Genomic DNA, 525,599 nt, shown 5'->3' with positions numbered 1-525,599 from the left:
ATTTTTCCAAAGAAGACATACAGATGGCCAACAGGCACATGAAAAGATGCTCAACATCATTAATCATCAGGGAAATGCAAATCTAAACCACAATGAGACATCACCTCACACCTGTCAGAACGGCTATTGTCTTTTAGTGCTGTTGAGTGTGTGGAGAGAAGGGAAGCCTTGTTCACTGTTGGTGGGAATAATTGGTGCAGCCACTACGGAAAATAGTAAGGGAATTCCTCAAAAAAACTAAAAATGGAACTACATATGAACCAGCAGTTCCACTTCTGGGTACATATCCAAAGAAAACAAAAACAGTAATTCAAAAAGATACATGCACATCAATGTTCACTGCAGCATTATTTACAATTGCCAAGATATGGAGACACCCTAAGTGTTCATCAATAGATAAATGGATAAAGAAAATGTGGTATATATATACATATACACCCACACACACAAGATGGAATATTACACTCAGCCATAAAAAAAGAATGAAATTTTGCCATCTGCAACAACATGGACGAACCTGGGGTTCACTTACGCCTAGTGAAATAAGTCAGACAAAGACAAATACTGAATGTTATCACTTATACATGGAATCTAAAATATAAAACAGACAATATAACAAAACAGAAACAGTCTCATAGCTATACAGAACAACCTAATGGTTACCAGAGGGGACAGGGAAAGGGGGGGGGGGAAGTCAGGGGTAGGGAATAAACAGGTACAAACTACCATGTATGAAATAAATAAGCTACAAGGATATATTGTACAGCACAGGGAATATAGCCAATATTTTATAATAACCTTAAATGGAGTATAATCTATAAAAATATTGTATCACTATCTTGTACACTTGAAAATGATATAATACTGTAAACCAAATACACTTCACTAAAGAACAAAGTCCAAAAAGCTATTGGAAATACTAACTTTGTAGCATAAACTCCATTACTCTACCTATGTCTTAAACATTTTTGGGGGATTTGGGGATACTAAGAGAGTGAAGAAATGGAAAGAAGAGTAAATAAAACTAAATAGAAGGAGGATAACTAGAATGGTGGAAGTGACACTGTGGGAAAACTGCACCTCTAAAATCCATTATGGAAGGCTCTTTAGACTTTGCCTCTTTACCTAAAGAGGGAAGAACTACAAAAAGAGTATACAGCCAGGACATGTCAGAAAAAAATGTTTGTTAGCCAAAGAACACATGGAAGCAATTATGGGTTCTTAATATGTAAGTCTAGTTTTTAAAACTCTGTCAGAACACTGAAAAGTAGGCAAAAAACCTCACTACTGAGTTGTGTAAGTTTGAGGAGAATCTTAGCCCTTCTTTTCCTGGACCTTTCTTTTCTCCAACATGAATACACACATGATACCTTACATTTATATATAGTACCTGTCATCAAGGCATTTCCATGAACACTACTTCATTTGATAAGAGTAACCCATGCCTGTGCCCCTTCTAGGAAGATACTGAGTATCAACTGTGAGGCAACAGGAGATGGAGCAGTGGAGACACTAAATGTACACAGACACAGTCTCACTGAAAGCAAGGTTAACACCAATGCTGAGTGCTACTACTGTGAACTGGTATAGCACTTTATATTTTTCAAAGCCTTTTCATGATGTCATTTGATTAAGAGAATGGCCTTAAAAAGGCAACTATAACTCTGGGGGATACAGTTCATTAAAGGTGAAGATTTCTAATTAATATTTCTAATTAATAATTCTAATTAATATTTCTGATTAATATTCTTAATATTTATAACTATATTATTTATTTCAAATTAATCACATGTGATTTGCTAGACCTATATATGGGGGATAACTAATTACATGTAGGAAAAGTCATAATGCAAGAAATATATTAAGTAGGTGGGAGAACAGAACTGTTATACAGAAACATTATGCTGTGATTAGTTTTCAAAATAACCAAATCAACAGCTTTCTATAAATTGCTGGCCTAAAGGATATTCTGTTGTGGAAACTTCTGAGTCTGGGCAGATGAAATGAACTGATAAGATAATTAAAACTCTGTTTATATATGAATCACAGTCATTTGTAGGCATAGAATTTTCCTCTGTTCCTTGTTCCTTAATGGAAAGTGGGTCAGCCAGAGACACTACTTAATATGAGGAAAAAACTAGACATGTAAAGACAGTGAACATTAAAGTAACAATTAGAATTGTGCAGAAAGAACAAGAAATGCTGGCTCTTCCAAGCAAGGGGACTGAGCAATTACACGTGTATACTGAAACAAGCGAAATCCAGAGGCAATTATTTCTTTGACAGATAAAGAACGAGTTTTTTATATTAAAGAAAGTTGAGCAAGAAACATGCCAATCTAATTCTGAATAAATATGAGAATGTTCTGTATGTAGTATATAAGACAGATGTAACTAAAAAATAGAAGAGCATGGCCACTATAAGAAAAATGTCTCAAGTTTAATAAATCTTCTCTCTGGTTGGTTGATACGTCATTATTTTTCATATCTTGATTTTTTTAAAAACTGAAGTATAGTTGATTTACAATGTTTTAGTTTCTGGTGTATAGCAAAGTGATTCAGTTATACATATATATATATTCTTTTTCATATTCTTTTGCATTATAGTTTATTACAGGATACTGAATATAGTTCCCTGTGCTATACAGTAGGACCTTGTTATTTTTCTATTTTATATATAGTAGTTTGTATTGAGGGTTTTTTTTTTTTTACACATTTCAAATAGTCAAATAAGCCACAATTCTGGAATAAATTCTAAAGCGTAAATGAGTATGTCAACTTAAATGAAAATGCAATTCAGGGCTGTATGCAGGATATACATTTATTAACAGTGAAAAAGCATTTACCCAAAGTGAATGTTACAAAATACAAAGAGTACCTGCTGCACAGTCTGGCGAGCTCACTCTTTTAGGCATTATTTCAACCTGCGAGGTTTCTCTCTCACTCATTTTGACCTTTTCTTCCTCTTTTATCTCTAACCAAATTTTTAACTTAAAAATGAAGACAAACAGTAATATTCAATGCCTAACCCTTTAGCAACAGTTACCAGGGAAAAACATATTAAACAAGTTATCTGCTCTCAAGTCCTAGGTATTTTAAAACTAAATTATCTACTATAATAGAAAAAAACAGACCATATTACAACAGCTATAACATAAGTCAAATAAGCAAGTTTGATAAGGTTCACAGATACTACAGTAATAACTAAGGTATAAGTACAACGCTTCCACTGTATCGATCTTTAAAATGCATGCAGAGAGAGAGACAGACAGTCTTAATATGTAAGGCTTGGCTTGAGTATCAAAATGAAGTTTCTGTACAGAGTCTAGAAAACAAATACAGAACTTAAGTATACATATAATGTAACTTATGTTTCAATTTCCCTGAAGTCAAGCCAATTGAATAAGAATTCCTGTTTCTGGGATGATAGTTTTCTGAATAACTTTTACTAATTCAGAAAGTTGGAGATATATGTCTCACATAATTTAAGTTATGGAGCAATACAGTCAATGCCCTCATAGGGAAATCCTCATTTAATACTCCCTGACTGGACATTATACTTTTACACTGAGGTATCAGGCAAGAATTTCAAAGGAATACCAACCAAATTCTTTTCTTATGGGATACTTCAGTTAATTGTTGACAAATTTAAAAGACTATTTGGAACAATTCTTCATATTTTATTCAAGAAAGAATCTGTAAAGATGACTTAATTGTTAACTGGCTATGTGAAGCCTTACTGGGTATGTGGCAAGTCTGGGATCTAAAGCTACACCACCTTTAAAAGCTGATTTACTTCATGACAAAGAGGTCATGTAGATTTCCGTTACTCAAAACTTCCTCTGCGAACCTGCTTCTCTCTCACTGCATACAGAAGCAACTGCTATGCTTTGGCTAAACTATCATCTCAAAAGGCAAGGTTGTCCGAAGGCATATAGAACTTTAATGTGCTGGTACATAAATTTAGTTCTATTAATCTCTACTTTAAAGATCTTGGTTTTCCTTTTAAAATTAATCACAACGTTACTTTACTTGGCTGTGCAGAAATACTAATTATAGAAAACTTTTTTTTTTTTACTTTTAGACTGAGGCAACACAGATATGAATTGAAATTCTAGAAAATATTTATCTAATAGATAATTATGTAAGTTCTACGTACTAAGGACAAGTGTTCTAAACTTATTATCCAATTTGAATAGAATATTAATATATATTCTACAATAACCTGGAAACCTTTATAACCTGCCCTATTCTTGCACAGGAATAAGACATGCAAGTATCTAAAAGAACATTAGACCCAATAGCAGCAACACTGGCATTATTTGGAAGCCTGGCCTAAAGGCTGGGCTTTACAATAAATAGTATATTTCTCTAACTCTTGACCATTGCTCTTTGAATAGCCTAATTATACAGAACAGTGACTTGCTGTATAGAATTCAACATAATTTCCAAAAAAGATAGTTTACAGGTTAAGTCCAAACTTTATTTAAAACTACATTTTAAATTTAACGTTCCCAAACATCACAATGGGGAAAAAAAATCAAGACCAAAAAAAATGACAGAAAGAAAAAGAAAAAAAACCCACAGTGTATCAAGGCTTGAATCTGTCCAGAATTCAGTTTTTGATGTTTTAAACTGCCATGGGCAGAAATTAGCACACCTACCAAAAATGCAGTGTCAAACTAATTTACATTTTTTACAGATCAAAACAGATGTTTATTTAGTGCCATTTCCATATATGCATTGACTATGTAAAGAGAGAGTTAGATGAGCCTCTGAAGACATCTCATGTACTTTGGGCTCCCACTGTTTCTGAAAAACAGAATCATAGTTAATGCCTTATAAATTACTTACTAAGTTAAGATCTTACAGAATTTAGTTTAATACTGCTCTCTTCCATTAAAACTTTCACTTCTAATATGAAGTTATTACAAAAGAAACTTAGTTTGCTACAATAATTCCCTGATAACACACAGCAAGAGTTTAAAAGGCACAGGTAAGGGTTTCCATTTTAAGACGGCAGACTAAGCAGATACTTCCTCTCTCTCCAAAAGAAAGCCCCACTAGAAAAAAAAAGATATAAAAATGAATAAACCCAGACCAACAGAAGAAGACTGGCTGTGAGAGAACAGAGGATGGCGAACCACAAGTTCCCAGGATGCTCAAAGGAGACGGAGGCACAGAGAAGAGGGGAGGAAGCTGCAGCCTAGACACACTAGGACAGGCGGCAGTGCAGAGGGTACCAACTGAGTCCTAACAGGCAGAAATGGGCTGAAGAGTGAGGAATTAACTGAAGGTTTGACATTTGGTTTGCACTTCTCTTCACCCTATTTCTTAAAAAAAAAAACAAAAAATCTTATATGAGTTTAATCAACTGATGAATTGATGAACAAAAAGAAATCTTTGAACTTGATGCAAGAAATGTGCTCCTCTGAGTGGCCCTTGGGTTGTGCTATTAGACCCATAAAGAAGGAAATCTGGGACTATCACTTGGCTCTGCAACAAACCATATTTATATAGAATCATCTTCAGGAAATTATAGAAGATTCAATTATTATAGTTACAAAAACAGAATGTAAGTGTGTTTACTTTAATAATGTTAATAACGTAAGAATATGAGTAAAACTGAACAGAGAAGGCAGAAGGAAAAGGGGAGGAGCAAGTAGTTGGGTAATGACCAAAGTTGATGGAACTAGAAAATGTATATATTTATAAGAACAAAGGTAACAGGAAAACCAAAAATATAAACACTGAAAGAAGAAGAGGTAGGTCTAAATACTTTCCGTTTGGGAGACAGGAAAATTATCTAGTTTTTAAAATTAAGAAAAATTATAAGAATAGTATTCAGAGATCTAGAGGGTCTCCTCCAAAAGAACTGAAAACCAATAATTAAAAGAAACGGGCTCTTGCCAATCATCACTAACTGCTTTATACCTTTCTTTCTTAAGCCATGTGCATATATTACTTTGTTAAAACTAAAAACAGGGGCTTCCCTGGTGGCGCAGTGGTTGGGAGTCCGCCTGCCGATGCAGGGGACACGGGTTCGTGCCCCGATCCGGGAGGATCCCACATGCCGCGAAGCGGCTGGGCCCGTGAGCCATGGCCGCTGAGCCTGCGTGTCCAGAGCCTGTGCTCCGCGGCAGGAGAGGCCACAACAGTGAGAGGCCCGCATACTGCAAAAAGAACCCAAAAAAACCCTAAAAACAGAAAAAAATTATCTGATAATACTATTTTATAAATTGGGCAGCTGAACGAATTTTTATAGAACTACGCTTCCTTTCTAATATTTATCTTAGATATTCCAGGTACTAGTAGCACATTTAAAAAACAAAACAAAATGACAGTATCAAGATTCAGTAGCTTTTCAATATGATATGGTTAAAAATGATAACTCTTACCAGGTTCTTTTAGTGTCTGAGAATTCCCAGCTAGTTCTTCAGTCTGCATTTCACGTAATATTTCACCAGATAAATGGTTTTTCTGTTCTTCTTCTACCATTTTCTTCCTTAGATCTGCCTTTAGAATGAAAATTAAAAATACAAAATCATTTTTCACCTTAACAATATTTGTTATATAAAGACAACTTTAATTAAAGAGAGCAAAATACCTCTGAATATATTGTCAGTTTAAGTGGTAAATCTTCAACTTTCACAAAGTCTTCTTCATCAGATTTTTGACTTATGTTACCAGATTCTGCTTCCTATAAGATTAACAAATTATATTTAATGACGGCAATCCACTCTATCTCTGGATCTAAACCAAAGTAATCCATGCCAGGAGATAAAGCGGATTCTTACATGTGTATATATGTCAGTAATTCTATCATATTTGCTTTTCTTCTATATTCAGCTCAGTGAATAGAACAGAAATCTAGAGTTCACGAGAAGAGCTACACACTTGCAACTATGGGCACACAGTCAAGCTTTTCTGTCCCCATTTTATAAAATGAAGAGCCAGTTCACACAGGTTAGAGGAAAAAATAGTAATAGTAATACTGAGGGCTAAAATAATTAGAACTACTCTTATTACTTGATATGTTTATAGAATGCATCAGAACTGTATCCAGCAGAATGTAAGTAAACATTTATAGTCTGTCTTCCTTCCTTCCTTCCTTTTTTCTTTCTCTCCCTCTTCCTGTCCCTCTCCCTCTCCCTCTCTCTCTTTCTGGCTGTCTTGGGTCTTCATTGCTGCGCGCAGGCTTTCTCTAGTTGCGGTGAGTGGGGGCTTCGTTGCGGTGTGCAGGCTTCTCATTGTGGTGGCTTCTCTTGTTGCAGAGCATGGGCTCTAGGTGCATGGGCTCAGTAGTTGTGGCTCGTGGGTACTAGAGCACAGGCTCAGTAGTTGTGGCACATGGGCTTAGTTGCTCCGCAGCCCGTGGGATCTTCCCAGACCAGGGCTCGAACCCGTGTACCCTGCATGGGCAGGCGGATTCTTAACCACTGTGCCACCAGCGAAGCCCCTACAGACTTTCAGTATCAACTCCAGAGGTTCAAACAGAAAGATGAGGTATGAACTTAGTAACTCACAAAAGTTACTAAAAAACACCTCACACTGTTTTCCTGAAAACTGAAGTCTTTTATTCTCCTAGTTCTTTGATTTTTAATAGTATCATCATTCTACCAATTACCCAGTAGAAACCTTAGGTTTTTCTTTTTCTTGAAACATTTCTCACCCATGTCTCTCTATTCAGCTCATTTTGTATTTATATGATAATGGAGGCTCCTAACACAGCTTCCTTGACAACACTTCTTACATAGTCATCGGATTCATCTTCAAAAACAGTGACTTTGACCATTTCACTTTCTTGCACAAAGACCTTCAGTAGTGTTCCCTGCCTAAAATTCAAATTCAAGACCCTCTAAGATCTAATTTCAAGTTAATTTTGATTGAATGCCTCCTACAGTAATTCTATGCACTCATCAAATGATAACAAGAACAAATCTAGTAACTTTCAGTTTTAAATGCAAAATTTTACAGGTAGTGAAGCAAATAAAACAATTAAGAGAGTACTCTTTCTACGAATGTTTTGAAGTATTATAAGCCCCCTTGCTGAGAAGCTGTGAAATCATAAGTATATCTTTGGGCAGAAAACTGATGTTAATTAAAAAATATGTGAAACACATTCTTTAGACCTAAAGGTACATTATTACAAATCCCTTCATTTTTACTGACAAGAAAAAGTAAAGTATATATAACATATACAGCCCAAGGATCCACCAAAAAAAACCTATTTGCTATAAAATTAAATTGAAACAAATGTCCAGAGTAAAACTAAACTCAGCTACTTACATCATAAATGCAGATTTGCTAGCTTACTTTTCTGTCATTCCCTATACAGAGCTAGGGACTCTAGTGCTGTCAAACTGCTTTATTTCCCATCCCAAATGTAAACTTTCAGGGTTATCAAAGATTATGAAGTGTACCAAACTGTTGAGAAGTCAAGCGTGGATGGCGTAAGAGATGATTCACATATCACTACCCCTTTAGATCTGAACTTGAACTCCCTCAAGGTTTCCATATAAAACTCATCTCTTTGCTTCTCAAAACTATGAAAAGTGGAATTTTAGGTTTTGAGATGGTCATCTTAATTCACTATCACTCTTCTGTTCAAGTTTAAAATAAATCTGAGTAAGAAATAAAAATGTTCCGACAGTTTCTAAACCTAAACACAAAGCAGGGTTGTGTTTATATACTAGAAATGTTAACCTGAAAATGAAAAAATATGCACAGAAATGAAATGCAAATGATACATACATAGTCATTCACTAACACTGGAGATTCAGTATCAGGACTTCCAGCCAAAGAGCTTTCAGGAGTTTCCTGGGCAGATTTAACTTCTTTGACTCTAGGCACCAAGGTTTCAATTTCAGTTAAAGGTAAGGGCAAAGCGTTAGGCTGATTAGATGAATCGATGGTAGTAAGAGCGTCCTTTTGGACAGTGCTGTTTAAAGGTTGCTCATTTTCCAAGATATTGAGGTAACAGGGCTTCACAGGAGTGCTATCTTGGTCATCTGTCATCAAAAGAAAGTCTTAACATTAGTGTAATACAACTGTCATTAAATTTACTATTATACCAAATAAAGACTAAACAGTATAAATGAGAGTAATCAAGACATTTAAGACCCAAAAGAAAAGGCAACTAGAAATTATCCTTATCAATGGTTCCCAAATTTATTTGACCAGATTCATCTGGGGATGCTTTAAATATTAGATACCTGAAATGCACCTGATTTCTAATGAAATAGGATTTTCAGGAGTCAGGCCCAGGAATGGGTATTTTTTAATTTAATTTAATTTTTTAAATTTAATTTTTAAAATTTAACTTAATTTTTAAAAATCCCCCACATTGGTATCTAAAGATACATTCCTTACAAAATTTTTTTCTGTGTTTAAATATTTGTCAACTATTCTTTAACAGCTGTTGGCAGAAACAAAGCCCTCGTGTTTTCTACAAAGGATTTATGGAGAAAAAAAAAGACATACATCAGGTCCAAAACACCTTTGAACTTCTAATGGAAGTTCAAAGAATTTAGACTTTTTTGTTTTTAAGCACATAAAGGGCACTTCAGATAATCTTAACATTGAAACTTATTTAGATTTCTTACCTTTACTAGTAGTGGGTTCTTGTTCCGATGGGACATTTTTGCTTTCCGCTGATTTTTCAAAATCATGCTGTGGAACCTGGAAGGAAGAAGCGATGTCTTAATAGTAGGGCCTAAATATATGGTCACTATACAAGAGATGCTTGGTAAGTGTGGTATGTCCACCCTGAGACCTCAGACAGGGGAATTTTAAAACACCTCCTAAAAGTGTTTCAGGGAGGAGGCGGTGGCTGCAGTTCCAAGGCAGCTCAGTACAAGGGCTCCTCTTCTTAGCCTCACAGTAACACAAGGAACTGAATGTTATGGACTCCACTAGTTTTCATTGTTTTTTTTCAGACCAGACTCTATCTTAAACTAAAAGACACCTATTTATATGCAGATGTTAAGTGAAAGGAAGAGGAAATGACGAGGAGGAGAGAAAGATGAACAGAGCTAAGTGCCTTCTGCAGGAGGACAGAAAACTGAAGACTCACCTCATAACTGGGTGTACCAGATTCTAGGAAGGAAGGAGTACAGTAGTGGGGTGGGAGCTGGTGACAAGGGGACGGTGCTGGTGGTTGTTTGAAGCTGTTTAAGAAATATGTGGACGTTTAGATTCCCTCTCCCAGGCTCAACAGAAAATGCGAGATTATGTTTTGGAGAAAATGAACTACTGAGCCTCAGACCAGGGGCCACCAGGAAAGGGGTAGGCTGCAGAAAGCACAAGTGAAGACAGGATAAAGTGTCACACTGAAACAGAAAGATCTAGTGCAAGTCTGTATAGAGGTGGGACCCTCAGCCCTAATCCTACACCTAACTGCAGAACACCAACAGCCAAGGAGGCAGAAGGATACCGGAGGACCCTCCCTACTTTGGAGAAACTAAACCACCCCAGAGAAAAGACCAATAGGAATTAACATTTGAGATTTTCTGTCAAAAAGCTATACACTCAGCTACCCTATGGTGAAGCCCAAAAGAACCCCAACTGGCTTTTTGATGTATTATTCTTTAATATAAGCACCAAAGGTACAGTGGATATTTAAAGAAAGCCTCTAGGTGGGTAAGAGAAAATATTGCTTCGATGAGGTAATAGGGTGCTATAAAAAAGTAACAATCAGGAAAAAAGTACTTAGAAATTAAAAATGTAACAGTTGAAATAAAAATAATTTCACATAGGTATTAAGGTCAAAGAAATCTCCCAAAAAGTAAAAGAGAAAGAGCAATGAGACAATAAAAGAGAGGAAAAAATTAGATCAACCCATGAGAGCTAATAACGTTTGATAACATTTATTCCAGAAGAAAAGAAGAGAAAATGGTAAGGAAGAAATAAAGGAAATAAAAGAAAATTGACCAAACCTGAAGAACATGCTATATTGAAAAGACAACTGAGTACCTAGTGTAGTGAATGAAAAAAGACCTGCAACGATGTATATCACTGTAAAGTTTCAGAACTCTGGTGGGGGGATGGAGGGAAAGCTTCTAGAGCTAGAAAGAAAAAAAGATATATACAAAGAATCAGAATAAAGAAAGGCAATGGCAACACTGAAAACTAGAAGACAAGGACAGTGCCTTCAAAGACCTGAGGGAAAATGATTTTCAACACTGAAGCATTAAGTTTTCTTAGACAATATAAAGTCTCAAAATATTCTTTGCACTCTTTCTTAGAGAGCTACTGGAGGATGTGCTCCACCAAAATGAGGTAATAAACCAAGGAAGAGAAAGGCAAGATTTGATTCCAGAAACTGAGATCTAATAGAGAACAACAAAGGGCATTCCCAGGCTGGTAGCTATTTAAAGGTCTAAAGAAGAGCCAAACCCAGAATGGAGCAGGAAAGGAGAATGCTCCAGGAAGGACAAAACTGACTAACTGGTTCATGTTGAAAATTCTACTGAGAGGTTTATAAAACTATTGATGGGCATAGCAAAGACTTGGGTTTGTGATGAAAGAAAAGAGAGTAAATAAAAATATTGAGACAATTATTAAATTCAGGTGAAAAAATGTATAAGACTTAGCAATAAATAATATTTGCTTAGCTCAACAGTCAGTAATATTTACATATTTTGGTTAAATCTAAATATTTGGTTAAATACAGATTTAACCAAAAGGTATAATTAAATGAGGTGGACAGGATTAATATAATTAAATGAGGAGCCGTAAGTGACCTAAAAATCTTCACCTGCTATAATAGAAGTCAGTAGGTAATGCCTAATACATAAATGAATAAATGCACACACATATTATTCAGATGTAAGGAGGTAAACAGCAGAAGAAATCATAAAAAATTTTGCCTCTGGGGCAGGATGAGGTGAAGGCAGGAAAGGAAATGATTTTATTTTGTTACATACCACTTCCACGTATAACTAGAAAAAATAAAACTTAAAAATCCAGATCTTCTGAAGTAATCACATAGTTTTTTAGGACTTGTTATCAAAAAAACATTTTTTTTGAAGTGCTTTAAATGTAAACATTGCTAAATACAAAAATAATAATAGTGTTTAGGATTTCAATAAGAATATTAAAGTAGTTTGTATTCATGAAAATGAGACTGGTGAAGTTGTAAATTTTAACATCTGTAAAAAGAATCAGCTTTTTAGTAGTTACAGTAAGACTGGTGGAGGGTGTGTTAGTCTGCACTGGAATACCTGATCGTCGTGTTCATTTTCTTCTGTAGTTTCAGTGTTAGCCTGCAGTGAAGTCTGGACATCTACAGGTCCCTCTTCAAATTCTTCTATTTCTTCATCTTCATTCTCATCTTCTCCACTTCCATAATTAGTCAAAGCCTGAGTTTCAGCTTTGGACAAATCTAAGTTGATTAATAACACAATTTTTAGTAAAATTTCAGCTCTTAATAATAGCTACCATTTATTGCATTCCTGCATTGCTCAAGTGCTTTACATACAGTATCTGAAATCTTCAAAACAGTAAGTACTAGAAAACTGTGGTGTAGAAAGGACAGGTAATTTAGTCAGGGTCACACGGAAATTCAAATTCAGAGTTGTTTGACACCTAATTCTATAATCATTCCACTCCACCAAACTGTTTCAATAAGTGATCTATAAAGAACTAATGTATAAACCTAGTCTAGAGCCTTCAGACTTACTAATAGACACTGGACATTCTTCACTTTCTTCATCTTCCTCTTGATCAGAGACATCAGAGCTCACATTTTTGGGACCGTCACCATCATAAACCTCAGATGTTTGAGTCTGTGTAACTGTTTCAGTCTCATCCTTGTCCTAGCCACAAATAAATTTGAGTAATTAATTCCTTAAAGTACATTTTTCAAAGGTATATAGTACGTCTATCATAAAAATTAATAATAGTTATTATCTAATAAAAATATAAAGAATCATTTTAAATTTAGTTGTTTTTAGAAGAAAAGTTTGTCAGAAGAAAGGATATTTTATGATATACTCTGCTCTCAAACATTAAGGTAAAAGCTACTTAAGTTATTTAATCTTTTGTTTCAAAAGAATTATTAGCACATACTTTGTCTTCATCATCAATTTCTCCAGCAGGTGAGCCATGATCTCCTTCAAGAATCCTTTTGGCCTAAAAGCAAATCAATTAAGCAGAACTTAGGGGTAACCATTCATCATTACACTTAAGTACTCAGTAAACCTTAACAAATGCTGCACTTTTTAACCATCATCCAAAGAGTTGAGTGTTTTCTTAGAAATGTAAATTCAACTCTTTCATTTAAATCTTTTAAACGAACAAAACAAAAAGCAACACTGTCTACCGGACATCTCCTTGGATGTGTAAGAAATATCAAGAACTTACTAAATCCAAAACAAAAATTTTGATTCCTTTCCTTCCAAAACCCCATCTTCCTTCAGTCTTCCCAATCTCAGTAAATGGCCCTTCATCCACCCAAATGCACAAGCCAGAAAACTAGGAACCAGCCTGTACTTTACTTTTATTATCCACACTGAAACTATCAGAATGCGTTATTGACTCAATCATCCAAAGGTACCTGTTGTTACACACTCAAAGATAAGACACATAATTTCTTACCTGGACTATTGCAACAGCCTTACAACTGGTCTCTCTGCTTCCATCTCTACTCTTCTACAATTCCTAATCAGTATCATATCCAGACAAATCTTAAACTGAGATTATGTCACTCCTCTATTCCAAACTTTCCCATGAGTTTCCATCATGCTTACAACAAAATAAAATATAAGGTCCCTACCACCATTTCTAAGGTTCCATAACTTGGTCCTACCTACCTCTGTGTACCTCATCTCCTACATGCTCGTCTCTTTTCAAGTGTTCCTGCCTCCCTGGCCTTCTCTCTGTTCTCCAAAACACTCAATCCTGCCTTAAGAGTCTTTCTTTACACTTAACAGTTCTCTCTGCCTGGAATGCTCTTCCCTTTCATCTTCATTATAAACTCCTCTTGTCCCTCCATGGCTTACCTCCCTTTTCATCCCCTGAAGGAGCCTCGTGATTCCGCCATCTAAAGCAACCCTTCCTATCACTTTTTTATAGTATCATCCTCTTTTATTTTTTTCAAGCTCTAAGCAATGACTGAAATGATGTGAAACTTATTTATGTCTACAATAAAAACATTATGAAAAGTGTGAAAAAGATGGCTTGACTTTATCCACTTTAGGTTTCAGAAAGAAGGGTTATCTGTTTCTGTTTTGGGTCTTGACCTGCTTTCCCTCTCATGATTAGAGTCAAGACAAGGGTGCTTGTCTAGGGAAAAAGCCTCCTGGTATGCCTTAAGTTGAGGGGAAAAAAACATCCAGTTACATATGTGATCAAGACTAATTTAACAGGGTATAAGCAGCTACAGGGATATACAACCAAAGTCCTAACTAATAACAAGCGTAAGTATTGGCTGCGGTGATAAATACTCCTGGGGCATCTACTGGGATTGGCAATAACCACTGCAGGCAGCTGGCCAAGGGCCGGATCCCAGCCCTCCTCTTTCTTCTGGAAACCTGCATAAGTGGCAATAACGTGAAGTGGCTATCTGATAATTCCGGCCACCTGTTCCTGCCTGCATTCCTGATTAACTCATATTACTAAAAAACCTACTTTTGCTGAGGTCAAGTATGATTTTAATTACTCATAATGATCAAGAGCTATATTTATATGCTAATTATAACTACTCCTAAAATCAAAATGCATGTAATTTACCTCTTTTGCATAAGACTGTATCACTCCAGCTGCTTCGATTTTCCTTTTGCATCTCTGTTTAACAGTTATACTATTATTATCCAAATCTTGCATGAGTTTAAAGAAAGCCAATTCATTAAATAACACTTCAGATATCTCTACAAGAAGATCTTCTCCACAATCTTTCAGTTTTCTACCAGCAAATTTTGCCAGTGAATCCTGTTCAAAGATAAACCAAATAGCTTTAAAGATTACAGTAAACTTCAACTGTGGGTAAAGCAATACAAACAACAAGTTTAAATTATAATACTCACCAATGAAAAAACAATATTATTACTTTTTAGTATTGAAAAACTTAAAACTAATGACTAAGACAGGCTAAGAAAAGATATATTAATATTACTAAAAACATGACTAAGTGGGAATCTTGCTAGTTCTGCTTACAGAGTATACAAAAGAACATATGGTCATCCTAGCTTTAGTCCCTATGTAATATAACTGCCAGCCACAAATATATAAGATAAGGGATTCCTAATCTCAGAAGAGGTCCCACACGGTGCCAGAGGATATACATATAAACCACAGTGAAAAGCTGAAGTGCCATGAGAGAAGAAAATACCATTAGAATACTTTTCAAGTTTTCCCCTTTATGTAAGGCAGCCAATCATTCTAATTTAAATGTTCTCTTCAAAATCAGTCTAAAAGTAAACTTTAGTTCTATTTAAGTTGAAATATAGCATCATCAAATGAACAAGTCTGCTATATTCTACACAGTTTTTACAAAACCACTTTTATTTTTCTTTCTTCCTAAAAATATGGACTATGCTATTTAGAAAACAGGCAAACAACTATAATGCTCAGTGCCCCCTCCCTCCCAAAAAACTACCTTATCTAGCACAGTGATGGAGAGAAGTACAAACCCTGGGTCCTTCATGAAAAAAAATTCATTGAATAGGTTTTGTAAGAGAAAAAGTAGAAGACAGTAATTTAATCTCTACCTCAAGAAGAATTTTCAACTCTGGGCAAGACTTAATGTAAACTAACTTTTATTCTTCATGTAGGTCTCCTTGTGAAAAAGATTAGGAATATGAAGAAAAGCAGTCGGATTTTCTTAGACTTAGGGAAAAAAAACCTTACGTGCAAATTAATATATGGAATCTTCCCACAATTATAACAGTAGACAGAACTGAGGAAGGGCTACATGGATCCTGATTAACAAAAACGTTTAAAGTATCAACAGTTTCTCTTTCAACCTGACTCTAAAATGGAGTTTTTTCTTTCTGTAGCAATAAGTTACCTAGTTAAATTTATAAAAATACATTTACCTAAAAATTATCCTAAACATTTTTAAACAATGCGTAACACCACAGATGTCTTACATTCCTTATGTGTTAGTACAACTAGATTAAATAGAGCCAGGACACTTTAGGATCTATTACTATAGATTTATATAGATTATATAGATTTATATAGATTATTATAGATTTCCTGAAATTTATACTTCAGTCTTATTAAAAACAAAATGAAAAATTATAGTGATGGAAAAGCACATCAACCTAGGGTTTTTAAAAATTTGATGGACAAAGTGAAAATACTATCTCTAAAACAAATTTAAATTAAACACAGAATAGGAAGCAAGGAAAAATTTTACAGGAAAATTCTGTAATACAGATGAAAAGAAAAACATATTTTCTAGTTTGGAGCAATAATACACATCACTGAACTATTTCAATGGGAAAACATACTGGTGAATTTAACTGTCAAGATGTTTATTATATGGAGTAATTATGGTATCCCTACTCATTAACACAGGGGTTCTCATCCTTGGCACTGTTAACATTCCACAAGGTGCTACTACCAGCCCCTCCCTGCCTGTTGGTCTGAGGAAACTGCTAAATGTCTCCCGGGAGGCAAAATTGCCCCCAGTTACAAACCACTAACCGTCGCATAATTTAAAGTTACTGTTACAGCCTAAGAAGTCTCTACAATCAAAAGCTAGCTTCCGGCTTCTACAATTTCCCAGATTGGTAAAAAAAATTATTTTAGAAAATATCATGGAATACTTTTTAAACAATTCAAACTTGAAATGCTCTTACTGGGTAGAAGAAAAATCAAAACAAAATTTTATTAGAGTTGGGACAGGCCTTAGAGATGATAAAGTTAAATGAAGACACAGGCCCTAATCCAACTTTTTTTAACTAAGTAAGCAATAACCTAAGAAGTATTAAAATGTCATCCCAAATGGATGCTAGAATGAATATCTACTTGAATAAACTGTGTAATGCCAGAAAATGGCAGAAAAAAAAAATCCTAACCGCATGGTACTTATTGAAGTCATACAAGTACAAACTCTTACCTGTAATATACTTCCAAGTTGTTTATGAAAGAACTTTACAAACTCTTTGCTCTCATCGTTTTGCTGGGTAAGAGTCAAAACCATGCGTCTTACTGAGGTTAGAAGTTGAGAAGAGCATACTTCATCCATGTGCTCCTGAGAAAAGTCCTAGTTGGTTAGGATATAACTTATCTTGCTTAAAAAATATTAATCCACATAATGACATTGTATTTTTTTTGCATAAGCTCTTCAGCTTTTAGATGCACACTTGGAAACTTCGTTCATAAGAATAGCCAAGCTCCCGCGTACAAACATTAAAAGGTTTGCAAATTTTCATTCACTATAGCAGATAATAGCCAGTAAAAGAAACTGGCTGATTCAACATTTTCCATCACTTCCTTTCTGTACTTTAAGGAACTACTCATGCCATGGTTTCCATATTGCCTGTATTCCTGTATTTGCAGTTCAGTTCATTTCAACTACTCTCACCACCACACTTCACCTTCCACCCAACTTCCTCTGTGTTATCTTCTAACTTCTCTAAGCCTTGGCACTGCTGACATCCTGTGCATTGTAGGATATTTAGCAGCCCTCTGGCCTCTACCCACTAGAAGCTAATGGCACCCTCCACTCTCCCAAGTTCTGACAACTAAAAAACATACCCAGACATCACAAAATGTTATTAGGGTCAAAATCACAGCCAGTTGAGAACTACTGTCCTTTCTTAACAAGCCCCTTTGGGCAACTCTCTTCATCACCTTAATCTTCCTTTAGAAGCATGTGCAATCTACATAATAATCCAAACCAGAGTTAACTTTCTGAGGTGAGTCCATAAAACATCCTTATCAAGTAACCTCAAGGTTCTGATCCTCTTTCTGCCACTAAACTCATTTGGGCAGGTCCTCTAACCTTGACTCAGGTTAAGTTTGTGGGGTTTTTTTCCCCTCCATTAAATGTGTGGCCAAAGGTGGCCAAACTAGATGATATCTAAGATCCCTTAAATCTAAGGATTGAAGCTCATTTTTAAAAAATTCATGTGTCAAGGCAGGCAATTAAAAAAAAAAGACAACAGTCCCTGTCTTCAAGGAATCAAATACCACTGGAGGAGTCAGATCATGAGCACATCAATCACTACAAGCTATGCACCGTCCAGTAGGTGATACTTTTAAACTGCAGGGACTGTTTCTTACTCATCACCTAGCACAGTTGCTAGCTCACAGGAGATACTCATTACTTGCTGAATAAATAAGGATCATAAAAGAAGCACACACTAGGTGCCCTAAGGAGCTGTGGTAGCACATCAGAGCTCCGAAGAAAGGTCAGTCAGGCAGAAAAGAGTGACAGCATTTTATATTTTCAATGATGACTAGTTGCACAAAGGGCTGATATATGAAAAAGAAATGGCAGGTATAGGAAATGTTGAGTAGTTTGAAATGAGTATTTATCTAGATGGAAAGCAGTGAGAGAGAAAGCTGGGAAACTAAACCATATGCAGTGGTGAAATCTCTCGACTTCAAAGATATGAATTAAGGTTATGCTATTGGAGAGAAGGAAGTAAAACTAACTGCTCTCAGGGGCAAAATCAATTTTTTCAAACATCAATTTTTGACTCACAGGTGATAGAGGGTAAGAGAAAGTTAGGAAGTCTAGCTTAGGTGACTGGGTGTAAGGCTGACACTAACAAAGAAGTTCTATAATCTTACCCAAAAAGTCAAGATTTGAAGTGAAATGAGACATCATAAAGTAGTTAAAATCAGACCATTAGTCCTACTCATTTTGTTGGCCTCAGAAATTGTCTGAAATGCTAAATTTACTAGGGGATCCTTATGAAAGGATGTAACTTAATCAGACACAAAATTGTAAATGCAATAAAATTTCCTGAGATGGTCGCATTCCCTACACATAAAGCTAAATCATTTATATTTTTTAACACTTAGAAAATAACTGTACATATCAAATAAATATCACTACCAATATACCTAATTTAACCAAAAAGCCATGTTTAAAAGTATTTATTGAATTACAATAAAACAAAAACCTAAAAGAAAAAAGGCAATGCTTTGTTGTCTATGCCTAAGATAGAAGCAAGCAATACCTGAACAGTTTGTCAATTTACTTTAGGGAATGGTTTCAAACTCTTAAATGAATATCTACCTATCTATCTATAAGAATATATACATATTCTTATAATTTATAGGAATATAAATATGTGAGGGGGTGAATACATATTTTAATAAAGGCACAGGAATAACGGATGAAACTGATGTATTTGTCTTATCTCCTCAGATTCCCTTCATCTAGTCTCTGAAGTCCTTCTTGAGTGAAAATACTAAGAAATCGAGAAAGACATTATTCTAGTGGGGAGATACAGGCAAAAAAATTGTGATACTTTGTCATATGTACCAAGTATCCCAGAAGCAGTTACAAGAAGGAGAAATCCTGCCTGCAAGTACATGCTAACATACTTCAGCTGGGTCCTCAAGGGTGTGACTGCCAGAGGAAGGGTGAAGGGCATTCGAGGCAAAGGAAGTAACATGGGCAAGGTGCCTTTTTGACAATGTCAAGTAGGATACAAGGTATGTGGGAAGGAACAGTTATGAGGCTGGGACCAGGCTATAGAAGTTTTATAAGCAATGCTGAATCTGATCTGGATTCTATAGGCCAACTGTTTTCAAACTATATTTCAAACTACACTTGATCAGTTTGAAAACCAAAGTCAAGGTTTGGTGGATCCATTCACTTACTAATTAATTATTTACTGAGTACCTACTACCTGCATGTACTATACTTGGCACTGGTAAGACAGTAACCAAAACAGTTTAACATCTCTGATGTAAATCTTCCATTACTTCATGGAGCTTACATGTAACAAGAGAGACAGACAAAATAAATAAGCAAATATTAAATAGGTTATAAGGTGACAAGCACTATGAAGATAAAGAAAAGCAATAAGGAGTAGGGGAGATCTGCTCACCCAGTAAGTAACATTTGATTAAAGCCTTGAGGGTTCAAAGGAAAAAGCCATGCAGGTATGTGAAGGAAGAGCATTCCAGGTAGAAGTATCAGCAAGTGCCAAAGCCTTAAAAGTGTTAGCAACGCTAGCTGGAGAGTTGAAAGATTAGAAGAGGAAGCAGAGACAGAAAGAACCATTTGGAGCTGCTGTGGGTGCCCAGGAAAAGGCTAAGTTTTTAACTTTTCACATGGAATAATTTGGGCATAGACAGATGGATCCTCTCTCTCCTCTTGGCTATCACATCTCCTCAGAGAAAGCAGTTTCTATAATTGCCTTTACAAGGATCTCTCTTCTCTTAAAATATTCCAAAGGAAAAAAAAAAATATTCCAAAGAAAGCAATTACTTCCACCAAGGGAAGAAATGTAACTATATGGAAACAACTTTCTGTTGTCAACATCCTACACATTGGCAAGTACAAGTAGCTTGTAAGAAATGAGCCCAATGACAACATATTTTGGAGTTTCCCACATCTGAATGAAAAGACCGTCTTTTCATTTTTAATTTTTTAAATTTCCACTTTAAATGAGAATGTAAAAGGGGCCATCTCAGAAAGAAGGCCTGGCTTGCACGCTTCTTTCTCTCCTCTTTTGTCATTAAACAAAATTAATGGTACAGCTTACTATTCTCACTGTTAGTAGGAATATAAATTGTTAACCTTTCTGAGGGACAATGCACATAAGGCCCCAAAGCCTTAAAAATATTCATACCCTTAAAGCTCGAAATTCTATGTCTAAGAATTATTTCTGAGGAAATAAAAATGGGATGTGTATTTAAATTTAGCTAAATCATTTAAGTATTGTTCATAATAGTGAAAAAGAAATCAGAATAAACATAAATGTTTAACAACAGGAACTGACAAAATAACAGGCAATTCTGTTCTATGACTACTCAGCACTCACAGTAGCAATCAACATAGCTCACTGCTGGCAGTCCTACTAGTCAACTCTGGCTCTTCCTCTTTTGCACAACTTTTATCCTGGGCCCCAGTTCTAGGCCACCTTCTCTTATCTAGTGCTGGGCTTTAGGTGACCCTACCTACTGTTAGTAGGACCGGATTTCCAAAATATATCCGAACTGTCTACTTCTCCCCATCTTTAGTGCCACACCCTTGTCTAAGCCATTATCATTTCTCACCTGTCTCATTGTTCTTCTGAGCCCTGTATTTAATTCTCCACAAACAAACCAGACTTTGTTTCTCTCTTACTTAAAATCTTCTAGGAGTTTCCCTTCGAACTTCGAACAAAATCCAAACTCCTAACCATACCTATGATGTTCTATGTAACTGGCCCTTCCCCCTTCTCCAACATCATCTCACACAAATTTCCTACAGCCACATGATCCTTCATCCAGTTCCTTAACATGCCAAGCTAGCTTCTAATTTAAGGCCTTCCTCTCTCTGGCAGGATCTTGCCTTAAGCTGGCTCCTTATGCACACCCCTGTTTAAACGTTCCCTCTTTAAAATTTAGCCTTCCCTGATCATCCAGTCAAAAATAGACACCATCACATCACCATATTTTAATTCTCTGCATGGCATGTATGACTACCTGATATATATATCTACTTATATGTTTTATGTTTACTTGTTTTTTTAATCCATATTCTCATCTTAGCATGTAAGCTCCATGTTAGCAAAGGTCTTGACTTGTTCACTACTATATGCCAGGTTTTGTGGACAAAGTAGGCATCTTACAAATATTTTTGAATGAATAATGAATCAACAGTGTGTAACCATTAAAAAATACGCTGTAGAAAACAGCAATTCAGAAAGATGTTTGTATTATTAATATCTGAAAAAAGAAGAATGCACAAATATATGGACAAAATATTACAGAAAGGTTGACAAAATATTGACAGGAGCTATCTCTGGGTGACAAAATTATGAGTGATTTTTAGTTTTCTCTTTTGTTTACCTATTTTCTTAATTTATTACAATGGAGTCTTTGGTATGAATTTTAAAAATAAATACAGAACAGTTTATTTATTTTTAAAAATTAATTGCTTACCTTCAAAAAGGGAATGACTTCTTTCATAATTGCTTTAATTTGCCGGTCCAGTTGCTGCGTATCAATTCTAGGACATGGGACGGTAGAAACTTCACTTACAGATTGCTGTGAACTATGATTTTCAATAACAGGAGTTTCCACTTTAAAAAAGAAAATGCTGTATTAGCAAAATAAAGTCTATGATGTTATATGTATACACTTATGCAAAATTCTAAAGAATATTAAACTCTGATGATTTTATGCTAAAATAACATAATGGAACAGCCATGTAGTTCTAGTACCCCTGATAATTGAAAGAAAAGTGGTCCAAAAAATCCCCATTAGGGCTTGCCTGGTGGCGCAGTGGTTGAGAGTCCGCCTGCCGATGCAGGGGACGCGGGTTCTTGCCCCGGTCTGGGAAGATCCCACATGCCGCGGAGCGGCTGGGCCCGTGAGCCATGGCCGCTGAGCCTGCGCGTCCGGAGCCTGTGCTCCGCAACGGGAGAGGCCACAACAGTGAGAGGCCCCCGTACCGCAAAAAAAAAAAAAAATCCCCATTACACATCACATGGGGCTCTTATTTTTTTATATATGGAGCAATGAGTCTTACTTTTAATCAATTCAAGAACACACCTTCTAAACTATCAACCGTAGTCGGGGCAGCAGCACCATCCTCATCCTCAATAATCCTGCAGGTGCATCTGACATTTGTGTTACTTTCAGTCTCAGTCTTCATACGCTCATATTCTCTCATTCTGGCTAATGCTTGATCTAAGTGAATCACAGTGTTACCTGCATATGGAACAGAAATATTTCTAGAGGATATAAAAGCAAACTTTTTCATGTATTCCATAAAATTTATTAATAAAAAAATAATGTCTGAACATAGGTAAGAAAAACTACCTTTAACAAGTTCCAGATACTGTACTATTTGGGTACTTGGCATACACTATCACATTTACTTAATCCTTAAAATAACCCTATAAAGTAGATGATGGTACCCTCATTTTCACAGAACTTAAGTGACTGCCCAAGGTTTCACAGCCAGTTAAATACAGAATCAAGAATTGGAACCCAGGTCTCTCAGACTCTCAAGTCCATGAATACTTGGGTATAGTTTGATGTGCTACAGTCTGGAAAATGAATCAGGCACCTGGGCATCTTTCTTTTCTCTAATTTCCTTTCCAAATTTAGGACTTGGGTTTTTTTCTCTCTGACCTATGCAACCCTCTAAGCTTTTGTTTTACTACTGATGTAAAAAAATGCCATGTGCCATGCCTCAGAGTTACCTGGGTTTCCCACTATAAATTATATATGCTAAGAAATTTCAGTTCTTACCCAAATTATGAAGTTAACATTTTTATTGAAGACGTGATTGGATGAGGCATTGCTACCTCTGAATTTTTCCTACTAATTAACTGGAGATCTTAAAGGATGACCTTTAAGGGAAAGGAAATTAACATTCTCTGAACTTCTATTAGGCATGCTAGAGAGTTCTGTGTATTTTTCACAAGAACATAGCAAGGTAAATAGGACCTCATTTCCTTAGTATATGCAGAGAGTCAGAAAGGTTAGATGATTTGCCCAAAGTCAAAGAGTTAACAATTCTTGAATTTAGACTGATGGATGGATAGACTTTTAAGTCCACATTCTTTCCACCACATCTTGCCTTTCTAGACTTTTGTTTCCTTATCAATGCCATTCAAAGACTATATTAAAGTCGTGTTCTAAGATTATAAAAATTTTGCTTACCCAGATCATCTGTTGCAAAAGGCTCAAAATTTGAAGATACAGACATGACACTACCATTATCAGCATCATTTTGCTCACTTATTTTATGTGTTTCTCTCTCAAAGTTCTTCTCAAAAGTTTCCTAAGTTATAGTTTAAAAAAACAAATAAAAGTCACTAATATTTCTTTTAAAATTTTATGATTAATATTAAAAATTTAACATAGAAACTAAGTATTTGCATAAAACACTTAAAACTGTGATATAATGAAAGTTATAAAAAGTTGAATACAGAGTCACAGAGAATATTAAAATATTAAGTAACCTTGCAGAACACTTTGTCATTATGAAGATGAAAATACACAGGCCCAGCTACTAATTAAATTCTATCTTGGAAAAGGTAACATTATTTCTACACCATCAGAGAAACTCTATCTTCAAACTCTAACAATGCCTAGTACCTTACTATGATATCTGGTTGTCTCAGAAGAAAAACATGACAGCATATTCATATTTTTTAAAATTAACTTTATTGAAATATAATTTACATACAATGCACCCATTAAGTGTACAGTTTGATGAGTTTTGAAAAATATATGCACCAACGCAACCATCTTTCCTAAATATAAAGACCATTTCCACCAGCCCAGAGAGTTCCTTTGTATCCTCTACACCCCACTCATATGATTTCTATTACCACACATTAGTTCTGCTGGTTCTAGAGCTTTATATAAAATGGAACCACTCATTATGTAATCTTCGGTGTCTGGTTTCTTTCACTCAGTATGTTTCTGAAATTAATCCATGTTGTTGTGTGTTTCAGAAGTTCATTATTTTTTAATGGCTGAAATAGTATTCCATTGTATGGATATACCACCGTTTGTTTATCCATTTATCTGCTGATGTTCCAGTTTGAGGCTATCATGACTAAAGATCCTATGAACATTAGTGTACAAGTATTTGTGGACATGTTTTCATTTCTCTTGGATGAGTACCTAGAAGAGAAATTGCTGGGTCACATGCCAAGTTTATGTTTAACTTTTTAAGAAACTGCCAAACTGCTTTCCAAAGTGGCTGTACAATTTTTACAATCCTACAAGCCGTGTGAGAGTTCCAACTGCTCCAAATTCACACCAATACTTCTTATTGTCAATCTTTTAAATTTCAGCCTTTCTAGTGGATGTGAGATAGTACCTCACGTAGTTCTGATTTGCACACTGGTCATTTACATATCTTCTTTTGTGAAGCGTATGTTCAAATCTCTTGCCCATTTTTTTTGAGTTGATTTCTTACAATTGAGTTGTAGAAGTTCCTCATATAGTCAGGATTTGTCTTTTACACAGTCATTTGCCAGATATATGTACTGAGGTTGTTTTCTCCTAATGGTATCTTTTGAAAAGCAGAAAGATTTTATTTTTATGAAGGCTGATTTATCAATTTTTTTCTTATGTCAAAATCATGATTTTCTTTTCTTTTAGAAGTTTTATAGTTTTAACTTTTCCAGGACTGTAAGTAGTTTCAAATTAATTTTTGTGTATAGCGTGATTAGGAGACAGCCTCAATTATATTTTGACTGTAACTCATTTCACAATTGTGTTCTTTCCTAGCTACTCATCTTTTAAGGTTTTCTCTTAAATTATGAAATGACAGGTTTGTCCCTGATTAAAGGAAATGCAGGCATTAGGGAACATGTTTTAAGAAATGGAATCATTTTGCTACTCCTTTAAGTAAGACTTGAAGGTAGATGTACCTTTGCCATTTTATAGCACCCTGGAGTAGAAGATGCAAATTGTTTCTTCCTCTTCCTAAGTCTCAATTCCTCAACCTCCTTGACTATAATCCCCAGACGTCTACTTTAATTCTCTCTTTCACGGCATGAAGACTTTTACACGCTCTGAAAGGTATGTGTAAAAGCTCCATAAATGGAACTCAAAGGACCTTGGCCTAGAAACGTGGAGAATGAGACTCTATATCCATCCAGTATGGTAACCACTAGCCCTGCAGCTATTTAAATAAAATTTAAAGTTTAGTTCCTCAATTCCAATAGTCACATTTCAAGTGCTCAATAGTGCCAATAGTGCCAATAGTCACATTTCAAGTGCTAATGGGTACTGTATTAGACAATGAAGATATAAGACATTTCCATCACTGTAGAAAGTTCTACTGGATAGCACTGCTCTAGATCTGCTAAGACACCTACTTATAACGTATTACTGTATCTTTAAATTTTAACTTTAAAACCTTGTCAGGTTAACTTTATCATAAATTGCAGCTTAATTTTCAAAATTTACTGTTGATGATGCAAACCAATGGGTTCAAATCCTTTAAAATAATTGGAAGTAATGCCACCTATCTGAAATTTGGATAAAAAGAAAGGCACTGGAGTTAAGGCTATAAAATTACTAAAAAAGATTTCTAAGAACAGACACTCTTCATGCTCCCTCAGTAAGTTATTTCAGTGCCTAATCAACTTAAATGTAACCTAGTAGCTCCTATTTTTTATGTATACAGCTGGACCACTTTTCATTTCCCACGAAAAAAGAGAACACAATTTTCAATTAGTTAAAGTAACAATTAATCCCAAGTAGCAATTAGTTACATTAATTTGTATTTGCCATTATAAAGTCAACCAAAACCATGTAGTTCTTGCACACAGGTTTATGTTCATAGTAGTACAGGAGTTGGAGCCTAGTGAAGAAAAGTTTTAAGCAGGAAAGATGACTTGGGGAAGTATTGTTTTAAACATGAGTAAAATAAAAGCAAAAATTGAGAAAAAGTCCTCAATAATTGTAAGGAAATTACTATACATGAAGAAGAGAAGATGATCTTTTTGAGAAAACACTGTCTTTTCAGAAAAAAACGTGTATGTTATATTAACAATGGGCAGAAACACAGTAATATGCTTCCAACTCTATACCTATAGCAGGTATTTGCTAATCAATTATGACACTCTTATCCATGAATATCCAGGTGCTGAAGTTGGTATAAAAAAGAATGTACTGGGCTTCCCTGGTGGCGCAGTGGTTGAGAGTCTACCTGCCGATGCAGGGGACACAGGTTCGTGCCCCGGTCTGGGAAGATCCCACATGCCGCGGAGCGGCTGGGCCCGTGAGCCATGGCCGTTGAGCCTGCGCGTCCGGAGCCTGTGCTCCGCAACGGGAGAGGCCACAACAGTGAGGCCCGCGTACCGCAAAAAAATAAATAAATAAAAATAAAATAAAAAAGAATGTACTTGTTATCCCAGGACCACATATAATCTTTTACAACAGAATCAGGGTCTGAACCTTTAAATAGGTGATTTCAAATGCCTAGTTCATTATCTCCTCAGTATCCTCGTAGTTTGCCATACAGTTATCCAATCCAGTATGTGTGAGGTAGGTGTTATTTGGAGGACATAGTTTATTGAAAATATACATTTTCCTCACCACTCTTTTCCATTTCCAGGCCCTTTTTATTTTACTCAAAATTTTCATCAATTTTAATATATTAAATTACATTTTCTTCCAGGCTTTCTTTTGTCTAGGCTTCTCTTCTAACTCAAAGACTAACTCAATTTATCTTGTATTTACTCAAGGGTTCTTTGATCTAACTGCTGTCTGGTTTACTCAATGTCTTGAATGAAGACAACAATTTTTACTGAGTGTCTATTATGACTCAACTCCTATGTTGGACAAAGGAGATATAAATATGGCTATTTCAGACCTTATAACTTATTAATTTTTGGTGTTTGACTGCTGTCATATTGTGACTGAATTTTATACCTCACCTCAAAATAAAGCAATACACTACACTCAGCTTTTTAAAAAAGCTAAAAAACAAATATATTAGGTATACTCACAATTTATTAACAACCTACTTAACTTTTGTTAGCTGCATACTGAAATTATGTCTACAATTTCATTAATCATTATCAGCTTACATCATCAGTAGTAGCAAGGCTTTCACTGGGAGTAAGTTCTGAGTTTGATGCTATCCAAGTACCAGAATTCACTGACTTTACGTTTTCCCCTTCTTTTTCATGGTTCTCAGAAATATGTCTGGATACTATGTCCTAAATAAGGAAATAAGATAGATATGAAAAACATTAGTGTTTAATCACAAAATTAAAAGTAGAAGTAGATACCAGAACAAATGCAATACTCCTGACCTCAAAGGTTAACTATGAGGAAGACATAACATTTAGGATAAAACACTCAAAAACTGCTCAGAAAAAGACTTTATCTAAAGCTACATAAGCTATATAAGATTATTAAAATGGCATGGAAATACATAAAAAAACAGATCAAAATACTTATGGAACAAGGACATACTTCAGTCTAAGAAAGTAACCAGACAGAATGGTGAAAAATGGCAGTACCAGAAAGCGTAGGGGAAAAAATGTTAGATACCTGCAATGCATATAAAGCCCTCTGTCTCAAATAGTCTGTATTCAGTAGCTGAAGTTCATGGAAGAGTTCAATAAGAAAATGTGGACGAGATTCATTTTGAGAAATCAACGTAGCTACTTCAGAATAAATGGTATCCCGCAAAGCTTCAAACATGGAAAAATCACTCCCGGTTTCTGGAAGATATAAAGAGATCAGGAAGTTAATATTGATGAAATACATTCCTATTTCTTTTAACTTGCAACATTACTCTCACCTTTAAACTACTTAAAACACAATTCTATTTCAGAGCTTTTAAAGCAGAATAAAAATCTTAAAATTACCAAGAAAAAAATAATCTTAAAAATATCAAGATATACACTAAATATTTACTAGAGAAATAACATTACTTAGCATTACTTAGAGCAAAGTTATTTCTCAATGGAAAATTTTACACATTTCATAGGAATAATCAGTGGAAATCTTTCAGCACTTGAATGAAATAAGCAAATTGCAAACAATTTTCTTTTTTTGCTAATATGAATTTTTTTACAGAAAAGGAAATTCGTTTATTTTGTTAATGTTGAGAACTAAATGCTGCCAAGGAAACATACTATTTTAAGGCTTATCTAGTTAGGTCTACTGATTCTCAAATCTCCGCAATCATGCTGTATTGATGAAAAACTGAATTTGTAACTATAACAAAATAGGTCAATTTTACTACAGTGTCTTACTGACATACTCATTATAAGTTGGAGCAAGCAGTGAGGATAATGAAGTTTTCAGTTTCACAGAATCTAGGCATCACTCTATTATTTAGCAACAATTCTGCTACATATATTTGTTTATAGCAAAGAATTATCACCCTTAAAGGTATACACTCATACCTTTACTTTTAAGAGCACAAATTAGGAACTGTTTCCATTTTGAGTTCTCTACCGAAAAAAAAAAAATTTCCCAGTGTTCTTCTAGCTATCAAATTCTGTAAACTTTCTAGAGTAATAGTAGAACCACAAGCAGCTAAATATTCAAGTTCTACAAAAATCAGTGATAAGTTTTCAAGAAAGAGAATTTGAAATGTTGAGTGTTTTAATATATTGTGTTTTCACATAAACATGCAAAGATCATTAAGATTTTAAAAATTCACTTTTTGCAAGAGAGAAATTTTAAAAATACAAAGCAAATGTGGTTTAATGAAAAAACTTTCCATTAATTTACTAGGCAAATTAACATCCTCAGGTCTCAATTTCCACAAGTATAAAATAATAAGGGTAATAAATATGCAACTTCCCTATCTTGCCTCAGACATTTATGAGTATAAAATGAAATAATATACTAAAATTCTCTTAGTAGTTTTAAAATGTTCAAATGTGCTATGTTACTATAAAAATATTTACTATGAGCAGGAACCAGAACTATCTCTGTAGTAAATCTCTATTTATAGGAAAAATCCAGGTAAGAAGATGGGATGTCACACAAACTTTCCCAATTTATACACTATATTGTAGTTTGATCAGTTGTTTTAGAAAAAGTTTTTTATTTTAAAGATATAAGAACAAAGCATATTTAATTACCTCTGTATGTGATAAAATTATCACTCTAAATTGTATATCAGTAAAGATTAAATTATTCCCGAATAATGAATTATGCCAAACATATGCTTCATCCCTCCCACCTACAATAGAAAAGTGTAAAGTTTTTGCCAGTTTCTCCTCCTGGACTAAAATGCATTAGTTTAGGCTAGAAAAATCCTTGATCTCAGCCAGATTTGTCTGACTCCATCTTGTTTTTATCCTACTTTCAGAGTTCTTTTCTTCTTTAGGAAGTACCACTGATACATTTAGCTTCCTCCATGCTAGGTCCTTGTTTTTTTTGTTTTCTTTAAATTCCCCTAGAGGTTCATACAGGCTTTTCTTTTTTACTCATGTATAGCACAGGAGGCATTAAAGAATATTTACAATTCTAAATCATACAGAACCATGTCTAAAGAAAATTCATAGTTTAAGGACAAAAATAGCATTCTGCAATTTTCCATGACCTTTATGTATCATGGTCTTTGCATGTCATAGTTGTTTTTGTTCAATGGTTTATTTTTTTATACATGTTGACTGGTAAGGAAAAATAAGAACTACAACAGAAGTCATACACAATACTTAACACTGTAAATCAGAGCTAAGAATAAAAGTAACTATATTTTTGTTTCCAAAAAATATGAATGCTCATAAGCATTTAAAGAATACAAGATAAATAACTTCAAATAAAACACTAAATTATAAAAATGTTTTCTATTACCTACATGAATGTGTTGGTTATGTTACATACACTAACAGAAAATGAAAATAAGAAAAGCAGCCAATTTTACCAACCAAGTAAAGAATTATAAATGAAAACCTTCAGAATTTAGTAAGTATGAATTCTTTCTCTTTTATCAGCCAAATAACACATACACACTAAACTAAATCTAAAAAATTAATTAGAACAATAAAACTAAGGATTTTTAGGACCAATGGAAGAACTAACAAAAAGTGGACACCAAAACTAAGCAGATTGTTACCTGGCGCTTCATTGCATGCATTTCTGTTAGACTGCTGTAGTATTCTCCTAGCATGTGCTGTAGGAAAGGGCAGACATAAGGATGAACATAAAATGTGTATGAATAGTAAAGACAGGGTCTGTAACATGAATAAATGAATGAAAAAAAGAAGTAAGCAAATTTCTTTAAAATCGTTTGCCTGAACTGAAATGTTATCACAAGGTATGGTTTATGCTCTGTTTAAAAATAATCTCTCTTCAGGGAAAATATCAAAAGATCTGCTATAAACTTGTGTTGATGTGACTGATGATGACTATCATAATAAACTTCTACCATTCACTCTTAGAAGCATACACATCAAAGGGAACCCCCCACAACCCCCGAGGGAGAAGAGGACTGTATACAGTTCAATACTAGCAGCCGTATATGCTACAATCTAATGATCATATAACAAAAACTACTCTTACGTGCTATAAAGAATTTTAGGGTAATGCTTAAAACTATAACTGTCTTTTTAGAAAAGAGGAGTATTTATATTATTCAAACATTTTTTTAGTTCACCAAAATTTGATGGTTATATGTTTCTAAGTGACAGTAGTAAGATCTGAAGTACTATGACCAACTATCAATTATTTAGGTAACTGACATCTAAGTTATTAAGCCTATCAATTTAGTGCCTTTCTCCAACCTCCACCCAACTGTTTATTGTTTGAAGACATCAGTATTTGATAAAGATAGTGAAAGGAGATGGAAACTACAAAACTTTGGTAAAATGCTAGGGTCGGAACAACAGAATTGATATGTTTGACAAAAGGATCTTGGACTTAACAGGAGACCAGGATTGAAACTTCGGTTCTACCATCTGCTAGCAATACAACCTTGAGGAGGTCATTTCAAAATATGAATAAATGTGATGTTTCTTTTCTGATTACAAAAGTAATAAATACTCATTATAAGTTTTATAAAATATAGAGGAGTTTAAAGATAATAAAACCACTATTAACATTTTGATGCATTCTCTTCCAGCTTTTTTATCCAGATTTTTGTTTAAAATAGTTGGAATCATAATGTTCAGTCAACACCTAAATCTCAATTTCTTCTTTTCACTTTTGTTTCCTTAGGATGGATGCCTACAAGTACTGGGTTAAGGGCATGACATTTTTCCCAAAAAACTGTACCAGTTTATACTACTGGTCCTTTATGAGCACTGGGAAAAAACAGGCACCCCCTCTGATCATGTTTCCTCATCTGCAAAATGAAAACAAAATGAATTCAAAGGATTATGAGGCTCAAATGAGATGAGTAATTTGTTTAGTTTGCAAACAGTAAAGCATACTACAAATGGTAGCTACTATTATCATTTTCACCAAGGGTCTTACTGACAACTGAAAATTTAGAGTCTATATTTACTGCCTCCCTCTCCATATTTCTTTGAGACGTACTTATTCTTTATAAATCAGGGACGTGCCAGTATTTACTTAAACTAAAATGGCGGCAAATACTTATGACTCCATTCATTCAGTAAACACTCACTGAGTGCCTACCATGAGTCAGGTTCCATGCTAACATTTAAGATACAAATATGAAAAAATATTATCTACTGCCAAAGGAACCAAAAAGGTGATAGACACTTAAACAAGTAAATACTACATAATGTGATACAGGCAACAAAAGAGGTTTACACAGGCTATGACAGAAAAACAAAAAGGAGAAAGGGTAACCTCTCCCAGCTTGGATTTGGATACAGTTCCAGAGTTGCAGAATTAAGATTTTACTTAAGAGCCAGCAGAGACAAAGGCCAACAAAGAGCAAAAAGGACTTGAGGCAGGAAGGACAACTGCTGAGGTAAGACAACTGCTGAGTTGGCTATGGGAAAACTTCAGTTTAGTGCCACTGAAAGAGTCAAGTTCAAGGCACAGGGTGTGAGAAATGAGTCTGGAGAGGCAGGAAGGAATCAAATCTCTGCTGGTCAGATATGTTACATTGAGGCATCTGGACTTTCTCCTGCAGGCACGGTGAAGGCCAAAGATTTTAAGCAGGGGAACGATGTGATTTTATATCCAACTCTTATTCAGATAATATTTTCAGAATTTCAAATTAGGAGTACCAAATTAATGTCAACTACACTTGTTCATTCAGAATTTTATCAAAATGCATCAAAAGATAGTATCACAATAACAATAAAATATATTTCCAGTCTACACTTCTTGACATCAAGAACTGTGTACTGTAAACTCTACTATAAAACCTTTCACATGATAGAAAAGTGTGATAGATGAATTTTAAGCTTGTTTTAATACAGCTTTTCAAATCTAAGGTGAAGAAGTCTTTAAATTAAAACAAACCAAAAAAAGAACATACCTGAAGATATTTCTGTAGACCTACTATATCTTATTACTTTTTCCAGCTGCTCATGATTCTTTCTGCTGAATACTTTTGCTTGAACAGGCTCTTCAGTCTGGGCTGAATGTCTGTTCCTACTTTTGCAAGGTTCACATGTGCTAGACATACTGGCACTTTCATACCCTTGAGTAAAAAAAGTGACAACTGTTATCAGTTGCAACTAACTCAAACTGAAAGGGAAATTGATTTCCATAGTGAAACAGTATAGGTCACTCAATTTAGAATGCTGTGAAGGCCTGGTATAACTAGAAATCAAACTAGTAAATAGTATGTTTCAGAAAAATCTTTGCGATAACCTTTGTAGGCACAGGATAACAGTAATAAATTCTAACACTTCATTGTCCTTCAATATTCATCTCAATGAATACATCCCAACTCAAACTACATGGCAGACCTTATATAGCCCAAATTCTCTACTAGACTCCAAGCTAACAATTTTTCAGTATTAGGAAATACAAGAAAGAATCACATCTAATCTATATATGTCCATGATAGACAGAAGAATAAGGGGCATTAAATAATCAGATGTCTGCTTTTGTATACCTTTTGTTTAATATGACTTGGTATAAATGGTATAAAGCCTTCCCCACCCATAGGTTATACATATATTCTATTAACTCTTCCAAGTTTTGGAATTAATCTTTTTTCAGTTACTTTTCGGCATCTAGCACAAGGTAGGAATTCAACTTTATTTTGTTCCACATGGATAGTTGGTTACACCTACCCTTTTCCCACTGAATTAAAATGCAACCTTGGTCGATATATTAAATCTCCACATTTATTGGGTTTTATTTCTGGGCATTCCATCTGTTTAACTTATCTAATCCAATGCCACAGAAGTTCTACACTATGTTTAAACACCTGGTAAGACAAGTCCTATCTAGCGTCTTTTCTTAGCTATTTTTGGACACTGGTCCTTCCACAGAAGTTTCGAGATCTTTTTCCCCCAATTTCAAAAACAATCCATGAGGATTCAAAATAGAAACACATTAAAAGTATTTATTAATTTGAGGAGAATTTACTTATTTTTAAATATTTATTTATATATTTATTTGGCTATGCCAGGTCTTAGCTGCAGCACGGGGGATCGTTGTTGCAGCGTGCAGAATCTTTAGTTGCAATTTTATAAATTCTAACTTAAGAACATAGTTATGCTTTTATATTTGCTTAATCTTGTTTCGTGTTCTTCAAAAAAATTTTTATAGATCTCGTACATTTCTTGTTAAATTTATTCCTAAGGATTTTTGGTCCCAGTAGCTTTGGATACTACTATGAAAAGAATACTCCCTGCCACTTCCATTTCCACTGGGTATTACTATGATAGAGAAAAATATTTACACACTTATTTCATAATCTTATTTCATAATTACTTTACTAACTTAGCTAACTTAGGCAGCTGTTTTCCAGTGTCTCTCGGGCTAGCTTAGAAAATATATAAAATTTGTTTCCCTCCTTTTCAAATATTTATTCCAATCATTTAATCTTGTCATAATACTTTCCAACCAATGCTAAATAATGATGGTGGTAGAGAGGGAATCCCTGTTAATTCCTGATTTTGATAGAGATATCTCTGGAGTATTTTCATTTACAATAGTGCCTGTAAGTGGCATCAGCTAACAGCCTTTATTATATTTAAATAACTGCCTCCCTTTCTAGGTGCATTTTCATTAGGAATGACTTAAAATTTTATCTAACCTACCACTATGATTACATGACTTCTGTCCTGTAATGTGGTTGACAGAATCAATTATGTTGACAGATTTCCTGATAATAAATCACGATTACATTTCTGTAATAAACCCTGCTGACAACAGTCTAATACTCTTTTCATATACTGGCAGGTTCAATTTGCTAGTATTTTACTTTTGAATTTACATTAATAGCTGAGATTAAACTACTGCTTTCTTTACTGAACTGTTACCTCTCCTTTTCACCTTCCCTTATATAAAGGTCTCTATCTGATTCATATGTTGTCTCCATAGTTTTCTTCAGATAGGATACACCAGTATGTTTTTTCAGCTTGACAGGTGAAGAGTCTCTTGTCAGAGAGTAGGATTCTTGAGTTGTAGTCCCTTTTTGTCCACGAATGGATGTCATTTCACTTCTACTTTTTTAGGTTTTAAGTAAGACTGTCTGATGTCAGTTTGTTTTTTTTTCTTTATATGTAACTTGTTCTTCCAACCTGGAAGCTTAGAGGATTTTTACTTTTTCCTCGGAATCCAGGAACTGTATCAGTCTATACACAGGCGAGAAGGGGTGTGTACTTTGTCTCCGTGCCTCCTGGCTGGGCAACAGTCAGCTATTTTGATCTGCGGTCTTGAGTCTTTCTTCATTAAAGATTCCCCTTTATTATTTGTTGAATTACTGCCTCTCCACTTTTTTTTTTCTCCTTTAGAACTCCTTGTATATCAGATCTCCAAGATTTGTCCTTAAGCCTCTAATCATTTCCCTCTTTATTTTATCTCTTAGTACTTTTTGCTCTGTGTAATGACATAGTTCTTCCCTTTAATTTTCTAGGCCAGTAATTTGGAACTTAATAGCATTTGTCCTCTTTTTCAAATAATCTAAACATTAAATGTGAAAATCATTTTTTCTAGTTCTCAAGAATTTACATTATAATTCAATCTGCTTTTTAAAAATAATTCAATCTGCTTAAGTATTCTTATCATTTTGCTCAAGTGAGTATTTCCTTCAGTAATTCTGTTTTTACTAGGTTTTACCTGTTCTAGTGGTCTGCTTCCATGACTTCTCTCTGGCTGCTGGTCCCTTTTATGTGCACTGTTATGTTTACTGGGTTAGCCCCGACTCTTATCTACCCTTCAGGCTGGACCTGACTGCTGGGCAGCTTTAATGGCAGCACGCTGGCAGTGCTTGGGAGCCTCATGCCCATGGTGAAGCAGTGGTCTGGCTGGCAAGCTGTCAGCCTCCCATCAAGACGATGAAGAAGGAAGCCTCTCGACCCCTCAGGCTCCTCAGCTGCAAAGGTAAATGCTTTACCGTGTTCAGAGTAGGTAGGATGCCGCCTCTTTTTTCAGTGACACCCTTTCCCGTTAGTACTTTGAAGTGGCAAAAGACTGCTCCTCTTGGAAGGGAGAGAAGCGCCCTCCCCGTGGAAGGAGGGGTTGCATGGATCTCCTCCAACCAAGTTTTCTCTAAGAACCACAGGGCTCTGATTTTTGCTCACTCTCTGAAAGAGCCAGCAGAACCTAAAGCCTTGCTGCTTATCTCTCTAGATCACAACGGCTGCTCTGTTAATAACAAATTAGTTCCCAATATATTGTCAAATTATTCTCTGTGATATCCTATCTGGATTCAACTTCCCTTTCTTTCTCTAAGGCCATCATTCAAGTTAGGACTTCATCATCTCATGTATAGGTTCCTGATTTCTTTGTTGGTCTCTCAGACTCTCAAGCCACTCTCATTCAATCTGCATGAAACTTACCGGAAAAAGAGCCCTGTTGGTTACTTTGGACTACTACATAAAAAGCAATAAAAGGTATGATTGCCAAGAGTAATATGTAAGATGATATAAATGGTAGTACTATTGCTTATTTAATTAACAGCAAACATAGCTCTGAAGAAAATAAAGAATGTTATTCTAACAAGAACATTTATATAAATGAAATTAAGCTTCTAACTGCTGTTACTGAATCATGTGAAAAGTGCTGAATGGATTCTAATCAAAATTAAAATATGTATTATGCAGCATACACAAAATTCTCTTTAGGGAGCCCCAGTAGTGAGGGGAAAAAAAAAAAAACTCAGTCATCTTCCAAAAGAGCTAAGACTGTGAAGAGAAGCATGCTATAATTTTTAAGATGCTATAAAAAGAGGGAAAAAAAAAACCCCATGGTTTTACATGAGTCCCAATTTAAAAGTATCAAGGGCTAGATTTCCAAAGTTAAGGTACTACTGTTGATTTGTTTCTCTTTGGGACACTTTAATAGTAATCCTCCAGGGAAAGTAGAAGATTTAATGAAAGTCAGTAATACTTCAGAGTAACACTGGCCAGGCCAGCTGATATAACAACAGCAACAACGACATATGATGGTCATTATTATAAGGGGGTTATCTCCTGTCTTTCTCAGCACAAGTGGCTGACAGAGCTGGAAGAAACAGTATTTCTAGTTGTGTCTCCAATACAGGGAAACAGCTCAGCCACAGCACCCTGGAGACCTTCCATGTACCTACACAGGCCACACTGGGAAGGACTGAACCGTCGCTGAATCTAAGTCTTGGCGGAAGGCCTTATGATCTTCCTCTCTTTCCCCTGAAAGGTTGTCATGAGAGAACTTCTCATCTCCTCCTGGGCTCTGATGAAAACATGAGACCAGTTCGCCTCACCCCCTGAGGGTACATCTCCATTCTCGACTGTGGCTTAGCTACAGCACAGCATTGGCTCCTAGGCTACAGGGTGCCCCACCACTCATGATGCAACTATCATCTGGCCCCTTCTGTTTCAGCGTCGCCCTTGTGGTGAGTGGAATAAGGGACACAGGGAGCTGGCACCTTTGGCTACCCTTCCTTTCTCTGACTTCATTAAATAATAAACTCTGAATCTAAAATGGGCCACATCTGTCAGGGCTTATCTTGCCTAATGCGAGACATCCATTTTATCTCAATATTCATTAGTGAGCAAGAAGAGTGGGGGAAGAAAGAAACAAAAAGGTTCAGGACTGGGTGGAACCCAGAAGTCAGTATACTAATAGTCTCATCCAATTTCCCAAGACAAGAATGAGGACCATCTAGACTATATGCTTCTACTCCTCTCTAATACCATCAAAAGAGGAAATGGGTCTGGTAGAGTGTAGCCAAATTATGGGTCTGTAAACCAAGTCATATGTCTGATAACTCAAGTACCCAGCAAGGCAAGAAGTCATGCTCAACTCATAAAGTCTGAATTTGAACTGAAGCTTAAAAGATAATTAGCACATAATTTGTAAAATCTTACTCTGCATGCAATAATATGTATCTTTATATATAAAGACCTTCTAAAGATTACCATCATCCGTACATTACCATCATGTGAAACAAAGTTAAATGAAGATTTAGCATGCTACTTCTGGAAGACTGTCAACATGTGCAAAAAACATAGAAACAGCTCAAATCTGGAACAGTATAACTGGCTGTACTATATCTTTTAAGACAGCAACTTAAGTCCCACTGTGCTGGCCTATTTGTCATATCCTATATCCTTCCCCAGTTCTCTCATCTTCTCTTCTTGCTTCACCCTGACTCTATATTACTTTTCCTATTGTTACTACAATTTGGAATGCTTTCCAATCTTCCCCCCATCGACCTCCATTCCTACTTCCTTTAAGACAGAGTAAACATTCTTTCTTCTAAGAAATCATGGCTATTCCTATCCCACAAAGAGAACAAACGCAACATAAATTAGTGGTCTAGCTCAGCACTTCTCAGACTTTAATGTGCATATATTCGTATTAAAACATCGGGAATCTTGCTAATATGCAAACTGAGAAACAATGCGTACTGATTCAGTTGGTATAAGGTGGGGCCCAAGAGTCTGCATTTCTAATAAGCTCCCAGATGATGCGGATGCTGCCTGTCCATGGTTCACATTCTGCATAGCAAGGACTTAGCTCATTTGATTTTGCTACATATTATTTTGACTCTGCATATATTAGTTCGGTTCTGCTATCAGGTCTTTTACCTTTGTGTGTGCACCTTAAAGTGGAGCTCCCACTAACAGATGGTCTTAAAGCCCTCTTGAACAAATGTGAATGTGCATTCTTGGCAAGTATTTTTATACTGAAGCATGAGAAAAGAGAGCAAATAGATCAGAATGTCAATCTTTGCCTTGAAGTAAAAGAAAAGCTGAATTGTATATCTGGAACCATAATTCTTCAGAATAAAGGGGTTTCAAAAATACAAATACACCAGGATTTCTAGGCTCAGGCAGACATGGCCATATGCTGGCTGAGTGCCCTCTAAGACCCTGCTACTCAAACTGTAGTCCACAGACTACACTGTCAATGCTGGTCAACAACGCATGGGAGAACTCGTTAGAAATGCAGGCTATCAGGTCCCTCCTCAGACTGACGGAATCAGACTCTGACTTTAAGCAAGATTCCCAAGGAGATTTGTATGAAACATTATCAAGTTCAAGACGCACTGCCCTAGCACACTCAAAATAACCAGCTGAATGAGAGAATGCTGGGATAACAAAGGTTAGTTTCTTTCCATTTACTCATATGACAAAAAGCATTTTGTTGGAGCAACTACGTTAATAAGAAGTTCAGAGTTACCCCGAGGGCCTCTCTCAAAATGGTCACTATCTCCTTAAATCCTCTCTAGTGGCACCAAGAGTGACCATGGAGAAGGCATCGTAGTTGTATTTTCATTCATTTGAATGGTTTCAGATCACTAATCTACTAAGTAATCAGCTCCTCCCAAACCTAAATAACTGAAAAATTATTTCAAGGATGATAATGTGTATGCTGAGAAAAATGTTACCCCTGTTCACGATTGCTTGTTTAACGATGAAATCAGATTCTTTACATGGGAGTAGGAGTAGCAGCCCAGGACCTTAGGAAACATGAGGTACTGAAATGAAAAAAACCGTACATGTATTCTTTTTCACATCCATAGTTTTCATCAGATTTTTCAAGGGTTCCATTATCCAAAGATGGCTGAGATGAATGCTGCCAAAGCTTACAAGTGGATTTTAACTGCAGAGTGTCCCAGGACCTTTACTACACTTATAATGTACTGTGAGCTTCCAAGAGAGGAAGTTAGTAGGTGCAGTGAGTTTTCACAATTTTCTGATTATAAGCCTAGAATATTTTGCTCTTAAGCACCAAATACTATCTCCTTGAACGCAGAACGACCTTTCAAGGCCACAGCCAAAAAGTATCCCTTGCAAACTGGAAGGAGCATCCTTTAACTATAATATTCCAGATTTTAGCTAGTAAATCAATTTTTAACCAGTGTTAGACTTCACTAAGTTCTTCAAAAATCATAAAAAAAATCTACTTTTTTAAAGAAGTGGCATGCAGTGAACACTATAAAGAGAACTTTGGTATTATACTCAACGACGAGATTCAATAAAATATGGATTAATGTTTTCTCCTATTAACTAAGGTTCAGTTCCTGAAGGACTAAGAGCAAACTTGTTCTAAAAGTGACTTCACCTACATGATATCCAAAGACTGCAGTGTAGTCACAGGCCTGCATTTCTTTAAATGAATCCATCGCGGATCTAGCCAGAAGTCACCAACGAGGTCTTGCACGTAATATTAAACAAGAGAACAGTAAAAGTTCCGAGCTCATAGGAACCACATACGTAGTAAGAAGTTTTAAGAAGCACAAAAAAGAATAAATGCCATGTTTTAAAATAGCTACACCATTAAACCCTATTTGATAAATTTTATTTAAAAAGTTCTCAAAGGTAACTAAAAATGACTGTGCTCAGGTGGGTCTACAACAGTGCCTCCTCAACAGCCACACCGAAATGATACACGCCAACATGTGAGAGTAAGCGTACCAACATTTATGCTGATCAAGTCAACAAATTTCAGTACTTACCAATATTTTTAACTCTGCTTTTCAGCTGAGTAGAATGCCTCTTCTTACTCTTTGATTTGGGAGTTTTATCTTTAGATGCCAGGCTGGCCTGTGCAGATGCTTTTCTTGACTTGAATGTTTTAGTTACTGTTGTTGGATCTACTGGGTCAGGCATACTGCTAAAGCTTTCTAATGACTCTTCATCAAATTGGCGTCTTCTCCTACTGGTATCTAATTGATTTTTGCGATTACTATTTGTTGTTTTCTTTACAGACACTGCACATCCAGTCTTGAGAAATGGTTTTTCTACTTCACCTTCTTGGTCATATAACCATGGTGTCCTACTGTTCGCCACCTCCTCTTCGGGCTGTTTTTGATTCCTTACCAATGAAAATAAGTTTTTATATATTACAATGATATATTTCTATATCTACTGAAAACTCCAGATATACTTATAGTCTACTAGTAGATTCAGGTAAATAAAAATTGTCAACAGGCTATAAAAATATTCCCACAAAATACACATTAAAAATGAAAATGTTACACAGGCTAAGGTACTAAATTACTTTAAACTTTAATCTTAGACCTTTCTCACTAAACCATTTTCACTAGTGAGACTTCCAAACCAAAGGTCCAGCATTCATGATGGAAAGAGTGGGAAGGTAAGATCAAGGGAGGATGGGACATACAAGGAAAAAACAAAAAACTTAAAGAAACAACTGAAAGAGAACCACAGTAAAAAGTTTGGAAACGTACATGGATCTGTGTCACCTAAAGCAGTTCAAATATAACCAGAATCTGGTGAAAACAATTGGCCATGTAACTAGTAATTTATTTCTCTGCACATTAAGTCTTATTTAGCTCTGTTAGCTTAGTGTCATTTTCCAAATTTTATCTGCTAAACTTTGGCATCCCTTAATATGTTAATAGGTATTCACTGGTTATCTAAATCTGGGAAAAAATAGGCAAAACAAAGTTAAACAGGTCTGCGGTACTTCTCAGAACTTTCAATATGCCAATGTGTTTTATAAATGTCTTCGAAGGGAACATAGTGAACATGCTGTCTGAAACTTTTTATTACAGAACCTGACATGGACAAAAGAGTTCCTAAGAATATAATTTGGGAGACATTGATCTATAGGGATTAATTCAAGACAAAGATTAACAAACCTACAGTTTACATGCCAAATTCAGCTTGCTGCCTGTTTTTTTGTATGGCCTGAGAGCTATGAATGATCTTTATATTCTTAAATCGTTGAACAAAAATTAAAAGGAGAAATATAGTTTATGAGACATGAAAATTACATAAAATTCAAATTTCACTGTCCATAAATCAAGTGTTCTTGGAACACAGCAACTTATCTGTTTACATATTGTTTATAAATGCTTCTGTGCAAAAATGGCAGAGATAAATGGTTATGACAGACACTATGGCCTGCAATATTTACTACGTAGTCCTTTATAGGAAAAGTTTTCTGACCCGAGCTAATAACTACAATGTTTTATCTGACCTCTTTGTTATCTCCAGCCATTTAATTCAGGGAACCTATAATAGCTGAAATTTTGGAAAGAGATGAGGTCCAATCTGAAGTAGGTCTAATATCTAAAATAATAATACTCAGATGCATCTTTTTTTTTTACTACCAATTACATATAAACTATAGATAATAATGAAGTAGGGACCTTCCAATAGGAAGACCATTCACTAAAGCTTTGAATAAATTTTTATTGCTTGTGATAGAGATTCATTCAACCACCATTTCTCAATGTCAATTGAGCACTAAACACTGTTTTAGGCTCTGACAATAGAATACTTTCACAGAGTAACACAAGATTTAGTAGGAAAAAAAGGTTAGTGCAGATAAGAAAAGGAGTCAGGCAAGGTCAGGGAGGTCTACCACAGGATTCCTGGAGGTGAACACCAAGTTGAATTCTAAGAATTTTTGGTTAATTAAGTAAAGAACAAAACCAAAATGTTCATGATTTAACAATTAAACTGTCAAAATGCTAATTTAAGAGGCTGAGACATGCCCACACACCTAACTAAAGGGAGAAGTAATGTGACCTATATATTTATAAAGGGATAGGAAAAACAAAATCATAGAGATACTTCTGACAGAACAAGTATTAGGCTCAACTGACCTCTGATTTTTCCTCCTTTTAAAAAGTTTTTCTGAAGTAAATAACAACAATAAAAAGGCTATAATCTTTTTACCAGCAGGCTATCAAAATCATTTTCTGGATTAAAACAATCATTAAAAACATTATTTATCAAGCCATAAAAATGCTTTAAAGAATGATTAACCTGAGCCAATCCAATGAGTCTTTCACACACTATTTGGGTCAAAATTATAATTGGGAAGATTATCATATTAAAAAATAATAAATGTGGGCTTCCCTGGTGGCGCAGTGGTTAAGAGTCCGCCTGCCGATGCAGGGGACGTGGGTTCGTGCCCCGGTCCGGGAGGATCCCACGTGCTGCAGAGCGGCTGGGCCCGTGGGCCATGGCCGCTAAGCCTGTGCGTCCGGAGCCTGTGCTCCGCAGCGGGAGAGGCCACAACAGTGAGAGGCCCGCGTACCGCAAAAAATAATAATAATAATAATAATAATAAATGTTAGAAACAAAGAGAAAAAGGAATCCTGACTATGTATTGCTAAAACTTCCTTGACAAAAGTTGTTTTTATAACCTAATAGTACTCAATATTACATTTGGATGGGCCTTAGGAACTTACTCTAATCAGGGGCCATGAATCAAACAAAGGAGCCATCACTTTGTAACAACTATCCTCCAGCAGTTAATATTAGTTTCTATTTCTACATCAATGAACAGTGAACTGGTATAACCTTAAAGACAGATATCAAATCAAGGCCAAAGAGACTCTATGGGTTAGGTCATATCCTTCCAAAATGAACCTCACGGGACACCCTGATCAAAACTCTGAACTGCTCTTGTACAAGGGTTAGCAGCAGGTATACACCTGAGTGACACCTGGCAAGATGTCAAAACTTCATATTCCCAACACTATCAAGTCAGACAATCACAAACATCCTCCCTAATTACATTCTCAAATTACAGATAATTAGATGTAATCACAAAGTGATATTTAAGCAAATAATGGATTATGTTTACAATCAAATACCTTTGTTTTTCTGCTCCAACAGAAGAACTACTTTCAAAAGGTTTTGGAAAAGCCATGTATTCTGTTCTCCCTGAAAGATTCTGGGCTAATGGTTGCTGCTGTTCAGTGGGTGCAGAAATATTTTGAGAAAAATCTCCAAAATTAGAAGGAAATAAAGGGCTGAAATTCATACCTAATAAATAAAAACAATGGGTAAGACAACAATAAAGAAGCACCTTTAGCCTTAAAATGAAATTAAAAAATAGTTTTAATTAAATATGCCATTCAAATCCACCAAAAGAAAAATTTGTGATTAAAATAAAGTAACACTCATTTACTCAATCACTGTTTTACAACTCAGTCTGCTATGTTTTCAGCATTGGTGATTCGAAGATAAATACTGATCCCCAACCCCTTAAGACCTAAAAGTTAGCAAAAATAATGCTTGATATTTATCAGAGTATTACTGGGTACAAGACTCCACTGTAGGCACGTTACATGTTACTTCATTTAATGCTCAAAACAACACTGTGAAATAGGTATTATATTCATTTTACTAGTGAGAAAATAGGTTTAGAGATCAAATGCCTAGTAACTGAAAGAGCAGGTTAGATCTCGGGTCTGCATGGCTCCAAAGCTTAGGTTCTTTACACTCTACATGGGAAGTAAAATATAATCACATACTTAATATATATTGCTGTATCAGAGGTATTTACAAATGGCTACTTACAACTTGTGGGAGAAGGGGATCAGGGAGGGTTTCACAAAACTGAACTAGATTGACTGTGAAGAATGAACAGTCTTCGTACAGGGTTGGCATGGGTATAAGGCATATTATGACAAAAAGGAACTGCATGTGCAATTTCTTACATTATTTGTTTCTTAAATGCCTACTCAAACAACGCCTGCTGGGACTTCCCTGGTGGCACAGTGGTTAAGAATCCGCCTGCCAATGCAGGGGACACAGGTTCGAGCCCCGGTCTGAGAAGATCCCACATGCCGCGGAGCAACTAAGCCCGTGTGCTGCAACTACTGAGTCTGCGCTCTAGAGCCCATGAGCCACAACTACTGAGCCCGTGTGCCAAAAGTACTGAAGCCTGCATGCCTAGAGCCTGTGCTGCACCACAAGAGAAGCCACCACAATGAGAAGCCTGCGCACTGCAACAAAGAGTAGCCCCCGCTCGCCGCAACTAGAGAAAGCCTGCAAGCTGTAACGAAGACCCAATACAGGCAATAAATTAATTAATTAATTAATTTTTTTTAAAGTCTGCTGCCAATATTAATCCACACCTAAGAACTAAAAGCTTGTTAAATTGTTTAACAGCCATTGCTTTTATAATCCTGTTAAGAAAATACGCTGTATCTGTGGATATTTATATTCACAAAGCCCTCCCAACCCTTTTCCTCTTCCTATATTCTCTGGCAAACACCTTCAACTCCTCTCCCTTCATGACTCACCTCACCTAACTGATCATTCTACCTCCAGAATGTCTTTAAAATTACTCCTTTTTCTTTACCGCTACTGCCGATGCCTTAGGTCAAGCTGTCATTCCTTCCCTGCTATTACTGCAATTGCCTTCCAGTCACCATCTATACCCTTAGCACCTTCCCTCCAATCTCAATCAACACTATCACTAGTGTAATCTTTTTAAAATATAAACCTCATGCTATTCCTCTGCTCAACATCCTCCAATGGCCCCTCTAGTAAGCAGCAGAAAGTCTAAGCTTCTTTGCACAGCACAAAGGCCTCCACTGCTCACCAGCCACATCAACTACTACTTCCCCTGTCATGGCCCTAAACACTAGCCATACTTCATGACCTCTAAATTCCCTAAGTAATATACTGTTCCACTGCTTTGTAACTCTAAGTGGTTCCATTAATCAGAAAGTCCTTTCCCTTCTAATCTCCCTGGAAAAAAATTATATTCATTCTTTAGCTTTAATATCACTTTCTCTAGGAAAAAAGGGATTTGCTGATAATCTCTTGCCCCAAGGAAAAGCAGGTCATTCACCTCATCTGCACCACTGCTACAGCACCCATGGCAAAGCACTAAGCATTTATTAACATTCTTGGCTTCTTCGCTAGACTCTAAATTCCTTAAAGCATCAGGCTTAACATCTTTGAATCGCAGTCATTTATATAGTGCCTGGCACATGACAGGTACAGAAAAGTCTGAATAAAAGCCTAAACTAAGTAAAAGTAAATATAAGCCTAAGCCAAACACCTTTACTCTAGTGGTATATATCTCCCTACCAAGACACAAAGCTCCTCTACAAGAGCGTTGCCTTATTCACCTCTTCTCTCCTAATATTTTACACAGTGCCTGATGTATAGCAGCCAATAGACAGGTTAATTCCCTTTCTCCTTGATAAATACTTGTTGAATAATTCAAAGGTAAAAGACTAAGCAATCATTCATAATTTACTTAATTTCATTAGCAACCACATTCAGTTTAAGAGTTCACTATAAAGAATCAATGTAGAAAAGAGTTTATAACTTTCTTTGCCAACATTTCCTACCACTCCAAAAGGGACTGATAAAAATCCATGCAACAGACAAATGTTATTCTCAAACACTCTGCATTTATTTATTTTCATTTAAGTTTTTTCATTTAAGTTTTCAGCCACCTACCTGGTGCAAATGATGAAAAATTAGTAAACCCCGGTAGGTTGAACAGATTTACAGGCTGTGCTGGAAAGCTGAAAGGACAAAATAAACTGGGAGAAGGAGGGTGTGATGCACTACTGACTCTTTCCTTGCTTCCAGGTTTTTCTGGATGATTTTGTTGGCGCATAAGTTCATTTAGCATTTGCTTCAACCTGTAAAAATTTAAGGAGTCAGTAATTTAAAGATCAGTTGTATTACCATCTATGTAAAGTACATCCAGAAAGAATATATGTAAGACATGATTCAACAGTATGTGGAACAAACTGACTGCTCTGATGTTTACAACAAATATCTGCTTGTCCTGCATGCTTAGTTCAGTAACTTCGCCTTTGCAAGAAGAACTGCGCTTATTAGCACTTCTAACAGATAGTAGGCATAATTACAACACTCATTGTTTATATTGTTTACAGCTTTACTGAGGTATGATTTACATACCATACAACCTACCTAAGGTAAGTGTAAAGTTGAGTACTATAAAATTTTTTTTTAAAGTCAGGTCTACGGTATTAAAAAGGAACATTGAGCAATATCTCTGCTTATAAAATTCCCAAATGTCAGAATATTCAAAAATGATATTTGGTTCAGGCCCTTTTCTCCCAGAAGGTAACTGTAAAACTCTTGCTCAGTTTTAGCACTTACTATACACTCTCACTACTTCTAAGAAACAGATTACCTTTGTACATTATTCTGTTGCCATGTTAGCTGGGTATAGCACTGGTTCAACTGGTGCATTATAAGGTGTACTTGAGGAGATGCAACATTGCTGGGCATAACACTGTAAGGGCCCGTGAGAAGAGTTTGTAGCAGACAAGACAGAGTCTGTGGAAAGAAAATTTTCAGAATAGTTGCCGATGACATGAGAAAAACGTGTACTGCTTCAAAAACAAGATAAAAAAATTCTACTTTACCTGCTGGTCTTGCATCAAAGTCTGACAAATATTGACACTGAAATCAAGTTGTTTCTTTAGCTGATTGATTTGTTCTTGCCACTGTTCTTTCTCTTCTACATAAGAGAGTTCTGACACCCAGCGAAGGTTTTCCTGACGCTGCATGCTGATATTCTGTTGTCTTGTCCTGGCTAAAGGACGATAATTTCCATCTGCTGAAAAAGGGCGATTGTTCTTCCACCTAACACAAGATTTAAAGCATTAGGTCATCTTATGTAAGTATTTGGTTTTTAAAATCTGGCAATAAACCTTGATACCCTGGGTCCATACGTCTGTATTCTCTTCACAGGACTTAAAATGTATGGAAAATAGAAAGAGAAAAATTCTGGATTTCTAGTCTTGTACACTATCATTTTTCATTCCTTTCGAATCTTTTTTCATTTATGTTTTACCGAGAAGTGTCTATATAATTCTGTATTCTTCAAAATGAAAACAGTTATGGGACTTCCCTGGTGGCACAGTGGTTAAGACTCCACACTCCCAATGCAGGGGGCCTGGTTCGATCACTGGTCAGGGAACTAGGTCCCACATGCATGCAGCAACTAAGAGTTCACATGCCACAACTAAGGGGCCCACGTACCACAACTAAGGAGCTGGCGAGCTGCAACTAAGGAGCCCACCTGCCGCAATTAAGACCCAGTGCAACCAAATAAATAAATATTAAAAATAGGGAGGGCTTCCCTGGTGGCGCAGTGGTTGAGAGTCCGCCTGCCGATGCAGGGGACACGGGTTCGTGCCCCGATCCGGGGAGATCCCACATGCCACGGAGCGGCTGGGCCCGTGAGCCATGGCCGCTGAGCCTGCGCGTCCAGAGCCTGTGCTCCACAACGGGAGAGGCCACAACAGTGAGAGGCCCGCGTACCGCAAAAAAATAAAAAATAAAGTGAGGCACTCTTGTGGGACTGAGCCTCTTAACCTGTGGGCTCTGCTCTGACTCCAAGTAGTTAGTGGTGGAATTAAATTACATTGTAGGACACACAGTTGGTTCAGAGAACTGAAGAACTGCTTGGAGTCAGAAAGACCTGAGACTCTTAAAATCAAGCAAAAAATTAAAACAGCAAAACTAACCTATTTTTAGTTTCCTTTACATTATAGGAGTTATGATTTGCATGGCTAGGAGGACACACGGAAAAGCTAACCTATTTTTAGTTTCCTTTACATTATAGGAGTTATGATTTGCGCTGCTAGGAGGACACACGGAAAAGCTAACCTATTTTTAGTTTCCTTTACATGATAGGAGTTATGATTTGCGCTGCTAGGAGGACACACGGAAAAGCTAACCTATTTTTAGTTTCCTTTACATTATAGGAGTTATGATTTGCGCTGCTAGGAGGACACACGGAAAAGCTATCATGGGAGCCGGCGTCTTGCTCCTCCTCCTCCTCGTCTTCATCTGTCCGAACTGCTTCAGAAAGGTAACCATCTTCATCTCCTTCTTCATCTAGTGCACACTGGGTAGAACCTCCCCAAGTTGCCATTGTTCTAGAGATTAAGAGACAAAACACATGAGATCATTCTGGAGATGAGCTAAATACTTTACCGCCTATTATGTACCAGACACTGTACCAAAAAAAAAAAAAATATATATATATATATATATCACTGCACCAAAAAAAGTGTATGTATATATGTGTATATATATATGTATATGCATATGTGTGTATATAAAATTTCATTTAGTCATAGTAACTATGAGATGGGTGGTACTCTCCAACTGCTGTTATAATCTGTTTACGCTACCTTCCAGAAAACAATTCTTCATATAAATTAAACTAGTAATCATATCCCCTGGAACTTATTCCTAAACTAAACCCCTCTCAACTTTCAACTTTTCCTTGAGTCACAGTTTTCTAGATTGGAGTTATCCAGTAGAACTTTCTGCAATAGTAGTAATAATCCATATCTGTGCTGTCCAATAGAGTAGCCATTAAATACACATGACCAGTGAGCACCTAAAATGTGGCTGGTGTGACAGAGAAAATGAATTTTTAATTTTATTTAACTTTAAATAGCCACCTATATTTAGTGGCTGCCGTACTGGAAAGCACAATTCTAGACCCATGGTTCTCAAACCTAGATGTTTAACAAAACAATATAAAGAACTTTTTTAAAGTATAGATGTGTGGTACACAGAACACAATAAAATATTGAAGATATAGTTTGATCAGTAAAATTCATATTGGCACTCCAAGAACAGGAATAGTTCTTTTATGAGTACGAAAGAGAGTAAGGTTTAGTGCAATGTTGCAGAAATGCCATCTGATACCAAAAAATTAGGTCATAACAAATTTGGATTTCAAAATTTTAGATCTGAATACTACTATAAAGATAAGTAATTAACTGATCTTATAGATAACCAATTCTTTTAGAAATATTCTAAATATGGAAATTTCAAACATAAATCCTAAAAACTGAATGTTTTATACAATAAAATGTTTTCAAATTCTTAGGAAATTTACAAATAGCAGACACTCAATTTAAGTTAAAAAAAACCCACTTATTTCTGGCCTGATAGAAAAGCACTACAAAGTATCAAGCATTTTCTTTTTATAAACTTTAAACTTAACTAAGAAAACAAGGCTTATATACTCAAGAAAATCTGTATCACCATTTGAGCAAGCATCTTGGTAATTTTTGTAAATTTTTTAAAAAGAGAGAAAGGTGATGCTGTGAGAAGTTAGAACAGAAAGTAGCTGGATTTAGTCAAACTGAGTCACAAAGGTGATGCTTAAAACACAAGTCTCACTGCAACAGCAGATTTGTGCTATGATGCAGAGGGGAAATGAGGCTGCCCATCCTATAGGCCGTAAATAGGTGATATTTTAAAAAATGATTTAAACAGCTCTCTTACTTTTCTGTTCTACTCTGTTGAGGCGTACACAGGTTCTCAGACCCATCACTTCTCAGTGAAACAGCCACTGGCGATGTAGTTTCAGCCAGACCTTGCCTCCTCTGATGTTCAGCCATCAAAGCTTCAAGCTGCTTTCTTCTCTGTCGCAGCTCTTCCCTTAACATTTCGTGTCTTCGCATTTCTGACCACAACTGTTATTTTAAAAATTAAGGCAAGTTGGTGTAAATATCGGGACTTGTTTTAGCCTTAAAGAAAAACAGCCTAATACTATTGTCAATACCAACAAATATTTCTATTCTCACTCTATCCTTTTTACACTGAGACACCCAAGAAGGCCAAAATGATATTTTAGTAATAAGAAAAAATTAGGCAATCATTAATTCTTTATGAAAACAGGTAGCACCCAAGTATACTTTATCAACTATCAGAAGAAAGTTACAATGTTTTCTATAAATCCCATATAAATAAAATGCCAAAGGACCGGTTTTTCTAATTGAAATGATTACTATTTACTATTTACTTACATATAATTCTGCCAAATATTTGCTAATAAAGGGCAAGGCTATTTTGAAAATATACAAACTTAATTACTTTTTGGAAAAAATTATTTCTTCCCACAACTAAAAGACACATAATAGGCTACATTTAAAAACATGTTTCACAGATATTCAGTTTTCTTCCTTAAGACTCAGGAACAAGGTACAACATACCTCATTATCTACCACTGAAGGATCATCAGGTTCAAAAGCAGATCTGCTTGTACTGGCTTCATTTTCATTAACAGTTGGGGTTGAAGTAACAGCTGGCGTATATTTTTTTGTGGGACAATTACCCGCACTAGTGGCTGACAGCTAAAAAAGAATTAAAACTATTATGAGGAATTAAAGCAATTATATGTTAATTTCGTAAAAACAATTATTTCACTGCTTCTCTAGGGCTCTAGTATCATATTTAATTTATTACCACCAGATTTCAATTGCCATCATGATCTAAAGAAAATCTGACATAAGCAAACAAAGATGAAAACACACACTAAAGTTGAACAGTAGTAACCAACCCTCCGAAACAAAAGAGACATGAGGGATAAAATGTTACTGTGGAAAATTTCACATACTCAACCCAACTCCGACATATATTCCTCTGCACATTAGTTAGATTGGGAATGAGAAAAAAAGGATTAGATAAAGTAGAAAAGGTAAGTGTCTAGAAAATAAAGTTATATTAGAAATATCACTTGATATGTTTCCCTTTCTTTGAAAACAAAACCTGACTGAAGAATAGAGCTAACCAATAAAGTGTAGGAAAAATCTCAAAAAAGAATTGATATTCCCCTCCCATATTAACCCTCCTCCTGATTACCTGACATGGTCAAAGACTGCATTTTCTCTGTTCAACTCAAAAACCCATGCATAGGGTACTATTTAATAAGCATATATACATTTAATATTCAAACTACAAAAACAATATTTTAATTTCCCTAAAAAACTCATGATGGCTTAACAGCTTTATCATGTAATTTTAGGCCAGTAAAAAATGGAAATGTTAGTCCCTTAACTGCCAAGTTCAAACCAGAATATTTTAATATAATACATACTTATAAATACTCACGTTCTGAATCCACAGCCAGCCGGCCCAACAAGTGAAAGAATGGGAATAATTAGAGTCAATTCCTATGTGCTACCTTTCACAGTATAAATGTACATCCTTAACACATTTCATTTGTCCATCCATTACATTAATCATAAAATTAAGATACAAATCTATCAAATTAGCACTAAAAAAAGACAAAGAGTACTTTCAGTTGACATTAAGATTTTAAATATCTTTCTTCAGACAAACAGAAAGAAAGAAATTTCCTAATTACCTGTAGGTCAGGACATGCCTTTTGCAATGCTTGAATTTTCTCTTGAATCTCAATCAGTTTCTTTCTTTCTTCCTGCAGTTGTTTGAGCTCTCTCTGTTGCTGCTGTAGTTTAGCCTCATAAAATTTCTCTCTATAATTAAATTGACATTATATTTGTGGACTCCAGTAAATCTGATAATAGCATTAAGCACGATGTAATACAGTACCTAGCGGAGTACCTTCTCTCTAATAGGCACTAAACTTTTATGACCTGAAAGCCAGAAGCTTAACATACCTTGCCTTTTCATTTACTCCAGCATCTTTCTGTGTTTTATTGGTATTTCCTCTAGTGTTATTTGCATTTTGTTTGGTGTCTTCTTCTGCTGGGTAGAAATCATCCAAATTTGAGGTATTGGCAGAGATAACTCCTTGATCTGCTGTATCATCATCCTAAAACAGCATCATTATATTAAAACAATCTTGATATCTAAAGACATTATCCAATTCATACCTCAGTAAATAGAACTAGGTTGTAAAATTAACAGAAAATTTAAAGCAGTAGGGAAAGCATATGATTTTGAGCAATGAAATTCATCCTCTACCAATGGCAGGAAATAAAGTACTAAAACTAAAAACAGTACATTAATAATTTGAGTTGCCAATTACCCAGCAATGGTAAGTACTAGTTTGCCTTTTCTTTCTTTGACCAGATTCTAAAATCAAAGAAGAGCTTTCTAGAGAATATGAAAAAGATACAAAATATATCATTGGAGCTTGGAACTCTTGATATTAGATACTTTTTCTTCAGATATGACTTTTACATTAACAATTTAACAACCAATGTCTATTACCACTTGTTCACTTAAAAAGCTTTCCATTTCCTCATTTTGGTCTTTAGTTTGCCAAACAAGTACCAATGGCTCACAATACAAAAACGAATGAGAATGTACCACCTCAAATCTGTAACCACTGGAAAAACAACGAAAGTTCATATCTTCCTAACAGTAGATACGTATCTTCTGTTGAAATCAATGTGCTTATTAAAATGGAGGACTGGGCTGGCAGCGCACTGGTTAAGAATCCGTCTGCCAATGCAGGGGACACGGGTTCAATCCCTGGTCCGGGAAGATCCCACATGCCACGGAGCAACTAAGCCCATGCACGACAACTACTGAGCCTGTGCTCTAGAGCCCATGAGCCACAATTACTGAGCCCGCATGCCACAACTACAGAAGCCCGCGCACCTAAAGCCCGTGCTCTGCAACAAGAGAAGCCACCACGATGAGAAGCCAGCGCACTGCAATGAAGAGTAGCCCCCGCTCACCACAACTAGAAAAATCCTGCATGAAGCAACGAAGACCCGACGCAGCCAAAAATATATAAATTTATTTTTTAAAAATCTTATTAAAAAAAAATGGAGGATTGGAGGTAACCTATGACATTTTCTTAAAAACATTTAATATTGGGCTTCCCTGGTGGCGCAGCGGTTGAGAGTCCACCTGCCGATGCAGGGGACACGGGTTCGTGCCCCGGTCTGGGAGATCCCACATGTCGCGGAGCGGCTAGGCCCGTGAGCCATGGCCGCTGAGCCTGCGCGTCCGGAGCCTGTGCTCCGCAACGGGAGAAGCCACAACAGTGACAGGCCCATGTACCGCCAAAAAAAAAAAAAAAAAAAAAAATTAATATTGTATACTTTATATTTACTCATGCTTTCTCTGCAGAAATCAACTGAAACTTTAACCTTTGGAAATAGAGAGTTAAAGCTAACTTTGATTGTAAAACTGTCTAATCGATTTTAAGCTTATAGACATGGTGTTATTCTGGTCTTCTCATCAATCTAAAAGCTAACCTGATTTATTACTAAAATGGTAAGATTAAAAAGAAACTGAGTTGGGACTCAAAAACAGAGAAGCTGGATCATGAGGCATTTTCCCACAATAAAAAAGTGGAAAAACCAAAGTATGAAAAAAAAAAACTACATAAAGTTTCAGATTGTCACATGAGAGTGTCTGAACTGAAATGATATAAACTCCGAAGCTAAAAGTAACTGACTAAAGAATTATTGTTTCAACACATGCTGCATCACAGACTAAGGACCCATATAAGGGCCATATAAATTGTCTAAGCTAATCTAATCAAGAAGAGTAATAATAGTTTTATACAATCATGATAACTATATAACTGTTTAAACCTTCTCCTGAGTCTCTTGGGAAAAGATACAAGTAAGGGCACAAGCAAAAGAAGACTACCCTTAATAAAATAAGTAAAATGTATCAATCTTAAACATATAAAAACTTGGGGAGTTTGGATCATTTGTTTTTAAATAGCTCTCAGAATGAGGACCCTTAATCCCTCTGTATTGCAGTTTTCTCATTTTTCATACATGTTATTTCAGGTCTTAGAACACTCACTAAAGCAAAAGAGCTGCATTCAACATAAGCCTGAAATTAAGCTGATTCATCTATAAGCCACCAAGTTATTCATCATTTCTGATCTATTATTCCCACTCGGGCAATCTGAGGAGAGGAGTCATAAAGAAAAAATGAGAAAATAATTAGCAAGTACAATGATGTTCAAGATAGCACAACCTATATTATTATTTGCTTTAGAAGCTGTCTTAATTTTTTCAAATGGTACTACTGTCATACGATCAAAGTTCAAATAGTAAAAAAGATGTTTAGAAAAATCTCCTTTCTATCCCTTTTCCCAATTCCATTCTCCATAGGTAACCAGTGTTACCAGTTTATGTATCTGTCTACAGATATACTTTGAATATATAAGCAAAAATATACACATGTGTACATAAACCTGTATGTGTTTGTTTGTATACATGTGTTTATGCTCCTTCTTCCCTTCAACACCCCTTCTTACAATAGGAAAACCTTCAAAAAAGCCAAAAGCCAATTCCAGTAATGGTTAAACAAGCTATATGGTATCTCAATAAAATAAAATGTAATCAAGGGTATAAGGAAATGGATTCATCCACCACTGCTTAGATATCAATTAATATAGTCATTCTGGAGAGCAATTAAGCAGTGTCCATTAAATTTAAAATGTGCAGGGCTTCCCTGGTGGCGCAGTGATTGAGAGTCTGCCTGCCGATGCAGGGGACACGGGTTTGTGGCCCCGTCCGGGAAGATCCCACATGCCATGGAGCGGCTGGGCCAATGAGCCATGGTCGCTGAGCCTGCGCGTCCAGAGCCTGTGCTCCGCAGCGGGAGTGGCCACAGCAGTGAGAGGCCCACGTACCGCCAAAAAAAAAAAAAAAAAAAAAAATGTGCATAAACTCTGACAAAGCAATTCCACTTCTTCATATCTGCTCTTGAAAAACACAAATGCATCACAAAGCTTGTGAAAGAATGTTCATTGGATTGTTGTTTCTAAATAGTGAAAAACTGGAAACAACAAAAGTAAACATCAATAGGATGTTAGATTAACTAAACTAAGGTCCACTGATAGTACAGAAAACTATATTGCAGCTAAAAAAGAACTGTATTTACTGTATATATATATATAAAAAACATATGCACAGTAGCATCTGTGAAGGAGAATGGGATTATGAATGAAGGCTCAAAGGGAATTTACTAGTAGTGTTTCCTTTATTTAAAAATGGGAGCACATTCATCTTTCACTTGAGTTACTCAAAATAAGTAGCATTCCAAAAGAAGTTGTGAATAACAATTTAATTTTTTTCATTCACAAAAAAATTGTTTTTCTATACATTAGTGTGGTTAATTTTAATGTTCTATACTTCATTTTTTTCAACCTAACACAAGCTAAGCAAACCTAAATGAAGACAAATCACTCATTAATTTTACCAGAAGTTTTTTGGCTTCCAAAAATCATATAAATTTCAATACTTTAGGAAGTCTCTCTTAAAGATATTTTTATAGTGATTATGTTACTAAGAATATATATATATATATATATATATATATAAACAGATGAAAAGGAATGATTTTAAAAAGTTCAATCATTCTTAGAAAGTTTTATACCTAGTCTAATAAACTGCAAAAAGCCTCTGGACCACATCAGTCAATATACAAGTGTGAATTGTTACATAATTTCACGTTCATACATTCAAATGGCTTTTTAAAATTTACAACTAATAGTTCCAACTTTACTTGTTTGGCCTTACTGAATAAGACAATACGGTTTTTCTTCTACATCAAGTGAGTTAAGATCTCAGCCAGAATGTCAGTCTCAACTCTGGCTCTGACAATGGTATAACTCTGGTCAACTAACACCTTTAATCTGTGTATCTGCCTCACTGAGATGTTACCAAGTTCTATGTGATATAGAACTGGGGTCTCCAGCAAAAAAACAAACAAACCTGTTTTTATAATAGTTATACTGGTACACAGCCATGCTCATCTGTTTGCATACTGTCTATCACTGCTTTTGCACTGAGTAGTTGTGACAGAAACTGTATAGCCCACAAAGCCTAAAATATTTACTAAGTCACCCTTAGAAAAAGTTTGCTTATCTCTGATAATATGGCATGTAAAGTGCTAAGCATTTAAACCTGGTATATAGTTAGAACTCATTAAATGTGTACTAGTATACTTATACCAACATAATTATCAAACAAATAAATTTTACAAGACTGTCCATTTGACACTTTTTTTTTTTAAATACAAGCAGCATTTACCTGCACCAATGCAACAAGATCTTGTAATTGTCTAAGTTTCTGTTTTGCAGCCATAAGTCTGCTGATCTTCTGTTCAAATTCAGCATCTTCAGGCGTCTCATCAACCAGACTGCTCCGATGACTAGATAATGACGCTCCACTGACTGCCTCATCTTCTGCTTCTTCCTCCTCCTCCTCCTCACCTTCACCTTGTGCAACGTGAATCCCCTGTTCTCGTTCTCTATTGTATCGACAATCTGCTGAAAACATGTACCAGTGAAATCAATACCTTAATAAACTTAAGAGTACTAAAGAAAGGAATTCCGGGCTTCCCTGGTGGCGCAGTGGTTGAGAGTCTGCCTGCCGATGCAGGGGACACAGTTTCGTGCCCCGGTCCGGGAAGATCCCACATGCCGCAGAGCGGCTGGGCCCGTGGGCCATGGCTGCTGAGCCTGCGCGTCCCGAGCCTGTGCTCCACAATGGGAGAGGCCACAACAGTGAGAGGCCCGCGTACCGCAAAAAAAAAAAAAAAAAGAAAGGAATTCCACTGCCCAAGAATAATATGGTAAAATTATCTGTGAATAGAGTCAATCATACCTAAAGAAGGAGGCATGTTTAGAGCCCTTATGTTGGCAGCAGATCTGTTGTTAATTTCACAATTAGAATTAACTGATCTCCCATCTCTATTATTAGAAACACACTGTGCATTAGAATTACTATTTACTTCATTCCAGGTGGCAGCTACTTGTGGATTTCTAAAAGAAAGAAAACAACCTGAAGTTATTTAAGGTAAAAAATATATGCAATAATAAAAAAATCAAAGTTTTACAACTGCTGATAAAATAATTCCAGACTATGAACATCATTGGCTATTTCCCCATTTAAATTCATCCTCTAAATAAACGGCTCTTGCTTTTCACTAACTTCTCCTATTCACACATTTAAGAAGAAAAACATCTAAAAAAATCAAAATTACAACCAAAAAAAAATCAAAACTACACCTAAAAATAAAGAGGTAGGAAAATGAAGTTACGTACTTCTTATGATTAACTTTTAGTTGATCTAACAAACAGCAAATTTACTAAACTACTGTGTTCAATACTTCCCAATTTGTTTTTCTTTATAGAACAAGTAAGAGTACACTAACCAAAACAGCAGACTTACAGGAGAAAAGCTTAAATAAAAGGCAAACGGTAGGCACTCTACTGAGGTTTCTTTTGTTTCATATTAAATGTATTGTTAGGATGAATATGTTAGAAAAACAACTTAAAAAGAAGTTCTTACCGAATGTTAGTAACAGGTTCAGAATTTTCATGCTCGGAATCATATTCTGACTCTTCAGTTTCTTCTTCTTTTGTGTTTTCATTTACAGCATCTGTCATCATATCTGATGTTTGCTCATAATAATGAACTAATTCTCTTAGCTCATTCAACCTCTTTCGAACTTCATTTAACTTCCTGATAAACAACAAAAACATTTATATTAACACCCATTTTAGCAAAATAAAGCATACACTATTTTCATACAGTAGCAGCCAGCACAAACAAAATTTAAACCCAAATATCCAGGGGATGTGACTATAATGAATGTAATTTCAAGTATAGGTTATTCAAAATCTCATCACCTTATTTACTTATGTTGTGTTACGGACAAAAGCATAAGAAACCCTCTTCCAAGTGTTCACTTTAAGCAGGTATAGATGTTAACATCTTAAGTCTCAATGTCAAAAATATTCCTATGTTTCTTAATAAGTATCAAAAATGTAAAGTACTAAATATTCCATTAAAATAGGACCTCTTAGGCAAATCAGGTATGCAGGCATTCCTGAGCATTCACAGAAGGTTCCCAATTTGTCTACAACATATAGAGATCTACCAGTTACCATACTATATAACATGTTTACCAAAAAGAATAATTAGGTTGTTGAATTTTTACTGAGTCCCAGGAATTATGCCCATGTTTTCTAATCCTTAAAACACCTTTATGAACAAATATATTATGCCAGGTGAAGAAAAAGAGGCTTAGTGAGGGTGCTGTTTGTCCACAGTCACACAACCTTGTGAGATACAATTCCAGGGCTGTCTGACTCTAGAGCCTGGGCTCTAAACCATTTGAATACAGAAATCTTTTAACTGTAGTCCCTTTATTTGGAAAACAGGAATACATTAGCTATAGAAATTACATGTTACTACAATGTCACATTTCTCTAGGACAACTCAAAGATGCACATATAACACACACACTTATTCTACCACCATACCACTTAAGAATGTTTATCATATCAAATTAACTCAGTTTTTCCAGAATTTTCAACAAAGAAAAAACCCCCAAGATTTATCCCCATTATTCAATTCTAATCTATGTAAACAATGTTTGTAGAAATGTTTTACTGGAGTTTTTCAGTTGGATTTAGGTGGCCTTCATTTTCACTCTGATTCTGAGAAACCAGAGAAGCAGCAGGATAAGGAACAGATGATGTGAGGCTATTGGATTCTCCATTGACAACTGGTGTTAAGCCTACAGGAGCAGAGGGAGCTGCTGTTGTACTTCTCTGATCCACACTCCTTTGTGGGGAGGCTGAAGAAGGCACAACTACTAAAAAAAAAAAAAAAAAAGACCAGTTACCATAAATAAACAAATACAGCATCAAACAACACATTCATAGTTGGCTCAGACATAGAAAAATAAAAAGTAAAAGTCATTAACATCTTAAATCCTGCAGCTTTAAAATGTGAAACTTAAGGATATAACCAGGCCACTTGTTTATTAACATGTCTTTCAACCAAACACAGTTAAAACAGAAAGGAAAGAATAAGGAAAGACAAGGTGGAAACCAACAAGAACTACGATATTCTACCTTGAGAAAGTAACGAGAGTACTCCTCTGATAAACTTGGTTCCAGGTTAAGTTAAATAGAGCCACTGCATATGATGTGCAAGCACACCATCTACAAATCTTTACAGGGCAACCCTAGCTGATTAGGTCCTTGAGAATGTTCCAGTCCAGAGGGATTCTATCTGGTCTCCAAGATGGAACTTTTCTTGTTCCAAAAGATAAAGCAAAATTGTTTAAGTGACTGTGGTACATAATACCATGAATACTACTCAGCAATAAAATTTTCTTATTAGATGATGATTAATCTTCTAAGACAGCTCTTGAACTACATTTTAATTACTTTTCTGTCCACACAGATCAGACAAAGATATCTTATGCTTTCATGGGTAATAAATGAAGACTAAGAATCTTTGTGCTTCTCTCTCTCCTACCAGTTTATTTATTTTTTTCTTTTTATTTATTTATTTCTGGCTACGTTGGGTCTTCGTTGCTGCGTGTGGGCTTTCTCTAGTTGCAGTGAGCGGGGGGTTACTCTTCGTTGAGGTGCACGGGCTTCTCATTGTGGTGGCTTCTCTTGCTGCGGAGCACAAGCTCTAGGCACGCGGGCTTCAGTAGTTGTGGCTCACAGGCTCTAGAGTGCAGGCTCAGTAGTTATGGTGCATGGGCTTAGTTGCTCCACGGCATGTGGGATCTTCCTAGACCAGGGCTCAAACCCCTGTCCCCTGTACTGGCAGGCAGATTCTTAACCACTGCACCACCAGGCAAGTCCACTACCACTTTAAAACTATCATCATTTATCTCTTCCTCAGTGACAATCGTCATTTGTTGCTCACGTTATCCACTGTTACAGCTGGTTTCCAGTAGTCTTTTCTCTCTATTCCTTGACTGTTCTACCTTTTGCTCTGCTTTCACTCTGTTTCCCAGAGAAATATATGATTTTTTAGTCATCAGTAGACAGAGTGCTACTTTAATTATGTGTATAAAACTGACCACAAGCGTTTGAGTACAACTTTGGAAAAACTAAGTTTTTCTTGGCTGTGTTCATCTGTTTAGGGAGGATGGGCACTGGGATTAGCTTCTACTCTAGAGGAGGCCGAGGAGCAGCACAAGTCAGGGAAAAGAAAGGAGCACGTCTCAGGGCAGAAACAGTACAGTTCTTTGAAGGTGGCAGACAACTAGGGTGAAGTACAGGGATCCAGAGATGATGTTTCTATCCCTGTCTGTTCTTTATTAAGACAGCATCTGGAATGCTAAAGAATAATGACCAGTTAGGGTTGACCCTACTGATTCCAATACCCAATGCTACAGCTCCTACTACCAACTGTCTGAGTAAGAGGCAGAGACCAGGCTTGGGAAGGTAGGTGGCCAAGTGAGGACTAGTAACTGAATCTGAATTAGACAAAGGCAAGTAATCTGTAGAGCAGAAAAGACAGTTCCTACAGTATAACCAAGATGACTATTGGCTTTCCTATGTAACTAGTACAATCAGCCCTCCATATCCAAGAGTTCTGCATCTGCGGATTTAACCAAAAGCAGATAGAAAATATTCAGGAAAAAAGAAATTCCATAAAGTTCCAAAAAGCAAAACATGAATCTGCAGCATGCTGGTAACTATTTATATAGCATTCACATGTATTAAGTATTGTAAGTAACCCAGAGATGATTTAAAGTGTACTGGAGGATATGCTTATGTTACATGCAAATACTATGCCATTTTAGATAACGGACTTAAGCAGCCTCAGATTTTGGTATCCGTAGGGGTGTGGGTGTGGGTGTGGGTGTGGGTGTGGGTGTGGGTGTGGGTGTGGGTGTGGGTGAGGGTGCTGGAACCAATCCCCCATGGATACTGAGGGATAGTTGTATAACTCTTTAACTAGTATACCTAGGATGACTATACGCCTTTCCTAGTCCCACCTAACTATTTATGTATTTAAAAAAATGGGGAGTGTTTGGGACTTTCTGTACTAAATAAGTTTTTCATATCTCAGGTTTTTATTGTATAAATACTTTCTAAATCTGTTTCATAGTTTTAAAATCAAAGTACTAATTTGGTTTAGCTTTTCCTTAAGGAAAAATTTTGGATATGCGAAAAAGTGCAGTATTATTATGTCAAAGTGTCTAACAGTTACCTTCTCTTATACTTTTCCCTTATTTAAAATCCTACCGGGCTTCCCTGGTGGCACAGTGGTTGGGAGTCTGCCTGCCAATGCAGGGGACACGGGTTCGAGCCCTGGTCCGGGAAGATCCCACATGCCGTGGAGCAACTGGGTCCATGCACCACAACTGCTGAGCCTGTGCTCTAGAGCCCACACACCACAACTGCTGAAGCCCGCGTGCCTGAAGCCCATGCTCCGCAACAGGAGAGGCCACGCGGTGAGAGGTCCGAGCACTGCAACGGAGGGTGGCCCCTGCTCAACGCAACTGGGGAGAGCCCGCGTGCAGCGGCGAAGACCCAACACAGCCAAAAATAATAACAAATAAATAAATTTATAAAAAATAAAATAAAATCCTACCAATTTTTCAAGCCCAAATTCATTCTTTTCCTTTTCTGAATTTTAAAGAACAGATCTACCATCTATTTGGCTTTACCATACATTGCCTTGTTACTTAAAAACTTGTATGTTACTTTCACATACAAGTCCTATTTCCCCACAAAAATTATAATTTTCTTGAGTAACTATGTGTTTATTCATTCACCAAATATTTACTAAGGAATTATTACATGTTGGCATATATACTTACATGTCCTCTACCTAACACTGCTTAGATTTACTTACAGGATGAATTGTTCAAATGCTCATCTCGAAGTGTATGAAGTTCTCCAAGCAGCTTGTCCATTTTTTGTTTCTTTTCTTGTAACACTCTCATTTTGCTAAAAAGCTGGACTTTCTCATCAGGTAAATGCTCTGAAACTGATGGATTTCTGCTCTGAGAAACCTCCCTAGTTAATGAAAGACTTTCTGCTTGTCTTCTATTGTCTGGAACAGGTGGAGGCTTTAAAAAAAAAAAAAAGAAAGAAAAGAAAGATTAGGCGACTAAAGCTTGCAATCTCATTTTAAAAATGCATAAATTGGGCTTCCCTGGTGGCACAGTGGTTGAGAGTCCGCCTGCCAATGCAGGGGATACGGGTTTGTGCCCCGGTCCGGGAAGAACCCACATCCCGCGGAGCGGCTGGGCCCGTGAGCCATGGCCACTGAGTCTGCGCGTCCGGAGCCTGTGCTCCACAACGAGAGGCCACAGCAGTGAGAGGCCCGCGTACCGCAAAAAAAAAAAAAAAAAAAAAAAAGCATAAATAGGGCTTCCCCGGTGGCACAGTGGTTGAAATCTGCCTGCCAATGCAGGGGCCACAGGTTCGAGCCCTGGTCTGGGAAGATCTCACATGCCGCGGTGAGCCACAACTACTGAGCCTGCGTGTCTGGAGCTTGTGCTCCGCAACAAGAGAGGCCGCAACAGTGAGAGGCCTGCGCACCGCGATGAAGAGTGGCCCCCACTCGCCGCAACTAGAGAAAGCCCACGCACAGAAACGAAGACCCAACACAGCCAAAAATAAATAAAATAAATAAATAAAATTTTTTTAAAAATGGATCATATATTAAAACAGCATAAATATTCTCTCTCATTTTTTCTTTTGACTGCACTGGGTCTTCGTTGCCGCATGCAGGCTTTCTCTAGTTGTGGCGAGCGGGGGCTACTCTTAGCTGTGGTGCGCAGGCTTCTCACTGCAGTGGCTTCTCTTTCTGTGGAGCACAGGCTCCAGGGCAGGCGGGCTTCAACAGCTGTGGCATGTGGGCTCAGTAGTTGTGGCTCGTGGGCTCTAGAGTGCAGGCTCAGTAGTAGTGGCCCACAGGCTTAGTTGCTCCGCAGCATGTGGAATCTTCCTGGACCACGGATCGAACTCGTGTCCCTTGCATTGGCAGGTGGATTCTTAACCACAGCGCCACCAGGGAAGTCCCAAAAATACATAAATATTCTTTATAAAAAGAGATAAACATTAGTGTAGGTTGTGCTGGTCAGTAAGTATATATGCCTTTCCTATTCCCAAATTATATACATACTATTCCCTGATGTGCCACCGTATCTATATAACAGTATATATATACTGTTTTATAGACACACGTAACTACACAGTGGGGATTCACTGGATGTTATTAACTGGATCTAAATTAAGTGCTAGAAATGCCATATTTTATATAGAATAAACCTTCAAAAATCTCATTCTCTTGCCATCTTTTTAGAACCACAATCATAAACTTTAACTTCTTAACCTATCAGTTTCTCCTATCACTTCTTTGCTACTAAAAAAAAAAATTTATGAAACATTTAAAAAATCCACTAAGGATTAGGGAATCATATAATGAGTAACCAGCACTGAGCTTAGTCAAATTTTAGTATTTTGCCACATTTGCATCAATTCTTTCTTTAAGAGAAATATATTACAGATAATGGCTAAAGCTTTATACATAGAAATCCTGACCCCATTACTCTCTTGAGATAACCACAATCTGGAATTAGACACCTACCATTCTCAAACGTATTTTTATTTTGTAATACCTATGAAGGTATCCATAAAAAAAAAAAATACTTGGGGCTTCCCTGGTGGCGCGGTGGTTTAGAGTCCGCCTGCTGATGCAGGGGACATTGGTTCGTGCCCCGGCCTGGGAAGATCCCACGTACCACGGAGCGGCTGGGCCCGTGAGCCATGGCCGCTGAGCCTGCACGTCCGGAGCCTGTGCTTCGCAACGGGAGAGACCACAACAGTGAGAGGCCCGCATACCGCAAAAAAAAAAAAACACACTCTACACATTTTAAAACATAAGCTAAGTGGTATCCTTCTTAAACTTGCATTTTCATTCATTACCTCTGGTTCATTTCCTGTAATCGGTTACAGGATTTCACTCTATGTATATATCATAACTTACTAATCCATTTTCCTATTCATGGACATTTAGATTGTTTGTGCTTTGCTATTAATACAATGCTGCCATGAACATTCTTGTATGCATCTCCTTTTGAACAGGGTCACTAGAAAAAATGTACTAGATATTGCTAAATAACTCTCCAAAGTAGTTAGATCATCTTCTTTCATTTAAACTTGGGTCAGCAGACAGAAGATAATGCATTGTCAATTATACCCATTTCCAGTGGAAGGTACTAATTCACCCTTTCTCACTCAACAGACTGAAATTTTGCATTTATATCATTATTTACAAAGGTCATCAAATTATAACACTTATTAACTCTGAAATTAAACTTAAGAACTTCCTTAAAATTGTTAGTAAAACATTGCAAAAGCATAGATTCACACTAACTTAAGTTTAACAGTTGTGACTATTAACAATCTTAAAGGTGAAATAAGAATGCGTCATCTAGGAGCATACAAAGGGGAAATTTCGCTAATCACTTCATTCAAAGTAGATATTTCCTCTAAATTAGTGTTTCCCAAAGCATAGTCCCGAGACTTCCAGCACTGGAATCACATGGTGGGAAGCCCACCCCAAATGTATGAATCATAATTTTGGAGGTGGGGGGATCCCACTGACCAGAAATCTACATTTTTTAACAATCATGCCAGGTGATATGTATGCTCAGTAAAGTTTGAGAAGCACTGCTTTAGTTAATGTGATTTTAAATCCAGTATACAAAAAAAATGAAGTTACCTGAGAATCACGAAGCTGATTATGAAAACGCTGAATTAAATCATTCAATTCTTCATTTAGTTCAGATGTGATACTGACTCCAGATAGGCTACCTGTAGTTTCTGTTACAGCTGGAAAGGAAGTTAACAACTTTCATTCAAGCAAATAATTTAATAATTCATTAAAGCAAATAAATAAAAAACAACACTTTAACTTCTGAGATGCTAAAAAGAAATTTGGGGGGAAAAAAGAAATTTAAAAAATCTCAACGTTATTTGAAACTAGTTAACCCTCAGATTTATCTGTCAACCAATCATTTTATAAGTTTCCACCTAACCTGAAAATAAAGGGACACTCACAAAACTCTAGTATAGTGGTTCATCTTTTTCTGTCCCAACATTCAAGGAGGGATACTGTTACATCCCAATTAAGAATAGTGACTCAACAGAGTCTGGGTGTGGGAAGGTCCACCAGGTTGGGTTGGAGGCGTGGCGGGCAAAGTGGTTCGTCTGAAAAAGCACAGCTAATTCTGACCAGTCTCAATCCCCACCTCCCCAACAGAATCAGTGTTGTAGTACAGGGGCTGGCAAACTTTTTTTAAAGATTCAGATAGTAAACATATTAGGCTTTGTGGAGATATAGTTCTTGTCTCAACTACCCAACTCTGCCACTGTGGGGCAAAAGCAACTATATACAATACATAAACAAATGGGCATAGCTGTGTTCCATAAAATCTTATTTCAGGCAGTGGGCCAAATCCAGCTGGCTATATATAGTTTGCCGACCCCTACTGTAGAACAGATAATTTATTGAAGGAGTTGCTTGTGATACAAGTCATACTAAAAAACCACAGTTTTTATCTTCCTAAGGCAGTATTCTGATGACAATTTTCATAATAGTTACTCTCTATTACTCAAACACCCCATGCTTATCTTTCCAGCTCTAAAAGAGACAATGACTATAAACTGTTTCTGTTTTGAAGGAAAATATTAGCTTTTTCAATGAGAAATTAGAATTACAGGGCAGGGTAGATTCCCATGTATCCAATCCAAAGTACTTGGGGACAAAAAAAAGCAATTACAGTCTAGATAACACACAACTTGCTAGTTAAATGGTTAAAGGAACACTCTTTCCCATGACAATTATGTTGCCTCTCTTATATACCTAAAGATTACTGTAAGTTTGTTTCTCATCAGTATTCTTCTGCAAAATCTCATAAATGCAAGAGAAAATCTGTTTTCAATCATTAACCTAAAATTCTTTTTGAAACAGTACATAAAATAAATTCAAATTTTAACTCCTGTTTATTCTTCTCCTGGTACTTGTCTCATAATAGTACATTAAAAAAAAAAAAAAGAAAGAAAGAAAGATTATCTGCTTACTTAAAAATAAAGGTTTATATTCAGAAATAGAAGACCCCTGACCTGGAACTCAAGAAATCTGATTCTACTAAAATTCCATATAAGCCTAGGCAAGTCACGAGTTCTGTGTTAGAGTTCCTTCTCTCTAAAGTGAGAATTATAAAAAAAGCCCTGGCGACTAACCTACAGTTTTGTGGTGATCAAATGAGATGACGTAAATATAACTATTTGAAATAACATAACTATCACAAGAAAGTCTCTGAAATCTGATACTCCAATCTTGAAAAATATTTTAAAAGTTGGTCATTAACCGAACTGTATTTGTCATTGTTAAAATATTTTGTTTTTTCCTAAATCTAACAGCTAATGATACTTTGAATTTTGCAAGGGAAAAATGGGGATGAAAATTTGCATATTATATACTATTATATACTATACCATATATATTCTATACGACTATATAATTATTACAAAAGAGTAAGTTACTTGCAAGTCATAAAGTTCCTTATGAAAATGCAAAATTAAATTACATATAACAGTGATCAGAAGGCTGAGCCAGTGGGCTAGGTGTGGACAACACGATAAATTGAGTAACAACAGGGTAACCACAGTAAGGACCTAAAATGGAGAGCTCACAGGAGATAAATTATTATTAGACTGTAATGACAGACTACTAGAAAATATAATTTGGCTTTAAGTTTTAATAAGTAACAATATGTTTTCAACTTAATGAGAAATTAAACACGTAGGTTTGCCAATAACAAGACAAACTATAAAGTTAGACTCAATACTAAAGAATTCAATACAAAGGATGGGGAAAGGTTTCTTAAACAAGATCCAAAAATACAAAACTTAAATCACTAAGATGTATACTTTAAATATCTTATAATTTTATATGTCAATTATACTGCAATAAAGCTGAAATTTTTTTAAAAATGAAAAAAAAAGAATTCAATACAATTTCCATCTAAGTGATACAAGGGTATGAGGGAAAGAAGGAGAAAGAAAAGAACATTTCTGAGTCTCAGGGAGACTGGATAGGATATAAATTTAGTTCAAAGGAACTAGTGCATACAATTTGATACCTCACTACTCATGTCAGAAGCCAAAGAAGCTTACATTTATTCACTGTCTCACTTAAGGTTTTAACCCTTCCTTGGCAGGCAAGCAAAGTACAGCAATCCTAGTTAAATAAAGTACAAAAGGCAGAAATATAAGCAACAAGAGCCCTATAAATTTGAGGTACAAAAACAGAACTACATCCTGTCCCTTTTACCTCTTAAGGGTACTCTCTGATGAAAAGGAGAGCGAGCTGGCTGTCTGCACGGTACAGTATGATGGCCAGGAGTTGTCCCTGCAACCTTTTCTGCATAACCAGAGAAAAGCACAGGACAGGGTAAGCCTCACATGTAGGTTTCTAAACTAGACAACAATCAAGATCTAATTATATAATAACCAGCATCCACCTTGCAATCATATCATTATTTATTGAGCCTTACTTATAACAACATTCTAAGATGGTGGCATACCAGAATCATCCATCACAGCAATAGCTTGCTCTGCCTTATGCTGCAGAGCAAGAAGAGCAGCTTGTCGTCCCTGCAGAGCTCTCAGCTGCTCCTGCTGCTGTAACATCCTTTTTAATAAATCATGTTGTTTCTTCAAATTTTCTATCTCTTCCATAGGCTCCTGCTGAGGATCTCTGGCCTGAAAAATAAGACCAACAACGCTTATATCTTTTAAAATCCATGTTCCTATTTCAACTACCAACGGCAAGGTACATACATAGATAATAAATTAGTATTAAATATACAACCCTAGATACAGACTTGAAAGAAAAAGAGAAAGGAAAATGATGACACAGAGACAGCCTGTCATGTTAAGAATTAGTTAGGTAATTTCAAGGTAAAAGACCATATGCATATGCTTAGCATGAAGAATTAACAAAAAGAAAATAAAAGAAAAGGCATACAAAAAGGAAGACAGGAAGGCCGACACACACACACACACACACACACACACACACACACACACACACACACACACACACACACACACACACACACACACACACACACACACACACACACACACACACACACACACACACACACAAATGAGGGATCCAGACCAGGCCTTACAGAAAAGGAAGAGCAGATCATACCAGGCTAATGCCCTACAAGTAGCCCTGGAGAAAGAACAGACTAAAAAACTCTTCTGCCCCATTCCTAGAAGTGATGTTTAAAAACCAACAAAACAAAAACAAACCAACTATTTTCTAACTACGGATGGAAATTTTTAAAATATACTTTTTATTTGATTATTTGATGTGAAAGGCTTTAATTTACTTGCATCACTTTATATTATCATACAGTAAAAATATTATCTTTTGCATCAAAGATATCATTACTATTTTTTCTTTCAAAAGATGCTCATTTAATGCTGAGTCTGAGGACATAAATTACTTTGAAATTCCCCCCAAAAGATAACATTTTGCCTAAAAGAGGAACAGATTAAATAGGTGCCACTTATAAGGAATTATAAAATTTTAAATGTTAATCTTAAAACTATTCAAGTGTAACCCAACCAGAAAAAATAAAGTCGATTAATCAAAGAGAGAAAGTTAAATACAACCTGGAAACAATAAATAAGACAAATTATGCATGAACTGTATACCATAATGGTATTTTTCATCACTGATTTGCCTTTTAAAAAATTCTGTATCTTAAAAGTTTAATGATTTTAGCTAATATTTACATAAAATATTTCTATTAACTTAGAAATAGTCAATTTTAAATTTGCATTGCTACCAAATTGGAGACTTTAAATGAATGATCTCCCCTGGCTCTGACCAAAGTTAACAAGGAAAATAAACCTCAGTGATTTCTTTTCAAAGTAAAAATGAACTGATCTGTTCTCCCTATGTACATTTGATTCCAAGAAAAATTATGGAGAACACAGACGGCTCCAGAGAAATTCTCTTCTGGGTAACATTCCTTAACAATACTTTGCAAAAACCTCTTCTCTTTACCTCCCCAAGTAGGACTCATTAGTATTGTAAATAAGAATGAGTAACTGTGATAACTTGGCAAGCAATAAAAATAATTACATGGCTCAGAATTAAGAACTCGAAGAAAGGAAGCTCAAATAGGAAGTAGAAGACTACAGTTAGAATGTTTGATGTAGGTATCAGAGAAGCCAGGTCAGTGCTCTATCCAGGACTGGCCAACTAGACTTTATGAATATGGAAGAGAAATAATGTACCTTGGTTAAGCTAGTATTTACTGGAGACTTTCCAATAAACTAAAGCCATTTTCAAATCAAGTACAATTTACCCAGTTCTCTCCCATCTTATACAAGTGGAGTTACCTAGTTAACATTACATTCATTCCTATGAAAATTCACCTTCTTAGTTCTTGCTCATTTCAAGACTATTTACATCTTGAAAAAATAATTTGAAGGGTGAGAGATAACTATCAATCTGAGATAGGTAGCCATCTCAGATCTGATCCAAATTAATTTCATCAAAGTCACTGGTAAAATATAAAACCAAACCCAATCAGGTACAGATTTCAGTGGAACAACTTGGAGAAATCTCTCCAGGTTGACATCAATCAAATACTCCAACAAAGGATCAGTGATAAATGACTAAGAAGAGAAACATTACACAAATAAGGCAAAAAGTCATCTAGGAAAAAAGAAAACCATCAAGAATGCATTATCTCCATCTAATTCATAATCCTCCCATCTCAAAAATAGTTTAGACCTCAAGCTAACCTTAAAGCTATCTAATTTTGAAGAACTTACTAAACAATTTAATATTATGGTTTCTTGCCCTTTAAAATGCAAACTTTTAAAAAGAACTTTAATCTTTGTTAGTCACATTTATTTGCAAAACTTTGATACTCTAATTATAAAGAATTCTGAACTTCAGATTTTTCACTAATCCAAAGATGAATTCCCAACAATTTTTGAAATTAGTGGAGTTTTATTACTGCTTAATAACTTTTCCATCCACATAAATAACATTTCAGACTAATAATTTGAAAAGATGAACTGAGGGAGGTGGGTGGAACTACAATCAAATATAAAGAAAGGGAAGATGAGAAAATGGTAATAAAAATACCTGGGGATAAAAACATGGCAAGAAGATGGTACATGGAATAGAAATCCAAAAAAGGAGGCCAGGACTATACGCATCCTTCAAACACATATTTTCATTTAAACGTTTTGAGTCACTTTCAGTAAGTACATTCTTAGTTTACAAATTAAAAAAAATAATAACTTAAGCATGAAATCTCGAGTTGCATACAGGTAACACATTTCAGAAAACCCTAAGTCTTCCTTTCCTCTACTCAACTGATGTTCTTCCAATAATTCTTCATGGATCCAAATATATTTTTATGGCTGAAAAGTACTTCAGTTAATATGTATTCTAAGTTTTGTCATCTGAAAGGTGAGAAACTATAAGCCCAGAGAAGATAAAGCTGTGATTTATCCAATATCACAGTGAGGGGAAATCAGATTCCTAAGTTCTAGGTTAGTGTTTTTTCACATCATACTATCTGCCCCAAAATTACATCCATAGACTATGTCTTCTGTATTTAAAACTATCTCTGAAGAAGCATAGTCTAGTTTGGGAGACAAATCTAGCCCACATGAAGTAACTAGAAATGATAATAACAATAGCAAAAAATGAGTAGATGGTATTTTTGAAAGCTTATGAATGCTCTAAGAGCTGAGATTAAGCGTGGGGGAAAGATGAGTATGGGAAAACAATGAGGGCATGGGTATTCAGGGAAAGCTCTTTTTAAAAATTATGCAACGTCATCGTGTCTATAAAATATTTCATAAAATGGACTCTGCCCTTGTAGGCAACTCAAGAATATCAATTATCTCCTATCAAGCTGCAACTCACAAGGTTGCTTTAAGCTCTGAACCTCAGTTAAGACACCAACTTTTTTCCCTAGTCTTCTAACAGAATACTACATTTTGAAAGGATGTTAAGGAGGGAATGAAGGTAGGTGGGGAGAACAACAGATTCTGCATAACAGAGAAAGAATAAAGTCAGTCAGTGGGAATTAGGGTTTTTTCTAAGAAAATGAAATCATTTTATGAACACAGTACTGATAGAATTACCCTAGGATGGCCCAAAGAATCAAAAGATTAAAAAGAATCAAATTAAAATAAACTCCAGAAAGAAGTTCAAGAGAAAATAATATTTATAAGGACATTATTCAAAGAAACTTAAAACAGAAAAGTGGTTTTTAAAAGCAAACCTAATGCCTTAGGGGAAAAAAGTAAAACTGGAAGATGCTGTGCTGTAGTAACTGTCAACTCAAGTTCTGTTTGTCACTATTCAGAAGACTTAAGAAAGGAACATTAAGTTCCAAAGGATCTATTTCCCCCCATTCACTTTCTCTTCTCCAATGCTAGTAGTTTTAAAAATAATCAGCTACTTTACTATTCTGTTGAACTGGGACACCTTTTGCTTAACACTTTATAGTAAGATCACTATAGCTGACTTCAAACTATATCTTCAAACTCTTGTGGGAGAGCGGGGAGACACCATAATATCTAGAGGTTAAACTTTGTCATTTTTAAACGCCACAAAAATATAAAATATGTACATAACAGAAAGGAAAGCCTAATCCTAGGTAATAAGCTAGTAATAAAACATAGGAAATTGGTCTTATCTATACTCAATTATTAAAATAGTACTTTACTCCTGTCAAATATGAGCACTTTTACAAATGCCATTTTTTTTCAAACTGTTTTAAGTGGAACTACACAAATAGTTGTCTTTAAACCTTTCCTGAGTGTCTTTATGCAAATCATGGAAAATTAAAAGAAAGAACATTTACAGCAAACTTTGGAGAAAAAAGTAGCAAAAACATCAGGAAACAAGTCAACTGAATAATTTTTTTAAAAACAGAATGGAAGAAGGGATTTCCAATGGGAAGAAAAATATAAACAAAAAAACACTAAAAATATTGGGTTGGTCAAAAAGTTCGTTTGGGTTTTTCCATAGGATGTTAGGGAAAAACCCAAACAAATTTTTGGCCAACCCAATATTTCATTATTAAAAAAACAGGAAAGCTAATTGCTTGCTCTATTTTTTCTTTCTTTAATGAATGACTACAGGAAATAAGACAAAACTTAAAAATACCATCTTAATCCATGAACACAAATATCAGAAACAAAAGGCAACTAATGGTCAAGGTTTAAGAATGTGTTATATTTTGAGTTCTCAACAGCAAAAAAAGGAAAATGGATTAAGTTTCAAGTCCTTTGTTAATACAAATTAAAAACAGCTGCCACACATAATCCATGGAGCGGAGAATAAGAAAGCAGAAAAGGAAAAAACACTAAGGGACAGCATTTTACTAATGCAAATTACAGTACAATTAACCATGTTAACGTACATATTTAAAAGTTAATAGCAACAACAAAAAAGAAAATAAAGGAGAGGAAATATGAACAAAAGAGGTGCTCATTTAGAGACTTCCCAAGTTAATATTGTGAAGTATACCTTTGAGGGAAATCCACGTTTTCGGCTATATTTCCTATTAGGCCTCAGTTCCCTGTCATTCTGAGGAGGTCTGTCACCTTTCCCTTTTGGACTTGTTGTAACATCAATGTCTGAAACCTGTTCTTGTGAAGCTGAATTCCCTAGTTTGTCCTCAATGCACGGCCGAATTCTCAGACTAAAAGATGCCTCCTTTATTAAATAGTGTAACATATTAATTTCTTAACACAAACTCCTGTTTAACATATAAGCCAGTCTTGTAAATAAATATAAAAAATTACAAGTCCATCTTTCAGAAAATCAATCCACCCTCCCCCAAGTGGCAATAAAACTTTAAGTTAGACTTTTAAATTCCTATAGACTAGACTCTGGGCTTGTTATAATTAAGTGAATATCATATCCTAGGCAATAAGCTATACAACAATTGCTGAAGCATATTTCAACATTTATTCTGCTGTTATTAACTTTCAAAATTTCCTGATTTAATGATATGAAAGAAATTCTCATCATGGGGAATACGATACACACTAGCATATAAGTTATAATAATCATCTATATCATTTCCCACTCCTCTCCAACAGAATTCCTTTACCGACATGCCCCAACCCTTCCACTTCTGCTGGAATGAAATGTGAGAAAGAAATTAGTCCCAGCACCACTGTAAATAGAAAAACAATTTCCCCGCAGTAGAATCCATTCTTCAACAACCATTTGGATCAAGCCCTCTGAGCATCTCCTGGTGGAGATAATGGAGAGAAAAAAAATTCAAATTTCCTCTTCAAATCAGGAAGGGCAAGGAAGAGAAAGGAGGCAGACAGGAAACTATGCAGGTCAATATTAAAAGGAAACAAACCCTCAAATTCCTAATGCTGAATGGTACTTTGGAACATACCTCGGACACAAAAGATACACGTGGCTATCCTTTCACAAGAAAGGCATTACTGATAACAGACTTTCAAGTTTACTAATGCATGGTTGTAGGTTCATCTGCTAAAATTAAAATGCTTAAAAGTATACTAGTTTCATACTAACTTCTACGAACTAAGTTTATTTTATAAATCTTTCCTCAAAGTTCTGTAAATTTCTGATTATTTTTCCAAAAGACAGTATTTTGATACATTCCATTTTGCAGAGTTAGAATTTATAGTATTTTTCTCACTGGAATAAATCCCAAAGTAAATGCTACCCTGTCCCATTTTCATCTCAATTTATCAGTCGCCTGGTTTTGCTTCCGTTCTAAGCTAGCCTGAGAAATGAGAATCCTAACAGCCTTAAAATGGTTCCTCAATGGGAAATTAACTTGGAGACTTTTCCAACAGACGACGTGCTAAGCAATGACACTGTACTTATAGCTCTTACATCCACAATGAATTTTAACTTTCCCAATGCTTCTTAAAATGAGTAAAGCTGTGCTTAATGAAACAAACTAGAAAAACCAGGTTTCTGCAAATTGAAGATCAGATATTATTAGATTTAATCAACCATTAAAACTATTTTTAATGCTAATAAATAAAACTTTTAAACTTCCATGTTCAAAAAGAATATATACAGCATTAACAATCTGAGGGTTTCTTCCCTGAGATAAACTTTTCATTAAGGAATGCCTACAAAAATATCATCGTGAAAAACGGGGGAAAACTTTATATCTTCATTTCCAGCACTTTAATTACTAAAAAGCCGCTTACCGTGGTATCTGAAGCCTCAGACTGCACATCTATGTTTAGCGATGTGCTCTCAGCTACAGAACCAGATCCCACAGCTGAATCTATAGTCCGAACATCCTCCTCCTCATTTTCTCTAGCCTGAAATATTTTAGCGGTATAAATCATACAACTATTAAAAAGGGCAATAAAATGTTATAATGGATGGCACGATTTTTTGAAAATATATTAACTCCTCTGGGGTGGCATCAGAGTGTCATCAGTACAGGTACACTGATATACTACAAAAATAACTCAATACGTTATTTAAAGGGTCCAAAACTTACAAGAATTTTTTGGAGAAATTTCATATATGACTTTTCTTGTTCTTTAAGGTGATCTATTAGATGAGTAAGGCGCTCAACATTAGCAGATCTTTCATTTTTCTCTACAAGATCTTCCCGCATGGAACTAGCTTTAGTAATATAGTCACGAATCTGAACAAGCCTGCTTACAATCTGCAAGGGAAATATTTGGGGTGGGGGGGAATTATAATTATAGATTTTAATTTCAAATAACTAAAGATACTTCTAGGTTTATTGTGTGAATTCATACATGCAAAAGATCTGAATCAAATTTAGAATTTAATCAAAACATAACAGGCAATACTAACAATTCCAATTACTGTTAACTTAAAAATTTCAAAATGTGTTTTAGTTTCATTACTTGGGAACTTCATTTTATAAAACTGCGTATCAAACATTTATATAAATTTCTCTACTGTTTATATATTTTATAAATAAATTTTAAAAATTAAGATACTTTGAAAAATAATTTTTTCAAAAAATTATACAACCATTTAAAAAAATTTCTACAGCAATCTATTAATCACATTGCTCCCAATTGCTCTTCACTAAAAATTAGCAATACAGCATTTGGCAAATGAACAGAAGTCTTAATTTACCTTACTATGCCATTTCTACAATCATTTTGGTAAAAAGAAATTTACACCATTTTGAGTAAATCTGAGATATTAATGAGAAAGGTCAGAGAAGTACTTTAATTCTACCTAAAATTCCTATGTGCATAACCCAATATTTTTTTTAAATCTTAATGAATCTACTTTGAGGTTTATGAAAGCAAAGAGCAAAAGAAAGAAGTTTTATCACCTGGCTGCTCTCCATTGCAGGCTCTCCTCTCCCATCTTCTTCAGAGACTTGACAGTTTTGCAAAAGGTCATTACTTAAAGCAGAAGCAAACAACTCTTTACATTGTGCTGATCCAATCATTTCTCTCTTTTGAGGATTTACAGCAGCATCTTTGCTCTTGTTAGTATTAATCTGCATAGGCAAAAAGTTGAAGGGCTTTCGGTTTTCACTAAGCTGACGTTTGTTGTTAGCAGCTGTTGCTCTACCTTGAGAATCACTTCCAATGCTTCTCTATATATGAAAAAGAAACCAAATCCCACAAACATTAATCTTTCAAAATTAAAAAAATCCAATGTTCTTAGTTTTACCATCAGATATTGATTCACAAGGTGCATATAAACAGATTTGCTGTAAGGTTCAAAACAGCTTCAGACCTACAAAATTCTTTTAGTAAAATATCAAAATTCAATTATCACATCCTAGGCCTCATTCTGTCAGACAATTCAAATGATGAATATGAGCAAGACTAGTCTAAATGAAGTAGCAGGATTATGAATCATATTTATAACTCATATTGCTAGTCATACTTGATCACAGAATATAACATAGGCTTTGGACCCAATGAATCAATGTTAATTAATATGAACATCAACATAAAGATGTGTCAGTGTAGGACTTCCCTGGTGGCACAGTGGTTAAGAATCCACCTGCCAATGCAGGGGACACGGGTTTGATCCCTGGGCCAGGAAGATCCCACATGCCACGGAGCAACTAAGTCCATGTGCCACAACTTCTGAGCCTGCGCTCTAGAGCCCGCGAGCCACAACTACTGAGCCCGCGTGCCTAGAGCCCGCGCTCCTCAACAAGAGAAGCCACCGCAATGAGAAGCCTGCGCACCATAAGGAAGAGTAGCTCCCGCGTGCCACAACCAGAGAAAGACCACATGCAGCAAGGAAGACCCAACGCAGCCAAAAATAAATAAATAAATTTTAAAAACAAGATGTGTCAATGTGAAGCATTGTCTGATAAAGTACTCAACTCAGTGCCTGGCATACAGTAAATGCTCAATAATTAACACATAGGTGACTAAATGATATATGATCATCACCGTCATACCAGACTTGAATCTACCTTTATGCATATTTGGAAAACTTATCTCTATGAAGTACAGATGTGACAGTAAAATGTTAAGAGTTCATTATCATTTCTACTTGCTTTTAGTTCTAAACTTGATTTCAGTGATTATAAATACAAACAACTGTTTTATTCTAAACTTGAGATAAGCCAGCACATCCCACACTTAACAAATGACAAATATTCTAAACTGGATATTCCCTTTTGCTTAACAGCAATCTTACTCAGTTACTAGCATGCATAATTTAGTTTCAAAATGAAATCATTTAAGTTAGTCATACAGTATAATAATAAAGTCCCAAGAGACTTGTCCTCAGCAAGTTTAGAAATAAGGACTTTATTGCCCTCCAAAGAACACAGTACCATCACAACGGATTAACATTCTCTCCATATGCACAGAAACTAAGAAAAAGGAAATAAACAGCTCAAATTTATTAAGACAAACTATTTAGTCTTTTGCCAATATTTTCCATAGTCATAACTTGATTTTTAAAATAATTTACAAACCTGATCTAAATCACTGAAGTTTATCCGCTGTTTAAGTTTCTCCAATTCTGCCTGCTCGGGAACAGACATCTGCGTCATGTATCTACTATGTGGAAACGTATGTGGAGTCTTCGTTCTTCGCCTTCCAACTCCTGGCGATGACTCCGGAGAAATATCATTAGTTACCCTTTTATCACTTTCTACACCAAACTTTTTCTTATTCTTTTCTGATGATCTATTTGCCTTCTTCTGTTGGCCACCCCAATCCTTCAAAAAAAAGTACAGGCAAAGGTTAATCTGGCCTCTATCAAATCAGGAAAATATTTTGGTACACTTAAAAATTTTTGGTCTTAAAATTTTAAATGACAAACATTTTTCACATAAATATATAGTCTTAGAGACAATTATTTACTTGTACTAACCCATTTTCCCTCCACTACACCTAGCCTAAATTTCAAACTGTGCTGAAATTATAATTATTCAGAAAATAATTACTTTCCTATCATAGGTCATTAACAAATACAAATACCCAAACTCCAAACCTAGCGTCAGTCTGAATATTTTCAAAAGCGTTTTTAAAAATGGTTCGTTACTATTTATAAACTGAATAGTGAAATAAATTATATATATCTTTACTGGCCTCCTTTAAAGTCAGTATATATAGGTAGACAGATCTGGAATCAACCTGTGTTCTAAAGCAATTATTGTTATAGGAAGAAACGCCCCACTGTGTGACTCCAGGCAATTTATTAAACTTCCCAAGATCTCAGTTTCCTAATCTCTAAAATAGTGTCACTTTTAAAACACGATTAATAATAACATACATAAGGGAGGGTGGGACAAACTGGGAGATTAGGTTTGACATAAATACACTACTGTGTGTAAAGTAGATAGCTAGTGGGAACCTGCTGTATAGCACAGGGAGCTCAACTCGGTGCTCTGTGACAACCTAGATGGGTGGGATGGGGGCGGAGGAGGGAGGTCCAAGAGGGAGGGGATATAGGTATACATATAGCTGATTCACTTCATTGTACAGCAGAAACTAATACAACATTGTAAAGCAATTATACTTCAATAAAAAAAATTTTTTTAAGAAAAAACGTACATAAAACAGCTAGCACAGTGCCTAGCATATAGTAAGCAATAAATATAACTATTATTTTCTATAGGCAACAATGTACTACATGATAAGCTCTAATATGAAATGACAAAAAATGCTTAATTATTTTTTTTCTTTCTTTTTTTTTTTTTTGGTACGCGGGCCTCTCACTGTTGTGGCCTCTCCCGTTGCAGAGCACAGGCTCCAGACGCGTAGGCTCAGCGGCCATGGCTCACGGGCCCAGCCACTCCGTGGCATGTGGGATCTTCCCGGACCGGGGCACAAACCCGTGTCCCCTGCATCGGCAGGCGGACTCTCAACCACTGCGCCACGAGGGAAGCCCAAAAATATGCTTAATATTTTAACTAGAAAACATTTTTATTTACTTAGCTATACTCACATAACGCATTCAACAAAAAAGATATAAATTCCCACTTTATCCATATTGGAAGAGTCTTTTAGTTTTACTTTAGTAAAATCTTTTGGGATAGTTTTCTCTTTTATAATAAAACTCCTTTCTCTACAAACTGTCCCTCCACCCCAATCCATGTGTAGGTGTTCCTGCCAACCTCTTGTTCTACTTACCCCACCCAATCCTGGCCATATATGACTTGGAAAAGAGATGCATATCTAATCCAAATTGGGATAATCATATGTTAAAATTTCAAATTGGAACTAAGAGATAACTAGTCAGTATATAATTGCAGCCATAGCTGAAAACTTTAGAATGAAGGGGCAGCCATAGTATACCACATGGACCAGAGAGGAGAGAAAACTGGTCTGTGAAAAGAAGTTGTGTTAAGCAGAGGCACACAGAAGCAAAGAGTCAGCGTAATGAAAAAGTAATTCTTGACAACTTTCTGGTTGCATTTTCTAGTCCCTTCCTAAAACCCAGCTATATTCTTTTAAGTTGTTTTCCATAAAACATCTTTATATCCTTGTAATAAATCTCCTTTTTGGCTTAAGCTAACTCAAGTTGATATGTTACCTACAAACAAAAATGTCTTAAAGTAATATAACAAATAGCCCAGGGTCATTTAATATCTTGTACAGCAAGAAAAAATGTGTTTTCAAAGAGTTTCAGTGAGTATGACTCGGCTAAGTCAGGGGAAAGTTGCATTCTAACATTAGCAGCCAACGACACACCATCAATAGTAAGATATCCTACCATGTTGTTGAGTCGGTCATCAACACCCTCATTGCTCCAGTTTGGTAAATCCTGATCATTCATGCCTTCTTCAAAAGGACCTCCTCCTGTGGCCATACTGGCTTTTATAATTAATGTTCTGCAAAACAAGTAAAAACTAACTTTCCTAACACATAAAAACAAATTGTAATTTAAATAATTCCATGAAGCTTAGCAATATGAAAGAATATCAGAAAAGCTGATTTTATGAAATAAAAGAGGCACTGTCAACTACACATCACAGATGAAATGATTTAGCTGCCATAGGCATAGTACGATTAGCATGCATTAAGTAGCCAAAGTGATGGGGAGGGGAAGGAAAAATATCAGAATATCCACTGTGTCAGCTGGCTTGCATACTTTAAGGTTATTCAATTTAATTTATTCAACACAACCCTAAAAGGTAGAGTAATCAGGTAGGAAAAAGTTATTAATAGCTAGAACCAAAACTGCTCTTCGAAAAGAAACTAATACCCCCAAAGACCTGGGCATTTGTTTTGTGTCAAAGATTCAAAGAAGGTAGAATGGCTCTGCATGGAACATGAAGAAAGGTTTGGTCTTAATGGGAAGGTAATGGTAAGCAAGATGAAAAGAAAGCAGCAAGAGAGAAACAGGACCAGGTAGGTGAAATGGCCGATAAAAACCAAGAATACAGTGGCTAAAAACATTTAAACATAGCGATGTCTCCTGCCCTATTTTAAATTTATTTATTTATTTATTTTATTTTTGGCTGCATTGGGTCTTCGTTGCTGCCTGTGGGCTTTCTCTAGTTGCGGCGAGCGGGGGGCTACTCTTCGTTGAGGCGCACGGGTTTCTCACTGTGGTGGCATCTCTTGTTGCGGAGCACGGGCTCTATGAGCACAGGCTTCAGTAGTTGTGGCATGCAGGCTTCAGCAGTTGTGGCTCGCAGACTCTAGAGCGCAGGCTCAACAGTTGTGGCGCATGGGCTTAGCTACCCCACAGCATGTAGCATCTCCCCAGATAGGGATCAAACCCGTGTACCCTGCACTGGTAGGCAGATTCTTAACCACTGTGCCACCATGGAAGTCCCCCTACTGCCCTATTTTAAATTATATTACTGCTACCTCATAGTTTTCCCTAGATCTTGATATAGTCTACTAAAGTCACAAATTCTCCCCACTAAAAAAAAGTGGGGATTTTGTGAAAATCAAGGAAGGTACTAAATTTCACACCTGGGTCAAAGAGCTGAGAAATGGAAGAAGCAATAGTACAAGCAATGGTTCAGAAGCATAGATGATCATGAGAAAATAAGATTTCTACATGATCTCGTGGAGGACTTTGTATTTCCACTGGGTGTGGAACTGCTCGGGTTGGAGGGGGACTAAGTGAAAGGGGAGACAGTGAGATAAACTTTATCTGTAACTCAAGGGGCAGGGTAAGCCATTAGACATCAGGATTATAATAGGTTTTTCAGTTTACTGATACTAACATTAACATGCAAAGAAGTCAGTTAATTTTGTCAAGGTCATTCAGCTAAAAATGTCATAAAAGAATACAAATCCAAGTTGCTTTGATTCTAAGATCCTAACTTCTCCCACTTACTAGAGTATAATATTAAAAGGATTTTAACCATCCATGACAAAGCAGGATTTATCCCATGGGGATTTGAATGCTAGGATATATATTAGAATAATACATTACATTAAACAGGTTAAATATTATCATCTCAAAATAAAAAGTGATAAAATTCAACACTTAATTTGAAAAAAATCTTAAAAGTACAAATACATTGGTACTTCCTTACAGGTATGTGTATTTTTAATGCTGTTTATTTCAATAGCATTTATTACTTTTTAAAAAAAATTTTATTGAGGTATAGTTGACGTACAACATCATATAATTTTCAGGTGTAAAACTTCAAATTTTTTAAAGGTTATACTCAATGAGCATATGTTACTTTATTTTATTTTATTTTTATTTATTTATTTATTTTTGCAGTACGCGGGCCTCTCACTGCTGTGGCCTCTCCCGTTGCGGAGCACAGGCTCTGGACGCGCAGGCTCAGCGGCCATGGCTCACGGGCCCAGCCGCTCCGCGGCATGTGGGATCTTCCTGGACCGGGGCACGAACCCGTGTCCCCTGCATCGGCAGGCGGACTCCCAACCACTGAGCCACCAGGGAAGCCCCATATGTTACTTTAAAAATTTTCTAAAGAGTTGAAAAGTATATTTTAAACCAATAGCCAATGATCTTAAAATAAGATATGAAGAATATTCCTATTAAAAGACCAAAACGGGGCTTTCCTGGAGGTCCAGTGGCTAGGACTTCACCTTCCAAGGCAGGGTGGTGGGGTGGGGTGCAGGCTGGATCCCTGGTCGGGGAGCTATGGTCCCACATGCCTCTTGGCCAGAGGACCAAAACATAAAACAGAAGCAACACTGTAACAAATTCAATAAAGACTTTAAAAATGGTCCACATCAAAAAAAAAACTTTAAAAACAATTTTTAAATAAAAGACCAAAATACATATTAGTTATTTAGCATTGTTTTGAAATTGTTTGTACAAAATAGAAAAATATGAAACAAATATTAATACTGAAAAGAGAAAAGGTGGTATTCTTAAAGAATATTCATTTTAAAAACGTAGAGAACTTCAAAATATCACAAATAACCAGTTAGAAATATACTGGGTGGAAATGATATCACTTATAACAGTGGCAAAAAAATAAAATTATCTAGGAATAATATAGTTTTGCCCTATGTAAAGAAGAATTATTTTTTTAATTGAAGTACAGCTGATTTACAATGTTGTGCTAATTTCTGCTGTACAGCAGAGTGATTCAGTTAAACATATATAAGAAGCACTATTAAACTCTATAAAACAACATAACAGAAATGTGAATAAGCAGAAAAACAAACTATGTCCCTTAATGAAAAGGCTAAATATTATAAACATAATACCATTTTTTCTAAATGTATAAACTTAATTAAATACTAAGAAAAATCCCACTGGAATTCTTCTTGGAATTTGACAGAATGATTCTAAAAGCCATCTGGAAGAATAAACAAGTAGTTGGAAATAAAATTATCTGAAAAATAAAAGCAAGAGTTGCAAGAGAGGTCAAGAGAGTAGAAAACTAGTCCCAAGATACTCAACCACGTTAAGTATCTATATGGTTATATTAGTACCGCCCAAAAAGAAAATCCTCAAATACACCCAATTCAAAAAATTAATGACAAAAAGTAATTATAGCTAACATCTATTTTGTTCACTATATGCCAAGCACCATGCTAAATATTTTATATGCGTTTATCATTTAATCTTCACAACAATTGTGTGGTATTGGATTATTCAGTGGTTGGGACAATTTGCTAACAATGTTGAAAAAAGTTTATTTAGAGCTTTAACAGGCTTCCTAATCTAGGATGCTTCATCTTAAACACAAACACAGAAAAATGATTTGAGTAACTATTTTCTCAGTTCTCCCAAGGATGGTACATACCCAGCACCATTCCAGACACACAGAAGGGGAATTAATTCACAGTAAAAAACAGATGCCTTAGAGCATTAGAGCTTAATTCCCTCCCAATTGAAAAAGACTGCCTTATATCATAACACCAATATACTATCTAGTAGATTAAAAATAGAAAAATAAGATGAAAGAATCAAATAACAGACAAGAAAAAAGAACAGACTTGAAAAATAGAGATTTTACTTATTTGGAATGCAGAAATAAAAGGACTATGTTCAACCGATTTGATTCATATACAAGTGAATCCCAAGTATACTGAGAATAAATAGTAAATGACAAATTGAGAAAAAAATCTGAAAGAAACAGGAAGTATATAGTTAGTATCTTTACTATATTAAAAAATGCCTGCATGAAAGCAATTTTTGGTTGCAGGTGTAGAATGTGATTTTTGCTCTTTTCTGTCTTACATATTTTCAGCAATATTTTACATTTTTTATACTAGAAATATATTTAAGAACTTTGCAAAATAACTGATACTCATAAAGAGGTATGCCCAGTGAACTGAAATGACTCATTTAAATGAAACATTTTACAAGTACCTTTTTCTCGATGTACTAATATAATCTGTAATATTAAAGAACAGGAGCTCAAAAAAATACATAAGCAGTAGAGGTGATAATGATACTTAACATTACTAAAAGCAATTTATCTTAAAATGGAAATTAGAACAGAAAATTATTAAAATATTTAGGAAAAACTCTTACCAATTTTTTTGGTAAAAGAGTATGTTACATTTTCTTTTTTAATATTTATTTATTTTATTATTTATTTTGGCTGTGCCGGGTCTTAGTTGCAGCATGTGGGCTCTTAGCTGTGGCATGTGGGATCTAGTTCCCTGACCAGGGATCAAACCCAGGCCCCCTGCATTGAGAATGCAGAGTCTTACACACTGTACCACCAGGGAAATCCCTTTTTCTTCTTTTTTTAATAGAGTATGTTACATTTTCTATCAGTTGAGTAATAAGGTAAGTTTACTTTAAGATAAATTATTAAGACTATATTCAGAGATGTTTTATACTCATTTTTTATTATGATGAATTCCCCCTAAAATGAAGAGCTTTTTCTAGGGGTCTATTTACAGGCTAATGACTTTGAACACTATTAACATAAGTTTCTAAAACATGGTTTAAAAGGCACACTCCTAAAGAAGTAAAATTATCAGTATGAAGCTAAAGAAATAATTGCATGTGAGTCAATTCTCAGTGTATTAACATTCAGCTGATTTCTCTACGGGAGTAGCTATCTCGCCCTACAAAAGGGAGAAAACAAAGGCAAGTCATTTCTTTTTTATGTCAACCTCTCTAACCACCTCAAAGTCACCATTAAAATTACAGGTCTCTCTCTACCTTCTAAATTTTATTCTGTAAACAGATTAATATAATTATTTATATAGTTTTTGATTATTTTATGATGATTATAAACTATTACTTGTATAGAAAGACTTCCAATAATCAAAAAACTAGGTATGTAGAGAAGAGGACCAATGCAAGAAAAATTTTTATGGCAGAATCAAAGAACTTGGTGACTGTAATGATGTGGGAGACGAGGCAGGGAGGAAGGAGTTAAAGGATGACTCCCAGATTTCTAGCTTGAACAACCGGGTATAGGATGATACATTCAAAGTAATGTGAAAAGAAACAAGTTTCTGTTGAGAGAAGATGAGTTCAGTTTTAGAAATATTTGAGATGCCTACTGTCCACCAAATTAAATGTCTAGTGGGCAAATACTGATCTTTCAGAAGTGAAATCTAGGCTAGAGAGATTTGCAAATCATCAACTCATAAAAGAACTTAAAGTGGAAAAGAAGGCTCAGGGAGAAGATGAAGAGTAAGAGAAGAAGACTGAACCTTGAAAGACACTGATATTTAAGAGAGAAAGGAAAAGAACACTAAGAAGGTACAGAAAGACAGGAGGAAAACCAGAAGAATGTGCTAGAAAGGAGGAGAAGTATATAAAGAAGGAGGATATGATAAGAATGCCAGATGTTACTCTGTCATATAAGGAAAGCAGTGAGAAGTGTACACTTGGATTTAGCAACAAGGGGGTTACTGACAAGCTTGGTAAGAATCACTTCCATAGCAAATGCATTTATTGATGGGAAAGGGAAAAAATAAAGGAAGTAATGAGGTGATTTTTTCAAGGAATCAGTCTGTGAAGGAAAGCAGGTGGCGATGGTCAAGAGGAAGTTTCCTTAAAAGGAAGGTATCTTGAGCACGTTTAAAATTTGTCGGGATAGAGCTCACAGAGGGAGATAATGAAGATGCAAATGACAAAGGAGATAAATTGTGTGGTCTCCGAAAAACCAGGAGCAGCTGGGATCCAGGGTGTAAGAAAAATGATTAACTTCAGAGAGGCAAAGGAACACCTCTTTTACTGAAACAAAAGAAAAGAAAGGATACAATTGGATACAGGCTGGTTAGCAGATTTGGTGGTAGGAAGCTGAGTTTGTTAAGTGAGGTGAAGTAAAAAGGATTGCTCGTTAAATGTGCAAGGGTAACATGACAGTGTCTGAGAGACTGGGGAAGAGTGACGTGGGCAGCACTAAGGACTCAGATGAGAGCAGTAACATTCCCTGACATCACTAATGTATCACTAATCTGCAGTGTGAATTTTTTTCCCCCAGAAGTGCTCATCAGCCTTGGTATAAACACTCCATTGAATCCATCCAAGGTTGGGATTTTGCCAGGCAGGCTTAATAGAAAGACAATGAGATGGAAAAGTTGAAGCCATTGGAAGATAACTAGTACAAGTGATGGATGATGGTATGTGAAGCTGAATGGGGATAAGAGTAAAATTCTACTTCAAACAAGCAATTCTGTGCATCCTATGACCTACTAAACTAAGTTGAAACTATTATTTATAGGTTTCATTTTGCTATTTTGACAGCCTTATTTGGTTCCCCTATCTTATAAGGATATGAAATGCAAAAATACCACGGCAATTTATAAGCTACTTTCAGTGACTGATCCTTCTGAAGAAAATCCTGTTGTAGGATTCTTACTATAGAGAAGTATTATATATATCTAAGTAGAATATCACAGTATTAATTACCATGAAAATACCAATGGTTGACTAAAGTTACCTTTGAAATAAAAATACAAAGTAAAGAAGAAATTAATCAAGAAAAGAAAAAATTATTTTTCCTAAAATCTTTAAAATTCAGATATTATTTCTCAAATAGTATTAAATTACTCATAACTGTCTTTGGAAATACCTTACTTCTCACCTGACAGCTGTAAATCAAGGTTTTAGAAATACTCATCCAAATAAAATAATGTAGAAACTATAGGTTTTTTTCTAAATATTTACTTAGAGTCACAAAATAACCAAAGCTGGTACTTTATGTTATCTGCACAAGTTTTCTAAAGGCTGCATTATTTGGAATATTTCTTTTACTAATTATATAAAGGAAATACAAGCATACTAAGCACTTTTAATGGAAACTGAGAAGAAAATGCATAAGTTTCTGGCATTATGTGATTGTTTAGTTTCATTTGAGGAATTTCTCAATTTCTTCTCTGTACCTAAAAACCATACAGATCTTTCCCTTGGTTCTTTCAATTTGACACTTCCTAAAAATTTCAATAATTTTCTAGAACTTAAGATATCTTTCTATAATTACCCTCTTTAAATTAAAAAAAAATTAAAACTCTTAAGGTATTGGGGGGAGGAGAATGAATAGACTGCAACAATAGACTACAATATATAACACTCAATTCGAATTATCAACAAGTTAATTAGACCTATGTACCAAGTATTGCACTGGGTCTCTCTTATGGTACAGTTGCTCTGTAGAGCATTTCCACACCAAGAAAATTTAATATATCCTTGCTCTCTACAAAAGCAAATGAGAGCCCTGAGGTCAATTAAATTCTGCTTGCTAAAACCTCTCCCTCTCTGCAATTTATATTCAAATCTGTCACTTCCTTATCACTGATTACATATAACTCCCTGGGTACATCTATATGCCCTGCTATAATCAATCCCAATCTTCACTGCCACTCCATCCCATACTCATTACTGATAACAGCTCTTCCTATGATCCCTTTCCACTGGACCATTACATACAAACTCCCTATACATCCTCCATCTGTTCCCAAATATTCCTCCTACTTCTTTGGGTTCAATAAAATCCCAAGTCACTCTAAAAGCACTATTTCCTTAGAAATCCTTTCTAAAAGAAGATGCTACTCTTCCTAGTCTTTCAGATTCATGGGGGGAAGGATACCAATTGCAGACCATTCTTATTTAACAATGCTTAACCTTCCTCTTTCGAACAAATTAACCACCAAAAATACCACTCTCCCTATCTTGGGTACCATTTCCTACTGTCCATCCCAAGACAGTCTTACACTTTTCTTGGTAACAACAGGTTCATGGTTTCACTCTGCACCTCATTCTCTGCTTTCATGACCTGAACATCTGTAACCATTTTTCTAAACTCTGACCTCAGTTCCAACATCCATCTCATCTTCTCTATTCCAATACTATTTCTACTCTGAAGAGATAATTTGTTCAAGATCCTGAACTTCTGAAATCCCTCTTTCTGAACCTAAGACCTTGCATTCTACTTCTCTCACTTGCTCATGGCCCTGCTGAACACTTCCAGCCCCTTGATCATTTCTCTTTCCAGGAATCCATTAAACCCTCACTTTCTTACTCAACCCCAAATACAAACCCAAGTAAGCCATTCCAAAAATGACTTGCTAGCATCCTTGGCCTACTCAACTATTTGCCCATTTTATGAATTCAATTCTGGATAAACCTCATTACCTAATCTCTTTGCTTCTACTCTCAAACTCAAAGGTAAGGTCAAATAGTTATAAAATGGCAATGACTGTGTCCACTATTAAGGTGTATTATACCATACTACACACTCACACTTGCAAAATGTAGGTTTACTCACTGAGGTAAGGAACTTTATCTGTTTTGCTCACTGCCACATCTCTAGTACTTTATAGCCATTAAGTCGCACATTGTAGGCACTGAATTAAATTTGTAAGATGACTGTACTGCTATGTACCCCCTTCTGGCTTCTTAATAAACTCCCTAGTGTGATTATTCCAAACTTTCTATTTTTTCCAAATCTCACATACATTTGCCTCCTTTACAAATGGCCAAACCTCCTACTGAGAAAACGAAGGTCTTTTAAAATGAGTTTAACTCAAGAGCCCTATATTTTTATTCTATTTTATCCATCTTCTCTAATGTGTTAAAAGGAAAATTATTTTATGACTGATATTATAACTGTTTTTATTTTACCAAATGCCTATTACACACTCCAGTGTTAAGAACTCTAATCCACAAACTCACATTTGACTTTTCCCGAGTTCCACTTTTCTTGTTTTATTGTTATACTCTTTCAATTAAAAGAAAAAAATACCAAGAATTATAATTAAGATATAAATCAATGACCAATCTATATTTTCTCATGATAGCCTATTTCATAAGGGAGCTGAAGATTTGTCTGCTTTCCTGGAAAGCAAGGATATAGTAAACATATTTTAAAAATGGTCTGCCTTAAAATTTTAACAATAGAATTAAATTTTCTGAGATTTTTTTTAAAAGACCAATTATTGCTGAAATGCTTCTAACAAAAATTTCTTCTAACCCTCATCCTTTGGTCATTTAATTTCTGAATGGTCCTTGGCAAACAATTACTTAACTTTCCCTCAATGAACTTACATTGACTTTTTTCTGCTGGTCAGAGAATATCTTTACATAACCAGCATTTGACAATGCACTGTGCATACAAACTAATGTTTAAAGTAATTTTAGACAGCTAAAAAAAAAAACAAAAAAAACACAACTTCAATCAATAGTATATATAATAAGCTCAAAAAGTAGAGGTTTGTGAATAAAAAATAAAAACAGCCAACTTATAGAAAAGTTGTACAAGATGACTTAAGAGTAAATGAATTCAGAAGAAGAGGCTATCCAAATAGTTGTTACAGGACACATTCAAACTGAAATGGGCTGAAGAAGAAATTCTGCGAAGACAAAGACATTTAAAAAGGTATTGCATAAGCTATTTTAGTATTTAATAATTAGGAATGACATGACTCTTTTCAAACAAAAGTATGAAGGCAGACCAAAGTGGCATGCCAAAAGCACAGCAAACAGGGCAACAAACCTAGATCGTTTGTTTACTACACGCACTGGTATTTTATAACAGTCTGCATCATAAGGTCTTCTTCAACTATAATACAAAGGCCAATAACATACATAATGATGTCAAGTTACCTGTTTAGAAACTAGTTTTTGCAGCTCAGAAACGGCTCCTTTCCTGTTTCACACTTCAAAACTGTTGTCTGTTTATGATTTAAAAAAAAAAAATCACTTCAGTAAATTACACTATGAAGTACAGAATAACAAATACTGACTATATTTATAACCTGAAGTATGTTCAGGAAATCAACAGAAAAGGAAAAATCCAATTTATCACTATTTTAAAATCACCTTACTTTCATCTTTTAGGAAAACAATGTGGTACATAGGTTTAAACCCTCCAACCTTGTAAGATCCTACCAAACAACAGTGTGATACCTTAATACCTACTTTGGAATATAATGTAATCATCATGTAAAAAATCCATGCCCAAGTTTATTCTTCAGATTGATCAAGTCATTAACTTCCTGTCACTCAAAACTTCCAGAACTTTGCAGACCCGTTGATGAGGAAAATGTTTCTTTATTTAAAAGCTGGCTACTTCATTAAAAAATAACCCTGTAACTACATAAGCACAAGGTTTACTTTCAGTCCAAAAACTCAGAATTATAATGGTTCCCAGTGGCTCTAACTGGGAAGGTGATAGGGAAAGAAAGGAGCAGGTGCACCGAAGCTTGACAACACCCACTCCAGTAACCAGAGAATACCAGAAGGCGGAGTCTGGAAAGCAGCGATGGGGCGGGGGTGAAAGGGGCGCCCAGAAAGCCCGCTTCTTCCAGCGCCAAGACACGATCCGTCACCCGTAGAGCAAACGACACAGATCTCCAATCGGTCAAAAAAACTTTTTTCTTTTTTCAGATAGGGCGAGCTCTTGAGGAGTGAGCCGCGGGATGAAAAGTTTGGGCGACCCGCCTCCCTAGCGGGGCCTACTACCTAACCCCCAAACCCCCGTTTCTGCAAAGCAAGCGATGTTCCCCGAATTCCATTTGGCATTTAGTTTATCCCCACCCTGGGCCCATCCAAACTGGACCAGCAGTAAGGGATGGCGAAGGGGCGCAACGGCAGAGGCGAGAGAAGAGCTCTGAAATGAACATTCCCCTCGCAAGTAGAAACCCCAAAGCCAGGAACGCCTCCCGCGGCCCTTCCGCTCTAAAATCACCCGAGACAGCTTAAGTCCCGCTGCCCACAGCCCAACCCCGAAGTCGCGTCGCTCCTCACCGGCCCTTCTCCACCCCAAATTCTGGACCTCGAGAGCCCCACCAGAAGAGAATTTGGGGGGTAGGGTGAGAGAGGCGCAGTGACGAAGTCTACGGCCACTAAGGCCCCTTACTATGGAAAACTAGACCCCCTGCCCCTGGCAACCAAACCGTAACCCGCCCCCCCCCCCCGCTTCCTCCACTAGCAAGGGACATTCCTGGAGCTCCAGAGTCGCAGGGCGGCCTCCTCCCCAGGGCCAAAAAGAGAGAGGGGCGGGAGGCAAGAAGGAGGGTTCTGTGGTCGCCAAGATGCGTCCCTTGAGGCTCACCCCGATATCGCGTCGGTCGGTCCGGGGTAGGGGGCAGAATGCCTGGCCAGGGGACGGGAAGCAAGCAGCAAAAAAACCCCAGGAGCCCAGACAGAGGCGTGGGCCCGAGACCAGGCCCTACGGAGTCAAGTGTCCCAGGGCCGTTGCTCTCCCGCCCCTACGCCGCGCTGCCCTCGGTTGCCAAGGGCTGGGGACGCTCAGGCATTACCTGTAAACGAAGCAGCCGCTCCCGCCAAGGGCGGAGTAGCGGCCAGCCCCCACGAACCGCCACCGGCGGCGGGCCTCCCTTAGAGACCACAGCAGGGAGAGTCCCCAAGTTTCCTGGCTGCTTAGGGCCCAATGGCCGCCTTTTCTACCTCAGCTACTCGGCTCCAACCGTCGCAGCCACCGCCATCTTAGGCTCTCATTGTGGTGGGAGAAGAGGGGCGGGGGGACTGCAGAGGGGGCAACGCGCCGGGAGACATGCGCCGTCTCCTCGGCAACGGCCGCGCGGGGGCGAAATTCGCCTGGGCGGGAGCCGCAGTGCGATCAGCGCTCTAGACTGGAGTCATGTGACCGGCGGGAGTCTGCGGTGTCACCTCTGGCTCCGGAGACGGCTGCCGATTACACAAACGAACCACCAGGAACTACATATCCCAGAATGCCAACTCGCTCTCGGGTTATACGCGCCCGCACGTTCGCCACGAGGGAAATGACTATAAATCCCAGCATGCTGAGCGCTTCCGGCTCTTCCGGCGAGGAGGTCGAGGCCTGTGCGGAAGCGGATGGAGCCCTCTTGGGCAGCTGGAAAAAGAGTGGAGGCGCGTTCTGGTTTTCTGTGGGTGGGCGGGTGGTGCCAGCTCCGGAGAGTGCCGGAAGGAGGAGAAAAGGCCGCGGACTGCGGTCGCCCACTACCCACATCCCGGTCACGAAGGGGTGGAAGCAAAAGGACCTTTACAATCTGGGCTTAATTTTACACCTGAGGAGATAAACCCACGCGAGTTAATTGGCCAAACGTCGTACAGCTGGTCAGTGGGAGAATCATCAGTGTTAGTAATTAACTCCACCTTGGATTAACGCCCTAGTTTCCTTAGAAGAACCAGATGATTTTAATCAAAATTTAATATCGAAAAATGTTCTCTAAAACTATAGTCTCTGAAGTCCCTTTTTATTTACTCTCTTTCCTCAGCAGCAGCCCTGTTAAGGTTAGTATATAAACAGGTTCTCTCTTAAAACAAACCCCCAGAACACGGTGACAATTAAGGTCTTCAGTGTGGCTACCTGAAAGTTTTAAACACTGGTCAGTTTTTCTTTATTTTTCGACAGTTTGTAATTGTGGGATAACTGTTTTAAGCAAAATAAGGGTAGGAGGAATGAAGAATGGGTATCTAAGTTCCAACAGCAAATTGTTCTCAGTTACCAATGGAATTTGTTCACAAAACCAATTAATAGAACTGCATCTCAATAGATGATTCAGGTAAATCAAGCCCTTCGTGCTACTGTAATTTGCAACTGAATCCAGGTTCAGCTTCAGTGCAACGATCTTTGACCCTTTGTCCTGCATTTTTTAAGTACTTTTCTGTGCGTCTAACAGTGCTGATTACTTAGGTAACAAAAACATAGTCCCTGCCCATTAAGAGCTCATATTTTAATGAATGATGAAGAAATAGGGTGTGATGTAAATAAACTCTGTTTTATAAGAAAACAAAGTGCTGTGGGAACTCCCAGCACCGAGCAGCTAATGGATTAGGTGTTTACTGTAGTCCAGTGTGCCCTAGGCCTCATTGTAATTCCACCGCACACTAGCTCTAAGATCTTGGGCAAGTTACTTGACCTTTCTGAGCCTCAGTTGCCCCACCTATGAAATGAGGGGGAGGAGCTAATAATATTGCCTACCTTAGATCTTTTTTTTTAAAGTAGTGTTTATTCTGTACTAGGCACAGGATTAAGCATTTCATCTCTTGTGGTTTTCTGAATTCTCACAACTATCCTGAAGATACTGGTTCTACATCAGTTCCATTTTACTAATGAGAGGTTAAATAAATTGCCAAAGTTCTGACAGCTCCAAGTAGGAGAGCCCAGGTGTAAACTGAGGTCTACTGACTCCTCGAAGGAATTTTTTGATTAAGAAAATGCATGGGAGGGCTTCCCTGGTGGCACAGTGGTTGAGAGTCCGCCTGCCAATGCAGGGGACACGGGTTCGTGCCCCGGTCCGGGAGGATCCCACATGCAGCGGAGCGGCTGGGCCCGTGAGCCATGGTCGCTGAGCCTGCGTGTCCAGAGCAGTGAGAGGCCCGCGTACCAAAAAAAAAAAAGAAAATGCATGGGAAAAAATACTGGCACATGGTAAGCCATAATCATCACCATCATCACCGTTTTGTTTTATAGATATATATTATTATTTTTAAATATGTAGAAGCTATTGTCATTGAAACAATGCAGATGGATTCAAAAGCACTACTGAAATCATATGGTCATTATGTTCTTTTAATTTGTGAACCCTAAAAGATGCCAGTGCTATTATTGGTCTGTTAGGTGGTGGGAGAAGTCTGAGAAATTTTTACATTAAAATGGGGTCCTCAAACTAAATATGGGCATTATTGATCTTAGCAGGGGACAGAGGACCCCCCAAATGATGAAATTATCCTGGGTTTCTAAAACCTTCACATCTAATTTAGAAAAACAAACTATGCAAATGAACCAGTTTAGCATCAGTAGTGTATGAATATGGCAAATAAACAATACAGTAAGTGCTTTAGGAATGCAGAGAAAGAGTACATTATATTAAGTATATTGTATTATATTGTCTCAAAGATGATGATAGCTCCAGGATTTCTATGTAGGATGAAATTAGGGGCAACAGTCTGGTGGAAATGTAAATGGGGAACATAAGTAGCCTTTAAGAGATATAGGTTGAAACTACATCTCAGTTTTCCACATTTAAGTAAAACTTAAACACATGTATTAAAGGTGGGTGAGGAGGCCGAAATGGAAGAATGATGTTCAAAGGAAAGGAGCACACCTGTAACACAGATAATACATCCAGAATAAGCAATGAATAATACAGAAAACAGACTGGGTCAAGTAGGGGATTCATGTGGAGATGGGGAAGCAGGAGAAGAAAGCGAGAGCCATGAACAGGTTGGGGCCAAACTGTAAAAAATCTTAAATGTTGATCTGAAATGTTTCGGCTTTGTTCAACAGATAATGTGAAACTAGTTGAGGGTTTGGAAGAGGCAATGATATAAGGAAGTAGTTGTTTTAAGACTTAATCTAGTGGCAATGTTTAGAACAGACTAGGGAGAGCAGAGGAGAAGGGAAAGACAAAGAACAGGTGGTAACTGGCATGAAGTGATTAAGGCCTGGCCTAAGGTGATAGCCGAATGAATCAAGTGGAGGAGTTGGAATCTGATGGTAAATTAAATAAGCTGTCATTGCTGTGTAAAATATTTGTTTCTGTTATTTGATATTTAGTATGACATTGACCAGAGGGCTCTTAAAATTTAACATTTTGTGATATATTATTTATCTCTTTAATGAGTTCTGTACATTATTTATCCACAGATAGATTTTAACCATGGCTAGAGCAGAAACCCTGCCTTTTATGCTTCTTTATATCCCAGATGCCTTGTAGAGTTCATTTATTTTGATGTTCATTAATTTGGTCTTTGAAGACGGTTTTCTGCAGTACCTAGTTTTAACCTGTAGGTGGCGAGAGAACTTAAAGGTAAAACCTTCAGTGACCACTATACTATTATAACTGAATTTAAGATTGTTCTTATTATGTGATTTTTGATACACTCAAGAAAATGTATGACATTTATGTAAATTATAAAGTACAATAAGAAAAGAAACACTCAAGAATCCACTTCCTAACCTAAAACATAGAAAATAATCAGTATATTTAAGGACCCCTCTGCTTTCCACCAAACTCATTCCCCTTCTTTGCAGTCATAAGTACTATCTTGAATGATATCAGTGTTATAATTCCTTCATTTTCCTTGTGTAACTATATGTATATATCCCTAAGTAGTATTTTTTTAGTCTTGCTTGTTTTCGTACTTCATATAAATGGTATCATACTGATTATATTCGTGCTTGATGTGCTTTTTGATTCCTCATTATGTTTCTGCAATTCATCCATGTTGATGGGTAGAAACACAGTCTGTTAAGAGCAGAATGTAAAATTAATTTTTGAATAATCCTACAACTGAATATAACTGATTTTATCTTTATGCTTTATCTTAGCTTGTGGGTAACTTGATGAACAAAGAGATTGATCATGTCACCCAGGGAACTAGTTAGAGACCTCTGGCCTAGTTCTTATACCTTTCGGTTAAATTTGAGCACTTCACTGCTCTGCCTTAATTTGGCCCAGAGTTTGTCAATCTTGACATGGTTGACCTGTAGGGCTGGATGATTCTCTGTGATGGGGGCTGTGCTGTGTGCTGCAGGAGCCCTGGCCTCTTGCAGCCTGTAGCCCGCTGCCTCCCTGGTGATGACAAGCAAAACTTTCCCTTGACATTGCCCAATAACCCCAGAGTCAGGGTACGGTGGGCCGTGTGGCTTAAGGGCAGAATCACTCCCAGTTGAGAAACACTGTCTAGTCTTTGCATTGAGAAAACCGTGTTAATTATGATTTCTCTTATGTACCTCTTTTGCTCAAAAACCTGAACATATAAATAATTAAATCAATTAATTACTAGGTAATTATATCAACTAGTTATATCAAATCCTCATGCATAAGTAATGTTTCAAGGCTCTTCTTACCTTCTTCCGTTTCCCCCATATCTAATTACTACGACAGCTCTCATTACTGCCTAGTTCAGACTCTTTATTACTAGATTCCAAAATACCTAATTGCTGCTCTCAGCATACAATATTAATGTTTACACCAGTCTGAACTGCTCTTTCCTTCATAACCAATTTATGGTCCTTTTCATTCAAAAATCACTCTTTCAATAAATGTAACCCTTGTGATTCTGACAATTCCATACATATTTGCAGGTCATCAATTATTTTTTTTAATTTTTTAATTTAATTTTATTTATTTTTTTATACAGCAGGTTCCTATTAGTTATCCATTTTATACATATTAGTGTGTACATGTCAATCCCAGTTCATCCCAGCACCACCCCTCCACCGCCACCACTTTCCCCCCTTGGTGTCCATAGGTTTATTCTCTATATCTGTGTCTCTATTTCTGTCTGCAGGTCATCAGTCTTTACATGGCTTTCCAACTCTAGAGTTGTAATTACTATACACTTCTTCCTATATTTTCCTTGTCTATATTCTTGGGGGTCTGTGTGTTTTTACCCCACCTTCTCTATTCATTGTAAACCTGATCAGAGCTGCAGTAGTGCAGTCCTATGTGCAATGCTTGCTTCCCAGGAAAAAATCAAGTTGAAGGGTTTTTAAAAAGGTGTCCTGAGTAACAATAAAAAACTGGAAAGAAAATAATCTATATCTTTTCTCCTAGCTTCCCACCACCCCTACAATAGAAAGTCTTAAATATAACTAGATGTAGGTTGTTAATAATTAGAGAAATCAGGTAACTGGGTGGGAAGGTTCCAAAATTACAGAAATATAGACTGATAGGAATTTTGTTCTGTAATTCATATGAAAAATATTAAAAAGGTATCAAAAGTAATTTTCAGCTTTTACTTTCAAAACCCTGTTATTGAAACTAAAATTATATGAAATAAGAACAATTGCCATGGTTCTAAAGGAGTAATCTGGAGTAACTACAAAAGATGAACTCTGGGTCAGAAAAGGGTCTTTTCTCACATAAATAAGGAGATCTGCAGGTCTAGATTTGGTATATGCATGAAAATAAGGGTGGGCTAATGAAGGAATATCCAACATGATTGGCGTTACATTGAGCCATATTAAATTCACTGCATTATATAGTGAGGTACAGCTGTATATGCTATGATTTTTGCCCTTTTACCATAAAAAGGCTTCCCACACTGCATTTCTCCTTCCATAAAAAAGATTCTAAGGTCAGGGAGAACTGGCAAAACATGTGTGAACTCAAATTAACCAGGTAAAAGAGGTTAGAATGTTCTTTCTTTACCAAAAGAGGACTAAATGTCCAGAGTTAAAAACTGGGAGATATTGAATGGACAGACAATCTAATCTAGAGAAGGAAAAAAATAAAACCCTGACAATAGGTGCAGCAGAATGGTGTAGAGCAGGGGTTGATAAACTTTTCCTGTAAAAGGCCAGATATTAAATATTTTAGGTACTGTGGACCATATGGTCCCACTACTCAATGATTGTAGAGTGCAAGCAGCCAGGTAATGAATGAGCATGGCTGTGTTCCAATATAACATTGTTTTTGGACGCTGAAATTTAAATTTTATATAATTTTCACGTCACAAAATATTAATCCGCTTCTAATTTTTTTCAACCACTTAAAAATATTAAAATAGACAGTGGGCCCAGTTTAACCCAGGGGCCATAGTGTGCTGACCCCTAAGAGAGCACTGAACATTTAAAGTTTTTAGATAATTAATGATAGATCAAGGGAGAAATTAACAATGAAAAAAATGCAGTTTTACTACTTTGCAGGATGGTCATTATACAAGGAATCTTTTGAACTAATTAAGAGAGGGAGAATATCAAGCAAATGCAACTGAACAATATTTGTAGGTATTAGCTTGTTCCATTTTCTGATATATTTTCTTTTCCCCCATTCAGACTAGTTATAGGCATGCATTGCCTCCATGAAGGATGATCCCAGGCAGTCACACCAGCAACAAAAGATAAAAATTTCAGACATGAGAAAAAAAGATTAAAATCAGAGCAGTTTCCACGCCTTACAATTTGTGAAAAGAGGAAGACTTGATGGGAAATCAAAAGAATTTGATGCTTTCCCTTGCATCTCTGAAAAGGAAGAGGAGGAAGGTTTAGCAGCAGCCTGTGTGGACTGCTGACTGAGGAGAACTAAGAGGGGCCAGTATCTGTGGCAGGAATAGAGGGTTCTCGTGGCACAGCGCAGACCTCGCCTACCACAAGCCCCGAAGTCAGTGCAAGAGAGATTAGGTTTCTTCAAGCCCAGAGAATATAGTCTTGAAATCCAATTAGGAAAACAAGAGTCACATTTATCTTTCACGTGTAAGTTTGTGGCATAAGAAATATACCCACTTTACTTACATAGTTCAAATGTCAGCTACCTGAATATTCCCAAGCCCCCGAAGTTGTTGGGATAATCACATCTCCGTCGCGAGGACAGCAGGAAATCTGATCTCATTTGCCGACATCTTCTAGGATCCTTGGAGCTAATGTTTTTCTGTTATTTTTTGCTTTTGCTGATTTCTTGATTTCTCTCAAGTCTAGCCTCTTTGGGCTGTTCTTTTTCTTCATCCCACATCATTCCCAAGGCAGAACATGGCCTCTTACCCTTTATTTTCTCAAAATACCATGGACACAAGGCACCTCTCTGTGGTAGCTTTTCACTGAGGATTTGGTGTTAACAGTGCAAGGGGGTGAGGAGAAAGAGGACTTCGTGCTGCAGCAAACATCTTAAAAGTGAATATTCGACACCCCTGTTGTTTAAAGATCTTTGGCCATAGCCTGGAATTTCTCACTGGCTGCCTCCTGCCAACTTTCTGTCGTCTTGATGGATTCTTCACATTCTGCTGCCCATTCCTATCTCACTCACTCCTGCCTTTTCACCTTCTTCCTCTTGGGTTATCCATGGAAACTCCAAATTCCTCATTAATTATTTGTTATCAGAACAGTGTTTTTCCCTTGGTCTTGCTTCTAGCCTGTCCCAGCTAGACCTACTATTAAGATAAACAATGTTCTTCCTCTGCTACATGAGTTAGTGTGACCCATTTCCTCAGCATGAAGTTCTAAGAAAGTTATGTCTTCTCTGAATGCTAAAATTAATTGCATATGACTCTTAACTATCCTGATTAGCAGATATTGTAACAAGAAACATTTCCCTCCATTTCCCTGACATCCCCTCCCTTAATCTTCAAGAATGGAATGGGGGATGCTTAACTCAGTTCTTAGGAGCCAGTCTTTTTTTTTTTTTTTTTTTTTCCGGTACGCGAGCCTCTCACTGTTGTGGCCTCTCCCGTTGCGGAGCACAGACTCCGGACACGCAGGCTCAGCGGCCATGGCTCACGGGCCCAGCCGCTCCGCGGCATGTGGGATCTTCCCGGACCGGGGCACGAACTCACGTCCCCTGCATCGGCAGGCGGACTCCCAACCACTGCACCACCAGGGAAGCCCAGGAGCCAGTCTTTAGTCCAAACACATAGTGGAGAGAGAAGGGTAGACTGCCTAATTTTCAAGATGGGTCCCACTTTTTGTCCTTTGTCCCACTGCCCTCATCTTATCACTTTTGAAAACATTCCCGTATGATCTGAGGCCATCATTATCCTCTGCAGCAGTGATTCCACTTCTGGTCTCTTAGAAGCTTTTCATGGAGTGTGGGGCATTGGGAAGATGTGGAAACAAGGATTCTCCTTATAATGTTTTGCTCCAGATTTAGGTTGCCCTGAGCTGTCACTGACTCAGGCTTTTTGCCTCTGATTCGCACAGATGCCCGCACAGGCTGTAATGATGTTCTAAGGCTGGGCGACCCCACTACCTTCGTGTAAAGCTAGTAAAGCACTACAGCAAGTGGATGAGAACATGCTTCTGAGACCAGACTATTTCAAGTCAAACCCTGGCATATGTGACCTTCAGTAAGTTACTTGCTCTTTTTATGTCTCTCTTGTCTCACTGACAAAATGGGAGTAAAAATAAGAATGCATATCTCAAAGGGCTGTTATGAGGATTAAATGAATTAATACACAGAAAATGTTCAGAGAGTACTGGCTCACAGTAAGTGATATATAAATGTTTACATTTATTATACTTACAAAGGAGGCTCTGTGCTGATGCTGACTTAGGCCTCCAAGTTTTCAGGATCCATTCCTGCATCACATTTTAGCAGAGGTTTCAAAGCACTCACAGTACACCACTTTGGCTGAGTCACAGTGGCTTTAACCGTGGGGACTACTTGACTACCAGTGGATACTGACACCAAGGTTAGATCACCACAGGAAAGAAATTGGATTTTATCTTGTTGATTATGGAGGGCCACTTGAGCCTTATTAAACAGAGGAGTGATGTGATCACATTTGTTTTTATACAGATAACTTTTTTTTTAACTGTGTAAAAAAAAGATGGTCACCATGGGAAGGAAACTGGAAGTAGATTGATCAAAGAGGAGGTACCAATAGATTATGCTAAGCTGTTGAGGACACAAATTAAGATTGCAGTGGCAATGAGGTTGTGACAATGGGGCTGATGAAGAAAGTTTGGTATTTAGGAAGTAGATTCAATAGGACTTATTGACTAATGAAATGAAGGATGAGGGAGAGGAATGATGTCTGATAATGCCAGGATTTTGAACTGAATGAGTGAATAAATAGGGGTTTTTCCAACTCATTGTGTTCTCCCAAAGGCAAGCCTTTTCCTCCAGGGAAAAGGAAGAGGAAGAGACTGTAATGAGTTGACTGTTGGCCAAACACAGAGTTACAGAGAGAAGTGAAAGCTGGCATTAGATATTTGGGAGTTGGTACACACTAACATTCAGTGGACTAGAGAGGAAGAATACTCTATTAAGAAAAGATGAAACACTTGGAGGACACCCAGAGAACTAAGAGGGAGGTGTTTTAGGAAAGCCCACTGAAGAATAAGTTTTGAAGAAGAAGGAGCATTCTGAGAAATCAGTAAGAAACTGCTCTGAGGAGACTTGTGACCTAATTGTGAGCAGCTGCAGCGAAGTGAACGGATCAGAAGTCACTGGCTCTGGTTGAGGGGTTAATAGGAAGGGAGACCATGGAGTCAGTGAGTGTAGATCGCCCTTTTTACAAAGCATGGCTGGAAGAGAGAGAGAACAATGAGAGGGTAGCCAGAGGCAGGAACAAGGGAGATTTTAATTTTCTAGAGTTTAAAAGAATTGAGCTTGTCTCTAGGATGAAAGGGGGACAAGACTATGGGTAGAGCGGGTGATGTTAAAAGTAAGAAGGGGAAAGATAATTAAAAGAGTACAGTTCTAGACAAGAAAGAAGAGGCTGGGATTCAGAGCATAGGTAGAAGGAATAGACTAAAACAAGAGGAGCCAGTACCTACAGAGGCAACCCTCAAGCAATGAGGGGCTGGAGTTACTAGATATATACCCCAGGTTTCTTGCCACATGAAGGGAAATTCTGATGTGGGTCTCTCCGAGGGTCCATCAGGTTTGTGTGTTTTTTTAATAAATGTATTTATTTTACTTATCTGTTTTTGGCTGCATTGGTTCTTTGTTGCTGTGCGCAGGCTTTCTCTAGTTGCGGTGAGCGGAGGCTATTCTTCGTTGTGGTGCGCAGGCTTCTCATTGTGGTGGCTTCTCTTGTTGCGGAGCACGGGCTCTAGGCGCGTGGGCTTCATTAGTTGTGGCACGTGGGCTCAGTAATTGTGGCTCGTGGGCTCTGGGGCGCAGGCTCAGTAGTTGTGCAGGGCTTAGTTGCTCTGTGGCACGTGGGATCTTCCCAGACCAGGGCTTGAACCCGTGTCCCTGCATTGGCAGGTGGATTCTTAACTACTGCACCACCAGGGAAGCCCTGGTCCAGCATGTTTGTGCCCCATTTGCCTAGGGCTGTAACCCACTCACTAGGCACCCTTTATTGGCTTTCCTCCCTGATCCATCTCACTACTCCCTCACTTATGATTCCTGGAATCACCCCCCAAGTAAACTACTTGCATCCAAATCTTTGTCTCAGGCTTTGCTTTGGGGGACCCCAATTTAAATAGATTTTGAGTTAGAACATTATCCCAGGCTTTCTAATTCCAAGTCTTGGGTTTTTCCAGCCAAATCATACTTTGTCACTTTTATTAACCTTTTTGCAAACTGGGTACATGGCATTGCCCAAATACAAGTTGTGCTTTTTGCTTCTTTTTCTTTGTCCATGCCGGTAGTACTGTATCTTCCGATGAGTAGCCTAGGATAAGGATCTTCTAAAGAAAGATGTGTAAAAGCAGTAAAAGCTAACTGCCAACTTGTGTTATTATCCTTCACTTCCATTGTTTCTGAATCCGATCCTTCATTTTCTTGAGATGATAGGTAGATAGATAGATAGGTACTGTTCATCTGTGTCTAAAGTTACATCTACATTTTCATCTACAAAGTCATCATATATATGTATTATTTATATATATATGCATTTAAAAAATAGATACAGGCCAGAGCAGGACAGGAATTTGAGAGATGAGTAGGGGCAAGAGGATAGTAATGTATCAGAGTTCCTGGTTGGTTTCTGACACTAATTTGGGCAGAAGTGAATTTATTGAAATTTACTGGAGAATGCGGGATTCACAGAATCAGAAGTCGTCTGGGACCATCAGGCTTCAGGATGAACAAGCATTAAGAGAGCTCTGGAAAGCCAAGAAACAGAAAGCAAGGGGCAGAGCACCTGTGTCATAGCCTGTGCCATCTGGCCAGCGTGCTGCTGCCTCTGCTCTTCTAGGTTGCGTGACCTCCTTGTGTCTCTCCTTAAATGTGCAGTTGCTGGAGAAATTGTCTAATTCCTGCAGCCCACTGTCCTTTGGCTCCTGTGGTGGAAGTGCAGAATTATTTTCCCCAAAAGTTACGGAGAAGCCCCAGACAGAAATAGAGATGCTGTTAGGAGGAATAGAAGCTGGGAGGCAAAAGAATAACATGTCAACTGCAAATCTCATCAGTTAACCAGACAGGGCTGTTGTCTAGGGCTGCCTGTTGACTATGGATGACACAGACCTGGTCATTGATAAATGAATAACCATAAAGATCTTATGATCTAGGATGCATAATGTTCTTTGGCTATAATATGTATAATGTAATGTTTAAAGGACAAACTGAAAAAAATGGGAATAAATCTAAATAGGTGTTAGCAGTGGAATGAAAACATGCTAAATGAAATTGCCTCAGAATAGGAAAATAATTATTGGCATTTTCTCTGTTCTGAACTACAGGTCAGAGTTGGCTATCACAGATCCTCTGAGAAAGATTTCTACAGATTTAATGAACAGCATGGGCAAAGGCACAGAAACAGAAAGTACAACTTGTATTTGGGAAATGGCATATATCCAATTTGGCTGGGGCGGAGAGAACATGAGATTGTTCAGATTTTGTGTGTGTGTGTGTGGCCTTTTATACTGTTGAAAGCTGAACAATCCTTTTAAAGACACTTACCTGTTTTGCAAACCTGCTTTTAATCCTCATGTAGTTTGCATGATCAAATACTCAAAATCTGACTCTGAATCTCACCAATTGAAATTCATAGCTCATATTTTGGCCTCTTGTTTTCTTTTATCCTTTAGTAGTCATGGAGAGCGATTAAAAGGAATGTGACATATTGTATACCAGTGTTCATAATAGCATTATTCACAATAGCCAAGAGGTGGAAACAAGCCAAATATCCATCAACAGATGAATAAACAAAATGCATTATATACATACAATGCAATATTATTCATTCTTAAAAAGGAAGGAAATTCTGACACATGCTACAGCACGGATGAATCTTGAAGACATTGTGCCAAGTAAAATAAGCCAGACAGAAAAGGACATATAGTGAATGATTCTTTATACTTGAGATACCTAGTGTAGTCAAATTCATAGAGACAGAGATTAGAGTGTGGTTGCCATTGTTTGGGGGAAGAAAATAACAGGAGTGATTGTTTAACGTGTGTAGCATTTCAGTTTGGGAAGATGAAAAATTCTGGAGATGGTTGGTGGTGATGGTTGCACCACAATGTGAATGTACTTAATGCCACTGAATTATACACTTAAAACGGTTAATATTATGCTATGTGTATTTTATCACAATTTTTTTTAAAGGCATCTAACAGTCTTTCTGTGTCACAAAAAAGACACAACAATAGACACTGTCTTGGGTATCTAGACTCTGCTCTCCTCCACCAAGTGAATGAATAATGCCTGTGATTGTATCCACAGATGTAAGGAAATGGTGACACACCACCTCCAGATCAGCCCTTCAAGGGAGAATTTGTTGCCCTGTTGCCATCAGGGCAACAGGTGTTCCATCAGCCCCTTTAGGAGCTCCCTCAGTTATAGAGAGCCACCTCTGGCCAAGGTCTCTCCCCTCCCTGGGCAGCCCACGTGTAACGTCCCATCAAGCTGGGAGTAAGGTCCAGCCATTTTGGCCAAAGCAGGATACCTCTGATGGGCTATATTAGCTCAAAACTCTGCATAGGTTCTCCCTTTGCCCAAACCTGCTCCCTTCCACGGGGTGGATCACAGGCCACTCCCTCATAAACATCCCGAGAACAAAACTTTTTAGCTTCCTGGAGAATATAATCTGAATGGACAGACTTAGTTCCTTTAAAATCAGCAAGAGGAAAAAAGTGTTACCTACAGAGGAACAAGGATGCTAGCAGATTTCTTGCTGGAAATGATGCACGTGAGAAAACAGTGGAGTAACCAGAATGCTATATGCAGAAACTAAGGCAAAAATACCTTCAGGTATACAAAAACAGAAAAAAATCAATCACCAGAATGTCCACACTACAGAAAAAGTAGTTTGAGAAAATTTATTGAACTATATGCTAATGATTTGTGTATTTTTCCTGTGTGTACCTGTGTGTATTTTTTGCTTTGATCAATAGTTTATGCTTTAAAAAAAAAAGAAGCAATAATAGTTTACATTTATCATATTATGACTGTGGGCAGCTTTCTTCTCTACAATCTGGCCCCTCCAGTCCTGGCTGCCTTAGTAACTCCCTGATGCTTTCATACAAGTCGTCTTTTTCATTTTGCCTAACTTTTCAAGTTTTTCTTGGTAGCAGTTTTGTTCTGCTACAAGCACTTACATTATTAAAGCAGAAGTTTCTGTTACTTTTCTTTATTGCAATGTAAAATTCTCATTCTGCTACAAGAGTGAGTGAGTTTGGCAATGTTAGAAAATGATTTTAGGAGCAAGGTATTGTCTCCAGATTCACCTCTTCCCCATCTCACAAATAATTCTAGATTATTAAAAATCACTTTTTTCCTTTCCTAAATTAGCAATGTATATGAAACCATTAATTATTTGTGTGTGTATTATTGCTGCCTCACTCTCTATAGATCAAACTCAACAGTCCTAATCTTGTTTCAAGACAATAGGAAACTAGAATTTATTGCATGACTTCTGTGTATTAGGCCTGATAGTAAGTAATACTTCATGTAAGATGCCAACTTGATGTAAGTTACCAAGTTTGAATCTTTTATTATATGCTATCACAGATAAGGAATTTTATTGTTCCATGAACAATAAATATTTTTGAGCCTCTATTGTATGGTACGTATATGCTAGGTGCTATGGATATAGAAGCAAGAAAAGAGTCCCTGATCTCTGTTTAATGACGAGAGAAACTCCAGTACACAATATAGTGATGTGTGATATAAGAGAGTAAACACATAGGAAAACATCTAGCCTAGGTGGATGGGCTTAGGGGAAGGGCAAGTGGCCAGGGAAGGCCTATTTCATTCATAGAGGGTACAGAGGGATTATTGGAATATTGGAATAGACAAATAAAGGAAAAGAGGACTGGAATACACACACACACATACATATGTATACATATGTATACACACACATATATCAACCATGTATATATATGTGTGTATATATATATATATATATATATGGCAGCAATAACAAAAGAGCACATGTAATGTGGTTGAGTCATTGGTGAAAATAGTCGTCACAGGAGATGAGGTATTAGGCTTGCCAGGCATCTTTATTGAACCAGAAGATATTCTAGTAAACTGGATGGATCCCCCTTTCTTCATTCTTTAAGTTTCCTGATTGGCTAATAGGAAAATGGTACATACTGGGAGCCTTCTTTATTTACAGAAGTTCCCCAAGTAGTCATGTTTGGTAAGAATCTCTACCCCTGAATCTATCATCTGTGGGCAAGAGAGCAGGCATATAGCCCCGATGTGTGGGTGCTGTATGTCTAGGTGTACGCTGATATATAAGTGACTAGGCTAATTGGATTCTCTCTCCCGGGGCTGTGGAATTTGTATGGAAAGACACAGGGGCTAAACTTCCACTGAAATTAAATCATTTTAAGGGTGCACACTACAGAACAGATCCAAGAACTCTTGCTGAGCATTTTGGGGCAGTGCATGTTCTGTCTTCCTCAGCTTTTTTGTGGCAGTCTGTTATTGATTCTGTTACTTACCTTAGTATCCCTGTAATAAATTCATTTGTTTATTTTATTTATTTATTTTTGCTCAAGATGACTGGATAAATTTATTTCTTTAGCTTATAAGCAAAAACAAAAAGTGGATTACTCTGAGATTAGGCTTTAATATTTCATAATCTTTGATTGCTAGAGGTAGGGACAAAAAGTCTAAAAGTTCTAGAATTTTCCCTCAATATTTCTAAGGAGGAAACGGGAAAACACTTCAATCTTAGAGAATCAGTTTGGTGTGTATTCTTGGTCATGCACATGTATGGACATCTATTCTTTGTTTTCGAGGTAATCCTAGTTATTGGTAAAGTCATCCACATGCAAATGTAAAATTTTTAAATGTAAATTTTAGAAGTTTAATAAGCCAGCTTCTGGTCTCAAATGCACATGCAGAAAAATAAATTCATTGTAATGAAACTTATGCAGGCTAACCAAACAATGAATCAGAATGTGAGTGTAATTGTGCACAAGAAAACTTTTTTTTCTCAGCATTATGTAGTTATTTTGAAGCGAAAGTAAGAAACTATATCTCAAAATTTCCTGGGGGTCCAGTGGTTAGGACTTGCTTCGACTGCCAGTGGCACGGGTTCGATCCCCGGTCCAGGAAATAAGGTCTCGCAAGCTGTGCGGCCAAAAAAATTAAATGAACTGTCTTAGAGCATTATATTTAGGATGTCTTATTTTTTTCTAAGAAATAAAAAATATTAAAAGCTGAATGAAAAATAAGGACAAATTTTATTTTTTAAATTTTATTTATTGATTGATTGATTTTTGGCTGCATTGGGTCTTTGTTGCTGTGTGCAGGCTTTCTCTAGTTGCAGCCAGCCGGGGCTACACTTCGTTGTGGTGCGTGGGCTTCTTATTGCTGTGGCTTCTCTTGTTGCAGAGCATGGGCTCTAAGTGCGTGGGCTTCAGTAGTTGCAGCACGTGGGCTCAGTAGTTGTGGCTCGCGGGCTCTAGAGCGCAGGCTCGGTAGTTGTGGCACAGGGGTTAGTTGCTCCGCGGCATGTGGGATCTTCCCGGACCAGGGATCGAACCCATGTCCCCTGCATCGGCAGGCGGACTCTCAACCACTGCGCCACCAGGGAAGCCCCCAAGGACAAATTTTAAATTCAAATGTACAAATACACTTCTGTCAATAACATGTTTTTAAATTTTCTGCTAGTGTCCAGAAATTTTGTCAGGATAGCTAACAACTCTCGGAATTCTACTTTTAGTTGTGGTCATAAAAGTATGAATCATCGTGTGTTTTCCAATTAGTTGGATGATATTTTAAGAGGAGATAATATTTTAAGAATCTAAAAACTGGAGGAAAAAAGCTCACGTAGAAACAGGATTTAGGTACCTGAATGAAAAAGATGTATAGCAAATTTATCAAAGAAAGCAGAGAAGTCATACTGGGGAGTAGAGAGAAAGCAGACACTTGTGTTACCGCCCATCTTCCTTGGGTCTAAAGGCATATTTTAAAATGTGGTTTTACTTAACATGAGCTCTTGTTTTCTTTTTTCTCCACATATTTTTACACAATATAGCTGAATTTCTTCTTCATGTATTTAGTGTAAAAAAATCTGTTTTCTATTAGAATTTAACATTTATTTGGTTGCAATTGTTTTTTTTTAATGATATGATCTTATGGGGAGATTCTTCTTTAATAAGAAAGATGTTATTCTTCAGAAGCATAAAATATATGCAATTCTGAAGTCCTTGCATACACATCGAAAGAAAAACAAACATTCCTTGCCCAGAGCTCTTTTTATTCTTTACAGGGAAAATATATTGAATAAGAAAACATCTTTTGCACTTTGCCCTGTTAGGCAACTAATTCAGAGTTGGTTAGATACCAGAGGGAAAAAATTTCAGATAAGCAAGAAACCTCTGAAAAGAAGAGTACTAAATAAGCATTTCATTTTATCTTAACTGGTAAGCAGGGGAGGATACAGGTTTTGTGAGACCTGAAGCTATACATTTTGGGCGATCTGTCCAATGTCTATTAAGATTACTTTTTACGTGCTTTATGTAGCCGGCCAAGAGGGCCAGTGAGTCCTCCAGGAAACAACAGTGCATTTGAAAAATTCCTTCTCTGGCATTCGGTTTTCCTGTTTGGGATCCTGTATATAACAGAGTTCAATCAGAGAAGCAGAGCCTCTAGGATATATAAGGAATGACCTTAGGCTATTGTGTGTCTCTCAAAGGCCCTTTTCTTAAGATAAGATGCCGGAGGAGTTCGAAGGATGGAGGGTAGGTGAGTGAAAAAGGTAGATGGCTGTAAGTAAGGGAAGCAGGAGCTGGAGCCCATGAGGACGGACTGCAAGCTCTGTCAGTTCTTGTTGCCTCTGACCTGGCTGTTGTGGCTTTCCTGTAGAAGCTGAAGCCATTGTCATGTGCTGAAGGAAGATCCAGGGGAGGCGGGGCAGCTGCAGGCCTGGCAGAGATCTTATGCCAGCGAGATGAGCCAACAGATAGGCAACAGCATGTGAGAGCTAAAAAGCCTGCCGCTTCATTTCTGCCCTCCAAATCGCCCACAAGAATCCCAACTCTGGCAAGGGAAAGGGCTTTCCGGGAAATGAACCCTTTTTCTTGGTTCCTTTTCCTTGTCTTCTGATGTATCGATCTTCATTCGCCCTTATTTTTCTAGATCGTATTGTCAGACTCTTTCTCAGAAAGGCTATGTTAAGGTAGTTTTTTGTTTGCTGTTTTCGTTTTTGTTTTTTTAGTTCTTGCACGTCTGAAATGGCTTTATTCACACTTCACACTTGATTGCTAGCTTGGCAGTGTAGAGTCCTGATTTGGAAAATATAAATTCCCTCAGAACTTTTAAGGCATTCTTTCTGTGGAGAAGCATGATGCCATTCTGAGTCTCAGTACTTTTTATGTGATTTCACTTCTGAAAGCTTTGTGCAGCTTTTCACTAACACTGCTATTCAAAATTTTATCATGATTTGCCCAAGGGGTGGGTGTTTTTTGTCTTGTTTTTAAAGGTCATTGTGCTGGACACTAAATAAACTCAACTTCAACTCTTTCAGTTCTGGGAATTATTTTTCTATTGTTTCTTTGTTAATTCACTCTCCATTTTGTTCTATCTCCTCTTTGAAAGTTCTGTTAGGTACATGCTTGACTTCCTAAAATTATACCTCTAATTTTCTTATCTTTTCTCTCCTATTTTATTCTACTTTCTGGGAGGTTTCCTTGAATATATATTCTAATCCACTCAGTGAAGTTTGTTTAATTTTGACGATTTCATTTAATTTCTTTGAGCTTTTTGTGTTAATTGTTCCTTTTTAAATAAAAATAACAGCATTCCATTATTGTTTCTTACTTTTCTGATAATACTAAACATAGTTTGGAAGTTTTCTTCTGCAGACATCTCCCATCTTAAAAAATAAAACAAAACCTTTTCTTTACTTCCCATTATAGCAGTTGCACTTCTTTTTAGCTATGTCCAATTTATCCCCTCCCATTCTCTCTTAAACTCACTCTGACCAGGCTTTCACACCACCATTCCACTGAAACTGACCTTGTCACAGTCTCCAAGGACCTTCATGTTTCTTCATCCAAGGATCAGTTCTCAGTCCTCCTGTTACTTTATCTGCTAGACACATGAATGACTCCCTTTTCCTTGAAGCATCTTCTCACCTGGTTCCTAGGATGTCGCTCATTCCTGGTTTTCCTCCTACCCCACTGACAACTCCTTTCTACTATTCTTGCTCTTTGTGCCTCATCTCCCCAGCTTCTTAACATTGGTTTACCCCAGGGCTTGGTATTTTTACCTCTTCCCTTCTGAATCTGTACTACATCCTTGCTGTCCTCATTCTTATAACTTTAAATACCATTCTTTATGGTACTGACTTTAAAATATATATTTTCCCCTAACTGTAGACTCTGTAATCCAACTGCCTTCTTCACATTTTCCTTGCATGTTTAACAGTCATCTCAAACTTACCGTTTCCAAAATAGAGTTCTTCATCTCTCCTCCTTGCTCCAAATTGTTATTCTTTCATTCTTCCCCACCTCAGCTTATTGACATGTCCATCTTTCAGGTTGCTAAGACCAAAAACCTTGAAGTCATCTTTGACTTCTTTTTTTTCTCTCACAACTCGCATTCAATCTGTCAGGAAATCATTCTTCTACTTTGAAATTATATCCATTCCTCTTCACCTCCACTATTAGCATCCTGTTCTGACCTGCCATCATTTCTTGCCTGGAGTATTCCTCTAGTCTCTTACCGGTCTCTCTACCTCCACTCTTGTGCCCCCCAATGTAGGTCACATTGTATTATTTCTTGGTTCAAAAATACCTCAGTGGCTTGCCCATCACTCAGAGTAAAAGTCCCATTCCTTTCAACAGACTAGTAGTCTGTCTGTAATCTGATCTCTGTTATCTCTCTGAACACATCGACTGCTTGCTTCCTAGCTATTCCTCAGACATTCAGACACACTTCAGCCTCATAGCCTTTGCACTAGCTAGTCTCTCTGCCTGGACTTCTTCCTTCCTCCCTCTGTCCCCAGATATCCCCATGATTTACTTTCTTCTCTCCTTCAAGTCTTTGCTCAAATGTCATCTCAATAAAGCCTTCCCTGGCCCAGTCTATCTAAATTTGCCTCTCTTTCCCCCACCCACTCACTAAGCCTCTCCACTGACTTATTTTTCTTCACAGTATATGGCAGACATCACTTTCTAACAAATCTATTTATTTATTTCATTTAATGTTTACTTCCACCTTTCTGCTAGAATGTAAGCTCTATGAGGGCAGAGACTTTTGTCTGTTTTGTTCATTACAGTTTCCCCAGCATCTAGAACACTGCCTGGCCCCCAGTATTCTGTATTCCCTGGGTTCCATTTTTATTTTTTTCTCCCCTTGTTTTTATCTCTGTTTTTCATACTGGAGACATTCTTCAAATGTCTGGTGACCCTTGGTTATCTCTATGTGAGGCACCGACAAAGCTAACAGAAAGCTAGCTTAATGTTCATGGGTAGAGTTTGTGGACTGGTGAGATTCAATATATGGTTAGGTGGTGAACTGGCATATCTGTGGAGGTTGCATTATATTTTAGTATCCTTAATTTTTTTCCTGTGGGGCCCTTCCATTTCTCCCAAGAAGAACCCTGTCTCCTGCTAGGAAATACAAACCTGCCTGACAGCAATCTTGTTTGAAAGACGTGCCTGGTTGTACTTTTTCTATACATGCTTTATTTTAACTTCTCTGTTTGTGGCTCCTACCTTTCAACATTCCTGCTATCCTCAAATGAAAATAAGGTCCAGATCAAATTCTTTTAGGAATAAAAAATGGGCAAGTGGTAGGTAGTATATGAATAAAGAGGGTAGGAGTTACATGGGCTGGGGAGGAGGCTATAGGGTCCAGCTACACTTTTTATATTATTTTACCAATCCCCTTATTTTCAGCCTTGACAGTCACTCTTGAATTTTGTGGTTCCTCTAAAATCTCTTCCAATAAGTTGTTGTAATCTCTTATCTCTTCACATATCATTCCTGTTTGCTTTGACATTGTAGGTTTATGCCTTTCTATTTCTTTGCTGTCATCTTAAAGGGATTTGAGGAGGAAGCACATTTTTAAATGTGTGGTCAATCCACCATATTTAACAAGAAGATTTTGGTGACAATTTTTTTGTTTAGCTAGGAGCAGGGCCATTATTTATCTTTGGAGAAAACTTTTCTTTTTCTTGGTGGGTGATACTTTAATGCGCTTTTATTATGCAAAATATAGCACAGATTATATTCTGAAATGGAAACTTTATGGGAAAAAAAGCAAAATTTTTCTGCATAATCTATAAATTGTATCTTAATTGTAGGTATAGAATCAGTAGTGGTTAGTACTTTATTGGCTGGGGATGTAGAAATTTTTTCCCTTCTTATAAAGCAAGAGAGGAATTAAGGGTAGGATATGACCAAGGACATTCTCTACATGGAGGATTATGTAATTCCTTCAACATGTCAATAGTTTGGGTCCATTGATAAGGGGAGGGATGGCCCATGGGGCACCTCTATGGAGAAGAGAATACTCATAGCTAAAATTCCTGTTTACATTTTCCTTCTCTGCATTGTAATTTCTTTCTATTATCCCCAAAGTTTCAGAAGCTTTGCAAACTTCACAGCTTATCAAATGCTTTTGTTGGGGTTTCAGGGAAGGGGCTTGTGTCCAAGTCTAGATTAGGTTAGGGAAGGAGAAAGTGGCCTTTTCCTACAACCACCACTTACATTTTGAAATCTGCCTGGTAGTAACAGCAGCGTTTCAAGACCACCATGGTCCCAGAACTCTAGGAGTTGGCCAGGAACAGAGCAAAGCAACTAGATTTTTTAGGTAATAATATAGATTTTCCAACTGGATAATTACAGCAGCTTTGTGATTATCTGTTTTGAGCCCCAGAGGAACTATGAAAGGGATCCCTAATTCCACAGGACTCTTTACCGAAGTCTCAGTTCCAACCTAGTTTACTCATCCGTTACACATACTCACCAGCGTTGCCTAGTTATCCATGAACTTTCCTAACTTTGATATAAAATTTTAATCCTCTTTCATAATATGTTCTAGGAAGGTTTCTTGTAGATAATAATAAATAATCAAAAAAGAAGAATTTAAAAGTGGGAGTGGATCGTAGGGACCATTAGATCCAATAGCTTTTTTCACAGATGAGAAGACTGAGCTTCAGAGAGGAGCAATGACTTGCTCAGGAGCATATAATGAGCCATGACAGAGCTTGGAAATTAATGCAGTTCTCTCAGTCTTCAGTAAAACGCTTTTATTCCCTTGACCATACCATTCATATTGACATGACGTGGAGTAATTAATTCAGGACCCGTTTATTGAGCATCTATTAATTTAAACTTTTACTAGTTACATAGACAATAGGAATAGGTAGGGTGACTCACTAGTGAAATTGGTTTAGTCTCACTAATTTTAAAGTGCTTTTCCATAGTAATTTCTCAGACTTATGCTACATGAGAATGTTTTATATCCTTTCAGGACTCCCTATGAGATGATATCTAAACCAACATTATAGGAAGTTTATATATTTAGGAGTTTCATAACCTCCACCTGAGGAAGCTCTGTTAGTTGCCTGAAACGAAGACTACTCTTGTTAACCTCTTTCCTTGGTATTTAAAATATGTTCCATCCTAAATATTTTGATAAAAGTCACATTTTTAAGTTTAAAATGTGATCACAGTATTCAGAGCACAGGATTTTATAAGTCCCATAAAAGGTATCTCCCCCTTCATTGGGAGTCAAGGTTGGAAAATATAACTGTCAGAAATGTTTGCTGGTAGAATACACTAAAGGATATACGATCTGTTGTCTAGTTCATGATGGGGCTGAGAACAGACAGGTTCACTGCTGCAGGCAGGAGCGGACTGGAGTTGGGGAGACCTGGAATTCAACCTTCCTCTTGGGACTGGGTCAGGTATCAGGTAAGGGGCAGACACAATATATAGTCCAGAGGGTTTGGATGACAACTGTGTTATAACTGATGTATTAATTGAGAAGCTTCTCTGAATATGGTCTTCCAAAAGGAGAAGGAAAAAATTCGTCGGTGCTCATTCTTGGGTCAGAGAAGAAAAGTTTATCTAATTACTTTACTTTGAAAAAAAAAAAAGCCTCTAAGTCCAATGCTCTTTATTCATGTTCTTTGTTCATCAAAATTCCTTTTGCTTGATTTGCTCTGGGGCAATTTTGTCCACCATGAGGAAGTCCTCTATGCAAATTCCTAAACAGGTTAGCTTACCAAGCAATTCTCTTTTCCTGAATTAATAAGTTCACTTTTCTGTTTTATATATCCCTTGAGAAACTGTTAAGTATGAGTCTGTTCTCCAGAAAATAATCACTTAGGGTAAATGTGTAAAATCCAACTTCTAGACAAGCTAATTTAAGATGTAAGCCTAATGAGCTCACTGTTCTGCTCAGTGAAGCCCCTTTGAGAAGCTGAGCCCTGTATGCTAAGTGTAATAAATCAGACTGAGAAAGACAAATACTGTATGATATCACTTATACATAGAATCTAAAAAATACAACAAACTAGTGATATAACAAAAAAGAAGCAGACTCACAGATGTAGAGAACAAACAAGCGGTTACCAGTGGGGAGAGGGAAGAGGGTGGGGCAATATTGGGTAGGGGGGTAAGAGGTACAAACTATTAGGTATAAAATAAGCTATAAGGATATACTGTACAACATGGGGACTATGGCACATATTTTATAATTGTAACTGGTGTATAACCTTTAAAAATTGTGAATCACTATATTGTACACCTGTAACATATAATATTGTACAGCAACTATACTTCAATTTTTTAAAAAGAAAGAAAGAAAGAAAAAAAAAGCAGCCATGCCTTACAGTATGCATCCCAACCATTCTGTTTCTGGTCCATCTCCTCAAACACTGGATCTCACCTGCCCTTCTTGTCTCGTTGTTTTCTCATACTTCTGTCAGCCACTGAGCTGAGGTCTCATTCTCATTTCATAGCTTTGGTACAATTGTGCAAGGTCACAAGTCTGACATTTCCTGATGCTCTGACAATGCATCCATGGTCTACAGTACTAACATTCCTCCCAAAAAGTTCAGGTTCTGACACGCCTTCACAGAACATTGACCCTAGATTCTGTCCTTATCGTCTGATTAGCTTTTCCCAGGTTTCTCCTGAGGCCATGGTGCTGCTCGCATCCTTGACAGATAGCATTGATCATCTTTAACGGTAAAGAGCACAGATTCTGAGCCAGTCTGCCTTTGAATCCTAGCTCTACCTCTTGCTCATTGTAACTTGACCTTGGGCAAGTTACTTAAACCTCTGTGCCTTGGTTTCCTCATTTGTGAAATGGGGATAGTAACAGTACCCACTGATGGGGCTGTTGGCGCTGAATGAGTTAGTATATTTACCACGTCTGGTACATAAGGGTGCCACGTGTGATAGCTGCTGTTACTGGGACATACAGTTATAGGTCCCTCCTCTGAGGAAGTGAGCTCAGGGTTTACTAAATGCTTGAATGGGAAGGAGGCAAAAAGGATACAAGGAGCAAAAAAATAGGTCTGTATTTCAAAATACTGCATTTTACCAGAGGCAATTATCAAATCAGCCAAATAATCCCATACCTTTGCTTTTGAAGTTTAACAGCAGCAGCTTGAATTCATTATTGTGAATGTGTAATCTCCACTTATCCCATGTGTGTAAACCACTTCAACCTAGTTGACTTTTTCTTTCCAGTAAATCATCAGGATTACCTTTTCCTTAGTAAATTTGAAAATTTCTGAGTGAATGATGAGAAAATGCTTAATGGGAAGGCCAAACACCAGCAATACTTTAGTCCAGAAAACAACAAAGAACAGAGAGAAAAACAACTTTTTACTGGAATCTGAGTTAATAAATAGGGATCACAGAACAAACAGCAAACAACAGCGTGAGTTACATCAGAATGAAAAAAGAAATGATGAACCTGGGTTTCCAGTCTGAAACTATTGTGCAATGTGATTAATGGCGCTAACATCTTACACATTAGAAAATCCTCTACAGTTTAAAACAAAAGGAACAGCTCGATCAGAGGATAATTGATGCTTACAGATAAATTTCACAATTTTGCACCTCAGGGAATATTTTTGCTTTTCTTAAAGATCAAAGAAATTGACTGTTTCATCTTGACAATTATTAACTTAACACATTTTTAGAACTAAGAAAAATTTGGCTTCTCTCCATATTGTAGTTGAAATGAAATTTTAATCCGTATCTTTTTTTTTTTTTTTGCGGTACACGGGCCTCTCACTGTTGTGGCCTCTCCTGTTGCGGAGCACAGGCTCCGGACGCGCAGGCTCAGCGGCCATGGCTCACAGGCCCAGCCGCTCCGCGGCATGTGGGATCTTCCCGGACCGGGGCACGAACCCGTGTACCCTACATCGGCAGGCAGACTCTCAACCACTGCACCACCAGGGAAGCCCTAATCCGTATCTTTATAGGTAAAATTTTATTATCGTTAGTACCAGAAAGCAAAGCTTCAACCAAACTTTGGTTTTACTTAATCTTCAAGTGAACATTATTGAAGTTAGTCAAAATTCAAAAATTCTGTGGATGAGCACAATAGTAAGAGGTTAACAAATCAGAGATATGTTTTTATAAAGATATATTATTGGATTTTTAGTAAAAATTCATGCAAATAGGAGAAAAAAAAGAAAAATATCAGAGTACTGGGATTTGTCCTTGAATTCCCTCTTTTAGTTTTCCTTCCAGTTAAACTGATTTCCTCATCTATTTGTTTCTGGACTAAAGCCAGAATCAACACAGTCCCTATTTCTAATCAAATAACAGAGAAGCAATTACAAAGTCTGAATGCAGTTGGAGGAGCCTGGGAGACAGAGTGGCTGGACCTCGCCTAAGCTGTGTCTCTGACTCATTTGTGACTTCAGGCAAGGTATTTAACCTCTCTGCACATTTGACATAATTGTAGTAATGCTAGTTGATTTCCTACGTATGATATTAAGCATAACTCAAAAAACAACTGTTGGCCCTTGAGAAAGGTCAAGTTGATTAGAGAGACGGCTGCTTCTGCCACTTGGAAAAGAGATTTAGAATTACATCTCCTTTTCATTCCTGGTACATTTTGAATGAATTGGATGAGAATTTGATGTAAATAAAAAGATTTGCAGTTTTAATATACAAAATGGAAAATAAAATGGATGATGTTATAATTTCCTCTTCAGAAGTAAAAACTTCAGAAATGTTCTTTACTTCTTTCTTTTGGGAATCAAACTTATTTGGCTTTTTGAAGCTTTCATTGAGTATAAATTCTTGAGATAAGTAACAAAGATACTGTTATATTCCAATACCAGAAAAAGGGAAAAAATTAGAAGAAAATAACCCAAAAGGAGTCTCTAAGTCTATTTATGGGTAATTTTAACTGTCTTCCATTAATATGAGACACATTAATATGTCTTACACGTTACCATTTGTGAATGCTAACTTATTAAATATGCTTCCTTCAGTAACTTTTTCTTCTTTTTATTTCTTTTATCTGTATCCTTTCATAATAGCTCACTTAAAACAACCATTTTTGAATTACCATTACATGCTAGTAATGAACTTGTGTTTGGTAATTGTGTTTTTAAAAGTTAACATGTCAGCTGTAGAACATTTTAGTCCCAAACTTAAAATTTTTGTGTTTAAATTTAATTTACTATAATCAATTAAAACTCAAAGATTTTATTGGGAAAAAAATGGACTTCCACTTAGAACAATTTATATCAAATGATACAGTACATCAAAGAATAGCCATTTGAAAACTGTTTTAATTTTATAATAATTAAAATTTTGAGATAGACCAAAGCAAAAACATTGTAAAATAAATACAACTAGTTGTATAGTGAGGAACGAAGTAATCTGATATAACTTCACCACAATCCAGGTTTGCAGTCTAATGATGGTTTACTATGATGAATGATGGAGATCAGAATTTCAAAGCAAGTTTCTTATACCTAAACATTTCTTTAATATTATAGAAGATAGCTGGAATTACTAATGGAGGCACTGGGGAATTTTAAAAGACTTAAGATAGTCTCAGGAATTATTTTAAAGATGATCGAGTTAATATAATGACTTTTAAATATATATAATAACATTTTGAAATGCCTTATTGTTTAAGGATCTGCCAGACTAGGGGCTGCCTCCTTTCTCTGGGAAAGATCAGATTTGATTATTTTAATGGCAATGAATTGGGAATTCAATGGCAAGAGAAACCTGCCAAAGCTTTTTCACTGCCCCTTTCTTTTCTTTCTTTTCTTTTTTTAAAATATATTTATTTATCTATTTATTTTTGGCTGCGTTGGGTCTTCGTTGCTGCGCGCGGGCTTTTCTCTAGTTGTGGTGAATGGGGGCTATTCTTCGTTGTGGTGTACAGGCTTCTCATTGCAGTGGCTTCTCTCGTTGCAGAGCATGGGCTGTAGGCACACGGCCTTCAGTAGTTGTGGCATGCGGGCTCAGTAGTTGTGGCATACGGGCTTAGTTGCTCCGCGGCATGTGGGATCTTCCAGGACCGGGGCTCGAACCCGTGTCTGCTGCATTGACAGGCAGATTCTTAACCATTGCACCAATAGGGAAGTTCCTGCCCCTTTATTTTCTACCAAATATAATGCATTACAATCTGTATATAATATAATTTCCCAGCATCTCCCAGAGCACTTTTTTTGTTTTTGTTTTTGTTTTTTGGCTGCGTTGGGTCTTCATTGCTGCGCGGGCTTTCTCTAGTTGCGGGGAGGAGGGGCTACTCTTCATTGTGGTGCACGGACTTCTCATTGCAGTGGCTTCTCTTGTTGCGGAGCACGGGCTCTAGGCGTGCGGGCTTCAGTAGTTGTGGCAGGTGGGCTCAGTAGTTGTGGCTCGCGGTCTCTAGATCACAGGCTCAGTAGTTGTGGCACATGGGCTTTGTTGCTCCACGGCATGTGGGATCTTCCCAGATCAGTGCTCAAACCCGTGTCCCCTACATTGGCAGGCAGATTCTTAATCACTGCTCCACCAGGGAAGCCCTCCCAGAGCACTTTTAACACACACTTTCACTTATGCAAGAGCCAGATTCAGATATAGATATAAGAACATAATTTTTTATTGAAGTGTAATTTGCAATGTTGTGTTAGTTGCAAGTGTATAGCAAAGTGATTCAGTTATATATATAGATATATATAAAACAAGGACCTACCTATACAGTAGGTCCTTTTTGTTTATCTATTTTATATATAATAGTGTGTATATTTTAATCCCAAGCTCCTAATTTGTCCCCACCCCTCTCCCCTTTGGTAACCATAAGTTTGTTTTCTATGTCTGTGGGTCTGTTTCTGTTTTGTAAATAAGTTCATTTTATCATTTTTTTAAAATTCCACAAATAAGTGTCAGTTGCTTCATTTGTAAATATTTTCTCCCATTCTGAGGGTTGTCTTTTCGTCTTGTTTATGGTTGCCTTTGCTTAAAAGCAAAAGCTTTTAAGTTTAATTAGGTCCCATTTGTTTAATTTTGTTTTTATTTTCATTACTCTAGGAGGGTCTATTTTATTTCTTTAGGCAGATGATATGCCCTCTCTGAGCCTTGCTTCCTCAGATGTTGGCAGGGTTCAACTGGATGATCTCACTTCCTTTAATTATATTTTGATTGTGTGTTCTAACCTCATGGGATAATACTTTGTACTTCAAAAATCTCTTTTGTGTTTTAAAAAAAACAACTATTTTCCATCTTTTTCTTTTGCTTGCTTATAATAAAACAATTATCTTGCTTCTTATTTTCTGTAACATTAAAAAACTTTATATGTTTATGACTGTGTAGTTGATTACATGTTAAGAAACCTCCGTTATGTGGAGGGTTTTTTCGTTTTGTTTTGTTTTACTTTTTGCTACTTGAACTTCATGGTAAATTTTAAAATTAAATAATAAATGACCTTAAGGATACAAATGAGATTTTGTTTTAAATAGGAGCATACCTGTTGTAATTTTGCTCAAGAAATATATTTATTACCAACTGAAAAATGAGTCAAACTAATAATTTATTATGAAATAGCTATGATAATGTCTTTAGCCCATTAAGAGCCAAATTTTAAATATTTTAGGTATTAAGTTTTCAGTTATTTTTTTTTCCTTTGGGGATTTTATAAATCCAAATATCTCTTTTAAAAGTAACTCTTTTTAAGCTATCACACACTGCAATGTCATATTTGCAAATCAATAAAAACCTTATGAAAGGCATAGTTTGTTAAGTGTTTCTAGTTGTCACTGGGAGTGGGGAGATGATGGAGGGAATCTGACAGGGACATCTAATAAATTCAGCAGACCAACTGAATTCAGTCTCTAGTAAACAACTATAAAATTGCAATAACAGATACTGGGAAGTTCTAAAATTGTAACTTAGGTTCACAATTTTTCTTCTCATCCATTCAAGAAATATTTTGTTGGGTACCTGTACTGGGTTAAATTGTGTCTTCTAAAGTGATATGTTCAATTCTAAATCCCGTTACTTGTGAGTGTAACCTTATTTGGAAATAGGGTCTTTGGAGATGTAATCAAATTACAATAAGTCATATTGGAACCTTAATCCAATGACTGGGGTCCTTGTATTAAGAGAGAAATTTGGACGCAGAGACATACAAAGGAAGACAGCCATGTGAAGATGGAGGCAGAGAGTAGAGTTATGTTGACACAGGCCAAGGAATGCCAAAGATTGCTGTCAACCACCAGAAGCTAGAAGAGGCAGGGAAGGATTGATTCTTCCTTAGAGCTTCTTGAAGGGTGCATAGGCATGCTGACTTGACTTCATATTTCTATCCTCCAGAATGTGAGACAATAAACTTCTGTTATTTTAAGCCACCCAGTATGTGGTAATATGTTGTTATTTTAAAATAATTTTAGATAATGACAGTTAAAAACACTTAAAATCATGTCAGGGAATCACTGTCTGAAAATCCTCTACATATGTAAATTAAATCATGAAGTTTTAAAATTTGATATTTAAAAATGTGTATCAAAATGTACATAGTTAAAGTCAAATAATACAGAGAGGTTTATGATGAAAATCAGCTGTCCCTGGGCTCATTCCTTCTACTCCATCCCCCTTCACTGGAATCTAACACTTTTTTTGTTGTTGGGGTTTTTTTCTGTATTTCTGAAGTGTAGTTGATTTACAATATTGTGTTAGTTTCAAGTTAATATTTCATTGTGCGTATATATGTCATTCTGTTCATCTAGTCATCTGTCAATACACATTTGGGTTGTTCCTACCTTTTGGCTATTGCGAATAATGCTGCTGTAAACATTGGTGTACAACTATCTGTTCAAGTCCCTGCTTTCTGTTATATCTGCGTTTTCACAGTATTGAGATTTGTTCATTTTTGTTTTTAAAAGTAGCCTTTTTAAATCACAATTTTACATAGTATTGAAAAACATGTTAACTGAGAGAATTAGCGATAGTATTAAAGTCAAAGGGTACTTGCCTTTTCTCGTTTGAAAAAGGATAGATAATTCAGAAGCTGGTCAGTATAGCAGAAAACATTGAAGATATTTATGATTCAAGTAGAAAAGTACTACATATAATTCATAAACCAGACAAATAGCTTTTTGTTCTTTATCTTTAGAGAGCACTAGTTACTATCTCAGCTCTTCTTAGGAAAAAGATCAGTGATAAGTTTACAGTGAAATACTACTCAAAATCACAGACAACAGTAGATACATTGACAACATATACATATTTTTTCCAATGGGATTTATGGAATACAGACATTGAAACTAATTGGATTCTTTCTTTTTTGTTTCTCCTCATATTTTTTTTCTATCTTTCATTCTGATGGAGGAAAGGAGGCACATTTTTCAGAGATTTGTTGTATTTTATTAGGCCTTAATTGCATATAATTATGTCTAAATGAACAAGATTAGACCACTGGTATAGCTAAATCTAAAGAAAATAAGTCTTACTATAGCAGTGTTTGACTGCTATGCCTAACAGGAAAGGTGGAAATGTCTTCATTCCATATATACCTAAATTGTCATAATTGTAGTGAGAATTTATTCTTCTGCAAGCTCTTTCTTTACAAATAGAGTCTTGACAGATGGACCGATGATAATGGCAGATCCTTCCAAGAGCTCCCAGACAAAAGAAACATGAAACTACCCCCAGGATCAGGATGAAAATGTATTTGTTTATAACATCAGATGTCTTGGATCAGGGTTTTTATTTCAACCTGAAATTTTGCGAATTTTGTAGGTATGAACTCAACATAAGCAAATGCAAAGTTTAGGAGACTACTGCATTGCAAATGGGCTCTGACTTTATCTTTCATATAAAAAAGAGCTACCTAGATGAGTTTTTAATAGAATTCCAAGATTATTTTATCAATTAGAAGATACTAACTGATTCACTTTGTTATAAAGCAGAAACTAACACACCATTGTAAAGTAATTATACCCCAATAAAGATGTTAAAAAAAAAAAAAAAAAAAAAGAAGATACTGATAGCAAGCCTATTCATCTTCCTTCTCAATTTGTTCATACTTCTGTTTGCTTGCATTTTTCTTGTCATGCCACTTCTATCCCCTCTAAAAGCCCACAGAGCAGGGGTGGGGAGGGTCTCTGTTTTACATTGGAAAACATTTTAAATGCCATAATTAACTTAATTTTCTCTACATGTTAATATAAGCTAATACTTTTAATATAATTAAATATATTTAAAATAAGCTATATGTATAAGCATCTAGTATACATAGCACCTGGCATAAAGCAGGTACACAATACGTGCTTGAATTTAAAGAAAACTAGCTACTAGGATAACAGAGTAAAATATCCGTTTTCCTAAACTGTTGCTACAAACTTTATCATATGCATGTATAAAAGGATGACTTACTGAAAAAAATGGGTCTATAAATGCTCTTTGGAACTTTTCTGTAATGAACAATTGTATGTCTTCTTGTGTTTTATCTAATTTCTTTGTCCATTTAGCTGTGTAATCTACTCAGCACTTCGCTTCCTTCTGTGTATTTTGGTTATTTTATTTACAATGTTGGATATTTTTAACTTTATTTTTTTATTAGTTATCTATCATATACATATTAGTGTATACATGTCAATCCCAATCTCCCAATTCATCACACCATCACCACCCCCCGCCCCCCGCCCCACTTTCCCGCCCTTGGTGTCCATACGTTTGTTCTCTACATCTGTGTTCTCTACATCTGTGTCTTTATTTCAGCCCTACAAACCAGTTTATGTATACCATTTTTCTAGATTCCACATACATGCGTTAATATACGACATTTGTTTTTCTCTTTCTGACTTACTTCACTCTGTAAGACAGTCTCTAGGTCCATCCACGTCTCTACAAATGACCCAATTTCGTTCATTTTTATGGCTGAGTAATATTCCATTATATATATACATACCACATCTTCTTTATCCATTCGTCTGTCGATGGGCATTTAGGTTTCTTCCATGACCTGGCTATTGTAAATAGTGCTGCAATGAACATTGGGGTGCATGTGTCTTTTTGAATTATGGTTTTTTTCTGGTATATGCTACAATGTTGGATAAAAGGGTTAAATGATAACAAGTAAATTATATACTTTCATGGTAAATTAATTGCTATCATATGGATTTCTGCCCAGTGTTGTCATATAGAAAGTTTGGTCTTTAAATGCTTCTCTTTAAACTGTTAAGTAAATATGGACACAGAATGTAATTTAAAATAAGCCTCCCTTCAGACAGAAAAGAAATAAGCAAAATATTGTGCCTATACCTTTCCTGTGTGCATAAAAGAAGCTTGCCAACTGATGGGCTTCTTTGGAGAATGATCAGGTAAGAACATAGCTCTTTTGTTGGGGAATCTCCCAATGTCAACTTTTGAAGATCTTTTCTGTGACACTATTCATTCCTCCAGAGAGGAATCACACAATCTCTGGCCTGGAAAATAATAGGAGGAGTTTAGAGCTGCCTGCGTGGCTATCTAGCTGCCAGGATGGAAGTAACCTGGGGAGGGCTCAAACTTATAGAACAGTGTCTCTCTTTTGACCTCCATTGTACCTGTGGTCATGATACCTGGAGTCTCTTTGGTTCGACCTTAATAGAAATAAGCCTTTCAGGGCTTCCCTGGTGGCACAGTGGTTAAGAATCCACCTGCCAATGCAGGGGGCATGGGTTCGAGCCCTGGTCTGGGAAGATTCCACATGCCACGGAGCAACTAAGCCCCTGTGCCACAACTACTGAGCCTGCGCTCTAGAGCCCGCGAGCCACAACTACTGAGCCCATGCTCCACAACTACTGAAGCCTGCGCGCCTAGAGCCCCTGCTCCGCAACAAGAGAAGCCACTTCAATGAGAAGCCCGCACACTGCAACAAAGAGTAGCCCCTGCTCGCTGCAACTAGAGAAAGCCCGTGTGCAACAATGAAGACCCAATGCAGCCAAAACTTAATTAATTAATTAATTAATTTTAAAAATATATTTAAAAAAAGAAGAAGCCTTTCATTTTTTGATGGGGTGGGAAAAACCTTATTCACCTGGCTGTTCACGATTTAGGTGAGAAGCTGGGTATCAGCCCATCACCTCCACCCTGCCTTCCAAGCTAGTGGTCACCTCCAAGCTAGCACCATCTGGGATACTGCAATGCAACCTAGCTTGCTTCTTGTGGTACTCCCTGCTGCTACTGCTTGCTATTCAGTTTTAGCAGCTCTGCCAGTTCCCCTGTGTGCTTTTTGTCATCTGGTTGACATTGTATGCCAGGTGTTTTCTCCTCTCCCTTTCTCTTCCACCTTGTCAATCCATGTCTTTTCCATTTTTCTTTACTCCTTTCTAGTGGGGTTTTGTGAGAAAGAAAAATCGTATGTGTTCAATCCAACCCAAAGTCCCTAACTCCTTTTTTTTTTTTAATAAGATGTTGGGGGTAGGAGTTTATTAATTAAATAATTAATTTTTCCTGTGTTGGGTCTTTGTTTCTGTGCGAGGGCTTTCTCTAGTTGTGGCAAGCGGGGGCCACTCTTCATCGCGGTGCGCAGGCCTCTCACTATCGCGGCCTCTCTTGTTGCGGAGCACAGACTCCAGACGCGCAGGCTCAGTAGTTGTGGCTCACAGGCCTAGTTGCTCTGCGGCATGTGGGATCCTCCCAGACCAGGGCTCGAACCTGTGTCCCCTGCATTAGCAGGCAGGTTCTCAACCACTGCACCACCAGGGAAGCCCCCCTAACACCTTCTTAACACTTACTTTCAAAAATATACTTAGCCCATTGTTTTCCCCTTGACAAGGATAAGCATAGGAGGGGAAGTATGTCACTGCAAACAGACTAGCTTTATGGCAAGGAACTCATATTTTTCCCTCTGAGAAAGATTTTCCCTCTAGGGGAAATTCTTCTTCAGAGGCAATAACTAAACTTTTATTAGGGTCGCCATAATAAGTTAGATGCTAGGGATACAACAGTTATAGCAAGGTGTGGCCTTTGCCTTCAAGAATCCTATTCTAAACAAAATAGCATGGACAAAAGGAAGCAGTTGGAGAGAGACATGTAAAAACAAGTCAAGTGATAATTCCATCTCACCTGGCACAGTGCCTGGAGCATAGCAGGCATGCAAACAGTGTTTACTGAGTGAATGAATGCTATATTTGTTTGTAAACATAGTATGGGATCACAGTGGAGGAAATAATTAATTTTGTCTTGAGAGGTCACCTGGAAAAATTTAGTTTTTATATTTAATTACATATGGTTTAATGTAGATTAAATTGAAATATAATACATGAAACAATATGTAATTAAATTTATGTTGTCTTTAATTTCCCTTTTAATATTTATTTTCATTTCTTCCCCAAAACATTGCCTTGATGTGGCAGCTGTATTTTATTTTCCCACAGCATGTGGCACAGTGCTGAGCAGATAGCCAATAATCAATAAATGCTTGTTGATGCCACGATTCTGTAGGACTGCTTCTGTTTAGTGCAGCTGTCTCCTCTTCTGTCAACCTGGCAGGAGACCTGTCCTCTCCTGCCAGGTTGACCTAATGTTCCTTTGCAGAAGCACACGACTTAGGAACAAATAAGTCACAGCCATGTTTAGGAGTGAGAGTGGTGTTCACTGGAGAAAGCCAAGTAGCAGGGCCTCTATACCTCTGTGCAGCCTGTGTCCCTATATATATGTATATATATATATATATATATATATATATATATATATATATATAACAGGTGTATATGTATATAGAAAGGAAGGCCATGCAGAATACAGGTTGGGGGTCACGGGCTTTCAAGGTGGAAAGCCCTCAGCCCAATTGCTGGGTCTTCAGTGACTTAAGCTCTCTGATCTATCCATTTGTATGATGAGGATAATAGTAGTTGCCTTATAGAGTTATTTGAGGATTAAATAAGATGCTTATAAAATGCATAGCCTAGGACAGTGCTAGTGTATGTAATAAAAAAATACATCAGCCAGAAGTAAAGTTGTGTGAAGTAAAATTATATGGTTTTATCTAGGAGACTCTTTATTACTCTCTGTACTGCACAAATTTCACATATTTAAGAAATTCACATTATATCTTGCAGTGCTTCCCAAGATGCCCATGCATGCTATTTGTCCCTGAATTGAAGTAGTGCCCCTCTCATTCTGTAACTTTTTTTTTTTTTGGCCCCAGAAGGACTGAGAACTACCTATTTTGTTAGCATAGACTGGAAAAAAAAATTTTCTATTAAGTCCCTAAATCCTTGCTTTTCAAACTTTGCTGTACATTGGAATCAGCTGGGAGTCTTTTAAAAATTCTAAGCCCTGACTGCCACCTTTAGACATTTGATTCAATTTCTGGGTGTGGAAATATTTTTAAAGCTCCCCAAGTGATCCCAATGGACAGCAAAGTTTAGGAACCACTTTTTAAATTATGTAAAAATTGAGAAAGAGATACATGAAAAGGACCTAGTGGTCATAGATTTTATAAGAATAAAAATAGGCTGACAAATAATTCAGTTGATTCTGGTTCTTTTTTTAGCAAAAACCATAGGTATCAATTTGTTTGAAGATTATGCAGGTATTTCTGCCCTTCTAGGCTCCCTAGCTTCTAAAATTTATGAAAATTCACCACTGGCAGCATACAGAAGTTATTTTGAGGATGAACAAAATTTTTCATCAAGATTCATGAATTCAAGACTGATTTAAAAAATAATCTCATGAAGTGGTAAAGTTAATTTTCCTCTAAAACTTTAAAGAGAGATTAAAGTTTTATATTATCTTGGTAGCTGCCTATACATTAAGACACTGAGAAAAATAATACATATCACCTTCTATTTGTTGTAACTTTTTCTTTCTTCCTTTTTGTCAAAATAAAAAGCCTTCCATATACAAAATGAATGACTGTTCATTTAGCACTTATCATATGCTAGGGTGTTTGAAAATATTACATCAAAATGACCACGGTCCTATAAGGTGAGAATTATGATGTCTATTTTATAGATCAGGAGCATTTTATAGTAAGTTGCCTAGGGTCACACAACTAGGAACTGGCTGAGCCAAACTATGAAACCACGTCTTTGTGCTTAAAGAGCCTGTGCCTTTTTCATACTCCCAAGAGCCAGAGTTCCTCTGTTTTTGCTGTGGAACTGGTTCAATTCTATACAAGGTAACAGTGAGCATCCTTCTGTGGGGAGAAGCCTGGGAAAGTCCAGGAGAATTTCCATGGCGACTGTCAGATTAGACACGGCCTGGAGCTGTGTCTGACCTCCTGGATCACATTGAGTCAAGCCAGCATTGGCCTCATGAAAAATTCACAATAAATTAATCTTATGAAATTCTTTTTGTTCTTGCAGTTCTTTCAGTGGGAAAAATGGTGAAGATGATCAGTTTCATCCTTCTCACCACTGTTCTGGTGATGGGCAGGGAAAGCTGGGTAAGCTCATTACAAAAGCTATTGTTTTAAATACCCACTTAGATCTGAATTTTCTTTTATTTTGCAGAAAGTCTATAGTAACTTGTCACTAAAAAAACTTAACTAGGGGGAAAATGAAAAAGCACCTGCCACGTAATAGGCACTTACTAAGTGCTTAAAAAAAAACCTTTAAAGTAAAAATCAGTATTCACACTAAGTAAAATCTTTTTTATTTACTGGGGTTATTTGGGTGGTTGCATAATATTAAGAATTTAAAACTGTCTTTTGAAATTGACCTTGAGCTTTCCAGTATCGGACACTGTCAGTGTAAACTAGACAGATTATTTGAAAGTAATTGCAATGAACTTGTGCCTCTCTCCATTCATGAGTAAAAAGGGAAAAACAATCATTTACTCAAAGTTCTGGGAGAAAGAAAATGCCTAAGTTTTAAATAAGCTTACTAACACTGTATATGTAGTCACATAAAAATTGAACATCCTTGCCCTGTAATCCTTCAGTTATTTTTAAATTGTATAGTCCACTATATTTAACAACATCACAACCAATTTCCCACTATTAGAAAGCAACACAGGATTCCAGATGCCATAAAATGTCTTTGCTGTTCATTTTTTAGAAAGGTATAACTCAGGGGGCTAAGCAAATAACTCGTTCAGAGAGGTTAAATCAAAGAGAGTTGAAGAGAGAGTCTGAAAATAAGAAATAGTCCTAGAGAAACAGCTGGGAGAGCTTCAGTGACTTGGGCCTGGAGACAGGAGGGAGGAGTCCTCTACTATCATTTCTCCATTCTCTTGCTATATGACCTTCAGTTTAGAGGCTGAATTTCTATGTTTACGTTATAGTCCTTCACAGGAAGACAATGTATTTTCCTCTTTCTTTTGCCCCAAACAGAATATCTGAGCATGCTGTTCAGACAGCCTAGCAAAGTGCCCAGAACACAGTATGCCCTCATATTTATGGAATGAATACAAGGTAGCACATAAAGATAGAAACAGGAAGTTATGCAATTATAAATTGGGAAATATGTCTGACTGTATTCAAATGCCTATTTTAGGAAATAATGTATATAAAAGTAGTGTAAGACACTTACATGTTAAAATTCATAATTTCTCAGCAAACATTTATGCTTATCACAGGAGATCATGACATGAGCTGCAAATAGAGTTGTCAAAGTAAAAACAGGAAAAAGGCAAAACTTTGTCTTTTGTCCTTTCTCTTCACTATCCCCTAGTAACTCTCCCAGCGTTGAGTACTTAAGGGTCTTTACTGCAGCTTCTTGGTCTCAGTAGCTCTTCCCAGGAGGCACACCTCTGCAACTCCCCTTCCCAACTCACCACATTTGCTTTAGCTCTGGAGAAATCCACTCAGTCAGATGCCACTGTAGAAGGAAGCTGATAAACTCTTTCACATGCAATATTCTTGGATTATTTGCCTTTTTTAGAGAAAGTAAACAATTTAACTGAAAGACTCAGGCTTCTGCATCCTGTTTTGAAGTAATTAAGGGAAAAACAATAAGTAAGCCAAAAGGTAAAGTGACTCCAGTAGAATTTCCAGAGCAGGTAAATGGGTAAGATACTCAGGGATCTGAGGGTCTAAAGTAGCATCCCTTAGAAAGGTGACCATGTGTCATCAGGTTATGAACATTCAATATATTTTTAAAATGTATCAATACAAAAAGGTCATTCAAAAGCCTTGTTTATTTTAGAGACTGACACACTAGTCACATGTAATGATGCTGTAAAGCACTTTCCTGTTAAGAAAGCACTCAGGCGGTGATATGTAGAGTTTGAGAGTAGGATCCTTGAACTGGATATGAATGCTGACTCCTCTAGCCCCCTGAGAATTTCCTGTTTCCTTGAGAAATTGCAAGTTTCCTCAAGGATGAGTCCCTTCCTACCTCGTGGAATCGTTACGAGGATCAAATGAGACAACCACTCTACAGCTCTTGGTGTAGTCATTCAGATTATTTTATATCATTTTTTAGTTCAAGCACTTTACCGTAAGCCATAATTTCTTATTCTCCAAATAACAAACAGTGTTAGAACTTGCAAACCACTTTCTGGGTAGAATATTATTCTGAAACGGGAGCTGGGGACAAATTTGAATCGTTAATTTATCCAGCTTGTTCGGAGCATTTATTCTTCCTAAGAACGAGATGCACGTTACTCTGCAGGCTCTCGAGAACTGCCTGCATGAGCAGGCGCGGCTCAGAGCCCAGGTGCACCTGCTTGAGACCCGGGTCAAGCAGCAGCGAGTCAAGATCGAGCAGCTTTTGCATGAGAAGGAAGTCCAGTTCCTTGATAAAGGAGAGGAGAATAGCGTCATTGACCTTGGAGGCAAGAGGCAATACGCAGGTCAGAATCTATGTTTCTTATGTGTTTCCATAACTTATATCATACACCCGTGTGCAATGGTGGTGCTAGTAACTTGATCACTTCAGGTTTTGCTAAAGAGCTTTTCCTATGCCAGTAACAAGCAACATGAAGCATTATACCAAATTTAAACGTCTTCTACTCTATTTTACCCCTTTCTCTCTATTATCTCTGCAAGGGACATTTAATAGCATATGCCAATTATCTGAGGATCCCAATAGTTTAATTAGAGATCATGACAATGGATTGTTTAAATGTCAGTGTGCAAATGGCAGATTATATTTGTGAAATTTTACAGTTTTTTATTTGTGTACTGTACCTTGCTTCATTTCATTTATACAATTTTCCCTTCTGAAACTCTGACATGCCTTAGGATAGTAAGTAAGGTAATAGAATAAAAGGGCAGGTCAGGAAAAAGAATCGGAGTTATTTAGGAAAATAAATCATTTTCCTATTATTTATGTTTTATGTGTATATTTTACAGTTTGGTCATTTTCCCTTTGATTAGGCCAGGTTTCCCCCCAGAAACTAAATGATCTTAAACTGCTAACGTATTGCACTTATCCCTACACATGTCCTGTTCCCTACAGAAAAGTATTCACCTGATTTCCTCCAGCCAACTTTAAAATAAACAAATAATAGTTGTCACAAATGAGAATGACATCTGGAATGCTTTGTTCTTATATACTATAGTATGTCTACTGTACTGCCATGATATATTGTAATTTCTCTGTTTATGAGCCTATCTTTGTCAATTATTAACTGGATACTTTATAAGGTCTGGGATGATGTTTCATGCACTCTTTCCTCCTTATTTCCCATCAGAGTCCTTGGAACATGCTAGAGCCTCATATTTATGAATGAAAGCACGGTAGTACATAGAAATAGGAATAGCAAGATAAGCAATTATAAATTGGGAAATATATCTGACTATAATTGAGAACCTGTAGAGGCTAATGAGATGCCAAGCTGATGAGAATAAAAACATCTTTATTTTATGTTTCTAAATATACTCATCAGTGTTAGATATGAGTTGTGAGAATCTTAGAACGTATGCTTCAATAAAATGCTCCCTTTTTCTCTTTTTACTGCGATCCTAATCTCTCTTTGCTCAGTCTCTGCCCTGAGTTCCTGACTCTGTTGTTCAGCAACTTGATCCTTTGCCCTTGATCCTTGGAGTCCAACTGCCTTCCCCACTTTAGGGGACAGAAGGAGACCAGAGCCACTGTCCTGCAGAGTGGGGCTGGATATGGAGCGAGGATGGCGTGTGGCTCTGAAGCATGGAACAAAGAGGAACCAAGGACCGCTTGGGTAAAAACAGGCTTGAGAAACAAGGGACGGTCTGAAGCCACCACAGGGGCAGAGAACCAGGAACTGGAACCTAAGTGGAGAATTACTGGGAAGATTAAGCAAGACAGTGAAAGAAGACTCAGGAAAGCAATTGAACAGGAAGCAGAATCAGTAGTGATTTCTTGAAGACAGTGATTCTCATGAGAATCACCTGGTGACCTTTTAAAATGCTGATGGCTTGTCACAGTTTCAGGGACACTGGCAGAAGACAAGAGACTCCAGGGTCAGAGACATGAGCTTCATGTTTGCACCAATGTGTCCAGCCTGCAAATACCAAGGAAGCGGTGTGGAATAATCCAGGTGGAAGATGTGCAGGCAGTGGGCTAGGTCACAGCTGAGGAACCCTGAGCTTAGGAAACCTCAATCTTTTATAATAGGTTACAAGCAAATCTGCCCAGCCTTTGTACCTCAGAGGAAGCAAACAAACCCGCCATCTGCTCTGGTGCAGCCACTATCTCTATCTGCCCAAAGCTGTTCACTATAGAAACATCCTTGAAAAAAACAGTCCAGAACACAAGCTCTGTGTGCAAAATGTGCAGAAATGCAAGTGACCCATGGGAAATTATAAACAGTGCCTGAGCTCCAATCCAGGCCAATTAAATGATAATCCCTACAGGGTTGAAAAGGAGTGCTTTCCCTGTTGGGTGTGGATGACCAGATCAGGCTTCTTACCAAATTTCTTCCTACAGGCTGAAAAAGTCCAAGATTCCCTGAGGTCACAAAGCAAAGGCTTTATTTCTTTTCAGGTAGGAGGTGGGGTCCTGTACCAGTTTGGTACTCTTTTTTTTTTTTTCCTGCCGCACTGTGCAGCATGTGGGATCTCAGTTCCCAGACCAGGGATCTCAGTTCCCCAACCAGTGATTGAACCTGTGCCCCCTGCAGTGGAAGCCCATAGTCGTAACCACTGGACCGCCAGGGAAGTTCCCAGTTTGGTACTCTTTTTATTGGGTGTTTGGGACCTGGTTGTAATATGTTTAGGTATCCAACAAGGAGGCTTCAGGTACCTATCCTGAGACTGCAGTAAATGTCAATAAGACACAGATTAGAGGGTAAGATCTCACTGGGTTAATTTGGTCAATCATTGTGGATGACAGGATTGATTCACAGAGAAGTGGGTAATCAGAATAGTCAAAAAGCCATTTGATTGATTACTCTGTCTTATGGGCTGAATCATGTTCCCCCAAAATATGTATGTTGAAGCCCTAACCCTCAGTACCTATGAATGTGACTGTACTTGGCGGTAGGGCCCTTAAAGAGGTGCTTAAGTCAAAAGGAGGCCATTAGGATGGGCCTTAATTCAATCTGACTGGTATCCTTATAAGAAGAGGAAGTTTGGACACACAGAGAAACACCAGGGATGTGTGTGCACAGAGGGAAGACCATGTGAGGACACAGCAAGAAGTCAGCCAAGAACAGAGGGTTCAGAGAAAACCAAACCTGCTGACACCTTAATCTTGGACTTCCGAGCCCAATAACTGTGAGAAAATAAATTTCTATTATTTAAGCTACACAATTTGTGGTATTTTGTTCCGGCAGACCTAGCAAGCTAATATACCTTACATTGCCTTAGATATCAGCTTCTGGCTTGGGAAGGTAGTACTTTTATAAAGAAAAATTACTAGAGGTGTCCTTTCATCAGGGCTTGTCAGGGCTCTGGGCCAACCGGTGACCACTCTGTCATTGATTCACTAGAGGATATCTTAGCTGAGAGATCTGTAGTTTGTTCAGAACCTGATTGACCTGTGGAATGTCAGTGAGGTCAGAGATGTAAGGGGCTGAGAGCCATGATTGCTCTGGAACGGAGTGTTCCTGGTGGAGGAGTGAAGCATGTTTGGGGTAAATTCCTCAGTGGTGAGGCAGGTAGATGAGTTGGCAGGGGTTATTGTGAGGTAGCTTCCTAGGCTATCTATTCCATTTGATCAAGGAGGGAGTGGACAGTCAGATTTTCACATCGCTTCCTAAATCCAGGAGACATGTTCCGTGTCAGTCAAGATCATGTGTCTTTAAATGCCTGATGGGGGATGATCTTTTTGATGAACAGATGGTCAGTGACTGGTACAAATGAGGAAGCCCTTTCAAGGAATAAAATGTGCCGTCTTCAAAAGATTGTCTACCATCATCAAGATAATGTACTTTCCAGGAGATGTTGCTCAATGAAAGATGTAATCCAGTGTGTTCCTCCCACAGGGGCACTTGAGGATCAACAGAGGATGCTGGAAGAACACTGCAACCAATAGGGCAGTGGAGGGTGCCTTCCTGGACAGGGCCTGGGGTGTGCATGGCTTAGGCACCTGCTCTCTGCCGGAAAGTAGTGAATCAGACCTGCCATCCTCACAGTTTCTCATCTCCTTCTACCAAGCACGGGATGGGGAGAAATGAGGTTGCCATTCTGAGATATGCTCATAGATTTAAAGAGACATTACAGTTACTAATTCTAAACATTGAAAAGACATGGGTACTGGACCTCTTCCAAGTCTAACACAACAGATCTGCCTGAGACCTAAAATCATTCCATTATAGCGCCTGGTCAAAAGCTGCATCCACCAGAAGTAGCAGCCAACTGGCCCCATTCACTGCCCAAGTCTGTGGTCAGCTAGTGGCCATATTATGACGGGGCTATCAAGCATTGGCTTAATTCTTCTAAGAAGCCCAGTTCAATCTGGAGCCACGGGCGCCTAGACAGCGGCGAAGTAGGAATAGCATGTGTGCTTCCCCTGCCAAGTGTAAAAGCAGACAGGCAACCCATGAAACTGGCATGTTCTGACATAACCAACTCTAAAGAAGAAACACTGGAAGGATCGCTGTTGCCAGTGAATTTTCCTAGAGGAATAGCAGAGGCTGTTATAGAAACAAAGTAGATTACACAACGACTCTGGGCTCCATCATAATGGCCTGGATCTGCCCTCTGTGGATGTCCCTGCCCTTAGTCACCCAAACACATATAACAGTCTATTTTAAAGCAAGGTTAAGTCTTGCCTATTGTTTGGAGAATGGATTGTAGCACTACTAACAATGGTCTTCAGGCAATTTGTTTAACTTCTCTATGCCTCAATTTTCTCAGTTGTAAAATGGGGATAATCACGGTATCTAATTTAGAGAATTTTGAGAATTAAATGAATAAATACATGTAAAACAATGAGAACAGTGCCTGGCACACAGTAAGTACTCATAAATATAGCTATCATTATATTTTTTATGTTTCAAAGATAAATTGTTACACAATAAACAAGATACAAAACTACCAGGGATCCTGACAAAAATGAAAAGATTTATCTATATCTACCGTATCTATTTCTTGCCTACCCCAATTTCCTTGGGGAGAATGGATATAAAGTCTTTGCCATTTAAATTTGACATAACTTCCAGCATGACCTTGAATTTGCTGCTGTCACCCTCAGCCCCTGTTGTTCTCTCTCCTGTAGCCCCCCAGGTCAGAAGAGGGGTCAGGGCTGGGGCAGGGAGGTCAGAGAAAGCAGCCATCAAAACCCCCAAGTGCATAATCAAAGCTAGGGAAAAGAGAAGAGTGGGAGTGGTACAAGAATAGGAGAGAGAAGAGGTTGTAAGCGCCAAGGAGAGTCTTTGATTCCAGGGATGACGCCGCCTCTAGACCACAGGGGCTCAAAGTAGAATGATAAGGAGTTAAAAGTATCTTTGGGGGCTTCCTTGGTGGCGCAGTGGTTGGGAGTCCGCCTGCCGATGCAGGGGACGCGGGTTCGTGCCCCGGTCTGGGAAGATCCCACATGCTGCGGAGCGGCTGGGCCCGTGAGCCATGGCCGCTGAGCCTGCGCGTCCGGAGCCTGTGCTCCGCAACGGGAGGGGCCGCAACAGTGAGAGGCCCGCGAACCGCAAAAAAAGAAAAAAAAAAAAAGTATCTCTGGTGTTGGAGAGGATTGCCTGGCAGAGAGATCACTGGTATTATGAGTGTACTGGCTTTGTGGAGGCTGCACAGGTATGGGATCAGAAGTGTATACGGTGGAGCTAGAATTCTGACCTTAACTGTTTTCATGCTTCTCTTTTGCATGTTACAGTCCAGGTACAGTAACTGACTTCAGTTTCTCAACAGCACCCTGCTCTCCTGAGCCCTTGGAACTTTACATTAGCCATTATCTCTGTCTGGAGCATCTTCCCTACTCAATCCTGTCCCCTGGGCTGACTCCTATTATTCATCCTTCGGACCCCAGTTTAGCCCTTCAGGAAACTTCCTGACCCTCAAGACTGAATTAGGCATCACTTCCATGTACTCCAAAAGCACCTTTTACTTTTCTTTCTTTTTTTTTTTTTAAAGATTTATTTATTATTTATTTATTTTTGGCTGCATCGGGTCTCAGTTGTGGCATGCGGAATCTTCGTTGAGGCATGCAGGATCTTTTGTTGTGGCGTGCGGGCTCTTCACTGTGGTGTGCAGGCTTCTCTGTAGTTGTGGCACGCGGGCTCCAGGGCTCATGAGCTCTGTAGTTTGCGGCACGCGGGCTCTCTAGTTAGGCGTGCGAGCTCAATAGTTGTGGCGCGCGGGCTTAGTGGCCCCGCGGCATGTGGGATCTTAGTTCCCTGACCAGGGATAAAACCTGCGTCCCCTGCGTTGGAAGGTGGATTCTTTACCACTGGACCACCAGGGAAGTCCCTACTTTTCCGTCTCAGCACTTATCATGGAGTATTGTCACTGCATGCTTAGTTGTCTATCTCCTGCTAAACTGTCTAGGTACTGGTATCTTTAGCATCTAATGTGATGATTGGCATATTGTGAATGTTCAATATATATTTTAAAAATTTAATTGGTGGAACAAATCAGATGGAAAAAAAAAGAGAGGGCAGATTCTTCAAATGTACTCATGGAGTAAAACAAGATATTTATTTGAATAACAACTCAGAGGAAAGTAACAGGTTGGTCTGCAAAGGATATGTGATTCCAAAAGTAGAAACAAAACTTATCTCAAGGGCAAGAAACTGATCAGTGTAAGAGAAGAAGTACCAGGGAATTCCCTGGCGGTCCAGTAGTTAGGACTCGGCACTTTCACTGCCATGGCCTGACCCGATCCCTGGTCAGGGAGCTATGATCCCACAAGCTGCATGGTGCGGCTGTAAAAAAAAAAAAAAAAAAAAAAGTACCATTATTCCAAATACCAAACCAAGCTCCAGCGTGTCTATTTAAACAATCTAAGTGGGTTGTCAACACAGATTCAAGTGTCAGATAATGGCAGGAGGCAGGCAGTTGGGTGTTTGTTACAGGGACTGTGCAACCAGTCCTGGGAAGAGTGAGGTTTAAGCACTAAAACTCTCACCCCTGTGTTGAGAGTGCTGGGAGCAGAACTTAAGAACTTAGGAAACTTAGGAAACAAGGAGTAAGGCAAGAAATCAGTTACTAGGAAATTGAAATACCAAGGACAGCGCAGAACTGACTGTATAAGTAGGAGTTGGGTAGAAGAGTCATAGGGACAGGGTCTAGACAAACTATTATAGTGTGTGTGTGTGTGTGTGTGTGTGTGTGTGTTATAAAATTATAGCATGTATAATATGATAGATAATAGACATTCTAGATGACTGTTTCTGGGTATAACAGCTAAAAAAATTACAGAAGTCAGTAGATCTGTTTTTATTATGATGTGTTTATGATGGTGTGTTTATGATGATGCAAGCATGAAGGAGAAGGAGGAATAAACTATGAAATATAAATCCAGTTCAATTGTATTTTATTTTTCAGCATATAGGAAAATAGTACTAGAGAGCCTACCAAGGACAAACACTCAATAAATGAAATATATAATAAGACATAAATTCTAAGAAAATATATAATATATTTACATAATATATATTATATAAAATATATAAAAATTTGCTCACACCAAAGTGTATGTTTTTGGTCTCCTTAAATTAAAAAATTAAATATACATGTATATGCTCTGTAGAAATAAATTTCTTTGTTCTTATTTACAAGTTACTGTATTATTACTAAATCATTTTCTGAATTCTAATTCATCTCATAGTAGAAAATGCCTAATTACATACAACCTAGCAATTTTTGAAAACAATGCACAAAGCACATGATTTTTTATTTTTTGCAAAGACAGGTACAAAGTTTATTATTAGAGACACAGCATACATGTGGGAGAGCACACAGAGAAACAGTTTATTTATTTAAGACAGAAGCGAGGCAGAAATACCCAGAGAGAAAGGGTGTGGGTGTCCTCCCTAATGAGGAGCGCAGTAAAGAGGGGGTCAAATCATGTATATAGGGCAGTTCTTCCAGGTCTTTGTTTACCTTTGGCCAGTTATCTTGTTTCTTTTTTCACACCTGACCTGCCCTAGAAATCTCTCCAACCTGCATGCACATCTTTTTGCCAAGATGGATTTCAGTGCAGAGGCCTGTGGGAGATTTGACAACGTTTGTTATGGGGTTGTGCCCCTCCCTTTTTGACCCCTGAGGAGCTTTTCTGCACATATGCAGTTGGGGAGGTAGTAGATGTGGTCATCTTATCTCTTTACTCTAGCAGAGCTCAGCTCCTGCCCTAACTTTGTCTTTGGAGTGTCAGGGAAAACAAAGCTCCAATTTACTCCGCTGGACAAACTCCAGCTGTCCAGCCCAGGGCCCCATCTACCTCCTATCTCAGTATCTTTTGTTTTTTTTGAATTTTATTTTATTTTTTATACAGCAGGTTCTTATTAGTCATCCATTTTATACACATCAGTGTATACACGTCAATCCCAGTCCCCCAATTCATCACACCACCACCATTTTTATACAACATATAATTAAATGTATTTTTTTAATCTTTTGGGTGTGATTGAATTATGTGCCTACATTAAAAGATGGTAGTACCAAATTCACACTAATTGGTGACAATCATAGCAGCCTTTGGTATCACATCTGTTCAGCCAAGACCGCTAGTTTAACCACGCCCACTTCTGCAGGAGCCCCCAGTCTTTATGAGACAGTCTCTCAAGGCAGTATGTGCAGTGGTTATTGTAGAGTCCAAATCCTGCTTTCAAAGTCCAGTTGCCCTTGCTAGCCATGGCCTTTGCGCAAGTTACTTGACCTCTATGTGCCTCATATTCCTCATCTGTAACATGGAAGTGATAAGAATACCTATCTCTTTGTTGTAAAGATCAAATGAGTTGGACTTTCCTGGTGGTGCAGTGGTTGAGAGTCCGCCTGCCGATGCAGGGGACACGGGTTTGTGCCCCGGTCCGGGATGATCCCACATGCCGTGGAGCGGCTGGGCCCGTGAGCCATGGCCGCTGAGCCTGCGCGTCCGGAGCCTGTGCTCCGCAACGGGAGAGGCCACAACAGTGAGAGGCCCGCGTCCCGCAAAAAAAAAAAAAAAGAATCCGCCTGCCAACGCAGGGGACACGGGTTCGATCCCTGGTCTGGGAAGATCCCACATGCCATGGAGCAACTAAGCCCGTGCGCCACAACTACTGATCCTGTGCTCTAGAGCCCATGAGCCACAGCTACTGAGCCTGCGCACCTCTTGTTGCTCTGCAAACAAGAGAAGCCACCGCAAGAAGAAGCCCGCACACCAGAACAAAGTAGCCCCCGCTTGCTGCAACTAGAGAAAGCTCATGTGCAGCAACGAAGACCCAACGCAGCCAAAAATAAAAATTTTTTAAAAAGAGCAAATGAGTTAATACATGTAACATGATTACAAAAGCATTTAGCATTTAGCTCAATGAATGTCAGCTATCTATCTACATTATTATATCTTCTCTCCCTTGTTTTCAGAGGAAAGAGCCCACCAACCCTCCCCTACAAGAATATTGCAACTTCCTCTCTCTCCTCTTAAGTTTTATCTTATGTTGCGTGGGGGTAAGGATGGCAGTGGTAGGGCCAGTTCTGGCATTCCCCAGCATGCTCTGTGGCGTGGTGGCTGAGTTCACGCTGGCCTTTCTTTGAGTTTAGAATGTGGGGTACTTAGTGCCTTTGGTTCTCAGCTTTGGGCTCAGCCACCATTCTGGGACAAGAGGAAAAAGCTCATTTGGCAGGCTGTCATGTCACTTTTTGAAGCTTCAACATTCAGCCTTCCAAAATGGCTTGCTTTCTGCATGATCAGAGAAAGTGTTCACCTCACCCAGTTTAACACAGTGTTTATCAAACAGAGGGCAGGTATCCTTGGCCTCACTCTAGCATTATGTAAGTATCCAAAAATTCTTTTTTTTTTTTTAAACTCCCATGAACACAGAGCTCTTTAGCCCTTCTCCTGCCCTTCTCCTGCCTATTCTTGGGGGCATTGAGTGTGTCGAAACATTTTGAAAATCATAGTTTTAAATATTTAGCTAATACTTTAAACACTACCTTGCTTGAACTTTCTATCACAGTGTAAGTCACATTTCCCCCAGGCAGGCTCCTTAACTTATTTGCATAAGCAATTGAGCTACTGGCACTTTTTTGATGTTTATTTATTTGTTGCAGTTTTGTTTTTGTTTTTTCAGTTGAAATCCTTCCTCTGGATCTTAAGTTGTGTTTGGCATTTTCCTCTGGGAAGAAAAAAAAATTTTTAAAAACTTAAACTCAGAGTTGGCATAAAATAAAAACAAATAGAAAATGTTGGCTGAAAACTCCATATTCACAGAGTTTTCCAGAGGCAACTGTTATAGCTAATCATTTTCATATTTGCTTGGAAAATAGTCTGGAACTTGTGAGTCTTTACTATTCAGCTCTTTGGTAGGTAATTAAATGTAAGCAAAGAGCTCCTTTCCTAACAACGTTAAAATCTGCTTACTTTAATGAAAAATATTGTGTGATATACTTGATCACGGATGTAAGCTTTTGAATAACATTGAACTAATTTTAGATAATCATTTTCCCATTGTTTTTCTGCTTGTTTAATTGCCAAAACAGGATTTTTTAAAAATAATCCAGCATGTATAAAGAACACTTGGGCTTCTGAATCTCAAAAATAAATATATGAATAAAGCCTAAATTGTTAGAAAAATGAACATTACACCAAAGCAGTAGTATATGATTGGTCTCAACCTGATAAGGGTTTTTAGAAAGTGATGAAGGTTCTTTATTTTCATTTCTCTTTTGGTTCCTATTGGCTATTCAATCTATTTAATGTGGAGTATATTTTATTTGTAACAAAATTGTTGTAGACAATTTGGCATCAAAACAATGAAAGTGAAGAAAGAACTTAAAATATGCTAAAAGAATGGAATTATCCAATCAGGAAGAGAAATTTTTTATTGGGTACAATTTAACATAAAACATTATATTAGTTTCTGGTGTACGACATAAGGATTTGATATTTGTATGTATTGTGAAATAATCACCACGGTAAGTCTAGTTAACATCCATTGCCATACGTAGTTACAGAATTGTAGAAAATGTTTTTTTCCTTAAAAAGGAAGGAAATAAAATGATAAGGGTAAAATTTGAAAGTTTGTGATGTTAAATTATGATATTTTTATTCAAAAGTCTGTGACTGGGTGTCCTTGAAACTATCTCTTTACAGTGGCCACGAATTCAACTACCCTAAAACATAGCTTCCTGGGCGTCTAAACAACAGTGAGTCCATACTTGCCATATTCTCGAAGTCAGTACAGATCTGCCTAGATACGACCCAATAGATATTAATTTATCCCACGCTCAAGTGGTTTAAGAAACAGATATTACTTTTTGGTGACAAACTGGTAGCTATGTTTGCTTCAGGGGTCAAAGAAATACCATAGCAAAGGAGACTGTGGGGACAAAAGTAGAATCTTGCAGTTTTCAGCAAAAACATCTAAGAATGCATGGACTGTTATAAATTTCAGTGTGTTAGTAAAAAATCTGATGAGACTGGGAGGTTATAAGAATCTAACCAGAAGATTACTATTTTGAGTTCACTTCCAGATGTTCAGAATGATTTATAATGCTCTAAGTCAGGATAATCTATATTAAATTATTTGTTTGGTGTTATATTTCTACTTTCATTTTAGTGTCACAGGAGAGAAAATTTCCTCTGTTCTGTCTGATAAAGCTATAAGTTTCACTTAAATATACTGTGCTTAACTGAAACATATACTTTTAATTGTTTTCTACAAGAATCAGAAATGAAAAACCAGATACATATTTCACTGTTTTATTTTTTCCATGATCATATCAAGAAGGCAGATGCTAGTGAAATACTAGGAAAAGAAATAAATAAGAATTTCCTAATAGCCACTGGAAGATTCAGATTCAGTTTTAAACAGCTGCTTATCTACATCATGTATTTATCTGTCTCCATTAGTATTGAGTAATCTCATTCAGAGGCTCCCTTTAAAAAAAAGAGACAGATAACAAATACTACATTACCTTGTTTTCCAAACAGATTGTTCAGAGATTTTCAATGATGGGTATAAGCAGAGTGGATTTTACCAAATCAAACCTCTCCAGAGCCCAGCAGAATTCTCTGTTTATTGTGACATGTCCGATGGAGGAGGGTGGACTGTAATTCAGAGACGATCTGATGGCAGTGAGAACTTTAACAGGTGTGTTAATTATGACATAAGGATTTATCTGGAGTAGGAAATGTGAGGTTTACAATAGGTTAAGCCTTTTTATTATATCCTGAAGTGTATTAATTAGACAGAATTTCATTCTCTCTTAATAATAATAAAATACATTAGCTAATCAAGAAAATATTGGGGGTAGGGATGGAGGTGCACACCTTGGGTACTGCAAAGGTCCATTTGGATTTTGCTAAAGTCAGCTTTCACTTTAATTTTTTAGAGACTGGAATGACTATGAAAATGGCTTTGGAAATTTTGTCCAAAAAAATGGTGAATATTGGCTGGGTAATAGAAATCTTCACTTATTGACTACACAAGGTAAAGTTTGCCTAATAACAACTTCATCTGAAATACAATAAAAAGAACACAAATATTTTTCACTAAATCATAGACAATAGAACTAATTCAGTAACTACTATGGTTTGCAGATGGCAATGATTGCTTTTGGGCAATAATTCCCTTTGTAAAACGTGGCTGCTTGCACCTGGGTTGTGGGAGGGAGATTTCTCATATATTTTTGTTCTGTTCCTTGGAAGGAAAGCTAATGTTATAATCATTCTTTTTAAATGCCTTGAATGCCTCAAAATATATATATTGTATCAGTTATCTGTTGGCACAATAAAACTGTGTAACAAGACATAAATTTAGTGGCTTAAAACAACAACTGTTTCTTATTTCTCACAGATCTACAGGTTGGCTGGGTGGCTTTGCTGATCAGGGCTGGGCTCTGCTAATATTGGCTCAGCTTGCTCATGGGTTGGTGATCAACTTCCTGGTCACCTGGAGGCTGGCTGTTCTAGACTAGCCTTGGATAGAATGCTTCAGCTCACTCCATTTGCTCTCTCATCTTCCAGCTGGCTAGTCTGGACCTGCTCTTGAAGCAGAGGCAGAGTTCCAAGAGAGACAGTGGAAGCACATAACGTTCTTGAGACCCAGACTCAGAAATGGCACACAGTCATTTTCAGTGCCTTCTGTTGGTGAAAGCAAGTCACAGGACCAACTCAGCTGTAAGGGGAAAGGAAATAGACTTAATGGGAGGAGTTACGAAGTCTCATTGCAAAGGGAAGGGTGAAGAATTGAGGAATTATGGCAGTTTTTTGGAATCAAATACCACAATATACTAAATATTTTTGTTCCCATTCGATTTCCAAATTTTATTTTGAAAAATTTCCAAGACACAGCAAAACTGGAAAAAGTTTCAACCTACCACCGAGATTTTACATTAACATTTTAATCCCGTATCTATCCATCTATCCATCTATCAATCTATTTTTTTGGACATATTTCAAAGTAAATTGTGTACATCTGTAAAAGTTCCCCTATATGCTTTTGCATGGATATCTTTAACTAGAGTTCAATATTTGTCTGAAATATCACGAGTTTAATAATACGTTTTCCAAGCTTCTCTTTCCCATGTTCTTTTGCTCCAATCCTTTACCTTCCTTACCTTAGTTGCTATCTCAGATTATAGTCAGTTCCACTCAAATCTGATTCTTAATGTTTCATAAAAGACAACTGTATTGCTCAGGAAAACATGCTAAATCACACTGGCAATACACTAAATGTAAGAGCAAGGGTTTATTTTTTCCAAATAAGTTAAGGAAAGTGATTGGTGCTTCTATATTCATAATAGTATGATCATAATTATAGAGATCTTTGAGACACCAGAATAGTAACTCAGAGAGGATGGATAATCCTAGACGTCTAATGCTTTCTTTGTATATTCTTCTTGTGATCAGTGCTCTCTAAATTTCAATGTATTTATTATCCCACTTTTAAGTGTTTTATGATAGATATATAACATTTATCATACCAGCTTCTGTTTCTTTCACACATTAATATGCATCTGATTTCTTGTTGAAACTATGAAAACCCCAAGAAGTAACCTTTGGCTCCTTCTAAACATACAAAATTCAAAGTTATTATTTTTCAAATTATTATTAAGTGTTTATTTGCCCAGATGCGCTTTGCCAAAACACCTGCTTCCCCTTCAGGTTTTGATTGGTGTTTCAGGCTGGCTACTCTCATGGTAGCAAAAATGTATTGATCAGTTCCAGGCGTCACAACTGCATATCACATCATCCCAAGGAAAAACAGTGCCTTTGACCTTGCATTTCTTAATTATGAGAGCCTTTAAGGCTAAGGAGTTGCCTCTGAAAATAGCTTTATCCCCATTATACAAATTTTGGCTGAAGTGTTTGCAATAAAGTTAATTTAGAAATGGTCTGTAATGCAATTAAGTTAATTTAGAAATGGTCTGTAATTGAACTTTTATTTACTCATTGACCAAAGAGATATTTAGATGGTTACCTAAAAGTCTGAATCTCTTCTATAATACAAAGCACTTTTTTTAGGAGTCTTGATTTAGCCTGTGTTACTGCTCTTGTCCCCTTTGCAGTCTTAGCTCACATAACATTTAGTATGTTTTGATCAGATGAAAGTGGCCTCTTCCTTGAAACCCCACTTTAGAGAGCTCCATGGGACAAGGAATTTGTGGGGCCAGAGTGCCTCCTAGACTAGGTCCAGTGGTGGGGAATCCAGCGTTCCCTGCCCAAGAAGCCTTGAACTTGTCTCCAGGACCTGCTCATGCCTCTTCTTCATCTGTCCCCACTGTGGGACAATTATACAGCTGGTGTGTGCACCCCTAAGTCTGAGGGGAGGTAAAGAAAGAGCTTTTATTTGGGTGTAAAAAGAGCGTGGGTGTGCAGCCTGGAACGCCCATGCATGTGGGCAAAGCCCCTTGCTGTGTGTGGTGGAGACAGAGGTGGAAGAGAAGGGAAGTAGACCACAGACCAGGCCTGCATACCATGTCTCCCATGTTCCGGCCCAGAACTGGGAGGCAGCCAAGACTAAATTCAAACCTGATCTTACAGGTCACTGTGAAAGTTTATTTATCAAAGTAGGAGGATTGAATATAGTTATTATCTAACAGTTTGATTTATAAGTTTTTATGTTTCTGACAATAGTTCTATTTCTGAAAAAGAATAGTCTTTGTTATTTGCAAATGATGGGACAATGAAGAAAAGATGATTACTTGATGATATCAACTATTTCAGTCATTATTTATATTTAAGATCAACATTCTTACCAAAAGTAAGAAAAAGAGGATAAACGTTTAAACGTCTTAAAACTTCTTTTATTGTTAGATTTCTTAATCTACTTACTAAAAAATGACTTGCTTTCTGTTGTTCTTTGCCAAGTGAATTACACTAGTTTTTACCTGTGATAGATGTAGTAGAAATGTTCTACCTTTAATATTGCGTCCCTAATTTTTTTCGAGTAAAGTACACAACAAAACATTCACGTTGTAAATACAATGGAGTCACTGCTTATTCTTTGAAAACTGACTCATGGCAGAAGGAAATGGTCTAAGTAAAATAGAGCCGCAAATTGTTTTTAGGCCTCAGTAAGTCAGTGTCATCTTACAAATTAAAAAAAAAAAAACTACGATTTTTTTTTTCAGGAGACTACACATTAAAAATCAACCTTGCAGATTTTGAAAAAAATAGCCGTTATGCACAATATAGAAATTTCAAAGTTGGAGATGAAAAGGTACTAACATTTTCAAATAACTAACATCATGAATTAACATGTAAAACATACAATATAAACCTGAAGTCAGGGGAAACAAAAATATGCAATAGAACCTAATCTTTTATTTATTAAATAAGCCTGTTAAAATAGTAACAACTGATAATGGAAGTCACCTCTTTTCCTTTAGAATTCCTATGATTTGCATATTGGGGAATATTCTGGAACAGCTGGAGACTCCCTGGCAGGGAATTTTCATCCTGAAGTGCAATGGTGGGCCAGTCACCAAAGAATGAAATTCAGCACATGGGACAGAGATAACGACAACTATGAAGGGAACTGTGCAAAAGAAGATCAGTCTGGCTGGTGGTTTAACAGGTTTGACATTTTATAAACGTAATTGTAGTGGTGTTGATGATTGCTCACTGGTGGGCATTAATTATAATATAAGAGGTAATGTTGGTCTTCTTTATGATACTGGTATTATTAAATAAACATCTTTATAAGAATTCTTAAGTGATGAAGTACCTTTAAGGATTTGTTCATTGTGTACATTAGTAAAGCTTGAAAGATATATCATAGAAATAAATCAAATTACTGCTTTTACAAAGATTCTTTGCAAACAGAATCATGGGCGAGTTACTATAAGTAGTGGGTCACAAATTGACACAAAGAAATAGAGAACATTTTCGATGTTCTAATAACCAAGTAGCTCTCCACCTTCTTGTATCATACCAAATGGCCATGTTATTGTAATTTTTTCTGTGTAATACTACTTTTCATTTACTGTGACTTTTATTAAATCGTTGAATCCAAGCTCCTTCCAATGCATAAGTTTCCTCTACAACATTCCTGAAACCTAATTCCACCTTCTCATTGAATACTTCAATGTTACTTTATCAGCAAACTTATTGCATTTTTGATTGTACTAAATCAGTTTTTCTTCATTTTCCTTTTATTTGCCTGAAATCTTCCTTCTTATTACTTTGCCAGTTTTTTTTTCTCAGTAGCTACAGAGTAATTGTATTCTTTTTCAACTTAAGATCTTCGGGTGCTGGATAAGAAGATATTTATTGTATTCCTCAATGTTTTCTCTTCTCTAAGCTAGATATGCCTCATTCCTGTAACTGTTCTCCACCCACGATGATATCCAGACAGTACCCTTTGTTGTAATCACAAAGTTAAGGCAGGAATGGAAAAATTCAAACAGTCTTCCTTAGAAATAACCTGATAAGCCTGCTATGTCTGCAAAGCAGACGTGCTCAGATTGTTAGGCAGTACATGAGCTTTGAACATCTTTTCTATTTAGAAGACAGGGGCCCCCTCAAAATAACTTTGCATTACAGAATCTTTAGTATTTCTGGCATGCGTGTTTTCCATGTAATTGAGGACTAATCATTTAAATTCCATAATCCAAATGTTAACATTTTTTTGATTATGTAAATACTTTAAAAACATTAAGCATCATCTATTTTATTAAGTGGAGGTATGCCAGACATATGTCTATTTTCCCTAAAATCATAAGAATCGCCATTATGAACATCATGTGTTATTGTGATGTGCTGATTTTAGAGTTGTAGATTCTATGAAGGTACAGCTTGTTGTATATAGTGTGGAGTGTCAAGTTGAATCTAAATAGTTGTAAAAACACTATTTTATCTGGATTTTGCTTTTTTCAAAGTTTGAGTCCATTTAATTTTTGGTCATTTTGTAAGGGAAGTGGAACACACACAGCAGTGAGAGAAGACAGAGAAACAAAGTTATCTTTCCTGTTTAACAAGTTGAAGGTGGTGTTAATCTTTTTCCCTAGTGGTTTTCTTGTTCTCTTAAAACCATCTTTATCAGCTTCTCTTCATCCTCCTTTTTCTTCCCGTTATTCTAAGTTAACCTTATGTAAGAATTATCAGCATTATGTAAAACATCTATAATTCACAAAGTTGCAAGCATCCCTTAATGTTTGTTTTGGAACAGAATTCCATACACGGAAATAACAACCACAATGTTACTGTTAGCAGGAGATCAAAACTAAGTACCTACCCAGTTGAACAACAGCTGGCACACAGATTAACAGGGGCTAATAAACGATTTACTTGACTTTAAAGATAGGGGTTCAGGAAGGACAAAGAAAGGCAATTCAGTTGCTGGAGCCACCCAAGGAGCCTGCATTATCCTTGGAGGCAAAGGAGATGATAAGGCTGTGCAGGTGGAAAAACAGAAAAGCTGGAGAGAAAGTCAATTGTTCCAGGAGCTCAGTGCTACTTCTACCATACCTGCTACTTCTGTGGTTTAACTCCATCATCCTCTTCCTCCTTACTCTTTGTTTTTCTGTCCCATAGTTCTTCCAATTTACATGAAATCTTGGCACTTCATAAGTATATTCCACTTACAAGGCATTCCTTCTCTGCATAGCAAACTAATCACTGAGTGTTGACGTCTTCTCTGATTTTCTGGTGTAGCATCTCGTGTGTGCTCACAGCTACTTCTTCACCAAGGAAGCCCCAATCTAGCTTCAAGTCCAGGCTGTTCTAGAACCTGGAAGATGCTGGAAAATTGGTCTTAGAATTCCTAAGGTTTCCTGGGTTGACCAGAGTCAGTTTCCTAATAGCATTCAAATCACAGACCAAATAAAAAAGTACATGTAGTAAATGTCTCTAGGAAGACAGAAATATGTCAAAATATATGTTCTGGAGGCTCAATTTAGAGTATTTTGTCTTTTTTTTTTTTTTTTTTCGGTACGCAGGCCTCTCACTGCTGTGGCCTCTCCCATTGCGGAGCACAGGCTCCGGACGCAGAGGCTCAGAGGCCATGGCTCACGGGCCCAGCCGCTCCGCGGCATGTGGGATCTTCCCGGACCAGGGCACAAACCCGTGTCCCCTGAATCGACAGGCAGACTCTCAACCACTGCGCCACCAGAGAAGCCCAGTATTTTGTCTTTTGACGTTACTTTCCATTGCAGCTTTTCAAACACAGTAGGCTCTTAACACTTGCAGATTTAGCATAAATGGTTTGGATTAGTTACATCAGTTTAAGTTAGGAGGACAGGACGGTCAGCAGGAGAGAATTACAAGGCGGGTAAGGGATTCAAGCCAGCCACTCAGCGTTTATGCGTAAATTATATGCTTTCTTTGATTCAGTAATTTAGGTGCTTTCCAAAGATTTTAAGAACTATTCCTTGTGAATGTTCTCCTTATGTCCTAATGTCTGATATCTTTTCATTGGTTATATCAATAAATATACAGTAACTAATTTCATAACAGTACACAGAGAATTATCACCTATCCTCAGTTTATCCATATCAGGAACAAAATTTACAGATTCCAAAGGAGGAAGGGGGACATTTAAAAATTTGTGATAACCTAACCAACTTATCTAGGTTGGAGCAATAAATGTAAAAAGTTAACTCAGCAACTAAGACAAATGATTATTGTCTGATGGCTGGGGAAATTTTAAATGGTGGTTTAGGTTTTGTTTTCTTATCCTTGAGCTTAAAATAATTGATGTACTATTGACTTTTAAGAGGGAGGAAGGGAATTTTAATTACGAAAGCTAAGTCTTGGCAGCAGATAGCTGAACACTGTAAGTGTAAAGTATACAGGGGAGCTGGCAAATAGAGCAGCGCGCCACGCCTTGCTTTGTTAACCCATACTGCTCTGCTAAGGCTCAGGCTTACAAGGTCATGTTTTTGCTTGCTTGTTTTCTCCCTCCCTCCCTCCCTCCCTCCCTCCCTTCCTCCCTTCCTCCCTCCCTCTTTCCTTCCTTCCTTCCTTCCTTCCTCCCTCCCTCCCTTCCTCCCTCCCTCCTCCCTCCCTCTTTCCTTCCTTCCTTCCTTCCTTCCTTCCTCCCTCCCTCCCTTCCTTCCTCCCTCCCTTCCTTCCTCCCTTCCTTTTCTATTAAGAACAGAACTCCTTCTTTATCAGTACTCTGTAAGTGGCCTAGGTTTTACCCTGAGAGTTGTTATGGTACTAAAACCCACCAGTTTAAAAAACTCATGTTGTAGAATCACTTGGCTTTTGGAAACTGATAAATATTCCCTTATCTAAAAATGGCAGAGGGAGTTCCCTGGTGGTCCAGTGGTTAGGACTCCACACTCTCACTGCCAAGGGTGTGGGTTCAATCCCTGTATGGGGAACTAAGATCCCACAAGCCGCTCGGCATGGCCAAAAAAAAAAAAAAAAAAAAAAAAAAGGCAGAATTCATAATTAAAATGTTTTTAATCATTTGCTAGCAAACTAAAATGGTTTCTTTCAAAGAGTATTTTTCTAGTCTGATTGTTTTGTGTTTATTTTTCCTCCCACTAGGTGTCACTCTGCAAACCTGAATGGTTTATATCACACTGGCCCCTACACGGCTAAAACAGACAATGGGATAGTCTGGTACACCTGGCATGGATGGTGGTATTCCTTGAAATCTGTGGTTATGAAAATTAGGCCAAGTGATTTTATTCCAAATATTGTTTAATTGTCCCTGCTGGGCTTTCATTTCTGTAGTTCATCTTGGTTTAAGTGATTTGAAAAATAGCAAATCTGAACCTTCACATGTATAATGATGGCAGTTGTTATGTGCACTACTTTTCTTACTTGCCTTTATGACTTAATGTACTTTCAGTACAGCAAATATGTGATATTCACCAAATAAATGTAGATTATGTTACTATTTAACTGAATTCCTACGTGCAAAGGACTATAATAAGAGATTATTGCTGAACAAAAAGTAAAAAGCATAGAGTATATACATGACTTGGGAGATAACACAGCATAAATTTATAATAAATTACATATGAATGCAGTTTTAAAAATACATGAAAAAAATCCAGCAAATAATGGATTGCCAAATCAACTGCGTGGATAATAAATATTATGAATCGAGAATGAACTCAGGTCTCTGACTGCAAAGCTAGAACTTTAAATACAGCCCAGGATCTTAATCGCTATAAAACACTTTCTCATATTTTTAGGATGTTTATGTAGATTACACACTTCTTTCAGAAGCCTCAATTTTAATTCTTATACCAGTCCTGTGAGGTATTATTATCCCCATTTAAAAGAGCTGAGAATTTGAGGATCTGACAGGCTGTTATTGCTCCAAGTTACAAAGCTAATAAGTAGGGGAACAAGGACTCAAATCCAAGTCTTCGCATGCGGAATCAAACGTATTGCACCCACGCTGCAACTTCTGGGATGTGTCAGACACAGAGGACGCACTTCAAACCCACGTGAAGTTTTTTGGATAAAAACATACACAAACCATACAATCACAAAAATATAAATAATTCTAAAAGCTGATAAGTATGAAGAAAAAATGTGTGCCTGGGGGATGTATAGCAGGGAACCTGACCTGACTTGGGGAAGGGGGGTCAGAGAAGTTTCCCAGAAGAACTAACTTTTTGAGCTGAGATCTTTTAACTAGGTGTTATGTGGGAAATCATTGCAGGCAGAGAGAAATCCTTGTGTAAAGTACACAAAGCAAAAAGTGCATGGAAACAAAAAAAGGCTAGAGAGGCAATATGATTTAGTGATCCTTACATCCTTAAACCAAGGATTCTGCCAGCTAATAGCTGTGTGACCTTGGGTAGGCTACTTAACTTCTCTGAACTTCAGTAATCTCATCTGTAAGATGAAGATTATAATAGTACCTGCCTCATAGGGTTGAGTTGAGGATTACACAAGTAAAGTACTTAGAATAATGCCTTGCACAAAGTAAGCAGTCAATAAGAACTAGCCGTAATTATTAGTGAAGTTGGCATTAAGGGGCAATAATACCAGATGTCTTGAAATAATGGGTCACATAAAGATGTTAAGGTTGGGACTTCCCTAGTGGTCCAGTGGCTAAGACTCCGCACTTCCACTGCAGGGGCCGTGGGTTCGAGCCCTGGTCGACAAACTAAGATCCCACATGCCTCCCGGGCTGCCAAAACAAAACAAAACAAACAAAAAAGATGTTAGGGTTAGTTGTACTGATACTTTATCCTCTAAACAGTGCTTCCCAAAGCAGGCTTCTCAAACTTTAATGTCATACCAATCACCTGGGCATCTAGTTAAAGTGATTCTGGGGTGGGGCCTCAGCTTCTAGTTGTTTAACGAGTTTTCAGGTGATGCAGATTTAGGAATCTGGTCTAGGGATCCCACTTGGAAAAATGCAGGCAACGGTAGTTCTGTGGAATAGTAATAGTTAATACAGGAAGAAAAGGGCTCCTTGATCAAATGAGTCTAGGAGAAGACACAAAATTCAACAGATTTCTTCTCTTGAGTCTTGCTCAGGTCCTTTAATATGCTTAGGCGCATTGTGAAGTTCCAAAAGGAACATACAGTAGTCCCCCCGCTTACCTGCAGTTTCCCTTTCCAAGGTTTCCGTTACCCACCGTCAACCATGGTCTGAAAATTTTGAATAGAGAATTTCAGAAATAAACAATTTACATTTTAAATTATGCAACTTCTGAGTAGCGTGATGAAATCTTGCGTGCATCTGCTGCATCCCGCGCGGACGTAAATCTTCCCTTTGTCTGGAGTTTCCCACCTGTTACTTAGTAGCCGCTTCAGTATCCGATCAACTGTCTGGGTAACGCAATGCTTATGTTCAAGAGACCCTTGCTTTACTTCATAATGGCCCCCAAGCGCAAAAGCAGTGATGCTATTGGTTCGGATGTGCCAGAGAGGAGCTGTAAAGTGCTTCATTTAAGTGAAAAAGTGAAAATTCTCAGTGAGGAAAGAAAAAAAATCATCTTCTGGGATTGCTAAGATCTACGGTAAGACCGAATCTCCTTTCTGTGAAATTGTGAAAAAAAAAGAAATTTGTGCTGGTTTTGCTGTCGCACCTCAAACTGCAAAAATTACAGCCACAGAGCATGGAAAGTGCTTACTTAAGATGGAAAAGGCATTAAATTTGTACAATAAAATGTGGGAGAAAGAGAGAGAAAGAGACCATGGTCATATAACTTTTATTACAGTGTATTATTACTTTATTATTGTTATTAATCTCTTACTATGCCTGATTTATAAATTAAACTTTATCATTGGTATGTATGTATAGGAAAAAAAACGTATATATAGGGTTCAGTACAGTCCACGGTTTTAGGCCTCCGCTGAGGATCTTTGAATGCATTCTCCGCAGATAAAGGGTGAACCATTTTTGCACTTTTAGATCTAGTTAGGAGTGTGTTCAACTGCAAGATGTACATCACTTATTATGGAAGTCCAGACAAATGGGGATTTGTTCATCTTATATAACAAGAACTCAGGAGGTAGGAGGTTGCTGACCTTGGTTCAGTGCTCTGCAGTGTGGAAGCTGATATCTCTGTAACTCACTTTGCCCTCCCTTCAAAATCACAAGTTTTCTACTTCAGTTTCTACTTTGAGTCCATTTGAAAGCAGGAAGAAGGGCGAAGGGTCAATAGACTTCAATTTATGCCTTATTGGCCAGAATTTTGTCATGTAGTTATTCTATCTGGAAGTAAGATCGTGAAAGAGAATATTTAATTTTATAGTTACTAGAATGTACAGGGAAGAAAAGTGTTTGTCATGGTTCCTGAATTTTTTTTTAATTTATTTTATTGAAGTATAGTTGATTTACAATGTTGTGTTAATTTCTGCTGCACAGCAAAGTGATTCAGTCATGCATATATATTCTTTTTCATATTCTTTTCCATTATGGTTTTTTCCAGGATATTGAATATAGTTCCCTGTGCTACACAGTATGACCTTGTTGTTTATCCATTCTATGTGTAATAGTTTGCCTCTGCTAATCCCAAACTCCCAGTCCTTCCCTCCCCTATCCCACCCTCCCCCTTGGCAACCACAAGTCTGTTCTCTATGTCTGTGAGTCTGTTTCATAGATAACTGAACTTTTTTTTTTTTAATGCAGTCTTCTGGGAACAGTGTTCCACAGACCATACTTTGGGAAGGTATAAATAATGGGGGACCAGTGGCAATTTTAAATATGGGTATTATTTGCTCAAGTAGTAGCATGAAGACCTCATGCGATTAGGAGATCAAAAGAAGAAAAGCTTTTAAAGGACTAAAAAATGATTTTATAGAGAAGTGGGAGGAGAGCTAAACAAGTATAGTGTTACATAAATCTCAGTGTAATAGTTTTTCAATGCAGAAGGAATGAAAAAGAATTTTAATGCCATAAAAAGATGGAAGAGAAAGAGTTCTAATGAAAAACCTTTGGATTTAGCGATGATGTTATTTGTGTCCTTACGCCTATTTCAGTGGACCTAGTGGGGAGAATAGCCAGAGAGCAGGAAATAAAAGCAGTTAGAGAGCATAGATAGGTCATTTGACTTTAGACGTGAGAGAGGGAAGTTGGACTGGTTTACCTGAAGTCAAAACATGAGGAAGACCCCGGTATAAACAAATTCCTCTAAAATTTTACCATTAGAGAGTGGTTTGTTAGATTTTACCCCTTTTTAAAATGCAAATGGGCTTTTGATTTATATCAGGTGATTACATTATGGCAAAGAAACTTGAGCCCCTCCCCCCTTTTTTTTAATAAAACGAAAGTATAAAGGAAATGCAAGAATGCTAAATACCTGACATCATTGCAGAAGAGGTTTCCGCCAAAAGACAAATGATATTTTTCACAAAAAGCGGGTGGGGAGGTGTCCCTGAAAGTACCAACTTCACAAATTTGCCCAAGATCTACAATTTCAGAAAGGATGCAAATCATAAAATCAAGATTCTTCCTTAGAGCCTATAATCTATTGTTTGGTCAACACGAAATTCGTTGGGGAGAAAGACAAGTCAACATATAGGCAGTTAGTCTTCTCCAAACGATAAACGAGATGGTTTAATGTTTAGCTATTGCCCAAGAAGGTTGCAGTCTAACTGAGGTTTAAATTTTATCTTTGCCTTTTTTTCCTCTGACAAATTACTTTACATCTCTGTGCTGAGTGTTCTCATCTCTAAAATATGAATAATAATATAGTTACCCTATAGTAGTGCTGTGAGGATTAAATGAGATATATTGTGCTTGGCATGTACTAAGTGCTCCATAAATATGTACTACGATGACAGTGGTGGTGCTATTGAAGATGAGGAAGATAAAAAAGGAATGTAGTAATGGTGAATTGGAGTGCTGTGTGACCTTTACCAAGAGTTGAAGGTGTGAGAAGAGAGATGGTCAGAGAAGGTTTTCCAGACAAGGTAGCAGATAAAATGAATTATGACTCTGGATAAGCTGTATTTTCTCTGGACAAGCTGTAAGAGCCCCGCAATCCAGGTTCTTCGTATTACTGGAATTTAAAATACTAAAAAATTAGGGACTTTCGTGGCAGTCCAGTGGTTAAGACTCCGTGCTTCCACTGCAGGGGGCGTGGGTTCAATCCCTGGTCAGGGAACCAAGATCCTGCATGCCACGCAGTGCGGCCAAAAAATAAAATAAAAACTAAAAAGTTAGAGAATGAAACCTGGTTTACAGACCATCTGGTCCAGTGGTCTCTAAAATGGGCTCGGGGGAGCCTTTAATTTTGATAACGTGCCTCAGGGTCACTGTAGGGAACAGGAAGTTTTCCTTTTTTTTTCATTCGACACAGCTCTTTTTATCTATTTTATGTATTTGGTTTCCACATAACACTGCTATATGTTATGGGGTTTTATTTGTTTGGAAAAAAAGAATGCTTATCATCTCTAAAAGAAGGTTTAGACCTCTTCATTTTTTCAGATGGAGAAATTTTCTGCATTTTTGCAGAGGACAGGTATTTCTGGGGAAGGACTTTGTTACTTCCTCGACTCACATGAATTAACAAGCATTGTAATCCCAAGACTGTACCCTGTGTTCCAATGAATATCAGCACTTCATTTAGAACAGTGCCTTCAAAAGCCTATATACCCAGTAAAAACCACACTCTATGGTGGGCAAGTTCATGACAAGCTGCAACCTTTGCAAGAGGATAAAAGAGCGAATTAGGCGTTCTCTCATAACAAGCCGACTTGACACAGGGTATTGTGTCAAGTCCCGGGGCATTGGCACCATTTGCAGTTTCTAGGCCTTTCTAATTATAGATGTGCTATGTAACATTGCCTCCACCTGCACCTCTAACAATAACAATATTCAGCACTTAACATTATCAAAGACCTTTCCAGATTGAATTAATTAATTCATACAATTCCAACCATCTGGGACAGATAGTACTATTATCCAGGTTTTACAGACACAGAAAACTTCAAGAGGTTTCTCCAAGGTCATATAGCAATTGGAACGAGGCCAGGAGTATATTTTAGAAGTACTAGGTTTTTTAGTTCATTGGAAGACGACCTTACTTACGCAGTTTAGATTTAGGAGTAATTTGATTTTTTTTTTCTTCAGGGTGCTAAACAGATACCCATGTGTTGGATACTAGCTCACTCTCTGTTTTCTACTGTGGCTTCTCTCCCAGAAGAATGATTAAACCCTTAGGAATTATTGTGCACGTCATAATTCTTTGGAATAACAGGTAGTTTGGGAGCTCTTAAAGGTGGCTAAGACATGCCAGCTGTTTCATCTCTTTCACTTTTGTCCTTTAATTATACCTACTCTATCTCTTTTCAGTTGAGTGATATTGGAACACAGAGCTCTTGAAATGTAAAATGAAACCTCAGAAAAATCAGCTAGTTATAAAGCCTTCTCTGTCCTTTTCTGGTGACCAACTAACTAATTGAGATTCTTAGAAATCCCATACTCTTCAAAGAAGGTCTTCTAGAGATACCAGCTTTTTCATCACCAGTTTTTTTTTTAAGATTAAAAATAACTTAACGTTTCCCTAGTTATGAGAAAGTTAAATCTGAAACAACACTAAGTAGCTCATGGGTGGAAAATCATCATTCCCTTGCAACTTTTGTCCTATTCTAATAGTTGTGGTTTGAAAGAGTATTATATCCTCATGTATTCACTCATGTTGAAGAGGCAGGAAATTACATACTTAAAAAAAAATGATTATGCAAAGTAATGTCAAATTAAAATGAAATCCTAAATGGAGTTCCATGTTGCCTCAGAGACCAGTAGCACCAGAAAAAGAATGTTTCTGAAAACTCTCAGAATATGTAAGTAATTTGGTGAATATGATTAAGAAATTTTTCTAAATAGGGATCTTGGAAGCCTAGGTTCAAAGAACATCTGCATCTTGTTTGTGTATGAGTCAGCATGTAGTAGGATGTGTAACTCAGAGGAACTAGGAGTTTGGAAGGACCATGTGTTGTACTTTCAAGGCTATTTTTAATATCAAGCTGTCAGCCTGGGCCACTTACTTTTTAACAAGGTGCATAAACAAATCTGATTCACCCCAAAGTTTAAAGATCCTTGGTGTCACTCCTCAACACTCTTCTCATTCAGAGAAGCTGAGCCATTTGACATCTTAGTTTTAGTTCAAGGACAGTCTTCCAGGTTGAACCCCAATGTGATAAAACTTGATGTGAAAAGTTCAGATCTATAGTCTCATACAGTTTTCTGAAACAGTGCAAGAAAGCAGCACCTCAGTGATGATTACAGCATGCAGATGGCGATCAGGTGTGCTCCCCAAATCCTTCAGGGACCCCTGGAGGATCGGATGCCCCCAGCCAGGATGATTAGACAGCTGGTGAGCGCTCCACACTCATTCCTTCAGTCAGCAAGCCCGGACCAGACTACCGGCCAAGGGGCATGAGTGACAGCTGTCTCTCTCCTCGTTTCATAATTTAATGAAAGACTGATCCCTGGAGGCCAATGGTCACTGTAGTTTTTGCATAAGAAAATATTCATCAAGGACAAAGTTAGGGTGTCAGACTTCTCTTTATATCATCCTTCACCATCATCCAAAACTTCCTGAAAGAGTCTATTTAGAGACTAAAACTTTTTCATTCTGGACATAAGCCCAGAACCAAAAAAAAAAATTTTTTTTTAAAGTGTGGGGCAGTCTATTTGACCAGTTTCAGTTACCCTTTTTTTTTTCTTTCCTATATCCATAAATAAAACCCACCAAAACAGAGCCTTCCATTCTAAGATGTGACAAGTCCTCAGGACAGAATGCTTTCTGGGCCAGAGAATGCTTTAAAGTATAAAAATTTAAATATTTTGCAATAAATACTTGTATACTTTACCTGAAAAATATTTTGCTCAAATTTCCTAAAGTAACAGAAAGAAAACATAGGAGGGAATTTTGTGAAGTGGTTAATTGAAACAGTGGTGGGGTATGGAGACACTCTTGTTAGCTTTTTCTAACTCTGGTGTTTATGAACTTGGCGGGAAGGGTGTACCAGACCTGAGGCCCTTCACGGGGTGGCTGTGCTCTGGGTTCTGTCGTCTTGGTAAGACACCGTGAGCACTGAATGCGGAATCGCCCGCAGTGTAGGCCTCGCCTCCCTGCCTACACAGAGTGGAAACAGAGTGACTGCCTGCCTAAGTGCTCACAGGCAGTGTTGCAGGTCTGCTCCTGCGGCTTCCCAGGCGGGCTTCCCAGGTGTGGCTTGCTTACCCTGCAAAGTGACAGTGGCAAAGGATGCCACCCAGAGACAATTTTCTTTGCAGACCAAATCCTAGGTGAATCCAGGCTTTCTCCTCTCCTGTCTTTAGTCCTTCCTCCCTAAGGAAGCAGCCCAGTGAACTCCCTAGACGTCGGCTGGCAGAGGCCTTCACACCTCACCACTGCTGCACCGCGTTCTCTGCCTTAGGCTGCTCAGGGTCTTCAGAGAGGCTCTGTGCGTGGGCCTGGGGACGAACTCAGTCCCTGGGAACTGATTGTCCCTCACATATGTTATCACTTGTATCTTCTCAGGTGTTGCTTCACCGATGCCTCCTAAGATGCTAATAAAGAAGGGCTAGAATATCTTCCCTTCTTCTCAGGTAATGGAAAGGCCCTTCAGTAATCAAACAACAGCTTTATTTATTTGGGGTGTAACTTTTATGATGGGAATTTCTGGACAGAAAGGAGGGGAGCTGTGACTAGATGCACCCTGAATCACCTCAAAGACATGGACACCTACTTTTTTAGCGTTTCACATCGCCTCAGTGCACACAGGGCCTCACTGTCGGGAGAACTTGTTTCATCATTTTCTATTAATTATCGCTTGGAAGCATTGCTATCAATGCTAATCTGGAAATTGTATATCAAGTTTGCAAAATCCAATAGAATTTACAGTCTTGGGGTAGCTGTTCCTCTGTGTTCAGTATAGCAGCTGTTACCAAAGAATGTGTATTAACCAAAGACCAAATAAGAAAGGATATGAAGGACATATTAAAAACCCAAACAGCAGAAATAGAACCCTAACCTTCCAGGCTCCTATGTTTAGTTTAAGGTCAGAGTCATTGCGATCTCCTGAAAGGCATGCTGTTCTCTAAATAAGTTCTCTTGGTCCAGGCCGTTGGATGTCATGTAACTGCCAAGGGAGCAGAATTCACGGGAACTTCCCAGCATCAGGTTTCCTTGGAACAGGTTTGCTCATGGCTTCAGTCTTCTAAAGCTGATTACTTTGTCACGGTGGGTGCTGACGCTGCATGGTAACCCGTTCATATCTTACATGATGTTTCCAATGGTCGTACAGTTGGAGGCATACATAGGGCATACACTTGGCTAAGCTATTAGGTTTAATAATCCCTTTTCCTGATGTTCATTAGATTTAGGTTATATAACTCTTCATCTAGATGGTTTGGTCTGCAGGCCTCTAGGAAAGGAGATGGGTTTATTAATCTCTGTGGACCTCTTCTATCAAAATTTTCATGTGACTTTATGGTACAGTGATCTTTGTTAACTACAGTTACCTTCAAAAAGCACTATAAAGGGATTATGCAACATTTATTCAGTAAACGTGTTTTAAGTAACAGATAAGTTATTAGTCACTACAACAAAATGTTGAAAAATTCACGTATGTGGAGTTCATAGTCAAATGCAAGAACACAATAAAATAATTAGAATACCTTTGCACTGTGTCTTATAATAGAAGTCTATAGAAAATGCTATGGAACCTCCAAAGAATGAGTTGCTAATTAGATCTGTATTGGGACAGTCAGTTGGACAGAATTAATACAATATTATTCACATGAGTGATGTAGCTACCAAAATTAAGCTAATATGATCTTGGGATCCATTTGTAGAAGTATAACATCTAGAATGTAGAATAGTAAATATAGGTAATAACTACTTTGGACTTACCCAGCTATATATGGAATATTGGGTTCAATTTGGGACCAAAGTTAAAAGGATATTAAGAAACTATAAGTTCATGCAGAAAAGACTGTCTACAATGAACAAAATTAGTAATATTTAGCTCAACAGGGAATACCCAGAGAGAACCCCAGGAGAAACATGTGAACAGTCGGCAAATATCTGAAATATTTTTATGGAAATATGTATTATATTTATTCCCTAAGAACTCAAGAGTAAACTAAATAAATGCAAGTATGCTAATTTTGACTAAAGTTAGGAAAAATCTCCCAAGATTCAAAGCTACCTAAAAGATAATATAAGCTGCCTCTTGAGTTGATAAGATTATCATCACAGGATTTAACTGAAGCTGGAATTTTTGTGGAGAATATTGCGAATGCACACAAGCATCAGCTGGGTAGTAAACTGAGTGATCCTTTTGGTCTCTCCCAAATCTTAGCTTTTATGATTTGGAGTTGTGGTTGTAATGTTACACATTATTTCCAAAACATAACAAAGTAGATGAGCGTTCTTTTAATCTGTGCCTTTCGATTGTCTTATGACCAGTGCACGACAGTAGTGGGTAATAAATGAATCACTTAGCAAGTGACAGTCTTTACACTTATACCAAGCTCTTGGTAGTTAATAATAAAGGTCATTCTCTACCACCCGGGGAATCTTATGATTCAAAACCAGTGGGGGAAATCTACACCAAGAAATAAACAAACAAATGAAGTCACCTGTTAATGTAGAATGAAGGCTAGAGTTAAGCCTAGGAGAGAAGCAGCATCAGGAAGAAGCAAATCATCGGGCAAAAGGTACAAGAAAATCCCTCAGCAAGAACAGGAGTAAAGCTGACACTTAACGTGGTGTTTAAGCAAGTGTCAGATGCTGTTCTTGGTGCTTCATCTCTGCTTATCAGTCCTCTCAACAGCCCTCTGAGCTAGGCTTTATAAAAATTATTCCCTTTCGATGAATGAAGAAACATAGACACAGAGAGGTTGAGTAATAATGCCTAAGATCACACAGCTAGCCGGCATTGAGCTGGGATTTGAACCCGAGTGCCCTAGCTCTAGAATTCACACTCTTAACACCTAACACCTATGTGTCTAAGCTCAGGAGAAAGAAATGAGTCATAGAGGAAGAAAGTACGTGTGTAAAGAAAACAACTAACGAAAAATGGACTAACAATTTCAATTCTCTAAATTCTACTTTTTAAAAAAATGTTAAGTAACCATTATCCATGAATTTTTAATTTAAAATTAGGAAAACTGGCGACTTCCCTGGTGGTGCAGTGGTTGGGAATCCGCCTGTCAATGCAGGGAACACGGGTTTGAGCCGTGGTCTGGGATGATGCCACATGCCGCGGAGCAAATAAGCCCATGCACCACAACTACTGAGCCTGAGCTCTAGAGCCCGTGAGGCACAACTACTGAGCCTGCGTGCCACAACTACTGAAGCCCATATGCCTAGAGCCCATGCTCCGCAGGAAAAGAAGCCACCACAATAAGAAGCCGGCACACTGCAACGAAGAGTAGCCCCTGCTCACCACAACTAGAGAAAGCCCGCGCACAGCAACGAAGACCCAACACAGCCAAAAATAAATAGATAGATAGATAGATAGATAGATAAATAAATAAAATTAGGAAAAACGGAAATATTTTCTTAATACATTTCTAATTCTCCTCGTTAGAAATCATTTTAACAAACTGGCTTTTTAATGTATTTTAGCTACATGGCATTTGTGCCTGTGGATCTGACCTAACCCCCAATGATAAAAGCTGGAAAGGATCCCCTTTGCAACCATCTACAGGGACAAGGGGAAAAAATCATGTCTTTTCAATCGTTGTTTCTGTATCAAAGCCCAAACGAGGGCAGGATGAAGGAGGATTCAGACAACCTCAGGCTCAGAGCAATTAGAAAATACTATGTATTTCACCTGGTTGATGGAGGTGAGCAGTGGAAGAATATTTACAATTTCAAAATGATGTTCCACCATGGAAGCATTCATCTGCACCCGATGCTATAGGCCAAGATTACCTAATGCTCAGTCCTTCCTCTGGATCCTAGAAATCTCTCTCCCCCTAATTTGATAGAGTTGAGTGGGGGAAGAGCTTACAAATATTCTTTATTATGCCTTAATCCACGCTGCTATGCAGAAACTTCAGCTTCAGCTTCTGCCTACCTGGCAGGATGTATCCTTGAACCTGAGGGTAGGAGCTCACTGAGTCTTATCTTAACCAGTTGCCTTTGATATGTTACAGGTTAACTTCACAGAATGAAACACATGATACACCAATGTATTGTCAGTATTCATAGAGACATCACAAAATTTTGACATTGGTAGATGGGACCTTTCAAGCAATTTTTAAGAGTTTGTTAATTGAAATCCTGTGGGCTGTATACTAATCAAACCCCACCCAGAGCCACTGCAGCAATGGGTAAATGAAAGTCCAGAGTAAAGATCCAGTTGTTGCCTGCTAATTCAAGTCCAAACGCCCAATCTGGGTTACATTATGAAGGAAGGTGGAGAACTAGCCCACAGGGAATCTCAAAAACATCTAAAGGCATCTGTGGGCCTGAAGCATGTGTCATTTATTTATACAACTTGTATTTTAGAATGTGGAAAACCATAAAATCTGACAGAAAACCCCTAATAAGAGTCAAAGCCAAGAATTTGTGGTCAGTAAGGGGCGCCGTGTGGGAGAAAAGGGAGAGAATGATTCCACTCCCTCCTCCTCTGGATTCTGACTCACAAATTCAAAGCAATCTGAGGCAACCATTACTCAACAGAAGGCATATTCATTGCATGTTAGTTATTCAATATTCTCCCCAAAATGTTCCACTGAGGCATTGCATACAATGCCATGGGTAAAGTGTAATATTACCATGTCAATTCCATATTTAGCAAAGGTATTCCGATGCATGCTAAAGTTTGGGGAAGATATGCTGCAGAAGGGTTACTGTCTTACCTGTCTGACTATATGATGTAAGTTGATTTATTTATTAATATGTTGAACATCAAATCTCCAAAAACCATGTCAAAGATAACCATTTTATTTGCAGTCATTCAATTTGTTTGTTTGTCTATCTGCTTATTGGACTACATAATGAATATGAATCAAATTTTTGAAACACAGAGACTTCCCTGGTGGGGCTGTGGCTGGGAATCCACTTGCCAATGCAGGGGACACGGGTTCGATCCCTGATCCGGGAGGATCCCACATGCCTAGGAGCAACTAAGCCTGTGTGCTACAACTACTGAGCCTGCGTTCTAGGGCCCGCGTGCCGCAGCTGCTGAATCCATGTGCTGCAACTGCTAAAGCCCACGTGCCTTGAGCCCGGGCTCAGCAACGAGAGAAGCCACCGCAATGAGAAGCCTGCGCACCACAACAAAGAGCAGCCCCCCCGCTCGCCGCAACTAGAGAAGGCCTGCGCACAGCAACAAAGACCCAACGCAGCCAAAAAGAAATTTAAAAAAAAAATTAGACAACAAAAAAATTTTTTAAAACACAAAACGGCATACAAAGAAATTTCTCCCCTTTACTCCTGTGTCCTGGAGGCAAAGCAAGAATAAGTTTGTTTCGTATCCTTCCAGGGTTATTTTATACATATACCAGCAAATAGGTGTATTCTTTTTTCACTTTTTTTCTATACAAAATGTGGCACACCCTACTCACTGTTCAAATGTACTCAATGGATATGACTCCACCATTAAGTTTTGTGGCCTTTTCCAAGTTTTGCAAAAGAAGGTATGCTTTCTAGAAACTTCTTAAAGTAGGGATTTGTTTTGCATTTAAATGCTTCCATTTAAAAAATTCTAATGCTGTGTACTAACAAAGTTTTTACTTGATTTTCAAATACCCCATTTAATTGACCAAATAGAGTTATCATCATCACCAGGTACTGTTTGGTTTACATCATGCCCCCAAAGCTCAGCCTTCTACAAATGTCAAGGTTTCATCACCTGTAGCTGATTGGGTTTTCAGATTAAGATTTGAACCATGTGTTATTCATTCAATAATACTGAAATGTATTCCAAATTATCCTGGAGGCCACTTGCTTTTAGCCTCCCATCAGGAGTTATATTGAAACTCCTTTTTGAATTTACTTCTATTCTGTTCTCCCACACTTGGCATGATGTCAGCTCACTTTCGGCTGAAAGGCACAGCCATATTCTCCTTCTTTATTCTTTTAGCAATATTGCAATCCTGACACTTGATCTCTGCAAACAATTATCTGGTTTCTTCAATTCTCCTTTTAATATTCTTTAAAGGAGTTGAAATATTTAAAATAGCCCTTTGGTCTGTGCCAAAACGTTCCCAGCTGTCTCAAAATATGAACCAAATTATACCAAGGGGCTTATCTTTTTAAAATAAAGTTTTACAGGAGTGATTCTAAATTCCCTAACTTAGAATTCATGGCCTGCAATATTCTTTTTTTCAGAGATATCTCCCTTAATTGCGCTTTCAGCTCAATAGATTATGTTGTTTTTAGTTTCCTGTATCTTTGTGGTGTATTTCTCCTTCCATGACCTCATGAAGGCCATTACCCATGCTAGCCTTTTGACTTTTTTGCAACTCATATATCAAGGTTTCACCATGCCACTGAGATGCCCTGAACTCTTTTTTTTAAAATAAATTTATTTATCTTCTTTTTGGCTGCGTTGGGTCTTCGTTGCTGCATGCGGGCTTTCTCTAGTTGCGGCGAGCAGGGGCCTACTCTTTGTTGCGGTGTGCAGGCTTCTCATTGCAGTGGCTTCTCTTGTTGAGCACGGGCTCTAGGCATGTGGGCTTCAGTAGCTGTGGCGTGCAGCCTCAGTAGTTGTGGCTCGCGGGCTCTAGCGCGCAGGCTCAGCAGTTGTGACGCACGGGCTTCGTTGCTCCGTGGCATGGGGGATCTTCCTGTACCAGGGCTCAAACCCATGTTCCCTGCATTGGCAGGCGGATTCTTAACCACTGTGCCACTAGGCAAGTCCCCTGCCCTGATATCTTAATGATGCTATTTCTTATTTGTAAGTGGGCATATTTTATCTTCTTGAACTTTACAACCGCCCTCTGAGATAAAAGGTGTGAGCATCGTTACCCCGTGTTACAAATGAGGAAATTGAGGCTTAGAGGGCTTAATCCTTCTTCTGAACTATTCTGCACTAACAAGGTTCTCCACTCACTTGGCACTCACTCTTTATTACCTCCTAATGTTATCTTTTTACATGTGTATGACTTGTTATGACAGCCTAACCTCCTTAAAAGCAGATGGTTTATCTGTTTCTTGTATTCTCCCCCTGTGACTTGAACAGGAAAGGAACTCAGTAAATATTAGTTGTTTGATGAGTTACAATTAGAGAATCATAAAACTTTGAGCAAAAAGGGAGCCTTATAGATCACTTAATGAGTGCTTGTGTCTCTTGGAACTTCCCTGGTGGCACAGTGGTTAAGATTCTGCACTCGCAATGCCAAGGGTACAGGTTTTTTTTTTCCGGTACGCGGGCCTCTCACTGTTGTGGAGCACAGGCTCCGGACGCGCAGGCTCAGCGGCCATGGCTCACGGGCCCAGCCGCTCCGCGGCATGTGGGATCTTCCCGGACCGGGGCACGAACCCGTGTCCCCTGCATCGGCAGGTGGACTCTCAACCACTGCGCCACCAGGGAAGCCCAGGGCCCAGGTTTGACCCTTGGTCAAGGAACTAGAGCCCACGTGCATGCCTCAACTAAGGAGCCTGCCTGCCACAACTAAGGAGCCCCTGAACCACAACTAAGGAGTCCACCTGCTGCCTGCCACCACTAAAAGAGCCCACATGCTGCAACTAAGGAGCCCGGCTTCCACAACTAACACCCGACGCAACTAGATAAAAATAAATAGATAGGGGGACTTCCTAGTTCCCCAACCAGGGATCAAACCTGTGCCCCCTGCAGTGGAAGTGTGGAATCTCAACCACTGGACTGCCAGAGAAGTCCTGGCAATGGCTTTTATGGGAGGGCTTTTACAAGGCAACATTTGGAGTGAGGGTTGCAGCTCATGGACTTTCTTCTGATTGGTTTCTGGTGAGGCAACAAGGTGGTGTTTCAGGAATCTTAACCATCAGCCTTTTGGTTCTAACCAGTCTGGGGTCTCCGTGCTTGTTGTCAGCATGTAGTCACCATTTGCCACCTGGAGTGGGGGTGGTCTTAGTTTCTGCAGAATAACTCAAACACAGTGTCATATTGTTATGTATTATCCCTTGAGGAGGGACTAGAACTCTGTTTTACCTGCTGACTATTGTTTAAGGTAACATTACTTTTCTTGCTTAACTACTTTTCCTTCGCTTCTGCATTTCGTCACTTCCATAATTAGTAACTGTTTGAGTCTGTGTTTTGGAACTCAGGGAAGGCCCAGGAAACTAAAGCCTCTTTCTACAAACAAGAAGTGGGGGACATGGAAGGGCTTTTGTACCTGGAAGGGCCCCTCAGGGTCCTGATTGGTTTCAAAACTTCAAAGAATCTTCAGAGATGTTTCAGAACTATAATTGGATGCTTCAGGCTACCCCAAACTTCTAGGTGTAATTTTTTTTTTTTTTCTCTTCTGCAGTTGGTGCTATCTATTGAAAAAGTTGAGAAGCATAAATTGCAATGCTAGTTAAGGCCTGGAGAGGCTAAGCAAATTGCCTCAAATCACACATTAATTCAATCAATATTGATTCAGCATTTGCTACTAATTGTGCAAACACCAGGGCTAAAACAATGAGCACAACAGAGAAGGCAACTGACCTTATAAAGTTTGTATGCAAGTGGGGGTAAGGAGAGGAGAGAGTTGTTAAGTTAATCTTCAATATGTGTAACCCATATAAACCAGCCACCATCTTGGTGAGTCTAGAAGAACATATTAAATAAAAGCAACTCAAAACTTTATTGCAGACTCTGCAGAAAATACCCAAGGGTGGGTCCATCCTTATTGCACAATAAAATATCTTTTATTTCCTTTATCTTAAATTCTCAATATGGCACCCAGCCACTAGTACCTGACCAAAATAGATTTTCCCAAAGTTCTTCCTGACCCTCAGCTTGAAGAGCTCCTAGCTTCTTGGCCTCCCACCCTCTCTCTTTTTCTATCTAGTCTATCCTCAGTACAAAAGAAGTTAGCTTCTGGCAAGAGATTTCAGTGATAACGGTAGAAAAAAACCTCATGAATAGAGTTTTGTACTTTTTTTTCCTTTCCACAGTCATGCAAATGTAAAAGTGCAGAGTACTTGACCTAGGCTGAGGGATTAAGGCAGAACTCTCCGAGAAAGGTCCTATTAAGCTGAGACCAGACTGTTAAATAAGTATTAACCGAGAAAAGGAGGTGCTGACTAGAAACAAAAAAAAGCACAACCTAAAAGTTGAGAATTATATTTTATTCAAGGACATTACTGAGGACTATAGCCTGTGAAGGCAGCCTCTCATATAGCTCTGAGGAACTGTTCCAAAGAAGTAAGGGAAGAGCCAGGATATATTGGAGCTTTTGCTAAAAGCAAACAAAAAAAACCCCAAAAACAACCCCCAAAACCCATAACACATGTAGTTGAACATCAAAAGACTAATGCTAATCACAAAAAACAGACATCTCAAGTCAATGATTTTAGTGCTTTTCTTTTTAACTTTTTATTTTATATTGGAGTATAGTTGATTAACAATGGTGTGTTAGTTCCAGATATACAGCAAAGTGATTCAGTTATACATATACATGTGTCTATTGTTTTTCAAATTCTTTTCCCAATTAGGTTGTTATATAATATTGAGCAGAGTTCCCTGTGCTATACAGTAGGTCCTTGTTGGTTATCCATTTTAAATATAGCAGTGTGTACATGTCAATCCCAAACTCCCTAACTATCCCTCCTCCCATCCTTCCCCCCCTGGTAACTACAAGTTTGTTCTCTAAGTCTGTGAGTCTGTTTCTGTTTTGTAAATAAGTTCAAAACATTATTTTTTTTCAGATCATGCATATAAGCAATATCATAGGATTCTTCTTTTTCTCTGTCTGACTGATCACTCAGGATGACAGTCTCTAGGTCCATCCATGTGGCTGCAAATGACATTATTTCATAGGAAGATGCAAGAGTCTGGGCTCATTGAAATTATTCCTTTGATATGTGTCTTAACTATCTAGGGCCAATATCCTATTTTTCTTCATCCTGAATCCCCCTCAGGGCACACTGTGCAAAGATTTGGTGGGGACTAGAGATTTGGGAGATTTGGGGAGAACTTCTAAGTAGACTTCTGTTGAATTGAGATAGGGTCAGAGGAGATGGAAAGAAGAGTGAAAATTCAGAAGCTATTTGGTAAGAAATGGTCAGGACTTAGTGCTTGACTGGATATGGGTGCTGAAGGAGAGGTCAAGGATAATGCCCAAGCTTCTGGCTTAAGCAACTGAGTGGATAAGAATGATAGACATGGAGACAGGAAATTCTAGAAGAAGACCAGATTGTGGAGGAATTTTGAAGGTTAAAATGCCCTAAAAACGAGACAAAAAAAAAAAAAAAAAAAAGAATAATGATTTTGGTCCAGCAGGTCATGATGCTTCAGAATTTTTAATCTCTTCTTGCTTTAATTATTTCTTTTTATTCTTTTTTCTCATCAGTGAGAAGCACATACAAAGTATTTTGAGTTTACTTGGCTATTTTTTTCATTGATTTTAAAGAATGACACACACAGTATCATTTAGCTTGGTAAAATTGATAAGAAGCAGATTTCATTCTAATTTTCATATATTGTATAGTGAAATGTAAGTATAAATATTATCTATGTTCATAAAATGAGTTGATAAAAGATGTTCATGTTATGTCTCTGTATAACAAGTCACTCTAAAACTCAGTGGCTTAAAACAACTCTATTATTTTGTTTCTATTCCTCATGATTCTGGGGGTTGCTTGGAAGAATGGAATTATTCTTTAAAGCTTCCTTAGTCTTCTGCCTGCCCGTATCATTAGGCTTTTGCCTGGAATACCAGCATGATGGAACACATGATCCTCTCCATGTGCCTGAGCTCCCTCATATTATGGGAGTTGGGTTCCAAGAGTGATCTTCCCAAGAGAATGGGGCAGATTCTGTTTTGACTTTTATGACCTAATCTCAGAGGTCACATAGCAAAACTACTACACTCACAGGCCTGCCTAGATTCAGAACAAGGGAATATAATGGGAAGAGTGACAACTTTACACTGTAAGATGAGCAGGTAGGGTTGGAGACTTTGTTGTAACTATCTTGGGAAACACAATCTGCAACAGAAGATAAACGCAGATGGAAAAAGACTCTTCTCCTCTGGCCAATGTCTACAACAGTACTGTACATGGCACTCAATAAGTATTTGTTCAATAAATCAATAGGTAATTAGAATAAGATATGCTATCTTCTAAAATGGGTTCATGTTTATTATTTTTCATGATAAACTACTCTTTATAATCTCAAGTGTAGAGAGAACTGAATTAATGGAAAAAATAAGATTAATATTATAAAAGTGATCATTATAAATTTAGCTTTGACAATTTTCTTAAAGATTCTAATTTATAAGAAATAAATTAATTCACATTAAGAGTAAAAGCATAGGCCTAAATTATTATAATTCCAAATTATTCCTAAATTATATAAATATTCCCAAATTAAGTTCCTAAATTATTAAAATTCTAAGTATTTCATTTAGTTTTGTGGTGGACAGAGATGGAATAGTTAATCAATGTTTTAGGTTTAATAATGCCCTCCCAAGATGTCCATGTTGTAATCCTCAGAACATAAGAATTTACCTTATATAGGAAGAAACTTTGCAGATGTGATTGAGGTAAGGATTTGAGGATGAGGCAATTACCTTGAATTATCTCAATAGACCCTAAATGCAACTGCAAGAGTCCTTACAAGAAGGAGGCAGAGGAACATTTTGAACTTCAGTAGAGGAGAAGTCCATGCCACTGCGATTAGAGTGATGGGGCAAGGACATGAGGAATGCAGGTATGGAAAGGAATCTCTCCTGGAGCCTCCAGATGGAACCAGCCCTGATGACGCATTGACTTTAGCTCCTTAAGACTTATTTTACACTTCTGCCCTTCAGACTGTTAGAGAATAAATTTGTGTTGTTTTAAGCCTTTCAGTTTGTGATGATTTGTTACAGCAGCACCAGAAAACTAATACAATCAATAGAATGATGAAATCAAAGAAAAAAGTTTGCATTTCACATAATTCAAAGCTGTATGTTCTGCTGACATAAAGAGGAGATTGATATGGTGAATAAAAATGCTGAATAAAGATTATAGGTATTAAAGTGAGTATATACGTTTATAAAACCCTATGTAATCTATGTTACAAAAATTTCCCTTTTGAGGCCTGCAGTACAGTAATTAGTCTTCATCTCTTTCAAGTTACAAGTCCCTGCCTTTTAAATCTTAGTTATAGCTTTTGTGAAGTCTCGCCTATGTTCCAGCTCTAAGACCAAGATACATGGGCCCAAGGGTTATTACATAAATTTAGATGACCACTTTTTGCATAATGTTTTATTTTGATCTAATTCCGAACTTATAGAATAGTGACAAGAATAATACAAGAAACTTCTGTAATCCTTTACCCACGTTCACCATTGCACTTTGCATCATTTACACACATGCTCTCCCTCTCTCTACACACACACACACACACACACACACACACACACTAGATTTCTGAAAAATTTGAGAGAGTTGGAGACATTTTTTTCTCTTTACCCCGAATAGTCATGTATATTTCCTAAGAATATGGATATTCTCTTGCATAACTACAGTATTAATTTCAAAAAACAATTAAACTTTGATAAAATTATCTAACCCCAAAATCCATATTCAAATGTTGACAATTGTCCCCCGAATATCTTATTATCGCTATTTTTTTCTCCCAGTCAAGGATCCAATCCAGTAACACTCATGGCATTTAGGTGTCATATCTTTTTAGACTTCTTTCCTGTGCAGTTCCTGGGCCTTTCTTTGTCTTCCCAGTCTTTGACACTTCTGAAGAGTGCAGATTAATTATTGTGTAAAATATTCCTCAGACTGGGTTTGTCTGAGGTTTCTTTCTAGTTCAGTTTTGCATGCTTGCAAGACACATGGCAAAAAGTACATCAAAAAGTGCATCTCAGGGCATCAAATCAGGAGTACTTTGATGTCAGTTTATCTGTGTTGGTGATGATCATTTTGAACACCTACTTAGGGTTATGTATAGGAGGTTTCTCCACAGTCAAGTTATTATTATTATTTTTTATTTTTTATTTTTTTGCGGTACGTGGGCATCTCACTGTTGTGGCCTCTCCCATCGCAGAGCACAGGCTCCGGACACGCAGGCTCAGAGGCCATGGCTCACGGGCCCAGCCGCTCCGTGGCATGTGGGATCTTCCCAGACTGGGGCATGAACCCCTGTCCCCTGCATCAGCAGGCGGACTCTCAACCACTGAGCCACCAGGGAAGCCCCAAGTTATTATTTTTTTCGCCTCTTAAATGAATAAGAAAGTTGTGGGGAGAAACTTGGAGACTCTGTAAGTATCCTTTTCTCACCCCACTTTCATTCTCAGCATGATGATTTTCTAATTCCACCATTCCCTCAATATTTATTAGTTGGCACAGTAGAAAGCATTTCCTTTTTCTCTTTCTTCCTTTGTTTCTTTCATATATATCAGTGTGGACTCATAGTTTGTGTCTACCTTCTTTCTTTCACTCAGCATAATGTCTGAGATTCATCCCTGGTATGGGAAGTATCAGTAGTTCTTTCCTTCTGGAGAATTTCCCACTGTTTGAATATACCACAATTTGCTTTTCCATTCACCTGTTAATGAGCATTTGGGTTGTTTTCAATTTTTGATGCCTGTGAATGTTCTCATGCCTTTTTGTGGATGTATATTTTCTTTCCTCTTTGGTAAATATTTAGGAGTAGAATTTCTGAGTCCTAAGGTAGATGTATGTTTAACTTTATAAGAAATTGCCGCAATGTATGGGAGTTTCATTTCTTCCACGTCTTGGCCAATATTGGGTATTTTCAGTATTTTTCATTTTAGCCATTCTAGTTGGGTATGGAGTAGTATCTCATCATAGTTTTGGTTTTTTTGCTGCACGGCTTGCGGGATCTTAGTTCCCTGACCAGGGATCAAACCAGGCCCACAGCAGTGAGAACACTGAGTCCTAATCACTGGACTGCCAGGGAATTCCCTCATTGCAGTTTTAATTTGTGTTTCCCTGTTGACTAATAATACTGAGTTCTTTATTGTGTGCTTACTGGGCGTTCATAAAGCTTCTTTTGCCATGTGTCTCAAAGTTTTTTATCACCTTTTCTTCTTGGATTGGTATCTTTTATTATTGAGTTATAGCAGTTATTTTTTCATTTTGGGTACAAGTCCATTTTCCAGTCTGTGGTTTCCTATTCACTTTCTTAAGTGATTTTTTTTTTTTTTTTTTTTTGCGATACGTGGGCATCTCACTGTTGTGGCCTCTCCCCTTGCGGAGCACAGGCTCCGGACGCGCAGGCTCAGCGGCCATGGCTCACGGGCCCAGCCGCTCCGCGGCATGTGGGATCTTCCCGGACTGGGGCACGAACCCGTGTCCCCTGCATCGGCAGGCGGACTCCCAACCACTGTGCCACCAGGGAAGCCCCTCTTAAGTGATTTTTGATGAGAAGTTTTTTAATTTTGAGGAAGTTTAATTTATCAATTTTTTTCTTCTATGGTTGTTTCTCTCTCTGTTCTAAGAAATCTTTGCCTTTTCCCAGGTTTTGACAATATACTGATATTTTTCCTTTAGACTCTCTAGAGTTTTAGCCTTTACATTTAGGTCTATGATTTATCTTGAATTAATGAGGTAGAAGTCACAGTTCTTTTGTTTCCACATGAATATCCAGTTTTCCAGCATAATTTATTAAAGACTTTTGTTTCCTCATTGAATTGCTTTGGTACCTTTGTTACCTTTGTTTGAAATCTAGAAGTGTGATAACTCCAGCTTTGCTGTTTTATCTTAGGATTGCTTTTGTTTTTCCAGGTCTTTTGTGGTTCCATAGAAATATTAGGATTGTTTCTTCTATTTCTGTGAGTTGGCATCTTTGCCCAAAATGAAATAAACATATAGGTGTTGGCCTATTTCTGCTCTTTATTCTGTTCCATTGATCTATGTGTATATTCTGTTGCCAGTATTATGCATCTTGATTACTATAATGTTATATTTTAGGTCAGAAACTACATTTTATACTTTGATTTATACTTTGTACAGTGGATATTTTAGAGTATCTGCACATGCTAAAACACAGAGAACATAACATCCATTTAGTAAATATCTTTGGATTAGCTATAATAAAAAGCAAATGACACACCTTAAAGTTACAAACATTATATCAATTATATCTCAATAAAGCTGGGGAAAAAAAAGAAAATAACTATTATATGTATCCATGTATATTTTCCATTATAATTGACTCTTCTTAAGTATCATGTCAAATATATAATGAACATAAAATAAAACTATTTTATTTAAATCCACTTTATGGAAGATAAGACATCGCACACTCAAACCAAAGAGGGGTCTCATAAGAACCTGGATAAATATGTGATACGTATCCTGTAAAAAGGCACTGAGGCTGCTTGGAAGGATTCTATAAAGCACAAGCTCAGGTTTAAACCAGTTTTAAGTAAATCTTGATAAAGGGCCTTCTCAGTTAAATAAAACTATTTAGTTCTTCCCCAAAGAAGTAAAAAATATACCTGAAGCCTTTAACTTCAGGGCTCTCTGAAGGCTCCATTCTTCACTGTTTGTATAACTTCCTTTTAAAACAATTGAAATCATGTCTGGAAGCATGCAAAGTGGTCCTGTTTCCTATTTTAATATTTTTGTAAGTAGATACAGTTCATTTACAGTTCAGTATCATTTAAGGTCTTCATTAATAATGAGAGTATAGACAAGATGAAAAAATAAAGATCTAAGTTCTCAGATTCCATTTTTGAAGTAAGAAGAAAGAAATATATTTGCCAATCACGGAGTAAACCTAAATATCTTTCAAAACTATTGAACCTACTGAAAGCTTTTCCTAAGGACAACCCAGGCAGGAATCAATACAAAGCAGTAAAGTGACTGCTTTGCTTGCCTTCCAAAAAGTGCTGTAGAAAATGAATATTTAATGATAGACAAACCAATATGCTGAATGGAAGGAATAATGGCTTGGATAGAAGGATATTGTTACACTGGAGGATCAAGTGAATTACAATTAGTCTAATGATGAAACTTTTAAGTCTTTGCTTTATGGCTGTTGCCCTGAAATACTAGTCATGGGTCTGTTATAAATCCTACTTTCATGGTCCACAGAGCTTTACCACATGCATACAGATAATTCCTCCTTATAATTATCTACAAGGGGTCCATGAGCTTAAATTTACCTATTTCTCTTCCTTGGCTTAGCATTTTTACCTGATAAAACAGAAGACATATCAACAGTCTACAATGTTTTTAAAAAGCCATTTCAAAGATCTCTTAGTTTCCGGTTCACCTTGGTCTCTCAAAGATAAGGAATAATTCCATCCAGCAGCAACAAAGATGTCTGACAGGTCAGGCTTACCTGGGAAGAATCAACCTACAAGAAGGTTTGAAATCAAACTAATTGGGAAAATTTCCCCCTTTTAAAGCAATGGATTTGTTAGTCCATTTCCAGAGAGATGAAATGGCCAGTCCTTTTATTCCATGAGGATTTTTTTTCTGGAGGTACTAAACTTTTTCTCAGAGGGAGCCACTTGATTTTCTCAAAGCCTTAGAATTGTTGGGGTCCATTGGGTGTGTCTGTGCAAGTTATTGAGTCAGAGAATGAAGAGGGAGATGACGGTGGGGGTGGGGAGGTGGTTATAGAAAAGTCTCTCTTTTGAATCCCAGAATATGTTTACTATATCATTTTTATTTTTACCTCCCTAAATAAACTCTTTTGGGATATGGTTCTATTTTCTCCTTTCCAGTTCTATATTCAAAAATTCATTGTTTCGACTTACTGGAATAGTCTTGAGATTTTCAGTTCTTAATGAATGGGGTTATTGACAAGAGATGGAAGGCCCAAAATTTGGGGGCAAGTTAAAGCGATCAGCTAATAGCAGTCATCTAAACTCTTCTTAAGACACTGTCATTTTGGAATGACTAAGCAAAGCTGTATAACCTAGAGTAAATTATTTGACTACTCTGTGCCTCAAATTCTTCATCCATAAAATGGAACTTAAAAATAGTACTAAGCACATAGGGTTGTTGCAAACATCAAATAAAATTATTGCATGGGAAAATACTTAGAACAATGCCTAGCACATAGCAAGTATTCTACAAATGTTACACATCATTATTATAATTGCATTTTCTTTTTAAAAAAAAGAAATCTAATGAACCATCTTGTGCCATTTATATCAGTCAAAGTCCTTTTCTGATCTAGATCAATTATATTCATACATTTCTATATAATTTTGTAATATAATCATGGGTTCAAGTTGTTTTACTTTATTTCATGTAAATGTATTCACTATTACATCCTCCACTTGTCATTTTAATTTGTATATGACAATATATTGCGGTTTACTTACTTATTTAAATATTTTGGGGCATTTGAACTGCTGCTAATTTTCCCTATTGTAGGTAATGCTGCTCTGACAATTTCAATGTAAATTAGTTTTCCTCCCTCGAAGAGAAAGAATGCGTAATGGGTCAAATAGCATGTTACAGATTATCCTCCAGAAAGATCTAACCATTTTACCATGCATTTCTACCATTAATGTATAAAGTATACCTTCTGCCTCTCCCCAGAGACTAGTCAGGATAGGGTTTTACAATTTTTAAATTTCTTCCAGTTTAATATGTCTGTAAGGGAGACATGAAGTTGGCTGGATTTGCCTTTTCTTTTTCACTTTTAATACAACTGTGATTTTTTTTAAAAAACGTGATGATTTAGTCTACATTTTCTTGACTGTATACTTTTTGACCATTTATCAAGTGGAAAGTAGTTATTGACTTACATAATCATTTATTTCCTCATATATTTTTGGGAGAACTCTATAATCAGGTTATGTTTATAACATATCTATTCTATATTAGAAATTTTCTCTTATAATACTTTAATCTTATATTTTGTTACATGAAAATTAAAAGTTTTAAAAGCATATTCAATTAATCTATTTTATTCCTGGTAACAACCTTCATTTTTCCAGTGGTTAGAAGTACATGTTCTCTCCACATCTGGGATAAATAAGCTACTCTTCAGTTTTTAAAAAATTCTTTTACTCTTTGATACAGCTGGAATTTATTGTAGTGTTTGGGTCTCATGCATTTATCTGAGTTGATTCTTTCCAACTTGTTAGCCAACTATTTGAAAGACAATGTATTAAGAGGTTATCCCTTGTCCAATATTTGTTTTGTCTCTGTTATAGGTCATATTTCAAACTACATTAACTCAATACCATGATTTTGGTCACTGAGGCAGTGAGTTCAGTTTTCCAAATCTGCTAGGCTGAATCCATCCTTATTACCTGTGAAAATGTTGATATTGTCATTCATTTATTTTTCACTACTAGTTCTCTCAGGAATTTCACTTTTACTGCAATAAATCTATATATTAAAATAAAAAATATTGATGTCTTTATTTAGTCTCTCTGAAAAAACACATGGCCCAATTCTTTAGTTATGTTTTTAATTTTTTTCCCATTAGGATTTAAGCATAAAAAAACATGTTTCAATTAAATTACTTCCAGGTATCTAATGCATTTGTTGATATGATGAACTCCGTTTTCCAGTTGTGTATAATAACTAATTTTTATTTGCCTCCATTGAAATTTTAAGCATGCAGCCATGCAATATGCAAATGTATATTTGTTTATCTATTTAGTGATGTGGTAGCAGAATTACCTCCTTATGTTTCTGTTTTTTAAGTAAATTGACTAAGGTGTGACCTGACTCTAGTGTTTCCTCACTAAGAGATCTTTAACAACAGATTATACAATTATTCCTGATCCTTTCATTTAAAACTTACAGTTAGTTTTAAGTTGTGTATTATTTTTGAGCTATAGATCTGGGGTTGGAGCACAAAAGTAAATCTAATGGAGAATTATGAAGAGTTATAAAGTACAGTTGTTTGGTGCTTGGAGGTCAGATTGACCTGGGTTTCCATCCTAATCCTGTTATTTATTAGCTGTGTGACACTGGGCATATTTCTAACCAAACCGGGTTTCAATTTTTCATTTATAAAATGGGTAAAATAATACCTACTTAATAGGGTTGCAGTGAGTAATTAAATAACATATATAAACTATAAAATGCCTATAACAGTGCATGGCACACAATCAAGGTTTGGTATTATTATTTTTATAATCATAATTAACCTTAATGACTCAGAATTTTAACCAAGAAATTCTTCAATCCATGCTACCTATCAAGCTACCATTTTACTGCTGTTTAATCAGTAACTTCTCAAGTGTATGTTTCTATATTTTCTTTTTAAATTTTTTATTGAAGTATAGTTGGTTTACAGTGCTGTGCCAACTTTCCTATATTTTCTGAATTGCCTGCATTGATAGGAGCATCTCTGTTATTAAATCCACTCTTTTTACATCTTAGTAAACATATTTTTCCTATGCTTTTTAATTTCAGTTATGTCATCCTTTGCATTTAAAAGATTTTCATAATCTTACTTCAAGATTCCAACCAAACAACATAGTTTTGACTAAAACAAAAGGATCCTCCAAGGTTCTCTCATGCTGAAGCAGCTATCTCTACTGTTGCATTTTAATCAATTCTTATTCCTTCACAGAGATTACATTTCTCATAATTACAAGTGAAATGAACATAGGGCTTATGAAGACCTGGGTTTAAATTCTATTTCAGAAGATCGTGGTGATGATTAGATTAAAGCAAATGGAAATAACAGATGTGGAAAGTACTAGCAAAATGCCTGGCACATAGTAGACTTCAAGTAAAAGCCCGTTGCCTTCTACTCTTTCCCTTTGATTTCTCTATGGATCCCTTTTAGCATCCACAGGGGCTTCTGCCAACCTGTCTGAACATTTCATTCTCTGTGCTGTCAAGAAGTGTCCACCATACAGGGTTTGTGGTGACCAAGAGCTTCTATTTGATAGTCACTGTATCTGCAAGATAGAGGGTCATCAATCTCCTCATAAAAACAGCAGACCACGGGTAGCAAAATCAAAACCCGTGGATAGCACCTATAACAGGTTTGTTATAGGTGATAAGGTATTTGCATGAACCCCAAGATATGAGTAATTGAGGAAAAGTACAGCCACAGGAACTGGGTGCTAGCTGCAGCTGTACAGTAAAAGCAGAGGGAAACAGTGAGGCATTCATAGATCTGAGAGTCTCAAAACAGCCAAAAAATGCTTACTAGAAAGCTTGCTGGTTCATTTTGAGAATCGTAGCTAAAACTGGAAGAAATTTTGCCCACACTGATGGCAGGGGTGTGCAAAGTGTCTGGAGGGGCTCAATGAATGTTCAAAAATAATCAGACAAATTTCAACTCCAGGACAAGCACAGCACAGAAGAGAAACTTCTGGGAAAATAATGCTGAGTATAACAGGGACAATAGAGACAAAGAAAAGAGAGAGTCCAATAAGTGAGGAAGGAGAACAGCTAAAAGATCTCAGAAAGTAAGCTGCTGTATTTTTAAACATTACACAAAACAACAAAAAAGAGAGTAATAGAGCTGTGAAATTGGAAAAGCTATCTCAAATCCTGGCCTCCTTCTAAAAGTTCAGGAAAACATAAAATGAGAAAAAAAATTATCAAGGTTAAATTCCGTATAAAATCACTGTAAGAAAAAAGAAAATATGAAACTGAATAACATCCATACAGACAATAACAAAAATGCCTGCCTACCAAAAAGATAAAACCATTACCTACTTTTTCAATATGAGCTAAAAACATTAAAGAAATCATACAAGATACTTCAAAAACAAACAAACACATAAACTCACAGAAGAAAAAGATCAGATTTGCGGTTACCAGAGGTGGGGGTTAGTGAGAGTGGGAATTAGATGAAGGGGATCAAAAGTTATAAAATTATGCTTACAAGAAAAATACATTTATCTTATTTAATAAATACATGTATGTGCAACGTGATAAATATAATTAACACTGCTGTATGTTATATAAGACAGTTGTTAAGAGAGTAACACCTAAGAGTTCTCATCACAAGGAAAAAATAGATTTTTTTCAATTTCTTTAGTTTTGTATCTATATAAGATTATGGATGTTCACTGAACGTATTGTGGTAATCATTTCATGATGTATGTAACTTAAATCTTTATGCTGTCCACCTTAAGCTTATACAGTGCTGTATGTCAATTATAGCCCAATAAAACTGGAAGAATATAAAAAATAAAAAATTCTAAATAGTTTTGAAATTAAAGAATAATGAAAAGACATTGTACAAGATATGGGACAATAACAAAAATGAGAACTAGAAAACCTCAGAAATGAGGTGATAAAACTCAGGAAAAAGTTAGAAACAGAAACAAAATCAATTCAGAAATGAAGACTAAACTAAAAGTAACTGAAGAATTAGTAAACACAAATGGGACTTCCCTGGTGGTCCAGTGGTTAAGAATCTGCCTTCCAATGTAGGGGATGTGAGTTCGATCCTTGGTTGGGGAGCATAATCAGAAAATCTACAAACAACAAATGCTGGAGAGGGTGTGGAGAAAAGGGAACCCTCTTGCACTATTGGTGGGAATGTAAATTGATACAGCCACTATGGAGAACAGTATGGAGGTTCCTTAAGAAACTAAAAATAGGGCTTCCCTCGTGGCACAGTGGTTGAGAGTCCACCTGCTGATGCAGGGGACACGGGTTCGTGCCCCGGTCTGGGAGGATCCCACATGCCACGGAGCGGCTGGGCCCGTGAGCCATGGCCGCTGGGCCTGCGCGTCCAGAGCCTGTGCTCTGCAACGGGAAAGGCCACAACAGTGAGAGGCCTGCGCACCGCACACACACACACACACACAAAAACAAACTAAAAATAGAATTACCATATGATCCAACAATCTCACTACTGGGCATATACCCAGAGAAAACCATAATTCAAAAAGATACATGCACCCCAATGTTCATTGCAGCACTATTTACAATAGCCAGGTCATGGAAGCAACCTAAATGCCCATTGACAGATGAATGGATAAAGAAGTTGTGGTACATATATACAATGGGATATTACTGAGCCATAAAAGTGAATGAATTTGGGTTATTTGTTGAGATGTGAATGGATCTAGAGACTGTCATACAGAGTGGAGTACGTCAGAAAGAGAAAAACAAATGTAGTATATTAACGCATGTATGTGGAACCTAGAAAAATTGTACAGATGAACCAGTTTGCAGGGCAGAAGTTGAGACACAGATGTAGAGAACAAGCGTATGGACACCAAGGAGGGAAAGTCACGGGGAGGTGGGGATGGTGGTGTGATGAATTGGGCGATTGGGATTGACATATAGACACTGATGTGTATAAAATTGATGACTAATAAGAACCTACTGTATAAAAAAGTAAACCTACTGTATAAAAAAGTAAATAAAAGTAAATAAAATAAAATAAAATTCAGAATTTGAAAAAATTTTTAGTTGTTTGCAGTAATCTCGTTGGAGTTGGTGTTAATGATATTGTGTTCTGGGGCCATTGTGTGGTGTGTGTATACTGTGTGATTAAGTAAATAAATAATTATGTAACTTTCTAGTTCTATCATCTCCTTTGTCCTTGTAAATCAAGATTCTCAGTGTGGAAAATTTATATTTGGTCTAGGTATAGATAGAGACAATAGATAACAGCTATATGTATAGAATATTGCCTAGCTCTGTCCTAGAAATAGTGACTAACCCAGCATCAATGATCTTCCTCAGCACTCAGATTATGATCTAGGAATACCCCTTACCACTAAGAGAAACCAGCTTCTTAGAGAAATGACTAATTCCAAGTCTGGGCTCGGAAATATACAAGATAATCCTGGAAATTATTGTCTTATCACATAGCAAGGAAGTTCTCAAAGGTTTCTAATATCATGTGACAAGGCCTCCGCTAACTTTAAGATGCTCCCAAAGGCCAAAGATGAGAAAATTTTATAATAACTGTAATGGACTGAAACATAAGAGTTTATAATGAAAACAAAACCAGAGACCTATATGGTTACCTTTGTAGGATTCCAGGGAAATAGCTCATTGTTTTATTAAAGGTGGTAAATATAGGGAAAGAACTGAGTATTTTCTCCAATTTTTCCTATATTACCTATTTCACTGGGTAATGAAATATTAGTGGAGAATTATGTTTCTTTTTGTAGAAATATTCCAGCCCATATGTGAGGATGGAACCGTTGAATTAGAATATCATTTGTTTTTGCAACCTCTAATGAATTAATGGATGAAGGCTTTGAACATCCATGGCTGCTAACATCACAAAAAGTGAGTCAACCAGTCATTTTATGCCTCCTGGTGAAAGAACACAATACCATCGATGAGGTATTCTTCCCTCAATCATGATCAAACCTGAATCTGATCAAGCCTGTAGGCCCAACCACCTGGAGATAGAACAAAGGAACAGGGGTGCATCAGCAAAATCCACACAGTGGGGAATTGTACAAGTCAAAGGATCCCATTTCTTCAGCAAATATATTGCAAAGAGAATGGGGGAGCGGGAGGGAGAGAGAGAGAAAGAGAACATGCAGATTAAAATAAATATTTAAAAGAACAGGCAAAACTAAACTTTATTCTTTCAGAATAGAAAAATAGATGATAAAATTACAAAGAAAAGCAAGGAAGTGATTATCATAAAAATCAAGATGTGTTTACCATTAGGGCTGAAGGAGGGGTCATGATTAGGATGGGTGCTTGGCAACATTCTATTTCTTTCCTATTTTTTTTTTTTTTTCTGGCAACAATCTAAAACCTAATATTTTTTTCCTTCCAGTTTTATTGAGATATAATTACATACAGCACTGTGTAAGTTGAAGATGTAGTTATACATAATGATTTGACTTACATATATTATGAAATGATTATCACAATAAGTTAGTGAACATCCATCTTCTCATTTAGATACAAAATAAAAGAAAAAAATTATTTTTCCTTGTGATGAGAACTCAGGATTCACTCTCTTAACATTCATATATAACGTACAGCAGTGTTAATTATATTTATCATGTTGGACATTACATCCCTAGTATTTATTTATCTTATAACTGGAAATTTGTACCTTTTAATTACCTTCATCCAATTCCCCCTCCCCGTCCCCCTCCATTTATTTCTTGACCGAGGTAGTGGTTTAAGTGATGTGTATTTTATAAAATGTATTGTTATGAATTTGTTTCATGCGGTTTTCTGTGTCTGTTATATTTTACAATTAGACTGTGGTGTAATAAGAATTGTACTAGGTCTTTGATCTGGATCCTGGCACAAAGCTCCTTAAAACTCTTGGAATTTCTCAGATAGGAATACCTTCTGTCATTCATAAGGTTGGTGAATGCGTCCAGGTCCTGGGAGGGTGGTGCATCCCGCTTGCACGGGGGCAGGAATTCCTGTGCTCTGGATCCTTCTGGACCGCACTCTATGTACCTCTTCATCTGGCTCTTCTTACTGTTCTTTACAATATCCTTTATAATAAACTGATAAATGTAAGTCAGTGTTCTTCTGAGTTCTGTGAACCTCTCTAGCAAATTAATCAAACCCAAGGAGGGAGTCATGGGAACCTCCAGTTTAGAAGCACAGGTAACAACCTCGACTTGAGTCTGGCATCTGAAGTGGGGAAGTCTTGTGAGACTGAAGGCTTAAACTGTGGGATCTGATGCTATCAAAGAACTGAGTTAAATTTGTAAGACACCCAGTCAGTGTTCGCAGAGAATTAAATTCCTTCTGTTGGAAAAAATACAATGGAGAAGGTTAAACAAATTCACCCGTATCTTTCTGGATACAAGCTTTGAACTAGTTAAATTCATATTTAAAGGGTTTCTTCCAGGTATATTCAATTTAATGGAAACCGGTTGGAGTTTACCTAGAATGCCAAACTGTTAAAAGAGGCAACTCTGGGTATTTACACTGAAAGTGGCGCTTAGTTTTGCCTTTTAACTTGTCAGCAATGGAAAATTCTCCACACTAAAGACCATTAAGAGGAATGGGATTGTTTCTTGGCACCAGAGGGTACTTGGTGGGGTATGGAAAGAAAACATGAGAACTTTTATCTAGCTATCTGCCTATTTTTTTTTTTTGAAAGAAAATATTTTGATTTCTTTATTGTATATGTAAGGACACCTTTTCAGACTGGGATCTATCTTGTCTATTTTTAAATCTTATCCTTTTCTATTTTTGTGTGTAGCTTATTGTGTATATATCGGTACTCTAATGCCATATATAATTTATAAATAAATAAATGTTAGGCATGCATACTTAGTATAAAATAAACATCATTTAAACAACGAATGGTGTTGGGGAAGGTAAGTCTTTCCTTAGCCTCAAGTTCACAGGCCAGTGGGAAGGGAAATGAGTGATATCCAATTCCAAACATGAGCTCACACGAAAATCGTAAGTACACGAATAATAATATCCTATATTTTGTCCTCACAACAACCCCATGAGATCTAAGGAACTAATTTTATAGAAGAGACACAGATCTCAACAGGTCAAATCAATTAAAACATATCTAGGTGTCAAAACTAAGTCCAGTTTTGTCCTCGGTTTTGGAGGGATAATGGTATTTTTATTTTTTGTCCATGCCGCATGGCATGTGGGAGCTCAGTTCCCTGACCAGGGATTGAACCAGTGTTCCCTGCAGTGGAAGCACAGAGTCTTAATCACTGAACAGCCACGGAAGTCCCAGTGGTATTTTTTGTTGTTTGTAGTAGATTTATTCTCCTATTTAAGATTTGCAGACAATAAATTTTTTTTCCCTGGGTTAAATAACAAACACATATATATATATACGTGTGTATACATATATATATATATGTATATATACATATATATATATGATATTTGGATTGTAAATTAGGGAAAATTAACCATAATTTTGTAGGTACTCAAAAAGAGATCAGAAATGTACTTATCCAAAATAGATAAATCTTTGGTGGTGTTACCTTACCACCCTGGATTATCAACCTGACTTCTCAATGTTCTAGAAACCCAAAGTTAAGATTGTCTTACTTTCTGGTAACTAACCAGGTGCTGACTTGACAATGTTGGCACAGGGCAATGAGACATAGGCCCACATGATGCTAGTGAGTACACTGTATGGATAAAATAATGATGATGATATTTCCAGTGGCTGTTTCCTGAATTGCCAGCCATGTTTAGAAAGGTGATTATATTTTGAGGAACGCTTATGTAACAGCATGAGGGCTGATGTCTGTTGTTCATTGAGTATAGGGCTGTTCCGACATCATTATGATTTTCAAACATTTGTTAGAACTTAGAGCACTAGGCCCACTTGACTGCATGTCATTTGCAAGGAGGGAGATCTCAGTGTCAAGTATGGATCAGGAGCTCTGAATCAAGACCAAAAGGTGCAAAAGAATTGAAGCAAAAATCAATCAGTAGATGAGGCCTGGACACAGGGTATCGGTCACAATGAAGCAACACTGAACCCATTAAGCTCCATGGTTTGCACGCTTTGCACTCTTTTTAGGTGATCACTGATCAATTAGAAAGGCCCAAGGGAAACAGAGGTGAGTTGGAAGGCTGCCCCCAGCTCTCTAAGGGTTTGCATTTGGCCAAGAGCATAAGGCCAGAGGCATAAATTAAAAGCAAATTCAAAAAGTCCAAGTAGACTGTGATAGTCTCAAAGATATGAGACTTCAGAGCTACAAACTTACTATATTTGTCATGAAGCAGTAAATACTTTGAAATTGAAAATACATCCACTTTTTATGGGAAGACTCTGTCAGATCAGAGCAAAGGCTAAGCAGGTCCAAGTGTGACACAGTTATGTTTGTCAAGAGCAGATTATGAAGAACAGTAGTTTCTTTAGTCATGACATTTTAAGCAGTCAAAGTAAACATTTTCAAAGTGGTGTCATAACAAACTGATGGTGCTATATATTTTTTAATTTCTTCCTAACATGAAGTAGTCAAAAGCAGAATTACAGAACCACTTGTTTGTGTGTGAGCTAAAATAATTTTAGCATCATGCTATAAGAATGATTCCTTCTACAGAGTCTATAAATGGAATAAAAGGACCATTGAAGATGCCTTCCATGTTGTGGGAGGATGGAAAATTTCTCGGATGTTCTCATGTCATTTTGATAAGAGAAAGCTATATTTCCTTATTATTGCTACTGTTCTGGACTTAACAAGAAACTTTTTTCTTTCTTGAGATACTTATTAATCTGCAGACTTCTACCCAAGAACAACCCTACTCTGAGAGTCACCCTTCTGGAACATTGAGAGAAGCGTCCACTTGAATCTCCAAGTCCATTAAGAAGAAAAATGGGTACTTAGGAACCCAAGAATTATTTGTAAATAAATGAAGACCATTCGCTGCTCTGATGCTGTTTTCTTGTTGTGCAATCACTGCTACAGCTGGTCAGTGTACACATTTGACCATGCATGTGTCATCATCTTGGGATACAAGTAACAAAAGTCATGTGGCAATTTGTAATGTACATTTTTCTCTTAACAAAAATAGGAAAAAAGTCATCCACAGTACCACAGAATTCCAACATTCTGGGTCTCTATCACTTCCAATAATTCTTTATCAAGTGGCCAACTAGAAAATTTCTGGAATGTTGTATAAAGCAACTATGTCTATCTGTGAGGTGAGGGATGTGTGGAGATGTTAGAATTTGACTGTGAGCATATTTGATTTTCTGAAGCATATATGAAGGAACTGCTATCCATGCACATCTATTTACAGTCAATCCTTGATCGCAGTAGGCTGTTAAAAGGTTTGATTGACATTGGCCTGGTCCCTGATTGGGTAAATACCTTTAAGTTGAGTTTTATTATACTTTGGGTTTTATTCAAAGTCACTATAAAAAAATAACCATATAAAGTTCCTTACAGTATTATCAACAATATATTGTTGTTTTCCATTCAGTAGCCTTGATTGGAAACATGAGTGAGAAAAATTTTTCTTTGAATTCAGTGCTAGGAAACGCTTTGCTTCCACTGAGGAACTATCAGTTCCTTTTGAAAAATGGTGATTATGTAACCGGCTGGGGCACTTGGCTACCAAGAAGCTCACTGGTTTACTCACTTGTTACTCAGTGGCATGTTTACCCTTACCTGTGTGCTTTTCCTTGGATTCTATTTTATACTTATAAATATTTATTTAAAAATTTTACTGCACCTGTCTTTGTGAGTTGTTCAGATCCCTCGTTCAGTGAAGTGGTGGTATAAGTAAATATAAATTAATACCAAATTTTTAAAAAGAGATCAAGTTTGGGAATAAAATAAATGACTCCATGGAATTCCCATGGAATTACTTCCTCCCTACTCAAATCAATGGTACTAGAGTTTCCCTCTTGGGAATTAAGGCTGGAATCCTTTTTCCATTTCTGATTGAATGTGACTTTGGGAAAATTAGCTGGAAGCTCTACCCCAGGGAGACGTCAATGTTAATAAAATTCTAAGGTATTTGCTAACTCATCATTTTCACCATAATCACAGCATGTTAGAATTTTATGTACTAAAGTTTTCCTTTTTAGATAAACTAGAGAACAAATAGTTTGAAAGCATCTATTGAGCATTTTGCTTTTTCCCCCATTAATGCATGAGAAATTTGATTATTTATTTTATCTCTAAGTGAAATTAGTAGGGAGGGAATATGAGCCATTCCTGATGGCAAAACTTGAGGTGGTGAAAAATTTTAAGTTTTAGAATGGGTACTATTATTTACATGGTTCAAAATTCAAAAAATACAAAATTATATCTAGTTCAGTTTATCTTCAAACTCTGCCTTCCAGTTGTCTAGCTCCCTTCCCAAGAAGCAACCAATCTTATCAGTTTCTGGTCTATCTTTTCAGAGACATATTATGCTTCCACAAACAAACAACTGTATACAATTTCCCCTTTTTAATAGAAAATAACATACTATTACATAATTGTTTTGCATTTAAAAATTTGTGCACATAATGTATCTTGGAGATCATTTCATGAAAGTTCAAAGAGCCTTCTCATTCTTTTTTTTTAAGCCTTCATAGGATGTCATTTTCTGGCTATATCATAATTTACCAGTCTTTTATTAATGAATGTACTTAAAAAAATCTTTTGTTATTAAAAATGCTGAAATGGACAAGCTTATATACACCTGCCATTTCTCATGTGTGTTGTAAGATAAATTTTTATAGGTAGACTTACTGGCTCAAAGGATATGTGCCTTTAATTTTGTAAGGTACTGTGAATTGCCCTTGACGGAGATCTTTCTAATTTACATTCATAATCTGCATTGTGACTACTTGTTTCTCCACACTTCTGTCAACACACAGTGGTTATTAAACTTTCTAATCTTTGTTAATCTGAGCAGTGAAAAAATGGTTTCTCAGTATAGTTTTAATTTGCAGTTTTCTAATGGAGAAAAAAAATGCTAACTTTTTTTTTTTTTTTTAGGACAAAGGCCCACAAAGTTATGTGGGGTTATTATCACCCTTAGTATTGTTCCTGGAGTCTGTAGCAGGTCAACATTAGAGTTCAGAGATCAAGAACATGGCAACATGCCCAGAACTGAGATGGAAAAAAGTCAGCAGGCCCCATTTCAAGCATATTTGCCTTGACAGCGTCCCAGATGATGTCCCTAGAAGGTAACTTCTGTTTTTATGTGGATACAATTAGAAGCTAAGTTTCAGATTCCCCAATGGCCCCAAAAGCTGATTCTAAGTACTTAGGAGAAGGTTTTGTTTTGTTTTTTCCCTTTAATCTATACCATGGAAAAATGAAGTAAAACAGGTTCTATATTTATAGATATAACTAAGCCACACAATAGAGCTGTGGGGGGTTGAACCAAGTCACCTGGGTCACATGAGGGTTATAAAGATTAAATGGTATGTTTAACACCGCAGTTATTCTGCTTAGGGAGGAGGCATGTTGCTAATTAGCATATTTGCCTGGTGACTTGCAGAAACAATGTCAGTGCTTTGTTTTATTTTGGTTTGTTTTTTGGTGCTTTTGCATAAGAGAGAACCATTCAAAGGTGTTTAATGCTGTACCTCTTTAAAAATAATCACAAAGGACTGTCATCATGTAATGGAATTAAAAGATTAGGAGTTAGGTTAGCTGGGTTTGTGCTTGCCCCTCACTAGCTGTGTGACCTTGAGCAAATCGCTTCACCTTTCTGAGCTTCCATTTCCTCACTTGAAAACTGGAGGTAATAATCTGACCTATATGCCACTAGATCTTGCTGAAGAACTAATGGAACACTGTGCACATGAAAAGGCTTTAGAACAGTAAATGGCACTACATCTGTTAGTTGATCTGATATTGATAGTATAGAAAACTTTGTCAATTACAGTATCCTCAGCTTAACTCTCAGAAAAAAACTTCTCTTAAAAATCTTTTGGCAAATCCAAACCAGGTAATTAAACATTTAAAAAAAATTTCGACTCAAGTTGCCCGACGTTTAATGGTTCAATAATGTTACATCCCTCGTAGGTGGACTAGCCCCTTTGGAAAAGCTTGGTATTAAAAATATGGCGATAGATGAAAATATTTTATGGGCCTAATAGACAGCTATGGTTGAAATTTGTTCAGTTTAGCAAAAAGGACGTAATCTGTGTTTAGAGAAAAGTGGGTCGGGCTTCGTTTCTGCCCCTGGTGTTCTAGTCTCCTTTCCACTTTTTTTTTTTTTTTCGCGGTGCGCGGGCCTCTCACTGTTGTGGCCTCTCCCGTTGCGGAGCACAGGCTCCAGACGCGCAGGCTCAGCGGCCATGGCTCACGGGCCCAGCCGCTCCGGGGCATGTGAGATCTTCCCGGACCAGGGCACGAACCCGGTGTCCCCTGCATCGGCAGGAGGACTCTCAACCACTGCGCCACCAGGGAAGCCCTCCTTTCCACTTTTTATTCTAAGGTCTAACAGCTGGAGCTCATGGCTTTAACCTTTAATAGGTGTTTGCTGGTAAACCTCTTAGAAGCACGAAGATAGTACAGAGCGGGAGTCAGACACTCTGAAGAGACAATCACTGCTGGTTCCTTGCAAACCTCCACCCAGATAATTCTGCCACCTTCCCACTCCCTATCCCCACCCTGTCCTCCCCTCGCGGCCCTGCCCCATGGCGAGCGGGAAGCCAGGGAGCTGGCATGGAAAACACAGGTGGCAAGAGGGGGAGTAGGAGGCAAGATCCACTCGGCAGCAGGCCAGGTTTGGGGCCCCAGCTCCGGGCACGGCTGAGCCCCGGTCGCCCGCGGGGACCTGCGTGGTTTCGGACCTGTGAGGTCTCGGGCCTCTGTGGTCTCCGACCTGCGCTTCTACCAGGTGCGCAGGCAGCAGCCCGGGGCGCCGCGTCGCGAGTGGCAACAGGTGCATCGCGTCCAGGAACAGACGCCGCAGGCGTGGGGCGGGTCGGCACTTAGCCCGGGAGCGCGCGCGGCTCCGGGATTGGGACCCGGGAGCGCGAGAGGAGGGAGGGAGCTGGCGGGCGGGCCAGGCCCGCCTACCTGCGGAGCGGAGCCCAGCCGAGCGGAGCGGAGCGCGGCGGGAGCCTCCAGGGCCGGTGTCTCGAGGTACAGCCCCACGCGTCTTTCAAGTTTCTTGGGGCGCAGCGCCCTTGGCTGCCGCCTGGCCTTTGTCTCCAGCTGCGAGGCGCAGGCCGGGGCCGCCTGGAAGGGGCGGCGGCGGGCGAGGGGGGCAGAGGGGGCCGAGTTTTGCCATTTACAAGTTTCCCGAGCTCCCAGCCCTGGCTCCACCCCCGGCGGCCGGAGAGGCGGGGAGGCTGGGGCGCCCCGGACTCCGGGTTCCCGCCTGGCAGTTGCAGCGGCTGGTGGGGGCGGGAGTTGGCGACAAGTCGTGGGTCCCCAGGTGCAGGCGCTGCCCGCTGGGCACTGGTGGCACCCAGGCCTCCCGGGTGGGCCTGGCGCGACTCCGCCGAGGGTCCAAAGGGCGCCCGGGCTCGGAGTGCTGGTCTCCCGGCTCCCCGGGGGCTCGGGGTTGGCTCGAGGTTGGCTCGAGGCGCTGCGGGTAAGTGCGGAGTTGCGTCGATTGCCCAGCCGGTGCGCAGTGGGGAATCTCGGGAGAGTGTGGAGAGCGGACGCCCTGAACGCGACCGTCACAGGGTGCCGGACTGGCTCCGAGGGAGGGGGCGGGTATTCTGGGACCTTGGGTGCCAAAGTTGGGGGAAAGATGGGGAGGCTGGTCTCATGGGGGGGGGGTGGGGAGCAGCGCAGCTCGTGCGGAAGGGACGGATGCGGATTACGTAGCTGTCACCTTGAAAGTGACCGAAGGCGTTTACTTTAGAGTTAGTTACGCAGACTGACAAGCCCGCAGCCGGAAGCCGCCCACCAGACACTTGACCCGCCTGGGCCCGTCCGGACCCCCCTGGGCCTGGCACTCAGTCTTCCTGCTGGGCGGTTCGCTTGGGCCCATTCTCAGCATAAGCAATCAGGGCTGAAAAGATGGCATTAATGAGGTTGCTGCAATTCCCAAGGTCCTCTCGCCTGTGTCTTATTACTTCCTGCGGTTCACATGTGCTTTTGTAGCTCTTTAGAAAAATGCACTCTTAACTAAGGTCACCTGATTGACTACAGTAATTAGTGGAATTAGGTGTTTACCTACCTTAAATAAATCTCTGTCCTTTTTTTTTTTTTTTTGTCAGACATAAACTCTTTTCTACTAAGTTATTTATTGATTCTGACTTGGACTAATTTATTTTGGAGTAAGAATGGAGAGATTAATTCTTCATTTAGCCTGCAAAAGTTTCACATGCCCCATTAACTACTATTTGTTTCAAGTAGTCAGTGTACTAAGAAATCCAGTGTGTTTTGTTTTCTTTGTTTGAATAAAGTCTTAGGCGAAACGGGAGATGAAAGCAATTGTGTTTTGCCAGGTGATAGGAATTCAATCATCTTCACATTAAACCTTGAGCCCTTGCGCTGGAGGGTGAGCCTGGAGGGAAAGAGGCAGACCATCTAGGAGGCAGGGGAATTTTAAAAAATGAGAGTAGCTCCTTCCTGGGAACCTATGACCTCCTTAGGGAGTTTAGATACACTTAGAAAACAGTGTGTGGTTAACCCTGAAAGGAATTGCATAGTTGGAATGCAGTTCTGTAGGCAAACCTATTTTTCAGGGATAATTAGGGAAGGAAATGATGGGCAATTTAAATTGAACCAATGATGTCCTGTTTGTATAATGCTTTACGATGTATAAAGTGCTTTTATTGATTTTTTTTTCTCCCCTCAAGTACAAAATTCCCTAAGGAAAGTTAGGCTCTAGAGCACAGGCTCAGTAGTTGTGGCGCACAGGCTTAGTTGCTCCGCGGCCTGTGGGATCATCCTGGACCAGGGCTCGAACCCGTGTCCCCTACATTGGCAGGTGGATTCTTAACCACTACACCACCAGGGAAGTCCCACAGTATTTTCTTTATACTTGCTAACCTATAGCAGATTTACTTATTACAGTATATAGTTTATATAAAACTGTAACTGTAGTTAATAGTGTTGCATGATGTTTTCTTTTCTGCTTAACATATAATGAGAAACTTCCCATGTCATTATAGTTCTACATAATATTAGTGGCTACATAATACTACACTGTATAGATGTAACAATTTAACCATTTCCTTATAGCTGAACTTTTCATTTATTTCCAATTACTATTATTAAATATATACTGATGTAACAAATATCCTTTATAAAACTTTATATATCTCCTGTATTTCCTTAGGATGGAGTCCTGTGGAATACAGTTGATGGCTCAAAGGTCTATTGATACAGAGTGACCACTGCTTCCAAAAAAAAATGTTTTACCAAAGTTTGTTCCCACCAGTTCCCATTCTATGAGAGTACTTGTGTTACTGTAGTTTTGTTAATATGGAGACTCATCCTGCAAAGGAAAAATAATTATTGCCAGCCTTATAGGTGAACAGTGCTATCTCAATATTTAAATTTCATTGTTTTGATTCCAAATGATGTTGAATATAAAAAAATCTCTAGTTATTTTCCATTTTTATTCCCTTTTAATTGAATATAGTGCCCAATTTTTCTCCTGGAGATACTAGTATTTGTCTAGTAATTCATAAGAGCCTTTGATAGTAAACTTTTGCCTTTCGTCGTGCAGATATTCGCCCCCCTCCAATTTTGTCTTTGTCTTATAAAGACAAACACTTAGCACATGTTTATAGTAGTTTTGACTTACAGAAGTTCTGTACTTTAATGTAGCCAAATCTGTTGACTTTCTCGAAAACAAAAATTTTAACTCTTCTGAATCATAGCCCAAGAATGATGTATGACAGTGGCACAAGATAACTTTTACAAGAATTCTCCAGAATTCTGAATTGGATTTTTTTCAAATCCATTAGGACACTCTCCATGTCTTGGAGTAGAGACTGTTGCAAAACAGATTGCTCTGTTGATGAGAGATAGTTGTGCATGGTATGTAACATTAGGAACAACATTCTTTGAAATCTGAGAAGAAAGTTTTAAATCCCAGGGAATGAGCCTTCAGATCTGTTCTGTGATTATGTAAACCGGACTCACAATGCATTTATCTTCAGTAGTTCATTTATAGTATTGTCACAATTCTTCTTTTTCTATTCATTATTGTGGTTTCATACTGAATTGTTTTTTTAAAAATGTTAACACTTCTTAAAATTTTTATTTTATTTTTTGGCTGTGTTGGGTCTTCGTTGCTGTGTGCGGGCTTTCTCTAGTTGCGGCTAGCCAGGGCTGCTCTTGGTTGATGTGTGTGGGCTTCTCATTGTGGGGGCTTTTCTTGGGGCAGCATGGGTTCTAGGCGCGCCAGCTTCAGTAGTTGCAGCATGCGGGCTCAGTAGTTGTGGCTCACAGGCTCTAGAGCGCAGGCTCAGTAGTTGTGGCACACAGGCTTAGTTGCTCTGCAGCATGTGGGATCTTCCCGGACGAGGGCTCAAACCCGTGTCCCCTGCATTGGCAGGCGGATTCTTTTTTTTCTTTTTTTCCACACACACACACACTGTATTTTATTTTTACAAGAGATAAATAAACTGACACCAAGCATTGCAAATGGATGACCACAATAAAAGCAACAATGATTGCAATTACCAAGCACGAAACACACTCATACTATGTCATAATATTGACATTCAGTCCAGTAATCCTCCACTGTAACAGCTCCTTTACTTTGCAGTGATAATTGATTTGTATATTTTTTGCCTCTGAGTCCTTGTGGGATTTTTTTTTTTATTCAAACAGAAAGTCACAAAAATTATAGTCATCCTCATCAGTTCACTCAGTCCCATGTAATTTTTTTTTTCATCTTGATATTTTGTTAGCACTTTTATGAATTCATCAGTTTTCCATTAGAGTTCTGAAAATGTTTATTCATTCAGCAGTATAGTCAGTTATCAGAAACCTGTACTTGTCAGAGTCTTTTCCATGAATTCCTTGAAGCTGAAACCCTTTTATAGGAACATTTTTGCAAAAGCATCAGAGTACACCCAGAACTGTCTGTAAATGACAAAAGACTTAAAAATGACCAGGGTTAAAGTTTTGATGAAAGTTCATAATAATGCAATTGACAAGGAAATTTAGTTATTTCTGAGATATACATTTTAAAGTAATAACTAGAATTATGACTTATAACATTATACCAGAATATATGATTTTTAGAAATTTCATGTTATGTCTGAAGCATTTATATTAACATATTTCCATACAAATAACCCAAAGAAAGTTTTGTATTAGTTGTTTTTTTGTTTGTTTTTTTATATTGCAGGTTCTTATTAGTCATCAGTTTTATACACATCAGTGTATACATATCAATCCCAATTGCCCAATTCAGTACACCACCATCCCCACCCCACCACGGTTTTCCCCCCTTAGTGTGCATACGTTTGTTCTCTACATCTGTGGCTCAACTTCTGCCCTGCAAACCAGTTCATCTGTACCATTTTTCTAGCAGTAACCACTGCTCCAGCAGGGAAGCCCCATACTGAATTGTTGATATGAGTCTTTTTTTTCCTGTGAATTATGACTATTTATTTCACATGCCCCCCCCTTTGAACAACCACAACATAGACATTCAAGAAAAAGAAGAAAAAGAAGAAAACAAACCAGTGATACCAAAAGACTCACTATCTATTTATACACAGGATAACTAAGTAACCAGAGTTACTCCTACACCTTTCGTTTTCTTTTCCTTACCCATCCTCATCTCTATTTTTTTTGAACATCTTTATTGCAGTATAATTGCTTTACAATGGTGTGTTAGTTTCTGCTGTATAACAAAGTGAATCAGCTATATGTATACAAACATCCCCATATTTCCTCCCTCTTGCGTCTCCCTCCCACCCTCCCTATCCCACCCCTCTAAGTGGTCACAAAGCACCGAGCTGCTGCTTCCCACTAGCTATTTTACATTTGGTAGTGTATATATGTCCATGCCACTCTCTTCGTCCCAGCTTACCCTTCCCCCTCCCCGTGTCCTCAAGTCCATTCTCTAAGTCTGCGTCTTTATTCCTGTCCTGCCCCTAGGGTTTTCAGAACCTTTTTTTTTTTTTAGATTCCATATATTTGTGTTAGCATACGGTATTTGCTTTTCTCTTTCTGACTTACTTCACTCTGTATGACAGACTCTAGGTCCATCCACCTCACTACAAATAACTCAATTTAATTTCTTTTTATGGCTGAGTAATATTACATTGTATATATGTGCCACATCTTCTTTATCCATTCATCTGTTGATGGACACTTAGGTTGCTTCCATGTCCTGGCTATTGTAAATAGAGCTGCAATGAGCATTGTGGTACATGACTCTTTTTGAATGATGGTTTTCTCAGGGTATATGCCCAGTAGTGGGATTGCTGGGTCGTACGGTGGTTCTTTTTTTTTTAATAAATTTGTTTGTTTTATTTATTTATTTTTGGCTGTGTTGGGTCTTTGTTGCTGTGAACAGGCTTTCTCTAGTTGTGGCGAGCGGGGGCCGCTCTTGTTCTCAGTGCGCAGGCTTCTTGTTGTGGTGGCTTCTCTTGTCGCAGAGCACGGGCTCCAGGCGCATGGGCCTCAGTAGTTGTGGCTTGCAGGCTCTAGAGCGCAGGCTCAGTAGTTGTGGCTCACGGGCTTAGTTGCTTCGCAGCATGTGGAATCCTCCCGGACCAGGGCTCGAACCCGTGTCCCCTGTGTTGGCAGGCAGGTTCTTAACCACTGCGCCACCAGGGAAGCCCCGTATGGTAGTTCTTTTTTTTTTAAGTTTTATTTTATTTATTTTTTTATACAGCAGGTTCTTATTAGTTACCCATTTTATACATATTACTGTATACATGTCAATCCCAATCTCTCAATTCATCCCACCCCCCAACTTTCCCCTCTTGGTGTCCATACATTTGTTCTCTACATCTGTGTCTCTATTTCTGCCCTGCAAACTGGTTCATCTGTACCGTTTTTCTAGGTTCCACATGTATGTGTTAATATACGTTATTTGTTTTTCTCTTTCTGACTTACTTCATTCTGTATGATAGTCTCTAGATCCATCCATGTCTCTACAAATGACCCAATTTCGTTCCTTTTTATGGTTGAGTAGTATTCCATTGTATATATGTGCCACATCTTCTTTATCCATTCATGTGTTGATGGGCATTTAGGTTGCTTCCATGACCTGGCTATTGTAAATAGTGCTGCAATGAACATTGAGGTGCATGTGTCTTTTTTTTTTTTTTTTTTTTTTTTTTGCGGTACGCGGGCCTCTCACTGCTGGGACCTCTCCCGCTGCGGAGCACAGGCTCCGAATGCGCAGGCCATGGCTCACGGGCCCAGCCGCTCCGCAGCATGTGGGATCTTCCTGGACCGGGGCACGAACCCGTGTCCCCTGCATCGGCAGGCGAACTCTCAACCCCTGCGCCACCAGGGAAGCCCTGCATGTGTCTTTTTGAATGATGGTTTTCTCTGGGTATATGCCCAGCAGTGGGATTGCTGGGTCATATGGTAATTCTATTTTTAGTTTTTTAAGGAACCAGTATGAGTCTTTTCTTGATGTCTGATAAGATGTATATGTAATTTAAAATGTTTTACAAATTAATTTTTAACACTACTCATAAACTATTGATTTGAAGGGGGAAAAAAAAAGCGTTCCAGATTTCTCAAACTTGGGTTATCTTTCCATACATGGAAGCTTAAATATACCCTGAGGATGTCTAAAGACCTCACTAAGAGTGCTCTCTCCGTAGGAGCCCGAGTTCCTGCCTTTCCCTCCCCATCTTTTTGAGCCTAACGATAAGCCATAGGCCCATATATGAGCTGTGAGGATGAGGTTGGTATGTGGTGTGTGTTTGGAGGTACTTAGAAATGGGCCCAGACTCTCTGGAGGTAGGTGAACCTAGGAGGAAGTGACCATCAGCACTTAGCTGGCAGCAGTGGCTTGTGGCCGCCGCAGGAGATAAAGAGTGACCAAGAATGAGTGATCCTGACCTGCAGGAAAAGAAGGATTAAATGGTTTGGTATGACATTAGCCAGCCTGAAATGTGGTACAGAAAAGCATGCTTTGATCAGGATTCTCCACACTTGGCTTGGGACAGTCCAATGTAGCTAGGAACTGAGTTTGCCAACTTCTAACAATTTACTTCTAAACAACAAGTTTTATAAAAGATTGCCCTAATGGTAGTTTCCTTTTTTTTTTTTTTTTTTTTTGGCCGCATCAGGCAGCATTCGAGATCTTAGTTCCTCGACCAGGGATCAAATCCGTGCCCCCTGCAGTGGAAGCGGGAGACCTAACCACTGGACTGCTAGGGAAGTCCCTGGTAGTTTCCTTTTTAAAATGACTTCAGTATTCTTTGAAATCAGCAGTTATTACTCTTCTGTGTGGATGGTTATTCATGATATTAATGCATGACTTTTTCTTGTTCACTTGGCTCCAGATGAAAAAGATGTTTCCATTTTGGGGATGACAGATTTGGGGACTAATCTTTACTGTGTAGATAGATAAAACTTCATTTTCATATACCATAAGTAACTTTGCAATTTGTGATTGCCCTGATGTCTAACTTTTACACAATCAAGGAAGAAATGGTTTGCTCCACAAATTTAGAGTGTAAACAAGGTTGAACCTAGTGATATTTTACTTAGGTAAATAGCTTTCGAGCATTTTAGAAGTACATATTTGCATACAAGTCTGATTCCCAAACAGCTTTGTTTGTTCATTAAAGCTAGTAGGTTTTCCTTAGCCTTGTGTTTAAGTCCCATACTGAAGAGAAGTAAAAATGTATTTACCTAAAGATAAACTGTATTTAGGTCTTGCGAGTAGGCCCAGATCTAAATTAATAAATGTTTTTGTGTACACATTACTTACATGAGTAAAAGAAAAACCACATATCCTACCTGTAGCCTAACCTAAAACTTTTATTTCATTTTGAAGTTGTAAAACTACAGATAGTTTTAAAGGCAGTTAAAGTTTCTTTTAAGGAAACGTTTACCTCTTTAGTAGGGTTGAATAGATTCTTCTTGAGCAGTGAAGGAAGATGAAGAGTGGGCCATAAGTTCCTCAAGCTAGCTGGAACGGGCAGAGTGGTCGCGAGGAAATTTCTTCCAGGTATTGTCATTTCGTTTGAAATTGTGCTGATTTCACGTTTCAGTAAGAGCTGTGCTGAGCTGAAGGGCAGGCCTGGCCAGCCCCTTACTGTGTGCACACAGCAAAAGGAAGAGCCGAGACTAGGAAGAAAACAGCCAGGAATGAATCGGTCTTCTAGGTAAGGTGCCATGGAGAGAGGGTTTTAAAGCCATTAAATTACCTTATCATTCTTTTAATTCGTGCCTTGTCAATTTATATTTAAGTTCAATGCAAAGAAAAGAAAATTTAGTTTGAGGGCGAATCATTCATAATCACCCTGATCTTCTGCAGTTAACCAAAACATTTCAGGACATTTTGTGTCCTCAGTTGGCACTGAGGAAGGAGCCCCTCTGGGAGAGAGTCACACTTATCAAAAGAGTAGGAAGGAGAGGTGAAAAAATATATTCTTGTGTGAATAAACATATAGCATGACTAATGTTTATGGCAGTGTTCACGTCTGACTGTTGGCTGTTAACTCATCTTCTATGCTTTTTCTGCATTAGAAACTTGGTAATATTTAACTCGGGCATTATTTACATACACCACAATTCTGAAGGAAAAGTCAATATTTCTTCTTCCTATTTCAGATAAGCAGGTCATATAATGTGTTCAGTGTTCAGTGACAAATGAGAAATTCCCTTTTATATTTATCTTGTGGATGGTCTTGATGGCTGGTAACAATTAATGATATCCAGTTGAAACTGCATCTTTTAAAAACATAGTTCCCTTGTCTAGCTTCACGGAACAAAAATAGAAGGCAGTATAGATATAAGCAGTCTAAGATATGACATCCACACATGGACTCACCCCCTTTCCCCAAACTGTGTCAAGTTGATTGAGTTGTATTTACCAGAAGAGCTACCAGTTAAACCTCCCTGTGCTATAAAAAGTCTTCTTTCTTGTACAGTAAACTGCTACACTATAGTCATCTTATTCCTGGGCAGATTATAGAGTTGAACCATGTTTGCACACTTCTACTAACCTAATAGTCTATAATTCAAATGAGGATTTCAGATGTCTTGGTGGTGAGAGAGTAAGAAAGATGGGAGAAATGGGTTACAGAGGGTAAATTTTTTTATTAACCAAGAAAAATGCGCTTATTTTGTTGGTCTTCAATCTAAGCCCCATTTTTTTTTTTTTTTTTTTGCTGTACGCGGGCATCTCACTGTTGTGGCCTCTCCCGTCGCGGAGCACAGGCTCCGGACGCGCAGGCTCAGCGGCCATGGCTCACGGGCCCAGCCGCTCCGCGGCATGTGGGATCTTCCCGGACCGGGCACGAACCCGTGTCCCCTGCATCGGCAGGCGGACTCTCAACCACTGCGCCACCAGGGAAGCCCGAGGATTATGCTTTTATGTTAAGTGATGAATAAAAGGCATGAGTAACAGTCCTTGCTGTTGGAATCTTAAGTTTGATTTACATCCGCCTCAAACCATGATTTGAGCACTTTCTACGGGCCAAAGACTGTACAGGGTAGATATGGGGGGGAAAAAGGAAAACTGCTCCAGTTCTCAGAGGAGTCAGCCAGAAGAGCCTCCGCCATTGGGAAAAGGGCAGTTTGGGACAGTTAGTGTGTCCAGGTTACTAGACATATCCTCTTGAGTCGTTACCATTGTGTCATACATTGGAAATTCTGCTTACTACATTGACCAAATTTTGGTAGACATAAAGTTTTTTTTGACATTTTTGGTTATCTAAAGACTTCTGATCCTTAATCACTCTTATTCTTTTCCTTCTCACCAAACGATACTTAGCACTACAGTCTGTGGTTTCACTTACTTTCTCTGGATAAGCTTTTTAGTGACTTTTTCCCATGTCTTTTTATTACTTCTTATGAGCTTCTTGAGGATAGGGTTTAGACCTTACGATGCTGGGTAAGATTGTACTTTGAATAATTATTTGTACCAGATGTAGCCTGGAATAAATCATCTAGAGCTCTGAGCTCTGATGGCATGGAAGTTTGAAATTCTTTCTTCAGTTAGTCACAGCTACTAGAGGTCTTTTAAGCCTGAGATATTAATTTCCTCACTGCTTTTCTCGACTTTTCTCCTTGTCCTCTCTTGGTGCCTCTCCCCTCCATCCACCGTGATACACTCAGCAAGCAGCTCAGCCTGTCACTTCATGTCCCTCTGGAAGACTGTACTGTTAGGAGTTAGGGTCCCATAGAGCTGGAGAGCATGAGGCTCCCATTCCTTTGCAGTTATAATTCTGTTTTATTATGAGGTGCCATTCTCAGAACATCTGGCAAACCCACGTGCAAATGTACAGAATTAACTCCACTTGTGATCATTTAATTCCGCTCTCCATTTAGGCAGACAGTCACATGTTGACAGTTTCTCGTGAATAGAGACTTGGGCTGTTTCTTGTCTGGGGAAATATGTATTTACATTTTAAAGAGGGATTTAGATGAATTTTCAGTCTGGGATTGTTTCTCTTAATACCTTTAATAAGATTTGTTTCAGAGTAGTTTTGCGTTTCTGTAGAACTTTTTGGTGATTCACTAGAATTGCTGGTTATTGAATTTGATGTAGTTCTCAAGTATTGAATTTTGTGTTTAACGCTTAAAAAGTTCTGATGTGGCTTTATGGAAATATTAAATGACAACTATGCAGAGTGATTTACTAATTCATTTTAATGCCAGTATAAGAAGAATGGGTCCAGTCAATGAAAAGGGAATGGAGATAGGAAAAATCCTGCATTTCTCTTTTTATGAAAAATACTTTAAGTGATTTTATATTGCAGATGTGACCATTTTTTCTCTTAGTTGTGACTGTTATGTTAGAAAATGTTGGTTACATCTTGTTACGCTGAACATTTAAAATTTATAACTGTATAGGTACATAATCAAATAAAAATTGTTTTCTACTTATATGGTATATGTGGAAGCCTCCAGGGCTGGTTATTGTTTTTTTGTCTCTGCTTGCTCTTGTTTTTAATAAAATTGGAATAATAAAACAAATAGAGGTATTTCAACCTTGAGCTAGATTTTGCTCACCCTGATGTCCATTATGAAACCTTGGGGGCATACTGTGTTATAGAACTGGAAAAAATGTTAGTGGTATCCAGAACATTTGGCACAAGGATGTACTAGAGAGCGCACAGACTTTGAAGTTAGACCAAATAGGGTTCGTGTCTGAGCTCTTCAATGTTAGCTTCGAGGCTTTGGATAAGTTAATTCAATGCCTTTATGCCCAGCTGCCTCTTCAGGACAGTGGGGATAATACCTGTCTCCTGGAGTTATTCTACCACAGTGCCCAATATATGAAAGGTATAAATGCTAATAATTTTCCTTTGTTTCTTGTTTTAAACTTCTTCTTATTCATGGATAGGAAGTTTCATTAATTTTCTCCACTCAGTTTTGGGGGTGTTGCTTGGATCCTCTGGTGCTCTCTGTAGGGAATTAAATTCCAGGAACAGGAGCCTGATAACTTTCCTCTTCCTTAAAAAGAATTGGTTTATACCAGTATCAGTTGAGATTATTCATTATTTATTCTTCAACTCCACCTTTGTTACCTCTTGGTTTTCTTGGAAGTTTGTGTTTAGTGGAGTTGCTGATTTTTGTTTTTATATTTGAGCTGTATTTTTTTTTAATTAAAGCAGATACTTTCATCTTTGCTAAAATCTGTAAATTATGTTGCCAGTTTGCTGTCAGCACATTCTAAAAGCTCTCAGAATTGAATCATCACTTTGAACCAGTAAAGCGCTTGTGGATTTTAAAGTACTGCCATCCTCTGTTCTAATTTTTAACCTGTAACTTAGTCCAACAACATTCATATTTAAGAGTTTTGGTTTTAAAATGTTACCATTAATATATATAATTATTGAGGTAATGCTGAATTTTCATCTTTTGGACAAAGTGAAATAAAACAACACCATATGTTTTTGGAAAGTAACTTGTAAGTACGACATTAAGGATGTTTTCATTCAATTATCACATCAACCCTATGAGGTAAACAGGGCAGGTTGTGAGAGCTCTGTTTTATACATGAGGAAATTGAGAAGCAGAACTCTTTGGATAAGTGTTTTGTATTATGATGAGTAAGTTATGGAACCAGAACTAGGACCGAGATCTTCCCTCCTGGTCCATTCCCCACTCCAAATATGATACTGTTACTTGACTACTTCTAATGCCATAAGAAGTAATAAATCACTGTTGCTAGGATTTTCTTCACATTGCTGCTGCAGTGGGATCAAAGGCACATGCTAGTTTGGAAATGTAAAATTTCAGATGACATAGCTTAGAATTATGGTTTGTTGTTTTTCCATTTTCTAGCCCCAGAACGTAAAACAGAATGTTAAATCTTGTAAGCCATTATGATTAGTAGCAGAAATGGAAAATTGACAGTTACAGATCATTACAACAGTATATTACATTTCTATAAGAATTTATAGTTTTCAGACTGCTTTTTCAAAAAGAACCTAATTAGATTCCTTTGAACGATCATCTGAATCATTTGATTATACAACAATACATTGTAAAGTATACCCATTTTACAGATAGTAATGCAGGGTCATGCATGTTGAATAGCGACTAATATTTTTCTGAAACATTTTTTTTTTTTCCTATGGAAGCTTTGAATCCTATTTCCTTATTTTAAGCTACAGAGACGCAGGTAATTCTTGGGCAGATGGAGTTAATCCCAGGTAGAAATTTAACTAGGAGGTGAGGCCTGTTGTTAACCAGAACTGGGAAGAGAATGTCGCATAAAACCACCGTTACGCCTTGGGTATCAACCATGGTTTCTAGCCCTAAAGGTCAACAGTTCTTATTACCAAAGTGACTTCTAAGGAATGTCTGCTGTTAGGACTTGGAAAGGAGGCCCCTTCAGGGAGGTTGGCTCTTCCTTGGGCTGCCCCTGTGAGTTACATATGTACATACATTGACCTTCTGTTTAGGCACTCATATTGGCCAGTGGAAAGCCCAACACAGATAATCATTCTCAAGTAAAGGCTACAGGAAGTCGATGTTTAATGAAGGTTGCGAGATAAAATGTGAGGTGTTGACTTGTGTAACTGCACCCACACATAATGACACACACACGCACACACAGTGACATTTTTCAATTGGTCTTGGAGTGATTCAAATGGAAAATTATTTCCTTTTCGCCAAGTGGATTTTGAAGGGATATGGCAAGTGTCTGAAAGAGTCTAAACATGTCCCTGTTCATGATCATTTAACACTTTCAGGAAAAGATTTTATTTTAGCCTTGAACTCTACCCTGTGCCCCTGGTCTGTCCTTATTTCCCTCAAACAGCCTGGGCTATTTTTTGGGTAATTTCTTTAAGTAGCTGTACATAATTCAGAAATGAAAAGGATGCACAGTTTTTACATCAAATCATTTCTTTAGCCCAGTTGTACAAAGCTTGACAGCGGCCTTTGATAGGCACTGTGTGTAAATGGTGGTTAGGTTTTAGTGATTTTACTTTCATAGAGACAGTCCCTTCTGTGTTGGCTCAGTACTATCCTGAGACTTTGGCTTATTGTTTTAACTCATTCTTTTTACTGATTTTCATGAAAAGGCTTACTTTTTGATGGGATTCTGAAAATTATCTACACCATGATGTAATATCCCCAAAAGTAAGAATTTAATTTTGTTTGCCTCCCTTATCAGGAATACTTAGAAGAGAGCTTTATATTTAGTTGACCCAAAAAATGTTGAAGAAATGCTGACTTAGACCGAGAGAGAATATTTTAGATTCTTGGGAGTCTGTTGGTTTGGTTATAGGCACCTGGTACCTGGTCCTGCTGACCTGCTTTTCAAGGCGACTGTTTAGGTCTGAAGCTGTAGTGCCCTATAGGGTCATGGCCAGAGACTTACTCCTCTAGGAGGGTCAAGGTGAATATGTTACAGTAAAATGTAAAAATCTCCATAAGTAGAGCAGGTTTGATGTCCATAAGATCAAAGGTGGTAGTGGGCGTAGTCAGCCTTCAAGGTTTCAGTTGAGTAGGAAGGGTGAGTTGGAATGTAGATTATAGAAAAAGAACCAGGAAAAACATCTCTCCCTGCACCCTCACAGAAAGGCATTTTATTTTAAATATAGCAGTGAGTACATGTCAATCCCAAACTCCCAATCTATCCCTCCCTCCACCCTTCCCCCCCCCCCGTAACCATAAGTTCATTCTCTAAGTCTGAATCTGTTTCTGTTTTGTAAAGTCATTTGTATCACTTTTTTTTTTTTTAGATTCCACATATGAGTGATATCATATATTTGTCTTTGTCTGTCCGACTGACTTTACTTAGTATGATGATCTCCAGGTCCATCCATGTTGCTGCAAATGACATCATTTCATGGCTGAATAGTATTCCATTGTATACCATATCTTCTTTATCTGTTCATCTGTCAATGGACGTTTAGGTTGCTATTGTAAACAGTGCTGCAATGAACATTGGGGTGCATGTATCCTTTGAAACCATGTTTTTCTCTTTTTCTGGATATATGCCAAGAGTAGGATTGCTGGATCATATGGTAGCTCTATTTTTAGATTTTTAAGGAACCTCCATACTGTTCTCCATAGTGACTGTATCAGTTTACATTCCCACCAACAGTGTAGGAGGGTTCCCTTTTCTCCACACCCTCTCCAGCATTCGTAGATTTTTTGATGATGGCCATTCTGACTGGTGTGAGGTAATATCTCATTATAGTTTTGATTTGCATTTCTCTAATGATTAGTGATGTTGAGCATCTTTTCACGTGCCTCTTGGCCATCTGTATGTCTTCTTTGGAGAAATGTCTCTTTAGGTCTTCTGCCCATTTTTTGATTGGGTTGTTTGCTTTTTTGATATTGAGCTGCATGAGATGTTTGTAAATTTTGGAGACTAATCCCTTGTCGGTCTCATTGTTTGCTAATATTTTCTTCCAATCTGTGGGTTGTCTTTTCATTTTGTTTATGGTTTCCTTTGCTCTGCAAAAGCTTTTGAGTTTAATTAGGCCCCATTTGCTTATTTTTGTTTTTATTTCCATTACTCTAGGAAGTGGATCAAAAAAGGTCTTGCTGCAGTTTGTATCAGAGAGTGTTCTGCCTATGTTTTCCTTTAAGAGTTTTATAGTATCCGGTCTTACATTTAGGTCTTTAATCCATTTTGAGTTTATTTTTGTGTATGGTGTTAAAGAATGTTCTAATTTCTTTTTTTTTTTTTTTTTTTTTTTTACATGTAGCTGCATAAGTAGAGTAGGTTTGATGTCCATGAGATCAGGCAAAAATGGTAGTGGGCATAGTCGGCATTCAGGTTTTCAGTTGAGTAGGAAGGATTAGTTGGAAAGTGGATAGTAGAACAAGAACCAGGAAAAATATCTTTATGTTCCAACCTGAATTAATGGATTTGTTCTGGAATACACAGTGCTGTTTATTAGCCATGTGATCTGTGAAAAAAAATTTTTTTAATTGAAGTAAAATTAAGTAACCTGAAATATGCTTAGCTTAAGCACACAATTATGAGTTTGGACAAATATGCACCTGTGTAGCCAACACAGTAATCGAGGTATAGAACGTGTCCATCACTCCCAGAAAGTTCTTTCAACCATGCGAGCAAGTTGCTGGGCTTTGGTCATCAGTAAAGTGAGGATTATGATAACGCTTGCTTTACAAGGTTGTTGCCATTATAACAGTAGCAGCTAACAATTGTGTGTGAGTCAGAACGTTTCCAAAAATTTCATGTAACTCTTAATCCTATGGGATGGAATGTTACTGTTATTTCAGTTTTTACAGATGAGGAAAATGAGGCCAAGATTATTTTTGGCTTGATCAAGGTGGGTAACCCAGTTACCGAGTAAATGTGGGAACTCTCCATGAGTAATGCCTGCCCTCCGTGTCTAGGCAGCTGTGGGTCTGTAGCTGTATAGAGCTACCAAATGTTAGTTGATTTTATTTCTGTGAAAAGGCGAGTTCGGAAAGAGATCAAGAGTACACATTTGAACTGAGTTTAATATCCATTGCTATTTATTAACTGTTTCTTGGGCAAGGTACTAAATGTCTGGAAACATCAGGTTTAATGTCCAGAAGGGGTGGAGGGATGGGAAGGAGGTGACTGTCATGGGACCTGTGTGTCCCACTGGGCTGTCAGCTGAGAGGGTGACTGTGAGAACACTCGGAGGACTTTCAAGTGCTACACGCTCCTGCCGTTGTCCTTATCCGTGGAAGAGGTAGCTGCCTGCTCCCCCATACTGGCCCCACACACTGGCTGACTGTGGGCGGACAAGTAGGACTTGACAATGTGTCAGGGAGAGGCAGTTCCCACTTGTCAGTTTCTCGGTGCCATGAATACTGTGTTTACACAGCATTTTCTGTCTCAGGCCTTTCTGACATTCAAAAGCCTCAGACAGTTTTTTCAGCTATTAGGTCAGCCTCACTCCACAATACTTGTCACTTTATTTGGAAAGCGTCTTTAAAGAGAATTCTATTTTGATTTTCTTTCTGAAAAGTATACCCTTGGTACAAAACAGTATGCGTTGGTTTGACGTGGGTGAATCCCTAAGTAATCCGAAGGACTGCAGGATGTGTTCTGGCCTGAACAGATTCTCTGGTGCGTGCTTCCATATTCCTGAAGATGAGCCTTTCCCATCATGTGTTTAAATGCCGGTGATTAAACATAGCCCTTAACTTCAGGATTTAAATTTGGTCAGTTCAAACATCCTCTTCAAGGCTGTTCTCTTAAGGATTGTTTTCCTCCCTCCCCAGTACACCCACTCCTGGGGTGGGTCTTAATCCTGGAGGAGCGTTATAGCATCATAACATCACAGCAACGGGTGAGGGTTGTCTGGCCCAGGTGCTTCCTTTCAAGCTCTTGGCCTCTGCAGAGGCAGCTCATCATGGTTGGTCTTTAGGTGCCTCTGTCCGTGTGTATCCCATGGGGCTTTTTTGTGTGCTGGCTTCTTGGTCTCTGTTTTGGCTTCCAGTGGAGGGGTAGAGCATACACTCACCCTTCCGTGAGCTGTCCAAGGCCTTTCTGATCCATTGGCCGTCTCAGCACTTCCTTTTGTGTGGGTCTTTCTGGTCCTCCCCTTCGATCTTCCTGGAGAGGGGGAAATAGCTCCCTGTAGCCCAGCCGGCATCCTCCCTACTCTGCCCACCCTCCTCTTCGTCACTGCCCTTTTCACCTGACTCAGAGGTTCCTCGTGAGATGTCATGAACCAGGTGTGCTTGGTGGCAGAATGTCTACCATGATGTACTGAAGTGGAAAAGAACTGCAATGTACTAAGATTTTCATCAAGCTAATTTATATAATCTAAACTGAAAGAATGTTCTTTACTCTGCAATTATGTACTCCTTTCATTTCTGTGTTAAAATGTCCTTTTATAATGTGTTGGTAGTAGTAAAAAGTTATTTTGTCTGAAGTATCTTTAGTGACAGAATTAAAAGCTGGCTTCCCCAGGTTGTCTCTCTAGATTTTTGGAGGGGAAATTTTACTTGTCCATAAAGTCGGAAAGGCTGAGACACACTCATTGGCCTGTTGCTCATCTTCAGCCCAAGCTTCATCTCCTCCAGGGAGCTATGCTTAATCATGCCCTCCAGATCCGCAGCAGTGGGGTCCATCCTCTGGGTTCCCTTAGGCTGTGTCACTTCTACTTTTTTTTTTTAATATTTATTTAATTAATTTATTTTTTTGGTTGCGCCGGGTTTTAATTGTGGCTTGAGGGCTCCTTAGTTGCGGCACGCAACTCTTAGTTGCAGCATGCATGTGGGATCTAGTTCTCTGACCAGGGATCGAACCTGAGCCCCCTGCATTGGGAGCGCGAGTCTTAACCATTGCGCCACTAGGGAAGTCCCTGTCACTTCTACTTTTGCAGTTTTTGTAATTATTTATTTGTACTTTCTTGCCTTAACTGAACTACAGGCTCTTTGAAAACAGGGACTGTCTTCACCATTGTGTCCCTAGCAGAGCTGCTGGCACATGGTAGGTGAATAATGAATTTTGTTGAATGAATGACAGCTCTTTTAGTAAAAGGGCACTTTATAGCAGGGATGAGGAAACAGGCAGGGTGGTGTGTGAAGTAACTGACCCTCACTTAGCTTCTTGGGACTGTTCTAGTGCTCTTGTATGGGTTTTTTTTTTTTTTTAGCTAATTGGAAGCTTTGAATATAATAAAAATCACATAAGGATTATTTCATGCCTTGAAAGTCTCTAGAATTAGGAGAATAGTTCTAAGGAAATTGGTACGGTTTAGATGGCTAACTAAAACATCTTACATTTATACGTTGGTGGGGAACAGAGTTATTCTCAGCTGTAAATATGGATTAAGTGAAACCACACTGCCCTCTTGCTTGTAACAGCTAAGCTAGGAAGTTAGTATCCCAAAAGAATGATGTTATGTTATATATTCTGATTAAAATATTTTGTACAGGGGTTACAGCCATGCAGAGAAAGGCATGAATGGATACTGGAATTCTTCACTTAAAAAAATAAAACTGGGCTATTGAATTTCACAAATTATTTTGTGAAGCAGTCCTTTCCTGTTTTTAAGTACAGATCTTCATTGCATCCATCTCTGCTTTTAAACTCCAAGCCGGCCTGTCTTTGCCATCAGGGCCACAGGTCTGTGTAAAGGGAAGCAGTGGTCCTGGCCTCAGTCAGTTTGGAATTTGTTGACCACAACTGGGCTGCAGGTTGACGTTGAGGCTGGAGTCTTATTATTGAATTATTTCTGCTGAGAATTTATTGCTGAAGGTAATTATTTAGAGGTTTCTGTCTCAATTGACTTTCGTGTACCAATGATTTTAAAGGCTGTCACAGGCTGTCATTCGATTGGGAGCCAGATTTGGACCATTTTCACGGAGCCAAAAAGTTGGCATTAAACACGTTCACTTTAGAAATATAAAGCTAAACAGAGCCCAGCTTGTGAATTTCCAAGTTCTTCTATAGCACAACAATCTGCATATTAAAAGTCTTTTTTTTTTTTTAATTTCACTGTCCCTTCTTCCAAGTCTCTGGAGGACAGAGTCTAAGATCCCATAGGCTCATTCTTCCTACACCCCTATTTGAGCAATGTAAAAAGTAGCCAGTTTTGGAGCAATGACCTTTTGTCCTGCTTATGAGGGTAAAGGAGGAGACGTGGCTGGGTTTCTCACTTCCTGAGGTCCATGTTGTATTCCTTTGTTCTCCTGGCACATTTCCGTATTTAGCTGTCCTGGAACTCCGGAGTACATGGGGGGGAGGATACCTGACAGAGGGATACTCACCTTCAGGGCTGGAGACCCCAATAAGATGCTAAACGCCACAGCCAGGACCAGTGAGTGAAACTTCTTTATTCCTTGGATCTGCAGCTCTGGGTCAAGCCTACCTGTCTTTTTCTCAAATACTAGAGCCTATGTGTTGTTCTTAACGTTTTCATGAGGTCTCCATTTAATGTTGTCAGTAGAAGTCTGGAGAGCAAATATTTGACACTGTAAACTTGTGGGTTCAGAAAACATGTACAATTCTTTATAACATCCAAGTTGGGGATGAATGAAAGAGATAAATTTTGATATGGCATGATGTTGTTGAAGGAGAGGTACAAGGTAAAATACATAAACGTATTTTCCCTATTTTTTTTGTATGTTCTCCCTTGAAATTTCAGTTGTTAAAACATTCAAACCTAATTTGAGGTTCTTATGCTTCATTTTAGCAGTGAGAATGGAAAAACCAAACATTTAACTTGACATTCATGTTACCATAGCTGTATTTTATAGAGGTGTAGCAATAGATGGTGCAGACTTTTTTTTTTAACATCTTTATTGGGGTATAATTGCTTTACAATGGTGTGTTAGTTTCTGCTTTGTAACAAAGTGAATCAGTTATACATTTGTTCCCATATCTCTTCCCGCTTGCATCTCCCTCCCTCCCACCTCCCCTATCCCACCCCTCCAGGCGGTCACAAAGCACCGAGCTGATCTCCCTGTGCTATGCGGCTGCTTCCCACTAGTTACCTACCTTACATTTGGTAGTATATATATGTCCATGCCTCTCTCTCGCTTTGTCACATGGTGCAGACTTTTAACACCAGATATATTTAGTATTTCTGGTAGGCCTGTTCCAATTACAGAGTTATAGTATATGGTTATTTTTATAAATAGCGCAAGGGGATATTTAACTTACTATGCCGTCTTGGTATGCTATTCTGTTTTTGAAAGGTGACTAAAATTTTCTTTGAATATTTTTATCAATACCTACCTCTTCCCAAGGCTGTTATACAAATCTGAAATCTCAAGGTTGCTGCTGGACATGATACTTCAGGGAAAAAACCCTCATCACTGAGTTGTTTAAAATTTCCTGGTACATGGGTTAACATTCTCACAAGAGCAGGAAATCTTTCAGCCTTTTTTTTTTTTTTTTTTTTTTTTAACCCCGATGAAATCATGGGCACTACTGGTTGCATGTTTGGAATGGGAGCACAGCCTTGGTCAGGCCAACTGAGGGTAGTGTGTGTGTGGTGGTGGGGGGTTGCGCTATAAAGGTCATGACCCTGCTATCCTTGGAGGACATTCGCCTTTGCAGCCCTTAAGAGATTCTTGCTGTGTTAGCAGAGGAGTGTAGCTAATCCTACTGAGACTTGCCTGGCTTCTGAAGAGTTTATCTCTAAGGACATGATGATCTAGGGCCAAGTTCAGAATCAGAGAGGGGCTGCTGGCCTAAAAATAGTCACAGTTTAGGAGGAGGGCCTGATGGCACAGAGCCACTGCTGCCTTCCTGCTGCCAGAAGATGACCCGGAAAGGAGGCAGTCAAGTGGGGAGGCTGTGTGTCTGAAGACAAGTGTGAGAAATGTAGGGGAGAGGAGTGTTCTCTTCCTGGCTGGTGTCCGGGGAGGTAACAGTTTCAGTGATTGACTTTTTAAAAACCCCAGAAAAAATAAAAGTAAACATTGGAGGTTATTCTTTTTATGAGGCTGGGCTTGGTGAGATGTATTTCTAGATGTTTCTAATTTGCAAGAAAATATTTTGTATTTAATGTTAGTCATAGTATGTTTGAGGAATGGAAACAGTAACGTGCCTTGTTGCCTATACTGCCTGGGAACACAAAGTGAAGCATTGTTTGGAAACTTGCAGACAACAGGTCATTTAAACAAAGACCTAAACATTTTAAATTGAATTTTCTGGGAGGATTATTTAGCACACTTACTCATAACTCTTTTCAATACATATGGTGCACGTTTTATGTTGAAGTCACGTGGGCTTGAAGAAAGTTCAGTCTCCAAGTGAGACACAAAAGAATCTTTTCAGAAAGGTAGCTGTTTTTGTTTGGGTATAACATATTCAAAACTTCATATTTATTTTAGAGACTTTTTTTTTGTTATTTAAGGTGAAACCAGATCACTTTAGAACTTAATCCGTGGTCAGAAGGCCAAGAACACCCTTTTCCCTCCCAGCCTTCAGGTAATTGTGGAGGTCTGAGTGGTGAAGAGGTGGAAAGTATTTTGTTTGAACACATACCTATTGATTTAGGAATGGATGGTCGTTTATTTTCAAGGATTCTTCCATTGTATCTTAGAGTTGACTATTAAGTATAAGCAATATCATCGGATTTGGGGGCCACAGCGAGGACTCCCTTGCCTTTGAAGATATTCCTTGTCACCTTTAGCACCAAGACTAATCTGTTGCTAATTGGTGTTCTAGATCTGTGGGTCTGTTTTTTCTCATAAGTGTGATGAGAGACCATAGAGGGCTTTGGGAGGGGATTTGCATGAGCTCGCAAATTCAGAAGGATCATTCTGGTCGCTGTGTGGAAAATATTATTGTAAGGAGACAAGAGGCTAATGATTTGCTCAATTAGTTCTTCAGGAGAGGGACAGTAGTGGCTTGGACCTGGGGTAATGGTGAAGGTGAGAAATGGCCGCGTTTGGGATGTATTTTGAACGTAGCCCCTATTTAGGAGTGGCTATTGGGGTAAGAGGGAAAGAGAAGCATGAAGACTGACAACTGGGTTTTCGGCATGATCAACTTGGGTACCTAGTGGTATAGGTATTCTCTTTCAGGGAGAATAAGGAACACTGAGGCAAAAAGGAAGCTGGGGGTGTCCAGAAGCCCAGAGTTCTCTTTTAGATGCAGGACGTGTGAGATACCTATTAGACAAGCAAATGTAGGTGTCGACTGGACAGTTAGGCATTAAAATCTGGAGCTTTAGGGGAAGATCGGGGCTAGAGACATGCTCCTGGGAGTTGTTATTCCAACAGAATGTATTTGTAATAAAACCATGCGTTAGGAAGAGAAGAGGTTAAGCGGCTGAGCCCCGCCTTACTCCCAACATTGGAAGGTTGGTCAGAGAAAAATCCAGCAGAGGCGTTTGCCAAGAAGCAGACTGCGCGTTTCAGAGGATAAAGATAGAGTAGTGCCTTTGAAGCCATGTGAAGAAGGTGTCTTGGACTGGAACCCTGTAGGGTGGGTGAAGAATTTTGTTCACCAGAGAACACTTCTGTTCACTCTTTGGTAAGTGTGTGTGTTCACTTTTTGTTAAGTGTGTGTGTGTGTGTGTGTAAGTGTGTGTAACTGTCATTTAGAATCTTTGATAAGCTTGAGGAAACCATGGTAGAATTCAGCCAAAGGTAAAAACAAGCACAACCGATTTCTTTAAAACACCAGAATGCGAGATTTAGTTACCCTTAGGCAACCTCATTTCAGAGAAGTGTATACATTCTGTTAATCATTTTTGAAATATTGACTGTGGATGGAGGAACCATAATGCTCTTTGAGGGCCCCTAAGGTCCAAAAACACTTCTTTATATCTGGCCACTGCCCCTGGTGCTGTTTTAAGACCTTGGTTTGTCTGGGCTCTTACTTCAGAGGCCCCATTCCACATCACATTAAAATATAACCACACTTGATATATTTAAACAGTTGAGTTGCTGTTGACTGCTGATAAAACACTACATTTAAAACCTTTCTGTTCCTCGCCTCCTTGCCTGGTACTTACAGTACTTTTCAGGTCTCAGCTGCACATGTGACTTGCACAGAGACGCCCCCCTTCTACTCCTGTAATAGCAGCCAGAATGCCCCTGCCTTTCTTCATTGACTACAATTTCTGTTTGAACAGTTGTGTTATTTATTTTTTTGTCTATTTTGTTCACCCTGTAGTAACACGTAGCAGTATGTTTGGTGTACAGCGGGCACCCAACAAATTGGACGAGTGAATGTCGTCTAGAAAACAGATCTCTTAGAGGTGCCTCCGTAGCTTTGGTTTCCAAGCTCAGTGTCTTCTTTATTTTAAAATTAGACTTACTGAGGTATAATTTATATACAGCATACGTTGCCGTTTTTAGTGGGTAGTTCATTGAATTGGGATAAACATAGAGTTGTATAACCACCAACCACAATTTAAAAAAAATAGAAATTTCCATTAGCCCCCAAAGTTTCCTTATACCCCTTTCAGTGCTTTCCCCTTACTCTCAGGCAAACACTGACCTCAGTCCTGTCCTTATGGTTTTGCCTTCCAGATAGTATATAAATGGATTTATATACCTTTGGGGTCTGGCATCTTTCCATTTAGCGTATGTGTTTGAGATACCTTTCTATTATTTGTTATTTTTTAAATTAATTAATTTATTTTTGTCTGCATTGGGTCTTCGTTGCTGCACTCAGGCTTTCTCTAGTTGTGACGGGCCGGGGCTGCTCTTCGTTGCAGTGCACGGGCTTCTCATTGCAGTGGCTTCTCTTGTTGCTTCAGTAGTTGTGGCTCGCAGGCTCTAGAGCGCATGCTCAGTAGTTGTGGCGCATGGGCTTAGTTGTTCCATGGCATGTGGGATCTTCCCGGACCAGGGTTCGAACCCATGTCCCCTGCATTGGCAGGCGGATTCTTAACCACTGTGCCACCAGGGAAGTCCTCTTTCTATTGTTTGAATCAGTGGTTTACCTTTTTATTGCTGAGTGCTATTTCATTACATTGAATATACTGCAAATTTTTTATTCATCCACTAGTGATGGACATTTGTGTTTACTTCTAGTTTTGAGAAATTATTAGATTTTTCTTCCTGGTTTTAATTAGTAACACAGACAGGGTATTAAACCAGCATCAACAGCCCATAGCCCTGTATCCCCTTTCACATCTAATGTATTCATTTTCTCATGTTCTTCTACTATATATTTTTCATGATTGTAATCATAAAACACAAACATTTTTCCTAGTTGTTTTGTACGCATAGTTTTATATGGTTGTATTTCATTGTTACTCTACTGTAATCTTCTCATCAGCCCCTTGTTGGTCACATTTAGATAGTTTTCTAAGACAGTTGTAGAAAATATGCCAAAAAGCCTCAAGTCTCTCCTGTGACAAATTCTTGGCCACAGTTTACTTAAGACTCTTAATTTAGAAGTGATAGAAATCAGTCCAAGTGAACTGAGGCCAAAACCAGATAGGCGTTATAAGCATATGGAAAATTGCTCAGAACCCAAGTGTCAAGGAAGTTGTTAGGAACCAAGTCAGGTCAGTCATTTCGCCTCATTGTTTTCACTTCTGCTTCTCTTGGGACATTGGTAGCTGCCTCTTTCTGGAGACACTTGCTGCCTCCACTTCTGGGCACGTGGAAGAAGGGGGTTACCTCTACAGGGCTTGGACTGATAGGATTTTCAGTCCTAGGGAATTCCGTGGATACACTCTGCCTGACTGTCTCTTTCAAATCCAAGCGCTTGTTCGGAAGAGAGGATCTGACCTCGTTTGATGCAGGTGTCTACCCCAGGGCCAGTTCATCTAGTGGACACACCTCGGGAGTAAAGGGGCTGTTGGCAGAGAAAGGAGGCTGTTGTGACCTGAGCCCACCCTCCAAGTTTTCCATCTCACGTAAGATTACATACAAGTCATTTTTATGACTGTTGAAGTTGCTTTCCAAAAGAGCAATAACAATTAGGTCTTAAAAGAGGAGGGATAGTCGGGGTTATTGTCTGTATCTATTGTTTTGTATTTGTGTTTAGATATTAAAAATAGTTGTTTACCACTTCTTAGTTTTGATGCATTACCTGTGAGAGATGTGTAATGGATAGCTAACAAAATCTGATTTACAGTCAACCTTTACTGAATGCTTACTTTATGTAAGTATTGTGCCCGAGACATCTGTAAAATACGGGTAATTTATTGGAAGCGCTTATTCTCTGAACCGTGAAATCAAGTTGAGATTTGTTTAACCCTGGAGAAGGAGTTTCTTATTAAGTGGGCCTTGAATGGGAGTGTTCCACGTAACGGTAGTTGTGTCAGCCTCGGTCTGGAAATGATATCACCAGTGGTGCTGGGAATTCCCTGGTGGTCCAGTGGGTAAGAATCCACGCTTTCACTGCCGTGGGCCCGGGTTCCATCCCTGGTCGGGGAACTAAGATCCCGCAAGCTTCGTGGGGCTGGCAAAACAAAGCCGAAACAGAAACACCCACAAAAACCAGTGATGCTGAATGGTTTGGAGGCTCAGTAAGAAGCTAAGCACCTGATTGAACTCTGAAATGTCTGCCTAGAAGCCTGTTTCTAAGCTGTGTGATCAGTGTTGGGTTGTGTGTCTTGTGCTCACTTTTTTTTTTTTTTTGCAAACAGAGCTCTTTTTTTTTTTGAAGATGTTGGGGGTAGGAGTTTATTAATTAATTAATTTATTTTTGCTGTGTTGGGTCTTCGTTTCTGTGTGAGGGCTTTCTCTAGTTGTGGCAAGCGGGGGCCACTCTTCATCGCGGTGCGCAGGCCTCTCACTATCGCGGCGTCTCTTGTTGCGGAGCACAGGCTCCAGACGCGCAGGCTCAGTAGTTGTGGCTCACGGGCCCAGCCGCTCTGTGGTATGTGGGATCTTCCCGGACCAGGGCACGAACCCGTGTCCCCTGCATCGGCAGGCGGACTCCCAACCACTGCGCCACCAGGGAAGCCCCCTGTTGTGCTCACTTTGAGCTTGAGGCCCTGGCTGGGTCCCCTAGGCTGGCCGTGCCACTTCTCCTGGGGTCCCCACCCAAGCTCTCCAGCGACCAGCCCCGTGTATTGGCCGCGGGTCCAGATGCTCATCCTCCTGGCTCCTCATCTCAAGTAACCTCGTCTAAAGACCTTTGTCAGCAAACGTGCCCTGGTTGCTCTCATAATTTTACTCTTCTCTGAAATCATGTATCCCTTTTATGACTCTTATGTTGATAGAGTGAGCATTTAAATGAGGATTTTAACAACAAAACTTGCACACTTACGGGTGTCTGTTCATATGTACAAACAGATTCTTTCTATGTGACTGTCTAGCTCAGAAGAGCTACCTGGTAGCTGTGTGGTACCACAGTGGTCCGTATGGTGCTGTAGTGTAGACCCTTTCCATCGTGGATTGAACATTTGAGATCTCAGATGTTCATGAGACAGCCCAACGTTCTAAGATACGTGGTATAGTATTTTTCTCCTGTTTTGTAGATTGGGAAAGTTGAGATAGCAGTGAAATTAAGCCATCAGTTCTAGTTCTTCTAGTTTGTGGTCTTGTCTTTTTTTTAATTATTGTGGTAAAATATACGTAACAATTTACCATTTTAACTGTTCTTAAGTATACGATTCGGTGGCACAAAGTACATTCACAATATTGTGTAACCATCACCACTCTCTAGTTCCAGAATTCATTATCCCAAACAGAAACTTTGAAGTCATTAAGGAATAATTTCCCATTCAATTTTTTCACCAGCCCCTGGTAACCGCTATTCTACCTTCTGTCTCTATGAATTTGCCTATTCTACGTGCCTCGTGTAAGAGGAGTCATACATATTTGTCCTTTTCTGTCTGTTTTTTTCATATAGCATGTTTTCAAGGTCCATCTATTTGTAGCACTATTAAAATTTCATTTTTTTTACAGCCTGATAATATTCCGTTGTATTTATCTACCACATTTAGTTTATCCATTTAACTATTGATGGATCCTTGGGTTGCTTCCACCTTTTGGTTACTATGAATAATACTGATGTGAACAAGGGTATACAAATCTCTGTTCAAGTCCCTGCTTTTGGTCCTTCTGAGTATATGCCTAGGAGTGGAACGCAAGATAATTCTGTGTTTAACTTTTTGAAGAACCACCAAACTGTTTTCCACAACCGCTGGAGCATTTTACATACCCCCAAGCAGTGCAAGGGGGTTCTAATTTCTTCACATCCTTGCCAACATTTTGATAATGGCCATGCTAGTGGGTATGATGTGATATCTCATGGTTTTGATTTGTGTTTCCCCAAAGACTAATAATGTTAAGCATCTTTTCATTGGTTATTTGCATATCTTCTTTGGAGATATGCCTCTTCCAAGTCCTTTGCTCACATGGCATTACACTTTGAATTAAATTTTCTGCTCCTTAATTAATTAATTTTTGGCTGTGTTGGGTCCTCGTTGCTGTGTGTGGGCTTTCTCTAGTTGCGGTGAGCGGGGGCTACTCTTCGTTGCGGTGCATGGGCTTCTCATTGAGGTGGCTTTTCTTGTTGCTGAGCACAGGCTCTAGGCATGTGGGCTTCAGTAGGTGCAGCACGCGGGCTCAGTAGTTGCTACTCGTGGGCTGTAGAGCGCAGGCTCAGTAGTTGTGACGCGCGGGCTTAGTTGCTGTGCAGCATGTGGGATATTCCTGGACCAGGGCTCGAACCCGTGTCCCCTGTGTTGGCAGGTGGATTCTTAACCACTGCACCACCAGGGAAGTCCCACCTGCTGGGCTTTGATACTACATCAAAGTGCAGCATGTTATCCTAAGTCTCCTTTGTGCACAGAGGCCACCCTGGACTTTCTGCATGGCTTGCAGCAACTCCAGAGCATCTCTGTCTCTACTGACCGTGTGCTGGCATGGCTCTTGCAGACTCTTCCCCACTGCCACACTTGAGTTTAGTGGTCTGAGGCATCACAAAATGTTTTAAAAGTTTGACTCAGAGACATTAATTTCCAGTGATGTTTAATTCCTTATTTTTTCCCTTGGGATCTGATTTCTAGTCTTTCTGTATAATTTTCAAGGAGGAATAAATTTTCTTCTACCCTTCTACATTCTTCTGGCTGTTGTAAGAATTAAATTGACATGAGACAGACTAACAGGAGAAAGTCACACAGAAGCTTAATAGCATATATATACAGGAGAGGCCCAGGAAAACTGAGTAACTCACCGAAATAGCGGAAATCCTCACCTTAGACACCATCAGTTGAAGACAAAAAAGGATGCTGGGAGTAATGGTTTGGGACCTCAAAGGGGAGGAAGGCAATTGACATGAAGACGGAAAAGTGAATGTTTGGTAAATAAATGTGTGCTGGGCCCTGCAGAGACAGTGGGACACAGAGGAATTTTACAAGCCGACTTTCCTAGGTTCCTTCCTCTCTACACACCTGGTTCATACGAGGTTATCTAAGGTGATGCTCCCTTCCTGGAACAGGTCCTCTATCTACATTCTTTAGACAATCGGTGGTGGTGGGGGGGGAGGTCAAAGTTTCTTCCTGAGTCTTTTGGGCTTTGATTGTTTTCAACTTGAAATAACCTGCATGTCGAAGAGATACTTTGGGGTGGCAGATTTTGTTCCCCTATAACTGTACACCTTTATTCCTCTTGGAGCCTGACTGCTGTCTCAGAAAATGAAAAGAACCAGTTCTCAGCCTAAGTAAATTTTTCAAGTCAAGTAGGGGAAGGGAGGGAGAATTATGCGTGCATGTTTGTCTCACATGCTTGGAAACTGACAGGATGATTTAGTTTCTAGTAGGTAGTTTTCTCTTTCTTAGGAACATATCTTGGGAGGTTTAATCTCTTTTTGATTGATTCTCTTATATGGATTAAATCATCTTTTATATAATCTTCACGAAGTTCCTAAGCCACTACTTTTTCACAGACTTGTGTCCATTTCATTTCTCCCTGCCTCTTATCCCTCTGTTTCTTTGTGATGCATCACGGGTAGTTGTCTAGTTTCAGAAATTGGAAGAACTACTCTGGTCATTCAGTAAATAATGATCTGAAATGTTTCTACTTAGGGCCTAGATCTTCTTTATCATTGAGTGATACTGGATGACAAAACAGGTTGAATGTACGGTGTTTAGTTTTTGGCCTAGTTTCTCTTTGTAGAAAAATTTAATCTGTTTTGAGAACAGTACTAAATGTACTGGTTTTCTTATCTTAATTGGCATCAGTGGTTGTAGCCGAAAGTACTTCCTTGTTATGACATCAGTACAGATGAAGCTGGCCTCTTGTACTAGGAAGCAGGACCAGATAATTTTGTTGTAGCAGATGTGCATGACAGTCATAATTAAGACTCTCTATTCATCTCCTCTTTGTAGTCAGTGGGAGACTGAGAATGATAGGGATTCAGGTTTGGAGAATACAAGTGAAATATTTACTCTTGCTTTCACCTGTAGCTTTAGGACACAGACTGTTTATTTAATATGTTACACTGGTGTAGACCATCTTTAATATTTTTTAAAAATTGTTTTATTCTTTAGGCTGGTGTCTAGTTTCTGCAGGCTTTTTTTTTCTTTGAAGTGTGTTTGATGTTCTTAATGCAGGATTAGTTTGTGGTACTCATGCTATTTCCCCTAAGGTGGTTAAATGCATAGTGTTAAAGAGGATAAAAATTTAGGGTAGGGTTTTATCCTAAATACACCATTAAATTTTCCTCCTGCCTCGCCACCCCCCTGCCCATACTTTTATGAGGCAGGATGGTGGTGGGCCAAAGGGTCTAGAGATAAGAGTATCTAATCTTTTTTTTTTTTAATATTTACTTATTTATTTGGTTGCACCAGGTCTTAGTTGCAGCAGGAGGGCTCCTTAGTTGTGGCATGCGAACTCTTAGTTGCAGCAGGCATGTGGGATCTAGCTCCCTGACCAGGGATCGAACCCAGCCCCCTGCATTGGGAGCGCAGAGTCTTCACCATTGCGCCACCAGGGAAGTCCCAAGAGTATCTAATCTTGATTTTGTCTCTAAATAGTTGTATGAACTTGGAAGTCATCAGCGCTGCCTCCTTGCATGATTCTTGAGGCTCCATTACCATCATCTTTAATGTAACTAGTACCCCTAGGGTTTCTTTTTCACAGAATATGGTGTGAATGGTGACTCCTAAAGTCATGCAATAGAGACACCGCTAGAAGCCATAACTTATTCTCTCTAGACCACAGTCTTCTTGCGTATAGAATAAGTAGATTGGATTCAGTGAACTCGGATACTTGAGCCAATCATTAGTGTTAGTCAGCCCCTCTTCCGTGAATGGGCCCTGCTTATAGAAGAATAGTAAAATTATCTTTGTTAATAAGAGTAGTGTTTTATTTCAAGAGAAGTTCATCCGTTGTAGTGTTTGACTTCATGTGTAGACTGCCTGCTACAGACTTCTTGGAAAGTGTTTCTGTTGTCTGAATTGGACGGTCTGTTGTTGGAATTTGAAAGACATTTATTTAGGGACTGCATTGACTGTTTTGTATAGTACAGATGTTCCTTGACTTACAGTGGTTCTACTTGATGGTGCTATAAAGTGTTATGCTTTCAGTAGAAACCGTATTTTGAATTTTGAACTTTTCCCTGGGATGCGCTCCTCTCTCATGATGCTGGGCAGTGGCAGCCACAGCTCCCATCAGCTACGTGATCACGAGGGTAAACAACCGGTACACTCATAGCCTTTCTGTACCCAGACAACCATTCTGTTTTTCACTTTCAGTACAGTATTCGATCATTTACATGAGATATCACTTTATTATAAGCTAGGTTTTATGTTAGATGATTTTGCTCAACTGTAGGCTAACGGAAGTGTTCTGAGCAGTTTAAGGTACGCTAGGTAAACTATGATGTTTGGTAGGTTGGGTGTATTAAGTGCATTTTCAACTTATGCTGCTTTCAACTTATGATGGGTCTATTAGGATGTAACTCCATCATAAGTCAAGGAAGATCTATAACAGCTTTAATGACACTAGTTATTCATGTTGCAAAGAGCAGATATGCTCTCCCAAGATTCTGAATAAGTGACCTCCAAATCTTTTAATTTAAGTTTCTATGAAAAAAATGTTAATCAAAGAAGTAGTCTGGGACTTCCCTGGTGACGCAGAGGTTAAGAATCCACCTGCCGATGCAGGGGACACGGGTTTAATCCCTGGTCTGGGAAGATCCCACATGCCATGGAACAGCTAAGCCCATGTGCCACAACTACTGAGTCTGTGCTCTAGAGCCCGCAGGCCACACTAGTGAGCCCACGTGCCACAATTACTGAAGCCCATGGGCCTAGAGCCCATGGTCTGCAACAAGAGAAGCGACCGCAATGGAGAAGCCCGCTCGCTGCAACTAGAGAAAGACCACGCACAGCAACGAAGACCCAACGCAGCTAAAAATAAATTAATTAATTAAAAAAAAATACAGTCTGTAAAGAATTTGTTTTATTCCATTGGAGCATAAATATGTCTTTAATATTGAATATTTTGGTATTTAAATAAGATTCCCAAAGTAATTATAAATATTTAAATAATAAAAGAAATGTATAACGCAAATGTATAATGTGCAGATCTCTCCTACACCCCCTGCCCCAACCTAAGGGGATGGTGATGAACTATTGTAATGGTATGGTACTTATCTTTCTAGAACTTTCTCTTACACAAATGTTACTAAGTTGAGAATTTCTGAATATTCACTTTAAGTTTAAAGGATATGAAATGCCTAAGAATTTATTAGTATAGGAAATGAGAAGTAAAATTGCAGATAGGTTAATAAGGATTATACCTTAAATCTTAGTTTTCCTATTGTGGTATAGATGCTTACTTACCATCTTTCCTTCAAAATTTTTTTTATCCAAGTCACTGGAATATTCTGGTTTCTTTAATCCAGAAGCAGTCACCCAGCAACGGTGAATGCTGATTTAATCTGACAAGTGAAAGTAACTCCTGTTTTCAGAGATGGTCTGGATAGACCAGGAAGTTTCTTACTTTACAGAACATTTCGTTTTTGTTTTGTTTTTAGTCTTACTGTTAGTGATGTACAGTATAACTAAGAAACACACAAGTTTTCCATCTGTAAGACTTAGAAAGATCCTTGATGTTTTGTTGGCAGAGAGTCTAAGGGAAATTCTTTACTTTGGAAAAAAATAAAGTCATTACACTTAGCCGTATTATTGCTGCAAGGCCGAGCTGGTCTTTGAATAACCACGGTCTCTTGAGAGGATTCATTGTACGGTCTGGTGTTTGGATTTCTTTTCGTCTGGTTGTAGTTTCTGCATTGCTGTATGAAGAAGACAATCCCTAAGGCACAACCAAGTATGTTTTTGTTTGTTTGTTTTTGACAAATAACTTGAATAAGACATCACTTGCTTATATTGATAGCTGTTGATTTCTGAGAAATGTAGGTAAGTTACCTTGACATAGTTGATTTGGGGCATTAAGTTAAGCAAAAATGCTAGAGTTAATTATGTTTTAGAAGTGGTACTTTTTAGAAAAAAGCTGCTTTTTAAGTCATATACACGTTTTCATCTTATATTTGTGATATTTATTGTATTAAAATATTCCTACTTCAGGATAAATTCTAGAATGTGTGAAAATGGAAAGGTTATTATGAACAAATGTGAATATACTCTGACCACTTTTTAGGGAGGAAAAGAGATCAATGTGGTACTGTGTTTTGCTTTTAAGTTGTTAAGTAAAAATTTCACGTGTTGCCTAGTCAGTTTTTTTATATAATGTATATAATTTTATATATTGTAAATTTTCTATATTATCACACATGGTCATTTTATGGTTTTTCTACACCTACAATAGCATAGAATATGGTAGGAAATGATTCCATATATAAACATTATCATCTGAAGTGCCTAGCTCCTTGGTTATTTAGTCAACTTTGCTTTGTGATTCTGGTTATAGCTCTGAGCCCGTGTGTGTGTGTGTGTGTGTGTGTGTGTGTGTGTGTGTGTGTGTGTGTGTGAGTGAGAGTCTGTGTGTAAACAAAGAAGGGAGGGAGGGAGGAAGGAAGGGGTGGAAGAAAGCTAGAACTACTGGAATATTTATGATTTAAAATGCTCTGAGCATGTTTAACCTGGCAATTTGACTTTCACACTATCTTAGCGAAAAGATAGGAGAATTGTGGGAACACAACTTTGTTATTTATGCTGTTTTATGATATGTTTAAAGAATATATATATATATATATATATATATATAGGATGTCCTGAAACATAGTTATTTGTAAAAGGAAAACATTAAAACATTTTACTTAGTGGAATTACTGACTAAGCTTTCAGGAATGAGGTTTTAAGAGTTGGTGAGCATGTGGGGTCTTCCACATGCTGGTTTTGAGGTTTTAGGAAATTCTTAAGCCAGAAGGTCTTGGAATAAAAGTATATTTTTGGAATAAAGTCCAGGGATTGGAATTCTTGAAGTTCAGGAGGTTGTTAACGGGCTTTGTGTCGCATCTTCTAGCAGCTTCTTCCTCAGTGGTGGTGACCTTATTCTAATCAGCCAGGGCTTCACTCTCTCTGCCCCCTTGAAAGGCTTTTAACTGCAAGTGTGATTTTTCTAAAGAAGACTATGCCGTGGTCCCTCCATATCCATGGGGATTGGTTTCAGGACCCTGCAGATATCAAAATCCATGGATGCTCAAGTCCCTTGTATAAAATGGTGTAGTATTTGCATATAACATGCACATGCTCCCATATACTTCACATCATCTCTAGATTACGTATAATACCTAATACAATGTAAATGCTATGTAAATAGTTGTAAATAGAATATTAATGCTATGTAAAAAGTTGCTGGTATGCAGCACATTCAAGTTTTGCTTTTTTGGAACTTTCTGGAATTTTTTCCAATATTTTTTATCTGCTGTTGATTGACTCCATGGATTTAGAACCCACAGATATGGAGGGCTGACTGTACTGTTATAATAATAAGTATAAAATAAGTCAGTTTTCAAATGTCAATTCTCATTAAGATGTGACCATAGGTTTAAAATTATTTAACCGTGAGGCTCAAACAGAATATCAGCTAATTGTTTAGTCTTTATTTATTAGTGTAAAAATGGTTTTTTCCTTACGATGTGTCTTTTATTTTTCTGGTGTGTTTTACGTCAGTTTTGTGTACTTTGGGATGCCATCTGTTCACTGCTGTTACCTACTGATAGTCTGGTAACGGGTTATTTGAGGGGTCTTCTTTTAGGACACTTGGGAATACTAGATTTTTTCTATAAACATATTCTAATCAGTGAAATACAGGGTCTTAAATACAAACCTCATGTGATTTTAGGCATGGGTGGGGAATAGAGGTGATATATTTTTGTTGAGATCGTTTTAATTGTTTTGTCATGGCATGAACAAAGTTTCTCTGATAGCATTTATTGTTGAGTGGTATTTTCACTTAAAAACTCTAAAGTTGGGGTGTTTTTTTTTTTTTTTTTTTTTGCGGTACGTGGGCCTCTCACTGTTGTGGCCTCTCTCGTTGCGGAGCACAGGCTCCAGACACGCAGGCTCAGCGGCCATGGCTCACGGGCCCAGCCGCTCCGCAGCATGTGGGATCCTCCTGGACCGGGGCACGAACCTGCGTCCCCTGCATCGGCAGGCGGACTCTCAACCACTGCGCCACCAGGGAAGCCCTGGGGTGTTTTTAAAGAAAGAAGTGAATTACTTTTCCTTGGGTGATTAAACAGTATGGCTCTATGCTTAATATTATTCATTTTAACTTAGATCTTTTATTCATTCTTTGAATCTCTCCTTTATTTGTTGCTTGGAATGGTTAAAAAGCCTTTTAGCACTTATTGCACCCAGAATAAGCATCCTAAACTCATATATTAGTTTATTTAAAGAAAAAAGAGAATATTATAAAACTCTTATACTTTATACTAGAAGCTTAGTTCGTTTTTAATAGCTACACAGTATGTGATTATTTGTGCAGCTTTTCTATACTATTTGCTGTAGCTTCCATCTTAAAATGTTAATATAAATGAAGTAGCCTTTTAAAATAACGTTTATTTCTAGAGTCACGTGTTGGGCACTTATTGTGCACCAAACTCTCTGTTGCTCGGTGCAGAAAACAGAGAGATGAACTTTTTAAAGCTTCATCTGGCTTTTCATTTCCTTTCCATCTTGACACCGCTGTGTTAGTTCAGATCCATCCTGATAATTTCCTGCTGTCTGTCTTTCCTCACTGGGACATCTTCCACACTCCAGCCAAACCAGTATGTTAGTATCCTCGTAACAGCTTTGGCAGACTTACACTGTTCCCAGAATAGAATACAAACTCAGCGTACCCGGAGGCTGCCCTTTACCCCGTCCGTGGCCACTTTGAGCTTCTTACTCTTTCTAGTCATTCCAATCCCTTCACACTTTAGAGCCAGTGGGATTCCTTCTGGCTGCATTGCCTGTCTTTCCATTTCTACTTGATATTTTCTCCCGACTTTGCTAGGCAAACGAATCTCTCAACTGTGGTCTGTTCATTACTTCTGTTGTATATTGATCTTTTCTCTAGGAAGGCACTTATCTCATTGTTATGTCTCATATCCTACACAGGCTCCCTTAATCCAGTCTATAGAGCCCTGGAATTTAACTGTGCCCAGCACATGGTAGACAGGAAATGCATATTTCAAATAGTATCCCTAATTTTATTCATTTTGTGATTTTAGTAGTCTACAACTTTTTTTTTTTTTTTTGCGGTACGCGGGCCTCTCACTGTTGTGGCCTCTCCTGTTGCGGAGCACAGGCTCTGGACGCGCAGGCTCAGCGGCCATGGCTCACGGGCCCAGCCGCTCCGCGGCATGTGGGATCTTCCCGGGCCGGGGCACGAACCCGCGTCCCCTGCATCAGCAGGCGGACTCTCAACCACTGCGCCACCAGGGAAGCCCAGTAGACTACAACTTTTGCTTGAATACAGATTTTAGTCCAAGATCCAAAAGCACAACTGCCATGAATCACAATTAAGAAGTGGACCGTTCAAGGGGTTCGATTCATTGAAAAGCAAAACCAGACCGAAAGTTAACTTGATAGACCATCTTTATGAAAAGAAACTAAAATTTTCAGTTATATCAGAGTACTTCAAAGTGATCCACAAACTTAAGGTCTACAGGCCCACCTCCGTAGTTGTCAAAACTATCACATCTGTGTCATAACGGTGAAGGGACCATCTCTCTCCAAGATCTTCTCCCCTGAGTCCTGCAAGGTACTTTCAGAAAGGACCTGAGTTTAAGGCCTCCTGGCTTCTAGAAAACATGGAGGTCTACGTACAAACCTATTCTCTTGTTAGTGAAGGGCAGTGCTGTGTGGAGTCTGTGGTTAAGTGTGGTCGAGATGGCTCTTTGTCCCTGACTCTCTACTTCTCCCCTCTTCTATGTTTATAGGATTTTTAGTCAGGTGTGGGTAGCCTGTATTGGTGTCTATGTCCCAGCCTGCCTTGTAGGCAGGTGTGGCCATGTGATCAGGCATCAGTGTGGTGCGTTATATTATATGGAGGTAGCTTCCATCTTTGTTGCCTCTTGACCCTTCTACCCTGTTCAAGGAAACACAGATAATGCCATTTGGGGCCATAGGTTGAGGTCATGCACAGCAAAGGAACGAGAAAGGTGGAGCCCAGGTCCCTGACAGCTGGGTCCCTTAATCCTGAACAACCCAGACCTTTGCACGAGACAGAAATAAACTTGTCTTTTGCCACTTATCTGAGGTTTTCTGTCTCCTGTGGCTAGAGTTTGAATCCCAAATACTGTCATATACTTTATGGCTCTGGACAGGGAGTATTTAGACAGGGGAGGTGGGAACTGCCAAGAACCATTGTACTTTCTCTGGAGGGGCGGGGATTTGGTCAATTACAGTCTGCGATGATTTAAATGTCAGATTAGTGTTAAGATTCCATAGATCTCTTTTGAGGTCTCTTCTAACCCTGAGAGTCAGTGACTTTGAAATGTTGAGCTTTGCTTTAATAAATTATGGTATTTCATCATTTGTAAGACACACGTTTTCACATTTTAATGTTTCTGATACAAGCATGTATTTTACAAGACAGCCTCTTAGCTTTGACATGTAATTAGAGCAGAATTTGACATTTGACCTTGATGGTCCATAGGGATCCTTCACAGTGGCTGGTGTTAGCAGGAAAATGTTGAAGCATGAATACTGGCTTAAAGTGAGCAGGGTCGCTACCAGGATAGAGCAGCAGCTGAATAAGTCACTAGTTTTAGGTTCAGGAAAAGGCCCCTTGCAGCTCAAGTTTGTGTTTCTTCATGAAGCCTGTCTGTAGTCTTACTGGCTTCTCCCAAGGCTCAGCCTCAGAAGAGCTAAGCTGTTGAGGGTTTTAAAAGGAACTAAGACAACAGCCTCATTTGATAAGAGGCTTCTTAATGGAAGCAGAAAACAATAAATAGAAAAGGTTCAAAGTAATCCTTTTACATAATTCCCTAATTTTTATCATGTTCAGAGTTTAAGAAGATAAGTAGCGCTAAAAGGATTACATGAAAGAACAGCCCACTCTGTTCTCAGAGGCAATCACGTTTCTTCCCTCTTCTCTATTTCTTTTATTTACTTCCGTCTTTTAAATCAAAATATGACTATGAATAATATCTCTGTGATCCAAGTGGTATGTTATGATGTTTCTTTCTTGTACAACTATTTTTTCTGTTTACTTTTTTAAAATATCTGGCAGAAACAACTCACATCCTTCAAAAGCACTCTCAGATTTCTCTCAGTTCAGTTTTTCAATTGGTTAAAACTTCCCAATATTGATTAGCTCTGTGTGTTTTCCTGGAGACATCCTCGTTGGACTTCTGACTTCCTGCTGCCATCCAGGTGTAGGATGCAGCCGTCACCCAGGCATTTCTGGGGATTCCTTTCTCTTTTCTCCTGTTTCTCTGTTTCCTAGATAATAATCCTCCTTGGTTTCTTTCCTCACCTTGGCAGTGTTCATAGATTCCCAAGAAAGCACGTAGGAGAGGTAAGTGTGACGCTTTCCGTGCCTAAGAACCCCTTTACCCCCACTCATGTTTGATTCATGGTTTGGCAGGATTGGAATTCCAGTTTGAAAATTTCTCTCAGAAGTTTGAAGATACCGCTTCACTTGTCTTCTGGCTCTCAGTATTAATATAATGAAGTCTGTCATTCTGATACTTGATCTTTTGTAAGTCCTTTTTTTAGCATAGGAGTGAAAAGGTGGGCACGACACCAGACTGCTTAGCGCTGCTACCTTCTAACTGCATGACCACAGCAAGTTTTTTAACTCTCTGTGCCTCAGTTTCTTCGTGTGTGAAATGAGGATAATAGTACTTTATGCCTCCGAATGCTCGTGTGGTGGATTGTACGAGAAGTCATGTAAATCGAGACCTCTAGTGTCAGTTTCTGTAGGTCTTGTCTCTGGACTTTGTTTCTGCAAAGAAAGATCCTTTCATCGTTTGCATGGGGCCTCTAAGCCTGGTGATTATAAGCTTCTGTGGAGCTGAGCACAGGGAGTGGGCTGGTAGTCCCACCACTCAACTGGAAGAATTTCACTGTTTGCACCCGCATGCCTCACCCGCAGCCGATTCTGGGTCTGCTAGCGCTAGATTTGGAGTGTGTCATCGGTTTCTTCTAAGATTATATGGCTGTTTCCAGCGTCGGGATAGTTGTCTGAATGGATAGGGTACAGGTAGGTACCTGGGGGAAGGAGGTGTTTAGTGGATCCTTATAGAGAATTCCGAGCCCCCCCCTTTCTGTTGTTTGTCTAATTCCTGGGTCACTCTGGGCTTCTACAGCCTGGCCTGCACCCTGCGGTATGTTCTCTGAAACCTTGTTTGACCTCTCGGTGCTCTAGTAAGTCGTTTCTGCCTTCAGATACTGAGGTTTGTGATTAAAGTGTCACATAATAGTGAATTTTTGTTGTTGTTCTCATTTTCTTCTGTGACTATGTTAGTTCCTGTTACACAGCATAGTGATTCAGTTTTCCTGTACATTTCAAAATGATCACCACGGTAAGTCTAGTTACCGTGCAAACACAATAAATCCTAAGGACCCAGGTCACCTATTGATGTTCTTAGATTCCGTGGAAAATCAGGGCCTCTATGACTGCCTTAAACCTGTCAGAATTTGCCCCTGAGCTGGGATGGCATCTTTTCCTAAGTTATATGGGACAAGGTGAACATCAGTACAAACTGAGGGTTCTGCTGGCAGGGAAGAAGGGCAGGATGAATAGTGGGTAAGCACCTACTATAACTAGTAGTTACAGACACAGGAGCCCAGGAAAGGCAGGAGCAGCAGGAAGAGACCCAGTGAAGGGATGGGACTAGTATGTGGCCTTTGGGGTGGGTGGGATTGAAACATTTTCCCATTTCTTCAGAGTCTAATCAAGGATGGTGGTGGTACTCTGTGGACATTTAATTACCAGATTTCTGATCTTGTCCTGAAAATTGCCTTGATACTGATAGGATTCGTTTTGGCCAATAGAATGTGCTTTCAGACTTATTGTCTTTGACAGCTATGTCAAACTGGAACTTGTGGACAAAAATTCACTACATGGGCACCCAGTGTCAACTAGTCTTAAAATGTCCCTAAAGTCACAATTAATTAGATTTTTAATTTTTTTCACAAAGGTAAACTAATGCTAGCATGACGATCTCTTAATTTATGCTATAGGATAACTTTATCGTGATAATTTATGTGAAAATTGATAAGATTTGTGAAAACCAGGAGGCACTTTTTGGTGATATTTTCTTACGTCTGTCATTAGGTAATTTAGGAGCCCTGTGGTGCCTGCTTTTGTGAATGTTTTTATCAAGATAAATATTAACTGGTTGTACCCAGAGAGTTAAGACTATACTGTCCTTGTGATTGGTAACCTTGCTGAGTCAAGAAATAAAAATGAAATCAAAAGCAATAGATTTTTAAATGACGGTATATGGCAAATGACAGCTAGTGCCGAGTATTTGAGAATGGACTAGTTCAGGGTCAGCACAGTGCAGCCTGAAGGCCAAATCTGACCTCTCCCTGTTTCTGTGAGTTTTTTTATTGGGATGTGGCCACGCTTATTCACTTATATAATGTCTGTGGCTTCTTTTGTTCTACAGCAACTGAGTTGAATAAATGCACCAGAGACTGTATGGACTGTAATGCCCAACACACTGTTTGGCCCTTGACAAAAGTAGTTTGCCAACCCTTTTACTAGATTAACGTCTGAAGACTTCTTGGAAGAAGCAAACGCAGTAGGATTTAAGGAAGAAAACAGAACAGGGACGTGCATTATTGTAAACTATTTTTTGATGGGTATAATTTTCTTCCATCAAATGCAAGTACACAGAAATTACCTTTTTTCCTGGCCATCGTTAGATGCTATTAGCTTGGATGTCTGAATATTATCAGTGGGTGAGAAGACAGGGCAAATGGAATCAGCTACCCTATTTGTGTCCCCAACAATTTGTAGATCATATGGTTTTTTCATATTCAGCAAGTGCTGATTATAATATTTTTTTGTTTTGACAAAAGATGACTAAAATGATACAGTTCTTCATGATTACTCCCTTCTTTCCAAGTAGTTACAGTATTATTTAAGAATGTAATTTGCTGCCCACACCCCCCTCCCCCAAATAAAACCTGAAAAACAGTCAGGTTCAAATATAATTCTAATTTAATTCTTGCTGTCTTGAAGTCCAGAATGAGTATTTGGGTGGGCAGTAATCCTCCCAGCAGTGATTTAGGGGTGCAGGCTTCTTCCATCCTGTGGTCCCACCATCTTTAACACATTTCAGTATGTGGCTTCCTCTGTTCATCTGCACAAGCCATGTATGGAAGAGAGCATGAAGGATCACACAGGAGTTTTACAGTCCAGGCTTAGAAGTGGTCCATATAGTGTCTGCTCACATTCTGTTGACTAGAATACATGGCATTTCCCTGCAAGAGCGGTAGGGAAATACTGTCTGACTGTGTGCCAGAAAGAAAAAGGAAATGGGTTTCATGACCAGCCCATCTCTGCCAGTTGCTGGTTATTAAAACCACTTTATGTGTTTTGTTTTTGTTTTTGTTTTTGTTTTGCGGTACGTGGGCGTCTCACTGTTGTGGCCTCTCCCGTTGCGGAGCACAGGCTCCGGACGCGCAGGCTCAGCAGCCATGGCTCACGGGCCCAGCCGCTCCGCAGCATGTGGGATCCTCCCGGACCGGGGCACGAACCCGTGTCCCCTGCATCGGCAGGCGGGCTCTCAACCACTGCACCACCAGGGAAGCCCCACTTTATGTTTTGAGAACCATCAGATGTTGGTGACAGACAGAGGCCCTCACTTCTCATCTTTTCTTCCTTTGTCTTCCCTGAGAGCTGTGAATCACTCATCTTGGCTGAAAGGGAATAATTTGGGTAGAGGCGCTCATGGCTGATTTTAATGAAGGTCCTACCTTAATGCTTTGCGCAAGTGTTTCCATTTCTCCCACTCCTGGGCAAATGGTAAGGTGGTACTTCCCAGCTGTCCTGAGGTTGAGGGCTGTCCTGTGGTCTGCTTTGGCGAAATGTGAGCGGGAGGGAAGGCAGGAGCTTTAAGAGTGAGTGGCCGCTTTGCGGTGGTCCTTTCCCAGTGTCTGGCGGTTGTGGAAGTTTTTCCTGAGACGAAGCCTCAGTCAGCCTGGATCCCTGGCTGACGGTGGATATGAGCAGAGCTCCCTTCCAACACCCTGGACGTTTGTGTTAAACCACTGACTGACATTCTGGGTTGTTTATTTTTATAGCAAAACTGACCCCGTCAGTTTCGGGTTATAGAGCAGGTCTTTATGCTCCATGGTCTTTACCCCTGTAGTGTTTAAGTTTTCAAGCTACCATCATATTTACAATAAAAAGGTAAATCTCTTTCCACTTTTTTTTTTTTTTTTTTTTTTGGCCATCCTACACTGCTTATGGGATCTTAGTCCCTGACCAGGGATTGAACCCGTGCCCCCTGCAGTGGAAACACAGAGTCCTAACCACTGGACCGCCAGGGAATTTCCTCTTTCCATTGTTTCTAATAGTGCTAAGCACTTGAACTGTTAGCTGCTACCTGGGTAGGCTTCACCTAAGGTAAAGATACTTTTGGATTAAAACCAAGATCTTTACCTCAAATAATTTTTTTTTTCTTCACTGCTGCTCATCCTTGAAATGAAGAACTGTTTAAACTTTTGCTGCCTTTACAAGTAGGGAGAGAAACCTCTGGAGGGAATCTAATCTTTCTTGTCACTGCCTGTGCGCCTGGGGTACAGGCATGGGGGAGGACAGCAAGGACAGAGACCCTGACACCATCTGGGCAACAGAGAGCACGAAATCACTCTCTTTGGATGGGTGAAGAGTCCTTAGCGTCTCCACTGCCCGTTAAAGAGAAGAGAGAAGGTATAGTTCTTTATACCCATATCCTGTGGCTATGGCAAAGGGTATGTGTTGCTCATATTCAGGGCCCCATGTGCAATGCTGGCTGCATTTCCCATAATTCTGGGGGAAACAGCAGAACTATTGGGCAATACTCACGCTCCATTATGGGTTACAATGTCATCGATAGGCTGCCTGGGAACCTAATCATTGTTTATGTGTGTGTTTTTTCTTAATAACGGCAACTGTGTTCTGAATTCCAAACAACCAATCTGTAAAAGGATGTGAACGATGCACTGATTTTCTAGAAGGGAGTTGTACTAGTCTGTAACAAAGCGACACAAACTGGTTGGCTTAAAACAACAGACATTTATTCTCATGGTTCTGAATGCTAGAAATCCGAATTCAGGGTGTCAGCAGGGCCGTGCTTGCTCTGAAGCTTTTGCGGGAGGATGCTTCCTTGCCTCTTCCTAGCTCTGGGTAACCCTGCTTGTTCATTCAGCATGACTGCAGTCTCTGCCTCTGTTTTCACATGGCCACTCACTATGGCTGTCTTCTCCCTGGGTCTCCCTGGGTCTCCCTGTGTCTTTACATGGCGTTTCTCTTTCTCTGCGTGTTCCTTCTCTTATAAGGACACTAGTCATGTTGAATTAAGGCCCACCCTAATGACTTTAACCTTAACTTGATTACATTTGTGAAGACCCTATTTCCGAATAAAGCCCACTCATAAGTACTGGGCATGAGGACTTCAGCATATATTTTTGAGACACACAGTTCATCCTGTAACAGGAGTTTAAAAATGTACCCGCTGCAGCATACTAAGTCAGTCATGCTTCCCAGAGAAGTAGAAAATATTCTCCTAAATCATATGATTTTAAAAAGTGGACTAACTCAACAACAGCAATATCAAAAATACCAATTAAAAAATGAACAAAGGACTTGAATAGACATTTCTCTAAAGAAGATATACAAATGACCAATATGTGTGTGAAAAGGTGCTCAAAATTACGAGTCGTTAGGCAAATGCAGTGCAATTCAAAGCCACTATATCACTTCACACCCAACAGGATGGCTATTACATATTTTAAAAAAATGAATACAAGTAACAAGCATTGAAGATGTAAATCGGAAGTCTGTGCATTGCTGATAATGTGAAATGGTACAAATGTTGTGGAAAATGATTTTATAATTCCTCAAAAAAATGAAACATAGGGTTACCGTAGGATGCAGCAATTCCACTTCGTATATACCTAGTAGAACTGCAAGCAGGGTCTCAGAGAAGAGATATCTGTACACCATGTTCATAGCAACATTGTCCACAGTAGCCAAAGGGTGGAAGCAACCCAAGTGTCCATCAGTGGATGCCTGGATAAATAAAATGTGGCCTATAAGTACAATGGAATATTATTCAGCCTTAAAAAGGAAGGGAATTTTGACACATGCTGTAACAGGGATGAATCCTGAAGACATTGTGCTAAGTGAAATAAGCCAGACACAGACAAATACCGTGTGATTCCTCTTACATGAGGTCCCCAGAGTAGCCAAATTCATAGAGACAGAGAGGAGAACCGCGGTTGCCAGGGGCGGGAGAGGAGAATGGGGAGTTAGTGTTTAATGGATACAGAGTTTCGGTTGGGTAAGATGAAAAAATTCTGGAGAGGGGTGGTGGTGGTGTTTACACAGTCCTCTGAGTCTACTTAATGCCGTATAACTGTACAATTAAGAATGATAAATCTTACACATATTTTACCACAGTTCTAAAAAGTGGACTTCTAGAAGTCAGATTTAAGCTAGGAATTAAAGAAAAATAAAACTATGTAATATTCACTGAAGTGTCCAATAAGTAACACCCCTGTTCTTGATCTGGGTTTTGGACCAATGGGGAAGTATGACAGAGTAAGATAACTGGCCTTTGAGCGATCAAATCATCCCTGTTAAAGGCTCCTGGGAGGCTGCTTTCCAGGGTGACAGACAAAGAGCTCCTAACAGCCCACCCCAGAATTCGGTTCTCCTAGTCATGGCCGGGCTGCTCCTGAAGTGTGGGGTCCTGTGCTCCCCGCAGGCCGACACACTCTCAGAAGACAGTGGGCAGACGTCAGCCAAGCCTGCCCTGTCTGCTCTTCCCCATTTCCCTAGACGGTTATGGTCCTGTACTTCCTCGGGGCAGGATGAAAGTAAAGGGTCAGATTGAAGCCAAGAAGCGTAGACTAATAGGGCTCCCACATGAAAGGAGCCATGAGGGACAGCAAGCAGCTTCACCCCCGGCATCCCTGCTTCTGGTCTTGAACTTAGAAGCTAACCCATGGTTAACCAGTGCCTCGCTCATACCTTCAGGGGCCTGCTCCCCAGTGAAAGCACTGTCCCTTTGGGTACTTTCCTAGCACGTCTGGGCAGGTGACAGTTTGAAGGCTCTGACGGCTGCGTTAATTATATCAACTCTGGCCACTCTGTGCCCAGGGCTTAATTTTACTTTCCTCGTTGTGATCTCAGATGATATACAGCCGTGTTGTCCCACAAAGTACAATGAGATCCAATGACAAAGTTAAGTTGCCAATAACATAGTGATGCCTAAATATAAACATAAACCTCTACCACTGTCATGTTCCCAGGGGAAAATTGTAGGACTGCCTAACCTTGCAAGTGAAAATCCAGATATGTTAAAGTCCAAAATCAAATTCTCTTGGCCCTTTCATACATTCACTAATTCAACAACTGTTTATTAAAAAACCACTCTGTGTACTCTTCCAAGTGTTGGCGATATTTTGGAAAATAAACCAGACCAGAGCGGGGGGAAAATCCTGCCCTTCTGGAGCTGACTTTCTGCAGACTTCGAGTGAAAAGGCCAGAATTAAGTTTCAGTAGGCATCCTTACTGGTGTCTTAGTCTGGTCCTGTCAGGCTAGAGTGATCTTGAAACCTAGGCGGAGTTCATGTTCTCTCGGCGGCCACAGTCTGGGCCGCTTCACGGGAAGAGGTGTCATTACTGCAAAATTGTGCTGGTTCAGCAGCCAGTGTGTGACAAGCACACCGGCGGGCACAGAACTATCTTGTTTCCTATTTTCCTCGCTCTTCCCAAACTACCACATTTTGAAAACAGCCCAATCCCCTAACCCTGAAATAGTAATGCAGGGAATGTTATATCTGAACAGTAGTTTCTAAAACAGTTTTCCGTGTTTCCAAAGGTCATCGTGCTGCACCCGGAGGCCCGGTCTAGGATACACCTTTCCCTCTCTTACAAGCAGTCATTTTCACGTTTGTGCCATAGAGCTATTTCTACTGTCTCTTTCTCTGGATTTACTTAAATCTAAGAAGCCTGAGTCTTAGGGAAGACTTACCCCTAGTATTTAATTATCCAATCAAGTGCTAATTGGAGACACTTTGTTTTGGGGGGGGTGTGACTTGAGGCTGTGGAAAAGCCACGTGGATTCCAGCTCACCGCATCCACTTTCCGCCCCCCCTCGTCTTTGAATACAGAGTGGAATTCGGGATAATTTGTATTACCTACCAGATCTGTTGTTAACAGTGGAAAGCTGGAAACATTCTAGGAACACAGGAACACACAGGAACCTCCTGCTTTGCCATTCTAGAGCCGTGAATGTGCTCCGTAGACCCCAGTGTCTGAAAGGGCCTGTCGCGACTCTCTTCCCTACGGTTGTAGTTGAGCCTCACCCGAGCTGCTGGTCGGCCCACTGCTGCCTTGCTGTGCCCTCCGAAGCCTCTGCTTTCTGCACACGCCCGCCAGGGGTGGTTCAAGGTGCAGCTGTGCGCCTTGCACAGGAAGGCGGCCTGCTAACAGCCTGCCCTGGTGCCGAGACTCAAGTGGCTTTGCTGCAGATGTGCGTCCCAGGCCTTGTTTTCCTCAGGCTGCAGACCTGGGCAGACCCCTTCCATGGAGACAGCCACTCACCCAAGGACAGTGCTGCTGTGCGCTGGAGTTTCTCACTCAGCTCAAAAGAATGTATGGTCTTAGGCTTAAAGCCTCTCCCCCAGTCTGTGTTATTTTAAAACCAACATCCCAGCTGAAAAAGTGAGCTGGATTACGGGATACAGGCTGCGAGCCACCAGTGCGAACCTCTGGCCGATGGCTTGAACCTAAGCACGTCCACCTTGGCCACGGTGGAAGCCCCAGTTACCCCACGTGTGTTTTGTTCCTGTACACTTTACCCCTTGTTTGTTTCTCATGGTCTGTTGCCTAGTGTAACATATTTACAGCTTTGAGGGGCCCAGTAAATACTACCTTGTTCCGGCGACTGCTGTTCACAGTGGCAGAGCTGGCGGTTACAGTGTGCACGTCCTCCTGCAGTGGTGGGTGCAGAGCCGCAGCCCAAAGCCCCACGAGCTTCCTTGGGTTGCCGCAGCAACGGTAGCTCTTCCTGGGGGATTCTGTGGTCCCCCCCAACCCCGATTCAGCAACTGAAGGTAAATGTCTGGCTCTCAGGGGCCTGGCCTCCTGGACTTTGTTCCAGAGTGTGGCCGACACGTGGTCAGGATGGGCTGTTGATTCTTGGGTATTATTCTTGCCTTCCTCCCCTCTCTGGTTATGAACCATTTGAGAAATAAGAAACAGAGTAAGGTGGATAGATGATTATAGATGAATTATAATAACAGACTATAATTATAGAATTTCATCTGTAATTATAGATCGGTTACAGATGAAAGTGAGTTTGAGGAACAGAACTGCGTTTGAGAGACACTTTCCCACGGGTCACTATGGTGCAGATAACAGGGCAGGCCTCTCCCACCCTCCCTGTCCCCTTTCCACTGTAGGGACAGGGCCTGTTCCTGGTAGGGGTGGGGAACAGAAGAGAGCTTGTGTTCTCTGTGGGCAGCGGGGCTGGGACTAGGGTGAAGAGAGTGAGGCCAGCAAAACCTTAGTGCTTTAAATGTTGTTTACCTGGATCACTTTTTTTTTTTTTTTTTTTGCGGTACGTGGGCCTCTCACTGCTGTGGCCTCTCCCGTAGCGGAGCACAGGCTCCGGATGCGCAGGCTCAGCGGCCATGGCTCACGGGCCCAGCCGCTCTGCGGCAAGTGGGATCCTCCCAGACTAGGGCACGAACCCGTGTCCCCTGCATCGGCAGGCGGACTCTCAACCACTGTGCCACCAGGGAAGCCCCGATCACTATTTTTAAAAATCAGAATTCATGTAAAAAAAATCCACGATGAATAAAATCTCAAAAATTTAAAGGAGACACAGGGTCAGTATTACTGACTTTTCCCTTGACTCAGGCTCCGGGGGGACTGTTACTGAGACTGTCTTATATTTAGTGCCCAAGGCAAATGGTACCCTCACCTTATCCTAGTCCTTGCCCAGCTAGTTCTTCCTGAATTTACAGAATCCATTTAAGTCACTTTCTTGCTTCTGGATGGAGTGAGTAAAAGGACAGAAAAAAGGCAGGAATGTTACACTCACTGAACTCCCTCCACATGGAAGGAATAAACTCAAGTAGGATTTAGAAGCAACATCTTCCATGACTATAAAAATTTTCAGTTATTTTCCATAGAGGGAGTATTAGCTATCTGAGAGAAAAGTGCAAAAGCATAAATTAAGGGTTCAAAAGTAAGGGATGTCTGTTTCCAGTTAGAGAACATATTATAAAGTTGGATGTGAGGGTAACCAGCTCTGACAGTACAGTTATTGTGTTGATCTGGTTGGCTAGGTGGGCAATCTTTTCTCAGAGTTCTCTGCTGCATCCTTGCTACTCCAGGGATGGTCCATGGACCAAAAGCTTCAGCATCACCAGGGAGCTGGATAGAAATGCAGAATCTCAGGCCCCACCCATGACCTACTGACTCAATCTGCATTTTTTCAGAAGCAGCCAGTTGATTTGTACTTGTTTTGTAAATGATTTAAAGTTCAACTTTGTTGTGGAACGTCCATAGCCTTCATTTATAAATTCATTAAACCAACTCTAGATTTCCCCCTACTTAAATGGCTTCACTGGAAATCATTATGCTCTTAGGAAACCAGTGACTAGGTATGCTTGTACCAGTACTTTGTTCCTAGGTGTAAGATGTACTTTACTAAGCTCAGTGCTTGAGGAAGTTGAGTTTGTCAAAAGGTAGGTTGCAGGAGCTAATTTGGGACTTTAACCCTGAATTGTGAAAAAAGTAATATGATGAGGCTTAAGGGGTAAAATTATTAGCCACCTTGAATGGTTTTAACAGGAGGTAGAACTTTATGAATATACTAGTAACACATGCCGGTGACTTTTTGTTCAACTGCTTTGTTTTTGACTTTAGAATAAAATTTGTAGTTTAGGTATTGTGCCTGTGTCTTTTTGTTTTACAGTACATTGAAGATTAGGTAATATTTTGAGTTTTAAAGCCTCGAGAGCTGAACTACGGTTGTGATTAGTGAGTTCTTAAAAACTTAAGACGACTGACATGATTCTGTGATTTAAAGCTGTAAGTTTTTTTTTTTTTTTTTTAATTTTATTTATTTATTTATTTTTGGCTGTGTTGGGTCTTCACTGCTGCATGCGGGCTTTCTCCAGTTGCTGCGAGCCGGGGCTACTCTTCGTGGTGGTGTGCGAGCTTCTCATTGCGGTGGCTTCTCTTGCTGCAGAGCACAGGCTCTAGGTGTGCAGGCTTCAGTAGTTGTGGCACGTGGGCTCAGTAGTTGTGGCTCGTGGGCTCTAGAGCGCAGGCTCAGTAGTGGCGCACAGGCTTAGTTGCTCCATGGCATGTGGGATCTTCCCGGACCAGGGCTCGAACCCGTGTCCCTTGCATTGGCAGGCGGATTCTTAACCACTACGCCACCAGGGAAGTCCAAGCTGTAAGTTATAATTGTATTATACAACTGGTATGCCATATATTGACACAAATAAGGAGTAAAATTAAAGTTGTTTATGGCTTCAGAGAAATGTGACTTGAAACAAATTCTTTTATTTCATAATTAGCATATGGGATAGCAAGTTTAGCTGTGTTAAGTTCAAATTACTGTGTTAGACATTGCATGTAATAGGAAGATGTAGAAAATACCTACTGATGGTGTAAGCCTCTACTGGGTTTATAGTTCAGTTGACAAATAAGGCACATAACTATTGTATAATCTAACAGTAAGCTGCCATTAGCAACTAATTTGGTCCAGCCATGGAGTTTATTTCTTAGAAGTGGTTTCCTCATTTGTAAAATGAGGAAATTTGAATTGGATCTCTAAAATGTCTTTCCGTATTAATGACAATGTTAATGTATTCAATTATATGATAATGGATTTTTATCCGTGGGGAACAATCATTCTTCTTAAGCTAAGATTTAGAAACTAACCTTATTTTTTCCCAGAGGTGTTGAAATAGCTCAAATCTTGCACTAGTAGTGCTTTTCACTGACCATTTCTTTTAGTGCATATCTATCAGTTTTTAACCTTACAAATCATTATAGAAATACATATTCTGCTAATCTTTTTATTCAAGAGGAGCTACCCTCTCATATTCCCACATCTTAATAAGTAGGGAAATTGTTCTCTCTTGTACAAATTGTTCTCTGAAAAAGATCTCTTTATTTTCCCAAATGGCTCTCTTAAAAAGGAAATTTAATCATTCTACTTTGTTCTGATAGATAATGCTACTGAACGGCAACTTGAGAAATTAACCCTTTGGGTGAGAATGATTTAGTCCAACCTTTTCTCTTTTTCTCTTTTTAAAACATCTTTGATTTTGCTTTAGTAAAAAACGTTCCCAAGATAGTAACTTTGAAGGCTTTACAAATTACATTGTAATCATAGAAATATAAAGACATTGCATCATGGGTCAGGTGAGATTAAGTCAAAGAATATGAGTCCAGCACGTGGTAGAAATTTAGGTACGATTCTTATATCAGGAAAGGAGTGAGATTGGCCATAAGACAACAAGGCTAAGTTTTAATTTTTTTGACAAAATTCCTGAGGGAAGCCTGGTCATCCCTTTCCTGCCCATGGCTTTGTCTGTAGTGATGAGATGGAGACTTGAAGCTATTTTTTTTTCCTTAGTGAATGTTGAGGTTGATCTTCCAACTAATCCTGGAACTGATAAGCTTAACTTCAGAATTTGTTTGGTATCCAAATCTCTGTACCTCTAATTCTTTACTCTTATCTACAAAAGTAGAAAAGACTTCAGTAAATTTATTTCATACCAAAATTCTCCTTAAGTATTTCTTCAGAATACATTTTGTTTTTATGGGGTTTTTTTTTTGTTGTTGTTAGCTTTGCTCACCGAGTTTGGGATTTTTTTTTTTCTTGGATGTGTGAATTTAAAAAAATTATAAACCCAAGTGTGCTAAGCAGTCATGTGAAGGTTGATGGTTTCTTTACTTTCCTATTACTCTTTGTAATCTACTGAATTATTTAAAAAAATTTTTTTAATATTTATTTTTATTTATTTGGCTGCATCGGGTCTTAGTTGTGGCACACGGGCTCTTTGGTTGTGGTGCGCGGGCTTAGTTTGCCCCGTGGCATGTGGGATCTTATTTCCCGGATCAGGGGTCGAACCTGCATCCCCTGCATTGGAAGGCGGATTCTTAACTGGACCACCGGGAAGTCCCAATCTACTGACTTATAAATCTAAAACATTTAACCTTAACTTTAGTGGAATTTCACAGTTGTTAGAAATGTTTTTGTATTACAGTAGCTTGGGAAAGTTCTTGGGAGACAACGCTGAACAAAATGCACAAGCTTTAAAAGAAAACTCAGGTTATATACGTTTATTAATACATACATTGTTAACAATCCTGCCTTTTTATTCTATTAATGATTTGACAAACTATTTTAAGAGCCTTCAAAAATCATCATTTGACTCAGTAATGCTTTTATTTCCAGGAAGTTTTTCCAAAGGCAACAATCAGAGGTAGTCAAAGATTGCAAAGATAGTTAGTGCAGTGCTGTTTATAAATAAATAATATTTAATAATAAATAAATCTAGAAACAACCTAAACATAGAAGGACATGGAACTGGTGGTGTAAATTATCCTATTATACATTTATTTAAAAAATAACTTGAGGTGCTTTGACATACGAACCATTTTCTTTACTTTTTTCAGTTTTTTTAAAATCATATTTTGTATACTCTGAAAGGGGGAGCTCAGGAAGTAAAGCTCCATCAGTTGAATTTAATGCCTCTCTTTATCCAGGCAGATAACGTCTGTGATTTCTGTTAAATGCTTCTGTTTGCAGTGCTCCTATCTGTTTATCCCAGGATCTCGTAAATGAGTATTGGCCTTATGGAAACATAAGGGTGTAGCATATTTCATGCTTTGTGAAACTCTGCGCCCCCCACGTAACTCCAAAAAATGAATAAATCGACTTCCTGATTTAAACATTTAGCTCTAACCTGTTTTATACCCGAGGGTTAAAAATATAATTTGTGTTTCATAAAAACTTTTATTAAGGTGCTAGCCAAAATCTGTTATTTCAGTGATTTCTTTATTACCTAAAGAGCTATGGTGGGGAAAAAGAGACTACTTTAAATTTTCTACCAGCATACAAATCCTATAGCACTTATTTTGGGATCAGAATCTCTTGTATGCATGTGCCTGCGTGCTGCTGACATAAACATTGCAGCCTTTCTTCTTGCCCCTGGTAAAAGCTGGTTTCAGGATGCATGGCTGGAAATCCGGAGCACTGTTAGCAAAGATACTGATCCTTTCAGTTCTTCTATCGTTCCTATTCTCCTCATTGTATTTAGGTCACTGAAGTATGTTTGAATACAGAGAAAAGATTGCAAAATAGAAAAATGAGATCTACTCTTAATTTACAAATTTCTAGGTTACAGAATGTCATTTTTTTCCTCATGGATATTTTATTTCTTCAGAACAGAACCATGATACCTGGTTGGCATTAAATACCAAGATTAGAAAGTCAGTTCAAGCGAATGTATATCTATATGAGGTATTTGCAGTCCTAGCTTGAATATGTGGGCCTTTCTTAAGCACGTCAGTATAATCAAAAGCGTAATAAAATTTTAGTTTTTTGCAAAAATCCTTGGATTTGAAAGCTTTCGTGGGTTTTTTTTTTTTAATATTGACAAATGTCGTGAATTTTTAAATTTATTTATTTTTGCTCTGTTGGGTCTTAGTTTCTGTGCGAGGGCTTTCTCCAGTTGCGGCAAGCGGGGGCCACTCTTCGTAGCGGTGCACGGGTCTTTCACTATCACGGCCTGTCTTGTTGTGGAGCACAGGCTCCAGACGCGCAGGCTCAGTAGTTGTGGCTCACGGGCCCAGTTGCTCCGCGGCATGTGGGATCCTCCCAGACCAGGGCTCGAACCCGTGTCCCCTGCATTGGCAGGCAGATTCTCAACCACTGCGCCACCAGGGAAGCCCCTCATGGGTTGTTTTTAATGATTTTTTAAAAGTGTACAATTCAATAGTTTTAGTATATTTACAGCTCTGTGCAACCATCACCATAATCATAACCCTTAGAGCATTTTTATTACCCTCAAAATAAACACATTCCAATCAGCAGTCACTCCTCATTCCCTTCCCTCGCGCCCCTTCTCAGCCCTAGAGAACCACCCATCTGCTTTCTATAGATTTGCCTATTCTGGACATTTCATGTAAATAGTATCCCATAATATGTAGTCTTTTGTGACTGGCTTCTTTTACTTATATATTCTTTTACTTTTGCTTATACTATTCTTTTATTTATATTTTAAGTCATAACGTTGTATCCATGTTGTAGCATGCATCAATACTCCATTCGTTTCTCTTGCTGAAAAATATATTCCGTTGTATGGGTACACAACATTTTGTTATCTGTTTACCAGTTAGTGGACATTTGGGTTGCTTCCACTTTGCGGCTGTTATGAATAATGCTTCTATTACAAATCATGTACATCTTTTTTTCTTGGTGGCCCGTAGGGCAGACCGAACCATGTACATTGGTGTACAAATTTTTGGATGTATTCCTTTCATTTTAGTAGATACCTAAGTGGAGAATTGCTGTGTCGTACAGGAACTCTGTTCAACATTTTTAGGTACTTTCAATAGAATACCACTTTAACTCCGAAGAATCAACAGCTTTTCTTTTTTTCAACTTTGAAATGGAGTGTGTTTGAGAAAGGCAGTGAAAATGGGGAAGAGAAACACTAGGGCCCTAAATCTTCATTGATCTTTAGCTTATGTGCTGTGCCTGCTTAATCTGTCTGGAAATCGTTCTTCATGGAAACAATAGGGAACTTTTCTGAAAATGAAAAGGGCATTATTTCTAATTATGTTGGGACAACAGGCGTAAATTGGGACCGTCCTAGGTAAATTAGGACCAGTAGTCACTCTGTCAACCAAAAAGAAGGAAAGGCTATTGTCAGATTTAGCCTCCTTCTCTATTATGGTGAGTGAGGGCAGAGGCATCTCAGATGCGGGGGGGCAGTTTTAGCAGCCCATTCTGCCCATTTCCTCAAATGAAAAAGTATGTTTGAAAAGAGGGTGATTCTTTAGCTAATATCTTAATCACCCCTGTCCATAGTTGTAGGTTCTTTAAATGTAAAAAGAAAGCAATTGAAATTAATCAAGTGATGACTTGTTAATTTTCTAATATTTACTTGAGTGAAACATTTTATTTCTTCCAGGGAACAACAAATCATTTCAAGTTCAAGACAGCTTAGACTAAGAAACTTTCAACTGTGCTGAAAAACTTAGGAGATGGACACATTTTCCTTCCCTCTCATTTAAACGGTTTTAAAGAAGAAATAAAATGGCAGAGGTTTAAAGTTAATATTTCAGGATGAATGATGATAATTCAGATGACAAGACAGAAGATGAACTGCAGTCCTTATTTATCAGTGATAAAAATGGAAACACATATGCATACAACCAAAAATCACCATGTACCCAAAACTCTTCAACCAATAATGTGAGTTGGAATTCTGCCAACCCAGATGACATGGTGGTTGATTATGAAACCAACTCTGCTGTGGCCTTTGGTGAAAATATTTCTTTAAACCCTCGGTGTGTTGAAGTACTTGAACACCAAAAGTCTTCAAGTGATTTTGTTAGTAAGGAGATGTTAGATATGCACAAGGATTCCACATGTCTGTCTTTTGCACATGTTGTAAATACAGAGGAACCCAAAGATTTGCGTAACAGTTGTCATTCCCTAGAATCATTTCAGGACCAGAGCGTTGAGACATCTCTGCCTTTCGTGTGGAATCCTAACGATGATGATTTGAACTGTACAGGAAACCCTACTGCCTTGGCGCTAAACCAGACATTTGACATGAAAGTGGATAATGTTAACTGTACCTTCATAACACATGACACCACTGGAAAGAGTCAGTCTTTGCCTACCACTGCAAGCCTGCAGCCAACCAGCATGAGAAGTAGAAATACATCTTCATCCTGTTGTGTTCCTCCATCTTCCCATTCTGATAAGATATATGTGAGAGAAATGAGTTATGATAGAGACAGCTTCGAAAACCCTCAAGCTACAGCATCACAGGCCCAAGACACAACTTACACAGCATTTTCTGACATGGTGATGCAAACTGATGTGGTTCTTCCAGATACTGAAAATCACTGTCACTGTTCTTCGGGAAAGGTCACCAGTGAGTACCCAGATGGGGCACAGCAAAGACTAGGCGGAGAAAAGGAGATACAAGCTCTAACACCAGTTTCTGATGGCATGGATGTTCCCAGTGGGTCTGTATTACAAGAGTTCTTTTGTTCATCTAAAGATGAACCAAATAGTGAGAGACATTCACAGAGCTCATATGGGCAAAAGGAAATGGGCCAAAATGTAAGAGAAACAGTGTCCACTTGTCTTATAGATGATGAATGCCCTTTACTGGTGCCAGCTTTTGATAAAAGCAAAACCCAAGTGCTGGACCCAGAACATCAAGTCACTGTGGCTAAAGACACACCAGTTGCCTCTAATGAAAAGGATTTGGGAACCCGAAATCATACCATAGAATTGATACCGAATAGCCCGCCGGGACAGAAGGTGGCTTCATCATTTGAACTGACTTGGGATGCAGATGATATGGTCATTAGTACAAATAACATAGTTTGCATGTCCACGCCAGTCCTAGAACCCGCAAACGCAACCTTTTCTCTCTCACCTATTGAAGCGACGGAGAAATGGAGTAAAGTGCAGAAGAGTAATCGAGAGCTTAGACGTTTACCAAACTTGAAGGGGGCACCGATGAACATGTCTAAACCTAATCTAGGAAAATCAACCACCAAAACGAATAGCCCCCTAGGCAGCAAAGTTAGAAAAACTGAAATTATAAGTTACCCAAGACCAAACTTCAAGAATGTCAAAGCAAAAGTTGTATCCAGACCAGTGCTACCGTCCAAGGACCCTGCTCTATCAAAGGCTGCACCCCGACCTCAGTTAACTGGGGCCTCATCACCCTCATCAGTGTCTTCCTCAAGACCGTCGACAGCTTTGAGAAAAACACCAACGTCTGACTTGAATGCGGACACAAAAGCAGAAATCCTAAATAACAAGACACATAAGCAGCAATTTAATAAACTCATTACGAGCCAGGCTGTGCATGTTACAACTCATTCTAAAAATGCTTCACACAAAGTTGTAAGAACAACATCTGCCGTGAAATCGAATCAGGAAGATGTGGACAAAGCAAGTTCTTCCAATTCAGCATGTGAGACTGGGTCCGTGGCTGCCGTTTTTCAGAAGATCAAAGGTGAACTCCCTATTAAAATGGAAAGCACAGAATGTTTGCAAATGCCCTATACTTCCAACATCGATAGGATTAGCCCTGAAAACAAGGGTGAAAAAGAAAATGGGACACCGATGGCAAAACAAGAGCTAAAAAAGGAAATTATGAATGAGACCTTTGACTATGGTTCTCTGTTTTTGGTAAGTGAAATTTTTGCCCGCTTCAGGAAATGGTGGTGGAAACGGAGAGATGTATTAGCAATTGCTTATCCACTACTAGTCAGTAATATTGCTGAACTAGGTGTGCAGATTTGCTTTCAGGTATTGCTATGTTATTCAGTAATTCTGTGTCTTGTCAGTACATTTTAGAATGTTAATTGGTTACCTGCATATCGAAAAAAAAAAACCAAAAAACCTCAAGTCCAGTATTTTGTATTGAGTATCAACATCCCTTTTAATAGTCAGCTGAAAGAACAGGTTACTTTAATATTTTAGTGTAATTAGTTATTTGAAGTTAAATATCTGATTATATTTTATATTTATGAAAAAATAAACGTTTTGTTTATGAACTTACAGATGTATTGGGCCACATTTGAGAAATGGCTAGGCAGTGCTGGTAAACAGTATCAACATAAAAATAATTCCTGGTCTCCTGTTGAGGAAGCTGCCCCAGGTAGTGGAGCCCTGTCCTGTGAACAGGAGGATTCTGGATTCTGCCTCTGATTAGCTAAGGTGACTCTGGGCAAGCAACCTTTTGAGACGCAGTGGTGAAAGGATTGGCTAGTAGATGTCTGAGGTCTCTTGCAGTCCTAATGTATTGATTCCCGGGACTAAAATAAAACCTATTTTATTCATGTATAGTGAAAAGGTAGTATGTTTTATATAGTACCTGGCAGATGTTTGGGGGTTCCATTTAAACAAGAATTCACATGCAGTTCAAAGATTTTTTTTTTTTTTTCCAGCATGGATATAGTTTTGACTCTAGCTTGAAGAAACTAGCTTTCTGAGTGTTGGAAGCATTTGGGAGGCCTCTCTGGGCTTTGTGTGTTCATCCTCAGTGCTGTTTCGGCAGTGGGGACTTGCATGCATCTCCAGCCCCACATAGGCTTTTCCTGGGCGTCTGTCCTCTGGGCCAGGAGTGGAGGTCGGTGCCAGGGTAGGAAGGCACATGGGAGTCATCTGTGTGGAGGGCTCATGTCTGAGAGGAACGACACGTGTAGTTTGGTGAAGTGTTAAAGGGCTGTTTTAAGTGTCTTGAGGGTGCATAGGGAATTGTTAGGTCCTTTTAGGAAGATATTCTTGAGCTAGTTCAGTTTAGAGATGCTTTGGCATTTATAGTAAATCTTCCTTTTAGGAAGAATGGCCCACCGCAGTGATGTCTAAGCTACTGAGACTGTCCATTATTTCAAAACTCAGATTTTTTTCCTTTTTTTTTAAATTGAGTATATAAATGGTCTTTCACTGTAACTTTTATTCTGCTCCCTGCTTTTCTTCTCTTTATGCTATACCACTGAGAGCTCTTTAATTAATTTATTTATTTTTGCTGTGTTGGGTCTTCGTTTCTGTGTGAGGGCTTTCTCTAGTTGCGGCAAGTGGGGGCCACTCTTCATCGCGGTACGCGGGCCTCTCACTATCGCGGCCTCTCTTGTTGCGGAGCACAGGCTCCAGACGCGCAGGCTCAGTAGTTGTGGCCCATGGGCCTAGTCGCTCCGCGTCATGTGGGATCCTCCCAGACCAGGGTCCGAACCCGCGTCCTCTGCATTGGCAGGCAGACTCCCAACCACTGCGCCACCAGGGAAGCCCCAAAACTCAGATTTTTATTTTTAAGTCCTTTTGAAATCAGACTTAGGAAACTCATTTTATACAATTTTTCATTAGATACTTTGTTAAATTAAATGACAACCTCTGGTAATTCTAAGCAACATTCTTAGTTTGGTGTTTATAGATACATATACATGAAAACCATTATTCCTCCTTGATTTATGGGAGACTTTTATTGTGCAGTGATCTCCAACTCCCAGAAAACCTAGCATAAAGTTTCTTTAAATAACATTTGCCTTGCATATCAATTGGTTGTGTAATTTTGAAATTAAAACTTTTTCTGATATGTGCGTTGAGAGTACGTCTTAGCTTTCTGTTTCCCATGTGCGGAATGAAAGCCTGTCTTTCAGGCTTATGGTGTGATGCTGAAGTAAGGTGATAGAATCATCACATTGAAGTGGATCCCGGTACTGGAGAAAGAAGCACTTTTCATCTTAGGAACCTTGCAGTTAGGATTTCCATATTTTCAGTACTGACACTTTTACTTGTTGATGAGTATTAAAAACTCATTTTTCCCCATGATAATGTTTCATGTGCAATTCCCTCTAATATCACTATTCACCTCTTGACACATTTCCATGTATCATGGGGAAGGGGCCCAGCAAACCGTCACTGGCCACAGGCATTGTATTTATTGTAGAGAGTTGAATGAGTGAGCCTTTGCGTCGTGTTGTAGGCAAATCCCTATGTTTCTTAGTCATTTCAGCAGCACCCGGAGGCTCTGAATCTGCCCTGGTTTTGTGATGAGACAGTGCTGGAGAAATGTGCATTTTCAATGTGCTCTGTTGGTCTTGAGACAAATTAGGCCTTGAGTTCACTGAATCCTTAGGTTGCCTGCAACCTCCCAGCTGTTTGGTCAGGGTTTACCTGAAACTTCAGAAAGCTTCTGTTGGAAAGGGAATTTGACTTCAACTTGATGCAGGTTGAGTATAGCTCCCCGTTATAGAGGTTATATATTGGTGATAGTATGTTAGATAAAAGGGGTGGTGAATTATCTAAATGGAAAGAAATGGATATTTTTTTCGATGACTGCTCTGGGTCAAACCCTTTGCTCAGGTGCTTTATGTATATTATATCATTTAATTTTCTCAGAAATGTTCAGGTACTTTATACACTGTCATTTACTCTTGCCAGTAACAACAGGAAATTTGTTAGCTACAGTTTAAAGCTTCCTAAGTGGTTACTTAACCCACACACATAGCTGGTAAGTTGTAAAATTGAGATTCCAACTCAGGTCCCCTGACTTGAATCCTGGCCCTTTCTGCTCCACACACTGCAGGCTTTCAAAATTCTATGGAATGTTGGTTCTGAAAGGCAGAACAAATCTGATTTGTTAAAGATTCACTTTGTAAGTTGGTTAAAAGTTTGGTTTACTTTTTAAAAGTTTTTCTGGGGCATTACCTTAGCCAGTTTTATGGTAGAGGGAGAAGATCTTTGTGTCCATCGCCTGCTTTTTTTGGCCAATTTTATGTTGCTTTCCAGTGTTCTCTTAGGATATGGCCCTATTTAATTTAGTTTTTAATCCACCTAGTGTATGTCATCAACATGGGGCTTTACGTATCTCTAAGGGAAATTATCCACTTATGACTTTTTAATAAATTTACTTATTTATTTTTGGCTACATTGGGTCTTCGTTGCTGCACGTGGGCTTTTCTCTAGTTGCGGAGAGCCAGGGCTACTCTTCGTTGCGGTGCACGGGCTTCTCCTTGCGATGGCTTCTCTTGTTGTAGAGCACGGGCTCTAGGCACGCGGGCCTCAGTAGTTGTGGCTTGTGGGCTCTAGAGCACAGGCTCAGTAGTTGTGGTGCATGGACTTAGTTACTCCGCGGCATGTGGAATCTTCCCGGACCAGGGCTCGAACCCGTGTCCCCTGCATTGGCAGGCGGATTCTTAACCACTGCGCCACCAGGGAAGTCCTGCACTTATGACTTATTAAGCAAAGAAAGAATGGTCCTGGTGGGGAATAGTCAACGTACAGGTTAGGAGCATCGATTTTGGAGTTTGATGTGGTTTCACATTGTAGCTCCGTCCATTCATTGGCAAAATAACCTCAGGCAAGTTACTTAGTCTCTGTGAGGCTCAATTTTTCTTTAATGGGAGAATACAAATTATAGCTTATGGTGTTGAACTTTGTTCTTTGAGCACATCTCAGGCTCTCATTTCCTACACGTAGAATGAGAACCTTTATTGGGTGCCTACTTTGTGCTCTATATGACAGTGATGGTTGGGATTTAGAGAAGGAAAGACACAGCCCCTGGCCAAACCTAGTGCCTAGTACAGTGGGTAGTATTAGAAGGTAAACAAAAAGGGACTGTTAGGTCCTCAGTTGGGAGTGTGTATAGACTCCCTATCCTGCTCATGGCAGAGTAGGGTGGTGGCGATGGGGAGAGTTATCAAGGAAGGGAAGGCTTCTAGGGGAGAGAGCATGTTAGTCACTAGCTGAAGCTTAAAGATCAAGGATGAATGCAAGGGTATTTTGGGTGGAAGGAATAACGTGTACAAAGATGAAGAAACATTCTCATTTAGGGGACGCAGGGTAGTGAGTATCATGGGAGCTGGGGGTGCAGAACCATGAACAGTAAGGAGCAAGCTGAAGAGGGTGGCAGGGCGGCCACATCCAAAAGGCGTTATTTGGAAGAGTCGACTTTATCTGCGAGACGGAGGGAAGCCTCCTTGGACTTGAGAGAGATCGCCTTAGCAGCGGACTGGGAGGTGAATTGGATATGGTTCCAGGCATCCCAGAAATGATGCAACCTGTACTAAGGCTGATGGAGAAGGGTGAGAATGACATCCAGAGGGGCTTAGGAGGTAAGAAAGGAAGCCCCTAGAAATAGCTTTCATTGTGTAAGTTGGGTGCCTGGGCACATGGTGGTGAATATGAGAAGAGCTAAGTTTTGAGATGGACGGGTAAAATTAATCTGAGTTTTAGAAACTGCTTCATGTTCTTCTGCTGTGAAATGCAGTATGATGAAAGTATCAACCTTGTAGGGTTATTAGGATTAAATGAATTGATATGTGCATTTCGAACTTATTTTTCATTCTGTAAGGTCTGTAGGTTGATCAGTAAAAATAACAATAATATTGTCAACATTGTTAGGTCGAGGTGCCTGATGGATGCTAAGTGAAGCAGAGGAAGAAAGAAACTGAATATGTGGGGAACTCGGGAGAGAGTGTTGGCTTGGACATGAGGACTTGGGATAAAGCGGTGTTTAGGTGGCAGTGGAAAGAGTGGACAAGATCATGTGGGGAGAGTGTATGGTGAGAAAGGGCCAAGTTGAGGACCCTTGTGATGACCAGCATTTGAAGGTATAGAGAAGAGCAGGACCCAGAAATGGAATAACCAGACAGATAGAAGGGAAACCAGGAGAGAGCTCTGTGAGAGAAACCAAAGAAAGATGATGGAATCTTCGGCGTTGGAGACCATGTAGAGGGCCTCTACGGAAAGGGCTGAACGCTGTAGCTTGAATTTAATTTGTGGCATCAGTCACCTTGGGAAGTTTCCCTGATGGGGACAAAAGGCAGATCATGACGAATCAAAGAGTAAACTATGAAGAGTTTAAATTTCTTTATAGTAAAAATGAAAACTAAATGTCCATCTGGCATATCTGCTTAGACAGAAATTGTGTTTTTCTGCATACCTAACCGCACCAGGCGGTGGTGTGGGGAAGGTATGATCTGGACTGAAACCTTCATTATTTTTTCCACAGGGTTCTGCTTCAAAAACTGCAACCATCTCAGGTAGGAGTCTAGCCAAGTCCAACTGCTCCATTTTGAGGAAAACACCTGGTCCGAAAGCCAAAGTGGGACCTTCTGCTTCATGTTTGAGGCGGAATAGTGACAGTAGAAATCTCAACTCTGATCGAGCCGTATCTCCCCAGAGGATAAGGCGTGTGTCCAGTTCTGGTAAGCATAAAATAATTCAGTTGTGTTTTATAGCAGCTTATGAAGTATTTGAATGTAAAATTAGTCCTATCAGGCAGCAGAGAGACCAGTTTTGGTTATAGAGCTCTAATGCATTGTGTCAGTAAAGCATTTAGCCTTTTGTGGACGAGCATCTTGCACAGGGAAGACTGAAAAAGAAGTCTAAGACACAGCCCTGATCCTTGAGTAACGTAAAGGCTAGTTGGGGAGAGAGAGATGTGCATAAAGCAACGTAAGAGCTATTCAGAAGCATGCATACACACACACACACACACACACACACACACACACACACACACACAATTGGGCACTGGTTATACACGAGTCATTTCACTTTTTTCTTTTTTTTTTAGTTATTTCTGAGATATACATTTTAAAGTAATAACTACAATGATGACTTATAACATTATACCAGAACATATAAGATTTTTAGAAATTTCATGTAATGTCTGTCATTTCACTTTTAAATGTTTTACAGATGGTTAACTGCTTAATAATACTGGTGTGATATACTAGTTTCATAATGTGCCCACATCATGTATGAAGAGACTAGTTTTTTTCTTGAATTTTACGGAAAGATGTATTATAAAATCTTCAGGGATGTGAGGGTGACTAAGAAGTTAAACTTTTCTACTACGAACTTTGATTTATGTTGGTTTGTATATTAGAAGTAGTAAAGTCATGTTCGATTTATAAAATCTGAGAGCTTCCAAAGTAGCTGTTAAATGTCTTCCTAAATTGGCAGAGGTTTGCATTTCTCTGTGTTAAAATAAGAACCGGAAATGGGAAAGGCAGCCCTTTTCATAGGGACTAAAACAAAAAGCCTGCTGGCCGTTCCAGTTGACCAGAACACTGCAGGGAATACCCCTCGTCTGAGCAGGTACAACACTGAGCAAATGAAAGGCATGTCAGATAGATTTAGAAGTAAGTTCCCTTATAAAAATAGTGACTGCTGTTGAATGGTCTGGGAAAAAAAAAAAGTGCCTCAAGACTTGTGTGTTCACACATGTGAGAACATTTTGCAGAAACTAACAAAACCAACTAAATCCTCAGGGGATCTCTTTACCTGTCTACACCTTAGTATTTTTAGGTTTTATTGTCCAATCCTGTTACGAAGCTGTCATGTGAGAAGCTTATAACACGCAGACGTGTTTTAAGGGTGATTTACTTAGGTTCAGGCCTAAATAAATCAGGCCTTGTGCACCAAGGTCTTGAGGGTCCTGGGGAGCAAACCCAGGAAGAGGCATGGCTGGCAGAAGAGGGATTTGCACACATTTCCATTTCCATCCCCAGAGGAACTGAGTGGGAAGGAGGAATTTGTCAGCTCGAAGTGTTCATCCTTTGGGAGGAAAACAGAAGAGGCACTGAAGACATTGGGAGAAGCAACAATCCTCATTTTGGATGTTGCCACAGTTTGGGGAGTTGGGCATAAGTGAGATCAAAGCTTTGGTTCTTACTGTTGCTGCCATACAAGGCTTGTGGATTTTCCAGAGGACGGGGAGCCCCTTCCCACTCGGGTGTCAGCAGCAGCTGTGGCTTGGCGGCCCAGAGGGCCCTGGCCGCTGGCATCCTGGCCTGTTGTTGGAAGCGCTGCGTCTAGCACCGCCATGCCCTCAGGGAGCTGCATGAGCTAGTCGTTTCCGCTCCCCGGGCTTCTGTGAAGTAGGAGGGTTGGAGAATGTCAGGCTCCATCAGCTTTTGCAGTCCTTATCGTTCTAGGGACAATTTGGAGCTCACCTAATTTTCTGAGTAGTGGCTGCTACTAGTGTGATTCTCTGGACCACATGGTGCTCGAATCCCAGAAAACCTGAAGCGCACCCTTTTAAGAAATTAGGCCAGTACCCAGGATGTATTGTAAATGATGGGATTCTTTTACCAAGGAGTGACACAGTTTTGAAGTCCCTTTACTTTAGGCTACATAATGCCATGCCTTAAAGAGGGAAAACTAGGTCTGCTTCGTCTTAATGAAAAGACAGAAAATTTATTGAGCTTTTATTAACCCGTATAAATAAGCTTAATAACTAAGCTATGCATTCAGAGTTTTCAATCCAAGTTAAAAACTAAATTCTCTCTTACCTGGTGATTTTCCATATATAAATGGAAAAAAAATCAGTGTAAACAGAAATTTTGTGGATTTGCATTTGAGTTTTTTTATTTTAATGGTTGGAAGACTAACTTGATTATATTGTGTTATGTTTTTAAAATATTACTAGCAACTAACTTGTTTGGACGCTCACAGTAGATTGAGAGGTGTTTTGTCGCGGAGAACAGGAAACTTAATCGTCACAGAGTTAAAAGTAGAACAAAATCAAGAAGCAAAAACAATGTGCTTTTGGATCATTGAGCGCATATTGCCATTTACTGTACAATGAAGTGTTTGTGTCTTAGAAAATTGAAACCAAATGGATATCCTCTGTGCTCATACAAAGTTAGTCTCCTGAAAGGTAACCAGCAGAAATGTTCCAGCCAACTTGGGGTTTTCAATAAATCCTTTCAGAAAACTAAGTAGAAAACCAGACGTGGAGTTGAAATTGCCATTTTCTTGAAGCTTTGAAATGAATATGAGAAAGAATTGTAATTAAACCCAGTGGCACTTTTCCATTTCACTTGTCAAAGTCTGGCAGTTCTAGTGTACAGCATGATGACTGTAGTTACCTCTGCTGTGTAATATATAGGGAAGTTGTTAAGAGAGTAGGTCCTAAGAGTAAATCTCATTATGAGGGGAAAAAAAGTTTTCTAATTGCATCTAAATGAGGTGATGGATGTTAACTAAACTTACTGCGGTAATCCACTTCACAATACACCTTAAGTCAAATCATTATGCTGTACACCTTAAACTTACACAGTGATGTATGTCAATCATCTCATTAAAACTGGAAATAAAAAAGTACCTTAAAAAAATCTGGAAGTTTGGGGCTTCCCTGGTGGTGCAGTGGTTGAGAGTCCACTTGCCGATGCAGGGGACACGGGTTCGTGCCCCGGTCCGGGAGGATCCCACATACCGCGGAGCGGCTGGGTCCGTGAGCCATGGCCGCTGAGCCTGCGTGTCCTGAGCCTGTGCTCCGCGACGGGAGAGGCCGCAACAGTGAGAGGCCCGCGTACCGCAAAAAAAAAAAAAAAAAAAAATCTGGAAGTTTATCTGAAACCAGATTATAAGTGATTATAACAAACCAGATCTAAACTATCTTTGTTTCTTTGGAGTATGTATGTGTTTCAACCACTTAATTAAATAAGATGAGGTAAGCAAGGAAAACTATTTCTAATAATAATTATAATGCCAGTGATAGAAGCTCACACTTATTAAATGCTTACCGAGTTCCAGGCTTTGTCTTTATCATTTCACCTATAAATTCATTTAATCCTCATAAGAGTTCTGTGAGGCTTATCTGCACTTTATAGAAGAGGAAGCCATCACAGTGAGGCTAAATAATTTGTCGAGGTTATGCAGCTAGAAAGTGGCAGAGGTAGTACATTCAGACCAGGTAACAGGACTCTGGAGTCCATGCTCGTAACCTTCACGTTATTAGTCTAAAGAAACACTTTCAGTCTGATCGTGAGTTTTGGAAAAATTCAAATTCTTACGCTCAGCTGGATACTTCGGAAACTGTGGCATTTCTCTTGTCGAGCTCTTGACTTAACGTTAGATATCAATTTACCATGATGGAAATGATTTTACATGGTCATTGCAGATTCACGCTGCTGAATAAATAACTGCTTAGGAAATACTTTGAGATCCAGTCAGGCACCTTCAGAGAGCGCCTGCCACCCTCTTTCAGAAGTAATACCAGTTCTTACCAGGTTTTAGATTATAAATATGTGTGTTCCTTCATACACACATGTAATTGACCTGCCAGTGACCAGCCTGAGCCAGGTAGGATTACGGAAATAGAACAAAATATACCCTCCCAACCCCCGCCCTGGGGCTCCTTTAAACTGCCTGGGGAGGGTGAATGCATGTTCCTGCAGCAACCAACGAGCAGCACAAAGGGATCTGTAAGGGGTGTGGAAAAGGCCCTTAAGCGCTTTAGGATTTGGAGGAAAAGAATGTTCAGGGGCCCATCTGATCATAGCAGAGCCTGAAGAAAGGCCTCATGAAAGAGATGTTTCTCTAGAAGAAAACTGAAGACCATTTCAAAAGGGTAAACCTTCCTGTTAATTCATTTTATTGTCGGTTAGTAAAATAAACATCCCAAACCTGTAATGACTTGCCTACCCTTATAAGTTTCTCTTCTTTCCTGCTCAGTTGTTTTTGTGAACTGATTTCTTGTTCATTTAGTGTTAGATTGATTTTAAAATCATTTCAATTTACTTTTGTATCATTTTGGCCTTTCTAGGCAAGAGTTTGAGAGATAGCAAGCGAAAGTATGAGAAACTTCACGTTTTGCATACGAAAGTATGCAAACTTCACGCTTGCAGAAGTTAATTAGTAAAACCCAGAAATGATCATCTAATAACTATTTCTAAAAGCCAACTTTAATGTGTTGCTTATAGATGTTTCTGTATTTGGATGTAGTTAAACCACGTTTTAAAGAACGTATCTCAATGTTTCTTGCCATAAGAAAAGTAATACTAGTAAGGTGCTTTGAATGCTAATGAAAGCTGTTCTAAGATTTCTGAATGGATAATTCTCATAACTCATGAAGTATACGTACTGTGATTACTCCCATTCTACAAATGAGGATTTTGAGGTTTTGCAAGTTTAAGCAACTTGCCCAAAGTTACAAAGTTAATAATTGGTGGAGACGGGGATGAGGCCCGACAGCCTGGTCCCGGGGTCTACGCTTCTGACCTCTGTCCGTTGCGTACACGCAGTAGTTCTGACACACTCACTGCGTCATTTAACAAGGATCTATTCAGTGCCTGCTTGTGCTGGGAACTGTTCTAAGTGCTGGGCATGAAGAGGTGCACAAAAGAGACAAATTCTTGCCCCTGTGGAGCTTAAATTCTGGTTGGAAAATCAAACACGTGGACAAAATGTTTAGTGTGTAAGATAAATGCTAAGGAGAAAAACAAAGCAGGGAAGGGAGTTAGATCTTTAAATAGGGTGACATTTGAGCCAACACATGGAGGTGAAGGAGGGCAATATTTGGCTATTGTGGAGGGAACAGCAAGTGCGAAGATCAAGGTGAGGAAGTGGGGGGTGGAGCCTGAGGACCAGTGAGCTGCTGTGTGTGTGTGGGGGCGGGGGCAGCTGGCCAGGGACTAGGCATGAGGCCAACCAGGGAGGGTCTTAGAGGCACCTGGGAGACAAGCGTCTTCTCTCTTCTTCCTCATTTACATCGTCACTGTGAATTCTTGATCGTTTTGCAGGCGTTCCACACAATTCTGCTCACTTGGCAAGTAATTCTGAGAAGACTGTTCCAGATATGGAATGACTCATAAACTGTGCAGTCTGTCTTATTTGTCCATTCGAGAAATGCTTTGAGCGCCTGCTGTGTGCTGGGCAGCCTACTAGATCCTGAGAACATAAACATGATTTATAGGTCCTTTTAATGCACTCACTGGTTGGAGGGTGAGGTGAAAGGCGGGTGGTTTCAGAAAACCATTTGAGGGCAACCTCTTCATTCTTCAAACCCCAGCTGAACTGTCCTGTTCTCTGTGATACTTTGCATTTATTACACTGTGCTATAATTATTTCCTTCCATATCTGGAAGATATCCATAAGGATAGAGCCCAGGTCTTAGTTATTTTTATATTTTCCAGCTCTCAGCACAGTGTACCTCTTACACAACAGGTGTAAAATGTTGTCTGGCTTGATTTGAATGGAAACTTCTATGAAGTACTATGTGTCCACAGTAAAGGGAACACCACTAACTCAGCCCAAGGGAAGGCTGGAGAAGGGTGGTGACATTGAACTGGCCTTGGAATGTGTGCATAGGGGTTTGCCAGGCATGGAAGGTTGCTGGCTTTCCCTGGGGTGCAAATGTAGCCTATGAAAGACCTGGAGTGTTGGGGGAACATGGTGGAGGGCAGGGTCAACATGCCTTGAGTAGGCTGTGTGTTGGGGTAAGTGATGGGTGAACCCCAAGGAAGGTCGAGGCAGATTAGTTCTAATAGTTTAGGCACAAACTTGTAAGAGTTACACCAGTATTTGGTAATAGAAAGCAGAGTGAGGGACTTCCCTGGTGGCACAGTGGTTGAGACTCCGCGCTCCCAGTGCAGGGGGCCCAGGTTCGATCCCTGGTCTGGGAACTAGATCCCACATGCATGCTGCAACTAAGAGTTAGCATGCCACGACTAAAGAGCTGGTGAGCTGCAACTATGGAGCCCACCTGCTGCAACTAAGACCCGACACACCCAAGTAAATAAATATTTTTAAAAAAGAAAAAAAGAAAGCAGAGTGAAAATATTAAAAATGTTTTGGAGGACAGGGGTCCGGTCAGCTTCGCTGGTGGTGAAGAGTCCCAAGTGTCTCCTCAGCTTTCTTGTCTGGGTGGCCATGGGGTGAAACAGGGACTAGAGCAGCAAGAAGAAATTGTCAGAAAGAGAATGATGGGTTAGTTTGGGGCATGTTGAACTTGAAGAGACTGAAGACTTGAGAAAGCACCTCAAAGGCGTGTGTGCATGTTTGAGGCTTAAGACTGTAAAAACATGTGGAGGGTGAGGAAGCCTGTGGGAAAAGAGCTGGTAAAGAGATGAAGGACGGGGATGAGGGACAGCCAGGCGATGGCAGCATCCAGGTGTGTCCAGGGCACAGGCAAGGTAGTCTTTGAAATAGAGACGGGGGTGCAGAGGGTGTAGATATAAATCCATTTGGAGATTAAATAGTGGGAGTTAAGAACGCAGATTCAGACTAGCACCTGTGGAGAATGGACAGCTTCCTCCTTCAGATTTTCTGGCTCATTTTTATGAGGTTAGGTGATTTCTTTCAGGGGAGTTCGTGCAGATTTTATTGATTTATTTTTGTAGCCCTAGAAAGGGAAATACACTGAAGACAGGGTTCAGTTTTGAGTCACAATGACCTCGTCGTTCAAAGTAGCTCCGCTCATGAACCTTGGCTTCTAATGAGACAGGAGGCTCTCCAGGTGCCCACCTCGGTTCATATTAGGAGTTTTCAGTGTGAGTGCCAGGTGAGCTCACTCACGACCAGGTCAGTACATTTGCCAGTGAACATGTGAAGAACCTTGCTTATCTTCGTGGTACCTGGGAAAGGATGCAACCTGTCTAAGCCTTTGACTTACTACACCCTTAGTTGCGGGACACATGTTCCCAGGCCCGTGACTCAGGAAGTTATTTTTGTTTAATCTCTACCTGAAGCAGCAGACACCTTGTGAACATACTTGCAGAAACAGGTACTGACAGTATCACCATGAACACTATGCTTCTGTGTAATTTGAGTCATCATGAGAACCTTGTTTTGTGGGATGTTCTTTTTTCTCTGTCAAATTGCTGCCCTCTTAAGAGAGACTTGCTGTGTTTCTCTTGTGACTCACCTGTACTGCTATGACTTTATCTTTTGAGTTTACTCTCGAATCTAAGCAAATGGTGATGGTTATGCAGAGTACAGTTTCTTGTACCCTACTGATATAATATTGGCTTAGCTAACTCAAGAATGTGACTAAAGTCACATTTTGCAATATATAAATGTGAATACATACTACTGAAATTCTGCATTTTGGAAGGTAATTTGTTTCCTTGGCAGACTGAAAGTGTGAACTGTGCAAGCCATACTCCAGAGCCTGAGGAATCGTGGGATAAGTAAGACATGATTCGTGGCCTTAAGGTACCAGCCAAGATGGGGCAATGGCAAGTTCATCCCTCAGCACATCTGTCCTTATAGTACTATAAAAAAAGAGCTGTAGGATTTCAGAAGAGGGTAAGATTACAAATATCAAATTTTGTTGAAATTCTTCCTTGGAATAATAATATAGGTAATTCTGTAATATAATAGAGGTATACCTTTATATTACAGAAGGGCCAGTCTTGGTTTAGTATTGATGCTCTCTGCTGTTTAATTTTTGACACTGAAACCCCAGAATTAAAAATAAGAAGAATACATATGGATTGGGTTGTTTTTCAGGACGTGGCTGGTACACTAGGAAGTAGAAATGAAGGCACAGTTGGGGTTCAGAGTATGGAATATAAAGATTGAGGACAGTCAGTACAGAATGTGTGGACATACGGAGGAGGGCAGGTGGGCAATTAGGATGTGATGCACTGGTGTGCAGGCATTCAGCAAAAAGAAGAGGTTCCGACAGAGCCCAGGTCTGTCTGTGTCGAGAAAGGAATGTGGGAGGCATTGTCCCAAGCAAGGTGAACCTTACTCTGCCCCTCTCTTATCTTGAATTTAACCAGTTAATTTGAATGTCACATCAGGTTTCCAATGTCCCCTTCCCAGCAGGCTATTTAAAAAGTGTAGCACTTTAGAAGTGGGAAGGGGTGGGCGGGGAGAGAACATCCTTAATCTCATCAATGCCCAATAGTCTCTAACTTCACAATTTATAGCTATTCAATGCCTTTTCTTTTTACATATTCTCATGCACATATGCTTACGTATTTCTAATGGGGACAAACAGTTCCTACTGTTTAAAAACCCCATGCATAACAGTCAATAGGCACTTCCTTAGTTGATTGAATTTTCTTTTTCATTTTAAAAGGTGTGGTGCCTATTTTCCTAGATTCTTAAAATTTTAAATATTCTTTAAAAATATGGTTTAAAAGGACTGTCGTCATCATCTCAATGTGCTGTGATTTATTTCTTCAGACTTCTTTGAACATTAGGTTGTTTCCAGTGTTTTTCAGTATGTTAAACAACTCTACACTGAAGAACTTTGTATATCAGTACTACGCTGTCCAGGTAAATTACTGAGATACATTCCTTTAGGTGGAATCAGAGGGTGTGAGCATTTTTAAGACTTTTGATACACGTTGCCACGTTGCTCTTCAAAAACAGCGTGCAAGTCTGTGCTCCCACTCCGAGTATATAAGCATGTTTCCCAACACCCTAGCCAATGTGTATTTTTTTAATTTCTTTTTTTTATTGAAGTATAGTTGCTGTACAGTATTATATAAGTTACAGGTATATAATATAATGATTCACAGTTTTTAAAGGTTATACTCCATTTATAGTTTTTATAAAATATTGGCTATATTCCCTGCGTTGACATTTCTAACACCCTTGCCAAATATTCACTGTTTAGGAAAGTGCAAAATGGTATCTTATAATTGGAATATGCTTGGCACTCAAATACCTGTTGGGTTAATGTAGATACAAGGGTTACAGTGCTGAGGTACAGAAGTGAACGCAAGATGAAAACGTGCCCTCTGTGAAGTTACATTCTGCTGGGAGAAACAGGCTATTCATAAGTAAATAAGGTATAAAGGATGTTTGAGGCGTACAGTACTAAAGAGAGAAAAACTACTAATGCAGAATGGGGGGTGTGAAATGTTGAGGTGTATGGGCATGGGAAAGAGAGAGAGAGAGGTAGCTTTTGAGTAAAGGCCTGCGGGGAGCCAGCTGTGAACATCTGGAAGAAAAATCACACCAGTCAGAGGAAAGAGCCAGTGGAAAGCCCCTGAGGTGGAGCTTAACTGACAGCTCTTAGGAGTAGCAAGGGATGAAGTAAGGAAAAGTGAAATAGGAGATGAGGTGTGACAGGTAGTGGAGAGCCAGATCATGTATAGTCTTGAAAATCATAAGGACTTCGGCTCTTAACCAAAGTGACTTTAATTTTAACAGAATCACTGTTACAGCTGTGTAGAGAATACACTGAGTGGGGGTGAGAGACTCAGCAGAAACATCCATGAGGAAGCAAGGCTATAATCATGGCAGGAGGCTCTGGCTCCACAGGGTTGTGGAAGGGCTGGGTGGGGGGATGAGAGGGGGCCAGGTTTAGATATACGTGTTGAAAATAAAGACAACAGGATTTGCTGTTGGAATGAGGGTTGAGAGTAAAAGAAAGGAATCAGAGATAACCCTCAATGTTTCGGTGTGAGCCGTGGCAGGATGCTGCTGCCGTGAACTGAGATGGGGAAGGATGATGGAGACACGGATGTTGGGAGGTGGGTGTCGGGATCTCAGTTGTACCGACATCACGTTGAGAAAAATAATAGGTACATACATGAAGGTGTAGAGTAGAAAGTTGGATTTACAAGTCTAGAGTGCACAGGAGAAGTCTGGTCGAGGGAGATCAGTGTGGGATTCATCAACAGTTAGCTGGTATGTAAAGCCACTCGACTGGATGAGATTGCCAGAGAGGAAGTACAGAAAGAGAACAGCTCAGGGGCACCTTTGGGGAATTGCATGGAGTCTCTGAAGTACCTCTGGGGTCCTCTTCAGCTTTAAAGGGCTAGAGAGTGGAGGAGGAATCACAAAGGAGACCAAGAAGGAACAGCCAGGAAGGTAGGAGGGAAGTCAGTGGAGAGTGCTGTCCTGGAGGCCAAGTAAAGAAAGCCTTTTAAGGAGAGAGGACGAGTCAACTGCACCAAATGCTGTGGACAGGAGCATGTGTACGACACAGATCGTTTTAAACCAGAAGGCTGTGCGTTTACTTAACAGGAAGATAGAGGTGGGCAGTTCCTGGGTTGGTGGTTCAATAATGTCATCTTGGGGCTTCCCTGGTGGCGCAGTGGTTGAGGGTCCGCCTGCCGATGCAGGGGACACGGGTTCGTGCCCCGGTCCGGGAAGATCCCACATGCCGCGGAGCGGCTGGGCCCGTGAGCCATGGCCGCTGAGCCTGCGCGTCCGGAGCCTGTGCTCCGCAAGGGGAGAGGCCACAACAGTGAGAGGCCCGCGTACCGCAAAAAAAACAAAAAACAAAAAAAATAATGTCATCTTTCTGTCCTTCCACTCGTCCTGCCTCAGCACTCGTCCTGCTTTTGTCTGTGACTTTTCAGTTTAAAGTATGGTCGCTAAGAGTTCCAAGCGCTAAGTCCCCCTGCTGCTATGCGCAAAGGCTGGGAGCGAAGGACCTTTCTCCTGACGTGCCTGCCTAACTTTATCAGGGAGGGCAAGTCTTACCCAGCACCTTGCCCTCTGGCACTCTTATCTTTAAGTCTTATTGGCACAAACTGGATCACACCCCTAATTTGAAGAAAGGTTAGGACCACAAGTATTTGGCTTTTTAAACCCTTCTATAGGATGTGAGCAAAGGAAATGGAGATTAGGAGTGACAATCGGGGAGCCAGGAAAGAAGTGAGCCACGATAAGGTTAAATTGAAAAGAAACTGTATTGACTGTTTTAATTTATTCTTGTTTAGAGCTTTTGCTTACTTACACTGTTGGGGTATGTGATTCTTCATTATTGATATGATATCTGTTGTCCTTTGTCCTGCGTCTTACTGTATGACTTTTTATTTTGTATACAGTGATTTAAAGATTTTTCCATTTTTATAGTCATATACATCTTTTAAGTTTTCCTATATTTTTATGCTTCCCAAAACCTCTACTAAAAGAGAAGATTGATCTGTATTTCATTATCTTAATTTGTATGCTTTTGGTTTCCTTTTTAATCCAATTTTATTATCTTCTTGGTGTAGATGAGAGCTAGTAGCTAATATTTATATGTCACTATGTGCCAGGTGCTGTTCTAAGCATTTAAAAATACACTTATTTAACTCTCACACGCACCTATGACGTAAGTACCACTATAATCACCCCCATTCTTACATATGAGGACAAAAAAAAAAAAAAAGGTCATGAAGAACCTAGGGGCAGGACGGGAATAAAGATGCGGATGTAGAGAATGGACTTGAAGATACAGGGAGGGAGAAGGGGAAGCTGGGGCGAAGTGAGAGAATGGCATGGACATATATACACTACCAAACGTAAAATAGATATCTAGTGGGAAGCAGCCACATAGCACAGGGAGATCAGCTCGGTGCTTTGTGACCACCTGGAGGGGTGGGATAGGGAGGGTGGGAGGGAGGGAGACGCAAGAGGGAGGGGATATGGGGATATATGTATATGTATAGCTGATTCACTTTGTTATAAAGCAGAAACTAACACACCATTGTAAAGCAATTATACTCCAATAAAGATGTTAAAAAAAAAAAAAGAATAGAATCCTTTCAAAAAAAAAAGGCGGCTGCCCCCAGCCTGTGTGTTGGCAGGGCTGGGTTTAAACCTAGGCAGTCTGGCTCTAGATTGTTGACTTTTAACCGCTACACCATGCTGCTTCTCACATTTTAATTTTGTAGAATATTCAAATATCTTATCACAAATAAATGTCTTCACTGATTGGAAATATCTCCACTATCTTATTCTGAATTTTTGTATTTCTGAGATTGATATACCAGTTTATTAATCTGTCAGTATAATGTTTTACTATTAATAGACTGTTTTACTATTTTATAATGTACTATAATAACTAGTAGCACAAACTCCTAACTTTTTAAACTTTAAAAAATTGTGGTAAAATATATATTACATAAAATGTACCCTTTTCACAACTTAAACGTACAGTTCAGTGGTATGAAGTCCACTCCCATTGTTGTACAGCCCATACCAGCATCCCATATCCAGAACTTTTCATCTTCTCCACCTGAAACTGTCCACTGAACACTGACTCCTTACTGCCCCCTTCCCTCAACTCCTGGCAACCACCATTCTATTCTTCTCTTTCTATGAATTTGACCACTGTAGGTAACCTATATAAGAGGAGTCATACAATATTTGTCCTTTTGTGACCGGCTTACTACACTTAGCATAATGTCTTTAGGTCCATCTATATTGTAGCCTGTGTCAGAATTTCTTCTTTTTTAAAGGCTGAATAAATATTTCATGGTATGTATATGCCACGTTTTGTTTATCCAGGCATCTACCGATGGGCACTTCAATTGCTTCCACCCTTTGGCTATTATAAATAATGATGCTGTGAACCTGGTATTCAGATATCTCTTGAAGATCCTGCTTTCAGTTTTTTTGGGTGAATACCCAGAAGTTGAATTGCTGGATCATAAGGTAGTTCTATTTTTAATTTTTTTTTTTTTAATTTTTGCGGTACGCGGGCCTCTCACTGCTGTGGCCTCTCACGTTGTGGAGCACAGGCTCCGGACGCGCAGGCTCAGCGGCCATGGCTCACGGGCCCAGCCGCTCTGCGGCATGTGGGATCTTCCCGGACCGGGGCACGAACTCGTGTCCCCTGCATCGGCAGGCGGACTCTCAACCACTGCGCCACCAGGGAAGCCCTATTTTTAATCTTTTGAGGAACCCAGCATACCATTTTCCACAGCAGCTACACCATTTTACTATTCTTGCACCAATGCACAGTGTTCTAATTTCTTCACGTTCTTGCTGACACTTAATTCTTTTCTGTCTTGTTTTTATAATAGCCATCCTAATAGATGTGAAGTGGTATCTTATTGTGATTTTGATTCGCATTTCCCTAATGACTAATGATGTGGAGCAATTTTTCATGTGCTTCTTGGCCATTGTATATCTTCTTTGGGGAAAGTTCTATTCAGGTCCTGTGCCCTTTTTTTTTTTTTAAGTCTTTATTGAATTTGTTACAATATTGTTTCTGTTTTATGTTTTGGCTTTTGGGCCCTGAGTCATGTGAGATCTTAGCTCCCTGACCAGGGATCGAACCCACACTCCCTGCATTGGAAGGCGAAATCTTAACCACTCGACTGCCAGGGAAGCCCCTTTGCCTATTTTTAAATCATTTTTTGTTGTTGCTCTTGGTGTTGAGTTATAATCCTCATTTTTATGTTCTAAAATTTTCTGACTCTTCTTACTTATTCTAGACTAGTTTAAATTGTTTTTTAAAAAAACTCTCCCAATTTCTCCTTTAAAAATAATCACATATGATTTAGATAGGAATAGTAATCAATTAATATGTTAATTCAGGGAAGAATGAACATGTATGTCCCACTTATTCAAATCTTTTATGCCCCCATTTTTGTAATTTATCATCATACTAGCACTATTTGATACATTTATTCGTAGAAATAGTGTGTGTGTGTGTATGTCTGTGTGTGCAACTACTTTTTGTTGCTAAAGCAAAGGATCTTTTTCCTTTTTTTTCCTGGTCCATCAGAAAGCTGTCGATTGTTGCACAGTATTTATTTTGTAAGCAGCTTATCAGGTCTGCTTAAATAATTTTTAGACAATAGTACTCTACCGTTGAAGCAAAATTTTTAAACATCTACATTAGTGTTAACGAGAGAATTTGGTCCTTCCAGGTTGAGAGTGAACCTGCAGCCACAGTTTCACATGTGTAGGATTTATTTCTCCCATAACTTATTGTTGATTTTTTTTATCCCTTGGGGTAGCTTTACTTTTGTTTCATAATAATAATTCATAGTTACCATAGATACTTACTCCAAAGGTCACTTCCTCTATATAGTTGTATTTAAAGAGTTATAATTATATTGGGTTGGCCAAAAAGTCCCTTTTTGGTTTTTAAGTAAAAATAAAAGACACATTTTTTGTTTTCACCAAGAACTTTATTGAACGATGTATTCACCCTTTTGTTCCACTACCTTCTGCCATTTTTCAGGCAACTTCATAATTCCATCTTCCCCAGACTTTTTTATCTTTTTGGGCAAAGAACTGTCGCAGGTGCCTTTTATGGTCTTCCAGGGAATTGAAATTTTTTCCATTAAGAGAATTTTGTAAAGACCTAAATAGATGGAAATCCGAAGATGCAATGTCTGATGAACACAGCAAATGAATCGGAACTTTCCAAGTTGTAACAGTTTTTGCCTGGTCATCAAAGAAACATGCAGTCTTGCGTTATCCTGATGGAAGATTATGCGTTTTCTGTTGACTAATTCTGGATGCTTTTTGTCGAGTGCTGCTTTCAGTTGGTCTAACTGGGAGCAGTACTTGTTGGAATTAATCATTTGGTTTTCAGAAGGAGCTCATAATAGAGGACTCTCTTCCAATCCCACCGTATACACAATATCACCTTCTTTGGATGAAGACCGGCCTTTGGTGTGGTTGGTGGTGGTTTATTTCACTTGCTCCACGATCTCTTCCGTTCCACATTATTGCACAGTATCCACTTTTCATCACTTGTCACAATTTGTTTTATTTATTTTTAAAATAAATTTATTTAGTTATTTTTAAAATTTATTTATTTATTTATTTTTGGCTGCGTTGGGTCTTCGTTGCTGTGCACCGGCTTTCTCTAGTTGCAGCGAGCAGGGGCTACTCTTCGTTGCGGTGCGCGGGCTTCTCATCGCAGTGGCTTCTCTTGTTGTGGGTCCCGGGCTCTAGGCACGTGGGTTTCAGTAGTTGTGGCTCATGGGCTCAGTAGTTGTGGCTCGTGGGCTCTAGAGCGCAGGCTCAGTAGTTGTGGCACACAGGCTTAGTTGTTCTGCAGCATGTGGGATCTTCCCAGACCAGGGATTGAGCCCGTGTCCCCTGCCTTGGCAGGTGGATTCTTAACCACTGTGCCACCAGGGAGGCCCCACAATTTGTTTTAAAAACGGAACATTTTTGTTACATTTAAGTAGAGACTCACCTGCAGAAATATAGTCAAGAAGTTTTTTTTCGCTTAACTTATGTGGAACCCAAACTCAAAGCAATTAATATAACCAAGCTGGTACAAATGATTTTCAGCGCTTGATTTGGACATTTTGAGTATGTTGGCTACCTCCCGCATGGTATAACGTTGATTGTTCTCAATTAATGTCTTGATTTGATCACTATCAACTTCAACTGGCCTACCTGACCGTGGAGCGTTGTCCAGCGAGAAATCTCCAGCACGAAACTTTGAAAACCACTTTTGACACATTCAGTCAGTCACAGCGCCTTCTCCATACACTGCACAAATCTTATTTTTGTGTTTTGGTTGCATTTTTACCTTTGTTGAAATAATAAAGCATAATATACTGAAAATGTTGCTTTTTTCTTCCATCTTCAATATTAAAATGGCTACACAAAAATTTACCAATTTTGATTGTTTAAAAATGCATGCTGATATGACAGTTGTCACATACAATCTAACCAAGTAGTCTTGAATGAAGTTAAAGACAACTAAGTGATACTAGAGCCATCTTATGGAAAAAACTGAATGAAACCTTTTGGCCAACCCAATAGCTTTAAACGTATTCTTATTTTTTGTATTTTAACTATCTATGTTGTTTATTTGGCATTTTCTCTTCCTGGCTCTAGTAGTTAATGGCACTTGCCTTCTTAAGAATATTTGTTACATTTTATATAATAATTTATATTTTAAATTGCATATATTAATATGTAGCTTATTTATTCAGACTGACCTCAGTAATCTCCTTTTCATTGTCCAGTTAAAAGCCCCATCGCCTCTAGCCCTGGCAGGTGCACTAGCCTCCTAAGTGTTCCCCTGATTTTTTTTTTTAAATAAATTTATTTATTTTATTCATCTATCTTTGACTGCGTTGGGTCCTCATTGCTGCGTGTGGGCTTTCTTTAGTTGCGGCGAGCAGGGCTACTCTTGATTGTGGTGCGCGGGCTTCTCATTGCTGTGTGTTCTCCTGTTGCAGAGCATGGGCTCTAGGTTCGCGAGCTTGTAGTAGTTGTGGCACGTGGGCTCAGTAGCTGGGGCTCACAGACTCTGGAGCTCAGGCTCAGTAGTTGTGGCGCACGGGCTTAGTTGCTCCATGGCACATGGGATCTTCTCAGACCAGGGACTGAACCCATGTCCCCTGCATTGGCAGGTGGATTCTTAACCACTGCACCACCAGGGAAGTCCTGTTCCCCTGATTTAAAACTCTTCCCTTTGGTCAGCTCTTCATAGTGCTGCCACGTGATCAAGTTCTGATGCAAGTGCTCAGGGAGCTGCAGTGCCCCTCCCTCTCCATCCTCCCACCACACCCCTCCCCCAACAATTAGGGTCTAAAGTTCTTACACTCCATTCCCAGGAGGGCTCTGGGAGCTTTCTCCTGGAGAATGCGTCATTTAATGTAAGTGTCAGAACAAAGGAGGTGCCATTCAGGAGTTCATTCTTTGGCTTTAATTTCCAGTCCAAGGAGACACACCATTATGGTATCGTGAAGAATTTTCCAGCAGTAAAGTGACTTTTCATCATGGCCATATAAAAGTATCAATTTAAGGCATTGACTTCTTTTTTCTTTTTCTTAGTAAAATTAAAATCATTAAAGAATACCTAATGCTTACAGATGCATAGGAATAAGAATATTAGAATCTACTTACTTTAATTATTGATCCAGTTTATCTGTTTTTAGTTTTTTAATCTGTTTTGTCTTGAGTATCTTTTATCTGATTAAATGTTTGACCACATTGACTTTAATAATATTTTTTAGTTTTTATTATAAAAAATAGGCTTATCGTTAAAAAAAAATTCACATGGAGTTATATGTAAGTATATAAAGTAAGAAGGGAAAATTCCCCCTTTCTGTCCCTTTCCTTCTCTTTTCCCCCATGTCCCACTGTGCTCTATCCTATAAGGGGCCCATAAAAAATTTGCTATATCCTTCTGGAATTTTTCAATATATAGATAAGTATAAACTTAAAGAGATAGGGTAATATTAACATTGTCCTTTTTTTTTTTTCACTTTATCTTTCTTATGGATTTTCAGTTTTGTAAGGTGTTCCTTAATGATTTTTTGTTGTTGAATAACAGTGCATTTAATCGGATTTTCCAAGGTGGTTTTCCGAGTAAATTGTTGGGTGAAGGTATGCTTCAAATCCAGTAGAATCTCTGTGTTACTATATAAGGCAAAGTGAAGATGTTATTCTTGCCAGATTTTTCCCTAGACAAAAGATGGTTATAATTATAAAATCAGAACAAATGTGTTGTCTATATGTAGGGTGATGCTAACAGCATGAGCTTAAAATAAACCACTAAGGTCAATACTGTCTCTGCAGGTAGATCTTAAACGGTTATGATTCACATCTGGGATAAGTTACACGGTGTGAAGTAAACTGGTAAATGTCATCTCTTCAGAACTTGTAAGAGCAGTCCTGTATTAATTTCATTGTTGAAGAATGCTGTGTTTAGGTTTCTCAGAGGTGCTCAGCCCAGGGTTGCAATGTCTTACTTTTAATACTGCTTATGATGTGTATGTTTTACTGCTTCTTTATATAAAGTCCAGTCACAGGTACCTTAGGTCAACTCTGCTACTAAGTTAAACATTAGGACCGTTGGGGAAGCAGCTAAGTACCTTTGTTGTGGTCCCACAGTTTTAGCATTCACTACAGGAGCACCTTCCTAGCAAGAGGGGTTCAGGCTGGCCCCCAAGCCTGGCACGTCTGTCCACGGCACAGTCGAGGGAACAGTGGGCAGGTGGTAAGTTACCTGCATTCTAGGCCCTTCTGTCACTGGTTATAGGTGTGCGACCTAAGTAAGCCGTTTAACCACTTAAGTAGGTTGCTCATCTGTAAACTGGGGATGGGGATAGTAATGCACTGTTAGGATTTGTCTCCGTTTCAAAGGAGTAATCCTTCAGTGAAGTAGGCATCATTCTGTGTCCTCAGTGACCGCTCGTCAAGAGTGATGGAAGAACAGGGAGGACTTTGGCTGGGACACAAATTGCCATTAGATGGAAGGGGTGGGGCTGGATTGGGGTGACAGTGAGACTTGTGAAAATGGGAGGGGCCAGTTCAGGGGAATGATAATTGGGCTTGGGGTAAGTGCCAGGCTGTGTGTTGGAATCAGAGAGGGTACAGGTGTGTAGTAATTCTGAAGCACACTGAGAAATGTCTGTAAACCTACAGTGCTTTCAGAAACAAAGCCATGAGATATCCCTTTCTGAAAAAAAGTTAATTTTCTAAACGTACTGAGCCTTGGCTGCCTTGTGGCTCTGACACAGAAGTTTTCATCCGTTCCTTACCCAGCCTTGCTTATTGTTTCCAATAATGATGACTCATCAGAATGTTTTTGCCAAAGGAGCAGCAATTTGGTAAATTTAAATTCTAAAAATCTGTTTATCCCTCCAAGAGCAGGTAAAACCAGTGGCCAAATGTAAATTAAAAAATCAAATGGCTACTTGAATATTGGTGATTTGCTAATTATTATAAGGAATGTGAAGAACAATGTCTCCCTTTAATTGATAGACTGAAGAGTCTCTTAACAAAGGACAAATAAGCTTGTAAAACTTGGTTAAGTGTTGAATGCTTCAATGTAGATGATGAGAGAAAACATCAGAATTTGTCCTTCACTCTTGGCCTTTAAAATTTTTTTAAATAGCTCTGTTACTGTTATTATAATTCTGTGTATATTTTTTGATTTCATTGAGGTATAATTGACAATTGTAAGATATTTGATTTATTTACATATACATTGTGAAAGGATTTACACCATCTAGTTAATAAACACGTGATCACCTCACATATTTATCGTGTGTATGTAAGAACATTTAAGTTCTACTCTTATAGCAAATTTCAATACAGTGATAACGCTGTGTATCACCTCTCGTTACCGTGTCTTACATTATCCTCAGACCTTATGCATCTGAGAGCTGACAGTCTATACCCTTTTCCAACCTCTTCTTATTTCCCCCATCCTACTTTTGGCCTCAAAAGAAAATTAATTCATTCAGCAAACATTAAGTCTTACACCACGCTAGACACTTTGCTGGGTCCTCAGGGACGGAATTGAATCAGGTTCTTTTCCTGTTCTCAGGGGCTGTAGAGACTAGTCTGAGAGGCGTATTGAAACAGATGCCATGACAGAAGGAAGTATGAGTCTGAGCATAAAAGAAGGTGTGGTCCATGGCACTCAGCAGGGAACATCCTGGAAGGAAAGGCTTTACAAAGAGGTTGGGATTCTCAGCTGTACTTCTCAGACTTAATGTGTATTTAAATTACCAGGGGATCTTGTTAAAAGGGAGACTGTGATTCAGTAAACCTGGGGTGACGCAGCGAGGATTTAAAAGAGAATCATCAACTCACTTTGTATTCACTGGGCAGAGTTCGAGGACTGGAGGGAAAGAAGGCCATTGCATTCACAGGGTTGGGCAGAGCAGAAGAATAGAGTAAAACATCCTGGAAAAATAAAAAGAAGGGGTGTGTGTGTGTGTGTACGCACAGAGAGGTAGGGGCATGGCGAAGCATGAGGGGGAAGAATTGGGTAGGAATCAACCAACCCTAGGACTGCCTTTTATGTCTTTAAACTTAAATATTAATTAAGAGGCTTAAAAATAATGTCATCCTGCAGATAATGGGGAATCACAGATTATAGATTGGGTCATGACCTTAGTTTTCACATTCAGGAGATCAACACCATGGAGCTGGAAAGGATCGAAGGAAAGAACTTTGGGGTCTAATACAGTTATTCAGGCAACGTGTAAGAGAGTAAATAAGGATTTGTAGCATTTGAATTGAGGGGAGGAACACCTCTTTGAAAAGAAATGATGTGGGCTTCCCTGGTGGCGCAGTGGTTAGGAATCCGCCTGCCAATGCAGGGGACACGGGTTTGAGCCCTGGCCCGGGAAGATCCACATGCCACGGAGCAACTAAGCCCATGAGCCACAACTACTGAGCCTGTGTTCTAGAGCCCGTGAGCCACAACTGCTGAGCCCACATGCCACAACTGCTGAACCCGGGAGCCTAGAGCCCATGCCCCGCAACAAGAGATGCCCCCGCAATGAGAAGCCCGCGCACCGCAACGAAGAGTAGCCCTTGCTCACCGCAACTAGAGAAAGCCCGCACGCAGCAACAAAGACCCAACGCAGCCAAAAATAAATTAATTAAATAAATAAATTGTTTTAAAAAAAGAAAGGAAAGAAATGATGTGCCTTGTGAATTGGAATAGCACATCCTGGTGTCAGGGAGAAAAAGAGAAAACGGTGATTGGAGCAGCGCTCACCCTGATGTACAAGATTCAGTACAGGGTGAGGCTGCAGACAGGAGAACTTTAGACGCCAGGCCTAAGGCACTTCAGCTCTTTTTCTCTATTAAGATGAGATTTTTATAAGTGAAATAACTGGGACAAAGAAGTGAGCATTACTTTTTGGAAAACCTACTTTACTCCCTTAGGGTGACACTATCATTTGCAGGTAAGGTCCTTTTCAACTGTTGATATTCTTCCGTTATATGATCCAGGTAGCATTGAGAAACTTAACGTTAGATTAAATGAGACTCTGATGGGGGAAGAAAGATGATTCCAATGTTTTGGGGCTGGGAAAAAGGAAAATTTAATTATGGTTAGCCTAAGTAGGTAGGAGGTTGTCTCATTGTCCGAGTTGGAAAGGTTCAAGAAGAAATTGAAAATGGGAGTGGCATTGGGATTCAGGAAGACAGAGCTGCAGATGAGAATTTGGGATTCATCCATATAAGGCAGTGGTTAGAGTAAAGTCGATAAAATAGACTCTCCTGGAGAGATGGATATGAAGAGAGTAGGAGCAAAGGCGTGGACTTGCGAAATGCCCATGTTCAGGCGTGAGTGTCAGAATGGTGTGGTTTCAAAGATGCCAGGGAAGGGGAAGCGTCCATACATATTTTGCTGTTAAGTGGCAACACTTTTGCTGCAAGCAAGAGTTAGGAGTTTGAGTGAGGACCCTTTAAGTTTGGCAAATAAAGAGTAAAGATGAAAAGGTAAGATGAAAAAGATGCTAATAATATAGCACCACCTGCTGTTAGGCATTAGGCATTTTAAAATTGTTTTTCTCAAGTTGACTTTTTCTTCCTTCCTGTTTTGGTTGTTTTTTAATTTTCACCTATGTTTTATATGGTAGCTTAGTGTGTGAATGCACTAATGTGTTTACTTTTTAATCAATGATATGGGGGGAAGTCATGTCAGTTTGTTTATTCCTTGATTTCAACTTTGCTAAAAGCTTCTGTCTCCAATGGCTCTTCTGGTCTCTGTGTCACAGAAGATGTGAGTTAACTACTTCAGGATTACAGGGACCCCTCCTGCGGGATTCTGAATATTCATTTTACGTTTTGACTCACTTGTTCATGTAGGAGTTCAGGTTTACAAGCTTAAAGCTTTTGGAGTGAATAGCAGTGGAAACATTTTTTTTTTTTTTTTAACCCCCAAGGAAAACCTGCATCCTTGAAAACTGCACAGCCGTCTTGGGTGAATTCGCCTAGACCACTTCCTAAATCCAAGGCATCTCTGAAAAGTTCTGCGCTGCGGAGGACGGGAAGCACCTCCTCTGTTGCCAGCACCCACACTGATCTGAGCACTTACAGCAATAACTGTAAGTCCGTCTTATTTCAGACTTTGGGGCTTGTTGAAACTGTAGTTGTAAGAGAAATCTTATGCGCTACAAATTATCAGAATTTTTGGTTCTGTGATTTAGGGGAAAATATGCATCTTGCTTCTCCCTTGGAATTGCTCTAAAAGCTTAGCAGGAAAAACAAATTCTTTCAACGACATTCTCTTTTGATGAATGTGCTATGAAACACAGAAATATTTATCTGTTGAAGGCACCTGGTATTTTTTTGCATGAAGGATTCTAAAGTGTATAATTTGAAGAGGGTGGGGTTTTTTTGGCTTGTTTAAGGAAAGAAAGCAATCTAGAGGCTATTGGAACCCAACTGGAAATCAGAAAAAAAGATAACTTCGGTTTCATTTATTTTGTAAGAGGCTATATTTTGTAGATGTGTTTTTTCTAATCTTAAACTTTGGATGCTAGATTCAGTGTATTAAGAGTAGTATATTATAACTTCAAGCCTAGTTTTAAGTAATTTAAACAGAATATATTTTGGGGGTTTTCAGTTAGTATGAATTCAGTTTGCTGTGTATAAAATGAGTGAATTGAGTTATCCCTTTCGTTCAAAAGATGTATTTGGCCTTAGTGTTTATTTGCTCATTTCCTTTTTAATTTCTTTCACAGAATTTATGGGTTAACTAATTTGAGCAATTTTGGAGTGCCTGCTGTGTACAGGCACCACTGTAGATGCTGTGAAGGATATGAGATGTCAAAGAAATGGTCCCTATTCTCAAAGGTAGTTGAGGAAGAAGATATTTACGTGGATAACTAGAATATCAGATAAAACAAGATATAAGGGAGTGGTGGGGAAGAGGGAAGTTCTCTCTGCTTTAAGGGGAGGATCTGTTTCTTCTTTCCGGTGAGGGGACAGGGACAAAGTGTAGTCATGGTTATGAACCTTCTGGGTGTGGAGCAATGTGTAGGGTTACCATACATTCTTTCTTTTGTTTCCTCTCAAATAACTTCTGTTACCCTTTTTCTATGCAAGGTAATTGAGGCCCAGAGAGGTTGTCGCTGGTCCAAGGGCACTCAGCCAACATGTGACAGAATTGAGAATGTGTTTGTGGAGGGTAAGGCACTGAATTCATGACCGAATTAATGAGCACGTTTCCGAGAGGGCATTTAGCAGCAGGAGTCGGTCTCCTATGAGAGTCAGTAGCTGTATACTGGACCTTTAGGAACACTGGAATTTGTTACTTGAAATTAAACGGGACAGTTATCCGCTTATGATTTGAATTTTGAAGTTGTGGCATAAGATCAGAAGGGTTTGCATGTATCCGTTGATTCTTGATGATTTGAAAAGGTAATTCACACGTGTATTCTTTTAAGGTCATTTCACTTGCAGTGCTCCCTGTTTGTAATGGGAAGTTTTGAAAACATTCTGCCAAGATGGAAGCACCAAGGTGTTCTCGGGGGCTGGAGGGTTGTGTAGCGCTGGCACTCGTGGCCCTGGCAGGAGGCACGTCCCGTGGAGCCCCGCTGCCCAGCATCCCTGCCGACGGCCATGTTGCGGTGGCCCCGTTCAGGACCGTGTCTGACACTCCTAAGGAGGGTGTCAAATGCTTTTGTCCATTCCTTTTTGTCTTTTAACAAAGGGGCTTCCCGTGTACCCACAGAGCCTGTCTAGGGGCTGTGTCTCTGTCGCAGATGAAGCATTCAAATCAGTGTCTCTTTCTTAGTTGGATTTGCTAGCTGGTTTAATCTGTTCTGTGTAGTGCCTTGGAGCTTACAGATTTTTTTCCTTCTCCATTCTAATTCACTAAGAGCAAGCATGAGGGATAGGAGAGTGAACATGGCTGCAGTTTTTCCTGCCTGAGCTTGCTTTGATCCTTTTAAATGACTATACCAGGAGGATTTCGCAGTTGTACAGAAACGGATACTTCTTCGAAAATATTTATCAATTCTACACTCACCCCACCGACTGGCTCAGAGAGGCACTATGATGCTACCTTATTGACACTGCTGGTTCTGGGATCCTACAGCCTTTGTATAGTTCCTTTGTTAGCCACGTTTACTGGGAAAAGAAGTAGGTCGACGATTTCTGGTTTGATTCTTTCTTTGTAAGCATGTTTAAATTTTATTCAATAAATTGATTTAGCATCTCTTGATTGCTATTTTTATAACTTGTAATTTGTTAACTGTATTTCTTGGGCATGTTTATATTTAAGTTGTGAATGATTCTGTCTACCAGTTTATTGTGTATTTTATGTGTTTTGAGACTCGGACTAAATATAATTCAGCAGCATTGTCGAAGTTCATTGCACGTGAAATTATTTTATAAGACTAGTTAATGGTCTCGTTTTTGATTAAATAACTGGTTGTTTTTGTGTGTGTACCTAATCGTTGTACGAGGATGGAAGAATGCTTTCCTAGAATTAAAATGAAAACATCACATTTTATTTTACTCATATTATATCTAAAAATATTTAAAATGTGCACTTTTTAAAGATTACCTTAAAACATGAAAAAAATCATTTTGAGCTGCAGTTTTCCTATTTCTGACAATGATGGGTCGTATTAGGAAATAACTTAATCTTTTGATCAGTGTTTTAAATTCATATTGGGTTAAGCCTTTGAACGATTTTAAAGCTTCTTTTCTTGTTTTGTCCATTCCTTTCTTTGTGACGCGATGCTGTCAGTGCAATCACTTTTGAGACTGCAGAGTGCTGTTGTAAAATTAGCATCTGGTTCTCCGTGCTTAGGGCTGTTATAGAAATAACATGACCAAGTTTTAAAGTGACTGAATCAAGATCTATAAGACAATAAATCTTTCTTATTTGCGGGTTTCAGCAGGTTCTTTGTGTGTGTTCTTTTCAGCATAGAAAATTTTAAAGTTACAGTATTGGTTTTTTTTAATATTAGCATGAAACATTGCATAGTAGTTTCTATATCAAATATGCTCATTTTTAGAGGTTAATTGTTGTAAGCTCTTCCAGACTCAGATAGCTAAGTTCCAGTTTTTAAGATCATTGGATAAAAATGTTGTATATATATATATGTGTATATATATATATATATATGTGTGTGTGTGTGTGTGTGTGTGTGTTGAAAAGAGTTGAAGGTTTGAGGACCTTTGTGTGAGTGTAGAAAAAGGTCTCAGGAGAGCTTGTAATTTTGCCGTATTAGCAAATATGAAGTCCAAGCGCTTCCTACTCCTACCAGTTTGGCCACAAAATCCTAAGCACATTTATTTTTGAGAGACAGGTGGTGAGGGGAAATAAAAGGATGCACACCAAAGCTCCTTGCACTGTCTGAGAGATCGAACAGGCGGAGGTTAACTGAAGAAACGGAGCTTTCTCTTCCCTCACCTTCACGGCCAGCCCTGACATCAACAGTGTGATACAATAGAAAAGGGTGTTCAACTCGGACTCAGTCCTGGTCAGTCTTACTAAGTCACTGAAGTTGGACAGTCTTACACTCTCTTAGCCTCAGTGTTCTCACCTGATGAACAGACAGGGAGGCTTAGATCATCTTCAGAATCCTAGCAGCAGCAAAGGTTTCTGACCACCTTTATTTCTTCACAACAATAAGTTGGTGCCTCACAGTTTGGAAGGAGGGTGTTTTGGGTCAAAGGGATCAAGGTGATAGAAGGATTAGTCTTATTCACCTTCAGTCCCATCCTCATTGCAGGATGGCAAGTAGGTATTGTGTCGCCTGTCAACACTGGTCAGTTGGTGAGAATCACCCGGAGAACAGTGTTGAAAGGTTTTCTGGCTGCTTCCAGGTTCAGAGCAAAAATGTGTGCTTGACTAGTGAGGCCCGCGGGGGGTGAGGAAGGGGTGAAAGACAGGCGGTACATACTCTGACCCCGTATTGCAAAACATGCTCAATCCTTACGCACGTCTGAATGGACTATTTAATAAGAAAATGCTATTATCCAGACTGGTATTAATTTCGTTTTCATTCTTTTAATGCTTTTCTAGGCTATATATGCGACATTCTTATTATTACAAGGTTGGGTAATTTTGCTTTTGGAATTTGAAAGCTTAGACTTAAGCAGTGATTTGACTGTAAGCCAGGTGGCAGATGATCTGGCACAGTGGCGAGTGTTAAGCTGATTCACGGAAGGTTCAGGAAATGAGCAGAATGTTGGGTCTGTGTGTGTATATACATATTTGTTAAACAAAACAAAAACCAACTAGGTGCTAGAGTGTAGTGTGAAATGATAGTTTGCAAATAAGAGTCTGGAACGATGAGAAGCCTTTCTCTCACAGGAAAGCCTTTTCTCCTGCTTGGGCTGCTCTGAGCATCTCTCTTCATTTTCTCTGTAGACTCAGTCATCTATCATTTCCCTTGAACCGCATTTTGACCATATGGGGAAATGAAAAAGAAGGATTCCGGAGCACTTATTATTCTGGCTTAATCGAGGCAGCTAGGACCAAGGACAACAACAGCATGGGGGCAGTTTGAAAACTGTCTGTTAGAATTGGCTGAGACGTGGGCAGCCACTTGCGGGATTTCACATGTTGGTTGTACAAACCAGCCATCATGGAGTGCTTGTACCTCCTGAACCACTGGGTTTAGGAGAATTCTGAGTGTGTGTTCGGCCTCAGTGGGACCAAGCACCATAATCAGTGAGTGGGGACCCTGTGACACCGTATGCACTGTCTGTTTCCACACTTGGTGTTCAAACCCTCTCATACGTAGAGAGGCGAGGTGATTTAGCACAGCTAGGCAGTGGCCCAGTCAGGACCAGAACTCACATATTATAGGTTCCATTCCATTCCATTCCTTGAAACTAATGTGCTTCTCTTATTATATTGGAGCGTGTGCCACTGAAGAGTTTATCATTTGCATATAATAACTCTAGAATAGAGAACATTTAGATATCGTCAGGATACCCAACCGGCTGCCCCATTAGGAACTGAAATAGAGCGCAGGGGAAATACTTTAAGGGCATCACGCCTCGTAGCAAAGTACATCCTTCAAGTTAGGGTCAGCCTAGAGGAGAGCCTTTAGAAAACCGAAGAATATGAAAGTATTGGTCATAAAACTGTGTGCTGTTTTGTCTCCACCATAAAACTGTGTGCTGTTTTGTCTCCACACTTTGTCTCCACCACTAGTAAAGTGAGGAAGAGTGAAGGGGGGAGTGTGTATAGTAGATGATCAGAGAGAGTGTGTGTGTGTGTGTGTGTGTGTGTGTGTGTGTGTTTATATAAGCGTGTGCACATGTGTGTATATATATGTATATATATGTCACATATAAATGTAAATGTATGTGTGTGTTTGTACCCTGGGTCAAACTCATTTTATCCTTGAAATACGGATTTTGACCCTCGCGTGTAACAAATTGATGCGAGAAGGGTGGCAGTGAGACAGTTTGTTTCCAGGACAGCACCTCCGTTCTGAGTGTGACAGAGCAAACAAGACAGGAATATTGTGCCTCATGAGAAATGTGTCTTTTGTCTTAGCGAGAAGTCCTTTCACCTGAGTCCTTTGGAAACTGAAGGTCTTTATGTTTAAAGCTTAGAAATGAAAAGCGTGGATTTAGGATCGTACAGATTCATAATAGGTCTGTAAATTAAGCTCAATTCAGTTTTTCAAAATCTATGTAGGTGACTTATTTGCTGCTGAGTATAATTTTTAAAATATGTCAAGAAAAGTAAGACTCAAATCCAGATTGTTATTTTATTTTATTTATAAGTTTTTTAAAATAAGTTTATTTATTATTTATTTTTGGCTGCGTTGTGTCTTAGTTGCTGCGCATGGACTTTCTCTAGTTGCGGCAAGTGGGGGCTACTCTTTGTTGTGGTGCATGGGCTTCTCATTGCGGTGGCTTCTCTTGTTGCGGAGCCCAGGCTCTAGGCACGCGGGCTCAGTAGTTGTGACTCGCAGGCTCTAGAGTGCAGGCTCAGTAGTTGTGGCGCCGTGGGCTTAGTTGCTCTGCGGCATGTGGGATCTTCCCAGACGAGGGCTTGAACCCGTGTCCCCTGCATTGGCAGGCAGATTCTTAACCTCTGCGCCACCAGGGAAGTCCCCAGGTTGTTATAATACATGGTTGAGACTAATAACATCATTTACTTCCCTTCTTGGATTTTGATTTAGCATAAGTTGAAATGTTGATTGAAACCCACTACCATTTTACATGAACATCTAAAAAACCTGCTCTGTGACATTTTGGTTCCATTTCTTTAAGACTCTGAAATCATTCCCCATCCATCCTTTGAAAAGTTATGTTGAATTTTATAGTAGTAGTATCTTAAGTATTTATCATTTACATTAGCTCCCTGTCAACTTGGGAGGAACCAAGTTTCCCGGTTCTGGGGAAAGAGGGAATTGGAAAAAAAGGATAGGAAGTTGACAGAAACTTGTTGGAAAAACCAAGTCTCCAGGTTCTGGGGAAAGAGGGAATTGGAAAGAAGGATAGGAAATTGACAGAAACTTGTCAGTAGGAGGGAAGGCTCTGTGTTGATTTGGCCTAATATGGGAAGTGTTATCTGTGCACAGGAAGAACAAATATGTGGCTCCTTGTAGGGGGACTTGACGTAGATCAGGGGAGAATGACAGCATGTCTTTACAAGGTTTAAATGTGACATCTGTAAGCACTGTTGTAGGAGTTGGGACCGTTTAGCCTAGAGAAAACTTTCTAGCTGTCTTCAAATTTATAAATATTTGTAAATAACGTTGACAACTCACCCCTTTCTAGAAATGTGAGGTGAAGGAAGGGATCAAGGTTGGTAATAAAGAAATTTGTGATTATAAGTGTTGATTATTAGAATGGAATTGGATGGTTAGAATTGGGTGTTGAAGATTATTTAGAAAATAATTATTAAAAATCCAATCTGGGTTGGTGGAGGGGCAGTTAAGCCTGGAAACCAGGTAGTGAATGAATGAACCTCCAGATTTCCCTCTGGCCCAGTAAGTATATGGTGACATAAACATACTAGTGGTTTGTGTGGTTAGCAAGGGGAGACAGATAAAAAGGTTAACTTTTATGGGAATAGAGAACCATAAAACTTTCAAAGTATTTTTGTTAGGATTTTTTGCTCCTGAGTTATGGAGAGAAAAGGGCAAAGTGCTGTGTTTATACTCTTGAGTGTTGTGTATAACATGATAATCTCTTAGGAAGAGCCAAGCAGTGCTGTTAAAATTCCTTGTAGGAGCCGAGCTTCTGGACACTGTACTTTTTCAAAGATTACTCAGTTATGGAGAATTAAAAGGAGAAGTTTAGAATGATAAGGAAATACCGATTTTTTTCATCTTTAATTAGATCACTGCTGCTGCTCTCCTCACCCTCCTTTTTTGTTACCACTAAATAAAATTTGAAACGGCTTTGTATGTTGTTATCTTTACATGCGGTACTATTTTTGACTTTTCAAGCCTTTCGTTTAAGGTTTTTGACCCTTAGGAGATTTTAAAATGTAGATACCCTCAGCCGAAAACAGTGCAATAAGTGATGGTGATGCTGGTTAAATTCCTAATACGGAATCCTCTCAACTGTACCAGAGCCAGGAACGCTATTTCATAGGACCTTGTTATGGACCTGATACACCTTTAGCAAAAATATAATGTGAAAATGCATTCTCATTTTGAATTCAGAGTGCAGGACACAGGCCCTGCTCTTTCTTTTCCCTCTGCCTTTCCCCTGTCCCATACAAATCTTAAGGATACAGTAGAAGAATTGGGTTATTTTTTTTTTAAATCCAATGAGAAGCCATAAATGTGAAAAGGAAATTCACAGTTTACAAAGAACCTATATAAACATATATAGGTTTATATAGTCTACATAGTTGTCTTATGCAACTGAAAGATACTGAGTTTTTTGATGCCGAGGGCTTCAGTCATTATTAGACAAAAGAAGAAACAAGAGTAAGCAAGACATCTACTGGAGGCTTTGTCTAAATGTTTCTCCGTGGTTTCAAATTTTCATTCTGGTAGAAAATCAACAAGTTACAAATTATCACTATTTTTTTTAAAGCTGTGTTCTTTATTTCAAAGTGTCACTGTCTTTTGATACGCTAGGATTGTCTTTAGAGTCCCAGTGAAGAAAGAGAAGCAAAATCAGAGACTAGCAAAGTAGCAGATGCCCTTTCCAGGACCCGTTGACATATTATACCTAAAATATAGTATTTGCTCGCCTTCACTCTGACCTTTTCCCAGGAAATAGTATAGGTCTGCTTCTTTGGGAGCCCCCTTTGCCTAGTTAACTGTCGTGGACTCAGAATGATACCACAGCCTAAGCACAATTGTCTAGTGCCTCAAACTTTCTCCAGAAGTCCTTCCTTCAATTCTTTTAGTGCCTGGAAACTCCCCCCCCCCCCCACCCCAGAGATGATTCCTGTGTGAGTGAGAGAGGAAAGGTTTACGTGTAATATAAAAGATGGTTTTTATTATTTAGGTGGAATTCTCTTTTATATTTTAGCTTTAGGGCTTAGGTAACTTTGTTCTAGGGCAGATGTTGGAGTTTCAGCTCCTTGCAGTGGCACAGAAGGATCAGAACCAGATCTCACCTTTGCAGCTACCAAGGAGCTTGTACATTATAGTCGTCCCTTGGTATCCACAGGGGATTGGTTCCAGGACCCCCAAGGATACCGAAATATCTCCCAACTTTTATCTGGGATGAAAGCTGCCCTGGAAAAGAGGCATAAACTTGGGCTGTGCCAAGATGTAAGGTCACCCTGGTTACCGTTCACCCTGCATCCCTGAGGCTAGGAACTACCTGTTATCTGTCTTTGTATTCCCAACATACAGTAACGCCTGTAGGTGCTTAGTGAGCACTTGTTGATTTAAAGAGGAACGATAGGTCGTGGAAGACTCATACTGTGTTTATCTGTAAAATAAAATGTACTTTTCTGTTTTACTCCAGCTGGTAATAACGCTGTCATCAAATACGAGGAAAAACCTCCGAAACCAGCATTTCAAAATGGCTCCTCAGGATCCTTATATTTGAAGCCTTTGGTACCCCGAGCTCACGTGCACTTACTAAAAACGCCTCCAAAAGGTATGGACCTCACTGTGGAGAGAAGAGGAGGGCAAGGCTTTTTAAGTCCCTGGCTTACAGGAGGTTAAATTTTGGCATTTAGGTTCATGGTATATTGAATATTTATTTACAAAAAGTCTGGTGAATAAAGACATAATACATTTTTACACTGATGGAGCTATACTTGTTCTGAGAGTCTGTAGGTTCTATAGCTAAAACTTGATACATATAAATCAGCAGATAGAACAAAGGTATAACGTGAAAATAAATGAAACTTCTAGAGTTAAATTATGCGAAGGTGGGGATCTAGAATAATGAGATAGAAGTGCACGGTTTACTTCACACTTTTGGTCCAACCATGTCCCCCCGCGCCCCACCCCCATGTTCTTTATCTCTTCTTCTCTGTATCGCTCACTTCGTGATTGCTACAGCTATGAAGGTTAACTTTCAAGTTTACAACATACGTGGTATATACTTCATATGGAATGTTTTCGTGCAGCTTTATCACAGTGGAGCTGAAGCACATTAGCAGTTGTTGCTTAGTGAATTGAAAGATTGCTTAACCGAAAGAATAATTGTGAATGAGACGCTTGAGCTGTGATATGTGATGCATATTTATATTAGAGGGTTTAAAATGCACAGAAATGTACAGCACCCTCCTTCATCCCGTCAACCATGAATAACTGTTGCCTCTCCTCCTTTTCTTTCCCTCTGCATATATAATAGCTTTGTTTTTGTTTCAAGAAAACTCAGGGCATAATATGTACATTCTCTTGTGTCTTGCTTTTTATTAATTTAACAGTATATCATGAGAGTGTCTTCATTTTAAATGGCTATGAAATAGTCTCCTGTTTTCCAATTCCCTGGTTCCTGGACATTTTCCATCTTTCACTATGGCACGTGATACTGAGATGAACATCTCTGAATGTGAATACTATTCATTGCTTCAGGTTCTAGTTACTTCTGTGGGATATTCCTAAAAGAGGAACCACTGGGTTAAACTGTGTGAATCTTTGTGAAATTGTTATCATATTACTAAATAACTTTCCAGAAATGTGTTAGTCTCTCAAAGCAGTGTGTGTCTGTTGCTCTGTGTCCTTCTCAATATTTATGTGTGTGTGTGTTACATTAGGTAAAGGATCACGTGGTAACTTGAGGTTAATTACCTAGTGAATGTTTATCAACACTTTCTTTTCTACTGAATTCAAGAGAGAATAGGCATAGATATTGGCAAAAAGATTCTTCTGGGTACCAGCAGGTTCTCATCTTCCAGGGTTTTAAACAAATTTCTGATGCATCAAATTACCCCTCGGTGGGATGACATCAGTATATGAATCTATGGTTTGTATTGATGATGATAAAGCCCTGTAATCTACACATACACCAGTAACTGGAAAGAAATGTCTAACTTTGATACTAAGATAACTTTCAGAGAGTTAGAATGGCATGATTTCTCTGATACGTTTGCAGAACAGAGAACCTCAGTATTCTAAAATGTCTTGCCATTGAATTTGTAAGCTTTTGTATCACAGAGGTTTTACTTGACTGGGAATCAATGCTGTCCATTTATAACAGCCACATATTTTAAGAGATTGTCATCTCTGTAAAATTCCACAGAATGTGGCAGCTGTTTTAACTAAATAATCTGCAGGTGACTTGCCCTAGAAATGACTCTGTCACATCAGGAAGACATGCTCATAGTCGTCTAGTGACTTATCTTTGTAGCTGTGTACCTGTTACCACTCCTGGTTGAATTTATTTTTCAGCTTTATTGATGTATAATTGACAGTTAAAATTATATTTGATTTAATACACATATACATTGTGAAATAATTCCCCTGGTTGTATTTTATATTGTATCAGTTTGGAGGAAAAGCTTAAGTATGTTTTGCTTCATAGCTGACTAGCAAGAGAACTGGATTTAATACTTGGCAATTTTAGAAATCACACCCTAGTAGCTGTGTTTTGTAGTCTGGGCCTTTTTGCTCTATCAGCAGTGGAATAGCATCAAGTGTGTAATACATGTATAAATTTAGTACTGTTAAAATTTGAATTTCAGCAGTTCTTGAACTGAAAAAATATCGTAGTTTGTCCTAGCATGTTTAATTTTGACAATGAATAATATCACCCTTAAACTACTATTTTGATGTTATTTGGAATATTTTATCCTTAGATATTCTAAGTATAAACTCAATAAAGTTGATTAAATCTCAGTGGAATTTCCCATCAGGAACCTAAAATTTAGGTGTTAATGGGTTGTTTTTGGAAAAAAACTTAGTTTTTAAATGGTTTAGTTTTTTATGATATTTTCTATAAAACATAAATATTTCCATTTTAGGTCCTTCAAGAAAAGGTCTATATACAGCTTTGAATGCGGGTAAGTGACACCTTAAATATGGATGGAGAAAAAGAGTTTTTTTGTAAAGTTATATTATCATTACAAGTATTCAAGTGTATTTGCAGTGATTTTTTCACTAGTATGCTTATAAATATAATTTCAGGTTTGTGGCATAAACATAACTGCTTGTGACCTTGATCAGCATAGGGTTAAAACTTGGTGAGCACAATTGCCAAGCCATCTGATGCAGAAGGACGTTTTATTAATCACAGATAATTTGTTTTTTAAATAATGATATTTTTTCAGATGTGGAGCATATTTAATATTTAAAATGTGGAGATGTAGAGAATGTACTTTTTTTTTTTTTTACAAGAAATAAGCTATTTTAAAATTGGATAGTCTTTCATTGCTAAATACTCTCAAGATCAGGTTTTAACACCTTTAATAGTTCAGCCATTTAACATTTTTCTTTTCTTTTTTATACTTCTATTGAACAAAGTCACATCCATCTCTAAGACAGCCTGCAGCTTCACTCACTGAACCTTTGAACGTCAACTGGAAATCAAAAAGCTTTGTCTCTTGAGAAGCCATAGAAGATTCATTAAAATATAGAAGTTTCTATCTTTTCTCTATAGCTGATTAGGTCCCCATCCACTACTTGAATTCTCTTCTTTAGTATGCAGTTATAGGACAGTTGTATGGCTTCTAAGTCCACCAAGGATTAGAACAGCAAATCAAAGGGGAGAAGGGTGTTATTATAACACACTGACTACAGATTATCGTGCATCGTGACAGTGTTGGCTGCTAAGGATATAAAGTTTTGCCCAAAACGAGCAAGGACCTTGTCTCAGAAAGCTTACAGAAAAGTCAAAGGACTGCACAAAAAAATATAAAATCACAAGGAGGGTTACTTGTTCCAGTGAGAGGCCTGGTTAAAGGCTATGATCTAGTGAGGGAAGCCTGGGCAGGGAGTATAAATTTGTGACCCCCTGTATATAGATAGTAATTAAAGAAAATGGGGTGGGTAACCTTAAATATGGAATAACTAATATCTTTGAGGCTCCCAAGACATGTTTGGTTTCCTTAGCTTAATAAGGCAGGGAAGTGTGACCTATTATAGGCTCTTAAAGCTAGAGAGGGCCCAGCCACGCAGAGCGATTTAAATTCTAAAGGTTCACAAGAGCCTGAGTTTGAACATATATGTTTACCAAACTAATTTTAAAAGCCAAAAGAACTACTCTGCACACTGAGATTTTCATTTTCTTTCATTTTAAATTTCCAGCGCATCCTAATATTTAGGAGAAAAGGATAGCTAGTATGCTATAAACGACTGTATGTTAGAAAATCAGGTAACCTTTATCTGAAAGCTAGATGATATAATTCTGTGTTTAACTGAGAAACTTCTAGAGTGTTTTCCAAAGTGGCTGCACCATATTACATTTCCACCAGCAATGTATGAGGGGTCTAGTTTCTCCACATTCTTGTCAACACTTGCTTTTGTCTGCCTTTTTTATTATAGCCATTCTAATGGGTATGAAGTGGTATCTCATTGTGGTTTCAGTTTACATTTCTCTGATGGCTCATCAGATGTTGAGCACCTTTCAGAAGCTTATTGGCCATTTGTATACCTTCTTTGGGGAAACATTTATTCAAATCCTTTGCCTATTTTACAATAATTTGTACTATTGTTGAATTATAGGAGTTCTTTATATATTCTGAATATTAGGCCCTTATCAGATATGATTTGCAAATAATTTTCTCCCATTCTGTAGGCTGTCTTTTCACTTTTTGATAGTACCCTTTAAGGCATATTTTTAATTTTCATGAGATCCAGTTTATCTATTTTTTTCTTACGTTGTGTATCTATTTGGCATTATATCTAAGAAGCCATTGCTTAGATACAAGGTCATAAAGACTTATGCCTATGTTTTCTTCTAAGAGTTTTATACTTTTAGCTCTTACACTTGGGTCTTTGATCCATTTTTGAGTTAATTTTTGCATTTGTTGTGAAGTAGGGGATCCAATTTAATTCTTCTGCATGTAGATTTCCTGCTGTCCCAGTACCATTTGTTGAAAACACTATTCTTTCTTCCATTGGAATGTCTTGTCACCTTTGTTAAAAACAGTTGGCTGTAAATGTGAGGCTATGTTTCTGGACTCTTTTCATGGATCTATGTGTCAATGCCACATTGTTTTGATTACTGTGGTGTAATAAGTTCTAAAATCAGGAAGTGTGAGTCCTCTAACTTGTTCTTCTTTTTCAAGATTGTTTTGGCTATTCTGAGTCCCTTGAATTTCCATATGAACTTTAGGGTCAACTTGTCAATTTCCATAGAAAAGTCATCTAGGACTTTGATAGAAATTGAATTGAATCTGCAGATGAATTTCTGGAGTATTGCCATCTTTACAATATGAAGTATTTTGATTCATGAGTATAGGATGGCTTCCTTTTTAGTTAGGTCTCCTTTAATTTCTTGTAACAATTGTTTTGTAGTTTTCAAAATACAAGTTTTGCAGTTTTGGGGGGAAGTATTTGTGACATTTCTGTGCTATGGAAGCTGCCATGGATATTGGTCACAGTAAAGGGGCTGGTTAAATAAGTCTAATATGCCTGTTTTATGAAACTTGGAAAGGCAGTCTTAATTCATGTCTCAAGTCTATGATTATATGAAATATTGTAAAGGATATTTGTTTTCACAGGCATAGTACAAATAATCTCCAATATATATCTTCTTTCTACACACGGGAAAACTATTAGCATTAGGTGTTTTCCTTTGGCCCATTGTGGGACTGACATGATATCTTGTTTCCAAAGCCTACCACTGACCCTCAACATATCAGTGACCCTTGATAGGTCAGGTTACCAGAATGGCAGATTAGCAACTGATTGAGAAAAGAAATGAACAGTATGACTCACGCAGTGGTTTTGCTGGGCAAAGCCCCTAACCATGGAGTAGAAACGGGGCATATGACAGAGTTTGAGAATGCCTCCCTTCAATTCACCCTGAGTGATCAATGCTCTAATAATTGCAGTGGAAAAAGATGTATTTTAAGGGGGTCAGCCTAGTGCTTTAATCTAGATTGCGGGGTATGAACATGTATTTTCCAAAAATCATAAACGTCTAGCTGATGGTTAGTTATCATTACTTAAGACTAACGTAGTGTTATGACGAGCCTGCCGAGGAAAAGTCACAGTGTGTTGCCCTTCGGAGGAACAGCTCGGATGCTAAGAAGTGGTGTCCAAGCAGCCAATGGCTTTGTGGGTCACGTAACCTCTTAGTATTAGCTTTCTTTTCTGTGTAATTGCAATGATTGATCACTAAGGTTTCTCCCTGCTCTGATAGCCTGACTGCAAAGCACCTTGGCTTTCTTTATATTCTGCTTGCAACCGTCATCCTTTAGATCGTACAGAAGACATTGCCTCCACATACAAACGTGTTCCTCTCAGCATTAAATTTTATGGCTTTCAGATAGGTTTTTTTGGTTTGTTAAAGCAACAAACTGGTGGAGATTAAAGTGGACCAACTTCATATGTTTTCACTAGAGTGCAATAATCACTTTTTAGCGATTTGCTAAGTTCTAAAAAGTTTAACATGTAGAGGTTTAGAAATCACCCTTTAGTTTTTTTTAAATTTGTGATTTTAAATAAAATTCAGATAACTTTATATCCTGTTGTCACTTAACGTAAGAAATCCCTCTTTAATGACTATCACATTTAGCATATGCAGCGGCATTTAACTACTCTGTAATATTTGGGGTGCTTCTGCATTACATTCACAAATGATTCTCTGATGAACATCTTGACAGTTATCACCTTCAGAGTTTAGGGAAGTTTTTTTGTGATAGATTCTTAAAAGTAGTATAAACAAATCAAAACATATGCATATTTATAGCCACTTCAGTCAACCAAGTTGCCTTCCAGAAGCTTCATATCCATTTATACAATGACTGACAACATCAAAGAGTGCTGGCATCACCATACTCTGGTCGACGTTGGATATTATTATTATTTTTTAATTTGGCTAGTTTAATAGTTGAAAATTCTGTATCATTATTTTAGTTTTAACCTTTAATCAGTAATTTCAAAGACAGTTGCATTATCTCCTAAGACAATGAAGAGGAACAGAAAGAGAATGAACTTTTCAGGCATTGACTATTGGTTGAAATCTTGGGATTGCCGCATTCCACTTGTGTCCTGACCTTGGGCTAGATGCTAAGCCTCTCCAAAGCCTCAAATTTCTCATTTGGAAACGTGAGAATATTTTGGGAAAAAATCCCAGTATAGAAGTAACTTTGACATCACAGAGTTATATAAAAAACTCTCAGATGATAGCTGCCTCTGCTACTGGGGACAGTGACGAGGATAATCCTTTTCATTGTTCTTATGGTTCTAGTGGCTGTACTTTTAGAGCTCTATTCCAGGAGGTTGAATTATTTTAAATCCTTCAAGCAGGAAAAACCGGTGAAAGTCAAGAACCATCCTCATGGGGTCTAGCTGTTGTAATTTATTTAAAGATTATGGTGCTGTAAGAGTCTAGCCAACATTGGCTCTAAATAAAACTTGGTTTACTGTTTATAAGGAAGATGCCACACATACCACTACTGTTATTGCCATGGTTCTACCACACATGAAAGCTCTTAGGAATACCAGAGCACCAGAGTTGTACTTATCCTGCCCCTTGGTTCTTTTCCACAAGATCATCAGTCTCAGGTGCCGTGGTGTCTGCCCTGGAAAGTAGGAACTGCACTGCGCCTTCCATCCCCACCACTAAATCCAGCACAGGAGAATAGGGTTGCTTTCTGTACCCCCTCTTCCACGTGTTGGGAGATGGTTGAGAGTTGCACACCTGCTCTGAAGAGGTAATACCGGTGTGACCAGCGCTTTCTCCGGTGAGAGCAGGGATGAGGCTGTCTTTCTTTCTTTCTTTTTTTTTTTTTTCTTTTTTTGCTGTACGCGGGCCTCTCACTGCTGCTGCCTCTCCCGCTGCGGAGCACAGGCTCCGGACGCGCAGGCTCAGCGGCCATGGCTCACGGGCCCAGCCGCTCCGCGGCACGTGGGATCCTCCCGGACCGGGGCTCAAACCCGCGTCCCCTGCATCGGCAGGCGGACTCTTAACCACTGCGCCACCAGGGAAGCCCGAGGCTGTCTTTCTGTATTGGTTTATGATTATAACTCTCCTCTCACACTTAAAGAGCAAATGCTATTTTGGCATGTGTTAAATTTAGTGTTCAAATCAGGGAAAAGTATGGATTGTTCAGTAAATCTTGTTGGAACAAGGACTATCATTTTATCAGGAGCTAGAGCCCTACTTCATATACTACATGCAAATATATTCCAGTCTGAAGTTTTGTTTGTTTGTTTGTTTTTTGTTTTTTGCGGTACGCAGGCCTCTCACTGTTGTGGCCTCTCCCGTTGCGGAGCACAGGCTCCGGATGCGCAGGCTCAGCGGCCATGGCTCACGGGCCCAGCCGCTCTGCGGCATGTGGGATCTTCCCGGACCGGGGCACGAACCCGTGTCCCCTGCATCGGCAGGCGGACTCCCAACCACTGCGCCACCAGGGAAGCCCCAGACTGAAGTTTTAAACAAAAATTAGAATGATAAGAGCACTGAGAGTATACACTTGTATAGAAAAGGCCTTTCCACGAATGTCACAATGAAAGAATGGGTAACTAGTTATGACAACAAAAGTTTTAGACCTCCCGTTTGTCAAAAACATTCTAAGCATGGTGATAGATGTTAATTAACTATAACTAGACTTGTGATCATTTCACAATATAGACAAATACAGGCATACGTCAGAGATACTGTGGGTTCAGTTCCAGACCACCACAGTAAAGCGAGTCACATGGATTTTTGGCTTCCCAGTACATATAAAAGTTATGTTTACACTATAGTGTAGTCTGTTAACTGTGCAATAGTAGCATTATGTCTAAAAAAGGTACGTATCTTAATTTAAAAATACAAAACAAAAAACAATTACAGTAGTAACAGCAAAGATCACCAGTCACCATAACAAATATAATAATAATGAAAACGTTTGAAATATTGCAAGAATTACCAAAATGTGACATAGACACATGAAGTGACCAAATGCTGTTGGAAAAATGGTGCCATAGACTTGCTCAACACAAGGTTGCCACAACCTTCAATTTGTAAAAATACAGTATCTATGAAGCGCAATAAAACGAGGTTATGCTTGTATCGAATCCAAAAAAGACAAATACTGTGGAATCTAAAAGATAGAATGAATGAATATAACAAAACAGAAACAGACTCACAGATAACAAACTAGCGGTTACCAGTGGGGAGAGGACAGGGAAGAGGGACAATATCGTAGAAGGGGAGTAAGAGGTACAAACTCTTAGATATAAAATAAGATACAAGGATGTAATTAACGTACAGCACAGGGAGTATAGCCAATATTTTATAATAATTTAAAATGAAGTTTATAAAATATGAAATCATATTTTGTACACTTGAAACTAATGTAACATTGCAAATCAACTATACTTCATTAAAAGGGAAAAGAAAAAAATTAGACACAAAAAAAATATGAGGGACTAAGAAACATGAAAAAAGTTTACGAACATCAATTAAAATGATGTGCTGTCAGTCCTTGTCTATTTTTAAGAGTAATACCCACTATTGGTGAATGTGTGAGGACCAGGTGCCTTGCACATGCCACTGAGGGGGTATAAATTACTACAGCCTTTCTGGACAGAGACACTTTGGTGACATATAACAAAAGCCTTCTACCCTGGAATTCCATTTTTCAGAATTGATTCTAGGAAAATAGTTGATTGACTTATTTATTGCTTTTCAGAAATGTTTAGAAGGGGGAAAATTGGAAACAGTATGAATGGTTTAAACAACAGGTGTTGTTTATGTTCACCGACATTTTAATGATATTTTTGAAGCCATTAAAATAACAACATAGAGGATTATTTAATGCCATGGAAAGATAAATGTGAAATTTTTAAGTTTAAGAAAACTGGTTACAGGGACTTCCCTGGTAGCACAGTGGCTAAGAATCTGCCTGCCAATGCAGGGGACATGAGTTCGATCCCTGGTCCAGGAAGATCCCACATGCCGCAGAGCAACTAAGCCTGTGCACCACAACTACTGAGCCTGCGCTCTAGAGCCCGCAAGCCACAACTGCTGAGCCTGCATGCCACAACTACTGAAGCCTGCACACCTAGAGCCCGTGCTCCACAACAAGAGAAGCCACCGCAATAAGAAGCCCATGCACCACAACAAAGACCCAACACAGCCAAAAATAAATAAATTTATTAAAAAAAAAAAAAAAAGAAAACTGGTTACAGAGCACTGTGATGTACAGATAATTTAACTTTTTGAAAATAAGTTTTTAAGTTTGTTTTTATTTTTGGCTGTGTTGGGTCCTCGTTGCTATGTGTGGGCTTTCTCTAGTTGCGGCGAGCAGGGGCTACTCTTCGTTGCGCTGTGCGGGCTTCTCATTGTGGTGGCTTCTCGTTGTGGAGCACGGGCTCTAGGCACGTGGGTTTCAGTAGTTGTGGCACACGGGCTCAGTAGTTGTGGCTTGCGGGCTCTAGAGCACAGGCTCAGTAGTTGTGGCACACGGGCTTAGTTGCTCTGTGACATGTGGGATCTTCCAGGCCAGGGGTCGAACCCGTGTCCCCTGCATTGGCATGCGGATTCTTAACCACTGTGCCACCAAGGAAGCCCCTAATTTAACTTTTATTTTTTAAAAAATTTTACATTGAACATATTTTTTTCCTTAGTTTTTAAAAACAAACATTGTACATGGATAAAACATTACTGCTCTTATTTTGGGAGACCAAAGAAATAAAAGGCAGTGCCACTGATCTTGAAAAACTTATAATCTTAAGGGTGGGTGGAGGTTGACATTTTTTCTAATTGATTTATGTGAATTTTTGGACAGTCATTCACGATATAGCTTAGACATTCTTTTCCCTACTAAGGAAGAGGACATTATGGAAATATTGGTCTTTTTTTTTTTTTTTTTTTTTGTGGTACGCGGGCCTCTCACTGTTGTGGCCTCACCCGTTACGGAGCGCAGGCTCAGCGGCCATGGCTCACAGGCCCAGCCGCTCCGTGGCATGTGGGATCTTCCCGGACAGGGGCACGAACCCATGTCCCCTGCATCGGCAGGCGGACTCTCAACCACTGTGCCACCAGGGAAGCCCTGGGTACTTCTATATTTAGTATAACTAAAGAAACCACAGTGTGCACACAAGTGGTAACAGCTGATCAAATAAGTAATCAAGGAAACGTTTTGAGCCAGTTTTAAACTCTGTGCTTCCCCAAGCCCCTGAAGTATATATATTATTAAAGTAATTGGAACTATACAATAATTGCTTATTCGATTATTTAAAAGAGTGCATACATATAAAGTGTTTAGGAGTGTGCTTGGTATGTAGTATATTGTATGAGTTGGCTGTTAAGGCCCCTTTTGCTTTGGTGCACTTGTGCTCAACTGCCACCAGGGGGCAGACTGTGTTTGGGAAAGAATGGAAACCCAGCTTGAGCTGTTCTTAGTCATTCATCTCAAACACCTTTTTCCGTGTGTGTGCGTGTGTGCACGCGCGTGTGTGTGTACACCTTGCTGTACAAACAAGAACTACTCCTCAGACTTCTGACTTTTCCTTCTGACTGGCACTGCTTCTCTTTATTCTTGTAGTTCCTTGCTGTGCTGTTTTTTGGGGTTTTTTTCTTTGTTTTTTGTCTTTGAAGGAAGAGTTCCCCAGAGGATGGGAGACACTGCAGGCCACAGCCACACAGGGCCACGTAGGGTCACTCACAGGGAGAAGCAGGGAGCCTTGCTGTGCTGTTTACAAAGATCGTTAGCAACATTACTGTTAACTCTGTGTGGTGTGGCTTAGGGTAGTTCAAGTAGACTTTCTAATGAGTATGAAAAATTGGTGGCATGTTGCTAATTTCTTCTTTTGGGTAGTCTAGGCTAAAGGATTTCCCCGTTAACCAGGATACGTTAGCGTTTACTGTTACTTAACTAACAAAACTAAACAAACAAAAAAACTTAACTAAACAAAACAGAAAACATCCTATAGGGGGTGGTGTCCTATCTTTAATAATATCAGTGTTCAGTCTTCTGTTTATAATTTTAATGCTGTTTTTTGTTCGTTTGTTTGTTTGTTTTTGCGGTAGCGGGCCTCTCACTGTTGTGGCCTCTCCCGTTGCGGAGCACAGGCTCCGGACGCGCAGGCTCAGCGGCCATGGCTCACGGGCCCAGCCGCTCCGCGGCATGTGGGATCTTCCCGGACCGGGGCACGAACCCGTGTCTCCTGCATCGGCAGGCGGACTCTTAACCACTGCGCCACCAGGGAAGCCCTTTAATGCTGATTTGTATCTTAGTTTTTTAAAAACTTTTTATGGGGGCATAGTTGTTTTACAGTGTTGTGTTTATCTTAGTTTTTACAAGCTTTTTTTCTTTTCTTGGTGCGGGCGGGGAGGAGAGGTGCTTTATGGCAAATTAATTTGCGGAATCCAGGAAAAAGGTTGCGGTTTAATAATAACAAATTGTGATAGAGTGAAAAGGCACCACCTAAATGTAGCTTTTCTAGACTTCAATTCCTTGATTATTTGTGCTTGCATGGCCGTGGGTGCAATGTTTACAAGACGCCTTGTCTGTGCAGGAACAGGTTGTAATTTTCCCGCACCTAACCCCCCGCAGGTTGTTGGGTTGGTCTCTCGACAACCTCTGAAGTGGCAGGCTGTGGGGCGAGTGAAAAGGGAGAAGGAATTACTCAAAATTTCTTTTCCTGCCTGTCTCCTTCCCTCTTCACACCCTAAATGCTCTACAGAATTTCTTGAAGAGTAACTGCTTCCTGCACATTCTCATAGCATTTAATAGTCATTTATGGTTACCAGTTAACTACATTCATTTCTGTTACTGAGTCTTGGAAATCTTGGAAACACACGTCGATCATTTTTCACACATTGTTTTCTTGTGCTTTTTAAAATTAAAAGAGTTGGACTCTTCCTGGTTTAATAATATTAGCTTTACTTAAGTGAGCATTTTGCAGGTGCAGTTTTCTTATGTCCATGCCTTTATCTTTTCAACCTCTTTTGGTTTTTTTGCCACCATATTTTAATGTGCTTTGACAAAGGACTCTATTCAAACATTTACCAGATCTCAGTTCTTACTGATAAACAATAATCACACCTTCCTGATGTTCCTAGTCTCAAAACATTACTATCTTGAGAGGTCACCTGATTTTGTATAATTAGTCAAGCAATAATTGGAGTCCTTAGAATACTCACTAATTTTTATTCCTCTGCAACTGTTGTTACATCTGGTAGAGAAATTGCATTAACCCTTTATTGCTGACTCTTAGTGAAGTCCTCAGAATATGAGTGTTAGAGTTGAATTTTAACCTTTTATCAATCCGTCATTAGTGTTTTATAGTAAAAACATTTTTTTGAAGTATAATTGACCTACAACACTATGTTAGTTCCAGGTGTTACAGTAGGAATTTTATTTAAAATTGTAATTGAGAACATTTCTTGCTTGAAGCCGTTAAAATTTTTTTGTCCAGGGTATCAGGTTTATATATAGGTTTACATGTAAAATATCTGAAAAAAATGCCCAGTGCTACTGGGCATATTCACACTAGTAGTGTGAATATAATTACAATTAAAAACATCAGAACACAGATTACTTTAATGAAGTCTTAATTTTTTATAATTACTAAATAAATATTAGGCACTCCTCGAAGTAGTTATTTCCCCTTAAGGATCCTCCAACTCATTATAGAACCTGTGACATTATTGGTTGTTATATAAAGTGCCTAAGACCACCCACTTTCTCCTCCCCTTCACCATCTCTGATGAAAACCATAATAAGCCCATAAGCATGTTTGGTGTGATGTCATTCAGAGGCTGCTGACTGCTGGGTCTGCTAGGAGGAGATTTTATTCAGAGGAAGAACGTTGTTTTGGCAACATCTGGGAGTAGAGACGGAAGCCAGAAGCACTTGGATAGCTCTGGGGTTTCTCTTTTGTGCATGTACGGTGGAGTGACGTCTGGCATGTAGGCATGTTTCCTCTCGCTGTATTTCTTGGCCTCGAAGAAGGGTGCTGAGTTTAAAAAGACAGTATGTGAGAATCCACGGAGCTGGTTCTTCTGTGAAGTCTTTCCACCTGCTCTGAAGACATGTTGTTGTCTCCCAAGTTCTCCCTGTCCACCATTCACGTTCGACTCACTGCCAAAGGATTGCTTCGAAATCTTCGACTCCCTTCAGGGTTTAGGAAAAGTACTGTCATTTTCCACACAGGTTTGTCTTGCGCAGATCTCTCTTTACCGTTACACGGGGGGCATCTTGATTAACTTGCAGGTGTTTATCAGAAATTTTCTAAGGGGATAGATAACTGGCGAAAGGAAGCTCTAATGAGAGAACGAGGCATAATTTGTAAAAATAAGCGGTTTTCTCTTATGTTTCAGCACATGTGTATGGTATTTTTACTGTCTGCAAGCTGATGTGTGCTCGGTTTGTTTGTTGAAAGCAGAACTGTTGCCTGGGTGCGCCCAGCTCTTTGCTCTGACACCAGCCAAATCTGGAAAAATCAACACCTGTTCAATTACATTTTACTTCACATGATTTTGGAAATAGGACACAGGTAAATTAAGACAAACAGTTCTCTTTCCTTTAAAGAAAGAGATGAAATGAGAGGGTTTCTGGAGGTTTTCATTATGTAGTTCCTCATTGAGATTGGACTAGGCTGGTTTGGTAGGCTAAAAGATTTCCACGTTCTAAACATTTCTGAAATAAAACATCGTAATGGCTGTGGAGAGGTAGGAAATGAACCACAAATTAAGTTTTCCAAGCTTCATGGTGGAAACGTTTGCAGTCACAAAAGACTGCCTCTGATCTTTAATGCTTGTATCTGCTTTTTACTTTCTGTGCCTGAGATGGAAATAAATGTAGGGTATATTTTAGGCACTTGTAAACCTGTGTGTCCACTTTTAGAGGATTCATTTGCCTACTGTGGCTACCTCTTGTTCAGATATAATTGCAACTGTGGGAAATTAAGTTGATTTTATGCTATAAAAACTGGAGTGCTATTATATTGAATTCGGGCTGGTTAGCGGTATCTGTGCTAGAATCATGAGTATGTAAATAGATGATTTGTTGTTTCCTGTGAACGCCAGCCCTTCTGGGTCTTGTTTTCCGTCTCTGTCCCCAGTGATTTTTTTCAGCTGACTGCTTTCAGTTTTCCCAGGGGCATCTCCCTGCTCTGTGGGATGACTCTTCCTCATGTTTCATAACTCGCCTTGACCTGTCACTGGAGTCTGCCAGCCTTTCCCTCTCGATCTGAGCTGACAACTGAAGGTAAATGGATAAGTCAGGAGGGAAACAGTGGCTCTGTCTCTCCCAGCCTAAATGCCACTGTCACTTTTTCAACCTTAAAGAATAAAAAGGTGAAAAATAAAAATAAAAGGGTGCCCTACATTTGCAATAATTTGTGTAATCTAAAATAGCTCCAAATGGCTTTTAACTTTTTTTGACTTTAAAAATTATATTTCTATGTTTTAATCAAAACCAGTAACACATTCAGTTAGATTTTATATTCATATATTTGTTTTCCATTAACAAGAATTTTAAAAATCTTGCAAGACACATAAGTTTTGTTTAAATGGAATAATGGAGAAGCCTCTGGTGGTTCTTGACCCACGGCACTTTAAAATATTCATACAAAGTTATCCAGCATTTAGTCATGGCTTTTAATTGTAACTTAAGAAAAAAAATCAATCCACACTCCAAGTTCAAAAGAGAATCAAACAGTACAGAAGGTTGTACAATTCCAAGTGAGCCTCTTTCTTACCCAGGCCCTGCACCCTTCCACAGATGAAGCACCCTTCCACTCTCATGGGTGCTTGTTGATCCTTCCAGTAATTTTCTAGTCATATGTAAGCCTATGCAGGTTCTTTTATATCCCTTTTTGTTTTACAGAAATGGAAGCTTACCATATATACTCTTCTATAGCTTGCTTTTAAACATTAATATATCTTCGATTTTCAGGTTAACACACTTATCTACCACATTCTTTTTAGTAGTCTTACAACATCCCGTTGTTGGATGAGCCACGGGTTATTTAACCAGTCTTCCGTTAGTGAACGTTTTAGGTTGTTTGTACCATTTTTGTGGAGCAGATAGCTTTCCAAGGCAACTTAAGCAAAAGGCACAAGGCTTTTATTACCAGAGTTTGACTAACTAATAGTGATATTTTGGATACTCTTTATTTTTTTAATTTACATAAAAATATTTTGAAACATTCATTTGATTGCAGTTGTAATTTTTAGAGCTAGAGTGTACTTAGTGGTGCTCTAGTTTACCTGATTTTACACCAGGAAGTCGGAGGCCCAGAGAAGTGAATTAACTTGCCCAAGGGCACACAGTCAGTGGCAGGGGTAGGACTAAAACCTGGGGCCTCTGTTAAGAATTTTTGGGTTTTTTAGATTTTTCCAGCTGTGAATTTTGCTGTAATTCTGTTAGATCTAGTGAATAGCGGTGATGGAAAAAAGAGTTTTGTGTGTGGGAAGCATTTTAAAATTATGTGAAGAATATAATTCTACTTACCCCAGTAAGAATCTTTTGTGAGTTTATCCATATTACATAACTTGAGGGTCTGAGAAATCTTCCAATAAAATAGATATTGAAGTTATCGCATTTCTTCTTATCCACATGGGCTGTGAGCAGTAGCTTGTGTTTGTATTCTTTTTTTTGGTTTTTATTTTATCTATTTTTTTTTTTTTTTGCGGTACGCGGGCCTCTCACTGTTGTGGCCTCTCCCGTTGCGGGGCGCAGGCTCTGGACGCGCAGGCTCAGCAGCCATGGCTCACGGGCCCAGCTGCTCCGCGGCATGTGGGATCCTCCCGGACCGGGGCACGAACCCGCGTCCCCTGCATCGGCAGGCGGACTCTCAACCACTGCGCCACCAGGGAAGCCCTTGTGTTTGTATTCTTAGTAAAAGAAGTGGTGTTGGTGGCTGCAGTGGCAGTGGAGTTGGCCTGGATACCAAGAGCCCGGGGCTGTGTAGCCTTGGTTCTGCTAGTAACCAAGTCATTGACCTTGATCACATAACCAAACAAGGCTACAAAATGAAGGAATCAGATGAGATGATTTCCAAGGTCTCTTCAACCTCAAATTCTGTGAATTTTCTGGCTACAGATTAAAAAACCCTGGATGTGTTACTGAAAATTCTTCTTATCTAAACTAATTCTCTCCTTATTTCCCAAACTCAGCGAATACTCCTGATTTTTTCTCTTCATGACACCACTGTTTGCCCCCTATTCTGTCCTCACACCTCAGTACCCTTTGAATTATTGTTCTTCCTCATTTATCCACAATTAATTGGTTGCAAGAATCTAAGACTCTATCCTTTGAAATCACTGTTGTTTTTACCCTCTGCCTGCTGTAGTTCAGGCTTTATTTTTAGATTGAAGAATTTGAAAATGCTCTTCTTAGAGGTAGAAAATGGTCAAATGTTGACAGTTGTATATCACCCAATCTAATACTTTGGGACTTTTTGAAGGATTTTATATTTTTGGCCTTTGCCACCAACCAGTCTTTCCCTTGCTTCCAAACTGACTTTCACATTGCAGGATTAAGTCATTCGTCTCATAAACAAATATGTATTAGACATGTACTGTGTGGCAGGTGCAGTGCTAGATGCTGACAATGTAGCCAGGACTGAGCCACACGTGGCCTCCTGCCTTCACACAGCCCACAATTTTTAAATTTTGGCCGTACCACATGGCTGGTGGGGTCTTAGTTCCCCAACCAGGTACTGAACCTGAGCCACAACAATGATAGTGCCTAATCCTAGCCCAAGACCACCAGGGAACTCCCCTACGCAGCCCACAGTTTACCAGGGAGACAGGCAGAGAACATGAGGCCGTCGCGGTAGGGCATGGACTAGGTGCTCAGGCAGCGCCCAGCACGTGAGGCTGACTCTATCCAGGTCCTCCAGGAGCGCCATTTAAGCTGGGACCCCGGGATAAGAGGAAGTGGCCAAGAAACAAAAAGTGTTCCAGGCAGAGAAAACAGCATGTGAAAGCCTGGAGGTGAGGGAAACTTTGGCTCCTTTAAGGAAACGAAAGAATTTTAATATGTCCGAGCATAGAATGTGGAGAGGTGCCAGCAATAGGATGGTGGTTATGTGGAGCCAGACAGAACGGGCCCTTTGACCGGCCCTCGCACAGGACACTGTGCGCTGTAGTATATTGACAAAGTGTTGTCCCGTCCAGGATGCGATTTCCTCTGTAAATAGGGGCAAGGAAAGAGAGTGGATTTGTCAGGGTTTCGGGTAACGTAGCAGGATGTCAGGCGTGAACGACGACCTCAGCATCAGAAGAGTGCTACATCTTCTAAGAAGTCCAGAAGTGATCTCACTGACTTACCAGAGCTTTCAGTTCGGTCTAGTTCAGAACTCTGCCTCATATTTTGAAACTTATTAGTTTCAATTTTATGAGTCAGTGGAGGGAAAAGAATCTTCCACGTAGAACTATTCCTTGCCTCCAGGTTTATTGGAATTCAGGTTTTCTATGAAGCTGGAGATGAGATACTCGTATTAATTATTATGAAAAGTGCCATTTTGAGCCTCAGAGTTAATATTCTCGTTGATTCAAGTGAAGGCAATTCCCTGCACTAAGAGAATTCTTTTTGCTGAGCTAGGAAGATTAAAAGCAATTACTCTAGCAAAGGAGAGGGGTGTATGTACATATATTTTGAGGAAAGGCAGGAGAAGTATTATTAATAGAACAAAATATTTTCATTTACTTGAAGCTGCACTAAAGAGAACCGTTTTGCCTAGATATTTGGTAAGAGTGAGGCAGAATGCAAATAAGTTTGTTTAATTAGAATGAAAGTCATCAAGTTACGTGCTTGGGTTTGGTATTCATTTTTCAGACTGTCAAGTAGAACTGCTTTTAGCTGCAGTTTAAGATACTTTAAGGAGGAGCTTGTCTCTCTTAGAAAGCAGCAGCTCTGATGTTCAGAGGCTCAGTAATGTCAGGATCAACACCTGTGCTATTTTCTTGGCCTTTTCCTCATGACTGTTGCCTCATGATGTCACAATGCCTGCTGCAGGCAGGAAAAACAAGACCCAGGGAAGGGGTGGTGCTTACATCTCATTGGCTAAATCTCAGTCACATGGCTGTTGCTACCTTCAAGGGAAGCTGGGAAATTGAGTGTTCGACTTCTCCAATCGCTGTAGTACATCCAGGTATAAGAGGGAGTAGAGCCCTATTACAGAGGCTGCCACAGAGAAGGCAAAACGGTTATTTCTCAAAAGCTAATACTGGCAGCTTGTAAATAAGGGAAGTATATCAGTTAACAAGTTGAATCTTGCAACAGACCTCATTGTTTCTTCTCTTTTATGATATGAATGTTTTTTGGTAATGATTACCTATTTTGTAAATGTGTCAATTAAACACTTGCAAGTCATTTTGTTGTTTGGACGTAGAGGTTAATATTTGATTTTGATCTCTTGAATTAATTTTTAGTTACAAAATAATGCTTATACTGAGAAAGAATGTTCTCAACCTTATGTGATTTTTATATATTTAAGATGTGTTAACAAGAGATAAATATTAGCAGTGCATTTATGGTGGGGATCCTAGTCATGCATTAAGGTGATGCTAAATAAACCTTCATTTCTCTTGTGTTTCTCACATTGCAAAATATAAAAGCCAGTGAAAGCATTTTAGAAAGGTTTCATAAAAAACTGTATATATTAGAATTTTTTTGTAAAAAGTTTTAAAATATTCACTCATTTGTAGAATGCAAAAGGCATCAAAAGGACCAAATTCAAGAACACCAGATGAGAGATGTGGCCTTCCACCACCCGTTTGTTATCTCACTGTGAATCCACATGCTTCTTTTTAGCTTCCTTGAAAGCAGTCTTGAAAGTTTCTCTGGTCTCTTGCCACATTGATAAATGTTCACTAAGAACTGGTGTTGCGAATGGCATTATGCTAAAAATGATGATTCTGAGCTCATGTAGCTGTGGCAGTCTTACAGCTTCAGCTTTGCTATGTCATTAAAACGTGCCCTTTTGGGCTTCCCTGGTGGCGCAGTGGTTGAGAGTCCGCCTGCCGATGCAGGGGACATGGGTTCGTGCCCCGGTCCGGGAAGATCCCACATGCCGCGGAGCGGCTGGGCCCGTGAGCCATGATCGCTGAGCCTGTGCATCTGGAGCCTGTGCTCTGCAACGGGAGAGGCCACAACAGTGAGAGGCCCACGTACAGCAAAAAAAAAAAAAGTGCCCTTTCATAGTTATAGCAGTCTATTTAAGAGAACAGTTATGTGTTAAATGAATTTTCACTCATAATGGATAATATTTTTGATAAGTCTTTAAAAGTTAGGTGTTGAAAGAGAAAGTTAGTATATCTTAATCTCACAAGTTTCAGATAGCTAGTCTTACTGTGCTAAATTGTGTTTTAATGTAGTGTCTATTTTGACACAAACATGGTAAATAAACCATACATTATAGCCTGGAGTTGGATTCAGGATGGGAAGTATAGCAGTGTTTTTCATGAGGAGAAAATGGAGGAATAAGGCAAGTAAAACATATATAGTAAATGCTTATTTAATTAGAACCACTGAAATATTTGGGTTAACTGAGTTTTGGATAGTAGAGAATCACCCTATACATGAAATAGTATAGATTACGATACTTTTTATTAGCTCTAAAGCATGTTTTAGAGCTAAAAGAAGTATTTTATTAATAGTATATGCATATTACTGTTATCTTAGGTAAAAAGATGACAGATGTGGTTTTAAATGTATATAAAATTGAACATCACTTTTCTGTATTTGGCTTAGGTGATACAATAATACTTTGGATCATTTTAGTACATGAGGGTCCTTTATAAAAGGCATCAATTATAAAGCTCTGGGGAAAATTAAGACTCATAGAGCCTTCTTTGGGGTGAGAGACTAGGCTTTTTCCTATTGTTCCCTGGTGGCCTGAGTTTTAGGCATCTCTCACTCAAATTGCTTTTCCTTAACTGGTTAATGTTTTGAGAATGACATTCTCTTTTTATTTATTGTTTGTGTTATGGAAATTCCTAATGTTGAATGTTTTAATTGGCTATTCTCATTTTTGTTTCTACTGTCTATTAAGGATAGTCTATTGTCTTAAATTTGCAATAAGGACATTTTTGACCCGCTTTGGTGCATTTTGGGGACTCCCCGCTCCCCCAGGTCTTTTGTCTCCACATGCCTTGTTTCAGCCATGCTGCTCTGCTTGACAAAGAGCATGTGATTGCACATGGCTGCGATGGTGAGGGACACCACCTGTGGCCCACAGGGCCTGGCCTGGCTGGCACAATGGTGACATCCCCTGAGCTGGCTAGCTCATGGTGGAAAAGTCCAGAAGAAACAGCTTTTAAAATTCTAAAATGGTACATGTGCTTGAAGTAGATATTGCAAGAAGGGCCTTGTAGACTTTTTGTTTTTGTTTTGGAATTGGTTCCTAGTGGTGACAGAATGTTATTCTTGGTACTGTGTTCTTCCACGTGGTAAATTAAAAGGGACGTCTTGGTGTATGTCATCATCACTGAAATCAAAAACACTGCTTGGATTTGTGATGCCAGGCATCTTTTTAGGTACCTATTAAATTGGTTAACTCAAAATGATCGTTAAGACAAAAACAAAAATATGTAAGTCCACATGAAGGCCAGCATTTAATATTTTAGGTAACTTGCTTAATAACAAAGGGGAAAAAGCCAGTTCCAGGGCTGCTGTCTTGTGAAACAGCACCTCAGTCACATCAGTGAACTTGGTGGGCATGTGTGTGTATATATATATATATATTTTTTTTAATTTTTTGGCTGCATTGGGTCTTCGTTGCTGCACACGGGCTTTCTCTAGTTGCGGCAAGCGGGAGCTACTCTTCGTTGAAGTGCGCAGGCTTCTCATTGCAGTGGCTTCTCTTGTTGCGGAGCATGGGCTCTAGGCACATGGGCTTCAGTAGTTGTGGCTCGTGGGCTCAGTAGTTGTGGCTCGTGGGCTCTAGAGCGCAGGCTCAGTAGTTGTGACGCACAGGCTCAGTTGCTCCGAAGCATGTGGGATCTTCCCGGACCAGGGCTCAAACCTATGTCCCCTGCATTGGCAGGTGGATTCTTAACCACTGTGCCACTGGGGAAGCCCCAGTGGGTATATATTTTATCCCTTATGCTCTGAGAAAAGACTTATCCAATTTGTTCATACACAGTGTGAACAAGTATAACAAAAGCTACTTTTTCCTATTTTAAGTTGAAGTAAAAATTCAGATTTTTTTCTCTACTAAAATAATGAAAGTTTTGCTTGTTAGATGATTAAAATAAAAATATTTTCATTTGACATCTGCAGAATTTTTAATGATACAGGCATGAAATTGCATTACTTGTAAATTTTTTTAGTATGCTCTTTTAGTCCTGAAACAAATCTGTAAACTACTTTTTTTTGCTCTAATCTATTTGTTTTTAATAATTTATTTATTTATCTTTGGCTGCACTGGGTCTTCATTGCTGCATGAGGGCTTTCTGTAGTTGTCGTGAACGGGGGCTACTCTTCGTTGCAGCACACAGGCTTCTCATTGTGGTGGCTTCTCTTGTTGCGGAGCATGGGCTCTAGGCGCGAGGGCTTCAGTAGTTGTGGCGCACGGACTCAGTAGTTGTGGCTCTTGGGCTCTAGAGCGCAGGCTCAGCAGTTGTGGCGCACGGGCTTAGTTGTGGACCGCAGCATGTGGCATCTTCCTGGACCAGGGCTCGAACCCATTTCCCCTGCATTGGCAGGCGGATTCTTAACCATTGCGCCACCAGGGAAGTCCCACAGATCCATAAACTTTTAGCACATTAAGGTGGACTTGTAGATTATTTAGAAAGCCAACAAACTGGCGGATGTTGTACCTTCTTAAAAGTATTTCTGAATGTAATGAATTTCTATTAACTTTTCTTTATAGTTAGTAGTCCATTTTAAGAACATAAGAGATCTGCTTTATTCCCTGCCAGCCACATGGAAAACGTCTACAGTCAATTTTGGATTGTTTTGCAGGAAAAATTGTCTAAGCAATAGTTCTCCTGAAATAGGTGTGTTTAATATGAATATGCCTTCTATTCTGTAATCTGCTTTTGAAATTAGGAAAGTAAAACCACTTTATATATAATACAAATCATTGCAGCACTTCCAAAAATCGAATACTGTAAAATTTTAATAGGTGTCTTACAGTACCCCTCCCCAGCCACCTGCAAAAGAATTAGCTTGGGTAATGTTAACAGTCTAAACACTGTGCTTTGCTGAGCTTGAAATGTTCCGTAGTCAGCAAATGCCATACCTACCCAGAAAAAGAAAAATATTAGGGCTTCCCTGGTGGCGCAGTGGTTGAGAGTCCGCCTGCTGATGCAGGGGACATGGGTTTGTGCCCCGGTCCAGGAAGATCCCACATGCCGCGGAGCGGCTGCACCCGTGAGCCATGGCCGCTGAGCCTGCGCGTCCGGAGCCTGTGCTCCGCAACGGGAGAGGCCACAACAGTGAGAAGCCCGCGTACCACAAAAAAAAAAAAAAAAAAAATTATATATGGCTCCTAATTATGACTATTAACTTTTCTAGAGCAAACACATAATGAAAGGAACCCTGAAAAGGTTTATATAAATTTAAGCTAATAATTGATAACACGAACATGTTCGTTTGTTTGTTTAAAATGATGGTTGGGTGCCACAAAGTAGTTCTCAGTGCCTTAACTGTGTGCCTGTTGTCAGGCCTGAGGGCCTCTTCCATCCTTGTCAAGGGGAGTGCTTTCTCCTTTCATACAACACTGAATAATAATTCAGAAAAAGATCTTGGTAAGATTGTCTAGATTTCCGTGGGGGTGCAATTCAATTGATCAAGCTGGGAAAGTGTGTTAATAGGCTTATGTTAGGGGCTGCATTCAGGACAATGGGAAATAAAGAGCTGATTTGCTCCCCAGGAAAATGCCCCTGCAGATGATTCAATTTGGAAAGCGTGATGGAGCAGGTGAGGCTAGAATAGAGTCTCTTTGGAGAATAAGGAGCAGAGTGTTAGAGAATGTCAGTGCACTTCGCCACCGGGTCCCACGCCACACGCCCCCTCCCTCTGCTCTCTCTCGCATTCCCACAGGCTCATCTGCTCCTCTCTGTGCTATCTCTGAGCTGGAAACGGTGACTTATCCTGGGTTCCTCTTGATCCAACTGGTCCAGAAGTCTTCCTGTTCTGCCTCATAAACACATTGATCATTTCCTGCCTGTTCTCACTGCCCTGACCGCCAGTTCCCCTCCCTGGGTCTCCCTCCTGGCCACTCTCCTCACCAGCTCAGATCTTCTTTCACTGTGTCTGCAGACCCCTGCTTGGCACCATTCTGTGTCTCCTACGAGAGAGAGAAAACCTTGTACAGCACACATGTCTCGCCCCTGTTTATGCTTCCAGCCACATCATCTTACTTTAATTTCAGGAGAGCTTTGCTGTCAGCATTGAATACCAGGACCTCCAGGGCCTCCCATACCTCTATGCCTTGGTGTTTTCTGGCCTTTGCTGTTCATCTGTCTGCCAAACATGCAAATGTCCTTCCAAACTCTGTCTCTAGAACCCTTTCTTGACAGCCCCAGATCTAGGTGTTTCTCCACCTGTGCTCTCAACACACTGTGTACATAATTCTGTTACCTAATTATCCAATCATACGGCCATTGGTGATGGCCTCTTTCTGTCTCTGCTGCATAAAAAAAGTTCCTTGAGAACAAGAACCAATGTGTTAGAAGCGCATCCAGCAGACATTTACTGAGTGTGCAGTGGTCATGTGGGTGATCATTTCATCACTGGGCACTCCCTCTTATCAGAACACATATTTCCTAGTAGTTCACGTTTAAGGCTTTCTTGTCATGGAATATCCCAGGGTAAACCCCCATAAATACCCATCAAATCCTGAGGAAACACTGACGGAAAGAACTTGTGTAAAGATAGGTGTCCCTAGGAAGGGTTTTAGATGTGTAGGTTCACATTAAGGCAGAAAGACGGGAATCAGTTGTCTGTCCAGGCTGCTGGTTGAGCCCATTAGCTCATTACTTACATTTTATTAACCCACAAGCATTAGTTTTCAATGCAGTATGTAGTAGAAAGCATATAACAGCCAATGACTGTCACCTTCACAGGGAGGTGAATATGTGAGAGTCGAACAGGAAGAGATTAATACCATAGAAGCAAGGTGTCTTCATGCATCCTTGTAGAGCACCACCTTCTTCTACGTGCCTCCACCTTTTGATAAGTATTTGGCGAGTGAATGAATAATGAGTCAATAGGCACATAGAACACTAGGCAAACATTAGTTACGGAATGCTGTGTATAGTTTTGTGTTTCATTCAGGTTAAGGCAAGCTCTCCTAGTAAGTCTTGTCTCTTACTTGATTTTAATATTCAGAAAGCCAGCGGATTTCCGAATATTAAAGTGGCTTGTTTTGCCTTAGGATGGATGTGGATGCGTCCTCAGCAGCTAATAGGTTAGTCCCTGTCTGAATTGTTAAGTCTCTCCCACAAAAATTGTGTTTAGCCTTGAAGTGGGGATCTCTATGCCTGAGTGACTTGAGCCTGAAACATGGGCTTGTTCTTCTTTCCCCAACTATTTTCTTTAAGAGGATGATAAATAACTGTTAGGCGGGTTTTAAATTTTATTAAATTGAGGTTTCTGAGTAGAAAGAACAAAGACAGTAAACAGTGTTATCCAGCTATTTTTCAAGTGAGCAAATGTCTTGGATTCAGGACTTTTATTTTCCTGATGGAGGTTTCAGTTTCATTGGAATGGACCTCAGGAAGGTCAGACCAGACATGGCAGTGGTAATTATCTTGTCAACACGCATCCGAATCTATGTAGAAGTTAACATGTAATTTTAAGTTTTCTGAGTAAGTTGATTCTTTGAAATTAGACAGCCTGTTAATAGGTATAATAAACAAAATATTTTATAGTTTTTTTTTTTTTTTTTTTGCGGTACGCGGGCCTCTCACTGTTGTGGCCTCTCCCGTTGCGGAGCACGGGCTCTGGACACGCAGTCTCAGCGGCCATGGCTCACGGGCCCAGCCACTCCACGGCACGTGGGATCTTCCTGGAACGGGGCACGAACCCGTGTCCCCTGCATCGGCAGGCGGACTCCCAACCACTGCGCCACCAGGGAAGCCCCTATTTTATAGTTTTAAATACAGCTGCATTATCAAAACAGTAACATGTTAATAAATGGAACACAAGGGCAAAGTTTGGTTCATATTAAGCTAATTTCCTATAAATAATGAATTTTGTAGAATTTAAGGGAAACTTGTTTTTTTGGCATTATGAGGTACTCTGTTTATGAGCATTAGGGCTTTGAACATCACTGCAGATTTTTGCCTCATCTGTTCTTCCGTTGGGCCAGGAGTGAGGAGGAAGGGAAAGATGCTCAAACTGGGCCATCAGCTACCATGTGGTACAATTTTGTCCTCAGGGAGCACAGTATGTGGAGTGGAAGATTGAGGTCACAGTGTGCTTTTCCAGCTCTAGGTAGAGTGCAGTCTGTTTGCTTATTTGCTCTTAGGTTGAAATTTGAAGACATCTAAACCTATTTTAAGAATTCACATTCAAGGGCTTCCCTGGTGGCGCAGTGGTTGAGAGTCCGCCTGCCAATGCAGGGGACATGGGTTCGTGCCCCGGTCTGGGAAGATCCACATGCCGCGGAGCGGCTGGGCCCGTGAGCCATGGCCGCTGAGCCATGGCCGCTGAGCCTGCGCGTCCGGAGCCTGTGCTCCGCAACGGGAGAGGCCACAACAGTGAGAGGCCTGCGTACCGCCAAAAAAAAAAAAAAAAAAAAAATTCACGTTCAACAGAAGCTGTGTTATTTAGACTTCTGTCCAGATTCCGCATGGGAGAAACATGGATTGACGTATGTTTGCTTGATGGTTAAGTGTTAAAGATCGAAGCTCAGAATTCATTGTAACCATCTTTAAAAAATGTTACGTTTTAATTTTGAACAGGTAATGTATTTACCCTGTGGTTAAAAAATATTTAAAAATGCATTAGAACACCTATATCTATCTGGTTCTTATTTCCTTCTCTGAAAAGGTAAACATTGTTAGTACTTTCATATGTATTATACAATAGTTTTGTTATGAATTTATAAGCAAAAAAATGTGTTTATATTCCCATCACCTTGACACAATGGGGCACATCATCTACATTGTTCTTCACTATGTTTTTTATTTACCACAGAGAGCTTCCTAGTTCTGTTACAGCTGTGACATTTCACTATATAAGTGTACCATACATTTATTTAACCACACCTCTACTTATGGACATTTGGGTTGTTTTTTTAATCTTTTCTTTGCAAACAAGTTTGCAATGAAACCCCTTCTGTAGGTGTTATTTTACTCCTGTGTAGGATTCATGATAGAATAAATTCTTGCTTACCAGCTGTGAGTCCAACCGTTTGTGTGAGGGTGTGTTAGAGAAGGCTTATCACCAAATTTTATGTTCTTAAACATCAGTTTGGGTATATGACACTATGCAGACAGACATCATCAGAATTGTTTTAAATGTTTGAATGAGATTCTCCGTGGGTAGCATTGAAAACTGCATCGTGATGTACGTGATGATTTCTGCCGATTTCTATTACTTCCTGAGGCAGAGCGGTGTTTGAGTTCTAGGTGTGGTGTTTGGGGTTTCCATGGCTGGACACTTAGGAACTGATGCTGATGTGTGAGATTCCCCACTCTTGAAATTCCAGTTCTCCAGCTATTAAGAAAGCCTGAGAGACAAAGAAGGTGGTAGCGTCTTGAGTCTTCTTGACACCTTGAGTTTTCCTGAAGCAATAGCTTTTTCTCCCCTACTTCTCTAGTTAGATGGAGTTCACACCCTAACACTTAACTGCAAATGATGGTGAAACAGTAACCAGTCAAAGCACAAATGAGAAAGCAGCTAAGAACCAGGAGACATGCATGATTGGAATGCAATCAGACTTGGACAGTTGATGTTTTCCAGGGTGTACCTTAACAAAAAACTGCTTAAGTTCATTCTCGCGTGATCTTAGCAGCGTTCGTAATATAGTATCAGGTCCTAGAGAATTTTCTAAACTTTCAAAAAATAGATATGCCTTGACACAGTTAACAGTTACAAAATGTGGGGAATAGGACTTTTATAAGCACAAATGCCATTTTGTTACCAAAAGCTAAAGCAACCAAAATGTAATAAAGGAAATGTGTAGATACTAACTCACTTGTGGATCTAAGCCATCTGAATTCTCAGCAGCAAACTGGGGAGTAGCTTACACTGTTGCACTGACAGATTTGAAAAAACTAAGTGTTGGTTGGGCCTGGGGGACAAGGCATGAAATGGGGGAAGGGGGTCAAAAGGTACAAACTTCTAGTTATAAAATAAATAAGTCATGGGGATGTAATGTACAGCATGGTGATTAAAGCTGATAATTCTGTATAGCATATTTCACAGTAGCTAAGAGAGTATATCTTGTTCTCATCACAAGAATAAAATTTTGTAACTGTTATGGTGACAGATGTTAACTAGACTTATTGTGCTCATTTCACAGTATATACAAATAGTGAATCATGTTGCACACCTGAAACTAATATAATGTTATATGTCATATAACTGCAATAAAAACATGTCAAATTACATTTTATACTGCAATAAAAACATGTCAAATTACATTTCGGATGGTAAAAAAAAAAAGTTTGTCTTGGGAATTTGAAGTCACAATTGCATAAAAAGAGCCTTTAACTAAATTTATTGAAGTAAAATAAAAACCATCATAATGGTTTCAGAGGACTCATTCAACGCTTATTTTTTTACAATCTTTTATACACTTTTTCAAAAAGTATTGACAGATTCTTAACATTTTGTAAATATATTATTTTAAAATCGACTTTATGTCCATGAAGAAACACTAGAGTTAATCTCTCTAAACCAAGAAAAGATAGAGAGACATCTTTAAAATAACGTTAGAGGTGGAATTAACCATTCAATAAGAAAAGCAGATAAAGGAAGGTATATTATATACATATAATCAAGGAGTTCAGCCAAACAATATTACTAAGCAAATAATTTCCATAGACTTGTAAATTCAAAAAGTCTTGATAATCCAGTGAAAAAATTTTAGTTTATAAAGGAACCAAACATAAATACTTAGCTGCTGCCCAACTTTGGCATAAGAGATAATTTGAAGGGAAAAAATTTTGGTGTTACAAAAAGAATACCTGTATTCTGAATGTGAGTGTAAAAAACAATGCTGAATGAGTTAATTTACATTTAATTTAATATATTTCCTTAGAAATAACTTATTAGAACATGACTAGTTAATACTAAAATTCATCTGAGAGACTAAGTGGGCAAGAAACTTAAAGAATGTCTTCTCCAAAAATGTTAATATAAAAGATTCATTTCTCAGATTTTGTAAATAATTATAACCTGACAGTTTAAAAACTGATATTGTGGTAAATAAGAAAATTGATTAACATAGAAATTCTAGGAAGAGAATGGAAAGTTGTTAAGGATTCAAGAAATGGTAACTTCAGAGCAATGAATAGTAAATGAACACATATTTCAATAAGTATTGGTAGGACATATAGCAGTGATAACGGTCAGGAAAGTGAACCTGTATCTACATATGTTGCAGGAAATTCTAGATGGTCAGAGAGTTAAAAGATGTTTTTTGCTCTTCTGTTTGTATAAAATCATATAAAACACTATATAAAAGGTAGGTATTTATCCGTAAATAGTGGTAGGTATTTATCCGTAAAAATTTATCTGTAAATATCCAATAATATTCATTATTGAAATGAATAGTTAGCAGATAATGGGCTTGGATGAATTAAAGTAACATTTTGTTAAGATTATTGCATAAATGTTTATTTTTAATTATGTAATATATTACATTCCCACCCCATTTCCACTTTCCAGAATGGGTGGGAACAGAAGCCTAGGTTTTGACTTGGAGTCTGTCCTGTAGAAGCTGTCTATGCCCGGGCTAGGCCCTTCGCATCCTTGAACTTCACCTTCCTAATGGAGGGTTACTGGGAGGACCACAGAGAGGGAAAGTGAGAAAACACTATAAACAGTAAAACAGTATAGTTATTATATGTTATATGACAAATATAATCCCTAGGAACATTTTATTTGTTTATTTGTTATTGTTTGTTTATTTTATTTTTTGGCCGTGCTGTGCGGCATGTGGGATCTTAATTCCCCGATCAGAGATCGAACCCGCACCCTCTGCAGGGGAAGCGCAGAGTCTTGACCACTGGACCACCAGGGAAGTCCTTGGGAACATTTAAAATTTTAGAAGATGACATAAAGGAATACTGATCTCAGATATTTGGATGAATTGTAAACTATTTAGATTATTTTTCATCAGTATGTGACTCTATAAAGTTCTCCTTTCAGGACTTTAATGTTACGACTGAGAAGACTAATGCATACTTTCCCTTCTCTTTAAGTATTTTTAAAACACAATAAATATTTTAGTCATTTTAGAACTGAGAATTATCAAGTATTAATACAAATGTTGAGTTGCTTAACCATGGAACACTACCATAGAAAATGAGAGCCCTTTTCCTGTTTTGTTTGTTTTTGTTTGTTTGTTTGTTTAACTTAAGATATTGAGTGTATTTTGCCATTGCTTCTTGGAACATGAATACTGAGGTTTCGTTTTCCTTCAAGAAATCGCTGTTTTCTTCCCTCTAAAAAATTAGAGAAAATTAATTACTGTTTATAAAATTGTCAGGTTTGTCACCATAGAATGTGGATGCCACAGGGAATGACTTTGAGAATAAGGAAACATTTATTTTTTTAGTTTCTTGTCTTTTTTCCCCTAGATTTAGATTTGTTTTGGTTATTCAGCCTACTTATTTTAAGAAGCTAAGCAGCTTGTTTCCTGTTTTTCCAATTCTGTTTGACATTTAAAGTGACTGAGATATTTGGAATGGTTCCAAAATGGAACAGTTTTTTCATGTAAAATAGAGTAGAGTAATTCCCAGGGTACCATGACAGAAAGTGAGAAAACACTTAGCATGGCGTCTTAAATGGATTTGGAGTACTAGCATGTGCTTTAAAATAAAATTTTTTAAGCCGTATTACCGCTTGAAGGGCGAAAAGAAACAACAAAGCTTGTATTTGATAGAAAACGGAAGAGGTAGTCAAGAGTATAATACTTTTTTTTTTTTTTTTTTTGCGGTACGCGGGCCTCGCACTGTTGTGGCCTCTCCCGTCGCGGAGCACAGGCTCCAGACGCGCAGGCTCAGCGGCCATGGCTCACAGGCCCAGCCGTTCCACGGCATGTGGGATCTTCCCGGACCGGGGCACGAACCCATGTCCCCTGCATCGGCAGGCGGACTCTCAACCACTGCGCCACCAGGGAAGCCCCCAGGAGTATAATACTCTTACTGAATCACTTTGCTGTACACCTGAAACTGACACAACATTGTAAATTAACTCTAGTCTAATATAAAATAAAAAAATTTTAAAAAGAATATAATACTCTTAGCAATGAATTTAAAGATCAGGGGTTAAACATGAATAGATTTTCAATGTATATGTGGTGATTTATCAGGAATTAGGAAGTGATTCATTTAGAGTATAAATCTTTGTAAGGACCAGGCCATCAGTAGGGAGAGGATGGGAAGTTGGTAAGAAACGTATAAGAGGGAAAGGCACTTAAAGTCCAGTCATTCGTGTGTTGTTTTTCAGCCTGTGTGATCAGAATGGACAGTCAGGGTTCTCGTCACAGACAAATTTCTGTACCAATTTACCTGGAAAATTAGAAACTATGAAATCAACGTTATTTTGCACGCCATTTTCATGTTTCTGGATTGGTACATCTGTTTGTTTCATGCCCCTAATTCTCTGCCCCATATATGACTTATGTCAGAATTAAAGCCATCGTCTGTGTTTCTGAGTTCCAGAAATCCTGATATTTGATTAATCCCTGTTCTCATCCATATGCTTTCCTTATGTAAACATAACTTAAGTGCATTTCTGTGGCTTCTCTAGTTGTTTGTGAAGCCAGATGGTGGTGGTTATAAAAAATTAAAGTCACATATTTTCCTACCTATATTCATTCCTTTTGCAGTTGAAAAGGGCAGACAGAAGAGTCCCAGAAGTTTATGCATCCAGACCCAGACATCTCCAGATGTGCTCTCCTCAGAAAAAACACTTGAGTTGGCTCAGTATAAAACAAAATGTGAAAACCAAAGTGGATTTATCCTGCAGCTCAAGCAGCTTCTTTCCCGTGGTAATACCAAGTTTGAAGCATTAACAGTTGTGATTCAGCACCTCCTGTCTGAGGTAAGGATGTGATGTGTACCCTCTAAACAGCCTTCTCGCTAAGGTTGGGGCAGGCGGGGGGATGGGCAATGCTCATGCTCCTGTCTTGTGAATATCTTTAAGTTAATGATTGATAAGATCACATATAATTCACCCAATTATGCTTTTGTCAACTCATTTGATACCTGAGTCACTCTCTAGAAATCTGGGATTGAAACATTTCTTAGTACTTCTCTTTCTCCTCTGGGGTCTGTTAGACCAACAACAGTGAAAACGTAATTGCCTGTTAAACCTCTATATACCTCTAGACTATATTAGCATTGCCAATTAAAAAAAGTTAATCAGTCGATCTAAAAAAGAAATGCAAAATTTTATTTGAGCCTAATTGAGGATTTTAACCTGGGAACAGCATCTCAGAAAGCTCTGAGAATTGCTCCACCACTTAGAAGTCAAGGCACAGTTATGTGTAAGTGTTTTGAGACAGAGGGCGACACATTATTGACAGTTCACACAATCCAGATCTGCAAGTACAGAGTGGTTGGTCATGTGACCCCTTACAAGATCTGGAGGGAATGTTATCTTTAAGGAGTTGGCTTGGTGCTGGGAGAGCGTTGCTCTTTATGGTTGAGTAGGTATTTCTCCTGATGGGGGAGGTCTGGTTGATGTATAATGCACATACACAATGCACAATAGAAGGGAGAGAGGATGCTGAAGGGCAGAGAAAATTTTTTTATGTTTAAATCTTTCTTGCCATAAAATATGAATTTTATTTCACAGCATTAACTTTTTTTTCACTTAATTTTTTATCTAGCCATATGTAGTTTTCCATATCACACTGAACTTAATCCTTTGAAAAATGAGGTTGATTATATTTATGGGTCAAAGAACACTTTTTTTTTTTTTTTTTTTTTTTGCGGTACGCAGGCCTCTCACTGTTGTGGCCTCTCCCGTTGCGGAGCACAGGCTCCAGACGCGCAGGCTCAGCAGCCATGGCTCACGGGCCCAGCCGCTCAGCGGCATGTGGGATCCTCCCGGAACAGGGCACGAACCCGTGTCCCCTGCATCGGCAGGCGGACTCTCAACCACTGCACCACCAGGGAAGCCCTAAGATCACTTTTGAGGTAACTCCCAGTAGTGGTCTAGAGAGTCTTCAGAATTTCCATCCATTCCTAAAATAGTTTGTGGTACAACAAACATGAAACAGATTTTCTTTGCTTACTTACTCTTCCCTGATATTCTACAAGGATGTTAATTCAGGAATTAGTTAAAATTCATTGAGAAAACCAAGTTTCTATGAACGTATGCTACTGGCATAGCAACAAAAAGTATAATTATTTAAGGGGAAATACTGGGTTGAGAATGTAGCTTGAGCTCGCTAGATATTTTTAAATCACTGTTTTAAAGATGAGGATACCTGACATCTCAAGAAGAATACTGTTCAATCTGCTTGTTCTCTAGTTCAGTTCAAGCCAACAAACCTATACTCATTTCTTACAGAGGCTACTCTGATGTGGTTGCCGTCTGGGGCAAAGGGAGATGCAGGTGAATGAGACTTGGTCTGTGCCTTTGACGAGCTGCTAAGCTAGCAGACAGTTTAAATCAGTGTTTGGTGAACAATTTACAGCTTTGTTCGAATGAACTTTTTGGAGGGGGAGATGCAGACATTTACCTAGTTTTTAAATTACAGTAGCATACAGTATTTTTGTTTTTCTTTATTATATGAGAGGAATTTTGAGAGTTGGTTTATGTAACCAAGTAAGCTAAATTGGAAACTACATAACGTCAAATGTAGGGAACAATTAGTTTGTCTATTTAGTGATAAACCAATTATTTATTTTACTGTATCTAGCCTAACAACCCCATGGTCAATTCTTTTCTCTCCTTTATCTCCCACATGAGAGCAATCAAGTATGGTGAGTTCTCATCCCCCAGTGTTTCTCCCCTTCCTTCATCTCCTCTTTTCTATCTCTACCGATGCCAACCTTGTTCAAGCCCTGGATAACTGTCTCCTGGATTATTTTAATAACTTCTTAACCAGTCTTGAGGCTTGCACTCTCTCCTCTGTAATCCATCCCAATCACTGCATCCCAAAGCATTCCACTCTACTGATTACCTTCAGTGGTTCTCCATTCTCTACAGCCGATTTTCCCAGTATGGTAGCCACTGGCCTTATGAAGCTGTTGAGCATTTGAAGTGTAGCTAGGCTGAACTGAGATGTGCGGTAAGTGTAGAATACACGCAGATTTCAAAGACAATATGAAAAAAGGATGTGAAATATCTCACTAATAACGTTTCTGTTGACTGTATGTTGAAATGATAATTTGGACATACTGGGTTAAATAAAATATATTGTCAGATGAATTTAATCTTTAAAAAATGTGGCTACTTGGAATTAAAATTACATACAGGGCTCACATTATATTTCTCTTGGATGACTCTGGTGTGTAACTTGGAATATAAGACTCTCTGTAACCTGGCACCAACTGCCCCTTTTCACCTTCCGCTCACTGCCGGTGTGCTCCAGCTGTATAATCAGGAAGGTAAAGGAGAAGCAAGAGGGGTTTAACATTTGTTGAATATTTACTAAGTACCAGACGTTCTTACTTAATAAAATCCTCTCCAAAATGCAAGTTGGAGTTCACAAATAAGAAAATTGAAGGCTTCCCTGGTGGCACAGTGGTTGAGAGTCTGCCTGCCGATGCAGGGGACACGGGTTCGCCCCGGTCCGGGAAGATCCCACGTGCCGCGGAGTGGCTGGGCCCGTGAGCCATGGACGCTGAGCCTGCGCGTCCGGAGCCTGTGCTCTGCAATGGGAGGGGCCACAACAGTGAGAGGCCCGCGTACCGCAAAAAAAAAAAAAAAAAAGTTACTTTCCTTCCATACGACTTGGCCCCTAAACACAAACCAAGCATTTTATCAGGTGATCAACTGGAGAAAGATTAGGTCCAACACTAGAGAAAATATTTCACTGGGTCGGGCACACTGAGAGATGCTTCAGTCCACTGCAGGGCAGACTCTTAATGAGTTTCATGGATTCTTGTATCGCATGTGAATTTCATCTTACACCCAATTTAGATCCGAATGCCCATGTAACTGTGACTCTGTTGAATTTCTTAAAATTCAGCTCAAACACACCCTCTTTTATGAAGACTTTCCTGGTCCTTCTAGCTCTATGTTTTATCTACTCTCTGTATTCTAGGAGCACTTATATTTCTCTGTCACTCTCTACCTAGTAGGTAACCATTTCCAAGTTGTTTTCACTTTTTAAGACAGTCAGCTCACTGAGAGCTGGACCTGTGTCTGGCGCTTTCTTAGGAAACCACCCCAGGTGCTATGGCAGTGCCTTTACATAAGAGATACGCAGGGTGTATCTCAATGAACGAATGGATCAATAAAGAGGATGGGGGCTTCCCTGGTGGCGCAGTGGTTGAGAGTCTGCCTGCCAATGCAGGGGACACGGGTTCATGTCCCGGTCCAGGAAGATCCCACATGCCGCGGAGCGGCTGGGCCCGTGAGCCATGGCCGCTGAGCCTGCGCGTCCGGAGCCTGTGCTCTGCGGCGGGAGAGGCCACAACAGTGAGAGGCCCACGTACTGCAAAAAAAATAAATAAATAAAAATAAAGAGAACGGAATCCCAGATGTAAGATGAACATATAAAGTCTTTAATGTAAATGTTCTTTGCTCTTTTCTAGTTCCTTATAATCAATCAGCAAATATTTACTGATTGCCTAATGTGTACAGGGCACTGTTAAAAAACAGTTGGAAAGGAAAGATATAACCAAGGGAAAAGTTAAGCAATTTTTTCAAAATTTTTACTTAACCCTTTGGTTCTCTCATACCCATTATAGAAGTGATTGATATATAGATATGTAGATAGGTAGATATAGATTGTAGATCTATACTGATCTATATATACATATATATCTCGTTATTGCTAATTTTTCCTAAACCATTTCAGAGCATTAAAATATAGGTAAAAATCGTTGATTATAGGGAATCCTGGAACTGTCACTTATCCTTTTGTTGAAAGTCTATTTAATAACTACAACCTGGGCTTCCCTGGTGGCGCAGTGGTTGAGAGTCTGCCTGCCGATGCAGGGGACACGGGTTCGTGCCCCGGTCCGGGAAGTTCCCACATGCCACGGAGCAGCTGGGCCCGGGAGCCATGGCCGCTGAGCCTGCGCGTCCAGAGCCTGTGCTCCGCAACGGGAGAGGCCACAACAGTGAGAGGCCCGCGTACCACAAAAAAATAAACAAAAACAAACAAAAAAACCTACAACTTTACCACTTTAGTGGTAGACATCATTCATTACAGAGCAGAAGTTCTAATGCATGTCTCATGAATCTGGAAACCAATACCACACTTTCTATTTCTCAGAGGACACAATGTTGTTTGTTTTAGTTCTGATTCTTGGTTTATCCTTGAATAGTTGTACAGTGTTCTGTGCAGGCAGACCGAGTGCCAGACAGTGTTGATGTTAGTGATCCCCATTTCTTCATGAAAGTTTCTGAGTACCTCAACCCAACCTCTGACCAGTTATTCAGTGTGCCTCCAATTCTGTTTTTGCTAGTGGAATCTAACCTAAAGTAGCACCTGAACAAAGATGAATTTTGAACGACACTAGCAGTCTATAAATAAAAATGTCTCAGACCAAAAAATTGGACCCGATTCATCGTGTGGTAGTGGGGATGGAGGAGGTCAGAGAGAGCATGCATCTGAGCCGTCCGATGTGGCTCTTTCCTGCAAAATCCCCTGTGCTTCTGACACTCTCCCAAGCTAGCAAATTGAGGCTCAGTGATGGGATGACAGCCGGAGACTAAGTGCCTGTGTCCCAGGGACTCCTAATCTAATTATGGTGAGTCCATTTTTTTCTTGGAGCACTTCATATATTTAATGTATGAGTATAAAAGCATTTTTCCCAACCAGATTCCCACCTCCCTCTTTTTTTTTTTTTCCTTCGCATTGTGTGGAACTCTGCATGTTACAATACAAAGAAAATTAAATAAACTTGTTATCTGGACCATAAAGAGTTTATCATCTAAGACAGAAACACTGATATAGGAGCAGCTAAACAAAAAGAAACAGGCAGTCAGTATCTAAGTGACAAATGCATTTTGTCATCTACAAAGAAAGGGTAAAGGTCTTAAAGGGCAAGCTACCAGGAGAGTCAGGTAGAAAGTAACACTGAGTATGTGCCTATTATGATATGGGCACTGTGGTCGGCATTTCACATAGGATCGTATTTAAAGCCCTTGGTTTTTCCATTGTCCTGTACTGCTTCCGCTCAGATGAGGTCATCTGCCTTGAGTTATTGGGCCTGGATGTCTTAGTTCTACCTAGGTCTCAAGCTTCTTGAAGCAGGAGCCATGTCTTAATTTTTTTCCATATTTTCCCCAGCATCTGGAATGGTACTTGGTAAGTTGGTACTGAGTACTAAATTGCCAACCAATTCAGAAGGATAAATGTCCTGTCTAGGTGTGTGGGGGAAGGGAGTAGTATCTATGATTGACAGTTAGTATTCCCTGAAGGCTTATAGAATGGGTCAGGTACAGAAGACCAAGCCTTCCAGCTTGTGGGGTGGGACATGCATGGCAAGCATGACTTGGACAGAAGAGGAGTAGGGTGTCTAAACAGGAGCTGGGTGATTGAGGTTCATGGAAGTTTATTTTTTATGCACTCAATGGAAGACTCTTGTCAAGCAAGGGCATTTATTTGTACCCAGAATATGGGATAAAAATCTACCAATCCTCTGCAAAATAGTGTGGAGGGAGGCTTTCCATAGTTTAGGAGTGGGGTTGGTGAGGATGAGGGCTAGGGTGGAGGCATCACTAATAGAAAAAGTGCAGTGGATTCAAGACACATTAGGAGGGAAGAACTGACTGACTGTGGCACAACCCATTAGACAAGGAAGAGTCCAAAACGATCCCATGGTTTTCCTGTTGCTGCCATTGGGATTGACAGAGGTTGGAAGACATCGATGGCTTCTGGGCACTGAGGAAGGCTGAGTGCAGTGCAGCTGGGGGCAGTGTCCCCATGCGTGCAGTCAGCCCTTGGTACCTGTGGGGACTGATTCCAGGACGCCCCCCGCCCCAACAGCAGGTACCAGAATCCGTGGATGCTCAAGGCCCTCATATAAAGTGACGGAGTACAGTTGGTCCTCCACGCCTACATCCCAGGTTCCACATCAGGGATTCAACCAACCTTGGATTTCAAGTGTACTGAAATTGCTTGTCCACAAAGTCCCTTTAATAAGCAAAAAGACTGCCTTGTAGATACTTGTGATAGGATGTAAAAGTTCACAGAATCACTCCTGGAAACTTTACACCAACTTAAGTTTTCAATTTTCCATGTTTAAGGACTTCTGTAAATTTGAAAAGTGATTTAACTTCTTGCCAGCTTTTCCTTCTATTAAGGATTTAGCTCTTAGAAAAGAGTGAATTTTAAGCAAGGTCACCGAATGTGTTACAGGACTGCTTGCGTGTATCTAGCAAAACAGTCTTCTGGGTCTCTTGTCACTCGAGTGATAAAACTTGCTGATACGTAACTTGAACTAGATCACAAAGGCTTAAATTTGAGAGTAAGAGAAGTATATAGTATATATATTTTTATTCGCTTTTTTCGCCAATTTTATCTGGGCTGGTTTTCCTCAAACTTTAATTTTTACATTAGAAAACTCATTGCTTGTTCACTTAAAAAAAATGGACTTACTGATTTGTGATTTCAGAACAACCTAATACTACGTTTTAAAAATCAAGCATTTAGAATATCATTAGGGCTAAAATGTACTCATTGAGAAAGTGTTCCTTAAATTCCAGTCACTGTTGAATGTCCAGGACAGTGCTAGTGTATCGTTAACTTCCCTAGCTCTTTCGTGAGAGACTTACAAAGTAAAAGGGAAAAACCATAACATATATCTGATCTCCAACTCTCAATTCAGCAGGTCACGCTTCTTAAAATGCCAGGGAACCACGTTGTAAGCATTTAAATGAATTTTTCCGGAAAACATCATTCATTTTATAATGTCATGTTAAATTCTCCGTCACAACACACACTTTCACCGTTCCTCACCTCGTCCATAACTCACTTAGCACACAGGTTTTGGAGAATAAATTTCCTTTTTCTATTAGCAAGTATGCTCATCTAATGACCCCTAATTAGAGAGGGGAATAAAAAGGTTCCCAAGTCTAAAAATAACTCCATTATCCACGCGGAGGCGGCCGGTTTTTCTTTCCCCTGTACCAGCTGATATTTGAAAGTAAGTGGCAATCGATCAGTCTAAGCGCTGGCTCTCGTTTTTCATAAATGAAGGGCTGTGGCTTTAAGCAGTCGCAGGCAGCCTGTGCCAAAGGCAGAAGCTGCAGCCTCAGCTCCTGTGAGGAGAGAGGCGTCCCAGGCACACGCTAACCTGCAGGATGCGAAGTAAGGCCAACCGAAGACCAATGGCGCTCCTCCTGGTGGAGCTTTGAGTGTAGACCGGCCGGACTGGTGGGTGGCTTGGCCACCTGCGCGGGGCCGGGAGGGGGGACTTGGAGAGACAGAAGCTGGAAAATGGGCTGCTCCGGCAGCAAAGTGTGCCTCTATTCTCCATGTGCAGCAACGAGGGTAATTAGTATTTGTTTATAGTGCTTTTCTGGAAGAATGCCAGGGGCGAAGGCAGAGGTGGTCTGGCGTGAGGGGGAAACGCTTTGAGTGACAAGCAACTCTCGCCTGCAAAGGCCGGTCTCATGATCTCCGTCCGCAATGCTGCGACCCAGCTGCGGTGGGAGCTCTGTCTGGGGCGATCCCCGGGAGGGCATTTCCAGAGAGCTTTGAATTCTGCCTTTTCCTTCCTTACACGCTGGTGGGAGGGAATCTGCCTCGTAAGAAACTGTATCTAATTGCTGTGTTTGTACAAGCATGTGTGTCTGTGCGCTTGCGGATGAGTTGCTGGTAACTTAGAAATGGTTCTCCTTGGCAAGACTGATAATTGCTTTTTTGATTCTGAAACAGCTGCCTGGTTTTCTTTGATTCATTTCTCTAACATCTCTTCAGAATGATCGCTGATCCAACATATTATCATCTTTAGAAAATAACGCGTAGCTGAGTAAAATTAATTTCATTTTGTTTTTAAAGGATTATTTTTTTCGCCGTGGCTTTGTAAGAGAAAGTAAAAAATCCTTTTTAGAAGTAAACGATTGGCCTCCTAAGGAAACTTTTCTATTTGCAAATATAGGATAAAGTTCATATAAGTGCCTGTGTTTAGAACATTAAACGTTTATCTTAGACTGATTAGGCCTTTTATTGCCCTTGGAGGAGGAGAATGCATTATGTCTTAAGTATGCCTTAGCTGAAAGGTTCTGGGATCAGCAGTGAAGCATGGCTCAAAGTAAATATTTTTAAACGGGCCATTCAGTGCCTCAAATGAATGTTTCACGAGGACCTGAGAAAATACAGATTTTTGAAATGTGAATTTCCTTAACAACTAAGGGACATCTGTGTTTTTTAACAACACAAACTGTTAGCCTAAATGATTCATATCTTGGCTTCTCAGTTCTGAGTCTCATTTTCCTGGTGATAACAAATGTGTGCTTTACTGAAAGGGACCCTCTTGAAAACATGAGTAACTTGATGTGTGTTTTCCACAGCGGGAGGAAGCATTGAAACAACACAAAACCCTATCTCAAGAACTTGTTAACCTCCGGGGAGAGCTAGGTAAGAGCTTTTTTTTTTTTTTTCCTTCTTCCAAGTTTTTCGGGGGGAGGGGAAAATTATCCCAGTTGGTTTTCCTGTCTGCATGGTGTCTCCTGGAGCTGCCTCGTGGCAGTGTCAGCCACTCACTCCAGTATCTGTGCAAACACTGACCATCGACGTTTCTGTTGAATCTTGGCAGTTTGACCTCAAGTTCATGGAATTCTGGGCACTGATCTGACTAAGCCTAGCAGAGTTTCTGATGACCAAAACATTTCTTTTCCTGGAGAGAGGGACGGAATGCTTTTTGTAAGTGTGTGGATTACAGTTAGATAATTCCGTCAGGTTTTTTTCTTTCTGGAACCATCTTTCACATGAAAGAGTGGTGAGGAAATTCCCTCTCCAGTAGCAGTAATGATATTGCGCTTCCTTGGGTGCCCTGTGAGTAGTGGGTATAGCATTAGAAGGCGCACTCTGTGCTATTCTTCCAGCTGGACTGGCAGTGAGAAGGACCCAGCTCCACAGGAAGCCAGGTGTCTCTCCTGCCTGTGGCACTCACCCCCCAGGGCTGCTCTTTCCAGGCCGAACTCTCTTCTAGTTCTTGTCTTTCCTGGAAGAGCCCTGGGTTCGTGCAGCAGAGACAGTGCTGCCTTTGCTGCCTCAGCCTGCGTGTTAGAGCGAGCTGACTGCCTCGGGAGCCCCACGCACTGTAGGCACCACGGCCCTAGACAGTCAGCTTCCTGCTGTAGCTTCAGCCAGGTCTGGAGCAGTTCATTGAAAGGCTGCCTTCCTTGCCCTTTGCGGTTTTCTGTGTGTGCTGAAAGCGTGTGTAGGTACGTGTATAAATAATGCAAAGGCCACAGCCAGAGTTGAAAATTATGTTCGTCTAGTTCCAGGAGAAACTGCTCGTTTTTCTTTGGACAACACCAGAGTTGAAATACTGTCAATATAATTTGCTGGACTTGAACCCTCTTAAGTCCCCCTCCCCTACCATGCCCAGGCAAAGATCAAGTAGCCATGAACGTGGGGTGAAGACTTCCGTCTATATTCCTCTTCTCTCTTCACCCCCCGAGGCAGGGCAATGCCAGACTCCTGACTCGCCCGAATACCTCGTCCTGGGCATCATTTTCTCCTGATCTTAGGAAGGACTCTTTTGGGAAGAGTAATTGTGAGACAGATGGAACTTCAGGACCCCAAAGACTTGAGAGTTCTAGGAAAACAGTTCAAGGAAACCACAGATAAGAAACAGCCTGGCTCCCAGGGACATTTAAGGCTCTCTGCCAGGTTACTGAACGTGACTGGTGTCCTTTTGATTACCCGGATGACCAACTTAACTTGCTTTTGTCTGCACCTTAAGTAATGTAATGGATATAGGGTTAGCAGATCAGAAGAGAGGTCTTTTTGTGTGTGTTTCAGGGTTCGCTCTAACCCGGTAGAGGTGGAGAGGAGCCTCGCTGGGGCTTCACGTTTCAGCCTCCCCCCAAGACGAGGCAGATGCGCCAAGGGAACACTGTTCTCATTCAGGCAGTTTGAATGGGGGAATCCTCTTTCCACCTTTCAGTGGATAGCGCGATTCAGTGACCTCAATGGGACCCAGGGACTCATTACCTCCCGTTAGTTACTTAGCCCGACAGGAAATAGCTGTAGCCATTTGCACCCACTCTCACCTTCCCTGTGATAAGGAGCCGGTGCCCCGGTGTGGCTTTACTGCTGCTCTTGGAGTGTCAGGATGCAGTGTTTGGCCCGTCCATATCATCCGGTCACCCAAGGCTACGCTCTCAGGAAGTGTGGCGTTGCTGCCGGTGAATCAGATTGAATTGTTCACATAACAGCGTGGAGCATTTGGGGGAAGATTTTTGGTTCCATGAGGGGAAGGGAGAGAAGCCTTCTTCTGATGGAACAGTCCAGGAAGAATGTTCTCAAAGCTGCCGGTTTGATTGATTGAGCTGCAATAGGAATAAGTTCACACCACAAAGTTTACAGCTCAGTTTTCAAATGTGAGGCAGTGGTACAAAGCTGTTAGACTGTGTGGTCATACTGTCCAGGTTCAGATCTTTGGTAGCTGGGTGACCTCGGGCAGGGGAGACGGAGCACACGCCTTCTGTCCCAACTTCATTCTTTGTAAAATGGCGGTAGTGTCTGCCTCAAGGGTGGCCACGAGAATTACATGAGGTAACTTGTTGCAAAGCGTCTACCACCAAGTATTAACTGCTATCAAATAGTAGTTGTTAAGATGCATGCGGTTGACAGATGTGTAGTAACGGCATTTGCTATTTTGCGAGGGCAGAGACTCTGCTGCAGAAAGGAATAGTAATTCGACTAAATATTATTAGAAATGCCTCAGGACAGGTTATTTTTGCTCTTCACGTACAAATGGAAAGGTGAGATGTGATGGCTCCCTTCCTGATATGTTAGAGGCGCTTGGGGTGTGGAGTCCACCGTCTGGTTTTTGTGCTTCTAACCGTCCACTCCTGGTTAGAAGTTACCTGGCTTTTTTGAGCACAGTTTCCTCACTGGTGATAGGAAGTTAACATGCATTTTGCTGGCTTTTTTTGGAGTTTGAGTAAGGTGGTAGTACATGTGAAGTGACTGGCATAGCGACTGGTCCATCACAGGCAACTCAAGAAAAGAGAGCCACCACCATCAATGCCATCAAAGTACCCACCTTTCCCCTCTGACATAATGGGGCATCGTTGGTGTCGCTTTCCCACTGAGTAGTTTTTCTTTACCTCCTCTATGAAAATTGAGGCAAGGTTCCCAAACTGCTAAGAGCTGCAAAGAATAAAGGACAACTCATAAGTGCAGGGGCCCTGAAACCCAAGTAAAGTCTGCACTTTCGATCTTCAGACCTCACTGCCTCCGATGATCTCCTCCCCTGACTGACTTGCCCACTGTGGTCTCACTTGTGCTCCCAGGTTAACCCAGCTTATTACCTCCAGCACAGCCTGTGTGTATCTGCATCTGAGCCTGCTTTGTGGAACAACATAACATTTGCTTCTGCAAAAAAACTCTTTGAAAACCCCCTCACAGTCTCCTCAGAACCAAAGCGTGCGGCTCCCTTTGCTCCAGAGAGCCCTTCATATTTTGCATTTGTGTATATACTATATCTTGTGTTTTCCTATTGTCTTCAGACAGTAAACTCTTTTTATTGGGGGGGGCGGTCTTTGTTGCTGCGCACGGGCCTTCGCTAATTGCGACGAGCAGGGGCTACTCTTCGTTGCGGTGCGCGGGCTTCTCATTGCGGTGGCTTCTCTGGTTGCGGAACACAGGCTCTAGGCACACAGGCTTCAGTAGCTGTGGCACGTGGGCTCAGTAGTTGTGGCTCACAGGCTCTAGAGTGCAGGCTCAGTAGTTGTGGCTCACGGGCTTAGTTGCTCCACGGCATGTGGGATCTCCCGGACCAGGGCTCGAAACCGTGTCCCCTGCATTGGCAGGCGGATTCTTAACCACTGCAACACCAGAGAAGTCCCCAGACAGTAAACTCTTTAATTGCAGAGATCCATTCCTGCTTCCTATGAAGATATATATATATGCTTTCCGTTTTCATGGGTAATTAATAAACATTTATGGGCGTTTTAGGTTTTAAAGTTTCTTTTCTCTCTTTTTTTGGCTGCACCACGTGGCTTGTGGGATCTTAGTTCCCCCACCAGGAATCGAACCTGGGGCCCTGGCAGTGAAAGCATGGGGTCCTAACCACTGGGCCGCCAAGGAATTCCCTAAAGTTTCTTTTTATTTAGGAACAATGTGTGAAAATTGACGAAAATTGTGGAGTGAGGGGTAAATAGCCCATAGCTCCATATTTTGGCATATTCCTTTGTTTATATGAATATATACCACTTTGCACTCTTTTATTATTATTATTATTAAGGTATAATTTACATGCAGCGGGATGCTTATTGTTGCATCAGTTTGACAAACACACACACTCATGTAACCCACACCTTTAGATTACGTTTCCAGTAGACCCTCTTCCCCTAGAAGCAAACACTGACCTTATTTTTATCACTCGAGGTTAGTTTTGTCCATTCTGCAATAGAGTTTCATGTAAATGGAAACACACAATAAATTCTCTTTGTGTCTGGCTTCTTTCACGCCTAATGTTTTTGAGATCCTTCCATGTTATCGTAGATACTCTGATGTTTAAACTTATGTCGAGCACTTTCCCATTTTGCCTCTTGGTCTTCATACGCTCGTGGTTAATGATCACGGTAATGCCTTTTGAGTGGATGTAGCATAATTTCACTTACCCCTTCAATAATGTCATCATAAGGCTTTCATTGTCGGCTGTTTTTCTGACCCATTCCCATGGTTTCAACTACAACCTATAGGGTGATGACTCACAGATTTATCTTTCTAGTCCCCTCCTTCCCCAAGCTGTAAATACTTTTTTCCCAGTGAAGAGCTGCCTCTAGATGAACCAGTCCAGTGTAATCAGACCTTCCTGACTCCCCAGCCCCTTGCTTCCGGAATACTCCGCAGTGTCTCCTCATTCAGACCTATGCCTCAAAGTCTGTTCATCACCTTCTACACTGGATTATTATTCACTTACCACCCAGGCTGCCAGCTAAGGTCATAACCCTCTTCCTCCATCCTCCGCATGATACCAGGCTGTGCCCTAAATGTCGCCCAGATCCATCTCTCTTCAGCATTCTGGCTGCTTCTGTCCTAATTTAAGTCCTGTAATTTCTCACCTGCAGTATATCCCAGTGGTCACCTTGCCCCCAGGCCTGCTTCTCTCTTCTCCAAGTGCTACCAGGACTATACTTGTAATATATCTCATGTGTGTCCTCTACTGGACATCTTTAACAAACATAATTGGCTCCATTTTGGCTTTGGGAAGAAGTCCAAGCATACTGAAGTCACCGTGTATGATGTGTCTGTAACCTTCCGGTGTAGCTTCATGGTGTCTGACCCTCGTTCTCCTCTCTGCATACCTCCTTTTCCCTCCCAAGGTCCCAGGCAGAGGCTCATTCATGCCTCGTTTGTGCCTCCTCTCTGTTTGAAAGGCTCTCTCCTCTTCCCACTATCTTTCTATTTTTGCCTCTCAAACTCCTTCTTCTTCTCATTACTTATTTTTAAAGTCTTAACTAAAATACCTTGTCTTCAATTCAGTTTCATTCAAATCCTTCAGACAAGTGAACTGCACCTTCTACTATACCCTTCAAGTACCTTGCTCTTATAGGTATTTGTTTATAGACCTCCTTTCACAGCGCAGAGCTGTGAGCACTTCAAGGGCAAGGCCAGTACGTCCTTCATCTTTGTAGCTCTACCAGCTAGTACCTTGGGCCTGGCAGTTAGCACTTCTGATGCTTAGTACTTCAGAGAATGAATGAATGATTTTACTGCTGAGGATGGTAGCTAGGGAAAGTTGGTTTTATCCTTATAATATGCTTATACTTGATGGTTTCTGTACACAGATATTTTCCTATAAACTGTTAAAACTAAGTAATAAAGTAAGATGAGCTATAGTTCTCTTGAAGACATTTTACATGATGCCTGACAATCCCAGTTAATCAGGTCATTTTGAAAATGTCAGCCCTCAAAATAAATTACAGTTCAACTTAATGTTCTACATAATCCACAGCAAACATTTTACCTCTGAGATATGGAATAAATGTGTCATTCTGATTCTTATGGTCATGTTGGTGTAATGGAGCGCCATAATTATGATCTTTTAGGGTTCCTACTGTATTTTTGTATTGATCTTAATCATTGGAATCACATTTTTTCATCTAAATTAATGAAGAAAAAGGTAATTTGTATTTCACAATTATTTTCTAGCCATCAGAATTAATAGCTAACTCACGTCTTTCTATACATTTGTCCTGATTGTTCCTGTGTCATGATACAAATGAGATTTTAACCCTTTATTCACTAAAAATTCCTGGAATTCCATAATAATGGTTCAGAAGACTAGTCAATTTTGCCCTCTGTATGTAAAGATGGTGGGTACGGCAGCAACATTTATTGAGTGCCTACTCTTTCCTAACATCAGTGTTCATCTCTAAGTCTACTGGTCTGCATTGTATAGGAAGGGAGGGAGGGACGGAGGGAAGAATTGAGGCTTAAACGTTAATGTAACTTTCTTAAGGTCAATAGGCCAGAAAAGCAAAGCACCTGGATAAAAACCTAGGCTGGCTAGACCACCAAACTCCCGTTAATTACAAAGAAAGAAACCATGGTGAAACTGTTGGAAAGATGGGGAAATCATTTGATATAAACACTAGTTTGCATTGATAACTACTTTGGGGATCTTTTTATTCAAGTCAAGAGTTCAAGAAGTATTAGATTAAAATATCTTGTTATTATGTACTAGGAAAAAGTGACTTGGCTCTGCCTAAAGCAGTGTACACACTGTCTAATCAACACTTGACTGTGTCTGTGAACTAACCTCCCTTCACACCTTTATGGAATGTGTTAATTCTTTCACTAGTTTTGTGTATAGTTATGGTTTAACAAGGTTGTATATTTAGAGTAATTTTAAAACTCTTTATAGTTAAGCCACTTTTGAGTTGCAGAATTCCAGAAGTGATTTTTGAAGTGGGCTTTAATGAAAAATCTATTAATATGTAATGAAAACCAACCGTATGCCAAAACAATTCTTTATCTCACTGAGTTGATTGAAGAGGGAGTTGATTCCGTCTTAAACTTGGCTCGTTCTTTTTCTATCCTTGTCTGTCTCTTGTAAATTTAGACTTTGGCTGGCTGTCTCTATAAGTGAAAGGTTGGGTTCTTTCACCTGTACAGATGCACAATATTACCAAGCGTGTCTGTTCTTTTTGCTCCGGATGCACAGGCTCAGCGGCCATGGCTCATGGGCGCAGCCGGTCCGCAACATGTGGGATCTTCCCTGACCGGGGCACGAACCTGGGTCCCCTGCATCGGCAAGTGGACTCTCAACCACTGCGCCACCAGGGAAGCCCAGGCGTGTCTATTCCGAAAGCCTATTGAGTCTTCTTCCTTGTCCTGGTCTTTTCCCTCACTTGTCCTTGTCCAGTTTTGATATGTTCAGTTTTTCCTGATTTAACGTAATTTGTCGGTGGTTTTCAAACTTCACTGTGTAATAAAATAGGCCAGATTAAAACTGCAGATTCCCGGTTCTGACTCGGGTGGCTTGGGATGGAGGAGTCCACTTGTAATGATCATCCAGGTGACTCTGATGCAGGTGCTCCCTGGGCACACTAGCTGTCCAGAATGTTGTTCACTTAATGTAAAAAATGTATGTATGTAAGACTTAAGTGAGCAGAGTAAGAGAATAATACCAAATAGCTCTAACTGAACTGAATCCATTCTTGTACATAGGCTTCCAAATCATATGCATACCAGTAACTTTGGGGTTTTTTTGTTGTTGTTTTGTTTTGTTTTAATTCTAGGTGGCTTTTTAAAATTAATTAATTTGGTTGCATCAGGTCTTAGTTGTGGCTCTAGGGCTCCTTAGTTGTGGCTCACCGGCTCCTTAGTTGCAGCTCGCCGGCTCCTTAGTTGTGGCATGCAAACTCTTGCGGCATGCATGTGGGATCTAGTTCCTGGATGGATCAAACCGGGGCCCCCTACATTGGGAGCACGGAGTCTTATCCACTGCACCACCAAGGAAGTCTCTGCCTACCGGTAACTTTGACCTGCCCTTTTGAACCTTGCCCCCTAAACATGAATCATCAGGGAGGAGACACAGAATAGTATCAGACTCACCTGTTCATTAATATTAAATTTGTTCTCTTGATTGAAATGTGATTTCCTTAAAGTGTTAACTTACTTTCCTCAGGCCTGAAGCTTAGAACATTTATGCCGGTTATTCAGCCAGGCTTTTGACTCAGATCCACTTTCCAGCCTAAGTGTTTTGATTGGTCCATGGAACGTTTGCTGTTGTGACTATGAGAGCATCTGTTTTGCAGCATGTTGTTGGCCAGTGACTAAGCTGAAAAACAGCAAAGGCTTTGCAGACTTTTATTGGCAGGGAGAACCCGGGGCTCTGTGGAGGCCCAGCTGGCACCTCTGTACTAAGATCTGTGACTGGGCCAGACCGTCATCCCGCATGTGAATAAGATTTCATCAGGACTAATCAGTGTAGGGAGAAAAAAGATTGTTTTTTTACCTGCCTTACTTTGCAGTCTCTCTAGCTTGCACAAGATAATTAAGCCCTGTTATTCTGAGGTGTCCATTGTATGAATGCGTGAACTTCTCTCTTAATGCATCTCAAGTTGAGAAAACAGCCACTTGGATCAGGTTGTTCCGTGTTCTGTGCTATAGAACCTGCACTGAGAAGGGCTGAGCGGATTGAGTTCTAGACCCGGTTCTGCCACGTCCGTTCCCCCTACAGTCTAGGAAAGTGAGATTTAAGATAATACCTATGTTATTAACTCAAGACATGACTATGTTCTATTACATGGAATAATAAATATGAGAGCACTTTGTAAAGTATGAACTGAGCTTTAAAGGGAAGGTGGTATTATTCATGGGAGAATGGATTTGACGTGGCGGGAGGTTTGTGAAAGTAAATTCCCAGTAAGATGTGATTAGTGGAAGGCTTTTGAAATCAGTTCTTGTCAATTCATATAATGCCCAAGAGCAATCTGAAAGCTATTTGTAGCTAATTTCAAAATTCAGAAAGAGACCTTTGTCTCTCTCACGTGTCTGCCAAATTTCTTGGTCTTGTGAAAAAGCAGTACCTTTGGGGAGCAAAACCTGGGGCTTTTATGAGTAGATGATCATTCCACAGACAGTCTGTGAAGACTCACTCTACAAAATAGAGCACTCTTTCACTTTATCCTCACCAAACTGTAAGGTTAGCAGAGCAGGTGATATTTAGTCCTACCTGGCGTATCAGGAAACTGATCTGCAGAGTTGGAAATGCTTGTTGTTGATAGTCTAGGTCCCTGCCCTTCTGTTGTTCTTTGGGTACCAGCCTCTCCACAAAGTAGCATTTTACTTTTTAAAAAGGGCTTCTTGGTTACTTTGTTCAGGTGTATTATTTCCAATTTGAAGCAGATTAGACCCCAGTTTAAGAGAGTAACCAACACGGTCACTTGCCCTGGAAGTGTGTCATGAGCAGATTTCCCTTCAGAGAATAATACTATGAAACAATCGTGCTACTATGATAGAAGGTTATGTCGCCATTTATGGTTCTGGGGCTGGGGTACAGGAGAAGTAACGTAAGATAGATATTTGTTTCCCCTTCCTTTTATACACAGGTGGCAGAGTATTATACATGCTGTTCTGCACCTTGTTTTCTGCTTAGCATTTCTTAAAGATCAGTACACAGAGATCTTCCTCAATATGTTTTTAAACAGCTATAAAATTATTTTTTGGAAACGATTCCATTATATAGATATACCATAATTAATTTAACCAGTTTCTTCACGGTGGACATTCGGTTGTTTGTAATGTTTTGCTCTTACAAAATATGCTCTAGTGAATAGCTTCGTATGTCCCTCATTTTATATGTGTGGGAGTATGTCCCACACATATATTCTTAATGGCGGAATTCCTGGGTCAGAGGAGTATGCAGAGAAAATGTCAGACAAACCCAAATTGAGGGACATTCTGTAAAATGCCTGACTTCAAAATTGACAAGATGATGAAAAGCAAGGAAAGACACATTCACAGATTAGAGAAGATGAGGGAAATGTGATGAGTAAATGCAGGTCGCTATCTTGGGTTGGAGCCTAGAACAGAAAGAAAGGACAAAGCTTGGAGTTTAGTTAATAATAATGTGCCAGTAAAATTATTTCTTAGTTTCGACAAATGTCCTGTCATAATATATGATATCAGCATTAGGGGAAACTGGGAGAGAGGTATCCGGGAACTATTCTATCCTTATGAGTTTTATGAAAATCTAAAATTATTCCTAAAAAGTTTATTCTTAAAAAAGCGGGGGGGACATTAGTAGAAAAACTGGTGAAATTGGAATAAAGTCTGTAGTAGAGCTAGTAGTATTGCTTCAACGTTAAAATCTTCGTATTGAAAAATGTCCTGGCTTTACATAAGATGGTAACATCTGGGGAACCTAGGTGAAGGGTATACGGGAGCTCTTGGTACTGTCTCTTTGTACCTTTTCTATCAATCTAATAAAATTATTCCACAATTATAAGTTGTTTTTTTTAAAAAAGCATGTCTGCCCTGAGAAGTGTGTGCTGTTAAAGGAGTGGAGGGGTGCCCAGAAATAAAAGCAGGTGAGGTGGCCGGAGAGAGAGACTGAGAGAGACCAAGAGGAGGCAGGAGAGGCTGGACCAGACACCCACCTCATTGCCCTCCTGGATGGTGCGGAGAAGGGAACCGTGCTCAAGGAAGGGCTGGCACTCACAGCAGGCCTGCTGGAAGCGTCTAGGGAGAGCGTGGGTGTACAGCTGGGGAATGAAGTCATCTTGCTTTCCTGTTTGTCTCTCCTTTCGGTCACGAACTCTTGTACGGCATCGTGAAACTTTGCATGAGCTTCTGAGGGACCTTACCTCCCTAGTTTTCTTTTTCTTTTTTCTCTTCCATATTTTATGTCTAATTTAGATAAAATTACCTAAAAGTTGGAGAAATTCTATTGCATGTAATGCCAAGAACAGTAGTATTAGAAAGTGAAGCTTTGGGGTAGATGTGTACCCTGTCCTCGTGTGTGTGTGTGTGTTTACCTTCTTTGAATACTAGACGAGCAGTGCATCTTTGTAACTGTCACACTGTGTCATGGACACCCCTCACCGCCAAGCATGTCTTTGAGGACTCTTCAGACACATTTGAATCGGTGGACTTTGGCAAAGCTAGCAATAATAGCAGTAACATTTGTTGCATACTTAACTCTGGTCAGGCACCGGCCAAGCGCTTCACATATATTTTATTTAATCCTGCAGTGGAAGGCACTAATATTAGTGCCACTTTAAAAATAAGGAAGTTCAGGCTTAGAAAGCTTAAGTCATTTGCTCAAATCACATAGCAGGTAAGTGGTGTGGCTGAGATTTGAACCTAAGTGTTTAGCTCTATTCTGTTAAGACATTTATTTATGTTCCTGAGAATTAAAGTATTTCTAGTTGTCTCATGACGAAAACTGCTACTCAGATATAAAAATTAAGAAAGCCGTGTATCATTTCAAAAGAACACTAACAATTTAGGGCCATGGTTGTATAATGTTTTTCATTGTAAATAACACATTTATCAGTCACCAAAGGGAAATTGGTCTCCATGAGATGGAAATAATAAAAATCTGACCCTTCCTCTTAGGAAAGGCCACCAGGACCAATGAGGTAATGGCTGTACTTCACTCCTGGGGAAAACTCCTAAAGGACCCAGGATGAAACCAGTTCTCTTCTCAAGGTTATATTTGATTCAGGCATTGGACCTTCTGTAGATGTCATCCAAATAATCGAAAAGGAAAAATTTCAAGCATTTCACCACTTGTGAAATATTTTTTCCTTGCTTAGTTATCCATGTTTTAAACTGTCAGGGGAGTCTCTCTGTTTTTCCTGTTCTGTCCTTGGCCTCGAATTCTTCTAAGGCCTGGTTCATCTCAGGTTGAAATGTCAACTTCCAGCTTGTAATGTGGCCTTATGTTTTAGGGCTGATCTTTTTTTTTTTTTTTTTTGCGGTACACAGGCCTCTCACGGTTGTGGCCTCTCCCGCTGCGGAGCACAGGCTCCGGACGCGCAGGCTCAGCGGCCATGGCTCACGGGCCCAACCGCCCCGCGGCATGCGGGATCTTCCCGGACCGGGGCACGAACCCGTGTCCCCTGCATCGGCAGGCGGACTCTCAACCACTGCGCCACCAGGGAAGCCCAGGGCTGATCTTGTAAATGAGTTGGTTTCTTTCTTTCGCTTCTTAATTCTGAAAACTCTGTTTCTCATTTTAATTAATAGATTGCTGGAGAGAGCTTCTGCATTTTCCCAGTATGGGCACAAAAATGATAATCCTTCAATTTTCCTGCAGGCAGTGGTCTCTGGTGTGCTTTATCACAGACGTGCTTTAAAAAATTGTCTAATAGAATGATTAAAACAGTAAGGACAAAAGGACTACTTTGTAGTCTGTGGATTTTCCATCCGTGCACTAACTTCATGAAAACAGTATCGCCTAACACTGTGCGAAAACTCCTTGCTTAGTCCGAATTCTGAAAGATTCATGTTTGATTTTGGCTGTCTTGGGTGTTTGATTAATTGACTGAGAGTGAGTGGAATTCTGGAGAATAAGCAAGGAAGAGACAAAACTGAGAACAGGAGTAAGAGCCCAGCTGCATAGAAATCGCTCCTAAATTGAAATAAGTACACAGAAAAGTCCAGGACTGAAGCCCCAGGCTGGCGTCCCCGACTCCCGACGAGTGTGTCCAGCCATCAGGGGTCCTGAGAACCCTTGATACAGCGTTGACATGTGTGTCCTTTAGAAAAGTATTTCACGAGTCTTTATGCCAGATAAGTGCTTCCCCAGGAGCCCAGGCCCGTTAACTCAAAGTAGAGCCATTTGTGTGAGGGATCACTTCAGCCCAGCTGTTCCTGCACAGCTGCAGGCTGATGTCACCACCTGGGGCCGGGCCTGCCTTGGGACTGTTGTCCTAACAGCAGTAACCACCGCTCCCCCGTCCGACCCATTTTTTTTTCCCTGTACCCTTCCTTCCCTCCTGTCCTCCCTTTACCTCTCTGCACAGTGGCCAACAAAATCAAACACTAGTTAAGCTTCTTTAAAAAAAAAAAAAAAAAAGAGGAAACACCCTGTCCGGCCGCCAGTGTGAGTGAGAGGATTTCCAACTATCCTTTTTGATTTTAAAGTTATACAGTTACACATTCAGACTGACAGTCTTTGATTACAAGCAGATGTGTTGGAATCCGGCAGGTGTAGCATACTGCTAACTTCTACACGGAAGCTCTTCTAGTTTTTGGTTCACTTAGACATTTTATCTCAGATATGAGCCTTCAGATGAGCTAGAATTTTTTGTTTTGTTTTTTACTTTGCTGTTGTCTGAAATCCTGAGGCAATTACGTCAGAAGGCTGTGTGAAATCAAGATTTCTCTGACTAGAAAAGCTATTTTGATGCCTTTATTGACTGTTCACAAATAGTTTTCTACTGCCTTCTTTCGTATAGAGCTGTAACGTGGAATTCACACAAGGAGGCTTGTGGCCCTATCATTTTATTTGTATTATTTTGGAAAGGCAGTGGAAGCGAATACGTTTACCTCTTTGGCTAACATTTGCCTTCGTGAATCACTTTTTCCTCCTTTGATAAATACGTAGTGATATGAGGAGCATATTCTGTAGCAATCAGCATGGCCATCATCTTTTAATAAATTCTTTTAAGGAAAAAAATCACTTCCCAAACGGAGTCCCAAAGGCCTGAGTTGTTGGTGATGTTGATGATCTCTGTAATGTGGCCTACATCTGCCTTGCTGAGTCTTCTCTCCATCTTTTCTGCCTTGGGAATGTTCTAGCTCCCAAGGTGCACTGTGCAGGCTCCCCATTGCTCATCGTGGAATACAGTTTTTACCCTCGATATCAGGGTAGTAGTTCTTGCTTTGTTTTTGCCTTTACTGCTAGTTCAGTAAACATTTGTGGGTTTATTTGAATTTAAGGGTGCTCTTTAGCAGACACTATGCTTGTCATTATTTCAATATGACTTATTTTACTTCTGAAGGAATACTGATATGGGACAAGTAGGGGCTGGTGTTTCTACTGCCATGTGGCATATTCCCAAGAAAACAAGTCTACATCATTGCCCGAAATCCATCCCGGGAGCCAGCCAATTTCCCACTACTTAGGTCAGAATAATCATTGATCTAAACTATCCTCTTCTCCTCCCTAAAACAACCTTTTTCCTTCCACTACTCCACAAATACATATTCCTTACCAAAAGAGACATAAGGATTACTTTATCCATTTTGCATGAATCCATGGGCACTCTGGGGTGTTGAGAACATGCATCCTCCTTACAGAGTAGCACTCCTTTCCCCCATATCTAACATAAGTACAGGAAGGCTGCAAAAGTCCAAAGTCAGGCTTCCCAAGAAATGATAGAACTCTTTCAGGATTTTTTAAAAATTTTTATTGGCATATAGTTGATTTACAATGTTGTGTTAGTTTCCGGTGTATAGCAAAGTGAATCAGTTATATATATACATATATCCACTCTTCTTTAGATTCTTTTCCCATGTAGGCCATTCCAGAGTATTGAGTAGAGTCCCCTGTGCTGTACAGCAGGTTCTTATTAGTTACCTATTTTATATATCGTAGTGTGTGTATGTCAGCCCCAATCTCCCAATTTATCCCTCCCCCACCATCCCCTGATAACCATAGATTTGTTTTCTACATCTGTGACTCTACTTCTATTTTGTAAGTTCATTTGTACCCATTTTTTTTTACATTCCACATATAAGCGATATCATATGATATTTATCTTTCTGTGTCTGACTTACTTCACTATGACAATCTCTAGGTCCATCCATGTTGCTGCAGATGGCATTATGTCATCCTTTTTTATGGCTGAGTAATATTCCATTTTATATATGTACCACATCTTCTTTATCCATTCATCTGTCGATGGACACTTAGGTTGCTTCCATGACCTGGCTATTGTAAATAGTGCTGCAATGAACATTGGGGTGCATGTATCTTTTTGAATGGTGGTTTTCTCCAGGTATATGCCCAGGAGTGGGATTACTGGGTCATATGGTAGTTCTATATTTAGGTTTTTTTTTTAAATTAATTTATTGTATTTTTGGCTGCCTTGGGTCTTCATTGCTATGCACGGGCTTTCTTTAGTTGCTGTGAGTGGGGGCTACTCTTTGTTGCGCTTCACGTGCTTCTCATTGCGGTGGCTTCTCGTTGCAGAGCCTGGGCTCTAGGCACATGGGCTTCAGTAGTTGCAGCACACAGGCTCAGTAGTTGTGGCTCACGGGCTTAGTTGCTCCAAGGCATGTGGGATCTTCCCAGACCGGGGGTCAAACCCGTGTCCCCTGCATTGGCAGGCAGATTCTTAACCACTGCGCCACCAGGGAAGTCCCCTTCCGCCCATTTTTTGATTGGGTTATTTGGGTACTTTTGATATTGAGCTGCATGAGCTGTTTGTATATTTTAGAGATTAATCCCTTGTCGGTTGCTTCATTTGCATATATATTCTCCCATTTCTTTCAGGATTTATTATAGTCTGTGTGGGTATGTGTTTATGTGCAAGCTCTGCAAGGTATTGTTAGTACTTCTGGTTTTGGTAGTGGTAGTGAAGAGTTAGGATGCTCTGATTTTATGTTTATCAAATTACTTTGCCTTTTAAAAATGTTAACCTTTCAATATATTTACATTGTATTGTAGCTTCTCAATGTATTTTTCCTAAAGTTTTTATGTTCTGGTGATTTGTGTTCAGTATATTCTAGTATTTTGTTTTTATTACTATATTTTTGAAGTAACGAGTTTAAATTGGCTCCAACTGCATACAAGCTTAACGTCTATTTATTGCTTCTCTCTGGTCTTACCTGCTCCTGCTACATCTCGGCTGCCTCCTCTAGTGGCTGGCCCGCCTTAGAGACGCCTCGGCCAATCAGAGCCTCCTCTCATTACAGCCCCTGCACTGATTGGTCACCATGTGAAAGGGTGCTCTTCACTTGGGAACCTGGCTCTGCTCAAGGACTTCTCTTACTGCTTGATAGACAGTTGGCTTTTTGCTGCCAGAGGCCATTTCCTCTCATTCCCTTTTATCGTTCATTTCTATACTATTATGTTTGAAAATCTGGTCCTGAGAGATTCGAGTACTCTGAGAGCCCTTTGTTTATGCTTCCAGAGTCATCACATCTGTGTGTGAATGTTATGAATTTAGGACATTTAGCAGGTTAAGTGTCATTTTCCCTTTTCTTTTTCCATCTCTTTTCAGTCACTGCTTCAACCACCTGTGAGAAGTTAGAAAAAGCCAGGAATGAGTTGCAAATAGCTTATGAAGGATTTGTCCAGAAGCTAAACCAGCAGCACCAGACTGATCTAACAGAGCTGGAGAATCGGCTTAAAGAATTTTACACCGGGGAGTGTGAAAAGCTTCAGAATATCTACATCGAAGAAGCAGAGAAGTACAAAACTCAGTTACAGGAGCAGGTCTGTGCTTTTAGAACCTGTGCATGTGCTTGGCCGTGGCTATTAATTTGAATTATGACTGTTGTTTGATGATGGCCTTGCTTTGATGACCTTCTCTTTGTTGGACATCTCTTGATGAACTTCTTTAAATTTTAAATAAATGAAAAGTTTTTAAAATTTTTTATGATCAAAGCAATGTACATATGTTGAGCGAAAGGTCAGAAGAAAAAAAGATAAAATTTAAAACAACCCTTTAAAAAATTTTTTTAATTGAAGTATAGCTGTACAAGATTATATGTTACAGGTGTACAACATAGTGATTCACAATTTTTAAAGATTATAACTATTTATAGTTATTATAAACTATTGGCTGTGCTCCCCAGGTTGTGCAATATCCTTCTAGCTTGTTTTATACCTAATAGTTCGTACCTCTTACTCCTCTACCCCTATCTTGCCCCTCCCCCTTCCCTCTCCACACTGGTAACCACTAGTTTGTTCTCTATATCTGTGAGTCTGCTTCTTTTTTGTTATGTTCACTAGTTTGTTGTATTTTTTAAATTCCACGTATAAGTGATATCATACAGTATTTGTCTTTCTCTGTCTTATTTCACTTAGCATCATGGCTCTCCATTTTGCTGCAAATGGATAATGTCATTCTTTTTTATGGCTGAGTAGTGGTCCATATATATATATATATATATACACACACACACGCACACATACCTATATATGTGTGTGTGTATATATATAGAGTGTATCACATTTTCTTTATCCATTCATCTGTTGATGGACATTTAGGTTGTTTCCATATGTTGACCATTATAAATAATGCTGTGAACATTGGGGTGCATATATCTTTTCAAATTAGTGTTTTTGTTTCTTTTTGGATATATTTAAAAAAATAAAACATCCCTTTATCCTACTACCTAGAAATAATCCCTTTGCAAACATTCTGGTGCTGCTAAAACATTGGCTTGCATTTCTTCTTCTTTTTTAAAATGGCTCTTGTTTAATAACTCGTATTTTTCCCTTAATGGTATATCCTAAACCTCTCTTTAATTTCCTTGTTCCCATTTAAAATCAGTTTTTCATTTAGCTGATATTTACACAGTGCCAACTATATGCCAGGCACGTGCTAGGGACCGAGAATATAGAGGCCAACATGACAGCTGTAGAGCTTACATGGTCCTGTCACCATGGAAGCTATCCTCGTTCCGTATGGTGGCCTCAGCCCTTTCCATCCATGAACCCTGGAGAGCTGCGTGTTGTGTTCCTGAGGCGTGGTGGACTGGAGCATAGGGACTGGCAAACCCCAGTTGGGTGGTTCTTTACTTGTGTCTGGTAGGCCTTAGACTTGAATGCAAGCTCATGTGTCAGATTTCCTAATGCTGCTGCTTATTATTCACCTTAGGACTTTTTATTGATAAACTGTTGTTTTGTTTTTTTTCTTATAGTTTGACAACTTAAGTGCTGCCCATGAAACCTCAAAGTTGGAAATTGAAGCAAGCCACTCAGAGAAAATAGACTTGCTAAAGAAGGCCTATGAAGCCTCCCTTTCAGGCAAGGATGCTTTTTCTATTGAAATAGAATAAAAGCTAGTGGAACCGCGTGATATGTTTTAAAACGGAAATGATTCAAAACTTGCCCCTCTAGAGAATACCCTGTGGTATTCCGTTTGGAGTGTTTTTTGGTTTCTTTTTGCACTGTTCATTGTGAGGAGATCCCCTTTCCCCTAAGGATGCAAATAATAGTTTGTTATAAATGCCGGCCTTTTAGGAAATATAGATTTGGGTTTTTTTTTTAATTTATTTTTTGGCTTTGTTGGGTCTTCATGGCTGCTGGGCCTTCTCTGGTTGCGGCGAGCAGGGGCTACTCTTTGTTGCAGTGTGTGGGCTTTTCCCTGCGGTGGCCTCTCTTGTTGCGGGGCACGGGCTCTAGGTGCATGGGCTCAGTAGTTGTGGCACGCAGGCCCAGTAGTTGTGGCTCACGGGCTCTAGAGCGCAGGCTCAGTAGTTGTGGTGCACGGGCTCAGTTGCTCTGTAGCATGTGGGATCTTCCCGGAACAGGGCTTGAACCCGTGTCCCCTGCATTGGCAGGCAGATTCTTAACCATTGCGCCGTCAGGGAAGTCCCCCTTTTAGGAACTAGAATGAACTTTTAAGGAACTTCAAGGCCCTTTTGGTAATAGTTGTGCTTGACCACTCCAGATCCTGGGAAGGTGGAAAGTGTCAGTTTATATCCTGACCATGGTGAAGGGTCCATGCCAGGCACTTCACACCAGCACTGCTGTGAAATGTAGATGGCATTTGTTGAATAAAAAGATGTGTTTTATTACTTCATCGTGATTGGAAGGGTTGAAATTAAAGGAAAAGAATAAGAAGCCATTTTTTACAGAAGATAAGTGCCCATGTAGCTGAAGTCGTTACACCGAACCCATTGCATCTACAGAGAAACATATGGACACGTGGTGAGAACTGACCCTGTGAACTTTGTCAGGGGCCTTCTCATCAGAAAAACAGACTTGTTGTGTGAGGTCAGAGATGAGAACATGTAAAAGTGACTGGCCCAGGGTAGATGTTGGGTAAACATTGTTTTTCTTCCTTCCTGCTGGAGATGGGTTTAATTTGAGACTTCTGTTTGGTTCGTGAAGGGCAACTGGAACAGAGCACAGGGCCTCCTGACCAGGAGTCTGAAGGCCAGTGTTTGACCGCCCCCATCCCCATTGCCCCCAGGTGTGCTCTTTGTTCCCTGAGGTCTTTTGGCCTCTCTGGGCCTCTGTATTCTCATTTATAAAATAGGAATTATCTGCCCTACTCACCTCATGGGCTAATTTGAGAACAAGTCGTTTAATTTCTACAACAGTGCCATACAAATATAAAGTAATGTAGGCGCAGCGCCTCACAATCAACTGTTGCATCCATGTGCTATAGTGACTGTAGAATACAGTGATCTCGTAGGATGTTATTGACTCAAAAAAATATCACTTCCAGAGATCAAGAAAAGCCATGAAATGGAAAAGAAATCACTTGAGGATTTGCTTTACGAGAAGCAGGAGTCACTAGAGGTAGGTAAATCTCAACCACCACCACCGCTCCTGCCCACCTTCCCATCATCATTCTTGACGCTTGTATGGTTTGGGTACGTTTCTGTGCACATTTGCAGTGTTTCTGGTGCCCGCTTGTTTACTTACGTTCCACATTTCACTGTTTGTGTTTTAGAAACAAATCAGTGGTTTGAAGAGTGAAAATGACACTTTAAATGAAAAGTTGAAATCAGAAGAACAAAAAAGAATATCAAGAGAGAAAGCAAATTTAGTAAGTTGCATATGCTCCCCCATCACTAATGAATTTTTCTTCTGCTTAGCTGTCTTTTAGAGTCAGTTAAGTGTTCAGCAGCTAGAGAAATAGTATGGGTTTGAAATCTTTTTCATATCTTGTAGTATGATTTTTAAACTGTATAAAGTGGCTGCTTTGGTTACTGGTGTCTTTTTAATTCTAAAAACTGACATAACAGCTGAAATCCAATATATTGCAAGTGATCTAAGCTAATACCTATAGGAAGGCAGGAAAACTATCAATTAGGGTCAGGGTTTTATGTAAAGACTTCATTTTTTAATTAACTTGCTATATTGTGATATAATTTACATACCACAATATTCACCCTTCTAAAATATACAATTCAGCAGTTCACAAGTTATACCTTGGTCACCAGGATCTAATTACAGAACACTTTTATCACCCGCCCCCAAAAGACACCCTGCACCCTTTAGCAGTCATTCCCCATTTCCCCCCCAAACTCCCTAGCCCTACGGGATCACCAGTCTCCTTTCTGTTTCTATCCATGTACCTGTTCTAGAGATTTCATTGACGTGAAATTGGCTATATGCAGCTTTTTGTGTCAGCTTCTTTCCCTCAGCTCATGTTCTCAAGGTTCGTGCATATTGTAGCAGGTACAGACATTTCATTCCTTTTTATGTCTGAACAATATTTCATTGTATGGATAATCCTCACTTTTTAAAAGTTATTTATTTATGGATGGCTGTGTTGGGTCTTCGTTGCTGTGCGCTGGCTTTCTCTAGTTGCGGCGAGCGGGGGCTACTCTTCCTTGCCGTGCGCGGCCTTCTCATTGCGGTGGCGTCTCTTGTTGCGGAGCACGGGCTCTAGGCGCACAGGCTTCAGTAGTTGTGGCATGCGGGCTCAGTAGTTGTGGGCTAAGCACACAGGCTTAGTTGCTCCGTGGCATGCGGGATCTTCCTGGACCAGGGATCGAACCCATACCAGGGATCGAACCCATGTCCCCTGCATTGGAAGGCGGATTCTTAACCACTGCACCATCGTCCTCACTTTTGAAAACTACAGATTTCTCTGGTAAACTCAACTTTCTCTTGCAACTTGTATTCTTACTCCTCTGCATCCCCCCAACTTTTTTTTTTTGCGGGGTGGGGGGGCTGCTTCTGTCTTTTCATTCCATGTATTTGTGTCTGGGGCTGCAGAAGCAGAGCTTTTGTGCCACTTAAGACCTGTCGCAACTCTCGAAGTACCTGGGTCCCTCAGTGAGCTCTTCTGCTGATATGTCATTGAGAGACCCTCTAGACATTTGAATGCAAGTGGATGAGATCCTATTCAATGAAATTTCAAAGCTATTTATTCTGGAAGATTCTTAGAAAAATTCGATTGCAAAAGAAAGCTGTAGACTTCACACGCAGGGTGTAAATCTTATGAGTGGTTCAGGGAACGCTTTTAAAGAGCTTCCTGATCCTGCAGCAGCTCCTGAAAAAGTTCAGAAGGGAAACAGGTTGAGGAAAGCAGGACTATCTCATGCCTTACCCCACCTAAGCCTGCCCAGGTTGTGGGAAAAGAGCGTGTTTGAGAGTGAGGGAGAAAGGGCCAGGTGGCAGAGAAGTAGGAAAGGTGCAGTGGGAACGAGGCTGCAATGCACTCTGACTTTAAAAACCAGCAACATGGGATTTGCTCTCTTCATGGTTTAAAAAAATCATGTGTAAAAGGATAACAGTATATGAAATGTAGGAAGTTTCTGGAAGAGCCCTGGAGTTGAGGATCGGGGGTTGGTCCCCACCCCAGCACTTTTGGGCCCTGAGCAGGTAGGTCGCTTGAGCTGTGCAATTGTCTCCTTCTGCGAAGTGAGGCGTTTAAGTGATCCCCAAGGGCACCTTCCCTGATTCTCCCTAAGGGTTGCTCCAGAGCGTTAACCACTGTCCAGGAGGATAGGTTTGATGATCGACACCACTGACTCTTGTCTGAGACATTCCCTCGCTGAACACCAGATCAATAGATTTTGTGCCTTTAACTTGTGTCGTGCATTTTGGAAGGTTCACTTGAATTTCAATAATTAAAGCAAGGAGTTGGGGAATCCACCCTGGTCTCGTGCTCTCAGAGGATGATCTCCCCTTACATAGTGTTTATCTTGAATAGAATTTTCGCAGTGCACGTGCTCTATGCCATGTAGGTGTTCGGGTGTCACAAAATGATGGGGTGTTAATCCTGCTCTAGAAGTACGGCCAGGCTAACCTAGTCCCGTCATAGTGAACGTCCAAAAGACTCAGCACGTGATTGCCATTCCTCGTTTTCCAGAGATCCCAATAAACACGCTGCCTGTTCATTCCTCATGAGTTACTGACTTTGGATAGAGAGAACTATTGTTCCCTTTCTCCCCCCAGACACCTGGCCAGGACTTGGAATTGCGTACTCTCTAGCCAGAGTTCTGTTTTGTGTTGTAAGCTGTGGTTTTTATCTTACTTCCAGTAAAATATTTGGTGCTACCAATGTTTTTTCCATGTTAAGTTACTGATACGTGAGTGAAGTGTTTGTTTTCAAATGTGAAATGTTTTATTTCATTCTTAAGACCAAAGACTTTGAAGTTAAAGATGTCTTAACCCTTCTTTTCACCTTTCTTTGAAACTGCCGTAAGAAGGTTGATGTCTCTTGCTACTTGTTTAATTTCTAAATCTAATCAAATGTCTTTATATTAAGAGTTTGAACCATGTGATTGTGTTAAATGATCAGTCACAGCCATATCCTGCTGTGTGTTTTCCAGAAAAACCCTCAGATCATGTATCTGGAGCAAGAGTTAGAAAGCCTGAAAGCTGTTTTAGACATCAAGAATGAGAAGCTGCACCAACAGGACATCAAGTTAATGAAAATGGAGAAACTGGTACATTTCATTCAGAACCTTAAACGGGGTAATACCTGAGGCACAGGAACTGGCCTCTGAACTAGACCTGTGGCATTGTCTTAATTGCTATTTAAAGATAGGAAACATAGGAGAGGTAGAAGAGGTTAAATCTTCTTTTCCATGTCAGCTTAAGGCTTATTCATTGCTACCTTCTAGAACATTTTTTTCAAGGAACGTATAAAAGGTAGCATTCAGTGTTTGGAAAAATGACAACTCGCGAGTGTCTCCCGTTTCAGTGGTCTGGGAATATCCACCTGCATAAGAAGAATTTTTAAATAATGTAAAAGCTGTCCTTTAATACACTACCACCTCTGGGTGGGTTTCTTTTGCTCAAAACTGTTGAGTACATAAATTAATTCCATCAGAGCAATTGAATCTTGCTATCTAAATTCTTCATCTTGCTTCATGTGAATTAGACTGTGATAAAAGAATTGCCCTTTTATAAAATTAATCTGGTTGTACAAGTAGCCAGCACTATGCAAAATATGAATAAAGTTTAGTTTACGGCCTTTAGGGCAGAACGGACGTTAGCATGTGACGAGTCCATCCAGGACTGCATGTGTGAGCAGTGAGCCCAGTGCCCTGTGAGCCTTGGTCCAGCCCTGGAACATGACTGCTAAGAGCCAGGAGTCTAGCCAAGCCTGCAGGGTTTGCCGTGGCAGCATAGGTGTTCCCAGCCAGTGCTGTACTTTGTACACCACTTTTGACTGTGCCAGGCCCCTCACACTGCTTTGTCCCTTCTCCCCCTAATTATGGGCAACTCAGTGTTGAGTAAGTACCTCAATTCAAACCCAAACCAGCCCTGGACAGTAGGGAGCATGGAAGTCACTCAGCATTAGTTTGTTTGGTTTTTGGTGTTTGGTTTTCTTCTAGAGACTATTACCTATCAAGGGAGGTAAGAGCTAAGCCCCCAGGTGGATAGATGGGCACTTTGAATGACCAGGAAGTTTTGTTTTTGTAAAGGAAGGAAAGAACTCATGGTCTATTAATGGGCCCAACCTAGTATATACACCAGTTCCTGCCAAAGGTCATCCTGTTGTATCAGGTCTCATGACTGCCAATGTGGCCATCAACAGTGACTCAGGTAATCCTGTTAATAATTGGTTGCCCTATATGCCATGCACACATCAAAACTCTTCAAACCATCATGTGCAGTAAGAACAGGCTCTGCTGTAAAATTACTCATAGGTCTTGATCTTTGCTGATCCACAAGTATTTCTGTCCCTTGCCACGCCCAAGAGATTAGTCAGCATGGCATGGTGTATATGCAGAAGAAGGGGTTAATCCAAGGACAGACAGGTAAACCCACTGTTACCTTGTTTATTTGTAAGCTCCAGGCCTTTATTGAAAATAAGGCACTTAGAAAGCAAGGAGGCTTTCTCAGTGTAAAAACTAGCTCTGCTGATAATTAGCTCTAAGAGTGAAATTCCAGGGCTAGTTTCCTCTCCAGTAAAATGAGGAATTGGATGAGATTAATATTTTAAGGCTAATTCCTACCCACGGTCTTTAATTCCAGATTTTCCCACCTCGTGTTTTTATCTTGAATTCCCTTATACTTCCTGGAAATTCCAATGCCCCCTTTTTCTTACACGCTAGTCACATTTGTTTTGGGTATTTCACTTGGTTGGCTTGTCCTAAGCTTTTTCTGGATAATAAGATGTTAAGAACAGTAGGACTGCAAACTAAGAGCCTAGTCACGGGCAGCAGTGACAGGGACTTAGAGCTGTGATGTTGCCTCCGAGCAAGTAATCAAATCTTACCTTTAGAAACTAAGCAGGGATGTAACTGGCAGTTCATCGTGTTAACTGATTCAACGTCTTCTGGGCTTTTATCCTTCACTCTCTCAACTGATCAGCTTGTTTTCCTTGAAAGTTTAGCCTGGGCAAGCCCTAGGCAAACAAACGTATCTTTAGTTCAACCAAGGAGGAATGCTTTCTGTAGTGTCACTTGTTGATTTTAAGGCTCTATAGAGCTTTGTGGATTGCCTTATGTGACCACTCGGAGGTAAGTGCTGAAGAGTAACCGGGAGACCATGATTAAAGTCATATTAAACATTGCCACGAACTGAATTTTCATCAAACGTGGGATTTTTTTTTTTCTTTCAGAATTTACCGTAAGAAGCTGCGGTGCCTCTGATAAAGAAAACGGCCGCTAGGTAGCCAGTGTTTATCACCTTGAACCTGAAAGAGGCACAGCCCCCGAGGGTTGCCGAAGGCAGGGCACCAATTCTTGGGAATTCTGAAACAATGTGAACTTGAACAAATCACTAACCCCCTGGGTTTGTCCATTTTCAAGTGGCCTGGCATACCTTTAAAAAGTAATATCCACGTGCTCTGTTTTGCTGCAGTAGATTCTTTTTGCAGTGCGTCAGTGTAGAGACAGTCAACATACCATTAAACTTTCCCGATGAAATCTCTCCAGTGTGTGCCGGTGTCAGGAAGGTACCTTAGGGAAATAAGGGGCTTTATGTAATTTTTAATGTATAAATGTTGGTCCTCTTGTTGACACCAAGGTGGACAACAACACAGCACTGGTGGACAAACTGAAGCGATTCCAGCAGGAGAATGAAGAATTAAAAGCTCGGATGGACAAGCACATGGCAATTTCAAGGTAAAAATAAAACTGTCCTATTTTCCCCGAGCTCCTCCCTTCCTGAAACATCGAGTGTTACTTTCTCACCACACTCCACCCATGCCCCTCCTGGAAATGCAACAGAAGCGGGTAGTTAACGAGGTTCTGATTTCTATCTGGAAAAACGATTGTAGCGTTTAGTGCCTTTACCACAGTGGCCTGGACCAAAGGCTGAGTCCTCAGCAGGCAAGCCTTCCCTTCCCTTTCAGAGAAGGACCACCACCAGACCAAACAGGAAACAGCCCCACACATAGGAGGGTCTTAAGACATGCAGTATAGCTGTGGGAGCATCACTCACCCTACTGTGAAATTGCCCCAAAGTGCAGCTTTTTCTTTGGCTCTAGGTCACACTTCCCGGGTTTCTCTGCCAGCCCAGTACCCATGCACGGTAGCTCCTTTTATTCCAAAGAGATCATTTGGGGCTCTCAAATTTAAAATAAATAGTAAGATTTTTTTCAACCTTTAAAAAAAAGAAAGAAGCAATCAGAGTCACAGGATTTCTGGCTTTTTTTTTTTTTTTTTTTTTTGGTCTTCCAGGCAACTTTCCACGGAGCAGGCCGTCTTGCAGGAGTCGCTGGAGAAGGAGTCCAAAGTCAACAAGCGCCTCTCCATGGAGAACGAGGAGCTGCTGTGGAAGCTGCACAACGGGGACCTGTGCAGCCCCAAGAGGTCCCCCACGTCACCCGCCATCCCCTTCCAGTCACCGCGGAACTCCGGCTCCTTCCCCAGCCCCAGCATCTCGCCCAGATGACCTTCCTGGGAGCTGGAGACAGACTGCGTTTCTGCAGTACTGACCCACCCACAATCGTGGGGGCAGGGGGCGGGGCTGGAGCCACCTTCGCTGACACGCACAGCCTGTCCTAGAACTGGAAAGTCATGGCCCGAACCGGCCCCTTCCAGACCAGACCAGAACTCTGGAGGAAGACTCCGACTCGGTCCAGGAGACTCCTCCCCAAACGATGCTGTCGGAATGGATCTACGTGGACGCTGTTGCACAAAGCACTTACGGAACGAGAAGATCTTGTTCGTTGCCTTTTTCACCTACGCATAAAGGGGAAAACTCTCAGGGGCCTGTTAAGATAAAGATTTATATAACCTTTGTAACGTTCTTCACCACAGACACCTTCTTGTGATTTACATTTTGGTCTGACTGGGGATGTGTGAATGAAGTGGATGTAACCGAGTGTCATGTGTCTGATGCTGCCTCCTTTGCTGAGTCTGTCTAGAGATGTGCTAATTAAATAGTCAGTGTATGCATCTCTGCAAAAGCCATAGAAGAAAGAGCAGTAGTTGCTAGAACTAGAATTCTTTACCACCAACCCTGCTCAGCCCTTTGCCATGGGGGGGAGAGGGAGAGACAGAAAGAGCTCTGACTTGCCCACGTCTGTTCATGCTTTGCATCCTTTCAGAGTAACTTGTTGGCAGCCTTTCAGTGTTCAGCCATGTCAGTTGAAACTAGCTAGACTTTTTAAACTTACCCATGTGGACGTAAAATACTACAACCCATTTTCTCAGGCTATGAGCCAAGGTAGAACCCTAATTTTGCTTTTAAAAAAATGTGTATAAAGAAAGGGCAGTACCCATGGATTGCTTTCTGCCTTATTTTTATCTTGATCTGAGCTATCCTCAGTGATTTCAACTGGCTGCTTCTCTCCCACTATCCCCATTCCCCCCTCTCCTTTCTCCCCCATCCAGAGCCACAAAAGCAAACCTTCTACCTCCTTCCTACTTCTTCTCTGGGACAAGGAATGTGCTTTTCCAGAGCCAGCTCATCTTCAAGGTGCTGAACCACTTTCCAAATAAACCAAGGCCTGGATCCGACAGTATAAATTTTGGGAAATCCTAGAGAGATTAAAGAATGAAAAGGAGTCATTGGCTCGCAGAACTAAGAAAGATAGGACTCAATGCTTATGGAGGAACGTGAGCACCTTGATAATAGAACAAAACAGTCTCTGGAGATAATGCTAAACTTCCACGTACCTTTGAGGAGTCCTTCTGTCCTTGGGAAGGTAGCAGAATGACCAGCTGATGAGAGAAGAATGTGGCTTGTACAGTTCTTCTCAATTTGCATTTCAATTTCCTTTCAAAACTTCACTTATTACCTCCCCCACTTCTGAGACTTTGGGGGAGGTGGAAGGAAGAACTGTGGCTTTTTTCTTTCTCCCTGCATGTGTCAAGCTTGTGCTGTATTTACTAATCAGCATTACTGATGTTCGATGGCTGTACAGATAAGCGCTATAGTAAGAACAGATTCAGGCTACTAGAGGTGGACCTTTGAGTTGACATTTACGTATACACTACAAAGCAGATTGATATTCATGATGCATGGTTTTTTGTTAGTTTTTGTTTTACTAGTGATTGTGTCTGAAGTTTTTAACCTCCAACCGTTGATTATGTGTGTAACCTTCCACGTTTGTTTCTGATAAATGGGAACATAGGTTCACTGCCACCTCCTGGAATCTCTCTGCTCACCTTTCCAAGTTGTTCTCAATGTCCTTAGCCAAAGTTGGGTTTGCCATCCTTTCCCTGCACATGGTCAATCTCGTGCTGTTCCCTGCTGTGCTCCATGCCATTTAGGTGTCTGGGGAAATGATCCTTACACAGTTAATATAAAATGTCTTCAGAGAATGGGAGACAACAGGAGAGAAGATAGGAAACAAAACACGGAACTGTAAAATTATCTTCAAACCAAATGTTATCACTTAGGATGCAAAATGTTGGCACGTCATAAAAATACGGATGTGTAAACAACTGTAGTTGTGCTCAGTTTGTAGTGATGGAAAGTATTTTACTTTGATCAAATAAATAATGCTGGAATATTCAATAGAAGAATTGCATCCTCTGACATACTTCACCCTCCAAAGTGTTACCCAGTTTATAGCGGCACAGGAATTGACATCGTGTCTCCTTCTTAACCTATTTCCCAGGAATTTCCAGTGCAACCACAAAACTGGTCATGGGCTGAAATTTGGCTCACAGAGCTAGACTTAGAGCTTTTCTTTTCTAAATTCAAAGCTGTGTGTATTTGAGAAATAAATTTTTACTGGTTTTAATAATAAGTTCTGCTGTATAAGGTAAGAAAATTGGAACAGCTACAGTCTAAATATTTTTGAAGATGGTAAAAAAAAAAAAGCCTAAACAAAGTTGAATCTTCCTTGATCTATGCATCTATTTTATATCAAAAGTTAAACTTTTAAAAACACATGCTGTGGTTCTTATAGAATGTCTAATCTAGAACTAGTACTTTTGAGTGCAGTGGTTAAAAAGTTTACATATTTTTTGATACCTTCATATCATACAATAGTTCATGTTGTATAGTTGAACTATATTATTACTCTGTTTTTAGATTCTCATATTTTGTGGTTGTTATATCAAAGAGAATATTAGGTATTGACTCGGACATTGCTGCCCAAAAATCCTTCTGGATGTACTTCAAGCCAACTTAAAAAACGAGCACTTAGCCCATTTTTTGTTTTTTACAAAAACTTGCTCGTTTAATAGAAATGATTATATAAAGTTGTTTACATATATGCCTTCTTAGTATAAACACTAGAAACCCATATATGTAGGTCAGCAGTCAGAATACATGCTTTCTGCTAGAATTAACACTTCTATAATTAGACCGGGTGACTTCCTTTTAGTTTGGAGGTCTGGGTCTGACTCACAAGGCAGGGCCTGGGGTTTGGCGCTCGACATCAGCCTCTGGCAAAGCACTAGTCAAAAGGACCCTGGAGCTGGTTGTGTACACAAGTGGGCTTTCCGTCAATTCATTTGTACTTCATCTTCCAAGTCAGGAAAACTCCACAGTAGTAGCTACTGAGGTCTGTCCTCGGAGATTCTGAGCGGTGCAAATGTAATAACCTGCGTCCACCATCTCAAAGTCTTCAACGATCAGGACGCTCTGGGAGATCCTCGTGGTGTGGCCCAGTCCTCTGTGGATCAGCCGCCAAGTGTCTTGAATCGTCACGGGCCTTTCATCCTGTTGAACGACACCCACCGGGGCTGAAGCACAAACCACAAGCTGCTGTAAACAGCTCCCGTTCATCCTCCGCGAAGTGCAGAACACATGCTTCTAAAAGACTACTTGGTATGTGCGGCTCAACACTGTCTAGTCAGTCTAGGCTGCATTTTCTCCAAGCAGTCTTGAATTTCATTATGCTGTTTGGCTTTCACTTTCTGCCCTTTTTTTTTTTGCGGTACGCACGCCTCTCACTGTTGTGGCCCCTCCCTTTGCGGAGCACAGGCTCCAGACGCGCAGGCTCAGCGGCCATGGCTCACGGGCACAGCCGCTCCGCAGCATGTGGGATCTTCCCGGACCGGGGCACGAACCCGCGTCCCCTGCATCGGCAGGCGGACTCCCAACCACTGCGCCACCAGGGAAGCCCTCTTTCTGCCCTTTTCATCAATGTTTCTACTTAATATAAATTTTATTCTTTTGGAACTCCAAGAATGTGGGACTGGTATTAGGCATAAGAATACAGATAAAATTTTCCACTGCTCTCCTGTTGACACTCCCCACGTTCACCCCTTCGCACAGTGGTTCTTATTCGCAGAACTTAAAGTCAAAAAGAAGCCCGAAGCACTCACCGCGTAAATGAATACGAGCCCCTAATTGTTCAGACTGGGAGAGGGAGACATAAGATTAGTCAAATGTGTCCTAGGACTACAGTGGGAGAGAAGTTGTACCGAGGATGGATAACGTGACACCCTAGGTGACTTGACTTCGTATTTCTAGAAAGTGAGATGGTCACTTTTGAGATGCTTCTTCCAACTTTGGTGATAAGTAGTGTTTTCTGGATTAGTTTAACATAATTGTAATATTTATAGTATTACTAGATTAATACCCTTTCTGCTAATTAGCAACGTAAAAAAAAGAACCCACCACTAATGAAAATTATTAATGTCTTCTAAACGGAACAACACTTTTTAAAAACAAGTACCTAGTACTAGAAAAGTACCATTCTCCAGGGGGAGTTATTTTCCACCAATCACAGCCCTTAAAGCAGAAGTGTATTTGCTACCGAGTGAGTACATCTTAGGAGGCCAAATCTCTTCTGGCAACAAAGGGATTATTCCATGTTGGTAGCAAAGCTGTTTATTTTTGTGAGCAGAACAGGCCCAGAGGCTACATGTGCTGGAGTTGTTTTTATGGGAAGTCTATTTTAAAATGATCTCGGCCTCACAGCACCTTTTTGAAGGCCTGGATTTATATGCCAACTTGGTGGTTGTCTACTTAGAGCTCCTTGCTTTGGGGCCCAGCTTTTATAGGGGAGAATACTGAAGGATTCCAGAAGGAGGTTAGATTGGCCTCCAATTGACCCAGAATTAAGATTGAAGATTGAGGTTGCAGGTGAAGGAAGGAGGCCCTCCTTTCCTGTTCATGCCCCGCCCCCTTCCTTAAGGGTCGTGAAGAAAAATAACATGAAGAGAGTACATTGACTGAATTGCCTAATGGAACCCAGTCACCTTTTTCCTGTCCTTTAAAAAAAGCCATTTGTAAATACACTGAAACATCTTAGGAGAAAACAAGTGAGCCTTAGCCCTACCATAGCTGCACACGTCTCTCATACGTCTTTAAGTTACAGTCCGTATCAGTGAGTTGGGGGTGGGGAGGGAACAAAACAAGTAAGGCAGCTGGCTGAGGCCGGGGTATGCTTACCTTCTGCCCTGGGTAGATCCACCTGAATTCCACCTCCACATCCGGCTCCCCGAGGACCGTGCAGAGGACGCTGATGTCATCCCCACCCTTCACTTTGTTTGCAGATGCCAAGATGGTTGTTGACGGAGGACCACTGGGAACTGGAAGTGAGCAGGGGACAGGGGACGTGAGATGAAATCCATGGGCCATGGCAGAGACAAACCAACAGACGTGTTCTCTTCTTTGGGCAGGTATGGAACATTCCTGCCTTTCTTCAGCTCCCCACCTAGCATCGGGCCTACCCTCTCCACCACTTCTGGTTTCCTCTAACACCTCCTCTTTCTCTACCTTGGTGGTCCAGAACGGGGTGGTCATCCAGAAGTCCCCAGGTCCAGGCATTACACTTGTAATGAGGAGAAGAGCCCAGAAGGTCTGCCAGGAGCTCACGTGAAGGGAATAAAAAGGTAGAGGGAGAAGAAGGGAATAAAAAGGCAGAGGGAGAAGAGGGGGACTGGGGGCAGAGCAAGTAGAAGGAAGAGAAGGCAGCCTGGAGGGAGAGCCACTGATGGGTGAAGATGGACAGGTGTGCGGCCTCAGGAAGTACAGGAGAGAGTCTGAATCTGCCAAAGGGAGAGGCATTTGTAGGAAGGGTGCGTGATGTTTCTACTTCACAGCGTTTCAGAGACACAATTCTTCATTAGGCTCGGTTCACTCGAGTAAGTTTGACAGCAGCCTTGAGCAAGGCCACGTGCTGGGAGTGGAGGCTATGGCAGCGAACCAGACAGACGTGGTCTCTGAGCTCTGGGGCCTCTATTCTAATGGGAGAGGCAGACACTCAGCAGGTCACTGTGTGGTTGGTTTAGAACCTGAGTTGTGGGAAGAACTTGAAGGAGAAGCCCAGAGTGCTGGGGAGGTTCAGGATGGTCTGAGAAGCAGGAAAGGCTTCCTTAAGGGAGGTTTGAACTAAAATCTGAAGGAAAAAGGGGAGGCACCAGCAGACAGGCCCGGAGGGGAGGTTAGGGAAGCCTGGGAGAGGGCAGAGGCCGGCCATGCAAGAAGACCTTTCAGGCCACGTGGAAGATTCTGCTAGGAAAAGCAGAAACCCACTGAATGGTTTTAACTGGAGCTATAATCAGCTACAGTGTGGAAGATGGAGAAAGCATGGGCACAGAAGAGAGCAGTTGGAAAGGTATTCATATTGGCTCAAAGAAGAGATGATGGTAGTTGAACTCTTAGCAGTAGGATGGAGAGAAACAGCAGAATTTGGGGCATTTGATGGAATAAGTCAAAAGAACTGGGAGGAGCCGGGAGTGTTTGGGGCTCCTGCACCCTGGAACTGCAGTGCCATCACTGGGGAGGAGTAAAGCTGGAGAACCAGACCTGGGAGGAAGGCCCAGAGTCCAAGGAAGGGCCTGTGAAGCATCTCAGCACAGATGTTAGGGAGAGAATTGGATACACGAAGCTTGCACTCCCAGATCCGGGCCACATACATTCCCCTGGGAGTGATTAGTGAATAGATACGCAGCAGAGCATGGCTATGGTTGAGAACACCCAGGAAGAGGATGAGGACAGACAAAGAAGGTGCCTTGGGGAACTCCAACACTTAAAACCTGGGAGAGGCAGCTCATTCTATGAGGCCACCATCACCCTGGTACCAAAACCAGACAAAGATACCACAAAAAAAGAAAATTAGAGGCCAATAACACTGATGAACATAGATGCAAAAATCCTCAACAAAATACCAGCAAACCGAATCCAACAACACATTAAGAGGATCATACCCCATGATCAAATGGGATTTATCCCAGGGATGTGAGGATTCTTCAATATATGCAAAGCAATCAATGTGATATGATACACCACATTAACAAACTGAAGAGTAAAAACCATATGATCATCTCAACAGATGCAGAAAAAGCTTCTGACAAAATTCAACACCCATTTATGATAAACTCTCCAGAAAGTGGGCATAGAGGGAACCTACTGCAATGTAATAAAGGCCATATATGACAAACCCACAGCTAACATCATTCTCAACAGTGAAAAGCTGAAAGCATTTCCTCTAAGATCAGGTACAAGAAAAGGATGTCCACTCTTGCCACATTTATTCAGCATAGTTTTGCTAGTGCTAGCCATGGCAATCAGAGAAGAAAAAAGAATCCAAATTGGAAAAGAAGTAAAACTATCACTGTTCGCAGATGACATGATACTATATGCAGAAAATCCTAAAGACGCTGCCAGAAAACTACTAGAGCTCATCAGTGAATTTGGTAAAGTCGCAGGGTACAAAATTTAATACACAGAAATCTCTTGCTTTCCTATATACTAACAATGAAAGATCAGAAAGAGAAATTAAGGAAACAATCCCATTTACCATCACATCAAAAAGAATAAAATACCTAGGAATAAAACCTACCTAAGGAGGCCAAAGACCTGTACTCAAAAAACTGTAAGATGCTGATGAAAGAAATCAAAGGTGACACAAACAGATGGAGAGGTATACCATGTCATTGTCAAAATGACTATACTACCCAAAGCAATCTACAGATTCAGTGTAACCCCTATCAAATTACCAATGGCATCTTTCACAGAATTAGAACAAAAAAATTTTACAGTTTGCATGGAAACACAAAAGACCCCCAAATAGCCAAAGCAATCTTGAGAAAGAAAAATGGAACTGGAGGAATCAGGCTCCCTGACTTCAGACTATACAAAGCTACAGTAATCAAAACAATATGGTACTGGCACAAAAAAACAGAAATATAGATCAATGGAACAGGATAGAAGGTCCAGAGATAAACCCAAGCACCTATGGTAACCTAATCTATGACAAAGGAGGCAAGAATATACAATGGAGAAAAGACAGTCTCTTCAATAAGTGGTGCTGGGAAAACTGGACAGCTACATGTAAAAGAGTGAAATTAGAACTCTCCCTAACACCGTACACAAAAATAAACTCAAAATGGATTAAAGACTTAAATGTAAGGCCAGATACTATATAACACTTAGAGGAGAGCATAGGCAGAACACTCTCTCCCATAAATCACAGCAAGATCTTTTCTGATTCACCTCCTAGAGTAATAAAAATAAAAACAGAAATAAATAAATGGGACCTAATGAAACTTAAAAGCTTTTGCACAGCAAAGGAAACCATAAACAAAATGAAAAAACAACCCACAGAATGGGAGAAAATATTTGTAAATGAATCGACCGATAAGGGATTAATCTCCAAAATATAACAACAGCTCATGCAGCTCAATATCAAAAAACAAAGAACCCAGTCAAAAAATAGTCAGAAGATCTAAATAGACATTTCTCCAAAGAAGACATACAGATGGCCAAAAAGCACATAAAAAGATGCTCAACATCACTAATTATCAGAGAAATGCAAATCGAAACTACCATGAGGTATCAACCTCACACCAGTCAGAATGGCCATCATCAAAAAATCTACAAACAATAAACGCTGGAGAGGGTGTGGAGAAATGGAAACCCTCCTACACTGTTGGTAAATTGGTACAGCCACTATGGAGAACAATATGGAGGTTACTTAAAAAACTACAGACCTACTGTATGACCCAGCAATCGCACTTCTGGGCACATATCCAGAGAAAACCATAATTCAAAAGGATACACGCACCCCGATGTTCATTGCACCACTATTTACAATAGCCAAGACATGGAAGCAACATAAGTGTCCATCGACAGAAGAATGGAATATTACTCAGCCATTAAAAAGAATGAAGTAATGCGATTTACAGCAACATGGATCAACCTAGAGATTGTCATACTGAGTGAAGTAAGTCAGACACAGAAAGACAAATATCACATGATATCACTTATATGTGGAATCTAAAAACTGGGTACAAATGAACTTATTTACAAAACAGAAATAGAATCATAGATGTAAAAAACAAACCTATGGTTACCAGGGGAGAAAGCAGGGGGAGGGATAAATTGGGAGATTGGGATTGAGATATATACACTACTATATATAAAACAGATAACTAATAAGGATCTACTGTATAGCACAGGGAACTCTACTCAAGACGCTGTAATGGCTTATATGGGAAAAGAATCTTAAAAAGAGTGGATACATGTATATGTATAACTAATTCATTTTGCTGTACACCTAAAGCTAACACAACACTGTAAATCAACTACACTCCAATAAAAATTTTTTTTAAAAATTAAAGAGCTGGCAAAGCAGAATGAGAAGGCTGTGGGAAAAGCAGGAAAAAAAATGGGACCAGGGGAGAGAGGGTTTCATGTAGGCAAAGTAGAATCTAGAAGGACAAGGACAGAAACTTGTCTGCTGGACTTAATGGCCTGGGAGAGCCTTTAGCCAAGGCTGCTTTGGTGGAGCTTAGGGGAGAAAGCTAAGGAGCATGTGGGAGGGGAGAGGACGGATGGGTACCGAGAGGGCTCTTTCAGGGAGTTTGGCTGTGATGGAGGAGAGAGATGGCTGCAGCGGAGGGTGGTTAATGGAGGGCTGAGAGGGTTATTTCGTAGCAGAGTGTTGGAGATTGCGGCCTTGTGAATAAGTCTCACGGCTGAGAACAAGGGGCATGAAGGAGCCTAAGTTCTCATCTCAGAGAGCAGCTAGCTCTGGGGCCACTCATCCCATCACAGGGTCCCTGAGCAGGACCCCTCCACCCCAGACGCAGACCACTCACCAGGCTCACGTCAGAGTTCCTCGGAGGGAGGAGAGTCATCAGTGAGGGACCACCTCCTCTCCTCCCTCACAGGGCCGGGGAGGGTGCTTTCTCTCCTGCAAGTCGGGGGAGGGAGGCTCGAGAGAACACTTGTCGAGGGACGGGAGGTGACGGGTGGTGCTGCCGTAGGAGAGCTGCTCGCTGGCTGGCCGTGTGCCCGAAGCTCAGGCTGCAGAGCACGGGAGGATGACATGGGGATCTGGGATCCCCACGATCAGTCACACGGAGGCAGGACCAGAGTGAATGTTGCAAGGACGTGAAGAGAAGGGAGTCGGGGGGAGTTGCGTTGGGGTCACGGGCAAGGAGGTAGAACGTTCTAGAAATGGCGGTGCTGCAGAGGAGCCTTTAAGAACAGCATTCTGTGCCTAATTTCCCTCCATAATTGGGAACAGCAGAACCTGATGCTGACCAGCTGGAAGTGACTCACATCTCGGCCCTGGAGGGGAGCGGGCTTACCTTCTGCATAGAGCAGCTGGTACTTGACAGAGATCTGAGACTTGCCCCCGGCCTCCGCCTTGCAGTAGACCACCCCCTGGTGGTCAGAGTGAGGTTGCAGATACACAAAGCCTCTCTTCATATCATAAACGATGTCTGTTCCGTTGGCCTGGATCTCCTTGGCCGGGAACTCCCTGTGGAGCGTGACTTTGGCCGACAGGACAGTCACTCGACAAGGAACCACAGCCTGTCTGTCCGGGTTCAAGTAGACGACATCAAAGTAACTGGGAGAAGGTACAAAGAGTTCTCCTTTCTCTGCAAAGGGAGAGACACAGCCTCATTTATTCTGGAGAAACAAGGTAAGAGCACTTAAAGGGATTCTTATATTCAGGGCACAAAGATGAGGGTGGATTGGCAATATACTCGGATAATGGAGTCCTTATGAATTGAAAAGGCTATTTTTAAAAATACTTTTCCTTTTTTGGAAGAAGGATGTTACCTCCCATCTTCTTAAAGGAAATAAAATAGGTATTAGTTCAAGCCCAAATCAGGCCCATTGGACTGTCCCACTTAGGAAGCAGGGAAGGAGGCCAATTTCCTTGTGTTAAGAGCAGCTTTAACACCTGTGGACAATCTGCTGTGTGTCTAGAGAAGTCAGCCCCACAGCCCTTGCTTAGTATCTGCCCGTTGGGAGGAATTTCCTGGCTCAGCAGAACCTCTCTGAGACGGGCCCAGTGAGGGTGCTGGTGTCCTCTTAGCCCAGGGGACTCATTCCTAGCAAGGTCAATGGAAAGGGAATCAAGCAGGGATAGATGAGGAACCCGCTGGTCTCAGGTTCTGGGCTCTGCTTGGCTGCCACTGGGCTGGGGACCTGCAGCCATTTGCTTACACTTCTCCTGTTCCCTTTGAAATCGCGCTGCATGTTCTTTAAGCTCTAGATGATGGCATTTTTATCTTACAGAAGTAAGGACTGGTTTATCCACTCATCCCTCAGGACAGTCAAGCGACTCTGGATTGGGTTTGGGGGGTTTTGTTTTGAGCACGGCACATTAAATACTTTGTTTTCTGGATCATTCTGTGAGAGATTACACTAATATCTAAGAGAAATCTTTGAACTGAATCACACTCAACATTTATTCCATTGTCTCCTATGTTTTCCTACAGTATTCCCGAAACAATTATTCTTGGCTTTCTTCACTAGCCTTTGTGCCCCAGTTGTACGATTTTTTTGTTTTTTAGGTTGGGGACAGAATTCCTGGACACAATAGCAAATGTCTCCATGGGCCAAGCGTTCTTTAGCTCTGAGCGCCAGCTTCTGTAACATGGAATCATGGCTTACTGAGTCTCCATCTTTTGCAAGACTTTCCATCAGCCTGGGTGACTTGTGCCACTTCACGATAAACTGACCTTCAGGCTTAGGCGAGGGCACCTTGCTCAACATCGTCCCTAACACCCCTGTGTTCACACAGAATAAGTCCGTGTGGCCTTGAACGTGTCACTTCATCTCTCTGTGCTTCAACAACCCCATTTGTAAAGAGGAGAATCTGGAGCAGATAGTATTAAAGATCTCTTCTTAGCAAACGTATTTAAGGAATGTATGGTTGTCAGATTCAGAAACAACGTTTGTTTTAAGGTTTTATGGAGGAATCTGAACCAACGAGCAAAGCCAGTAGAAGGGGACAATCTGAACTTCAGAACACAAAAATGAGGTCTTACTTCCTGTACTATAATCCATGCTTTGAAAGAAGTGACCACACCCGTTGCTTTAACAAACAGAAAAAAAATATGTATTTGCCAAGTGAATGGAGTAAGAAAGGCTGCAGGAAGAATATATGAATGAGTAAACAAATTATTATCTATGAATTAAACCTGTCAAATTTTCATTTATTCATCACTTGACATTTATTAAGCATGTACTACATAAAATATTTTATTAATTCATTTGATTATTGTAACTTGAAAAATAATAATACTGAAGTTCCTTTAAAATAAAAAAAAATTTGCCATCAGTAGATTCCATCTACCAAAAAAAAAGTATGTTCAAGTTTATATTTAAAATTATAGATCACATATGCCCCCCACTCAAAAAACTTAGTTAATAGGCTATAAGCTGAAATCCAAATGATAACAAACTCCACATTTGGTAAAGTGCTTGTTAGTGTGGTTTCACTACATCTGTAATCTGGAGCCTGTGCCTTTCACTATGAAGAAGCCCTACTGCTGGTAATATCCTCCTCCTTGATCTGGGTAGTGGTTACATATGTACAGTTCCCTTGAGGATCACCCACTGAGCTGCAGAGTCATGATTTGTGTATTTCCCTTTGTATACATTATACTTCAATATAAAGTTAGAGAGGGGGAAAAACCCTCTGAGAGCCTCCTGGATGCAGATTAAATATAACATGTGGCAGTTGCTTCATCAAAAATTGCACAAATTAACCACAGTCAAAAGAAGCTTCACAGTGTTTGCAATCAAACCGTAGGAAACATAAAAACATAACGAATGCCAGACTTTTCTCTGTGTGGGTGGTAGGGAAGCATATGTTCTGAAAGACTCCAGAGCCAATAGCCTCCATAACAGCCCATCCTGGTTTTCCAAACCCACCCAGTGGCTGAAAAGACACATCGCTAAACCTTATACCGAAAATCCAACCGGACTCCTAGTGCCGAGGAATAAGAAAACGATACAACGCTTTAGGTCGCGTCCCTGATCCAGGTTTCTTGAAGGTTGAAATAAATATTGATTTTTCTCAGCCTTCCTTTGATGCACAAAAGGGCTTCCGTAAGTTAAGAGGATCTACCTCCAGAACTCAGAGAACCTATGACCCTAGTGAGACAGTCTGCTTGAGGGAGGTCTTCAGTTCAAAACCTCAGCTCCAAAAACCACTATTTGGGGAAGACATGGCAGTGCTAATCACCGCATAGAATTTTCATTCTGCAATTTGAAATGTGGTATCACTTCTTGTCCAAAACAACAGGCTCTGTTAGTCTTCATTAGTTGCCTTTTCCACTGCCGCTTCCTGGTGTCGTATCATACTAAGGGCCCATGGGCACTTCTGGGTGGCACATTCCAGAATGAGACTCAGAAGCGATGGCCCATGAACAACTGTCAGCAATTCTGATGACACCATTTATGCTAGCTCGTGTGTGCCTGTCAATCTGTCCATCACCTTGTCTTAAAAGTGGGTTGAGGCAGTAAGAACATTGGATCCTGGATCAGAAAAACGGGGTTTGACTCTCTACTCCGCCACGTGAAGTCATGGAACGTGGAACACATCCCCTTGCCCTGTTGCGTCTCAGCAACAGCATTATTATTTCTAAAACAGATAACTAAGTAGTTTCCACTCACCTCCTCACGGTATTGTGGAAATGGAATGAGAGGCATGTGCTTCCACGATGGCAGAGCGCCCTGCTCGTGTATCTGCTTGCCAGAGAGGAGCTCTTCGGGTAGGAGGGGAGAGTGCATGAGATTTTGCTAAAGCGTTCATTAAAGGCCAGAGCCTGAGGTCATTTGAGTTGTAGACCTAAGTCACTGTGGCAGCCCCTGCCCACTCAGAAAGCCTCCTGGCTTCACCTGAAATGCCTTGGACCACAGCAGCGCTAGGGCGTAGCATTTGAAAGATTCCTGAAAGCTGTTCCTGACCTCTGAGCCTTGTCGGAGAACATCTTCCTCCAAACTCTAGAGTTTAGAGATCTCAGCAGAGGAAGGAGGCTGGCAAGCTGCTCTCCAGGGCCCGTTTCTCTAAGTGCAAGTTCCACCTGGCAACCCCAGATCTGACCCTACAGGGGAGAAGATCTGCCTATTTTCAGGCACCTCACTGGGATTCAGGCATCAGGACTGGAGCCACACAGGCTGCAGCCTTTGGGAACACTGCCCCCAAACCTCAGCTCACGGTACTCACAAAGGCAAACGCGCGGAGGCCTCTAGCCAGGCATCCTGTGACTGTGGAGCTTCCGGAAAGGAGCGCATCAGAGATTCTGAGAGCACAGCGACCGAAAGTCTACAGCATCGCTGTGCAATAGAGCTTTCTGTGATGATGGGTGGTCCTCTGTCCCCGCCATCCACCAGGACAGCTACAGCCACACACGCCAGTAGAGCACTTGAAGCACGGTGAGTGCCACCCAGGAACTGAGTTTTTAGCTTTAATTTTAACTAATCCTCATTTACATTTAAAGTCACACATGTCTAGTGGCTACAATATTGGACAATGCGGTACAGACTCTGGAACCAGACAGTTCTGGGTGCAAATCCAGGTTCAGCCACTTACTTGCAGTCTGACCTGAAGGACTTACTTAATCTCTCTAAACCTCAACTTTCCCATTGGAAAAAAAAAATGATATTAGTACTGACCCTGAAGGGTTCTTGTGAGACTTACATGAAATAATTGATGTAAAGCATTGAGCCCAGAGCCTGGCAAACAGTGAGCGCTCTGATTGTACTTACTTGATAATCAGCAGACAGCGGGAACCTGTAATATGGACCAGGTCCAGAGGTCTGAAGAGTTCCACTAACGCAGCCAACCTTTTACCTGTAAAAATGATGTAGGTGGAGCCCGTTTTGGCCTCGTCCCTCCTGCAGATGTAGCCGTTGCAGAGCTGCCCCCAGCAGCTGAATTCACCCGTGTCGGCCGCGGTGGAGTTGAGCAGGGTCAGCTGGCCGTAGCGCTCGTGCTGCTTCACACTGTCAACAAGAGCAAAGCCGGGGCACGGTGGGGCTGGGGCCTCGCGCCCATCTCTCCCTGCTCCATCATCCTCGCAGATAAAGCCCCAGCGGCTCCAGGCAGAGTGCCCTTTCTCAGATGGCACTGACTAATAAAAGAGTGTATTTGGGGAAAAGTGTGTTGGGCGGGGGGGTAGATGGGGGAGGCAGAGAGAAAGGCCTTTCCTAGAAGGAAGTCACATTTTCTAAGGAGAAGACATTCTCTTCAACCTCAGGACTGGGGTTTCCTTAAGCAAAATCACTGGTGCATTGCGACGCAGCTGCACAAGTTCAGCCACAAAGTCTTGGGCAGGCGTCTTGCTTTCAGCTTTCGTTTCTCATGAGTTTATTTAAATAGCAGTCAACAGGAATGAAAGCAAAACCTCTTTGATCAATAAGAATAAGGCTCTGAATACAAGCTTGGAATCCTTGAGGTGCTACATTATTAAAAATAAAAACTTCCCTTTCAGGAAAGGATGCATTGGTTGCTGAGACGCGGAGCCCCTCTCATGCACCCACCTCTGGTCAAGTATTTAGAGCTTTTGGGCACTTCTCCTCTGGCCTCACACTATTATGTCTTCTTTTAATTTCTCATTTTTTAATCTCTTGTATTTTTATCTTGTTGCATGCGAATATATTTGCAAACCCCTTCAGGTCCTTTTTGAAATGAGGAGACATAAATATTTACTATTATTAGACACTAATATTAGCCGATTGTCATGGTAATTAATTGTATTATATTATGTTAGGAACCCATATGTGTCATCCTCGGGATGGATGCCCTCCCCCACCGTGGCCTTGGCATGTGAGGATGCCAAAATAAATAGTTTCAACCTGAGGATGCATCTCAAATCCCCTCTGGGATCCACATACTTTTCTGATGTAGGCGAGATTCTCCTGTGATAGGTTGCAGTAACAGCACGGTCACCACTTTAAATTCAGCACGCAGCAGAACGTCTCGCTGGTTGGTCTTCAACACAACCTGTTCTGGTCTCCGCTGAATAGCTGCTTTGCCCACCCGTTCTGCCAGGAGATGCTCTGTACTCCCACTCCCTCAACTGCCTCCTTTCAACTGAACGGAAATCTCTCCTCCTTCAGGAAGCTTCTAATTAGAACCAACTCAGAAATCTCCCTGCTTTCTCCCAGTGATGTAATTGGCTCTGTCCTCTCACCCCTCCGACACCTCTGGCTTCCTGTTATTATGATGGATGGTGAAAACTTTGGGGGCACGAATAGTGCCCTATTTGTTTTATATTCCCTAAGCAACAAATCTGTGCGCAGTATACAGTAAAGTTTCTCTAGAAACAAGGGGACTGAAATGAAATTGAACATCAGTGTTGGAACTGGAAAGAACCTTAAAAAGCAGGAATCAAAAAAAAAAAAAAGCAGGAATCCAGTTCCCAATTTTTCATATGAGGAAACTGAGTGTCAGAGAGCAGAAAGGACTCCCCTGAGACCCACAGCTGGAGAACAGCTGAACAAAACTGTCTTCCTTAACTCAATTAAGTATGTACCCAATACACATTCATTAGATGATAAAATGCATACAAAGTACTTCATGCCATGCCTTGTTCACTGTATTTTCCTAATTATATCTTAATTACATATAACTGCAGGTTAGTAGTAGTTATTGTGAACACTACTACAATGAAAACTATGCACACCCAACATTGGGGATGGCTAGCACCACAAATAAAAACCAGTAGCCGAGGACTTCCCTGGTGGCGCAGTGGTTAAGAATCCGCCTGCCAGTACAGGTGACATGGGTTCGAGCCCTGGTTCGGGCAGATCGCACATGCCGTGGAGCAACTAAGTCCGTGCGCCACAACTACTGAGCCTGCGCTCTAGAGCCCACGAGCCACAACTACTGAGCCCACGAGCCACAACTACTGAAGCCCACGTGCCTAGAGCCCGTGCTCCGCAACAAGAGAAGCCACCGCAATGAGAAGCCCGTGCACTTCAACGAAGAGTAGCCCCTGCTCGCTGCAACTAGAGAAAGCCCGCGCGCAGCAACGAAGACCCAACGCAGCCACAAATAAATAAATTTATTAAAAACAAAAAAACCAGTAGCCCTCAAGGATATTACAATCCAGCTGGGGAGCTAAAACTAATATACATGAAAAGATCAGAGTGTAACTAAAGCGCTGCTCACAGCAAGAGCAGTAGGAATTCTGAGAAGGGATTCATCACTGCGGGTGGAAGAGGTAGAAGCAGCTGGACTTTGAAAGGTGGAGGTGGAGGGACAGCAGGGACTGAGAGACAGCGAGCTTGCTGGCTCCGGAGAACACAGCCGCAGGGGGCTGGGAGGGACCTGCTCTGCTCATTTCACTGCTGTGTCCCCAGTGCATGGTGGGTAGAAGGCACTCAGTGCTGATTTGGGGATTTAATCCATTAATTACAGAAGGAGATGGAGGGAGGGGGTTGGAGTCACAGGGCATGTGGTTGAGAACAGCGAGAGGGATACACATTTCACTCACCAGGCAGCAGGGACCGCCCGGTCTGGGAGGTGGGAAGCACTGGGCCCACCTTAGCCAGGGTACGAGTGGGGAGAACAGGTATGGGAGAGGCAGGGGGAGGAGGGAGAGGGAGAGGCCGTTACTGGGGTGAAGAGCAAGCACTGGGGCCAGGCTGGGTGCTGGCGGTGGAATGGAAGTGAATACAAGGCTTGCTTTCTTGGGGAAGAGTTACGACAGACTGGGTATAAGAGGTGGAAGAAAGACACATGAAGAATGACCACTTGATCTGTATTTCCACGCGGTGGAAAGAATGAGGTTTTAACTAAGATGGAATAGCTGAGAAGAGAAAGGAGATGGGGCTGACCAAATAATAGATTCACTACTGGAGATTCTGAATTTGTGATAAAATGTGGGTCAGGTAAGTGTGGATGTCGTGTGGTGTCATTGGAAATACAGGCCGGGCACAGAGGAGGTAAAACAGCTCTAGATTTGTATTTGGGGGAATCGTCTGCAGTGGGTACGGGCAGCAGCTAAGGAATGAATGAACTCAACAAGGAAAAGTGTGGAGAAGAAAGAGAAGGCTGAGGACAAAATCTAGAGCCAAATCGGGGCGAGTAGGAAAAGTAGAGGTGGATGGAGGGGAAAAGTAGAATCAGCAATGAAAGAAGAATCAGGAAAGGGGATCATCAAGGAGAAAGATTCAAGGGCTTCCCTGGTGGCGCAGTGGTTGAGAGTCCGCCTGCCGATGCAGGGGACACGGGTTCGTGCCCCGGTCCGGGAAGATCCCACATGCCGTGGAGCAGCTGGGCCCATGAGCCATGGCCGCTGAGCCTGCGCGTCCGGAGCCTGTGCTCCGCGGCGGGGGAGGCCACGACAGTGAGAGGCCCGCGTACCGCAAAAAAAAAAAAAAAAAAAGATTCAAGAAATTGATGGTTAATGCCTTTCAGAGAGATTCATGACCACATACACACACACTTCATCTGGCAGAATGAAAGCCTCTGGCAACCGAGATAGTAATTTCAGTTGTGAGGAGGGAGCTTGATTTCAGCAGATAAAAGCTGCAAAGGCGGACAGACAGTGGAGGTGAAAGTCTTCCCAGGTGGAACATAACATCCGGCCACATTCCCTATGGAGCTCAGACCCCAGGGCACGAAATCAGTAAGTGATCAATAAATGTACTGAGCACCCTCTGTGGGCCCAGCATGTCCTAGCACGGGAGTGATAGAAATTGAAAGATGCCATTCCTACCAGGAAAGAAACTGCACATAAAAAGGGAGCACTGGGGCTCACCCTACCACCATGCTGTATCTTTAGCAGGATTGGGGGTGGAAGGAAGGAAACGCACTGGAAACCATTTCTGGATTTTTCCACCCCCTCTTCTTGTAAACAATGTAAAACAGGAAACAAATTATTTAGCAGGATTACAGTTTAAATGCCTGGATTTAAAATGTCCATTTCTACTGATGGGCTCACATAGTCCAAGCAGCAGGCTACCCCAGGGGTTGGGATGTGACCTCAGGCCTCTGGGGGTAGTCTCCACCAGGAGGTGAAGACGAGGATTCACTGAGTCCTGCAGAGCCCGGTCCCAAGATGCTTCAACGGTAGACCCTCCCTCCTCCTGTAACTACTTCACAGATCCCTGGGGATGGAAGAAGTGCAAGATGTGAAGTTTGAGTGGAGCTTTTAAAAAAAAAAGGTGCTGCAACAAAAACAGACTGACAGACATAGAGGACAGACTTGTGGTTGCCAAGGAGGGGTGGGGAGGGGAGGGAAGGATTGGGAGTTTGGGATTAGCAGAGGCAAACTATTAGACATAGAATGGATAAACAACAAGGTCCTACTGTATAGCACAGGGAACTATATTCAATATCCTGGAATAAACCATAATGGAAAAGAATATGAAAAGGAATATATATATGTACAACTGAGTCACCTTGCTATACAGAAGAAATTAACACAACATTGTAAATCAACTATACTTCAATAAATTTTTTAAAAAACTAGAGAATCACTCTGAAGAAAAATAAAAATAATAAAAAGAGGTGCTGCAACAAATTGCCCCCCCAGAAAAAGCAAAGCAGAATTTACATTAATTGGAGACAGCTCTGAACACCCCAGCACATCAGCTCACCCCAAACATTTTTATTCCAAACCAGCACTTCCAGACCTGACCCACAGTGAACTCTGATGGACAAATCCAGGTTTCAAAGAGTATTTGTCCAATATTTAGAATTGTGTGTATGTGTGTCTTCCAATGGGCTACCCTGGCCTTTACATACACAGCGTCCATCCCCATCGGTGGAGGCTGGAAACTTCATGTATGTAGCCCAGCCTACTCTTTTCTGGAGGGGACCATGTCATGGGATGGCACAGAGGAGGGGACTGATGGCTCCCAAAGTCTGGGGGAAGTGACCAGGTGACAATGGTGGGGTCATCCACGCTCCTGTCCTTCCCCCAGACTCTATAAGACAAGTGTGGGAGGTGAGCCGTGGGTTCCAAGAGAATCAGTTCATTGGTTCCATAAACAGTCAATTAGTGCAAATGAAATGGGAGTATTGGGAGGAGAGAGGCTAAGGACACAATGATGTCTGAAGAGTTCCCTGCTCTCAAGTTCCTTCATGCAAAGTGCCCTGGGCATTCCAAGGAGGGTGACCAGGACAAGCTTCAAGACAGAATGTTTCAACATGCACCAAACAGAGGGTTTATGTTCCCAGGGAAGGAGATCCCTGCAAGGAGACCAAGGCAGGTTCAATTCATAACAGAGAGAGTTGGGCTGGAAGGCAGGTGGCCAGAGGACTGGGGTGACAGGCAGCAGTCACATGAGGTATAAGATCATGGACTTTGGCGCCACACTGATAGGATTCAAATCCCAGCTCCACCATGACCTTCAGACTCCTTATCTAGAGCTCACGCCTTCCAGTCCGGCTACACCTACAGACTCCTAGTAACAACAACAATAATATCTAACACTTATGGAGGGCATTAGGCTAAGCTCTTAAAGTTCGCTCAAGACTTAGATCAGAGCCTGGCACAGAGTAAGAGCTCAATATATTTTAGACATTGTTACTGTGACGGGCCTCACAACCACATCAGGATGGAGGTACTATTTTCCCCCTCTTATGATGAAGACACTGAAACTTACAAAGTACTTTATCCAAAGTCTCCCAACTCTAAGTGGTAGAGCTTCTAACCTAGTGTCATATAGACTCGGGTTACGAATGTTTGTAAATGAAAAGGACATGGATTTCCATCCTACCGAAATGAAATGAACGGAAGGAATTTTGACTGAGAAATGGTGCCTCTATCTAGCTTGTAAATCTTGTTAAATATTGTCACACACACACCCCCCAAAAAAATTCCTCAAACCTGGAAGATCTGATTAAATTAGCTCAGTATTATTCATGATACCCCCCTTTTCTATTTAAATGGACAATTAGCCATTCAGCAAGTGGTTGAAGGAAACAAGGGCAGCAAAACAACCAGTTATTACCATTATAACTGACAGCACCCAAGGTGCACGTTACTCTTTCTCAATCCCATGGGATGGTGATGATGAAACTACGACTCATAATTAAAATCTAAGTGGTGCTTAACACGTGGTAAGTACTGTTTCAAGCCCTTTGCACATTTGGACTGATTTCATCCTCAGAACAGCCCTGAGAGTTAGGTGCTATTATTATACCCATTGTCGTAGGTGAGCAAACTGAGGTTAGGTAACTTTCCCAAGTCAGTGTTGGAGTCCCAGGAGGAGTAGTTGAAGGTCAATTTAAATAACTTTCCTAGGGCCACCCAACTATATGATCCCAGATATTCTGCCTTGGGAGACTCTGTGATGACTTCATTGCATAAAACAGAAAGGTAAGGAGGAAGGTGAAAAGATGGAATCAAACCTAGAGTCTGTCATACAGAGTGAAGTAAGTCAGAAAGAGAAAAACAAATACCATATGCTAACACATATGTATGGAATCTAAAAAAAAAGAAAAAAAAATGGTCAGAAGAACCTAGGGGCAAGATGGGAATAAAGATGCAGACCTACTAGAGAATGGACTTGAGGATACGGGGAGGGGGAAGGGTAAGCGGAAACAAAGGGAGATCAGCTAGGTGCTTTGTGACCACCTAGAGGGGTGGGATAGGGAGGGTGGGAGGGAGGGAGATGCAAGAGGGAAGAGATATGGGGACATATGTATATGTATAAGTGATTCACTTTGTTATAAAGCAGAAACTAACACACCATTGTAAAGAAATTATACTCCAATAAAGATGTTAAAAAAATAAAGATGGCTTCAAAAACAAAAAAGATGTAATCAAATATCCTCCTTATTCAAATAACATTCATTTCAGAATCATAAATTATTTATTAGCTTCTACTACATGCAAGGAACGGTGCCAAGCATCAAGGGAGATAAAGATTAGTGAGTATTTGCTTGTCATGTTTCCAGTGTGCGTACAGGGCCTGTGTTTACTCTAAGGCTCCTTTTAAGAATGTGTCAGAAAATAATTGCTCCACCATGTGCTGGGAATGGAGCCACATCAACAGAGTACAAATCCTGGGTAAAATATATCAAAGCTCCACAGTTATGACCAAAAAAAAAAAAGATGAAAAGAAATATGTATGAGGAACTAGTAGAGAGCCCAATATGTAAACCGAGGAACTTCAAAGTGAATATAGTTCCAATATCAGAAATTAAGCTGAAATACATCTATCTATCTAGATATCTGTCTGTCTGCATATTTGAATACTGTCCAAGGACGTACTCAAAACCCTGGCAATATAACTACAGTATTTCTATCCCAACAACAGCTTATGTGAATGTATATGAAATGTGACTTGGGTCTTTTCTATTACAATGACTTATGCCAGATTCCTCTGTGCTATTTAAAAAGAAGTTATAGTAGGCATTTTCAACTGGTTCACAGGAGCTCACATTCGTGATGTCCCTCCAGCCCTGCCAGCCTCTCTCTCATTCTCCAGCTCCTTTCCTGGACACCCACCCCACTCTGACTGCTGTACTGGAATGTTCCCTTTCTCTTCCCACCCCACCTCTTCCAGCCTGCTGGCGGCATCTCTCCTCTTTGCCTCTCTTGCCAACCCATCTGGCTGCTTTACAAAGGAAAAGTTCCTCTTCCTCCTTCAGAGATTTCCAGAGCTTAAGAAAACAAGGCATGGATATCCCTTTGACACCACAAGCCCACACCAGGCCTGATACACCAGAGGTTAACCAAACAGAAAACCCTGTCGGGCCACCTAGAATAATGTGCACAGCCACATGCTATAAAGGCAACACAATATAAAGCTCACCTCCAGACTTTTAAAGTACCAATGAGCCATCCCTGATTATACATTAGCAGAGCATCCATTCTGCAGTTTTTAAAGCAGTTTAACTTGCTTTGCTTTTCTTACAGTTTTTCTTCTCTTATGACAAAGTAATATGTGCTCATTTAATTTAGAAAGTTAGAAACCCCATGGATCAGTTAAAAAAAAAAGGAAGGTCACTGAAAATCTCAAGACACACTGTCAACACTGTAAGTGGGGAATCTTCCAATTTTATCTAGATCTTGATGTCAACATCGACTCTACGTCTCTCTTCCATTCCTTACGTTCTATGAGCCTATAAATCGATCCTTCTAGAAGAATGTTTCAGATGCTCTACAAAACCATCAGATTATTTTCCTGAGAACCATTTTATTATCTCCTCCAGCTTTACAACACAAGCAGCTCCCAGTGTGCACAGAATCGAATGCCACCGCCTTTGCCGGGAATCCAAGGCTCCTATGCTCTCCCAACACGTCCATCGTGGACCCTCCTCTCCATCCAGCCCAACTCCTCACCCACCCAGACACATCCGTTGGTTTCCATCCCAGCCCTCCAGCCATCTCTTTACCTCTGAAAGGCTCTCTTCTTTTTCCATCTGACCTAAACCTCATTATTCTTTCAAGTCCTATTCTTGGGAAGACCCTTTATGGTTGGTGGTATTTGTAAAATGGTGGTTAAGAGCATGCACTGAGTCAGATTTCCTTGGTTCGATCCTGCCTCCACTACTTACTGGCTCTGTGACCGTGAACAAGTTATTTAACTTTACTTGTGCTCAATTTCCTCATCTGAGGCAGGGAGATTAATCGTCCTTACCTTCTAGGGTTGTTATGAGAATTTAGTTAGTTAAAAAATGTACAAGCTCCTGGAAAGATGCTGGCACAGAATAAGTGCTCACAAAGTTTAGGTGCTATTGGGGTGCTATTGGGTGTGTATACACACACACACACACTGCTTAGTATGTAACCTTTTCAACTTCCTATTATATTTCTCTAGTGAAATGATCCTTCTTAAGCAGGAATCAGGAACACGTCTCATGCTTGTCTGTGTCACTCACAGCCTTCTACATGGCGTGATGTGATGCAGACAGCAGTTACAGGTGACCATGTGCAGAAGAGAATAGAATTCACATGGGTTGAATTCTTGTCCAAGGGTCCTAACTCCTTGGCCCCCATATCATCTAACTCACGTTAGATCAAGTACAAGTTCCAGGGTCATTTTGGAACCAGAAGGGACCTTACAGATCATCTGGTTGAATCCCTCATTTCACAGAGATCCAGTGACTCACCCAAGGTCACAGAGCCAGTAGTCAGAGCTGGGAATGGAATCCTTGGGAAGTCCTAGAAAAGGATCTGCCATGCTTCCCACTGTGCGTTGGAAAGGAAGCATGTGTCTATTATCTCAAATACCTAACCAAATCCTGACCAAATGAGTGACGTAGAGGAAGTGTGCGGTGATGGCAAAAGATAACTTAGCAGATGTGCGTGCTCCATGTAGAGAAACTCATAGAAATAACAAGCAAAGCATTGTTGCCACGTAATTTTGGTGACGTCAAATTTTAAACCTGGCCCCCATACGATTCTGTGTATGGGGTAATTTATGTTAACAACTTCCATTATTACATTTCTGGTAATTCTAATTTCACTGTGTAGAATAAGGCCATCAGCACTTCTCTGGCGGGAGGTCACATGAAAAGAGATCTTCCCGTTCTGCTGAGCTGAATGCTCGTGGCCACGCCTTCAGGGAAGAATAGGCCCAGGAAGAGGAGTGACAGGAGACAATGGAGCAAGCCTCCACCACCCTTGTCAGGAAAACAAGCTGTGGGTTACTAATGGGCTGGCCTTTGGCCACAATGGGCGTATTGTGGCCAAGTTATAATAGTGAATGCAGAGGCTGTGGGCTGACCTCATTCGCACCTGGCACAGTGGATTCACAGCCCAAATCTCCCACCTCGTCAATGTATTCAAGGCGCCCACTCCTCCTGAGGCCACTCGGATGGCATATCTTCTGAGCAAACAGCAGAAACGTAAGAAATAGACAGGTTTCTTGGTGTAAAGACTAGAGGGGCCTTGGGAATTAAGTTCAAGTCTAATTTACTTTCACTAAAAGCTGTGCAAACTTGAGAAAGCCCCTAGCCTCTGGGGGGGGGGGGGTCTAACCTAGTCCCTTATAAAATGTAGGGTCCAGGACTTGCCTGGTGGCGCAGTGGTTGAGAGTCCACCTGCCGATGCAGGGGACGCGGGTTCGTGCCCCAGTCTGGGAGGATCCCACATGCCGTGGAGCGGCTGGGCCGGCGTGTCCGGAGCCTGTGCTCCACAACGGGAGAGCCCACACCAGTGAGAGGCCCACGTACCACAAAAAACAACAACAACAACAAAAAAAAAACTGGTCTCCTACAGTTAGGTAACCAATCACTCAGTGAGTCAACCTGCCTGTCCAGCCCGTGCTGACAGCTGCCTTCTCTCCTCCCATGGGCCCCGCACACTCACACTGGACCACAGGCTGTAACTGTGTCTGGGATGTATGTCATTTATTCCACGAGTTCATAAGCTGCTTGTGGTCAGGGCCACTTCTGGTTTTCTTCTCACATATACCTTCCTGACTTAGTGGACTGTCTTTATGTATAAATTAGTCTAACTATAACTCTGCCTATTACTCTCAAGCTGTGACACACCCTGCAGTCACCCCTTCTGCTTTTATACGGACACTTCCTGTCCTCAACCTCTTCCTCCACGACGCCCACCAGCCAATGCCACATCACAAGCCATTCTGTGAGCCCCTCTGTAAATGAAGTGCATGAGAGCATGTTCTCTCTTGTATCAACTTTGGTTGGTACCCAGGGTCCATCACCCCTGCCTTGTCCTAGCGACTAAGTCAAGTTCGTAAAGAAAAGCCGGGTTGTTACAGGGAAGGGTGAGCTTGCACTGTGTGATCTCCCCTCCGCGGCAGGTGGGCCACCGGATGGAAGCTGAGCGCTAAGCGGTGGGTGGGGTTAGGAGCCGGGCTTCGGCAGTAGAGTAGCACGTGCTCTGAAAGGCAGAGTTCAGGGCAAAATTAGGATCCAGTACAAAAGGCAGTCTGAACAGAGGATCTGATCACTAAAGCACCAAACAAGAGGAGAGAGCAGGATCCTGAGGCCCCAGGGCAGAGGGAACAGGTCGGGAACGTGGGATGGGACGTACTGAGCAGATTCCCAAGGGCAGCAACTTCATGCCTGCCTCTGTGGGTGGATGTCTCTGCTAAAGCAGCCAAGCCAGAGACTAGAGGCCAAGCTCTGACATCTTAGTTTTGCTGTTTTTTTCTTTTCCTTATAAAGTACCATTCTCTACAGCTGTATACCAGGGGACATAAAAGTTCCCATAGCTTATCCTTTATTCCTCTTTGCCTGCTTCCTCCTCTGACATACCTCACAAAATGGTTTTATTTACATTTTGCCTATTTAGATGCTTGGCAGAAAATTATCATGCTACGGCAACTTCCACCTTCACTTTGGCGCATTAACCCCTAAACCTCACTCACATCTATACACGTTTTTTAAGGCAGGGTTCACTCGTAACATACATGCCATCACTTCATGGTATACTGTAAACAATGTTGCGTTTGGCAACAGTCTCCAAAATTACCGTGACATATAATGTGTGGTATTCCTGCAGTGTCTTCGGTTTGATGCATTAACTTGACTTTACGATCATCATCGTACTGTATTTTAATGCAGTGCAGCACATCTGGGATCATCAAACCTGGACTTAACCAGAATGCTCAAGAAATTGAATGTTTTGGTGTCTTTTAAAATAAGATCAGAAAACATTTCCCTCCCCAAACTGAATAATGCACTTCAACCCATTTCCCCACCTTGACGACTCGTAGACTGAGGACAGCTGGAGTGTCACAGGACCATGCGTCTGGATATGAGTACGCACTCCATGGAATCATGGACGTCTAGAGTTTGTATGAGATTGAAATACATGTCTGAAACAATTTTTAAAAACAAACTTCCTGAAAACCTGGCTGTTTTCTTGTGACTCACCTCCTTTGGGTACAATCTTGTGAATAAAAATAACTCGCTTTATAGAGATGGCTTAGTGTGTGTGCCAATGCTTTACTTGCATGACCTCATTCTATCCTGGCAACTACGAGGCTGGTTCTATTATTGCTCCCGTTCCCACCACTCATGTCTGAATGGAACAGGCCATGTTCTTCTGCAACCTGAACACTGTTGGAACATCTAGTACGCCTGGAGACATCTTGCATCCTGCCACGCCCACAAATCCACCTCTGGGGAGATGTTGCTGTGTCTGGCGCTGGTGCCACTGAGTCTGGGAAGAGAGGGCTCTACCTTCAGGGCAGGATAAGTCATTTATTTTGAACCCGACTGTTTTCTGGGGGTAGACATCCATCTGGAGGTAAATATCAGGGTAGACTTTCAATCTCCCACAGCAAACTGGACCCAAAGAGCACCTCCAGGTAAGTAGGAAAGCAAAGGGAGGGTGCTAAGATTTTCATCGAAGCTTATCATCTTTGTCTGTCCTGCTCAGATAATGAAGTGAAACGAGCTTTGAAGGAAAGTGAGTTTGAATTAAAAAGACACCTGCACAACAATATGAATGTACACACTGCCACTGAACTGTACACTTAAAAATGGTTAAAATGGTAGAGTCTGTGTTTACCAAACATAAACATCAAATTATGTTTGGCAAACATTGAATAATAAAATTAAATAAATTGAAGGAAAAAACCAAACTAAAATAAAATAAATTGAAGGGAAAAAATAAAGACCTCTCCCTCAGTACAGCACCAGAGTACGAAAGACAGTATTTACCAAAGTCTGCGCAGATTCCTTCTTGACAGTGGGATTTTTCTGTTTACAAACACTTGCTAACATCGTTCTCTTTTTCTTTTGAAATGCCCCCAGACCACCCCTCCCGGAGGCAGGATTAGACTGGCCCGGAGCCCACTGTCTGCTTCCTCGGCCCACCCTCCCTTTGTGTTGTGTGTTGTGCCAACTGCGGCCAAACGAACACCCAGATGCCCTCCCTTCTCTCTAGAAGCTATTTATTGTTTTCAGAGGAACCAGCCATCAAAGAGATCTCCTGTACTCCGTCCACTCCTCCGAACTTCCAGTTCTTGATTGAGAAATGCTAACATCCGACCAGACACCACAGAAACATCCTGAAAGACGATGCCTGGACCTGACTTTCCAGAGAGCAGCCTGGGCTTTCTTTATGAGCACGTCAGCCAGCTTGTCTTCACTGCTGTGACATGGCTAACTGTCTAGCTTCAATCTCCGGCGCCCCCGTTCTTACCCAGCACTGATTTATACTTCAGCCAGCATCCTGGCCCCTAAGTTGCTTCGTCTTTTCTTCCTTGGCTCGATATCGCGCCAAGAATTCCCCTGCTCTAAACTCTGCGCGTGTGTTTTGCTGAGACTGAAGAAGCAAAATGTTTCCAGAGAAGATGGAAATGGATGGTGTTGATCGCTCAACCAGAGGTTGGATCATATAGTCCAGAACATTCTTCTATGAATGTTTTTTATGCTATCAACAAAATGAAAAAATACGTATATGTGGTGAAAAAGTGTTAGGTCCAAGGATATGTCTGTAGACCCCAGTGTGTGGAAAACAGGTACAGGGTGTTTGGAGGGAGATTGGGTCCACCTGAGGCTGGGAAGTGATGCTGTCTTTTCCTAAAGACAGTGAGGACAGAGTAGCAGCCCTCACACTGTGCAGTATAGCCCTCTGTACTTTCTAAGTGTGTCATTTATAAAGGCTTTAAGTCAATGGCTCACAAGTGCCCTTAGATTTCGCACTGAATTCCTCTATGTGGCTGACAAGGCCCTCCCTGGCCAGACGCCTTCCAGCATCCTGTCTCCTTGCTCACCTCCTTTCTCCTCCCCTGCCCAGGGCTACCCTGTTTCCCCACTGCACAACCTCAGTGCTCCAGGGGCTGTACTCTTTCTCAGCAAGAGGAAGCTACTTGTGCTGGTCCCTCCTTCTGCAACTTTCTGATATTCCTTTCCCAGCCCTTTCGTGACCTGGTTAACTCTCAGCTCTCACATATCAGCCTGAGGTTTTTCCTCCTGGATCCTGTACTTCTGCTAGCAAGGCACTCACACAGCTGCATATTAAAATTGCTTATTCAATAGTCTGTCTTCTCATAGAAGTAAAATCTCTGTGGGTACAGCGGTTGTATCTCACTTGCTCACTATCATGTCTCCAGCTTCTGCCTAGCACAGGACCTTGAACATCATAGATGCAAAAAAAAAAAAAAATTGTTGGAAGAGACAAACAGAATTAATTAGGGGAGGACGAGGTGGGAGGATGGATGAAAAGCACGAGAGCAGGAAGGGGTGAGGCAAAAGCGTCAGAAAACAGCAAAATGGTAACCACCATCGTCAAAAAAAACCTTTGCTGTTTCTGATCTCAAAAAAAAATGTGATTGGGATGCACTGAGTCAGGAATTAAAATCTGAATCAGTTTCAGCACCTGGAAATACAGAATCTTCAGCACGTTCCTCAAACTCAGATGGACTTAGAGCTGTCAATGCATTTATCCCGGCGTGGGTATATAATTACAAATGCCCACCCCTCTTTTTATTTGTTTGTTGGAAAATTGAATTCTTTATTGTTTAAGATATAACTTGAAACTGTGACTGCTGAGTTGCCTAAAAGGATGAAAGAACTTGTGTGAAAGCACAAAGTGTGCAATTATTTTAACCAATCTGTCCACACTTGAGATGTTTCTTTCACTGGTGAAAGGAAGACAATTGTAGCACAGCTCAAAGCTGCCATCTAGTGGACCTTCCAGTGACCTGGCATCATTGCCCAATAGGAGACCCAGAGGAACACACATCCATCCTCTGGGGAGATCAAAGTCCACCTTTTAGGATGAGGCGTGATTTGCGGTTCTCTGACAGAGTTCTCCTTTCTAAATAGCCCAGTGTAATGTTTTAACATTCTGATATCCAAAAAGTTATCCTAAATCAATGTGAAATTTCAATCACTTTCAATTCGAAGCTATCCCAGCAAGAAATCAATGCACCACTCTGAAAAAGTGTCTCCTTTTCATTTCTGTTTTGAATCTTAACTTTGTAAATCAGATGTGTTAGTCTAGTATCCAAAGAGCTAAAAAAGGAAGGAAGGGAGGAAGGGAGGAAGGGAGGGAGGGAGGGAGGGAGGGAAGGAGGGAAGGAGGGAAGGAGGGAGGGAGGGAGGGAGGGAGGGAGGGAGGGAGGGAGGGAAGGAGGGAGGGAGGGAGGAAGAAAAAGAAACGTAGACAACAACTCTATCTTCCCTGAAGCTACTACTTCATTAAACCAAGAGCGTCCTTCAGTCTAAGTGCTTACCACCACCAGACGTGCCTTGGCGCACTTGAGCAGGGCAACACTTCAACGTCGGGAACCGAGAGGCCAGGGTTTACTCACACTGCCACCCACCACTTTGTTGCTCTGGACCAGCCATCTATCATCTCTGTCCGTTTCCTCATTTGATACAAAGAGAGGCTTAAGCATGATAACCGCTAAGGTCCCTTTGGGCTCTAAAGTTCAGAGCTTGTTCCCAGAGTCGCAGGTCTTGCGATCACAGGGGCCTGACTTGACACCCCCTGTAGGCTCAGCGTCCGCACACCATTCTCTCACTGAAATACTTGTGGAGGAGTTACAGGGTGGCAGGTCCTGAACTGGCTGCTAGGGAAGCAAGAGCAAATACACAGACACGGCCTTTGCCAAGTTTACAGCCTCGCAAGGGACACAAACATAAATCAAATGATCAAGGAAATGGTAACCGCACCACTGGTGAGAAGGGCTCCAGTGAGGATGTGTAACTGGGGCCTAGTGCCAGCGGCTGAGAGCAAGGAGGGCTCCCTGAGGAAGTGACAGGCCTGGATCTGAAGGCTGGTGAGCAGCTAATCCAGCATGTGCATTACAGGCAGAAGGATCCAAACGGGCCAAGGCCCCAGGGAGGAAGGAGTTTGCACAACTGGGGATCAGAAAAAGTCCATGGAGCTTGGAGTGTGGACAACAAGAGAGTGAAGTGAAAGGGCAGGGAAGCAGAGGAAAAACAGGGGCCAGATTATGCACGGGCTTGCGGGCCGTGTTAGGAGTGTCATCTTTATTCTAAGAGCAATGGAATCGCTCTCCTGAAGGGCTTGAAGTAGGAAAGCAACGTGGCCGGATGTGCTTCTGTGAAAGATCCGACTGCTATGTGTAAGACTGAGGTCAAGACTGGGTACACAGAGGCAAGTTGTGTGACTCTTGCCGTAAGTGAGAGACTTGGGGGTGATGCTGCTGTGGCGGGAAGAAGTGGGGAGATTCCAGAAGTAATGAAACAGTAGCATCATTGGGGCACGGAAATTGGTTGGATGTGGAAGTAAAAGGGAAGAGTCCAAGGTGATTCCTAGGCCTCTGATCAAGGGCAACCGGATGGAATTCATGCAGTTCACTGAACTGAAGGACACAGGAAGATGACCAGGTGTGGAGAAAGACCGGGAGCTCAGTTATAGGTGGTTATGTTTAAGGAAAGGCTCAGGAAACATCCAGGCAGGTGAGCAGGCAGTTGGGGACCCAGAGCTCGGAAGAAAACATGTAATCTAATCTGTGATAAATGAGGGGATCTGGCAGCACGTGGTAAGAAGAGGCACAGCACAAACTTCAAATGTCTGGAAGAACAGAGGATGCAGAGCCGGTGAGGGAAACCCCAAAGAGGGGCCCGTGAGGTGAAAGAAAATGGGCAGAATATGGCATTGAGGAAGCCAAGAGGAGGGCGTTCTCTTCTGCTGGAAGAACATGGTGGGCCAGCCACATGGGGGTTGAAAGGAGAACTCTGGATTGAGCGACCTTGACCTTGGTGATAAAATGCACGTGGAGTCCTCCGCAGGAGTCAGGTGGAGTGGTTGAAGAGTGAACAGCAGAAGAAAGTGGAGAGAGTTGTGTAGAGAGAGGCCCCTCCACGAGGTTTGGCTGCGAAGGTAAGAAGAGAGAGGTGGGCGGCCAGAGGGTACGTGAGGGCCAAGGCGGGCCTTCTCCATCTGGAGACTCAGGGAAAGGAACTCTTCGAGAAGCGGGGTTGAAGACTCAGAACAAGGAGGCAATAACGGAGGTCTTCAGGCTCCTGGAAGGCTTATGTAAGGATGAGATCCAGGGCACAGATGCAGCTTTGGCCTTCGTCAAGAGGAGAGAGCCTTCCCCCACTATAACTGTAAGTGCAGGGAAGGAGGAAATGTGATGAAGACATTAGGGCAATTCTAAGGGCTCCAATTTCTCAGTGAATTCCGTGAGACCTGCACTAGCTGGAAGTGAGAGATGGAGAAGATCAGAGGTTTAGGAAGAGAGAAAACACGAGCTCACTAGAGAAACAGATTCAGCTTTGCCAGGCATGTATGAGGCGACCACAGACGCACGGCACCCGTCGGGCCAGCTGTGCGGTTTCCTCCAGCTGTGCTCAGGGGCCACGTGCCAACAAGAGAAGGGAGGTGAACAGGTTTGTCTGGGGTTGGAAGTTTCCAAGTGGGAGTGAAGGAAAAACAGAGGGCAAAATAACTTACTTAGGACGTACTCAAGAGTTCAGTAGACATGACAGGTTCTAGATTCTAAGATAAAGAGAGAAGCAAAGACAGAGCGGGCAGGGTGGGTACAGAGGGAGAAGGCAGAGGGGGAAAACTGACTCCTGAGGTCAACATGCAACAAATGCCCTCAGGTAACCGGGCTGGATCCCAGTGGCTTGGCGTCCTCAATATAAAATATATTCATGCTTTGTCGTTACCTACCCAGGACAGTGCACACATACAGGACACACATCGGCACTAGGTGTAACGATCTTGATGTTCCAGCATGACTGGAAACTGACCTCTGTCATGCTAAGCCCCTGGGGAAACCAAACAATATTACCTGGTTTCTAGTATATGTCCGGCACCGTTCTAGGTGCTAGGAATCTGATGAACCCATCAGATGTTGTATTTACCCTCAACGGGCTTATGCTTTCATGGGAGAAGAGGAACACAGGCCCAGATTTCAAAGAATTGCTCAATTAAATGAAAGTGGCAAAGGGATGTGCAAACTTTCTTGGATCCTCTATATCAGAAGCCATGTTGGCTGTGCACAATTCCCTGATTTATGTGAGTCCTGGTCAGAATGAACTGTCCCCAGAGATCACTTGGATTATTGTACTTGAGAAATACGCATTGCCTAGTAATATGCATTGCCTAGGTTCAATTTATTGAACATTCGAACATTTACCATCGGCCAGACAGCATTTACCAAAGATGATATCATTTCCATATTCCAGACAAGGAAACTGGGTTCAAGGGTAATTATTCGTCAAAGACCTACTTTGCAGGTTAGGATTCCAACCTAGCTGTGCCTCCGCCTAACCTCTCTGTTCCATAACATGCTCCCTCTTCTGGTCAGAAAGTTACATGTGGACAAACGTGGCAGCATACGAACTGAGTTCCAGAAAGCTACCCAGATTGGTTAACAGGACCAGGCTTTCAGAAGCCCATCAGCACACTGGAAAGAACTCATTCCACGGGAAAAGAAAACACAGGATGAATACCTCTCTATCCAACGGCGCCACATTCCGGGAAAGATGTCAAGAACCAATTAGTCGAATCTCTGGTGTCAAAGAAATTGTGATTTTTGTTGTTGTTGTCTGATATAGAGTTATGACTAGATGTTTTTTCACATTTTTCCATAAAGTCCTCAGGGCCCACATCTGGCTTTACTTTCTTATAAAGCCCTAACTGTGCTTTGAAATGACTGCTATTTAATGCTAAGTCAAAACTGTTTTTTTTAGCTCCAGGATATTTCTCTTCGATTCAGATTCATATTTACTTCACTCTGAGTCCTTAAGATATTTTCAAACAGATTTGGGCTAATATAACTTTGAAAATACTCCTAGAAAATATGAAATATTCAAGGGCTAAATCGTCTAGGTTTAGGATTGTTTGTGTAAGTCAAAGACTAACTGTTCAGAATAATTTAAACCAGCTCCATTCTCATTTTTAAAAAAAAGTGTGTAAATTTGACTTTGGTAAATTAAGTCATTTAAAAGGATAACAGTAGTAAATCTTGCCAGATTTGTTCCAAGCAATAGCTACACACACGTATACACATACACACGTCAAGTATGGAGATGAAAATGGGGAAAACTATCATATTCTCTCACCTTCCACTCCTCATGCAACCCAATAACCCTTCAGAAAAAAACTATACACTATCACGTCACATGAAGCCAGAAAGGTGTCTTCAGAATAAAACGTGAAAGAGGACTTAATACAAGAGGTTAGATAGACAGAGAGATATTTCTTATACGCATATATTATTTATTCTCGAAGGTATGTGTGAGCAAGAAGGGGAAGATAGTTATTCAGTAGATACAGCTAAATGTGACGCATTCAGCTAAGTCCTGGTGAAAAATACAGATTAAAAAAAAAAAAGGAGTTACAAGTATGTAGAGTGCTCAAAAAAGGATGCACCAGGGGCCATGAGGATGCAAATCTAGGGAGGCCTGACACGAGCTTCCCAGAGAAAGTGACCCTGAGGCTGAAGTCAGCCAGGTGAAGAGGGGCCCAGAGTGGTCTAGACCACGAAAGCAGCAAGTCCAAAGCCTCCACGAGCTTGGTGCATTTGACGATGTCACAGGAACCCAGGCCAATGAAAGCAGACACACTAATCTAGACACCAGAGGTGATCAGGGAGAGTCTCAAAGAGTCACGTGAGGATGTTGAACTTCCTTACCAATGGAGAGCCACTGAGTGTTAAGCAGGGGATTGACACAATCAGACCTGCATTTTTTTTTTTTTTTTTTTTTTTTTTGCGGTACGTGGGCCTCTCACTGTTGTGGCCTCTCCCGTTGCAGAGCACAGGCTCCGGATGCGCAGGCTCAGCGGCCATGGCTCACGGGCCCAGCTGCTCCGCGGCATGTGGGATCCTCCTGGACCGGGGCACGAACCCACGTCCCCCACATCGGCAGGCAGACTCTCAACCACTGTGCCACCAGGGAAGACCAGACCTGCATTTTTTAAGTGTCACTCTAGCTTCATTGAGAAGGATGGAGGAGGACAAGCCTGGGTGTGGTTACTGCAGTACTGGTGGCGATGAGGGGTAACGTGCCTGGGACTGGCGTAGTAACACCAGCGATGGAAAGAGGACAGGTTTATGGCTCTTAAGAAAGTTGAAGTATTTCAAGTATCTTCTCTGACCACAACCGCATGAAACTAGAAATCAACAACAGGAAAATAAATGAGAAAAAAAACGATTACCTGGAGGCTAAACAACATGCTACTAAAAAACCAATGGGTCAACAAGGAAATCAAAAAGGAAATTAAAAAATACCTTGAGACATGGGACTTCCCTGGTGGTCCAGTGATAAAGAATCTGCCTTACAGTGCAGGGGATGCAGGTTCAATCCCTGGTCAGGGAACTAAGATCCCACATGCCGCAGGGCAACTAAGCCCACGTGCCACAACTACTGAGCTCACACAAACTACAGAGCCCATTCACTCTGGAACCTGCATGCCACAACTACAGAGCCCACATGCCCTGGAGCCTGCTTGCCACAACTAGAGAAGAGAAAAACCTGCATGCCACAACTAGAGAGAAGCCCACATGCTGCAACGAAGAGCCCTCAAACCTCAATGAAAGATCTCGCGTGCCACAACTAAGACCCAGCACAGCCAAAAATAAATTAATTAAATAAATAAATAATAAAATAAATCTTAAAAAAAAATCTATGGATGCAGCAAAAGCAGTTCTTAGAGGGAAGTTCACAGTGATACAGGCCTTCAAAAAACAAGAAAAATCTCAAATAAACAACCTAAACTACTACTTAAAAGAATTAGAAAAAGAACAAACAAAACCTAAAGTCAGCAGAAGGAAAGAAGTAATAAAGAGCAGGGAGGAAATAAACAAAATAGAGATTAAAAAAAATAGAAAAAAATCAATAAAAATAAGAGCTGGTTTTTTGAAAGGGTAATAAACAAAATTGACAAACCTCTGGCCAGGCTCACCAAGAAGAAAAGAGAGAGAACCCAAATAAACAAAATCAGAAATGAAAAAGGAGAAATCTCAACTGATACTGCAGAAATACAAAAAACCTTAAGAGAATACTACGAACAATTATATGCCAACAAATGTGACAACCTAGAAGAAATGGACTTCCTAGAAATACACAGCCCACCAAAATTTAATCAAGAAGAAATAGATAATTTGAACAGAGCAATCACTGTAAGTGAAATGGAATGTGTAATAAAAAAAAAACTCCCTACATACAAAAGTCCAGGACTAGATGGCTTCACAGGTGACTTCTACAAAAAATACACACAAATACAAAGAACTCATCCCAATTCTTCTCAAACTCTTCCAAAAGACTGAAGAGGATGGAACACTCCCAAAGACATTTTATGAAAACATCATCACCCTGATACCAAAGCCAGATAAAGATACCACCAAAAAAGAAAATTACAGGTCAATATCTTTGATGGATATAGATGCAAAAATTCTCAACAAAATATTAGCAAATCAAATCCAACAACACATAGAAAAGATCATACATCACAACTAGGTGGGATTCATCCCAAGTTCACAAGGATGGTTCAACATACACAAATCAATCGATGTAATACACCATATTAACAAAAGAAAAGTCAAAAACCACATGATCGTCTCAATAGATGCAGAAAAACCATTTGACAAAATTCAACATCTATTCTTTTTTTGCAGTACGCAGGCCTATCACTGTTGTGGCCTCTCCCATTGCGGAGCACAGGCTCCGGACGCGCAAGCTCAGCGGCCATGGCTCACGGGCCTAGCTGCTCCATGGCATGTGGGATCTTCCTGGACCGGGGCACGAACCTGTGTCCCCTACGTCGGCAGGCAGACTCTCAACCACTGCACCACCAGGGAAGCCCCAACATCTATTCTTAATAAAAAAAAAATCTCACACCAAAGTGGGTATAGAGGGAACATACCACAACATAATAAAAGCCATTTATGACAAACCCACAGCCAATATAATACTCAATGGTGAAAAGCTGAAAGCCTTCCTGCTAAAATCTGGAACAGGACAAGGATGCCCACTCTCACCACTTCTATTCAACACAGCAATCAGACAAGAAAAAGAAATAAAAGCTATCCAAATTGAAAGGGAAGAGGTAAAATTGTCACCATACGCAGATGACATGATACTATACACAGAAAACCCTAAGGACTCCACACAAAAACTGCTAGACCTAATAAATGAATTCAGCAAAGTATCAGGATACAAGATTAACATTCGGAAATCGGTTGCATTTCTTTACACTAACTATGAAATATCAGAAAGGGAATGTAAAAAACAGTACCTTTTAAAATCACACACACACAAAAATAAAGTACCTAGGAATTAACCTGACCAAGGAGGTGAAAGACTGAGAACTATAAGACATTAATAAAGGAAATTAAAGAAGATTCAAAGAAATGGAAAGATATCCCATTCTCTTGGATTGGAAGAATTGATATTGTTAAAATAGCAATACTACACAAAGCAATCTACAGATTTAATGTGATCCCCATCAAATTACCCATGCATTTTTCACAGAACTAGAACAAATAATCCAAAAATTTATATGGAACCATAAAAGATCCAGAATTGACAAAACAATCCTAAGGGGAAAAAAAAGCAGGAGGCATAAGTCTCCCAGACTTCAGACAATACTACAAATCTACAGTAATCAAAACAGCGTGGTATTGGTACAAAAACAGACATACAGATCAATGGAAAAGAACAGAGAGCCCAGAAAAAAACCCACACACGTATGGTCAATTAATCTTCAGCAAAGGAGGCAAGAGTATAAAATGGGAAAAAGATAGTCTCTTCAGTAAGTGGTGCTGGGAAGGTTGGACAGCTGCATGTGTATCAATTAAGTTAGAACACACCTTCACACCATGCAGAAAAATAAACTCAAAATGGTATAAACACTTAAACATAAGATGACACCATAAAACTCCTAGAAGAGAGCATAGGCAAAACATTCTCTGATATAAATTGTACAAATGTTTTCTTAGGTCAGCCTCCCAAGGCAATATAAATAAAAAGAAAAATAAACAAACGGGACCTAATCAAACATGAGCTTTTGCACAGCAAAGGAAATCATTAAAAAAAAAGAAAAGAAAAGCCAACCTACAGAGTGGAAGAAAATATTTGCAAGTGATGTGACTAACAAGGGCTTAATCTCCAAAATATACAAGCAGGTCACACAACTCAACAGCAAAAAAACCAAACAACCCAACTGAAAAATGAGCAGAAGACAGTAGACATTTCTCCAAAGACATACAGATGGCCAGTAGGCACATGAAAAGATGCTCAACATCACTAATTATTAGGGAAATGCAAATCAAAACTACAATGGGCATAAACTTATATATACTACCAAATGTAAAATAGATAGCTAGTGGGAAGCAGCTGCATAGCACAGGGAGATCAGCTCAGTGCTTTATGACCACGTAGAGGGGTGGGATAGGGAGGGTGGGAGAGAGACGCAAGAGGGAGGAGATATGGGGATATGTGTATATGTATAGCTGATTCACTTTGTTATAAAGCAGAAACTAACAACACCGTTGTAAAGCAATTATACTCCAATAAAGATGTTAAAAAAAAACCCTACAATGGGATATCACCTCACACTGGTCAGAATGGCTGTCATTAAAAAGTCTACAAATAACAAATGCTGGAGGGTGCGTGGAGAAAAGGAAACCCTCCTACATTGTTGGTGGGAATGTTAGTGCAGCCACTATGGAAAACAGTATGGAGGTTCCTCAGAAAACTAAAAATAGAATTACCATATGATCCAGCAATCCCACTCCAGGGCATGTACCTGGACAAAACTACAACTCAAAAAATACATGCACCCCTATGTTCATAGCAGCACTATTCACAATAGTCAAAACATGGAAACAACCTAAATGCTTATCGACAGATGAATGGATAAAGAAAATGTGGTACATACATACAATGGAATACTACTCAGCCATAAAAAATGAAATAATGCCATTTGTAGCAACATGGATGCAACTAGAGATCATACTAAGTGAAGTAAGTCAGAAAGAGAAAGACAAATACCATATGATATCACTTATATGTGGAATCTAAAATATGGCACAAATGAACCTATCTACAAAACAAACAGACTCACAGACATAGAGATCAGACTTAGGGTTGCCAACAGGGAGGGGGGAGAGAGAGGGATGGACTGGGAGTTTGGGGTTGGTAGGTGCAAACTATTACATTTAGAATGGATAAACAACAAGGTCCTACTGTATAGCACAGGAAACTATATCCAGTCTCTTGGGATAAACCATAATGGAAAAGAATTTTTAAAAAGAATGTCCCTATGTGTATAACTGAGTCAATTTGCTGTACAGCAGAGAGTGGCACAACATTGTAAATCAACTCTACTTCAATAAAAATGGAAGGAAGGAAGGGAAATTGAAGTGACTGAACTTGGTGACTGATTGGATGTGGGGAGTGAGGGAGAGAGGAAGAGGCAAGGATGCGCCCCGGTTTTCAGGCTGAGCAGCTGAGTGGATGGTGGTGTCCTTGAGGGAGATGAAGACCCAAGCAGGTGGAGTGTGTGCGGAAATAGGAATCTCTTTTGAACATGCAGCATTTGGGATGGATGCCTGAGAGCCACATTCTTTCTTCTCCCCATTCCAATCATCCCAAACAGATGAGCTCCGCTGTTCCTCTATCCTGAATCATATGAAGAATATCCTGACCTTTCATAAGAAGAAAGGTCTAGAAAGAAACTTAGGAAGCACACAGACCAATCTCCTTCATTCTTTGCCAGAGGAAACTGAGGGAGGGAGTTTAGGGGGCTTCCCCAAAGATACGCAGGAAAACACCCCCTAACGCCATAGGCCGTTTCTGGCACCCTCTAAAACATGCTCTGCTTCCTTGCCTTTCATAGTTTTCATAATCATCTTAACCACTTTTCCTGAAGGTACTCATTCAAACATGAGAAATCTTTAGCCTTCTTACCAACGGATGCCTCTGAATATAAAAACCATATACTTGGAAAAGTAAAAATAAATCAGAAGAAGTTGAAAAGGTCAAAAGCAATTCACCTCTGGTCAACTTGCTCATAGGAATCTCCCATTAGTCAGTTTTCATTACAATTACTTAAAAAATGACAAAGCATTGAGTCCATTATTTTTAACAGTATGAATTCTTAAATCTCTACCTCTATACCTCACAGTTTTAATTACGGCTGTCATACGGCTTCCTTTAAGAGTTCACTGTTTCAACAATGTTGGTAGGATTTGCAATAATTTTTTTTTAACTGGGTGAAGCAATAAAACCAATGGCTTTTGCTCAATGAGCTTCCATTTTTATAATCTGCTAGAGTAAAATGGTAGATGTCAGACACAATGTGATATTAAGCAAAGGTACGAAACCAAATCCTTGAGCCAACACAAGTAAAAGAAAAGGCTTACCTGAGGCGGGTGTCCTTAAAGGTGTCAAGGTAGGCGGGATAGCTCCATCTGATCTTACTCCCTTTACATCGAAGCTCTAGAGTTTGCCCTGCCATCAGACTCAGGGTTGCAGCGGGTTTCTGAAAGCGACCTTTATCTGTCATTTGCATCATTATAGACTGTGTCTTTGGTGTTGCATCAGCGGCGTCCCTGTCCTTTATTTTAGGAATTTTGGGTTTCACCTTTTTGTTAGTAGGCTTGATTCTGTTCTCTCCGGGCTCCTTTGGATGCTTGTTCTTGGGAGGATGTTGACCCGTAACTGGTACAAACATGAGGAGAGAACAATGGACTTTGGTGGTTAACATACCCAGAGTCTTCAACCCCTGAAACAGATCGTTTTTAATATCGCTCTCCTCCTATGTCAAAGTTATTTTCAGGAATAATCATTATTTTCTTGGTTCATTCTTTAGCTTTAAACCAATTAGTAACTGAATTTTTCTTGTGGTTCACACTCAGTCTCACCAGCTCTAAGGTGGTACCCAGAATGGTGGACCTGAAGCCTCTCGAGGTCTGTTTCTGGTCCTTGCCATCTCAGTGCTGTCTTTGTTCATTTTGAACCAATTGTTTAAACCCAGGAATATGTAGAGTCTCCAGGGAGTGGAGACACAGACTACACTGCAAGCACACTCAGAAGATTTCAAACCATCACAAACTTTCTCCCTAATGAGTACGTACTGTGGTGCCTGTGTGTGTCAGGGCGGACAACATCCATGGAGAATACAAGGCTCAGTAAGAAATAAGTACTAACCCTGTGTTCATTTAAAGCATACATATACATTATTAAAACTCAATGGTAACTTTAGCAAAGGTTTAGAATTTAGCCAACAAAATACACTGGGGGGAGGAGTATTTCATCACCAACATTGTTGAGAATTGCTGGCAAATGGTGGTAAGAACTGATGACCTTTAAGTCCATTTTCTTACCGCTGTTTTTCCCTTCTCTACAGACAATGCTGCCCTGCCCTTGGAATACCTCTGGGTTCCAGAAATCTCAGCTGTCCACCCAGCCCGCACGGCCATATGCTGTATCCACCCAGCAAAGAGAAGGAGACTTAGCAATTCATTTGCCCCACTGTCTGCATCAGCTCCAAGGTGACCTTGCTATAAGCCCACAGAATTATAAAACGTCCAAACTTACAAGATCCTGAGAGATTAAGGTCCTCATGTTATACATTTTAAAAAATAATAAAGGAGGCCTTAAAAGTTAAATTGCACAAAGCTGGCTAGTGACAGGATGTGAAAGTAAAACTCAGGTCTCCTGACCCCCGTTTCACTACATGAGGATCAACAGCCTGTAGATATTTTGAATAGATAACTACACAAACCTTGGCCAGTTGAGGGAATTACAGGGCATTTGTATAAAATGGAGAAATATGATAAATCAGGAGAAAATTCTTTTCCCTCTTTGATGTTCGTATTTATTTATCTAATGTTACCTTGATGTATAAAGGGCTTGGATGGTCAAGAGTACAGAGACACTGAAATTGGGATTAAGAGACAGAAAAAGGCAAGTGTTGCAAGCTCTGTGCAACCACAGACCAGGCTGGTGACAAAATGAGGTGAGCCAGGTGGGCCTGGAGAGGCCACGCCCTCCCGAAGGGACAGCTGCCTGGAGGGAGCGAGTGTCCAGGGTTCCAGGATCTGATTTCTCCCAGGATGGCAGAAATGCAGGTTTCCGGATTTATAAATGTTAGAAACTTGATTTTTTAGAAACTTCAGGTCTGAATCTCTGAGGTGAGGAGTCAGGCGGTGGCTTTCCTGCGAGGGTTGGGGATGACCAGGAGGGGACAGGAGAGGGGCTGCCAGGACCGTTGTGTCTTGATCTGGGCTGTTCACTGGTGCGTGTGCAGTTGGTGAGCGCTTCATGGAGCCACAGTCTGATGATTTGTCCCAAAACTCAGCTGACGTGGACTCAACTGTGTAATGATGTACTTGGCTCCTTTGGAGTGTTGCCCTTTGAAACAGGAGCCATTTGGCCTCCACTCTTGGTTCAGCCCTGCTCAGACTCTGGAACCAACCCCACTGTGAGCTCAGTATCAACACCAAGTCCTTGGCTCGTGGCCTTCTTTGGGTGTGGCTGCGTCGCGCCTGAGCCCCGCAAGCCTTTCCATGACTCCAGGTCCATCTGTGACCTCTCCTTTCCCGGGGTCTGAGTCTCTTCTTTTTTTTTTTTTTTTTTTTTTTTTTTTTTGGTACGCGGGTCTCTCACTGTCGTGGCCTCTCCCGCTGAGGAGCACAGGCTCCGGACGCGCAGGCTCAGCGGCCATGGCTCACGGGCCCAGCCGCTCCGCGGCATGTGGGATCTTCCCGGACCGGGGCACGAACCCGTGTCCCCTGCATCGGCAGGCGTACTCCCAACCACTGCGCCACCAGGGAAGCCCCTGTGTCTCTTCTTATCTCCCACCCTTCCTCTACTCTGGTTCCTCTGGGTCACGGGCCCTGTTGAGCCTTCTCAGTCCTTCTGGGGGAGCGGGACTGTGCCCTTGAGCCCTAGTCTCCAAGGCGAGTCCCAATACCTGCTGCTTGTCAAGACTTCCCCAGACCCTGCACATTTGGTTTATTTATGCCCAGCGTTCTAATGACAGATGGGGGTGGGCAGGGGTGCCCATGCACACATTTCCGCAACCTCCCAGAAGGAAGAGCACTGTAATCGTTGGGAACATGTTAGACCCACAGAAATATTCTAATCCAGCAACATCAATTGTGAAGCATAAGCCTCACTGCTACAATAGGTAAAAGTCACTGTCTCTTTCTTAAGGCAGAAATTAAAAGCCTACCATGATGCTGTCCAAGTCATCTGTGCCCTGCAAGCATTTCGGTCAAACTATGCCTGTGAGGGCTTCCCTGGTGGCACAGTGGTTGAGAGTCTGCCTGCCCATGCAGGGGACACGGGTTCGTGCCCCGGTCCAGGAAGATCCCACAAGCCGCGGAGCGGCTGGGCCTGTGAGCCATGGCAGCTGAGCCTGCGCGTCCGGAGCCTGCGCCTCTGCCACGGGAGAAGCCACAACAGTGAGAGGCCCACATACTAAGAAAAAAAAAAAAAAACTATGCCTGTGAGAGTCATGGACCTCTGGATTGATGTCTAATTTGGCGTTTTTTCTTCATCATGAACAGGAATTCAAGCTATTGGAAATGACAACAACAGTTTGTAAATCCTAGGGAATTTAGGCAGCCCACGCAGTTTCCCTGATTCTAAGCTCTCAGATCCCGTGTGGTGATGCTACTCAGCAATATTGGATTAACTAGTTATGGGTATTACGCCTTCAAATGTGTTATCATCCCTGAAAAATCATTTGACCTTTTGACCAAATAGGCCCATCAGTCGGTCCAGCTGCCTGGCCATGGAACTGGCCCGTGGTTTAACAGTGGCGACACACAGTCCAAGGAGCCGGACCAGTGGTCCCACGGACAAGTCCTAGGACTGAGCGACTCCGCAATCCCATGTCTATCTTTTTCAAAGAATGACTCTTCAGGCTAACTAAGTAAATTAGTTATTTTCCAAAGGCCTAAAAAAATTTAAGCATTCACAATGTAGATATACAAAAGTGAAAGTCCATCACCATTGCATTTTTGAGATTATGGCCCAGTATATTTTAGAGAAATAAATGACAAAAGTCACAAACCATTAAATGTCATTACAGACTTTAGGTCCTGAAGTCATTGTTGACTTACTGTGTGACCTTGGGAAGTTACCCTCTCTCTTACTTTCCTCATCTGTAGATTGAGAATTATATGGTAATAATGACTATCTCATGGATTGCTGTGGGGATTAAACGAGTTAATATGTTTAAAATGCTGAGACCAGTGTCTGACCCTCAGTAAGTAAGAGCAAGCGAGGTGCTGCTTGTTTTGTGGTTGTCTCGTAAAGTCTCAGGGTGATCTCCATGATAAACTTGTGATGGAGGTAAAGCAGCTCGTTATTTTTCCTAATTTACAGGTGAAAAATTGAGACCACAGATGCCAAGTAGCTCACCCAAGGTTACTAAGGCGGCAGTGAAAAACCAGATCTAGCGTCTCTTCTGGTTCGTCTTGTGGCTTTCAATTCACTCAAGATCAGCATTTTCACTTTATCTGCATGAATCTCAGGCACAGCACCGTTATCTAAGAGGTTTCTTTGTTTGGTAGGTCACAGGCTTTGACAAGGAGTTCCAAGTCAAACAGAACTTGATGCCCGGGATGAGGGCACAACCTTCCTGGAAGGGCTGGAGATGCTTTTCCAAGGCATACATTACAATCCCCAAGTGAAGAGATGCTGGTCAAAAAACGTCTCCAAAATGAATGAGTAAATGCTGCACAACCAGAAGTGCATAGGGCAACGGACTAATTCTTCAGCATCAGCTGAGGATTGATTGCAATCAAAGCTTATTCAATACAGGTGACCTGACTATTAACCTCTCTAATTCTATGAGACTGTGTGGGAGGAGAAAATAAATTCATTAGAAGAATCACTGACAGCTGCTTAGATACGGATTCCCTGTAAACACAGCCATCCACATCAAAGATCTGAAGCGGTTCGCTTTTTTCTCTCCATGGGCAGTTAAGGGGAAAGGTCTGACCTGAGAGCAGCATCTAAATATCCACACTAGAAATTTGCTGGGTAGCTCAGGGGTTCCCCTAACCAGTTGTATAAACTGGGACACCCCACTCTCGTTTTTCCATGCCTCATGAAACGCCCCATAGGAACACATATACTTTTCCGAGAATACGAGAAGTTGAGAAAGCAATGACAGTAGGGAGGTAAAAATGTAGAATGATGAGAGCCTCTTTTCCCTACCCGTTCTGGAACCCCACTCCAAAATACCCTTAATACCATTGCTTAAAGTATCATTTTCTTATGAGAGCAGCTTCTAAGATTAGATACTTCTATTTCAGGATAAAGACCTTAGATTGATACTTTTTTTTTTCTAAGCATCCATCAGAACGCAGTTCATGGCGCTTTTTTTTGAGATGTAACTGACAGCTCAACTAACATATTAGTTTCAGGTGAACAACGTAATGACCCCATATTTATATATTCTGCAAAATGACCACTCTCTCCAAACACTTTATTCGCTTGGCTTCCAGGACATGGTACTGTCTTGGTTCTCGGTCCGTTAGGCAGCCTTCCTCATCTTCCTTTCCTGCCTGAGTCCAAAGGGCTGAATCCTTGCAACTCCTCAGTCTCTAAGTGGCCTCACCAGTCCCCTTGGCACTAACGGCATTTATACGCTGAGAGCTGCCTTGTTCCTGTCCTCACTTTGCCTCTAAATCCAGATCTGAATATTCTGTCGCTTACTCAGTGTCACTTGGAAGGCTAGTGGGCATCTCAAATTGGACGTGTCCACACTGAACTCTAGATGCCCTTTCTTTTTTTTTTTTTTTTTTGGCGGTACGCGGACCTCTCACTGTTGTGGCCTCTCCCATTGCGGAGCACAGGCTCCGGACGCGCAGGCTCAGCGGCCATGGCTCACAGGCCCAGCCGCTCCGCGGCATGTGGAATCTTCCCGGACCGGGGCACGAACCCGCGTCCCCTGCATCAGCAGGCGGACTCTCAACCACTGAGCCACCAGGGAAGCCCTAGATGCCCTTTCAAATCAGCTCCTTCCCCAGTGTCCCTTTATCGGCAAATGGCAACTCTATTCACCCAGTTGCTCAGAACATAAACCTGAGTCACACAGGATTCTCTTCTTTCTTAACAAAGCCACGTCCAACCCAGCAGCAAACCCTCTTGGCTTTGCCCTCAAAATAGACCCCGAACCCAGGCTCTACTCCCTACACCCACTGCAACCACTCTCACCTAGACTATTAAAAGAGCCCCCTATGCAGGCTCCTGGCTTCTACCTAAGCACTCCTACCTTTGAAAATATAAGTTAGACCATGGGCGCTTCTCCGCTGGAGACCCTCCAGTGACTTTCATCTAATTTAGAATAAAGCCCTAAGTCTTCCCACACCTGACAGGGCATTGCCAACTCCCGTCTCACTTCTCATGCCCCTTCAGCCACAGTGACCACGAGGACACCTTGAAGCTCATGCCCTTGGCTTCGTGGCTCTTCTTCCAGACAAGCAGCACCTGCTTCCTCCCTCTCAGCTGGCCTCTGACCCTCCTATCCGAACCCCACGCACACTGCCCTTGGCAGCCCTCTCCATCCTCTTACCCTATCTTATAGGTTCAGCTGTGTCTCCAAACAGATACATTGAAGTCCTAGCCCCTGCAACTGGTGAATGTAACCTTATCTGGAAATAGGAACTTTGCAGACATAATCAAGTTAAGATGAGGTCATTAGGTATGGATACCAAGGGGGAAAGGGGGGGTGGGATGAATTGGGAGATTGGGATTGACATATATACACTAGTGATACTATGTATAAAATAGATAACTAATGAGAACCTACTGTATAGCACAGGGAACTCTACTCAATGTTCTGTGGTGACCTAAACGGGAAGAAAATCCAAAAAAGGGGGGCTATATGTACATGTACAGCTGATTCAGTCTGCTGTGCAGTAGAAACACTATACTCCAGTAAAAATTTTTTAATAAAGATGATGTCATTAGGGTGGGCTCTAATCCAATAAGCCTGTGTCCTTTCCACACAGAGGAAAATGCCAGATGAAGACACACACTGAGGGAGAAGATGGCCAAGTGACAACAGAGGCAGAGATCGGGGAGATACAGCTGTAGGCCAAGGGACACTGAGAATCGCCAGCCGCCAGCCAAAGCTAGAAAGAGGCAGGGAAGGATTCGGCCCGAGGTCTCAGCAGCAGCATGGCCCTACTGACACCTTGATTTGACTCCTATCCTCCAGGACTGTGTGAGAACTAAGAACTTGTAGCATCTTAGTTTGTGCTTGGTTACAGCAGTTCTAGGAAACGAATACATCCTGATTATTGATTTTTCACGCCGCTTATCAGTTCCTGAAATGTTACCTTTACTTGTTACCTGCCCTCTCCTATGAGAGCACCGCAAGGGCAGGGCTTTATAACCCTGTACAGGGGCAGCCATCAGTCCTCAGAACTTCTCTCACTGCTCTGGCTGGCACACTGCCCCAGTCTCTCTGTCGCCCCTAAACTTTTCTCTTTTTCAGCTCTAAGAATCAGAGATGATTTTGTATGTCAAACGTACAGACCAAGATCCTAAATGCTTCAAAACATTCATTATTTGCACTTGTGAACAATGAGAGTTTTTACAATTTTTTCATTATAAGGTTTTCTGAACTAATTTTTATCCTTTATCCAAGGAATAAATTGAGTCACAATAGTGATACCGAGTGCTGGTGAGAGACTCATTTTCAGTGTCACTCCCCTTACCTTCTTAGAGATCAGGCTGTTTTGCCCTCACATCATAATGAACCTCTTCAGTTTCCCCAGAAAGGGAACCTTCGCAGGACCGAAAATAAGCCCACGTTAGACTGAAGATCAAATTAGTATTATCAAGGGTGTGGCGTGAGATTGACAAAACAGCAGTAACAAATCAATATTTATACTTCATCATTTGCTCCCAACACTGGGTAAAAATATGTAGATAACAAAAGCTGGTAAGGACCTGCGATGCTGTCCTCTTTTATGTAAAAATGGCAGCACCATATCAACAAACACAGTGGCATGTATTCCACACAAATGCTGAAAATCAGGTGCCGTGAGCCACGTCTGGCTCTAAGTGGCATCTTGGGCCTTCTATTAACCGTTTTCATGCCTCACTTTCATGCCACAGGAGTGGCATGCCCTTCCAACTCCCACTCTTCATGAGAAGAAATAACATTACTTCTAAAAATTTAAAGCATTTTAGAATGAAGCCAGGCAAACTTTGCTGGGTTGGAGCAGATGTACACCCAGTATATGCTTACAGGGAATTCTTTTACTATTAGAAAACCTCTCCTAGAAGTGAGCGGAAAGACTGAAAGGCAGTGGGAGAAGTTGAGTCATGGGCCTGTGTCTGCAGTTTGTGCTTTGGGATGACCCAGGAATGCACCATATTCCGACTTGTTAATCGGGGCTGGCACTGGAAGGGCACCCCACCTAAGCCACTCTCAGTTCCTGGTCCCAGCCAGCCACATGTTAACTCAAACCCGAGAAAACATTCTTAACAGGCTTAGAAAAACTTTTATACTTTACTGAAGCAGATTTACTTTTCTAATTATGTGTTCAATATTTTGTTCACAAATAGTTTATACTATATATTTTACTTTTTACTTTTAAAAACAAAGCCACAGTGCTATTATCACATCTAAAATTTATCAATTATTTCTTATAAAATATTCAGTCTGTGTTCAACTTTCTGTCTCATAAATCTATACCGTTTGTATAAATTACGTTTGACAAACAGATGCTAATTGATTCAGGCAGCTGTTTGTAATCATGGTCTGGGCACACATTAGCTGGGAGAGATTCAGGAGGCAGAGGCTGAGGCTGCCCCCCGAGCCCCTGTGGCAGGCATCTTGGGTGAACTGTGTAACCAAGCGAATGGGCCACTTGAAATTATTTTGTCTGACCGTCTCTTGCCCTATTCAAAAAGTGATACCAAATACTACATTTCCATCACTTCAGCGATCACATACGAGGACCTGCCAGGAGCAATTTAATATTGTATTTTACACCGCGAACTCAGGCCAACTGCTCTCTAGGCAAAGAGGACCTGTTCCTCCCCGCCCCTCCCCAGGAGAAGCATTGCCTACACTTTATCCAGCAAGGCTCTAGGCTTAAGGAGCCTCACATTCAACTTCAAGTCCCACAACCATTTTGGACTTTGCAAACCAGAATGTGGTCTTTTTCTGGCCAATGCTTCTAGTTTCATGGGAAAGAAAGGAACTGGTCAGGACTGAGTAGTGGATGAAAGATGTGAGCCAGGGTGAGCTGGCCCCAGCGGGAAGTTGCATAACAGCAAAAGCTGCTTTTCTACCAAAACCAGCAAAAATAGTGACTGCAGAGCAGAATTCCAAGGGAGATTTCAGGATACCAGGATGTAACAGATGCAAAATATACTGCACGAATAACACCAATCGAAAAATAATGGAGCCAACCAAACAATTAAATGGCAACAGAAATATAGATAATAGACATAGAAATACAACAATACACACACACACGCACAATAAAGTCTGGCCCTGTGGTTGTGAGTCTACACAACAGGGTGGGCCCAGGACAGGTACACATTCAAAAAAGTTCAGCGGCACAAGGGCCCCCATATGGTGTACATAAATCCATGTCCTTCATCTTCTCCCCTCCAATCCGCTAAGAAGTGTAACAGCTGTGGGTTTTTGAGTCGTTTGGAGAAGGTCTGATACCCAGAAATATCTGGTCTAAGACTTAGGCACATCTCGCAGGATTCAAGCCCACGCTGGTTTATGAAACGAATCTAGGACTGCAGATGGGGGAAGAGGACTCTTCGAATTTTGCAAAAGGCTCAGTTTATGTGGCACCCGCCCTCACGAGCAGCGGGGCGAACGCCGCGCGGAGGTGGAAACGATCCGCCGCTCCCAGACAGACACGTTGACACTGGGGGCTGGACCAGGGGCTGCCTGGGGTTGTTCCGTTTGCCGGCTGCCGAGAGCTTTCCAGGAGCGCAGGAGCGCTTCTGGTGGGGATCCTAAGGGTCAGAGCAGCTGCCACCGTCCCAGGGGCTCCGAGGGGAGGTGGAGAGAGGGAGGTAAGGAGACCCTCCTGGGGTGGGGGGGCAGGTGCACGGAGTAGGGAGTGGCTCCAGGGCTGGGCCTCGGAAGGTCTGAAGTTAGAAGACCTGGAGGACGACGAGGGCTGGGGGCGGGGTGGGGGTCCGGGATCAACTCACCGTCCTCCAGCGCTTCATGCACCAGCAGAAGACCCAGCAGCAGCCAGACCTTCATCTTCAGGGCAAGGGGTGGGGCAGAGGTGCGGGGGACAGCAGGTCCGAGGCGCGCGGAAAGCGCAGGGCGAGGGCAGGGGCGCCAGGGGAGGCGGCGGGCGAGGGGCGGGCACCTGGGACGCCGCAGCTGGAGGATTCGGTTTCATGAGGAAGAACAGATTTGGGGGGAAAGTTTGGGGATTTTCCTTTTTTAAAAAAAATTCTCTGTGTAATGTAACCTCTCCTGCCCCCTGGCGGAGCCATGAAGCGCTGCGCTTTTTCCCGGCGCCGAGAGCGAGAGCGAAATGTCAATTATAGCAGCCACTCATCGAGTTCCCCCAACGCTCGGCGTTTCACGAAATTTACCAACTTCAAGCAGGCCCCGCGCAATCCTGCGGGTACTGATGGGGTCACATTTAACCGTAGCTGTCCAAACATCACCAGCGCTCTGCCCACCAGCTCAAGTGCAGCTATAATGCTCTGTAAAAAGCGCCCCTTAAGTATTTCTCTTCATTCCCAGCAGGTCTCTCACTGGCTCTCACTAACAAGACCACTGCCCTCGGTTGTCCCGGCTCTGCACCGAGCCCTGTACCTGCTGGACACGGCGTCTGTCTTGCAGCTGAGATGTGAGAGCCCTGGGGCTTCAGTGGGGAGGCTGCTCTGCCTTCAGAGGGGCCAACGGCAGGCCAGCTCCTTCCCCGGTGACTGGAAGAGGTTTTGGAGAAATTTCTCCTTCCTCTTTTATTCAGAAGTCCCATTGCCCTACATACGACTCGATTAAGCGTTCAGGAGGGACTGTGCCAGAAAACAGATCCAAGCTGGAGCGTCAGGGGCCCCTCCGGACTCCGAGAAATGGACACCTTGGCTTTCCCTCTTGTGCTGGGGCCTGGGGTTCGGTCTGCAGCTCCTGTCCCTCACTCCACACGCCCCCACGTCCTGCGGGCTCTCCCTGCCGGCTATGAGTCAAGGCCGCCGCACTTTGCCATCATCCCTCCCTCCCCGCCCCGGCTCACGATGTTACCGTCTGTCATCAGCAAGGGGTCACAGCCTCCTGGTTGGTCTCCCTGCCCCTCCTTCTTGCGCCTCAATCCATTCTTTCTCCAGCTATTAGACTGATCTTCAAATGCAACTCTCAAAAAACTCTAACCCAACTAAAAACCCTTCAAAGGCCCTCCAGCAAGGCTCCCGCTACAGAGTTCTCCGGCCCCGGGGCTGGGGGGTGGAGGCATCTACAGCTCCCCGGTCCTGCTCTTCACACCAACAGCACGCTCTCAGGGCCCTCGGCCCAGCGCCCGCGGGGGTCCACTGCTCCTGCTGCCCCCTCTGCCGCCAAGAGTCCCCTTCCTCCTTCCACCACCTGCCTGCCCTCTCGCCACCCCCAACCCCTGGCCGAGCTCATCCTACAAGGCTCAGCTCAGACCTCACCTGCTCCGGGCAGGGCTAAGCACTTCCCTAGTACAAATACTTCGTGGTAGCAGCTGCAACAAAATGCAGGACTTAGCGGTGAATCTGGTTGTGCTTCTTTCTCCTGCACCCTCCTGAGTTCAAGGGCAAACAATGCATCTTATTAAATTTTGCATCTACCACCAGTTTCTGGAAAGTAATACTCATTAATTAGGAACTTACCGTGTTCCACACAGAGCATAAAACCCCCAACATACATTTCTTGTTCCTTGTATCAACAACAAACCTACAAGGGAGGCTGTGTGGTTAGTTTCGGCCCCACTTTACGGATGAGGCGGCCCAAAGGCAGACTGGTAGGAAGTCTTAATCCAGGTTTTGTCTGACACCCATGTCTCTGGGTCGAACCCTCACTCTACCGGTTAAAATGAGCTGTTGAAATCACTAGAAGTGAAAGCTTTCCAACAGGGCCCTCCTGACCATAAAGTCACTCCTCAGAAACTCCCAAGACGGGAGGCAAGTCCTTTGTAACTTACCTGATAGGCTTGATAACAGAGAGCTAAGATGGCAAAACAGCCAGGTGGACGGAATTGCAGCCCATTCCACGGAGAGAGGAAACACACAGTCTGTTCCACCCTTTGAAGGAGTCGGGAGGAGTAGGTGGCTGCCGTAGAAGTAGCCGTGAAAAGAAAACAGCTAAAATTGTAGTGAATCCTTAAAAGCTGAACGCAGGCTGGCGTGAACGTTTCGAATCCTCGGGAGCCTCAGACACAAGGAGAGCCCAGAATCCTTCAGCAGCTCTTTCCCACAAGCCTCTGCTGGTTGTTTATTAGAGAGAGAGAGAGAGAGAGAGAGAGACCAAAAGGCACCACATGTGAAGAGAATTGGCATTAATGAGGGTTGCACTCAGCTACTCCACCTGTGTTTCCTTTTATTTCAAAAAGACCTTTTTTTTCAAAATTAATTAATCCATTAAAAAATAGTTTAAACCACCACAGAACTATATAGGACAGGAAATGATAAAAATAATAAACATACCCTTTCATGGCCCCGACCCTTCTAGCTATAAAGTATTTCATGGTAATGATGCACCATAGTTTAAATTTTGCTCCTGTTTATAGATACTTTGGTTGTTTTAAAAAACTCCTTTACAAAAAAGTGCTGCAATAACTGTCCTTATCCAGATAGCTTTACGCCCATGAGTATTTCTATAACACAGATACGTAGATAAAAATGAAATTACTCAGCCAAAGCCATGATATTCAGCAATTTTGATTAATGCTGCCAATTCAACAAAGCTGTTCCTATTTACAACCAATTCTACTTTCTTTGGGAGCCCAGGAGCCTACGCATTTCTTCCCACCCACCAGTCCTGGACGTGACTAATCTATTCAATTTTAACAACCTGGGAGAGGGGATCTCATTATGCTATTTCAATTCCTATTCCTTTTATTACTATTGAGGATGGGCATCTTATGTTTTTATTAGCCATTTGTATTTGAAAATTGAGTTCTTTTTCTTATTGCCTTACTATAGTAGAATCTTAATATGTTCTGGATAATAAGCTCTTGGGTGTTATATATACCGCAGACTTTTCTCCTAATCCTTTGCTTGTGTTTTAGTTTTGCTAATGGTGCCTTTCTTTAAGAAATACAACAAATGTTTAGCAATTACATTTTTCAGTAATTTTTTTCATGGCATCTGGGTTTTATAGCCCCTTAGATGGACCTTCTCTGCCACAAATCAGCAAATTACGTGTTCTATATTTTCATCTAAAACTTTTATAATTTTGTTGGTCTGTTTAGGCTTTAAATCCATCTGTCATTTTTTGGTTTTGGTTCACAAATTACAAATCTAATTTTATGTTTATGTTTCCAACCGGATGATGAGTGGCACATTATCATTTGTTAAATGATTGGTTCTTTTCCCATCTTTCTGAATTGACTTTTAGTGTGTATTAAATTACACACAAACATGGGTCTGTTTCAGTTTTGTCTATTTTATTCTATTGATCTTTTTATCTATACCTATAGAAACACTACACTGCATTAACTGGTACTGATTTATAGTATGTTTTATTATTTGTTTGGACAAGGGATGCCCCCATCATTGATCTTATGTTAATTATGTTTGTACATTTTCTCTTCCAGATGAAGTTTGAAATCACTTTGTTAACCTTCATAAAGACTTTGTGTTTTGATTATGATTGCATCGAATTTATATTTGGGGGAAGAATGGTCATATTCACAATATTAAGTCTTCCTATCCCAGAATGTGTCATAAAGTTATATATATTTCCATTTGTTCAAGTCTCTTTTTATGTCCCCATTATATTCTATAATTGGTGAATGCTGGTATTAGGACAACAATTTTGAAATTCTGTAATCCCAAGCCTGCATTCTTAAGTGTATTTCATGTCAAATATACTTTAGCTAAATTTGGGCTACCTATGTGTGTGTGTGTGTGTGTATGTGTATAGACGTGTGTGTGTAGTTACTAGTTAAGTTATAGTTAAGCACTTATATAGTTATAAACACATAGTTATATTTTTTCCATGTAAGTCTTATTTGTTAATTGTTAAACTTAGTTCTTATTTTTACTCGCTTATGTATTTGTTTTACTATTATGAATGAAATTTTCCCCCATTATATTTTCAAATTGGTTAACTGGTATATAGAAAATAATTTTGGAATTGTATTTTCCCAAACTTCTGTCACATATACTGTAGCTAAATTTACATGTCTAAACTTATCCTAGGTCTGTGTTATGGTCTGAGTTGTGTCCCCCCACTTCCCCCCAAATTTAAATGTTGAAGTCCCTCACGGACACAGAGAACAGACTTGTGGTTGCCAAGGGGGAGGGAGGTGGGGGAGGGATGGAGTGAGAGTTTGGGATTAGCAGGTGCAAACTATTACATATAGGATGGATAAACAATAGGTCCTACTGTATAACACGGGGAGCTATATTCAATATCCTGGGATAAACCATAATAGAAAAGAATATAAAAAAGGATGTACATATATATATAACTGAATCACTTTGCTGTACAGCAGAAATTAACACAACATTGTAAATCAAATATACTGCAATAAAAAAAATCGATGTTGAAGTCCGAACCTCTAGTACTTTAAAATGTGGTAAATTAAAGAGGTAATTAAATAAGAGTAATTAAAGAGGTAATTCAATAAAATGAGGTCATTAGGGAGGATCCTAAACCAGTATCACTGGTATTCTTATTTTTAAGAAGAGGAAACTTGGATACAGACACACACACAGAGGGAAGATCGTGTGAAGATTCTGGGAGAAGACAGCCATCTACAGGCCAAGGATCTGGGCCTCAGGAGACGCCAACCCTGCTGACATCTTAATCTCTGACTTCTAGCTTCCAGAACTGTGAGTAAATACATTTCTGTTGTTTAAGCCGCACAGTCTGTGGTACTTCGTTATGGCAGCCCTAGGAACTAATGCAGTCTGTTGGGATGGGAGCGAGGGTTACAAGAGATATAGGGGCTTTCCAGGATTGTCACAGGCTTACTATCCTTGAATGAGACAATCACAAGATGCCTCCAAATCTGAAAAATGAAACTGCCAAAGTTGTATTTTTTTATAGGTTGTATTTCACTAAAAAATCCATCTGCTTTGTCTCTAGGGTGAGAAGGAATTTTATTATTAGATTCTCTGTTTGCATTCATCTTCTCCATTCTTTCTCCAACAATTGCTGTAATATTGGCCAATTAAAATAAGCATTGCCTTACAGCTGTAAGTCAAATGCTGCTTGAAGCCTGGTTTCCTAAAGCATGATCACTTTTTGTATGCTTGTGTTTGGTCACCGTAATGGACCCTCTTATTCAGTCTAAATAGTTTTCAGTTGACCTCTTGGGTTTTTAGATAAACGATCATATAACCTGCAACAGGCAGTTTTTCTTTCTTTCTTAACGGATGCCTGCCTGCTCCGTCCAGCACACTCTTACACTGGCCTCTAGTGTTTGCAGTCCACTGACCCTCCAACCTCATGAAGCGTGGGGTGGCTCAGCGATGGAACAAAGCAGGGGGTCCAAGCCTCCCGTGAATCATCAGCAACTTCCTGATGCTGGAAAAGAGGAGCCTGACGACACAGAACCAGCCTCTTAAAAACAGCCTTTAAGTGTTGAATCATTATGTTGTGTACCTGAAACGAACATAATAGTATGTGTCAAAAAAATAAATAATTGAAAATGAAAATAAAACTGTGTCCAGGGAACCACTGTCGTACTTGGGAGGGCACAGCTTTATCCTAGCGACAGTGCGTCATCACCTCTCTCCAAAGAGCAAGGGCAGCAGCCCCTGGCATTGGCTTAACAAATGGAGACTTGGAGAGAAAACGGGAAAATAGCAGAAGGAGAAGCAAAAATCAGGAAATGGGAGAGCGAGATCTCCCGGTGTGATCCAGGGGTGGGGAGCAGGCTGCGCTTATAGACTTACGTCTGTAGAAACACATTTCTTTTTGTGTGTGTGTGTGTGTGGTACGCGGGCCTCTCACTGCTGTGGCCTCTCCCGCTGCAGAGCACAGACTCCGGATGCACAGGCTCAGCGGCCATGGCTCACGGGCCCAGCCGCTCCGCGGCATGTGGGATCCTCCCGGACCGGGGCCCGAACCCGTGTCCCCTGCATCGGTAGGCGGACTCCCAACCACTGCGCCACCAGGGAAGCCCTAAGGTGATTTTTTAAATTAGCGTTTTAAGGTTTGAGCAGGCGCTAACGTTAGTGGTTTTAAATATAGCTCTGAGAATCTCATTCTAGTATAAATGCTAGACATTTTCGATGCTCTCAGATCCACTCATCAAGAGACACCATGGAGTAAGGTAAGGATCCCAGACCCCTGGTCTACTTAAAATGGGCCAAGAGAAATTACTCTCTCCTAGCTCCAGGATATGGCATGCTGTAAAGACGTTCCACCTGTTGGCTAGTTACGAGAACCTCTAAATGGCTAGGGGAAGACAGACAACTATCAGCTAAAATGTAAATGACTCGAAAACCTCCCTCCTCTCCTTTCTTTACTCAGTGGTGTCCTCCTTCCTGCTTCAACAGTCCTGTGCCTATTTGCTTTCTCCTGCTTACTTGCTCTAAATGCTCACTTTTTGAAAAGCATCTGCTGTCAGTCATTCACAAGTTGGGCCAATTTTAGTCAATGTTCCAAGAATATTGACATTTTAAGTCTGATTTCTTCCAGGGCAGTGAAGCTCTTGGTTTTTGCTTGAAGAAATATCAGGCATTAGTGAGTGGATGGGGGAAGATCCTGGAGACCTGGAGACTCAGCCTCTGGGGAACCCCAGAAACCTGAATCAGGAGGATGCTGTGGTCCTTGTAGGTTAGGGAATGCAGAGCCCAGAAATGAGCTTGCTCTCCATCATGGAGATTTGGCCCTACCCTGAGCTGTATGGTTCTCCTGGGTAGGGAAGTCTCTGTCTTGTGTTTCTATCTTCATGTTGACTGCTCCAGTCTTAGTAGAGAGTAACAGGGATTCTTTACCAGAGACTATGACTTTTGGAATCTCTGATACCTAAAAATATCAAAGAGTTGGCTGTGAATCTGTTACTAAGAAAGGTTCAGGTAAGTAAATCAGTATTGAGCTGAGTTTCTTTCCAGACTGTTTTACCCATACTTTGACCTACTTTAAAAGACAAGTTGAGATAATGTGATAATGGTGATTTTATGTCCTTTGAGAATTTTTTGGAGATATTTTCTGGGATGAATGAATCACTCTTTCCACACAGACAGATGGGGACTTACCAGCACAGTCAGCAATCTACTGGCTTCCTAAACTGGAAGTCTATCAGTGGCCTTCTTTAAAGAACACTAAGGAGATGGTGGTCCTATCTCCAGAAGTTCCTGGCTGGACCCACAGCCCGACAACTGGGGTCTTGTCATCCCAAGACCCCACTCAACAGAGGCAGCTATAGTTGCTCACTCTTTGCAGCCTGATCCCATGGTGCCAGCACAGAGGCGGGGCCTCAAAACCTAGTTAACAGTACTAATCAAGCCAACAAGTAGCTAAATTAGGTTTTAGGCTTCTATTTGGGAACTACTTTGCCGTGTTAGCTTGGTTTTCAATGCAGGCTAAATTGATACTAAAGCTTATTCAATTCACCATGGTGTTCCCTCCAATTTATAAAAGCCAATAGCAATTAAGTGTGTACACAATGACATTTCAAAATTAAACAAGCTAATTTAGGAGATGTGCAATTTTAAGTAACTTAGAGCCACGTTAGAAAACTCTTTGACTCCTCCCTCCCCATCAAAGGGTAAAGAGGGCTGAAGTTGGTAAATATTTATTCACTATACCGTACAAAATTTCTGTTAGTTATATGTAACTGATCGCCAATTACTAAAAGCTATGATTTGGTCGGAAGAATATCAATGGCCTTCTTTTTTTTTTTTTTTTTTTTTGCGGTACGCGGGCCTCTCACTGTTGCGGCCTCTCCCGTTGCGGAGCACAGGCTCCGGACGCGCAGGCTCAGCGGCCATGGCTCACGGGCCCAGCCGCTCTGCGGCATGTGGGCTCCTCCCGGACCGGGGCACGAACCCGTGTCCCCTGCATCGGCAGGCGGACTCTCAACCACTGAGCCACCAGGGAAGCCCCTCAAGGGGCTTCTTGCAGACAAAAGCAATGTCAAAGAGATTGGTCCATTAAATAAATGGCAGTTGAAGTGGTAGGATCTCAGGTGTGTGGTCCTGGGGTGGCATGCTTCAGGCGCAACTGATATTATTTGGAATGTGCCATGAGGATTGAGTATATGTGGAGACATCTCTTTTATTTTATAGGACGGTATTCATACGGTAGGCTGCCAGGTGAATATCCTCAACAGTAGATTTGTTTCCATTTAGATTGTACTATTGATATATTTCTGAGCTGTAAAGCTTCCTAAATAAAAAGGCAGTTTAAATTAGGTAAGTGTGAAATGTATGCTTTTGGTAGGTGAGATACATATGCATACCACACTATTATAAGTCGTATTAAAATTTATTTTAAAAATACATGGTCATGTTAGAAAGCATATTTTACAGTGGTAAAGCAGCAGCAGTTTGTATTCATTACAAATTCTAAAAAATAATCCAACTTTATAAGTAATAAGGAACACTGATTATCATTAAAGACATTTAAATTTAAAGTTACCTACTACACAAAAAAATCTCTATATTCGCCCAAGACCAATGTATCTGTTGGTTTTTACAGACATAGAATTTCTGCAGGGCTTTAGGCCCTATCAACAGCTTCTATTAAGTACAATGATAACAAAATAAAGCAATGAAACAATTGGGCACCAAAGATGAAGAGCCTGTTAACCAGGCACGGGCCAGAGAAACCTGTCCTGTTGGCAACACAAGGTTCTTGACCAACTGAGCCGAGGCCCACGCACTTTCCTGCCCAAGGCTCTTAGTGCTGGTGCAGAAACTGCAGTGGTGCCAGTTCCGGGAAGCAGCCATCCTTTCCATGAGTCATAGAGGTTCCTTGGTCCTTATCATTTACCTTGTACTCATGGGCTATTTGGGGCTGAAATTAAGGACCCCAGACTACCTTAGTTTCATGTGAAGTCTTTCACTTCCTATCCTACCCTGTCATCACAAGCCCCCACCAACGGGGTAGCTATAGACGCTCATACTTTGCAGTCTGCCTGACCCAGGGTCTTGGTTATGAACCCCATGGAGCTGCTGTCAGTGGTCAGTGAAGGCTCTTTAAGGCCAGAGATTATGGCAGTGGCTTCAGCCGTGATGAATAAAAGCGAAGACAGTGCTCCCAGCAAACAGGGTTGCCATTGGGTTGAGCCATAACAAAATGCATTTGAAATGAACATGACTAAACTGTGTACATACGAACAATAATGAATGTTATGAAAACCAACCACTAAACCAACAACCACAACAGTAACAGATCAGGCCTCTCAAAATTCAGAAACCAGAAAGCCATTAAAAAATGTTTAAATATGATATACAAGGAGATAAAAAAAAACCTCAGCTAAACAACAAAGTCAAGCAACCTCATTTTCACATCTACGTGTCTGAAAAATGACCTGTGATGGCATTAGTTCCTACATGAACTTTGGTACTTCTTCCCTTGATATTTTAGGACAAGTTAGAAAACGTAGGTAGAAAATATACAGAGAAGGCACTATTTTGGCACTAGTCAAAAACCAAAAACAAACCAAAAAACCCAGTTAATCACAACCCCCCAAGAAATTCACACTAATCATGTGAATATTAATAGTCCATGATGCACACTCTAAACCCAATCCTTTAAAATTCTGTGGACATTGTGTTTTTAGTTTGAATTGTACTGTCGCTTGAAGCACATCAGGAGAAGCCCAGACAGAGAACATCAGAAGCAACATCACAGGTAAGTCAGAGTTGGAATCTTGGCACAATTTTATCATGTGGTTTATAATCTCAGAATGTGCTGATCTAAGAGGAAAAAAAAGCTAAGACTAAACTGCTCCCTCTGGCACTACCAGCATTGGCGGGCGATTACTCTTCCTTATTCTCCCTGCATTCAAATATGTTTCGAAAATAGTTTGGTAAATACAAATTCTAATTCAAAAGATTTTAACGTCTACCTGTAAATACCCAGGACTTAGAAGATATTTTGGCTAATATTTAAAATAAAAGAAGTTTAAAAATCTTTTATTCAGAAAAATTTGAAGAAGACAGGCCCTTGTCTTTTAAAGGAAGGCAGTTCTGAAACATATTTTCTACCAAGTGTGGTTGATGACAGTAAAGTTTTATAGATATCATCATTAGTTTTTCATTAATGTATATAATACCTCAAATGATGTTTTGGTCTTTTCTTGATAGTCATCTCTGGGGAAAATGTGATTAAGCAGTACTCTGTTTCAGCATACATCAGAAGTTCTAAGTTTTCTCATAAATACTTTTGAAACTTGGATTTGCATAGCTACCTAGTTAAATGTAGGGTAGGCATGGCCTTTGTATGTTATTCACAAATCATCTTTCTTTTTTAAGAGTATAAAATAAAGGTGCTATTATTAAAGTCTTTCACTGAGAATATTCAGAGAGCATATTTCCTAGGGCAAAAAAGAAAGGTAATTCAAGCTGTTTTTACTCAGTCACAATTAAGAGAACGTATATGTATTTTTTAATTTCTGAAAAGGACTTTATATAAGTGTGACTGATTACTAGTAAAACCTGTACAGAACATTTTGGCAATCCTAGGAAAGTAAAAACAAAATTTTGTTCAAAAGGTTATAAATTCAAATGCAGGGACAGAGAGGTGATAAAAGACCTGGTAGTACTGGCTTTTCCTAATAAGCACAAACCAAGACAGAAATGTCAGAAAAGGTGCAGCAGAAGCAATAAACAGAAATCCCCCAATGCCCCCGCCCCCAACTCCATTTCAGATTATAACGCTCCCGGTATAATGTACCAGACTTCAGTGATTTCATATTAGAAACATTATAAATATATCTTTCTTAAAGAATCTATCTATAGAAAATATTACACATATAAAATCGCTATATATTTCAAAATAGTTTAAAACCTAAAAATTTTGCATAAGCATACCTATCAATATAAAACATTATTTTTCCTCCATCAGTTGGGTTTTTAAAATCTAGACAACAGTATTATTTCCAAACCCCATCCTAAACCCAGCTGACTTCTACACTGACGTTTGAAATATACACACACATATATATACGTGTATCTGTACACACTCACATACATACGAACATACATTTGAGTTTTCACAGAAAAAAAGCATAGTCACTGACAAAGCATCTTTTCATAGATATTTGTATTTGTAAAGTGTTTCAAGGTAGAAAAATAATTTTTAACTAAATTCTGCTCCTAATTGAACACAGTGGGCATAATAGTTTTAGCTGCCTGTCATGTTCTGAACAAATTTCTTGATATTGTTACAGTAAAAGTTTTAATATTCACATATGAAATTCTTCATGTTCCCTGTGTGAAGGGCCTGTTCTAGGATGATTTCAGAAAAAAAGGCTTCTCAGGATATGGCAAATAACAGCAAGGACTTATGATTAGGCCCACAGTGCTTACAGAAATACTCTACCCCTTGCATAGCCAACTCTTCCTCTCCAGTAAAACATGCAGCTTAAAAGAATTCTGGGCTTCAGATTTTACCGTGTGCACCCTGGAAATTGTGGAATGTTAGTACTGAGTCCTATGTCAGAGATGCTACAACACTAGCAGCCAGAAACCCAGGCCTTCTACCTGTTTATTGGATATTTAATCACAATAAACTCCTCAACAATCATAACTTGCTTTTTAATGAAAAAAATAAAGTGACATCTCTTGGAAAAGCTGTCAGAAAATAAATGTTTTCCTTGCCTTTGGAGTAAGCGGGTCACCTGGGCTTGATAATGTTCTTCCTGGAAATAGAACCCATACATATGTAAGTGTTTAGACTCAGTCTCATCTAGTGAACCATATAATTATTTGTAAGAAAAATAATTAATGAGAAGCAAAACACACTGCAGATAAGTAGTCCACTATTAGAGAACCCTATAAAGTAAAATACAGTAATTATAGAATCTTACATTTAAAAACAAACTATTTACTCATACAAAGGTTATTGTGTTTCTATGGCTTTAATTCAATTTGGTTAATTTTTCAGCTTGACGTTTTAAACGATCATGTATTTTACCAAAATATTCTATTCCCCGACCACTGATGGGTTTTTGTAGAATACTAGAGCTTGTATCAATTGGTTTAGTGTGGTCATTTAAAAATAAATGAAATAAAAAGTGCTAAACGATTTATGGGATGGGGGAAGAAAAACATCCCTGTTTCCAAAAGAAACATCAGAGGCAAATTAGATCTGAACCCCTAAAATTGGGTCAAATGCCCTTAAATAACCGAATAGGCACTTTAAAATCAGAATAGGGGAATTTTCGTTCCTTGTATCCCTTCATTTTTTCCTTCTTTTTTGCATATAGTAGAAAGAGAATTTGCTACTGAGTTAGAAAAAAAAGTTGAACTGTGATTGTTTATTAAGTAATGGAAAAAAGTATGAATCATTCCACCAATTGTGTGATCTGGGAGATTCTACTGGCTTATTTTAACTGACTTTTAAAACAGGGGTGCTTGGGGTCTACTTGTCCAAGCACAAGTCTACTCTGATCTTCAAACATATCCTTATCTCTGCCACTTACATGAGCTTCCTGCCCATGGGGACCACGCTCACTCTCTAGCACAAAGGGTCCCAAGTGGATCACACTACCTCTCCCAAGCCTCTGACTGGACTGGGACAGGGCAGGGGGGAATATATCATTCACAGAAGGTGAAGGCCTCACATTTAAGGACCACTGTTCTCAAAGAAGACAGCAGTTCAAAGGGGTGCCTGACATCTGATGACACAGAGGGCCACTCCTGCCCTGCGCAGCCCGGCAGACACGAACACTCCTATTGGCGAAGGTTTTAGCAAACTGTCACACCTCACGGAAGAAAAATCTGTACTAAACCCACTGCTGGCATTTGTAAGTTGTAGAAAAGGCTCATTTCCTATCCCCTCCTCTTACTCCAGACCAATGACAGACACTGTGATGGGTAAATGCATTTTTAGCATGTTCTAACTTGACATTAATAAAGCCTAACAAGGAAAAGCAACAGCTATTTCCCCAACCACACCCAGCACATACAAAATATTTTTCTATTCCGTGATTATCTCCATTTCAGTATGTGCAGTATATGCTACCGATTAATGACAACACTGGAAAAATGCAATACAATAATAGTAAAACACCAACAACTTTTAACATTGATATTCCCCAACATATACAAACATACACACACACACTCCCACAATCCCACTATTTGGGGGACATTCATCACCGAGGAGCGAGCTCAGGGTGTTTTCCCTGGATGCATAATTCACCATCTGAGGAGGTGCTGTCCAGGTGAGTAAGTATAAATTAGGGTGAACTGTGTCTGCAGCAAACCGATGACAACCTAGCATGACGATGACGTCCGTCATGGTTCACTCCATGTAGGATATGTACGTGAAGACTGTGGACCAGTTCTGCTCGTGCAGGTACTAGCATTCACTTGTCTTTTCATGGAATATGAAAGGTAAACTCAGGTTTCTTTGGTGATGGTCATTTGCTTGAATGGCAGATTTTTCTTCTGTTGCTGCATTAATGTTGTCTGAATAAATATCTTCATCGTCATCGTCATCCCTCGAATTACCCTCCAGGCTGTGTCTAATGCCATAAGCGAAGTAAATCAGGAAACCTTTTAGAGAAAAAAATCAGTGTCTTAGGTGTGTCAGAAAATGGCTGTTTGTATATGGAAAATTTAATACAGAACTTAATAGTGCCTTTTGCCTTCTCTTTCTGTGCTGTTTCAGAAGGACAGAATGCAAGTACAGGATATCCCATAAAAGGTCCCTGACAAACATCTTCCCAATAGAATGTGCTTCTTCCTTTTAACCTGCAATCTTTATATGCGTGGTTTTTTCAATAAATATTTTTCAGATGTTTATGTAGAAAAAAATTTTTTTTTACTTTCTCAACACTCAACACTACACTAAACAAAAGGATCTGTGGGGAAAAATCTCATATACATCCCCCAAAACAAGTGGCGGGTTAACAAAGACACAGTCGGATATTTTGGAAAGCATGCCCTGTGTGAACAGGAAACACGGGTGTGCCTTACACACGTTACTGTCACCAGGAGAGGATGAAAAACTGTGTACTAAGCCGACTGTTTATTATCAGCCATGCTGACTGGGGATCAGAGGGAAACGTTTGAAGTATTCTCGCAAGATATGTAGGCATTTTGCTGTATTGTAGCTATATTTTAAAAAATTGGTTGAGCGTTTTGGGTTGATGTGAAATGCATTATAATTTTCCCATGTAAAATCATGGGAAGCAGGCTACCAATGAGTATTTCGCTAAGTCCAGTTATTAGGAGTGATTCTATTTCCTCTCGTGTCCTTCGAGGTTTGAAGATCCAACCCTCCTTGTCCTCAAATAAAGGTACTGTTATCACCATTTTACAAAGAAACTGAGGCACAGAAGCAGGGGTATAACATGGCCTAGGTGACACAGCTAATACATGGCAGGGGTGGATTGAAACGTGGAGAGCCTGGCTCTGTAGTTCATGCTCTTCACCAAGGTCAAGTACATGATTAAACCTCAGTGAGCTACAACTTGAAGAAAGAAGCAGTGGCTTTTGGAAAGGCAGGACGGGTAGAGAAGCTCTCCACCAGATTACAAAGAGATTCTTCTGGGCTCAGAGTAGGGGAGAGAGTTCTATGGTCCTGTTCCCCGGGGCTTTGGGCTCAGCTTCCTGGCAGCACCTGGGGAGGTGGCGCGATCACAAAGGAATGGCTTTGTGGTACATTATGGAGGGCAGAGCCGACGGGCAAGTGATTCCCGTCAGGATCCTGGCCCTGATGCAACAGAGCCACCTATCAGAAGCGGCCACAGTGACAGAGAGAATACTCCAGAGTAACCTGCGTGGAGGGATAGCCTTTGATGCACCCCAATTCCTTGACACAGTGTCAGATCCCCCAAATATGGGCAAAACTCTAGTGTGGGGATGGGTGGGGATGGGCAAAACTGACTAGGTTAAATCTCCTATCAACTCAAGTGGGTTGGTGGCTTGAGACTGAAAGTAAGTTAATTTACAGCCACAAAAGAGATTCATTCGTTCATAATAAGAGATTCATTCTTATTAAGCCAATGGGAGGACTGTCAAAAAGCATCAACTCTCAAACTCCTCAGGCCACCAAAACCAACGCAGACTTAGCTCTCATTTCTCACTGCTTCACCTTTCAGCCACTTCAGTTCATATTTTTAAAGACAGTTGGTGCTCAGTGCTTTAGTTACAACAAAGTTAAACTCTTCATTTCTAAGTCAATTTTCACATAGGAAACTGAAGAAGTCATGATGGAGAACAGTGCAGAATAGATATAAATAAGCTCACTTATGTTGTTTAATGCCAAATTCCACCCCAAGGCATTCTGATATCAGAAAAGAAATTTCTTGATATAAGCACATTCAAAATGTTGCCAGAAATCCACTGGTACTCTGGAAGGAACTGGCTTTGGAATCAGACTCTAGGGCTGCCATTTGCAATTTAGATCCCTTGACTTTTAGGGGCTTCATTTTTCTCACTCAAGAAGTTAGAAAAAATAGGACCTATAGAGTTTTACAGGGCTACTGGGAGAACTGAATTTTCCAAAAGTATCTGGAAAAGTAAGCACTCAGATGTTCTAAAAATTGGGAAAGGAAGAAACTGAAAAAAAAGTCTTTATTTCTAGGAAGGGGGAGTGGATGCATTTCTCTAATCACAGTGCATGACATTGGAAAAAGAGAGCCCACGTTCAGAAAGCAAAAACATCAAAAGACCTACCAAGCGCCATCCAAATGCTAAATCTGATCCAGGTGTCTGCACTCAACTGGACCATCAAGTAAATGTTCACCAGGATGCTGAAGGCTGGCAAAAATGGTAAGAATGGAACCTAAGGGGGGAAATATCTTCTTAAATATACTCAAATTTTGAAAGCACATTCCCCAAATTATTTCGACATGGTGGCAACTAATTTGACATACATACTTTCACACTGCGTCAGTAAGTTTATATTCTCACAAAAAGGACAACCTGAATAAAGGCCACTCATCTTGAGAATACTAAAAGGAGCACCATATTTCACATTGTTTACTGCAGCCCAAAGCAACAGAGGATTTATCCAGCCCGCTACCACCTGCATCATCACCAAGATGCGATTGGCTTCAAGGTTTAGTTTACTTTAGGGTGTACCGGTTTAGTTCAGATATCAACAGGGCATGCCTCTGGAACTGGCTACTCATGGTATCTCAGGGGGATCCTACTCTTAGTTCAAATGGGACAAGATAATTTCACTTGCAGTGGAAGGGCTTTTGGTGGAAATAATCTTCCTGGGAGGGTACTGAATTTCCAAAATAAAATATTCTAGTTATTCCTCTGATACTTCAGAATATCGGACAAGAAATTTGTTTACTATTATATAGAATAATGTGATAGGGGCACATTCAAGTTTTTGAAAAGAATATTTTAGACAAAAAGGAGCATCTCAAAGAATTGTGACACTCTTGTTCATTGGTTAACGTCATCAGAAGTGCTTTTTTTTTTTAAAGAAACAATTCACAAAAACTAATGTACAAGAGAAAATGTGCATAATATTTAGGCAATCCTCACGACACGTACCATAAAGGCTACTTTTTGCTGATTCTGAGGCTGCCTCCAAATGATGAGCACGATGGCAACGCAGAGAACAAGCAACAGTACAAGAAGAGCGAGGCTCCACGCTTCCAGCCTGGCAATCGTGTGGACTCCGTGCGTGGTCAAAATACTCAGGCCCAAAATGAGAAATGCTGCAGAGGTGACATGTTCGGGAAACAAAATCAGCACACGCCCTTCACTCAGACCCCTATGTTCAAAGAGTCTATTTTGATAAGACATCAAGTTCTTTCTAGATCTGCTCTGCCAAATACTAAAATTCTTCATTTTTATTCTGGGAAGAAATGGTTAATTTCTCTGATTTAAGAAACACAGCTCGCTTACTCATGACTGTCTCCCCTTAGAAGCCAGCCTCCCCTCTGGGCACTACCATCTTGCCTTTTGGCTCATGGGCTACAGTCTCAGATGAGATCACGTGGATTGATGGGATGTTGTCCGGGGTGGCTACTTCCCTTTTTTCAAATGGGAAAAGCAGGTCTGTTCATGTTCAGCTGTTGTAAACACTGACTGTTTATGTAAACAAATAATATATGATCTGCACCTTTTCTCCCTATTTCAGAGAGCGACATCACTGCCCACCCACCCTTCTCTGACCATCAAGTCTGCATTAGGGGTTCCCTCTTATGTGCTCTCAGAGAAACCTGTACTGCTCTTAGCTTGCCGCCAACAGTCCTGTTCTGCAAAACCCAGTGAGAGCAAGGACCATCCCTCTTGATATCCCAAGTACCCAGCAGAGTTCTGGCCACACTAATGATGCTCAATAAGTGCTTCTGAAAATATGCATGATTACGTAACTGTGGGTGAGCAAACAGGATCTGCTATATTGCCTCGCAGTCTCCTTGGGTCTCCGTTCAGTTACTGCCAGGTGTACTTTGCTTCACACAGGAAGCACCCTCGCAGCTGACAAAATGGACCCATTTTGTACTTCTGCCACTCTCGCCTTAGGGAATTTCTTCCTTTCTTCTTCAATTACCAAGATATAAGCAATTTATCCTGCTAATATAGAGATGAGCTCAATGACCAGTGACCAGTTAGGTTCAAATCTCAGGACTGAGGGTAGTGCTAACATATTCTTTCATCCTCTTTCACATCATACCTGCTCTACCTACATATACCTGCTGGGTCTTTATAATGTACACAGTTGAAGGGGACTTACCAAGGAATCCTACCAGAAAGCTCACGAGAGAAGCCGACTGTTTTGTGGGCAGAAGCGAGGGGCTGAAGAGGGTTCGCAGGCTGAAGCCCTGTCCTGGCGGCCCAGTGACCTGGGACTCGCTTTTGGAGGCAGTGTTGGCACACGATCCCAGAGCTTCTTTCTCAGGACAATATTTGGGCTGCTCGTAAGATAAGCCAGGCTGGTACCTATTCCCAAATAAAGGCATGTGTCTTTATTCTCAACGGACACTTGGTCCAAATGAAACGAGCATCTGAAACTCTAAGAGAGACATTTCCATTCACAGCTGGTGCAGTAAATCCACACGTCTTGTGGCTGCAGCCCCAGAATGTACTGACGCAAGCCACACACCTGCTCAGTAGAATATCTGCAGCAACTCTGAATTTCCTCTGATAGCCACTTGATTAGAAAGTTATGTACATTAGATGCCGAAGAGAGTTACATTTTATTTTATTTTTTTAAACATCTTTATTGGGGTATAATTGCTTTACAATGGTGTGTTAGTTTCTGCTTTATAACAAAGTGAATCAGTTATACATATACATATGTTCCCATATCTCTTCCCTCTTGTGTCTCCCTCCCTCCCACCCTCCCTATCCCACCCCTCCAGGCAGTCACAAAGCACCTAGCTGATCTCCCTGTGCTATGCAGCTGCTTCCCACTAGCTATCTACCTTACGTTTGTTAGTGTATATATGTCCATGCCTCTCTCTCGCTTTGTCACAGCTCACGCTTCCGCCTCCCCATATCCTCAAGTCTGTTCTCCAGTAGGTCTGTGTCTTTATTCCTGTCTTACCCCTAGGTTCTTCATGACACTTTTTTTTCTTAAATCCCATATAGAAGTGTTAGTATACGGTATTTGTCTTTCTCTTTCTGACTTACTTCACTCTGTATGACAGACTCTAGGTCCATCCACCTCACTACAAATAACTCAATTTAATTTCTTTTTATGGCTGAGTAATATTACATTGTATATATGTGCCACTCTTCTTTATCCATTCATCCGATGATGGGCACTTAGGTTGTTTCCATCTGCTGGCTATTGTAAATAGAGCTGCAATGAACATTTTGGTACATGACTCTTTTTGAATTTTGGTTTTCTCAGGGTATATGCCCAGTAGTGGGATTGCTGGGTCATATGGTAGTTCTATGTGTAGTTTTTTAAGGAACTTCCATACTGTTCTCCATAGTGGCTGAACCAATTCACATTCCCACCAGCAGTGCAAGAGTGTTCCCTTTTCACCACATCCTTTCCAGCATTTATTGTTTCTAGATTTTTTGATGATGGCCATTCTGACTGGTGTGAGATGATATCTCGTTGAGAGTTACATTTTAAAATGAGGCAAGTGTGACAACAGGATAATTATTCTGGAAATATCTATGTCCAAAGGAGATGCAGTTCACAAAAACAGCACAGAAACTCTGGTTAAATATCAGCTACAGAGTAACATACAGCCTTCGGTTTGGCCTTCAAAGGCCTCACTGCAACCTGTCTCTCTGGCCTCATCTCCCTCATCTCATACAGCCACCTCCCACCCATTCTCCTCTATCACTGATCCCCTTCCCCTTTAGCTGGCATCAAGATATCAGCCTGCTTCAATTCCTAGTATCTGCCCAGTCTCCCCAGTGTGGTCTTTTCCCTCTGAGCAGCCTTTGGTTAAACTTAAAAGTAACATTTGTCCCCCATCCAAAGAAGAAATATGCTCACTGAGAAAAAAATACACAAAAAGGGGTACGCAGAAGAAAACTGAAGCCACCCATTACACCACAACTCAGTATGAATCACTGCTAGCATTTTGGTACAATTTCAGCCAGGTATAAATGCAAATATGTGTATATATATGCAAAAATCATTTCTTCGTGTAAATGTATGTTATAAATAAATTCAGATGCTACATATAGCTTTGCATCCAGAAACTGATATATTTCTCCATATAATTAAATATATTTAATTATATATAAATTCAGATGCTACATATAGCTTTGCATCCAGAAACTGATATATTTCTCCAGATAATATATTTCTCCATATAATTAAATATCATTTTATTTGCTGTTAGAAGAGTCAAATGATAAATGTACCCTTCTTTATTTAACTATTCTTTTTTTTATTGAAGTGTAGTTGATTTACAATGTTGTGTTAGTTTCTGGTATACAGCAAAGTGTCTGTGTGTGTGTGTATATATATATATATATATATATATATATTCTCTTTTTCATATTCTTTTCCATTATGGTTATTTTAGGATATTGAATATAGTTCCCTGTGCTACACAGTAGGACCTTGTCGATTATCTATTTTATTAACTATTCTACTATTGATATTCAGCTTAGTTCGATTTTTTCACTATTGCATATATCTGTGTGTGCCTCTTTGATTAAATCTTTAGCATAAAAGCTTAGCAGCTGGATCACTGGGATTAAAAATATAGTATTCTTAAGTGTTTTTATACATTATGAGAACTTGTTGTTCACACAGATTAGGCCTACCTTTGGTCATTCTCAATTTTAGTTGATTCTTTGCTTACGGACCAAGTATGCTAATTATGCTTTGTACTCACGTTTGTATGTCTACGGCCTCTCACCTCTGTGAGACAGCTGGCTCCTTGAAAGCAAGGTCAGTGAGCCCTAATTTTCCCCGGGCCCCACATGACACACACTCTTCAGAACCACCTGGCAATGAGGACAACTCACCTGAGGATGAGAACACAGGCTGCGACCAGAGAGTAGGCCAGAAGGGTGCCGATGGACATCATGTCCACGAGGGCCTTCAGGTCAAACAGAAATGCCATCACAGCTATTGGGAAAAGAGAGAACAGGGAAGAAAACAGCCTGTGAGAAAACTCCACACAGTTGATAACTTTCAAGTCAGGGATAAGTGATGGGCACTTTTTTGTTTTAGTGCCAATGGTAAGTCAAAGTGTAGAAAGCGTATTTCTCAGTTAATGAGATGTTCTTGAGGTCATACAAACTGCTAATAGAACTTCAAAAACCCTCGGCTGTCTATCTAACAAAACACATCTACTTTGATTACTTAAAAAATATTGGCCTGACAAAGAGTGAAAATATTATATGACAGAATACTCTCCTTTGATGTTTCAGAAGGAAAACACTGCTAGGAAGTACTGGCCGGCTCCTTTTTAAAAAAACATAAAAGAATTTGAACAGAAGAGCTTTCATTATAGATGTTATATAATCATTTAAATTCCCATCTGCATTCTGAGTTATATCTTCTACAGAATAAAATAATGTCCAATTAAAGTATGTTTCTGATAGTAGCTAAATTCTACTCTGATTAAAACCACACAATCTGACTAAATTTGAGCGATCTGTGACCCATCCCCAGGCCCCAATAATGTTAAGAGGCAAAGTATAATTTTATACAGTTGAATAGTCAACTTGCACTTAGCAACGTTTTTTCTCCATTGAAACATCAAAATAGTGATGATATTAACTTGAATTTACCAAATAGTTGTCCCTATCATAATAAGTAGAAAACACCACATTCCACTCATGGGGTGTTCCAGACACCTCAGCAAGCTTTCTATCTCTATGATCTCCATTTATCTTCAATTCAATAATCCTGTGAGACAGGGGAAATTATTTAGATTCAGCTTTATAGCGCAGCATTTGACTGTTTTTAAACAAAACCCCAGCAATTTCACATGGTTTAACTTAACAGGATTATTATCCTCTTTTTTACAGACAGGCTGACTTAACAAGGTTACAACTAGTAGGTAGAAGCGGGGTTCCAGCTAAACCAACATGCCCGTGCCCCTTCTATCATAGCACACTGTTTCTTTAAATACACCCCATGCCTTACTTTGAAAAATCTCCATTGCTAGTATAGTTATACATCAGATGAAAATTTTAATATGTTTTGTAAGAACCACAGATAACCAAAACAAGGTAGCCAAAACAGAAGAAAATGATTAATTATCCATACAAGCTCTCTGATTTAAGTTAAAAACAAGCAAAGCAAGATGAGGGACTACAGAATAACAAAATATAGTATTTTAGAGCATTAAAAATGCTACAATTATCTTCTTTTAATTATTAATTTCAATATCTTATTATGCTGGCAAATTAAATTCTTCCTGAAGGAAGAAGAGTACATTTAAAAAAATTCTGAATACATAGTAGAGAATTAATGGGCAAGATTTTACTGGGAAAAAAAAGCTTTTATGGAGTAAATAAAATATGTTGTTCTTTGTCAAGATTTATGAACTATCTTTAATATCATAATGCACTGTTTAATCATAAAGTGGGCCTTAAATCATCTAGTGCAACCTTCATTTTATGGGGGCAGAAATCTAAGCACTGAGAAAATAAGTGATTTGACCTCCCAACATACATCTAATAAAGTGCCAAATTTATTACAAAACATTATAAAGTGCAGTTGTTTAGGCAAATACTTTCTGACTCTGAAAGAATCCCATTTCATACATAATTAAGCATTAGTGTTCTCTAATTTCCCCAAAACTCAGAGCCTCAACAAAATTATCATTTTTTGGTTTGAATTTCTACTACCAAGAGTGTTTATTGTTTTATCTATAAAGCTGGCCAAAGTCTTTCTCTTCCTCCATATAACAGGGGCTTTAGGCCATTCTCTTGATCTGTGAAATCTCTTTGAAAATTTCCACATGGAATAAGAATCTGGACAACTAGGGTGCCTGCTGGATGCTGGTGGGAGACCTTGACGCCCAAGGAGATGGGTGGAAACCCCACGTGAACCGGTAGGACGTAGGGGGACTGAGGGGGGAAGAGAAGTGGAGGCCGGACAGGACCAGTGCCCTGGAGGGGTGGCTGGAAGGGGGCGGGGTTCCCACACCTGGAGGGACCCTCAGGGACTCGGATCAAGGGGGAATGCGCTAAGCATTTCCCCTGCCCAATTGGCCCGGCTCTCAGGCAGGTCCTACACCCTCAGAGGGCCCCTCCAGGCCGTGTTGCTCCTGGGGGCTAGGAGGGAGGTTGGGGGAGAACAGGAGAGGCAGGCGGGAGGGGCCCTCCAGGACCAGAGGAACAGGAGAGGAGCGGAGGGTGTTTGCCCCTCCGACTCAGACCAAGAAGCCTGCTGTGCTCTCAGGCTGGGTCCCCCACCCTCTGAGACCACAGGCACAGCCAGGACCTCTTCTGTTGAGCCTAAGCCCCACCCCCCCAAGGGCCTTTTCCAGCTCTGTGGGTCCTAAGCATAGGCCCCACCCACTGCCAAAACCCGGCCCCTGCCTAAGTCCCGCCCCCACAGCCAAGGCCTTTTCCACCTTTTTTTTTCTCCTCTTTTTTACTATTGTGGTTCTGTTTTACCTTTCAAAAGTTGTTTCACCTATATTTTTATTTTTATATTCTTTCTAACATATCTGTTAGTTTCCTAGTCTAATTTTATTTTTTACTCTTTGTTATTGTTCTCCTTTTTCTTTTTATTGCCACCCCATGCAGCTTGTGGGATCTTGGTTCATGAGCGGGGGTTGGGCTGAAGCGCCTGTGGTGGGAGCTCCAAGTCTGAACCACTGAACTAACAGAGAACCTCAGACCCCAGGGAATATTCATCAGAGTGAGGTCTCCCGGAGGTCCTCATCTCAGCACCAAGACCCAGCTCTATCCAACAGCCTACAAACACCAGTGTTGGAAGCCTCAGGCCAAACAACCAGTAAGACAAGAACACAATCCCACCTATCAAAAAAAAAAAAAAAAAATGAGACAGCAAAAAAGTATGTCACAGATGAAGGAGCAAGGTAAAAACCTACAGGACCAAATAAATGAAGAGGAAATAGGCAATCTACTTGAAAAAGAATTCAGAGTAATGAGAGTAAAGATGATCCAGAATCTCGGAAATAGAATGGAGGCACAGATTGAGAAAATACAAGAAAGGTTTAACAAAGATCTAGAAGAACTAAAGAACAAACAGCGATGAACAATGCAATAACTGAAATGAAAAATACACTGAAGGAATCAATAAGAGAATAACTGAGGCAGAAGAATGAATAAGTGAGCTTGAAGACAGAATGGTAGAAATAACTGCTGAGGAGCAGAATAAAGAAAAAAGAATGAAAAGAATTGAAGACAATCTCAGAGACTTCTGGGACAACACTAAATGCATGAACGTTCAAATTATAGGGGTCCCAGAAGAAGAGGAAAAAAAAGGGTCTGAGAAAGTATTTGAAGAGATTATAGTGGAAAACTTCCCTAACGTAGGAATGGAAATAGTCACCCAAGTCCAGGAAGCACAGAGAGTCCCATACAGGATAAACCCTAGGAGAAACACACCAAGACACATATTAATCAAACTGACAAAAATTAAATTCAAAGAGAAAATATTAAAATCAGCAAGGGAAAAGCAAAAAATAACATAAAAAGAATCCCCATAAGGTTATCAGCTGATTTTTCAGCAGAAACCCTGCAGGCCAGAAGGGAGTGGCAGGATATACTTAAAGTGATGAAACAGAAAAATCTACAACCAAGATTACTCTACCCAGCAATCATTCAGATTGAATGGAGAAATCAAAAGCTTTTCAGACAAGCAAAAGCTAAGAGAATTCAGCACCACCAAACCAGCTTTACAACAAATGCTAAAGAAACTTCTCTAGGCGGGAAGAACAAGAGAAGAAAAAGACCCACAAAAACAAACCCAAAACAATTAAGAAAATGTAATAGGAACATACATATCGGTAATAACCTTGAATGTAAATGGATTAAATGCCCTAACCAAAAGACACAGACTGGCTGAATGGATACAAAAACAAGACCCATATATATGCTGTCTACAAGAGACCCATTTCAGACCTAGGGACACACATAGACTGAAAGTGAAGGGATGGAAAAAGATATTCCATGCAAATGGAAATCAAATGAAAGCTGGAGTAGCAATACTCATAGCAGATAAAATAGACTTTAAAATAAAGACTGTTATAAGAGATAAGGAAGGACACTGCACAATGATCAAGGGATCAATCCAAGAAGAAGATATAACAATTATAAATGTTTATGCACCCAACATAGGACCACCTCAATACATAAAGCAAATGCTAACAACCATGAAAGAGGAAATCGACAGTAACACAATAATAGTAGGGGACTTTAACACCTCCCACTTACACCAATGGACAGATCATCCAAACAGAAAATAACTAAGGAAACACAAGCTTTAAATGACACAACAGAGCGGATAGATTGAATTGGTATTTATAGAACATTCCACCCAAAAGTGGCAGAATACATTTTCTTCTCAAGTGTACATGGAATATTCTCCAGGATAGATCATATCTTGGGTAACAAATCAAGCCTTGGAAAATTTAAGAAAACTGAAATCATATCAAGTATCTTTTCTGACCATAATACTATGAGATTGGAAATCAATTACAGGAAAAAAACTGTAAAATACATGGAGGCTAAACAGTGCACTACTAAATAACCAAGAGAGCACTGAAGGAATCAAAGAAATAAAAAAATACATAGAAACAAATGACAACAGAAACACAATGACTCAAAACCTATGGAACACAGCAAAAGCAGTTCTGAGAGGAAGTTTATAGCAGTTCAATCTCACCTCAAGAAACAAGGAAAATCTCAAATAAACAATCTAACCCTACACCTAAAGCAACTAGAGAAAGAAGAACAAAGAAAACGCAAAGTCAGTAGAAGGAAAGAAATCATAAAGATCAGAGCAGAAATAAATGGACTAGAAATGAAGGAAACAATAACAAAGATCAATAAACCTGAAAGTTGGTTCTTTGAGAAGATAAACAAAATTGATAAACCCTTAGTGGAGCTATCAAGAAAAAAAGGGAGAAGACACAATTCAATAAAATTAGAAATGGAAAAGGAGAAATCACAACTGACACCGCAGAAATACAAAGGACTATAAGAGACTACTACAAACAACTATATGCCAATAAAATGGGCAGTCACGAAGCAATGGACAAATTCTTGGAAAGGTACTGAACCAGGAAGAATTAGAAACTATAAACAGACCTATCACAAGTAATGAAATTGAAACTGTAATTAAAAATCTTCCAACAAACAAAAGTCCAGGACCAGATGGCTTCACAGGTGAATTCTATCAAACATTTAGAGAAGAGCTAACACCGATCCTTCTCAAACTCTTCCAAAAAATTGCAGAGGGAGGAACACTCCTAAATTCTTTCTACGAAGCCACCATAACCCTGATACCAAAACCAGAAAAAGATATCACAAAAAAAGAAAATTATAGAGCAATATCACTGATGAACATAGATGCAAAAATCTGGAACAAAATACTAGCAAACAGAATCCAACAACATATTAAAAGGATCATACACCATGATCAAGTGGGATTTATCCCAGAAATGCAAGGATTCTTCAATAAACACAAATCAATCAATGGGATAGACCACATTAACAAATTAAGGAACAAAAACCATATGATCATTTCAATAGATGCAGAAAAAGCTTTTGACAAAATTCAACACCCATTATGATAAAAAACTCTCCAGAAAATGGGCATAGAGGGAACCTACCTCAACATAATAAAGGCCATATAGGACAAACACACAGCAAACATCACACTCAATGGTGAAAAACTGAAAACATTTCCATTAAGATCAGGAACAAGACAAGGATGTCCATTCTTGCCACTCTTAGTCAACACAGTTTTGGAAGTCCTAGCCACAGCAATCAGAGAAGAAAAAGAAATAAAAGGAATACAAATTGGAAAAGAAGCAGCAAAACTGTCACTGTTTGCAGGTGACATGATACTATACATAGAGAATCCTAAAGATGCCACCAGAAAACTACTAGAGCTAATCAATGAATTTTGTAAAGTTGCAGGATACAAAATTAATGCACAGAAATCTCTTGCATTCCTATACACTAATGGTGAAAAATCTGAAAGAGAAATTAAGGAAACACTCCCATTTACCATTGCAACAAAAAGAATAAAATACCTAGGAATAAACCTACCTAGGGAGACAAAAGACATGTACGCAGAAAACTATAAGACACTGATGAAAGAAATTAAAGATGATACAAATAGATGGAGAGATATAACATGTTCTTGGATTGGAAGAATCAATATTGTGAAAATGACTATACTACCCAAAGCAACCTACAGATTCAATGCAATCCCTATCAAACTACCAATGGCATTCTTCGCAGAATTAGAACAAAAAATTTTACAATTTGTACGGAAACACAAAAGACCCCAAATAGCTAACGCAATCTTGGGAAAGAAAACTGAGTTGGAGGAATCAGGCTCCCTGACTTAAAACTATACTACAAAGCTACAGTAATCAAGACAATATGGTACAGGCACAAAAACAGAAATATAGATCAGGATAGAAAGCCCAGAGGTAAACCCATGCAAATATGGTCACCTAATTTACAACAAAGGAGACAAGATCATACAATGGAGGGAAGGCAGCCTCTTCAATAAGTGATGCTTGGAAAACTGGACAGCCACATGTAAAAGAATGAAATTAGAATGCTCCCTAACACCATACACAAAAATAAACTCAAAATGGATTAAAGACTTAAATGTAAGACCAGACACTATAAAACTCTTAGAGGAAAACATAGCAAAAACACTCTTTGACATAAACCACAGCAAGATCTTTTTTGACCCACCTCCTAGAATAATGGAAATAAAAACAAAAATAAACAAATGGGACCTAATGAAACTTAAAAGCTTTTGCACAGCAAAGGAAACGATAAACAAGACAAAAGGACAACCCTCAGAATGGGAGAAAATATTTGCAAATGAAACAACAGAAAAAGGATTAATCTCCAAAATATACAAACAGTTCATGGAGTTCAATATCAAAAAAAAACCAACCCAATCAAAAAATGGGAAGAAGACCTAAATAGACATTTCATCAAAGAAGACATACAGATGGCCAAGAGGCATGTGAAAAGATGCTCAACATTGCTAATTATTAGAGACATATCAAAACTACAATCAGGTATCACCTCACACCAGTCAGAATGGCCATTATCAAAAAATCTAGAAACTATAAATGCTGGAAAGGATGTGGTGAAAAGGGAACCCTCCTGCACTGTTGGTGGGAATGTAAATTGATAAAATCACTATGGAGAACAGTATGGAGGTTCCTTAAAAAACTAAAAATAGAACTACCATATGACCCAGCAATCCCACTACTGGGCACATACCCTGAGAAAATCATAATTCAAAAAGAGTCATGTATCACAATGTTCATCGCAGCACTATTTACAATAACCAGGACATGGAAGCAACCTAAATGTCCATCAACAGATGAATGGATAAAGAAGATGGGGCACATATATACAATGGAATATTACTCAGCTATAAAAATAAATGAAATTGAGTTATTTGTAGTGAGGTGGATGGATCTAGAGTCTGTCATACAGAGTGAAGTAAGTCAGAAAGAGAAAAACATATACCTTATGCTAATGCACGTATATGGAATCTAAAAAAAAATGGTGCTGATGAACCTAGTGGCAGGGCAGGAATAAAGACACAGACATAGAGAATGGACTTGAGGACACGGGGAGCGGGGGAAACTGGGGTGAAGTGAGAGAAGCATCAACATATATACACTACCAAATGTAAAACTGATAGCTAGTGGGAAGCAGTGGCATAGCACAGAGAGATCAGCTCGGTGCTTTGCGAGTACCTAGAGGGGTGGGATAGGGAGGGTGCGAAGGAAGCTCAAGAGGGAGGGGATATGGGGATATATGTATGCATATGGCTGACTCACTCTGTTGTACAACAGAAACTAACACAGCATTGTGAAGTAATTATACTCCAATAAAGACATATTAAAAAAATTTAAAAAGAACTGTGAGAAAAAAAAAAGGATCTGTCCAAAAACATTTTACGTGGATATTATGACATGCCAAAAGGTAGGCAAATGGAGTTTGTGTTGTTTTTTTTTTAACATGACTTAATATCAAAACTGTTGAAAGGGAAAATAGATTCCTAATGGGGTTTATGACCGTATAGGTATTAGTAACTCTTAGAGAACCATGATGGCCCAGGAAGTGGGGTTAGCCACCATACTGAGGGCAGTGATAACAATGACCAAGTATAAATTATCTTTGACATTTCTTATATTTAATTAAGAATGGGTAAACTTTAGCTTTTCAAAAATCCTATGGTCGTTTAGCAATAGTCAACTTAAATCCTGGACAAAAAAGAAAATATTGAATCATTATTTTTAATTAACAATTCAAGTATTAAGTAATCATTCTTTAATTAACATTTCGTGTGTCAATAAATAATTTTATGTGGTCATTCATCGATCTGAAAAGCATTTGATAGCTGATATATAGTGAAGAACCATCACAAACCTTTGCGCATTTGTTAGAAGCCCCAAAGGTTAAGATAATGAAATAGGACCAAATCCCAAAGGGTCAGTTATGAATTTCGGTAGAGCACCGCCACCACAATTTGCAGATGTGATTCCAATGTTTATACCCTAATTTATCAGTGATTTTGTTCTTAACTTACATGCACAGCAAGCAGACCCTCTTTATAAGTCCATGCATGCGCATAAAATGCTCAAGTCCAATGTTGAAGAATCCTATGTTTGTAAAGCTTACCAGAGATGACCCCTGCAGTCAATGTGGCAGCTACTGGTGACTGCCTCTTACTCACTCTGGCAAGAAATCTAAACAGTAAACCATCCCGGGCCATGGCAAACAGAATTCGGGGCAAAGGAAACATGGAACCCAGAAGACTAGAACAGAAAAATTCATAATCCACATGTGAGTTATTACAAGTATTATCCTAGATGAGTATATACTGGTAAAGACTGGACACACTAAAGTACAGAACCTACAGCAAAAAAAGAAATTCAAAATCGGAAATATTCACAAAGAAGTTATTAATCTTTATATACATAAAAACAGAAAACGACCTAATTTTTTTTCCAGAATCCTCGATGAAAAAAGATCCCCCTTTACTTAATAAAAGTCAACTCTCTCACCTGCCACCGCACCCGATGATAAAGTAGCAATTATTGGTGTCTTCGTTTTGGAATTGATTTGAGCTAGACATTTGAAAAGCAACCCATCCTCCGCCATAGCATAGATTACACGAGGCATTGGGAAAATGGATCCAAGAAGACTGAATAAAAAGCAAACACATGCAGTATGGCAAACACATTCATGCAAGATTACATCCCAGAACTGAAATTAAGTAATCGCATAAAACTCAGCATCACAGCTGTGATTATGAAGTCTTGTTATTTTTAAAATGTATTATGATTGGGCATTTAAAAATAGATACCAATTAACCATTGTGCTACTTATTATTCTCTTACAGATATTTGCCCAGCACAATTATCAGACTAAAAACAATACTGCAAATAATTTGTGCAGGCCCATGATTACTACTAGATTAAAACTAAGGAATTAAGACCAAAAAAACCCCAATTATATCATTAAGACATTTTTAACTTAGAAAATAAAATTTATAAATTGATATGTAATTACAGAAAAGATTAAGTAATTTGATTTTATAGTATAGTCACTTCATTTATTCAATAACTACACATTTTTCATATTTATTTTACCATTATTTTTCCTCATATAGTGTGATCTTTGATCAAATTAATAATTCTTAGCATCATAAGATAATCAAGACAGAAAAAGACACACAAAAAATCAACTCACTGTATATTTAGTACATAAAAACAGCCGCAATTAAACGTTAGTAACAGTGCAGTTTAAGAAAATGATTTTTTGCTTTAGATGTTTTGAATTACTTGTGTGTTTACTGGCTGCATCATTCCATACATGAATTAGTTGTAAAAAATAACCACTGAAAGAGAAAGTAAGTAAAATATATTTTTTAAATCCGTCTTCTTTATCTTTTAATAAAGCTGGGTTGAGTTGGCCACAAATAAATCTTTGTCCATCTCTCTTCTAAGACCATGGTGGCAAGGTATCACCACAGTTCAGATTTCTGAAACTATTTAGAATAAACCTCAACACTGGCAGATGGCTAAGAAACCGACAGGGGTAATTTCTAATTGCTGCTTAATATTATCTTGAATACAAAATAAAAGAGAGTTTGAGGGGAAAAAAAGCTAGGCTGATGAATTATACAAAAAAAATTCTTTTTCCAATTTCAGACTTTTAGAAAATTATTTTCACTTCAAAAAATTAGTAATCAAGCAGAGATTAATTTTCCTCTTCGTAAGCATGCTCTAAGTATAGCACACTATAAAACTCAAATGAAATATCTTATGATCACATGTTAAATTAAAATATAAGTAGCTCAGGAAACTTGAGAAACGAATCATAAAATATTAAAATAAGCAGCTACTGAAAAAAAATAAATAAAATAAAATAAGCAGCTACTGAAAATCTGAATACTTGAGATTCAACTATTCTTTTCGCATAGATTTATACAAATTTCCACCATTAACTTGAGAACAGTAATTTCCATTTCTACACCAAATTCACTCTGATCAGTGCTGACAGGAAAAAGTCTCAGTGCTTCATAATAAAAAGCACATTATACTTAACAATGCCACAGCATATAGCTTCCACTCATTACAGACTTGATATTATTTTAAAGGACAGCAGAAAATGTCAAGTCTGCACATAAGGTCTCAATTGTCTGTAGCACTACAAGTAACACCAAAGCCAGCAGGGGAACATACTAGTATAAGCATTGTAAAGTTTTACAGTACATATATATATATATATGAGTATGTATGAAATATATAATAAGTGTGTATTAATGCCATATATATCCACAGAAGCTTGGATCATCATTATCTTGAAAAACTGAGTTTTAACTGACGGGGGAAACATTTTTATCACTTAAGATTTTGATATGGCAATTTGGGCGAACTATTCAGAGAATACAGTTGTATAATGTGTTCCTCCTATTAGGATTATTTTTAAAACATACAAAAGCAGTTCTTTAGGCACTGACTACCCTTGCAGTAGCCCAGACAGCCCTGCCCCAAAGGCAATGCAATGTACCTTGTTGACAAAGCACAGAGGGAGCCTGCTGCAACGACATATTTGGCTGGACCCCATCCAACATACTCAAACGCTACAGGAAGGGGGCTTTTCTCATCGAGGAGGTAGTATGGCATCATCAGTGTTAAAGCTGCTGAGACCCCAAAATAGGCCATAAAGCAAACGAGCAGAGAAGTCACAATTCCAATAGGAATAGCTTTCTGAGGATTCCGGACTTCCTCACCTAAGGAAACATAAACGAAAGATTTGCATAGTTAATAAAACAGGAAGAGGTAAAACATGAATTCTTCTTCTCCTTCATAGTAATTCTACTCAGCTCTGTCCCTTCTGTTTTCTCAGCTTGCTCCATCTATGCTACGTGACGTTTCTTCTCTTCTTGAGGGTCCTGTGCTGTCACATAAAGATCAAAGCCCGGGCTTCCCTGGTGGCGCAGTGGTTGAGAGTCCGCCTGCCGATGCAGGGGACGCGGGTTCGTGCCCCGGTCCGGGAGGATCCCACATGCCGCGGAGCGGCTGGGCCCGTGAGCCATGGCCGCTGAGCCTGAGCGTCCGGAGCCTCTGCTCCGCAGCGGGAGAGGCCACAACAGTGAGAGGCCCGCGAACCGGGAAAAAAAAAAAAAAGAAAAAATAAAATAAAATAAAATAAAAAAGATCAAAGCCCAGAGGCAAGAAGAGAAAGCAAGAAATCCTGCAAGTCAGTTTCCCATTTCCAGAAAGAAAAAATATGTTATCCCAGCACTATTAAATGTTTAGGGATAGAACAGAAGTCTTAATCCATTTGGAAAATGATTCCTCCACAGAGATTACACATCATGGCATTCTTCAGGCCCTTAATTATGAAGGCTTCCATATATATGAAGACAAACTTCTACTCAGTGCATTGATTTATATTAAATTTTAGTTTTAATAAAAAACAGCACTTTTTCAGTCTTTCTAATACAATTTGGCAGTTGAAACACCCAAAATATGGTCAATTATAAGGCCATGCAATAATGTGAACCCAGAGGAAGCATTTAGAGACTAATTGTAGCATGATTACTTTGTTGTACAGGATAAAGAGAAAAGAATTACCACAACGTATTTTGTCCTGTTAAAGAAGAAACAATTTAAGAGCATGATCATCATTGTTACTCACTGTGATAGCACTTTCAGACCAAAGCACTTTCAGACCAAAGGTTAAGGGTAGTAATTATGACCAACACTTACAAAGTAGTTGACAACTTGCAAAGTATTTTTCATAATCTTAGGTACCCTTCATAACATCTGAGAGGTAGGTATTGCTCTCCTGATTTTACCAATATGGAAACCAAAGCTCAGAGAGTTTCACTAAGTTTCTTTTTATACAGCAGGTGTTACTTCTGGGTCTGGAACCAGCCCTTATTATCCCAAATTCCACTCTCTTCCCTTGAACCTCTGTTGTCACCTATGGGTACTCATGTGGTTCAAAGAATAATTTTTCCTTCGACATAGAGCTAAGAGTTTGCTCTTACCAGTTGTTGCAATGCAGTCAAATCCCACAAAGGCATAAAAGCAGGTTGCAGCCCCAGCTAAAGTTCCTGCAAAGCCATAAGGCATAAAGCCACCAGCCCCATAGATACTTGTTCCATTTTCAGAAGGTGGCTCCCTAAGGAAGAGAAGAAGCACATTGGAAAGTCATTTTCCTAGAAAACTGCTTCTTCAAGCAATTTGTCTCAAACTACAGCCTCGGAAGGTTATTGTGTTCATCAGCCCTTGGAAGCTGATGTGTACAAAACTGAAGGTAAACTCTGATTTTTTTCACCCTATCCTAGAGGATGGGGTGGTGTTCTCAATAATGGCACCCCTCTCCGGTTACCAGCACTCAGCTAGAGGCTGAGCATTAGCATAAGCAGAAGACTCAGATCCACTCTGGCTGGAACTCACAGCCAGGCAGGATTTTGAGAACAGAGACCCCATATATGGGCCATGATCTGAAATAAAGACAAGAAACTTTCTCTTCTTGTGGACAGTGGGGCAGACTGTACATCTGAAAAATTTACTAAGAGGACTTTTGACAAAGTGAAATAAAATTCTCTAATCTTGATTAATAATACTGAAGTTGAATATTCTATTACATGTGAAAAATTATATAAAACCAGAGGATGCTAAATTTTTGCCTCAGAATGGCTACAAACAACATATGTAAAGAAAAACATGTACATGACTTCATGTAATAGACATTTTTGTAATCTTATTTACACATAGGAATATTATGCTTAACTAAATCTTAGGATGAAACCTTTCATATATAATTAATTCAATATTTGAGATTATCAGGTTTAAAGTGAAATACATAGACAATTCTGCTTATGCAATCAATAACATTCTCAAAAAAACCAGCAGGCGTGAAAATTACTACAAGGTTGAAAGGATGCAATGGAACCAAAGAGTGTCCCCAAAGGAAAAACTAAAGGATGCATGACTCAGAAATGCTCTTTGTTATTTTGAGGTGACAAATCTTTGGAGGGAAAAAACCATCCTTCCAATGGTTAGGACCTGTCCTTGCTCTTCTTTAAAACTGGAGCCAGGCTTGAAATTAAGAACCAGCAACTGCATGGCTTTAAGCAGCTGCTCCGTAGTGAGCACACCTATGCATTCAGGAAGAACAGTCTTGAAACAGAACAGACCTTCAGAAAGTTCTCTGAAGCAAAAAGTCTGAGAACAGTTTTTCTAGAGGAAAATGTAACATAAGACAAAAGCAAGCAAATATTTTTAAAAACCTCAAAATAGGAGAGGAAAAACCCGAATATTTAACCTGGCACTTGCAGATATATTTTTGAGAAACTCTTCACTAATCTTCCAGTTTGCCACGTTTCCTTTCACAAACCCAGCGACCATAACAAAGAGAAGGACCAGGATATTGATGGCTGTGAAGACTTTATTCACCCAAGCAGACTCTTTTACTCCAAAAGATAAAAGACCTATGGAAAAAGAAAGGGTATTTTAGTGTTTACCTAACCTTTAGGAAAAGGCAACAGCATTCTGAGACAGTTACAAGCTTTAGGATATCCTTTCATCAGCATTCATGTATTTAACTGACATTTACCCCTTTCTATTGAGAGTTCTTAGTCACCTAACTGTGAATAAAACTAACTTGATTTCAGAATGCAGACTGTGCTCATAGCCAGGAGATCCCAAACTCTCTGATAAATGAATCAATTTAGTAACTGGCTTTTATTATCAATGGGTAGGTAAAGTAACTTAATTTTAATGAAATGCTGTTCTAAAAAGCCATTTCAAGGTTAATGGCTGAAACATTTTTAAAGTAGAAGCTCAATCATATTGTCTGCCTCATATTTACAGAATACATTAAACAAAATAATGATTCAATGGTCATGACAAAAAATATTTTGTTAAATCTATTCACGTTAACAGTTTTATTTTTATATTCTGATTGTAAATGCAATCAATTTCCTATTCAAGTAACCTGAAGATACAGAAAAGAAAAAAAAAGAAAGGAAATAAAGATCAAGTGTAATTTCCTTTCCAGAATTTTGCACACACACACACAAAGACACACAGGCACACATTTACATGTCAACAAACATATAACCTCATATTTAACCATCACAGACTCTTCTACTATATGGAGACACTACATTTTACTCCTATATTTACAGACAATCAGGTCACTGTTAGTTTCTTACAACTATAAACAGTACTGACCTAATCATCCTTTTATAAGTATCTTTTTACACTTTCTAATTATTATTATTATTTTTTTTGCGGTACGCAGGCCTCTCACTGTTGTGACCTCTCCCGTTGCGGAGCACAGGCTCCAGACGCGCAGGCCCAGCGGCCATGGCTCAGGGGCCCAGCCGCTCCGCGGCCTGTGGGATCCTCCCAGACCGGGGCACGAACCCGTGTCCCCTGCATCGGCAGGCGGACTCTCAACCACTGCGCCACCAGGGAAGCCCTCTAATTATTTCTTTACAATAATTTTCTATAAGGTAATACCATATCAACGGTATACACTTTATGTAAGACTTTTGGTTCACACCATCAAAACAGCCTCCAGAAAGTTTGGCCCAATTTAAATTGTCCATTTTTTCCCATTAGGCTATTCTTATTCATATTGATTTATAAGACTTATTTATACAATAATGCTATAAGCTCTCTCACTGTATATGTATAGAGCATGTTTTCCCCAATTTATCATGTACTTTTAATCTTAGTGTTGATTAAACATGTAAGAAAGTTTTAGAATATAAATTTTTCCTCTTTAGTTTCTACCTCTAGAAAGATTTTCCCTAATATTAACCCCAAAACATTCACTTTTGTTTCCTTCCAGTACTTTCATGATTATATCTATCATATCTATATCTTTAATACATCTTGTATAAGATATGAATTATGGATCGAAGAAAGTTTACTTTTTACTGTTGGGGAAATAACTGTGATGAAAGGCTTATATCACATACATACTTGCTTCTTCCCCGTATCTGTACCACCCATGATCAAATAAGCAAAATTATCCAAGTAGAGATGAGAAAAGCTGAATTTCATTCTCCTACCTGTATAATTCCCAGAATTATACAAGAATACAACTATACTAATATAAAGGAAAACTGTATGGTCAGTACAATTATTGACTCTGTCAGTACAATTACTGACTCTGTGACTATCTGTCAGATTAGGAAACACTATATAACTCTACACCTTGGAAATATACACTATACTACTACACATGTGGGAAAATAACAAAGCCACCGCCAAGTTTTATAAAAGTTTCCCAATACCCCAAGTGCACTCTCCATTCTGAGATCCCCAACTCCCACCAGTAAATTAGCCTTCCCATCTAAATGCTGCATACACTTCCCTTGTATCTTTAATAAAACAACAGCCTCAGTTGACAAGACATTTGGCATTGCAATATGAATAAAGATTACAACAGGAGGTTTTGGTCTTTGAAGTTTCTAAGAACAAAGTTGTCATGTAATCTTAGCCTGTCCTGAAAGAAAAGACATGATGGTTGATGAACATGGGACATAAAATACAGGCCAAGGCCTGAGTCTTGCCATGGAATTTAATGACTGAAACTGTGCCATAACTACATGCTTCTCATCGTTTAGAGATTAAAGCTGAATATTTAAGGTCACTGAAACCACCCTTAAATAAAATGTGATGTAACTAATTTAATGTTAGCTAGGCGGTTGAGAAACCGAAACAAATAAAACCCATCACCTGTTGAAAAACAGTTCATGCAATTTTTCTTGACATTAGAAGGAAAATGCCAAATAACTTGGACCTATAAATTTTGTTCATGTCCCTACCCATAGCCCTACCTAAAACATTAAATTAATGGCTAACATTTTAAAGGGTAAAGTTATTTTTTTAATTATGTAATTTTATAAGGAAAAATTATAGAAAGATAGGGAGAAAGTAGCTAGTGATAAGGTTGGACAGGAAAGCAAGGGTCTATCAACCAGGAAATGGGAACAAACATGGACTTTATTCTTAATGCAATCCTTGATGGATTTAAGCAGGAGTGCCATGTAGGATGACAATCAAAATTGAAAACACTCAAATAATTAAAACAAATATTAGGGGACAGCAGGGATGAGCTATGCCTACAAAATAAAACTGCCGGCCATCTAAGAGCTTACCATGCAGCAAGCAAAAAGCCTGCACAAGATAAACATTGACGTCCTCATTTTATGGATGAACAAACTGAGTCATGGAAAGATTACGTCACTCAATGTTCTAAAGATAGTAAGTGGCAGAGTAGAATTGAAAACCTGGTCACTCTAATTCCTATGCCTTTCTAAACTATTATGCTACACAACTGATGAAACCAGGAAAATTCTAGTATCAAGTATGTTTGTCTCCATAATGTCTACATTAAAAAAAATGACGGGTGGTTTAAATATGTTCCCTTTTTCAACCAGATGTCTACATTATACAGGCATAAATAGAAAGACAGAATTTCTTCTAGAAACAGTATGCTTGCAAATATCCTTAGTTGTAACTAACAAGATGAAATAAGGCCCAAAATTTTATATCCTTCCTTATTGAAGCTTTGTTGCCATTCCTGCAAATCTCCAATTAGTATTATAAAATTTATGTACCGTATCTGATTATTTAGTGCATTCCAGGTGTCACGGACTCAGAAGTACTATTTCTACCGTTCCATGTAATTTAGATTTATTTTTGAAACATACTTATCACAGAAGATAAAATGGGATTCTGGCTAGTCACAAGGTCCACAGATGTCCAATAGTAACTTATGTGTATAAGTATGCTGCCTAACCTTCGAACTCAGGTCCCAAATTCAGTGGTAACCTATTTTCCTGGGACAACTAGCACGGCTCATCTTAGGGAGAAGTGTAATTGGTTTTCTTACCTGCTAGAAGTAATATAAGGCACACAGCAAAAAAGTCAGGATACTCTGCAAGGCCAGTATAATTCATTTTGAAGTATGTCCTGAAAAACTGACCAATCTGTTTGCTAAGAAGTTCATCAAAGGTGCCACTCCAAGCCCTTGCAACACTTGACGTTCCTTCCAAAACACAGAATGTTCAGAGAATACAAGGTCAGTGGGAGAAAATTAACATAACATCTTTTGCTACTCTATTCTAGGATAATCATGGGTTAGTTCAGACAGAATTGAACATTTTAATCACATATAAAATTATCTTGATAACTTTATAATTACACAATAGCAATGAAATGCTCAAGTCCATAACTGTGGAATCAGGCAATTTTATTTGCATTAAAGAGCTATCGTTTTTTAAGAAAGGTTTTCAAACCCACTAAGTGATGGCATATTCAGAGATGAAGCAGAATCACCGAATTTTGCAACTAGAAGGAGACACTTTATTTAGAGGTGAGAAAAATGAGACACGCAGGGATCAACAGATACATTCTGATCACCTAGTCGCTAATTAATGCAGACCTATCACAGAACCCTAAGGCCGCTGACTCAGGAGTGCCATTTCTACCATTTTACCCAATCTGGTTGATTTTTTTCAAACATACCTATCACATAAGATAAAATGAGATTCCAGCCAGTGATGAAGGCCCACAGTTCTCCGACAGTAACGTAAGTGTACAAATAGGCAGACCCAGTCTTGGGAACTCGGGCCCCAAATTCAGCATAGCATAGGCCTGCCATCACGGAAGCCAGCGCAGCGATGAGGAAGGAGACCACGATGCTGGGGCCAGAATCCGCTTTGGCAACCTCGCCAGCGAGGACGTAAACCCCGGCACCCAGAGTGCTTCCAACGCCCAGGGCAATGAGGTCCATGGTGGATAAGCAGCGGCACAGTTTGGTATCTTCTAGACTGTCCAGAGTGACGATTTTTCTCCGGATCAGACATCGCACAAAAGACAGTGCTGCTCTGCAGGGAATCATTCTGAAGATGGCAACCTGAAGAAGAGAAGGGAGGGGGTTAAAAGCTGATCTGGAACTGTCATCCGTCCAGTTACCCTCCCAGCTTCTCCGCACAGCTGTGCCACCTGATTGCTTTTACTCCTTGCTGGAGGTGCAGCCCGGAGCAATCAGAAGGAGGGCTGAATGAGCCAAAGCTGTGATTTTCTCAGAGCTCACTCTGATGTGGCCTTTTAGAAGGATCTGCCACAAATGACTTATTTGGGGAGCAAAGGAATAGGAGCCTTGGGGGATTAAAAAGATTTGCCATTTTTGCTTGTTGTTGCAATTTTTAAGGATATGCCCATAGAAATATATTCCAAGAGATGGCTTATTTGTCGTTGCTTCAGGCAAAGGGGTAAATCACCTCATCTTTCTGGTTCTCTCTCTGTCTCTTTTCTTCAATCATTCCTTGAATTCATATTTTTTTAAGCCTTATTACACGCCAGGGATTGTGCCAAGATTATGTCTAGTATGGTGTGGAACGCTGGTATGGCCTCCAGCTTTACCAGACTTACATTCTAGGTGTTGCCTAAAAGCAGGTAAAAACGCCATCGTTATGTGGTCTACAGCTTTATCAAATATGTGTGAGCTCTGCTTTCATTTCATTGTTTCATTTTAATGTGGAGCCACTTGAACCTTTTAGAATTAAAAGAATTCCCCCCAAAACATGCTTAGAATTTTCTAAATAAAACTGCTATTCACTTATGCTTTAAGTATGCATTTGTAATAAAACACACATGCTTATTCGTATTTACTTGCAATTTCTAAATAAATAAATAAAGTCAAAGTCCATGCCAAGTTTGATATATTCTTTTTTAAATGGAATGAATAAGGTAGACAGAAGGTCTCACTCCCCATACCTTACAGGCCCAAACAACCTAACACTGAAAAAAAAAATTCGTCCGGTTATAAAACGTGGATTTAGTAAGGAAAAAATACACATATTACAGTAAAAAGTCTGAAGCAAAATATACCAAAATATTAACAGTAATACTGGTAATATACAATATATATTATATAGCTAATATGTTTCTAAATTTACCTCCAATGACTATGTACAACTTATATACAAAAGAAATATAAAAATGAAAAGGCACTATATGGCCTTGTCTACGGAGACATATAATTCAGAAGACTAAGAAATAACTGAGGAATAGGGAATATAATAGTATATGCAGCTTCTCAGTCAATAAAGTTAAATGTATTTAACTTTTAGAAGTTCAGAGTCATGTTTACCCTGATTGCACAATGATCTACAGAGGCTGACTGTTATCCCTTCAATCTTGTTATACTCATTATCAATAGCTTAAACTCATGAAATCACAGCTTGACATCTTCTCTGAAGAACTTAGGGCTTTCTATCCTATGAAATAAATCCTTGAACATTTCTCGACCTTAATCTCTATAAAAGAAAACTATTATTAAAACTTATTTCATTTAAAAACAGTAGTATAGGGCTTCCCTGGTGGCACAGTGGTTGAGAGTCCGCCTGCCGATGCAGGGGTACACGGATTCGTGCCCTGGTCTGGGAAGATCCCACATGCCGCGCGGAGCGGCAGGGCCCATGAGCCATGGCCGCTCAGCCTGTGCGTCCAGAGCCTGTGCTCCGCAACGGGAGAGGCCACCACAGTGAGAGGTCCGCGTACAGCAAAAAAAAAACAAAACAAAACAAACAAACAATAAATAAATAAATAAAAATAGTAGTATAATAAATTTTCTATACTGAATCTCAATGACTTACTGCTCATAAGAGAAAAACATTTCTGGGATATGCATAATCCAGTTTCATGCTAACCTTAGTATATAAAGCTAACTCACTCAACATTATTCACACATCAATATAAATGCAAGTCCTTGATGTTGAAAGCAGCTGATTCAAAGAATATAGAGAAAAATCCTAAAGAAAAATGAAAATGAATGAAAAGTTCCTTGATAATAAAAATAAAGTTTTGCACATCATTATCGGCCACACCACCTGGCACAGTGCCAAGCACGCCACTTCACAGATACTTGTTGAAAAATTTGCAGAAACAGACGACATCTCCCATTGTGCCCATACTTGCGCTTCCAAAGTCAAAATCTATCAAACTTCCATAAATCAAATGTGTATCAATTTCTACCCTTACCTAGCCCTTAAATAGCTATTTCTCATATAACACATCTAGAAGATAAGGGAGAGAAGTGTTTTGCTTAAAAAAGAATCAAGTGAAAAGTTGGAGTTATACAAAGGCCAACTGAGGTGGGAGGATGGCAGTTGAACGGATTTATAAATGCTGACCTTCAATAATATTTAAGCATTTTTATACAACAGAGATGTGCAAAGATCAAGAATTAGGGATAACTGCCAACTGAAAAATGCTAAGAAATGAAGACCCACTGAATTTTAGTAATGATTTAAGATCAGAGGAAAATGGAACATGTCATACACAACTTTAGGAGACAACTGATGTACAGAATGAGGCACACCTGTTAGTCATTAATTAAATAAAACACTCTTGGTAAAGTGATGATTAACCTCACGTGTTATGAATAAAAGACAAATTCTACAACTATTGCAAAGGAATCTGGAAGGAAGCAAGGAAAACTAAGAAGAAAGGAGAGTGATATGACTGTGGGTGAGCTTTTATTTATTTTTTTAATCCTTTTTTTGGTATTATGGTCACCATGTTGTTTTCGAAGTTTCTAAGCCCCCCACACACAAACACAAGATAGCATAAAAATAAAAAAGAATAAGCAAGCCAACCGATAAACAACCTTCTTTGAAATGCTAAAAATAGTGAAAAGTTTTCTTAGTAACATTTACCCAAAATGAATAAATGAGTGACCCTCATCCTGTCAATAGAAAAGTGAATTTAATTCACTCCAGATTACATGGGAAGCATGTAATCAGAGAAGATCTGATTGCTACTGCCTCTTTCCTATTAAAAATGGAAAGTATTTTATGTTCAGTTTTTCTGCGTTGCCCTGAGCAAATAAGTCAAAGCTGCCACTTGTCAAGCATTCATTTGCTTTTGAGTGACAGAAATGCAGACGTCAGAAACGCTTCTCTGAATTGACAGGTTAGGCAATGTCCTTGGCAAACAGCCTTAACTACGCACAACTGATAAAATACTGATTGCAAAAGCTATGATACAAAACAACTTTGCAGAAATATAATGAGATGGGAAAAAGCAATGTAAAAAAATACTGGGTCAATTTAATGAATCGTTGTTAAATAAACATTTATTAAATCCTAGCAGGTGTATCATATAGTCAATAAAGAAAAAAGAATCCCGTGCTTTTGTTAAATATGTTTTTGTGGAGATACACTGATATATGGAAGTAGAGTGGCAACAGGAGAATGAGAAAAAATAAGATATTTGTGTCTAATGTAATATAATTTGATATTTACTTTTTTAAAATTTAGTAACTTTTCCTTTAAAGCATTTAAAAAGATATGTTCCTTATGTAAATGGTTATGACAACCTTACTCTCATTTCTAGAAGGTCCTTTCATTGCTGAAAAAAATCCATTCATACTTATTCTTTGACACATGTCTGCATTTGCTGTCCCTGCCTGGGCTCTGGTGTGTTGTCTCATCAGCAAACGACTATGCAGTGAAAATATGCAAGGATTTTGAAGGTGATTCTATTTGGTCTGGAGGACAGAGACTGTTTTCCCAAGAGCAGACAATGATCCAAACCATCATACCCGCTGTCAGCTGTTGCCACCATGACCAAGGATTGGTACTGAGTATGAACCCTACATAAATGTAAGTAAAGGACAATGATGTTAGACTTTGGGAAGAGGCCCATGCAACACTCATACCCATGACCTGAACCTTAAAATATAAAACTCTAATCAACATTCCTATGAGGTCACAAATGATTCTGGTGATACTAGAAACAGGCACGTATCCTTTTTCAATAAACAGTTATTTTACTAATTGCTAAGACAGTGGCCTCTCTACTGAGGCGTAAAATATGTGCATATTTGCTTAGATCTGAAAATGTAATTAGCCAACAGAAAGCCTCAGAGGGGTCTGCAACAGCTCAGGCAGCAGTAAAGTCTGGGAGTGGATTTAATGAGTCTGGTGATAGATCTTTCTGAGTCCCTTCCCCCATCCCCAACCCTAAGTATAACAGTTTTAAGACATCTAACTCCCCGATGGAGCCCTTATTAATTCTTGCCAGAAAGCTAAATTCCCTCCTCAGCAACTTGGAATTATCCCCTTCTCAAACTTCTTCAATCCAGGTTGTAAACCTGACCATGTAGAGTTTTAGGTCAAATAAATCCCTAGGCCTGATGATATAACAACACTATATAGAGAGCAGACCTCTTTTCCACTAACCACAGAAATCTTGCAAAATCTGCTAATTACAATCAAAAGTTGATCCTGGATTTTCACTTCGGTTCGAAAGTTGGACGTAGCATTTAGCTGCACAGAAATGCAGCTCCTCCCCTACATAAAGGCTGAAATTTCAAACTTAATCCTCGGTATCAGTATCACAGGCCCTGACAACAAATCTTACGGGAGATAGGAGCTGCGGGGGCAGGCATTCCAACAAACCCTCACTGGGTGCTCTCCTCCGAACCCTATAACCAACTTTCCTTTCTCATGTGATTGCTGGTTTCATGGTGAGATATTTGCACTTTCTGTTTTGGGCCTGATAGGGAAAAAGGGATCAAACCATGTTAAGCCTGGGAACTTTGCCCCATTGTGTGTGTGTGTTTTCTCTGAACTAGAGCTTTGGGGTTTGCAATCTCCAAACTCAACATCAATTACATTTCTATAACTTTTTTTTTTAACATCTTTATTGGAGCATAATTGCTTTACAATTATGTAAAGGGTGTGTTAGTTGCTGCTGTATAACAAAGTGAATCAGTTATACATAAACATATATCCTCATATCTCCTCCCTATTGCGTCTCCCTCCCTCCAACCCTCCCTATCCCACTCCTCTAGGTGGTCACAAAGCACCGAGCTGATCTTCCTGTGCTATGCAGCTGCTTCCCACTAGCTATCTGTTTTACATTTGGTAGTGTATATATGTCCATGCCACTCTCTCACTTCATCCCAGCTTACCCTTCCCCCTGCCCGTGTCCTCAAGTCCATTCTCTACGTCTGCATCTTTATTCCTGTCCTGCCCCTAGGTTCCTCAGAACAATTTTTTTAGATTCCATATATATGTGTCAGCATACGGTATTTGTTTTTCGCTTTCTGACTTACTTCACTCTGTATGACAGACTCTAGGTCCATCCACCTCACTACAAATAACTCAATTTCATTTATTTTTATGGCTGAGTAATATTCCATTGTATATATGTGCCACATCTTCTTCATGCATTCATCTGTCGATGGACACTTAGGTTGCTTCCATGTCCTGCCTATTGTAAATAGAGCTGCAATGACATTTCTATAACTTTAAAGTTCAGAAAATATTTTCAAATTTTACTGTAGGCTAAATAATTTAGTGAAAGGGGAAAAAAAGATATGGACATAATACCATGGAATTATTGATCTTTCTTTCATTCCTCTTACTTTTAAGAGATTAATTTCTCATAAAATACACCAGAAGTACAATGCAGGATAAAAGATAATCAGAAATGGTAACTGTTCACTTTGGTAGGTAAAAAACAAAAACAAACAACAACAAACTTTTGCATTCAAACCTAAAACCTTTATTTTTCTGGAAAACAAAATACCCTTTCACATACATTTCACTTATATTTGGTCCAAAACTTATCTTTTCACCAAAGCAACATTTCTGAACAGTATCATCCTCCAAAGTTTTCCCCAGATAGGTGAACACAAATGCAGAAATAAGTAAAAGTGAAGGACACAACTGAGACCACTATAAAGTCACAATCATTGTGGCAATAATATTTATGTTTCCTCCCCTTTTATATCAAATCGGTACTACCAGGAAGTTAAACTATTTCAAGATTTCTGACACAGAATCCAGACACAGACAAGCATCTTTCTAAGGACATCCGAAGCAAACAGCTGATGGAGAATTCTAGTTTGTACAGGCAGCTGGTGCTTCAAAACACGTCAATCCATTTAGCTTTACTAAAGGCCAAATTACAGGAATAAGGCATACCTAGCTGTCTCATTCAAATAGATGCAGAGCAATTTAAAAAATTAAGCGTCCAACTTTTGTTTTAGGGTTGGAGAAGAGAGGAAGTAAAAAAAAAAAGAAAAGAACAAACAGAGCCCCCAGCAGCTGGGTAATCAGAGTATCTGCCCAGTCAGCGACCCACTCACAGTCAACGATCTTGGTGGCTCGCTTCAGCCCCGGGCAGACGCCCGTTCCCATTTAGGCTGAGCAGTCTCCGGCTAATAAATCACTCCAAATGCCAGAGGGTACCACCTGTTCCCATGCTCCAAGCAGCAACTGAAGGAAGTGTCCTTGGCTAAGCCCAGTCACCCTTTACATGCCATTTCAAACATCAAGAGATACGCTTTGCAAAGGTATTTCACACCCGTCACTACTCTGCGAAGTGCTAGGCTAATAAAGATGGCTGATGTTTGTTGACCACTTACTGTGTGCTTACTAAGCCCCTTTAATTTATTCTTTCATGAACCTTCACAATATCCCTATAAGATCAGGACTCACATAGTATCGATGAGGAAACTGAGGCAGACAGAGGTCAGCCAACGTCACAGGTAGACGTGGAGCCAGGGATGAACCCAGCAGGCATGACTTTGGATCCTTTATTCACAGCCACTAGGTTGAGCTGCCATCTCGCCAGACAGCTTAGTCATTGCCCACCTGCCCACACCTCCTTGGAAGAGAATCTGCTCTCCTCATAGCACTCTCCTCCCATCCCCCAAGCCACAGGTAACCGGACCAGACACCTGACTCTGGGTTTAATAGCCAAAGGCCAGGTACACTCATTCAATATTCTTGAAAATCTGAATGACACCATTGAATGGGTCAGGTCCTTCCTGTTGTTGAGTGTGTGAGCCCTCTGTATCCATTCAACAAACTTCCTGTTCACTTACTCTATTTTGAGTGATCTCTGTTCCCTGAAACCAGAGGCAACTGATGAAGGTCAAGGTGGTATCAGTAGGGCTGGCTCCAGCAACCTTTCTCCTGATTTCAACCCTTCAAATCTTCTGCTACTTCCTGCCATATCTGGTGGGTTTCCTGATAATTCCTCTTCTTTCTAGAGCAGGTGTCCTGATGGAATAACTTGAATTTGTTTATATATTTCTCCAATAAGGTACCCATAGAGTTTAATATGCATTAGGTCTGTCCTTTATGCACACACACAGACATATATACCCTCTACCTGAGAAAGGTGACTTTATATAGGGCAGAGAAAATCTATTCTTAGACATACATCCAACCTGGGTTCCTGGTACCACTATTTCTCCAATGCCCACTACTGAGCCAGGAACATCCTCCACCTTGTCAAAGACCCAGAAATAGCAAACAGAGGCTCTATAGCGCTTACTAAAGATGTTTAAAACATTTTGTTCACCAATGAATTATAGTAGTAAACCAGTAGCAGAGCCATTGTTCACCTAATGAAGGGAGGGAAAATAAAGGAAGCACTGGAAATATTTTATCATACTCGAGAGGGTTTTTAAGAGTTTCCTGAGTCACAGAAGAGAAGTTTCTCCACAGCCCTGCCTGTAGACCTTAACATTAGTGGGTTATTTTTTGTTAAAAATTGCAGATTTCCTAAAAGCACTTTTCACCCTTTTATTAGTTCCACAAATACTTCGGTGCACACCACTAGGCACTGAAACAGCCATGAACAGGCTGCCAAAATTTCTCCCCTCCCGGCACTTACAGTGGAGTGGGCGGCGCAGACAGCAGCCAGTTCAATATCATGAAGCAAATGCTTCTGCACAAGGGAAGGCGAGAGGGGCCCACAGTGAAACCACACAACTCAGATTGGGACTTGAACCCAGCCAGAATTCAGACTGAGACTTGAACCCACGGTCTTTTTTTTTTTAACATCTTTATTGGGGTATAATTGCTTTACAATGGTGTGTTAGTTTCTGCTTTATAACGAAGTGAATCAGTTATACATATACATATGTTCCCATATCTCTTCCCTCTTGTGTCTCCCTCCCTCCCACCCTCCCTATCCCACCCCTCCAGGCGGTCACAAAGCACCGAGATCACACACCTCATCTTAGGACTGACTGAAGCTCAGGTTCTTTATGCCTCATCGCAGAAAGAATTCAGTGAGAGACAAAGTGATAGATAAGAAGTGGATTTATTTAGAGAGATACATACACATTCCATAGAGAGAATGAGGTCTGTCTCAAAAGGTGAGAATGGCCTTGGGAGAAACACACTCCACAGACAGAGTGTGGGCCATTTTCATCTCAGAAGGCAAGAGGGCCTGAAATACAGGTGGTTAGTTTTCATGGACTGGGTAATTTCATAGGCTAATGAGTGGGAGATTATTCCAACTATTTTGGGGAACGGGAGGGGATTTCCAGGAATTGGGCCACTGCCCACTTTTTGCCCTTTTCTGGTTGGCCTTGGAACTGTCATGGCGTTAGTGGGTGTGTCACTTGGCTAGTGTGTTACAACGAGCATATAATGATGCTCAAGGTCCACTAGAAGTCAAATCTTCTGTCATCTTGGACCTGGTTGGTTCTAACCCATTTACGTCACATCCTCAAGGGCTACGTCATTCTTTTAAACGTTGTGCTCTGCCCCCTTCCCTCTTGTTTCAACAGGAGGGGCTCCTCACTCAGACTCTGACTGGGGTTCAGGTGGTCAGAGGAACTTTCCTAGAGAGAGCTATGTCTAATCTGAGGCCTTGGAAATGATGAGTTGGATTTAGCCATCTGAAGGTGCAATGGGAAGGAGGCTGGGGGGGAGTGGTGGGATGATGAGTGCTCTGAGCTGAGGGAACAGCAAATGCAGAGGCACAGAAAGTAGTTTCATGCATATAGAGCTCAGGGGCTGGGGGAAAAGCTAGAGGGAAGTAGGGGTAAGCAGAGGCGTCCCCAGGCCATGCAGGGGGCTTGGACTTGACCCTGAGGGCAGTGGGGAATCCCTGAAGGACTTTAAACCAGATACACAACTTGACAATTATTGTTCTGATTGTGTTATACGGAAGGGATGAGAAAGATCAAGACTGGAGTTAAGGGGAAGGGTAAACAGGCTACTGGGATAATCTGGGCACGAGGGACTGTGATCTGTACCCTTTTCTAGGGTAAAGGCAGTGGGGTGAAGAGAAACGGATGGGCTACAGTGCCCTTTAGGAGGTGGAGGATATAGGGGTTGATGACTGTGTGGATCTGGGACCCAGAGCTGCTGGATGGTTTGTGTGCCTTTTATGAGGAATTAGCAAGAAGGAGGTTCTTTCTGACCACTCTGATTTTAAGGAATGTGTGGAATTGCCATGTGGTTTCAGCAAAGCTCAGGAGAGCACAGAAGACAAGAAATCTGAGAATGATCAGCATAGAGATGATAGTTAAATAGACAGTATCACCCAGGGAGAGACTGTACAGGAGAAGGGAAGAAAAGGAAATACCAAAGATGTACACTTTTTTTTTTTTTTTTTGCGGTACGCAGGCCCCTCACTGCTGTGGCCTCTCCCGTTGCAGAGCACAGGCTCTGGACGCGCAGGCTCAGCAGCCATGGCTCACGGGCCTAGCCGCTCCGCGGCATGTGGGATCTTCCCAGACCCGGGGCACGAACCCGTGTCCCCTGCATCGGCAGGCGGACTCTCAACCACTGCGCCACCAGGGAAGCCCCGAGATGCACACATTTAAGGAATGGGAAGGAGGATGAGGAGTGGGAGGGGGAGGGGGAGGGGAGGGGGATGGAGGGGAAGAAGAAGGAGAAGAAGAAGAAGGAGACGGAGAAGGAGAAGAACCACTACCATCCCCCACAGAGGAGCTGGAAAGGAGAGGCAGGAGTGACGGAAGGAACCAGGAAAAGTTCTGACCCAAAAAAGGAGTGAGCTTTCAAGAAAGAAGGAGTGGTCATCAGTGTCAGATGGTGCTCGAAATGAAAGGACAATGTTTGAACACTGCAAAATTATGGGCAGTGCGGAAATGAAAGCAATACGTTCAGGTGCCTTTTTCAAGCCAATGCCCTGAGGGGTCCATGGAATCAAGGAAGAGCGTTTTATACAGAAGAAACTTAATCTGTTTAGATACCAATGGGAAAGTGCCAAGAGAGAGAGGTTGAAAATCCAAAAGGGAGAATGGATAAAGCAAGGCTCTTGAGATGTGGAAGACTGAGATCGGTGCTGGGTTCAAGAGCTGAAATTAGGTAGAAGGAGAAATGGCATCGCCACCTTAAGAGTCAAGAAGGAGAACAGTGCGGGACGGGCCAGACAAGTTTGTAGGCTAGGCGATCGGCTGTTGAGCTCTTATTCTATTTGCAAGCTCCAGAAATCCAAACCTTATAAGGCATGTATTTTATAGATAACAATAAGAAGGGATGAAGGAATCATGTCCGAATGAGTTCAGTATAACTTTATACAAGGACAGTTTTGTTTGTGTTTTCACCATTTAAAACTTGCACTCCCATTCTAAACACAAAAAAATAAACAGATAGTAACTTTAAATATATGCTTCTACGACATAGTTAAAATTTCCATGTCAATCTCTTTGAACTGTCAGAAAACTAAACACAGGAGTTTTTGGCATGACGTTTTCCCGAAACAAGGTATTCTAGATGAATGGGCTCTCTAGATTACTGACGTTTAAATCTGTATATCTTTGATGATTGTTGATCAAATCTTGCCACAATTCAGTGATCCTCCTAAACACTACTGAATTTGATGATGGCTGTCTGCTACGGTACCAGGCATGCAAGCTGCCCGTCTTTACAGGAAGGTGATTCATTCCGTATTACTTCTTAAAAAGCTGTTTAATAAGACTGACAGAACTGTTTTAAAAACAAACAAATAAATACTCGCTATTACCTTAATTCCAATTTTAATCCACCGTCCACACAAATTAGAATCAACTCAAGGATGTCAAGGAAATCCAGATGACCTGGACGAACCCATGCTGTCAACAAAGAGCCACTGCTCAAGAAGTTTATTTTTACTTATTTCTGGATTAGTAGCTGAATTTCAGATTAAAGATGCTAGAAGTACATTCATGGACTAGGAGGTGTGTTAAAAGTACAAGAAAGCTCTTTTTGTCTGAAGGCAAAAACTGAGAAGTCCTTTAGAACACTCTGATTTCTTCTAATCATTCTCTTTCCAGAGCCAAAGTATCCCTCTTAATTCACTTACCCCACACCCTCCTCAAAAGGCTACCTAATTTAGTTGTTAGAATGCAGCCACTTTTGTTTCAATGCTAGGCAAAATTCCTTCCATCAAACTGTGGCAGAAAAGGAATTCAACCAGAATTCACATTCGTTTTTAATTCATGTTCAAGAAATTTAGATGGATACCATGTCGAGTATACTTATGGTTTATGGTTTTGCTGTAAAGTCATTTCTTGAAAAACAGTCATTTTTGAAACTGTATTTTTAATTTTGAAAAGCATGTTCTGATTTGGTACTTCTTAAAATACAGAAACAATATATCACCAGAGATTTTTATCCTTAGCATCTTGGCAGATTGCTGAAACACTGTTATTGGCTGAGAGGTTTGGAAATTCATGTTGGCTTCCAATAAATCTGAATAAAACCTTTCTATTATGTGCTCAGAGAAAGTAATTAAAACAGTGCCAGCTCTTCATCATCATGATTCAAAGCCTCTAAATTCAAGTTTAGAATATGCAAACTAAGAAGAATTTTAAAAATTAAAATAACTTGAAATGGCGAGGTCCTTAAAACTGAAGTCTGATAGTCTTGTCACATTTATATTCTACTTATTAATATGCAGTAACTACAAACAACTTCTCCAACTTAAGCTTTCACCAGATTTTTCTATTTTTATATCATTGCATAGACTGAACTCAACTGATCAGTTGCTTAATGACTGTCAATTTCTCTAAAAAAATCAAGCCTTAGAAATTAAAAAAAAAAAAGGCAATTTCTAAATAATATTCCAGGGGGCAGGGGAGATACAGGCAGAGGGAGAAAGACAAATACAACAGACCGTTATCATATAGTGTGCTTGTGGGTAAGGGAAGTCCAGGGCACTACCAGAACACACAGAAGGGAGTGCCCTGTTCAGGGGGCTGGGGTGGGTGTCAGCAGGGGAGTCTTCCTGGGGAAGCCATGACTGATCTGATTCCTTATCCATTCTTCCATTCCAGAATTTATTTTTTTTAAAAAAGGCTGAATACCGCTTAAGGAGTCCTTAGAACAAAGAATACAAATATGAAAATCAATATTGAATTTTTCTAATAAAGAAGCAGTATCCAAAATCTTTAATATTCATTTTGAAATTGACAATTTATACAATCAGCCATTTCTTAAAGTCAGTTATTTAAAACTTCAATTTTTCTTCTGTTACTTTATTTGAAAAAACCCTTTTGGTGGGTGGGAGGGATAAATTAGGAGTTTGAGATTAACAGATACACATTACTATATATAAAACAGATAAACAAGGACCTACTATAGAGCACACGGAACTATATTCAATATCTTATGATAACCTATAATGGAAAAGAATCTGAAAAAGAATACACATATAACTGAATCATTTTGCTGTACACCTGAAACTAACACAACATTGTAAATCAACTACACTTCAATAAAAATATTTTAAAAACAAAAAAAAATTTCTTGGAAAAAGATACTGAATTTTATATAAATACTTAATAACAACTAAAGTTACTTCCCTAATAAATAGTAACCAATCCTTAAAATAATCATATTAATTTGCAAATTCTTAATCAGAAGTTCCTGGAAATATCTATCTTGATTTTTAATTTTGAATAGCAATACCTTAAATTACTATATAATTTAATATTCCTGTTATTTCATAATCTTCTAAAAACTCTATTTGGTAATCAATAATTAATAAGAGTTTTCTAAACAAACAAAGTATTTAAATAATGTGTGAAGAACGGGCTCTATAAGGAATAGGATTTATAAAAACAAAATATATAAAGCATTGCAAAACCTCCTGCTATTTAAGCAGAAATTTAAAATATGTATACACAGATAACTACGACTCATCAGGTTACTCAAATTTTGTTTTTCCTTTAAAGAAAAAGAAAAAAAATATGTTCTCCTTGTGATGCGAACTCAGGATTTACTCTTAGCAACTTTCAGATATTAATCATGTTGTACATCACATCCCTAGCACTCATCTAAAACATTCATCTTTAATCTTTTTGTTACTAAAAAATAAAACTGTAACTTGGCCTCTCTAATGGCTCTGTACTACAGTCTGGCAATGATGTCCCTGAAGTATTAAAGTAAGAAGAAGGCGGCACTCTCCTGCTGCTTCTCTGCAAAGCAAAGAGCTGTTTCATCTGATCTTCACAGTATTCAGCACCAAGATGCAGAGAGAGAAATATCTCCCGTGGGGCTCTGATTCCTGCTCTGTCCAGGAAACCAGCACTGTTATTTCCCAACCCTGACTTTAAATGAAACCATACCATGCAGAGACTTGTAGATGAATTATTTTGGTCAATCAGGGCTTAGTGTCCATAATTTTAAAATATGCTTGGAAAGGTTTATAAGTATCAGCACACTCCTAAGTAACAGAGAATTATGAAATATGCAGCATGAGCTGAATGTTAATGCTTCAAACCTATCATATCTAATCTACCGTATCTAATCGGCCTCCTGCCAACTTCTCCAACTGGAACAATCCAGCCTGGGTTTCAAAACCACCCCTCTGTCATCTGATCTCAGCCTGCCTTCCTAGCCTTATCCTTTGCTACCCTTCACATGAATACTGTAATCCAATTTGTCCATCAACTGCCCCTAGAATACTGCCCTCTTGTCCACACACAGGTGACAAGATTTATGGACCTGTCTGATTCTGGTTGCCCCCTTGTCCTCTAGGGAGGGTTCGGTTCCCAGGCCTTCTGAGCTACTGCAGGGACAGCAGGAAGGTTCTTTCTTGCCTGTCAGCCAGCTCCTGAGCTTTCTTTTGACTCAAGGAAGAAAAAACCCACCTTATGCTTAGCAAATATAAAGCCAAGAAGCAGGCTGATTTATATAATAAAGGGCTGGGGGTGAGAGGAGAATCCATGCCTAGAGAGAATCCACCTGGCAGAGAGAAGTGGGGAGGAGAGGAAAGGAGGGTTTGGAGAAGTGCTGGTACAGAGTATGAGTTGGATGTCCTTCAGGAGATACAAGTGCATGTGGAAATTCCTTTCAAATATACTTTGGGCAGCTGGTCAGCGTTTCTCTGAATATGACCAACCTCCCCCACAAAAGAGTATGGCTCCCGTGGCACTCGGGTAGGAGGGACACTTGGTTTATGCTACGTGCCCTCCTATGCGCCCTCCTGCTCTCTCCCTGCCAGAGAAGGTAAAATTGCTGGTTTGGTATAAAACAAAATGTACACATTTACATACCATCACTTCTAAATAGGATTTATTCAGCTTAACAGAAATGACTGGCAACAGATCCCTGGAAACAAATTTAATAGAACAAGTCAAGTAAGGGCAGCTGAGAGAACGTCAGAAAAGGAATGAGAGAGTTGTACCAAAGATGTGAGGTTAAGGATAATTGCTGTAATTACAGCAGAGGGTCAGGAAAGACAAATGCATCTAAATAATTCTGCAGTCTTCTTTGAGATATGACTGACATATAACATTGTATTACAAAGATGTTTTAAATGAATTCAGTTACTTAGTAATCTCCCAATGATATTTAATTTTAAAGCCCTTTTAATGCTCTTACTTTTTAATTATAAAGTACGAGGAAATGTATTTTAGAAATCTTAACATCACACTTGAACCCCTAGTGGATACTACACTGAGTTTCCTTTTAATGTCTTCAGAGCTCCTGGTCTCTCCCCGCCTCCTGGCTTCCTGCACAGAGGACCTTAGAGGCAAACACCTCTCACTCCACGTTCACTGCAGTATCCCTTGCATCTCGGACGGGTGGCCATCCTCCACGGGCAAACACTTCTCAAGGCTCCTGCTCTCAACTTGTGGAGCTCCCACTGCTAGAAGACCCTTCTTTTACAGAGCCCTCCTGTAACTCCTACCCATTGGCCTAATTCTGCCCTAAGAATAAAGGCAGAAAGTCCTGCCATTCAAATAATTCCAAATGGCTGTCATCCCAAGATTCCTCTCCACGCAGATAAATACATTCATTCAAAGTACAACACTGATAAACACTAACTTAAAGTACGACACTCCCAGCAAGTCAAAGCATTCCATATGTGGTCAAGCAAGTACAGAGTCTAATTTATTACCTTCTCCATTCTATATACTTCTATCATTCTTTCTGTTTTTTTATTAGTCACCTCAAACCATGGCAACACAGTGCGCAGAGCTCCTCTGGGTCTGGCGCCTCGCCATCTCCTCGGGACATCTCCTGCCTCTTCCTCATACCCTTGTGCTACGCGGGGCTTTCCCTTTAATGTCCTCAGAACTCTGAGCCTCTTACTGCGTCCAGGCTTTCTGCATAGTCGCTGCTCCTTTCTGGAAAGTTACTCTTTCTCCTCTTCTCCTGGAGCCCTCCCAATCCTCCCTGACACCCTCCCCCAAGCTAAATTAGGTCACACTATTGCTTGTGCTCACAGCACTCCGTAGTTTTGTTTTGTTTTTTTTTTTTTGCGGTACGCGGGCCTCTCACTGTTGTGGCCTCTCCCGTGGCGGAGCACAGGCTCCGGACACGCAGGCTCAGTGGCCATGGCTCACGGGCCCAGCCGCTCCGCTGCACGTGGGATCTTCCCAGACCGGGGCACGAACCCGCATCCCCTGCATCGGCAGGCGGACTCTCAACAACTGTGCCACCAGGGAAGCCCTTTTTTAAAAAATTTTTATTGGAGTATAGTTGCTTTACAATGCTGTGTTAGTTTCTGCCGTACAGCAAAGTGAATCAGCTATACACATACATATATCCCCCTCTTTTTTGGATTTCCTTTCCATTTAGGTCACCACAGAGCATTGAGTACAGTTCCCTGTGCTACACAGTAGGTTCTCATTAGTTATCTATTTTATACACAGTATCAATAGTGTATATATGTCAGTCTCCATCTACCAATTCATCCCACCCCACCCCTTTCCCCCTTGGTATCCATACGTTTGTCTCTATGTCTGTGTCTCTATTTCTGCTTTGTAAATAAGATCGTCTATACCAATTTTTTTCAGATTCCACATACATGCGTTAATATCCTGTATCTGTTTTTCTCTTTCTGACTTACTTAATGTAAGGCCAGACACTATAAAACTCTTAAAGGAAAACATAGGCAGAACACTCTTTGACATAAATTGCAGCAAGATCTTTTTTGACTCACCTCCTAGAGTAATGAGAATAAAAACAAAAATAAATGAATGGGACCTACTTAAACTTAAGAGCTTTTGCGCAGCAAAGGAAAACGTAAGCACTCTGTACTTTTACGACACTTTTTCTTTATCACAATCATACTCAGCTACCTGGAGGAACATGTTTTACTCCTTGTTATGGGTTGAACCCATTTAAAAAGAAGAGAGAGAGATGCTGAAGTCCTAAACCCTTATACCTTATTTGGTGACATTATTTGAAAACAGGGTCTTTGCTGGTGTTACCAGATTAAGATTAGATCATTAGGGTGAGTCTTAATCCAATATGACTGGTGTCCTTATAAGAAGAGGAAAATGCTGTGTGAAGACACAGACAGATGGGAAGAATGCCATGTGATGACAGAGGCAGAAATTGGAGTGACGTAGCTGCAAGCCAAGGAACACCTACAATTGAGGACCACCACCAGCAGCCAGAGGGGGAAAGAAGGGATTTTTCCCTCCACACTTCAGAGGAGCGTGGCCCTGCTGCCACCTTGATTCTGGGCTTCTAAGTTTCCAGAGCTGTGCAATGATACATTTTTGTTATTTTAAGCCACCCAGTTTGTGGTGCTTTTGTAATGGCAACCCTCGGAAATGAATACACTCTTTTACTCTAAGTTTCTGGAAAGGAAGCTCTATATTTTCTTCATTTGCTGCATTCTCACTGTACTCATAGTGATTAAAATATAGAGAGGAGTGCAGTACACATTTGTTCCGTGAATGAATGACTCATACTTGGTTTCTAGTTAACTAAAACCTTGAGGTCTTTTTTTCTCAAAGACATCAACATAGACTGGTCTTCTTGATTCCATTTTATTTCATTGATTATTTTCAAACCTAAATTCAGAATTTTAAGTTTCATATTATTTGAGATTATGTGTAACATAAATCCATCCATCAGTGTATTAAGCATCTTACCTATCTTTATGTCACTGCAAATTTAACAAGAATGACTTCTACCTTAATCCAAGTAAATGATAAAAATGTGACAGGGCAAAGGACAGAGTACCATGGCATGCCACCAAGAATGTCCCTCCAAGCTGGTATCGACCCATTAATCAACACTCTAAGTATATCGTGCAAACAACTAGAGACCCACATTTCTCTCCTGCTTATCCCAAGGTTATCACAACACATGGTATTAAATGCTTTGCCGAAATGCTAACTGTTATGTTTAAACTTTTGAATTCCACCATTCTGATAACTACGTAACAAAGAGGGTACGCAGTTCGTTAGGCATAACTGTTCTTTATGAACTCACGATGCCTTTTGGGGACTGGTCACTTCTTCTCCAAACCACACCACACAGTCCTAGAATTTTTCTGGTGAACTGTATCCAGCCCCCTGATCTGTGGTTTCCAGGATCTACATTGGCCTCCGTTTTGAAGACAAGGGTTACTGTCTCTTTCTTGCTGCTCCCTTTCTTGTACTTCAGGGCACCTCCAAGATGACAGATGGTCCCGCTACACTCATATCTACAAATTATTTTAATATTGCAAGATGTAATTCATCCAGGCCTGAAATTGTGAGATAGTTTAAAGCAGCTGCATTCTCTCTCACCAATTTGGACCTCAGCTTCCCTTTCAATTATGTGTTCTATCCTTCTGGTCAGATAGCCACCCTTCTCCTAAATACAAGAGCAGTTCTGCCTTCCCTCAGTCATCTATTGCTACCACTCTAAGGTCGCCCTTATTTCTCCTTCCTGATTAAATATTTCATAAAGATTCAACTCAAACATTCCTTTGCTCCTTTAAATAGATTCATACTTTATTCTTCCACCTTTGAAGTCTGAGTCCCTCAAATGAATTCCTGTGACAGCCACAATGAACCTTTCTGGTGTGTGCCCTTCTCATTCCTCACTCTGAGCATTCACTATCTGATTAGGATTTTGATTATACAATCGTCCCTCGGTATCCGCGGGGGACTGGTTCCAGGACCGGCCGTGGTTACCCAAATCCACTGATGCGCAAGCCCCATGATCAGCCCTACGTATTCACAGGTTCCCTATTTGCGGGTTCCGCATCCGCAGACACGGAGGGCCAGCTCTATTTGTCTTTTCTTCTTTCCAAACATTATTACATACAGTCCATGAAATTATATCCGTATTTTCTCTGAGTATTTAAAAGTCTAACTTTTAAAAATCTAGAGTACGTAGACTGAGTCTGCCAGATGGCCGTTAGGGAACATTCTAAGGTTTAAACAAATAATTTCCTTGTCACCAAGAGACAAACATTTTGTGAATATCTCCAAAAAGTAGAGCTTGTGCAAATTCTGTGAACCGCCTAAGCTACTACTTGGCCTCCCTATTTCATTTATCTTTGGTCAACAAAGACCAAGTTTGTTTAAGAATCTTTCACAGGAAGGTTTCAACGAATCCCGCTTGCGGGAAGGTCGTTGTTTGCCAGCAGCAAAACAACGTTTCATCATCTACGGCCCTCACACCATCCAGTTGCTTAATGTACTCTGAGCGCAACCTCACAGGCACCCAGCCACGAACAGAGGTGTAGAAGGCAGGGTTCTACCGTGGTCATTTGAAGGTAAGCAGCTCACTGTCGAATTAAAACTCTGGCAAACAAACCCTCCTGGATTATCACTTGTGCCTCCCTCAGGACTTGCCTGCAGTTCCCCAAACCCGTATCTGTGTAGTGTCCTGTTTCTAGGACAGCTTTCTGGGAGTGTAAAGATAATTTATTGAGGAATCAGAAGAAAATGCAACAAATACTAACAATTACAACTATGATTTTTGGCCACTTTCTTGCTTCATATTCCAGAGCTTACTTACTTGGTTTTCGAAAAGACTTCCAAATACTTCCTTTTTCTTCAAATAGAGAAATACTTATAAGCAAAATGTTATCTCTAATGGGGCAGACTAAGGGTCCAGCACATTTAGGACACCCAGTGAAGGCTATTATTCAACTTGAAAAGTCAAGGCAAACTCCTCTGGTGGGCTGAAAGGATAATAACACAACTGTAGCCAAAATATGGGGAAAATACATAGAAACATGGTTCCACGCTGCATTACAACTTTATCTAGGTGCAGGGATAGAGTCTAGTTCTGAGTCATCTTTGACTCTTGCCCCAATCAATAATTTTTGGTAATTTCTCCACTTCCAAAAGTTAAAGTGCTATCACTGTGCACAGCCGAGGAGACACAGGGCAACTAACCATGTGTGCTAAGAACTTGTTTCTAGTGGCATATCGTGGCTCTGGATTTTTCCCTGCTGCAAACAAACTAGAAAAAAAAAGTCAGGACTAGATGTGAACGTCACAACTATGTACATAAATGCATAAACACTTTAGCCAATTATTGTACTCATTCCTGAAGCAGGGATTGAAGGGAGAAGGGGCAGACAAAATGCTTTTCATTTGCCTCTTTTCAATGGCAATAACCACAAAACAGCAACTAGGATTCCCCCCTTCCAGGCATCAAATAGAAATTTGAGATTATTTTGCCCTCATGTAAAATTAAACACTTTAAAAATTCTAATGAGATCAAGTGTAATGATAATATTACCATCCACACTCATTTGATCCTATAGCTAAGTGACAAAAGCAGACTCCTAAAAACCACCCAGAGGGAAGACCTTGGGGTTTTAGAGGCAGGTGGACCAGTGTTTACTTCTTAGCCCTCATCTCCTCTCTGGTAAAATGAAGATATTCTCATAAGATGGTTTTGAGGATCAAATGAGATAATGCATGTGAAGGGCCCACTACAGAGCACTCAGTGGACGGCAGAGGCTGTTGTTAATTTATTATTATAATATAAATGAAGGACCCAAAGACATGTGTTTGACATTCATGTCTTGGAACACCAAAAAGCGTCCGTTTATAAAAGCCACTTACTTTTATTTTAAAATATTTGTAGGTACATAGAAATTAGGATTTAGAATGAAACTGATTGCCAATCCAGTGCTCTAGATTTAAAGGAGAAAACTGAGGCCCAAGGACTTTTTCTGGGCACACAGATAGCTAAGGAGACTGGCTCAGGCTTCCCCATTCCACCCTACCTCTTGGGTAGGACAAAGGGAGTTAAAGTAGCCCAGCTCAGTAGCAGTTTTATGCACCTAATCAAACAGTCTCCTAGCTTATTTGTATATATAAATGCAAAACCCACCCTGGTTTTCCAAAGGAAAACCCACCCTGTTTACGTCTTCAGGGTTCTCACAGATTAAATTCAACGTAATATGTGTTCACAATCAAAAATTCCCCAATACATGCAATAAAATAAACCACTACTTTTTTGGGGGGAGGGGGTGGTTCAAACAACAGAAATTAATTTTTTCACAATTGTGAGACTAGAATTCCAAGAGCAAAGTGCCAGCAGGCTTAAGCCACTACTTTTAATAGTCAGTGAAAACAACCAACAGATTTAACCCCCCTAAGTCTTCAGATACGAGAAATACCAGACAAGCGTATGGAATAACTATGCAGAAAAAGTTTAAAAAAATTAAAAGATTAAATTTTTAAAATGAATCAAAACAAGAGACCACCAAAATAAAAAGGCAGATTTTTGAAAGAACTAAATAAAACTTACATAAATAAAAATATAATGGTAGAAATTAAAAACTCAGCATATGAGTTAAACAGCATATTAGAAAGAGAAAGAATTAGCAAAAGAGAGAATTCATGAACTAAAATGCAAGGCAATAATTACATGTAAGTTGTAGATCATAAATTCTAAGTTTTTTGTATTATTAGGGAAGAGATCTGGGAGACATTTTAAAAGTATGCATGGTAAAATTTCATATGGTCTACACTAAAAGAACAGAAATAGAGTGCATATCATCTAAATAAGTAGAGGAAATAAACGGAATAACAAATAAAAATCCCCCAAATGCAAGAAATAATAAAAAATATAGAACATATATAAAACATAAATTAAGATGATAGAAACATGTCTAAAAGATCAAGAATTTATAGTAAATATGATTGACTAATTTTACAGTTAAAAGTCAAAGAGTATCTGATGGGATTTTTAAAATTCCAGTAATACGAGTTATCACAGAGATACATCAAATCAAAAGAACCTGGAAGTGTTGAAAGTAGACAGAGAAAGAACAACCATGCAAGTGCCAATAATAAATAGAGACAGAAAAAACAAGCAAATAAATACTAGTAAAAAAGAAAGCCAACGTAGTTATATTAACATAAGATACAATAAACATTAAGACTAAAAGCCTTATTAGGGCCATTACACAATGTGAATAGATTCAATTGACGAGGGAGAAATTATTTTGAATTTGTATACACTAATAAAATAGCCTCAAAATACATGAAGCAAAAAGGGAGAGAACTATAGAGAGAAATTGAAAAATGCACACCTTTTGTAGGAGATTTCAACTTACCTCCCTCAATTATTGACGTTAGATATACAAAAAAAATGATCATTACTACAAATGATTTGAACATCACAATTAATTTGACTTAATTAACATATAAACTGTAATCAGAATCTGTTAAGTGTCAGCCACTGTTCTAGGCACCGGAGAAAGAGCCATGAACAGAATACAGTCCTTACCCTAATGGAAAGCACAACTTAGATGGGGAGACAAACAATAAAAAATACAGAAAGAAATGTAGGGTACTCACACACACAGAACACTCCATCTAACAAGTAGAGAATCCACACTCTTTTCAAGTCCATAAGAAACATATATAAAAACTGATATAACTTAGACCCTGAAGTAAATCTCAACAAATTTCAAAGAAAACCAAATCATACAAGTCCGACCACAATGCAGATTGGTCAGTTAAATCAATCACAAAGCCATTTCAAAACCAAAGCTTATGAAATTTAACAGTATACTGAAGAAATTTAGAATAAAACTTTATAGCTTTCATAGAACTACAGGTTTAGAAAAATCTTGCAACTATCAAATGTCCCATTTTTATGCAAAAGAACTACATATAAGCTACTCTAGTATAACTGGACTGAATTTTAAAATATCTTCATCCCAGAACTTATCAGTTCCTTCTAGGTTTTATTCTGTTTTTATAACACTCTTCACCATTTAAAAAAAAAACAAAAAACTATCCTATGTTGAAATTTTAAATCTCTTTTGCCTGTCTTCATTTCTACTTCTACTACCACAAAGTCCCTGTATTCATTATGATTTAGGTTCAGCTGGCACTGACAGAAAACCCCAGATAACAATGGTTTGGACCGGAAGCTCATTTCACTGTTGTGTATAGTAGGTCTACAGGCTGACTGCCTGGGCCCCACTGGATCAAGGGCACAAGCTGCTTCTAGCTTGTTCCCCTGGCATCCTTGCTATACAGCATTCACCTCACGGTCTAAAGGCGATCATCAAACTCCAGCCGCCACATCTGCCTTCTAGTCAGTGAGAAGTAGGAAGTGGGAAGTGTCCCAGTCAGCTTGGGCTGCATACCAAAAATACCATAGACTGGATGGCTTACACAACAAACATTTCTTTCTCACAGTCTGGAGGCTGGGAGGTCTAAGATCAAGGTGCCTGCAGATTCGGTGTCTGGTGAGGGATTCCAGCCTTCTGGTTCATCCATGGCCATCTTCTTGCCCTCACATGGCAGAAGGGACAAGGGAGCTCTCTGGAAACTCTTCTATAAGGGCATTAATCCCATTCATAAAGGTTCCATCTGCATGACCTCATCACCTTCCAAAGGCCCACTTCCTAATACCATCACCTTGAGGGTTAGGTTCTCAACATATGAATTTTGGTGGGGGGGGGCACAAACACTCTGTCCATAGCAGAAGGGGTGAAGAGAGAACCCTTTTTTAAAGGATACTTCCTAGAAGTCACAGAGGTCACTTTTCCTTACTTGATATTAGCTAGAATTAGTCCACCACCACAGAATGCTTCAAGAGAAGCTGAGAACATAGTCTTTATTTCAGGTGTTCATGTACGGGTCCATGTATGGGAAGTAGCTGTTGAGGACAAACATCTGAGAAAATGTGACAAGATATAGGAAGAATCCTGCCCAGTCCTCTCGGCCAGCTACCAGGGGGGTCAAATGAGTGCACAGTACACTTGGGTCCCAGGCCACGTGCTCAGCCCTGCTTCTCTGTGGCCAGTAAGGTTTTTAGTCTCTTAGGCCCCAAGTGTATCCTGGATCATTTTCCTCCCCTTGCCTAAGAGGTTGTGTTGCTGCAGCCATGATAGTCTTTAAGGCACAGTCTCAATGATATTCTGAGGCTTCAGTTAGAAGAAATTCCAAATACAGTTTCCTAAGCATGGCCACTGGGTCCTATCTCCCTAAAGAAGTTGCCTGACAGAAAATTTTAAAGTGGGAAATGAAAGCATTAAGAAACTTGCCCTCACGTTCGGGTTTGATTTCTCCCTTTCACAACTGGCTACATGCTAGCAGTGCATCATTCCGGGCAGGGACACAAGTAAAAAGCGAGGCTTTCTTCAAGGCTTCTCCTCAAGTGCTCCTCCTTAGCGCCCTGTGCTAATGAGAGACATGCTGCCAGAAAGCCAAAGAGAGGCCACTTCTTCCTACCGGCACCACCTCTGGGCTGGGTTTTGCCATGGCTGTCTTCACAGCGAGCAAGGTCTGACCCAGGATTCCAGAAACACTGGATGGATGGCAATTCCGTGTGGGTCAGACAGCAGAATTCCCTCGGTGTGAGTCCTTAACCAAGAAGGTTACCCAAACGAACAGGATGGAAACAATGTGCCTAGAATTAAACATCAAGAAACTATCGGCATCCTGCCAAATTAATCTGATATAAATTATTCCAGTCCTACACTATCCCTTTCCCATCAATCACAAAGAACAAACACAGGCCATTTACAAGCTCTTTTGTGTGTGGGAAAAACACAAAGCACGCCAAATGTTGCCTAAATTCTAAGGGGATTTCTCTGCACTTTTTCTGAAGTGTAAACATATCTTTGACCTCCCTCTATCAAAATATACAATTTCATCTTTGGAATATATTTTTCCTAGAAGGCAAGTACTGTAAAAGCTCAAAGAGTACAAAAAAGATGAATAGGGGAAAAAATGTAGTCACCTGGCATATATTAGCCTAATCAATAATGTCAACAAACCAGCGAGAGTAAATATCATTATGGTACTATGTGTTTTCTTTCAAAATCAAACTGTATCTGAAAAACGCCAAGCCTGAAATAGGTTTACAGAAGATCATTTCAGTAACATGCATTTTAGCTCAAGGTTAAAAATTTAAGTGACCTTAAGGCAGGTAACAGAATTGATTTGCTTTTAAGATACAAATAGCAGTTCTGTGGTCACAAGTCAATAATGGAGTATAAAATAAACTAACATCCTACTCTACTAAAAAATATATTCTCTTTTTTTGAAGACTTGGAATTTGCAAATATGAAAACACTAACACTGCTGCCCATGGGGACTTCATTGTTTGTGTGTGTGTGTGTGTGTGTGTGTGCGGGGGCAGGGGAACTTCTAATGTGCCCAGTTACCCGGGTTAAAACTTCCTGTGAACACCCTTTTTATTGCTGTAACCTCAGTTCATCCATGGTCCTCACTTCACAGGAGCTCAGTTATTCCTTGTGGCAATTCAGACTCCTCACTGCCAACCGAATGACACACTCATTACCTCATTATCCAAAGTCTGAACTGAGCCAATCTGTGCCTCCGGCCTTCTCTTCCTTAGGATTAAATCAGTCAATGCAAGTAAAGTGCTTAAAACAATGCCTGGCACATAGTAGGTACTCCACAAACATTAGCTATTACTATTATGCCTCTTCTCTTCCCCTTCCCTTCCCCTCCCTCCAATTCCCCTACATTCCACCTTACTTTGGTAGAAGAGAAGCATGTGCTCTTTTGCCAACACGTCTCATACTTTTCAGGGTCCTTTGCTCACACTGTTTCCCCATCAAGAATGTCTTTTAAACCTCATTCTCTATTTGTAGATACCTCTTTACTCCTTTTTCAAGATCCTTTTCAAATCCCATCTTCTCCATGAAACTTCCGCATGATCCCTCAAACAGAAGCCACATCTCCAGACGGCATTCATCACCTGTGCCCTGGACTGGAGCATCACATATATCTGCCTTATCACCCCGTCCCCAATACACATCTATCTGATAAGCTGCAAGGCAGAAACTCTGTTCTATGTGTCATCATCTAACCCCTTTGGAAATAACCACACACCCTTGAACTGAACAAGACGCTAAAATATGTTTAATTTTTTGAGGTGAAAGTAATTTTTGTGTTGAAAAAGTACTGGCCTTTTTACTTAAAGAACTAAAGGATGTGTGTGTGTGTGTGTGTGTGTGTGTGTGTGTGTGTGTGTGTGTGTGTGTGTATTATCTATTAGAGCCAAAAATACATTCTCATAAATCCCTAAGCTTGATATGACTCGGCTTTGAAATATATTTTGATGGAATGTATGCCACAAGAAGAAACTTTCTACTACTGATGATTCTTTGCTAAAACACATTTACTATTTTTTACACAAAATGTGTTTAACATTTGAAACATATTTGTCATTTATCATAGTCTCAGAATGTCCCAAATTCTAAAATCAGTGCCAAATAGCATTCAAAACTAAATATACTACAGCCTTAATATATGTGTTTCACTAGAATAATCATTAATAATTTCTTCTTATAGAAAACTCTTCTTTTCCCCTATTCACTGTTGGAGAATAAGACGTTTCAATCTATCAACTGCTCTGCTGGTAGACAGTGACGATGGATCCATTACCAAGGTTCATAGAAGAAGCAGGGTGCTCTTCCTGGATCAGTCTAGAAGGCCTTATAGAGAAGAGGGAGAAGAGAGTATTTTAAGCAATCAGAAAGAGTCAGCTTGGCAAAGTAAGTGTGAACGCTGGTTTTAGGAACCTGGCCACCCCTATTCAGAAGACCTGAGAAACTCACATCTTCTTTATATAAGTGACGTTTGAATGAATGAAGGGGACAAGATGGAGCTGCAGAGGGAAAAGTAAGAGAAACAGGGTGAAGGGTATGGAGCAGAGATGAGAAATCCACAAGGCAATCGGAAACAAGCACTTACATACAAGGCGGTGTCAGAGGCAAAAGAAGAGCCCATAACTCCACATCCTCCATGGAGGCTGGCCTGGGGGCACAGAGCTGGAGGAGACAGGATTCAGAGACAGGCAACTTGGAATTATCCAGGGAAGGAAAAACGCAGCATTATAAAAAAGAAGAGCGAGACTTTCTTAAAGATATTTCTTTAAGATGTTGCTTAAAGACAATTCGACCATCAATTTAAAACTTAAGAAGAGTTCTGGGAATTCCTGAAATGAGATATGTTCATAAAATATACACAAACTGACACCACTAAGACTTTTTCTTCTGCTGCTACTACTGAGAGCTAACGTTTATCAAAACACCCTAGGTTTTAGGAGGTAGGCTAAGTGCATTACATATGTTAACCCAACTAAATTACCCAACAACCCAATTAGGTACGTACTATCCCTATCCCTAGCCTACACATGAGAAAACCAAAGCTTAGAGAGGTGAAGTATTAGCTAGTATGCATCAAAGTCAGGACACAAAATCAAGTCTGACTCACCACAGTAAGATATGATACTGTTATTGACCTCGTGGAAGCAATGGAGTGAAGTCTCACAATGTTTCTATTTGGTTACAGTCACTGAAGGTTTTTACTGGTTTGTGCCACCTAAAGATACAAGCATGAAGTGTGTCTTTCAGAGGTCAGCGTTCCCATGATGAACCCTGGACCAAGGGGACAGCGCTGGGACGAGCAAAGCGCTCACCACCACGTCCTGCAAGTGAAGCACAGGCACTCCTTCGCCAATAAATAGTCCGGTTATGAAGTACAGATTCTAAACTGAGATGAAATACTATCCAGAGCATGCCTTAAGGAAAGAAACTTGTCGCCACAGCTTGGTTCAAAGCCAATGTTAGCTAACAATTACGTCATGGAGCTCAAGATAGCTTGCTGAAGAGAAACTCAGAACCAACGGAGCTGCAGGGTACTGTTCCTTTAGTTTTGGATATGGTGGGGGGAGAAAGGAAAGAAAGAAAAAAGTTATAAATACTTGAGACTATCCTCTGGGGAGAAAAAAACTGAAAGGATTCCATTCATAAGCAAGGCCACTTACCACAGGCTTAGGGATATGAAAATAAAAAGTAATCATTGGGGTCATTCACTGCTCTTGTATTATGTTCTGGGCACTTGATATACATTATTTACTCCTCACACACCTCAGCGGAAATGTTGTCCAATCCTCAGTTGACAAAACTGAGGCTCAAGGATGTTAGGGAACTTGCCCAAAATCACAGACCTAGATTTGAACCCAAGGTCTGTGTAGCTTCAAAGTCCATGCCCTTTCCTCTATGCCACATAACCATTTCAGCACAAAGAAATGCAGAATTCTAGCTGTTCCCAGGCTCCTGGCAGCCCATCTAAGACCCAGCTGATGATGAAAGGCATCACCCAGACACCAAAAATATATTCGGCAGACTTTGGAATTTTAAAACCTCATCTCCAACAGAGTCTAACCTTCCAAACTCATGAACCACTATTACCTTAAGATTGAAAGTATAATAGTTATTAAAATACAAGCAATGGAGGGACTTCCCTGGTGGCGCAGTGGTTGAGAGTCCGCCTGCCGATGCAGGGGACGCGGGTTCGTGCCCCGGTCTGGGAAGATCCCACATGCCGCGGAGCGGCTGGGCCCGTGAGCCATGGCCGCTGTGCCTGCGCGTCCGGAGCCTGTGCGCTGCAACGGGAGAGGCCACAGCAGTGAGAGGCCTGCGTATCGCAAAAAAAAAAAAAAAAAAAATATATATATATATATATATATATATATATATATATATATATATATATAGGCAATGGGGAAAAATTTTTAGGGACCAATTGATTAACTAGATAAGTATCATAATTGATGTCTATTAAAAATTCTAACATATATTAAAACTCATTTCTTCTAGCTACAAAAATTTCAAAGAATTTCATAAAAGGCTTCCTGCAATAAAAAACTGAAGACTTTTACTACTTTTACAAAAACATATACCATTTTCTGAAACACTGTATTCAATTTACAATTTATCTAGTTCATTCCTTATCCATCTCTTGGGTTCTCAAATATCTCGTATTCTTAGTCCTCCCCACATGTCTGAATTCAGAACATACCCCAGAACAAATAAAGTCTTGGGTCCAGCAAATCACATGTTACATGCTTTCATTTTGCTTAGATTTTATTTCAAATGGCTTCTGATAATATCAGAGACCTTTCTCTTCTATTACCAAAAGTTTTTCTGTGGCCTCATTTTGTGCCCGGAAATAAATTGGTATAATTCAATAGAAGTCAGCATTATTCTCTCAATCCAGAGAAGGAATCTGTTTGAAGGGATGAAAAGGGGGAAATGAGCAGAGATATTATATTTTTTAATACATTATTTTAAGTTTCCATATAGAATTCCCATCTTAACTTTTTTTTTTTCTTTTGGTTGTACCAGGTCTTAGCTGTGGCAGGCGGGCTCCTTAGTTGTGGCATGGGAACTCTTAGTCGTGGCATGCATGTGGGATCTAGTTCCCTGACCAGGGATAGAACCCGGGCCCCCTGCACTGGGAGCGCAGAGTCTTATCCACTGTGCCACCAGGGAAGTCCCCCATCTTAACTTCTTAAGAGCACAGAACCCGCTACTCCAATTCTTCAGTCCCCTGTTTCAAACTCCTCTTGGGTGTTGCTGTGGGGGAAGGGGTCTGAGCCCTGTTGGAAACCCTCCGAATGTAAGCTTCATGAGGGCAAGAACTTCGTTTGACTGCTTTGTTTACTGGTATATCCCAAATACCTAGAGAATGTCTGGCACATAGCAGCCACTCAAATATCTCCTGCATGGATGGATGCTTGGCTGTAGCTGCCGTCTTTTTCTTAAATGCTGACCAAGTATGTCCAGTAAAGAGTGACCAGGGTAGGGTGAGGGGTCTGGAAGCCACGTCATTACTTGAAGGCAATTAAAGACAATGCAGGTGTTCAGGTACGATAAGCAGGGAGGCAGCTGGGCCCCAGAGAGGGAACCCTGCTCTGAGTCTAGCCAATCAGCTCTGAGAGTTACCGGCCATGTGTCTGGGCAAGTCACTGGACTCTCAGTCTTCCCATCTTGGAAAGAGATGTTACAGAAGTGATATAAGGGTTAAGTGAACAAGAAAAGTGCTGGGCAAAGAGCTTTAGAAAGACAAGTTGCTCATATTTCTACATTTTGCTTCTTTTCACTCTTGGGGTGGGGGAAAGCCTTAGCGAAGAGATGATAGCTTTCTTTAAATATGTGAATGGCAATGTGTAAGACGACAATGACTCCATATTATACTAGAAGATAAAACTACAAAAAAAGGATATAATATAAAAAAGAGTAAGACACTGACCCAGTACAATGCATCACACCCTAATAAAGAGTGTTCCTGTCCATTAGAAGCTGCCTTCCAAGAAAGGTGTCAGATTTCTGTCATTTTAAAGAGAGGACAGGTGATTCAGAATGATTCAGAAATGTGAGGAACCAGGTCTAGTTAAAAGGGCATTAGCGGGCTTCCCTGGTGGCGTAGTGGTTGAGAGTCCACCTGCCGAGGCAAGGGACGCGGGTTCGTGCCCCGGTCCGGGAGGATCCCGCGTGCCACGGAGCGGCTGGGCGCGTGAGCCGTGGTCGCTGGGCCTGCGCGTCCGGAGCCTGTGCTCCGCAACGGGAGAGGCCGCAACAGTGAGAGGCCCGCGTACCGCAAAAAAAAAAAAAAAAAAAAAAAAAAAAGATTATTAGCTAAATTATCTGCCAGCTCAGATTCTATGATTTAATGATACAACTTCTTTTTTGTGGCTGATAAACTAAGTTTGTCATGATTCTCTGCAGATATAAACCAATAGTCAGAGAACAGGTAGTTCGTTTACACCAAAGTCCATATTGCCAAAAACCTCCCACCCCACTCAACATCCTCATCTTCCCAAAAAAGTGATAATCACGTAAGTTCACGGTGACTAGAAAATTTTAAAAACCCACAAGGTATTACACCATTACATATCCCCTATTCAGATCAAATAGATATTGATTTGGTAAACCTTTCTCAAGTTTAAAGGTTCACCTTATGCAACAAGCCTATTTTAGTATTCGCAACTGTAATTCCTCTGTCTCTCCCCTTCCCCATGTACCCCTGTATGGAATATTTAACTCTGAGTAGCGGGTAATAAAAACCTCTACCAATGTACCTACCTATCACACATGAAACAATCTTCTACAAGACCAGAAAAGAAAAGCTCTATCATTCACCCACATAGCCTAGAAAATCACAAGATTAAATGCTGGGAATATTCAGATCACACACAATCAGGAGATTTTACCTTTCTCATTTCAGCAAAACTTATCAGTCTCCACTGCCTTTATCCTCACTACTGAATGCTTCCAAGACCTACAGAAGTTGTGATTCACAATTTGAAAAAGTAGAATCTGTTTGGAGATGAGGCTTTAGTTGACCATTTTTACAAGAGAACATTTTTGGCTGAATGAAAGGATAACGAAGCTAGCCTACGAGACAAATACGAGCTCTAAGAAGCAGGGAGAGGACATTCTGCCAAGATTGAATTTTGCTTCCACTCAGAGTATCCTTAAGAGAATAGGGAAATCCGGAAAACCTGAAAATTGATGGGCGTCAACTCCCATCAATAGCTACTATATGGATATTTCCCAACCTCTTTCTTTCTATGTGTCTTTTTAAAAAAGGAAAATAGATTTGGAATTGCTTCATTTGCCAGTGTGTTCTGACATATTTAAAGGGATCTAGGATACAAATATGGGTTTTCTGGGCTGCAGTCTCATTCCACAATGCGACTTTCTCAAAATGTCAGGAACTCTGCTTGGTTCTGTGTAAATCTTTCATCAGTCACTCTTCCCAACTCCCAGTGTATGTTTTTGGGACACATGGTATTTTAAAATGGATTGCTCTCTGGTTCACAGTTCCCAACCATTCCTTACTATTTTGCACTAACCTGTTTCACTCATTTGTATCACATGCCTGTACCCAGGGAATTGGGAGCAAATCAACGGGAGACTCTGTGAGGTAAAGGAAGCCTCATGAATGTGCTCAGCTACTTTGCTCCCAAGCAATCCTGTAAGGGCAGAGCATGGACTCTTGCAGGGAAGAATCAAGATTATTACGTGCCTTTGATATTTACATGCTGTTTGTGGGTTGAGGGAAGCCCAGGATTTTCCTTTTTGACCTACACTGTTACATAGACGTTTGGGGGATTAAGAAATTAAGGACAAAATGCTGATTGTTTTCTTCAGTTATAGATAGTCTCAACATTTTGTTTTTAAATATGAAAATATTATTATTTATGATACTAGTTAGGAAATTTTGACCCTCCTGCAGCTATGTCTGCACATGTACAATCTCCAGCTCACTCTACATAGTCCACACGCCTATGAGGAATGGTTAGGCATGGTTCTGCTTAAAATGAAATGTATAGGCTTCTTCTGAGCCTAGAATCTCATGATTTATTAAACTAGCAATGCATATATTATGCCTTTAAAGACATGGAAAATCCAATTCAGAAAATAATTGCAGTAGAAGTTCTGTTGACAAGAATACTAGAGAAACATTACTTTCTCTGCCTTAAAACATTATTCTAGGGCTTCACTGGTGGCGCAGTGGTAGAGAGTCTGCCTGCCAATGCAGGGGACATGGGTTCGTGTCCCGGTCCGGGAAGATCCCACATGCCGTGAAGCGGCTGGGCCCGTGAGCCATGGCCGCTGAGCCTGCACGTCTGGAGCCTGTGCTCTGCAACGGGAGAGGCCACAACAGTGAGAGGCCCGTGTACCACAAAAAACAAACAAATACTATTCTACATACATCATTTTGGGGAGGGCAAAAAAATCAAGATTTTTGCATTCTTTTTTCCCCTTTTATTTCACTCAACAGAAATTATACTTAGTTCAATAAAATGAGCACCTTTCTTCCAATTCTTGAAAACAGTCTGAATTCTGATTCATGCATACAAAATTAGAAGTGAAATTATATAGCTCCACTTTACTGATTTCTCTGGTCTAATATGTAATGAATTAAAATTGTATGTGATGAAGTAAAGCCCCATTCCTAAAACTAGACTCTTGAACTTTCAATTACCATTGGTACCAACTAATAAGCTGCTACCTGCACTCCTCACTAGTCAAGTTACCTCCACTTCGGTAATACCATCCTGCCCACCTTAGGCCACCATCATGTACACATTTCCCACCACACACAAGCATCGACCAACAACTATGAACAGGCGGTGATGGTGAATCAATACAAAGACAAATATTGGATTGCAACTCTACTAAATTCTTTCAAAATTGGGATTAGCAAAATGATGTGGGTTCTTGAAACTTTAAGGCTTAAAATCCTTATAAAAATTAATTTACTACCAGTTCTAGTAGTTCAATGAGATAAACAGTTCCTTATGTTTTCAAAGTCACTGGAACAATTTTTTTGCAAGCAGCTCATGGAACATACCCAGCATTAGCAATGCAGTTAAGAATAGAAAAATACTTTAATTCACCAGAATAACTTTTAAAATGATAATACTAGGCTGTTTGTCCTTCACATTTCTTTCTTACTCTGTAGCAAAAAAGATCAGAATAATGTAAATATGCTATTCATTATTCAGAAAGTTCATGTGATCCATTTCAGTGAGATAAAATGCACCATCAACAGAAATTTTATGCAAAGTCTGTTCTTTTTTTGTTTGGTTCACTGAACTAAGTGCAAACCATCTGTTAGCTATGATAATCAGAAAAAGCAAAAATTCAAACAGGTTTTTTTTTGAAAGATAGCACAACAGCACTCCAAACAGAACTTGTTTAAAAGCACCACTTACGAGGTATAAATCCTAATGACTTTAGATGGCTTAGAATCCATGTGTAAAGTCTTTTTATTTTTAGGTTAAGATTACATTTTTCCATTTTGGGGGCTAAAATATGCTATTTAATAAAAACTGTTCACATCACGAGCTTGTCGCTATTACTAAAATGTCTTATTCAAATATGTTAATTTCCAAGAAATTTTAAGATGAAAAACTTTCAAGTTAAAATTGTCTTTTGATCCCCACTTATAAAATTCCTACCACCTAAGTAGTGTATTATAGTGATTAGGATTTGCTTTTACACAAACGGAATGGCCTGGTATAAATGAGCGCTTTTGCTAAGTCAAAAAGCTTGAAATCACGTCTTCACTCTGCTCCTAGCTGTCCTGACCTCAGATGAGTTACAACTCTTAAGATCTCACTTTCTTAACTGTTAAAAGAGAGCTCTAAAATGTCATTCTCAGGAGGCTGCTTCCTTTACAAACCTGCCTAGCACCGTGCTTGGTACACTTAGAGCCAAGAACTCAGTAACTGTCCATGACCACGGGGGCTGGAGGTGAAAGCTTCCAAACTTGAGAAACTGCCCACAAGACAGCTTTCGGTGTATTGTTAAGCTTAGGGAATGGAATACAAAACCTGCCGGCACGACAGTGTGTCACCATCCTTACAACGGTAGAACCAAACTTCCAGGATGCAGTGCCTTATTCATGTACTATCATCTAATGAAAAAATGATTTTGTTTTAAAGGTGGAACTCTAAGCTTCAGGAGAGTTTACAACAGGCACGTTTCCGAAGCTCTAGAACTACAAATTTTATCAACACCCACTGTTGTTTCTCCACGGCCTGTAAATGCGCTTTGTGCTGTTTTCTTGATGAATACTGCACACAGACCCGACTCCACCTACACAACCACCATGTCACAAATGTAATGCATGTAAAAGAGGGCCTTTTTGCAACAAAACCTTACAGATCTTAACCACTTACCAAACAAGTTTGGCAATGGATAAGAATTTCAGTAGAGAAACCAACTTAAAAATTCTTCACTCTGCTTTGCTATTATTCATTAGGCATGCTATTAAACAAACATGACAAGTAAAAGGAAAAGCTTTCAGTTAGTTATTTTATTTTATTTTTTTGCAGTACGCGGGCCTCTCACTGTTGTGGCCTCTCCCGTTGCGGAGCACAGGCTCCGGACGCGCAGGCTCAGCGGCCATGGCTCACGGGCCCAGCCGCCCTACGGCATGTGGGGTCTTCCCGGACCAGGGCATAAACCCGTGTCCCCTGCATCGGCAGGCGGACTCCCAACCACTGCGCCACCAGGGAAGCCTTCAGTTAGTTATTTTATACTTTGAAAACTGACAAGGCTCTGCGGTGATGCTTACGTCTTTATTATGACCTCTTTAGTTCTATTAAACTATAAGTTTATTACATTTCAGAGATTTCTACAAGAAGATCCATGTCAGACTGACATTGAGCCATAAGGTTGGATTTCTAATGTCACTCGAAAGGTATTCCAATTTTAGATAAGAAAAGAGAGCACTGATTATTCTTATCCATTCTTTCTTTTTCTTCCCATTTGTGTATACTTCCCATTGTGTATACATACTCAATGATCTCAGTTTAACTTAGAATCAAATTTATTTCCTGGCCCACAGGTAGACATAGACATCTGTGAATCTCAGAATTTGGAGGAAAGAATTCTGAGAATTTTGGAGGAATTTGATGCTGGTGACAATTAAAGTCCAAAGTATCCCTTCAAGGCCAGGGAACTGCTTCCACCATGGCACAAACGGGAATGGTCATCACTGCGTCATTGTCCGGGCTCTTTAACTCGGAGCCCCCCACTGCCCCACCCGCCTCTGAGCCCATCCTCAGCTCGTCCTCGGAGGCCACAAGCAATGTTATATCAACAAGGGGAAAGGACGTATGACCGGGACGGCCCCATCCTGCCCCAAAGTGTTCTCTCCTAAGACAGTTTTCCCACAGGTTGAAATGGCTTCTGAGTTGCAGGGTTCTTTCTTATTCTGGGTTCCAGAGACCCTAGGTGTCCACTGGTTGGAATTCAGGGATTCTTGAACTCCCATGGGGTAGGGGCATTTTACATGCATATGTGTGGTTCTTCTTTCTTCTATTTAAGTATAGACATTATTAGAATCAAAAGAATTTGACATCTTTGATATCTTTGTATATCAAAGAATTCTAAGTACTACAGGACTTATACCAAAGAACTGTTAAGTGCCATTAGTTCAAATACAGTTGATCAAAACTGTATGAAACTTGTCATGAAGCCTTTCGTTAGAAAAGACATACGTCAATGTAATCTTTTCTTTTTCAACCTGAATCTCTTTAGTTCTCCCACCTGATTCACTTGTCCAGTCTCTTAGGAGATACACAGTTACATTTCACAGACTGCTTAAACAGCATGGACCCCATGTTGTAAACATTAATATGATTCTACGAAAAAGAATATGACCTTGAATTTCTGCTCCAAATGTGTCTATGTAAATTCATAGTATAGGTTAAAAAGCCAAAGAGAGGAAACTATTCACTCTGAACACCATGAAGCTCCATAGAGACTAAAGTGGGAGCCCCACCGGCCTCTCTCATTCACCTCTTCAGACACATGCTCACACGGCACGGAGCTGGTGCTCAATACTTACTCCAAGTGCTGAGACGCACTAAAAACTCAGCAGTGCCCTCTAATTTCAAAGGGATGAAAAAACTGAACTCTCAGTAAGTTTTACACTTGGATGAAGGTTGTTAGTCCTTCTGTCAACTCCTTCCTGAAAGTCCAGATCGCTGCAAAATGTCAAAAACTAAAAGCTGAAACAGCAATCTCACTTCGCCTGATTAATCATAGTCAATTTGACTTCGTTTTCTAGCATGGGCTGCCTTGGAACAAAGGTAAATTCCTAATGTCGCCGAAACACTCCAGAATGTTATTAAGCCCTTAGGATGGAGTGTCAAAGCTCACCCCAGGCTCCTTCTAAGTCTCACGAAAATATCTCCCAAACGATTGCTCAGATTACAACGGAATTAAATAAACCACTTAAATCTTTGTGTTGGATTGAAATACAAGTATAAAATTGTGTTGTTTAACATGATAATTAAAGCACATAAAAAATCTATACAGAGTAGCCTGAATTTTTTTGGACACAGGCTTTTCCCAGAGTTATTCATGTCCAAGTTGATACAAACTACAAGGAAGTTTTCATTTGGATTTTTATCAGGACAAGCACCTAAGCAAATTGCAAATATCCTGTGTACTATGAGCCCCATTGAAAAATAATAAGTATCCTTTGCTTCAAGATACCAGGAATGGGGCTTCCCTGGTGGCGCAGTGGTTGAGAGTCTGCCTGCCGATGCAGGGGACACGGGTTCGTGCCCCGGTCCGGGAAGATCCCACATGCCACAGAGCGGCTGGGCCCGTGAGCCGTGGCCGCTGAGCCTGCGCGTCCGCAGCCTGTGCTCTGCAACGGGAGAGGCCACAACAGTGAGAGGCCCGCGTACCACCAAAAAAAAAAAAAAAAAAAAGAAAATACCAGGAATGTTATGGAAGTGAATATAAAGGAATTTTAGGAGGAAAAAAAATCACTGTCTAAAGAAAGCTGTCCTTCTGAACGAAAGGAAAATTTCATTCAGTACAGATGTTCTCTACTTGAAGGAAAAACACAAAGGAGACATTTGTGAAAATTTTATTTACTAATTTATTTAGGGGAAATTTAAAATTTTATTTATTCATATATCATTTTAAAATCATAATATAGTGAATATCCACCCACCACCCAACCCAAGAATCTAAAATGGGTAATATTTATCGGCCATACATGAGCCAATAATGGCATGACAAAGTGTACTGCAAACAAAGAATTATGATTAAAGGAATTCTGAGCATCTGAGGTCCATTAAACAAAAACCCTATGAAGTGATTTTTACCTAGTAGAAATGGATTCACCCCAGGAGTCCTTTAAATAAAGATTTGCCTATTACACTGAGAATGTAAATCAATTCCCTGTTCCCCCCCACACACACCACCTCTTGGGAACAATTATCAGATTTTTTTTTTTAAAGGTACATTCACAAGAGCCTGAAACCTGGAAGGTGAAGCAGTGGTACCCAGTTGCATGTCTTCATTAAAAACCCTCCTTGTACAATAGAAGAGCTATGTTGAATATGACAGTAAATATATTTTTGGTTAAATAATTTATTTTAGAACATTTTTTTCTTCTTCTAGGTCAATGGTAGGAACTGAACCAAATGTGTTTCCTTCTAACAAAAGAACTTTCCCCTCTCTAACAAGTAACAGAAAAGTATCTCTTCAGCAACCAGCATTTTTTTTATCAGTCCTTTGTCCATTCTAAACTGAAAGCCAAGACTAGAACCAACACTAAACTGTAGCTGGGGACTGCTTTCCTGGATTTCAGAGGGACTCCTGCAGGAGAAGCAAAAGTGGGAGGGACGGCTGAAGACCTCTTACGATTTTGACATTCCTGACAAGGTCCCTTATGGGTTTTAAACGCACTAAGTTTGTATGAATGCACTAAACTTAACCAACATAACACTCAACTGTCAGAGTGAGAAGTTAAGATAATCTCATGTTCTTAATTTGACTGCACTTTTGGAATGACTTTATTCTTCAAACTTTCCACCTAAAATATAATCTCCTAATGTGTTTTAACTTTCCTCTAAGACCTTTCAGAATAGTTTGAATTCTCAGTTAAACATCATAATTTTCTTGAGTGTCAGGGTAATAAATGACAGACAGTTCTGCCAAATGATTAATAAGTATTACTGCCCCCTCCCAAATGCAAATTTTTGTGAATAAATGCTCAGTCAGAACTCAAGTCTAAGTGACCCAAGTTTCACCAAAGAGCAACTGGAGGAGGAAGAGTGATAGTGGTTTTAACACCAATAATAGTAACTGTAATGGTGATGACAACAGTACCTTAAATTGATGGAGCATTTAGTCTATGTCAGGAACACAACACACATTATAAAAAGAGAAGTTTAGGGCTTCCCTGGTGGCGCAGTGGTTGGGAGTCCGCCTGCCGATGCGGGGGACACGGGTTCGTGCCCAGGTTCGGGAAGGTCCCACATGCCGCAGAGCGGCTGGGCTTGTGAGCCATGGCCGCTGAGCCTGTGCGTCCGGAGCCTGTGCTCCGCAATGGGAGAGGCCACAACAGTGAGAGGCCCATGTACCGCAAAAAAAAAAGTTTAGAACAGACTGTTACTTCTCCTTCTGATACCTTCAGCTTTGTGTATGGCTCAATCAAATGGCAGCTTTATCATTCTCTTCCTACTGTGTGTGTACTCGTTAACTCCTTCACTGGTGGTCAAAGCCCACAGAGACAAAGTCATTGATTTATTCTTCGATTCTCTACAGACTCTCGATCTGGGCTGTATATATTTATAACACATATTCATCCAAAATGGATTAGCTAACCTCTGATCATGGAAGACTCCAAATGGATCATCTCCTAGGATATTCTTAGAATCAAAGTCATATTTCCTATTCCAAGGGAATCCCAATGTATCAAAACAGTATTTCAGTAATTTGTTTGTACATACAATTGCTAAAAACTATGATTTCGCATGCTAGTTTCACAAAAATCAAATTCAGCTGTTTCCACCAAATGGATGCATTTTTTTTTTTTTTTTTTTTAAGAAACCAGCAGGATGAATGGGGGCTGGTGAGGGAGAAAATCCAAAGGATACAGATAATTTGGAAAAATACAATTTGCATGTGATACAGAGATGACTTCCCACCCCACCACTCAAATATATTTCAAATTCTAGAGATTTTAGTGTGATTTTTTTAAAGTAGAAATCGAATTGCATTCTGAAAAATCTTCCCCGAGTTCACATTGAGGAAGTAAACAAATAAGGCTGAACATGCAAAGAGAACCAATTTTTTCCTTACGGTTCAATATATAATGACTGTTAATTCCACTAGTAACTATCACCATTATCATCGTTTACCAGATGACAGCTGGATATCCAGAGCCAAGTGAAGAAAAGAGCCTAACCCGTCAACTTTTATCTTCTAATTATAAGTTACCAACTCAGATAACATCTCCCTGCCCACAAAGGAGTAGAATGAATAAAAAGTGAGCTTGAAGGTTTATGTTAAACTTGACTTTTTGAAAAGACAAGCATCTGTTTTTAAATGGCAAGATCCATTAAAATCAAAAAAAAGATGGGCAACAGTAGAAGCATAAAATGAGCATCTTAATTACAGTACTGTTCAGCATCCCTGGCGACATCAAGCTCTATCCACGGTGATCACTAGGTCTCCACTGGAAGGAAGTGGGCTTTGATGGCATAAACAGCATTGTATTAGGTATGACTGTATGAACACTTAAAAGCCTTTGATGAAACCAGAGTGGGCGAAGGAAAGAAAAGAATTTTCCCCACAACTGTGGGAAAAACTAGCAAGAATCAACAAGGAACATAAAAATTCTTTGTTGTGTATTGTTCATAAAATATTCCAAAAATGAATATAACATAGTCAGGGCTTTTTTTTTTTTTAAACTCCTAGAAGAAAGGTTATGAAATATTCTTATCTCATCCACCTCACTGCCGAATCCCAGATGATACAAGTTCTGAACAGAGGCGCTAGTTAGTATGCAATACTAGAATAGGTGTGAACGTATGGGTTTTATTTTTGTATTTTTTATTTTATTTTTGTAGTGGGATAAGGAGAAGACATAAAATTCAATACATGACATTTGCAGTACTAAGTCATCACATAGGACACCCAGCTGATGTTTCAATCTTGGATGTAAGAAACTTCAAGATTTTCAACAAACCATTCATGTTCGTACACACCCAGAAAAACCGAGAACCACAGACTTTTCGGAGGAGAGATATTGGAAGTAAAAGTCTAAATATGAATAGAAGAGATGTGACCCACATATTCAAATCCAGACTTTTAAACAAAAACCACATTAACTCAAATCTTAAGTCAACACTAATTGAACTTACCAATGAGAAGGTTAACAATGGCAGCAGAGGCCATTCTCAGAAACATTTAAGGTTTAAAAGAGTCCACAAGCACTTGAAAAATAATAGCATACTGCTTGTTTCCACAGATTAATATATAACAGTTACTTTTACCAAATTGGACAAAAAAAATTAGTAGGTAAATCATGCTCTGATTATCTTAACTCAGCTAGTTAGAGCCTGATCAACTAGTTAGAGTCTGGTGGAAATGAACCCCCAGTCGTTGCTTTGGTTTTGTCCATAGCATCTACAGCATTTCCACAGACACCACTTCTTAGAAAATAGCCAGAAATGCAATGAAAGGAAAATATAAGAGTCAGGACAAATTTGTTACTACCAGTAAAACAGAAATGCCAAAGCACATGTGCTTTTGATGATGGAACAGAAAGTAACATCATCTTCACATTTCAGAGAATGTGTTCCTTGTTTGCTTCCTGGTGTAGAGAGTACTGAAGTCATCTGTTTATAGGTGTTGTTACTTTACATAAAATTACAACAAAATAAATAACTACTCTTAAAATCCATCAATGGAGGGTTTCCGGAATATAAAAATAATTGTAGAATCTCTCCAAAATTGGAGCTGCACACTACTTTTCGATGTCTAATGCTGAGTACAGAGTAGGGACTCAGTACTTTCCAATGAAGGAATATACCTTTGAAGACAGACATACACCCTTTCTTAAAGTATTAAAATCAGTGGCGTTCACTCAACAATAAGGAGCACATGTTATGTGCCAGACATTGTGTTAGCCTGTAGAATGAAAAGCTATTAAAACAGAAAACAATGAAAAGAATATCATTATTTTTTTTTTCTTATCCAGGCTATATTTACACGGTTTTGAATATTCAGATAAAGGTGTAGGAATAAGTTAACCACTTAAGTCCTCAAAATCATTTAGACAAGAGGTATCATGTAACTGAAATCTTAGTTAACTGAGCTTTTCAGTGTTCAGTTGGGTGACAAAACATCCAAATGGGCACATGTTACTAAGTATGTGAATATTCAGAAATATACTCAACTGAAAATGTTGCTTTTGTTCTAAATGTCTGACATGCAGTAAGTCTACAAGAAGCCAGTCCATGAAATCGATGTGTTCATATCCTGTTTGGGGAAATAATAAAACAAACAGCAACCTACCAGTATCTTCAAGGTTCTGTTTTGAAAGTTGGTCACTGAAGGGCATCAAAATAAAACAAGCAGATGGCTCTGAACACTTAAAAAATACATACATGTATAGAGAGACAGATATGGATATATGGAGCAGCAAGCAAATATAACAAAACAGAAGGGAAGACAGAAACTAAGCTAAATAGAGAAATTACAAAGAAAAACTATGAGGGAGAGTCCATTTGAAAAAGTAGGGCCAAAAAAGAGAAGAAATGGCCACAGACAAGTGCTCCAGGTCTGGCCAGAAGAGCCAGGAGAACCAATGATAAATTACGCAAGGCAGCCTGAGAAGAGAACAAGGTAGGCCACCTAGAAAGGAGACTAGGCACCTCCACTCTGAGAAGGTGAGCAGGTTTGCAGTAGAAAGCAAGAAACATGAACTTTAAAATCCTTCGGACACATATGTCCCAATGACAAAAACATATGAGTGTACAAGACGAAAAACTCCAGAGTATTTTCAGACTTTTAAAACTCCAACAGGTACCATGTCTTCCCTTCCAGCCTCTAAATCCAGGGATAATGATTAGAGACTTTGGAATCAAAAGGGCTTTAGTAACAGGTTAAGCTAAACGAGGCCAAGGATTCTGTGAATTGAATCCTTGCAGATACCATGCAGAGTTTTACTCTGGTTTCCAAGGCCACGGCACACCCAAAAAGACTAAGTAAGGTAAATGACATTCCCCTAATCAAGGCACAGTGCAGAAACCAAATGAGGGGCAAGGGAGGAAACCTGAAAACTCCTAATAAATAATGTGGCTTCCAGAGTCATCCAGAGTAGCTAACTAGCAGCTTTTCAGGGAGAAATAAAAATGCATATGTTCTATTTCACTGAGAAATCATTCCATGTCCAGCTTTAGTGAGATTAAAAGAAAAAAAGGATTTAATATTACAAAAAGGAAAAAGCAACCATAAACATATAATTAGCATATTCTTACCCTGTACATCTTCTAGAAGAAGATCACAAGCACAAATGTTTGCAATTTCCTGAGGAAATAATTATTATTAATGCTGAGGGGGAAGAGAAGTGACAGAGGTTCTAAAGACTGCCTAGGGCAAGAGTAAAAAAGCATCAAGTGGGAAGCCACAGACACACTGACTTCGTATCTCAAGTCCCGCCGGGATTCAGATAGCTCTACTTGAATAAAATCTGACGATATCCCCTAGTTAAAAGGATGAGTGTTTCTGTAGAAACGACTAGATAAATCTTATCCCCAGTCTAAAAACTGCTTTTTTAGGCAGTTCTGCATAAATATTTGAGAGTTTGAATATTTGAACATTTTTACTCCTGAAATCTGGGTACTGTTTGCACTTCAAAAGACTTATATAACTCTGTGAGCGGATTTCTTTTCAATATCTTTAAGATACAATCTCTGAAAATGTTAGTCCTTGGATTGGATATACGCATACCCAGAACTTGCAAAGCTCTCCGGAGGAACGGGTACTCTGGGGTTGACCGGCAGAGTTCCTAAACGTCAAGAATGGTATTTGGAGTTCAAGGTTGAAGGCGGCATGAAATAGGCTTAAAAGAGTATATAGCCCATCTCAAAAGGGTTTAAAACTGCACCCCATTACTTAAAAAATACCCCAAACAGACAGCACGACGAGCCATTTTACCTGTCCTACCAGTCCCGGGCAGGTCGGGGTGTGAAAAGACTTCCAGAGCTCCGAGCGGTGTCCTATATGTAACCCAACAGCCTCAAGCGAGCGGCAGGCGACTTCGGGGACCCGCCAGTGCGCAGGGCGGGGTGGGGAGGCCCGGCCGGTCCTCCCGCACGAGGGTGCCCAGGGCCCCTCGGGACCAGGGCGGCCAAAGGGAACCGCGGCGTCGCCGTGCCAGGCCGCCTACCGGCCCCCACGACCCGCACGGCGGCCGCGGATCCCGACGCCCTGGGGGCCGCACGGGGCGAGGCGAAGCCCGGAGTGCGGCCCCGGGACTCTCCGTCTCCGAGGGGCCGGGGCGCGGCCTCCGGGCAGCTGCGCGCAGCTGGACGCGGCCCCGGGCGCCTCCGCCCCAGCCCTATCCCTCCGGCTCGGCGCCCAGGCCGCCCCTCGCCTGCGGCCCCCCCGCGCCGCCCGACCCTCGGCAACTTACTGGGGCAGCGCGAGGGCCGCGACGAGGGGCCGGGGATAGGCGAGTGGCAGGAGAGTGTCAGGGCTCGCGGCTCGGGGAGGCTGCTGGAGCGGCCGCCGCCTCGCTGGTCCGCGCCGAGACTAGCGCCGGGGCCGCCGCGCTGCAGAAGGCGGGCTGGGCAGGTGGGCGCAGCTTGTGTAGCCGCGCCGGGGGCGGGGCCTGGCCGGGGGGCACCGCCTCCCCCTCCCCCTTCCTCCCCCTCCGGCCCCCGCGCTGGCCGACCCCCCACCCGAGCCCGCCTCCCGCCCCGACAGTCCAGGCCACTCTGCCAGCCCTCGGGGTAGGAGGGTCGGGCTGCAGCGCCGCGGAGTCTGTCTACGGCCCGGTGCACTTGGCCGTGCGCTCGGCCGGGGCTAGGCCCGTGGGCGCCGGCGGGCGGGGAGGCCGAGCTCTGCCGGGCGGCGAATTCTTGCTCTCCCTGGAGGTCCCAGCCTCAGGCGCATCTCCGAGGCTGCTTCTAAGTAGAGTTCCTCTAAGTGGGATTTTTGTCCCTGATTTATTTTTTATTCTGAGAAGAATTTGCAAGTAAGAAAGTAATGATAATAAAATATGTCAAGGACCGTAATAAATAGAACCCAGATGGGCGTGCTTTGTCAAATAGTACTACTTCACCAGTAAAAACCGTAAACCGTTTGTTACAATGTTTAGTTGCTAGTTTGAAAATCCCGGTAATGTGAATAGGTAGTCCTGATGATTTAGGGGTGGGCTTATAAGAAAGTGACATTTGCTGTTTCTGAGAGAGTAGTAAGAGTTACATGACCAAGGTTTCTCATGCTGTGCTGTTGTTTACTTTAGGGGTCTCTGATAAGATTAAAGACACAATATGAAACTGTTCATTTTAATCCAAAAGGAGGCCAACGCTGGCACTGAATTGAGCAGTGAGTGTATATTATTGTTTTTGTTTGCTGGAAAGATCTACCTTATTTTGTTTAGTGTTGTGGTAAACATCTTTATTCATCTACCAGTAATGCTCGTCTCTTTGGCAAAGCGCCAAATTCATATTGAAGAATTATATGTACATTTTTCATGTGATGTTCTAAATCATTCTTAACTTCTCTAAGACATGTGTTCCCAAGAGAATCTGATTAAAGATCTAGGGCTTCACTCCAGAAACTGGTCCATGTACAAAATCTCAATGACTATTTCAGAAGCCCATGTACCTCATGAAGCCATTAAGAACCCCATTAAAGAACTGGAAATCTAAATAGCAACATGGCTACAAGAGTATTATCTGTTCCAGTAAATGTCCTAAGTAATAGAGACACTGTTAATATAAACTTACTTTTATAGTATAAAACGGATTCCTTATGCAAATAATTATTAATGACATTGAGGAAAATGATACGTATAGACTCTGACACCAAATTCATTCAGTCCCGCAAAGGCTAAGAGGCATTGTACAGGGGGGTGAAGACTCAAGACGCAAGAGTATTTGTCTAACTTCTAAAGGTTAAGAACACAATCTAAATGTTTTTACCTGTTTTTTTTTCTTTAATAGAGATTGCTATTTTTTAATTTATGAGATTATTTCCCCGCATATTTTTATTTAAACATCGTGAAGGGACAGTCTGTTATTAGGTTGCAGAACAATGATTGGGGATAAACTAATCTATTTGACATTTAGAAACTGCCAATTTAGTCAAAATACCAATCTTTGAGTTTATCTAGTAATCTGCCCATCTGATTTTGGTACTTCCTGAAACAATACATGTGTCTATGTGTGTCAATAATAAAAGCTATTTCATCTCTAAGCAAAAACGAACAAGTCCTTTCCAACAAGCACAATGTTTGATGAATATCTTGACACAGTAGAAGGTTTTTAATTAATTTATTTTATTTTTGTCTGCGTTGGGTCTTCGCTGCTGCGCGCGGGCTTTCTCTAGTTGCAGCGAGCAGGGGCTACTCTTCGTTGTGGTGCACGGGCTTCTCATTGCGGTGGCTTCTCTTGTTGTGGAGCACGGGCTCTAGGCGCGTGGGCTTCAGTAGTTGTGGCTCGTGGGCTCAGTAGTTGTGGCTCGCGGGCTCTAGAGCACAGGCTCAGTAGTTGTGGTGCACGTGCTTAGTTGCCCCACGGCATGTGGGATCCTCCTGGACCAGGGATCGAACCAATGTCCCCCGCATTGGCAGGCGGATTCTTAACAACTGTGCCACCAAGAAAGTCCCACACTAAAAGTTTTGATTTATAGATTCCTTTTCCTGTTTGCAATTATTTGTTAACTGTGAACCCCGTATCTCATCTTTGGTTATCTCTCAAATGTTAAAATGTATTTAGATGTAGAAAGAATAGAAGATCCACAGATCTAGTATGAGTCTTTAAGACTGACTCTGAGAGACAAAGGATATTAGAATAGAATATTTAGAAGTAAAATGTTTGACATGGACTAAGCTATTTTGACATCTTCATTTGCATTTCCTTTAGCACTACTCTATTCCTGCTACAGAAACAGAATTATTGTCTTCTCCCTATTTGATTAATCCTTTCATCCACCTCTGCCTCTCCTGTGTGGAGTACTGTACAGTAATCACTTTTCATTTTCATCTGTCAAACTTCCTGCTTAGAAATGAAACAGAAAATCCAAGTTAGTCATTTTCAGCAGAAGGAGTAATCTAGGTTGTTGTCTTCCAAAGATTTCAGAAACATTTGTGCATGTCTGAACTCCTAAGGTTTTATGAAATTACAGGAAAGTTCAAGGGACTTTTGTAGCTCAATAAATTACACACCCTGTATCCTACACTTGCCAAACACAACCCAGAGTAAGTCTCATATCCACGAATAAGGGACTTACTTTAACTATCAAGGCTGAATGAGTTGATTCTTATTAGTTCTAATTTTGACTCTATTATCCCCAAGCTATTTCAGCAAAGACAAAGCTAAAATCCACCAGTTTTTTTTAAATGGTTGGATACTAGATATTGAAGCTTGTTTTATAGTTGAATAAATAGGCTTGAAGGAGAAAAAAGTCTTGGATCAGAGTTCAGACCACTAGAGTTTCAAGTGCTTTCAGGCCACTGTTGTTCTCCATTTCCCTTTCAAAAACATGTAAAAAATGAAAGGTGATTTTCCACACATTCCATATTTATCCATCCCTTAAGATAAACAATAAAATATTGAAAAAAATACAATAAGCGCTTATAAGACAAATTATCTTTTAAATTTGTATTTTTCGACTTGTCTTTTAACAAAGACCAAATAATGGTTTCGCAATGGTTTTCAGTTCTGCACTGCTCTCCCTATGAATTTCCCTACATCCTGCCACTCAGCTAGTTTCTGGGTTTTCTTTACATTGGCCATTAATCAAGAATCGCCCAGAGCTCCACCCGTTCCGTGCTGGTCTCTGTTTCCTTCGGCCAGGATTCCTGCTGGGACTGTATCTGCTGAAAAAAGTCAGCCTTCTCAATCCAAACATCTTCAGTCAGCCTGTTGCTCTAAGGACTGAAAACCAGGGAGGGGGTCAGGAGAGAGCTCAGCTGATGTAAATCCTTCTCTGTCCCTCCACCTTGTCAAAGGTTCTCACTGCTCCGGCGATGGCTTCCTAACCATGTCCAGTGGACTTTTCTCAGTCTTCAACTGCCTCAAATTCTCTCCGGCTTTCTATCCTTTTGTCTGGAAATTGTTTTCCCCCTTGGCTTTCGTGATCTCTTCATTTTCTTCCTACCATCCTGACAACTTTTTGTCCTCCTTGCTAACTATGGAACTCCTAAGAATAAATTCTTGAATCATTTTATCTTCATCCACCTTCACAATCTTAGCTGTTATCCATCCCTAAGGCTCAGCCAACTTGATGGCATCTCTCCCAAAACTACTTTGTTAGACCTTGTCTTTGCTCCAAACTGTGTCTCTGGGGAGATAAACTTGCAAGTACTTGAAATTATAGGATTGAAGAAAAATCCGTCTCTTCCTTAGACTGATATCTCTCTCCAGCTTTCTTCTTACTATTTTTCTGGTACTCTTTAAGTTATACATTCTCCTGGTAATAACCTTAAATTGTTATTTACAGCTCTCTCCTTTACTTTTTTTTTTTTTTTTTGCGGTACGCGGGCCTCTCACTGTTGTGGCCTCTCCCGTTGCGGAGCACAGGCTCTGGACGCGCAGGCTCTGCGGCTATGGCTCACGGGCCCAGCCGCTCCGCGGCATGTGCGATCTTCCCAGACCGGGGCACGAACCCGTGTCCCCTGCATCGGCAGGCGGACTCTCAACCACTGCCACCAGGGAAGCCCTCCTTTACTTTTTTTTATGTTCCATCAGTCACGAAGTGCTGCTACTCTTCCTCCGTTGATTCTGTATTACAGAAACAATTTTTTCTCTTGATTTCTAATCTCTGTCTCCCTAATCTCTATCCTGATCACGTTTTTTTTTTAACATCTTTATTGGAGTATAATTGCTTTACAATGGTGTGTTAGTTTCTGCCGTATAACAAAGTGAATCAGCTATACCTATACCTATATCCCCATATCCCCTCACTCTTACGTCTCCCTCCCACCCGCCCTCCTATCCCACCCTTCTAGGTGGTCACAGAGCACCGAGCTGATCTCCCTGTGCTATGCAGCTGCTTCCCACTAGCTATCTATTTTACATTTGGTAGCGTATATATGTCCATGTCACTCTCTCACTTCGTCCCAGCTTCCCCTCCCCCCTCCCCACATCCTCAAGTCCATTCTCTACATCTGTGTCTTTTCTCCTGTCCTGCCCCTAGGTTCTTCAGAACCTTTTTCTTTTTTTTAGATTCCATATTATCCTTATCATGTTAAGACAAGTTACTGCAGTCTTCTCAACAACTCATGGTGTCTTCTCATCGATTATAGAATCAAACTAAACTCCTATCTTGTACAGACCCCATCAGTATATCTTCTTGACTTATCATGTGTCCAAGATGGTAGCCACTTGTCACGTGCACCTCTTGAGCGCTTGATTCATGACTAACCTGAACGGAGATGTGCTGAAGAGTAAAATATACCCTGAATTTCAAAGACCATACAATCAAAGTCATGTAAAAAGGGCTCACTAATAATTCTTTCACATGGATTACATGTTGAAGTAATGTTTGGGCTAGGCCATCTACATCATTGGAATTATTTTCACCTGTTTCTTTTGACTTCTTTTTCTATGTGACTGCTAGAGAATGTTAAGTTACAAACGTGGCTCACCTTGTATTTTACTGGACAGCGCTGCTTTAGACAATCAACAAGCCTGTCCTGGGCTAAGCAAGATGCAACAAATTTTTTAAAAAGCACGAATGATCCACCCCTTCACAACCCAGCTAGGGGGATAAGACATTGAAAATCAATTATTGACACCACGGTAGGAAAACGCCAAACGACTGAAGAAGAAAATTAGCCCTGTGGAAGCTTAAAGGAGAGAAGTGGTCAGGAAGCCTTTCCTGAAGAAGTGGCATTTCAAAAGATCCTTGAAGGACAGATAGCTTGCTTTTCTGCAGCTGTGGAAGAAAGATAAAGCCATTCTGGGACACAGGAGGTGGGAAAGCACTGAGGAGGCTTGGGGTAGACGTGTAGACCATTGGCTGGGGTGAGTGCCATGCGCTGGAAGGGACTCAGGTCGACGCATCTCCCGTGCCTCTATGTGCTCATTCACCTCTAGGATGACCTCTTGCCTACTTTTCTCATCATTCTCTGTCCCATTGCTTCCTTCCAGGCTTTACCATATCCAGGACCTGAAGCTAGGATAAAAGTTACATGCACGTTGCCAGCCCTGCTTCTGACGAAGTTTCCAGAAAGCGTGCTCCAATGTATGCTCCCAGACAGTGACACCGCATGGTGTTTTTGCTGAGGAAATGTTCTCCCGCACTGGGGAAACCTTTGAATGGAGGGTCTGACCCAAATAAAGAACAGAACTCAGTGTTTATTTAAATTGCCTCCTATCTACGTTGGCCAACCATTCTGATTTGCCCAGGAGTGTTCCAGTTTTAGCACTAAAAGCCCCAGGACCCAGGAAACCCTTCAGTCCCAGGGAAACTGGGATGGTTGGTTCATTTTACTTACTCTGCCATGTTCCAGGTTCTGACTTTGTTTTTCCTTTTTAGTCACTACTGTGATTTCTAAGACAAAATGACAGATAGTACAATTGTGTTGAAAAGGAGTGTGGTTGCTTTCTCTGGTCACAGCAGTGCTGACTTGACAGCATTTTTTCTCAGCCTTGGTTTTGTGATGTCCTGGGGGGGTCACAATTCTTCATGTTAAATTCATTCAACTTCCATTTTAAAAATGTGTCACTGGATACACCCAATCAAATAGAAGGGGGATACTTCAGTTCCCAAAAGTGGGAATAGACAGAATCCTACCTGCAAGTAACCTTACCTCTTCATTGGAGCCTAATCATCCCCGTCAGTTCCCTGTTACTTCCTCCTGAGCCTCTTTCTGGGCCCTGGGAAGTCCCGCTCCTCTTGTAAGTCCCATTCTTGTTCTCAAGGCCTGATAGCTAAAGGACGTCATCAATATGAAGAGAAAACACCTAGATGAGAAATTCGAGAAGCAGATGCAATTCCAAGTTCTGGCAGGAAAAGGCTTACCTGATTTAAGAAGTCTCCTCGTCCCAAAGGAATGAAGCAGCAATGGTGAATGGGTAGGTGATAGGTTTGGACTTTTAAGATACTGACCTGAAACCTTTCAGATCATCAACACCATATATTCATAAAGCTTAGCCGCAGTAGAATCACTTACCCAAAAGTTCTTGCACAAGTCTGAAAAAATATCCAAATCCCAATTTCCACTTAGCAACCACCTCTTGCACGGCGCTGTGAATTCCAAGTTGCAAAACTTCGGTCTGAAAATGCTCATGTGGAAAATGTTACTGTCTACCACCTTCCAGGGCTTCTGTGTAGCCTCATCAAAAAATTAAATACTTGGAGGTCAAACAATGAAAAGCAAATTAACCTCTGGTGGTGGGGGGAAGGGAGAGGGACAGTTGGTTCCTTGTTTAGCATGACTTTGATGTTTTACTGTCTGGCTTGGGCTCCATCCCTTAAAAGATCCTTCCCTTAAAAAGCTCTATGAGTTGGTAACCTGTCCTTAAGGACCTCAGGGGATGAGAGCTTCAGAGAGTATACATTTTTTTTTTTTTTTTTTTTTGCGGTACGCTGGCCTCTCACTCTTGCGGCCTCTCCCGTTGCGGAGCACAGGCTCCGGACGCGCAGGCTCAGCGGCCATGGCTCACGGGCCCAGCCGCCCCGCGGCATATGGGATCTTCCCGGACCGGGGCACGAACCCGTGTCCCCTGCATCGGCAGGCGGACTCTCAACCACGGCGCCACCAGGGAGGCCCCAGAGAATATACTTTTAAAGCTCCCACCTCTTTTACTTTTATATTTGGATTGGCACGAATTGATGCCTCTCAGCAAATTAAGCAGTCTTTTGTGCCTTTTGTATCCTAGACAGAGAGGCAGAGTCTGTTTTAATGACGAGCAGTCTGGTACGCCGAGTTTCTTCATACAAGTCAATGTTGGTTTACTCCGTCCCAGGGAGAACACCTGAGTTCTTCCTCGGTTACATAGAAGAGTTCAGAGTGCTGGCTCTCATGTGGCTTGTTCCCTAGTCTCTACTGTCAAATCTGACCGCACTAGAAACTGTGTGCATTTTCTCCAGAAGCTTTAGGGGAAATTGCGCTTTTGTGCTTCTGCATCTGGGGAGAGAGCTTGTACAGCCAGGCTAAACCTGAGTAGGTTCCTGGCCTAATTTGGAAGGCACTTCAGTTCTGCCTGGGTTTTCATTTTCATCTTTCCCAAAATTTAATTCTGGGGAAGAAATCATGAACTAAAAAGATATAATTACATTCAGATGTGCAGTAAAAAACACAAACTAATCCTACTGGTTGCTAAGTTAGCTAAATGTATGATTTTGAGCAAAAAGTTCTCAACTGCATTTTTTTCACTTTCTTTTTCCTGTGAAGTGAGGATAATAATACTCCCTTTAACTTCTCCAGAAGATTGTGAGAGTGATACACAGGTAAGCAAAAACACTGCGAACAAGTTAAGTCACTCATTAAGGTTTGGCATGGTTCATACCCCATCAGTCTAAAATTCAGTTCCAAATACAATTTCAAGTTAAAAATCTAACTCATTTCTCAGGCTGTGCATGTAAACCACATAATGTAGCATTATCTTTAACATTACATTGAAACAAATAAAATAAAGTTTTAAATAACTGATACTTTTAAGCCAGGTTGATCTGTCCAAGCAATCTTCCAACAATAGTTCTATCTTTGGGGTCATCTTGCCTGTGTCAGCAGCAGTCATCGCCAGAGTGTGACCCATGACCTGTTAACTGGCCGAAAGGACCTCAGCCTGATGGTCATACTGCTTTCCCTTCTGTTGGCCCCTGTGTTGACCTTCTTTCTAGCCTTCTTACAGTTCAGGGAAACTTAGAGCAAAAAATAATGAGCAGAAGAAAAATAGGAGAGAAGAAAAAAAATCTTGAAATTACAACATTTTAATTTTAAATTCTCAGTCATTTCACAGCCTATGTAGGTAAGTGATAATCATTAAAAGTATACAAAAATACGTTCCCATTTATTATTAAATGCATCTAAGGATGAGTCTTAGGAAAATCTACTGGGGCCCCACTTCTAACGCTGCAATCTCAACCTCCCAGCAAGGCCAGGCAGGTAACATCAAACTTTGAGGCTAGCTGGGCATCAGACGATAGTGGGGTGGGGGGAAGGAGGCTATAGAACTGAGAAAACATTGAAATACAAAAATTTAAACACTGAGCCAGATAGGCAACACACAAATACAGGCTGAATTAGTTCCCAGGCAGGGATGCCAATTTTCCACATCTGTTCTAAAAGGTTACTCATATAACCGTGCAGTCAACTGAAATTATTTATTAAAATTATTTTTTAAACCACATTCACTATAGGCATAGTGGATATTTAATTGTCTGTACGATTCTAGTACGTTATTCCCTTTAAGGTACAGTTTCACATTTTTTTTTTAAGGAAATACAAAATTTAGTGTAAATTTCTTTCAAAAAGTTACATAAGCATATTTCCCATGAGAAACTCCACTTGTTCGTGTGGGAAACTATACAAAGGAGTTTATTAGCAATAAATTGTGCATGATCATCAGAATAGCAAAGTAATCATTTTGAACTGAGTGCATATTCTAATCCTCCTGTATGAATTATGTGAATAAAATCTTTGAAGAATTGTTGAGGAGGCAATCTTGGCTAAATTGAATTTGACAGTGCCCCTTTATCTAGTTCCAATGTGATTAGACTATGGGGTGCATATAGAATCATAGAGGATACTGCTTTAAAATATGGTGCAATGAGTACATTCCAGCATTAGATAAAGCAACTCAGGACAATGAACCCTGCATTGAATAAAAGTAACTTCAACACCCACAGTGTAACGTTTCCTTTTTGGGGGGAGGGGTTCAATTTGATAGGCTGTTTCACATCATTTTATTTTTATGAAAGTTTGACAGTAATATCCAAGGGGGTAAACATTCATTTTACAACTGTATGTTTTATACCCTTAAGTTCCAGCCGGTTGTGCCCTGCATGACCCCAGGAGGTGCCATTCTTATGGACAACAATGTGAAAAGCATTCCTGGGATTCAGGCAAAGTACAATGTACACAGCCTTAAAGCAACCTCACTGAAGACTCAAGGGATAAACAAGCTGTTCTGCATAGGCATGTTTCTCAAAGAGCAGAAATTTGTCCACTTAAGTACCCAAATTTAAAACATCTGTGTGAGGCTTCCCTGGTGGCGCAGTGGTTGAGAGTCCGCCTGCCGATGCAGCGTGACACGGGTTCGTGCCTCTGTCCGGGAGGATTCCACATGCCGCAGAGCGGCTGGGCCCGTGAGCCATGGCCGCTGAGCCTGCGCGTCCGGAGCCTGCGCGTCTGGAGCCTGTGCTCCGCAACAGGAGAGGCCACAACGGTGAGAGGCCCGCGTACCGCAAAAACAAACAAACAAACAAAAAACATCTGTGTGTATGTACATAATTGTAAATAAGCACTTTAAATGGTTTTTTTAAATCAGTGTACAACTTCCTGGATCCTTAAAGAGATGATGCAGATGAAATTTTCTTGTACCTTTGGGTCACGATTATGAGGGTGCAAATAATGAGAACACTGTTTGTAATGTGTGTTACCCCAGTGGTTTTGAAGTGTGCATAGTATTTTTTAAATGTTATGAATATGTCTTTAAAGAAAAGACAATATTCAAGGACTCTATCTTAGCTTGGATTTCCCCAGAAACCAACATGAGACAAGGATTTGACTGCAAGAAATTTATATGAGAGGAATAAGGAAATAGGGAATTAAGATGGGGGAGGGAAGTAAACTAATAAAGGGTGTTATCAAAAGCATGTTGACAAGTGGCGCTTAACCCTTTGGGAGACAGTGTAGATGTTGTGTCTCAGAATTCTCATTGAGGGAGAGGGAAATCGGACACTTACACATCAATTCCATCACCTTTGATGCAGGGCTTCTCCTGGGGGCTATTAACTCTCCTCGAACATGGACAAACAGGCTGAACTAGCCAGAGGAAGCCCTACAAAGGCACATGAAGGACCTTGTCATCTCCGTCCTCAATATGTCATAGCAGCCCTGGATCCTCATGTTAATCAGAACTTCTTTCTTTGCTTATTGGTCACCTGGAATAAGAAGCTGAAAATGCCAAGGGAGAAGATGTAACTTAAGGTTCAGTGGAAACTTGCTCTGTCCCCTTATAGAAGGATCCCTCTCCCTCCCAGGAACCAGGACCCAGCATAGGCAAAGTGGAGGGAATGGGAAGCACAAATTTCCAAGTCATTCCCTGACCCATGTATTTTAAACATGAACCCTGCTGCAGGCTAACTTGTTAAATTAAATTAGGGTATATCAGAGCTCACAGCCCCTGCATCCTACAGTTCTGTTCAAGACATGACATTGTTCTTGATTTCTTACCATGGCCAGTAGAGGCACCTTTAGGAGACTTCCATTTGGCCTTTCTTAACAGATGATTTACTCTGCAGGTCAAAGAACCTGTGCAGGGTGAGGTTTTGCCAGCTCTAAGCATAGTCATTTTGATTATGCCCTTGGGCAACACAGACATTTCTACCTGGGTGTCCATAGATGCACTGGATCTCTTGTCAGATGAACTTGGGCCAGGACTCCAGACTCCATTTATTCTCTAGCCTCTGAGTAGCCCCCACTCTAAAAAGGGGCCACGGGGTTGGCTTACAGCCACCAGGATGAGTATCCTGCATCTCACAACTGGAACTTAATTCTGCTGAGGAAATATAGGAGTACACAGTACAGTTCCATCTATTCTTCCATTCAGTGTGTTTATGCCCCCAATTAAGCATGAGACAGGGACTGTGAGTCTGTTTGTCATTCCTTAGCTGCTTTCAGATCCCACGTTATCTGTCGTTCCACTGCACCAGTTACGACTCTGTGATTTGAAGGTACATATGCTTTGTACGACATGGTCTCTAAATGCAATCCGTAACTCATCCAATGCCAAGCAAAGTAGCGATCTGTTCCAGTGCTGGAGGAAAACCAATCGTGAAATAAGTAAGAGATAGTTTGTCTCATATGAGGTGACTCTTGGCATCCACCACCATCCTAAGAGATTTCCAAGGGTCATGCTTTTCCTTTGCCTTCACGCTACCCTATTTAATCTAACCCCTGAATAAGATACAGTCCCTTGTAATGTTTGCCCTTCACTGGTGTCATTTAGTAAAGAGATTTGGGGAGGAGCTAATTCTGTTTTCTCTTTGAGTGTAATATTTACTTCCAATTTTGTAGCTGGTTTGCTAAGCTTGTTGACATATCTCTGAGGCTTGCCTATTTTTTTCTCTCTAAGAAGTACAACTTTTAATATTTTTTATTTTGTTCTCTTCTCTGTCTTTAGCAATAAAATGAATCAATTTTATACTAGAAGGTATTATTTTGTGCTTGTTCTGGAAATAGGTTCACCAGAAGTGTTATTGCACTTTTTCTTTTTTTTTTTTCTTTTTAATGGTGTGAGAGCTTCCATGGCTTTCTTTTACTCTTTGGCAATGTTTTCTGATAAACAGTGTCCTGGGCACTAGTGGTGATGGGATTGCTGGTCTAATAAAAGCATTTTCAGATATTCTTCAGTATCTTTCTTATTTCCTTCTCTTTTGTAGCTGCTTATACAAAATCACCTTTCAGATTCATTTGTTCCAACACATACTGGTTGATATTCTATATTCATGTTCATGTGTTGTGTTCCCTTTCTACACATATGGCTTGCAATTAGATGTTTTGCTTATTTTATTTTAAAATAAATCATTCTTGGGCAGTCAATCAATTTTTAGGATTGATTGTAAGAAGAAATAAAATGATCAAAGGAGAAAAGCCTATATGCACATTTTTATCTGACCCATACTCTCCCATAGAACTTCACTGGTGATAAAACAAATGAAATCTGCAGCATTTTCAATGTGCTTACAAGTATGCGAGAAGGTGAGTGGATATTCCCAAGCATGAGTTAGATAACATCTTAAGATTATTTTTATGCTGTGGTTCTACTATTACCTCCAGGAAAAGAAAGCAAATGCAACCAAATGTATTACAGGACAGTGGAGAACCTGGGATTTATATTTTTGCTGTTCATTGGTAAATTATACTGTCGTCATAGAACCATTGAAAGCTAGAGTTGAAGTGGGTTTCTGGCATGACCCAGCACAGCTATTCCATTCTTCACGAAAGTGGGGACCTAGGTAATTTAAATGTCTTTTCCTAAACTCATAGCCCTAGTTAGTGGTAGAGCTGGGGGTGGGGAGATACCCAAACTGAATGTTACAATTTTTTCGCTATCATTTTGCTTCTCAAAGCAAATCCCATGACGGTGCCTATAAGTAATGTAGGAAAATTCTCTGGAATTTCCCCAGTCAACTGGACGTCTTGACTTCAGGGAAGAATGCAAATGTCAGGAGAGGTCCACCACCAATGCATCACTGCTCTCGTAATAAAGGGGGCAGGTGTCCTGGGGTCAAGGCTGAAGCACTTGGCAGGAGAGTAGTACTTGCCTCAAACACGCTTCACCACTAGACAAATACAGGATTTCAATACTTAGGACAACTTGTCCTGTAACCTTGTGATTTCAAACAGAGATGTGAGTGGAAGTGTAGGTAGAGAGACAGAAAGACAATGACTAGGCATTTGCTAAAACCATCTGTCAACTAAATGAAATGTATCAAAAACCTGTACAAACACAAAAGATAAAGTACATGGGGTACGTTATTAGAAAAGACCAATTTTCAAACATTGCTTTATCCATCTCCAATGTACCGCTTAATTTTTCTCTAAGGGATTAAAACGATGTCTTCTCAGTGGTTGGGAGAGGTTAGGTTATGTCTCTATGGTTAGGTGAGGTTAATAGAGAATATTATACAAAAGGCAAAGTTTTTAATAAAACTTAAGTGAAAATGAAGCAAGGCTGAATTGTTGGCTTGTCTTTCCCATCTGGCAGCCCTGTGATTAGTGGTATCAAGGGGTGTGTGGAGGGGGTGTGTGGAGGGGTGTGTGGAGGGGTGTAGCTGGAAAGCTGCAATCATTGCTTTCTCTCTGGTGTTGACGTAGGTGTCAAAAACTGGTTGACATGCTTGATATGTTGGGCAATTCTTGTGATAACTTAGTTCAAGCTTCTGCTCTTAGGCAAACACGTAAGTGAAAAACAGACTGTAAATACCCACTAGCTGGAATGCCCAGAGGCTAATCTGGTTTTGCTCCATGTACAGTATACACTTCATCCCAGCAGATGGTCAAGATGTGGTGGTGCAGGGTGATACATGCTTTCTTATTCAGAGACCCACCGATGACAAATTCTCTCCTTTACACCGTTAGCTCTAGTTTAATGAGATCCTGAAAATAAATGTTAGGCTAACATTAAATAATGTTTCTAGGGAAATATATAAGGGGCTAAACCACTTTCCTTAAATTAAATCTTGATAGTGGTAACTTGATTTTGTGAGTGCAAAAGGGAATGCTATGACACCTCTACATGGGTTTGAATATAAAAATTATGTTTAATCTGCTGTTACCATAGATTTAGCTATAAAAATCATTTCAAGGGCATTGTGTTGTGATGTAATGTACAACATGACAAATATAATTAATACAGCTGTATGTTACATATGGAAGTTGAGACTAGTAAAATCCTGAGTTTTCACCACAGAAAAAAAAATTCTATTTCTTTAATTTAGAACCTATATGAGATGATGGATATTCACTAGATTTATTGTGATAATCACTTTATGATGTATGTAAATCAGATCATTGTGCTGTACACCTTAAATTTATATAGCACTGAATGTCAATTATATCTCAATAAAACTGCAAAAAAAAGAACATTGTGTTTTTACACTTCTCTGGGAAAAAAGTAGACCTTTCTAAAAATAATAAAGGATACACACACAGGCAAATTTTTTTCCTTTCAGTTAATAAAAAGGAGTAATGCTATGCAATTTGAAGCACAGCTGACATATATTTGGCACTTAATAAAACTAACTTTGTAATAAATGAATAATTATTTGAGCTTCGAGGGGTTTTTTTTTCCTTCAGTAAGCCTTATAATGCTTTGAAAATTCTCTTAATACAATTGCATTGGTCATCATCCAGTTCACAGAGAAACATGGAGCTTTTTAAACACCATATAAGCAGATAAAATGTACACAGTCTGCTCTCCAAGAGCTTTCAGTTGGAAAGAATAGTCAATTAAATCAATATGTAGGAAAAATTCAGATATGTAAGTGTATAGCAAACTTAGGGATAATAGAGCAAAATCCACATTATTGAACCTCCTTTTTTCAACACAATAGTTGATTTTATATAAATAAAATTTTATTTTCCCACCCACCCATTAACCCCTAAATGAAATATAGTCAACTTCACTTCCACATAAATTAGCAAATCTGAACACAGAATCTTTTCTTTAGTTTCATGTATTCAGTAGAAAATCATAAGCAATGCAATCGTCATCCATAAAGCCCGAAGTTTAAAATAAGGGATATCCTCAAACGAGACATTAAAAAGGGGAAAATAAAAGTCAGTGCTGTGCCACGTTTTTAGTAGAAGCCATTAAGAATACAAATGAAAAGAATTTCACCGGGTTTGGTTGAGAGAAACACTGTACCAAGTTCTTCCCAGAACATGTTTTGACAACCATGGTCGCACTTGGTTTTTGAGCTCATATGCATTACAAAGCAAATGAAATCCATATGTTTCTGATTCACTTACACTCAACTCATCAAAATGTAGTTGTAGGAGCTTCTTGATGTCTGAGCAGCTTATAAACCATACTTTGCCCTTATGAAATAGAACTCAAAGACAGAATTGGTTTGCATTTAACATATAATTATCTAAAAACTATCTGAGGAATTTTGTTCAACCCATGTGGTTTAATACATATTGTGCTATCTCTTGGAAATGAACAAGCAGTACAGGATGTTTAGCCAAATAAATCCTTATTATCCCTTCTTCCCATTGCCTTTTTGCTTCCATTGGTTTTCAAGGGAAACAGAAGGAATTTAGCCTGCCAAGAGAAATCTGTTCTCTCCTCAAGGAACATAATATATTCTATTAATCTTCTCTCTAATTCTTCATGTAAACAATAACGAAAAAAAAAAAAAAAAGAAAAAGGACTTCCATGGTGGTCCAGTGGTTAAGAATCCGCCTTCCAATGCAGGGCATAAGGGTTCGACCCCTGGTCGGGGAACTCAGATCCCACATGCCAAGGGGCAACTAAGCCACAGTTAGAGAAACCCATGCGCTGCAATGAAGAGCACTCTCACTGCAACGAAGACACAGCACAGCCAAAAAAAAAAAAAAAAAAAAAAAGTTTGTCAACTATGGAGTTAAGTAATTCTCATTCCTAGTTCTTGGTTGGACTTTTTTTTTTTTTTAATATTTATTTATTTTTGGCTGCACTTGGTCTTCGTTGCTGCGAGCGGGCTTTCTCTAGTTGCGGCGAGCGGGGGCTAGTCTTCATTGTGGTGCTCAGGCTTCTCATTGCGGTGGCTTCTTTTGTTGTGGAGCACGGGCTTTAGGTGGGAGGCTTCAGAAGTTGCAGCACTTTGGGCTCAATAGTTGTGGCTCGTGGGCTCTGGAGCACAGGGTCAGTAGTTGTGGTGCACTCGGTTAGTGGCTCCGTGGCATGTGGGATCTTCCTGGACCAGGGCTCGAACCCAAGTCCCCTGCATTGGCAGGCAGATTCTTAACCACTGCGCCACCAGGGAAGCCCTCTTGGTTGGACTTTTATTCAGAGAATTTTGATCAGAGTTTGATTATTGTTTATAACGACTTGAAGTGTTAGCTCCACAAAGACAGTGACTGTGTTCTTTAGCCTTGCGTTCCCACATCTGGCACAACACCTGGCACAGAAGACTTGGTTGAAGGAATGATCATGGCATGTCTTGTCGAGGCGACTGGTCCTTTGTTCCTTGTTCCTTAATAGAATATAAGTGGCACTACAATCAATTTATTTTAAGTAGATGTGCTTGGGGATAATATAGAGATGTAACAGTAAATCTGATATTGGGTTTTACAGAAGATTTGAAATATTTTAGCTGCTCAGATCATCAAGAATTCTTCAGGCAGCCTTTAAAGCTGCTATGTTATAACCAAAATGGGATTCAGGAGAGTCACCAAACAAAAAATCCAGTGAACAACTTTACTGTGGGGTCAGTAACATTCCATGCTACCCCATGAGAGAAGGTCTTCTCCAGAGACAGTGCTTCTAAGGCTATGGGTTTCTCTGTCACTTCTTCACCTACCTGGTGGGGTTGGAGTCCAGCCTCAACACAGCAATTGCTCCCCTGATACGTGGACCTTGTAGGCAAGGAATTCGTAAAATATATATTTACTAGGTTGGTCTCTTTTCTCCATTAAGCTTATTCCACAGATGACCCTGCAATTATTTTCCAGTCCCTTCTAAAGGGGGTTTTGTCATTACATCCTCTCCTCTCAGCAGGGCTTAAGAAGGCAGTGAGATATAGAAAAAAAAAGTATTTAAGGTCAACAAACCTTAAGCTGTGTAACCCTGGGTAAGTGGTTCAACCTCTCTGAGCTCCAGTTTGGTTATTTCAAAAGCAATTATAATAACTAGCTTGAGGATTGTAATAAGAATTATACACAGTGCCTAGCACATGACTGGTTCTTATAAGTATTCTTTTTTTCCTCTCTACTCTGATAGCCTGAAGAATATCATGCCTACTTGTACCCTCACACTTATTATTTCAGCTCATATTCATCAGGTACCATGAGCCAGGCAGTCTGTTAAGTAACTTGGCCATTGGAGTGAAGGAAAGGGATGTGACCATGTCCTCTTGGGGTTTCAAATTGAGTGGGAGGGAGACATTAAACAATTACACAAATGAAGATGTATTTACAAATTGCAACATTCTGTGAAGCAAAAGTAGAGTACTGTAGGCACTGATGCTGCCAGGCATCCACTCCTACTCAACTGACTTGTTTCCAGGCAAATATCGAGATTTATAACACCCAGTGAATTTTCATGGTCTTAGCTGCAGTCACATGTGATGCTTTCCAATCGTATTAGATTTTTTTTTTTTTTTTTTTTTTGGCGATAGGCGGGCCTCTCACTGTTGTGGCTTCTCCCGTTGTGGAGCACAGGCTCCGGACGCACAGGCTCAGTGGCCATGGCTCACGGGCCCAGCCGCTCTGTGGCACGTGGGATCTTCCCGGACCGGGTCACGAACCCATGTCTCCTGCATCGGCAGGCAGACTCTCAACCACTGCGCCACCAGGGAAGCCCCGTATTTGATTTTTATAGCGTTGGGAGGGATCAATACTTGTGTTTATCAGACATATAAAAACACATAAAAAAGAGTGTGGGATTCATGTTAAAGCATTAATATAAAGAGAGGCTAACATTATCATTAATGTTTATTTATTATAAATCATCAGTAGATTTGCATCCGGAAGACTGTATGACACATCTGCTTACACTAGCGATATCCTATAGGCAAGATTCTTATTGCCAACATATAACAGAAAGTAGCCATCATATGTTATTGCCCAGGAAAGGGAGTGCTCTATTCTTCTTTTTTTCAATTTCTTGAGGTTACTTTACATATTAAAAAGTGCACATATTTAATGTATACATTTTGATGAGTTTGGACATATGCATACATCTGTGATACCATCACTACAACCAAGATAATAAACATAGCCATCACCTCCAAAAGTTTTCTTGTGTCCCCTTGCTTGTTTTTTGTTTGTTTCATTTTGTTTTGTTTCGTGGTAGCAAGAACACTTAGCAAGAGATCTGCCTTCTTAATAAGTTTCTAAGTGCACAGCACCACATGTTAAGCATAGGCACTAGGTTGTACAGCGGATCTCCAGAATTTATTCATCTTTTTTTTTTTTTTTTTGCGTTACGCGGGCCTCTCACTGTTGCGGCCTCTCCTGTTGCGGAGCACAGGCTCCGGACGCGCAGGCTCAGCGGCCATGGCTCACGGGCCCAGCCGCTCTGCGGCATGTGGGATCTTCCCGGACCGGGGCACGAACCCGTGTCCCCTGCATCAGCAGGCGGACTCTCAACCACTGCGCCACCAGGGAAGCCCTATTCATCTTAATGTAACCAAAAGTTTGAACAACTTTCCATTTCCCCTCCCCACCCCACTGCCTTTTTATTCTCTGCTTCCATGAATTTGACTATTTAGATACCTCATATAGTGGCATTATCAGTATTTGTCTTTCTGTGACTGACTTATTTCACTTAGCTTAATGTCCTCCATGCTGTTGCAAATGGTAGGATTTCCTTTTTTAAGGTTGAATAAGATTCCGTTGTATGTATATACCATTTCCCTATCTATTCATCTGTTGAGGGATATTTGGGTTGTTTCCATATCTTTGCTATTGTAAAAAATGCTGCAGTGAACATGGGGATGTAGATATACCTTCGAGATAGTGAATCATCTCCTTAGGATATATACCCAGAAGTGGGATTGCTGGATCATGTGGTAGTTCTATTTTCAATTTTTTGAGGAAGCTCCATACTGTTTTCCATAGTGGTTGCACCATTTTACATTCCCATCAACAGGGTCACAAAGATTCTTTCCGATTTTGTTGACAGTGATTTAGAATTCAGAAACAATGTAATGAGTGATGATGAGGGACCCAGAACAGCTCACATGGCATAGATTACCCATTGCATAGCTGAATCATGATTTTTAATAGCTGTAAATTGAGTCTGAGCCCTGTGAAATGAGAAGTAGAAGATAGCATCTTCCTTCTGATGTAGGTCTGATCCCAGACCAAATTTAAAAACAGGCAACTGTGAAAGGTGCACTTTCCAGCTTGCCCCCTCTACTCCTCCTACCAAGCCCAGAGCCGTGGTGTTATCCAAAAACTACTCCCTTGAGCTTGCTCTAAGTGATAAATAGTCTAAAAATTGGGGGTGGGGTGGAATTTTATTTGTTTATTTTGAGTTAAAAAATAAAACTGTATTTTAAAAGCATAGAAAATACAGAAAAGCAAGAAGTCCCAAATTTTCATCATACCAACATATATATCATTCTTCTATATTTCCATTTCCTCTTTTTTGCATAAATGTAATGCATACTCTTTGGGAGGGGGAGGGGAGGGGAAGAAGATACTTTACTATCACCACAAGACTCCCTTATATTACCCCTTTATGGCCACACCTATCTTTCCTCCCCCATCCCTAATCCCTGGTGACTCCAAATTTGTTCTCCATCCCTACAGTTATATTATTTCCCCAATGTTACATAAACAGTATCTTACAATATGTATCCTTTTGAGATTTTCTTCCACTCTGCAAAACTTCTTTGAAGTTCGTCCAACTTACTTCATGTATCAATAGTTTATAACTTTTATTTCATGGCATGCATGCACCAGTTTGTTTACCCATTCAGTCAGTGAAGGACATTTGGTTAATTTCCAGCTTTTGACTACTATGAATAAAACTGCTGTAAACATGTTTGAAGTTCTTCGTGAAAATAAGTTTCTGTTCTTGAGAATAATTGCTGGCCTGCAGGGTATTTGCATGATTAGTTTTATAAAACACTGACAAACTGTTTTCCAGAGTGGCTGTGGCATTTAACTTTTCCATCAGCAATCAATGTACGAGTGATACAGTGTCTCTGCGTCCTCTCCAGAATTTTGTGTTATCACCATTGAAAACTTTTAGCCTTTCTGATAAGTGATATCTCATTATGGTTTTACTTTGCATTTTTCTAATGAGTAATAATATTGAACATCTTTTCATGTTCTTATTTGCCATCTGTATATCCTCTTTGGTGAAATGTCTAGTTATTTCTTTTGCCCATTTTCTAATTGGATTTTTTTAATGTTCAGTTTTGAGAGTTATTTATTCTAGATGCAAGTCCTTTGTTGGATGTGTGATTAGAAATATTTTCTCTAGTTGATAATTTTTATTTCTCATCTTTTTAACAGAATCTGTCACAGAAGAAAACATTTTAATTTTGATGAGGTCCAACTTATTAATTTTCCTTTTATGAATTATGCATTTATTATTTAGTCTAGAACTCTTCATCTAGTCCTCATTCCCAAAGTTTGCCTTTTCTCCCCCTTGGAAGTGTTATAGTTTTACATTTTACATTTAACTCCAGGATTCATATTGAGTCAAATTCTGTATAAGGTGTGAGGTTTAAGATATAGGTTTTTTCATTTGTTTTGTTTTTTTGCCTATGAGTGTCCAACTGCTCCAGTACCATTTATTGAGAAGGCTATATCTCCTCCATTGAATTGTTCTTGCCCCTTTGTCAAAAATAAATTGAATCCATATTTGTGTAGATCTATTTCTGGGTCCCTATTCTGTCGCACTGATTTATATGTGTCTTTGTATCTGCCAGTACCACAGTCTTGGTTACTGTAGCTATGTAGTCAGCCTTAATCTTGGGAAGTTATTTTTCCCAATATGTTCTTTCTCAAAATTGTTTTGGCCATTCTAGGGCTTTTCCCCTTTCCATGTAAATTTTAGAATAAGCTTCTCTGTGTCTATAAGAAACCTTGCTGAGATTTTGATAGGAGTTGTGTTGAACCTATAGGTCCATTTGTAAGAATTGACATCTTTATTACTTTGAGTCTTCCAATCTTTGAACATGTATGTCTCTCCAAGTACTGAAGTCTCCTTTGATTTCTTTATTCAACATTTTGTAATTTTCATTATCTAGATCTAATACATGTTTTCTTAGACTTATACCTAAGTATTTCATTTTGGGGGGTGCAATTGTAAACGGTATTGCATTTTTTAGTTTAGTTTTCACTTGTTTGTTCTTAGTGTATAGAAACAATTTCTGTATGTTGATTTGTATCATGTGACTCTACTTAACTCACTTTTAAGTTCTAGGAGTTTTTTTGTAGATTCCTTGGCATTTTCTATGTAGACAATTCTGTTGTCTACAAATAGAGATAGTTTCATTTCTTCGCTTCTAATCTGCTTGCTTTTTATTCCTCTTACTTGTATTATTATCATAGCTAGAACTTCCAGTACAATGTGGAGTAACAATGTGAGAGTGTGCATCCTTGCCAGTTCTTGATCTTATAGGGAAAGCAATAGGTCTTTCATCATTAAATATAATGTTAGCTGTAGATTTCTTGCAGAGGCTCCTTATGAGGTTGAGGACGTTTCCCTCTATTCTCATTGTACTGAGAGTTTTTACCATGAGTCAAAGTTGAATTTTCTCAAGTGATTTTTTTTTGCATCAATTGATATGACCATATGATTTTTCTTCTTTAGCTTATTGATATGGTAGGTTACATTGATTGATTTTCAAATATTGAACCAGCTTTATGTTCCTGGAATTAATTCTACTTAGTCTTGGTGTGTTAGTCTTTTTATACCTTGTTGAATTGCTAAAATTATGATGAGGATTTTTGCATCTAACTGCATAAGAACTATTTGTCTGCAGTTGTGTGTGTGTGTTGTCTTTATCTGGTTTGAGCATCAGAGTAATAATGGCCTTGTAAAAGGAATTGGGAAGTATTCCCTCCTCTTTCTGAAAGAGATTGTATAAAGTCAGTGTTCATTATTTGAATGTTTGGTAAAATTTTACAGTGAAAATATCTGGGTCTGGATAGTTCTTTCTCAGGAGGATGAAAGTTACCAATTCACTTTCTTGAATACTTACAGCATTATTCAGGTTACCTGTTTCGTCTTGCGTGAATTTTGGTAGTTTGTGGAGTGCATAAAACGGGGAAGGGGAAAGTATTTGGGTAAACACTGTGTTCCCACAATGTAAGGCAAACTACACCTAAAAGTCAGCCCAAACCTAAATACTCCCTAACAGATACTACTTGTTACTTTTCTCACTAATAGAGCTCCAAAGCTCACAGACTTTCTAAAGGATCCAGCTTTGATTTATTGTTTTAACAGCATATGCAACTTGTTTAGAGCGGTAACTGTGACAGTAGCTATTCGTCTCTATGTGTAGTTCAGAAGTCAGTCTCCATTTTTACAAGTATAATATGTGCTGATTCAGGCCCACTACTGGTTTTGTGGCAGTACACACTCCAAGGCACATGTAAACTGAGTCATATATAGACACGGGGCAGTGACAGAACACCCAAGCCCCTGCGACACAATGAGTTAAGGTAGAGCACCCCCAAGTGCCTTTGAAACAAATACATGCCTTAAAAACCAACTCTAGCGTAAATGCTCTTTATTTTCAATTTGAGAATATTGATTACGAAAAAAAAAGAAAAAAGGTTTAAATTTATTTCTCAGAGAAACTGATCTAAATGTTAAGGAAACTGCTGCTGAGTATGGGGAGAAGCAAGTCCCTGTTCTGTTTCCTCCTTCCAGCTGTGTCAGAGATCGTGGACAAGTTTCTTAGCACCACGCCCTAGGAACCATGACTGAGGTTTTTCCAATGTCTCCAGTCTCTATGGCACCCGTATTCTAGAAACAGAGTTTAGTCACTCAAACCTGTGGCTTTTTAATCATATAGTTGGCAAGGTTGCTATTGGCTGCTCACAAAGAATTCTGTCTTTTTGAAAAGCACATCTGTTGACTTAGGATGGTCTTTTCATGTTGGATTTTCGTGTTTATCACTTTTTAGCAAATAGTCACAGCATGGGTACCCCCTTCAAAAACAGATCTGAACATCTACATTCACGAGGAATCAATTTGTTAAGTCTGCTGGAAGGACACAAGACCTGAGGATGTTAACCAAATCCCCAGGCCTGGTTAGGAGTGGTCATTAGACCATCAAATAATCAGGGACCCTATGATCACAAATAGAAGCCAGAAACATCCCAAAGTTATCCTGACTCATGTTACAACCATCTACCCATTACTAATCCAGTTCTTGGCCAGAATATCTTTAAGGACAGACTCTAACTTTCCTAGGTCACCATAGTGGAGATTTATTTTTTCAGTTTCAGAAGAATAAGACACTGATGAGTACTGTAACTCCAGACTACACACATTGTAGGATTTTTATCCTATAAAGTTTCACACTATAGGGATTTGGTCACCATATGAAAATTACCGGTCTCTTAAAGCACGTATTTTATTTACATATCTGCTGTTGTATTTAAAATATTTAAGAAATAAGAATACTTAAATCAGAGATTCACTTCTAACATTTTTATTTAGACAATCTTTTGTTCTTTTCTGGACAGACGGATTATAGGCATACCTCATTTTATTGTACTTTGCTTTACTGTGTTTCACAGATATTGCTTTTTTCTTTTCTTTTTTTTTTAGAAATTCAAGTCTAGTGGCAACCCTGAGTCAAGCATGTCTATCAGTGTCATCTTTTCAATAGCCCTTGCTCACTTCATGTCTCTGTGTAACATTTTGGTAATTCTTGCACTATTTCAAACTTTTTCATTGTTATTATATTTTTTATAATGATCTGTGATCAGTGATCTTTGATGTTACTATTGCAAAAAGATTATGACTCACTGAAGGCTCAGATGATAGCATTTTTTAGCAACAAAGTATTTTTTAAATTAAAGAATGCACATTGTTTTTTTAGACAATGCTATTGCATACTTAATAGACTACCGTATAGTGTAAACATAACTTTTATATGAACTGGGAAACCAAAAATTCATGGGACTCGCTTTATTGCGGTAGCCTGGAACTGAATGAACCCACAATATCTCTGAGGTATGCCTGCCTGTATTTTGGTATTGTTTTATAAAATGAAAGTGAAAACAGTGAGACATATGTCATCTAATTTTATGAATAAATTTTATCAAATAAGCTTACAACAACTTAAAGTATTAAAAATATGTAGGAGTGATGACATGATAACATTGCATTCACTTCATTTTGCAGAATATGAAAACTGGAAAGAAACATTGTGGGTGGGAGCAAACCCCATGATTACAGCTGCTTAAGCCCCAAACTACAAGGAAATGGTCCCAATTTCTTCTTCCATGAAAACATGTAGCTTGTTATCATCCTTCATTTTGAACTTCCCGAACCTTTTTCAAGTCTGCCCTTCTGTCCATATTGTGATGCCTTTCTATTTCATTCTGAGAAGCAATAAGATGTGGAGTGGAAAGATGCCTCTGATTTCCCCAGGTGAGAGAACACGCCAATGACAAAGGTTGTTCTGGTGTTTTATTTTCCCCTAAATCAGTGCTTCCCAACGTCTATGAGGATAACAATGACCAAGGCACTTGTTAAAAACACTAATTCTCAACCTTTGCCTTTGAAGAGTCTAATTCAGTAGGCTTAGGGTGGGACCCAGGGAGCTCTCATTTTAATAAGTTCCCAGGACGCTGTTACTATCAGGGCAGTTTAGGAAATGTTGAATTAAAGTAGGTTTTTTTTAACATTGCATTTCAAGGACCCCCTTTAAAGAATCAGGGCCACTGAAGGAGGCTGTGCAATTTGTTCTCCACCAGCCCTGCTGGCTAGGAGGCGCTCTCTGGCAGGAATGTGTGGGATCTGAGAAAGGAGAGCTTGTTAAATTTGTCCCCCCAGAGGAGGCGATTTTTCTAATTGGCACCACATTGCACCTGTGCTAGCAGCTGACTCTCATCAGAATGGCCGAGAACGCTGGTTATATATACAGATTCCTGGATTCTTACCTAATACCTATTGAAAAAGGATCTCTGGATTGGGTTGTATTTTAAACAAGCTCCCCCACTTCCCACCACTTTGACTCTAGTACGTATAAAAGTTGGAGAACCACCAACAGCTTAGACCCAAACTCAAATAGCAATCTCTTTGATAGATGTGGCTCTGTATTCTTTAATCTCTAATTTTTGAGGACCTCAGCTCCTTGGCCCAAAGGCTCTTTACCAACTCCTAATACCTTTGAATCCAGAGCCAACTTATAATAAACACTGCATACCCAAATTATGATTTCCACCACTGGAGCTCAACCACCACTACCCTGACTTGCATTGTTGTGTTAACCCAACACCTGTGTCACCCTCATTTTCCTCTTAGTTTCCACGCTTTATTGGACTCTATTCTTCATGTTTCAGTTGTACTGCAACTCATTTGAAAATTTGTCTCTATTCTCTACAAATTTTGCAAGGTCCCTGAACCAGTCTCCTCTGATATTTCATCTGATTCCTGCCGTGTTGCTTTCCACTCCTTGATTCTCTGCAGCTCTTCCTTCTCACCACCTGATTGGCTGCTATCCACCCACAGTGCTCAGCCTCATGTAAACTCAGCACCAGAGAAGTTCCCTCTGGACGTGCTGGTTTCCTTCCTGTGGGATGAACCAAACAGCTTCTTTGGATAACCACAATCGATCAAGCTGGTAGGAGCTACTCAGGTTTGGATGTCTGGGAACAGATGTTATTGAATTGGTTTTTATTTACTTTTTTATTTAGTCCTGTGATTGGCTGCTGTTGCATTAATTTTATTCACTGCATTTCACAAGATAGTCTCTGATTTAAAGCTTAGTGAAATGAGACACGGGAGAGAGGACAAAATGAAAATCACCACAAAACTTAATCAACTTCCCCAGTCCTTATTTATCTTATAACTAGAAGTTTGTACATTTGACCACCTTCATCAAATTCCTCCACCCTCTACCTCAGGTAACCACAAATTTGGTCTCTTTTTCTGCGTTTTGTTTTTTGCTTTGTTTTGTTTTTTTCCCCCCAATTTTATTTATTTATTTATTGACCATCACAGGTGGTATCTTTTTTCATTGTTTTGAATTTTTAAATTTAATTTAATTTTTATACAGCAGGTTCTTATTCGTTATCCATTTTATACACATCAGTGTCTACATGTCAATCCCAGTCTCTCAATTCATCCCCCCCACCCCTCCCCCACCGCTTTCCCCCCTTGGTGTCCATACATTTGTTCTCTACATCTGTGTCTCTATTTCTGCCCTGCAAACCGGTTGTTTTGTTTTTTTTAAGAGTCCATATGTAAGTGAGATCATACAGTATTTGTCTTTCTCTGTCTGACTTATTTCACTAAGCATAATGCCCCCAAGGTTCATCTTAGTTAACCCTGCTATATGGCATATTTGAAAGTTGCTAAGAGAGTAGACCTTAAAAGTTCTCAGGACAAGGAAAGAAAACCTTTTTTTTGGTAACAATATGAGGTAATGGATGTTAATGAAAACTATTGTGGTGATCATTTCATAGAATATGTAAGTCAAATCTTCATGCTGTACACCTTAAATTTATACACTGTCATATGTCCATCATATCTCAATAAGTCTGAAAAAACTTAAGCAACTTCATATTTGCGGGTAAACCTTACATAGTGATTTAAATTCTGCTTCCCGCTTTCTTAGAATATTTTCTAATGTTAGAATTTTTAAAAATCTGTATCCGAGGGGCTTCCCTGGTGGCGCAGTGGTTGGGGATCTGCCTGCCGGTGTAGGGGACGCAGGTTTGATCCCCGGTCCGGGGGGATCCCGCATGCCGCGGGACGGCTGGGCCCGAGCGCCACAGCTGCTGAAGCCCGGGCGCCTGGAGCCCGTGCTCCGCAGCGGGAGAGGCCACGGTTCACCACGGCTGGGGAGGGCCCGCGTGCAGCAACGGAGACACAACGCAGCCAAGGATGTAAAGAAATAAATAATAAATAAATGCAAGTCCCTGCTCTTTGGAAAAAAAAAAAACTTTATCCGAATATTTTTTCTTGATCCCTGCCTTCTAAAGCAGTGAATGGCTATAAGTGCTAGTAAGTCCACCCACTTTAAGACACAAAGGGTGCCTTTCCTAGTCTCAGATTCCTTCTCTGTATTATTGGTTACTGCTGCTGCCACGGTAACCAGGCTCCTCCCACCCCAGAATTCAGATGATTCTATTAGATGAGTTCCGGAAGGAAGACCCTTCCATTAAGAGTGATGGTCTTTAATGTGGTTTCGCTTGACTTCACATAACAAGAGTCATAAATAACATTGTAGCAGATCAAAAATCACCATTTTTTAAGCTTTAAAAAATAGCTTCCCAAGGGGTAAAAGAACCTTGATTTGGGGGAAATCGTTGATTGGGAGGCAAAAAACACAACTGCAACCAATTTTTCCTAAAAGCTAATATCGTGCCACAAGGATTAGATCCACCTATGACTTGTTGTTAGTCTATGATCATTAGAAAATGACCAGTTCTGAAAGTGAAAGGATACTCATTTTATTTATGAAATGTTATTAATGAAGCACACCATTTTATTTAATAATGCAAAGTGAAGTTTTAGTCTTATAAAGCAATTCATGTCCCCCAAGAATTTGCCCCCAGAAAACTGGGTTATGGATGCATGGCTGCTGATTTTCCATGTGACTTGACTGGGTTTGAGTCATCGTTGCAAACTCTACTTAACGATGTCAAACATCTTGTGATACAAATACCCTAAAAAGGTTTGCTAATGATGCACTTTCAGTGGCCTTGGCCATGGAAATCAATAAAGTGAAATCTCCTCTTGAAACAAAACCATCTGATGGTAGGCAACGTTCCACACATGGTAAAGTAACTGACTCACGTGACTGGAATGACACACCAGCTAGGTGGTGACTTCACAGAGGGAGAGGAAGATTAGGCTATGTCCAGACAAGGTGTGTCATTGTCATCAAAGGAAGGGGACAAACTTATGCCAATTGCCAAATGGTGTTTTATCTCCAGGCACTATTTTCCTGTCTACCTGCCTCCTTGTATTCAAAGTTACCCAAAGAACACCTCCGGTTGAAAAAGAATTTCTCTTTTACTTGCAAAACCAAATCTATATCTGTATCTCCTTCTCTTACTCAGATAATTTGGAAAATATTTAATTGCTGTTGCCCACTGTGGTAGCCTGGGTTAAGGGAGCTAGAGCAGCGGAAGGCTAGGGATCTGACGTAGATAATACAGAGCCTGGTTCCTGGTGTTTTCCCTCAGCCCTAGTGTTCTGTCCCGGAGAGAAAATAAATCAGTGCTCTAATAATAAAAGCAATTCCCCAAAGAGCTGAATTCATAACGACATAATATTTGAAAACGAGGGTTGACATTCTGAAAGCTTTAGAAAGTGATCTGGTGCCTTCCTTTGGTGGTTTAGAGAGAAGGTGAGGAGATTGACGGGAGGGTGTTGGTTAAGGGTTTTGCTGGGGTAACAGGCCCCCCGACCCCCTCCCCCGCGCTTTTTTAAGTTCAAGGTATAAAGACACATTATCTCAAATCTTAGCGGGTGGGGGTGGGGAGGCATGAAATAACGGTGAGTCCATGCTTAGTGTCAGGGTTCAGACAATATTTCAAAGTTCATGGTAAGTTCATAAACATCTGGAATCTCCCAAACTGGCCTGGCTTGGTCGCAAGAAAGGCTCTCACGAGATTTTTCAGAGTTACTTCCTGCTCTAATCAGGACGTACATGTATAAATATCTTTTCCCAGTACGTCTCCACTTTTGTTTCCAGGTGAAATGGGATGTGTAGATGTGATCAGAATGCAAAATGAGAAAACATATTTCACATATTTTATTAATGGAGGATTGTTTCCATAGCTTCTATCATAGGTCTTTAGTAGTCAATAAGATCTATCTGGTAATTTGTTTAAAATGTAATTTTAATCTCGCTACTTATGTCTATATTTCTACATATATATGTATGTGTGTATTTACACACACAAATATATATATACATATATAAACACACATATATACATATACACACAAACACACACATATTTACTTGTTTGTTTATGAAAAATAAGAGAGCAAGACATGGCGTTCTGGTGTTCAGAGACATAGATACACAAGTGCTACAATCCTTTTTTGTGTTTCAGGAGAAAAATGTGGTAGCACAATGTATGAGGAAATATGATTTTATCTTTAGTAAAATTCTCTATAGGAAATTATAAGGCAAATTTTAAAGACTATTTTTCCTCTGTACCCAAAACCCAAATATATCAACTGGCTTAATAGAGGAAAAAGTAGATAAAAATAACATTTTAAATTTCTGTATTTTTCTGTAGTAACATTTTAAATTTCTGTATTTTTCTGTAGTAGGGAGCAAATGCTTAGAACTATAGAAAATTACAAATACTAATATTTGCAGTTTACAGGGAAAGTTCGAAACTTATACTAGAAGTTTCAAAGCCCAACTTCTGAGTGCTGAGCCTTTGCCAATATACAACATTTATTTTTGTCTCCATGCTTACAGAGTTTGCTTATACCAAGTTTTATGTAGCCTTTGATTTTTATCCAGAAGATTTGTTCAACACCCCTAATGAGCTTCCTTTTCAGGCAGGTTAGTGGCCTTTCTATAGGGGCTGAAATGTTTGCACCAATTTGGCTCATTTTAAATAAACATATAAAACCAATGATGGTAATGGAGAGAATACACAGGAACCCAGTGCTGGGACCTCATGTCACAGCAGGAATGATTCATCAGTAAGGCAGTCAGAGTTCCCAGGGTAAATGATTTCCATTTTACCACTGGACTAGAAGATAAGGATAGAGCTGTCTTTAAAAAAAAAATTAAGTTTAAAATTTCTGACATCTTTTATTTGGTAATATCTTAGAAATACATATATATTAAACTTTATTCTTCCTAGTCCCTAAAATACTTGGGGTAGGGAGAGATCTTACGAGTAAAAGAAAACTCCCCAGGGCCAAGCATGAGGATAAGAGATTACAAAAACTTGATTATGAAGCCTAATCATATCTAGTTAATGGAGGACAAAGAAATTTCTTACGAAAAGGCAAAAATAATCAAGCTCTAATTTTATTTTATTTTAAATTTGCTGAGTCCAGTGATGCAATTTTTCTAGGGAGAAGTCTAAAAGACCCTTTACTTCTTGAATTCAATGAATAGTATGTTGTGGTTAATAATTTATTCAACAAATATATCAAAGAAGTTTGAAAACAAGCAACCATGCTAATTTAGTTTATTATCCAAAAAGTGTGGGGTTCAGTATTCAAGTAATGCTTTCAATTTAGCTAAGAATCAGATCTGAGAATGTGTAACCCATCTACTAGAGGTGAAGGGAGCTGCACAGAAGTTCCGGCCAATCATTCGATCATCAGCTATTAGTTATCTATTTCTATGGCAAGTACCATGCTAGGCAATGGATATATAGAAATGAAGAATCAAAACTGAGTCACTAAAAAACAAAAACAAAAAAAAAACTGAGTCACTCATGGTCCAGTGAGTATCTGAATGTGTAATAGATTATTGTAATATACCATGACAAGGGCCGTGTCACTCTAAGTGCTGGGCGTTCTAAGAAAACATGGGGGTCATAAGACAGCGATTGCCTCAAAGAACTGGGAAAGGCTTCAAGGATGAGGTGACCTCTGAGTTGGGTCTTGGAGGATGAGCAGGTGTGTTTCTGACGTGGGAGGAGCTGGTCATTCCAGGCAAGGGAACTGCCTGTACCAAGATGCAGAGTCCTAAATTTAGCAGCTCTTTTAAGAAAGCTGAATGTTGCTAGAGTGTTTTGAGCTTGTACATGAGTACAAGGGCAGGGTATAGGACACATGGGTAAATTCTCCCATGGTTTTCCTGTATCATCCTTGCCTGTTCATTCACTTTATAAAATAAGACTGAATGATCCTTAAGGTTCAAAATTTTATGATCCTATGAAAGGGAAAAAATTCTGATCTGAGTTGGAAAAAAGAGCTTGGGGGTGAACAAGGGTGTGGGATTGTTTCTATGAAAGTGAAGATTTGCAGCTGCTTCACACAAGTTACACTGAATAAAGAGAAAAAAGGAAAAAAAAGACTTTTTTTTCTATTCTTAGTACGTTTTGACATGTGCCTCTAGCACTATTTGGAAAGAAGATGACAATTTTTCTTCCCAATAACAAATACTTCTTTTTTCATTTTCTTTTATTAGACTCCCTCGGCAAATGGAAAGTTTTTGTCCTGGTCTTGTTCTTAGACAGAAAAGCATGTATTTTAAAACTAGGCAATCTATGTCTAAGAACCAGTTTGTTGTCATTTACAGATAGGCACATGTGCAGGGAACCAGGGTCTAAGTTCTGGGCAGAGCTGCCCTGTAACGGTGTTCTTTGCAGACTTCAGACACCAAAACTGAACCTCAGGTTACTGGGATGAGAGAAACAACCTGTAAACCTGATGGGCTGTTGACAAATGAAAGAGAAACAGAAAACTATTTCCCATGTGGTACATAATCTCAATTAAAAACATAGAAGTTGAAAAAATAAGGTGTCTTATAAAAGACAAAGACATGGGATTTTCCTCACACATTCTATTGAAAATTACCATGAGCATTTATATTCATGGGGAAAGAAATGAATGTGTTGTTTATTTAAATAACTGAAATTTAACTCAAGAACACAGAGACTTAGTTTAAATTTAAACACTAGGAAAGGATGATTACTTCTCCAAATGATACTCTCTGAGAGTGTAGTTTTACAAGTAAAGGAAATCAGAAAAAAATATTCTGATTTTTTTAAAGCTTGAATTTTAGCTAATTTCTTTTATTTTAATATCCAAAGTCCTAAAGAGTACTTGAGCTGTTTTGCTACTTTGAGATTGGTAGTTAAAGACTACTGATTGCTCTGACATAAGTAGCTTGGCCCCAATACGCTTGTACTCTCAGACAGGAAACCTTTGCATTTCCCTGTTCTCATGCCTTTCAGAGAAGCCTTCCTTCACATCTTCATCCACCCAAAGCTTAGTCACTTTTAAGATCAAATTCAAACCATCTCCCCTGTAAAATGTCCATTTGATCATCTCTGCTTGAATAGTTGCTTTCTGCTCAGAAATTCTTCACAACCTATTACCCATCACTTAACTGCCAATTAATCCCCTGCTAGCTAAACAAGCAACCATGCTAATTTAGGATAATCCCATTATTATCCTGAATCTCGTATTGTTGACTCTCAGTAGGAGCAGGTGTTTGTGCCTAACCTCCTCAACAAAATCATTGTTCCTTGAGGACAGAGACCTTTTCTTCTTGGTGTCTTTACAGAGTTGAGTTCAGTAAATATTTGGTGATTTGTGTAATTGGTTAATTCAACAAACATTTACGAGGCAGCCACCATGTGAAATGAACTAAGGCTAACAGTAGTTAGTCACGAAGGCTAACAGTACATCTAGAGTCAATAAAATGTAAAAATCTTCAGCCCATCTGTAGATGAGTCGCTAATTTCTATAAGTTGTTAAGTCAGGGTCCAGACTTCTTTTTCGTTGGTGACTCCCTTGGGCCTCACATGGACCCTCCAGGTTCACATTATTCTAATTTCCCAGCAGTCCTGCTGACGTTAGCAGTCTTTTCTCTACAGTCCCTACAAAAATCTCATTTCACTTAGTTGGTTCTGATTGGCTGATGAGAAAGTTTCTACTCCCCCACCCAACCTCCCGCCCCATGTATGAGTGATGGGACAGGATGAAAGTGGATGGGTTAGGGCGGTGTTGACAGAAAAACAAACCATTGTTCTGTTACCAGGACAAAAGTAAGTGAATGTTGAGTAACAAAAGAACATATATCGGCTGTAACTTTCTTGCTCACTATATAAAAGTTGATAGAAACGAATCTCTAATATAATGAAATTAATTGATTTCCTTTAAAAAGAATTTTCTTTTCTAAATTTTGTCTTAGTCCTCACCAAAAAAATCCCACAACAGGAATAAAAAAAAAAGTGCCAGTTTTGAGATGCTCTCAAATACAGAATACAAAACTATTGGTGCTTCTTTTTGTAGCAATTTAATTTGTTTCTTAAACTTCAGTCAGGGCAAAACACTACCACCAATGGAAATGCAGATTGTTTCAGGATAGGTTAAAAAAAATTTGATACCATAGCCATTAGCCACATGTTACTATTCGAATTAAAATTAAATACAGTTAAAAGTTCAATAACATTCACATTTGTCACAGTGCAGGTGTTCAGTGGTCACGTATGGCTAACAGGTTGGACAGTGCAGATGAAGACTATTTCCATGGTGGCAGGACATTCTATGTGCAGCAATGATTTAAACTATGATATTTATTTCCAGAATTTTATCACAGATCAGATTTTTGAAACCATTTCACATAGGAAAACTTAATTAGACAGGTAAAAGCAAATTCTGAGGGAGTTACAAAGAACGCCTCATGCCTTTCACCTTTCTGTCCTTAATGTCTAGATGACTCCCAGTTTTATGAGGTTGGCTGGATGCCCTTCAGTGGCTATTGTTAACTGTCCCATCCCAGTGCGACAGTTGAGTCCTTCGTGGCTAGACCGTAGAGTCTCCAGTGAGTAGTCAGTATTCAGTCAGCTCCGTCTCCTACTGGAATAGAGCATGCCCTCAGCCTCAGTGCAGTTACTCGTGTGCTGGCTGCAGCCGCCCTCTTGCACATGTCTGGCTGGAGCCAAAGCAGTTTGCTCCTTCCCACTGACCCCATGGCCAGCCTTCCCATTGAATCTTTTTCTTTTTTATTGAGATATAATTTACATACAACATTGTGTAAGTTTAAGGTGTTCAATGTGATGGTTCGCTCCATGCCTATATTGTGAAATGCTTACCATTATAAGGATAGTTAACATATTCTTTACCTCACATAGTTACCATCTTGTTGTCACGGTGAGAGTATTAAAGCTCTCCTCTCACAGCAACTTTCAAGTATACAATACAGTGCTGTTAGCTGTAGCTACCAAGCTGTAACTTAGACACACAGAACTTGCTCGTCTTATAACCAGAAGTATGTGCCGTTTGACTAACATCTCCCCATTTCTCCACCCTTCAGCTTCTGGCAACTACTCAGTGTTTCTATGAGTTTGATGTTTTTGATTTCACAAAGAAGTGAGATCATACAGTATTTGTCTTTTTCTGTCTGACTTATTTCACTTACTACAATGCCCTCAAGGTCCATCTATGTTGTCTCAAATGGCAGGATTTCCTTCTTTATTATGGATGAGTAATATTCTACTGTGTCTATGTACCACGTTTTCTTTACCTATTCATTTATGAATGGACATTTAGGTTGTTTCCATGTCTTGTTTGCCCATTTTAAAACATTGCTTGGTTTGTTTTCATAATACTGAGTTTTGAGAGTGTCTTATATAGAAGTCCTAGATACAAATCCTTTATCAGATATATGATTTGTAAATATTTTCTTCCAGTCAGTGGCTTGTCTTTTCACCCTCTTGAGATGTTTTTCAATGAGCAGAAGTTTCTTGATTTTTGATAAAGTCCAATTTATGTTTGTTTTTTTTTAATGGATTGTTGTGCTTTTGGTGTTATCTGTAAGAAAACTTTTGCTCAACCTGAGGTCACAAAGATTTTCTCCTATGTTTTCTACTAGAAGTTTTATAGTTTTACGTTTTACATTTAAATCTACGATCCATTTTGAGGTGAATGATGTGAAATATGAATCACAGTTTATTTTTGCATGTGGATATCCAATTTTTCTAGCACCATTTGTTGAAGATTATCCTTTCGCCACAGAATTTTGTTCTTTTGTTGAAAATCAACTGACTATATATGTGTGGGTCTATTTCTGGACCCTGTATTTTGTTTACTCTATTTGTCTATTCTTAAACTGATACATTGTTTTGATTACTTGCGGTTTTACAATTTTGAAGTTAAATACTATAAATCCTCCAAACTGGTTCTTATTTTTTAAAATTGTTTTGGCTGCTCTAGGTCCTTTGCATTTCCATGTAAATTGTAAAAGCAGTTTGTGAATTATACAAAAACAACCTGCTAGAATTTTGACTGGGATTGCTCTGAACCTGTAAATACATTTGGGGAGAAACATTATAATAATATCAAGTCCTCCAATCCATGAAGACAGTATAACCCTCCATTTATCTAGGTCTTCTTTAATTTCCTTCAGCAATGTTTATAGTTCACAGTGTACAGGGGTTGCACATTTTTTTGGTTAGATTTATCCCTATTTAACATTTTAAATGTATTTTAAATGGTATTATTTTTAATTTCCAATTATTGGTTGCTAGCATGTAGAAATACAATTGATTTTTGTATTGATCTTCTATCCTTGCTAAGGATACTTGTACTAAGTACCCTTAGCATAATTGCTAAGCTTACTTGTTAGTTCTTATAGTTTTTTGTAGGTTCCATAGGATTTTCTGTGTATAAAATCATGTTGGTTGCAAATAAATAAGTTAACTTCTTCCTTTTCAATCTGGGCATCTTTTTTTTTTGCGTTACGTGGGCCTCTCACTGTTGAGGCCTCTCCTGTTGCGGAGCACAGTCTCCGGACGTGCAGGCTCAGCGGCCATGGCTCACGGGCCCAGCCGCTCCGCGGCATGTGGCATCTTCCTGGACCGGGGCACGAACCCGTGTACCCTGCATTGGCAGGCAGACTCTCAACCACTGCGCCACCAGGGAAGCCCTAAATCTGGGCATCTTTGAATTCTTCTCCTTGCCTTATTGCACTGGCTAGAATCTCTAATACAATGGTGAACAACAGTGGTGAGAGTGCACATCCTTGACTTGCTTCTGATCTTAGGGAGAAAGCTTTCAGTCTTTCATCATCAAGTATGACATTAGCTGTAGTTTTTTGTAGATGCCCTTTGTCAAATGGAGGAAGTTCCCTTCCATTTCCAGTTTGCTGAGAGTTTTGTTGTTTTTAAATCAGGAATGGATGTTGGTTTCTGTCAAATGATTTTTCTGTATCTATTGAGATGACTATATGTGTTTTTTTCTAATTATACGATAAATTACATTGATTTTTGATTTAAAAAACTTGACTACCTGGGGAAAATAGAGTTTTTATTTTTTTATTTATTTTTAATTTAATTTTTATTTTCTATTCAAGTATAGTTGATAAATAGGGTTTTTAAAACAGAGAAATCAAGTTGGATTTGAGTTTAATCTACTTCTGCCTAGTTATCATAGCACAGTTTAGTAACTTATGAAAGATTATTTTTCTAACTATTATTGTTTTCAAAAACTCTCAAAAATTGTTAATTTTCAGAGTGAAATGATATTGAAATAGATAAAATTTGTAATGATAATTGGATTACTAAGGTTAAATGCAATGTATTCTATTCTTTAGTCTTTTTATTTTATTTTTAAAATTATTTTTATTTATCTATTTATTTATTTTTTGCGGTACACAGGCCTCTCACTGCTGTGGCCTCTCCCGTCGCGGAGCACAGGCTCCGGACGTGCAGGCTTAGTGGCCATGGCTCACGGGCCCAGCCACTCCGCGGCATATGGGATCTTCCCGAACCGGGGCACGAACCCGTGTCCCCTGCATCGGCAGGCGGACTCTCAACCACTGTGCCACCAGGGAAGCCATCTTTAGTCTTTATGATTGTGTTCAAAAACTCTCAAAAATTGTTAATTTTCAGAGTGAAATAATCTTGAAATAGATAAAATTTGTAATGCTAATTGGATTACCAAGATTAAATGCAATGTGTTCTATTCTTTAGTCTTTTTAGAAATGAGAAAATATTCAAAGTGTCTACTTTTCATGAGCTGTTAGGCATTTCCAAACACATTATTTTTCAGTGTAGGGTGAAGTGTTTTGTGTGGTTCCATCCATTTACACAACTCTCTTTCCCCCTCTCTATTTTGTGAGAACATTGGTTGGGAACTATCATAAATCAACTCCCTTTTGGAGTCATTTTTCTCAGAGGAGGTTGCAGGAACACTGCTCCGGGTGACCCTGGTAGTCCACAGAGGGGGAACATGAAAGAATTAAACAATAATACCACCCATCAGCTACTGCTCCCAGAGAGATGCACAGGAAATGTTCCTGATCAAATTTCACTTGAAACTCAGAGCAGGAAATGACTGTTCCCATTAGAGGGGAATTAAAAGATTCCCTCAGGCCTCAAAGGCAGTGAGGTTGATTGTACCACTGAGCAAGTTGCCACAGTGAGAAGGCAGATACTGAGCCTCTGGCTGGAGACACAGAGCCCATCTGCCGTTTCATTAACCAGTAAATCAGGTGGGGCAGGCTGGAAGGAATCCAAGCCTTTGGAAGCAATGGCGTGATCAAGACTTCATCCTCAAGGAAGTTAAGCAACTTCTTAAGCAAAGACTAGGAATATTGGCAATACAATGGCAGGATTTCAGAACAGGGAAGCAGGGTGCAAATATTGCCCGTACAGTTTCCGACCTATGTTTCCTTCTATTTTCTTTCGGGGCCTCCTTCAGTTTTCTTGTGTTATCGTTGGGTGACATACATAAGGCAACGAGCTCGTTACTGGTACATAGTTGTAAAAGGAGAAAGATGCCATTCATAACCTAGGTGACTTCTAGGGACGGATTTTGCTCCATGGAAAGATGCTTCATGTTACCTGAGACTTAACTGGCTTGTGTGTGATGAGATTAGGAGCTGGTGTTGACTTGCTCTGCACGTTGCGGAAGCAGAACTTGGAGTTCCCAAGGCAAACTGGGTGGAAAGGAACAGAGAAGTGAAGGTGAGTAGAGAAATCCAGAAGGAAGAAGAAAGGCTGGGTGAAGGGCCAGTGAAACCCCAGAGTGAATGCCGTGGTACTTCAACAGCAGGAATGCCTGATGTTTTGAGTAAAAATTGTATACACCTTCCTCATATATTGCACAGATACGCAAAATTGGAACTTTCTTCATTTCTCTATACCTGAACTAAATTTTGAGTCCCCTTTTTAATGGGTAGCGACAAGATAATCTTCTGATTTAGTGTTAGCTCAGATACTTAGGGTTGAAACTCCATAGATTACGGCTGTCACTTCAATCATTTCCTATTCTTCCTCAACTCTTTCCTCCTTTCTGCCCAGGAGGTAAGCTAAGTTCCAGAATGAAGTGACTTTAACAATCATCCAGGTCAGGGGAAGAGGATGTCTGGTCCTCAATCATCCCGTATCCATCTCTGGCAGCCCCTGAGCTGCACCTTCTCCCACCAGCCTCCGGATGCACCTTCTACTGCTTGTGCTGAAGTGACCACTGTCCTCCCAATAACCCTCCTGATGATCTGTTCAATGCAGGCCACTCCGGGTCCTGCTCACTGGGGCGTAGATTCCAGATTCGTCCACGCCCCCTGACCTGAGTGTCACTCCCACCCCCGTTTCAGGGGCTACAGTAAATTTGTGTTGTTGTCCCCATATCACCCTGGCGGCCCCTGAGGCTGCCCTTGGGCCAGCTGTCTGGGCATTTTTCAGATTTTGCTGGTGCCAGTTTCTCTAAGAGACTCGCAGACTTCCCATAGTATGCTTTGAGAGGGAAGGTCTAGTCCTTTCCTGCCTTGGGTTCTCTAAACCCATCTTGGATTTCCAGTTGTCTTCGCCACCTGGACTCAGCCTAGGCAGGGAGTGAGGCCAGGGTCCAGGAGCACCAAATACTCACAAACTCACACTCCCGCTCTTCTCTCCCCTTTGAAGTTCTTTCCCTCGACAAGAAAAGTCTTTCATCCTCTTCTTGTGTGGCTGAATACGGACTCTGCATCTTTCTTCTCCCCATATATTGTTTGAGGGTAAACTTTATGTCTTCCTCCCTCAGGCTTTGGATCTTAACAATTAAAGCTAAGTTTTTGGAATTGAGAAAACATTTTTTTCCCAGGTATTGTGGCTCTCAGCTCAACTCTCTGCTACGCAAGGGCTTTTGGGGTCTAGCTTTTATCTGACCTCCTCTTAAGAGCACATAAAAGATATTATAGCTGCCTGAGTAGTTGGAAGAAAGATAATGGTAAAAGGAAATGTAAGGAAAGGGAACTTCGATTCATATTTCAAATAATATTCACTACACTAATAGGTGTTTTCAAATTGGTAGTACTGTGCTGGGTGATGTGACATAAGCAATCCTAAAAATTAAAAAAAATATATCTTCAGTATTATCTACATTTTCTCAAATATTTGGTTTGAGTTGTTTTATGTAGAAATACAGGAAAAACTGAGTTGTAAGTCTAAGGTGACAAACCATGGAAGAGAGGCAACAGGACCCTAGAACCTGTGTTGACTTTCCTCCTCATGTAAAACTCTGCAGAAATGTGGACTTTCATGGGGCCTGGACTGTGGGTTTAAGCTAATTTCATCTCAGAGAGTGAGTATGTCCCAGCTGACATCTGGGTGAAAGAGGAAACAGTCAGTAAAGGTTAGCTAATTACAGTTGTGGTGGAATTAGAAATCGTGGTGGTAGGAATGTTCTTGAAGAAGCAGATACCCCTGTGCCAGTTGGGTGGGGAAAGAACAACACGGTGCAAGGTCAAAGCAGTGGGTATCCCCTTAGCTTGTTTAGAGTCCTAGGTGAGAGAAACCGAGACTAATACCCTAACCCACCTTGTATCTCCTACAAATCATTACCTACCACATAAAATAGTGTTCCAGAGGACCTTAGCATGGTCATCGATCCATGCTGGTTTGCTGACCTTGCGAGCAGGTGCTGTCTCTCTCTGAGCATCTGTTTAAGTTGCTATGATCAAGTACTTTTGGGTTGTCTGTAAGCTGCTAAGTGTATTAGTCACGGTTCTTCAGAGAAACAGAATCAATAGGAGATATATACAGAAAATATATAGAAGACATCATAGGCTATATAGATCTATAATTATATATTTATTTTATCATCCTAATATCCTATATATATTCTATTATCCTCTGTCCTATTATCCTGTTAGGACATTCTACTATCCTATATGTAGTCTATTTATCTTTCATATCTATATCTATCTTCTCTCTATTTTTAGATCTAGATATGGATTGATTTATTTTGAGGAATTGGCTCATGTGATCATGGGGGCTAGAAGTCCAAAATCTGCAGGGCAGGCCAGCAGGCTGTAAATTCCAGCAGGAGTCTTTGCAGTCTTGAGTTCAAAGACAGCCTGGAGGCAGAATTCCTTCCTCTTTAGGGACCTCAGTCTTTCCTCTGAAGGCTTTCAATTAATTGGATGGACCCACCCACATTACGGAGAGTAATCTGCTTGACTCAAAGTCTACTGTTAACCACAGCTAAAAAAAATTGCCTTCACAGCAACAAGTAGGCTCGTGTTTGACCTCACAACTGGGCAACTTAGCCTGGTCAAGCTGACACGCAAAGTTAACCACCAAAATAAGGGCGTTTGCTTTTGTTTTCTCTAGAGGCAAGGACGGTGGAAATCCTGACTGACACATTGTTTCATCAGACAGGTTTGAGCACCAGTGGAAAGATGGGTGAGCCACCAACTAAAGGAGTTCATGAGAAATTCTGTGGACTCTGGACTCAAACAGAGCCGCTTTGCAATTCAGAAAAATGTGACCCAGAGCTGGCGAGAGAGGCATCCTGCCCACCTCTGTGAGAAACCCAGCATGGTTCCTGCCCTTCAAAATGGTCAGCCTGGAAGTGCCAGGAAACAACCCCCTCGGCATGATGTTAACCTTCTCATTGACGGTAGCAGTGGTGATGAGGACGTAACCCCCAGGTGGGGTTTTCATAAGACAGAAGCCGGAGTGGAGCTTGAGGAGAACAGGTGTTCCTGGGTGTATCCAGTAAGCCTCTAGGAATGTCTAGACATGCCTGGGGGAAACATTGCTGGAGACAGGAATCTCTGTCTGGGCAAATGGAGACAGTGAGCCCATGGAAGTCGCATCCACAGGCTAGAAAGACCCAGAGACTTCTGGCTTATATTCTTTTTACTTTACAGACTGAGAATTCAATTAGTCTTGATACACTTTTTGTGGATTCCATAGGAATTCTTACAGGTATTGTTATCTACATCTATCTACAAACTGTTTGAACTCTACCTGATCATTAAAGTCAAGAGTCCAGGGCTCAAGATGAGCAAAACCATCTCTGTTCAAGGTCTACCATATAGACATAAAGATGAGTGTGTTAACGTTGCATAAAATCTGGTCTTTGGTCAAACTTATGGCGCTCTCTGAGGGTCAGCTGACTTAGCTGACTTAAAGCTGTAAGCTATCTAGCTGTTGAACAAGAGCACAAGATATGGGGTAAGAGAACCATGAATTCAAATTCTGATATCACCTTGACACGTCTGTGACCCAGATTAGTTATTTAATGATTAAATCTTCATTCCTTCCTCTCCTTATGGATCTGTTATAAGCTTTAGCGCATAGTAAGGACTCAACAAATTGTAGCTGTTAATGTTACCGTTGTCAGTTTCATCTACCATCCTTTCCATATTTTCCCCTTAAACTTCAGCTGACATCTGTGAAAGTAACCGGTAAGTATCTACTGTGGTTCTTAACCCAGGTGGGCATTTGGAACGAAGGGGCATTTGTAAATATTGCTGGGGGCAAATATTGAGGGGCACTGTGTTTGGATGTCACAATGACTGGGCGTTCCGCGGGCATCTGGTGCCCAGGGATCAAGGACAACAAACGCTCTGTGGGTCAGTCTTGCATCATGAATTAATTGTCCCACTCCAAAAACCCCTATAGTGCCCATTAGTGAGAAATGCTGTGTTTTCCTTTCTGCCTATTTTGAGTTAAAAAAGAGAAATGAAGTGGAAGAGGAGCTGGGCCCAAGAAGAGGGGTTTTCGAGGGCGTAAGGTGAGAGGCACTGCTCCAATTGCTTTGAATTCACCACTCCCTGATTCCTTACAACAACCCAGTCATTAATTCCCATTTTACAGGTGAGCAAACTGAGGCACAGAGAGGTTAAGCATAGGAAGTGCTTATTCCCCTGGTAAGTGGAGAGCCTGAATTCAAGCCCATGCTCTTAAGCACCCCATTATCATGCCTCTCGAGAAGGTAAAAGAAAGCAAAATCAAATTAAGCAAAAATAATCAAACAATACAAAACACTAGCGGTGCGTATAATTGGTTTTAGAGTTTTCTATGCTAACGGAAAATTCTTTCTCTTTTAAGCTCAAAAAGATTAAAATGAAGTGATTTTCTTGGGTAGTGCCTCCCATTATGTTGTAGGAGAAACAATTTGAGGAAAGTATTAATAATCTCACTGGCACCAAATGCACTTCTCTACAATTGGAAGTGAGCCCTCTTTTGGTGCAGAGAACACGTGTGTGCATGCGTGTGTGTGTGTACATATATTTTTCTATCTTCTATTTATAGAGATAAATTTATATTGAGGTATTATTCACTCTCCATAGTATTCGAATGAAAAGTTTGATATTAAATTTTTTTCAGAAAATAGAATTATACTTTGTTACTTAAAGGATGAGGTGAAGGAGTGAAGAGAATACCTTGACTTACAAATAACCTACATGACTTTAAACAACCTGTGCTTTTGTATATTCCATAATGATGACCCCAAGTTGCAGATTGTCAACTTTTCCTTAATGAGTGATGAACACACACTTAGAGGTGTCTCATGCTGACCCTGCTGGCCAGTTGGCATAGTATTTTATTTTACTTTTTATTATTATTATTATTTTTTGTGGTACGCGGGCCTCTCACTGTTGTGGCCTCTCCCGTTGCGGAGCACAGGCTCCGGACGCGCAGGCTCAGCGGCCATGGCTCACGGGCCCAGCCACTCCGCGGCATGTGGGATCCTCCCGGACCGGGGCACGAACCCGTGTCCCCTGCATCGGCAGGCGGACTCTCAACCACTGCGCCACCAGGGAAGCCCGGCATAGTATTTTAAACTATGTTGTTTTCTTGGTTTGTCCAGGAGAGTTTGTACAATTATTTGAATATTTAATACATTTTGCCATTATTTTAAATAATTAGTAGTAAAAAAATAATACTAGTAATATAACAATTGCAGCAGATGTAAGTAACTAGTCATGGTCAGGTGTTTAGCTGAGTTAGAAACATGGACTTTTGAGATTAAGCCTATCAAGTACGTATTAAATAGTGAGTGAAAATGTAAAGAAATAAAATGTACAAAATGCTAGAAATAGGTTGTTGAAGCTCAGGGCTGACAGTTGAAGGGCACTAATGGTAGAAATGGAAAATCTTTAAAATTAAAGATTGGAAATTAGATTGGAGACACTCCAGAGATCCGAAGGCCTAGGGAAGTTCCCAGAGCTTCTGCCAGCTGTTTCCTCCTTCAAAGCACAAAGAAGTCAGGTGTTCAGTTTTCACACAATAAATACTTCAGTAGAGTCAACAAACATCGTCACATTCTCTTGTTCAATCCTATGCGGTTTTTTTCCTAGTAAGCTTCTCTTCCTAAGAATAAAAGAAATTGCTTTTGTTCCACGCTGATCCCACTTCAAGTAACTCGAGCAAACTAGAATTGAGATAAGAAATTACTTAAAATTTTGTTTTGTCTCTATGTACTTGTCCTGCTTTTTGGTGTTTAGCATATGCGTTATGTATCCTGAAAAGAGACGAATCCATTTATACCACTATTAGGGAATTTTGTGATTTTTAAAACTTTCTAGTCAGGGAAGCTCTATTGTTTAGTCAATTGTGAGTCTGTGTCCTGCTTTGGTTTTCAGGGATCCTGGGCATACAAAGGTGGTCATTAATATAAGGTCATGGGAAATCATTGTTGCGTCAGTCCCTACCTCTCTCAACTCTCCTTTGTTCTTTAATTCAGACTTTTAGAGTTTAAACAGCACTTTCAAAAGTTGGACCAGGATGCCATCAGTTAAAATAGAATAAGATCAATCTTTCTCAATTTTCAGGAAAAGGAATTATCTCTTTAAATTTTTTCTTCTATAAATGTTCTTAAAATCTTTTGTGTTTGCTATTCCCAAGACCAAAATGAATGAACAACTTAATAACAAATATGACCATAAAATTTGGGAGCATTCTACAAAGCAGATCTTTTATTGACACATTATCGTGGTTGAGATATTCTATATATGACTGCAAAAATAGTCACACATAGAGTTATATATATGTAATCCTCTATCTATCCTGGTGGAATACTGTTTCATAGTCTGCAAAGACCACAGAACCTAAAGAGCTTTATGACTTCCAGGTGCTCTTTAACCTAATAATGTAAAGAGGAAAGAGTTGAGATATTGCTCTTCAAGAGAAGTCACTTCCATTGGCACCCCATCACTTAAGGCTGCTCTGGGGCTTGTGGAAGGGGCCCCTCCTGCTTCTAAGGTGGAGGGAGGAGGTCTATTCCTAAAATGCAATGTTCCTTATGTGTTTTGATGTAAAGTCACACGTGGGAATTCAGTACAGTGTAAGTAACAGGACGACTAGTACCATTGTTTGCAGACCCTTCTGAGGAATGGCCCCGAAATTGTCATCGTTTGTGAAATCTGAGAACCAAACAACCTTCTTACAATGCGACTCTTGGACTATAATTCATTCCTAAGTTGGCGATTATTCATGCAGACTCCCTGAAAAATGACCAAATGATCAGGAACAAAACACTGAAAATAAATGTGATCTGTTCTACCTGCAGATGATGGGGTTCCTATCTTGTGCCGTGTTCAAGCTCTTTAGGCTTGTCTTTGCCGTGGCAAGACAGTCAATCACATCTGCCAAATCCAAATGCAAACATAGGTGGTTCTCAGCCAGTTAGAGCCAGATCAAATCGTGTTTAGTTCACCATCTTGCACAAATCTTGTTCACTGATTTTGTTTACAAAAATATCCTCTCTGCCAAAGAAGAGATGGAAAAATTCCCTTGCAGAGCCAGCATTCAAAATTACTCATTATCTCCACAAGAAACCCTAGTGTAACCCAAGAACAACTTTTACATCTGTTTATTAAGAGTCTCAGATTGTCCTGGCTATGAGATTTATGTTCATATGCATTTTGCCAATACTTAGCATCTGCATCTAAATTTTAAAAAGAAGGGGATTAAGATAAAGTTTTATTAATTACGTATGACCCAAACACCAAAGATACATCTCAGATTTTTTACTAAAAGTTAAAGTCAGTTAAGTAATTTTTTTATATAACATTGGCTTTTAAGCACAGAACATTCCTCCAAGCTTGATTGTACTTCATAGAAAAATCTTTGGGGCTTTTTTTTTTTTTTTTTTGGTTGTAAAAACAGCATTGCTAAAATCCTTACAAGTCAGGAGGGAGCGCCCTCCTCTTTTCTTTTTCCAGCTATTGTTACACACTTGGGATATTGTTTTTATTGTTTCCTTATGGAAAATAATCCGGATTTTATCCTTGAAAAATGATTACTTTTCAGAAAGATTATTTTTGACCTGAAATTTTAGGAAGTATACACTTAAAATTCTCTCAACTCTTCAGTAGTCTTTTTAAAAAAACAAAATAAATTTTTTCTCCACAAAAATATTTGCTTTGACTTTTGACACTATGATGTGATTATTATTACTTGTTTCTATTTGAAATTACCTTTTTAAAGTACGCATTCTTTGTAATTATTAAAATGTGCAGTGTAAATATTTGTAAAATATAAAAAATAAAATTATAATCACCCACAAATCTACACCCAGATGTAATTGTTATGCCTGTGTTTTTTTCTTCTATTTTTTTCTCTCTTTACTTTCACATATACACATACACATTTTGAAACACAACTCAGATCACACTGTATATACAGTTTAGTATCTGGCTTTTTGGCTTAAAATTTTGTTATGAGCATCTTTCTATGTCATTAAGTATCCTTTGGGAAAAAAACTTTCAAGCTCATACAGTATTTCACATACAGCCAAGCCACATTTTATTTTAAAATTCTATTTATTTTAAAAGTTAATTAATTAATTTATTTTTGGCTGCGTTGGGTCTTCGTTGCTGCGCACAGGCTTTCTCTAGTTGCAGCGAGCGGGGGCTACTCTTGTGGTGCACGGACTTCTCATTGTGGTGGCTTCTCTTGTCGTGGAGCACCGGCTCTAGGGGCACGGGCTTCAGTAGTTGTGGCACAGGGGCTCAGTAGTGTGGTGTGCTGGCTTAGTTGCTCCGTGGCATGTGGTATCT

General features: G+C 39.9%; 5 protein-coding genes, 1 long non-coding RNA gene and 1 other non-coding gene across 36 annotated transcripts; 3 read left to right on the top strand and 4 right to left on the bottom strand.

Moving 5' to 3' along the window:
* Window positions 1-2,683: 2,683 nt before the first annotated feature.
* Window positions 2,684-98,250, bottom strand: PCM1 (pericentriolar material 1). 23 transcript variants are annotated; one of them, XM_060001171.1, is made up of 42 exons: window positions 98,036-98,250; window positions 89,449-89,516; window positions 79,696-79,813; window positions 77,450-77,695; window positions 75,830-76,099; window positions 75,008-75,178; window positions 74,706-74,822; window positions 68,021-68,198; window positions 67,768-67,857; window positions 65,152-65,261; window positions 62,272-62,488; window positions 59,050-59,254; window positions 57,943-58,116; window positions 57,256-57,413; window positions 56,680-56,918; window positions 52,324-52,478; window positions 52,050-52,179; window positions 50,896-51,036; window positions 50,186-50,376; window positions 48,616-48,816; window positions 47,296-47,515; window positions 47,061-47,206; window positions 46,352-46,539; window positions 43,741-43,912; window positions 40,621-40,979; window positions 33,031-33,195; window positions 30,691-30,747; window positions 28,161-28,333; window positions 27,692-27,823; window positions 23,796-23,916; window positions 22,677-22,835; window positions 22,065-22,204; window positions 17,068-17,202; window positions 14,733-14,930; window positions 13,071-13,133; window positions 12,682-12,817; window positions 12,224-12,384; window positions 9,605-9,680; window positions 8,754-9,010; window positions 6,607-6,699; window positions 6,398-6,515; window positions 2,684-4,811 (listed from the first exon to the last, which is right to left on the bottom strand). In XM_060001171.1, exons 3-42 carry the CDS (start codon window positions 79,789-79,791, stop codon window positions 4,786-4,788), a joined length of 6,384 nt encoding a protein of 2,127 aa, XP_059857154.1. In that variant the 5' UTR covers window positions 79,792-79,813; window positions 89,449-89,516; window positions 98,036-98,250; the 3' UTR covers window positions 2,684-4,785. The 23 variants fall into 23 exon arrangements, with proteins under 23 accessions (XP_059857154.1, XP_059857152.1, XP_059857157.1 ...); XM_060001169.1 differs by lacking the exon at window positions 98,036-98,250 and adding an exon at window positions 91,107-91,434; XM_060001174.1 differs by lacking the exon at window positions 98,036-98,250 and adding an exon at window positions 91,107-91,434 and having other exon boundaries at window positions 56,680-56,915.
* On the top strand, window positions 91,627-103,688 carry LOC138413933 (uncharacterized). Its single transcript, XR_011246331.1, has 3 exons — window positions 91,627-91,698; window positions 99,434-99,579; window positions 102,872-103,688. It is a non-coding gene; the product is annotated as an uncharacterized lncRNA (long non-coding RNA).
* Window positions 103,689-116,411: 12,723 nt separating this feature from the next.
* On the top strand, window positions 116,412-150,045 carry FGL1 (fibrinogen like 1). The gene is made up of 8 exons (XM_060001478.1): window positions 116,412-116,504; window positions 127,381-127,460; window positions 129,631-129,811; window positions 141,466-141,625; window positions 141,867-141,964; window positions 145,110-145,198; window positions 145,368-145,555; window positions 149,476-150,045. The coding sequence occupies exons 2-8, from the start codon at window positions 127,398-127,400 to the stop codon at window positions 149,633-149,635; spliced, it is 939 nt and encodes a 312-aa protein (XP_059857461.1). The 5' UTR covers window positions 116,412-116,504; window positions 127,381-127,397; the 3' UTR covers window positions 149,636-150,045.
* A 38,749-nt stretch (window positions 150,046-188,794) lies between these two features.
* Window positions 188,795-349,571, top strand: MTUS1 (microtubule associated scaffold protein 1). Of its 6 annotated transcripts, none has more exons than XM_060001158.1 (15): window positions 188,795-188,911; window positions 242,557-244,808; window positions 250,135-250,330; window positions 272,219-272,380; window positions 281,202-281,336; window positions 283,654-283,692; window positions 312,767-312,981; window positions 321,586-321,652; window positions 337,447-337,661; window positions 339,095-339,200; window positions 340,630-340,703; window positions 340,858-340,953; window positions 343,694-343,810; window positions 346,344-346,441; window positions 347,000-349,571. In XM_060001158.1, exons 2-15 carry the CDS (start codon window positions 242,712-242,714, stop codon window positions 347,211-347,213), a joined length of 3,831 nt encoding a protein of 1,276 aa, XP_059857141.1. In that variant the 5' UTR covers window positions 188,795-188,911; window positions 242,557-242,711; the 3' UTR covers window positions 347,214-349,571. The 6 variants fall into 6 exon arrangements, with proteins under 6 accessions (XP_059857141.1, XP_059857142.1, XP_059857143.1 ...); XM_060001159.1 differs by lacking the exon at window positions 188,795-188,911 and adding an exon at window positions 189,159-189,365; XM_060001160.1 differs by lacking the exon at window positions 188,795-188,911 and adding an exon at window positions 221,006-221,029.
* Window positions 304,356-304,475, bottom strand: LOC132417786 (U6atac minor spliceosomal RNA). The gene has a single exon (XR_009517935.1). It is a non-coding gene; the product is annotated as a U6atac minor spliceosomal RNA (small nuclear RNA).
* Window positions 349,572-349,947: 376 nt separating the features above from the next.
* PDGFRL (platelet derived growth factor receptor like) lies at window positions 349,948-397,186 on the bottom strand. 2 transcript variants are annotated; one of them, XM_060001164.1, is made up of 6 exons: window positions 396,976-397,185; window positions 387,177-387,474; window positions 361,780-361,931; window positions 357,272-357,565; window positions 352,122-352,261; window positions 349,948-350,441 (listed from the first exon to the last, which is right to left on the bottom strand). In XM_060001164.1, the coding sequence occupies exons 1-6, from the start codon at window positions 397,028-397,030 to the stop codon at window positions 350,253-350,255; spliced, it is 1,128 nt and encodes a 375-aa protein (XP_059857147.1). In that variant the 5' UTR covers window positions 397,031-397,185; the 3' UTR covers window positions 349,948-350,252. The 2 variants fall into 2 exon arrangements, with proteins under 2 accessions (XP_059857147.1, XP_059857148.1); XM_060001165.1 differs by having other exon boundaries at window positions 350,296-350,464; window positions 396,976-397,186.
* An 8,204-nt stretch (window positions 397,187-405,390) lies between these two features.
* SLC7A2 (solute carrier family 7 member 2) lies at window positions 405,391-479,640 on the bottom strand. Of its 2 annotated transcripts, none has more exons than XM_060001268.1 (12): window positions 479,530-479,640; window positions 435,765-436,155; window positions 435,130-435,285; window positions 431,542-431,707; window positions 430,259-430,392; window positions 428,770-428,992; window positions 426,373-426,509; window positions 417,514-417,616; window positions 414,803-415,008; window positions 413,614-413,780; window positions 412,780-412,888; window positions 405,391-410,652 (listed from the first exon to the last, which is right to left on the bottom strand). In XM_060001268.1, exons 2-12 carry the CDS (start codon window positions 436,138-436,140, stop codon window positions 410,456-410,458), a joined length of 1,974 nt encoding a protein of 657 aa, XP_059857251.1. In that variant the 5' UTR covers window positions 436,141-436,155; window positions 479,530-479,640; the 3' UTR covers window positions 405,391-410,455. The 2 variants fall into 2 exon arrangements, with proteins under 2 accessions (XP_059857251.1, XP_059857252.1); XM_060001269.1 differs by lacking the exon at window positions 479,530-479,640 and adding an exon at window positions 479,052-479,113.
* Between the last annotated feature and the right edge of the window lie 45,959 nt (window positions 479,641-525,599).

Source organism: Delphinus delphis, chromosome 21 (assembly GCF_949987515.2).
Source record: "Delphinus delphis chromosome 21, mDelDel1.2, whole genome shotgun sequence".
Taxonomy (NCBI): Eukaryota; Metazoa; Chordata; class Mammalia; order Artiodactyla; family Delphinidae; genus Delphinus; species Delphinus delphis.
This window is presented reverse-complemented; position numbering and strand designations above follow the sequence as displayed.

Bases quoted from the DNA above. Each gene is read 5' to 3' on its own strand.
- FGL1 (XM_060001478.1), top strand. From the start codon at position 127,398: ATGGTGAAGATGATCAGTTTCATCCTTCTCACCACTGTTCTGGTGATG. The intron at 127,461-129,630 runs GTAAGCTCATTA...GTTACTCTGCAG, and splicing joins TGATGGGCAGGGAAAGCTGG to GCTCTCGAGAACTGCCTGCA. The intron at 145,199-145,367 runs GTACTAACATTT...CTTTTCCTTTAG, and splicing joins TCAAAGTTGGAGATGAAAAG to AATTCCTATGATTTGCATAT.
- SLC7A2 (XM_060001268.1), bottom strand. From the start codon at position 436,140: ATGATTCCCTGCAGAGCAGCACTGTCTTTTGTGCGATGTCTGATCCGG. The intron at 431,708-435,129 runs GTAAGAAAACCA...CTTTTTCCATAG, and splicing joins CCTTATATTACTTCTAGCAG to GTCTTTTATCTTTTGGAGTA. The intron at 417,617-426,372 runs GTAAGCTTTACA...TTTTCCCAATAG, and splicing joins GACTGCAGGGGTCATCTCTG to CTGTGATGGCATTTCTGTTT.
- MTUS1 (XM_060001158.1), top strand. From the start codon at position 242,712: ATGAATGATGATAATTCAGATGACAAGACAGAAGATGAACTGCAGTCC. The intron at 283,693-312,766 runs GTAAGTGACACC...TTCCTTTTGCAG, and splicing joins ATATACAGCTTTGAATGCGG to TTGAAAAGGGCAGACAGAAG. The intron at 337,662-339,094 runs GTCTGTGCTTTT...TTTTTCTTATAG, and splicing joins AAACTCAGTTACAGGAGCAG to TTTGACAACTTAAGTGCTGC.
- PDGFRL (XM_060001164.1), bottom strand. From the start codon at position 397,030: ATGAAGGTCTGGCTGCTGCTGGGTCTTCTGCTGGTGCATGAAGCGCTG. The intron at 387,475-396,975 runs GTGAGTTGATCC...TGTTTGTACCAG, and splicing joins GCATGAAGCGCTGGAGGACG to TTACGGGTCAACATCCTCCC. The intron at 350,442-352,121 runs GTAAGCATACCC...GTCGTTCAACAG, and splicing joins GGATCTACCCAGGGCAGAAG to GATGAAAGGCCCGTGACGAT.
- PCM1 (XM_060001171.1), bottom strand. From the start codon at position 79,791: ATGGCCACAGGAGGAGGTCCTTTTGAAGAAGGCATGAATGATCAGGAT. The intron at 58,117-59,049 runs GTAAAACATTTC...GTTGTTTATCAG, and splicing joins AATCCAACTGAAAAACTCCA to GAAGTTAAATGAAGTTCGAA. The intron at 9,681-12,223 runs GTATTCCAGTGC...TCTTCCTTCCAG, and splicing joins AAAATGAACACGACGATCAG to GTTCCACAGCATGATTTTGA.